Consider the following 576716-nt stretch of genomic DNA (forward strand, 5'->3'; position numbering starts at 1 on the left):
GAGGTCAACAAAAACCAGCAGCGATAGTAGTCTCTCACAAAAAAGCAGGAATGTAATGCAGAGAGTTCTTCTGCAGAATTTTCCAGAAGTAAAACAAATTGGAATATAGCAGAGAATGTAGTTCCCATAGAAAATCAATGATGTAAAACATTTAAATATTCCACCAAAATTTCAGCAGCTTATGAGCTAGCAGAGAAGCTATTTACTATGAAATGTTGACATTATTTGCTCCCTAAAATACTGAGATATTGATTGCAAAATGCACTGCATCAGTTACACACCATGGGTTAAGAAAGTAACTGTTTAGCAGGGAAATATTTGAATATTTTTTAGGGCTTTGCTATTTAGAAACTCTTTGCAACTCATGACAGTCAGTCTTCTTTGTCCTCTGGTTAGCCACAGCAAAAGAGAAAAACCCCCACTGCAAGGCCTTTGTAGAATAAAACACCCTCTGTTTTGTCAGGACTCCCTGACAGCTTCCCTTTGTCAGCTTCCCTTCCACTCCCTTCAGCTCAACCAGTAGTTAAGCTGGTAAAGCATCACGCTACAAAATAGCCTAAAGAAATGTACTCGGTGCTTCAGTTTCAGGTAACATTTCAGTTTCTCCTACCATGTCTCCTGGCTGAGTCAAAACACACTTGGATAATTGTCAGGCCATCAAGGTTTTGCCTAAGTTTTATTTGCACTTTTTTTTTTTTCTTCCCCAACTGTTGACCTTCTTTTACCTTCTTCTAACAGTCTTCCTGGCATGAATTTCAGTCAATTAAAGAGGAGGTATGAACTGTGTCCTTAGCACAAGTTCTAACCTAGGTAAGTTTGCCCAGCTGTGCCTGGAAGGCTGCATCCCCACTGAAGTCTGACAGCCCTCAGCCTGTCAAAATAGACACACCCAAGTTCCTTACCGAGCAATCATTTTTAAAAAAAAAAAATTTAATGTTCTTTCTTCAGCAGCCTTATTTTAACACCCAGGAAGAGTCCCTAGCCTGGTGCATATTGCACAATGAGATATGCAGCTCTAAACCTTTGCTATTCCTGAGATTTGAATAGTTTAGCTGTTTAATTCCCAATGGTTTTTGTTGTTGTTGGTTTTTTTTTGTTAGTGTTATCCAAACGAATCATTCTAGTTTCTTCTATGAAGTATATGTCAAAATCTGAATTAAAATGTTAAAGAGAAGGTAAAGACAAATTAATATGAAAAGGGCTTTCTCCCACATAATCTAGTTCAAGGTCAGAATCTTAAGGGATCCATTGGCAACCATCCTTCCACAATATCCCACCAAATAGGACTTTGCCCTTTGGGCAGCATATGTCAAGGCTCTGCCTGAATCATCTCAAATTCCAGCAACCAGCAGAGTTCTGGAACAAAGATCTGAATCTGTCAGCACCTGGGTTTACTGAGACAATGCTGCTACATACCTCGCTAACCACATTCAAAACAAGATGATTTTCATCATTTATACCTCAGGCACTGACTCCTGCCTATTGGTACGTTTTTGCTCTGTCACTGTTCTTTTTGCAGGTGCTGTTGGACAGTCAGTGAACAGGAAGAATGGTCAGGCAGGTGGGCAAGGTGCCACTTTCATATAGAAGATTTTCACTATACCCTGTTCCATGTGAGCAGGCCCATAACTGTACTGCCCTGAAACCTTTCCTAAGAGGGTTTTATGCTTCTTTCAGGGCACAGAAATTGGCCTGGGACATCATAACTGATACTACAGAGCTATTATGCCATCATGAGAACCAGTCTGAACTGTGTCATTTTGAAGCCAGCCAGCTGAGTTTGAGGTTGTTTCTCTGGCATCCTAGAGACTCCAGCATCTCAAATATGGTATTTGAATACAATATCATTTAACCTATTACAGACACATTGGCTAATGTTCAAGCTATTGAGAAGTAAGAGCAACCTTGTTGCCATTGGTCTTCCTGTATGAGCTTCTGAATTACTCACCATCATCCAGAAAGTGGTAAAATTATACTTATGACTACCACATAAAATTCTAACAAGACCTTTATTTACATTAGGTTTTCAAGCAGTGGGTGTTGCAACATACATAACAAAATTTCATACTACATTTTTTGTAGGTAATCAGGTTGAAAAACTGATCTACAGAATCAATTTGTCAAAACTGGCTAAGCAGAAAATGTGTTAACTCGGCTTAAGAGTACTCTGTCAATTTTACATCATTTTCTATCATTCAGAGTATTTCTGATGTTCTGGTTATAAAAACAGAATGCTCATGCAGGTTGATTTACAGTGAACTCTCTAGTAAATTTTACATTCTTCACTTGTTCAGAAGAGCATATCAATACTCCCCCCACTTTGTCTCACAAAGCAATTACGAGTCCAAATAGGGAGAAAACTCAATCAGGAGATTAAAAAAAAAAAAAAAAAAAAGAAAGAAAAAAAAGAAAAAAAAGAAAAAAAGTATTTAGCAAGACAAGGAGTCTGAACTTTCATTCTGTGGCTAACTGAATTAGAATCTCTCATTCTGTAGAAAACAAGCTGTACTGTAAAGATTAAGCAAGTTCTTTTATTTCATACTAACATTATGCAGCAACCAATATGAGTGTCTAGGTAAACAGAGACTTTGTGAAATGTTTTGCTGCAAAGCTGACCAGTAATGCACACAAATGATAAAGTCATCAACTCTGCTTATTGCCAGAAATAAAAAGGCTTCAGGAGCAAATAACACTGATTCATACTGTATATGGTGCTCAAGCACAACAAAATCTATTAAATTACATGGGTGGAAAAAAAAATCCAGAGCAGCTTTGTTATCTTACTTGTGACACCTTATTTAAATTTCAGGCATTACTTCTTTATATCAGCATAAATATGTAGCCTTCTACAGGTTTTATGATGTGGTTACAGACATAAAAATGTTATAGTAGAAAGCAAGAGCTAGTTCAAGGAATTCCAGACTTTGAAATCAGCAAGATACAAAGCTAAAATTCATATGTTCCTTTTCAAGTTATGAATACTTTCACTAAAACATAAATATTTGAACATATATTATTTTTTTCTGACATTCAAAATTGTAAAGTCAATATGGCAGAATTATTGTTAAAAGCACATATTTACAAATATTCTTTTTTCCATACATAAAGTATTTGGCATAATTATAACAATCTTACTGCATACACAACTGTTTGCTTCTTTTTCACATAATGGTACACTCCTTATTAAAATTTACCAATTATGTACAAAAATACTTGAACATTTATTATAGAAAACTTCTATAACTACTGTCAACAGCTTGTAACTGCTGAAGGTTTAATTGAGAGAATATAAAAAAGTGGTCACTTTCTTCCAGTTAAACTATCAACAAATCAAACACAGCTAAGATCAACATGAGCTTCCCAACAAAAGAGGGAGAATATTTTTAACAATATGATTTAAAATGCAGTTCACACATCTGTTCCCAAGCACATTAAAACAGTCAATAAAAGAAAGAGGATACAAAACATACATACAGAAGGTGCTTTTTTTTAATTTTCCCTCCACATTCCTATGTCTTGGCATTAGCTTTCCAGAGCTCTTCAGATGCCAGTCACTAAAATACAACCTAAGGCCGAACACCATTCTCAACAATAAAGATGATGGTGATGAACTCAAGCTAAAAAGCAAATCAAAACTTGGCTCCAATGGCTCACACACATCCAAGGAACTGTTTTGAATTTTTGATAGATTTTTACAAAATTATTAATTGACCTTTGCAATTAGCTTTTGAAATATATGGATTGTAAACCAGCCATTTGTATTTTTAAAAATTGGCTCATTTAGTGAATTGCCTTGATAATAGTCAGTACTGACTCTTGTACACAAGTTAAAGGAACAATTGAGTTGTACCTATTTCATACACAGATTGTATTTTAGGGTGAACTTTCAAGAACAGCAGAGAGCATTCACTAGAAAACTCCTAGCTTTAAAAAAACCCCCAAAACTAAAACAACAACAAAAAATACATTAACTGGAAGAATAAAAGTAAATTGCACCTCAAAAAGAAAAAGGATGTGTCAGGTACATACACGAATGGCACAAAACCTTTTAGAGATTCACCAGAACGGTGCTGTATGCTGACTGAAAGACAGGTATTTTTCCATCTTAAAAATAATATAAGCCAAATGTGTGTTTCAAAAACTCCAAACCACATTCTTACAACAGTCCTCTGCTGTATAACTTGCATTTTATCTCAGTTTTGCCACATACATTTGAAATGACCAACCTATTCATCAGGTAAGAGAAACAACTTTCAGCCTACTTGCAGAAACATCCTAGTCTACAGACTACTTTGTTAGAAAGCGTGCATTTATCTCTAGTAGTAAAGATCCAGTCAGTATATTCTGCATTTTGTAAGAAGCATTCAGCTAACTCAGATGAGAGTTGTAGGGTTTTAGATTTTTCAAATAAAAATAAAGTACAAATAAAAGCATTTATCAGTATTCATCACCATGAAATTAAAAAAAAAAAATCCTCTCATTCATGCTTCCTGTAATATCTGGCAACCTAAATTAGTAATTTCATTTCAAATGTGCAACATAATATTAATAAGCATTTTGAAATTACTCAAAAGAAAAGGTGGACAAAATATTAAAGTGCCTAACTAAATGACTTTTACCATTTTTAAAAAATATTATTTCTTGAACAGTAAAGAATGTGTTGCAATTAAATATAAAAGTGGCTTCTCATAGCTGAGAGACTTTGCGGGGCAGAGGCCTGGGCCGGGGAACCTGCTCAGTCCTCCTGCTGCTGTTTTCCAGGTTGTTTGGCCGAACCAGCTGTGGCTTGGGTGGCAGTGCCGGGGGGTCTGCGGCGGGTGGGATGGAGAGGCTGTGAGGTAGAGGAACGGGGCGTTTCAAAGTCCGCTCATACACGCTGTAAGGTGGTGGGGTTTTGCTTTCTTTTCTCACAGGTTCCTCAGAAATGCTGTAGCTTGGGACAGTCACTGCTGGTTCGCTGCCTTGGCTTTCAAAGCCTGATGTTTCTGATGTGCTACATCGGCTGAGCGAAGAGATGCCGCTGCTGTAACTCCCTGACAGCGCCGGGGAGTTGGATATGAGCCCCGAGGAATGATACTCCACTGGAGACGGTGTGAATGATTGCACAGACCCCTGCTCGAAAGAAAGGGCAGAAGAAGAATTTACCTGGAACCCAGGAGGGAGAGTGTTTCTGTGCTCAGACTGAAAACATACATAGATACAGTGCATTTAACTGTGAGCTTTGATAAACAGAAATGGTTGTGTCCCTGTTTAATCAAGACCTGGTAGGAAACTGATAAAAAGTTCATTTCGGTAGTGCCTGGGTACAACTTAGATAGTGATCATGCCAGTAATTCATATAAGTGGAAATAAAACTGTTTTTAAATGTTATCTTACTATCATAATACCCTGGAAAAATCTGGAAGTCTTTAGAATGTGCCCTTAGTTTTCCCAGCTGGAGTGGAATGCATCACTGGGTGCAGGGCATACCTGGGGGTATCCTGCCCCCTAACGCCGAAGCCCAGCCACTGCTGCTACTGCAGGCTCTCGTATCCCAAATTCCGTTTCCAAAACTTTTCCTCACAGCTTTTAGTGCATTGCCATGCAGTGGAAAGTGCACTTACATCATGGCATCGTTTCTGAGGGTACCATAAAACCAGCGTCGGGGGAGTAGGACAAAGCAGGGTAAAGAGCCAAGGTAAGAGCCACTGCTGGGTGCCAGCCCCCTTCTCTGCTGTTCCTGTTCCCGTGTGGGGCAGCAACAGAATGGCAGATGACAGCATCACCACCCTTCCTCTCCCCCATCTCCCAGGTGTTCCTTAGACGTACAAACACAACACACCACGTGTGCCTCGGGGACAAGGGCCATACAGAGGGCACAGGTGGCCAGAGGCTGCACCAGCAGCCTCACAGATCAGTGAGGGATGGTGAGGGACCAGGAGCTGAGGGCCCAAGCAGCAACAACAGTGCTGATGACAAATAAAAGGCATGCACAATAAAGACCTACCTAAAACCACTGAGCAGTTCTAGTTCAGTAAGGCAACTTCAATTGATAACTGTGAAAGGTTAGCCCACACTTTCCAAATTAAAATTTTTTTGCAACATATCTAATTATGACTGGAGTCATCTGAAACAATCCCAACTTATTGGCCTCAAGCCTCAGGCTAAAAAAGGGATGGAGAAATCAAAATAAAGACAAATTTCTCACTCCCATTCTTGTTAGACTGGTTGATGCTCAGTTGCTCAGCTTGAGGTGAGAGTGGGAGCCATGCAACAAAGGATGGGAGTGGAGGAGAAGAGGGGCAGGGGTGTACAGAGCTGGCTGCACTGACTTTATGCTGTTGAGATAATTTTAGTTATCCATCTAGGACTGAATCCACAGAGCACTGAAATCAATGGAGAAAAAAGATATCTTAATTTACATCACTGGGTTTTGTACTAAGATGGTTTTCTCTGGTAGCACACTGTAAGAAGAAAGGCTAAAATCTGAGCCCTGTATATGGCTGGGAAAAGCAAAGCAAGTTTTATTTAAGCTCAACACCTGGTGAAGACATTTCAGACTTTCTCAGGAGCCTGCTCCATGTTCCACTCCTATGTATGTGAGGAGGCTCCAACTGCACTCCTACTCCCACAAATACCCACAGTAAAGGTTTTCAAATAAATTATGTATTTGATTCCAGTTCCAAGAACACTGGACACTTGGAGTAAGTGACCATATATAAGATTTCAGACCTTTGCTGTTCTCCTCCTCAGTCAATGTGTATCTCTGCAGTATTAATTAGGCATTGGGTTGCTGAGGGGTTACTTTGGCAGGGCTGCTTCCCTCTCTCCTTGCATCTGAGTGCCTGAAACACCAGTCATGCTCGTTTCCATTTGCTCTCCTTCCATGTTGTTGACTCTTATATTTCTACCTGCAGAATCATCTCTGCTTCAATGGGGTGGCAGAGGCTATCCCCAAGATCAATGACATGCACTCTGCCAGCACCAGGGTTGGCCTGGAATAAGCAGGCTGCATGTTTGTGTGCTCCAATGCTGTGGAAAACACAGATTTCCCAGTCAAGTTTTCCAGAAAAAAAAACAGGTGCCAGTATGTGGGTACCAACACATGCAAACATCTTGAAATAGAAATGAAATCTGCTCAGTTTAGCCTGGATCTTAAATTACTTTGGATGTTTAACTACCAGAGAAGAACCAGTGCTTATTCACAGCCTATGCTTAATGTGTTCTATTGGCAGGTGTCAAACTACTTGCATCTTCTTACAACCGCCCTGGATCATTCTGCAGAGAAAAATGGGTATTAAAATGACTGAAGCAGGAAATACTCTCTAACAAATCCTCAAATCTAACAGCTCTGAATGCTGGAAGAATAAAACAAATGGGTTGCACAACAGGTTTTCCTGGCACCTCCCCTTCTTCCATGCTGGAGACAGAATACTGATTTTTGTACAGGTATATGATAAGAAAAAGAAAACATAATATAATCCCAAATAATGCACATTAAATATGTACCATCTACCCCACAACACATGGGATCTGTCTCACAAAGGCAATTCACTGCAGTAAGACAGTACCTTCATTGGTGATCTTCCAGCAGGAGAAGGAGAAATGGAGGCTATGTGTCTTGCTGGTGATGCTGTAAAGGTAGAAAGATTTCAGTGCACTTGTGGCATTACAATTTTCACTAAGAAATCTTTTAAGTGGATTGGAGATAATTTGATACATACACATTATCTCTAGTTCTCTTTGCTGTAAATAGTTTTAGAGATTTTGTTCATTTTACTTTTTCTGTGGATTATCTTGCAGTGGAACCAAGTACAAAAAATTTCTGCATCTGCCTTTTCTGACAAATTTCATATCACTTTAAATTGATTTATAATCTATCAAATGATAACATGCTAAAAAAAGAGTCAATATAACAACTTTTCCCTTTTTATTCTTAAGAAATATATTATGTATTTGTAAATCGAATAAGGAAAATAGAAAATACATAATATACTTATATCAAACGTTTACCTCCAAATATACTAGAAACAGGACTGAACAAACTCAGAGGCTTAAGTATAATACACGAAATGTTTACTCACTCCTTTGAGAACAATTATATTTATAGTATCACTTGAGCAGCCTTTCCTTTAAAAGGAAATGAAACTTTTGAAATGCAAAATTATTATAGTAACTGAACTGATATACTTTCATGAATGCTGTGCATTTTCTGGCCAGTAAGATTCTTTGTGGTTAATGATCATTTCTGATTGCTAACCTCCAATTATCATAAAATCAAAAGACTAAATTTGATCATCCTTCCTCATACTAACATGAACTGTCTGAAACTGCTCATTCATTAGTGAAGGGGCAGAGTATTGGAAACTGCAGAGAACATTAACAAGATGAAAATACCCACAGAGGCAGTTCTACAGACTTTCATGTAAGAAATCAAATAATAAGTTAACTTACCCAAGAAGTTAAACATCAAACAGAGCGGAAAGAATCTAAGCCCTCAAGTACTGGAGCTTTACCTGAGATGTCCATTAACTCACCAGTCTGTGCAGGTCTTGGTGGTACAGGAGGAGATATAAGCTTTCCACTTTCTGATGTGTTTCTGGCTTCCTTCCCACTGTCCAGGCTCCAGCTGCTGGGGGTGGTGTTTACAGCTGGAAGAGAATGAAAAACCTGTCATAGGCATCAACACTTCCAGTTCTCTGACTTGCTTTTAACCAGGAGTGTAAAAAGCGACAGAATGCAAACGCCTAACAACTCAATAAGCATGTCTGAAAAGTTCTCGTGATTACATCTGCGCTTGTAAAGCTCTGAAACAGCAGCCATCAATGTCATGGATGCCTGATGGATGCACCTGGCCCTCAGGTCAGTTTGTGACCAGCAGTGGCAGCCATCAGCAGCAGCAGCAGCAGCTGAGATTGCACTCTGCTGTGCTGCAAATCCAGCTGCAAAGGGAGATAAGCTTGAAGCCTTTTAACATAATGAGTTTATCTTTGCACCAAACTCCTATTTAGAGGTTTCCAGGCAGAAGGGAATAGACTATTCATAACTTTCCCATTAACTCATTTTATATACAGAAGGGGCTCTATATAGAGAAAGGAACTCTCCGAATTCCTATCGACCTCCTTCAGAAAGCTTTCTGTGCTAACATTCCTGTGTTGCCTGCATAGACTACAAATCCAGAATTGAGACAAGGTGGAAAGAAGGGTGCAAAATGTAGGAAGTAAAATTTGGAAGAAATTAAAAGTGTCTGGCAGCAAAAAATATCAAATTAAGAAATTATTATGGACTAAGAAAATTTATGTACACTTTGTATCTGTGGTCAAGGATCTCTGCTTGATTATGTAAATTGACTACCACCTTGACCTGTATGAAAGTGGCTGTTTTCTTTTTCTGTTACCCTGATCAGATTCTATGATTTTAGTTGAATGATCCCCTAAGGTCTGGGACATCTTCCTTGATAGAACTCAATTATTTCATGTCATCAAGATGTCACCAATATTGGAAAGAAGTCAGACAGACAGAAGGAGAGGGCATTTAACATGGGCAGGATAAAAGCTAATTTGAAAAATACAATTCTCATTACACTTCCTTAAAAACAAAAAAAGGAGTTGAAAATAACCACTTCAAACCTTCCATTCATTTCCCAAATACTCCACCAAAAAAATTCCCCAACTTAAAAGCCTCAAACCTCTTGCTTTGCCATGACAGTTCCTTCTTGTTTATTTGTTTCAATGGTGAGTAGAGAATCACATGCAAGGACCCCGTGTTTATTTACAAAGATGAAATGAAAAAGCAAAGTATTGTTGCTAACTGATGGCATCAATTATCACTATTGCAGTAACTCTGAGAGCTCTCAGGACTCCAACCCCACTACACACCAGGCCTAATACAATAGGTACAGTAAAAATAACACTGTTCTCATGTCTGAAACAATATTGTCACAGTATAATTACACTTTAGTTGACCCTGGGGTCAATTAACAGAATAATCTATTTTCTAGAGTATAATTTTGCTTTGTTATTGCCAAAATATGCAATGCAGTATTTGTTTTTTATTGTAAGCTGTCACCCAACAGCATGACTTTGCCCTCATCCTAAAAGTCACCTGGCACCAGACCTAGGTACTTCAAATGCCTGAATTTCTTGACAAGCCAATTTTTTTTCTTTTAAGTCACCCAAGCAGTCAGTTTTTTGGACTGCTAAAGCCTTCAGGTGAGAATATTTCATTTTAACAATTCTGTGATGTACTTGGCTGCATGGGCCAGTGGAAAAGTTTTGCTATTTCCATGTTAAATTATTTCATATGTTTTTCAGCCCTGTGAAAAAATTCCACCTGTATTTTCATAAAAAATGTAAACACAAAAATACCTAAAAAACCCAGCTTTTATTAAAGAAAATCTGATTCCTTGTCAGTACTAATTACAGTATATTATTAAAATACTTGCTTTTTATAAATTTATTTTACTGCATCCTTTATTCAGCATACCACAAAGGTACCATAATGAAATGATGGAGCATATTATTGATATGAGGTACATAATGAAATCATGGCAAACAATTACTATGCCAACAATATTGGATTTCCTCATGTGCAAAATTATAAGAGGCAATATTTTTTCTATGCAAATACATATATTTCTCATTTACGCTACTTAAAAACAAAATCCCCAAAATACAAGAAACCAGAAATTGTTGTTTTCAATCCAAGGGTAATCAGAAGCACACTGAGTTATATTTGATAAACAGGACTTGCAGGCACCAAACTTCAGGGCTCTGTCCATCTCTTTACCTTCTCTTTGCCCCATTCTCCAGAAGCTGGCTTTTCCCCACATATGTCTCTCTTGAGAAGCAGAAAGGACAGGTCTCACAGGCAGCCTGATGAAACCTGCTGCTCCATCACCCCCTCCTGCAAACTTCTGAGCCTTATTTGAGTGCAAAATTCAGTCCTCCCCTTTTTGGCAAAGTGTTTTGACACTTAGATTTGTTAGCATAACTCATTTAGTTGGTTAGAATGTTTTGACACTTGAAGATGACAGTATGCACTCAAAAGAACTGGCACTCTACAGGAACATGATGTAGTAATTAAGTTTTCATTCTTCCAAGATTGGCATGTTGTAGCATGTCTGCTTACCTTTGTCAGAGCTGGGCAGATTGGAATCATTTCGTGGCAAAGCACCATCTCCAATATGATTAAACAGCATTCTCTGTAAATTGAGAACAGCAGGGTTTACACATAGCTCCTGTTGTATTTCAGTTGCCTTTAAGACAACAATTATATTTTTGTTATTATCCCCCCTCATGCCCAGGTCTGCTTAGGAGGCAGAGTGATAAACATCAAATAAGAACATAAACAGTTTAATTAAAGTATGTGTATACAGATAGGGAGTAGACTAATTTTCTGAAAATTGTATACACAGAAATTGGAAGGAGGATTATTATGTACTGAGTTCTGACAGTTTCCAGCACCTTAAAAAAACATTAAAAAGCTCATTCTTAAAGAGATATCTTAATAGATTACTTAAAACAATTGCAATAATTTCATTACAGAATCAGGATCTGAACAAGATAATATTCAAGTTATGGCTGTTTCCTAAGAAAAGCATTATGTACTGTTTTCCCACTCTGACTTTTTTTGGTAGCAGTCTTCTTACTTCTCTTGTGGGTAAGAGCTGACCCATAAAGCATGTTTGTTTTTCATTTTCTTAAGATACATTTTGTTTACAAATCACAGTAAATGCATGAAAAAAAATTCTACCATTGATTTTGTTTGGCACATTCAAATAATCCATGGGTCACTAGTTTGTCTTGAAAACATATATAAACAGCATATGGTTAATCCTACAAGTAATTCAGACATACTTTCCAGAGGAAATGGGAACAGATAAACATGGAGTTTTTTTCTTACTTTATTTTCTTTAAAAGCAAGATCAGATGATCAGTGAAATCCAAATAAAATCCTATTATTGTATCTCTTTCCAGTGTTCACAGAGCACTGTGCCAAGTTGGTGAGGCACTATGCTGGGATTCCACAAGATGGCAAACCCAGTTGCAAAGCAATCATCATTGATCTAATATGCTGCAGCTTTGTGTCACAAAGTGAGAACAAATACTTAAGCTCAATTCAACTTCACTTTAAACATCTCAGAGACAGAATGCTTTTGGTACACTGTGAGCTACAGTAGGTGAGCTGTATGTCATATGAGAGTTATTCTGGGTCAGGTAATATCTGTTTTCCTGGAGTTACCGTTAAACTGAGGTGTTAAACCTACATATGTACTCTGATGTGACAGGGAGTGTGACCATATGTTCCTGCCTGGTCTGGATTGAGTGTTTACTGCCTTGTGAGTCTGCAGTGCACTAGGATGTGATGGACAAGTGTTGAAGTCCATTTTCTGTTGGTAAAGAGCAACGGCTGAAAAAGCAACTGAAATTGGAGGAGATAAAGAGACGAAAGCTGAATGAAATACAGATAAACAAAGACATACTAAAAAGAATGAGATATAAAACCATGTGGAAGAACAAGAGCAATCACAAGATGTTTAATGACACACAAATAAAAATCCCAAAAATGTGAAATTCAAAAAGCTTCAATAGGAAGAATAATAGCGCAAAAAACGATGGAGGCTTGTTGATCAGTCAATGACAGCAGCTGTTCCTCTTCAGAGTATGGGAAGATCTGGAGAGACACTGTACAACCATTCAGCCAGAGATCACAAAGCAAGCACAAATGGATGTTGACTAAAAACAGCTGTACATAACCTTGAGCATCAATTTCAATGAGGAAGCAGATGAAGTAGTGCTGTGGTCTTGTTCTGTGAAGTCCATCAAACTTCCTTAAATAAGGTAGCTACGGCTTGAAAGACTTGAAGTTCAGGAATTTGCCTGTGAATCTCACCTCTCCGGGCTGAAACACTAATGTGAAAATTGCTTTCATCAAGCTGTATGTAACAAAGTAATTCATAAATGGGTGGTCCTTTCCTCTCAGTGTGAAGCTCCAACTAACGCTGTTTAAGTGGTGTTAGAATGAAAGGAGAAAGGACAAGGAACAGTTTGAGCAGCTAAATTTAAATGAGAGTTGCAGGTATCTCTAAGATATCTCCTTACAATTGTCCTGAGGAATTCTTTTCCCCTTCTTTATCAGAAGGCAGAGAATCAGGATTTTGTTTCTGATCACAGTCCATTTTTACTGCTGAGGGAACAGCAGAGAAAGAAATTTCACCTTTCCCCAGAAAGATATATCTTTATTTACGGTTATAAGGGCAGAAAGAAACCGTCAGACTTCCTCATCTTTGAAATATACTTCACTGTATGAGCAAGGAGATTTTCTACTTACCCTCTCATGGGACACTGAGGGTAGAGACAGATTGGGAGACTTTCCTGCTGGGCGAGTCTCAGAGAGAGCGGAGACTGGGCCTACGAGCTCCTCAGCCTCCCTTATGCAATCTCGGATAGAGTGGGGGATAGAAGTCGCATTCCACTTGGCAAAGCAAGAGTTTGTAGTCTGGGAGCAAAAATGGGATAATTTTTCTTTGCGGCAAACTGTAAAACCGCTTTATTTAAAGAGCATCTCCTGATCTTTCCTGTCTGTTGTTTTGGCTCCACTACCACTGACAAAGTGCCCAGTAGATCTATCTGCTCTAAGCAGCTCCTGAGAACTGTCCTTAAGTCTGGCTAAACCTCAGTATTACTTCTTAAGTCCTCAGGTAATAGCATGAGGACTTAAACAGAAAAGAGATTAAAAAGTAAATCAAGAGTCAATTCAACATCCAAAGAAACAACGGACAAGAAAAAAGATAGTTAGAAAGCAATAAATAATTTCTAAAATAAAGAATCCTGGAACTGGTTTTTATCACTGGTAAAACTTCTGAAAGACATGAGAGTGTTGAACGGACAGCCTTTAACACTGTAGGTATGTTCTCATCTTTCTCAGCTTCAGCAAGACGTGCATTGTGTGATGGCAGGGATTAAAACAGCAGCACTTTGGGAAAATAGGTCCATTAAGAAGAAAAGATGAAATAAGGACTCAGTAATGGCCAGCTTACCAAGCTCATGTTGAATTTCAGAATACTCAAAAAATACACATTTCATACAGACCTGTCTAACAGTATTTCAAGGCAAGAACACAATACATTTTTTTCTCTGGTGTAACAAAATGTCTATAATTTTTTTCTTAAAATACATTGGAAAATAGGAATTGCCACATGGAATGAGTTATTATCTCATAGTGGCTAGGATTAGCTTTCTCAGAAAGAAAGAAAGGGGAGCTCAACAAGGAGAACTCAACTGGCATGATAAGAATTTTTCATTCTTTGTCTTTTTCCCTAGATTGAACAAATGCTTGTTCCACACAAGCAGGCTGTGTCATCTGGTAAGTTTCTGCATCTCTCTCTCACTTTAGTAAGTAAACATAAAGAAACAGACCTACACCTAAAGAAATTAAGCAGAAATGTGACCAACCACTATGTACTCTATTCACATCTCTGACATCTAAAATATTTTAGAGTATTTGCTTATAAAACCATAAAAATCCCTTGAGAAGTTACAACAGTGAACAGGCACCAAATCTGCTCGAAGTTCAACACACGCCTTTATTGTCTTCTTAGCTATTTGTTCTCTGAGGATTCCCAACCAACTTCTTACCTGAGACGTTTCCAAAGGAGTCGGGTAGATGGCACTGCAGGGCCTCTCTCTGGGAGACAGGCAAGAGTTTTCTCGGGAATGCTTATGTTTGTCAGACAACAGAGGAGAAGCTAGAATATGAATGTGTCTAGTGATTAAATTCATGCAGTGAAACTCAAGACATTTCAATTGTATGCTTATGACAAAAAAATCCTCTGTCTCTAATAATTCAGATTCCCCAAGTAATTGGCTAAATATGATGTCTGAGCAGTGACATCATGCAGAAATTCAGCTGTGTAACGTATCAAGAGTAATTTAATATGGTTTACTACAGCAGAGAAGCACTGACCTCTGGCACTGGATGGAGCAGAACTGGTCACGTTAGGTGAAGCAGAATGAGTAGAACTCAGGCTTGAGGTAGATGGACTAGGCTGTGTATAGAAGAGGTGCTGTTGTTACCAGATCACATTTACTGGTTTGGAAAACAAAAATTTAAAGCATACTTTTCACTAGAACAAAGAATTTTAACTTCTTAGAGTAGTTTGTCAGTAATTCAAACTAGCAAATCGGTATAAAAGGCATTAATCTAACTACACAAAGATGTAACCAAATACTAAATAAATAGAAATGTAATTAACACAGTAAAATTATTACATCACAAAAAAAGTCTATGCACTGTCAGATCACTTTGTATCATAGTCCATTGCTACTTATACATTTATAAAAAGATTAATGCTCTAATTTAAACAAGAGAAAAAAGTTACATTAAAAAATTATTTCTGAGTTAATTAGTTTAACACCTCATTTAAAGGTTTGTTTTTTAAAAGAAACATCAGCAATAGTTATGACATTTCTGAATGAAATAATTTAGTAAATAGCCTTGTAAGAATGATTCTGTACAGTCTGAAGAATGACAATAAATTATACCTGCATGTTAAAAACTTCATCTGAGCTTTCTGACTGCCCAGTGATGTTGCTGACTTCAGCAGAAGCTTGGGATGACAGTGATGAGGAAGAATACCGATTGACAGCTGGGTAACTCAAGGGGCTAGTATAAGAATAATGAAATATAAAATGGTTAACTTTAATTGTCAGTCATAATTTCTCATGTGAGAACAGCACATGTTTATCTATCTTTAACTGGGGGAGGGAAAAGAAAGAGAAAGAAGGAGAGAGACTACATACACCAGCTATTCAAGGCTGAACACACTTCAGCCAGACCATACAAGAAGGCATGCACATAATAGAAGTATTTATGGGTCATCTTCCATGGGTAACATAAGTATGTTACTACTAATATTTAACTTGCCTGCGTCGTGGTATTACCCTGGCAGCATCAGGGCTCACAGAAACAGGCATGGAATTCCGGCATACACGAGGACTTCCATTTGGGAAATGAACAGGGCTAGCTTGTACACAGGCAGCAAATTCCTGGTGAGTTATTAAAAGAAGATTAATTAAAATTAACATAATATCTTAAGCATTTCATAAGATACAGATATGTAGAAAACTACATATAAATGTAGTTACATGTCATTTTGGATCAGCTTCATCATCAATAAAAAAAATATTTTACCTTTTCACTAATGATAGTAAAATGTTACTCTTAATAAAACATGACTACTTTTCTTTGCATGGTATGGGAAGTTTATGTTTCTCTTTGCTTTGTGGTACTGCAAAAAGGCTACAGGCTGTAATGGGGACAAACAACCAAAAGATGTCACTGTTTGTTGCTTGGGAAAAATGCACCAACCCTTAATGCAGCTGAACAGTCTTCTGTTCTATCCTTGCACCTGCTCATGTGAGTACCTGTATTCCCAAGCTTGACTTCATCACAAAGAACTGATCCACCAGCTTTTTGTGCAACGGCCTCATGTCCTGTGGCACCACCTTCTCATGCACTGCCAAGCCAAATTCTAGAATCTGGGCCTGCAGAAAGGGAAAAAACATCTTCGATCCATTTTTTTAAGCTCACATCATCAATTAGGATACCAATTTAAAAAAAATCCAACAAAATGCACATTGCCTTAAAAACACCTATCTAATTCTCTGAAAGACCTCTAACCAAAAAAGGGCTAGCACCAAAAGCACTGAAGAGGATTTACTGCCTCTTCCCATTCAACTTTCCTGAAGGTTTCACCTATGCAAATTCACCTGTAGTATTAAAAAACAATATGGATAACATAGTTGAACATCTGACTTAACGGGAACTTTACAAAGAAGCAGTTCTATACCCTAAATAAAAGCCATTTTCTACAAAAAATAAAAGACATTTTCAGCTGTAAAAAGCATGAAAGAACAGCAATGGTCAAATCCACTCTGTAATATATTGGCAATGAAGTCCATGGTCCCCTATCATATTTCAACTCCTCAGAGACCTCCATAAGTGGTGGCCTGATGTATATCCTTGACACAAGGCATGACACAAGTGCTTCAGAATTACAGTGCTAAAACTTTAATCTTGCTCAAATTTGGTCACATGCATTCAAAATATTGAATTGGTTACATGAGGAATCAGATAAACTCAGATTTAAAAACAAAGTAGCTAGGGTGTGCTGTAATATCTCTGGATGAGAGCTCCTGGCTGATGTTTTCAGGCAGCCTGAGATCAGGCACGCAGCTGTACAGCATCCCTGACCTGGGGTCAGGACTGCAGCACATCCATCCACACACAGAGCCATGCCAGCCCTTCCGAATGATCTGCGTTAAATCAGCTGTGGGTGCCAGAGAGGGTTGAGCTGCTATTGCTTGGAACCACATTTTTGTTCCAGGAAGTTATTAACTCCAGTTTTATATTGCAAACATTAGTGAGATTAACCATAGCTTGAAAAAGTTAAATTATAACGTCAATTACTATACATTGTCTGAGTGAAATTAAAGTGAGCTCAGTGAATCTATTCTGATTTATGCTGTCTGAGGACCTGTCACTTGACTGATCTTAAGAAAAGATCTCACAATGCTGATGAAAAGTGGAATTTCCATCTTGCCAAATTCTAAGCTGGCAATAAAATTTGAAACTTCAACATTCTGCATAGAACAAAAATAAATAAATGCCAGTTAAAAAGTCCATATATTAGTAAGATCTTTGATTAAAAATATTTAAAATTTTCAAATGGAAAAACTTCATATTTGAGGCTGGTAGGTCACTGGGTTATAAATGAATGGAGAAACAATGCAAAAAACATAATGTATAGAATATGCATATGCTTAATTTGATCACTTTGTGTTTATTTCACTGCCTACCTACTTTGCCAATTACTACTAGATATCTTTCATTGCAATAAGATTTTGAATGCTTTTTTGCTCTTATGGGAAACTTGTAGTGAAAATATTTTCTGTAATATTGGTAAAATACAAATATATGCCAAAGCCATCAAATGTTTCAATGAGATAATGTTTATTCTATAATAGTGATAATATATTTTGTGCAAATATTTGTATATGAGCATGACAAGACAGGCCTCTCACTCAACTTTTATTTTTCACAAACCAGTTTGAAGTGATTAAGTTGATGATGGAAAGGACTAGGGAAAATTTATAAGCATGGCCCAGAAACCTGCTTGTATAGGAAGTTACTCTCTACTAGGAATCTAACTCAGAAAACACTGAAGACCACAGGGCAATTATTAACCTCTGATATTTTTAATTTTATCTGGGGACATTTTTAGCTAGAACAGCTGAACAGGTCACCTTGTCAGTCTTTTGCCCACTTTACCTGCTCGAGTGTAAGTTCTCTTAAGCGTGTGATCTTCTCTCCGTCTTCTGGATGGTTCAAGATGTATTCTTTGACAAAGAATGCCTAAACACAATAAAATTACAAAGTAAAACTAACTGAGTAAAAACACAACAGTTTTATTTTTTTTAAAACAAAGATAGATATTTTCAAATGTTTTTTAAGTTCCTTTGAACTGCAATAATTGATATTACATGTGAAATAATTAATCACATAGTCATTGGTGGAGACCACAGGCAAAAAAATGTAGCCACTAATGAATGGATAGGTTCAACATTTGCAATTTGAAGGTGCTGAATAATTGGAGATAGCTTCTTCCCCATCAGAAAAGAAAAAAAATACAGGAAATAATTTAAAGAGGAAAAAGAGGGAAGAAGGAAGACAGAATCAAGAAGGCAGCAGATGGTCAAAGGACACTTCTTAAAACTTGGAAGTTGCCTGAAGGGAAGGAAGATAATGGTAAAGACATGGTCACTCTTACCTCAAGATCAAATGCTCCAAGAGTGACTGAGCTTTGAGCTTCGTACAGGGCAGAAGGGAAAAGCAGGTGAAATGGAAAAGCATTTACAGAAAACAGGATAGCAAGAAAGGTAGAAGATAAGAACTGGCAAAACAACAGGTAGACATATATAGACTGAAAAATGGACATGCAAAGAGAAGAATTAGAGAGAAATGGAAGAAAAAAAAAAGCTTCACAATTATTGCTAACAGTTTTGATGTTTACAAAACGAATTGTTGAAAAATCCTATTTTAATACAGTGAGAGACAGAGGGCAGAAGGGAATCGAAACATGAACACTGTCTAAGAGCTCAAGAATTACAGCCAAGGACAATAATGAGGAGCAAGCTAGAACCTTTGATATGCTTGTGAAGAATGGAAGCTGTGCAGAGACACTGAGCTAGCTCTGACCCTGCTAATTCAAACCAGACATTGTTCTGACATGACTGTATTTCTCCAGGGACTCCCTTCATCGTGCTTCACTATGCTAAACAGTTTTGTTGTTGTTTAAAGGCAGTTAGGAAACATAAAAAATGTTACTGCTTTGCTTCGGTCTCACAATTTTCATAACACTGCAGTTTTGATGACAGATCCTAATCCTATACTGGACTCATTTTCTTGTAGTTTAATTAAGATGCAGTTTTTCCATATTTAACACTGTTGACTGAACACCGAATCTCTCAGACTTTGAGACAAGCTGACAGAATGTTATTCAAACTGACATTTTCAAAGGAAAAACCAGCAGACTCATATATCTCATAAGACTATTAGGAGAAAGAGAAAAATCAAGTTGGGCTGCAAAAAACTTCAACTCTTTCTTTTCATTGAAGTTTCATAATTCCACAGAATTTTGTATAAATACAGCATCCCAAACATTTAAGGTTTTCCTAATGTGATTCAGAAATTTTAATAATGAGGAACAACTGTTAGAAACAAATCCAGTGTTAGACATTTCTAATTGTATTTATTTTTTTAAATGCCTTCCCCCCTCCCCCCAAAATAGCTTTTCTTAAAACTTGGAAAAGAGACACAAGAAGGAACCAAAATATTATGATTCTTTAAGATAATGAACTTCTTGTTGAGAATTTGCATGTATATATATATATATATATATAAAATAAAATATATATACATATATATATACATGCATATAAAAACTAGAAGGTCAGCACAAAAAAGTAAATTTGTTAGTTGGCCAGAAATATCTCCTAAACCAGAATAGGCAGTGTACTATAATAATTCACTTATATTAACTGGTTAATTGAAAATTTCCAAAAAAATCACTGAAGAATGCAGGGTAATTGTGAATTGAGTCATCACTGGAGTAAGTTTATGGTACTATCTACAGCAAAATGGTTATTTCAATAAACCACGTCATTAACATTACCTAACCCAAAACTGCAATATAGGTATAATTACAAACATTATTCATAGAGCACTTTCTGTCCTTATTTCATACAGAGGAGCTGCATCTGTACAGGGAAAGAAATCGGATTTTTAATAAACAGAAAGTAATCGCTTACCTCTTGGTATCTAGCAACTCCACCATTAACTGCTGCATCAATGACCCCGTTTAGACACATTGTGAGAGGGTTAATGTTCTGCATCTGTCGAGTTTGACACTGACTAATCAGTGTTCTTAACTGCTGGTTCTTATTTTCTAAAACTTCAATAGCATTCTCAAGGGGACTCATTTCCACCTGAAACATGAGTGAGAAACATTGCAAACAACTTAATCTTCAGTTGAAAGATGAAATATATTGCAGGTAATTTTTGATTTCTTAACATAAAACAATATTATTCTATGTCCTAGAGTAGTTTGAGAGACAAAGTACTTCTCAGCTGGGGGAGAGATTTGATTTTATCATGCAATCAATGATCAAAAGAAACAACTGTCACAATGTAGACTCATTACCTGACCCCGAGATGACCTAACCCTTGTTGCAAAACATTAATATACTTTCACCCCTTGGTGGAACTCTTAGAATTCAGGATTAAACTGTCCTTGGTAATTACCTAAAAGAGGCTTGGGGTCAGGGAACTTAATCAATTTAAGGGTACAGAGCAGAGCTGAAGTATTGGTGAGTTAGTTTCCCCATCCAAAGTGAAGTTACCAATGAGACTTTATGGATTAGGAATTTGAATGCAAGCTTTGGGCTAAAATAATGATCAAGTTATAATCAAAGGCAGCCATGAGCAGGATGTGCCTCTCAACTCTCAAGGGTGGGGAAGTTCTTTCAACAGGTAGTGTGAACTGCCAGAAAAACCAAATGCTCTGTTGGGAAGGCTTGCAGGCTTGCAGCTGCCAATAATTTACCAAAATATACAAGTGCAAATCTGGGTCATGACCTCATACATGCCCAGGAAAAATTATTACAGTTTACTTTTGTAAATGGTGACTGTAATGGTAAAATGCTAGTAAACTGAAGGTCTTCATATCAGTGGTCATACTAACCTAGTAAAGACTCAGCAGGAATCAACTAACAAAATTTCTCATGTCACACACATTTTGATTTTACTAAACTCTGCCTTTGGTTTTCTACAGGAGAATATCAAGATGGTGACATTTTCCTGCTATTATAAAAGAAAAACAGCAGAGTTTTAGAGAAAATCAATTGTACTATGGTATTTTTATATTTAATGGGATTATTCTAACACTAGCTTTGACAAGAAGGAAAATAGTTAAACATGCTATATACATTTCAGGGCTCAGCAATTGACCAATTATTTAGAGATATTTATAGGATGAGTACTCCTCCAAATATATCTGGAATCTATTTAAGGATTTTTTAAGTAATAGAACAAGCAAAGAGAGGAACTTCCAAGGTGTCAATAACAGACTGGTAAATTTGACCCTATTCCTACAGGTTCTGTTCAGTAGCTCGTAGCATTTATTATAGTACAGGAACTTGAAGAATGGTTACTTTTCAAGGACACTGAAGGATACATTAACCTATAGATATTTTAAGTATTAAATGTTAAGTGGTGCTGAGTTTTAAGTAATTTACTGACATTAAATGTTGCCTTTGGGTGCCCATTATTGCTCTCAACTTCTTTTTCTTTTCTCAGCTGTTTAAATGAATCCTAAGGGTAGTTCTTAAAAATACTTTTGAAGACAAGAGAAATCAGACAAATTAATATACTTTGTAAATAATTTTGTTGTAGCCACCTTGAGACCTTGGTCAAAGAAATTAAAATCTTAAAGCAGTTCATAGAATAACATATGATTAAGAAAGTAAACCAAGCCACAATATGTATTGACAGAGTCTTCTACTCACCACTTCACGTTTTTCTACTTCAAACCAACGAGATATTCCAGGTAAACTCTGCACCAAGATCAGTGTGGTTCTCTCTACCCATAGACTCTAAAATACATAAAAGCAATTTGTTTCCTTATTTGACTCTGTATCTTCCTTAATTATTACCAGTTCCCTTTATGAACACCTTCACTAAAGTAAGAGTATAAATTAAAGAAAATACTAACATCCAAATTCCTACTGAAATGTCTATCCCATAAGTCAATGACACTCACTTCTCTCCTTACTTTCTAGGTCCTACTACTAAGCAGTAATTTCTGCTGATTCTTCACTCTTAAACTTTATTATATATTGTCCCCAAATCTCCAAAAGTCCCTCATGACTGCGTTGGTATTTTAATATTTCTTTTCTGATCTAACTTCTGAGAAGAACAAGAGTTCTGAAGCAGAACAAGTTACAGAGCAGAGAGCATGATCAGGTCTCCTTTGAGAAGCCCTAGTCAAGATTCCAGAATGCATAGCTGAACTCAAATATCATACTGGTAAACACTTTGTGCCGGAGGTTTGTAAAACAACAAATCAACACACAGGATAGTGCTTACACAAAAAATATACGTAAGCTGTACAGTTAAAACAAAGCTTAAACATACATCAGAAGACAACAGTGACTCAATTTAGCTAATTTATTATCTTTACAGGTTTTTCTTCTAAATTTATAACAAAATTATTATGGGATAACTCTTTTTGTCTGTCTGAATCAGGATGTGCTTCTAGTGGGTAAGAATTAAAATTACACCAAAAGATGAATTTTCACTGTGACATTTTTAGTAGAAGGAACAGAAGGGATTTACCTATTAGGGAAGGAACTATTGCTTTTCCCTGAGACAATCTCTAAGTTCAGAGGTACTTTTTAGTCTTGATATCACAGGAACAGGTCATTATCCTGCAGTTCAGTCAAAACTGTCTCTCCCTTGCTCTAGAGAGAGAAAGCTTTAGGCAATCCTATCCATAGCCCAGATTACCTCCTTAAAAATGTTTTCCCATCTGCCTGAGAAACTTTTCTGAGACTGCTCTGTCCAGTTCTGCCTTCTATACATCATGATGAAAAAAAAAAAAAAAAAAAACAGTTTTCCATTTTAGTCGCATATACAGCAAGACCTCTGCATCTCCCATATATTTTTGATACTATTTTATTAAAAATAAGAAGTGAAATAGTCAAACCTGAGATACCATCTCCTCTAGAGAATTTGATGTACCACACTCAGCTGAATAATGCAAATGCAGATGATATTTCAAAAAGGCAGCTTTTGTTGTTGATGTTACAAACAAATCCATAGGTTCAGTAGATCAGGGCATGGTACTTTACCTTGAATTCATTTTCCTTGTCCTTGGTCCCTTTGTGAAATGGTCTGTCATATCGGAATCGCCAGATGTGATTTACTTTGTAAAAGCTCTTGATGTTATCAGGAATGCCATCTCTCTGCAAAACTTCCTGGTTTTCTGGAATTGGTGTTACTGCATAAATTTGCAAATCTATATGTAAAGAGTTAAGGCTATCCCACTTTATTTAAATTAGCAAAGCATATTGACTCCTGAAGCATTACAGAAGAAAAGTTCTTTGAAAAGCGTGCCTCATGAAATGCTTTTACACTATTAATGGTTTGGGAAAGGAACCAGAGATTTTTTGATTGTTTGAGATTTCTTTGTACTGCTTTGTTGAAAATTTCATCTTTATTTTTGAAATAGAGCCACTTACACGGAATAGTACATAAAGGGATTTAATGAAATATATTCTTACATAATATGTCATGCCATGCTAACATAATGTTGCATTGTAAGAAGTTAAATTACTGTACCTTGAACTGCTACACCATTATCACAGTGGTGATAGTTCTATAGGTATTTTTAGCTAAAGAAAAAATGTCGATAACATGTCAAGGAATTCTCAAATAGAACTAAAATTACACAAGGAACTTCTAAACATAATAGAGTGAACCGGGACAAAATGCAGGTAAATTCTCACCTACCATTAATTTCAGTGGAGGCACCATGTGATCGAAATTGGCTATAGGTGTACCTACATTTTTTACAAGCATAGGAAATGTAAGTGCAGAGTATGGCTTTGTGATTATGTGGATACACTGTGCTTCTGCCTGAAAGATGGTCTCATCTGGCTGATTAGCATGTTGCATAGCAATGGCATGTGGGAACTCATTCAACATTCGCTGCTGGAAGGCCTCCAGCCTTTCATAGTCATGTCCTCGGCAAACAAATTCCTTATTCTGCGCGGAATAAGAAAACAAAAAGCCAGAGCAAGTTGCATGAAAATAAGTGGGATCCAAACACACGCACTTAAATATAGATTTTTCAGGCAACTTTTACATTGTTTAAAGAAGGGGGGAAAAAAAGAAACAAAAGGCAACAATAAAAATAAGGAACATAGAAAGAACACGTAACTTAGAAGAAGGACATTTTATCATATAAGTTATGCTTTATTCAAAAGTCTGGAAAAATGTAATAATTACACTTCAAAATTTAATAATAATCTGAAGGGAGAAATTTTTCTTAGTGGATTAAACTATGCAATTAACATGATATATCAGGCTGTATAAAATATGTAACAGAAATATAACCCAACAAACAGTTGAGACAATGAAATGGGTTCGAAGTCAATTCCATGAGGGACTAAGAAACTTTGTTCTGATGTTATATAATTCTGAAGAAAAACACTGCATAAGAAAATTATAAAGGCATTCAATTTGCCTTACCCTGTAAATGTTGATCAATTATCAGCCTGGAAAATTACAATGATCCAGTTTTTACAACACAAAGTAAAAGAATGCTCCTGGCATTGAATTCTGAGAATCGAGACTTTCATGGGAATTGCTACAAAAAAAGCCCTGTAACCATATTATTGTTCAACTACAAATTAAAATGCGAAAGCTTTATCATGAAGTTTGGTCTTTATTTCTTCTACAGCAAACACAGCCAGATTTACAAACTTCTTTGCCATAAAAAATTTAAATCAAATGTATTACGTCTGTCCTTGTTGGCGTTGTAAGCATAAATATGTGCTGTGTATGTTTAACTTGAAAAATTCATAGGATGCACAGGCAGTGAAAGACCTAAGGTTTGGAAGTGCTGCACTGTTGTGCAACCCTTTCCATTACTTTGACTCCATCAGTTAAACTCTTTCTGATTAATATTTTCAAATTGGTTTATACAGAAGTTATATTCAGATGAAAATTAGGTAATCTCAAGAAGTATCTTCCCATCAGACTCTTTTTGAACATTACTTTTAAAAGGGAGAGTTTCATGCTATATTTACCAGTTAGAAATAGCCATTTTCATCACCACTAAGGCAAAGACGAATCAGACTTTTTAGGCCTCCGCCACATAGGAGGCTCCTTCATCACTTATTTTAATTACCACAGGAAGAGGAACTTGGACTATGATTTCAGCTGCTCCATGAATAAAATGAATTCTGTCCTCTTCCCAAGGTGACAGTCAGTGCAGCTAAACTACTGCAGACTGTAGAAGAGGGGAACAGTGTAAACATCACTAACATTTTCAAGGGCACTTCGCTAACTTCAGAATTCCAGATTAGTGATCAAGAGAAATAACCTTATTATTTGTCAGTTTTAGTGCATTAATAATCAATGAAATTCAGCATGTGCAATTTCTAAGTCATTAGGAAAAAAAAAAGGAACTTGGGAATGTAATTGCTTAAATGTTAAATTGCTGATTATCCCACCACCAATGGGTACTACTTCTGACAGCCTTTCCCTGAGTACCCACCAGCAGGAATAGAGAAAGGGAACAAACTACCATGAACCATTGGTCTGTGGAACAGTATAGGTGCAGTTTCCAACATAAACATGAATATTGTGTTTCTGTGGGACTCTAGAAACCTAGAATTTGTCTTTTCATTAGTCGGGACCTTTTCTTAACCACAAAACAAGAAGGTAAAGAATTTCTCACAGGATAAGAACTTGCACATGGTATGAACAAATTTTAAGACAGTGAAAGTGATTATGAATGACAGCATTATTCCATTCTGTTTATTTTCATTTCACTTACCCTCAAGAAAAATGGGAACTTTTTCCCATAGAAACCAACTCTGAAAAATTCTGGCTCCAAGCGCTGCTGATCCATAATTTTGTCATACAGAGATGCTTCCATCATCTGTATGAGATTGAGAAGAAATGCAATTAGATTTTTTTGAAAGCCTATTTTTACCATAAGCTATCACAAATGGGAGTGTCTTTCACCTCTGGGGTAATGGAATTGCAATAAATCTCTGAGCAACAACTAGGACATCCAGAAGTTTCTGAATGCATCAGATTTAGTAATTACACCTCTTAGGGATCTGAAAGTTTCCAAGAATTAAGAAATAAATCCTTTAAAATGTGAAGTACCAATATTAAAGGGGTAAAATAGAAAGACAGTTTGAAACATATGACCCAGTAATCTGCTAATCACCCAAACACATGGCAGTAATGTGGTCAGTTAAATCAGCAAGGTCTAATTTCCATATTCAAGGCAGTTGTGTCCAAATCACACCATATTCCAATGACTTAAGCATCAAATATGAGCTCCTTTAAAATGTCCCAATAGCAATTAGCATAATTTTTGATCAATACATCTGGTTTTTATTTCACCTATGACACTGACACAAGGGGATCTTAATACCAAAGTTCCCTTTTTCTGATGATATTTTCACCAAAGTTTTCAATAATGTGGAAAAAGCCAAACACAGTCTTAGCCTTATTTTAGGTAACAGACAGATATTTAGTATGCATATGATATCAATAGCTGCCTAATTATTCTGCTATGAGAATCCCCACACCTCCATTTCTGGATTAACATTGGTGGCACAGATACAGCAAAAGAATATTTCAAACACAAAACACATTCAGTACAATTAATTAAACATGCATAAACTAATCATTTTATTCACATGATAATCAGTTTGCTTTTGCTTATAGGATTCTGCCATTGACATATCAAAATATATATGGAATAAGCAGATAAGAGAGAGTCCTGCCACATTGCATAATTTTGCATAATGTTGTTAAGCAGCTATGAATTAAAGGGACTTCACTCAGTCCTAGCAGCAAGTATCCTACATGTACAGGAAATTTAAAAGGCAAGTTGCAATACAAAATTGAATCCATCAGAAGCAGATAAGAAAAGAAGACTCAGTAATTTTTAAAGTACACTATCTGAATGAATGAGAAACAATGTTTAGAGTTCTAAAATGAAAGAAACAAGAAGAAAATTTTACCAAGAAAGACTCATTCTTACTATGTAATATTAAAGAGATCATATTTTTAAGCAGTAAATTTAAAAAAAAAGTGTCTATTGCCTGTGGCTTTGCTTGCAATTACAACTGCAAAGACATGTTGCTGCTTCTACTGAAGCATATTTACAGGATAAACTGTAGGAAACTAATGAAAGTGAGTTTATATTGTTATTTTTCTGCATAAGCATGCACACAAAAAGGGTATTGTACAGGTACAAATATTGTGAGAACATTGATTTTATAACAAAATAAAGCAACCTGCTCTAGTGGAAGGTGTCTAGCAGGAGGGCTGGAGCTAGATCATCTTTAAGGTTTCCATCCCAAACTGCTCTATAAAAATCCTAAGATAGTATTTTCTCATTTTTCTTCAAAAAGATCACACTCCCTTTTTAATAATCCTTATTGTAGGAAAAAAACCTCAGGGTAAAAAATAAGAGTGCAAACCAAACCTAAGGATCATTCTGTGGTAAATTTAATTTCTTCAGTAATATTTTATAACCTAAATTAAAAAACTTTTGGATTCCTGATTGAAGTATTCAAATACATTACCCTCATCTTGCTGAGGTTTCTGTAGTCATAGTAGCTCTCATATTGTTCTGCAATTTTCCTGCATAAGATAATGCCATTTTCCCAACACTGCAAGCAAATAAAAGGTATTCAGTAATTGAAGCAACTGTTTGACAATTTGTGATCTATTAGTGGTCTGTTCTATCTATACTAAATCTTGTTGTTACTGAAAATATTTGAACACTCTGTCCACTAAACATGCTGATGGCTTCTGAGTAATACCAATGAATTCTTTGAAGAATTAAAAATATATTTAGATACTTTTAATTATTCTTTTTGCACTGTGCACAAAATATAAGTAATTGCAAGAGTGATGGATGACTCTTTTGATGCTACATGAGACGGATTCAACACAGTATGATTTTTACATTTTAAAATCGTACTTTTAATACATCTACCCTAATTTTTTTAGGTTGTACAGTACTTCATTGCACCATGTAAGTTAAACTATATAATATAATTACAGAATTGTTTGAAAAACATGATGATCAGCATCCATTTTTTACATTTATTAGGCTTACATGGATTTTTTACACTAGTTACACTAAACTGTAATGCATTGCATGTTTGTCAGTAAGACAAATCAGAGCACTATGTGTATATAAAATTTTAGACTACAGGATAATTACACTTGCTTAATTCAGAACAGGCATTTGCATTAATGACAATGAACTGCAATCCCCCAACCAAATTAATTTTTAGTTTTTAAGAGATACAACATGGTACTGTAAGGTGTAAACACAGCCTTTACAATCCTCACTTGGTCACTAAGTGAATTTCATCAGCTTTATAAGGCTTGTTTTCACCACCTTTAAAATGGGGAAAAATTATACCTCCTTTTATAAAGGGATTTGACATTTACAAAGCCAACTGCTATGCAAGTGAAAAACTATTCTCATATGTAAGTGGGGGAATTCTAGGATACCACCACAGGATTAGAAGAAACATACTGCATCTCTAAGTAACTGCTTAATCAAGCAAGGACAAACCCTTCGCCTCAATACAAGAAAAGAGTGCAACCCTGGAACTAAGATCCTAAAATGAATAAACTACCCTTCCCATATCCACTCAGTAAAACAGGGCTATATTACCTTTCCCCTATCAAAGTTCTGAATGATGGTCAGATGGAGACACTCCTTACGCTGCCACTCTGTTTGCATGGGGTAGTTGAGAAATTCCCTGAGCGGCCGATCAGACCACTCCAGCAGCTCGTCGTACAGCAGGAGCGTGTAGGCAGCCTCTGCAAGACAAAGTACAGCAATTATCAACACCAAACACATAAAACAGACAAGGTACACAGAGAAGTGAATGCTTTTCTTGAGAGGCACCTTTCTAATGGGTAATTGATTTATTTTGAGTATTAGGCAGATGGTAGTGGTGGTTTTGGACAGAGTTACTACTACAGCTATAACAAAAATAACTTAAAATTTTCACACACTATTTAAAGGGGAGTCACTGGAACACTTCTCCTGGAGTCTCAAAATACAAAGGAACAGAAATTAAGTAACCATTTCCTGCTTAGCCCCAGTCTTCCCTACTGCTAAGGAGAAACCCTCAATGACTCTGCTGTCTGAAAAAAGGAACAAGGACTAGAGGATGAGGAACATCAGCAGTGAAAGAGGAAAGACAACAAGACTGTGGACACATTCCAAAAGAGAGGGCTGGGAGGAAAACAGAGAGGCAGATGTGTGCTTAATAGAATCCACTCCTTCCATAGAGAAATAAATTCCTGATAGCTGAGCCTTACCAGCTGGCCATAATAAGCAATTTACAAGTGCAATATTTTTTCTCTTTTTAATTTTTAAAATTTTATTTAGTTTTTGGTTTGGCATGAACCAAACAGGTTGTTGGTGTCTACTCAGAGAGCTGTGTAGTAATCTTTACATTAATCAGTATAAATTATCTGGGAATATAAAAACTACTATTTTTTAAACTTTGATTTCAGGAATTTATCAGAAACAGTACACTAATATAATATAAAATTAATCTTTTTATTGGAAAGTCAGACTTTGGCAAATTACAAAACACCAGAATTACTACTGGCTACAACGATTCAGTTTGGCTAACTGAGCATATCTATTATTGATTTCCAAGGTAATATTCACAGTTTATGTTGCCACTCACAGGACCAGTTTGCATGAGTGAGCACAAAGATGGGCCATGTTCTGGATATGTACTTCATTAGAGAAAGAAGTTCCCTACTGGACTTATTTTATTGCAGATTTTATAGGTTGTACATTAGGCAAAAAAAAGCCAATAAAGTACTAAAGTACTTTTTGTGCTAAGCTAAGTTTGCCCCAGACAACCATATCCTACTACTTCTTCTGCCATACGAGCTCCCGTAAGACAGGCGACTTAAGGCAAATTTTACAGTATTTTTTTCTACCAGTACTGTTCCTCTACACGTCCAACTGAGAATCTGTGGATGAAAAAACATCACTGCAGCAGATATTTATGTGAGAGAGTGCCTTGAACCCCACTGTTGCAAAATGTTAAGTGTGGTGCAAACTGGTGCTGTGCTGTGATACACCCATGCAAGGAAAAGCAGCTCGAGTTCCAGAGACAACCTTAATTCTGGCATCACACTCAGGCTGCTTGACTAGTAACCACCTTTGTCATAGTTTCAAGCTACATTTTTGTACTCAAGACATGAAGCACATTTATATGACAATTTTAAAAATCCATGAGGCTGATAATAAATTATTCAAAATCATAAGGAAGCAAAAGATAGCAGAACATAAGTAGCTGCTCAGGATGGTTCACTGTGACCTTTCCTTGCTAAACTTGGCATCTAAGTCCTTAAAAAAATTTGTCTGCCATAACAATGTAGTTTTCTTAAATTATAATAAATTTGTATGGAAGACTACAAGCCAGATTACAAGGATTGTATCAATTACAGATTGAAGGATTCCTCCACCCAGCATTGTATGCCTGGCAGTGGCCAACACAACAAATAAAATACTGGTACCTCAGGGAGAGGTCTGTAACTACTGACATGCATCAAAGCACTAAGAAGAGATAAATAGAGTTGACTCATGATGTGGAAAATTCAATTTATACAGGAAATATTCAAAACACTAGATATTTCTAAGGTGGATAGGTAAAAAATCTCATTACAGTTCTCAGGTGACTGAGGGGACACAAGGAATCAGTGCATTCATGTGATTCAGCCTCAAGAGAGGCTGAATATATATAAACCTCAAGAGAGGTATATCTATAGCTGTAACTGAGTGCTGTGCAAAGATTTGAAGAAATGTTTTGAATAAAAATGACTTTTTTTTTTCTTAACAGAGAATTTTTAGAAAAAGTCCAGTAAATCATACTATGGAAATGAGAGAAAAACCATTTCATCCCTAGGATGAAACAATGCCATTAGCAAACTAATGCTGAAACATGTAGGAATGCTGCTGAAGTATCAAACTTATTTTTCTAATCCCAAATTCTCTAGACTAGCTGATTTAAAAAAATCTGTATTTTCTCTCATAAGGCAAGGCAATGGACTACACAAGTCTGTTTTCTAATTATGGGTGTGAGACAAGTCTTATAAAGGCTCTTCCAGCAAAAAATTAAAAATAAAAGGAAGCAGTGAAATCTACCACAGTAAAGAACACAAAAATCACACAGATTGATAACAAACACATAGTAAGTACAACAATGTCCTGGAAATAAATTTTGAGCAAAATACTGTTTAAAATCAGAATGGATGGCAAAACAATTTAAAAAATTAGGTTCATATCACAGTTGAAGATAAGGTGGACACATAATAGTACCCAGTGCATAAAGGGAACTCAACACTGCTCAAAGAGTTACTAAGATCTACTATGCAAAAAAAATAGCTTGACACAAAAGCCAGCTGTGGCAAAGGGACTTCTTGATAATCAAAATTCTCTTGTGACTCACTATTGCCAGATCACATGAGGAAATTAAAATTTCTCCTTAACATATTCTGCTAACTAGTCCACATTTCAATCCAAGAACTCCAAAGGGAGTGTGGAAATTCCAACACTTTCCAAATCTTTCTTATGGATAGCAGAAAACCATAAGGACAGTCGCTGTGACACCAGGTAAGCTGTTTACTAAAGACCCCTAGCCAAATAACCTGCTGCTGAAAAAAAATCAAAATCTAGAAATTTTGAACATAGGCAATTGTAAACACTGGGGAAAAGATGGAGGTATTATAAGGTCAGTATAATATTCTGGCAAAGACAGTGTGATTTAAAAGGAACTGATTTCATCTTCTTCAGCACTTACTGATGGCATGTAGTTCTTCAAATGAAGTGTGTGTTTAGCTGTATAAACAACAGCCATGCACAATATCTTATTTCTTCATGTAAAAGATAACAACCAACCTTGTACAAAATTAGAGAAATCTTGGACAACAGTACTACAAATATGGTGTGTGAAGGTTTAGAAAGACATCATTAAGTTGCAATACTTGTCACAGGTTTTAGGTTCTCTGCCTCATCATGAGTAAGTGATATGGGTCTTCCTTTCTTTTATTCCTTTTTTTAACCCAAAAATGAGATTCTGAAACACAGCTGTGGAAACACTTCACCAAACAGATAGGCAAGAGCATTACAAAAAAATGCATAGGCTCAGATACCACAAAATGAGCTCATAAAAATTTCTTCCAAACTTTTTCACTCCATTTGGGTGAAAAATGATCATATCACACACTTATTGCTAGTGGGTATCAACAGAAGCAATTTACATTCACCATGGCTCAGCAAATAATGGTGCTGAAAAAAGCAGTATTTTGAGGCATCAGTTAGGCAAGGAAATTCAGCTGTTGCTTGGGCTGGTATGTTTTGCACTGAGAATACAGCTTACAGGGTTGCAAAAGACTGCAAACCACAGACCAGTCCTAAATATATTTTTCTAGTTTGTATTCAGTTACCTGTGAAGTTTTGTGCTTTCAGATGTAGGTCATAGAGCTTATGAATATAGCGAATATACATCTCTTCCTTGTTCAGTTCAGTCTTGTAAAAATTCTGAAATAAAATTGAATTTTGTAACAAAATGCAGTAGTTAATAAATTTATGATAATGGTTGCATATAAAAGACTTCAAGCGCAATATTCTAGAAATACATGCGTAGATTACATTTCTGAACAACTGCTATTTTTTGTTACATGGATAAAATATGGACTGCAATATCACAATCCTTAGTTCAAAAAATTCTTTATCTATTTACAAGCCCTAAAGCAAGATATGAAAAAGTTACAGGAAGAGGAGAGCAAGCCTATAGCACTGTTCACAAGTACTGCCACATTCACAATGGACATGCAGCTTCAGTCCTTCTGCTAGACATACTCCATGGTCAGGATAATCTGCTTTGCTTAATAAAAATTTATAGGCTAGAAAAGTCTAAGCACTGATTCTCATTAGCAATTAACAATTTCTCTTTTATTATTTAAATCGCTATTTTAAACTACGTAGTGTTTCTTCTAGTGTACAGTAGTCATATTTTGGGCCACTGTTTCCTAAATTGAGTTATTATCAAGGAAAAAGGTGGGAGGAACACTATAAAAACATAAAAAATAAAAACTTTATAGAGAAAATATTTTTTAAACTGATTTGACAAAATTTAGCATTCGTTCTCTCTCTGTTGTGCAAAAGTATTAAAAATTTCTTTGAAAATTATTAGGATGTGAAGTCCACCTTAGCCCGTATGAGTCATTGAAAATCCTCTTAAAAAGTAATATGGTGTTTTGGGATTTTAAAATATTTTCATTTTCTTTTTATACAATTCTAGGATACTTTGCTAATAATAGATTAAAACCTCCTTAGGGATGAAAATAATCCAGGTGCTTTACAGAATTCAGATTATGCCAGATATTTTGACAGCAAGCCAGCTGCTTTATGACTTCATAGTAAATATCATCCTTATTTAGAGTACTATTTTCCTACTGAAGAAATCCTTTTGTTCTCTTATGTATAACTGCTACTTAGAAGTGATCCCAAATTGTTTCACTGACGTCAAAAGTGCACAATTACAAGTCAGCTTATTTTGTTTTTTTCCCCTCTGGCTAAAAATACAGCTTTTCAAAAGATTCACCATGAAAACGGAAACTTTCCAAGGTTAACAGAATCAACAAACTTGTCAGTGGAAACTGGCCTAGAATCAAAATGCATCTTGTAAACAAAAATGACATCTTTTTCATACTATGGTTTAGCACTGTTGGTTTGTGGTAATAATGATAGCATGACAACAGGAGGTCTTGAGCATCATTTCTGTCTCTCCTGCTGGGGTGAGAATAGTCAGCCTGCAGTATTCACAAGATATCCCATACAATATGCTATAAGAACCAGCTTGCATCAATTTTTGGAAGAAAAGAAACAAGAGAAATCATGTAGGTTTTGTTGGGCTTGGGAGAGGAGGAAAGGCATGTTTGTTTCCACAAGCTCATGGGCTAATTAAACTTGGAAAGTACTTTGGTGAAGTTTATCTGGTAGGAAGAGACTTAAAACTGAATAATGCAGTTTTGGAGACCTTTCAGAACCAAGCTATGAAATGCCAAGGAAGACTATCTCCCTACTGTACCGATCTCAGCCTGGAAAAAATAATCAGTGATCATAAGTGTAGTGTTACTCTGCCAAATTCTACTCAAATGGCAACAAGAAGCAAAGTATGTCCTACTCAAATGTGGATTTGCTCAACTGAAATCAAAAAAGGAAAGAGAAAGTATTATACAAACCAAAAGGCTAACAGTGCAGCCAATCTTTTTGCCATCCACTTCTCCCATTTTCATGCAGTCCCTAAAGCAGAAAGTAATGAAAGTCAAAAGGAATGCTGTTTAGCCTCTTACAGTGAAGCACACCTCCATAAACAGACACATTTCACTTGGCAAGCTGACTGAAAGGATTGCATTTAGCTGAACAGCTGACCCAAGTAGCTAAGAGATTTCATGCCTCCTTTTGTAGTCCATTGAATACCTCAATTGTCAAGAAAGTCAATGTTTTCTTTCTGGCTCTGTCATTACTATGTGACTTTTTTTATCACACAGGGGAAAAAAGTAGCCAGTAGAACCATGCTGAAATAAAAGAATAACAGGCAGATATCACCACATAATCACTAAAAGAAATTTAACATAACTTTAAAACATTCTTGCATACGTGAGCTAAACAACTGCCCCAAATACTCTCATAACTAACAGCACACCACTGTTTTGAAAGACTGGGAGTCCTAGAGGTTGTAATCCAGCTGGTCCCTGAAGAGAAATAGCAGTGCCATGCTTCTAGAAATTAAGAGTTCAGTCTCTTTGTTGATGAAGTAGCTTTCTTTTCAAGCTATCAGTGACGACAGCAAGTGCAGTACTAGGTCTCACCATGTGTCCCTATGGAATGAGGGAGAAAACCTTACAATTAAGCTCTGGACAGTGCTACAGTTGGTGGCAATAAGGAGGACTAAGCAGAAATGGGAAGCCTCTACACAGGCTCACAATTGACTGGGAAAATTGCTTTTAGTCTGGCACTCCTGAAACAGAGAACATGCCTTGCATTTCTCTCTCCTTTGATCACATGGTACAGTCAATGCGAGGTGTTCATCCAGAGATCATGTCTTTGTATACACACTTACTGTGCCAGTTGACACTACAACTAAGCATGATTGACACAGTAATAAGAATTTTACATATTGTGTAAAACAACTGTCAGGTGATTAGTACTGAGCTCTGTGTCTTCAGACAGACTTGAGTCACCAACCTACTGCCAAAAGTTACTACATTCCCTGACAGCAAACTCAAGCCCACCACTGGCTTTTTTACACCATGGGGAGTCTCCTTGGTTGTTTTCATCCTGCCAGTTGCATTTTCCTGTTGACTAAGCAGCTGCTGTCAGAGATCCTGAGCACTTACAGCTGCTGTAGCCATGTATCCACGTGCAGTCAACGCTGAGCAAGATAGCTGCATTTGTCTCCTAATATCTCAAAGATGACAACCCTACCTCTAAATTGTGATACCCACTCACCTGTAGTCCAGGAGCCTCTCCATGAGGCGAGTCACAGTGGCAATTAATGAAACACCACTTTCCCTCCATGTTTCCCGCTCAATTTTCTTCAGCAGACTGGAAAAAAAACAAGCCAGAAAAATGTCACTGTTTATTTTTAACTGTCACTATGACAACCTCTCTGCTCTTACCAGTACCTTAATACCTTAGCAACATCTTTGATACTTAAGATTTTTTTTTTTACAAACACCCTCCCAAGAAGTGCAATTTGCAAACAATGTCTTACCTAGGATAAGGACCAAAAAGTGGAATTCTAGTCCAGGAAGCATTGACAAAACAAACGATTTTTATATTAGCTGCATCAGGTTAAAAATATGTCAAATACCTAATTTTCAGAACATATTAATATCCCAAAGACTTAACACAACTCTTCCATAAATTTTTTATATTCACTTCATGCTGATACATCAGAAAATGAGGAATTTAAATGTGTTCCTAGAAAAGAATATTCATCAACTCAATACACCTTCTTAATTTTTAAAAAAGATTTTTTTTTTCTCCTCTCTTCTCTAGTATTTCAGTAAGCATAATATTTAAGAATAGAGGAGGGGTCTTAACAAGATGATTCCACCTCTTCACTTAATATTTCTTTCTGAGACCATACTATCATGCACATGTACAATTCCATTAGCTTAAAGTGTCATAAGATTATTTTGTTAAAAACTGTTGTGCCAATGTAAATGCATACTAAGCATTGAAGTGGAAAGATTTCAATATGTCAGTAAAAATGTACAATGTAATTGTCTTCATTATTATTATTATTCTTTAGATAATTCTGCTACAGGCCTCTGTTTTTCATTTTATTTTCAAATATTTATCTTAGGCATGAATTTCCACATTTTCTCTATAAGAGTGAGCAAGGAAATATTTATCTACAGAGCTGTTTTATACTTTGGTGCAGGAGCTCAGGTGGATGACATGGCCATGGAGATATATCTGCAGGCTCCCTGAAAATGTACTCAGTTATGGTTTATTTAGAAAGCTCTGAAAATTCCCACATCCATACTCTTAGAGCTTTTAGAGCACCTCTGAACCTTCTGTCTGTCAGCTCCACTGACCTTCATCTGCCCTGAGCATGCTCAGTCCCTAAAACCTCCTACATCCAAATCTCAAACCTGTAACAGCACTCAGGAACTCCTACATGCCAACTGCACTAGCTATGCACTCTAGCTCTGCTCCTTACAGGCTCAGGGATGTCACAGATGCAATTCTCCAAGCAAATTTGACCTAAATGAAGCTGTGCTCTGCTGGAACTGAGAAGCAAATGCTGATATTCATCCTGCACCCTTATATGAATCTTAAACTCACTTCTCTTAAGGAGGCAGTCAGATGGCTTTCCCTCACAATCAGAGGCTGACTCTTTTTCATTGCCAGCAGGCAGATGATAAGGCCATCCTTAACCAGAAAATGCTGAAGCACTAAGCTGGCACATCTGTTTTCCATAAAGAATACCTTAATTAATTTTTGAACCCCTTATGTTCCTTCTAATAGAAGTTTTTGTGTCTAGTAAGAAATAAGAGTAGAGCCTGTCACGTTATTGAATCTTGATTACTGCAGGGATTTTTCATTTCTACTTTGTCTTTACCCTATGTTAAAAAGGAACACTTCAACCCAGATTCAAGAACATAATTACTGATAGCTTCTCTAGAAAAACAGTAGAAGTACGACTTCTCTTTCAAAACAGATTGTTCTTATCTGCATTTGACTTATGCATTTTCTTTACAATTGCATTGGCACGTTCATTATAAACACACAATTTCCAATAATGAGTTGAGCTGGTACATTCAAAGTACTTCTACAAACTGACATCAATGTGGTTGGTTGAAATAATGAAAGACTTGCCTTCTGATGCATGCCTCCCTCTCCCCCCCAGACGTTTCCAGCACAATGCACAGAACAAACACTCAGAATGAAAAAGCTACTCAAGTATATTCTGGCTAAATCTAGGTAGAATTGGATCCCTGTTCTGACAGATCCCAAAGCATAGCCAAGATGCTTGACTATTTGTCCAAAGCACTAAGGGGTTAAACAACAAAGGGAAACTATAAAAATATTTCTGCCTATCCATGCTAATACAGCCTAACACCTGAACTCACCTGAACAATTATGGTTTGCTTTGTTTTGTTTGTTGGGGGGAAAAGGGGGTGTGTTTAATTATATTTAATCTTGGGTGACCCAGGAGTAAAAGAATAGTGATCCAGAGGACCAGAGTTCTCCAGGGACAAACAGCAGGCTTAGAACAATGCTCAGGCTAACTCAATTATGTAGTAAATGGATTTTGTATGTCTAAAGCACAGCATTATTCAGACTTTTAGTTCACAGGCAGCATATCCTAGAGGTGCTTTAAAACATCTAGATGCCTCTTTAGGAGGCACTATAGCCAGAGGTTCCCTGAATGACTCGTAAAGGCTCTCAAAAGTCTCACTCCAGACAGTCTAATGGACTGGGCAGTGATGAATTCAGTCATGCATTTGGAGAAGAAATTAAGATGACTGAAGACAGCAGAGATAAGGTAGCAGCCATCACTTTTTATAATAGATTTGTGGTTGAAGAAATCACCCAGAAACTGGCAGAACTCAGTTATAAATCCCTGCTCAGCTGAATGTCAGCTACAATCTCTTCAAAGAGAAGCCTCATTGCCAGGCCCCCAGCAGAACCCATTAGTCCAGGTTTTGTGCTTCAATGGGGCCACCTAACTTCCTAATCTGAAATGCCTTGTCTTAGACCAAACTGAAATACAGCTACAGAAGTGATAAAGTGCCAGCATCCATCTGATTCAGAAGAAAGACCTACTTGAGTATATACCTTGGCTTCTGAGGATTTTATTTTAACCACCAACTGTTCAATAAAGTAAAACTATTCTTTTTCCTGTGCTAATTAATTCAGGAATCCAATTGCAGTATTACAGTATAAATGTAGATCAGAACAGCTTTCATACCATAATTACAATGGATAGCAATTGCAACATCTAGTTTCTCGTGATAACAAAATGTTCACTACTTCATGCTTTGCATTTCCTTCAAATGACATCAGGAGCTAATCAGTGAATGGTCACATTCAAGTCCCTAGAAAGATATTGATTCAAAACAAACAGCAGTCACCTTCCCCCTACTTTCTCTTTTTATTTGATATAGGTAATTCCATTGTAGGCAACAAATTCTAAGCACATAATATCTCAGCTATCTCCAGAGATGCTTATAATTTATCCTTGAAAATAGATATGCAAAGAAATGATGCAGTGATTGTCTCTGGGATAAAAAAGCAGTTAATGTGGGAGTTAAGAGATTTAAATCCCTTTTCCAATTCAGACAAAATAAACAGCATGACAAAACCTGAAAGTCTCCCACCCGCTGCAGTTCCCAGGCTGTATTCACAGTAGGTGTGTGCATCCCCTTGGCTCCCAGGGACACCTATCAAAAGTAACCACACCTAATCTTCAGAAAGATCAGGTAATATTGTAGCATTTTCTTTCACTAAAGGCTAAGAAACCACCGCTTGCTGCAAAACTCCATGACTATTCCAGCTTTTGGGAACCTGCTACATCTCTGCCACTTCAGCCTAAACAAGTCTGTTTTCCTGCACTGTGTAAAGACACCCTAATATTGCTTAGTTTAAATTACCCATGGAAGAAATAAAGAAACCCCAAAATTTCAGACTAACCAACCCTGTCTCTTGCAGTCAACACCCCAAACTGTCCATCTGCTTTTCACTGTTTTTCTTCACATGCCCTTGAACAATATGCCATCCTCCATTTCAGATTAGTATCTTCTAGAGGCTCTCCTCTTGAGAGGTGGCAATGCATACAGACAATCAAAGTTTAAAAAAACCTAATCATAAATACTACCTTTTTCATTAGCTGGGAGTGAACTTGAGCACTTACTCTGAAATTTCCCAGAGTTTAGTTTTAACTTCTGTTATAACATGACAGAAACCACAAGCATAATGATGCTGTGAGACATTTTGCAATTTAAATTACACAACTATGTTTTTGGCATTTAGATTTATAAAAGGCTCTCAGCATTTTTCACTGTATCATGTTTAACATTCCCCAGTTGAAATCTAACTCAAAACCATAAAAAATTAGGAATTGTGTTTGATACCAGTATATTTTCTTATATAATTTTAAGTTATTTCAGTGATAGACACACTGATGTATTTTACATAGGCTTCTTTTTATAATTAGAGCTTTTCCTTCAATGACTTAATTTTACAGTTGGAATACTGTATTACTAAAATATTGAAAACACCTTACCTTTTATTATCTTTACTCAGATGATGAAAATGTCATGAATAATTACAGGAAAAGTTCTGCTTAAGCATACTGTACTGCTGTTCACTATTATTCATTCAATTCCATACTATTCTGCTTAATTTTCACCCTTGCTTCTATACATGATGTATATGTAAAAACTCTATTTTTTTAACTCAGTACAATTACAGATTAATAAGTGTTTGCTATTTTCAGACACCAGGATCTGACACTTTTTCTTTAACCAAAGACAAGAAAGCTAAAAATAATACTTAAAGAAGAAAGAATGATATTAAGAAACCATATAAACAGGAAAAAAAAATCATGCATTTAGTAGAACTGAAGAAAACACAGCAGTTTGGGATCCTGAAGAGGAAAAATACATCTCCTACTAAAATAAACACATAAGAAATAAGTGAAATCTTTCACTTTGGTGGAATTGAGCTCTGAGGAACAGAGTCAGAGCCCAGTTAGTTATTTTGCACCTGTACTCTGTGGCAATCATTTATTTCAGTCAGTGGAACAATTTATGCAGAACTTTAGGGACTTTACCATTATCATTAGCTTTTCCTATTAGATTTAAGTGACATGTCATTTATTAAAAAGCACTAAAAGCTTAGACAGTAATTTATCAAAAAAAAAATAGAAAGAAATAATCTTATCAGAATAAACACAATTGTTTACATCAAACAAGAAATCAACAAGTGACTTTACTCAGAGAACTACAAGTTTGCAGCAATAGAAAATCACTTATTAAATGCTTTGTTGAACTGTCATGGCTTGTTTTCAAAATGCTCCATCTGAGCTCTACCTGCACCCTATGCAATTATGAAGCATTTCTTGCTTTTCTGATTTTAAAATTAGCAGGTAGAGAAAGAGAATGTTCTGTGACATAACAGATTTAGCCTTCCCCAATTATAGCTGTACGCAAGAAGTACTGCCAGACTTTACAGATGCTACACAACACCATGAAACATTTTATTCTTCATATTTTAAGGAAACAAAAAAAGAAAAAGAAAAAATGAGCATCACAACTGGTTTAAGCATTACTTCTCTACAAGGACAAGCAACTGAACTCAAGGAATTATAAGATAAACATATTACTCACATACTGTTGAAGAGCTCTCGGTATGTTTCATCACCTTTACCTTCTGACATTAGGCTGTCCAGTTTGTCAATCAGCTTTGCTTCCACCTGCAACATATAAGTGTGGTGTAAACAGCTTCTTTTTCCTTTAACGAGAGTAGAGAAAACAGAGGGGAAGGTCTGGTTTTATGTAAGAGACTTTGCTAAATGCATATTTTAGAATTATTGGTCAATCATGTGATAAGTCACTTCAGCTCTTTGAAGCTGTTATAATTCCCGAGGTTTGTAGGGCTTCCTTTTTTTTTTTTTTTTTTTTGGTGGTGGTGGTTTTTTTTTTGGAGGGAGGGAGCTAATTTAAATTGAGCAACGTGACTTTAAAACTACAGGCTGAGTAGCATTTGCTGCTGCTAAGGCAGCTATCTATTTATGGAGTCAGAGAAAAAGCACACAGCCCAAATAAATTGCCTGAATTCTCATTGCAAGGCTGTAAGCACAAGCTATTTTCTTAGACTGAAGTAAAAATAACTCTTCCTACCTGCTCCCCATTCTTTATAATTTAATATACATAAATGTCTGCACTGTTCAGAGTACTTGGGAGCTCAGGTTCTCCCAACACTCTTACCTGCCAGTGTATTTCATTAGAAAGCAAATTTCCTGGACTTACATATTAGCTATCAAAGAAACTTGGTGGTTAAGAAAATCCAGTAGCTAATTATTCCTCCGATGCATGTTTTTAAGTGCATTGATTATAAAAAAATATAGAGCCTATGCTACACTGTGTATTTATATTTCAAACCTCCTTTTTATCCGTAATATAGTAACAATCACAAGTCTAGGGAAGAAACCGAGCTGTTGAAATTATTTTATTACAGAATAAATCTATTAGAATTTACACTTAAAACCAAGCTTAAAAGACAGAGTAGCAGAACAAGTGTATTTTCTTAATTCTCACTCCTTGTTAACATTTCTGTGGTAATTTTTAACAATAAGCTTATATACTGATAGTGAAAAGCTACCTACTTACATCACCTGCACTACTCTTGTTTTTAATAGTTAGGTTTGTGTTCTAAATGCAACTCCCACCCTAAGCATTATGATTGCCTGGGAGTAATTAAAATACTTCTACTTTCCTTCATTTTGAAGCAGCAGGAAGGAGGGCACTGAGAATGGTTTGAGGCAGTCTGAAAGAACTGAGTGGGAGCTGAGGGAGCAGATGGTATTCTTGGTCGTTCCTTCCTAGCCCATTAAGAATGTGTTTGAGCAACAAGAATACTTGGATCTTTACTGAAGAACATCTGGTCTTTTTCCATAGTAACCAAAAGGGAAGCTGGTTGAATCCTATCTAACCAGCAGTCTGTACCACTGCAAAGCAGATGTGAAAATCCACCACAACAACCTTGTTGAAAACAGCTCAAGTTTTGTTCTTCAATTCAGCAGGTCATGGATTTTATTCCTCATCTCACATAACTAACATGATAGTATTAACTGGTGAATCTTACTAGCCCTGCAAAGAGAAAAAAGGGAAAGCCCTTGTAATCCCTCTCCAACAAGCAGAGCTGTGGATACCTTCTCCACCCTGAACCACCAATGGAACTCCAGGTTCAAGTCTGGTAGGACTCTGTGAAGTGCTTTATATTCAGGCCTGTTTTATAAAGAGCTTCACATAAAGTACCTGCTTAAAGTTGCCACTTCGCCTTTGCTCCCAGTCCATCATGTCATGGAAAATAGGAATCATTACATTCCTCAGGTCTGGCTGAGGGATCAAGGTCACTTCCAGGAAAGGGCCAATCAATGCTGGAATAAAGTGAAGCTTGTGTTCCCCTGAAATGAAAATGAACATAAACTTGAATGTGAATTGGGTGTCCAGTGGGTTATCAAGCAATCCAAATGCTGTCTGAAGAATGAAAAAAATAGCATTTTAAATGCCTATAGGGTTTTTTTCTAATCACACATTTATCACAGCATAAGCTCAAAAAGTGAAAGCTATAGACCAATGAAGAATATAAGGCAAACATAATTTACCAGATTTTATTATGCACTACTGAGTTCAGAAGAGACAGTGGGGTAGCTGTATCTGAAGTTAATCCTCCAACAAGATAACAAAGACAGAAAAAACACTCTCTCTGCATTTCATTTATATTTCATGGGAATAATTTGGTTTCTAAGCTCTACAAAATGGTTAACTGTCTGGTATTCTGTGCCCAAAAACAGTTAAGTACTTTGATTTTTACCTATCTTTGGTTTTGCAAGCATAGAAATGGAAATATGTGTTTCAATTGCAGGAAAATGAAAATATGACACAGCTGTTCTCAAAACAACTTGTTTTAAAATCAGTTCTAAAACATCTATTATGTCATCACATTCCACTTAAAAGAAAATTAAGTTCTTGTCAGAAAAGCTAGAAATGGCATACAGTAAACACTGACCATTCAGTTTTAGTTTTCCACAATTAAGAATTCTGATATCCTCAAAATTAAGGGATTATGAATCAGGATGCATTGATTTTTCCAAGCTAGGAATTCATTTACATCCAGCCTACCTCTGGATATTCCAGTGGGCATTCACCCCTGCTTGCTGCTGTGTTCAGTGTCTGAGTTTGTACAAAGGAAAACAAGAACTCCCTTTTCTGGAAACATCCTAGAATGCTGATCCCTATCAAAGCAAGGTGACTGTACAAGGATCAAGGCTTAGGATATGATGACTCTTACAAGCTACAAGAACTGTAAAATGCTGACCAGCATAACACCAATTGAAATAAATATCCTAGCATTTAGTTGGACATGTTACCAGATGAGCTCCTTATTGTGTCCCACAAAACTCACCCCTACAGCAAGGCATGATTTGCCTGCATCCCAGGGTTCCATAGAGCAGAGAACTACATGATTGAGGAGGTGATGCACACTAAGGTCTACGTGCAGGAAGGAGATGGGACCTGGGAGTATATCCTCGACACACCAGTTCTGAAATACCCACAAGGCATCCATGTAATGTAGAGGGATGTCTTAGTGTGTCAGCAATACTAAATTTTGCAAATAAGTTAAATATTCTACTTTTCAGATGTTAACAAGATATTAATAAGAAAATATAATTTATTTTGAGTGTGTCTGTCTAGTACAGGCTGAGCTGAAAGACCATTTTTTTTTGCAACTACTTGTCTTGCTGGGGAAAAGATTGATAGAACTGAAATTACAGTATCTCAAAAATCACTGATGATGGTTGCTGTATTTTTAATAAGCCCTCTGATTAGGTGAATATCAAATAACTGAAATATAAAGATGACAAATGTAGTGTCCAAATCTTCTACTCACTTTTTATTATTTTCCCAAATAATGTTTAACTGCATTTCTCTGACACTCATTTCAAACAGTTTGCACAATTATTGCTTAAAAATATGTGTTCCTAAGTTTTTATTCAAGCATGTATTTTTTCTATGTTGTCCAACGTCTCGTTTATACATTAGTCACTGACTTGTTTATGCCTTTATATTTTAGTGCAACTAAGACTTCAGAGAAGACTTGATGCAAATCCAGGATCTCAGGAGACCTTCAGAATTAAGACACGTCTTTCCTTAAATAATTTGACAACAGGACTAAAAATAAGAACCTAAGTATGTTTCAAGGCATAATAATTCTTCCCAAAAGTAGTTGTACTTGCTTTCTTTATTTTCTCTGATGGTATTTTCTCAGTTCTCAGTGAAGAAAAGAGGATGGGTCAGCTACAGTATCAAGGCACAGAAAGTTGAGTTTAGCTATAAAGTAGGGAATTATAAATGATAAACTTTTTCCTAAACTTGAATCAAGACCTCATGTCTTCAACGTAATTATCAACAACTCATCTATCACTGGGAAGTAAATATAATAGGCAAAGAACTAATAATTTGCTTTCATTTTGAGAGTTACTGATGATGTGTTTAATCACTTACCTAAATTTTGCCACATACTGAAGATTTCACATCCCATTGTTACCCGCATGTCACCATATCTGCAGTGCATTAAAAAATAAAGCAAGAAAGCAAAAGATAATTTAAGAAAATCAAGTTCATATGCCATTCTGAGACATTATTAAATGAAATGTCTCATTTGTAGTCTACAAAAAAAAAAAAAAAACCTTTGAAAGTGCTGGTTTCTCTCAAGTGTTTTGCTCTTTTGCTTGTACCCAGCTAAAACTGGATTCCTAAACCCAGGTTTATTTGAAATATTGTCAAAATGCTACACATTAGTAACACAGCTGTGAAGCAAAACCTATTTTTTGCCATAACATGCTTCAGTTCTCTCTCTGAGAGCAAATAGTTTTGCTCTAGCTTAAAGAAATACAATTAATTCATCCAGACAATAGCATGGCAGAAACACCTGAACAAGTTTGAGCGACTAATGCTTTCACTGGCAATGAATGGCTCTTTTCCTCCCAGGGTCTGAACCAGTTTAGACACTCATGTAGGTTATTGACTCTGAAGACCTGGACAAAGGGCCAGAACCAACTCTTGCTCTAGTCAGTGGACATACCATTATGTTTTTCTTTTGGTGGGTCCTTTTGCAACCTCCAATGCCTTGCATTTTGAGAAATTTTAAACCTATTACAGTTTTCTACAAGCTGATAGCAATACTTACTTTTCTAAAACCTTTTTCTTCTTGGAAGGTGTGAACATCTCCAGTTGCAGACATAACTGGTTTATAAAAATGACAGCAAGAAAAAAGTAGGAATCCCATATCTACAATAAGCATATGGCATGTGGTTATTTCATTTTCTCAGTACGATCTATGATCACCCAAGATGCAAAATTTCCTATCACAGCCCTTGTTTCACTCTCAACTGCTAAATTACTCAACCTGCTTTAGACTAAATTTCTTTGACTCAAAATATACTTTTCACCAAGACCAAGATGTTCAGCAGAAATACATCTATTTACATATCCTACATCTTGAAATGGAAAAGTTTCAAAATTACAGATTGGGTTTTCTCATGCCTCCAAATCAAAAAGACTTACTTTTGGAAAGTTTCTTTTGGGTATATTTAAATAGAAAACTACAAATGTTATGCCCTGAAGTCCAAAACCTAAAGAATTCTGACACCTCAAAAGCTATCACATAAAAGGACTGACATTCTCTGTTGCAAGTCTCACTTGCTGAAAGCTTCACTGGACAAAACTAAAGCCAGGTTTTGTTAAGATGTTGCAAATATACAGATTTCTTTGTGCTCCTGCTTTATGAAATAGATGTTGAATATTCTACTTAGAAGACTTAGAGATAAAATTAAAGATAAAATGAAATAGTAATTACTATAACCCAATTGTAGAAGCTCCATGACTGGAGGTGTAAAGGGACCCCTATTCCAGACCCTGCAGTTCAGCAGGACAGCAATAGCATTGCTAACCAAGTCTAGGGAACATAGAGGCCTTGTCTGCAGGAAATTCTTTTATCAATTTCCACGTCTGAACCTACATCAATTCATAAAGAATAGGCTTCCTCATGTTCAGTTAAGTAGATAAATCTGCATTCCTGCCAATCTATCTAACAAGAGTCTGGATTTTCAGAGAAGCATCCACAACCCTACTGGAAGTCAACAGGAGCTCAGGGTCCTCCCTAGGAAGGACATTGTGCACTTTTCATGATGCAGCAGTTGGACTAAGATCTCTTGGTTGGGCAGAATATTCATTCAGGTTTGTTTCCATGGAAATGTGTCTTTTCAGACAGTTCCTAGATCTTCTCATCTGAATCCTAAAAGCATAATCTGTAATTCACAATTTATTATAAATGCAGTATCTCACTGTATGAGGTATGCACTAACATCTTTAACTACATTCACTGTGAAGTGTCATAATTTTCTAATTTTAATTATGCAGCATGTTAATTGGTCTGAGAGGAATTACAAAAATATCAATCTGCATTTTATATAAATCCGCATTGATTAAAAAGATGAAATACTTTTTCCTTCTGCAATAACTGAAAAACCCAGCTAAATAATTTCATTAGTTTTTGTGATCCAAAAAATTGCGACACAAAAACCCTAAAAGAGTAGTCTAACAAAGAGGGTCAAATAACAAAATAAAAAATTAGATGAAATTAAAAAAACCTCACAGCACTAATTTATAAGATAGTCCTGTATTTAAGAAAAAAACATCTCTGAGCAGTTGAAATTGCTGATTTTCTACATATTCTAGCTATTTAGATGCTGGAGCTGAGTTTAATAACCACCAAGCCACAAGATGATGTAGCAGCTATTGCATTTATCGTTTACTCTACCTTGTAATCAAAGTTTTCATTTAAGAAGTTTTTACGAAGGGCATCCGAAAGGTACAAGACTGTAGTAATGATCACACTGGGAAGAAAAGAACAAAAAAGACAGGAATTTTCATTATGTGCAAATTCATATTTAATACTCAAAGCTGTACAATTTTCCAGTGAAGAAGTAGACATAGCGTGTCTCATGGCATTAAATACTAGATTTTCAACATACCACATAAATACCTAACCACATCTATTGACAGAAAACATGCCCATAAGATAATGGCTGCTGAAAGAAGGTGCACTGAAAACAGACATTCTGTATAGAACATAATTGATCAAGACCAATCATAAACTTTGTTCTGAAAATATTTATGATTTCAGATTTATTATACACCTTATCTTAACAGCATTAATACTCACAGTTGTACAATTTGTTTTCACTTTCTTGGTATTGAAAATATGTGCATATGGATTATAAATATAAAATATCTAGTAAATGCCAATATTCAACATTGACACCCCAATGGACAAAAAGTCTCTTTAATGCCAACAGATAAATGCAAAACTGTGTGAGCTCTCAGAGAAGGATCTAAAGATCTCTATGCTGTATGCTGTAAAAAGTCATACATTACCCTACATTTACACCTGCATGAATTATAATAACCTATCTTCAATAAATATATATGACCAAGATCCTCTCACAGTGGTTGTCACCAGAGGTCAATGATGGCTTTGATTATTGTAGCAACCAACTTTGGTAATCTACAGAAATAGAACATTCTTTGAGATTATTTAAATATACCTAATTTCAGTAAGGTTCAAACCTTAAACTAACTGCAGCACTCTTGTCTTCCAATATATTTAGTCAAACTAGAAATCTAAGTCAAGCAATAAATTATTTTTTAAAATAGTCAGAAGTGAATACTTACAGAGAGAAAAAAAAATAAACACAGAATGATCTTTTTGCTGTTATGTATTTTACAACAATCAACAGTTTCGAGATTTTCTGAGAATAAAGGTTATATCTACACATTTCCTTTAATTACAATCTGTCTAATATTAATACCTTTAGTTCTTTGAATATAGTTCTTGACCAGCATGTTGTTACAATGCTAAAACATGTTTCCCTTACTATATTTTGGACTTTATTTTTTTACTATTTTTTGCAATGCATTCAAGACAAAAAGACTTAAGAATAATAACAGCAATATAGATATTTCAAGGTTACAATATTTTTCATTTTTACAACACTGGAGAATTAAATGTTAGCCAACCCACATAGAATATAAACTATATTTTTCTTCTAGCACTTTGGACAATTTTCACATTTATAAATAAAAACTGGCTATCTGTAATTTAACATATTAGTAGTTCAAATGTTTACTTCCATCCCTCTACTTTTAAAATTACTGTCCCTGCCAAACTTTACCTTCTGTTTGATGTGCCTGAACACCTGCACCAGCCAGTTCTGAGACTGTTTTTACAAGAGGTCTTGAGTCTCAAGTTTCATTTATTCCTATTCCATTGCTCACATGTATTTTCATACGTATTATTTTCTCAAGGATTACACTGTAACTTTTCTATCCAAATAGTGTTCCATGCTTAGCACTCATCAGCAAGTTAAACCCACTTTTCCACCAATGGAGAGTTAGAGCCTGTGCACAGCAGTTGTTATTGCAGCATGGAACACAAAGTGAAATGTTAGTAAAATGCAGTATAAGCAAAGTTAATAATCTAGGCATGGATAAGAACAGAGCCCTGTCATTCTTCTTGTTGTGCATGATTTAATTCAAGGTCCATATGCTTCACAGAATGGAAATAGTTTGTATATTTCAGGAAGACATTCTGGTAGAAAAAGTCAGTTTATCAGAATTTTTGCTATATGAAATTTCCACCCTAAGTCCAAGGTAATAAATCCCTGAAAACAGGACTCAAGGGGAAATTCCACAAGATCCATAACCATATAGGCAAGTTTACATGACATAGTTCTATTTATGTCTCAGACAATTCCTTTCTTGCTATATTCCTTCCATGGCAGATGAAACTAAAGAGAAAGATCTGCTTCAATCCTTATTAAGTGAATAAAGTAGACAAATGCAACATTTAGAATATTTTTTGAAGAATTTTCCTGAGATAACAGAATAACTGCAATGCAAGTATTTTTTCCTGCAGGGAACTTAGCTCAAGTTTCATTTATTTGATAAGCCAAAGATATGATCTGGATTAGTTGATAAAATTTGGGTCTCTAACATGAGAGGATATGTTGTAGATTAAAAAAACCTCAAAACACCAGATGCAACACACAAGGTTGAAGACAATGTTTTTGACCTACCATCTGTTATTCTGAATCTACAAAAGTATAAAATCAGGTAGAACAGAAAACAAGCTAGGGCTAGGGATGCTCATATTAAAAAAAAAGCAAAAATGCACCAAGCAGAGGCAGCAGCCAGAGGACAGCTGCCTGATTCGGTACAGTACCACATTCCAAGTTGATTCCCAGCCAGTGATTGCCAAATAACAACAACAACATTCATTTGAAATCCATCTGAGTATCAAACTATAAACTACTGAGTTTGTGACTAGACTTGCTTTTCTTCCTCTTACCACCTGCCACATATTTGTTCAGAATGCCTGTTTTACAGGAGAAAACCCTCTACTTTTAGCTAGTAAGTTATTCTGGACTCATACACAGGATGCTAACCCAATGTCTGGTAAGGCCATTGTTGAAGGAATGGCTTTTCCATCAAATTTTCAGAGCAAATCTTATTTTCAGAGCAAATCTTTCTGCAATAAGCTGTTTGAAAAATCCAGAAGTTCAGCAACTGTTTCCTGCCTGGGCTGTGCTCTGGCACCTTGGATTTTGCCTGGGCAGCCAGTGGCAGAAAATGAAAGCTTTTCTTTTCCATGTTGATACAGGATAAATGTACAACATTAGCTTCTCATTCCATTCTTTTCTACCAGAGTGAAATAATCCCCAGCACAGAGGTAATCAAATAGAAAAAAAAAATCTTTCATAAAGAAATGAAACAAACCTTGAATCATGTATATGTGTATTTATCTGTTGTTATAGGTTTATGAGCTTATTTATATATGCATGCCTATGTACATATTTTTTTTTGTGAAGGACTGAATGTCAGGTTCAGTTGCTAGCAACATTTTGCATTACATAAAAGCAAAAAATTTGCTAGCAACACTATGTATTACATAAAAGCAAGAATTTTTGTTCATTGTAGGAGTCTCAGACTCCCACACCATGGGAGCTAACAGGATTCTTTAGAGCAGCCATTATGATGACACTAATGCTGATTTGATACCTTCCCTTACTGTGTATTCCACTTGAGTTACAATAATAATAATAATAATAATAATAATAATAATAGTAATGTATTTTAGTCATTACTGAATTTTATAACCAAAAGGATTCTCTGCTCAAAGTACTTATGCCCAACTGTCAGTAGATACGTTTGAAATTTCAGTGTAAGCAAAATGTTATGTAAACCTTACTTTACAGATAAATTCTTTTACTATAAATAATACTATTTTACATCTATTTGTATGCTTCTAACATTCAAATTGAGGACTGGATGACCTAGCATCTCTACCATCAAGCAGAATGCTGAAAGGCATAGCTAATTACATAGAGATCTTGAAAATTAAAACCTCTTGTATACCAAGAAGCAGAAAATTAGTTCTTTGTGCCTTTGCCTATGATACATAGGCATAGTATATTATGAATATCAAGGATTTGCTCAGCCAGTAGTTGAGGCTCCTTTGCTCTCCAAGTCCCTCCTCAACTGTTAATAACATGACATATCTGAAAAGTTCAGCAGTGTCTGTGAACTGCTCTCAAAAATGCCAGGCAAATAAAGTACTAGACAAGTCATTGTTCTCCTAACCTTAAGGTAACTGAAGCCAGTGACCATTACACAGTGATTTCCAGTTGAAACTGTGAAGGTCTTCTCCAGAAGCTTCAATTTTAGTCAGGCATATTTTGCTATATAATTTAGTATTTCTCTCCGGCACTAGGCAACTGGTTCAGACATCTTCCTATATTATGTGGTGCTTCTCTGCAGTTACAAATAGAAGCCAGAACTACCTAGTTGATGTAGAAAGAAAGTCTACTTCAAGAATGAAAGAAATTAAAATAATATTTTCCATAGTAGAAATAAAGCCACATTTGTCACTCAGTAGAAGCATCCATGTTAGAAATATTAAATGACCATAAGCAATTATTTTGCTTTCCTGCATGTGTGCTGATTAGCTCAGATATTACACAGCTATGAAGCTTTAAACAGAGTTATTTTTGTCTCTTTGCTCAACTGTTAGAAGCTAAGGATGCTTTTGCATGTTCTCTTTCCAGTACAAAATACAATTCAAAATAACCTTTTCTCTGCTTTAGTGCTAAGTTTGCCTCTTTAAATGTTACTTTATTTCTCAAATTTTAGAAGTCAATTGGCAGTTTATAATGCTAGCCATTAATACTTTAACACATTGGGCATCAGAACATTCAGAACTATAGATCATATATGTGTCATCTTGAAATATCTTAGTTTCTGAATAGTTACATACTTGACTTCTTGAGCTCATGGTATCTTCTGGTTTTGGTGGGTTTTTTTAAATTTCCCAGACAGCATCCAAGTATCAGATGCTACATAATTACTGAAAATATTGCAACTAGACAGAAGAAAAACCCCTAGGAGACAGGGGGCAGTGAGATTTTAATGTGTAAATATTTTATATTGTAAGAATTACAGCATTTTTAGACTTAGAAATATTTCAGGTAATTCTAGTTCTGCATACATAAGAGAAAAAAAAAATAATTTCTCCCTAAGGAAAAGCTTATTCCTTGATTATATCCTTGCTAAGACTTATTTCTTCCCTAGGCTCAGACAGGCTAAATCTCTCTTCCTGTAAATATCAGACAGTTTGAATTCTTATATCACTCTAGGGACAGGGAGAAAAGCAGTGCAGCTGTTGATGTGATGGCAGTGATGGGTGATGTGATGACACACACACTGCCTTCAGGTGAGCTACAGTGAGAGAAAGGCCAGCCAGATCAGAAGGCAGCCATGGGACACAGGGAACACAGCACCTGGTTTATTCCTGGGAAACAGAAGTTTGAAAAGACCCTGACTGTTATTGGATCACTTAATTCTGCTCTTAAAAAGATAGGCTAGACCTTCCAGCTCTTTCTTTTAGACATGAATGGAGCAAAGAATTCAGGAAGTTTTGCCTTCAGTTCTGAAGACTCCCAGACCCCTGGAAGTGCTCTGGCTGATGAAGTGAAGCTCAGGAAGAACAGCTCACTTCTCTCTGTGGGGCAAGCAGTGGCCTAATTTTGCATCCTGCCTCTAAGCTCTTTCCTTTGCACTTAAAGATTTTGGGCTGGAACAATTCTAGCAAAGCTACTACTCTGTGCTTTTGAACACACCTTGAGGAAGCTGAAGGAAGGCAGTCACTGCCATTGCAGTGAGGGACACAAGGTAAAGGAAGAAGCTCCCACTCAGAAACAGCTCTGGAAAAACTACTCTGCAGCTGACAAGAAAACAGAAGCAGATTTTCCTTTCTGCTGCCTCAAAAAGGAAAAGAATAGGAACACAGGAATAATGAGGCTTCAACGTTCACCACACATTTAAGTACACCTGGTCAACACCTTGATTCACAGCAAACTAGCACTTCCTCCACATAGGAACAGATTCCTAGCCAAGCAGTTATTCAAAGCTGGATCGGTAAAGATGTGCTTATAGCCCACTTGCCATAGTGGGCAGAAGTGCTTATGCAATTGTGTTATCAAGATCAGTCATCAGCTGATCTGATGAGCTCCTCATGGCCAATTCCCACCAGCAGCTACTGTCAGCTTCTGCCTATCTTCTTTGCCTGACAGAACTCTGGGCATAGACTCACCTCCTAGATGGTCAGAAACAACATGACATGCATTAATAAAGGGAGATGTGTTATGGTTACTGAAATACTGGAGAAGAAAAGTGCTCCTTTTGCAGAACTTGGTATCATCTGAGTTTCACCAGCCATGTAACATGTGCCAAGGTCGTTCCTAAACCTTAGTTCTGAACATGTCAGCTGTTGCAAAGCCATCTGCCAAGCCAGCTGTTACTGCAATATATAAAGATTTCTTAGATTATTTATTTTGTCTAAAAGTTCCTATTTTTTTCCTTCTTTCTTGTGTTTCACTGTTTACTTCTTAAACATAATTACCAAATACAGGCTGGTATCAGTCATACCTTAATTAATATCACACACAGAAACAAATGATCATCTCCATTCTTTAATTAGTAACTTTTTTTTCCTGGAATTCAAACTTGAAAAGATTAGCAGCACTGAGGTAATAAAAATTAACAAAAAATTGTTTGAAGTCATGACAAAGTTTGAACAAGTACTATTATGCTTAAATATCCATACATACACATAACAAATACAGATCATAAACCCAAGTGTTGTTAAATTTAATTGTACCAATTATATTGCTACTAGTAGTATGTACAGCACCACAAATTTAAATTGTCCTTGAAGCTAGCAGGCACAATGCAGACTAAAACTGAATTTCAATCAGGCATTGCAATATGTGCCATGAAAGTTTAAGTCAATCCTTCATTCTGGATTCCTAGGTCTGCCCAGCACAACGCCCCTCCTCTGCTGACACTGATGTTTGTGTTACTGCTGACTGCTCAGCTGGGGTATCTGATCTAAAGCTAAGACTGCAAAAAGGATAGGTGGTGACAGAGGTGAAATAAAACTTAATATATTGTTTCAGACCTGTTTTAATTGCTTCTTAGAAATGTTACTTCTAAGGAATCTATTTCTTTAAAGATAAGGCCTGAGCAGAGAAAGAATGGCTGATGGGCAGGTTTCATCTGAAAACCTCACTCAGCAGCGCTTTGTGCCTTATGTGACTGCTGTCTTGTGCTATAACTCATTTCCTGATTTGTGATTTTTGTGATTTTTCTGACAAAGACTAAATGAAAAAACATGCAGAAGCATCTTTAACAATATTACAGTTGATAATTTTTTCTTCAGAGCAAACAGATCTTTATCAACTCAGAATTTCAAGAAACAGATTTGAAAAGAAGCTCCTTAGAGACTTGTCATTTGTTACTTGGAAAACAAAGCTGTTGATGCTTTGCAGCTTTATTCTGTAAAAGTGTTCCAGAGTTTCCAGTTATATATGTGCTTACTAAAATTCGGAACAGAAAGAGGTATAGATTATATCATAAATTTGTGGTATAAAAGAAGTGCAGAGATTTAAAATCTTAAATTAAAAAAAGAAAAACTGCAGCCAGCATTATAAAAAATACATTGAATTTTTATTACATAGATCATATAACTTTATTTTCATCATGATCTGTGAATACTACCCGTACTTTTTAATAACATTAAAAATGCCTTACTTGTTAGCAACCAAACGCATCACTGTCCAGTCTTTTGGAAACATCTCTGGTCGTATTAGTATCCGAAACACTGTGAAAATCTGCAGCAGGAAATCCTTTGGAAGGAAAAGAAGTAGTCATATGTCTTTGCTGCTTTAAAAAGAGCAGTGAGCTTTAAAAATATTTTAATCAGAGAAATACAGAAATAGCAGAATTGCACTTATTTTCACTATAGATAGACCTCTGAATGCTTTTTTCTATTACTTCCCAAGAATTTTCAAAGAGTGATTTAATCCTTTCTTCTTAAAATGATGAAAATAATATAATGTGCCATTTGATTGACAGCAATGCATAAAAGAAATGTCAAAGATGCATTTGGTTTCCACCCATACACTTCCACAAATGCGATGTCGAGAACAATTTGCAAATCAAAGAAGCACTTTACAAACACCAGAGAGTTCAGAATATCTCCTTAATCATGCCAGGTTTTCATCACTTTCAAGATTCATTCTAAAAGCAGCAGAGAGAGTGTAAGGACAATTTTGTCATTGACTTGACAAAGACCAGTGACTCCAGTAGAGATGCCCAGGTCCCACAAGTGGCAGTGCAGCTGGCTGGCTGTGTGCAGGTCACTTAACCTTTCTGCTTCATTTGCTGGTTCTAAAAAAAGTCAACACCTGTGAGCTACTTTGAATGTAGAAAGCACTGCCTGAAAGCTTTTAGCATTATCATCTCCTATGTCATGTAACTCACTAATAAATAACTAAACTATTCCTCTCAGCACATAGTTCTTCTCAGTTCTTCTTTTCACAAATCAAACTAACAACAAGGGACCATCCTGATTATGTATGCTACTGGTAGCATTCTTTTAGTATGAAAATCTAGCTGTTGACAACGTGAGGAGCATGAGGCAAGTGATATAAACACATCTAAGAGAATCAGTGCAGTACCTGACCTTGAAATGTTTGGTATTCATTCTGCCCACATCATCTGTAGAGAGTTACCCCGAAACACAGATGAGATGAAGATACAAATAATTTTGAACACCAAAATATATTCTCAAGTGCATTTATCAAAGTGTAGATGACAGGCATTGCACAACAGATGTCTTTCATTAGAGAATCACTGTAAAGGGGGACGAATACAGGCACTGGGTAAGGCACATGAGATCCCCACACCCACCCACCAAAGAAGATTACATAAAAGAGACAACCTGTTTTCTGAACAAGATGCCAAAAAATTATCTGTATTAAAGAGTATAAATAATACTCACTGCAGATAATGTACTGTTTGAAGGCAGCTTTACAGATAAACAAGTACCTACCTCTACCAACAACACAGCTATGCCAGGCCATTTTTCTATAGGTTTGCACCTTGTACTTAAGTGCCTTTTTATTTTGCAGAGGTTACCTCCCTCCCCTGTGAGTAATCTCACAGCTCTGTGCCATGATCCCAACAATATGGCAATACCTTGAACGTTGCTGCATATCACCTCACAAAAACACCCCAGATTCTTTCATATTCCCTTTTTATCTCCTGTTCAGACACAATACATGTTTCTGCCATTAGGGATCTCACCAGCGGACTGCTGAACTGAAGAGGTCAAATGGCTATTATTGGGAAACCATAAAACCATGGAGTGGTGTGAAGATTTAAAACCCAAGGGCCGTGTGAGGAGGAAACAGAGCACCTTTGAGACAGCTTTTTCAAAAGACATTAAGAATAACAGTCAGAAAGGAAGATCATATGTACTTCATTTCTTTGGGTATCCAGGCTAGAATCAGAATACACCTTTTATTCCAAGAAAACTTTAAAACAAAGCAAATGTAGGCACTGGCATTACATTTTGAATCATTAATACCAGGCTAATTATTTCTAATTTCATTGAAAAAAATAGAAAATTGTGTCATCAATGTAGCAATATTAGCTGCAACACATAGATTTAGTAACAGATTTTAACATTTAAAAAACATTTTTGCCGGCAGTATAAGTGAGCTAACATTTGTTTGGTTGAGTACAGATAGAATTAATGTCTCATATGTCTTCTATCTTAAAAGACAAAAAGGAAGTGATTTTGTCTTTTACATACTCTAAATACCATCTCTTAATATTTCTACTTAGTGTGCATAAGGTCAAGTCCTATTTGTAAGATAATACTAGATATTATCTTATTAGTAGTACTAAATTGGTACGAAACTATAAGGTTTAGTACTAATTCCCACCACTTAAACAACTTCACACCTGAAGGATGGGATGCCATCCAGAGGGATCCGGACAAGCTCAAGAAGTGGGCTGGTGACAATGTCATGAGTTTTAACAGGACCAAGGGCAAGGTGCTGCAGCTGGGTCAGGGCAACCCCTGTATCAGCACAGGCTGGGGAGGAACAGATCCAGAGCAGCCCTGCCAAGGAGGACTTGGGGTGCATGAGAGGCTGCACTGATCAGGCAAAGTGCCCTCCCAGCCCAGAAAACTAATTGTATCCTGGGCTGCATCAAAAAAAGTGTGGCCAGCTGGTCAGGAGAGGGGATTCTGCCCCTTCTCCACTCTGGTGAGATCCCACCTGGAATGCTGCATCCAGCTCTGAGGCTTCATTGAATCTCTTGGGGTACACCTATAAAGCATTTTCATTTGGGTCAACAGTCCACTTTGAAGCTAATTGCATGATGTTCCACTGCTTTGATTCACGCTGTAGGATTATCAGGCGACATGGTGTCAAGATTTTGTAGATGAAACCTAAAACCTGGCATCCAGAGTGCCAAATGCCAATAAGAAAGAGGGTGGTTCCACAGTGAGCTGTTAGTTCCTGGGCTACTCATCCATCCCTTGGCCAGTTCCTTTCCAAGATGTTCTTTGCTTTACTGCTTTCCTAATCTACATCAGAAGCCACCTAAATGAGTGGCTTTAGAACTACCCCTCTGCCCCAAAAGTCATCCCATATGTGTGTGGATGTCCCTGCAGAGCAGGGGAAGGATGGTGACTAGAATTGAGCTTCTCTACCAGAGACACTCCCCATTCCCAGGGACCTCACACAGCCTGTGTCCCAGGGGCCATTAGAGAACATGGAATAAACTGCACTTGGATTTAGGCTAGGGCACCCACCTTACCCTGCTCAGGCCCTAGAGCTGGAAGAGAGGGATGACAGAACTAGTAAGATTTACACCCATCCCTATGAAATATTATCTTTTCCTTCATCAAATCTCTATTCTGTTACATTATGTAGGGTACACTGCCAATGAATAAAAACTAGGCCTTCTGGTAGGTGCTTACTTGCTTTGTCTTCTTTTAATCTATTAATTAAAAACACCAAACATATTGATCAAAGCCATCTTGCTTTGGTCAAAGCTGCATTGTGCTAACATAAGTTTTTACATTCACTTTCCCACTGATCTCTTCCTATTCATAACTTCCACTGCTACCTTTTGTCATAAATTATATTTGATATTTTCTACAGCAGCAAATATCTACCTAAGGTTCCCTCTGTTCTATAAATTACTGTAAAAAATATTTACTAGGAACAGAAAGCATTTTGTGGTAAGAAAAAAGAGCATACCTTTAAAATAATATTGAGAGATAAAGGGAAGCATTTAAAATTATTATCTAGGTAAAGTCAGGGTTTCAAAAAAGAGAGTGAGGCATAGTGTCTGGTTCTACCACTCAGTCATTAAACCCCTGTCAGTTATTTTATACTTTATTTGCATGTTTTCAAATATAAAATGTTTTCCCTATCTTCTGCTTTGAGTGGAAAAAAACCTCTCTTAAGAAACTCAAAAAAACAGTCACCATGTCAATTACTTAAAATAAATATATTTCCAAAAAAAAGGGGAATATTTGCACAAGCAACCACTCATTTAAGGCATCACTCAGATGCATGTCATACAAATAAATATGTGTACATGTCATTCCTTCAAAGTCTCCATTTTGCTTCTCTGTGTTTAACAAGCTGGAAACAGTCTCTAGTAAGTTTGGTATACACTGCTAAACAAAAAAGAGAACTGCAAAACCTTCTTTCCTTCTTTGCAAGTACCTTAATGAGCGAATTTTTGTTTCGAGAGTCATTTGCTGGGGTATTTTTATCAACAGTATTACAAATGCTGTGCAAACATACATTCATGCAAGTACTGACATAGTCACCTTGAGAATTATTCTGGAAGAAAGATGAAATGCCATGTGGCACCAGTGCCTAATCGTTTAGTATAGATGGTTATTATAAACAGAGGTAGCTAAAGCCAAAAAGCAGAGCACAAAGCAATTCAAAAGCCTAGGTTACACTCCCTTGTAAATAAGATAAGGTTTCCCTTGGAAACATCCTATCAGCTCTGTGGCTTCAGGAAGACCCAACTCACTTTGATACTACTGACTAGGGACAAAATGAGTAGTCAGAAATACAGCAAGCTGATGGTAGTTATCACTGAAGTTTAAATCCCAGCTAGCCACTAGATTAACTGAGGCTACCATTTTAGCTTCTAAAGCATCTCAGGGAAAAAAAGTCTTATCACTGAAATTAACAGCTTTTGAATTTTCATTTATCCATACTGATATCTTTTCCTAAGATATCTCACAGCAAAGAAACTTCTGCACTTAGCAATCAAAGCAGAAAAGTAAAAAGGGAAGTAGCAAGATGGTTTCAACAGCCTAGTCATACACAATCACCTCATGATGAACAGCAGTGGCGGTCTCGCACACTAGCTCTCATCTTTCCCTCTTGCTCTCAGTGATATTTGATATTTCCAAGTGAGGGGAATAAACAGTATATTATTTAAGATTCAGAAGAGAAGGAATGCTGCATTGATGATGATCAGACTACTACCACTGAATCACTGGTTGAGCTGATGCTGATTCAATGAGATCTGAATGGAAATAACAAACTCTGGACTTGAGTTGGTAAGACCTCTGTTGTGATAGCTGATGGCACCAGCTACAGCTGCTTTCCATATGTCTCTGTGTAATAGTAGGGTATGTGCGTGGGGGGAATTTCAATGTGTCAAATCAAACACCATTCAGGCATTAATTCCAGAGATTTTTCATATTCTAGAAGGAAGAAAAGTCTGAATAAACTCAACACTGTATTTCACAGGTATATGAAAGAGAAATAAAGCCTGAAACCTCTAGGAAAACCTAGAGGTTCAGAACTCACACAAAAGGTAAAATATTCCCACTAAAAAATGCCTAGGTTCCACCATATTTACTAAAAATTGCCTAAGGATAGCAACTATGCTAGGTGAAAATAGATGCTGTATTGCTTACATCAAAATAATTCACCCTATACACCTCCTAGGTAGTGTTCTTGATTTCTGATAAGTTCTTAGCAGCATTTTCTATCTGTCAAGCTCTATATGACCACCTCAATCAAAGAAAAGGCACTCACAAATTATATGCTCTCTTCAGCTCTAAGCAGCTATCAGGAGTATAAGTAAATCTAAAATTACACTATGATTAGACTTCCCTTTCCAGGGCAGCACTTAAGTATATCAAATGGTAATTAAGGAGTTACACCTAAAATATATTATCACATTCAGACAGGATTACTGGCTGAATAATGTGCATAAAAGATTACTCAAGATTTTTTGTGTGGACCAAATTTGGTACTATATAACTTTCCAGGGTCCAGTACAGTGGAAATCTTAGTGTATATGTTAATGGAGGAAATCTTAACTTCAAGAAATTTTTTTTAATCCCGCCCCCTCCATAAAGGAATTAAAAATGATTTATCTCCACAAACGCAGCAACTCAATTCATGAAACTGGTAGAAGTTGCCTTAAAAGACCTCCACACCTACTCTTTTCTATGATTGAAATGAGCAGACAGACACTGTAAGTCTGACACATCCTCCTGCCAATGGACGTGCTGCACAGCTAAGAAAAATGAAGAGTTAGTTGGTTATGCATTTCTCAAGCTGCATGTTTGCTATTGCCATACATAACTTAATGAATGAAAAAAATAAGCAAGTATAATAAGCCAAACATAAAATTCCCCAATTGCCTGACAGTAAGAATCAAACAAGAGCAACGTAACCTTAGACCGACACCATCTTCAAAAGTGGCTTGGAGGCTAAGTTCATGGCTTTAAAGCAAATTTATAGTTCCCTCCATCCATATTCTATCTACTGTCATTGTAGAAGCAATAACAGCCTTGCCCAACTTTGAGAGTGACCTCAAGTTCCCAAAAAAAGCCGTGCAATAGTTAGCTAATCTGTAAAACACATTGCATTTAAATACTGAAGTGATTCATCAAAGCACAGGGTCATCTTAACGGGAAGATAAATCAAAAAGAGAAATAAAAAGGCCTAAGCAAGTGGAAAGACATTTCTGTTACTCACCCTCAGATCCTCCTTTGTGCTGAAGCTATCAAGAAGCTGCTGATAATGTCTATCAGTCATTTGTCGCAGGAGTGACAACAAACAGGAGACAAATTCCCCCTGTTCAGATAAGCCAAGAGGAGAAATATTGTAATGTTTTCTGCACTTGAGCTTAAACTCTTACATTATAAGCACTTGAAAATAATTAACAAATGCAAGGGAAATTAATCTACAATTAGGCTTCAACTCCACATTTTGTGAAAATGCATTGATTGCACTTCCTTCCCATTTAAGCAAATATTTTTCCCTAAATGGAATTTATTTGCTTAGAAAAAAATCTATTTTTATTAGTTCCAGCAGGGCTAAACCAGTAAAATTTTTATTTGTTATTTGTTTTCCCTGTTTCTGTTTTTAAACAAATTACTTAGATTGCTCAAATTACAACCTCTTTAGTCAACTCAGCTTTGAAACAAATGTAAACAAACATATTTTGCAAGAATTCTGGGAAGAATGCTATTGTTTTCCTTTAGGGAAGAAATGAATGGAATTAGCTGGGAATTATTAAAAACATTCTGTCATCTCAAAACCCTAAGATCTGTCAAAAAGAAAACTCATTTGTAGGACTGAACAAACTTTGAAAATGTTTTGTTCAGCAATTTCTTTGGGCTTACAGAAGAATTTCTCATTGAAAGAGCAGAGAACTGCACTGGGTATCTCCTGTGAGCAATCAAACAACCAAGATGTGATAGGAAGGAACAGGTTCTTCCATTCACCCTTTCCTGTCTGCTTATTCAGTTTTGGACTGGGAAGAAACACTGAATGGCATCAGTCAGGTCTGACTGCAGAATTGATGAGGACAGGGAAGAGTGAAAGGTCTGGTTTGCATCCCAATGCTTGGAAAGAACAATTCTGAAATCTCACAAGCTTGCTAAAAAATGGGAAATATATTTTTGCCTCTACCAGGAATGGAGACTGAGAGAACAGACAGGTGATAACAGTACTTTAAAATTGTGTCTTTCATTAGCTTATCAAGTGAAATTTTGGGAAGATGTCCCTCCATCTTTCATTAAAAACAGAAAATAAGAGTAAAAAGAAGCAGTATGTTTTCACAGGAATGGCTGTTCAAGACTTCACATTGGAAGGCCTAATTAATTTGTGGTTATACCTGATACACTTGATCATGTGTGAGGTGATGGCTTTCACTGGCAACTTCTACACTGAAGTCATGATTGGAAATTTCTTACTTCCCTTTGTTTTACAATAAACAGAGCATTCATAAAAACATAGAATCACATTCTCAAAACAATATCCTAAGGCTACAAAATCTCTTAACATTCATGCTCTGGGCATAAACATAAAGGTTACAGCTGCTGTCTTGTAAAAATCTGTATATCCAATTGCTGGCTTGAGCTACAAAAATTCCTTCCCTGCCTAGGCATTTTAAGCAGTCCTTTTTAGCCACCTTTCTTCTATGTTCCCATATCTGTTTCAACTGATATAGTAGTATATTAAAAATCACAACCTATTATAGAGAGCTGTACTATTATAGTTGATAGACAGATTAGTGTTATAAAAGTATCAACTTAAGCTAATTGTTATCTGACTTCTAAATCTGAGCTTTTAATTTAAATGTAGGTAGCTATACAGGCTGTTTTTTTAAAAGAGCAATACATATTCAGCCTCATTTGTTGAACTCAACAAAAAAATGAAAGTTGTAGGATTTCTGCCAGTGTTGGCCACAGATTAGCTTTCAAATCATGCATAAAAAGCAAATTCCACACACATAACAACCTTTCTAAAAAACATTTAGGGTCCAATTCCAGTGTCAAAAGTCAAGCCAAGCAGTATACTAAAATCACTTAAAAAATTACTTAAGGAATCTACCTATGTTTTATTTCAGGAGCACAATTATTAAAAGCCATGGAGCTTTCAATTAAATTGAAGCTCATTTAGGTTCTGAGGGACTGAACTTTCAAGATCTAAAAACAATTAAAGTTAACTTTAATTGGACTGCTTTCTGCCAATTCTTAACATTGTTTCTGAAGGAAGTCCAAAGGTCTAATGCAGTGACAAACCAAAGCAGAAATTTCACTTTCCCCATTGCATTAAATTCCACGTTTGCCAATGCAACATCCATAACACTGTCACCCTGAAGCAGCATCTATTTCATGTTCAGTTTAAAGCATCACACCCATCTTCCAGGTTACCCTTGAACAAGGCTGCTGACTGATTAAATTAAATTCAATCCAGCTACCATAGCTGCTTGAAAGAAATGGTGGAGTCACGGCAGCACAAATCCCAGTGCTGCCTCATTTGATGCTGTTTCTTGGTGAAGAAAAACAGTGACAAATGGGCCTAGGAGACCACACTGAGATGGGTTTGGGACTACTTCCACAAGGAAGACTATGTCTCATTCAAAACTATGAGAGAATTTTTTTAAGTGTGCTCCTATGGCACATCTCACCAATAACTTTTTATGACACATGCAGTTTGAAATAATGGCAACATACTGGAACAGACTCTACTGCTGTACTCACATTGAGTACTTTATCATACATCCTCTACAAATAGTTCCAAGAATTTGGCTCCATGTGCTGCCAGAAGCCCATACTGCATGATATTTCTACATAAATGTATATAATTGCCTTCTGCTGTGCTGTGAGTCACTTCCACATTAAGTATTCTTTGAGAGCTTGCAGTGACAATAACATGGCTTTTCTGATGCATAAAAGAAAATTTTGCAACCTGAAAGTACTTTCAAAGTCTAATTTTTTGATGGTGTAAAACAAATTTGCTGTCATGGTGTTTAATGAAAACTTAATCTGCAAGGAAGGGGATATCTCATAACAAGGCAATGAAATCAGAGCTTTGCTGCACTAACAGTCTAACACTATCACCCTTTCTTTAGATTAGATTGTCTTGTGGTGGCCTGATATGCCACATGACATACATTTGCAATTTTGTATTTTAAAGAGAAATCTTCCCAAACTCTTAGATACATATTGCTGTTGAACCAGTGATTAAGCATAATGTCATCTTATTACAGAGCTTGGTCAGCTCCATAAAATACTCCATATGCAGTTTGCTCTCTGTGGGTCTAAAGTAAGAGAGAAAACAAGCAAAAAAACCCCAAATCTGGCAACACATTTTTTTTCTGCATTTGTTAAATGCTTTTGAAATGTTTGATCTCAGAGGAAATTATGGTTTGAAAAGCAACCCTCTATTCATTAACAAAAATTATTACAGTGTAAACACTGAGCGACTAATTAATAAATGTATAATGAAATGGTAAATCAATCAGCATAGTACGTTTTCTGCACTAAATGCCAACTCCTCATATCTTCTTGGGGTCACATCCCTGGCTATATTAGAACAAATTTGCCCTTGACAAGCGAAGTGAAAACCTTGCTGCAAACAAAGCAAAACAACACTTCATTTTATTTGATCAATGCTCATCATAGACTTTTCTGTAAATGCCTGTATTTCAACCTTCTAATTTCCATGAGTTGTTACAGCAGGTTCACCAAAAAAATCATTTGCTAATCTTCTAAATCTATCCTGTATGCTCAGCTTCATGTGACAAAAACAAAGCTCAAATTCTTAGGCCAGAGAACAACAAAGTGCCTGTCAAGTAATAAATTTAGATTAGTACAAGTTATCACAGATTCTGCAGGCATCTTTAGAGTTGTTCCATCATGAAAAAATGTTTGCATTTTAGGAACTATTATTGATTGATACTCTTCTATTTTCAGGAATTCAAACTGAAGGAGAGTTTCAGAAAGCTGATATATTGCAAACAAAAGGAACATACTGAAATCATTACTAACCTGAAAGTCTCAAAAGAAATGTTAGCTTTTGGGTTTGAGTTTTTTTGGTCAGAATCCATAAATAAACTTAATGAAAAAAATTACTATTTCACTAAAAATTAGTAGAATGCAAGAAAGGTTTTCACTGTCCTCCTCATTCGCTCTTTTATACACAAAATCTAACACTGAATTACGATACAAAGACAATATATTCACAAGTCTAGTAGTCCAACCAGTGACAATTGTGAGCTCTTTCACTGCAAGAAACTTACAGTCACATCTTGAAACTGGAGGCGCATAGCAGAGCCTGATGGCTGTGGTCGGCTGGTGATCTCCAGTATGGTCCTTAACAGAATATCTAGCAGACTGTTTACAATCACATCAATTTCTTCCAGGACTGATTTCTCCTTCAATAATAAATAAAACATTTAAGATTTCAAAATAGAAATATGACCACAAGTATAATTCCTTTGATGTAGCTTTAGAAACTAATTGCAGTTTCACTGTGAATGCTACATTCAAGAAACAAGGACTAATCTCTAATTCAGATTTTGTTTAATTCTATTCAATTTTTCCTAACAGTTTTTCATTAATTGCATCACAGAGGACAGTTACAGGGATGACTTTGAATATGTAAATGCTCATGAAATTTCCATAGCTCTATTTTCACTTGACATTTAGAAGAAGGCAGTAAATAATAGACAAAAATTTTTCAGGCATTTTTATAGGTAACACTCATATATCTTCTGGAGAAATTGCCAAGAAAGGCTTAAAATCCCAAAAGCAAAATCCTGTTTTACACTTTGGAACTATCACCAGAAGTAAGCAGATGGTGCTCAACCTTCAGGACATGCTTCATCAGTAAGGCCCAGCTACGCTGCCTCCCAGCAGCTGAGTAGCACAAACAAATTAGTCATTTAGGTGAGCCTGCAACTGCTTGTACACAAGATCAAAACAAAGGAATCAAAGTGTTCACTGCCAAACCAGACCGTGAATACCTCAGCTACTGGCTGGAAAACACTGGATAAAGTCAAGCTGTAGTTACTTCTCCTTTTTAATTCAGATGGAAATATGCTTTCCCTGCTTCAATGTTTTAAGTCTCCACTGCAGCAGAAACCACCATCTTAATCTGAGCAATTTTATCCACTGTTTAACACGACTCTTCTTCACAGAAAGAAACTCTTGATAATCAAATGAAAACAATCAAGCTAAAACTCAACTGACAAACAAATAGGTCACCTTTGCTGACATTGAAGTGTAGGAGTGATTTGGGCTTTTTATTTTGTTTAATTTTGCTTCCTAGACACCATAAAGCGAATGATTTATAACAACACTCAAAATTCCTTTTTGGACTTAAGTTGAATCTAGTATCAAGCCATGTTCTCTATCACTTCATCTAGCATCAAAGAACTGTTAAACTGGCTTCTTATGAAAACAGACAGTACATAGTATATTTAGGAACTGCATCCACCATGAGGACCCTTCTCTTTACTACTACAAACTGCTTTTGGAATGAGCAATAGCCTTAATTTTCAAAGCTGCCTTACTGCAAATTCCCTTGTTCCCTCAATCACCAAATCATCTTGATTACAATGGAAGGACTGAAATTCTGTACTGATGTACCAAAAAAACAAGCCCAAGTCACCAAGTTGTTAATAGTCTCAATGATTCAAAGAATACTAAAAATAGTAGCTGCATATCCTGAACATTTGGGAGAGTTTTATGTAGATATCCACTTGTAATTGTGTACATCTCTGGCTTGGTGACTCCAAATGGAAGATCTCCTGAAATTCAGACCAGATATGTAAAGTTTTCTCCGAGGCCAAAATCACAGCTCTGCTTTAGTATCTATCACTTTGTCTTGTGATGAGATTTTATACTTATCCAGGAGCAGCTGGAAGGAATATGTTGTTGCAGCACCCAAGGTGGAAGCCACATCCATATCAAATCACTGACAAAGCAACTTTAATTGCTGAAAGTGGTATGAAAGGAAAAGCACATAAAGGAGCTCTCACTAATGCATTACAAGGTAATGCATGCTGGCCTTGGCATGCATGTATTGCTCTAATTACAGGAAATGCTTGGTTTTAATTGCTTTATATCCTGTTGTCTGTCAGAACATATCACCATCCCATTTGCAATACACCTGTCTGAGCAAGATCTCATATGCAGCTTTCACACATTAATTCAGAAACAATTAATTAATTAATTCACACAAACTTCAGAAACTGGACACAAAGTTTATCAACTAGCAACCAAGTGCAATCTCCTTGCAATACTCATATCAATCTCTTTATCCAGATCAGCCCTGTGTCCCCTAAGAATACGCAGCCCACAATAAAAAAATGTCCCTAAAAGAAAGTGGACATTTCCTTCTTTCCAACACAATGCTCAAGAAGTGCAAAAGCTTGTCAGAACACTATGTGATACAATTAAAATACTCATGCATGGAAAGAAAAGGGTCATGTAAAAATCAGAATGGCATGTTTATGCAAATTCATTACTCAGAGAACTCTTTAAAATGCTCTTGGGCAAGGTCCAGCTTGTGTCATTAAATGTCACTGAGCCATATAAAGAAGTTCAAGTGGATGTGACATGGTGTTTACTCACTGAGCTGTTCTTCTTGATGAGGCAAAATATGTTGCTAAGGATACGGGCACACATTATAAGGTCCTTCTGCTCTTGTAAATGCATGTGGAGATGATGCAAAACTACTGGAAGAAGAATGCATCGAGAATCTGGAAAAAATGAAAAATTTCATTAATAGGAGCTTCTCATAGAGTAATTTAATTTTAATACATCTATAAAATATGTCTCCAGTCCAAAACTATTTCTGATAAGCAGAAGCTTTTGCTAGCTTTAACAAAAATTTTTGATAAGCAGAAGCTTTTACTTCATAATCATGAGCAAATGCCTGAAGAGTCAACAATATGCTGAAAGTCACTATCTTATATCATGGATGAAGAAAAACACCACTGTGCGGAATATACTACATATAAAAGAAATTTTAAGTATTTATTGAACTGTCATCCAAAATTATTAGGGAAAAAAAAGTAGACCAGTAATGGCTGTATTCATAACAATGAGAAATTATGCTCTAGTGTTCCTGCCATGTGACACGATCCATTTATATGCCAATGTTCTGACAGACTTCAGGAGGAACTTATGTTATTCTACAAAAAAGTTCTACTTTACAGACCAGCTGCAGTATTTTCAGATTTCTTTCAGAATTTTTGCTTTTCCAGATTCCTCAGTCTTACTGAGTATGAGCAACTTAGAGTATTGATTTCTACATAAAATAATTGACCTTTCTACTCTTTCATTTTCTAAACACAGGTCTTCGGTGTTATTTGCAGTCTTGATTTTGCTGAAAATTATGCAAGAACATAATTAATATGCTACTTATTTCTGCTTCCTTTTTTTTACAATTAAAGAAAATATTAAATGGGAAGAACCCTCAAACACTTGTGATAACACTTTAAACACCTATTCACAACTTAACAAATGGGAAGGATATTGCCCATTTTCATTTTGTTGTTGTTTTAAAATCTTTTCCATAATTAGGAAATTATCTTCCCATAGAAATGTACTTGAATAATTTCCTCTATTAAAACTTTAATGATTATAAGCTGCATTATAGATATATATTCATCTACTTCCTTTGTTCGTTAATGCAATTATATGCTAAAAATTGATTTCTCTAGCTGGAAAATTACTTTTTTAAAACAATTTTTCCATGCAGTTATTGTTTGTGGATTACACTTTCTATAAACATCCCCCCCCCCATTATTTCCTCTACTTTTTCAATGAGGAAGAACAAGACGATATATTTATTCTGAGATTTTATTTGTTTAGTGTTTCTTTTGCTTACTGAAACACAGCACTAATATTGTTATGCTTTACTACCTTTGTTTTTATTGTCTAGTCATCTGTATAATAAAAGACAAATCATATGGACAAGCCCATTTGCACACACTATTTAAGTATATTCATATTTTTGAAATAAAACCTAGCTTGCTCTTTCTAAATGGGTGTTTCATGTTTATTATTTATTCAGGTGTACCTCTGTATCTTCCTACTAAAGAAAATTATAATCAAAGGCTGCAAGGCAGTAAGCAAATGACCATCAATCAGTTGAAAACCAGTGGTACAGAAACCCAACACTGGGCAATAAATACCCTTTCTCCAGTGACTGCTTATTCTGCAAGTGCCTCAGCAGGTTTTCATCAGGACTGCCCTGAGAGTTCCTACCTGCCTGCAGCACCACAAAAGAGGGGAAGTTTCTCAAAGAAACCAAGGCAGCATATTCTTTTTCTCTACCTCAGAACCTGGCTTAGCCAAGCATTGTCCCCAGTGTTCTGAGAAGTCAAGTGTGCCCAGCTGCCACTGACCCATCCACTGCAAGACTTCTAGAGTCTGGGGCAGGCACTGGGCAGGGAAATTGCCAATGTGCAGACCTGTGGTTAGAAAAGTGCCACCTTCGGATCCCCGCTGCTAAATCTGCTTATTGATTCCTGCTGGATGAAAAAACAGAGCTAATGCCTTCAGCTGAAACAATAAGGCAGGACTTTTCTATTTGTATAAAAAAGACTTAGCCCCTGGATTACAGGGGATGGCTCCTCTTCCCTGCATTCTCTTAGGCCTTAAAGTATTGAATTCTTGGCTATCTGGCAATCCATCCTCAAGAGCCAAGATAAAGGTTCACTGTGTAAACCAGCCTGTGATTCTGTGGCTGGGGTACTGTGCTGGCAAGCAGGTGATAGAAAGCTCAATCCAATCACTACTCAACTCCACAGCTATCACAGAGCAGTAACAGTGGTTCTTTCACACACTTCATGTATGAACATTATTGTTTGGGCCACAGGTCCTCACTTGCAGCTACAACTCAAATCCCTCAGTCCAGAAGGTCAGAAGAAACCAGGAGCAGCCCTGTGCCAAGGTGTTTCTTCTTGGTTAATTCTAGATAGCTTCCTGATGAGCCCACACAGCATTTGGCACCTCACCTGAGGTGCCATCTACCCTGTGCTCTGCTTAAAAATAAGTGCAGCATCATGAACTACATTTTGAACACCAAAAATCTACATGTAGCAACACTTGACTTGTAAATAGCCAACTCTTACACACAACATGTCCTGAGGCATCTTAGGCAAAACTGAGCATCCTCATTCAACTGTTTTAAGTATCCCATTTTTGCAAAAGCTTCATAAAATGATCAGAAACTCATTTAACCATAGCAAATGGAGTAGCAAAAAGCATCTTACAATGACTTGCAACTATGCATGGGAGGCAATAGTGCCAGTTATTGAAACAACCACTGCATGTATCACAGCTTTAGATATATTCCTTACAAGCCCAGAGTCTAAATACCCCTCTGTCTTGATCTGTTTAGGTGGAGAGATGTAGTGGTATTACAGAAAAGGAGAGCTGGTTCATTCACCTCTGGATTCACCAAGGACTAGGTGAGAAAGTTTGGAGAATATCTGTCTGAGGTTACTCTTTTTCCTGCTAATTGTCAGCTGCAGTGTCAGCCACTGGATACAGAAAAATTAATGAGTGCAAGGAATGGTGCAATAATCAGAACTCTGAGCCATCACTCACTGTCCTAATTTTTCTTCTATGCAGGAACTCAAATTAGCTGACTGTTTTAAATGCTAATATTTGCCCTTTACAAACATTATACAGAAAGACAAGAAAAAAATCATGACACAGAGCTTTTCAAGTATGTGCTTGGCATAATTAGAGAGAGGGCAATCTTAGACTCTGGGCAATCCTTGTGACTTTCCTATGCAACATTAACATTTAATACACAGCACATCTTTCCTCCCTAATTTCCATATAGAGGTAATGCCTCTGCAGAGACATACTTTCTTCACTCTAGTATATTTTGAAGATTACTTTCAGAAGGATGATATTAATTTCAATTACTGTATCTAAACAGATGGTCAAAGCTTCAGCCTGCTTGGAAAAATTGAACACAATTTCCTTCAGCACCTGCTGGCCCAGGTACAAAGGACACAGTCTGAGCTCCTCACCTGCAGGCAGCCCAGAGCAGCCTTACCTGGGTTAGTGTACAGGTGACTCTCCACAGTTTTCCCAATGCTCTGCAGTTTAACAGCTTGAAGGGACTCATCCCCATGCATGACTGTTGGCAAACTGCCCAAAGCATCGTGAACCAAATTTGCCACTTCTCTCACATCAAAGAGCTTCAGAAGTTCTGAGTACACTGATGGGAATGAGCTGAGAAACACAGCCTAGGGTAAAAATGGACAGTCAGAACAGTTTTGACATTTATAGAATTTAATAAACTGTAGAAATTTAAGTGACTCTAGAGAAATGCCTGGCTTCCAGGGTAGGTAATAGCTTTAAAAACAGCCTTATTTTTAGAATGAATAGCCTCACATTCATTAACAGCCTTACACTTGTGACAATTTCCTTCAAGTAATATGTAATGATTGTTAATTTCTCCCAGGACAAAGTGAAGGTTCAACTCAGAACAAAAAATATTTATTCTTTAAATACATTTATGCCTCTATGAGAGAAATTTTTTTAAAGTATAGCAGAATCTAGCTGATATGATACAAAAGATATTTGTGTGGTTTGGTTTACTTCGTTTTAAGGTAAGTAGTGTAACAGCCTCTGTATCTTCCATTTTTTAAATACTGAACATTTTTATTTTGGAGTGAGGCAGCACTGGTAGTCCTGGTTCCCTTCAACAACCTTTAAAATGGGTCAGAAAGTCATTGATGAATATGAAAACAAAACACTGGAAAAATAAGGAGAACAACACCAGAGAAAAGAAGCTAAAACTGACATTCCCTTCTTCTTCTCTAAATCCTGCTGGTTGTGAAAAGTTACTTACACACTCACATTGTTTGCAGAACATGAGTTAAAAACACTGAAAAAGAATCCTAAATGTAATTGTTTGCATTCTTTTGTTGTCTTTTGACTCCAGCTGCTTACACGATATGAGATGGAAGAATTACCTTTCTAACTCTGTTCTCTCTGATTTGCCATTTTCTTAGTGGAACAGTTTTCCACAGAGATTTAGAAAACATTAATTCCTAACAGGATCTGAACCATCTCTGTTTACAGAAACGTGGGAAGAGGATGGTATGTTTATAAGCATTTAATGTAGAGTGCTGTCTCCTGTGTTTTGCCTCTACACTGCAGCACTAGCCCATTTTTGTAGTCTCAAATGAAATAAAGATATCATCTGAGTATTAAACCATATGGTTTAATCAAGACTTAAAAATTTTCTATAAAGCATGAAAGCTCTGATAGTCTTTTGTATGACTCAAATTCTTCAGTGTCGGTGTGGTTAAAGTAAGTAGTAAAAACCAAAACAGATAAATTGTTTTATTTTTATCCATCAACACAATTATTATAATTCAAAATAAAATGTCAGCTTTAGGATCACCTATTCCAAGCATTTTTAGAAAGTGCTGGTATGAAAATTTCACACTGTAGGATGGAAAGCTGAAAATGCCACTTTGCTCTAGCAAAACCACATTTTCTTTCTGAACAGGCATACATTTTTTACACTGGATGTGAAAAATGCCATCAAGCCATAAAACTTACTTGTAGCTGGGATAAAGCACAAGTTCCTTTGCTCTCCTGAGAGAGGAAGAAGCGTACTGACATAAGGAGCTCTTGAATACAGCAGCGAAATTCCTCCTCATTTTGCCCTCCAGTAGCAATAGAGAATAATCTTCGAGATTGAACTATGTATTTAAAGATGTATTCCTGTGCCTATAAATGCCAAAACCAGAGATAACTCACAAAAATGAACATGCTTATCTCCAAACAGAGCACATGCAACGATTATATTCAAATAAAGAAAAGAATCAGAAACAGGAGCCCATTAGTTAGTTTTGGTAAATCTCTCTATTGGAAAACCAACAAAATTTTATTTTAAAAAACCAAACCAAAACAAACAAGCAAAAACTCAACACCACTTTCTCCTCCCACCCTCCCTCCCTCCAAAAAAAGCTTAAATTAAGTTGCAAAACTGTTGGAATGCCAATTCAAAACACTGCCCTCTCTTAGTGGCAAGACACCAAAGTTCACAGCAGCACAGAAAAACACAGAAGGGTACCACACTGATATTGTATTTCCAAATTGTAGCACGTGTTCCAAATGGGATTATTGTGTTGTATGACTCAGCCTGATGGCATGCTATGCTTTTCTGATGGTACAAACCAGGGCAACAAGAACAACCACAACCACCACAATCGGTAGAATTCCCTGGTGTCAGGACTGAGCCATTAAGTCAGCATTTAGATTTATGCCATGGATGTTAATACCACCAGTGTAATCTATATTTGATTCCTCTGTCTCATTCAGCAAGGAACATAGAGCACCACAGACTAATGGTAGTAAGCCCCAGTGGTCAACTTACTGGCAAAAGAGAATAATGAATAAACTGACTGCCCTGAAAGTCTGCAGCTCCCTAGAATTGTACTACTGTTCCATCATTTATATATATTCTGCTTCGTTCCCTAAGTTAAACCCATGTGTACTGTATGAATACATCATTCAAATACATAATTCAATAATATTTATTACCTTTAGTACTTCCTGTATGTGATCATGAAGCTCTACCTCAGTGACTCGATCAATATGCCACTTCAGCACTTTTATAAGATCTCTATAAAAGCACATCAGAAAGTATCACAACACAGAAGTGGGAGAAGGGTTAACTTTGGACATAAAATGCAAACCAAGAGCTGTCATATGAGAAACACTGGCAAAATAAAAAATAGATCACTAGATTTCACTGATCACCACAGATTCAATAGTACACTTAGTTTTAAGTCTGCTGAAGAGCACCTAATAGATCTCTGAGGAATGGCCAATAACACCAGCATTAAATATGCAGAAGAATGATTTTAACAGGGATACACCATTTCCTTAACCTAATGATTGATTCTTTTAGTTTGGTAAAACTGTCAGTATTAAGTCAGATAGAAAAAGTACAGACTTCACCTGTATGCAAGTGCTCCTGCAAAATGACTTTCAATGTAAGTGTCCATTACTGGCTTAAAGTGGTGAAACTTGCTGTCCTGCAGCAAATTTATTATGTGAACCTAAACGTGAGAGAAAAAGAAAAAAACCCAAAGCTTTTTTTATAAATTTACTTGGCTTTTAGCTAGCGTTAAGCATGATCACAAAATGAAACTTACCAGGCAATCAAATACTTTTGATCCATATTTTTGAGAGTTTTCATCTAAAATACCAAATAAAGTGTCTAGTGTATCTTGAAGAAACTTTTGGGAGAGAATAAGAGTATTATTAACAAGATACTTCTGTGACATAGAAATAAATTATTTCCTTCATATCATCTCAAAATATGAAAAGGTATATACCTTCACTATTTCTGAACCATCAATTTCTTTTAATTTTGAGAGGCAACCTGCAATTTTGTCTGGGTGGGTTCTCCACTTGAGAAGGTCAAGCATATCTCCTGCAAAAACAAAATGCAAGATTAAAGTTGAAAGCAAAGCAGCATTTCATATTTTAAATTTTACTATTACAGTCCTCTCAGCAAAATTTGGCATCATTAAAACAAAAGAAAACACTTTCAGATTTGCTATAATATGAACTTCCCAAGAACACATTTTCATCCCATTATGCAATTACTCCACCAATACAAACATAAGAACATGGTACTGGGTCACTAAAATCACTCTCCTGTGGCCACTCTATCATGCAATCTCATTCAGATACTATTTTAAATAAAGCAATTGTTTGCCCTCTCTCATCCCATTGAAGGATGCCTTCCAGAGGTACTCTCTGAAAGCTAGAAACAATCTCCTAATTGCTAGCTGAAATGTATTTGAAGCACTCATGTTTCTATGCCTTTTTAGAGATCAAACACGATGCCTCTAAGATCCCACTTGATTAACAAGTAAAAAATCTCTTCTGGAAAGTAAACTATTCTGAGCTAAGAAAAATACCTGAGTATGTCCAAACTTCCACCTGTTTTAATTCCTTTTCCTTCAGCTTTCTTAACCAAAATGATACCTACAAATAAGATTACTTCATTTTCTACATCATTAGCAATCTCATACATCTCTTGTAAACACCTGACATCTCTGTTCTAGAACTTAAGTGTCTTTTAGATAGACATATTTATGTCACCAATATGATGCTTCTGTTTAACACTATTCAATTCCCTGGATAAAGAAGAATCCCCAGGAGTCTCCACAAGGATATCCTGCCTTTTCTCATTAGAGTCAATCTAATTTCTATTTTTTCTTATTAATTATTTAAATCAAAGTTACAATGCTTTGCTGAATCATATTTTGATTTTGTCCCTCTCAACTGATGAGACCTTTCAACAACATATTAGCAGAAAATTGTCTCAGATTTTAGTGAAGTTACTCTCATCTCCACACCCTTCCAGTCCTTTAAAACAGAGATAAATCCCAGAGATTTCTTCATATCTAGTAGTATTTTCCATCTGCTCAGGAAGGAAATTCCTTTCACTATAGTGCAATCTTCCACTTCCATTTTAACTTTCATTTGCCTATTTGAAAATTGTTATTTCTAATCTATATGTTTTCTTATGTGCTGCATTGCTCAAGTGCTGCATTTCCTCTTGACAGTAAATAAAAAAAAATTGAAAAGATTAAGAAGCTTATTCTGGCACGATTTGCTTTTGATAAACTCATCTCACAGCACATCTGAATTAGTTACATGTTGATTTTTTCATCCATGATTTCTTGTAAATATTTCCATAAAATTCATCGTGGATGGATGGCCCAATGAACGTATCTGCCCTTCCACATATCTTAAATGTAAGTTCTACATTTAATAGTCTTTGAACACGTGTTATTGCTCCACAGATGTACTAAAAAGCCCACCTTACTATAAGATTGAGAATTTCTTGTTCCATACCATTTAATATCCTAAAATAGTTTTGCAGACTTGGCTTGGTTTTTCAGCAGTTTTTCCTTGCTGAACTCCGACAGATCTGCAGAGCTCCATTCAAGCTGTATTCAGTCAAAGCTACACATATTTTTGACTGTTAAATTAAATCAATTCCAAATCCCTTTTATATTAAAGTTTACTCCTGCCACGCTTCACTGACCAGCTTTTCAGAAATTCTCAGTGCCTAGCGGTTTGAAGCAGAAAACTTTAATCACCATCCAACCCTTCCCTCAGTTTAAGCTAAACCACAATCCAGCTGATCACTGCCCTGCACTGTGTTAGAAGGAGCCAGGGCTTCTGAAGTGTTCTCAGTAGTTATTAAAGTAAGAGGTTAACAGCAAGTTTTCCTCTTGGTTCAGCATCTTTTTGGCTGCTTTCTACCACAGACTGTTTTCACACTCAAGTAATACTTGAACAACACCCATCTTTGTGTCATCTCTTTCCTGGTTTGCTCCAGGGAAGTTCCTCTATCCCACAAAAAATGAAGTAATAATTTTTACTTTATTAACACTAAATATATCTCTACCTATAGTCAATGTTTGCCACAGATGTTAATGGCAAACAACCAACATAGGATTCCACAAATATTTTGCTGCCTTAATTGCTTTTGATGGACACAGATTGTTTTGATGCATCTGTGTGTTACATTTTTGTTTTGCTTCAAGCTGTGTTGGCATGGAAAAAAGAGGCCCTTGAGTTGCACTGAATGATGAAGAGTCCCACACATGCATCAGAGACACATCCCAAAGATCAAGGACAAATTATAGCTCTTTTTATTCTTTCTGTCAGGAATTTTTAAGAAACAAGATTTATAAATCCAGTGAACAACATTTGTCTTTCAGATAATTAAATGTACTTCCACACTTTAAGCCTCAGCTCAAGATGACAAGTAGCAAGATTAGCTGAAGCTGTGAGTTCAGAACAGGAAAAACACTTCTTTACAGGTTTGCTGGAGGAACTTGGTAGAAAATAGTTAACACTCAATATCAGGGATTTGTTGGGGGATTTAAAAAGAAAAAGAAAGCAAATGTAAAACACTCACTTCAAAGGACTTATTTCAAGGGAAGTGCTAAGGAGGAAAGACATTCTAAGATAACATTAGCAAATAACCCAAGCATACATGACATGAATAGAAAATCTGACGTGTGAATCACAAGGGGAACGGATACCAGTGTGTAATGTAGTAAGAGACATGAGAATATAAAACTGTTCCCAGAAATAGGCCCACTAGGAAATCATAGTTTTGGAAAAGGGAAAAAGTCACTGGTGATGAGTAATTTTGCTGAAGAATAAAAATATTTCCAATGTGTTATCTTCAAAATAATCAAGGCCTGTATATTTCAAACTGACTTCACCTGACCTATTGGCTCTACCAAATAAAACATGTCCCTTCTCAAAGCATGTAATTTAAATCCAAAGAGCTAGGTTTAATAGAAAGTTTAAAATCATGAGTTTAAGGAAGTGGTTTGGGATGATTTTCCATCTCTCTCACTCTCTCATATAAGTCCTGAGACATCAGAAATGGACTTGTTATGACACTACTACACTTCAGGAGGAAAAGACTGAATTTCAGAACTGGCAGTCAGCGTGTCTCTTCCAACAGGCTGCTTCTGTGGTCACCCACACTTCCTCCATAACTGGAGTTATTTGGAAAGCTGCCCAGCGCTTCTTTTGTTTTGATGATTCACTGTTAGTTTTGTTTTTTTTTAAATGCAGATAGAAGGATTACACCTCTGCCATGCTGTATGGTGTGTGCTCTGCTGCTGAACAGCTGCTGACCAGGCATGCCCCAGTCGGTGCTGAGAAACGAGTGGATGCCAACAGCTAAAATATTCAGACTTACTGGAAGGATCCTGGCTATCTTGCAGCCAGCAATTCCTGCTATATGTAAAAAACTAAGACTGTTTTGGTAACTACTCAGTAAAAAAATACTGTGCTCTCACTCACTCTTTTGGGGTTTTATAGAGTAATGGAAAATAACTACCCATCTAAGAATATATAACAGAAAAAAGCTAGTATAGTTTTTGCTGATATCAACTGATTAACTATCCAGGATCAAAAGGAAAAGAGAAGGAAAAACTGAATAGCAGAAAGATTAGATAAGGACGCGTTCTCAGCCATGACGAACGCACAGACTCCCCTGGTTAGAAGGTCTCCAAAAACTGCTTGGAAATAACCCTAAAAACCCCTCCAAAGTACCCAGGGTAAGGAAGTTATGGATCCCAACAACTAGGAGTCAGCCTCCATCCCCCAGTCCCCATAATTTTAATATGCATGAGAGCCGATGGCATGTGGGAACAATCAATGAGAGAATGACAGCTGAGCCAAATTTCCCAGCAAGCGAGTAAAGCTGCAGCCTAATCCAGTCACACCCTTTGCCAGTCTGGTTTGGGGTCGTTCCCCACCCCATAGCCAGACAACAGAATAATTTTTAATTCATTTTCAGACTGGGCATTGTTGTTTGTAAACAATGGGTGAATCTCTGAGGTATTCAGGAAAAAATCTCCAAACTTAAAAACAAATTTAAAAATAACCAGGAATTTTCAAAAAAACCAATACAAATGTTTATTTTAGAAATGAAACACACAGATCTTTTTAATCCTGTATTTTTTAATACATAAGCTACATTCTCTCAGGGATAACTGAAGTAATGCTCACATGACCAAATATCCACATGCTTTGCTCTATGTTCATTTTCTGAGCATGCAATAGATTTTGGCAAATTTTTGTTTAAAAGAATGGGGATTTGGAAACTCACCAAGATGAACTTCCCAAAGAAGATCCTTGGAGAAAATATGAGCCTGTCTATTGAAAATATTTCCACCCTCTGAAGTACTGCTGAAATAATTGTTAACTCTTTCAGAGCTGAAAAGGGGATCAATATTATTCAGATATTCTACACCCTCTTACTCAGAATATGGTTAAAAATAGGAGGAAATTTTATGCCCTATGTCACACATCTATTTACAATAAGTACAAAATAACTCCTGTACTGTAAATAAAAATTAATACTAGAACCCCAGACAGCAGGGCAACTATTTATCAGTGAGACACTTCTAAATTCCAGGCAGCACTTTTATGCATGTGTAAGTATCAGTAGATTAATGTAATTTCCTAAATCAAGGCCTTTAACCGAAGCAAATTTAGTCTCTGATTCCCTATTAGCTACCTTTGGGAAAATCTTTCATTGAGTAACTTTCATTACTAAGGTAATTGCTATGAAAACACAAAATGGGTGTGTGCAAGGAAACAAGACACTTAGTGGTTGCACACAGTTCTATTTTGCACACTTGCTATTAAAGGGTGAAAATTAAGAGCACTATTTCAACTTAAAAAGCTGCTCTAGTTTTTGTTAAACGTCTATAACCAGTTTGCAAGCAGTTAGCGATTTTATCATCATACACAGAAGATGGGTAAAGTCACAGATATTCACACACAAAAGAGATCAAAGTAATAATATAAAACTGTGGCTCTATCAAAGAATGGTCAGAAACACATGACCAAGCAAATACACAATATTTAGAAATTTTTGGAAAACTGTTCCACAGTTTGTTTTAGTTACAGGTAGTTCAGTTATGGCAGGAAAACAAGAACCTCAAGAACTTTATACATAACACTGGTTAAGAACTTTACACAGAGCCCTGGTAGAGAGTGTGAACACATGTATTTAAGTCTGCTGCTCCTTGCAGCTAGTGTATAAACTGTTTTAAGTAGTAATAAATGTTTGTTGGTTTGAAGAGAAACAAAAAAGCAATATATGCCTAATTGGAAACAAACTGCTACAGCCTAAAGGGACAATAAGTATTTCATAATAAATCTACAACAAACAGAATAAGAGGTTTTATAAAGCAGCTGGGTTCTGATAGTTGATTCCAGAAGTGCTGCAATTGATTCCAATGTCACAGTCATCTAAAAAGCATTCTTGAACTACTTAAAAACAGTGGTTTATCATGATCCATTTGTTTCCATCTGGATATAAAAAAATTATGAAGAAAACCAGAACATAAGCTATTTTTGAGTACATCCATGCTTGCTTGGCATGGAAAAGACTAGCTATCACACTCATTTCAGCTCATCGTGTTTTAAATAATCAACATATCCTACCATTTTGTGTGAGTTTGGTGGAGCAGAGAAAGGATGTAATCCAGAAGGACTCTTTAGTGGTTTTTACTGCTTGGCTGTTGTTTCCTAGGGATATTCCCTTTGAAAAGGGGAGTTTGAGGTAGCGACCAGAATCCTGAAGGTTTGCGTTTTCTTCACACTGTGGAAACAAACCAGTTAAAATAACCGCACAAAACAACTGACCAAATCTCTTAATTATATGAGTCATTGTTTCTCTGTCAGAAAATGAAGAATGCCCACTATGCCTGTTGCAACTTTGCTTTTAGAACATAGCATCATATATTGACATTGCAATTTAACAAATTTGCACAGCTTACATTAAATGAATAGCTACAATGTTCACGTTGAAAACAAAACTTTATCTGGCAGCACATAAAATCCTCTAAACAAAGTGACAACTCTTATCCATGGAAAGAGAGTTCCACAAAGTTAAAATAACTTACCTTTGTGAAATTCATTATAACACAATGTGGTATAATAGTAAGACTTAGAAAAACCAATGCACTGAGACACATATCTAGATGCAATTGCAGCTTATAGGTATGTTCAGCTTTTAGGAAGGTGAATATTAAACAATCAGCAACGGATATTTTAATGGTGACAAGATTATCACTCATTTGATAATCAGTACAGACTTTCTCAACTTAATATCTCTGGGCATTTAAAGTAGTTTGTAGTGGAATCATTACTGCTAATGACTGCTAATTCAAATTACCTTGTGTACAATTAGTTCATGGGTGCCATCTGGCAGAGTCCTCCCATTTTCCTGCATCAGGGGCACGAAAGAAAAGCCAAACAACTTCTTCTCACCCTTTTCTTTTGCTGAAATGCATGTATAAATAGCAGCAGTTAAAGATAATAGTATACTTATTAGACAAAATAAATGTATACAATGCAACATAAGAAAGTACACTGGAGCTGCAGCTAGTCAGATGAAGATTATCTTGAATTGCTGTTCCAATTTGCACATTGTCTCCTTTTTTTATCTAACTTTAAATCAGAAGGGAGTATTCTAAAATAATTTTGAATATATTAACAATATGCAATCTTAGCAACATATAGAAGCTTATCCCCCTCTGTGAAACCTGTCTCTCATGCCTTGGAACGCAGAATGTGGAACCAGTCAGCAATTTTCAAAATCATCTCTAAAATGTTTCACAATGTTTTAAAAATTTTAGAATTTTGTTGGTAAAAAAAGCATCACAGAGAAAGTTCATGCAGCTGTCTTTTCCCTGAGGTGTTATGGACACTCGTGTGCTGACTACAGCCGTAAGGGGAGGACTAGCAGAAGTCAGGAGCACCACTCACTGGAACAGTGCCGGAATTCACAGCGGATGTGAGCTCCTCTGAACTTGTCCACAGGAATAGGAAGTTTCAGCAGCTCAGCCCATCTGGGACCATTGTTATGATAAAGCACAAAAGAATGGTACTCGCTGGCTGGTGGCTCTCCAGAGCCAAACGAGATAAAATCCTAATGAAGAAAAATTATGATTAAGGATAGATTAGTTCACTGGTAAAATGTCATCAAAGACTGCTCTTCCAAGGAAAACTATTTAATGTACACATTCATACCATAAATGCCAAATGTGGTACAATGTTCAGTGTCTTATAACCCTCAAAAACAGCAGCACTTTTTTTTATACTTGCAATTAGAAAATTAAAAATATAATTCACCTAATTTAGAACAGAAGTGTTTATCATGGTGTACGGGGTGATCAGGGAGGCTTAAGCAACACATGTGTTGTGGATTCCCATGACACAGCACAGTCCTGCCAATCTTATGCCCCAGCAACTAAAAGCAGAACTGAGACCAGAACAGCCCAGGCTCAAGATCTTCAGTCAACTGAAATAAGCCTGTAACCCTGGCACTATCAGTGGTATGTCCCAGTATTAGAAAATAAATGTGGATTCTGTGATCAGGAAGAAGCAAAATGTTGGCTGCCTTTACCACACCCATGATGGACTCCCCATTGCGAGGCAGACAAATGGATTTGTCAAAATCCTGACTGGGGGATACCTATCAATTCTCTGTGGGAAAGGAAAGGAGTAGCTTTTGCAATTATAATCTCATTTTTTTGTTTTATATATACACACACATTTATGTGTATATATCATTTATGTATATATATATATATATATATATATATATACATCTATATATATAATGTATCTATATTGGATGCCATGGATCAATATGCACAATTTCACTTCAGATACACAAACACACAATTTGAGCCAGGCTTTCTTCATCGTGTTACCCCACAGCCCATGAAATCATGCAGAACATATGAAAACACCACTTTCAATTTAAAACAAAACAAAAACAATATAAAAATATGTGAAGAAAAGTTTGAATGTGAACAGAAATCGTTTTGGTACAAAAAAATTTTGAGAAAGAGTAATCTATTAATAATTTAAATTTAAACCATTGCCTGTTTGTAAGCCATAACCAGCAGCATACAATAAAATTTGAAGATGAGAAGGAATATTAATTTTTTTTTTTTATTGATACATGGTGCTGACTTTTGCAGCAAGAATCTCTAATTTATTAAAATCAGACATGAAATTCACAATTATCAAGAAAAGTTGTTCTTTTAAACAACATAAAAAGTTGCATATTTCTAAGAAGAATTCTTAGGAAATACAAAATCTTCCCAAACTTGATCTTGTTTCAACATTTTCCAACCTCTTAATGGAATCATCAGTTATTTGGTTGGCAATTTTACAGGTTTATCCCAATCATGTAATTCATCACAGAAATAAAACAAACACATATTAAGGTTTTATATAGACACTTTAAAAATCTTTTAAGCGAAGTGGAAACACTTTGAATGCCTAAAGACAGCAAAAGATAAACATATCATTTCCAAAGCATTTTGCATTCTTCAGTCAGTGCCACAAAAGAAGACTTACATATGAAAAAGTTATCAAAATTAACTGCAGCAAGGAAAAACATAAACCAAAGATACCTTTAAAATTTGACCACTGCTGTCCACGACATGCATTGTCACTTCCACATTTCTGGCCACACTTTTCCCTCCTTTCTCAAATTCTCCTCTTTCTACAGTGATATATAAATCATTCCTCATTTCACCTATCAAAAAAAAACAAACAGAATAAAGTGTACAAAAGTCAGTCCAACTTGCTTGTTTTTTCTTTCAGTACTTCAGTAGATTTTCATTTTATCTTACAAAGGATAATGCTACACCCACAACTTATCAGTATTTTTGGATTTTAAACAATAATTTGTTTTAAAACAATAATTTGTTTAAAACAATAAACCAAGAAAAGCAAAAGATATTCATCCCTCTCAAAACCCAAAGATTATTTGCCATCCTAAACCAATTCTAGGGGCTTCTGCTCATCTTTTGGGTCTGTTTGGTCTTTTCATTGGCCCTTCTAGCTATACTGAAGCTAGTGTCTAGTTCCACCTCACTTAAGTCTTCTTCTAATCTAAGGCAATATTAATATATTTCCTTTCATTTGTCATTGTTACAGTTCTCTGTTTAATTGATTACAACTTTTTTCTGCTTAATCTTAACAGGAAATTTATTACTTTGCAAAAGGAAAAACCAAGAAGTTAGTGTTCTTTCCATTAGAAGGGCAGTCTTCCCAGATTGTGAGCATTACAATTTGTAATCTAAAAAATCTCCATATATTTTACAATAGGGTGTTCCAAAGCTTATGAGGAAAAAGTTTGCTTAGTAAGCTTATTTTTTGTTTGTTGGAAAAGCTTCTGAGAAATTAGACTCTTCATCAGGACAGTTAAACTACAAATCCAACACAGACACTACCTAAGTACCATATGGTATGTACAAGGACTGCTAGCACCTCTAAATTGAAATCCTTTGCACGTTCATGCAGTATCACACTAAGCAGTCTGTCAGAACATAAACAGATCATATGGACAAGATCAACAGTAATTTTATTTTAATTTCAGTTGACACAAATTGCAAAGTTTGATGGAAAGGGGAAAGAGTGGTTGCAGTGGGGACAGGACAGGGGGAAAAGCAGTACTGGTGGTGACTGAAGTGCCACAGTAGGGAAGCCCCTGTTCCCTTTAAAGATGCTGAATCCATTTGTGAAGAGTGTAAGAGAATCCAACTCTTGAACAAAATTACCAGAACTACTTTGAAGCAATTGGACATTCCTTGTGAAAGGCAAAACAATGAAGGATGAACTGCATCATAATTAGGAGAATTTTCTAAAATTCTTATTTCTGGACTTTGTTGAAACAGAAATTGAGAATATATGTTTTCATCTAGAGAAATGCAAGTTTAGTGAAATGGGAATATCATCTTTTAATAAGGCAGATTTTCACTCAGCACTGCTGAAAGTGTGATAGTTTAGTATATTTATAGGTGTGCCACTTGGAAGGCAACCATGGGATGTGTACTTGTACTATGGCTAAAATTAATTATAATATATGTAACATAATTTATGCATTTTCAATTTCTAGCTTCATTTTAATTTACAAGTAGAATTTGACTTGCTTGAACTTTCCACAATACTCTCATGTTTCACATTCCTTGTATTTTACTGCATGCAACTCTCCAGTGATTTTTAAGTAACAGAAACAATGATCTTCCTGTAGTAATCTCATATTTCTATATTATTATTACATCACTGGATGCAAAATAATTAAATGATTCCTCAGAAGCACAATCTAAATGATAAAATAATTAAAGAAGAAACTGCCATATCATGAATCTCTCAAGACCCATGCCCACTAACAAGGGGGAAATCTGCTCTTGTATTATCAGCTACCTGCTGAAACAATCATGGGCAGAGGCTAGGATACAGCCAGAGAGAATCAACAGAATAAATACTAGACAGTATTCACTTAAGAGTGTCTGAAGTCAAGGATCAAAGAGCTGAATTACTAATGAGTGAGAGCAACCACCAGATCAGTCTCTGGTTCCTGCTGGGAAACAGGAATAAAATAAGCAAAAGGTGATGGTTATTCGGGGGATGGACTTGTAAGAAAAAAAACAAAAAACAAAACCAAACACAAAAGCAATCCCAAAACACAAACCCAAAGCTTTCCAAAGGATGTTCTGAATGTAAGTAATGTAAAAGGATGAAAGGAAAGGATGGAGAAATTGTGGAAAAAGATCAGCTACAGGATATGAAAACGGCAATCATAAGAACTCAGGATATCCCTTGAGCTGAAAATAGCTGGAGGCTGGGAGAGCATCAGGGGTAATTACCATACTCTTATGTGCATACACAGCTTTTACAAAAATGGCATTTTTCCATCTTCCTTAACAGAAATTCTCATTCCAAAAATTGAGATTGTCTGTTTAAATTAAGTAAGGCCATTCTTTTGTGGTTCCACTTCCCACAAAAAACATTCCAAATCCTCTATAAAACATTCAAACATCAGCACATTGCTGAATACACCTATATTCCTTTATCTGATCTTTCTTATTTATGGTAACTATAATTAAACATTTGATTAGAAGAATATGCATCATTTTCCTGTGGGATCTTTGCCTTCACCAATACACCACACAGATTAAATCAACTCCTTGTCACTAAGGTAATCAATTACAACCATAAGTAGCACTGAAAGGCCAAGCCCTGCTGAATACCAGAGTTCTGAGGCAGACTTTGGTGATTACAAATGGTATCTTCAGCTGAACTATCTGCATGACTGAAATAAATCCTACAGATGTGTGTGCAATGAGACTTTACAGAGTTACACTTCACCAAAGGTGAGGAATCCACACAGAAATTGGAAGGGCACATTTCAAACAGCACAGTACATCAGATTTTAATTACTGGTTGAAAACATACCTACAGAATTAAATGTCTATCAGGCAGAGCCTTTAGATGAGATGAAAAAAGCAACACACTAATTTCAGCCCATTTCTGTGCTGAGAAATACAGCATCTCCTTCTCCAAGGAAGAGAAAACATCCAAGGGCTGTTTTCAGCATGACGTCTGGTACAGGAATAAACAACTGAGAACAATATCAATAAATGTGCTCAGCTTTGAAATGACAAACCTACCCTCTGCCTATAATGATACTGAGTGCTATGAAAGACCTAGACCACTTGAAAGTATTTGTTTCAAAAGAAAGGGCAGCTCATTTCTCCCTGCTCTGATGGAGCATTTCCATTCCCTGGCCCCTGTTATGATAGGTCACTTCCACCTTTCTGAATTTAGGGCATCCAGACTGTGAAATGAACATGCAGAGAGCAACACCCAGCTAGTAACATTCTTAGCCAGAGTCAAATCCCACTGTAAATCAGCTTTGCCTAGGACTTTCAGTTTTCTAGGTAAGAAATGACTATCAAATAGTGAATCACACATATTTAAAATCATTAAACACTTTCTATGAAGCTAAACCACCTAAGTCTCCTTAGAAGTCAAAGATACTTCATGTAGGTTATGAGCTGAGTCAACAGAAGCTGGAGAAAAGCAAATTAAAGCCTTATGTTGCATTTCTGTGTTATTTGAATGATTTCACTGCTTAAAAAGCTGTTTATCTTGGTAAAGCTACTTTCTAGACAGTATTTCAAGAAAAAAATGAGGTTAACATGTGACAACCAGCATAGGTAAGACGGAGGATTGTTGTACATTGGGTGTGAGATGGTAAACAACAAAGAAGAAATAAAAAAGTTGGTAGTGGTCCCTATGAGAGAGGGAAGTAATGAGCTGTTTCTTGGAAAAAAAAAAACTGTGAGGATCAAAGAGTGTATCTAGGGAAGCTGTTCATCTGACAATCATGCAATTGAATGTGTTGAAAAGGGGTATATTCTGTCCTAATTACAGAAGTGACCCAATAAACCCAACACTTTGGGACTTAGTTAGCACCCTATGATTTCACCTTTTCACCAAAAGCAGGCTGACAAATTCCTACAAGAGCTTCTAATATTAAAGTGCAAGGTTAAAGCCACATGGAAACTGAAATTCCACGGCTTTTAACAACAACAGCAAAGTCAAGCTGCAGTGGTGTGACTACAGACATAACACTTTGACGTAGCACAAGCTTTCAGTGCACATTCTGCATGGACAGCCACTCTGGCTCATGAATTTCATTGGAAATGAAAGGTGTTGAATTGAAATGTCTGAGTTGCTAAACAGAAATGTGTACAGCACAGCATTGGCAGTACCTGCCCCATCGTATGGTCCTGCCAACACATTGCAGCCTTGATCTGGCAAAATTATCTTGAAAGCACTCTCCACGGGCTGGGAGAGGAAAAACTCCAAACCCCTCTTGTCCCAGCTGTAGGTGCTTACTAGGCACATTATAGCTCAAGAATTCTGACCTACAAAGAAGCAAAAGCTTCATCACTTCAATCCAACCAGCAATGAATTGTACAAGGGCAGAACGGGGGCGAGGGACAGACACCTGAGCAGCATCAATTACATGCAAAAGTCTAATATTAGGAACAGGAGGAAAGGCCAATTAAAGCCAAAAACAACCACAAGAAGACTGCTGGAGGATGCAGTTAATGGGGGTCAGCCTTCCTCAACCTGTCAGCTATAAACCACAAATATTAAATAAGCAGTGAAGAGAAAAGAGCCAGGAGTAATTTCCAGATTACTCAATGTATGCTCAGGGACCTATTATGCTCACTGCAGAGTTTTATTATGGGATGCCTCTGCAGGCTCCCTTTCCTTCATAGGTTGGAGGCTCCATCATCACTATCAAGGACCTGTGTACAAGCACTGGTCTCCTGCTGCTCCCAAGTTGGACCTGTGTGTAAACTGCCCCCAGCTCAGAGAAGCTTAACTGTACCCAATGAACTTCAGGTGACAGGAACAACACAGGAGAAAGATCAGTACAAGCCTCAGCAGAGCCTTTGTAGGAATGTATCATTTGTACTGTTATTTTTATAGAAACATTTGCACCTAACCTAAGCATCAAAGCAATGATCTTTCATCACTCTTTTTAAACTTACAGTGACACAGCTGTGAGTTGCAACTGCAACAAGTATATTATAACAAGACTTTTCTGGCATTTCAAACATATTTAGAACTGCAGGATCTCTTGTAGCATATTAACATGAAACAAGGTTTTCAAGCAGAAGAGAGCTGTCAAAGATCAAAGGTAGTGTCTTTGTTAGAAACAAGAGTTTAGTTTGCCAGTTATCCTCAAAAAGCTTTCTAGTGAAATAAATTTCAATTTGATTATTTATTAGGGTAACAAAACACAGCATGACTGTATTTGAACAAGCATCTCTGATAGTTACTGCTGTCCTGACAACAGCCACTAATTTAAAAACAAGCATACAGACCTCACTAGGAGCTTTTGTTTGGAACTGCTTTTTTGAAAGCTTTACTCAGAACTGTAGGACCTTTTGAATCATGAATTGCAAAAGAGCAAAAAAACCTAATTTCGTCTAAATGAAGTTCCTGTTCATCTACATCTATGTAAAATACAAGCTAATGAGATGCTTTATACTCTTAACGTATCTTGAACAGCTCTTAAAAAAATTTCAGTTGTAGGGACTGAAAATCTCTGGATGTGGCACAGACAAAATGGTATTAATCCAGAATGTAAATCTTGTGGATGAAAATATTCTAGAGGAAAGATCCTTAGAATACTTTGTAGAATGGGAAAAGAGCTGTGTAGCAACTGCCAGTAGGAGGATATTAAAAAAAAAAAAAAAGGCAAAGGAAAAAAAAGCAGCAGAAGTTGATTTTAACTTTTAACTTGAGGAGAGTAAAAAGGAAGCTTAGTAAATTTTTCTGTCTCACTAATCCCCTTCTGGCAGTTGAACTTTGATGATTTCATAGTCCAACTTCCATGAAATGAGCTGGGACATCTTCAATTAGAGCAGGTTGATCAGAGCCCTCTCCAATTTGTCCTTAAATGTTGCCAGGGATAGGACATTTACCCTTTCTCTGGGCACCCTGTGTTGGCATTTCTACCCTTTTTAAAAAAAATGATGCAATGTTTCCTTTTTTACAGTCACTGGGTACTCCATGTGACTGCCATGACCTTCCAAATATCATGGAGAGTGGCTTGGCAACTACATCAGCCAATTCCCTTGGGACCCTGGGATGCATCTTGCCAGGTCACACAGACTAAAGTATGTTCAGATTCCTCAGGTGGTTACTGTTTTCCTACAGAAGGAGGAACTTTGCTCGCTTCAGTCCCTGCCTTGAGATCCACAAATTTGAGAGGTTGAGAAGAGAGACTTACAGTGAAGAATGAGGCAAAAATATTGTTGAGTACCTCAGCCTTTTCTTTTCATCTGCTGAGACCAGTTTACCAGTCATGCTGGTCACAAAGAGTATGCTTTTCTTTTCTGGCTGAAATTCCTACAGAGTTTCTTAATTTTCTTTGCATTCCCTTGCTGATTTCAGCTCCAACTTTGCCTTTGCCTTCCTGACCCCATCAACACACAACTGGGCAACATCCCAATATTCTTCCCAGCATGCCTGTTCCCACTTTCACTGCTTCTGCATTTCCCTGTTGTCCTTTAGTTTGACCAGCATGTCTTCATTCAACTATTCTTTTCTCTTGCCTTCCCTTCCTGATTTCTTACACATTTAATTTAAAAACAAAAATTAATTTAAAAAATTCAAGTTAAGCAATCTAGGATCATTTGTGAAAATTGTAATACAGAAGAATGTTATCTGAGAGAAGGGCATTCTTAAGGACAGCAGCTCAGGAAGACACACAGGCATGCTGCATTTCACAAAGAATTTCATCACTGTAGGAAATGAAATCCCATTACCGAAACAATTTCCTTTTTGTTTTGCATTTTAGAAGATACTGAAAGACTGACTGGCTGCTTATCAGGGAATATATTCAGCACTTTCAAAAAGGGGGGCAAATCTCATTGACATGCTTGAAGCTGCCAGTGAACATCTTTGAGTTTCAAAGACTGTGACAACCACCAGTCAGCTGTCAGTTCAGTGCTTTTTCCCCACAGAGCATACCTTCACTTCTACATCACTGAGGCAAAGAACAACCAAATAAATTTTGCACACATTCACAATATTTATGAGCAACATACACACATGACTCAAGAATGAGAAAATGTTTTATTTAGTGCTTCAATACATACATACGAAGAAAAATTCACACTAAGACCTCCTGGGTGACACTTAACAAAGAATTATTTGGGGCAGGTTGTGTGTCTGTAAGTATATTTATAGGGAATAGGCAGAAAAAATTAAGGCAATTTCTACTATTTATATACTAGCAGCTAATTTATATATTATTCTTTTTTATATATGGGAAACTTAATTAAAATAACTCTGCATACGTTAGGATTTTGGGAGCATTGGGTCACTTTGTAACACCACTGCCTTTTTATTATTGGATTAAGTAGACTTGGGCATTTAAATCAGAGATGAATAAACTGATTTTTTTGGTACTCTCCTCAGTTACCTTACTTTTGTTTTTTTAATAAAACATTATCTGCATTTTCAGCTTTACTGCAGAAACATTCAACAAGCTTTAAGACACACTCACCAGAAAACATCCGATTAAGAAAATGAAACGCCCTTTACAAGGAATTCTCAAACAAATACTTTCAAATTTGAAATGCATTGTACATTTACCATGTAATACCCAATTGTTCTGTGACTTTTTTCTCTTCCTCCTAACAATGAGATGTTAAACAAGCTGCTTTAAACAAGTGAGGAATAAAAGACTTGCAAACTTTTTTCAACAGAAAACTTTGACCTGTTGACTTTGTCTAACATCAAATAAAGAAAATATTTCCAACAGAATTTTGAAAGACTCTTTACTTTAACAGAATAAAGCATTCTGGCATTCATTTTTTAGTTTGCCAGTGTTCCTTACCCGGTTTATCAAAGAAAAACTTCCAAGCCATAACTATCCTTGCATACACCTCCTATGCATCACTGCTACTTATTCTATACTCAGTAGAAAGCCAGCTTATTCCTCAAATACCATAAACTGCAGAAGACTCTTTTCCCCAGTCTTCATTTCCAGAGATTTTTCAAGGGAAGTACATTTAAATTCTGGCTTGTCTTCCCTTTCCATAGTTTTCTTCTATTTTTTTTCCTCCAGTTTCTAATGAACCAAAAAAAAATAATAATACAGAGGAGATGGAAAGGAGAAGGAAAACAATACACAAGCTCCTTGCACTTGTCTAACCAAATACATCACACCCTTCTTTTCTCCAGTGACTTGTAAAAATGTTAATTCCTTCAACAGATAGGATTAAAGTTTTTAAATAGTATTAAAATAGGATTTGAAAAGCAGAGGATATTCCCCCTGGAATACTTCCGTTTTGTGAAAGGTCAAAATGCAGGGTGTGTCTTTACTCCACCATATGGCTCAAACATATTTTGTGTAACTAATATATCCAGTGACACAAGTTAAATTTAAACTGTTTGTACATCATATACTATAAAGAAAAGTTTGGAAAAATTCACTCCACTGTTCAAGGGAGAAAAATGTTGAAGTGTGTCAGACATAGACTTACTCTCCTAGAATCAACAGCTCTTACTAACTCCAAGATCACTGGTAGATACAGACACTTACTGTAATGAGGACAACATATTCCATAGCTTCCTTTACATTTTTGCAGAATCTTTTTCTATGCTTTGAAAGAATGACTGCCTGTGGTCAAAAATCACACCATTGATAATGAAAGTTATCACAAAGATAGCATTTTGTGAGACTGTTTGTATAAAAAGACAAATATTCTATCTCTAGTTTTATTTTAAAAAATTTCTGACAATAGTAAGAAAAGTTGGTGAGTGTGCACTTGGACATGAAAAGACCTTTTAATAATCCAGATGAAAGCATGATTAGTACATTCAGTAGCTTTGAAGGACAGGATCTGATGAGATTTAACTGGACAGCAAAAGGACATCTAATGAAGTTAAAAGGTGACAAACGTAAACAATGCAGATGCAATGGGAAAAAAATTCAGCTGCTTTTCCTAAATTGAGCATTTGAAAGCTCAGTTTAGAGCTTAGGAAACTTAAAAGCACAGCAATATCCCAAGCACCTCATTTTATCTGATAAATGAGCAGAAATTGCAAAAAAGAAAAACACAACGTTGAACAAAATGCAGCTTTTAATCTTGGACAAATAAGTTTGAAAGAATTAAAGTTCCTCTACAAAAATTGATAGTGCAGCTGCATGTAGACTTTTTAGCAATGCTATTTGTCAAAATTTATCTCAGAAATAGAAAAGGACCAAAGTATTAAGTATTACAGGCCAAGACCATTCCTGTCAGGACTGACTAGCCCAGCTAGATACTAGTACAGATACCACACCAAGCTGGTGTGCAAGGTAAACTCTGGTCAATGTAGAACCACTGTAAGTAGGGATGCACCAATTCTTTACCCTCTTCTAATATCATATGAGTTTAAAAATTTGGATGGATAGGAAGAAATATTAACTCTCATCCTTAAATCAAAGCATGTTGTGATCAGCCAGCAGCACTGGTAATGGCACCAGTTCAGATCACAAGCTGAAGAAAGGATAGCTAACTGATATGCACCTGAGAAAGTCTTTTGAGATGTCAGCCAACAGGCCAATTGTTTACACACCAAAATACGCTTTATTGACAAAGACATTTTGAGCTGCTGTCCTCTATAAGTCACAGAACTTTTCAAAATCAAATCAATAGCTGTTTTAAGTCAGAATTGTCTTGTCATATTACTACAGACAAAGCTGCAGAGAGGAAGTTTGTAGGTAAAATTCCAGGAAGGAAGGCTTGGACCTCACTGAGTTGTTTAGTGAAAAAAAGTATTCTACAGGAAGACGATGAGATTATTTTTAGTGCTTATGTATCACACTGAATGGATTTCATCTTTGAATGCAATAGTTAAGTAGTTAAGACAACAACTACTAGTAAACTACCAGTAATAGACTTAGCACTGTTACGAACAGTGTAGCTTAAATGAAGTAAAGCAGATGGAGTTCGGATCTGGAATGCACAACAAAGGAAGACATGCACCTATATGTATGCTTACCACACAAAAGTTTAGTCTATTTACAACTGGGAGGCAGAGTGGGCATCTAGTGAAGCCAGTTAAGTCCTCATTTAAACAAACAGCAGTCCAATTCTAAAAACTCCAGGCAACACATATCAGTGATCAGGTTTATTTACAGAATTCAATATTTTCCACAATGGTGCCAAGGAACATGTACATGCACATGTACAACACATGAGCATGAACAGCACTGAAGGCATGCACTGGTACAGGTGCTCTAAGTCAAATTTGGAAGGAGATTCCATAATAGTGAACTACATAAAACAGCAAAAAAGCTGGTAAAAGTATGCATAGAAAAAGGGCTTTCACATTTCGTTCCCCATTATGTATGTAAATTTAACTTAGAGTGCTCTTCAAAAGTACACTACATTTGTAAATATCAAATGCTGAATTTTATATACTAAGTAACGATGTAGTTGTCAGGAAATGGTGAACACAGAAACTCAGTGAGCAAGCACAGGTGTCCTTCAACATTGTACAAAGCTTCCTGAGAATATTGGCTGTACATCTGCAGACAACCACACTAGTATGCTGGAACAGAATTTACCAATGCTTGCATGGAGTCTGCCCTGAAATCCTGGCCAAACCTACAAAATGCATATGGATTATCTTCACAAGCTGACTCTTTCACTGCCTGCCCTTCTTTTGTTGGCTAGAATAAAGTCAGTTACCTATTTCACAGCCTCACATCATAGCCATGTATTATATGATGGCTTTTATTCCAGCCATCTACTTCATTTCCTAAAACACTCCTTCATTAAGAAACTAACTCCAAGGGTCCTGGATAGTGTATTTTGTGGCATCAGTCTGTCAAGCTGCAGTGACACAAAAAGCATTACTCCATAAAAACATGCACTATTACTGTCAATTCAGGTTTGGCACGTATGCTGATCCCAGTTACTTTTCACAGCAAAACCTCCACAGAGAAAAGGATTGGTACGACAAAAAAAGAAGGTCAGAGAGAGTTTAAATACACCAGAATAGGAGAGACACTTAAAATATGTCATTTCTAAGAGAGATACTGCAGTTTTGCAGCATGAGGCATTTCTTATAGAATAATTCAAGAGAGTCTTATTCACAACACTAACCTAAGTGCTAATTAGCCACAATAACACCCTTTCAACAAAAATATAAAATCAGATCTATTAATGACCATTTCTAGTGGCAAAAGATGAAGTTCTCTAATTTATCTGTGGAAAAAAAAAATTACTAGAAGATAAATAGAATGAAAGGGGAGCTTTAAATTAAAAAAGCTTTTCAAAGGCTAGGTTGCTGAGGGCATTTCAGGGCCTAGGGCATACTACTCTGGTTAGTCCTTGAAACTTATCATTGCAAGACTGAGATGATTATTTCTTTTTAGGAGAAATCCCTCCTGTGCCAGTAAACAGAAGTTGTACATTATTTAAACTCATGCATGCATACAATTGGACTGAGAAAGCAGTATACCAGAACCCATATATTATTTTTTTAACTAAAACAGTGACAAAGTGAACCGGCATAACTCTTTGAAACTGAGTCAAGAAACTCCTCCAGCAGCTGATTACACTGTACTCTGCTATAACATGTTTCTTGCAGTTTAGTACATTGCATTATTTCTCAAGTGGAAAATGAAGAAATAAGAGATCTATTTATAGATTTAGCAAATTTGATAACACAGAGCAGCAGGTCACTAAATCATGGATAACTGGGGAAGTGATTCCTAATGGGAGTTACAGAGTGCTCAGTAAAACTGCTTCCACTGCTATCTGCCAGACTATCTACAACACCCATTTTATTCAAATTTCAAATCCAACAGTAAGACAACAAATAAAGCCCAGCTAATAAGCCATAAAATGTCAATTGAATTGCTTCCATTAGGCATATCTATATAAAATAACTTCAATTTAAATGGCACCTGACTTATGCCTTTCATTATTCTCAGTACTGCAGTCATACCATTTTCATTGTAGTGCTGAAAGTGTTTTATTAACTTGTGCTATGTGCATGTTTTAAGTGACCAGTAGTGCTGATCACGGATGCAGAAGGACAGATGTTTTATTGGCAGTAAGCACGCAAGAGTGAATTCTCAGTTGTCAAGTTTCAGGCAGAAGTTCAAGAGAAATACATGCCCACAGCTAAAGCTGAGCCTCATTACTGACTTTCAAATGCCTGTTTAAGACCTCCTCGATTAGTGAAGTATGAAAGTTTATTTATTTTTGCCTCAGAACCCTAGTTTAATTCTGATTTAGGTCCACAGGAATGCAAAGACAGATCTTTATATGAAGAAGATAGTCCCTATTAAAAACCTGAAAGTCATAAGGGTGATTTGCATTTGAGAAAGTCAAGACTGTATGCGTGGACTCAGCTGAAATTAAGATGTGAGCTCCTCCCTGCAACATTTCTCAGCAACAACATAACACCATAACCATGCCAAACTGATCTGCTTGAAAGTATGCTTTTCCTTTAAAGAGACATTTGCTTCCAAATTTTCAGCAACCCACTGAACTTTTACAAAATTTTATTTCAGGGTTGCAATTATAAATTGTCCTATGATCTTCTTCCCGTATTTCCTTCTTCACAATCACACTGACACAATCTTTCCACCTTCCTAAGCATTGGTTTAAGTACTTGCCTATTTTGTCATACAATATACACTAAATGTAGTCTCTACATCTATATTATTATTCATTTCCAGTCATTTCCAGTATTGGAGACACAAACCTCATGAAAGCAGAAGCTGTACAGTACCAATGAAATTTTGTGAGTCTTTATTTAAAAAGCAACCAGCTCCTATGAATTGGTTGTGATGGTTCTCTTTTTACCTGCATAGAGCTCAGCAGTCTTGCCCTTAGTCATCTTTACCTCTATAAAGTGGGCTTCCATCTCTCAAAAAAAGGCTCCCATAGCCATAAGCTTTTTGACACTGGCATAGCAGCTACACAATATAATGCAATGGGGCACTGGGACAGAGTGTTCTTCTATCTTTATGAAAAAATGGTAACATAAAAGTCTCGGGAACTGTTTAAGAAGTTTTAGAATACAGTATTCATTTGAAAATCAAGTAATTTCTCCTAAGTTCTTTCTTTTACTGCTTATTAGGATAGTTTTCTCTTTAACTTACCAGGCATTATAATATTGGAAAAACCTAGTTTCCTTGTTATGGATACTCCATGGGTAAATCTGGATGTATACTCCCTCCTAATTTGTTCTATGTCTCCATGAAGCAACTGAAGAGAAACTGCCAGACCTGAAAAAGAAGAGAAAAACAATGAAAAATTAGACATTCAAACAGATTACTACCAGTACTTAAAAATTTTATGTATTTGCCAGTATATATGCATTCTTGAGAACAGGAAATTCAGAGGAAGCCAACCCACTTCAATTCTGAAGTGTATTTGTGAAGGGTATCAACACCAAAAAATCAGTAAAGACTTGAAAACAACTACCTATGAAAACATTAGCAAATTATTACTGAAGTGTAATTGAACCACAATGACATGAATGAAAATTATGTCAGTAGGGACAGACTAATGTTTTAATTAAAAAGAGAACTAGAAAGAGGTCAATTTGGAGAAATTTCAATCAGAGCATTTGCTACCATTTTAATTTTTCACTTCCTCCAACACAACCCTGCCTTTATTGACATGCCAGAAAAAGTGCACATACAATTTTCACCCTGAGCTATGGCTGAAACACAGAAGTCTCATCACAGGGAGACTTTATATCATCACAGACTCATCACAGTCTCATCACTTTATATCACCTCATAAGTTATACAATTTATTCATCCAAAATCTGAAGAAAAAAATTCTAGTAAGCTAATATAACCTAATTGGTATTCTTAGGAACAGTAATTTCATAATGACTGAAATTACAATTTTTGTTCAACATTTATCAGATTTAATCAATCATAATCTCTCTTATGTCTGCTAGAAGACATGCAAAATGCAAGGGTGGCCATATAATAATTTTCCAATTTTCATTCCTCTAGAACCAAGGAAGCATAACTTCTACTACATCTGCAGTATCCAAATAAATTGCAAAGAGCATACTTCATTACAATTGAGATTAACAAAGGCAACAGGCATGCCTTTTGGTTATTTCAAATATAATCACTGAGACAAGTGTCAGAATGATACAGCTTGAGAAGATTAATCTTGCCTGACCTTCAGGGTTACTACAGCATATCCTGTGTCAACATACAGATCAAGGGGAAGATAAAAGCAAATTCTTTGTATACACTCAACAACTGGAGATAAACAGACAACTCAGAAGAAGAGTCATAATGAACTTGAGATTAAGCTGAAGCAAATAGCATGTACAACACAGACTGAACAACAAGGTCATCAGTCCTTTCAGCTTTGAAAGAAATTTTCCCTACAACCATATTACAGTTTAACTGAATAAATTTACTTGAAGTCTGGCAGTTCCTAAAACCAGGGCTCAAAACTCTGTACTATGTACTGCCAGTCCAGGCTCCTGCAGATCAGATATATAATTACCATGACAACTTTTTTATTTTTCCCCTTACCTACACTTACTTGTTCTTATTTTGGCAACTCCAGAGAATGTGATACTCTGACCAAACTTTCCTTCTCATGAAAAACAGCTCGCCTACACATCTCCAGCTGGGTACATAAACAAATCTTACAAAGAAAAGCATTCAGTGAAGCCTTTTCTATTTTAAAGACTGTATTTAATGCTATAGATATTAATTATTCTTGTAGGGGAATTTGTTTTATGGTTATACAGTGAACGACCTTTAGGAAGAAGTGACAATCATTATTGAGGCAGGTGAGAAAACAAACCACACCATGGCTAGCTGACAGTACAGAATCTTGGCACAAAGCAAAATTCAGACTCTGTTAGAGCAGGTGAAAGGTTTTTCATTGCTGTATGGGAAGAGCTAGGCTGGGTATAGCTCCCTGATAAATATGGATACTTAGCCCACCCCCAATCTTGCTCCTTTTATATTTTAAGAAATTGTTATACATACACATGTATAATCATGCCCTCATTTGCCCCCACTGCACTGTTTCCTTGGAAACCTGAAAAACCCATTTGCTATTATTACAGATCACATCAAACACAACAGCAATAATCAGATATTGCATACCACCTGGTGTAAAGTCATTGTGTTTTCTAAACAAAGGCTGAAGACTCCAAATTCAATTTTCTTTCAGTACAGATTTCACAGAGTCCCTTGAAGAATTTTATTTAACTTTAAAATCAGATGTCAAAAAAAACCTCATCAATGGCTAAACAGTGTTAACTCGAGAAAAAGCTATCTGTCAAGGATTTGAAGTACTTGCTCATGCAAGGCAAGAAAGATACAGAGCTCTGTATTTCATGGCATTCATTGTTAGAGAATGCAGAGTCATCTTCATACATCCAAAAGCATCAAGAAATCTTTGTGAACACACCTGAAACACAGGTTAATCATTTGACTTATAGTTTAAATACATCTTTGGAATATCAATGGCATGCATTCCCCAGCTTTTCAGAAAAATGAAGAACACTGGATTACAGATAGCAAAGTTACTTAAAAATGTTAAATGGTGTAAAGAGGCCAGTAAATGGGAAAGAGTGAAAGTCAACCAGAACGGAAACAAAGCAAGGATGTACAGAGAAGGAAATCTGAAGGACCTCCAAAAATCAAGTCTTCAAGTTTACAGTTTTGCCACTGAGGACCCAACTGTCAAACAAAAGGGAACTGACAAGAAGTAGAACTGATAAATTCAGTAAAATGTTAAAGTTGGGAGCACACATACTTTACATAATCATTGAAAAGAACACAATTCCCAGGTAAGCATTCAGATTGCTCTGTCAAAGCTCCACTAATTTTGCAAGATGCCCAGGCTACCCTCCATTAAGGACCTAAAATCATAAGAGGCATACTGTTACTGAGGTGTGGTGCCCACGTTACAGGTTGCCTGAATTCCCCGTGATTTGTTACATTCAGGATGCTGAGATGGGCAAAAGGAACATACTGCATATCAAAGGGCTGCCCCTAGAACTGCTTTTACTCTGCTCTCAAGCTCACACTATTTGATGACCAATAACTGGCCACTGGTGAGCTGTTCTCAGGCCTCTAGTATCATCCTCTGCCAGCACCTTCAAGGTGTGTTATGGTCACATGTCTTTACTCTTCTGTGTTCCATTTTAGTCTAGGGTTATAGCTAGTTACTCTACACTGAGTAACTACATGTCATAGCTATTTGTTAAATACAAAGCATACATACACCACACGACTGCACAAAACTAAGCAAGAGCCATAATAAGGCAGATAAAATTTATTATTTTGTCATTAGATATATGCTTTACAAGTCAGAATAAATCTCTTGTCAGAACAATGCAGAGTAAGACAAGTCCAGCCAGCCAAAGCCAGCCAGGTAAAGAGGACCTTGCTGTAATCCAAACACAAAGCCTGTGGCCAGTTGCAAGGCACAGCAATCCCATAGTCATGGGTTTATAAAAATGCAATACACTTGCAGAAGAAAGTAGACACCCATCATGACTGAGGAGCCATGCAAATGTAATAAAAATCATGGGGAAGAGGTACTTTGAAAAAGATGGAATAATTCACATTTTGCAAGGGCCTAGAGCTTGTGTGCTTATTATAAATTGAGCTACTGGAATATCAATAAGCATTAACTAACAGAATTTAAAATATACTGACACATCACATTCAGATTTTCAGAAGGGTGCAGATTCAGCTTAAGAGGGACTCCCTCAGGCACACTGCAAAACAAAGTAGATTGAAGAGGAGCTCACAAGCTGAAACACATCATCCTTAAACTAAAAGAGAGGAGCTTCAGACCAAATGTTAGGAAGAAATTCCTTATGGTGAGGGGGGTGAGTCACTGAAAAAAGATGCCTAGAGAAATTGTGGATGTCCCATTCCTGGAAGTGTTCTAGGCCAGATTAAATTGGGCTCTGGGCAACCTGATCTAGTGGGTTGCATCCCTGCCAACACCAGAGGGACTGCACACAGCAAAATTATTAGTTTTAGAAAAAAATCAGAGCATTTTGTGATGGGAGAGCTGTTCAGAGACAAAGCTAAATAGAGACCTGCAGCATGTCACCAAACACTCCATCTGACTGTGGTTGATAGGACCACTACACCATTTATTACATCTGGGAGCCATCAAAAACTTCATTACTATACATTTTCCATTTCTAGAACATCAGGAGCTAAAACATAACAACGAAAATGATTATCCAGTCTCCAAAGGATTGACAAATTTTTTTTAATAAGTTATGTAGTCTAGCTTTGTCCCCTCAGAAAAAAAGTTTCAATTACCTCCCCAGTGACAATTAAAACCTCTTGTGTTGGCTATTATTCTTTATTTACCCCAGTTTTGAAACCACTACAACAATACTCTGTAAGGAACTGCAAAAAGATATGCTTTTATTTCTTTTGCAAGCATGTGAAATTTCTTACTATTAACTTGTACTAAATTTCAACACAAGACAGATTATTTTTATTATTCAGATGAAAGACAATACAGAAAACTGTCAATCTGCTGAATAAGCATCCCAGATTTTTGCTAGATTTGTCATTTTACCTTCAAACAGCTTTTGTACTGCATTATTGATTTCTGCACTTAGTTATGACGAAAGGCATCTGTTCATTATGTTTATAGACCAACTTTATTTGCATGTGGGCTTCTGGGGGCAGGGGAAATAATTTACAGCTTCTACCTACTGACAGCAGAGAATCCTAGATCATATTAAGAAGAAAATGCCTAGCAGCTGCTCAGAAAACTGATAGAAGGAAAAGAAAAAACCAAACCTCAGACAGAATGTTATTCAGCACTGTTTGTATTTTAAGAAAAGTAATAAAATAAGGCATCTGTCCAAATAAAGCTGCCTAAAGATATTAAAGCTTTTTGAGAGCTTACAGGTGTTCCCATTTCCAGTAGTGTTTTAAGAGCAAAGGTAAAAAGGTAAAGGTAAAACCAGTAGATTTGCACAAACAAATGGTTTACTGATTTAATGTGATCTGGGACAAACAGTTGTATCAATCTTGGCCACAGAAAACTCTATGTAGAAAATCCCACAAAATGCAGTCTGGGAAGAGAGATAAAAAAGGAGAGGTAGATTCAGTCCTTGATGGCCTTTTTGAAAACTTTATTCTGATTAATTTGAATTACCAAATTAAACTCCAAATTCCTCTTTTCCTCAGCTTTAAACTCTGGGGTTTAGCTCACTAAAAAAAGAATGCATGAATGCCATTGCAACACTTTGACAGCTTTCTTGGAGCTCTTTTGTCAAGACTTTTGTCAGAAATGCCCTCAAGTGTATAAAGTAGGGATGTTTTTCTTCCTCAAATGGAACAGAAACACTTAAATGCAAATGAGATTTAGCTGTCATAGGAAAACTGGCTTGGAATTTCTTTACAGGGTAGATGATAGAACCTCAAGTATTATCACAGGATGAAGGGTAAAGAACCAAAAGGCTAAGATACTGTTATAAGCACCTAGTCTAACTACCATATAAAGACAATAAAAATTTCAGAAATAATGTCTCCAGTTCTTGCCTTAGCAAGGCCACTGCTGCACTTTTCTGTTAACAATCACTGGGCATCTCAGCACCCATTTGCACACTAAAATGCAAACTGCAAAGGTGAATCATCTTGCACAAAACTTTTTTAAATTACATTTTTTCAAGCTAGATGGTTAGCTAGAATATTATGGAGTGTGCAAAATACACAATTCTGCAATTATAAGTGGTTTATATTGCTTTTAGTGCAAATAAAAGCTTCCAAGGCAACACTTGCTATTTTCTCCATCATGAAGTGTAGTTCTTCCTGCAAACAGAATTGTATTAGAAATTTAGCTATTTGCATTCCAATTAAGTGTCTTATTTCAAAGGAAACAGATGTTTAAAGGTACCTGAACAAAATGTTAAAAATCAAATCCCCACCAACATAAGAACCTAGGTAACAATTGTAAAGGACTTATATTCTTTGAAGAAGTTAAAATCATGTGTATGTGTTCTGTATTAATTATTTGAAATAGTGTTAAGACTTTGCATTCTTTTAGTTGATCAAATGAAGGGAGTCAACACTATCCAACAAGTAGAACAAATTTTTGGAAAAGGCTTATAAAAACATAATGCAAGTCCAAGACAGAAATATGAACCAGCTATTGTTACTACGCAGCCTTCGCTAGGATTTTCAGGGTTTAGATTGAGTGCCACTTGAATCACATACAGCAACAGTGTGTCCAGCAGGACCAGGGCAGTGTTTGTTCCCCTGTCCTTGGCAGTGGTGAGGCCACCCTCAAATCCCGCGTTCAGTTTTGAGGTCTTCACCACAGGAAGGAAACTGAGGTGCTGAAGGGTGTCCAGAGAAGGGCAACAGGGTTGGGGAAGGGTCTTGGAGCACAGTGTTTATCAGAAGCAGCTGGGGGAGCTGGGGTTGTTCAATCTGGAGGAAAGGAAGCTGAGGGGAGACCTTATGCCTCTCTACAGCTACCAGAAAGGAGGCTGCAGTGAGGTGGGGATCCAGCTCTACTCTCAGGTTACAATTGCATTGGAAAAGGCTGCCCAGAGAAGTGCTTGGCTCACTATCCCTGGAGATAGTTCAAAGACCCACTTGGCAGCCCTGGGTTAATGGTTGGACTCCATGATCTTAAAGGCCTTTCTCAGCCTAAACAATTCTGTAATTCTATTATTGCAGTGCTGACTTGAACAAAAAAATCACAGTTTCTACTGAAACTACTGATCTATTGATCTCCCTGGCACTATCACAATGGCACTTTTTTCACTCTTCTCTGAAAACAACATGAATTTAACTCTATTACACTCTTATCTCTTCAGGGCCAAATGATCTTGAAACAACACTTTATGTGCAAAATTCTTTTTATGAGTAATCATTTGGCTTTAGCATTTTTTGAGAACAAAAAAGAATGCCTTAATTCATTGTACACTTAGTGAAGCACATAAGAGCAGTATTCTTATTTCAAATGTATTTCAAACAGCAGCCTTCAGTGACAACTAATTCTTAAAGACATCAAACTGGAATACACATAATCTCCTTGTCACAAAACAAAGATTAAAAATGACAGATTTATAAATTGTCCTAGAACTAGAGTATCTAAGCAAATGCACTTGCTGTTTAAATGTTAGTGATGTGAAGATAAAAAATACATTTCAAAGCAATGCTGACACCTGAGAACCTTGTTGACAAAATACAAACATCAGAAATCTTTTCTCTGATTAATTATATGCCCAGGAGTTGCCTAAAAGTTATGCACTTCATTCTGTTTTACCTTCTCAGTGAAGTTCATGTTATCATTCTCCTGCTATCATTCCTCCTCATTGTTCCCCAGTCATTGCTCCAGTCAACTCTCCACTGTAAGCCTATGCTTTCTTTTGGCTAAAACCCATAGCTGTTCCTAGCACATATAGTTTCCCATCTGAGATTTCTTGTGCTAGTTCACGGGAAAAAGCTCTCCTTGCAACAACTCTAGTGTGATAATGTTGTGAGCTGCTGGGGTAGTGTCACATAAACACAGTCACGTTACTTCTGGCATCTAGAAAATACTTCAGGTTACCACAACTTTAAAATTTTAAAATTTATTTATTATATTTAATATGTATTTTATTTTAATTATATATATTTTTTAAACAATATATATTATTTTATATGCATTGTAGTTATTTTTTGTTTATTTATTGCAGACTTATACTGAGCTAGCAATTCCCTGCTGCATTTGATCTCTTGTAGCTCTTTATTTCACAAGTGTGAAAAAATGATGCTCCCTGATTAAGGGGCCTCTGCAGCTTCTCCCCTGCAAGGTAAATAATGACTCTAACAGGCTTCCTGCTCCATACCAAGGTATTTGTAAGCCAAAGCTCACTTTTTGTAAAAGTGGAAATGAAACAGACAAAGTATTTGTTCCCTTAAATTTCTCCGTGCTTGACAGTCACCATGGAGAAATGATACCATCAGAGTGCCAAGGGGCTGCTGACTGCAGGCAAACAGGCATGAGAAAGCCCCAGAGTGCATATCACTGTTCCTAACCAACTGTTTCCATTGCCATACCTGTCCCAGAACCTACATCTTGTCAGATGAGTTCATGCACTGGGCTGCTCTACCTCGTGGCTTTTCTGACCGAGCCTTGCGTGACCACTGAGCCAGACCGAGACTTAGCGGCAACCGACACGTATACTGGGAGAAAAGTCCCACACATGAGGTAAAATAGTTCCCTAAACTGAAGCATGGTCTATGGAACTTACTTTAGGTTGGTTGATTTAAAGTTAAAATTATTTGCCTTTGAATGAGCAACCTCATTGCACTTCAAAAAAGTTCAATCTCACTTTGAGGTGGGCTCCTCTCCACATAATTCCTGAGGACCATTCCAGCCTAGCTTACTGTATGATCTGATGAATAACTTTCCTCCTTAAGATGACAGATTGTCCTTCCTCATGTTGGTACTGATAGCAAACATCTGTCAACACATGGGCTTCAAGTCCTCCATGCTTCAACCAAGGAATTCTAGTTTCAAACACTCACATCAATTAAAGTTAATGTATAATGAACAGTGTTCCCAGTGGAGTTGCAAAGTAAGTTTGGCATTGGTACCACAGAATAAACCACACTGCACTCAGTACAAATGTAATTAGGTTACATCACTCTTGTCTAGCTCATCAGAACACTCCGAGATAATGGCACAGGGAAAGACTTTCCCACTACATTAGTTATTTTCATGGACTCCACACGAGTTCAAAGCTACAGAGCAGCTAGAGGTGTTTATAATTTCTTACATCAGTAATTTAATCTCCATAGGACATGAAAGGATTTCTACCTCCTTTGCTGTCACAGCTGAAAAGCACATGTATCCCTTCCTCAGCTTCCAAGAACTACTGCATGAGGCACATGCAACTTTTCAAGACTTGTTATAAGGAAATCCTAATCAGCATTTACAGAAAAGCTTACACTTGAGACTTATAGGAGCCTAAAGGGAAAAGCAGAGTAAAACAGAATGCCTTGCATCCCCTTAAAAGGAAGTCATTCAGTCTTTCTTTTCATAGGAATGTGAAGAAAAAGAAATTTGAAGTGCATTTCATTGGCATTTAAAGATGATTTTTATCAGGTAACTGACCAGGGAGAACATTCATATATATCATCAGATCCAGCTTAAATCTCTCCTCTGAGAGACTGGTAAGAGGACATGAATATAGATCACACTTAAGAAAATTATGTGCTACTCAGAAGGCTCTAGAGCCACTTCCACTTTCCCCATGGTATCATGAATATTTTCAGATCATATAGAAAGTTGAATTGTTGCTGCAGGGAAGCTGGAGAAGCCAAGCAATTAGCATGCTCATCTGGGACATGCAAGACTGACTGAAAATCCTTTTCCAAATCAGATCTCTGATTCTACAGATAGAAAAATAGAAATGTGCTATTTTCCTCATAAAATTGATGCAGTTAAGTGTGATGTCTCTGCAGGAATATTAGGTTTTCCACTGCTTTTTGCATTTAACATTTAAAACCAAGTAACCAGCTTCTAATTCTAAGAAAAAAATACACAAAAAATAGATTTTACAGCCAACTGCTCCAGATATTACTGAAATCTGGTTCGTGTAATAATGACATTCCACAGGTACCAGAAATGCTATGTAAGAAATAGCATTTCTAGCTACTAAATGCAGCAAAGGATGTACAATTTGGCCTTTGCAATATTCATTTGATCTCTTACACCAGGCAACCAGGTGTTTTCCAGTAATGTGATACCTTACACCAGCTGCAGAGACCAGTGGTGAATGGGAATTGCACCCACTACCTGCTACTCCACTCTGTTAGACTGGAAATTGATACAGAAAACACATTCCAGTCCCTCTTCAGCAAAGGATACTAAATGATCCAGGAGAGTACATCCTTCCTTCCATTCCTGCACCACTGAGAAGAGGAAAGGGGAGGAACATCTGTGCCCTGCTCCTTTTTGGGCTTTATAAACAAATGACAGCCATTTGCCTTGATTTGATCATTTTTAGGCACAAGCTGAGAATAAGATGCAAGAGGATTCTGTACTTAAAAACTGTCATGAGTTGAAGCAGAAAAGGTAAGTTTTGGTGATGGGGGATTGAGTGGCAAATACAAATGCTATAGTATGTCACCATGCATTTAAATGCAAGACACTCAAAGTACATTTTGAGTTCCTTTTAAGATTGCCACAAAAACTGGAAGATTTTTTTTTTCCCCTGAAGAATATTATGAACTATCTGATAAACTATTTTAGCAGGGCCACACAACAATTTGTGGGAAATAAAGCATGTAAAATCTCCTGACTTGAAATAAACTGTACAGGAATGTGAAGAGGAAACAAGCTTAGAGAACAGACAATAGTCTGAAGCATGTTTGCTATTGTTTTTACCATGCTTCCTTTCTAAGTCTTTTCTAAGTATTCAAGGTGATTTGAAAAGGTCAAGTGTAATATAAATCAAAAAATGAAGTTTTCCTACATCTGGCTCACACCTACAACAGTTCCTAAGGGAGAGAAAAGACTTCTCTCTCCTGTAATGCAAGGTGTTATCCCTTTTTGACAACAACAAGGTGGCAGCCAAAGCTAATGAGGCTTCAGAACCAGCCACAGAACACTATCACAGAAAAAGACAGCAAATGAAAAATAAAAAGTAGTGTAACAACAATGTTTTCCATGAGGTGTCAGCAGAAGTATCTGAACATATTGCTAAAACCTTGCAAGTGCTTTTTCAGGCTGCTAGGGAGTCACAGGAGAATGAATTTCATGTGTGTGCTATAAATAACCTTCCATAGTTTATCTTTCACTTGCTCAGTGCTCGAAGTGGCATTACTGCTCACTTTCTCTCTCCAGCCTTCACATCCACTGCTGGAATTCTGTGCTGCTCTTCCCTCTTTGCCTCCCTAATCCTGACAATCCTTTTCAAAATGCAGCTAATATTCCATTTGATACCTTTAGTTTCCAGTCTCCTGCAACATGTAAAAAAATTCATGTGCCACATCTTTCATGTTGAATATTCACATAATTAAGAGTACTCAGATTTATCTCCTAAGAACTGCATATTTAACTGTGAACTTTGTTTCATGAGAGAAGAATAGGATTAGCAATGTAACACAGAGTAAGAACATATTATATGGACAGTCAGAACGACCAAGAATAAGTTTTTCTTGATGAATATGATTAACACATTTAAGAAGCCAAACATTAAACTTACTCAGTAATGTATCCTTTTTTTTCAGTACATGATTTTTATACTTATTGTCCAATAAGATCCATGATATTCTAAACCTTAAATATATGTATATATTTGGCTAGATTCTATATGAGAAAATAATCAAATTAGAAATGGTTAAATACATAACTTCAATCTTGATAAATGAGCTTTTATGTGCTTCTTGGTTATCCTTGAAAGGTAGTTAAACATACATTTTCAAGATAAACATTGTGCTTGTAATCAAGTTAAAGAAGCCTGCAAGGTACAGTATAGTTAAAGAAGCATGAAGTCTGCCACATGAAAGGCATTACAAATACAATATACTGGCACCTTGAAAATGAGATTTTTCTATGGTCATATTTCACAGGGAAAACCAACATTTGAATACAGGGACAATAGACATATAAGCCTCTATTTCAGGTTTCATTTCAAGTTTGACACCCTCTTTGAATGACAGAAATCAGAAAAAGTTAGCAAGTTGATATTAAAAAAAAGAAAACAAAAAATGCAAATTCAACACCTCCTGTGAGTCAAAGCACCATTTGTTGGTGTAATATTGCTGCTGTTTCTGCTTCTTTTTCTTATCTCATCGCTCTTCCCAGTAAATTGTTTTTATGTCACCTCAGGATCTCTGCCTTTTGTATATCCCACCAGAGGGGGCAGGAGAGTGGCTCGTAGTTTTCTTTTTAGTGTGTGTACTAAACCAGGGAATACCATTCCTAAAACATGACAGTAATGTCCATGGCAGATTTTATATTCCTGGTGAAAATGTGACACAGAAATGTCAAACAATATGGATCAATAACTTGATCAGCTCCAGAACTAAACAGAACTCCAGCAAACTGTAGCTCCACAGCACAGAATTAAAGTTTATATTATATAGTTCCTTGAAAAAAATTTAGTGGTTTTTTATTTTTAAATGTGCACATGAATAGCAGTATTGTACATTTTCATCTATTTTCCTCTATGTGCAAAAGTGTTTCTTTCATAGATGTTAATCTTTCTACAATAAAGCTACTTAATTTGCAAACTAAGAAACCCCTAAGAATGCAAAAAGAAAGGCAGCAAATGACTCACCTGCATTGGAGCCTGTCAAGTTGTAACGTGCATTCAGCTTTTTAATGATATTTTCATGAATCTGATACCAGTCACTCTCTGTGTTGCACCTAGAAAAAGGATAACTTTTTCAATTCTGAAATGGGAGCACAAGTTTATCCAACCAACATCACAACACACCCTTGAATAAATCCTCTTTAGCTTATGAAACAAATAACACAATAGGAGCTAACAAAGCCCCATGAAACTGCCTGTCTCAATGGAAACAGTGCCCTTGCATTTTGAGAGAGGCACCACGAAATACCTGCTTCGTGTGGCAAAGGAGTGGAGAAATATAGGAACAACAATGCTGAGGAACTCAGCCATGACCAAGTTTATTTCTGTATAGATCTATCCTTCAGGGCTAACCCACACAGAAATCTATCTTGTGACACTCCAAAGAAGACACAGGACTCAGAGATGGTCTTAGTAAACAGAAAAATCTGTGCTATACACTTCAAAGTTACTTTAGAAGGTTGTTATCTTCAGGAGGTAGTCAATGAAAGAGCAAGTTACATTTCAGTATTCATTAAGAAAATAGCTGGTTTTCCATAAGGAAAACCTGACTGTGATGAAAACCTGACTCTAATGATCTGATTTCTGGTGATAATTCTTCTTCCATTGTTTTTGCTATCTTAAAACAAACAGGCAAATTTTTTGAAAAATCCAAAATATATTAGGTAGACAAAGATGACAATTTGTTAACCAAGAATGAACATTTATCTGCCTTTAATGCTCTGGGAGTCTAAATAAGAGCCAGCCCACCTGCCCACTGTTACACTAAGCTGCTTTTCTGCAGTACTGATTCCAGCAGTTCTAATTCACTACAGATGGAGTCAGAGGAAAGACACCCATGCCTTCAAGATTTGAGTGCTACCCCTGGGAAGGGCAGAACTTTCTCATACACATGACAATACATGTCCCAGACCACTCCACAAAACAGTTCTTACTACAATGCCCAAGATCAGCAGGAAATTGCATGCATTGAGTTGCTACTAGAAAGTTGAACTTTCCGCCAATTGCTATCAGCCAAAATCCACTACCTAATCAAGCACTCAATTTTAAACCTACTTCTGATTTTTCATTCTCCAGCACTAACTGCCTTCTATATTTTTGTTATTCCCATTATATAGTTGCTTTATTTCACAAAAAGATACTCTGCTGCCTTTTTTTTTTTTTTTTTGTAGCTACAAAGTACTTCCACTAGATGCCTTGGCAGCACAAGGCACTTAAATATTTAAGTCCAAAAAGCACTTTATGTTGCCATAATAAGAGAGCTCCAGAATAATGTGAAAAATGCTGATACACACACAAATACCTCAAAGGATGTGGCCTTTACTATTATCTACACCTGTAGAACTACCAAAATTTCCACACTGTGATAAAAAAAAAGCCAAAAAAACCCAGCTACTGTGCATTTTTGGAAAAGAAAGGACAGTTATTTAGTCGCACTGCATTTAACCCCACTGATTCTGATGTAAATGACTCTAAGGTACTTTCAAAAATTAACAAAAAAACATTTCTTACATGTAGACTTTTAAGACAAGGTCATCCTTTGAATCCCCTGCCAGCAAATCTGCAATGCTGAGGACTGCACAGCCAAAGGGCCGTCTGTATTGGACATTGCAGGCGTTTTTCTTTTCTCCAGCTCCCATTCGTCCTGCCAAACAAAGCACATATTTGATGCACCATCCATGGAACTGCATCTCTCCAAACCACAGCAGGGAGGCAGCAAGCAATCCAGCTCAGACAAGGCCAAGGGTACTCCCATTGGGAACCCACCTGGTCCAGCTTTGTGCTACATTCAGAGAGCAAGTGGTACAGCAAGTCCACTAAGTAGGTGGTGATCTTGAAACATCTCAGACCAGAGGTTCTGCTCATCCTCTCATGACCCCCAATCAGCAAACACCACTTTGTAACACCCAGTCATAGAATCCTCATGGCACCATCAAATTAAATTTAATTTAGAGTTCAGACGTGACAGAGCGTTCAACATTCACTGTCCGGTAAGAATTATTTTACTGTGGTTGCTGCTACCTATCATTTATGTGGGAGGTGTGATTGAACCATTACAATTTGGCAATCAAATGCTGTTTCCTTATAGGCAACTGGAAAACATGGGAATAATTGACCAGCTGCAGAAAAATAAAGAGGTGAAACACAGGGAGAAAAGATGAAAAAGGGCAGAAGAATAGTTTGTGGTAAGGAAAGAAAGAAGGCAGTCAAGATAAAGAGATTTGAAGCAAAAAATTTTTTCTAGCCTTTTTTATTTGATTTAAATACAACTTATCAATCTTCCCACTGTGTTCTTGGCATTTGAAACTGCCCTCTTTCTATCAATTTTATTCAATTGTGCACTAGCAGTTATGTATCTTTCCCACCAAGTCTTAATTTCTGTCAAAAAAAACCTATGGCTGCAGTTGCTGCAGGGCAACGTCTCCTCAAAATATCCCTATGCATCACAGCAGCTTGAAGAGTAATTGTTCATTTTCACACCACAAAGCAGATAAATGTTGGTTTAACTTTTTAATATTTCAGTGGTTCACTTATGAACTTGACTGTGAATATATTTGAAACTTACAGAACTGGAAAAATCCTCCTCTTTAATATTTTTAGAACATTTATTCTTCTAACTGTACTTACATCGGAATTTACCATATCTTTTCTAAAATCTTGCCAAAAAACCAAAATGCTGTATTTTGATGAAATATCAAATTAGCATGAAAATGCTGAAAATTATAATTACGGAAAATTATTATTACAGAAAATTATAAATATGGAAAATTATTTCTTGCGGCTGTAAAATAAAGAAATAATTCAGTAATAATTTGTTACTTTGTAACAAATTGTTTCTGCACTCAGCATAAGTTACAGTGACTACACTTCAAACCAAAATGCCCTTCAAAAATAGGAAGAAAAGTTATATTTAGTACTGCACTGATGCAACTAGAGGCAGTTTTCAAAGAAAACAACATATCTAAGAGGTCAGAAGCAGACCCAAAGATTATTGTTTCACATCAGTACAACCCAGAGGGCTTCTTAAAATAAGTACAAGTACACAAACATACACTTTTCTTCTCCTCCACTTTTTTTCTAGAGGACTTGATGTCTGTCTATAGCATCTGGGTTTAAAAATTTTATGAAATATTGTCCATTTTTTTCATTTCTCCTCCTTTTTAAAGGAGTCAGGGAGAAGACAAAATTAATCCGAACAATATCAGATATACATCAGATATTAGATACAAATGAGGCACACTAAATGTCCAGACAAGCTTTTCTATGTTCAAGGGATGCTTGAAATTACACTTCAGAACAAAAATGACAACTCCATCATTTTAACACAGTTCATCTTTGACACTTTCATTTTGTTTTGTGATAGTGACAAAGTATACTGCATCTAAACCCAGTTAGCAGTATACCTGATAAATAACATGAAATAATGCTAAGAAATCCAAGCAATTTTTCCAACAAAAACCAGGCAGTTTCTTTTCCAAAAGTTTATTCAAAAATCTAGCTATTATAGCAAATCCAAAAGCTAGCCCCAAGCAGTTTTCTTTTATCTCCTGCCAAATGTCTAACAAATAAAACTTATACCTACCTATTCGGATAATGTGCACAGTGATATAGATGTCCTTCCTGAGTTCACTGCTACCCAAATCCTGCACAAGATCAGAACCTCATTATTTATGACTCCTGATTAAAATGCAACATTTCGAGAGACCTGTACACACTGCTTTCACTGCCAGTGAGTTCATTTATACAGCATTAACAAATCACTTCAACACCTTAAATTGGCAGCCATGCACTCAAAATGAGTGTCCTAAAATATCCTGGTTAGAATTTGCTGTAGTGGAGCAAAATCAGTGGGAGGGCACACAGACTTGCTGTGTGCCTTGAACAGTAGTGATGCATTTGTGCAATTCCAAATATTCTGGAAGTACAGAGAGTGCTGCACAAACAATTGTTTGGGTGTAAAAAGTACAAGGAGGAAACACAGCTGGTCTTTGTTGCAGAGAGAATGACTGGTACATATGCCTACATGGAAGTTCAATGAGTGTCCACATACTGCCATAAAACATTTAAATTGGGGCTTCACCCATACCCTTCAGCCCCTCAAACCAGCCTTTGGAGTTGATGTTCATAGCAATGCAAAAGCTTCGGGAGCAGCTCTGAGTCAACCACACAATTACAATTTAATCCAATTTCTATTCTCAGCATCCAGCACAAAAAAACATAGAGATTAGGAAGAACTCACCACAAAGAGAGAACAGTGTCTTTCAGGTTTTTCTGGACATTTTGGCAAACCATTTCTATTCAGTCTTAAAAAAAATCTTTCACTGTAAGAAAACAAATATGACAGATATGTTGAACAACACTACAGCAAAAGTAGATCTCATTTTGATCTTATTTCCAGATGCAAACTTTCTCAAGATAAATACAAATGAAATAATTTCTTTCTGAAAGTCTCAAATGTATGAATGAAAAAAAAAAAAGGGAGATGCTCGTGAAGGGTGGTGATTGACTTAATCACTAAGAAAATTACTAAAAACTCAATACAAAATAGAAGACTGGTTGTCATTTGGAAGAATGATATTGTACATCCTAGTACACAGAGAAACACAAGCAATAAAATCCATATATCCTATAACTAAAATTAGATGTGTAGTAAGTTGGTATTGATTCTTGCTAAACAAATGTCAACATCACCATGTTTGTATTCAACCAATATTCTTTTTCATATGTAGGATGACAATTGTAGGAGACATTTTTCTTATTCAACTCCGTTTAAACCTCTTACTACAGTACACTGATTTTAGCAGTTTTGTAAGTCTTCAAAGTTCCAGCAGGGCAAATTTCATTTTTGAAATCCTGTTTTGCAACCTACCATGAGGTGTTAAATGCTACAGCAGATGCAAGTATTAATACTGCTAGTAGGGAGATGAAGAGAATTCTTATTTCCAAATAGAAGAGGGCACAAGAGCACATGGGAGAAGAAATTGGTTTTTTTAAATATTTCCATTAGATAGTAGGATTTATGGATAAACTCTATGTAAACCTGGCAATTCTTGCATGGCAATATTATGATAAAGCCAACCTTCCATGCTTTGGATAATTTTCTCTAAGACACAGCCTCCTAAGAAATGTAACAATCATATTTCTGTAGTGAGAGATGTGGAAGATGGGAAAGGCAAGTAAGTGTTACAGACACTTCCCTTCACCCTCTCACCCCCAGCCCCAGCTGGCCTGACATAGGAGTCTGGATGTCCTGTAATGTTCAATCAGAAATAAAATTTCATAAGTACACCTATTATTTTTTTTTCTCAGCTGTATCCACATCTTCTCCTTATTGCAGAAGCTAAACATGGTTAACCACTGCTCTGTATCAAGCATAGCTTTTCAAAATGCAGCTGAAAAATCGCTAGGAATATGTTGGATGAGATCCATCTCAATAGAGACTAATTAAATCTTTATTGCACCAGCATTTGCCTTGTAGAAATTCTGCACTGATCACTCATGAATCAGTCATTCACATTGAAAGGGACCTCAAAGGGCCTCTATGTCCAAACTCCTGCTCAGCGTGGGGTCAGCTATCAGGTCAGATTAGCTTGCTCAGAGCTTTGGCCAGGTGGGTCATGAAAATCTTCAGCTATGGAAACCACAAAGGCTCTCTGAAAAAGCCATTCCAGTGTGTGACTGTTCTCAACTTTTTCTTTACATCCAGATGCACACCTTGCTTCAGTCTGTATCCCTTGTCCCTCACTGTCCCACCATTGATGCCATTGATCTTCTTGTAGGTAAATGAGGACAAATTTCTTACTGGGGACTGTTGCCATAGGACAAGGGATAATGACTATAAACTAAAAGAGGATTGATTCAGACTAGAAATAAGAAAGAATTTTTTTTTGTAATGGCAGTGGTAAAACACTGGAACAAGTTTTCCAGTGAGGTAATAGATGCCCCACCACGGAAATAGGTTGGACAGGGTTCTGACCAGCAAGACTCCAAGGCTCAATGTTCTTTTGAGGACTTTTCCAACCTCAATGATTCTGTGACGATGTCTCAGCTCGTTGCAGAGGGGCTGAATTAGATGACCTTTAAAGGTCCCTCCTGACCCAAAACATTCTACACATCTGTGATTATTATGTGATTTAGCTCCCCTCAAAACTGCTTCTTCTCCACTCTGAACAAGCTCCACCGCCTCAACCTGACCTCCCAGTGCAGGAGCTCCTGCCCACAAAACAATGTGAGACCTTCTGCTGAACTCACTTCAGCTCATTAATATTGGTCTTGAAGGACCCAGAACTGGCATGGTCTGACCAATGCTGGGCAGAGGATGATCACTTCCCATAAGCAATGGGCTGTGTTCTTGCTGACACAACCCAAGATGCTGTAACACTCTAGAGCACGCTTCTTGAGAGCTATTTCTGGAGAATGCTCTATGCTTTTATGTGCCAGCTATTCAGGCTAAACAACTAAATATTTGAGACTTTCTTCATGAGATTATTTGAAAACTTTTATGCAGTCTTCAGCTGTACAGCTTTTTTATCATACACCATAAAAGGCAGAAGCTAAGAACAGTAGAGTGGAGCTCACATCTCAAAGTACATGAAAATGTTTTTTCTTCAACAAAATGCTATTTTTCTCATTCACTTTTTATGACACAGCAAACTTCTGCAGCTTAGGTCTCCATGAGAACAATTAAAATGAGTTTTAAAGACTGTTTATGTAAGTGTATTTTTACAGAGAAACAAGCTGGTATTTTGCTGTTGATTTACAACTGGTTTCAAAATAATTTAGAATTTTCATTTAGAATTGAGCTAATTTGCAATATTGGAAAATACAGTTTAAAAAAAGTGTAGAGCTTTGTTTATAGGTCTCACACGAAATTACTGTACATTGAACACGAATTATTAATTCTATTGCCAAAGTAGATAAAGTTTTAGGACTGCATTATGTGTGGCACCTCTCCAAACTGGATACAAAATGAAAAAATCAGTTCCAGAAGTAACAGAGCTCCTGTGTACTTGGTATGTGTCAATAAAAATTTGGCCAGTAAAGGTGATTCGGAATTTCACCACTTTATCTTCAGTCTATATAACAATTTGAAAGTATTATATACATGCATACACATCACATCTCACTATGGTTTGTCTTTAAAACAAATGCTAGATTTGTTGGTTCAAAGAAAAATGCCATTCATAAGCTATCTTCAAAGCTTACCTGTTAACTGGAAAATACATTTAATTGGGAGTGTATTCTGTATTTAATTAAATTTATATTCCACACAAACAAAGGCACATCTTTTGAAGGCTTTCTATTCACTATCCACTACAATATGAAATTTTCAAGCTCTGCTTATACTCACAGATCATGAGATTATGATTCACAACACAACTGAAAGCCAAAGACTTCTGTGATGCCACAAAGAAATATACTGATTGCAACAGATATGTAATGGCTATGCAGATCCACTTTCCTCATTTGCATTTGAAATTTTCTTTCACTGAAGCAGAGTGAAGCAATGGAAAAAGCAAACCGAAAACAACAACAACAACAAAAAAATCTTAATCCTTGCTTGGTGCTTTATGATAGCTTTTTTTTTTCACTAGAAACAAATGACAGAACCAGTTACACCTCAGATTAAAATGGTTATCTTTGAACATTTCCAGGGAGCAAATGCAAGCAGTTAGACTTGTGAGATGACAAGACCAAAATAGCAATGTTATATCTACGTACATAGAGCATGGGCATTTATATACCATTTCAAAGGATTTCTGTAGAGACCAGCAGGCTGGAAAAAGTGCTAAGGAAAATAAACAGCCTTGATAAAACAAAACAAAGACAGACTTCGCAAGATCTGAAAGCTTGGCTTCAAACAGCAGTAAAAATCCCAGAGGGTTAAACCTAGAGCTAGCATGTTACTGCACAGCAGTTTTCTCAGCAGTCAGCTACACATACATAGATATAGCAAATATACACAGCAGTACCACAAAACAGAAATACCTCTTCTTTGTGTTAAGACAACTTGATTTTAGTTTAGACTACCATGAACTTTTCATGAGCACCAATCTCGCCACTTAAACACGTCGTGCATATTTAAACTCAGCTGTCTTCCTACTGAAAATAAGGAAATAACTAGTGCTGGAGAGATTAATTTAAGAAGGTCAGCAAGGGATTTTTGTACTGTAACTTCTCATGCATTAGCAGAGTAACAACATGTTCCAAATCTGCAGGCTTAACAGATGCATTTTAAAGGAACATGGCTGAAAACTGTTCTATTTTCATATGTGACCCCTATTTCCTTAGTATTAGTAGGAAAATATTACCAGTCACATGGTACCAGTCTAGACAGATTGCTTGCTCTATGATTTATAAACACACAATAAAAAAAAAAAATATGGCCAGATTTATACCACATGGCATATTCTTGTGGCAAAACTATGACATCAAATACTCCTGATTGTCAGTACAGCTCCACTTTCAGACATCTTTATACATACTCTCTGCTTGAAAATAGGTTACAGTGATTTCCAAAGTAAACAATGAGAAGCAATAAGAGAATTCTGCCACATAATTCACCACCTCAAGTTTATTACATTCCAGACCACTGTCAATGGATGTTCTGTAGGAACTCGAATCTGAATTGACTTCATTTACAGCTAAAGGCTCAGTGGTTTCATAAAACCCAGATCAGACACAAAATGCTACCCTCACACTTAGTGGTGAAATACAGAGGAATGTTGTACAACACATCTTAAGGTACTGAAAGATCATAAAGCCTTCAGGTACATCCTTAACCAGAGAATAACTGAATGATAAATGTGCCAACATGACTTAGCAGTACCAGCTGATTCACAGTAATTACAGGACAGTAAAGGTCCTGTATTGCATCTATTATGTACTTAAAAAAATTCCCAGATTTCTAACTGTAAAATACAAGGCAATAAGCAAAGGGGGACAGAAAAGGAAGAATGAGTACTATAAAAATGTCAGCCAATTGCAGATAAAGATCAAAGCAAAATACTAACAAAAAAACCACAAAACAATCTTATTATGGTACATCAGCTTATCTTTCTGTCCCCTAGCCATGCTGACAACATGAGGGAAGAAGAAGAAAGCATTCAAAGAATGTTCATAGATTTATGCAGTGAAGCCCAATTTCCCTTGGCTAGCTGTTCAGTTAACAAGGGGAAAAAAAAACAGAAAAGGGTATTGGAGGAAAAGCAAAACAGATTTACATAGATAAATCAAACTTCTGCTCTTATTCTCTTTTACCTCTTTATTAACTGAAAATACCCTAGAGAAATTAGTTTTTATTACAGATTTTATGAACATAACCTATATTATTTTAGATATTTGCAACTGTATTTTAAATGAAAGATGGCATCATACATTTCTTAAAGGAGCTAGACAGCAGTACCTTTACATTACTTTTCATGATGTACCAGGAGACAGAAGAAGGTGTCAGTTTAAAAACAGAATACTGTTTTTAGGAATCTATCAGCATGTATTTACAACTAAAGAAAAAACATATACCAGAAGCTGAAGCCTTCAGTGATCTTAGTCTGCCACCAGGGATAAACATTTTGCATCACAGCATTACCAGTGCACAGACCTACAGATCCTTTAAGCTGAATTACAGTCTTGATTTCTTGATTATTATCCTAGTCAATGACTGAGCTAACAGCATGGATACAAGCAGATTTGCAGTATCTTTCCCCAAAGATTAAACCTGAAGGGAGCAGGAGAAGTTGGTAAAGTGAAGGGAAACAACAGCATTTAAGAAAATTCCCCTTCCTCCAACACCTCCAAGCTTCCTGTGTATTCAACACCATTTGGAGGTTTACAAGGAGCATGCCTCTATTTTGTGTCAACCCCAACATGCCTTTTGCTGGTAGCCAGTGTGACTGCAATATGTTCCTCATGAGATGATCTGTAAACCAACTATCTATCTATCTATCTATCTATCTATCTATCTATCTATCTATCTATATACATACACACACATATATATGTATATGTATACACACACACACCACTGGTGCTCAATATAGCTCACAGTTACCTAAATCTGGCACACACATGTCATGGCTGGTTCACATACTCCCACTCCAACACTGCACTTATTTCTGAATGTAGCTAATTGCTTAAGCTTCACTAGGTCGTGTCTTCCAGTGTTTTCATCATTACATTTAAAAACAGTTATTTCTCCTGTCAGTTTTCAACTTTTACAACAGACTCCATAAGAGGGTTATTTGCTAATGCATGTGAGCAGCATAACCTGATACCACAGGTTCCTCTTGGTTTTATTTGCTTTAAAAATGTGTCTATCTGTACAAGCTCAGATCAAAGATCTATATAAGCTAGCATCCTTAGTCCAACTACAGCAAGTAGAAGATATTTGAGAAAGAATCTTTAGACAGTGGAAAAGAGGGTGGATTTGTTTGGCTGAATGTGGTTCTTTGTGAAAGGAACTGAGCTACATCATGAAATACAGCTAATTTCTAACACACCCTCACTCCTGGGAGGGCTTATGGAAGGTATAATTAAATGAGGATCTGTCTACCCGTAAAACAAAAAACCAAACCTTCTCAGAAGCATTCTCTTGCTAGACAACACTTGTCCCTTTTTTTTTTTTTCAGGAGCTTATTCCTACCATATCCACTTCATTTTACTTATTCACAAATGCAATTTGTTGTAAAGTCACATGCAGCAGCTCCCATACACAGGCTGAATAAGACAGTCTAGGCCATCAGGCCAAAGAAACACACTTGCTGAAACATCAATTCCTCAAAAAATACTTGAATTAGCCTGAATAAAAATGTTAATTCTCTTGCAATTCAAGAATGGCCAGTATTTAAAGGGCAATTTATCAAAACTGTCTCATTAATGACAACAAATTATACAGCACTGCAAAAAGTCAGATAAAATGAATGGTTCATAGAAGTGCTGTGGTTTAACCCCAGCCAGCAGCTCAGTCACAAGCTCACTCCCCCACAGTGGGGTGGGGGAGAGAATCAGAAGGGTAAAAGTCATAAAACTTGTGGGTTAATGTAAAGGCAGTCTAAGACAAAGTAGAGGCCACACACACAAGCAAAGCAGGGAATTCATTCACCACTTCCCATGGGCAGGCAGGTGTCCAGCCATTCCCAGAAAAACAGGGCTCCATGACAGGTAACGGTGAGTGAGGAAGACAAATACCATTACTCCACCACCTTTCCTTCTTTTCTTCCCCCAGCTTTCTATGCTGAGCATGATGTCTTATGGTGTGAGATATCCATCCCTGTGTTTGGGTCAGTTGGGATCAGCTGTGCTGGCTGTATCCCTTTCCAACTCCTTGTGCACCCCCAGCCTCCTCACTGGCAGGGTGAGGAGCAGAAAAGGACTTAACCTTGTCTAAGTTCTGCTCAGAATAGCTAAAACATCCCTGTGCTACCGGCACTGTCCTCAGAACCACTCCAAAACACACCCCCACACCAGCTACTGTAAAGAAAATGAACACTACCTCAGCCAAAACCAGCACAAACCAGTATTACTCAAACTATTAGAACCTCTTACAAAGCAGGATGAAGGGGTTTGATCTCCTGGGGCTGTGGGTAACCCAAACTATCACTGCATTCCTCGGAAAGCCTCAGATGCCATTTTCCCTTTGTGTCCCTACTGTCAGCAGTGGGGGCCACCATCTCAGGAGAGGGTGGTACCCTGCCAGTCTGGGTTCATTCCCCCTTCCTGAGATTTAGCAATTTTGTATCTAGTGTTTATTTACTGAGGTTTTTGTTTTGCCTGTTGCTGTTCCACTTGTTAGTAAACTGTTATTTTTTCACTGATACCTACTCACATTTCTTCCTTATTAGTTAATACTCGGGGGAGGTCACTCCTTTTAGAGTGCACACCTCCTTAAATTGTCTTAAATAAAGATACCCAGCAATGAAGGTTAATCTTAACCTGTAGAAAATATCTTCTTACAGACTACCATAAAGCCAAACTTTTGGCAGGAGGATACAGTTGTGTCAAACATTCCTTTCAGACATCTCCTTCCCATTAGATGAATCCTATCTGCTTCTACTATTGTTGTTAATGAATATGTAAAACTGAGCTATGAGTAGAATTAGTCAATTGTGAGGGAGAAATAAAATATATATTTGCTACTGATATTGGTATCCCTGCCCATGGCAGGGAGGATGGAACTAGATGATCTTTTTGATACCCTTCCAATCAAATTGATTCCATGACTGTATGGTATCTGAAAACTAAAAAACTTAAAACATCAGTAAGTACAAAGGAGAAACAGGACAGACCTGTAGAAATACTTGTAACATACCAACCCATTGATTTTGAAATTTCTAATTGGTCCTGGTATGCTCCTGTGAAGAGTTTCTAAATCCAAAACAGATTTCAGGTCAAAACTTGGAATCAGACTTAGGGAAAGAATAGAAAATACAAGCAAGCTTGAATACCCACGGGATACCTAAGAGGCTCAAGTCTCTCAGGCTATGCGTGATTATGGAATGCTGATTACATCACAGGTCAGTATAACAGCTGCAGTGAGTAACTGATTTGCCATGTAAAACAACAAATGACAATGTACTAAACAGGGCACACTGACTGCCTGGGCCAGTGCTTCCGTGCTCTTGCCTCTGGAGGAATTCCACAGCAGGCAGTCCAAGACAGTATTCCCAAGCAAAGAAACAGAACTCAATTGAGAAACATCCTTCACTTTTCTAGTTTTACTGGGACCAAGAAACAGTCTTTTTGCCAGTCTCCACTGATAATTCCCACTCCAAAATATCTCCACATCTAGGATCCAAGCAGAAAGACTTTTACTACTACACTATTCCTCCCAAGGCTAACAGCCTCTATATGACCTGACTATATTCCTGCACATAGGAATTTTGCTGCTCACAATGAGTGACTGGAAAAAATTATGCACATTTTCTGAGGGGAAGCTTTTTAATTTTCTGGAACTTCAGCTTCTTTTTAAAGGTGCTTTTTGTAAGCCAAATTACAGCTGTACTAATATATTCTTGTCCACAAGAATGCAAAAATTACCATGGATCTTAGAGCCAGTAATGAAATAATTAAGCCTGCTTATATGCTGTGTGTATATAAACATATATCAATAATTTAAAAAAATAGCAATCACATTCAGAAATGTATATACCAAGTTAGCCATCTAAAGGGGTATTTTTATTCCAAATGCATAAAAGATTGGTACAAGAGTAGTGGCTGCTCTCTTGTCAAAGTGACCTTTACATTTCCTTTGAGGTGTTTTAACCTTCCTGCTAAAATTAGGACTAACTCTTGAATTCGCAGGATGTAAATAAAGCTAGGCTGGTTTTGTTTTATTTTTGCTTCTAAGGAGTAGAAGGACTTTTGCTTCTAAGGACTCCTTTAAGCATCTTCTAGCCAGAAAAATTAAGATGCTTCATCTCTCCTGCATCTATGAGGCATATATACATATCTATAAATACATATATGCACTGATTTTGTGTAATTCGCTGTAGCACAGTTTTAATACTGTGCAAGATTAGATATTTTTGTGAACATGGCACAGGAAATTGAAAACAACACTGGACTACCCTAAGCTGTGATCCACTATGAGTGCAATCATGCTTTGGTGGAAATACTGTAACAGAAAAGTAGCCCTGAGCTAATTTATGGTTCAGGTTCCCGCGGGTTGTTCCCTTTCTCAGAAATGTTGCTAGTTCCTTTATCTTAAATCCCTGCACTGCTTAGCAGGCACATCTGCATGGAAAAAGTCAGGATCCAAGAGTACCTCAAGACAAAAAGCATCCATGGATAATGTGGGGGTATCTGAGCAATAATTTCCAACGAACAGTATGAACAAAGTGAAGGTTAAACACACTAAAAATAGTATTTTATGGGAAATAGGTGGAGTAGATTATCACCTAATGATAGATTAAAAATTTTAGGGAGCATCTGGATTGTGCTCCTGATATAAATAATTCACGTTGCTGAAAAAGTACAACAAAGTCCAGTCTGAGCTCTGCCTTTAGTCATTGTTCACACCTCCCAGAAATTCTGTGCTATTGGTACCAGGCAATTATGTCTGAAGCACAGTTAAAACACATCCTTTAACAACTCAAAAATACCACATGCACTTTTTTCCCCCCAGAATGATACTAATTCTCACAGATAATGTTAGAAACAAACCCCTGTCTTTATGCAGGGTTATTTATTAATAGAGCCCCTGAATTTCCATGACATTCAGAGACGCAATGTGGTGCTGCATCAACGCAAGACTTAAATATCAAACAATCAAATATAGAAAAAGAAACCATATGCAGAAGCAGAAAATCTTAATACCAACTAATGTGCATGCATGTATGCTCATATAAAATTTTTTCACCATCTCTCTCGAGCTTTTATACTTGAGATACTTTGCACCATTTGAAATTATTACCAAATCTGAATTTAAAGTGTCCTCTCAATTCTTTTCCAAACTTAATTTGTTTTCATCTCTGATGTCAGAATAAATTAAAGAAACAAGAGTAAGAAAAGGAGATGAGAAGCAGTAACAGACTCATACATTGTAGACCTGGGCATCCTGATAGATATGTTTTTCAAAAACTGTTGAAAAAACTGTTGTGTTTTGTTGTTTTAAAAACTAGAACACTAAGTAGTGAATATTTTGACTAATTAACGTGGATTACAGCTTCTGGCAAGTGATTTCACTGAATTAAATGAATAACAAAACTGAAATAAAAAAGGGATAAAAAGATTGATGATGTGGATGTCACTAAAAGGTGACATTGAGAGTACAACAAAGGAAGGGTAATCTTATCCTTTGGTATGGTCTGGAGTTTACACAATCATCAAGGATATAATCAAAAGCTCACAAAAAAAAATGCAATTTGCTTTCATTGGCCTTGGATAAACAGCCTATTCTCTTTGTGCTGTTTAAGAATCTCTTCTCATTTGAGGGCAATATGATAGTTACAAGCAAGGTTGTTCAAGGTGATAGCAAAAGGAGGATTAGCATGCCAACTTATCTCCACTCCCCACACAGATGGGGCCAGAGGCATCAATCATTTCTGATAAGATGGTCATATCATATTGACACAGACACAAAATGTATATCAATGAAAGAAAATCTCAACAAGCTCCATCTTACTGAAGTGCTGCCTTGAAATTTTCCCACTAATAGTACTGCTCTTGGAAAAAAAGCAAATGGTTTGGAAAGCTACATAAGAACTATGGGTCATATTACAGATTTAAGAATTTCTGCAGCAGTATGTTGGCATAAGGCAGAGGCACAAACTCTACAGAAATGTAAAGGTCAGCAAAGCGAGTGGTACTCTGAGCAGGAGATGATGCCACACTTTTATGCATACTCATCAATGCCAAGAACAGGGCCACAGTCTGAACTGAACAAATGTAGGCAGCAGCCTTAACATCTTCCATCCCCTTTTTCATAATACACTACCCAGTTTTGCTAGTGTTTGCAAAGTTCTCCTGAAAAAAACCCAGGCAAAATCTCTAGATGGTCATGTGCTACACATATTAATACATTCTTACAGCATCTACACTGGAAAGGTGGGAATTTCAGAGGACGATGGGATAACATGATTTTTTTGAATACAGTCATCTGGGAAATGTTTTCTTTGGACTTTTTGGCTTTGGTTTTTTTATAGCAGCAGAATATTCTTACAGCAACAAATAAAGTTAACACAGCCTCGGTGAATAATGCACATTGTCTAGAAAACAGTTAAACTCTTATTTTGTCCCTTGCCACTTGTTAAACTGATTCTATTAAAAGCTAATAAGTGAGATCTTTCCAGGATCTGATAAGAAAAAAAATCAATATACTTTTGATGAAATGATTGGTGTTCTTAGAGCTCCAGTGTAAATGGGCCCCCTGGCTATACTAAGGTCATCACTGCTGAAAAAAATGCTGTATTGAGTAGCTGATTTTAGTACATGTGAACAGAAAGCACAGACTGCCATCATCATCTTTTATTTTTCTGAAAAAGAGCCATTGCAAAATTTGTAACTTTGTAACCCCTTAAGTATTTATCACTGGCTTTTTAAGTGTGATCTTACTGCTGAAAGAAAAGTTTGTTTCACTGACTTCTGTTTGGGTAAGAGAAAAAGATATCCCCAAAGCCAAAAATCATCACCACACACTATTCAATACTCTAAATGCTGGGACTCTATATATTCACCTTCATATTCCAAGGAATAGAAAAACTTTTAAAATTTCACAAATGACCACACACTACAACTGATTTATAAAGAAGCTAATAAAGAACATCAGAAGACTGGTTTGTTGCAGTGTGTTGAAATGTTGCAAACAGATTTCCAGGGGTTCCTTTGAGCTGTAAAAATGGCCTATCTCTTACCTAAAGTTATTGTTTCTCATTGTTTGCACTCAGGGTTCTATAATCCCTTTGAACTCTGAAATTGTTTTTGCAATGTGATTGTAGTAGAAACAATTACATCCCAAAGCACAGCTAAGTTACTCTGTTTTACAGAACTTGTCCCCATTCAAACTATGATCCTGTAATATGCATCTTACATACACTATTTTATGATCTACATGATCAAATTGAATTAGGTGCTTTTGAAGACAGCCTTCCAATCATCTCCACATTTTGATTCACAAGCCAGAGCTATGAATCCAAACTAGAACATATGCTGCTGCCACTCAGACCACACAACCACAGATTTAGTCCACAGTAAAATCCTTAAAACATTTACACATTAACATTGGGTCTGCATGAACTGCTGCTCTACAAACCCACTCCTACTGGATCACACCACTTGCATAAGTAAACAGCAGCCTTAGACTTTCAAACTGCTGATTTGCTTACAACAAAGTTAGATTATATAAAAGCAAATCTTCAAGGCTCTATACCAAATTGGTAGGTCCTTCTGATTTTTTCTCAGATTTGTGCAACATGCCTGAAAAATAAAAGTTCTGAATCAGAAAAAATCCAGAAAAAAAATCCAGAACTGATTTTATAAAAGCGTTTCTTTGACAACATGAAGTACCAGTACAGATCCAGGTAGAGGATGTTTGAGCTCATATACTTTAGGAACAACTCCAAGTAGACAGTAAAAGCTCAGCAGTGGCCAGAAAAATAGGATTGAACTAAAAGACAAACAAATCTCATGAGATGTGACCATGGACCTCTTTCCTTTTCCAACTACAGTAACAGCACCTCTCTACAACTGCATATGCTAAAATGCTTCCTTTAGGATTCCATACTAGTGAAATTAGTTCTAAAATTTAAGTGTGATCATTATGGTATTTTACTTTCTTAAAGAACCAAAAATACCCAAGAAACACACAAACTGGGCTTCTGACCTTAACAGAAATAAAAGAGGAACAGAAACATATGGTTAGAAGACAAAACAGCACATAAACCAAAGAATTTTACTGGAACAAGCCTTATGGTTGCATCATGTTAAAGCAGTGCCACACACACCTGCTCTACCCCACTCAGGGGCTATTACTGTTCTAGGAAAGGAAACTGCAAAGCAGCAGGAAGGGGAGACAAATGGAACATGATACAAAAACCCACCAGGGAAATGTCTAGGAACCATCAGGGGTTGACTTCAGCTGTTTATTGTTAATTTAAGCAGTAGCAAAAATTATTCCTAGCAGCTAGTTTAGCCAGAAAATGTAGATATATACATATGCATACGGATCAAGTGAAATTAGCATGCACCAATTAAGTAGAAAATGACTTACAACTGTAGCCTTAATAAGCATAAGCATGTCATGACTCAGATTTAAGTACTTGACTTAAATACTGACAGTTTTTGTGCTTCCATAGAAGTAGAATAGTCACATTCAAAAAAAGCCTTTTAGGGTGGGAAGGCACACATTAGACAATTATTTTAATATAGGAACAGTCTGGAAAGTAATATTTATTATTATTGTTTATTAACAGCAACAATAAAGTCATAGATAAACCTGTTTTTTATTATTACCCCTAACTTAATACAACAGGACTGCCATTATCGTGGATGCCAACATATTTAGAAACAGTTATTTTAAACAGCAGTTTCCAGCAACCAAAGAAAAGTCTGGAGAAAAGTATAATCTCTTCCTGTCCCAAACAAATGAAAAATTATCCCAAAAGAGTATTTACATCTAGATTAGTAAAGTTGATAGAAAACCATTCTTATTGCCATAAATGGGTGCTGATCTCACTAAGTTAGGTGTAAGCAAGGCATAACAGCTCTTACCAACCCAGAGAAATCTTTAGATAGAAAGTCTGAAAATCAAAAACCTTGAAGCATTACTAATTTTTTCTGTCACTTTCTGATACCAGATTTCTGCTCTGGGGAAGTGCTTTTCAAAATCAGTTTTTCACATCTCATGAAAAAACCATTATCTAATTCTCAGTACATGTTGGAAAAACTATGAGCATTTATACATGCTGTTAAAGATGAAAAAAAAAATTTAATTGAGAGTAGTCTAGCTATAAATATACTTAATTTTTCTTTTATTCATAGAATCATAGAATGGTTTGGGTTGCAGCACACCATAAAGATCACCTAACAATGATCTATTCAAAACACTAAAGGAATACTAAGATACAGTATCAAAACCAGAATAACTATTAAATGATTTTATGACTTTAGTTTCCAACCTGTTACTTATTATTTTAAAAGGTGCTACCCTAAAAATGCACTGGTAGGTCCCACAATGAGAGCACCAATGTTTATGTTTAATTAGGAGAATATTCCTTAACCATATACATTGCCTACCACAACATATCTGCTATACTTAACCAAAAAAAAAAAAAAAATTCAACACATAATGAAAGACAGTAAATTTGTACATATATATAAATGTATATTTATCAGTTATTTTTGATCTGACCACCCTAAATCCTTTGCAAATATTTAAGAGCAAATTCAGAGTGCTTTTTCCTATAGATTGCACTCTTAAGGGCTGATGTCAAAAGCTCAGTTAACTAACACTGAGAATTTATATCCTGTATGATTTCAATATCAACTCTTTTTGAACTTGAAGCCTCAAATTTTACTGAGATCTAAAGTAGTGAAACAGAAAACAAAAAAGAAATAAGATAGATTCACATCAAAATGACTTCAGAGTACACTGAGCAGCTCCTTAATCAACACCATCTATGGATCCTAAGGAGCTATCCAAAATCCCTAAAGGAGATGCAGACATTTCCCTAGCTGAATTGCTTTCTAGGTTTTGCTGACTATAACCAGCAACTAATTAATGGAGATGCAATTCACACAAAGATCTTAAGTTTAGATGCCTTTGGGTCTGGATTCCAATCCTAAAGTCCACTGACTCATCATGAAACCTTCTGAAATTAGACAAAAAGGAAAGCATTGGTCTATGTCTTAATCTTGACATTTACTTGTGACTGCAGAAAGATACATCCATCTACACAGATTCCAGAGATGATGCTGGAGGTCTGCTCCTCCCCCTGCATCCACCTGAAGACATGCTTGTACCTCATTTCAGCACTAATTCATGTCTAGTGAGGCACAACTACTCTGAGAAACAAAAGATGATGAAGAGAAGCAAATTCTGAATTTAAATATAAAGCACATTGGACATTTTCCAAAATTTATTTTTAAATAAAGAGGAACAAGAGTGCAGCGTAGGTGAAGAATAGATTTATATCAGTAGGTCTGTTTTTTTCTTTAAGAGAAAAAAGACCCATGTCCAATTTCTCACTCTGCCTTTGAATATTCAAACGATCTGCCAAAGAATCTGAACTTTCTCTTAAGCCACAGCAATCCACATTAATATATTTTATAAGCCATAAAAGGAATTTAAATTACTCTTGTTCTCCTTTTCCTCATCTGCTTGTCTCTACAAAGACAAACAGTACCTACATTGCATCATGTTAGAATCCACTTCTGCCAAGAATAATTACTAAATGTAGTTCCTGTGGCAAAACATATGGGTCACAAGAATTAGAGAGAAGTTTTGTGCTGACATTCAGGCGCACAGCTTTCAATTTGATATCTAGTTTTTTTCCACTTTAGACATCTGTATTCTTTTAATCTGTTCTTAGCAAGTAATGATTCTATATTTTCTTATTAGACACTCAGTTCTGGTCCCACTAAGCCAATGCAACAGACTGTGCTTTCTCCTCATACCTTGGTTTGCCTCAGCTGTAACAGAATGCTTTTTTTCAGAGAATCTATAACAATATCTTGTACAACAAGAAAAAGTTTCACTCTCTTTCATTGCTCAGTAGATATTTTCTAAGTCTGATAATTTCTTAATATTGCACAAGAAAACTATAGTTTAAAATGGGCTAAGGAAAATCCTATTCTTGTGCTATAATACAAAGTTCAGCTATCAAACCATACATACATTTCCTATGTTATGAAGTACCTTTGTTTCACCTTGCTTTCCAAAGCATCGACTTTTCCACAGGGTTTTTTCTTGCACTAGTCTGGACTGGAAACAGTATTCCTTTTTGGAGAGACTTTCCTCACCTCAGTATCTACAACTGCTGTTCTGTTTACTGTGATACTTGAACAAATATTGCTGTTCAAACAGTTGAATGTGTGATACTGATAACATAGAACCAACAAGAGAAAAAAGCTGTGGAAAAATACACCTAATCAGTTAAAGAAGTTAACAGACAATGTTTCTTCTAGTCCTCCAACAATCTTTTAAAGCTGTTATTTTAATTGTATATACCTGAGGTAAGAATAAAATAAAATAGATCTATTGATGTAGAGAGAGCTTACAATTGCAGGTCCACCTGAGAAGAAGCTAAGTAATTTTTAAGAAATTGTATTATTAAATCTGAATTCTTTACTCTCTCCAACTGAACTCTTTAAGAGCCTACAGAGCTGACTTGCTTTATGTCAATTTGTATGAGGTAGACAATGAACACTCTATTATGCATTCAAACAGTCTTAAATTAAACAGGATTACCTACCTGAGGAAAGCTTGGTACACATACAGTGCTTGCAAAATTTAACATATGAAGCAGTGAAGTCCAAAGAAATAAAGTCCAAAAAATTCTAATACCATAAGCAATAGTTTGGAGAAATACATTTGAAGTCCTTTTAGTCATATACTTCTGTCTTTACCTCTGCTAGTAACAAGCTTCATCTGGTTTTTTCATTACATTATTCTACAGGACAAAAACAATGACTTGGGAAGCCGATGGGCAAATGACACAACTAGGTTCTGACAGATCCCAAGATGCAGGATCTGTACTACAGTACACACAGCTCTTGACCAGCACTTTTGCTAGAAATGAGCAGAAGAGTCTGAGTATCCAAGCTCCTCAACTCCACTGCTGCCCGTCGGCTCTGGCATCACTGCAGGACATGAACTGTGGGGGCTGGGGACACTGCCTCCTCTGCCTCCTCTGCCTTCCCTGCCTCCTCTGCCTCCAGCATCATCCTTCTGAGGGAGACTGCTCATGTCAAGCATGCATCAGCAGGGGCCTAAAGATCTCTGAAATATCCCACCCAATTGTATGGAATAAAAAATAGACATTGTACCATCCTGCTGTGCACCACGACCAGCCAGCTTTGGTTTAAGTCTGTAATAAACCAGTTAAGTCACTTCCACATCTAGTCCAGACAGACCATACTAGGATCCATCCTGGACAACTCTGCATTCCAGAGTTCATTCTGTGATACAGATATACCTTGCATTTAATTTGTTCTTGTGAAAGCTCTCTTAGGTTTAGCTTTTCCAGTATGTTGAGAAGTTTCTCTTTGTTTCTTGGGAGGGTTTCTTTGTTGTGTTTGTTGGGGGCTTTTTGTTACAGTATGGTATGTTTGTTTGAATTGCAGATGGTGCAAACTACCTTCACAAAGCCTATCCTGTCACTCCCCCCACACCCTAGAAGGCAGTTTGGATTTGTAACAACACATTTCTTCAAGGTTTGCCAGTAATGGGATGAGGAAGTTCACAGCAGCTGAAAACAGATGCTGGAGTCAGGAATCAATAGCTAAAGGTCAGATCACAGCAAGCACGTGAGAAACAGCTCTAGAATTTGTGCTTTCATGTAACATGAAATCAAATCCATTTGCTTTCACATCACCACCACTGCCTTAACCTTGTTTTCAGCAATCCATATCACCCCAAATTGATTTCTGTCAAAGTCTGCAGCTCTCTCGTAAATCTATCACCTGCTGTGGCATTCACTGGAGTGAACACAAACAATATGTCCTGATGCACATTTAATTCTCAGAAACGACAGGAAATGGAATTTTCGTGATGACTCTCTGAAGTGCAGGCCAGAATGAAATGTCAGTATTTAATAGCTAACACTGTAACACTAGCTGTGTATACATGATCTCACTAATTGTAAAAATTAATGTACTCAATATACTCTTCCTTCAAAGTACTGGTTACTTATTTTGCCTGCACTGCAAAGCACAAACATATTTTTGTCAAATTCAGCCCAACTTCCACATAGCTCCCCAAACTCCTATTGCCATATTTAAGTCAACAGCTGTGGAAAGGATTCAGGCTGGGGAAGCTCACGGAAAACTGCCTCCTGTGGAAGGGTCCCCAAGCTGGAGCAGAGGAAGAGTGTGAGGAGTCCTCCCCTGGAGGAGGAGAGAGTGGCAGAGACAATGTGTGACCAACTGACCACAGCTCCAATTTCCAGTGCCCTGTACTGCCAGGGTGGACAAAGGAGAGAAAATCAGGAATGAACTTGAGCACAAGAAGAAGAGAGAGCTGGGAAGGAAGATGTTTGAAGTTTTGGGTTTATTTCTCATTATCCTACAATGATATGATTTTGTTAATAAATTCATTTTCCCCATGTCAAGTCTGTTTTATCTGTGATGGTAATTGGTGAGTGATATCTCCCTGTCCTTATCTTGACCTGTGAGCCTTTTGCTCTATTTTCTGTCCCCTGTCCAGATGAGGAGAGGGGAGTGCCAGGGTGGCTGCTGCTGGCTGGAGGCCAGGGTCAACCCACCACACCCATCCCCACTGCACAGCCATTTAATGGTTCAGACTTCCTGGCGTATTCCTCAAACGGAACTTACTGAGCTCTTGCACTAACTGTATGCTCCTCCTGTGCTCATATTTATTAAATGCACACTGGCTCCACTACTAATCACTCCCATGTTTTCTCTCTCAGCCAGAATTCTGAAAATAGAAATAGCTATTGAATATTTTAAAAAACAAAGGTTATCAGGTCTCTCACAGAATTTAAACTCTAGGATGGATTGATTTTGACAGTTTCACTGAAGAACCAGCACCTTCTCAATAGAAGTAAAGGCTCCTTTATAAAAAATATGCTTAAGTCACTAACTAAGGGGAGCCCTCCAATCTCATGTAGCAAGGAGAATTTCTCTTATAACTATTACAGAGAAAACAAAATTTCAAAGTTTTGAATGTACACTGATTAGGAGAGATGAAAATAGGGATACTGAAAAGTTACCATTCTGTACACATGCATGTATATATACTTCTCTACAAAAAAAAAAAAACAACTGGAAGTTGAAATAAGGCAGATGTATACATTTTTGTAAACCTTAAATGATACTACAAACCGTTACACATAACAACTCAATTTCAGAAGGAAGCAAGATATTGGCATGAAACAAAAGCACCTTGACCTTGTTTCTAAATGTGGAATTTGTTACCCGGATCAAAATATACAATACTTATTGTAAAACTTATGTGAAATCAGTATTTAAATAGAAATCATATGGTACCTGATGGGTCGATTTTCCTTACTATCAAAGAGTGAAAAGATTACTTCCAGTTCCTCTCCCAGATTGGAGCACATTAAACTCTTCATCTGAACAAAGAGATGGTGGCTGCTAGCTGGTACTGGTGTGTCTTTTTTTCGATGACGATGTTCCATCTAAAAATACCACAAAAACAGTGACCAGTTTGAGTCAATTATAAAATTCTCCAAACAAAAAGAGGCAAAATATGTAATGTAGAACTACTTTCTTATTCCAAATTAGTATTTTTCAAAATTTTATGCTAACTTGTATTTTTTCCTTTCTCTTTTTTTCCTTTTGCATCTGAGAAGGAAAACACAGGGAATTTACTTTCCCTGTGTTACACTTCATCATAGTTATCTCTAGGTGAAAAACAGGAATCTCTAGAAGTTTGGGTTTTTTTAACTCTGAAAGTGTGGAGCCACTTTAAAGCTTTGTGCTATAACAACATGGTATTTCTTAGCTGGTTTAAACAGTTAATGATTTGATATTCCACTATTCAAACACATAAAAAAATGCTTTTGCAGAAGACTGAATACCAGTATTTTAAACTAGGGAAAAGCAATCATACCCTCATTTTATGGTCTCTGGCAAACTGCTTTGTACAAGCTAATAAATTGTCTTGATTTGAAGTCGCATTTTATACCTTCTGCATTTTAGTTACCCATTAAGAGAAGGACAATATTAAGTTGTAATATCCCTCTCTTATATTGTAACAAAAATAATTTTAAACAGCAATCTTTCTAAGCTACACAGTCTTCATACTGAGATTATCTTTTTTCCCCCTTTTTATTTTCCAAAGTTCACTCCATGAGTGCCATTACTAGTTTTCTGGGTTATTTTTCCTCTGTATGCTTATTGTGATTAATGGTTCCTCACAATATTTCACCTAGTGCTTCAACAGGATTCCATAATATTACATATCACTTTGAAATTACTCAAAGGTATACTGAATCTAGCATAAAGATTTTACTATAAGGCTTGACACTACAAGTCAACAATTCAAGTATAATACAATTTTAAAATTATTACAAAAATACATATATATTTCAGATCCACAAAAATTGTGGGAATTATGTTTTTGGGGGATTTGCACTTAAATACAAAAGTTATAATAAATAAAATTCAGCTTAAATACAAGCTTAGTCTTAAGCACATAAGGCTCAGAACTGTGTATCTGTAACAGCTGCAGTACTTAAATATGAGACAAAGCCAACGTAAATGAATTGGCAAGTTTTCTTAGACCTTACTGGAGATTTAATCAGAAAAAGAAATATCAGTGCTGGTTTTAGTAAATCAAGATGGGCATTTACACCCAAAGGAAAGCTTTCTTATGCAATTTAACTGCTATTTACACTAGTATATTAGAAAGTACCAAGAGCCCAGTTTGATTAATTGTGACAATATTATACCATTATTATATTCACAAAGCTTATCTAGACAGGCTCATAAGCCAGGTAAAGCTCTAATGATAAAGAGTCCCATAAGCTTTTATTGATTATTAAATTCATATTAACATAATTTTAAAGGTCTATCAGAAACCAAAACTTTTAACAAATACCACTTAAGATAGGCACATGTGCACAGACAAATTTGATATGATATCTAGGAATTGCATACAGATGTAGAGATGACATAGCTGTTCAAAAAAATTCTTTCCTTATAGTAAAACTCATAACATTATGAAATGCCAATTTATTGGATCAAAAAAGGTCTATTTGGTTAAGTAAAAGAGTGGCCATCAAACTATCAGTATGTAATTTGATAGCAAAAGTACCAAACATTACATTCACCTACCAGCCTATAGAGCTCTGTAATGCTGATCTCTTCAGGATCCACCATAGCATATTCTTTTCTTGGAACTAAGTCAAGTCCCAGTTGTCTGTATGAGAAATGGAATAACAGTAAGTAGCTTCTGCTTTCAAAAGAAACAAATTAGCTCTCCATGTGTTTGCTGTTTATTCCAATAAACAATGCCCATGTTAATTGGTACTCTTGAATTAGTTGACTTTGGTTTTATTTTTATGTATTTTGGCTGTGACCACCATTCACATTTGACTCATTGCCTTTCTCCACCATGCAACATGAATACAATGTTTTCCCACAATTTTTAAACCTGTTTCACAGAGTGGACATTGTGCAATGACATGTCCTTCGTACTACTGTGAGCATTTCAGTGTGAACGCACTAGTACTGTCAATTTGAATAACAAGCACGGAAAGGAAGATAAAAAGAAAATCCATCAAATGCCAAAACATCAGCTCATTTTCAGTTTGGAGTGGATGGTATCAAAGATGCTTGCCTGTATCCCCTGAACAAAATAAGGAAATGAGCTTGAGTCAACAAGAACACAATTTATTTCCAGCACAGCAGCGAGCAATAATGTTTAAGAATGCATAAGGACACGAAAGCAGTCATGCTGAGTTTAGGAAAATTCAAAAGATTATAAAGTTTTTCAAAAATATGTTTTAAAGACCAGGGACTCTCCATGTCAAAAACCTTCACAATTAATTCCTTTCAGTTACTGCAAAATTCTAAGCAGCCAGGTAATCATACACATTTAGTCACAACCCTTTCACTCTGTTAGGTATTTATGTTTTCAGACAGCTGTAGAAACCCTGGAAATTCAGTTAATTCTACTACTGAATGTTGCTTCTTTTAGTTAGCATTTATCTGTACAAATACATGCTAAAGAAAAGACACTGGAAACAGCACCTAAATGCCAGAGGGTGTTTTAACCATTTTCTTGCTTAAAAAAAAGTGAGATAATACAATTTGTATAAGCTCATTTCAGTTATTCAGACTAAAGAAAGATGCAGAGCGCAGTAGCTGGGTGTATGTTAGAGGTGCCCAAGTAGGAACTAAATTGTGTGACCAAGTTAAAAAAGAAGCAATGTCAACCAACATAGTTACAGTTAGCACACAAAGCTCTGCTGAATGCATCATCCAGGCATCATGTGTATTAAAAAGATGTAAAATGCTGCTTCAGATATTCCAATGCAATTGGAATAAATACTATCTTGTAGATAGTACTACTGCTACATAAATTACACCGATATAAAAAAGCAGAATAAAACAATAAGCCACTTTTCACTGTTAAAACATGGTGGACAGAAAAATAATGAAGAAGAAAGTCCTTTGGGAAAAAAAGTATCACTTGTTAGAAATTTGTTCTTTATTTCAACATTCGACAATCAGCCTAAAGAAGTGGCTTGGCAATGCCATTATTTGATTTAGGTGTATTGACTCACTCGTTGCCCCAGTCCAGACGGGCAGTGATGTGCCGCTTGACGTCCTTCATGCGGTCGTGGGTGAGATGGCCAACAAGCACCTGCCTCCGCAGGTCCAGGATTTCATTCATTATGTGCCACAGCCGGTGAAAGAGATCCCCCTCATTCCTCTGTGAGAGAAACATATGATTGCCTCTGCATCACCTGATAGTCAGGATATCAGCTTATAAACTGATAATCCTAATAAATACATACATGATGAGGAAATTAGGAAAACCCCTTTTTCCCCCTTACTTAGTCTTTTATTCCCCATTACACTGCGACCATTTTACCTGCATGTGAGTGTGTGTATATAAAATAATTTCAGAACTGCCACAGACCTTGTCTATGCACCACACCCATTCCAATATTCCAGTCCAACTCCTTGTGTCTCTCTCACATTAACCTAATCTAGTGTACATGACAGATATGACAAAAATTCAACAAAAAACGTTCATGTATTGCACAACACAGCATGGTTTTATTCCAAAAGTATGTTCATTCTGTGCTGCTGTCTCATCCAAACTGAATATATCATCTGCATTTCAAGACTATTTGAACTCATACACATAAGGGATAGAAAAAGCAATAGCTCTGAGCATTCAAACTCTGAACCACAGTGCTAATTTGTTTTAACTTTCCCTTGCATTGATATAACTCTACACACTACCACCTAATCATAAATAAATAGTATCACACAGACAGAATCTTGTGCAGACAGTTGTTCTTTATCTAACTGTGAAGTAGGAGAAATTATGTGAATATGACTGCTTTGAAACCACATCCTCCTACTCTAATTATATACCAGCTATGGGCATAACAATTTCCCATAAATAAACTTCAGTTCTGGAAAAATCTATTAACTCTTCCTTCACTAATTCTTAGTTTTACATAGTTTTTTTTGAGAACCTTTAGCTTGAGAAAATTACTACAACCTTCATCTAAGTGATTCATCACACAAAGTTGAAAAAACACTCCTGTTAAGGTTTGTTCTGTTAATTCTTGCCAAAAACCTTAAGTCCATTTCCCTTTTCCTTCTTCCTATGAGTAAAAGGCATAAAGTTCAGCTACTTCTGCTGTATAAGTTAAACCTAAAATTCATTTAGAAGTACCATTACTCTCCATCAACAACTTTTATATTCCAAGCACTCTGAAAAATCACAATTTGAAAAATCTGCTCTTTTTACTACACATTCATTCACTTCATAAGCTCACTAAAAGGGCATTAATTTATTGTTTGTCTTGCTTTCTGTCTCGAAAGGAAGAAAAGCAGGGTAATTTTGAACATGCAATAACAACAGCAGTGAAGAAAAACATTGCCCAAAAGAGAAGCAACTGCTGTAACAACAAGTGGGAAATATGAATAAGTAAAAGAAAACCAAGGCAAAAAAGGTCATAGAAAGAGCTCTTGAATTAGAAACAAGAGACAAAAAGGACTTTGTAGGAACATTATGGAGAGCTATACTGACAGTATGTTTTCACAATTTTCCATCAGACACCAGGATATAGAGCTTTCATTTCTGCAGTCCAAAAACCAAATTGAATAAAAAGTAAATCAGGTGCATCTTTGGTCCTGGTATCTGATAAGTTCTATTGAAGTATATTATTATTACTTATGTGACTACAAGAGACATGCTAATAACACTAAAATAAGATTTCAATGTATTAGTAAGCCAATTAAAAAACAAACTGAATATTGTGTTTTTTTCTGAAATATATACTTCAACTAAACCAGACCATCTAAACAACAGTGCACCTTTTGAGATGCCATTAAGTCAAAGCAATAGTCTTCAGGGTACTTACCACATAGAGTTGTTTCCACATTGTTCCCCAGTCTCTTAGAGTTGATGTCATTTCTGTAATAACAGAATCTTCTGTTGGAATAACCATTTCAAATTGTCTGTAACATGCAGAAGAACACATGATATTGCACAAGCATTACTAATCCCTTTGCAGTTACTAATATGTAGATTTCCTACTGCCAACAGTGATGTCTGCAACCTACACGTGCGCTCCTTCAGACCATGACACTTTTTATTTGTACATTTATTGAATCCCCATGGAAAAACTTTGGGTGAAAATAGTTAAATCCCCATGCAAAGTCTTGGCACTAGAGAACTCAAGGTGAGGTTTTTTTACTATGAGATAAGCATATAAAAATCAACTTTCACAGCAGAATAAATCCCGTAGTTTCCAAAGGGGTCTTGACACTTCAGCTTTTCATGCCTGGATTACTTTTTTCATGATATCTTGTCTCTCTTACTAAATTAACATAACAATGTGACAGCTCTTGGCCATGATGAGCAGCAGGGAACATGGCCTGAATGGGAAACTAACTAACAAAGGAAATAGATGCAACAAAGATTGAAATCCATGCAAATACTGTCATGGTGTCCACTAACAGAAATTATTCTGCCTTTAAACTTTATTTTATTGTGATGGTTCACAATTTTGTTTCACTGAACCTTCAGTTTAAGCTACAGCTTTAAAAGGAAAAAGATCTTAGGGCATGAGAAACCACATGTGGCTGTAACTTCATAGAGGACAACAGGGAGTTTACAGTAATGTGGGGACATTTTCACCTGTGAGAATGAAACTTGTTATAGCATTATTACAGTCTTCATCATTATTTCTGCCCATCATGAATAGTGGATCTCCAACACACTCATTTATGCTCCCAAAACAAAGGTCACTTCATGTTCAGGCATCCATCCATTATGAGAAATGTCCTTACCTAAACAGTTTTCAAACTGTTTTGTATCAGTTTTCTACTAATAAATCCAAATAAAGGATAAAATATGAACAATTACAAATTAAGTAAAACTGTGAAAAACATTAAGATCACTGATAACTTTTTTAAGTTAAGTTTTAAATTTTTAAAAGTGATACCACCAAGGTCTCAAGTTTTGCACATTAAAAAAAAAATCAGTTTTTTTAAGTCAGACAACTTGAATTCCAAAACAAAATTTAAAACCAAATATTAACCAATGACTCTGGTTTTTATCAACTCTTCTAAATGTGAAAAAACAACAGCTGATGTCAAAAATAAATACTGGCTCTCCATCACCTGAAGAAAAGGAAAACATTTCTCTATTCATTGACAGGTTTAGCAATATTCTTTGCCATTTAACAGATACATTTTTTTTACGCCTTTTTTTGTAAAATGGCAGCTGGTAGAGCTACTGCCCTCAAAGAAAACAGCTTATCTTAAACAGCAGGTTAAAAGGCAGCTTATGTACACAATAATTTCTTCAAATTAGGGCAATGCCATTTTCAAGCCAAACTTTACATAATTGTTTCCCCCTTTCTCTAGACAATACAGAATGATATTCCTAATTGCATTCAGTGTCTTTTTTGGATAGAGCATTCCAATTTTATGACCATGCAGGAGTATCAGATGAGCTAAAGACAACTATTTCAAGTGCTCTGGCAGTAAGCTGAAGATATCATAGCATAACTAAATTATTTACTTTATAAGCAAAAGATTTTTGGTACAAGTAATTAAACATGTTTAAATATTTGAAATCAGAACATTTCACACATACCCTTTGTTCTTAACACATGCATTCTTCAAGTGAATGTAGTTAGATGGAAATATGCCCTGAAAAATAAAAAAAGTTTAAGTAAAAAGTCCCCTTACATGAGTCTGGCATTCCATTTAGTATAAGTCAATATGCAAATTCATGCTGAATTCAAAGTCCTCCAAATAATTAACAAAAAACACAAACAGGGAAAAAAATGCAATAAATACTTAGTATTGTTCTAATAGAAACTAAAATGCCATATTCAATAGAGTTTAAAATCTTCAACACTTCAGAAAATTAGAAGATAACTCATGTAGAACATGCAGAAGATTATTTGAGAGCTCCCTTATGGCAGACTGTTTTATTCATTATTTCCACCTTGATAAGGAACAGACCAGCTGTGGGGGATAATGTCTTATCAACTGCATCTTAAAAATAAAGATTTTCAGACAGGGATTTTTAAAATTAAGCAGAATAAATGAAGTTGACAATATTGAATAAAAAGAAAGTCAAGTAAAGAAAGGAAATCAAACCGGAGTCTAGTTTGGTGGCTGCTCTGCCTGCAGTGCACAGGAAAGTTGTGGTAGATGCCTGCCACAGAGCCTGTGTCTGCCAGGAGCAGCCCTTTCCCAGCTGTTCAAGGCTCCCCAGCATTCTGGTGAGCCCTCAGCATTGCTGCAGCAGTCCCACTGCTCTTACAGCACACTGGTCTGAACAAATCAGAACGAGCAAAACGAAGCAAGTCAGCTCTAAGCCTCTGGCTGGGAAGATAATACACTACAGCTCATGCACTGAGAGAAAATTCATATATGGTCTCTTTATAACAAGCACAGCTGCACAGCTTTCCTTTGTGATGATGGTGTCCCATTTTCTTTCCACACAACCATCAGACCTTGAACAAAACCAAATCTGCTGTGTGGAGACAACTACCCTTTTAAATGCTCCTCCTCCTCTGTAATGCAAAGTGGTTGAGGGGAGCATCTCCCAAGGACAGCAGGACACACAGCCCTGCAGGTACAGCAGGGATGTGTCAGGGATGCAGATGCACCCTTGCTGCACACCAGCTGCCACACATACTTCTTCCAGTGTCAAAGCTGGCAGAATAACAAGGGAAGAATCTTGACAGAGCAATACCAATAACCAGAGGAGGTACAAGGTGCTCTTATAATTTTACTTTTGGAGAGACTCCCTCAAAAATCCAAATTAGAAAGCTGTTTGCATTCTCACTAGGAAAACAGAGAATATATATCTCATCTCTTCACACATCAAGTCATGTTTAGAAAACCTATTCATAACTTCCATCACACATTTGACAGACCACAAGGCAAGACTGACAGCAAGCATGTGGTGAGAATTGCAACAAAAGACACAGAAGAGGCAATACCAAACCACAACTGCTCATGTCTTATAAATCAAACTGTAATATACATCAATGAGGTCAAAGTAGTAAACATCAAATTAGACTCTGTGGCTAAATTTATTGTTTGAATCGACCTTCCACATGAAGAAAGGAAATTTATGTGATTAGAGACCACAGGCCTTGGCACAAAAGGCCAATAATTTGATATAAGCCCCTGGAAACTTTTCAAACTTATTGTGTATGTGCCTTTTTTGCAGCTGAAGAATTCTGAAAAAGAGGACAGAAAAAAGAAGAGCAAAGCTTACAATGCAGGTTAAAGGACGGACAGATAATTTAAGATCTTTCTTTCCCATGAAAAACAAAATCTGTACAATCTCAGAGGCAAGACAACAGGAGAGGTTAAGAAAATAGAAAGACAAAAAACACAAGTAAAGCTTAAACATACAACATGAACAGACACTGAAATATAAATTTCAGTAACTTTTCATGTCTGAATGCAGAAGCAATAAATCAGAGAAGTCTGGTTTAGAATACTATGCTACTATGGAAACCAAAGACTACACATCAAAGAAAACCAAAATGAACCACATATTTTACATGGCAACACATATGTTTTATTCAATTGATACTCTGCATGGGGCTCCTATAAACTAGCTGTTTCCACTGGCTGCTCTAAATTAATTTGTAGCTTCAAGAAAAACAGGCACAGTTTAACCAACTTTTCCGACACTTTTTCGATTTTTATTCTCAGTAGTCTTTTCCCTTCAACTCAGCCTCCTCTGAGTGGAAAATCTAAAATTTGGAAATGAAAGAAAATTCATCACAGCCCTGGATTTGTGAAGTGTATTATCCTAATACATAGAAGCATTTCAAAAGGGTAATCCATGTCCAAATCTAATTAAAGTAGTACCAATAATATACTTAACACTAAGCTATGGTTTTCTTTTAAGAGTAAATATCATACACTTTCAAGCAGACTATTAACTTTTAAAAAGTAAATATGTATTTTTGCCCAAGAATGCAAAACTGCAATTGACCTTTACCTTAAGATTGGGGTTTTTTAAGGCGAATCCTCTGTACCACCCTGTGAAGAAAGCACATTTTGCTTTTTAGAGAGTGCAAATAATTTACATATGTAAAACAGATTTCATCTTTCCCTTTTGGACAGATATGACAATTCCACAGTGCTGTCAGACTATATTAGTTTAAAAGATTTTCCATACAGTGAAAGGTATTTCATTTAAACCAGTGAAAGGTATTTCATTTAAATCAGTTCATATTTGGATGACTTCATTCACACAACTTCACACATTTAACCCCAAATGTTTCTAACAATGTAACCTAGGTAAATTCTGCATTGGACACCACAATGGTCAGACCAGAAATAGTTTCTTACTAACTCAAAAGATTTACAAATAATTTCTGGACTTGAGGTTCTACATCTATCAACCACAATGCTATATAAAACTCATAATATACCTGATTCAACAGAATAGACCCTATGCCTTCTAAAAGAGCATTTCTTACAAGGTCAACCATATATAATCCTGCTACAATATTACAAAAAACCCAAAAAAACAACAACAACCAAAAAAAAAAATCAATGTGTTGATTTTTAGATGTTAGGGAGGCAGATTATGAAAAGAAAATGCAACTTTATTTCTCTGACACTAGCAACAGACATTTGCTTAAATTATATTTTCATTCTCTAATGCAAAGCAGAGGAGAATGTTTACCCTGCTTTAAGATTTTAAGTTGTGACTTTGAATTAACTTGAAAATGTCTTGATGACAGCCAGGTTTCCCTCAGAAATACCAAGAAAGCAAAAGAATCATGAGAGACTTCCTTTCTTTTATAACTCTTTTCCTCTGTAAATTTTTATTAAACAGAAAGATTAAATAAAAATTAACATACTGCAAACTAATTATTATAGAGATTAGAGCTCACCAAAAGTGTGGAAAAAAAATTAAGAGGCCAAAATGTATTATATTATTGACTTCAAAAATGTGTTACTTTAAGAAAATAAATTAATACTAATGGGGTTCAAACCATCAATACACAAAACTTAATTATCACTGGAATCACCTGTGAACTCACCATCGCATTTCTCTAATATTTGAACGGTGTCTCCAATCTCCAGTGATAGGCCATGTGGGACTGTCCCTCGAAAACCAGCAATTACTGAAAAATATAATATGCCTCAATCATTCACAATATTAAAATATAAATTATTCCTATTAACAAAATATTATATTGAGAAGTTACATGTTAGAAGAAACAGGCTTACTCAAACTTAATAAGCTGTGAAAAAAGTCAAAAGAAAGAATAATTAAGCCACTTTTATGAGGAGAAAAATTAAAACACAGGACTCAGAAATATACCTAAACACAGGCTTATGACACATGAATGGAAAGCTTGTACTGGAGAGCACTATTAGCTAGTATAAGTACCCCAAAGAACAGAAGGTGTTTCATTCCAAATGCTTACACTAACACGCATCAGACCTCAGAATTTTGCGAGCTGAAAGTGCCAATATGTGCCAATATTTTTGTTGCCATCCATACCACTCACAGGCCATGAAAAGAAAACCTTATTTCACATTTGCTTAATGGATGCTATAGACCCAGCAGTCCATAAAATCCCAAATGTGAGGAAATGGTTAGGGGGTGGAGACCACTAGAGCATGTTGATCACTCCAATACATCAAGTGCACACTAAGCTTCCCCTGCAGCTTCACCAAAGCCATTGAAGGGAGGTCATGAGCTCAGGCTGGGACAAGAGCTACAGAAATAGAGCTGGAGATAAGACAAAACATCCACCAGAGCAGTGATGTTCCCAAATATTTACAATGGCCAAATATTAAGTCTTATATTGTTAGTTCTAAAACAACAGACAGCTATTTTTTCACTCTGAACAACAATCTCTGAACAACACCAAAACAGAATACCCAAAAGGCACTCAAAGAGCTCACTCCTAAAAATGCTAAAAATCCATTTACTTGCTAGATAGCAATTCAGCTATTCAATCCTGTTCTTTCTGTACTTGAAATGGCGAATTAAAATATCGCATAATTCAGGCCATGAGTCCAAGCAATAGTGCTTTTGATTCTCTGTACCATAATCTTCTTTCAGAGCTGAATTTTCAAGTGGAAGAAGAAAACAACCTATTGACCAGGGCATGATGCACAAAAAGACTTTGCAGCCTAACAGCAATCTTACTGCTGTCAAATATCTACCCATCTAGACAGGAAACCCCAAACCTCATAGCAAAAAAAGAAACCCCACTAACTGAGAGGCATGACAAGAAAACTTCACATATAAAAGCCAAAGGATAGGCACATATGCAAGGACACATAAACGCTCTTGCCGGCTGTTGGAGGTCTACCCTGCCACAAGCAGACACTACACTCAAACCCAACATAACCTGTCAGCCACCTTCTGTGCCTGCCACATTGCTCACCAAAGGCAGCAGGAGAGGTTAGCTGTCAGCAACCAGAGAAACTGAAAATTTATTTGTGAATCTTCAGAAGAAAGTTCGGGATTTTAAGAGTAAGCAATGCACAAAAAGTACTTTTTTGCCAAATCCTTCTTCAGAATTTGAAGACTTAAAAACTCATTGCATTCCCTCTTCATTTCACTCATGAGAAAATCATCACTATTAACCACGATTAACCCACAGTCTTTATCCCTGAAAAAATCCTATGGATTTTTTTTGACTGTCCAAGCCCTGGACAGTCCCTAAAAGTTTGACACAACATGAGACCAGTATTTACAGCATCGATCCTCCTCAAGAATGTGTATTAAATCAATCTCCATTTGTCTTGGTGCTACTCCCACTCTTCAAGTTTTTTACACTGAACTGAATACTGTGAGATATGCAGCATGAAACAAAAAGCTACTTTGGATCCACACCATGAACAAGTGCACAATTTGCAGCAGCTTAGTAGCAAGACAGCATTAGTACAGTCAGAAAACTTAAGAGTTAAAATAAACCAAGATTTTTTCAATTAGTTATTTTACAAAGATCTGAAAATTAAAACAGTTTATTACCTATGTAGAAATAAAAATAAGAAGCAAACTCCTTGAATATCAATGCAATGTACATCCAAATTCTAGTGTGGCCCTGGAATGACAGAAGTCACTCTGGTCACCTTTCTAGTTTGAAAGACTCAAAATTTAAATATGAAGCCTGCCAAAATAGCGTGTATAGCAACCAAAACAAAATTAAGGAATTAACTGAAGAAGTATACAAAACAAACCCAACCCTCATCTGTTATTACAGTTATGAGATGTCTTATTTTTAAACTCCATGAAATAAAAAAAGGACAGTAATTTTCTCCTTATGAGCCAATATATCCTGCCACATTGTTATGATTTGACTTTTCTGTGACATTCAGTTTTTATTACTTAGTTACTAGAGATGTTAAAGATCTTTTTCTCTTTTTAAGTTTAAAAAAAACTTTCAGGATAAAACGAGATTGAAATCTGACACAGTGTAGAAAATAGCTAGAAATCATTTTAGAGCATGTATATTAGAACAAAATTTTACCCTGGAATATCTTCTAGAAAGATGGCCTGCAGAGTACCAGGAAAAAAAAGAAAGAAATGAGGGCACCATCTTTACCTCTAAGCACATTCACCTGATACACTTGAAAAACCCTCCCTGGATTCTTGTGGTGTAAGGTCAGGCTCAAAACAGGCAGCCTGTGGTGTTTAGCAGTGTCAATCAAAGTAAAATAAAGAGCATTGCAGAGCAGCAGAGGATTTAATGAAAAGCACAGGAGCCCACAGATAAATTTACCTCACAAATGTTGACTCAGATAACTTTGTAATAATGGAATCATGCAACTGAACTGGGACCCAGACAGAAGGTGGCATCACAACAACTGTTAGAACAACTGGCAACAACAGATGAGGGCCAAAGTACCCAACAACTTTTTTTTTACCTTGGTCTTAAAGGCCAACTGATGAGATACATGAGATGATTATCTCATGTATGTCTCATGAGATACACGAGCATGTAGCCACAGGACAATGGGGAATGGCTTCAAACTTAAGGAGGGCAAGTTTAGTTACAATAGAAAAAAATTCTTTACTGAGGGTGGTGAGGCACTGGAACGGGTTACCCAGAGAAACTGTGGACATGGATTCCTGTGAACACTTAAGGCAAGTTTTTGGATGGAGCTCTGAGCCACTTGGTCTAGTGAAAGTGTCCCTGCCCACAGCAGGGGAGTTGAAACAAGATGATTTTTAGGGTCCCTTCCATTCCTTCTATGATTTTCTAGATTCTGTAGAACTCTGCAGAATCTATAGATTCATCTGCTCTATGATTCATGTCTTTTTAGTTTATCTTTGGTGTATATACATCAGTAGACTACAGGGAGGATAAAAATTAAGGCAGGGAAGGAGGTAGCTGCTGCTCTACCAGAGAAGATCCCAGCTAGGACATGGAGTTTGTAAGCAAGCCATAATATAAATTTCATGTCCTAAATGTCTCACCCTTTTCTCCAATGACCACATTGTTCTGCAAAAGCAGATGCTCCTTAATTCTTTCTTCTAGTAGCAGTAATTATATAATTAATCACTCTGCAGGGACCACGGCTTAAGGTGTTCTCAATCTAACTTTGGAGCAGTACATATTTATCAGACTTATAGAACCATATTTTTTTTTATATAGAGCATTCACTGTTCCATATGCATCACTTTAATTCCTTTAACAACAATAGCTGTTGTGACTATCACTTTCTCTGTCTTCATTGCAAGTGTACACCAGAGACCAGGAAAAGGGAGATGGACAGGAGAAGAAAAATCTACTCTGAGTACAGATCATTTACCAATATCTGCAGTCTTTGCAGATGGACAGTCACATGCATGTCCCCAGGAAGCTATGTATCACAACCATCTAGATATATTTTTTGTCATTGTAGTAGCTGAAGGTCATATAAGTGTCCTTTTCAAGCACAGGAACAGTGATTGATGTCCTCTTCAATCACCTCTCGGCCACAGGAGAAATTTGGAACTCCACAATAAAAGTTTGCAGCAGGATATGTCCTCAGAAATATTTTAGAAACTGTGTTCAAATACTGCAGGCAGCTGGCATTATTAAATATTTTTTAGCTGCCAAAGAGTGCTCAGAGAATAAGAAAACAAGACAACAACACAGGATACAAAAACCTAATCTATACAGAAGGCAAAATCACCATAGTGAGAACTATAGGGACATGCAATATTAAAGCAACTTCGGTTTTGGTTTGCTCCTAAGTTCAGCTTCTCAAAACAAAATTCATCTTTGTGCTCTCATTCAAACTCTCTGGTTGGATGTGCTCACTGTTGGACAGTTTTACATGAGAAAGTGCCTGGTGAGTGAAAAGCCCAAGGTCCTACCTAAAGCCTAAACTAAGTGGGGGGGTTTGGTGCAGCTTCTGCTCATTTAGAGTGCTGTGATAGCATTGCTGTTCTAAAAACTGATACAAGATAGTTTCCTGCTTGCAACTAGTGTACACAAGCCTCACCTGCAAGTTGGCATTATAAAGAGGATTAGAGACACCCAGAGCAAGCTGGCTTCATGGCTGGCTTGACTTTATGTTTACAAGACGAAAATGTCTCCCCACAAAGGGTGTGGACACGACATGATGCTCAAGATGACCTTGTCAGAAGTTAGAATTAAGATCAACACCACAAAAGGAGAAACACATTACATTCAGTTCTGGGCTGTGTGGCAGGACATACACCCCCATATGTAAAGGGATGAAAAGAAGTCGTATCTACAGCAACTGCTCAATGTTCAAAAATGAGCATTTGTATGACAAAAGCATTTGGGTTTCACAGAATAAAAAACAGTCCTTCAACTGAAGAAAAGTGTGGAGAAAAGATATGAGGTAGAACACCAAAAATTACTTTAATAATGAATTATTGCTTTGCCATATCCACATGCAAAATTACTGTAATAATGAATTATTGCTTAGCCATGTCCACATGCAAAATACTTGAGTAAAAAATAGACTCTAGGTCAATGCCCTAAGTCATGATGGCCCAGTTGAGAGAGGCACACAAAGCACACAGAAATGTGGTACGTACACACCAGACGATCAGATTTGGAGGATGGGAACACTGTGTCGGAGGGACTGGCTTTGACAGGGAACAAGATGCTCTGATAGAAAAGGAATTGATTAGCTGGCAACAGGGGTGGTTGGCCCACTTCAAAGTTTTGCTTGGGGTTATATTCTTAAAATTTTTATGCCTGAAATAACTGGAGATCTGCATATAAGAACTAATGAGGCAGACACTGTTGTTCTTTTCCTCCTAACAGATGGCTAGAAGCTATTATTGATTCCAGATATTATCTGCTATAATTGAAATCTGGTCCTCTTGGTAGCAAAAGCAATTTTTAAAGTTTTTATTCTGGATTTAAAAGTGCCATTCTCTTAAGAGATTGAGACTTTCAGAAACAACTATTTCAAGGGGTTTTGCTTCTGTTCAGCAGTTGAAAAAAAAAAAAGAAAAAATCTGTAACAAATGAAATTGGGATGTTTCTAACATTATGAAGTTATTATATTGGTGAAAAGTCAATATTGTATTTTGACTTGACAGAAAACTGAACTTGCTTTTTATGCAGGTTTTTAGTTTTTTAATGAGTAATGACATGTATCTATTACCTTTGAGGAAGGTTCTAATTCAGTGGTCTTTTTGCAGAAATATAAAAACTGCCATATTTATGCATATGGCCTTATGCATAAATACAACAGACATCTGGCACTGTGAGCAGCTGCAGAAAGTGCAACATCATCTTCACAACAGCCATTATTCAAAAAGAATAAAAATCTGTCAACAACTCTCGTGAGCTTACTGCTTGTAAGTTCATGCCTGAAGCTGCTGGCCACTGGCAAGAAATGCAAGCAACCAGTAGCACAGCTCTCAGCATTTTGTGGCACAGGGGTCTCCTGAGCCAGACATGGTATTTCTGTGTTTAACAACCATGGATGCCTTTTTCTTCTATGAATGTTCCTAACTAGAATTTATATGCATCATAATATCAGTGTATACAATCTCACAGTAAGCTTTCCAGCTTAAGTATGCTCATGCAACAAAAAGCCTTCCTTTCATTTCACAGTGCAATTTATTGTGCCCTTGTTCCTGTGGGTGAGTTTGAACACAAAATCTCTTGTCACCCTCTCTGCTGTAGTTTTTCCAGAATGAAGCCCTTTCCTCCTCAAAAGAAGCTGAAGAACCTTTTCAGGTTTCAAAATAGGTAGGATTACTAGCAGCAGAAACACATGGAGGCATGCAGCTTTCCTAATGCCAAATGGCCAGAGCTGACTGCAAAAGGCCATCACGTGCATTGAACTTTGCCTGCACATGAATTGATCTGGATGGAGCAGAACCACAGCACAGCTCCATGCTCGTGCTGCTAATACACAAGTTAATTTGGGCATCTGCTCATAATGCATTGTGCTGCCTACAGCCACCCCAGGAGGCTTGCTGCAAGCCAGCAACAAGCTAATGAAGACAGAGACAGAAAAGAGAGAGGGAACAGGGTGGGGAATCGATTTAATCTCCTTTCAATAAACACAATATATACAAATGTTAGTTTCAATAACAGAAGTGATCCTTAAATCTCTTGCAGATTCCTGAGGATAAACAATTTCAAATTTGTACTGAGGATAAACACCTTCAAATTTGTACTGAAATAAAAGAATGTGAGCTCTCTTGTCTGTGTACACCACGATTAAAAGGATCAAATGCATAGTTCAGATAATGACAGCTCAGTGTGACTGTTGAATATCTCAAGTACTGCTCACATGCAGCAGTCAGTTTTCTTAAGAGATGAGAGCTTGCATGGAATTTTCCTAACACAGATATTTATTGAACAGCTATCCATGAAAATATGTCAGGGCACATAAAAAATATTCAAAACCTTTGCATCAATGTCCAAGCATTGAAAATACTGTATAAAGCAGAAGAGATATAGAAAACTAGTCTTCAGTTGCCTGTAAAACAAAATCTGGAATTCCTACTGCTAATAGCACTGACTACCTGTACAGAGGAGGCAAATACCAAGTCTGAAATACACAAAGGACATGGAGCTGCAGCAGATTGTATTCCCTCCTGTGCCTGGCTCAACATTTGAATTCAGCAAGGTAATCACTTTCAAATCCCTGATTACAAGGCTGCCAAAAACCATAGGACAATTCTTACACAGATAATCAGTTCAGTGTGAATGTCTGAATGCATGTCAAGCTCTCCTCATCCTGCATCTCAGCTACAGGCAGGCACGTTATAATCTCTTTGATGACAGCTTGATTGGTTCTCCCAATACCTGCAAATGATTTTGCTCACTCTTTGCTTTAGGTATTAGGACTACATATTAAAACAGAGCACTAAAAGTAACCAGGGATGATGATAGCTATGAATAGCTGTCCATCTAGAACACCAAAACTGTAATTATTTAGCATGCATCACCAGTGTCCCTGTCCTTGCAGGCATGAGATTTCAAAAATTGTTTTCTTTCTTCTATCAAACATCTAGTTATGCCCTTTAAATTCCTTAAATCTTGCTTTATATATTTTTATGTCTACATCTTGTCTCTGCTAAGAGCATTTTCTTGATATGCATTTGTTCTGGAACAAGGAATTCAAAAGTAAAAAGAAAATTTAAAAAAAAGTCTTTACAAGTCCAGAAAATCAAGTACAACGTAAGAGTTTATGAATAAATGGCACAACTTTTCCCATGAACTTGGTCAGGAATGTCCTTTACAGAGGAGGAATGCCAAAGTAAAACCCACCAGAGACATCATGGAAGAAGGCAAGGTGGACTCCATACAAGCAGGTGTAGTCTTCATGCATTTAATCAAATTATGATAAAGGAATTAGTCTGCAGCCAGTTCAACCTGTTGGTCTCACTTTAATTCTTTACTGTAAAGCTAGAGATGCATTAAGACTGCCTTGTTAAATAGGAAGGATTAAATGTGAATTTTCCTTTATTACTTGGAAACAGCAACAACTTAAAAATCCAGCTAGTAGAAAGGAGTAGGTGAAAAAAGTAGGTTATGTTCAGATGACATTATCTGTAAGAAAAACCTCATTTAGCTAAAAATAACAATGTCTTTTATTAAGACTAAGTACTTCCAAAGTTCTAATAACTTTCAAACTTTGTTAAGGATTTGCCTTAATTATTAATATCATGATCAAGGACAAGAGTTACAACTATTTACTTGGAAAAGTATTTATGTTTCATTCATAGCCTCTGGGGAAACAGTTTCTGAGCAAAATCAAATACACCAGCAAGGGGTTTTCTAACTTACTGTAAGTGTCAGGTATGATAAAGAAGGGATGATGAGAGAACATAGCCACAAGCTGCATCGGGGGAGATTCAGGCTAGAATCCAAGAGGAATTTCTTCACAGGACGGGTTGTTAACCATTGAAAAAGACTGCCCTGGGAGGTGGTGGAGTCACCATACCTGGAGGTATTCAAGAGACTGGGCATAGCACTTACTGCTCTGATCTAGTTGACAGGAGGGTGATTGATCCAAGGTTGGACTTGATAATCTTAGAGATCTTTTCCAACCAAAAAGATTCTGTAATTCTGTGATGTACCCACAGCACACGTGCATCATCTGCGGATACCAAAGCCAACAAAGCTGTAAATGCCAGCTCTCACAGCAACTCTTCAGTACATTTTGTGCTTCATTAAAGCCCACCAAAACCTCCAAAAACTTGAGACACAGAGTTGTACATTGTTTCAAATACAGATCTATGGTGTAATTTTGTATCTGCCAGAGGGTTTGCTGGCTACATGTCATATCCCTACGAAGCCAGCAGAAACTGAAGCAGAAAATTAAAAGCCTCACATGATGATAAACACAGGAGTTATCTTCCAGAAAACAGTGAAATTTTTCCAGAATAATAGGATGACAACTATTTCAAAGAAGGCCTCGAATACAAGAGTATGTGCTTACAATTGAATGCTGAGTAATAATGTCAGAGCAGTGGGTATGGTCCAAAGCCTAACAACCACACATTTCTCTGTCCTCCTCCTTCCTCCCCAAAAGCATCATATCACAGCATGCTTCTCTGAACTCGGGGGACATAATTTCAGAGCCCTGAACAAACTTTAGGTAGCACCATGCAAAGTCAAGCTCAGAAGAGCTGTAGCCTTATGGACTGCAAAAGAAAAGACAACCACTGTGCAAGCTGCAAGAATTACTCTTCACAACTACGAGAAGCACCCAAGAGGAACACGGGGAGACAAGACTGCAGTAGCTCAAAAATTCCACGTGCTTGCTATCAAAGACTTTGGCAAATGAGACTGGCTTCCCCTTAAAATTGCTCCCATTCAAGTAATAAATAGCATTCCAGGAAGCCAAGAAAAGCAGAGCATAAATCTTCTTCACTAATACAAGAGACAGGACACCCTTCCTCCATAACCAAGTCAGGTCTGTCCATTGACCATAGAGATGAAACAGTTTTCATGTACTGTGTGCTGTCTTGTATTTCCTTTGGAAGAGCAGGGTTTAATTCTGTATTTGACCTGCCATCAATGGAAGACAAATAAAACCAAAACCAAACACACTAGGAAACTCAAATACACCCACAAAACCAAACACAAAATCAACACAGCCTGCAATTTTCAATGGCATTGTTTTTCAGCTTGTCTGGTATTGCATTTCAGATGAGTTTTAGCCTTCTGCTAAGCAGCATTTCTCTGATATTCAACCATATAATTATAAATGTATCTCAAGTACTTTCTTTTTACCAATAAGACTCCTGTTTACTTTGACTTTAGCCTTCATGCAATGTTCTCTATGGCATTTTTAAACTAAATTATTCTGCTTTTCTAAGCTATGAGCCTTAACCATATTGCTACTTACAAAGAACACTTATTAAATATAATTTTTTGCTGCATTTTAAAAATTATTGCCCTATGGTATTTTTCAGCAATGAAACAAAAACTGTAACAACTTATGCAATATGGAAATTGTGCAATTTAGCTAACACAAAAAATAAACTGGAATTGTGAGCTTCTGTAGCCTGCCCCACAGATCAGCCAATTCTCTGTAGATAAAAATATCAGAAAATCTCCTTAAAGAAAGGAAAATTTCACAAGGTGTGGAATTAAGTGCAACTAAGGAAGATTATTACAAATCACTTACAAGTACCCTGGCGTATGCTTTTTTCATCTTAAATGAGGCAGAACTTTCTTGATCCAGTGTAATTGAGAGGCATTTCAAACACACTGGAACACAGCTATCAGGACTAGTAAAGCAAAACTACTTCCTCCTGTGAAAATCCTCAGAGACAGCTGAATGCAAGTTTAAACATCCCACTCTGGCTTTAAGCTGGTTTATTAGGTTTAATGGTTGGAAATAACCACTGCACTTTTTAACCTGATTTCAACAGCTGAGCCAGCAGAATTCAGGGTATTTAGCCCTGCAGGGTTTCATCACTAATCCATAATCTCTGTGAATTCAAAACTTCAGGGATATTTAAAGAAATCCTACAATTATTTTAAAATGGATGACCAAATAGAAATGTAACAAGTGCATTTCTATTTTCCTTACTCAAAGCTCCAAAAATACTACCTTTTAACAGTGTTTTTGTGCCACAGGGCACTTTCAAAAATCCAAGTATAGGTTCTTCTTTGAAAGTCAGAGCCTTCACTTTCTGCTCATTCTTGTTTAAGAATAGCACTTATTGTTCCAAAATTAAGGGCGAAGAGAGTTTAGGTTCAGTTGCCAACTGTTTATAAATGCACAAAAGAACATGAGAAAAATGTATCTGAAAAGTATATGCAACCAATTAAGAAAATGAAGACTGCTGACAAGGGGGAGATTGTTCGATGCTATGGGGGAAGGAAGTGTATGATCCAACAGCCAACAGTCCTCTTTAAAGGTTTATATTATGATTCACTGATTCATCTGAGCTTTTATCCTTTTTTTATTTTTTTTCTGGTAAGGGTATTTCAAGGGGCAAGATAATTCCTTTGGATTTCAACATCTTGGCAGAGTCACTAAAAATCCCTGCCATTGTAACAGCTCTAACCTTCCTCTAGATTTGCCACAGAAGCCTAAGAACACATTCAAATACCACAAGTGCAGGAAAACATGAAAAACAATGATGTTGTTCTAAGAAATTGGTACTGTGAGACACACACTATCATCTGGAACCATAAAAAACTTCCTGAGTGAAACTAATCACGGTTTTGACAAGCAACTGGGCAGTGCCAGGCAAACCAGACACAGAGACTTCTTGTCTTTAAGTATTAAGGCATTTTTCAACCCTTCTCCAGTTGAAAGAACACACAGGACTCTTTCCTGAAACTTAAAAACAAAAAGTCTCTTTTTTACCTAAGAAAAATTGGCAGAGACAGGTAAAAAACCAAAATTTTATGTCAATGCAGTGTCTGCCAGCAGGTTAGGAACAATGCTGAAATAAGCTAACGCAAATTAAGGAGATCTGCAATCTATCCACTTGGCCACTGTCCATGCCATTAAGCCAGATGCCACGTGCTTGTTTTGCACTGAATCAAGCTACAAAACTCACAGAGGTAGAGAAAAAGTCATTGCCAAACTTCACTTGAATGTGGCATGGACAAGGCAGGGAATGAAGGGAAATGAGAAGTCAAGGCAAGACCTTCAGCAAGGAAGTGCAGAGCTCCCTAGGAGGGACCATTCCTAAGAGAGGGACAGAAACAAACAGCAGCTCCAGGGCTACACTTGGCCACAGTGCCACAGAGAGCCATCACACCACACCACACACCTGACAGAATTAATACACTGATTTGAAATCATTAATTTTCATAAACACTGTGGGGTTTTCCCTACAATTAATAGCCTCCAAACAGAATAACATAGACCTCATGGGATTTATCCAGGAGCTAAAGTAAGGAAAAGAGAAAACTGTATTTGTCTCCCATGCTTGAAAAGACCTTCTGAAACAAGAATATGAAACTCATGCAGACATTAGTGTCTTGATTCAGCTTGATAGTTTTTCAGTGTCTGTACTCCACCAAGTAGCTTCTGGTCTCAACTTCAGCTTCAGTAGCAAACCACAGGTGTTAAACATCAGTAAATGAGACAAACAGTTTACTGCAAGGTTGGTTCTGAAAGGGAGTGAAACCAGCCCTTAGGACTGATAAGATGAACATTATGTGGCATGTCTACTACATAGAGAATTCTTCTTTTTAAAGAAAAGACCTTCAAAGGCACTGAAAAAAATCTTTGCTGAGAAGGAAACCAAATGGAGAAACTGAATATGGTTAAGCACAAACATATATAAAAACAATAACTTTCCTTAGTCATAGCTGACTTTAGAGCAACTGTATGATTTGGTATTTCTGCATTATTCTCTTCCCCTCTCACAAAAAATCTTTTGCCCAAGAACTCTGAATTTAAGTCACGAGATAGATAGATAGATAGATAGATAGATAGACAGACAGACAGACAGTCATCTAGGCTGAGCACAAGTTTGTGGGACCCAAGGACATTAATCTGTGAGTCCTGATCTTTAAGGTCCATTCCAATCCTTAACATTCTGTGATTCTATGAAATATTGAATCCCTGGAGCACTATACATGAACAAATACTCTTTGGATTTGATTCAGCAGTTGGATTTGATCCATATCATAATTCCACTCACTAATTAAAACAATTACAGGTGTGTAAATAATCAACAACAGACCTAGCCTGCAATGGGCTTACTTTTCCTAACAGCAAATTGAAAGGACCAAATCAAAGGAAAATGTTATTTTTAAAGTAGGAGCAAAAAGAACAGGAAGGGGTTTGCAGCATGCTACACAGTTAAACTTGAGGAGAAAAAGGAAAGCAAGAGGCTCATCAAGCCTTGCAACTTGCTTTTAACTTCCTTAGACAATTTCAACTCACTTATTAAAAATATGCTATTTATTAACTCTAAAATTACCATCCAAATTAAAAGGAACCCCTTTCCCACTTCAGTGGGATTGCTTGAAAGGTCAGCCAACAATCACTGCTGGGCTTGGACTGAAATTCATTATTTCCAGCCAGCAGTAATGTTAATGGCTGTGATAATTACAGTCATTGGTGATATGGTTACTTGTTGTGTCAGAAAGAGATACCTTTATGTGAGTAACATAATCCCACCTAATCCTTGAAGTATGACATATAAACCACAGAGGTGTCACAGAAAGGAAATTAAATATGAGCAAAATCACTGAAGTGTTATGACTTTTCATACTTGTTTTTTAAAACGCATGGAAATTAGATTATTTAATGTTTTCAGTCTCCAAAAAGGATGGGAGATGTCAAGTGAGCCAAAACAGAATATTCTTACTCAAGTACATCTTGTGGAATTTGCAGCCTTTGCATTTCAGCTGGATTAGAAGTGAGAAGACACACTATGAATTTTAATTGGGAATACCCCAACCAATGTTTCACCTTTTCTGAAAGTTTATTTTCATCTTAACTCTATAATTTCTATTTTACTGTTTCAATTCCTTGCCCTCCCTTTGCCATCAACACTGGCACATAGAGTGATCAAATTGTGATGGACAAATTAGAATTAAATTCAATTGAAGACATCTTTCATTTGTGCCTTTGTAAAAGCAGCACAGTAGTACCTGGGACACAGAAATGATGTGACCTTAAGTGTGAAGACTGGTCACCACTACAAATACTAACTGATCAATGGAATCATTGTAATGTAGGGCAAGTACCTGGCAATGACTAAAATACTTGACCAATTAACCTTCCAACTCTCTTTGCCCAAACTGTTCAGTTTTTGAACGTTCTTCATCAGGACTAGGGATTTACATTAAATATTCAGGATTGACCTGGTTTCATCCAAGTTAGCCCAATTTAAAACTTGTCTGGCTAGGACTAGGAAGTGGAATTGGGTGACAGATCAAGGGTGTTCTGAGTTTTCTGGTTTGGGGTAGGTTTTTCTCCTTCAGTAATTCTTAAAATATACCTAATGTGTTCCAAAATTACTGAAAAAGAAAAGGTCATTGGTTTTAGCAATACAAAAGTTAACCCAAAATATAGCAGAGCAAAAACTGGAACAGTTCAGATAGACATATTTTATCTTATTCCTCATTAATTTTGAGTAGTAGTAAATGAGAAAAAAGCTCTCCAGTTTTGTCTCCTCCCTTATTAAAACCCTGCTTTCCACCTTTGGAAGTGTATCTTTTGCAGTTTAGCACTTCATACTTAATTTTTTTTTTTTAAACTATAGAATTGCTAATGAAAAGGAGGGAATAACTTATGCTTTTCAAAACTATGAACTATTCATAAACTACAAGACATGGGCCATGTAGAATCATGTAATCTGATTCCTGCAGAAGTAGCTTGAAATAGCAGCACCAGTGGCAAAACAGCCACTATTAGAGTCATAGATTCACTTAGCTTGAAAGGGACCCTTAGGATTGAGTCCAAACATGAAATACATGCAATGCATCCATATATACTGTACTGCACCCATTTCTCAGCAGGCTCATTAACTCCTGCCTACTTATCACACAAAGGCATCTAATCTTAAATTTGTTATCAAGAAAGCTCTTTCAGAGCAATTTTGGTGTCTCTGCAAGACTCTACAGTCTGCCATACAGCCACAAATATCCAAATGCCAGAGTGGCTATGGTTCAAGTGTGTGGGTTTTACTCTTCTTGTCGTTCCAGTGTACCTAAGATGACAAAAACAAAAACAACTACCAGACTTGGACAACGCTGTGGTGACAAGAAGAATATTCTGGCAATGACCTACAACAGTTTGGCACAGGACAAATGTTTCCAGTTGAGTTTGCCCAGGAATTCATAAAGCTGACACTGGGAGGACAGTACAAACCCTGTAGCTGCTATATTTTGTCTGATATAAGTTAGAAACTTAAAATTATGAAAACAAGACTGCGTTCTCTTACATAATAAACAATAAAAAGTTATAAAAAACAACCCTCATACAAGAACAAACAAACGAAAAACCAAGAATGAAAAAAATTAAGGAAAATCAGAATAAAATCAAGGGAAAGGTATCAAGGAATTAATCAGTAGCTTGTGATGAGAAACTGTGTATTATTCCCAGTAAAACAAAGTGGCAACGTAAACACAAGCGCTGAAATACTGCATCCTGCAACAGGGAATTCACTGAAATTCCTAATCTCATCATAAGACTCTAAAGTAGGTCATAGCAAGCTTAAAAATTGACAAAAAGCAAAGAATAAGGGGTAATAGCATGCAAATCACCTTCTTTGCAAAGTTGATATTTCTTCCCCCTCCCCCTTTGATTCTGACAAAGCCTTAATACAAAAGAATCCATTGTCTCTGAAAACAGGAAAATATTTATGAACACACCACTAAAAGCATGTACTAATGACAAATCATGTGCTTTTAGACCATGTCTAATTGATCTAGAATTCCTTCAGTAATTATTTTTCCTTAATTACTGATTTACATCTGGTCAGTGTTATCTTAAATGTTGTGATTAAAAGGTATTAAAAAGACCAGCCACATGATACAGAAATCCTAGTTGAAAATACACACATAATTATAAAAACCTTTCCCCTGCCCCCCCCCCCCCAAAATTATACTCTCCCAACTCAGGAGAATTTAATCTTGCTTGTGCACAGAAGTATGTTAGAACAAACTTCAATTAAATTATGTACTTGTGAAAAGTAAAGAGGAAAACAACAGTTATTTATTTTAGAGCAACAATTTTAAGTAAACATTGGGCAACCAAATTTATCTTAACATTCAGCACATCCTGAAAATTATATATTTTAGTAAAACAAAGAAAAAATTAACCAAGAATGAAAAATGTCTGCAAAGTGTCTGGCTTCATTACATTCTGTAATCACGATTTTCAGTACTTAATATGCTTAACACTTAATAACACTTAATAATTAAGTGATATTTGTCCCCTCCCTGTGTCCAGAAAGTTAACTTGGACTAAATGTAGGATATCAGAAGCCCAAAACAGGTTTGTTGGGTCCAAGGAAAGGTCAATGCTTGACGATAAACTCCTCTACTATAAGTAAAACTCCTATAAGCAGCACCAAAATCACTTTCCTAAATCTGAAAGACATATTCTGATAGACAACTGGCAGCTAGAGATTTTGTTTCCAGCTCAAAGTTTCAGATTTCACCCTGGGAATAAAGCATTGATATATGCTCACTCAAGATATATTTAGTTAACAGTGAAATGCTACTGCACCAACTCTGCATTCAATACAGCATATCAATCTAATTCTACATTATTATACCCAAGAAATAATCTACCTCCCGTCAAACAAGGCTTTTGCTTTATTTCTTTACACCTTGTTTTAAAAACAATGCTTTCAGACTTCAATACTTCACACTTACAGGGCTTTGATAGAAAAAGGTCAAAACATAAATGGTTATAGAAGGGAAAATTATTCTGGATACAATACAGTGACCAGGTGAAATCATGCGTGTTAAAACTTGAGTTTTGTTCTCTAGATTTTAAGAGCCCCAGTACAATACTTGCATTTATTGTCAATATACAGTCATGTTTTCAAATGTCTGCTTTGTAACCAAGGTAGTTCTATGTAAGAAAATCTTTCAACCCCAAATTTTACTTAAGGTGCTGGAATAGAACTTCCTAAAATCATTTAAGGAGACTTTAAATATTCAGTAAATCAACTGCCACATTTTAGAGTATGAGTGTATCCCTGCCCAGGTGATATCACAAGTACTTTCCCTATTGCTAAGAGGTTGGTGACATGTGTCTGAAAACTGACCTTTGAGTGGCCAATGGGAAACAAGAATCATTAAACTTCAATGGTTTCTTCTGTGGAAACCAGACTATGTCTGTTGTAAAGGGAAAATACTCCATGACAGTAAATTTTGTAAATTACTAATGCAAGTTCTTCTAAATCTTGGTCTCAGGTGAGCTGAAGTGGAGAGATTTGGAAGAAGCCACAAAAGGAAGTGGAAGAATTGAGGAATCTGAAGAAGTTGCAGGAAAGTTCTGCAGGAGAGGGAATGATGAATGCTTATAGGCATGAGGTTTTCAAACACTCCAAGGTAGGCAAAAGAAAGCCAGCATCAGAGAAGTTAGAAAACTGAGGCAGGGAGAAAATGTTAAAATATTTCACCTGTGAGAAATGGAACAATTATGTGAGAAATCTTTTACACATACATATTCTTAAATATTGTTAGTATCCTTTCAATAGAACATTTGCCTAGAGAGGCAACTGCAAACACTCAGTGCCAATAGAATTACTAGACCAGCATCTCTTCAGGACAGAATTCTTCTGAGAATTCTTCTAAGTGGTCCATCAAATCAGAGACAGCTCCAGGACCTGCTTTCATGAAAAAGTAGAATACAGACAACCCACACTAGGCAAGTGCAGCTGAATGAAACACTGGATGAATCTAGCATAACCTAAGAAACTCTAAGGCTGTCATTCTGAGGTGACACCCAATAATGTCAACACAAGCCTACAGCTCTCACACAGTTGGATTTGGTATTTATTCAGACAGAAGGTTAACTGCTGCCATAAAGGAAACTGCAAAGGGCTTCAAATCTGAAAAGAAAGAAGAGGTGCCAAATTCAGAAATGCTAAAAAAAAAGCATTTTGGTTTTGGCTTCTCAGACTTTTTGCCCCAATGAAAATCAGCAAGTGTTAATGCTGTTTGGGGAGTTTTGGGGGGTCTTGTTTTGGTTTTTTTTTTTTGTAATATTGTCACTTGTTGTCAGAGAATGGGACTAAGACCAGAAGAACCATTCCATGTAAGCCATCAAACAAGGAGCAGATTGTTATGATTTCTGGATTACATTGAAATTTTCAAAGGTGAATGCCCCTTCTGACCAGGCACCAGCATCCCTTCATATTTCAAAACATTATTTATTGTTTCTTATTTAGGCAGAGGCCAAAATAAAATACAGTCACCATTTAATATTTGACAGATTTCAGTATGAAGAGATTAGATACTAATTACTGTGCATGAAAGCCTCAGTGTTGCAATTTATCTCGACAAAAGCACTGCAATAAACAAAAAGTTGATGATGAAAGGGCACTGCAAAAGTCTGCACCTCCTAATAGTCAATGAACTTGTTGGTTTACAGTTGCAAAAAGCTAACATTTACTAGAAAGCAACAAACTAACCTAAAGGATCTGTATTTACACAAATAGATGAATTAAGGAGATTAATTAACATTATGATGTGTCAGAGAAAGTGTCAAGATGCTAAGGGAAGAAAAAATGTTTAAAAGGTAAGAAATCATGTTTCTAGAAGAAAACTAATTAGCAGCTCATTTATCACATTGCAACTACCTCCCATCCTGAGGGGGTTTCTGACAAGCTAGAAGGGGAAAGCTGAAGAAACCCTCTGCAGCAGATCTAGGGCAGTATTCTAGGTCAGTATGCCGAGAAGCAGCACTGCAGAGGGCTGGGCAGAGCGGCACACAGAGCTGCCCCTGAGTGCTGCTGCGGGCACAAACCCCACCCAGGACTCATCTCCAACCCCAGGGACTCATCTCCCCAACAGGGCTGCAGTAAAAGTGCTCTTTTGGAGGAAAACCTCAGTGATACTGGGAGAAATGGGCAGAGAAGTTGTAGCTAAGCTCCTCCTCTCCATGAGCAGGGGAGCACTGGCTACCCCTGTGAATTCCTGCTTTTTGAGCACACGGGGGACAACTGCCTGCAGCTGGGACAAGGCTTCACTCTGATGGCTTGAGCCCATGATGAACCTCCTGCCCTCATTCTCAGCAGCCAGCAGGGCCCTTTGTCCTCCTTGAACACTGGTACTGGGACTTGAGCATCTCCTTTCAAAACAGGCAATTAAAACACAAGGCAAATCAAGTATTTCAGAAAGACAGCCTAGGTAACTGTGATTTAAAAGGCTGTTACAAAGTTTTAGGATACAAGGAAGTAATAACAACAACAACAAAAAAATAAAACAAAACAACACCCCCCCCGAACAACCCAAACCCCCCCACACACACACAAAAAAATCCCCACAAACCCCAGCGACCAACACAACCCTTCCCACAAGATTTGCATTAGTACCTCAGTCCCAAAGGATGATAATTAATTTCTTCAATTACCTCCTCCATACCCTTTTCTAAGCCTGTGTTAAAAAAGTTTGTCACATTACACTATATTTTAAACTCAAGATGACTGAACAAACTATACTGCCATAAATATAACTGTCAAAGTTAGGCAATTCCAAACTGCTTTTTTTCCCAAACTGAAAAAAATTGCAGTTTATCCTAGAGATCAGGATACACATGCCCAAGTAAATTGCAAATATCTACATCCCAGAATAAACATTCCAGCAAAATCTGAAGTAGCAATTACAAAATAATTACCTACTTCATTTTAAAGGACAAGAGGAAATCAACTAGTATCTACAAAGATATTTATTATGCAACAAGCCTTCAGTAAAGACAAGCCCAAAGAAATGGTTCTTACATCTAGAAGGCCCTAGTCAACAGCTCAGTATGCATAGCACAGTAGTCAGAGAGATTTGGTTTTGTTTATAAAAATATATAAAACAGATAAATTAAAATACATTAAGGAGATTAATTATAAGACAGCTTTAAAAGTTCAGGAAGGAAAAGCAGGAATCTGAAGCAAAGTCAGGAGTGGCTGCTCATTAACTTCAATTGAGCTCAAAGGGTTTGCTGATCCTAAAATTCAGTGTTTGAACAGCTAGTCAAAAATGCGAGTCTCCAAAATTAATACTGTTTTGTTCATCTGACAGACCTGCAACAAAGCATCATCCCGAGTTCCTACACCTGGAACAAACAGAAGGCATGGTCACATGTCACAATCAAAGCAGCCTTCGTGAAATCCAACTACCAAGTGCCAAATTGATAAAGCATTCAGTATTCTTGAATTAGTTTACCAGTATTTTTTCCTATAACTATTGCTTAGGCATACACAATGGTTTTGGCTACAGTTTTTCAGCCAGCTGTATTACTTTTGAACAAATTCTGGAACAAATTTGTCAAATAATTTAATGTAAGAGACAGAAACATGAGGATACTATAGGCAAAACAAGTTACTTTGCTTCCTAATTTCCAGCTGTGGCATGCTGTTAGTCACTCAAATTAATAAATATACCATATCCAGGACCAACCTTCCAAGATCCAAGTGAAACCTGATCCAACCTGCACATCCAAGTGAAATATGGTAAGTGAGCCTCCTAATAATAAAGTGAGCCTCCTCCACTAATAAAGAGAAGTTTGCAAGTTATTTACTTATATCTTGTGCTGGTTTTGACCGGGACAAAGTTAATTTTCTTCACAGCAGCTCGTATGGGGCAGTGTCTTGGATTAGTGCTGAAAACTGTGTGGATAACAAAGGGATGTGCTAGCAATTGCTGAGCAGAGCTTACACAGATCAAGGCCTTGAGGCTGGGAATGCACAAGGACTCGGGAGGGGACAGAGCTGGGGCACAGTTGGCATTGCAGCCACAGCTGCTCACATGCTGCAGAAGTAAAGCTCCTGTAAAATGCAACTTTAAATAAGCCTCTTTTTATTCTTCTTTACTTAACTGACCTAACTATTCCTGGCAAGTTCCTACTTAAACATCTTACATCCCCCTTAGTTACTAGTAAATGAGGCTGCAGATATTGAGACAACAATCCATTTAATGCTCTCAGGACCAAACAAAATGGGGAATCCCTCACTTAATAACTACCTTATTCATGAAACACAGAGTTCCCCCACAGCGTAACAAAGTACCGAGAAATCAAACATTGAACTATTTCAATGTATTAAGGATTTGAGGTCTTGAAGTCCTCCAGTTTCTCCAGGAAAATACAGAGATTTGAGATCTGGCAAGGGAACACCATTAACAGTCACTAAGCATCATAACTGTGTGAAATTCAGCAACTATGATGTGTCCTGTAAACCACAGAATCCATTCCACATGCTGATCTTGATTATCACAAGACCTACACAAACACATAGTGCTATCACCCATCAAGCACACCCACTGAACACACCTTCAGGAACAAAGAAATAACACTGAGGTAGAAAGCAAGGCTTCAAAAAGTAGAAGATCAGACTGTACAATTCTTACAAACAACTAACAAAGGAACAAAAGTAGACATTGCCTCTTTAAAATGAAAAAGTACATGGAAGTACAAAGGGACTTTCTTCACTTCTTAAAGTTTATTAAAGGCTTCTGCAAAACAGCAATGAGGATAAGCATATTAGCTCAAACCTCAGAACTCACTGCATACACAGCACAATCTGTTACAAAACTAGAAATACAGATCAGCAAATGTTTATCTGCAGCTTAAACATACAAGTATCAGCTTAGAGCAAAAGATTTCTTTTTTAGACAGCTTGACACCTCCTCTCTGATTTTATTAACTCTGTTTGTGTTGAGAAGCAGGGTTGCATGCATTTTTCCACTCACCTCTAGCTTTCTGATGAAAACTTTTTGCTATTCTAGAGTTCAGTACTTTTTATCTCTTAAAAGTATATGGTTACTCCAGTTTTAATAAACTATATACCCTCAGAAAGATTTTTATCTGAATTAAATACTATTACCCTCAAAACAAAGCCTAGAGCTCTCATCCACCTTCTGTAGGTCACATTTATCAAGAAAAGCACATTTATTCCTAGAAACGGCCTTCGCTCTGGATAAAAAGCTTGAAAGCAGCTTTTTATGTTGACAGATTTGTAGGAAAGAAAAAAATAGAAAAGAAAAAACTTTATTCATGTGGTAGATTTGCTCACAATTTACAACACTATGATAAGACTGCAGGTTACTTACTAAATTTGCCTTTTACAAAACCAGTTACAATGATTTCCACAGTGCATTAAACTGTACGAAATCATCTGAGAGCTTATTTGTTTTGAAGGACTTTTAAAATCTTTTTAATTTAGTCAATCACTTCCCACAAGAAATTCAAATTATTCCTAGAGATGAATGACATTACATGACCTGGTTTCCAATTTATTTTTTTCAATATTTCTGGATAATCTCCAAATTTCATCTTGTCTGAAGCACCATCTACACATCTGGGTAACAAAACTACTTCTCAGTTCCTAATTAGTTCTTGGCTAGTTTATAATTTCATATTGTCCCAATAATAAGACTATAAACAACTATTTTAACCTGATTTCTGACAAGAAACAGATCTGATTCACTGACAAACCCTGCTTCAGTCTGTGTTGTGACATTAGAATCAACACTACTCTGGCTGAAGGCAAATCACCATGTCAATGGATATCTTTTCCACATTTTTGCCTATCTGTTTTCAAAAGAGCTGAAGAAGCCCATTTGCTTCTGGGAGCGTAATCTTTCAAATAGACTTTTAGCTCATGTTATTCTATCCTTAAACAAAAAAGAACTACAAAATAACCATGGTGAATTCCTTTGCTTTCCATTTGTACCAGGCTTTGAGAGTCAAAGCATTATGGTTTTATACATAATGCAACCACTAAAGCATTCTTTGCCTTAGTTTCCTTTTCTGGTTACTTTTGTCATCATCTCTACAAACTTTTAAAGAGTAGTGCTTGTGGGAAATTCAAAGGTTATGGAGACATCACATCAGTGACACCAGGAGAGGTAGGAGAGAGGAGGTTAAAATAGAAGCTAAAGAGGGGAAAGGTCACGAAGGAGAAGAATGGAGATAGGAAACATGAGATAGATTCCTTCTCCTTTTGAAATTCTAGGATCTTTATATCTGGCTTTTGAAAGGATGCAAGGAAAAACTGTCACAATAAGACAGCACAGCACTGCAAGAGGTTGCTCAGGAAGGTTGTGCAGTCTCCCATGCTGTAAGTTTTCAAGGGTACCAACCAGATAGGGAGCTGAGTAACCTGGTCTCATCTCACAACTGATGCTGCTTCAAGCAGAAACATGGACTAGAGACTTTCTGAGGTCCCTTCCACCCTAAATATGCTGTAATTTGTTCTCAGCTCCCAAGCTGAGTCTGTGAATACATTTCCAAATCATGCATGAAAAGGATAAAAGAAACCTGAAACAAACAAGCAAGTAAATTCTGAAGAACCCTTTTACTATGATCACAGCTTTCCTGGCTGTTGTCATGTTCAGAAGCAACATTAAGGTAATCTGCTTGATCTTCAAACAAAGGAAGAAAAAGCTGTTATTCAGTATTCCCACAAAATCCTTTAAAAGCTATATTTCTGGGTACATTTTGTACCCAGTTCAGATGAGACTACAGAGAATACAACTTGTACTTAAATGAAGACAAACTTCTCTAGATAAAGCCTGAAGCTCTTCTGCTGTTCAGAGCAGTGGTTTGCCTGAGCCCTGCTCTCAAAGAGGGAAAAGGGAATTTCTGATGAACCACTAGAATCAACAGCACTCCCAAGTCTTGCTCATGTACATCTATCTGAGTTGTAAACACTGCTGTTAGTGACAGACTTGATATCCAAAATGACAAAGATGTAACAACAGTCTAACTACTGAAAGCCACCTAGGAAATCTTAAAGAAATACACAACACCTTTCCCTCCATGTAAAATCAAAATATAAATGGTTTGTGGAGGAAAAGAGTTAAAGACAAAATACAACCTATTTGGATCTGCACTTTACTGCACATACTGCAACAAAATACAGACATACATTAAACACCAAATTAGGAAGATGTAAATAAAAGTTATAATAATAAAGTGACAACTACATTTTTAGAAAGAATGGTACATCCTGAATTAGCACAAAACAAGAATAAGCACAGTCTTATTGTGGGAAAAAAGTAGTCCCTAAAAACCAGAGAAATTGATAAAATCGCTGCTGTATTAAAAGTAGAACAGTGAATTACAAATTCCAACAAGTAGAGCTAGAACCAGACATCTGGACTTTAGATTTCAGTTTTTCATGACAACCAAACACTTCACCACAGTTAAAAGCGTAATAAAATAAAAGTAGCAAAAGGAGACACTGTATCTATTACCTCAAAGGGGAGGATGGGAGAAAGTGCATTAAAAGAACCTATCCTTCAAAATTCATCAACAGAACAAAGTATCAAATATATGCAATGCCTGAAAAGCAGAAAGTCCTTCACTTCTGCACTTATAAGCTACGTATAAATATATGTACAATTTTGGTAATGGGCTGAGTCTGGGAAACTGAGACAACAAAATTATTCACTAGGAGACTGATGAAAAATATGCCAATTAAGTAACATGTTGCATTCAAGTTTGACTCCCTTTAAAACAAACAAATCCAAACACAAAAAACCACTGCAATTCCCAATAACCCCACCACCACCATCACACAATCATCAAGATGTATCAATGAAAACATATGAACAAAAATCAAAGATGGTAACAAGGTGTTTCCCAAAAAGCTGGATATTGAGGAGGTGAATATCAAACAGGAGGTGAACCTGTTTGTATACAAAGAACTTTACATCTTAAATTCCTACAGATCTATACAGAGTGGGCTGTTACATTGCCCAGAAGTCAAGCTGGAAGGGGAGAAAAAAAGCAAGTCTTACTTTCTCTTCTGCTCAAATTACTCCTCAATAAAAAATTTACATTTTTCATCTCTATTATAAGGGAATGATAGTTAGGAAGAAAAGTTATCTAAGGGGTCACTAGAGAATTCCTCTACCAATGAAAAAATTATATCTTGAAGCACACAACAATGTTTTATTGAATCTAATTTCGACACCAGTCAATAGCACTTTCCAGGGATGATTGATTGCATATACCCCATTGGAAAAAATTGTGCTGTTTAACCCAAATATTGTGTATTAAATTTCTAGTCACCAGTGAAAGGGAAAAATTTCCATCTGTGAGTTTTGTTCTTTGTAGTATCTTCCTGCTTCCTTCCATCAACCTTCACAATCGCTCAGGTGAAATTCCCTCACCCCATTTTTTTTCCTCTCACTGTGTATTTTGAGACAGGGCTGATAAAAGCTGCTCAGCTCATGCACCACTTTCCACTGCAGCAGCTCTGTCCAATACTGATTCAATACTGATAAGGAATGCAGAGGAAGATTTGAGAGGCAGTAATTCCATGGGACTAAGGAGTCTTGGGGAGACTGGTAACACCAGGTACAAGCAATTATGGGAGAAAATAGCATGTAAAGCTGGGATAACAAGTAGCTCAGGAGCCCTCCGCAGAAAGAAAGAAAACCAAACAAAAACTAATGATAAAATAAAAAAGGGTTTACAAACTTCATAATAAATCCTGAAAAGGCTCATGTAAAGAGCTCAGATAAATCCTACCCACAACTTCTCCATACCTTTGACTCACAGACTTTTATTACCTGCATCAATGTTTCTGTGGCTGTGCTGGGTTTTCACCAGACTGCTCTTCCCCATAAATCAAAGGAATCTGCTGAGCCACAGTTTCAGACCTGTAGCAGACTCTGCTTTCATCTCAGTTGACAGGGAAGGTGGATCTCAATTCTTAACTTGCATTTTTATTGCCATAGTGTCACTTCTTTCAACTGAACATTTACTGCAGGCCCACACACGTCAGCGTGTTGTGAGTGGTACTGTTGATGTCATTTGTGTGCTTGGTGGCACCTCCTAAGCAAATGATTGCATCAGAGATGACTGCCACCACATAAACTCCATGCAGCACCTAGTGCTCAGCAGAACTGCAAAAAATAAACCAGATAATGAAAGCCCAAATCATCAGCTTGCTCAAGAAAGAGCCCATGCCCTTGGGATCAAGGTGTGGCATGAGCAGAGTAATAGACTTGTCCAAAACCTATCTCACTTTGAAACAATAAACCTAAATTACTAAGCTCAACTTGCAGAACAAACCCACACGTTTAAATAAGATAGGCAAACTACCTGGGAATATGCAAATTGATCCATTATGGAATTTGCATAAAATCTGAGGGAGAAAAGCTATGAAACATTTGGCACTTATGCTTTAATCCTCATGCTGTCTCCCTTGGCAGGCAGAGAAAAGGCTCTCTTCAAACCATCACAAAACTCAGCATTATTAATGGCCACCCGCCTCAGAGACACTTCTGTGGAGAGGGCTTTCATAGCTAACATTAATATCTGGGCAGCAAATCATTTTTATTTCATTTTTCTAGTGCAGTAAGCCCCAATGTACCAATTACAATTGCTTCACAGAATTGCAAGTCTAACATTCCCAGACATTATCTCATAGAAAAGAAATAAAAAAGTAAAGACAAGAGAGTGTGGAGTGGAAAGAGATTACTTAACTGCAGTTATATATTTCTGTGTACTGTTACAGCATTTAGCTGAATGGAACCTGGATCTTCAGCTGCTAATAGTCCCTAAGTCACTAAGTAATGAAAGCACTTCTCTTCCTCATGGTCCTGTCTGAACAAATGTCACAAGCAAAAGACATTTCTAGTATTTATTTTTGGACCACTTAGTCTACCTGGCTCAAAGTAAAAAAAAAAAAAAAAGCTATTCTTACTTCTAACATCCTCATGTGGACGTACTTGATGGAAAAAGTTCTCCCTAGGAAAAAATATAAAGTCTACTAAAAAAATTTCCTGTCATGGTAAGTCAAAGAAAAATAAATCAGTGCTTCTCTGAACAGAGGGTGCCTTTCTATCCCCACAACATTAAAATCTTAGCAACACAGACTTCTTCAATGTTTAGGGGAGTCTGTGTCACTAAGAAATTCTGTTTTCAGCCATTAAATATATGCAGATCAAGTAAGCTCTCTGTATTCCCAGAGAGCTTCCCCACGTCAGACATGCCTGTATTAGAGAGAGAGCAATTTAACTTGCCCTGTGCACAGTGAAATAAAATCTTCAGTTATTTCAGTCTCCAGAAAACAGAAATGGAATAAACTTCCAAAATACCTAGGAAAACAATAAACAGATAAACTGATAGAGCATTGCAAATAAATGCATTGATTACTAACATTTAAACATACTATTTCTAGCAGATATTAAATTGTTTCCTGCAGTTGAAGAATGGTAACCAAAATTAGTACAGGAAATCTAGTATTGAAATTATTTAGCTACCACTTTATTTCTTAATATGAAAAAAAAAACTTTGACACCTCAGGTACTTTTCAGATTTTATTGGGTTTTGGCCACTGCATATACATTTGATTCTGTTTCATGTGAAACTTCCCAGAGAAGAGGAGATGAATGCAGTCAATAACTCAGCGTGAGAAACGATCTGCACAACTGAACCCTGTCCCACTTTCCAGCTAAAGTAGGTTAGCTCAGCTGTCAGCAAAACCATTGGGCCCTTCTGGGGAGACTGCTTGGCACACAAAAGGGTCCTCACCTGTCTTCAGCGCTTAAAAGACAAGACAGAATTCCATAAGTTATAGAAATTACTTATATCAAAATATATAGTATTTTGATATAAGTAATTTATATATAGTAGCAAAATATATAGCTATCATTTTTTTGAGAATACTTGAAAAGCATTTTGAAGCATCCTGCTGACCAAGTGTACTAATATGCAATGCCAATGCAAAGATCAAGTTGCACAAAATGCATTTCACTTTTTATAATTAATTTCAAAGAATGTATTTCAGACACAAAAAGGAAAATTACTTTAAAACCTGGTTTTTTGGTTTTTTTATTAGCAGAAAGCTTTTGCTAGAGTAGAAAGTTGTCAGCTCCTGGAATGCCACTGAAGTGTTACCCCACACCAGGTACTAGCAACAACAAGCAGGTACAGCATTAATGAACTGCCTTCCCTCAATCTTCAAATCTCACCATGGCTTAAATACAATTTGCAATTCTGTTCACAAAAAAACCAATCTGAAGTAGTACTGATGCTTTTTAAACCCAACAGCCTGCAGTCCTGAGCAGCATGCCACAGCTGAGCCTCCTTTGAGCAGAGCGATTGGACAAGATGATCTGCAGGTGTCTCCCAGCCTTTGCTTTCCGTGATTCTGTGATCTCTGAAGAAAGCACAGCTATGAGTCAGAAAGCTGTACACATCTGTACAGATGGGCTCCTTTCACCATTCAAAACCAAACAAAAGCCAAATCCACGTGAGTGATTTGCTAGGAGAGGAATGAACAATAGACATTGAAAGGAAATGGCAGCCCACAATTTTATTTAATCATGGCTAACAAGAATCCAGGTCAAAGCTACAGCATTCCCAGCATGGTATCTCCTTAGGATACCATTCTTTTGATGCAATCAGAGCCCTAGCTAGGGAAAGATGATCTCTTTCTGTTGACATAAGGTCTATCAACCTGAAGTACTAACCACAGCAGAATGTACAGCTATCCCAAGTTCAAAACTGGAACAAACCCAACTTTCAAGAAAGAATACTTTTTAGACAAACAGAATAGCTGGCCAGTCTCAGTTTCAGTTATTGGGGAAATTTCTTGACCAAGGAAACCTGTGAATAAGTAACTCACAGAATAAGCACCAATTCAGCTGCACTGCCACAAAGAAAGCAAGATAGTCCTGCAAGTTTTCTTCTTCTATCCTGAAGGGGCTCGATATCTGAAACATAAGTTGGAAGGCTGCCACTACCAGCCCCACTAATCAGTGCTCCTGGGCCTAGTGATGATACCAATAAACTTCATTCTCTCTTTTCCCTACACCTTTTGCACAGTTTCACAAGGTCAGCGGTGTTCTGCCTCTGCTAAATGCTTCAAAACCACAGAAAACAAAGTCAGAAACAGCAAGGCAATGTTCCTGTTGGCTGTGGATGAGATATCACGGGGACTTTTCCAAACCTACTACTCTTTAAACATCAACCAACCTATTGTTTTGAGAAGCTTTTCACAGAAAGCTGTTATGTCCTCTCCCTTACCACATGAAGGTAGAAAGGCACAGGAGGACAAAAGCAAGTAGTCTGAATAAGTAACTAGAAGCCAGTGGGAGCTTAATATTTTTTTAATTCAAGTTAAGATCAAAACCATTTTTTAAATGCATCCAATTACTGTAGTGTGATGCACCTGCATTTTCAGTGCCTTACTAGCACCAGCTTCCCCTGCTTAGCAATGAGTGATAGCACTTATTACTACACTTAAGACACTAGATGCTCCTTATACAGCCAATGACAATTAGTTCCACAATTCTTGAAAACCTTCTTAACAGCAAAAAAGGCTGCTTGCCTTACATCAACCTCTTAATGATAAAAGAGCCTAATTTAAAGCAGTAACATTTGACAATCAGTGAATTCTGAGAACAAAGCATGCAGGCTTTCAGACAGCTTTAAAGAATATTACCTGACTGAAATGAGCATACTGTGAGACTTCTGTACTCCTATTACATAATATTTGAAAAATATTTAAAGAGTATCAGGTCTCCTACAAACATTTCTGTAAATTTAGTATAAACATTTATAAAACAAAACTGCAAAATATTTCAGTCATGGCCTATATCCTACATATTCCTTCTGCTTTCTCAAACTGGTACCCATTTGTGTTCCTTCAATGTTTAAGTCACTTGAAAAAATAAAGACAAAATTTAAGAACAACTACTGTAGCAACACTAGTCAAAAGAATGTTGTGTTCTCGTACCTCCCTTTATCAAAATTCCTGCTGACAGCTGAAGAGGGTAAGTTTAGATATGAAGATGCCACAGATGTTTTTCAACCCCTGACCTGTTACACCTTCCTGCTGCTTCATAGCAAAAGGCAGCTGGCAGTCTGCTCTCTGGCCAGCCAGGTACCCTGGAGCTGCTCCCCTCACAGACATTGTCATCATTATCACAGTAACTTTTACAGCAGGGCTTCATGGAAGAGGCTCCCTGCTCCCTCCTAACCATCAACTCCTGCTCATCAGCTCTAGATCAGAGATCTCAGTAAATTTCTCTAACCGCCTCTTTACGATTGCAAAGAAAAGGTAGTATTTTTAGAGAATAAAACAAAAAATTCTTTAGCACAGGATTTGGAAGACATGCTTAGAACTCCATTACATTAAGTACCACATGTAGCCTAGGTGATGATGTGCTATAAAGTAATTTTTAATTTTAAAATGCAAAACAGTAATTATCTTCTGACAAAAGGAGGAAGTGGACACATCAGCTGCAGCTCTTCTTGGTAGCAGTCATTAAATCCCGTGCCTAATCTCAGACTGTTTGTATTTTTAGTGCTAAAGTTCCTTAAAAAAACAAAAAGAAAAGGAATGAGAAATAAAAAAATTCTGAGGGCCCAAAACTAAACCTGTAAACTGGCTGCTCAAATAACTAAGCTTCAGTTCAATTAAATGGATTTTTCAGCTACCTTCATGCTACTTGGCATTTTGAGTCATAGCAAGATAATTACTTTTTTTTTCTCTGTATAGGACAAGGGAGGAGCTGGTCACAAGAGTCGAGCAGAGGAAATGTCACACTTTTAAAAAATAGCAAACAGCACCTATTTTGTATAGATTGACAGGGATGATTTCACAGACCTCTGCATGAGACCTACAGGTACCCATAGCTTTAATGAAAATTTAGAAAATTAAAGAAAGGCCATTAAAAAACCTGCACATGTTCTGTAATGCTACTCTCATTTTTTCCACATCAATCAATTGCTGTCCTTTTCAACAGACCACTAAGCTAGATCAAATACCCCATTCACTTACTATTCAATAGAAATAACATACTCCATAGTTCACTCCCATTGATCTGTTGTAGATTAGGTTAACAGTCATTATGCAATTAATGGAAAAACAGATATATTAACAGTGGGTTACAGAACAATGATGGCTTCTGATTGGAGCTTTGATATAACTCAACAGTTCTATAAATTAGAGTAATTTGTTGTAGAATTAGTGTATCTTCACTGGCCTTCAGAGCCAGCAGTGCAGTTTTATGAGAAATGCTTTACAAGCAGCTGAGGGCTTTGTTTACATTAATAATTTACTTCTGTAGTAGTACAGTATATGATGCTTTCAATTATCAATTAATGTGTAAAAACAAACAAAAAACCACCCAAGCTTGTCATTCCAAGAACTAAGCCAAGAGCAGCAAGTCGCTTCTGCGTAATTCTGTTGAGTTCTCATTTTGATTTACTGCCTGTGCATGGAGATATGTAAGGTGGGGTGTATTTCACATTTTTGATCAGTGGTAATTTCTCCCACGTGCTAGCAGTGAGAGAGGCTGCAGCAATTAAATGATCATGACAGCAGCAGTAGCAGCTGGGGCCATGGCAGCAATCTCTTTGTTTTCCTCCTCTCCCTCCAGAAAGGAAACAGGTAAGAGAAGGGAAAAGCCCTTCATTCCCATCTCAAACAGGAGGCTTATGATCCTGTTCATAATGGTTTTGCCCCCAGGAGTCTGCAGCAAGGATTGCTCCAGATCCTACTCCATAAAATGAAAAGCTCTACTGGGAAGGCAAAGTAAGACACAATCTGCAGAGCCAGGGAGTGAATGAATGAAAATGAGAAAAGGTACTGCAGAGGAAGGGAAGGGAAAATGAGGGCAGTGGAGTGAAAGCTTTTTCAGTGGGTGTGAGGTTTTATTAAAGAAAAAGAAGCCACAAGTGTAACAAAAAGGGACACGGAATACTGCTGACAGCACCCACCAGCTTCTGAAAAACTGCAGGTTTCCAAAGCTCAACGACCAGTCACAGGCCACGTGCTCAGTGCAAGCCTCCTTTTCAAGGTGCCTCTCCATCCATAGACGTCTGGCTCAGCTGGCAAAAAAACCACAGAAATCTGTGGTGTGTTAGGCAAATGCAAAGCTGTTACAAAGTTCTGTGAGAGAGGGTGGGCTCCCTCGAGGAGGAGCCTCTGGTCTTCACAGGACAAGGTGCCCACAGCCCCTGACTGTGTAGCCACAGGCATGAACTGAGGTACCCCAGGGACAACAGAGCATCCTCTCTTTTCCCACTCACTGTGATGGGTGTGGCTGGGGAGCTAAGGCATCCTGATCACCTCCTGCCTTTACCCCACTACTCTGGGAACCTTCCAATCCATAATCCATATTTGATCCATATACAATATTATTAAATATCTCAAACAAGAAATATCAACTTATTAAACATGTACACCTCAGGTGAAGAAAAAATGTAGATAACTTTATGGAAAGTAATCAAAAATAGGAGACAAGAAGGCCATTGGAAAGTATGTTTATTATGCTCAATTACAATCAATAGATGATGTCCAGAAACTAAATTTACTATGTGTATCTAAACATTTCTTGAATGATTCCTAGATTGCAGATGTTGCTTCAGCTTCTTTAAAGCAATAAATTACTTCAGGTCTGTGGGGGTTTGTTGGCTTTTTTTTTTTGAGGGAGGATTTTTTTGTTTGTGGGGGGTGTGATTAAGTTCAGCTATAAAAGTATCCAGTCTTTATGGCTGCTCTAGTGTATTCTAGCATTCAACAAAAGAATGTCTTCTCCTACAGCAGGAAGCATCCAGAAGGAAGAAAGAAGCCTGTCCTCAAATCTGACTAAAAAGCTTCAAAAACTCTAAAAACTCAGCTGATTTCAGGTTAAATAAAGTAAAACACTTGTCAAAATGTTACCCTGGTTGTCTAACACAGCAATATCAGTTCTCTGAAACTAATCTCATGTCTGATCTCTATCTCAATTGCTTAGTGTCCAAAAATTGAAAAATTAATGGAAGTAATTTGTTTTCTTCAAGGATTTATGGGATTTTCAACCTGATGTTAAAGGAACCCCCCATCTACACTCTTATGCAAATCCACTGACTGAAAAGCCTCATAAGGCTCAGGGCTCTTTACCTACAAATACATTGCATTCAGGAATGCTGAGCATTGCTGTAATAATGCAGTAGAAAGGGCAGAAAGCACACCTTCTACATCACTTCCATTTCCTCTAACTGGTTATGTTACAGACACATTTTTAATATCTCACAGAATACAGTAATTAGATTATATTTATGGGTGTTTTCCATGTGGAACTTGCAGGATTATACAGATTTTCTTTTTCCTTTTACAACACTGAGTGAGGACTAAAAACATCAAGAAAGTTTTATTTCCAGATGTTTAATTGCAAAAGGAACAAGTGAAAGCCACACCTAGTATGAAAAAGCATTTATACAATTATACACACCCAGAGCATGGGATCAAAGTAGAAGTAAACACATTAATGCAGAATTCCCACATTGTTACAACATATTGAAATGTGTTTGTACCCAATCTCCAAGTGCTGAACTACCATTATTGGAATATTATTTCAGAAATTATTATTTCCTAAAGAATGTATTTGGAAGGTGAAATATATTTTGAGGGCTTAATTCTGCACCTCTAGGCCTATGACCAATAAAAAGTGGCAAAGCAGTTCATGTTAATGGAGTCTTAATTAGTCTGGGATGCACAGAAGATATTTAACAAAGGGTAACTTCTAATTCTAAGCTTTAAAGCACCTGAGAGCTTCTGAAACACAGCAGCAGCAGTAATGTGCACTCCAGTGCCACAGTAAATATGAAAGCCAGAGATTGAAAATTAAAACTGTAGAATTCTCTTCTGCAGAAAAGGAAAGCTATTTTCAAAAAATGAAACATCAAACATAAAAGCAACAGCAACAACAATGCCCAAACCCCTCTACATTTATTTTGCAATCATTTGCAGCAAATTAAATTATATCAAATCAGATTTATGAACTTCATGATGTTTTTAAAAATACAGGAAGATGAACAAAAAAAAAAAAAAAAACAACCCAAAAAACCAAAACACTTGTTTTCCCAGAAAAAAGATCCACCTCTAGTAAATGGGGAACAGTAAGTCCCACTGTTGCCCCAAAAGCCATCCAAACACAAGCACCAAGTGTCCAAACATGACTGGAGCCACGTGCTGCAGAGCAATGCAGAACTGCCTTGGTCCCATTGCCATGGAGCAGAGGTGTAAGATTGATCTCGGGGACTTTGGGGTGCGGTCCGGCTGGCTCTGGACCCCTGGCTCTGGCTCCTGAGGCAGGAGTACAACTCCGTATCACCTTTCATCCTGGCATAGGTGGAAGCACCATCTCACTCTAGTGATGATCTATTGATTACTTGCAGTCATAGCAGCATGTTCTAACACTATAATTTGAAACAAAATTTAGTTTAGTGTACAACATATCCATGACAAATATTGTTGCACCAAAATACCACACAAAATAGAACCTTCCTCCACAAGCTGTACCACTGCACCACTCCACTTCAAATCTGAACCACAGCACTCTTTAACACTCCTTTGTGCTAGAAGGTCTCCTGCAGTAACAAGCATGATGCTTTATTTACCATGATCCCAGCTTTAACCTCCACCAGTGCTAAAGCAGAGTACCATTATATGTGGCAACACTGTCCTTGAGATCCCTAAGGGAAGTATTGATTGGACACAGGGATCTGAGTTGATCAGTTTTGCTGCACCCAGTCTGGGTCCAAGAGACAGAACCAAGCAACATTTCCTCTCTATGAATATGACAAGAAAGAACACAAGTCAGCAAGATGAAAGAATTTTCTTGATAAGCCTTTCTGAGAGGAACTGGCAAAGACTGGAAAGCATTGTGCTGCTCTAAGAGACAAGAAGACAGCACAGCAGTCATGTTATAGCTAATCTACTGTGCCAGCACAGCTCAGGGTTGCAGCTCCCTCTGCAACAACAGAGTAAGGAAAAACAAAACAGAGTAATGTTGAGTTTTGAATTAGACTGGCAACCTACAGGAGTAAAAAAAAAATTCACATGAAAGCCTTTAAACAAGTCAGAGGGAACTAGTTCAATTAAAAGTGGGGGTGAGTTTAAAGACTAGTTCAAAGAATGCAACAGAATTATTTATACCAGTATATTTTGCTTATTAGGAAATACCCTTTTCCTATTTGTTTCTATTTTTCTTCCTTTCTATCAGCATGCCAAAAATGAAGATCTAGCATGTTGAATCAGTTAGAATGGTCTTCGAAGGTGCAGAAATTAAGTTACAGGCAGATTTAATTAATTCTTAACAATTCTGATGATGTTCCAACATGAATAAATTCGACACTCCCCCAAGAATTGCTTAAATTACACGTGTGCATGTTTGTGTTTATGGCAGCCAGATCAAAGTCATTATATCCATTTTCAAACAAAGGCTTTATCTAGCACTTAAGGATGCTTTGGTAGATCCTTCTTATAATCCCATCTAAGCACAAGTTTACTTATCACGGGCAATCAAGAAAACAAAACTTAAATGAGCAAGTAGTTCAGTTGCTCATTGCATCAAATGGAACCAACTTGAAGTTAGTCAGACACAAGATCTCCAGAAGAGCAATGCAGCCACTAGCCAGTTTAAACCTAAGGTTCCACCTCTCAACTATAATTTTCCCTTTTTTTTTTTTTTTATTAAAACTGGAAACATTTTATTCAGTTTATACATCTGGAAGTGTTACATCAAGCGTTAATGGAGTTCATAAAGGCGGACTGCGCAGGGAGATGGAGAAGAAAAAATAAATTCTCCTTACTTCATCAGAATTGAACTTGAAGGATTTCTGGAGGTTTAACAGAAAGGGACAAGTAGGAAGATGAAAACAGTAAAAGCCGAGGGCAGAGCATAACTAACAGAGATTGGTAGGTGTAAACAACTCAGAAGTTTTTAAATGTGCTTTGAATGAAATGTCATCACAAATGCAGGCTCTGATGTTATTTAAGGAAAACTGATCATTTTTCCTCAGACTGATGTAACCAAAGTTGAAATTATTAGAGGGAAAACAATAGTCTCCATTCTAATTAGCAGGCTTTGAACACCTCAAGAGTTACAGAAAGCAATGTTGGGAACTGCTGACTGCAATTCTAACTACAATTTCAAGCAAAGCTGTGGGCAGCTACTAAAAGCATTCTATGATAATCTTCAAAGTGCTGCAATTATAAATGGATTATAGTTCCTCTGCAATCTCTCTTTTTTATTAACTCAGAAACCTATCTTCTTCTATTAGCTCAACATCTTACAAACAATAATGATTGTTTTAACATCAAAGAAGTTATATCAACCTCTGATATTTATTAAGTACTAGTCCCAGCCATGCCATTTAATCACCACTCACCTGATAATATGTGACATCAAGATGCTTACAGCAGCATTAACCCAATAATTCTGTTTCCTAAGAACTCTTGCACAAGACTTTTAAAAGATGCTTCAAGAGACAGCTAAAAGGAGATTTGTCACATTTCAAACCATCCTGTCCAGATCTCAGAATAAAGAGACTGAGATGGTGGCTCAAAAGTCTTCACATAAAAACCACAAACTTAATAGCAGTAGCTTTTGAAACTGTGTTTACTTGAAATAATTTTGTTAATGTTACTTATGATCCTCCAGACAGAACTTAAGCAGTAAAGCTGTTTAATAAAACACATAGAATTCCAGGAAAGCAAAAGATATCAAGCCAGATGTCTGTATTTCTTAATACTATTTATACAAGTCACCTAGACACGCATGCAAAATAGAACCAAACATTTCTTCCTTTTATAATTAATTTAACCTTGACCCTTTCAGTCCAGTTTATGCTGTCAGCCTTGCTAGAACTTCTCATAGGCTAAAAAACATAACCTGAATGCAATATTAAAGAATTTGGATATTTTAATATCTAGTGGGTTTACTAAAATCTTTTAATCTTCAAACACTTGCAAACTGCATCAAGTACAAATTCAGATATAAAGAAATGTCATAAAGAAATTGAGTCTTAAGTTCCTATTTGCTGAAGAAAACAGCAAAATATTTTAACATGAGTTTTTCTGAACATGAAACACATACTAAGTACATCAGCTAATGCAGATAACACTGTATGTCTTCACAGAAATACAACAAATTGCTACTTCCAGACTCCAAAGAGCTAAATCAGCAGGATTTTTACATCACCCACATGTGAAAGATTGCATGCTTTAACTATTTGTTTTTAGTGCTCCTTCTGGATGACATACAAATTACTGTTTTGTTTTGCTTCTTATCCATCTTCACAGTAGTGAAGTTCACAGTAGGAACCACAGGCTGGAACAGCAATTCAACAAGCAAATGAGATCCAGATGACTTTCTCTAAATGTTTCATAGTGGTTTATAATATGCCACAAGATTTGTTTTTATGTGCATCATCACATGCAGAGATGCAGCTACAGCTGTGATCACAGAAAACAAGACCAATTCTTAAAAGAATGAACATACTTTACATGGTATTTCTTTGTTCCTTTCCTCACAATATAAATAATGGCAGCACAGCCACATATTTTACTATTGAGACAGTAGCTTAAGTGCTGTCACAGAAAAGTTGGAATTATACCCAATATACTACATCAACTGCTTCTTCATTTCTAACAAAGAACTAACGATGGCAGAGGCTAGTCCTACAGCTCTCACTTAACTGAGAAAGGGAAAACATGCAAATACATATTGATGAGACTCCAATTTGTCTTAGAAAAAACTGAAAATCCTGTTGACCTGTAGCTGAAAACTAGATAGCTTTTGAAAAGTTTACTATAATGGAAGAAGTGGCTTTATTGCTTTCAATCCAGGCTGATTGCTTCCATTAGGCTTCTTAGATGTTTTAAAAGAAAAATTTTTAGTGTCAAAAGTGTACCTTCAAAATAAACAGAAGCAGCTGGTAAGTGGAAAAAGAAGACCACATTTAGTACAGCTCTAGCATAAGTACCTAAATCCTTGCAAAGCCATCTATCACCAAAAAAGGCATTTTGCAGGGAACATAAAATAGACCCAGACTAGGGTTTTCCAGGTTATCTACCTACATTTCCAAGGTTAGAATTTCAGCTTTTCTCCCTCATTCACTCATATTTGTGGTTTCTGTTCCATGTCAAAATTCAGCAAAGCCCTTAAGAGTACCAGTACTATTTAAATGTTGTGCCAAATCATGTCTCTAAAAGCTGCAATTAAAGATGAAAGGTCAGGGGTACAATCCACACAACTTGCATAACTAACCATAAAAACCAGAAATTCTTAGATGTTGAGATTTGATGAAATATGATTGAGCCTGTAGGGAAGAAGAATTTGGTCTAAAATATGAGCGCTTCTGATAGTCTACAAAAGTAATACTTTGTGAACAAAACAAGGAGTGGGATAGGAAAGCACAGAGAAAAGAGACAAGAGGAAAAAAAATAAAGAGAGGATAAAAAAAGGCAATGAATAATGAATTGCTGGAGTAAATAGAAAATCCTGAAGAGAATTACCTTACAATGGCAGCAACTGGGAAGCAGTGGGGATGAAAAAAAAGAGGTACAGCCAGTGACTTCTTCTTACAGGTCTTCTCTTTGTTTTGGCTGGATTCTCTCAGTTTTTATTTTAAACACTAAGCATCAAAAGATTGAGGGGAGGCTTAAATACCTGATTTAAATGTATTGCCATAGCTGTTTATTAGGATTGCTTTTTAATCACTGAGGTTTCAATACATGGAGAATGACAGGACACAAGTGTTAGTTTAAAGTTTTAATTTGTATTTTGCTCTCAATTTAGCATAGAAGAAGATTCCTTTTTTAAATTCAAGTTCAAATGCCATGGACATAGTGGGAAGCTCTAACGGGCCCTTGTGGCAGAACAGCCATTTACGGAATTTAGAGAATGCAATTGTAATTCTCACAGATTTTAAGACAACTGTGAGCAATTCTTTTAAAGAAAAAGCATCAGTAAGCAAGCCAGAAAAAATAATGCTGAATTACGTAGGATTCACTATGTACAAATAAATAGCAAGATGAGACATCTATGATTTCAACATTTTCTTCTTAAATTTTAGAAGAAAGCTGACAGAAGACCTAGAGAACATTTTCAAAGACACAGTCAGCTTTCAAGCATCCTAGTTAGATTCCCTGTTAGAAAGTAATAATGGCAAGGGGGGCAGAGAGAAGAATGATCACAGGCCTGGATTAAGAGCTCTATCACTTCTAGTACCAGCATGGATCTGGAAAACTTACTGCCCACTTGGACTATAAAGCTGAGCCAGGTCTATGCAGAACCAGCTCAGGTGTGTTAAGAACATAATCCTTGAATTGCAGCTGCTGTGGACTAGAGGCTGCAGAATGCCTGAGTTCTCAAGGTCTGTCCAAGCATAGCCAAGGCATGTGAACTCCAAGGCACACAAGTTTCAGCAGAGCTTTGCTCGCCAGGGCACCGTGACAGGTCCCTGCTGTCCCTGTACACTTGCTGCACCCATGCAGAACCTGAGCACTGCAACAGCACTTGTTCAATTTGGAAGTCACCTCATGTCCTATGTAGTTAATGGTGGTGAAAAAATCCTGCCAAACATGAGGCAAATATTGCAGAGTCACTTAAGTGTTTCTGTGCTGTGTTCCTAGCACTCCCTAGTATCTTAGCTTCTTTGGGGTGCACCCTTTCTCACAGTCCAGTTAAAATAAACTGTTACAGAAACATGTTCAGACTGGAGACTTCACTCAAGGAGCAACAACAGTATTTCAGTGCAAGGTCCAGGGTTGGTCTCCTGAAGGTGGCATCTTTCAGCTGAAGTCACAGCTGACCAGCCCACGCCATTTCACAGCCTGGCCTCAACACGTAACAATTACTGTTGTTGGTCAGCTTTGTTTCCAGAGTCATGGGCTACAACACACGGCCTGCCTGAAAGATGAAGTGAAGGAAAAAGTTTTAACATACTTTAACATGCTAAAAAATTGTGTTTGAGGGTCTTTAAATTGTTATTTACAATACACTATCAATAACTTCTTCTGACACTGAGAAAAGTCTTCATCACGACATGTCTGAGATTCGTATTAAAAGCTTCAGCTAGAAAGAGAAAATTAATATGATTTGATTTTTTCATATCCAATATATCCAAAGTCTAAGAAAAGCTTTCCTTTTCAAGCCTTTCCTATCAGCTATAGACATGAGCATGTACAAGAATTAGTGTCCAAAGGGCCTAGACAGAATTAGTTTCCATTAGTCTATATCTATATTAGCATACTGCAACATCTGCTCCAGATTTACACATATCAGCAAAGAAGACGATTATGCAAATAATGAGAAATAATACATATGCATTCAGAGAAATATTTCTCCAGGAACTTTTGCTCTTCCATTTAAACAGTCTACTTCAGACACACACTACCAGGTGACAATAAAGCCACAAACTAAAGAATTCATTGTAACACAGTATGTATTTAAGCAGCTCAACAGTTAACCACACAGAATCAACAGTCTGGATTCCAGAAAGCATAGAGAGAAACAGCTTTGAGAAAAAAAAAGGCAGGTTTTCCACAATAAGTTTCTGCTTCTTCCATAGTTCAAAATATTTATATGAGGAACAATAAAAAGCAATAATAATAATTTTTGAGACAGCTCCCAGTGTAGTGTAGACAGGGCACTCTAGAAGATTTGAAGCTAAGGGATCCACCAAGTCTTACATTCATATTTCAAATAAGGGGAAGGGACTTTTTGTACCTACATTGCTGGAAAGCTGATTCAGATTGAAATGCAAACAGTTGCAATTGCATGGTCGTTCTTTTAGAGTCCTGCATTTTAAAGGACCTACCACAAATTATATTTTGCTCTAAAAAGATTTTTTTAAAAATCCTTTTTCTGCATGCTTTGCAAAAGACACTCAGCAGAGTCATTCAAGCCCAAGCACTTGCTCACAATTGTGTTGTGTGTGGACTGCTCACAGGCCTTTTCCTAACAGAAAATCTGCCCCTGAATTAATGTCATTTTTGATCAGCAAGAGCCCAAATTTAATGACTCTTTAGACACACTCCAAAGTCCAAATCCTATTTTGGGTGAAGATAAGAATTTGACATGTTTTTAAGTTGGTGACAGAGAGTGATGAATTCCACTCCTTTTGGTGTTCAAAGACTTCCTTATGTTTCAACAGGAAGAGACACACAACTGCAGTCTGCTTGGGAAAGGCTGGGTTAAAAGCTCAGAGATGTCCATACCCTCATGAAACCAAGTACATGGTCATAAATATTTCATACTTCTTCAAGGCAAGGTCTCTCTAAAATTATTATTTATTAAATCACATTAAGCAAGTTTTTTCATCAAAATTGAAAAAGCTAGATGAAGAACACTAAGCACTCAGAGTTTTAAATCCATGTACACGCACTGACAGGTTCCATACCCAGCTTTCCCTACTCCTTAATCCAGAGCTGCCCCATCTGCCCAGCAAGGTGTCGTCAAAAGCCCCAGCAGGGCATCTGTAGGATTTGCTAAACAGTGGTTTAACATTTCAGAGATAGTTGCTTATTTGGGTTTTCTTTTCCCCAAGTAATTTGACAGTAGTTTTTGAGACACCCAACAGCCCCAAGGGTGCCCGAGGTTCTGGGGGTCGGCTGTCTGTCTCTGCCCCCAGACACGCTTAGGATGGTTCTTGCACGCTGGGCTTCAAAGGATGAGACTGGACGCCAGGTTCTTTCGGTCTTCAGTTTGTTTATTATCTCTTATCTAAAAAGTCCTTTCCCTGCCTGAAGGATCTGACCAACACGGCAGCCAAAGGCACTCTGCCCACCCCTAAGGCGGCCGCATCTTTTATAACAAAAACTACGTATATCATATTTACATTTTGTCCCCAATACCTATCATCTTCGTCACTAAGTACACCCTCATCCCAGACCAATCCACAAGTGCCAACACCACCCCAGAAGATGGAAGACAGGAAGAAGAAGGAAAAGCCTGGTGGCACACCCAGATTCCTCCATCTTGTCTCTACCACCCCCCTGTACCGAAACCCCAAAATTTGTAATTCACCCTATAATAATATCTTCCCTTCACCATTTACACCTGAGTGGTTCTCGCATGTTCCATTTCCTCATACATCGGTGGCACATCTCTAGATGGATCAAAATCAAGCCACCAAGTGCTTTTGGCAACATTCCAGGGCTCCCGAGCCCCCCAAGGGTTCTCTCGGTAGCTCTGGACATCAGGAGTGATGTGCTGAGCTCCCACACGAGGTGAGGGCTGGCTGTCGGGCAGCCTCAGCCAGGAAAGGCCTGGGCTGCACAGACATGGACAGCTCCAACACACCAGGGCAGGGTATGGCCAAGGTGGTGGTGCCTCAGGGAAACCATCTCTGAAAGGGCCAAATGCCTGAGGGACAGAGGAGAGGGCAACTAGAGAGGAGGAAAAAAGCACCCCAGTCAGAGAAGGAATGGGAGGAGGTGCTCCAGACACCAGAGCAGATATTGCCCTGCAGAAGACCATGGTGAGGCAGGCTGTACCTCTGCAGCCCATGGAGAATCCCACACTGGAGCAGGCAGACATGTCCTGAATGAAGCTTCTACCCATGGAGAAACCACACAGGAGCAGGTTTTCTGTAGTCAGGGACAAGGATCCACATGGGAGCAGGTCTTGAAGGACTGCACCCTGCAGGGAACCCGTAATGGAGCAGAGAAAATGTGGAAGGAGCTGTTTTGAACTAACTCAGTTAGCAACTGCCCTGCACTGTTTGGGTAGATACAGGAGCTGGCAATGAAGGAATGCAGCTAAACCTGGGAAGAAAAGAGGGATGACTGCCAAGAGGTGGTACAGCTTTTGCCTCTGTTTCTCACTATCATACTCTACTTCCAATAAGCAATAAAGTAGCTTTCTCCAAGCCAACCCTGTTTTGCCTGTAACAGTAATTCTCAAGTGACCTCTGCCTTCATCCAAAACCTTTTGCATCTTACACTCCTCAGGGCCTGCTTGAGGGAAAAAGAGCAGCTGGGTAGGCATCCAGCACCCATCCATGGTCAATCCACCACACCAACATATCATTAGTACCAGTTTTCTTGAAATACTAATTCCTCTGTATGACCTACCTGAACTATTTTTTAGCTGCTTTCATCTGCTATATACATAGAACAACTAAGATTTTGATAATATTTTCCCACTGCAGAAAATAACAATTCTGAATTGCAATGGACATGTGACTCGATAAGACAGGAAGCATTATTCAGGGTTACAGGCTAAATTTTTACTTCATGTAAATGTCTCAATGCACCCATCATTAAACCTTTTTATACAACATAATGTACACCTAATATACTTGGAGAAGCTATTTACTTCAAAATATCTTTTCTTGAATTATTTCTCCATTATGGAAATTATGTTGAACAGTCAGTTTAGACAAGTTAGCCAAGACTAACCATTCATTTAAATGCTTTTACTCAAACTGGTACAAAACCTTATCGTAATGACCAAATCTTTTCTTATACACACACACAGAGTATAGTTAGAGACTTATTTCTTCTCTGAAATTACCATTTTCAATGTCTCAGTAATCCTTTACACCAAGCAGTTTTTTGGCCTTTACCCTGCTGTAATCTGGCCAGCACCTTCTTCTGAGCATCCCTTGTGCTTGTGGACACACAAGACAACCACACTCTCATACACAGGGAGAAGAGACAGGGAAACAGGGATTTTGGGTACATGTGCATTCACACACACACATCAAGCAACAGAAAATATTTGTGAAGAAGATAAACTGCAGAAGGCAGAAGAACACTATATAAAGTGTAAAATTTGCAGAAGAAAAAGTGTGTGGTTCAGTGTTTCATTTATCAAATTTCTGCTTTGAAGCCAAGCTTCCTTCCAAGGCATTCCTAATACCTTATTCCTCAATCTAGCTGGACAGCAGGAAGGTCTTTTCAAGCTTTAATAAAAGAAATTTGTTTACAATTAACACATTAAGAGGTATTTAGTTCTTTCATAATGTTAATACCGTGACAGAAAATAGAGGAGGTGCTTTGGGATAGTTGTATATCAAGTGGAACAACACTTAGTTCACATTTATAACCAAGGAGACATTTTCTACCACTGGCTTCTTTCATTTCCAAAACAACTATTTTCGGTTTAAAAGAGTTTCTAGTGAGGATCAAAATCACTACTTACTGAAGAAATTGATTCAAAACAATAAAATATTGAGGAAATTCCTTAATAACCTTTTGGAAATAGCTGTGCATTTTATGACTGTTCCTGATGCACACACATACTCTCCCCCAAGCAGGCAAAGAAAGATCTCCATGAGGTCCTACAATCTATTTCTAAAGCAAGATTCTAGAAACATCGGAAACAACTGAAAAACAGTGAAATGCAATAAGTATGGGAAGTAAGTGTAATAGTATATATAAAGTATAATAGGAAGTGTTGTTTCATAGTTGGTCTTTATGTTTGTTCCTCCTTTTCTACCAGAGCAGTTTCTGTTTGGGGTATATTCCACCTGACACTTGATGTCATCAAGCGTGCAGTAGTGTGGAACACATATTCTAATTCTCAAATGAAGCTTTAAGCCAAGGAAAGTTTTTCTGGCATTTTTCAGCCTTATAAAGTAATCTTCTAATTTTTAGAGCATAACTGATAACTTTGACATTTCTTTGTAAAAACAGTAGATGTTTCTCATACATTTCATTCAGTACTTTGATATTTGAAAAAAACTAGTAATTCCAGGAGCTTATGGGGCATTTTCTTTCCAAAATCTTTATTCAATTATCTTCCCACATCAAATGAAGTATCTTTCCTTTGCATTTATATTTAACTCAAGTGTAATAACAAACACTTGACTTCAAGCCAGAGTTCTGTCTATATCTCATCAATTCTTTGAATCAATTTCTTTAATTCTTCTCAAGAGCAATTTTTATTAATATGTTCATCTGCAAGTCTTATCACTCCAGTTAGCCACATCAGAGATTTTAACTCATCTTGCACTTGCCAATAATTAGTTTGGCCTTTCCCCTATTCCTGAATAAGCAGAAACTGGTCAGAAGGAACTAAGTTCTGGAATACTTGAAATGAAATTAGTACTCAAGGAGAAAAAAACCAAAACTCTGAGACTGAAACCAAGTATGTCAGAGAACACTCAACCAGATTTCTCAATTATGTCAATGTTGCCCCTTGCACAATGTTCAGAGCTGCTTTGAACTGCACACATTGTTGACTGCTCACCAACTGGCACATCAACAAGGCCACGGATGCTCAAACACACAGCTCATCACCAACATATCTCAGAAAATACAGAAAAAATTGTTTCATGAATGAGACTGGTAGATTCTAGACAGACTAGAGAGAAAGTGCACATACATTCCGTATTTTAAGCCTCACTAGAATTTGTTTTGTTAGCATTACTGTTACCATAGTGTTAATGCTATTACCACTGTGGTAACAGTAACTCCATATTAAGTGAGAAAATTAACATTAAAGGGGACAGAGAGGAGGTATCAGAGGCATAATGAACTTGACAATCTTGTAATTTCCTGTGCTTCCATGTTGACTGCATGGAAGGAGTAAACAATATCATTTTTCTGAGATTTTCTTTAGACTGTAGCCACGGACTCAGCTGTGGACTGACTTAGTGCTTATCTACACACTCTTTACATCTTGCCTTGTTTCTCCTTCATATGCATATTTATTCTGAATTTGCATATTCATATAAACCTTATTGCAAAAAGCAACCCTGGTAGTGGGAGAATGAGCTCTGTCTCAACAGCTTCAGGTTTTTCAGATTCCAGAGCCTGTCTTCTGCAGGAAACAAAATGAAGACAGTAAAAAAATGTTTGCAAAAATTAAAGCAATCCACTTTTTTTCTTCTTTCCCCCCTTAAAAGTTCATTTTCCACAGCCCTTTAAAAAAAAACAAAAAAAAAAAACCAAAACAAAGGACTCCAGTGCATATGAACATGGTTACATGTTCCAAAAGGGATAGGCTACATTGATGAAGAAAACAAGAGAAAAATGGTTTCTAAAAATACTTTGGTTTCAAAATGTGCCATGATGGGAAAAAAGGAACCAGCACTGTCAGTATCACTCCCTGTGAGGGAGTAGGAAGACAGAAGAAGTATTTCATAATCATTACAGAAGCTCATTACAGCTGGGGGCTGAGCTGCATCCCCAACCTCCCTGCTCTCCCATGGAACTACATTGAAATGACAGCCCTACAGACACATTCTCTACAGCATGAAATTCACATTTCACCTGATTTCAAACTAGATTTCTTCAATATGACATCCCACTTCTGAGCTCCCACCTTGATTATTGGGCAAATAACTTACACTGCCTTGCAATCTCTCATACCATGATAGGGTTCTATTATGTCTCTCTCCTCCTAAGGTGAGATGCTCACCATTACCATCTGGCACAGGCCCAAGACACAAAACTTCTCACAGAACCTAGTAACACACAGATCATGCCTGCTGTCTTCCAAGTAATGCAGCAGCTGCTCTCTGCTTACAGACATGCTGCCATCTCAGAATATCTGTTCCAGGCAGCAATTTTGAATAGCATAATATTCTTCTTGATCCCAGACTTGGATTTTTGAAAATTAAAACTCCCTGATGACTGACAGGAAGCCATTTCTCCATGGGTTTCCAGAAGGAACTCTAGAGAGTTGGTATTTTTGAAGTATTTCTTTGTCTATTTTCTTGAGCATCTCTTTTGATTTTATTTCACACATGCAGCCAGCCCAAAAATAATTAAGGAGTTGAACTAAGATATAGTGGTATCTATCTTCCTCCCTCTGTTCTCTAAATATTTTCTGAATAGGAAGTTAATCCATAACAGGGAAAAAATGGGTTTATCTTTTGAAAAGCAAGTAGCTTGCTTTCATATTTAAATTTCATTCTTGAATTTTTAACCTCATCTAACATCTATAATCTCTTCTATATTGAGATTTTGAGAGATGAGCAGGTCCAATCCATTATCAGGAAAAAATTGCCCACATGATTAGTTTAGTTTCCCAATACACAGAAACACAAAGAGAAGTCCCTTTTCCTAGTTGTGTCCATGCCTATTCCTGTGACCATAAGTAAGTTTTGTCCTGAACAGTGAATTTGCACAAAAGTCAAAAGAAATCCCACACTGCCAGTAAAGCATTATTGCCCACACCAGCCCCCACTATGCCATGTGCAGCAAAGAGTAATGACTGTCCATCACAAAGAAGTGACAGCAGAAAACTATGTGATGTCAGTTTGAGATTCCTACCAAACATCCACTGCACCAGTGCCTTGAGTTAGAGTGCATCAGTGAATGAGTAAGATCCATGTGTTCTAATGCACCAGCAGGGAAGAGAAAGCCATTATCAGAAAAGAGTCTGCCTAGAGGACTGAAGTAGCACCTGAAATAGCATAGTAAACCAGATGAACCCCTAAATTCAGCATCAGCCACTGCTTAGGACCAATCCAAGTGCCAGCTTTCCTAGCTGTGAGCAAACCCTCTGAAGAGGCAGAAAAAAGCTCACACTTCCATAAGTCTTCTACTGAAGTAAACTCGTGAAATAAGGAGAATAGTCATAAAGCCACAGCATGCTGTGGTTTTTAGCTATGACTGATCTTACCTTGAGGGCAGAAGGAAAATTGCACACATGTAATTCAGTATCTAAATACAGGAAAGCTCATTACACTATCCTGGAAAAAAAAATCTTTATCTTGCCAGAGGGTAAGAGAGGTAAAGTATCTAGAAGTAAGAGAATCCACCTACAGCAAGGTATTCCCACTCATAACAGCAGCATGTTTTATCAGTGAAATATGAAAAAAGCAGTAGAGAATATTTCCCTGGAGAAAGCTTTTGAAAGGAGATATTTTCTTACCAGTAGCCAAAAAGGGAAAATAATATTCTCTGAGGACTGACAACATGGAGACCACAGCTTCTTAGTTTAGCCAAAGCAAATTTTAGATTAGAGCAGTAGAAATGTATTCCAATGAAGGGGTAGAGGAGTTGCTCCCATTGAAAAATAAAGTCCCTAAAGAGGAAACATGGTACAGATATACACTATAATGAACAGCACAGAAAAAGTAGGTCAGGACCATCTATTCAACATTTCTCATTAAACTAGAAGTAGACAATGCAAATAAATTAATACCATTACCAGAAAAGAAACTCTTTATATAGAAATTCTTGTTTATATAATAATAATTCTAATTACAAGAAACAGAAGGCAAGCACTTAGTAAAACTGCCCCCAAAAAATTGGATATTTGCAAGGGTCCTCAACAACACAAGATGTAATTTTTAAAATGAGTAGTATTTTGAAAGAACACAAACCCCCAGGCTCTAGGTGATAACCATTATCCTGCAGCAAGCGAGGAGCCTTTCCCCACTGGCAGGTTCTGTGTCTCCTCCCAAGGAGCTCTTTTCACACCTCCCACTGAAACAGACCCTGGCTTATTGGAAATTAATCACTCCTTCAATTAAAAATGAAGTTTCCATATACTTTAAAGAAAGTCTACTTGATCCATCTGTAAGAAATAATTTTCCATGTTAAAATTTTCTTGTGTGCAAAAAAGAAAAGCTCATTTGTTTCTTAGCATGTCAGAAATAGAGGTCATTTTCTTCCAATCAATAGTATTGACCATGATAAAGATTTTTGTCATATACACATTCTACCTCAACTTTTCAATTTCCACTACTTGTCAGCACCTAGGCTGAGAATTTTGTTTTATTTTTGGTGGTGACTTAGAAAAAATTGACTAATTATAGATTATTATTTTGGTGGTGGGGGTCACAATAAAAAGAAAAGCTGCTGGCTATTCTATATACCTTCATTTAATAAAAAGTGCACATTGCCATACTTACATAGTTTATTAATTTAACTTGGAATGTGGTTTCATTAATAGCCTTAGAAACTTTCAGGGAGATTGAGAAACAGAATAAACACAGCTGAACAAGTCAATCCCTCTAAGTTTTCAGCCTTATACTCTTGATGTTTAGGTCACAAATGAAAGTATTTTGAGTTTTGTATATGTTAACATGTAGAAGTGAAGCAGTCTGTCTGTAAAACTCTGATGGATAATTACTTTCCTGAGCTCCTACTACACCCTACTTGAAGATTCCTGATTTCAGTTAATTTAAGGCAATCCATTGCAGTTCCAATAGCCAAATCTCTAGCCCAAGAACAGCACACAAAGTAGGTATGGGGAACAGTTCAAAGTGATCACACACAACACTTTAATAAGCTGCAGGAAAATAAGGGGAAGAGACTGTTGCATATGGTAAGGTTAAGGTCCTTGTATCAAACAGAAAAACTGAACAGTTGAGAGATATTCAATAGAGCAGCAGGAGTGTTAAAAGAAGAAATTACTTTGGGAGGGTTTTGTGCTGGGATTCATTTATTATGCACTACACAAACCTAGCATTTTCACAAAACCAAGAATTACATATCTCAAGTGACACAACTCTAGCTGTTCAGTGGCAAAATTTGAAATAACTCCCCAGAAAACTACCTCCTCAATATGCTTTACCATTTCTTATATTGCAGTCCAGTCTGTACTAGCCACCATTGTCATGGCTATCAGTTTCATCAGAATTCATAACATGAATTTTTCACTTCCTATATCCCAAAAACACCATGAATAATACCAGCTATTGATAATACCAGCTATTCACTCCACAGATTTAATTCCTTACATTTTTATTTCCTGGCTTGGTCTTTGTCATCTTGCAAACTGCTTTTTTAATGTTTGTTTTTACATTAAACACACCCAATTGTCAGGAAAAATTAAAAATACTAGAACAGCTACATATACAAACAAACACTCAAGAAAAACTCTAAAGGAAGTAAAAAGAAAATTCTGCCATTACTCAGAAATTTCATTCTCATGGAACCCAACTCTGTAGTTTCCATGACATAAATAGAAAAAACAGCTCCATAATTCCCAGGTCACCCAATGATTCAGAGAATTTGCCACCTTGAGAAGTGTCATTGAGAATATCTCATTATAGCAAAATTCAGAGTTTCAATTGGACAGTTAGACATGGAGACTCTGCAATTGATAGAGAAGCAGAACAGTAAGGCCTCTAAAACTTCATTTGAGAACCACTCTTCTAGACAGCAACACTTAAGTAATTAATCTCAGCTTTCTGCTACTGTTTATAGTCTTTGATATTTGTTTTCTTTTCCTTGCATGCAGAGTGTGCGAATGCAGAAGCAAAGCTACCTTAAAGAAGTTGTATGCAAAGGGATTGCTTACTCATGGAAACGTAACTACAATGGGAACAAAAGAGTGAAGGGTCACCCAGCAGAGTCATACCAAAAAAAGCAGTGGACAACTTTCCAAAAGGCCTTAGTCTACCAAGTTACTTCTTTTCATCAAGTTTGGCACCTTTTGAAAAAGCACATCCTAGTTCACACACTTTGCATGAAATCACATATTTAAGTCTCCTTTTAGTATTTTTTTCTATTCTGGTATTGTTTTTCTTTGCATTATAACATGTCAAGAGATTGCATGTTTTCTTCTACTCTTACTCAATATCCTAGAAATTGCCCAGTGACAAAACCCAAAAATATCTTCCTTCCAAGAACATCTTCCACAGCAATTCTTAAAAGGAACAACAACAAAAGAAAAACCAAGAAGTAATACTTCCCTCCATATACATTTTCAACTCATTATCACTACCAAACATTTGATGTTACAAAGAAGACAACAGATCTTTAAAACCAGACCATAAAATACACAGACACAATTATTACAATTCAAAAAGAAGTTTTCATGTTCTACATTAGTTCAGTATATGCTATAAACCTAAGTAAATTTATCTAAATCCTAATTTCCACATTTGAAATTAAAGCCTTCTTAGGAAAAAGGCATTTCCCATATTCAAAGGGCGAAATGAAACCTAAATGCCAAGGTAAAGAACTGTTTAGTTGTACCCAAGTAGCACATAAAAACCTTTAAAGTACAAAGCACGGGAAAATAATGCCATGTACTTCTTTCTAAATTAATCAAAAATTTAGGGACAGAAGCTGTATTAGGAACTCACCTGATATCAATCTAGTAACATCCAGACCTACTGAAGCTTACTCAAAAAACTAAAATTCCACTGAATATCATAAATTCGTTACAGAAATAAGGGACTAGCTTCCAACACAGCTAAATATGAGTAAAATTAATTGTGATATTTCCTGTACTATTCTTATCACTTGACAGTTACTGCTGTTCTTTTCAGACAGGACTAGCCCAAGTATTGAAATTTAGTCAAAACCCCTAACTTTTTTTTGGAAGAAAGTATTACAAAAGAATTCAAGAATTGCTTTGTTCAAAGCATAAAACTAGACACAATAAAAATAGAATGGGAAAGTTTGCCAAATGGCTTAAATATTATCACCTGAAGCTATATAGTCTTTTAAAGAATTCATCATTCTGTCCTTCCTCTCGATTTCCTTTGCCAGCAGAAGCAGATATAGGAAGTGGAGATACACCTTTAAACAGTACATTTATAACTTTTACATGCTGACTTATCAGATCTAGTCAAATTTTTAAACATTTAATGGCATACCATTCAATAAAAATGGAAGATTTATTCTCCTCTCCCTCCCTGCTTTATTCTAGTACAAATGTCTGATTTCATCCTCTGCATAAAATGTATTTGCTTTAACATGAATAAACACTCAGTCAGAGTTCAGGACTTCAACACCCAACTGAAATAGCTGTTTTGCCTTTGTGGAGCCAAGAAAGGGTTGCCCAGCTCAGCCCACCCTGTGAGGAGCTACAGATCTGCCACTCAGTCAAGCCACAGGCACTATTAGTTCAAATTCAGAGATGCATGTTCCCCTCAACCCTACTTCTTGTGGAGGACTGAGGAAATACAAAAAAGCTATTGAGCAGTGAGAAAATGGTCTAATTCTTCCTCACATTTAAGGGTACACCACAGAAAAATGGAGGCTGGCAGTGAAGCCTGACTAGGTCAGGCAGAATGTATTCAGCTAATAAATTTAAATGTGTTTTACCTGTGACGTAAGTGACCACATTAAGAATTCTCCCCACCATTCCATTAATCAAGCAACAGCCAAATAGCTCCAAATAAGAAAGCAAATTCCCTGTTCTATGCAAAGAAGCATATGTCAAAGTCCATGCTCAATCCTTTTAAAAAACAAAAAGCCTTAGGGCCATAAATTTTTATCATACAAGGGTAAGCTTACCAGAGGAGAAGTTCAAGTCAATGGAACTGTGCCTGTATAGAGCAGCCAAGCAGTTGACCTCCATTAACTCTGCTACTTCAAAATATGCCTTCAGAAAAACCAATTGCCATGTAAATACAATGGCTCCTTGCTATCCACATACAGCTGGGCTTTGTTCATGGCAATCATTTCAAAATAACAGACTCCCTGGGCAAACATTAATACAGTGTATCTTATGCAGTGATCAAGTACTTTTGACAGAAGGAGCTCATCCCTGTGAGTCAGGTTCCCTGGCATCACAAATCTTCTGTTGTTCTGACCAAAATAATTCACTCTCTTCTGAGCAAAAGGCAAATTAAAGCCTTGCACTGAAAGTGACTAAGTACACTTAAAATAGGACTGAATAACAAAGAAACACTCTTTTTTCTTCCTTCCATTTTGCCCAAGTACCCTATACTCTAAAGTTAAAAAAATAGAGAAAGCCCTAGATTTAGCAGTTTGTCTCAAAATAATTACAACTGATTTTGGGAATACAACACATTTAGTCAAATATATATATTGTTTCATTAATTATGATTTAACAAGCTATCACATTCTTTTTTTTTTTGAAGGCATGTCGTTTCTAGACATTCCAAAAATATGGATGTAAGTGCATGAAGTTACACAAGCTTAATACCAGGATAAAGTTTTTCTACTTATAGATTGGAAAAAGGGAAGAGAAAAACAACTAAAATATACCCAACATCTGTTTTGATTATTTAGCAAGCAGATACTTCTACACACAATTGCATTTCAAAACTCCATACTACATATTATTTATACTTTATCTCAACTATGACATCCAGAAACTCCCTTTCATAGAAAAATATAAAAAATAAGAGTTTAATTTATAACTTTCCTCTGAAACAAAGTTTATTTAATAGAAACAAAGATATTTGGGAGGAGGAAAAAAGTGCATACAGTATATATCAATTAACTGTCTGAACAAACTTTTAATATTTCACAAATGTAAGAGTAGATTTTTTTTCCTAGGCTTACAAACGAGTATACAAAGAGATCTGGTGATTTGCTGTGTGTCATAAAACCAAACTGAAGAACAGAAATAGAACACAGTTTCCTTATTCTCACCCCAGGCCCTGTACATTATGGCATAATTACTGTGGCTAAAACTATACTGCAAGCAATTTGTGGCTGACAGCAGCCAGACAGTAATTAAAGGACATAAATGAACAATACAAATCCCACAGTGGAAGTCCCTAAAATACCTTTTTTAATCCCTAAAGAAATTTATTTGGGTTTTTTCAAAATTGAAAAGGGCAACTAGAGGTTTTGTCTCCATTAAATATTGAAATAAGAAGCCTGTGATAAAGACTTTAAGGTTTAAATATAATCATAAACAATCTGACTCTATACTTGGTCTACAGTTTTCAGGTGTCCCAAAGCAACTCTAAGAATCTCCTCCAAATCAATTCTATACAAACATTTCATTTGTACAGAGGAAATACTTCAATCCCCTGAAAAACCTGCACTTTAAATATTGTGCCAATACTTAGATGCAGACACACCAGCCCTCACCATTCCTGGGCCTTTGTTTCAGCTACAAGAACACCTGACAGGACCCTGCCCAAAGTCTTTTCCTCAGACCTGCTCTTTAGGAGCTCTGGGAACGGGTACCTAAAGAAGTCATGCTCTTAGCCCATCACCCAGCACAGATGTGAGCACTCAGGAAGGGGCAAGTGGCCCAGGGCACTCCTGAAAGCCAGCAAACGTCAGCTAAAGCAGAACTGAAGCAAGCAGCTGGCCCATCACACCTTCTGCACCCTGACTGCTGGGCTGCAGCACCTACTGAAGACATCATGTCAAAGATAAGAAGAGATGCTACCCCCACTTCAACATGAAAGTAATCTTTAAATCACTGTTTAGAAATATGAAAAATTTTTGATCCCTTCTGAATCTGATGCTACAAAGGACAGCTTCTTTACTAAATCTGTATTATTTGCTGAGTGTGCCAACAGATCAAAAGGCATTGAAGTTCATCAGTGACTGAGGTAAAAATCTGGTCTTTATTTCCTTGTGTGCAATCAGGAATATTACTTGTTTAGTGATGCATGCATCACCTTCCACAGACACACTCAAAGCCTGGGGACAAGACAGTGTGGGGAGAGGTATCCCCACCTGATATTCCCATGTGCCTGATGGCCACCTCTAAGGCCCAGGATTAGACCAGCAGGACTTAAGGGAGGTTCTGTATCTCTGCTGTGGAAGACGTAACCCTGTGCCACAGACCACGAGCTACAGTTTGGCAAACTCCCCTACAATTGTGAAAGGCATTAATTTCTACATGGTAAGGCAAATATTCCAATTTCCTTATCTTTCAGTCATGTCTTATGTACTTCAACTTATTTATAAATTCAGTAGCTCACTTCTGTGGCAAAGTGAAGATACCTTACCTAAAATACTTTAAATTAAAAGTTCTTAGTTTATTAAGTTTTCCTCAGTTTCACTCCTACAAATTCAGTGAAGAGACACACAAATGCTCTCAAATAAAGCCCATAACATGAAATTATCCAAGAAAATTTAGTGAAAGCACTACTGAATAAAAAAGCCAAAACTAAGCTAAATGACAGCAAAAGAGGAGATTTCAAGAGACTTAATTTCTTCAAACACTGTCAAGGGCCACAGAAGAAACAGAAGGGCAATCTCACCTACAACAACTTCTTTCTGTCATTCATTTCTAAAATTTTAGAAAAAGCAGGCAGCCATTTACCAGAGCAGAAACCCTCATTCTATATGACAGGTACAACAGAAATGCATTACAATGTACAATATTATTGCACAAGCTCTCTCATTGTAAAGACTTACACAAAAAGTACATAAGCAAGAGGTTTAAGGTTATCTTCACGCAGTATATTCACCATTACTTTTGCTGCAGTTAAATCAGTTCAAGTGTGTACATAAAACACATCCATTTCTGAAACCCTACAGTAAGAAGTTAGTTTCCATGGCAACAGAGCAACAGTGGGATGCTTTGGGGGGAGGTTATTTGTTTTTAACAGATGGGGAAAACTATAATGCTCGTTCTCAAGCTTCAGTTTCATTTCAGATTTGCTAATATTAAGCCTTTAGGCAGAAACCTGCGGTAGGACTTTTTAAAATTTTATATTTTAATTGAACAGTCTAAGGCTTGTTAAAATCAGCTTAATCATGTATGATGAGACTAAACAAGAATAGCTATGGCAGATCACTCCTTAGGTACTTCTCATGATTTTTAAAAAAAATAATTTTAAATAGTTGAAGATGTTCCAAAGCTTGAAATTTATCATTAAGGCACTCCACATTGAATAAAATATATTTATTCCCATTGAGCATAGCATTAGTCATTTATCTTAGCTAGCAGAGTTAATAGCTTCAAGTGCAGAAGCCCAGGAAGTGATTTATGGTCTATACAGTGCAGATTCTGAAACAAACCTAGCAAGAGCAGTGCTTCAGGAGTTACAAGTTAACCATTACAAACACACATGTGTACAGGCACAAACCTACACAGCATCCTGCTACAAGCCATGACTGGCCTGGCAGTCAAGAGGAGAGCAGTGGGAAGTGTCCACCTGGACTTCAGCAAGGCCTTTGATACTATGCCTTGTAAGAGTGTCCCAGAGAAGCTGATGAAGTGCAGGATGAGCCAATGGCAAGGTGGATGAAAGCTGCCTGGATGGCCAGGCCCAGGGCTTGTGGTCAGAGAGATGTGACCAGTGGCACAAAGTCCCATGAGTATCCCATGAGTCAACACTACATAGAACCCTGCTCAACACAGGCCAAGCATGCTCCCAGCAAAAACACAAAACTGGAGGCAGTGCATCTGGGGGGGCCTCAACAGGCTGCAGAAATGGGCTGATGGAAACATCCTGAAACTCAGCCATGGGAATTGCAAAGCCCTGCACCTGGGAGAGAACAAACCCAGGGAAACCGTATATACAGTAAGTGGTGGCAACTATCTGGAAAGCAGCTTGGCAGAGAAGTATCTGGGAGTCTCATTGGACACCAAGTTGAACATGCACCAGCAGTGTGCCCACAATGGTACCCTGATCTGCAAGGTATTGCCAGCAAGAGTGGTGATCCTTCCCCTCTATTCAGCACTGGAGATGGCCACGCATGAAACAGATGGAACTGCACCTACTGCTGAGCTCCACAGGGCAACAGACATGAACACATTGAAAAGCATCCAACAGAAGGTCACAAAGGTGACAAAGAGACTGCAATGGAGAGTTGAAGAAAACTTGCTGCAAAATGCTAGAAAGCAAGGTGTAGCAACTGCATGTTTTAACAGCTTTGCCTAATTACATGCTTGTCAACATTCATTGAGCATAAAACTTTTTATGACATGCAATAAAGGAAAGAAAAGAGAAAGTCTGCAGAATTCCAACCTATGCTGACACTTCTTTGCACAAAGTGGCAGGGGGAAAAAGTAAGATAATAGAAGCAGAATCCAGTGTCCTTGGCTTGGAAGGGACCTCAAAGACCATACAGTTCCAATCCCAAGAGCATAGGCAGACATGCCACCCACTACACCAGGTTGCTCAAAGTCCCCTCCAACCAGGCATTGAACACTTTCAGGGATGGGGAATCCACAACTTCACTGGCCAACCTGTTCCTGTGCCTCACTTCCTTCTGAGTAAAAAAATTATTTTAAACATCTAATCTAAATCTCTTACCACTTTAGGCCATTCCCCCTTTCCCTACAACTATTTGCTGGTGTAAAAAGTCACTCTCCCTCTTTTTTATAAGCCCCCTTTAGGTAGTGGAGGTGACCCCAAAGCCTGAAGTGACCCCAAAGCCTGAAGTGACCCCAAAGCCTCATCTTCTCCAGGCTGAACAGCCCCAGCTCTCCCTGCCTGTCTTTGTAGGAGAGGTGCTCCAGCTCTCTATCCATATTCATGGCCCTCCTCTGGATCCCCTCTAACAGGTCTGTCTGAAGAGCTGGCTGCAGCACTTCAGGTGGGGTCTCAGCAGAGCAAAGAAGACCATCCAAATCCCCTCCCCTGACCCTCTGTCCACAATGCTTTTGATGCAGCCCAGGATGCATTTGGCCTTCTGGGCTCTGGGCACACACTGCTGGCTCATCTCAGATTTTCAGCCATGAGAATCCCAAGTGCTTCTCTTTTGGGTTTCTCTGAATGTATTCTCTCAATCTGTACAGGGTAGTAATTTTTCTTCAATTATATCCAATATATTTGCTGAGGTAAATGGATACTTTAAACATTTAAGTTCTACTATGATTCTGGAAAAAAGGAAAGCGAGCATCACTTCGCTTCTAGAGTAGATAAAAAATTTAAGACTACTTCCACCCTTCATAAGCAGAGTTTTAGATTATTACATTAAGCACTGTCTTCTCTAAAAGAACAATTTTTCCCTGCAATGAATTTGTAGAAAAAGAGACTGGCATTTATTCCTCCGTAAGATAAAGGCGCACTGATATCTCACAGAAATATTGGCACAGATTAATAAATCCAAACAGGATAGATCTTTAACAAGGCTCATCCCTATCACAATTCCTCTTTTTAAAATAAAAAGGCCCCACTTCATTTTGTCAATCATTTGAATCATCACGAGGTCAAACAAGTCCAGTACAAAAAGAAAAATCACTGTACTATATGTACATTGACACAGCAAGAAATGCTAGACACACTGGAAAAAAATTCACAACAATTGGTTTTGAAAACTGGTTTGAAAACAGCTATCACATAACTGTTTATTCTCTGTATGGAGAGAAATGGAGACAGTTTAATGATAAAAAAAAAAGATCTCCAAGCTCTTCTTCCAGGAGTTTTAGAAGCAGTCATTAAAATTAACTGAGAAGCCTGCATCTTTGTAGCTTGTAGTAATTATTTCTTTTCACTAGCTTGCTTTTATGAGTTAAAGGGTTTTTGATTAACATTACATTCATTAATATAAAAAAAATATCTATTTAGGCAGGAATGAAATTGTCTGCTAATTACGAGAAGCTGCCAATTAAATTATAACACTTCATCAAAAGTACTTGTTAAAATAATATATCTACTTGAAGTTACACCAATAATTTTTTTCCAAGGATCCAGTTTTTACTGTACATTTCTCTCTGTGAATTATTAAAAATAATTAATTACTAATGAAAATAAAAGTACTTGAGATTGTGTCTATCGAAAAAACACGAGTTCTTCCCTCTTTTACTCTGGTTTAGGTAAGGTCAGGTATCTTCACTAGTATTACTTCAGGCTGACATTAAAGAAAGATATTCACTCCACCACTTCCACACCCAAATGCACTGAGACTAGCTGAAAACTGTCACAGTCTTTGGCATTATGTGAAACATGGAACGATGACCACTTCTCACAAGAGTGAGACAGCCCCTTGGAAATCATTTTTGTCCTCATGTGCCAGACAGCCTTGAGGCTTGACAAAGGCACTAACCTACTAAACTCCCCACTAGCCCAGGATAGCAGTCGTCCAAAATTTTACCCTGCATGACACACAAAATCCTCAGCCCATATACACGTGTATTGTCTAGTCAAGTATGCAGTGAATGTTAATCTCAAATTAATTATTTGGACTTCATACAAGTGCTTTGATGACATATTCAAAGCCTTGTCAAGTTCAAGTCTAGCGTTCTCACATCAGGACTTGGAGATTTGCATTTCTGAAGTTATTCTCAGCAATTACCTGGTGCAGCCTCAGGTTATCCCCAGCTCAACAGAGCTCAGATAGCTCTTAAAGTACACTTTAAACAAATCCACTAATGTTTTGTGACTGCAGGTAAAAGGAATTCATACTTAAGACAAGTGTGGTAATTTTAAGGCATAAATACTGGATATGAATGGGGTGGAGACCTCAAGACCTCAATAAAGGCCATTACTTCTATCACAGTGGAGCCTGAAGTCCTTGGGACATCAGCATGCTAGGTACTAAATATATTTCATGATAACTTTTAAGCCACTATTATTGATGCCCTTTAGGAACTCTAAACACTTTCACACGAAAATAATATGCTATACTTAATTTGAAGCCTTCTCCATTTTTGCATCAAAGGGTATTACAAACACTTTTCTTAGTACGTGCAGGTATTAGGAAAAACTGTCTTTGCAGCTCCTTTCCACCACCTTCCAAGCTGGTAGTGAGAGGGCCTGAGAGACAAGAGGTACATCTTTGCCTCAGCACTTGCCAGGCAATCAGAAACTTAAGCAACAGGAGAGTCTGTCTCCATCAGACCTGGGCTCCTGTACATGCACCAGAGGGATGAGAGTATGTGGATGAAAAATAACCAAACAGCTTAGAACAACGAGTCCTGGACAGGCATCTGCCCATCGGTCTGGTCTCACTTCCTCCCCTGAAGCTCCAGCCCGAGATGGTTCTGCTTTTGTAATTCCAAGCTTTGACTTCCTCATATCAGTCTCATTGTCTTCTTGTCACCAGCTCTCTCTTCTTGTCCATAGCAACCTGCTGCAAGGCATGCAGGGAGAGCTTGAAGAAGAGGGTTGGAAACAAGGACATTAGTTGGGAATCAAGGCAGGAAGATGTTAAAAAAGAGCTGAGCACACCTGCTTAGCTCAGGCTGCAAAAGGCAGTAGCAATTCAGGACATCAGCAGAACACAACATGCCTGCTCAGAGCACAAACCAGAGCACCCACATTCTCAGCCTGGCAGCGCCAGCTGCACATAATCTCATCCCCACTGTCCCCTACTTTAAAATAGCAAATAATGAGGCTTCTGCTTCAGCAGAGTTAGAAAACAGCCAAAGGCAGAAAGCTCCCCTATAGTCAGGTGTTCCCCACAAATCCTGCTTCTGTTGCCCCCAGGTCTTCTCTCTCAAATACTTTCCCTGACAGTTTCAAGCTTCCATTCTTACATGTCTGTGCTCTGGCTTCATCCTACCAAACTCACATTTTTTCCACCATTTCCCCTCTTCTGTCTGTTGCTGCTTTGTATGCTCAAACTACGTGCAGAGTATAACAAAGTAATGGACATAGCTAATAAAAAAGTCTCAAGGGAGGTGAAACACCTGAACTTCAACAGTGCTGGACTTCCAGGGCTCCTTTTATCTATCACTTTCAGAAATAACTGTTTCATGTTAGAGATAACTGTTGAGTGTTGCTCAAAACCAACAGACTTTTTGTGCTCCTGTAACTACAGCGAGAAGTCTCTAATTTCCAAGTCAAATGGGAGCACTAACAGGTCTTTCATATAAATGCTTAAGGACACAATCTCAATGCTATCTGAAACACAGGATAGTGTTAGCACCTTAAAAAAAAGCCCAAGGAAAATATACAATTTTAAAAAACGTTTAAAGTAAACTATTACTCTTACAAAAGCAGGTGTTTCTGCAGGGGATATATACCTCATTGAACCTATAAAGGATTTCTCAGATTACTGTAACAAATCTAGAAATATATGCAAGTATTGTTGTCAGGAAATAATTCTGGTCTTGCTGAAAATGTTAGTCCCAATCCTGCGTTAGTTATACAATCAAAATCTTCATATCAAGCAGAAATACCATTAGGATATAAACACACTTTAAAAATACCTTAGAATAAATGGACATTTTGGAGAAATTCCAATTTTACCTTGTTGATTTTTCCTTACTGCTTGTTTCCCTCCCAGCAGCTGACAAGCTTCTAGTCTGACTGACAGCAATGGGTAATCAAAGTTTGTCTCCTTTTAGGAACTACAGATTTGTCTGTCATGAAGCCTGCCTTTGTTAACAAAGCCTTTCTAGGGCCACACATTATAGAAGCTTAAATACTGACCCAAAATAAATGGTGCCTGACAGCACCATTTCCTTTTTTTTCCAATAAGTATTTCCAAACACATTAGTCCCTCTTCCCCTCTGAGATGGGTCAACCCTGGCCAAGTGCCCACCTAAGCCACTGGAGGCCAAGTGCCCACCTAAGCCACTCTATCATTCCCCTTCTCAGCTGGACAGTGCAGAGAAAACAGAAGAAAATAGAATAAAAGCTTGTAGGTCAGAGTGAGGACAGGGAGAGATCACTCACCAATTACCATCATGGGCAAAACAGACTTGACTAGGAGAAAAATTCATTTAATTTATTACAAATCAAATCAGAGTAGGATAACAAGAAATGAAACTAAATCTTAAACACCCACTCTTCCCAAGCTCAATTTCACTCTCAGTTTTCTCTATCCATTCCCCCAGCAGCTTTTGAGGACTGGGAAAGGAGGCTGCAGTCAGTTCACCACATGTTGTCTCTGCTGTTCCTTCCTCCTCGGGGAGAAGACCCTTACGCACTTCCCCGGTTCCAGCACGGGGGTCCCTTCCCCAGGAGACAGTCCTTCCCAAACTTCTCCTGCTGCAAGAGGCTGCAACTCTTCACCAGCTGCTCCAGTGTGGGTCCCTTCCACAGGGTGCAGTCCTTCAGGAACACACTGCTTCAGCATGGGGCCCCCACAGGGACTCAAGTCCTGTTGGCAAACCTGCTCCAGCACAGAGCTCCAGCTCCTCTCTCCATGGGGCCACAAGTCCTGCCAGGAGCCTTGTGGAGCCATGCTCCCACATGGGCTTCCCACAGGGTCACAGCCACCTTTGGGCATGCCCCTGCTCTGGCATGGGGTCCCCCACGGGCTGCAGGTGGATCTCTGCTCCACCATGGACCTCCATGGGCTGCAGGAGGACAGCCTGACTCACCAGGTCTGCCTGGGAATGCTGTGGCACCTGCCCTCCTTCACTGCCCCTGGAGTCTGCAGGGCCCTTCCTCTCATGTCATCTCTCTCCTCTCTCTGGCTACACTGCTGTCATATACCAGCTTTTCTGGTGTTAAATACATTATCCCAGCAGCACTACCACCAGCACTGGTGGGCTCAGTCTTGGCCAGCAGTGGGTCTGTCTTGGAGCTGCCTGGGATTGGCTCTGTCAGACAAGGGGAGAGCTTCTGGCAGCACAAAAGATCCACCCCTGTGCCACTAGGAAAACCTGACCACCCAAACCCAACCCACCACACCCTCAACAAAATGTTGGCCACTCCCACTGAGTCATCTGTTGCGGCAAAACTAATTTACTGATGATTTATTTGTGCACTGAAGACTCTTCTGGGTCTTGAGAACAGCTTAGAGTGGTCTTGGTTCTCTTCTCCAGACAGCACAACAATTATCAGTAGCTCATGTATAGCACATTCACATCATAGTTAATGTGGCACAACCAAGTCAGCTGTCAAACCTTTAAGCCAGGACAAGTCTCAGTCTTTTTCTCCAGTGGCACTGTCTGGAGAACACCAAAGAGAATATTGACCCTATTCTTCTTTCTATAACCTAACAAGGTAGGGCATAAAAATGGTCAGATCTCAAACCCAGCTGTTACTACAGCTTATTGCTTTTGACACTGATAACATCTCTTATCCAAAAACCTGACTGAAATGGTTAAAGAAAATAAGAAAACAGGCATTGCATCACAGAATTTCCAGATCTGTGCATTTATTTTGAGAAACAAGGTTTTAAATTAAGCACAAAAACATAACTTGGCTTTACATTCATTGCTTGTAATTACAATTGAAAACGAAATGATTGTTTTTCCTCATTACCTTTTTTAACTCTTCCAAGCAGATATGTATTGAAGTCTATCCAGGCTAAAGCCTGAGCATGGTAAACATACAGCCAGTTAAAGAAGTAAATCTCTGGAGAGCTTGGATGCTCTACCAGCACTCTCCAAGATATACCACAAAAAGCTGTTATTTGTTATCTTAATCCAGATACTACTACCTCAGACTTGCAGTGGCACATTGCTGGCATATAGCAATCCACTACTTTTCTGGACATTATTGTGAACAGAAAAATAATATACATTTGACACAAAAAAAACCCCCAAAAACCAAACAGCTGACAGCATGTGATTTGCACAAAACAATAATAGCAAATGGTTCAAAGAGGTAATGTTTTCCTTAACCCATCTTTATAATACACAGTGTTTTACCACTTAGGAAGCAAAAACTCTATAAACAGGATGCACAGAAATCTTCCCCTGTATCAGATGACACCAAGCTAGACATTTATCACTATACTTCGTTCTGAATGTTCACAAGAAACTAAAGAAAATTGTTCCCATATGTATTGTTTAATTGCACTGTCTTTCTAATATGCTGAAAGCAGAATACTAGATACTAACTGGCAAATGTTGAACTGGTTTGTATTTTGTTGTAGGAATCTTTTGTGGAGTTTTGGTTTGGATTTGCTTTTGGTTTTAGTGAGTTTTTTGTTTGTTTGGGTTTTGTTTGTTTGTTGTTTTTTTACAAAGTTTTATCATGTCGCTTGTTCCATGGTAGATTCTTTTACAAATAAAGGCAGGAAAGCAAAGAAATGAATAAACACTGTCTCTCAAGTTCATCTTTGGTACCCAAGAGATAAAAATCAAAAGAGAATATAAATATTTACTGTAGAAAGCTTAAGAGTGGGAGCTCAATTATTCCACTTTGGTTAAATAAATGATCAAAACCAGTAAGATATGCTCAAAGAACTCTTAATATTTCTGTTGAAGCCTCTGCAGCATGACAGCTCAGAGGAAGTTAAGTTTCTTGACAAGACTGACTCACCTTAACTGGGACCCTCATGACAATCCTCTAGGACGTCAGAGGGACCTGCAGACACAGCAATGGCAATCCAGCAAACATCCCAGCCCCACACCTACACAGAGCTCGTGCAGACCCTCAACGTCTCACGGTACAGTCTGCACAACCACATCCTGATGCCAGATCCCCTGGTCTTAACACACCAGATACCTTCTCAAATGGTAGAACAAGCAGACTTTCCAACCCAGGCTCTGTGCCTCCCAGACCAAAGTTCCCACTTCAGCATTGCCAAGTGACTAATCTGTCTAACAAGAAATACTGCCAGATTACAAAAATCACTCATTCAGACAATGCTGCAAGTATGTGCATAGCTGACTATATTTAGATCAGATTTACAGCCAGTGCCTGCTCAGTTCCCCCTTTTTCTCTGCCTGAACCACCAGCAAAAGACAGTCCAGGTAGACAAGCCACCTTTTGAAAAATGACATCTATTGTAGGTATTACAGAATGCAATGGAAACCAACACCAAAATAAGAGTGAGAGTTCATCAAGCATTTTCACAGCTTCTGCAGTACCTCCCTATTTCACTCTATCCACTCCACTAGACCAAGCCTGAGGGAACACCGAATGCAGCCTTCAGATGCAATAGAAAAAAGAAGGAGACAACTTTTTTCCATGACTGATGCACCTTTAAAATGCAAGATAAAAACAATCCATTGGCATTTATAAGGAAACCAGAAGTAATTTATGATTTTTCTCATTTAAAACTTAGTGCACCCAAATCACAGCATCACAGTTATATGTCTTGACAAAAATGAGACAAAAACTTTAGAAACCACCAGCAGCATTTAACGCATGAGAAGCCACAGAACAGCCCCCCCTTTTTCCTTTAGTTTTCACCAACCAACCACCGACGTAACTCCTGAACTATCTCAGCTATGTCAGATGAAACAAGTACACAAGCTTTCAGTCAGCAGTGCTAGCCTGCTTTTCAGAGTGCTGCTTTACAAACCAGGCACTGAGGTCATGTAATTTGGATGCAGCCAATGAGCAGATCAGTCGATGTGGGAATGTAACTCACTGCTGAAGATTCCCCATTCAGCACTGCAGTTACACTGGGCTATTAAGGGATTCGTACTCAAAAGCATTTACCTTTAGGTCTCAAAGATATATTTATGACCAGTGTTTCCTTTATTCCAGTATTACATATTGAAAAGACATGAACAAAAACAAAGAATTTAAGCTGCCTGTTTGGACAGTTAAAGGAATATCCACACGCTCCAACAGCACATCAGCACTACCTGGATGTTTCCCACTGAGGACAGCCACCAGGCTCATGCAGAGCAGGAAAGCTACAGTGAGACTGTGCACAACTACATGGCTGCCACTGAGTCTTGCAATCCAAAGTGTAGGACCATGGTTGGGGAAAGACAGCATGGAGGGGTAGAAGGCATCATCCTCTCTGCTCTTTTCAAGCCATTCCACGCTTGAATGGCTGATGAAAACTCAAAAGACTACAAGAGTCACAAAGACACCCAAGTGGTCTATAGTACAAACCTTATCCTCACAATTTGATTTCTTTTTATGAAAGGCAATGATGAGATACCAGAAAACGAACAAAACCTACATTTGCAAAGGGAATGGAAAAACAGAAGCAGGTGGTCAAGTAGCTAAGCTGGCAGAGCATTTGGATGGTAGCCGAATGGCCTGGATTCAGTCTTCAGTAAGGTTACCAGTGTCTGCCACTACACACACAGCTACATTACTTGAAAATGTAAATCATATTTGTGATAAGAAAACAAAGCACTTTCAAACATGTATTTAGGATTTCAGAAGTGAACTATGTGAGAACAGACATTTAAAGCATTCGAATACAATTATTAATTTATTATGAAACATGTATTATTTTCAATAAAAAGGCCATCAGACAAACACTATAGGCATTCATCACACTTCTGCTGCACAGCTCATGATGATACAGACTCAACTCCTATCACTCTCTGCCACAGCCCTTTGTGATGATATTTTGAGCAGTACTTGTACCTGTACTCACACATGCTTGCTGTGTTCTCTAAGAGTGCCTGCCAGCAGACTGAAGGCTCACTCTACACAGAAGCCTATTAAAATTAAAAAAAAAAAAGAATTTGAAAGAAAAAAAAAATCCTGAAGTCAACCTTAGTTTAACAAAAAAATAAATCACAGTCACTCATCACTTCCTACACTTCTGAACAAATACATACTCTTCATTAATAAATAGTATTTTTTAGTACAAGAGTTCTACTAGTCTGTATTTTACTGAGGCGAAGTGAGGTGACAATACAGGGAATGCTAGTGCATTGTACAGCAAACAAAGCATTTCTTTTAAAGCCAAGTGAACTTGTCATTTAATCAAGATAACTTCCAAGTGGTGAAACCATACTTACAAATTAATTCAAACTTGATTCCCAGCAGACACAGGACACTGACAGAATCCACTACCTTGGTAAAATGGCATGAACATCTAACAGATAAGATCTGCAGTGTCTAATTCTTTCAACATCTCCCACTGTCTGTCATTTGTAGGTCACACAGTGACTGAATCCTCAAGTTGCAGCTGAATGCTGCCTATTCCTAGCAAATCCACCAGCACCTCAGTGGCTGGAGCACATAATACAGCAAAGAGCATTACCCCATGAGCTCTCAATTCAGTCGCTTCTTTGGTCACAATTAAGTATTGAGCCAAAAGTTTCCAAGCAGCCTTCTGGAAATGAGAAACTCTGTATTTTCAGGAACAGTTTGTTCAGATAGCAGGGAGCCCTGAGCCAGAGGACAAGGACTTTTGATTAGCCCAAAGCTCATTAGCAACATTCAAGAATCTCTCAGAGTCGTTATCTAGCAAACTAAAACCTGCATGACCTACAAACTAAAATAAAGACAACTGATTACAGAAAGCTCAAACCTGAGGTCCCTACCTAAAACCACACAGCTAACACAATTCCATGAAAATTCAAGCTGAATCAAGTACTGCAAAATTTTGACATGGTCTTGTTTCTGAAGTGTATTTTAGTAAGATCCAGTTAGCACCAGAAGTAATGTTATGTATATGGTTTCCAAACCAAAATCCCTGACAAGCACATCATCCAGAAACACTTCCCAGATCTTCTTCCCCCACTGTCTTTATTCTGCAAGTTTTGCAGCAAACCTTAATTATAACTTCCCTACTGGAAAGGCAGGCAGCAGATGCCATGAAACAGGCCATCAGGGGAGCATAAAAAAAGTTTGTAAGAAACTTTCCTACACTTTAATATATTTTTCAGCCTTTCACTATAGTCACAACTCCTCCTTACTCTCTGTGTCTGACTACCAGCTTTTTCCCCTGTAAGTTCATTAGAAAACCCTGATAAAATCACATGGCAGCTCTGACCTCTCCACCCCTGCCTGTCATTTCACTTGCACTCCATAATCCCTCACCCAGTCTCTTCTGAAACCCAGTACCTTCCATTTTCTAGGGTCTGCCAAGCCTAAGTTTGTAGGTACATGTGTTCGAGTCTCCCTTCATTTCCAATTGATACTGCTACAATAACTTCCATCCATATTTACCCAAAAAGGCCCTCCAAAAATACAAATAAAATACATACTTAACCTAAGTGTTTTCAGGTCACATACTTCATGAATTATAGCAGTTCACCATTGCAAGGTTAACATGCAAAAGGTTTCTAGGTAAAAAACAATTTGCAAGTAACCACAAAACAATTAGCATTAGGTATTTGTCTGTATCTCCACACAGTGGTGCAGGTAAATTTATTTTTCGTGTTATGAGAAACAGAAGCTAATTTTGCCTGAAATTGACATTGTACAGAAAGTGCAAAAACCACCATATTTGGGAGAAGCACATGGGTAAATTAAGCAGGGGGAAGGGTAGAAGTTCTGCTTCTAAGTCATTATTGTAGGAGACGTTAGAAGAGCCAAGTGCCAGCAGAGCCTGCCAAGTGCTATTCACCCACTCACACACGAGTGTATAATGCTGCCTTGAAGAGAGCTTGACATGAGATTACAAAGCAAATTCTATGAAATTCTGCTCCATCTCTAAGCTTGGGGAATTCGAGGTATTTAAATCAGGTATGCTGCACTGTTTGTGTGCTGCAGCATTTCACAGCGGCAGTGTCAGCGGTTCAGCGGCGTATCTGCAGCCCCAGCATTCCTCTCTCCTCCCCAGGGCCCCCTGACATACCACAGGCTGCAGGAATGCCTCATCTGTTCATTAAGTCAACAGCCATACAGAACACAAATTTCTTTGTAGCTGGTACAAAATAACTAATTCTAGGAAAAAAAAGTATTTTACGGCTGAACTACGCACTGATGAATTTCTGGAGGTAAAGTTCTCTAGAGAGGAAGAAAAATGACTGCATCGTGGAATTACACAGTATCCAACGTTTGGAACTAAAAAGAAGCCAAACCAGACCTGCCCAAACAGCTTTCCTATTAAATATAGATCTGAGGAGACCAAGCTATTCCCTTCAAAACCACTTTTGTATTTCATCATGAAGTTGTCTTTGTATCTAATCTTCCATAAAGATATCACCCACCAAACACTTCCTTTTGTGAACTGGTAGGGCAGTATTATTTAAAAAAACCAAAAAAGTAACATGCACACAGATAAAAAGGCTAAGGGTTATCCAAACTCTTTGCAAAAAACAAAAGGAACACTGATGCCTGATGATAACTATTTGCTCCTAAAATTTTAAAGGTACTTCAACAAATCAAGACTTCATGAGAAAAGTAAATATTGACATTTTCAGACAAGTTACATATTTTAAGATCACACTATAGAACTCTTTATAAACAGAACCCTGGCTATGAGCCAAACAACAATTATCAGACACACGATAGCTCCTTTTTTCTCCTCCTCACCTCCCATTTCATTGTGGTAGGGCTGAACAGCAGGGACACACAAATTCAAAACCTTGTGTGACAACTGGTCTAAAACACACTTAATAACTGAAGTATTACAAGCAAGGTGACTGACAATTTGAGAAAACTGAGAAAAAAAAATACATCCAGTTTATATATCACATTCCAGTTCCTATCCTCATACATTTCTGTACATTAAACACACCCACACCCAGAGGGTGCTTCAGATTTTAAAAATGTATTGAACACAGTAAAAGTAATTTCATAACTAGACTAACTTAAAAGGGGAGAAGACACTGAAGAACATGCCTCCAGTATGATGTTACATATGTGATGCCCCAGCTTTATAGCTACCATACCAGAAAAGTCATAAGGATGCTGTTTTGTATTTAACAGACACTGAGAAGTCTGGTACCCATAGATCATAGCCAAATCAAACAATTCCTCCTGTGCTGAAGGTTCTTGTTATGTATCCAAAACTTATTTTGGTACAGAACAAACAATGCATAATTAACCAAAGAGTATTTTCTCTAAGCTTGAGTCGAGGTTTTCAGACCTAAAAAACTGACAGCCAGAAGTGAGACAAATGAGCTCTGCGACAGCGGGTGAGAGCCAGAAGGGAACATGACTGTGGCTCAGGCACTTCACTGATGGTTTCCAGGAGAGCTAACACAGAAACAGCCACAGCAAAGAAGAAACAGGACAAAACTAGTAGGGACAGTTGGAAGAAGAAACTGCCAAGGCCCCTTCCTCAAATTTATTCCCCAGTATAATGCTGAATGAAGAGGCAATGGAAATGTATAAGAGCCATCATTCTGGAGAAGCAGCAGTTTTCATTCAAATTTTTATAACAACCATATTATTATATGTCATCATTATAAAATATTTATTATAAAGTATTTGTATAACATCTAAAATTTTATTGTGAAATTGTCAAATATAAAATATTTTTATTATATCAGGCAGAACTCTTCATTTTTTCTTTCACATATTTTGATTTTGAAAGTACCTTATGTTTACGTATTTAAGTTCTGAATGCAGCAGTAGGACAAAGACTTCTCATAACTATGTTATAAGTATGACATCTGGGCTCATTTTATTTTACTGTGTTATTTACATCTCACAGGACTCTTGATGTACATTTACCAGTTCTCAGTTCTGTCATTTTCTACCTTTTTCCATAAGTTCTGCTCCATGGCATAATTTGACAAGTTTTACATCCACAAAACTGAAATTACATCTTTAGAGTCTTTATTTTCTGATCTTGTGACACTCAATCTATTTTAGCAGCCTGCTAAGGGATGACAAAAATCAATCTCAACTTCATGTCCAAAACATGTTTGGACAGTCCTGCTTGTTGCAAGGAAGACCAAATTTGGGATTGTAAAAAGAGGTAATTGCTCACTAAGTAGCCTCTGGAATAAGAAAGCACTTACTGTGCTTGGCAGTAACTTAAAATGTGTAAGAGTTTTATAATGGTGGATTGTGTAAACAAAACACGCATGAATCCAGACCAAGCAGGTGGATGACATACAGTTTGTCATTTGCTCCTGCCCCATGAAAAGTGTGATATATTCTTGATAGGTAAACTAAATTTCTCATTAGGCTGTAGCTTTCTGTTCCACCTCATCTGATGTGCCTGCAGGCACAAGCAGAGCACTGGGGTCCTGCCATCCTCTGCACTCCCAGCTGCACCCTTGCTCACTTCCCCCACTCTGGCACCCTTACTTTGGCAGACAATCCAAACCCAGCTAGAGATGCTGATGCAGTGTAAATACCTCCCTGCCAAAAAAAGGGATTAGTTTCCAGCCAGATCAGCTCTCTCAATTGCTCATCAGAGAAGCTGTTACAAAGGCATAGGGGGAAGCACATGGCCAGAGCTGGGTGAGCCCCAGAGCTTGCCTGGCCATGGTCATGCTGGTCCCCAGACAATTACATTCTGCTCAAAGCCTTACCACACACACACAATCAAGACAATATGCTATTCCGAGTTCCCTGGATTACTTTAACATTTGGTAGGGTAGCTGTGCATATTCATATCCTACACAAAACCTGTTATTTGTAGCCTGCAGAGTGCTTTTTAAGGTTTTGCATAAGGCACGTAAAAACATAAATGGTATTTTACAGAGGTCATTAACAAGCCAAACTTATGATGGCTCAGCAAACAAGAAATCCACTTCATAGACTAACCAAAAGATCCTAACTTGCTAGCTTAAGAGTCCATTCAGTACATATCAGCTAAATAGGTTTATTCTGGACCTTTGCCTCTCTGAAAAGAGGCACCTCCTCATCAGTCCAGTCCCTTTCTACTTGGTCACTGTTTTGCTGGGGAACTCAAAAAGAGGCAAAGCACACTGATAGAGACCACAGATTTCTATCATCTGTACAACCCCATTTGCATGTCAATTATGATGCTATTAACTGGCTGCTCAAAAAGAGCTAGAGGCAATATTTATCAATATAAATCCAAACATATCTTTGTAAGAATCATGATGAAAACCAATGCAATTTTTCTAATGTCGCAGCTGCACTTTTCCTATTAACTAGGTTACATTTTTCAGATTAGATTGGGAAAACAGGGACCAACATATTTTGTTGTCCCTGCTTAGCAGATAAAGTGTATCTCGGCCATTAAAACTGCTGCCATTTAATACACCTATTACATATGCATTTTTAGAGGCACGGCTATTCAAGCCTTGGCCAAGAACCAAGTCTTTGCAGAAGTGAAACAAAGGAATACTTTCCTTTGCATGCAAACACATTAAAGATCAACAATTTTTAGTCTTAAAGGCTTCCCCAGGGATTTTCTGAATGTAAACAAGCAAGAGTACACTTAAGCTTGAAGATACGAAAGCAATAGATTCAGTCCAACACTGAGCCACAGAGAGGTAGGAACAGCTTGACTGACACTACTTATTCTCCATGCCACCAGGAAGCCAAGGCTTTTCATCAAGAGAACAAGTTTTGTGTATTGCTTCTTGAATACCTGGCTTCACATTGTAATTGCTCAGGTTGAGATAAAGCTACTATTCACATTTTTTTAAAAATAAACCAATAAAACAATAGTGTTTTCTAGAAGCAATCACTGACAGCAGCTTAAAAGAAGTAACACTGCAGGCAATTATGGAATAAGTGATTTCCATGTCACATGGCTAAGGCTGGAGAATCCATTACCTCAAATTCCTCAGAATATTGCTTACCATGTTACATTTCCAAACAAGATTAAACTCTAAAACCAGCAGCTGTCTCATATGCAAGAACACCACACATGCCTGGAAAAACTCATATTATTTTGGTATTTTACATATTTTCAGCATCTCTTACAATGCATTTTTAATTAATTGGTGAAAGGAAATTGTCTTTGGCTAATTAAATCATTACAAAAAGCCTAACTTGTCTGTTGTCTTTTTCACATACAAGTCTTTTGTCTTCCAATTCAATCTGAAGAGAAATAATCAAAATGTAAGTGATTGAATTGAGCTTTCCAGTAATGGAAACAAGAGAATCTGTAATTTGACATGCTTACTATTGCCACTGGTATATTTCACCAAGACAAATAAAGTGGCAAAATATGTGCAGGCAGATATGTCTGCCCTTATCTCACCTATTTTACCTGGCAAAAAATAGGAATAAGCCCATTTGTTCAACACAGCTGAGAACTTAGAACTGATGGCCCAATGAGAAAAAACATTCAGGTCCTCTTACTCCAAATGGAAAAAAAGGATATCAATATCATCTTGGCTTGACTTATAATCAGATAGGGGTAGGTGGAAGAATAGAGGTTACAAATCCAATAGAGAACTGACATGTGCCTCTTACACTGAAACAGAAGAACAGGGATCTTCTGTTTTCCACCTTAGGATTTCCTCTTTTTTTGTCCTAAGTTTTACAGACCAAAAAAAGGAAGGAAGCTGGGGGCAGGGGGTGAATGAAGAGGAATAGGGAAGAAACAGATAAGTAAAGAATGTTTAAGAAGTTTCCACTATTAACATGAATAACAGTACAGCTCTGCCAACTGCTGTCCATGAAATTGTTTCAAAAATACAGACTCATATTTCTTTTTTATCAGAGTAAGAGGAAACAATCTTAACGCCAGAAGGAGCACTTCTAAGTCCCATGCAAAGACACAAACTGCATGCCAAGCTCTGTATTCTTTATGTACTGACAGGCCTGGTACAGATGTCAAGAAAGGAACCATGCAGCCTAGGAAAAGAGGCATGTTCCTTGAAGATACAAAATATTATCCAGCTTTATTTCACTACCACTATCACTTGCCAAAAAATAGCATTTACAGCCATCAGTATCCTGCTTAGTTTCAAGGAGCATAACTCAGAGCTGCACCAACAAGTCTGAGAGTGCTCCTCACAGTTGTACCTATGAACTCAGTGGTTCATAGTGTTGACATTTAAGTAACCCCATGCTATATTTTTCTCCAAAAGATAAGATAGTGCACTTAAAACCCAATAGCCATCTTCATGCAGGGCTTTTCTCAGAAAAAAAAGTTAGTAGTCTTTATTTTATAGATAACATCACCTACAGAAGTCTGAATGCTTCCTCATAAAAGTACAACTACTGCACACTTATATAGTCTATAACATAACTCCTGCTTGATCAAGGATCAAGCTGTTACCCATTAGGTTTCTATAATAAAATAATGAAATAGAAATTTGCACTCAGGCCATGGAACAAAACAAAGCATCAGAAATACTGGTGTATCCTGTCCCAACCTGCCCAACATCTTGTACATACTCACCTCACTACAGTGCTCAGGAGAAAAGTTAAAATAAGACTTTATGGAGTAATCATTTAATTTCTGCACCATAACCTGTAATTTAAGAGTTGCAAAAGAATAAAACAATATTCTTTTACATAATACCCTATTATGTGTAAATGATTTATGATAATAAAAGAAAATGCCTTGCTCTATAAACAAAGGAGAATTCCATAATTTCTATTAAGGAAGAGCCCTTATTAGGCAGTTATGATGTCTTATCCACAGTGTATGTAGATTCACACTTACTCTGTGATAAGTACTCATGAAAATGCATCAGTTTGCACCCTTATAGTTAAAGACTCTTTTTGCATTTCTAACTAAAACTCAGAAATCATAATTTCAGTAAAAACAACAACAAAATTCAAATCAACAAATCTCAAGCAACGGATTTCAAAGGGCACCACATTTCTTCTCTGCTGCAGAAAGGACTGAACAAGCACATGATTTAGCTACTGACTGCATTGGACCAGCCACCACCTTCTTCCAGAGCCTTGAAAGCACAAAAACACACACTTCAAATCCAGCAACACAAAAAGCAGAACTGAAATAAATTTATTCCTCAAACACCTTAAGTGAGTCTTGGTAATTAACAACTCCATTTTCAGTTTTATTACCTCATCTACTAGTGTGGTTTTCTACACAAAAACAATCAAGACAACAAAATCCTTTGTACTGAGTAAACACACCTTACTCACTTTCAGTTGAAGAAATATCAGTAGTTACTAACAAAGTAGATACATAATTGCATATGAATCCAAAAAAATAAGTTGACTTGGTTCCTTAACTGGAGAAAGATGAAAGGTGCAATCAGTATCAGCAAGGGTTTTTTCCCTACAGTAAAACTTTTGATTTTTTTTCATACTGCAAAACTAATTTTTATCCTACTTTCTTACTCAAAGCAACAAAAAAAGAGCAAGCACAATGCATGACAGATTGCAAAATCCAAGCTTGTTTCTTTGTCCCTATAGCACAGGTGACTTTCACAGCTACACTGTTTGCAGCTCTCCTATTCACCCATGAGCATCTGGAAGTTAGATCAGCATTATTTTTAAACAAAATATTTCAGGTGCCCAAAAATGCAAAGTTTACAAGTTATCATATCATCTTTATACTATATAACTGGGAACATAAATTCTGAGTAATCAGAAAAATGCAGTATGAAGAGAAACTCCAAGCAGCTGACTTTGGTCTCTTGTCATTGTAAAGATCTGAAAAACACATTCCTTTAAACATACAAATGCAAAGTAATGGCAAATCATTGTGGCATCCAAGCATCTTTGGTTGCTTATCATGACTGCTTCTGCTAGTGACTACAGTTCCCAAATTTCATCTCTCAAACCTGTCAAACAGGGTGCTTCCAACAGGCATATGAGAGAAGGGAAATTTGGGACGCAAAGAGACTGACAAATGGAATAAATAGCATCAAAGAGAAGTGCCATTCAGCAAAGACACAGAAGCAGAAATCATCAGCTGACAAACACAGGATGGAAGAAGGACTGTCTAGACAAGCACACTCCGGAAAAGGATCGGAGGGATTGATTAGCAGTTCCCGACTGAACGTGAGTCAGTCGCTGCTGCCACGGGAACAAATGGCACGCCAGCAATGACAAGCAGACAAGACACATCACCTAAAGCACACACCAAGATGCTCCTGCTTTAGCTGACAAAGTTTCCCTGCCCAGTTTTGAGCATGGATCATAGATAAGAACACATCATTTACAAGGACAGAATGAAATAACTGGAGCTGCTTCATCCGAGGAAAAGTCCTGGCAAGTTTTCATATGTACACAATGATACATTCAAGAGGGAAACTAGTCCAGTGCTAAACACTTACTAGGTACTGAGATTGCTAAGCACTGACTGCAGAAGTTAGAAATGCTCTGCTATCAGCATTTTAAAAAACATATTGGCAAATATGCTCCAGAAGTGACAGCTAGAGTTGACCTGGCCTTGAGAAAGCAGTATAGATTAAATCCCTCAAAACTCTTCCTAAATATTTTTCTATAGTTCTATTTATCACCATCAGGAAAAAAAATTAAAAAGCAATCCTCTCTATTACGTAATGCTAGAGACAGTTAAGGCAAATTAAATGCATGTGACAATTAAATAGAGACATTTCCCACCAGGTTAGTCACCTGGCTTCCAATCACTGGCAAGTGGATGATGGTCACATCAAAGCCATTCTGCCGAGCTCTTCACAATCAGATGGCAAGAAAATGATAAAAGCAAAACAAAAGGTTACTCAATGATGAAAAAAAAATAAAAATCCCACAGTAACAAAAGAAATTCCATGAAATTGAAGCAAAACTTTTGCATTTCAACCCTTCTGTGAAGAACCAGGCTTTGATGGATTATCAAGTTTGTTCTCCTGTACATTCACAGAACCAAGAAATCCAGTAAAAAAAAAAAACAAAACACCACAAAAGAACCCCCACAACACAAAGTCTTTAAAAACCAAAGAAATTAAGTAACACATTTCCCAAGGGTGCAAACTGTCTACTCAAAGTGCCTTGTCTCAGTTGCTGAATATATTCAAGTGTCACAGATGATCCAAGCAGACAAATGCTGTCAGGATTTTCCCCAATCCCAAAACTCAAATTACAAAGAACTTCATAGAACAAAACCTACATAGTGAATTACACTCAGAAATGAGCTGGGAACCATGGAACACCATAGAAAACATTGTACCAGGCTGCAAACATGAAACCAAATTTTATTCTGAAGTTTCCTTTCTGGGGTTAGGGAAGCAGAGAGATGAGTCAATGGCAGACACTCTTGCAGCAGTGCAAAAAGCTGCTGAGATCTGCATGGTAGGAGTCCAGTAACCAATTATAGCTTCCTTGACAGAGAAGTTAGTGACTCTCATGCTGCCTGAGTGTGCAGAAACAATCACAGATTACATTAGCCTATGTTAGATTAAAAAAAAAAAAAAAAAATCTTCTTTTCCACAGGGAAAACACATTCTCACTGTCATTTAATTCACCATTGTTCCATGGCATTTTGGGTAAATCCAGCCCAGCTAGTAGCCTCACAAGTCCAACAGTGAGAATGGTGGTAAAAAACCCTTCCAAAAGAGGAAGAAAGAGTGACATCCGTATACAGCTAACCATGAAATAACCACCAGAAATTTTCCTCAGTAGCTCCAGATATGTAGAAAATAGGAAAAAACTGGGTCTCTGAAGGGCACTATATAACTCGTTAACAAGCCAGCCAGCTCTGAGCTGTCCTTAGGAAATAGTGAAGACATTGAAAACATTGCAAACTCATAAGGAAGTCTACAGATTTTTGGAGACAGCTTTTTAAAATTACTTTTAAAACCTTGATTTAGCCTTATTTCACCACCTAATTTGTTTAGTCTAAGACTATTCTTATGACCAAAAATTACTTCTGAATCTCGGCTTCATGTTCTGTACTCCAACAGAACACAGTCAGTGGGTTTTTTTTTGTCCAAAAGCTGCAAGTTGAGATAATTCCATTTTTCAAAGACATTGAAAGTTACTGCTTATATAAAAGACTAGAAAAAATACCACCTTTATTTGACTGACATACTAAATTGATATAAAAGCCTCCATGACAAATGTGTCATGTATCAGAAATGTTCCTATAGAAAATGTGTGGGTCCTTGTGATCTCAGATAGCTGGGGGAATATTTCATAATGAACTCCCACTGTCCCAGTGAGGCAAAGGGAGCACTGGTATCCTGTCAGCCTCATTCTTGGAGCCCCATGGTACCTCACCTCCACTTGCTTTCAAGTGACCAGCCATACAAACAGTTGCAAGCTGTAACTAGAAAGCAAAAATCACCCTTCTTCCACCACTTAGTTAAATGAACCCACAAATACATTATATTTTGCCCTGCCTCAACTCTCAATAATTATTTAGACAGCTTGATAGAAGTTTTGGATATAGTTCATTTCCAGTGAATATATTAGTCTAAGACAAAAATACAAAGTGAATTCCACATAGAAATGTGAGGCACAATTAATTGAGAGAAATGGAGGAAATAAGGCTTGATTGAAGACTTCATTTGCTTTTCCTGTGTGCCTCTTCAAACAACACAAATAAAGTGTTTATGTTTAACAAAACACATTATACCATGCTATTGACAGAGCTACTGTTAACCTCAACAACCCAAGTCCATTTACAGTAAAGTTAGTTGCAGTCAAAAAGGGGATTGCAGCATGGAGATTAGGATATCTTTGCTATCTTTCAATAGGACTGCTAGCAAGACTAGTTTGGCTGCAGCTGAGAACAGGACACAAGCCAATTGATGTGGCTTTTGTCTATGTACAAGTCAATACTGCTCCTGTGATCAACTAATAGGCCTCTGTCTTTTTCCTCCTTTGAACCTCAGCTTACAACACAAAGCCATTTGAACCTTACACTCCTCTATCTGTAAACTAGGAGATACCCAAACTTCATGGCCCCCTCAGAAAGGCACATTTATGGCTTAACCACGCTAAAAATACCAATCACTATTTCAGATTGGCAGAGTTAAACTGGTATATTTTCCTGTACAGAATGTCTTCAGCATCTGGAATGCCATCCTGCTTATAAATTAGGTGATACATTCAGCAACTGTTTTTAATTATTCTCCTTACTTAATCTTTCCACCCTAATCCAAAAAATGCCTTCCAGAGAAATGCTGAGGAACTTTATGCTCAGTAAAAAGGGCAAATTGCCTACTTTCCAGGAAACATAATTGAACCCTTACAGATTCAGGTAAATCAAAGAAATCAGATGATATGGCAATATGTAGATCTGGTGAGACAAAAAGAAAAACAGATATCCTGAATATAAAGGATGGAGCAGAACTTCTATCTTTACTCCAAACAGAAGCTACTAGGTAATTATTTAGTCCCATGATTTATTTATTACAGCTAAAATTTTCCAGTACACACCAACCCGTAAGAGTCACTTTTGAAAACAACACTTAATGCTTTGCTGCCTGCAGAGCATCCAAAGCTAGGCAGTCTTAAATGATTCATTTTAACAAAGCATTTGATTGCTGTGCTAAACAATATTGGTCATTGGTAGGACTCTATGATATTGGAGGTCTTTTCCAACCTAAATAAATCTGTGATTCTCTTGGGTTCTGAATTCACATAGATCAGCATACAGTATTTATGCAAGTCAACTCCATTTGACATCTACCACATCTAAACATTATTAACAGCAAAAAATAATCTTACCCCTCCTACCCTTTCATCAGCATACTTTGTGCTAAATACTCCACATAACTGACCACAGGATCCTTCACACAATGCCACCACAGCTGAAGGTGTGGTTCAAAACATATGAAATTTCAAAGTGAAATACACAAGCTTAACCTTCTGTTCTGAAAATACAGACATCAAAACCCAGACAAAGCAAGTTCTCAATATTGAAAAAATACTCCTATTTCACTTTTAGCATCCTGAGGGATAATACAACATAACTGACAAAATCTGCAGCCTTGGAAATAAAAACACAACTGTAGTACAAAAGGTGGCACATAAAAGTGCAGTAGGGTTTTCCTCATAGCAGCATGAATGTCTACCACAAAATGAACAAGCAGTGTGTCTGCCTATTAGTAAATAAACTCTGAGTTAAGCAACATGCTCAGCGAAAAAAACCAACCAGATATTATCAATAGCTAGCAGGCAGAAGTTAAAAAATTTATAGAAGAGAAGACTGTGACTTGTATCACCTACCCCTCAAAGTGGGATCAGTCAGGCTGTGCAAGTGAGCAACAGCCACCTGGTCACCAGCAACCCTTCAGTGCAACCAGGCGGCTGTTGTCTGGTTATTCATCCATTTTGGCATCACAGTAGAAATGTGCAGCACACAGCATGTGCTGCAGAATTCAGACTGAAAATGCAGATGAGGTCTGGTGTTGATGCAAGAGCTGAGCTCTTTGCATAAAGGATGCATATGCTTGGTACAACTAATCAGGATTCTCAAAGAGGTTTCCTAAAGCACCCATTTTTCCAGAGCAGATAAACATACAAGTATGAATAGCTGCTTGGCAGTGTGATAATCCTAACAGTAAAAGCAAAAAAGAAAACACATAAGTTAGTCTATCATGCAAAATGCAAGTTTGATTTATGAGGTTCACTTCAGATAAAGTTAAACAATTATACAGCAAGATACAAGCATTTCTCTTGCCTCCCCTCCACGGCTGTGTAGTACAATAGCTTACAGGGTAATTGGGTGTGAAGATTTTGCAGGCAGCACTCATCATGCAGGTGAGTGAGCACATAGCATAAAAAGCAGTCCAAGAGAAAAATTAGATTTCTTTAGGCTAGTGTTTCAACATTTTTCAATAGTCATATTGAACTATATCATTGCCATCCTAGGGGTACAGAGAAACCAATTTGAACAGTGGTTTTTTGTTACTATCTTGAATAGCCTTTGGAAGCCAAATCACAGAAAACCAGGAAATGAATTTAAATAAGAATACACATCGTTTGGGTGACTATATTATATTTGCAGAAATAAAGACAATCTTTGTAGTGGACCACATTTTCTGCTTGATCCAAAGGAAGCTCTCTATTGAGAAATTGCAACTGTATCTCTCTAGCAGGAGTAAGATCTCAGTGACACCTGCTCTGGTAAGCAAGGCAGAGCGGAAGAGCAATTCACCTCTAAGTACCTGAAAAGGGTTACTAAACGTAGAAAAGCTTACTTAAGGGATATCTCCTAATTGTTTAGCAACGATGGCATAGTTAGTCAAATAGGGGGAACAGTTTAATCTGCTTTTTTTCAGAAAATATAGTGGTTTTTAGCTCATATATGGGGGAGGGGGAGAATGCTTTCAGTTGTGAAACAGCACACTAGGATCAAAAATAAAAATAAACAACAAATAGACGGAGAGGAGGGCTGCAGCTTGAAACACTTGACTGCTAATATCCAGCATGCCATTCCAGGGAGTCCCAGAGAGATTTTTAAGCCTCTTGCCCATCCTTGTAGAGAAAGGCGGGTGGCAGGATTAATCAATATCTTGCAACCCAGCTGTGACCTGACAAATAAAGAAGTCAAGAAAAAAAAAATCCCATCGATGATCGGTGTCATTTAGCAATCGGAAGACGGCAACATCTGGGCTCAACTCCAGATGGGACGGAGCGGCCCCGCGCTCTCGGCTCTCCACAGCGCTGCTATACACACACACACACACAAAGGAGGGCTCCGCGCTCCTCCCGCTTTTCTCCGATATGAACAACTCCGCGTTCAAATGCGACGTAAACACACGGAGAGCTGCCTACTACGCCGGCAGGACGGTACAACAGTTCAGCTACACCCGTGTCAGAGGGGGCTATTGTCCGGGACGAGAGGCCGGCGCTCACCGGGTGTTGGCGTAGGCGGTGCCAAGAAAAATAAAATCACCGCGAGTCTCTCCGATCACTCCGCAAGTCAAACCCGCGGGGTTCAGAGCCCTGCACCGGGCAGAGGGGAACAAACAGGAGAGGCAGCGCGGCTCCCACAAGCGACACTTTGTCTGGCTTCCAGCGAAGCGGCGACAAAACCCCCGACGCGCGAACAATGCCCGCGGCCCCGTCGCCGCTCCTTGCCGGGCCGCCGGCGGACACCGTCTCCCACCGGGTCGCCGCTCCCAGCGATGTTTTTAGGATGCTTTGTTCCCCGTGAAACGCCAGCCTTATCACCCAGCGCCGGCGGGGAGAACCGAACGTCCGCCTGGGAGACTGGGGACCGGCCCCTGCCCCATCCCCTGGCAGGAGCGGGAGACGCCGGAGCCGCGGCTTGGGCATCGGCCGCCCTTTGTTGTGCCCCCGGGGAAGGGGCCGCACCCCCGTGCCCTGACGGGACCTCGGCTCCCACGGCAGCGCTCACACGCGCAGGGCGCTGCCTCCGCTCCAGCGGGAAACGGCAGCAGCGTCCCGCGGGGCGAGCCCGCTCTGCCCGGGATGCGCTCCCCGCCGGCAGAGCCGCTCCTCGCCCCCGCGCTGCCCCGCTCGCGTTCTCTTTCACTCACCCACGCCGTACTTCTCATGCTCCGTGGGTATCCACATTCTCGCGGCGTGCGAGCCCCCGTTCCCCCGCCAGCCCCTCCGCCGGGAGCGGCGGTGGCCGGCAAGCGCGTCCGCTACCCGGGGCTCCCGCCGCGCTCAGCCGCGGCTGCCCGGCCCCAGCGGCGAAGGCATTGTTCGGGCGGGCGGACTGACTGAAGCGCGCTCGCCGCCAGCCACTTATATTCCCCGTCCCGCTGCACGCCGGGGAACGTAGTGCCTCGATGCGGCCGCGCCCCTCGTCGCCCGCGGCCGCGGGAGAGACTACGAGCCCCGTCTGGCCCCGCGCTCCCCGCCGGGGCGGAGCGGGGCGGAGCGCGGCTCCCGGGGGCCGCCCAGCGCCGGGCGGGCGGAGCGGCGGCGGCGGCGGCATGGCCGAGCCCCGCGGGGCTGCGGGACCTGCGGCGCGGGGAGGTGAGTGCGCTGCGGGAGGCGTGGGGGTCTCACACTGCGCTTCCCCACTCCTTTCCGTTCCGCCGTCGCGGCTTGGACGGTGGGACGGGGCTGGCGCAGCCATCCCTGGGATGGGGAGCGGTGGACACGTGTGCGGCAGCCGGGAGCGCCAGGGCCCGGCGCGGTGAGGCTCGCTTGTCGCCCGTCGGAGCGGGCTTCCGCGGAGAGCCGCGGACAGCCCCGTACCTTCCTCCCGCTGGTTACAGGGACTTGAGTCGCTCTGCCCCTGCTGATGCCAGTCCTTCCACGTTTAGCACACGGAACTGTGGGGACAGCGAGAGTTTCCAACAGCCAGTCCAGGTGGAGAGGGAGTTGATGCCGGCAGCGCGCCAGAGCGGTGGGGCGTGGGGCTGATGGTCCGGGGAGCATTTTGGCTCCTCACATAAATCTGTTGGTCAACGCACACATACACAGAGATAGTGCAAAGCCGGCAGTGCACAGCGAAGAGCACAAATGGTCCGTGGGGAATTACTGCAGGGATAAGCCAGGTGCCTTAAGCAAGAACAGCAGGGTATCCTTGTCGAGAGGTCTGTATGTCTGCATCCTCGTGGAAGGAGCTTAGCTATAGCTCAGTGTAGATAAACTGCAAGAAATCCTCAGGCTACACTGGTCCTTCTAAGAGAAACCTGAGGGTTTTGAGACAGGAGCAACAGCCTGGGTTATGTCTTCTGGTCCTGTGGAAAGGCAGACAGAAAAAAGGAAGAAAACCAGTGATAATGATGCTGCTTTGCAGGCCTTACCAAGTACAAGCTGTCTCTAAAATGAGTATGTCTGGTTTTAGAAAAGTGTTCTCTAGTGAAATCGATATTCTGAAGTGGTTTCTAGAGATTTTATGGGTTTCTTTGGTTTGATCCAAATGAAAAATATAGTTTAATGTTTTCACATTTAAGAGAAGAGGGTAGCTTTTGGCTCAGGTTGACTTTTAACTTCTACTGTCATGTCGTTAATAATGTGAAGGACACAATGAAAGGAAGTTATGTACAAGCAGGCAGTTTCAAATCTAGAGTTAGAGCACTTTTATTCTGTGTTTGGGCATTTGATAGTGAGTAGTCTTTTAAGTGACATTTCTGTTGTTTGTCTAGTATGTGCCCTTATCCTATTCATAAAAGTAATATCAATTTAAACTAGCAGGTAGAGCAGTACTCTTGTCTTATTTCTGTGTTTCAGTATGTTGGCATAAACCTCATACATGAAAAGCCAGACCCTTTTAGAGCATTTCCACACTGGTGTAATTGTACCCGGTGGCAAAGCTGTGTTGTTCTAGCTACTGGAAAGAACATGTGCCTGTGTATGTGCAACTCTTCTGTGTATACATTGGTCTGTGGATTACTAGTGATGATGAGGTTACCCTGAGGTTTTTTCAGATAACTCCTGTAAAGATATTGGCACCAGTTCAAAGAAAAAAAGGAATTTTTTTGAGGAAAATGGAAATTCAGAGGCCCATGCTGTTTTCCTTTTACTGAGCACAAACACTCATTGAAATGACTAGTGAACATTTTCTGTCTTTGCTCCCAAACTCACTTTGCATCCCCTGGCAGATCATTTGGAGTCTCTAGGTAATGTAATATGTAAAAAATTACTGTTGAAAATCAAAATAATAGATGTCAGGCTAAATTAACTTTTATGTTAGCCTATAGACTTTCATGTACATCCATGTGCTTCATTTCCCCATAAGAGAGGTCTGCCAGCATGCTCGCTGGGAGTCATAAAATTTTGCCCCAGCCTTGTAACTGCTGTCTCTCATGTTAACCATGACTGACTTCAGCATTAACAATCTTCCCTTGGACAAAGGCAAGAGTGTCCAATAGCTCAAGCAGCCTTTTCAAAATTATTTGTTTGCAACACAGTTACTTAGAGTCAAGAGATCTTAAGAGTATACGTCATGTTGTCTATGGGCAAATAAATACCCCACCCTAATATTTATTATTTCTTTGCCTCTGAACAAAATCCTTATTAATTCAGAGGTTTAGCTTGTACAAAACTATTCTCTCTAACTACATCTTGTACTTGCATGTGCACCTGAGGTGTGCCACTTACTTGGAGGCAGCATATAGGAAAATAAAATAATATACTATTTCCTGGTTTGCTGATTCTGTTTACAGGAAAGCCTGTGGTTTTATATTCTAATCCAGGACAGTGTTGCTTTCTAGTCAGCTCCTTCCAGCAGCCTTCACCAAGTGGCTTTTAATAAATATATCACTGTCCACAGTACAGTTTGTTCAGTCTGCATATCAACACTTCTTGCAGCATCCGTCAAAGGATTTTAAAATGAGTATTTTATCTGGAAGTGTGGCTTTCATTGTTACCTCAGTAGTCTGACAGTTTTAGTTTCCTACTCAAAGTCTTCTTGTGCTCAAGTGCTTTTGAACACGTGCTGATGGGGTGCACCATGTCCAAGCACAACATGTTTGATTCCTTCCATGTCTCTCATACCCCATTTTTAAGACTATTCAGTTTACTCTGGAAAACAAAAGTTTGACTGGTCTACCACATGTCTACTTTTTTTTCTACCTAGAGGATACTCCAGTGAAAGCTGGTTTGTTCCTGATAGTACTGCCATTACTTCTTTTGCTCAACTCTTAAGTTGTGTTAGGGTTGCTATTAGAGCTGCCCAACACAGTGGGCTCTGGAATGCTGGGTTTTCTCTTTCCTGGTCACTGAAAGGCAGTCCCATGTACTCTCAGATCCAAAAGATTTCTCCACACAGGTTAATGGATGCATTCCTTGTTAGATTTCCAAACTCTCCCATGTTCACAGGCCACTTCATGTATCAGTGTGGAATCTTAAGTCTCTTTAAGTCCATTTCATAAAGTATACCAAATTCCACTATCACCTTCTGATCCCATCCACAAACACCCTCCAAAATACCATAGTACATATGGTAGTCATACGTTTCCCCTTTCCTGTCAGTGACAAAAGTTCACCTTGACCCTGTTCAAGTATGTGTGGGTAGTTACTTTAGTGCCATTAGTTCCCATATTGGCAGAGACAACTTACTGTCTCTGTTTTCACCTGCTCATTAACATTTGTGTGCAATCTGCCATTTCATTTTCCTTGTTATTTGTTGTTTCTTTTATACTGAATAGTCCTTAACCAAATAACTGGTGGACTAGATGCTTTCCCAGCCCCTGCTTCCTTATACTACCGCTCCTGTTCAGACTGAGTGCTTTACTTCTTTCCTCTCTAAAATATCCACAGCATGCATGGTGGTGAATGGGGAGCTGCTGGCTGCTCGTGTCCATGGGTGAAAACTCCAGCAAAGTGACAGAGCAACCATTGCCCCAAGCACACAGCTGCCTCTGCTCATCTCTTCATTCTCGAGAGATCCTCAGATCTTAGCCTGATGAGCAGCCCACGTGTATCTGCCCATTCCTGTTTCATGGGTTTAGAGGTTGATATCCTCTCAGTACCCTTCCTTAAAAACCCCCACCTGTTCCAGATGATCACACATGGGGTTGCATCCCCAGTTGTTTTCCCACAGGACACTTTCAAGCATCCGGAATACCACTGGTGATCTGTTTCTCAGGTTAAATCTTTGTGTGCACTAGAGGATTTCAAGACCTGAGGCTTCCACCATACTACAAATTTTGGACAGAGAGAGAAGAGAGTCCTTTTACTAGTAGGCATTATAAGCTCTGTAAAGGATGCAGATTAATCACAGTGAACTGAACAATTAGCAATTACACCTGGAGGACAGGTTCACTAATTAATTCTAGAAGTGCAACACAATTTATTTTATATGATTACCAAAATGGATCTCCTAAAGCAGAATTATTTAAAAATGTTTAAAGAGCCTTTTATGTGATTTTTAATTAAAAATCCAGTCTCAAAGTCATTTTAAACACTTACCTGATAAGCAAGTGGATCTTTTGAAGGACTGAAAATTACTAAATTATTGTTGTAAAGTCACCTTTTATGTGCTTTTCTGTTTGAAAATTGAAAAGGCAGAATCCTTTCCTGTAACTGTTGTAGTAATATTTTAGAGGTTTTAGCCTTCACATCACATTTCTTAAATAACTGACGATGGAAGAATATACAGGTGAAACTAAATATTTCATTAAACAGGCCATAAATGGCTTAATAAAATAAGTGATGGATTGTATTGGTTGGTAATAGAGATCTGACGTGCCCATGATTCCTGCCATAATTTTACAAAGAATTGTGTTATAAATGTGCAGCATATTTTACCTGAAGACAAGGGGCATCCCCACAGCTCAGCATGAATGCATAATTTCTGTTAGCACAAGGCATATATTCCCCCAAAATACCCAATAAAGACTTGCTATTTAGTTTGCTCTGAATTCAGAAAACTTCCATAGCTTAAAAGCAAAGATGGATGGCCTTTATCTTTGTTTCATTCCAGTTTACTAAGCCAATTCTTGCCCTCTCTATTGCAAGTAAAGACTTTGATACATGAACAAACCACACAGTATCAGCTCCTCTATACTCTAACCAGTCTCATTTAGAAGTGAGCTGTTTCAGACTGCCTGATGAGGAGGTACAAGGCTCAAACATGGGAACTTGTTAGCATGTTCAAGCCTTCCAGTTCCTTGAAACCTCTGCTCAGTCTTTCTGTTCCCTGCAGTGGAGCAAGAATGAGTGGTGTTTCATCAGTCCTCAGAGTGATGAGGACCTTTAAACTGCTTCTCTATTGGCAAATATCTGATTCTTACCGCAAAAAAAGTGTTTCTCATCACTTGAACAAGTAACAGATGTGGACATGCTTTATTTAGATGTAGAGGTATAGGCTAGAGAGGTACTTCAAGTATTTTGAATGTTCTGAGGGTAACACAGATGCCAGGATAATTTGTTATGCCTCTTGAAACACCTTGTTCGCTGCTTTGTGTTTGCTGAGGAGTACTGGTTTTCTGGAAGAACGCTGAAGTTGTAGGTTCTTGTCAGCAGTGATGACTGCCACAGGGTGTGCCTGTCATGTAAGTGGGTTTCAGAGTTCACCCCTTGAGACTTTAGCCAGCTTTCTTGATGAAGGGATGTAGGGTTTAAACTAGCATATGGTTGTGTGTACAAATAGTAGGAAAGGAAGAAAAACCTTAAATATTATGAAATTACAAGCGTCAAGTATTTTAACTTCAGTATAGGGTAAATTTTTCTATCTAAAACAGCCTTCATAACCTTTCCCAGCCCTGTGTGCTTCCTTCCACCATGTCCTGTCTTGAAACCTCTGCTAGAACTCTGCAACTTGGTGTGACCATTTAAATCCTAAAACTGCAGTTGTTCCCAGTCTCTCTCTGAGGTTTTTGCTTCACATTCTCATCCACAAACTCCCAGCAGGCATAATCTGGGAGAAAAGCCTGAAAGCATTTGAATGTCTTTCTGTGGGCTTTTTAAAGTAGCTTTAAATATTGCATCAATAAAAGCTCACACAATGGAGGAAAGAACATGACATTCAAGAAGTGGGAGAAAAAAAATGTGATGAGTTTTGTACAACTTTAAAGCAGGTCTGTGCCTCTGAAGAGCTGGGCACATCATCCTGACTGGTGCCTCACTGAAATCAGGGAAATGTGTTTGTAAAAGTCTGGGTTCTTTGCAGAGTTGTTGTCTACAGTACTTAATTACAGTCACTTGAATAGGAAAAGACTAGTGTTCAATGACCTGATGATTGTTGTATTAAATGATGCATTAATCAATGCCACTAAAACCACATAACCAGAATGAAGATATACTGTGGCATCTCTGTCTATGGCAGGGGGCAGGTTGGAACTAGGTGCTCTTTTAGGTCTCTTCCAACCCAAACAATAGCAGTACATGTTAATTTTAATGTTTCCATAGGAAATGGTATAGCTGCAGTGGTCCAATCATTGATCCCAAGACCTGATTTTCCAGCATGTGTTTCCATGATCACTGCTTGTTTGCCATTCTGTCCTAATATTCTGCTGTAGTAGACCTTTCAGATAGAAATTATAGTAGGTGTTTTTTTCAGTAGATGCAGTGGTCCACAGGCATGTCTGTTCTTTGTAATACATTTCAACTGTATTTCTTGAAACTTTCCTTTTGATTTTTTTGCCTCTTGTTTTCACTGGACCTTTCACTGGACACTATCTTCCAATTGATCTTTTTTAAATTTTGTGTATTCTTCTCTGATTTTTATGACTGACAGGCAGTGACCAGTGTGAAGTGGCCCAGCTGTTTCCATTTGATTCTTGGTCATTGAGATGTCATCCTCTCATCCTCCCGTTTGTCTTTCTCTGTATCCAAGGAGTGCCACTTGCCCTGTGTAGTTGTAGCAGGTTAAACACCTTCTCTTTGTCCCTCTGGTGTAGGAGTCTGTAACTTGACATGCCATCTGTTTCAACCTCATGATTTTTTGTGGTATGTTGTGGCTCTGTTACCTGAAGAAATAATAAGGCCCAGTAGATAAAGGTGCCGCAGTCCCTGCAACTATACTGCACGGTCTGGCATTTCTGCTCACATGAAGTGAGTGCCCCCACACTGAACAGCCCCAGACATTTCTGTTACTGGTTGGTGTGCATTTTTCATGTACCTGTGCTCCAAACCAATCCTGCTCACTTGCTCCAACACCGATCTCTAGACCTGGGCAATGCACAAAGCAGCTCCAGGGTGATGGGGGCTGCAAGACTCCTGTGTGGGTCAGAGCTGTGCTGAGGTGCAGGAGGAGAGACAGGGCTGGTGGATAGCAGAGGGAAGCCTGGCACAGCACCCTCCCATCCAGGACCTCATGCCAAGTTCGTGGCATGTGCCCCAGGGTAGGCCTGTGAGTGCCGTGGTGGAAGTGCACAAGGCTCACATTATGGAAACAGCCATGGCTGTGAAATAAATGTGTGCAGTTCTAAGTGATACTGCTGCCAGAGGAGCATTTTGCTAGCATTTGTCCTGACCAGAGTGCCAGCACCGAATTTTATTATGACTCCAAAATGCATGAATAAATGAGGTGGAGCTTTTTCTCTAAAGACCAGTATGTAAAAGAAACATCCTGCTGCGGGTTTTAATTTGATTTTGTCTTATATGGAATGAAAACATGCAGTCTGAGCTGTATTTTTACTGTATTATTACTGTACTAGTTTAATGTTCAGGAGCCTGATGTATTTTTAGTTAGCAAAATGTTGCCTGAAAAATATAAACAACTTGTATCACTAATTCAAACATTCTGATTCTGTTTCTTGATGAAGTTAATTTCAATTATTGTATCATCCATGTCCACGAGCTACATTAGTAGTATCAGTAAGCATATATCATACTTAGGAAGTCGAGATCTGTGTTATATGGTTAATGAATGCATGGAGGACAGTATCACAAAAATATTTATTTCAAAGTCTGGTACAAAGTCAGAATACGCTCACAGAAATTTTATATAGCTTGCTGTGAGATCTCTCTGGGATCTATAAGACCTAAAAATACTTTCCTCTCAAAATAATTTTCAAAAATATATGTGTAAAGACTATAAATGGTGGATTATTTGAAGTACAATCAAAGCTTTGTTTTCCCGAATCATGATATCAGGCTGAAGTATGTTGATTCACATCACTGCACACTATAATGAACTTTCCCTTTTAGCCACTGTTTTTCCAGTTTGAATACCAGTTTATGGAGGTTTGATTCTAAAAGTAGAAACAACTTATTTTGCTACTTTCCATCTGGAAAAGCTGCAGTTCACTGAGAAAGCAGCAACAGACCACAGAGGTGCTAACATCACAGGGCCTCTTCTTCGTACGGATTCTTCATTAAGTATAAAATTCACTTAATTCAGCCTTGAAGGCTCTCTGTGTGTCAGGAAGCTCAGTCAGAATATCTGAGAGAGATTTCAGCCTGTTCTGTCAGTATGACACCCACACACACGAGGATGCCAGAAACAAGACCTCTCAGGATGCATTTTGAGGTTAGTTCTCATTTGTATGAGTCTGAAAAAATTTAAGTGCTATTTAAAATAAAAGTTTCACACAATTTGCAGTTGGGTTTTTTTTTTCCACATAGTTGCCTTTTTCAAGGAAAGTCTACCAGTGGAAAAGTTGTAAACCCTGCAATGCAAATGTTTTATTTAGGAGCATGGCAGAAATTCCCATCATAATGACGTGGGGGTGTCAGGCACTGCTAAAGCAGGCTTTATGTTTTTAAGGCAAATCACACAGCCTTTTCTGTAGTTACAGAGTAAAGCAATTGTTAAAAAAGACCACGAGGCAATTCTTTTAGCATCAAAAGAATAAACGTGCTTGGAAATTGAATCCTGTTAGAGGAAAAGAACATGTGACAAGAAAAGGAAAATTCTTGTAATAAAGCATTATTGATCACTACTAAATGATCATGATAGAAAGCAGAGAGTAAAGTAATTAACCTGCTTCATATAGCAATGCTGGCATAGAAGTTACTAGGCTCAAGACAGTATTTTTAATGGCACTGCCAAGACAAATTATGGCAATGAAGTATTGCTATCCATATTAAACACATTGTTAAGACCCCTCCTTTCTAGGAGAGCTAAGGTCACAGACACAGAATATGTAAGTAAGACGTGCCTTTTTCCAGCTTGCTGCTCTTTGCAGAGGGTTAAGCAGAGCAGTGGCAGTAGTAACATACAAAAGTATTACATTTGCATACACATTTTTTTACTTGTGATGCCTTCCAGTATGTATTTTTTAACATTTTTAAATGGTGGTCCAGATCACCTTGACACAAAATTGTACACTTTTTTTTTTCTCTTACTTTTTCCCCCAGGAGTTTTCATATGAAAATAGCAGAAATTCAGTCTTTATACCTTAAATTTAAACAGCATTGTTTATGCTTTATTGTGATGTCTCTGGTATGCCTTTTTACTAAACAGCAAGTTGAAGAGAAAAGAGCTGCTAATTTTTGTTAGATAGATTTGGGTGATAAGTACAAAAGAAGAACATGGATGGTCCATTTTGTCCTTCTATTTCAGATTCTTCTGTTGGATGTTTTCTTCGTCTTCCTTGTAACTCAACATTCTGAGGCTACATAATTACTTTGTTAATCTTTCCAGATAATAGTCTAGGGTTTAATCATTGCTTCTAATCCCTCATTTTAGTAGATAATATGGATCTCAGCTCTCCATGTCTACCAAGTCATGTGATCACACTAAACAAGGAAACGTAAACAGAAATTTTGTTTAACAATAGCCATAAGAAATCACAGAAGCTCTAAAATGTATAAGAAAATTATTCAGTATATAATGCTGAAGTAGATAAATATTTTTTTCATATTTGTGATCAAAACATCAAACCCTGATTTTAGTTACCCTAATGTAAGTCTGTGTCATTTACCCAGGAATGAGGGTAAATGACATTTATACAGCTCTGAGCTTGCAATAGAACCTGCTGTAGTGTGTTAAATATTTATAAATTGCACATTAACATCAGCATTTAAATATTGTTATCAATACTTACTGGGGTCACTTTCATTTGTGTATGTGTGTGTGTGTCCCTCTGTGTGAGAACAGTAGGTTTGCTCTGTTCTTTACAGATGTGGGGGTTTGTCTGGGCTCCAGCAGAAAGACAGCCAGCAGTGGCATGTATCTGCTGCTGAACTGGGCAATAATCTAGTCTATTATTTAAACATGATCTTATTGGCAAGCACATTGGTTTTGTTTTATTAAAATTCCAGCACTTCACATTTTTATTAATCACTTTCCCAGTCCTATTCAGTTGTGTTCTGATGCCTGTGCTGTGGTACCCATAGCAACACTTGTTAATGCTAATGAAACTGCAACATCCTAAGCTCCCCGACAGAGCAGCCCTGTTAAATATGGCTATTAAGCACAGTTGTATTTCTGTTAGTTCCAGCTCCCAGCAGACACCTGCTCTGTAGAAACTCTGTTCTGAGTTATTAGGATTCGGTAACTTACAGCTTTTCTTAAAGCTGTCATTTAACTGGAATCAAATTCTCATATTCCTAGACAGAAAATGCTACAGAATATGTACAGTGTCTGTGAAACTGACAAGCTTTAGCTGTAGGATTAAGTGTTCTTTTGAAGTGCTCATTTGCATTCAATGAAAAAACAGGCAGGGTTGGGACTGATTGATCTTGGGGGAAGCTACAGGGTGTGTTGTCCCCTAGAGCACATGGACAGTTTAACTAAATATCATTCATAGTGTGTTAACAAGCAGAAGTAATAGGTAAATAATTCCTCATGAACTCAGACTTAATTCTACTTAATAGAAGTACTTGAGGGCTTTAATATATCGAGGTAGGAGATGATTATGCACATTGATTCTTCTTTCACTAGGAAGCATATTTGCATGTAGTATTGGTGAGGACCATGACAGGGTGTTTTATTTTCATTATTCTGAGTTTTGGCTTTGAATACTGTTTATTTGGCAAGTCATTAGTCATCCATCTTTTGTGCTGTGGAAAACAAAGGAAAAATCCTGTAATCAGTGTAAAATTGCTTCCAAGAATATGACCACAAATTAGGGAATGCTGCTGTGCCAACAAATAGATGCTGCAGTGCCAAGGCTGCCAAACAGGGAAGCTGTCATGTATGTATTTCGAGCATCAAGCTGATCCTTCTTGAAACTCTTACATCATCTCAAAAACAGATTGACTCCAAGACAAAGCTTTAAAACTGCTCATTTCCTAAAGGGTTTTAAATGCACCACTCTTTTGTGCAGAATTGCCTATAGGAGTACAGGTTGGTTCCACAACGTACTCCGGAGGGGTTTGGTCATTTTGGCAACTAAATGGCTTTGCCATGTGATCAGTGAGAACTTGGGGGAGGATGCTCTCAGCCTTTTTGTTTTCCATTCAGCATCTGTTGGGCTGCTAGTGTGGAGTGCCAGGTTTGCTAGGTGTCTTTTGTTTTCCTGTCATTCTTTCTTCCCTTTGTTCTTTACGTGTCTAAAATCCTGTCTTTTGCTTGTTATTTGAACTCCTGTATTCACCAGTATGTCTTTGTTGTGTTCATTTTTGTTTTAGAATCATTTCAAGTTCTTGTGCTAATCTCCTCATAATATTAACCAGCTGTATTAATGAGATAATAAACCAGATTTGTTGGTAATGAATTGATCCATTCAACTATTGGATTTAATTAGAAAGACACTTAACATTCCAGCAGATGTTCTTATTTTGTTTCATTATCCTTGTGTTACCAACAGTGGGATATTTACATCATAAAGTCCTCAGCCTAAGGCTTTGTTGCTGTGCCACAGACTACAAAATATGACAGGAAACACATAAATATGTCTTAAGCAAATTTGTATTAATTCCTTTTTCATCATTTCAATTCTCAGACTTTGCAATGCCTTGAATTTTCAAAGTATTCTTCATTTAATAATAAATCGATTAATCTGTTTTAAAATAGTTTGATTTCTTCTTCCCTAGTTAAAACCCCTTGTCTTTGGACTTACCTCCTTTTCCTCTAGTCTTGTGACTCTCATTCCTTTTTATCTAGTGGCAAAGCTTCAGAAAGAAGGATGTGAATGCCTCTGTCCTCAGCATTCCCTGCAGACCAGTTTATGGAGCTCCTCCCTCAGCCTGCTGGTTGCCTGCTGGAAGAGCCCTCTGCTCCCTGAGCTCTGGCACTTGAGGCACGGCTGCAGGTCGCACCTCAGGGCCAAGCTGTGTGAGTGAAGAGTTCTAACAGTGAGGTTACTTCATTTCTCTGAGCCCACATACCTCCCTTGCTAGTTAGAGAATGTAATTCATGCAGCAGTGTTCAGTTTGTCAGTGAGAGCAGATAGCTCAGATGTGCAACCAAGTAGAATTGAGCACAAGAGCTTTAGTGTGCATTTAGTGTGTTAGGTGTGCCCATGCTGACAGCAGTGGATTCTGCAAACTGAAGCCAGTGCTGAGTGTCCTTGTTAGGAAGCAGTGATAAAATATTAGTGGCTTTTTTCCCTGTGTGTAATGCCTTTAAAGAAACCTTGCACACTGTGGCAGGCTTATGCTAAAATTGTATGAGACAGCTGAGGCTGTAAAGCTGAGAAGAGAGGAGAAGGCTGAGAGGAAGGCTCTCTTTCACCTTACTGCTTCTCACCATGCACTCCTTAGTTTGCTCTTGCCCTTGGTGGACTCTTGTGGCACCATTTTCAACATTCTTGAGCAAAAAGGAAGGGAGGAATGGTCCTTAATGGTAAAGAGCTGGATTGACTCATCAGAGGGTTTGGCAAGCCTGGGAGCCAGCTCAAGCAGAAGGACAATGGTTGATGGTTGGGAGTGATGGGATAAGGTAAAGTCAGGATAATGAGACATCCCTGTGCTTCTTGGTGGCAGCAAGTGGTTACACTGGGGACCATCTCTGGGGACCTTGCCTTTCAAAACTCCCGTTCAAAAGCCAAATCTTTCCTTCCTTTTCTTTCAGATAATAATATCTGTTGTACTGGCCATAACATTGCCTGGCATATTGCTTTGTGATAATTGCATGTGTGATTGTGCAGGTGGAGTGCATTGCCTGCTCTGCTGTGGGCTGTGTTATAACTGTGTGGGTGGATCGTTTACTTAATTGTGCAAACCAACATTGGTTTGGAGCTTAGAATAATTGTATTCAAAAGTAAAAATGTTCCAGTAAGGAAAATGAATCCATTTTCATCTCGTTGCTTCACTAGCTGTGAAGATTAACTAGTCTATATTACAACAATTCTTAAAATAAAATGAAGCCATATAATTTCTATAACAGGCAGCCTTTTTTAATTTACTTTTTTTTTCCTCACTGTTGTGATGGTGTGTACAGTCCCTGTGCAGGGATCAGAAATCCATTGTACTGGGTATCCTGTGGGTACTTATAAAATAAAATAGTGCTTATTCTGGTTTTGAAGGTAAATTGTTTTCTATACCATCTCATTCTCAAATACCTTCAAAATATGTATTTTATTTTCCCCTGAAGAACTTGGTATACTTCTTAGTTTTAGTTTCCAAAGAACATATTCCTCAGTTCTCTTCATTCTACTAATTTACCTTTTTTAGCTCTGAATTAGCTGTTAAAGACCACAGTTTTATCTGTCCTGTTAAAGGTTGAACAACATGGTGTCAGCTGCCAGTTCTGTGACTGAGAAAGGGATTTTCTTATTTTCTGAGTTCAGAGGGCTTTCTGTGAAGCCTTTGGGATGTCTCTTTGCATAACAGTCATGCTGCTTTTCTTTTAGGCTGAGAAGAAAAACTCAGGGGCAAAACATGATTCATCCAAAATTTAATGGATGGGTTTTATAAGGCTCTCTTCTCATAGGGAGTCTCATGACTGTGCTGTCATGTGCTGTCCGTCACAGACACAATAAGCAAAGGTGATAGATTTTGCTGTTAATACACTTTTATTTTCCTTAGTGGTAAGCAGGAGGGCCAGCTGAAGCATTGCAGGAAATCTCATGTTATTTGAGCGAATTCTACCCAAAAAAGTGCTATTCAATGTTAACAAATGTAGAGTAACAGACAGGAGTGAACACACAAAGAGCATGACCACTGTCTTGTGCATTAACACCTGATTCACAGCTTAGGAGACTTTGAATCATTGAAGAGAACTCAGTGATCCTAAAAGCAAGCAAAATACCAGAAATAAAAAGTAAATAGAAAAGAGATTGAAAAAGAAAAAACATCTGTGCTGATTTTGAGACATCAAAATCTTGATGTCTCAGTTTGATCTTGGACATTTTCAAGCTGCCTCTTACCACATTACATGAAGGGCAGAGTAGAACTAGCCTTGAGTTGAACCAGGACATCAAGGAATAAAGGAAAACTTTCATAAAATCATTACCAAAAAAAAATGAAAAGTTGATGCAAGTTTTTGTAGGTGTTAAAAGACCAAGAATTTCAAATAGTGCAGGAATAAGTCAATGGAGAAAAAAAATAAAAGCTGCTTATCTGAGGGGCTCATATAGCCTTTGACTTAAACTCTCCATAGTCAGACTTCTGGAAGACTATTCTATTTGTGTGGTTACTGTTTGTTTGCCCTATTTTTGTACCATTCCTATGTACTTGCTTCTCACCCTTGTCAGCCAGGGCACGTGCACCAGAGGGGTGTTTAATCAGTCTCTGTGAAGTTATTCTTGTTGCAGTAGATTCTAAGAGAAAAGCTTGCTACTTTTCCCTCATTTTCAAATGTCTCTGCATGTAGGGTCTTGGAGTCTGAGAATACATCTGAGAGTTTTTATTTCCCTGTTAGCCCTAAGCTGTGCTATAGTTAACAGCTTTTATTCAGTACCTGTAGCCACTCTGCTCCAAATACAGAAACAAAATTAGCTGCTTTTGCAGAGATTCCAATATTATGCTTGGTTTTATTTGTATTTTTTGAGGCTTGTGCTACATTAGTCCAGTAAGTGCTGTGCTAAAGGCTGTGCATTTGTTCAGCTCTGTGCATTTATTCTCTTGTTCAGTGTTTTTGTAGCAGAAGAGTAAAAAGATATTTACATGGATTCCTTTTTCCTTTGCCTCTTCTTTTAAGTGCCTTCAAAAGAAATTGCATAAGCTTCTGCATTTGCCAAACTGCTCAGATAGCCTAAAGTTATTCTCTTTTAGCATTAGCTACTCTGGGCACCAAAAAAAACCCTTCACCCCAGTTTATTCCTTTCATCAACTCATGACTACAGTTAAAGACTTAGCAGTTCTGTTTTGCCAGCCCAAGCTGTTGCTATTCTCAAGCACCCTTACCAAACAAGGCTCCTCGTTTCAGTTTTGTACCAGTTCCTGCTGACACACCTGTCTGTTGAAAGTTGATTTCTTGAGGCAGATAGGTGCTTATTTACTTGTGTTTCTAAAGGTTTAGATAGGTGATTGCAAGAGAGCTATACCAAAAATTAACAGAAAGCAGTGTTGCTGTTTACTGGGTTAAGTGGAACTGGCTGACAGAGTATCTTCTTAGTTCACTTGGCATCAGCAAGTGCAAAGGAAATTAAGTTCTACTTTTCTCAGTAAACATGGTGTAATGCCTCTTCAGGCAACAGGACTGACTGTAACAATGGACAAAGCTGGACTCTTGCAGGTACCACCAGTTTTGCTTGGGAGATTTGACCCTTTCATGAGGATTGCTCTAGCACATGGTGTAGCCACTGCTGTTCTTAAAATAGGACAAAATGGAACAATTTCTGCAATGCCAGTTTAATAAAGAAATTTCTAAGGGAAGGGAATGAGCTGAGGTGTAGATAAAATTATGAGAAGAAAAGAGTTAGATTGTGCACAGCAGCTGCACTGCTCCAGGTAATACCATGCTCTGTGTGCTGCCATCTTTCCACAGTGCTTGGTTTTATGTGATGAATTGAATTCAGTGTAACCCAGCCATCAGTCTTCAGTCAAGTCAGTGCCTTTCCAGGAAGTTCTGTTTTTCAGAAGTCCTGAGTAGAAGCCTCAGCAGTTGTGCAGGGCGTATATATATTGTTCCAGGAGCAGTATAGAGCTGATAAAGCTGTGTTTCCTATGTTTTTATCCCCTTCCCCACCTGTGGCTCTCAGCAGCTCCACCTCACCCTCAGTCCCCTGGGGTACCCCCACCATTGGGGCCATTGCCTGTGCTGAGGCTGTTTGGAGCTCTGCTTGCCTGTTCCTCTGCCTGAACACAGATTTGTCACAGAACTTACAGGGGCTTCCCAGGTCTGCCTCTCAGTGGGACTCTCCTGCCCTTCTTTGGTTATTTCAGAGTCTTGGTAGAAGGTGGGGTAGAGCACTGATACATTAACATATTCTCCTAGGAAAAAAGCTAAATTATTGTAATTTTTTAAATTATTTTTCAAATTTTCCATGTGAGCAAGTTACCCGGCTGTCAGATTTAGTATACTTGCATATACTAAATCTTGTGTAACATATATATGTGATTTTTGTAGGGTGAAAGTTTCCTGGTGAATATTCATTAAGGTTCCTTTAACCATGTGTATTTTAAAATTCATGTGTGACAAAATAAGAGACTTGAGAGAATTCTTAATTCTTCAGATACCTTCAGAAACTGACACCCAGAGGTTCCCTCAGAGTGTCAGAGATGGTTTTGCACTGTGAGGGTGTCTGAGCCCTGGCACGGGTTGCCCAGGGAGGTTGTGGAGTCAGAGCCATTTGCATGTGGTCCTGTGTCAGGATCCTCCTTGATCCTCCAGGACCTCCTCCAGAGGTCCCTTCCAATCTCATCCATTCTGTCATTCCGTGAAATTTCATTTTTCTACAGAGGTGTTCATGTCACTGCAGGAATCCAGAGACACTGAGTGTATTCTCCTGCTGCACAAGCTAACTTCATAATACAGGAGTCCAGCACACCCATGTTTTCAATTTTCAGCTTCAAGAGGGCAGGAACATGGGGAGCTTTTTCCTGTTTGATTTTTGTTATCCAAAATTGACGTATCTAAAATTGAAGATACGTGTCGAAATTGGCATTTGCTTCCAAGAAAAACCCTAAAACCCAAGACTGAAGTAGAATTAATTTCGAAAATAAACACCACAGTTTACTTCTGGACAGCTGGAATTTGGTTAGGCTAATGAGGCCAACTGTTTAACTCTCTTGGTCAGTGTGTCTTAATGAATTAAACTAATTTATGCCAATGGAAGAGCTTATGAATTTAGAGCAGTGTTGTTTAAATGGGGAACACACACATGCAACCCCAGGACAACATGTGGCAGTGACTCACCTCTCTGTGGTGTCACTTGGGGAATCTGTGTCTGGCTGGTACGGTGTGGTGCAAACATGGGCCATTCACCTTTCCACGTGGAGCATGGCTGTCCCTTCCTCAGCATCTGTACAGTTCCAAAGTGTTCCAGTGGACATAAGCATCCAGGGGCAGTAATCTTGATCAAGGATAGTCTTTTGTCATAGAACAGTAAATTAGATGTTAATGGGGAAAAAAGGCAAGACAAATGCATATCTTCAAGAGTCACTCAGAAAATTATAGAAGTATTCTACAATAAATAAAAGTATAATTGGGAAAATTAACATGCAAAACAGTTTGTGCTATACAGTCTAAATCCTTCCTGACACTCTGAGCAATGTGGCTCAGGGAGCCACAAGGAATGCCTTCATTCATATCAGCAGGTAGATTAGATAGTGAGAAGAAGAAAAGTAGGTTTCCCATCATAAAATTCCTTTAGTAGTAAGCAGAGCACTTGTGTGTGACTGACTTGGTGTCAGCTGGGAGTTTCATTTGAGAAAGACACTTGGGACTGTCCTGTGCTGACCTCCCACTGTCCTTCTTGGAATCAGTGCAGCCAACCTGCTTACAAGCATCTTGCTCCTCAAATGATCCATGCAACAACACTGAGACTCAAACAGGTTTTACATGTACTACCTAAAAGTATTCCGAGAGATGTACATTTATTTACTTAGTCAAAATTAATTATTATTATTTTTATTCTTATTTTAGATACCGAGTGTATTTTGGAGCCTCTTTCTCTGCCAGAAAGTCCAGGTGGTGTTGATGCAGTAGAAAGTTCTCCCTATGTGCCTTGTATTTTCTGCAAAGAATGCTATGTCTTAGCAGAACAAAACCAGCTCCTGAAGCACATGATTATTGAGCACAAGCTCGTCATAGCAGATGTGAAACTGGTGGCAGATTTTAGAAGGTAAGGGCTATGTCCTTAAAAATGAGTGTGTATGTGTGCAGATGTTGTTGAAAGCTTTGGAAAAGTTGAGATCATCTTTTTAAAAAGATATTGTGGGAGAATTTCTGCTTATGAGCTTTTTGCTGCTGGACTGTAAGGTTGTTTTCCTATTTCCTTCCCTCTCCCTGGTGCCTAGATGTTTTTGGGACTAGGGAGCTCACTTTTAGAATACATGGCAATTCCTGTGTTTGACATTTTTTTATATATCCTGAGGTCTTCTCAGGTCCTGTCACTAATCAACAAGTTGTGTGCAAACTGGAAAGCTGGTTTTTAGCAAAGCCCATTCCAGACAATCAGCTTTCCTAATCTGGGGTTTTATTTGTGTAGGGCAAAGCTATTTCTATCCCTCTACGATGTCCTAAAGCTGTGTATTGTACACAGAGGCTGCTCAGTGCAGGATCTCTCACATTCTGGGATGAGATTTGTTTGTGCTACTTTAAGGACAGTATTCCCCCATCAGAATCACATTTAATCCTTAACTATGCTTTACAGTACTGTGATCTACAAACAACTGTGCCTTCTACAGCTGTGTCATTGATCATCTCACCAGGGTCACATTTGGCTTTCTCCCTCTTAACTTCCTCCAATAGCTGCTATGGCCCCAGCTGCCTTGTATCTTCAGAGACAAGGTACTTGCTTGGCATTTTGCTTTCCACAGTAATGTGTGGGCCAGGAGGAAGGCTAGACAGTACCTGCCAGTCTGTAGACAGTTCTGCTGTAGTGTTTAAGTGTTAGACGGATAAATACTCAACTAAAATGAGTTTTCTAGTAGGTCTTCTGTCACTAGTTACTAAGTCAAAATCAAGACTTTGTCTATCAAGACTCAAAAAAAAAAAAAAAATACAGTATCATTTAGGAAGAGAAATGAAAGCCATATAAATCCTTAATCAAATCTATGAGCTTAATGTTGCTTAAAATTGAAAACTGATGGTAGTTTTTGTTTGCTTTTCTGCTGAAGGCAGGCAGCAGGAGAATGTACTGCTCTTTGGAGATAGTACTAGTATTTTTGGGTAAGTAAAGGAATTAGAGCTGCTCAGTCATGGACCACCAGTCTGAGCGAGCTTGGGGGAATTATTTTGCATTAATAGAAATGTATTTTAAAATCACCCCTTCAAAAAGGGCCCATTTAGATTCTTTTTGCTGCTAATGCAATTGGAAGGTAGCCAAATCTTACAGAAAGTGGCCCCAGGACGTGAAATGATGGAATTGTTGCTCTGAAGTGTGCTTTTTCTGATTTGCTGTATTAGTAAAATAGTCTAATACTATGCACAAAAAAGAGAATATATTCTGAAGTGTTGAACTGAGGTGTGGAAAATACAGGGATCAACTCTGTAAAGCAGTATTATTTTTATATTTGGCAATGAGTTACAGCCAGTCTTAGGAATACATTTCTTGACAGAACTGCAAGAAGTGGATAATCCAGAAAAGACCAATGCTAATGAAAAATTTTTTTCTTTCCTTTTTACTTTGAAGAATAAAGATAAGTTGGCATAAGGGCAGAGGGAAGAGATAAGGGAAAGAAGCTTCTGCTTCATGACTCAACATGATCATCCTTCTGTCTCCCTGGAAGTATCACAAGGCATTGGTTTTATCTGGTCTTTGATTATTTGGGTTAAGTCTTATGATATGAAATCCCTAAACTGTAATTTCTGTGACACAGACAGTTATGGGCAGGTGAGTTTGTACCAGTGTTCATTTCTCTCAGTGCAAGGGAGAGACATTTATTAAATGAGTTCCTGAAATCTCTCCATTTGCACATTTATGTCCTAAAAGCTCAAGGATGACTTAGTCTGGAAGAATTACAGTTCTGTTTAGCAACTCCTTCAATGAGCATTGCAAACAGTGGAGCAGGCAGGGGGAGAACTAAAGACTCATTAATGACATCTGATAATGCTGCTGAGAGAGCCTCAGCCATGTGTGGGCTTCACTGTGCCCAGCTGTCTGCTGCACCACAGGTTGGTCCTTTCCATGTCAGAGTCAGCAGAGAGATGTGCTGATTCCTTGGCTGCTGCACTGGAAGTCCTCAAATCTATTAGGTGAGAATGGTAGAGGCAGTGTGAGCCACTATGGGATGTGATAGCTGTGACAAGTATTAAAAACTGCAGCTATTTAAAAATGTTCTCATGGTAATGACATCTGATTTTTTAATCATCCTTTTCCTAATTTGGTGGCACAAAATAAGAAGAAATCATTGAATAGCCCTTACCTTACCAACTCTCACATGATTTATATCATACGTGAGTATAAATTTAAGCAAGCCCTTAAGCATTTTTAGATTCTTTTTTATAGTAAAATTCTAAATAATTAGCAGAAGAGTTGCTTGGTTCCCTTAATCATATAAATGAAGTGATGATTTCTTCTTGGTTAGACAGTAGTTTCCTAGTTCAGTGGAAATCTAATCTCAGTTGTGTTCTGTTGATGCAGCTGTAATACCAACAAAGATAGTACAGAATGATTTTAAACAACTGTAGTTGATGGGTTAAACTTTCAAGATGTGTTTAGGTCTTTTCTTATTCTGTCTGCTGTCTTACCCCCAGGTGTTCAGGGACTTCATTTTTCTGTCTTTCTAGTTGTCTGCCAAGCTACAGCTTTCACTGTAACTCCACAGGAGACCTGCCAAAACCTGACTTTTGTCAAGTTGGTGTTTTTATGGAGTTTCAGCTTCCTGACTGCATCTTGCAGAACACAGAGCACAATATTTTGGGAATTTGAGAATGCTCTGTAATATATCTTTTCAGTAAAGATGCATCTGAGTGGCACTTCTGTCTGTAGATGTGAATAGGTCACGGTGTTTATGCAAAGCTTGGTGCAAATCTGCTTATTGAGTTCTTCACTTTGACAGCATGGTTAAACCCAGTTTAAGTGAAATTGAATTAATTTCATAAAATTGAAGACTAACATGAAGGAATAAAAAAGAGACACAGGAGTTTAAAAAAAAGAAACAAAAACACATAAGAATTTAGAGTATGAAAAAAAACCAAGAGCTAATCAATTTTTTATTACAAGTTTTTCAGTGTTTCCTTTTTCACTGATCATCTCCCCCTTATTTTTAAAGCTACATTCTGTACTGGAAGAAGAGGTTTGCAGAGCAGCCTGTCACAGACTTTTGTAGTGTGATAAGAACAAATTCAAAAGCTCCATTAGGTAAGTATGCTGCTTGCTCACTCTCTGATAGGCAGATGATGTGATAATTTCTGGCATATACGGCTGCTTTGATCAGCCAAGTGTGTCTGACACTAGGGCAGAAAACCACAGAAGTAATGTTTAACTCTTAAGCACATATCTAACCTTACCTTTTCCAAGGATTGCAGCACATGCTCCAGCACTGTGCTGCGTGAGGATGAGATCAACACAGGCTTAAATGTGCTGTGAGCTGGGGCCTGTTGCAAATCAAGGTCTGGAAGCAGAGCTGCTTACACTGCCTGGGGAGATGTTGGTGCCCACTGCACAGAATATCCAAACGATGGTCCTTCCAAAATGATGAGAAACATTCCCAGTGAGCTGCCTTTTCTGACTTCACCCTGCCCACCACCTGCGCTGATGCTGCTAGTTCTTCTTGGACATCAGGGCCACCCCCCCTTCCTTTCCCCTGCCACAGTGCTCCCTGCCCCAGGAGTGTCAGGAGATGTCATCTTCACAGAAGCCATACAATTGTGCAGTTTTCTGGGCTCCACACAAGTCTGAAACCATAGTTCCCTGTTCTGCTGCGTTGGTGTGGTGGCACATTCCATCACTGGGACAGTGTTGACTGTGTGAAGGAAGAGCTTTTCTCACAAGCAGCTGATGCATTACTTTGGCTTTCCTTTGCTAACAGAAAAACAGTTTACCTAAAATAGATAAGAACTTTAGGGCTTCTCTGCATCTTTAATTCTCAATGGAGACCTTAAAAGGGAGGAAACAATGCATACAGCTGGTGTCAGAGATGGTTAGAAAGTGGAAACTGAGTACAAAATGGATGAAGGTAATTTTTTAAATTATTCAAAGTAATTTTAAGAAAAGTAGCCCTGGAAAACCTGAAAATAATTCCAAAAATCATAATTTTGTTTCTCTTACAAACACTTGCCACTCAGTTTGAAAACTGCAAACCAAGCACCTGAACAGCAGAATGGTGAAATATCAATGAGCCTTCTCCTTCTCCCGCTCTTTCTCTCTCTCTCTCCTCACCCCTCCCTCTCCCTCCAGAAAATTGTTCATATCTTAACCCATTATCTTTTGTATTTTCCTACATGCTGAATAATTGTAATTCCTTTGAATAAAATGTGTTGCCTTCTTCGATGGGATATGACCATAAATAGTAAAAAGGTTGCTAAAGATAAAATATGTGTAAAGCATATAAGTAGAAATGTAAATTAAGCATGTCTCAGTGTATGGTACTGTACAGTTGTGTATATCCTCAGGTGGAAAAATATTTGATGGTAAAAGGTGATCAGAGCAAGGGGAGGATAAACCAAATTATGATAGCTACTGAAAACTAACAGTTACTTAGGGAAATAACTGGTAAGATAAAATTAAAGGTGATTTCATATTTCTTTCATGCTGACTTTAATCTGCAACCAATGTAAATGCTAATTGCTTTATGTGTCCAGGAGAACCATCACAAAAATGAATAAAGCTGGTAGTGGAGAAAAGCTATGCAATACTTTTGCCTTCATGCTCCAATATAAATAAATATGCACAAATATTTAAACATGTTTCATTAAATTATGAAATTAGAGTAACTGACTTTTATAGGTTAATAATCATATTCTTACATTGTTAATATATTCTAAAGTCTTAGCAAATTATCTGCCAGTAATGTTCAAAGCAGCTGCAACTTCCCATTCCTTACTCACACTTTTTAATCTCTTAACAGAGGAACAGGACAATTATTTTCTTTTATGTGATGTTTTACCAGAAGACCGATTACTCCGAGAACAGCTTCAGCAAAAGAGACTGGTAAGAAATTATTTTTTTTAAGGTAAACATTCCAATAGAATAATATATAGTAACTTAGCAGGCATTTTTAAGTGAAAGCATTTTTGCAAGATGGCGAAACTCTGAATTTTTTTTAAGCTCATTTCCCTAGCTTCTGCACAACCATACACAAATCCCCTGTTTATAGATTTTTCCTTGGGATAAATATACAGGTTGTGTGTCAGTGTTCCACACTAGTGGAGAATACACCCAGAACACTGAAAAAGGTTGAGTGTGCTGAACATTTTTCTGCTTGCAAGGATCTGCAGTGCATTGACACACTATCTTTCATGTAATAATACACATCTAGGGAAATTAGCAAACTAGAACTCGGTGTGTGATACTGTGAGCAGAGAAGGTGATACTTACCTACAAAATCTTTGAGCAAGCTGTTTGTGTGCGTTCTCACTCCCTCTCCCATTAATTTAGATCTCATTAATTCAGTCTCGTACTCACAAGCACCATGGTGTGTGAGTGGAGGAAGTCTGGCCAGTATTGTTTCTGTGAGATGCAAAGGACATGAAATGCCAGCTCTTGGGTCCACGTGAACCCTTCTGGTTCTTCTTGCCTGATGGCAACCTGTGGACAGACAGTCCTGTGGACAGACCTTGCTGAACTTTCAGGCATTGTCAGTTCTGAAAGGATGGTCCTTCAAGTTCAACCCACGCTGACCAGCTTCCAGGAGTCTTAGTCAGATTGTTGGCCAGTGGGGTTTTTTCTGGTTTCTTGTTTGAAATGCACATCTGGAGTCTGGTTTTGCTGTTGGGATAATTTAGAAATTAGTGTTACATGGTACATAGCAGCCTTGTTGACAATCTCCTCAGGTTAGGATGCAGGGAATTCCGCTGAGATGCACAATACCCTGTGTCTGTACTGTGAGATGTTAGAGTGCAGGCCTTAGGGTCTTTACATTCCTCAGTTTAGTGCTGGCAGCCATGTCCTGAGAATTGTCAACACAGGCCTTTTAACCCTTTGTTATGCTCTTTCTTCTGGTATGATTATGTTACGAGTTTGTGCATACGCAGCATGCAAACAAAGACACAGTAAGTGGTGTGTGTTCAGAATGAAGGAGAGCCTTACAAAACCCAAAATCTAGTCCTAGGGAAATTGGGATTGGCAGGCAAAATCCAGTTGGTTCACCTATTCTGTGAGTGCTATTTCTGTTTGCTGGCAACAGTAATAGTCTTTAGCTTGAAGTACATGACCAGTGAATACCCGGAATTGGAGGAATATGTACAAGTCTTTAAACAGTTTTCCATAGGATCCCAGCTCCTGCAAAGGAGAAATGTGGTAGTTCTTCCACTGGAGATTTCCCATGGAGTTAGAGTTACCTGAGCTGAAACCTGCCTTCCGATATAGGCCCACTGGATTAGCATGTATTCAAAAAAACAGCTGATGCAGTCATGCCTAGGATGCTTCCCTTCCAAAGCTGTCTGGGATCAGTAAAAAGGGTTTGTCTAGATCAGAATCTTACCCTTGACAGCAGCTAAGTGTCTCTGGTATTTGCTGTCTTCTGATCTAGTGGTGATCCTTTCCCAAAATACTCACTTTGTTTCCTGCAATTGGCAGCTCAAAAATTTCTGAATTCAGCAATATGAGCCTCCAACCCTGAACCCACAACAACTTCCAGGATCCCCACTACCTCAGGAGTAAGTTGTGCAGCTTGACCACACACTGGGAGAGAGCCACCTATTTGGTCCTTTTGAACCTGTCGTGTCACACCTGGCAGGTTTTTTGTATAAGAGATAGTGAAGAATTTGTCCCTTGTATTATCCAAACCACTCATGATTTGTCTGCTGTGTTATCTGCCTTAGATTATGTCTTTCATTAGTCCTGTGCTGGAGTGCACACTCATGGCAAAGAAGGATAACAACATTCTGGGCTGGTTTAGGAGGAGTGTTGCAGGTCAAGGGAGATTGTCCTTCCCCTCTACTCAGCACTGCTGAAACCACTTCTGGAGTGCTGGGTCCAGCTCAGGGCTCCCCAGTACCAGAAGGATATGGACTTCCTTGAGCAACTCTGGTGCAGGGTCACAAAGATGCTTGAGGAACTACAACATCCTACATATGAGGAGAGGCTGAGACAGCTTGGACTGTTAAGTCTGGAAGACAAGGCTCACAGGGGAACTTAGTGATGTATATAAATACTTGATGAATGAAAAAGGAGTCAGATCTTCTCAGCTGAGCCCACCAACAGGATAAGAGGTAATGGCCATTAACTAAAAATCAGGAAATTCCCCCTAAAAACAAAGAAACACATTTTTTTACTGTGAGGGTGGTCAAACACTAGAGCAAGTTACCCAGAGAGGTTGTAAACTCTTCCTCTGTGCAGACAGTCAAAAGAAAACTCAAGACACTCCTGGGTAGCCAGGTAGAGGTGACCTTGCTTGTGCGCAGGGGTTGGACTTGTTGCTCTCAAGAGATCCTTTGCAACCTCAGTGATTAAGTGATTTGAGGTTGAGGAATGCTATTTGGTGGTGGTTCTTCACAGTGCATCATTACTGCACTTCTCTGTGTCTTTTACAGTTTTCTACAATCCTTTTGGGTTTGTGGAAGACACCCTGAATTTAGCATGTGGGAATGCAGTGTCATAATGATGTCTGTTTCCCAAGTGTATATCATGTTTGTGACTTTGAGAGAGGAAAAAGAGTTGTGATGGAGCATGCAGCTGATGTTTTCATAGAACCATCTTATTACAAATAATACCTCCTGGCTGCTATAAATTGGAGTGTACTTTTTTGTTTTTTAAAGGGCATTTGTTTCTGATTTTGTGATGGGTTTTACTATGCAGTTCTGTACCAGCTAAGCCTTCTCTCCACTGCAGTGCCAAGGGCATGAGGAGTCTGTTGGCAGGTGAGCAATCTCATCTGCTCTGCAAGTAGACGTTTCCTCAAACTCTGGAATGAGTGGAGAATTTAACCAAAACAAGTGCTGGTTTTGTTTACAGAGTAATTAAATTAGGGGAGAAAGAAATATGCATTTTTATTATGGTGCAAAATAGTTTGCAGTTACACAGTTTTGAATATCAGAATTGTTTCCTCAGTTTTTAGAGAAGGATTTTGTGAAATCGAGCTGTAGCTGTAGTTGGGGCTAATGGAATCAATGCTTTAGTTACACCAATAAAGTCTGTTTATTTTTTCATTTCCTTTTGCTGCAATCTGAGTGTTGACTTGCAAGTTAAATAGATATTTTGCTTTGTAAAGCCTTTTACCTCCAGACAAGTCCAGCAATTAAGAGTGAGCTGGCAAATGGGCTCATGTGAGTTGCATAGAATAAAGGCCAGAACCATACAACTTCTGGTGATTTTTCTGCATCCTTTGAATCCTAACTGCTGTCTCCAACAGCAAGCCCAAACAAGGACAAATGCTGTCTTTAAAATGTGCTGCCTGAAGCATTTCATTCTGCAGTTTTGAAACTCCAGTTTAGGAATATTTCAGGCTGTATTGCAGCAGGGAGCTAGCCAAGGTGGATGTCATGCAGAGACATAATGGTGATTGTGATGTATTGAGAGAGGCCAAGGAATGAGCCTGAAGTAGGTTAGAGAGCACAGCTTGCTGAAATAGCTGACAAGACTGTGAAATATAAAACAGATACAGTCTTTTGGAAAAACACAGTCTTGACAAAGATTTTGTAGTTGTGAAGCAGTGCCAGGCAAGGAAGTCCTGGCAGCAAACCTGAGGATACATGGAGGGGCAGTGTCAGTATAAGGCACCTGGGTGTTTTCTTGAAATAAAAAATAACATCCCCAGACCTAATTTTTGAAAATACATACTTCCTGCAATAGCACTGACCTTGTCTTGCTGTCATGCTTACAGCCATCCACGCATCATCTGACTGGTAGTTTTAGGTGAAGGAGCTTCCCTTTCTGCCAAGAAGTAACGACCCCAAAGAGGAGTCTTCACCAAGACTGCAAGCTGTACCAGCTTCCCAGGAAGAGCTGCTTGTATGATCCCCAGTTTGTCACAATCTTAAGCTGAGACAAGGTTGAGGAGGTTGAAGATACACACCAGAAGGGATGGAGGTGTTAGTCCAGTTTAGTGTAATGCAGCATCAGGAGTGCTTGTGGTGTGTGCCACAGCTTCTTACAGAAACTGCCAGGGCTGTGCCCACGGTTAGGATAAAGCCCTCTAGGCTGCCTGCAATTAGCTGTGTAGGATTGAGTTTGTCATTCCATGGGGTGTTAGGTGCTTACCCATAAACCTGCTCATTGCTACCAGAGGTAAAGCTGAATCACAGGTAGAAACATTAAACTGATGCATTCTATACAAAATTATTTAAATAGTTGCATAAGATCTCATTGTGGATTGCATTTATTTCCATGCACCATGTATATAAAGTTAAGAGAATTTTACTGGAATTTAACTGGGACACATAGTGCCTTTGGAAAAACTTGGAATTTTTGTGAGACCCCACACTCAAAACATACTAACATCTGGTTTGAGCCAGCAGCACATTTGAATTTTATATGTTCATTGTTACAGGTAAGAATAAATATGTATAACAAACTTATGTGATGGAATGATTTTATGATTATGGTTTTGTCTGAATAACTCTATCTGTTCCTTTTCATAGAGAGAAATTCTAGAACAGCAACAACAAGAGAGATATGACACAAGTTTTCATAGTATGTGTATGTTCTGTGATCAAGAATTCACAGGGAACAGGTTTGTTTATTGCCCTGACTGCTTTTGTTTTATTTTTTGATACCTCCTCAGCATCTTTGTTTATGTTTTCAATGTCATTGAACCAGTTAATGCATAATGGTAGGACTCAGAAGGTAGAATTAGCTTTAAGGTATAGTTTACGTATTTCTTTCAACTGAAGTGGCATTTTAAATAGATCCTGTCCTACTTCTCAAACTTTTTTATTTATTGCAGTGCAACTATTTCTACTACACACTATGCTGGAGTTGGGAGCAAACCATTTGAAAGAGAAACTTTTTTATGGCAGCTGTTTTAGTGACAAGGACAGCTGTGTAAGCCAGTGTGATGGTTAAAAAAATTTTTTATCCAGTTGTATATTTTCTTGTTTAAAGCTCACCTTACTAGTGTGAATTTGAATATCAAATGAAAAAGAGGAGAGGAAAATTAGAGTGAGAACAGAGGGCTTTACAGCATCAGTCAAGTGTGAGCAAGAATTGCCAAGAAGTGCATGCTCCAAAGGAACTTTGTTTATTCAGAGTAAATCAGTTTCAGTTGGAGAGGCTTAATCTGTTTGCATGGGTAGTTCTGGTAGTCTGGAAGGGTGGAAGCACCAGGGGTCATATTCCTGCAGGTCATCCCAATGTTCTGTGAGTGTCCCTCTCTACTGCCTGGTGACAATAGAGGAACTTCATCCTCTGCTTCCTCCTGAGTCTGACAGGCAGAGTGCATGTTTGAAAATCATGCCAGGACAGTGGTAAAAGCAAGTGTCAACATTCTGGTATTTCTTTAGTCCCCAAAAGCAGAGGTGTATAGAGAGATTGGGTACCTAAGGAATTAACCAGTATATCTCTGTCAGAAGAATATCTTATTTAGACATCCATTATGTTTATTTGTGTACACTTTTGAGTGCCATTGATGTTGCTGGTGCTGTGTGAAGCAATGTTGATGTAAAAGCACATTGCATCCAAGAATTTCTGCTCTGCTAACCAACAGAGAGAAGTCTGACAAAGGGCTTTTTAGAATGTTTCTCAAGAGGGTTGTTTGAAATGTGATCTGTTTATACAAGGTAATGAACGAGCTTTGCTAACAGTGAGGGTCAAAATAAACTATACTGTAATTTTCATTTAAAGGATTATATTTCATGCGTGTGGATGGAGCAGTGGAAATGTTACTGAACATTCAGCAGAGCTGAAAATGAAAAACTTCCTCTTTCAATAAAATTGCATTCTTTATTTCCTAGCAGTGGCAGCAAGACTATTACTGTTTATTTAACATTGGCTTTTATGCAGTTTTAGAGCCATTGGTATATTTTAAATCAGTAATTGAATAATTCTTGTAACATTCTATTTGAATGTCTTTTGTAGATCTGTTCTTCTCAATCATATGGCAAGAGAGCATGCCTTTAACATTGGGCTGCCAGATAACATTGTGAACTGCTGTGAGTTTTTGGCTGTATTGCAGGGGAAGCTTGACAAGTAAGTAGAGTTTTCTTTGTTTTCAATAAATTTGGGTTGTATTTCTTTTAACCTGGAAATAGTAGGTAAAAATTAATTCCACATCTGTGGCTAGTTAAGAAGGAGCAAAGAGAGCATGTAAATTTATTGTGAGTCCTCTTAGAAGTCTTTGTTCCCTTGCTGAAAGCTAACTCCTGACAGTTAATAGTATGAACTCGAGTGCCATGTTTCAGTTAGGTGTTGCACAGTTTGACATCAATAATAGCACAAGCCTTTTGCTCATAACTGTTAGCATTAATGTTCTTTCTCATCATGACAAACTTTTAAACATCTCCTTAACTGCTGAATACAGAGTCCTTGTTGCAGTCTCCATTTGCCTCCATGTACCATTGCTGGGGGATGTTTGGTCTCTCCCTTTTGTACTGCTTAGAGAGCAAACCCAGAGCAGAAGGGGATAGATACATGTTAACTTTTCCCAGAATAGAAGACATATAAAGAATGCCTTTTCTTTTACAGTTGGTGTTGCCTAATGCACTGATTTAACATGGTCACTGGTAAATTGCAGCCCTGCTGTTTATCAGTGGGACCTGAGGCTTTCAGTAAGAGAGTTTTCTCAAAGGTGATCCTCTCTGTAATTAATGCACATGCTGAAATTGTGTCCAGAGTAGTGAAAGGCCACTCCCCCTATGGCTAAGGATAGACATATTAGCTATGCTAGTAGAATAGTACCTGAGAATAAATTACTAGAGGAGAAGAATCATGTTTCAGGCAAATAAGACTACATTATGTATTCTGACAGAAAGCCTTCCATACCCTTCATGGGAATGCCTTTCTCAAGGAGAGCAAACCCTTTGCTGTTAGCAGGTGGAGCAAAGCAGATATTAAAATTCATAGATGTATTCTGACCTATGTTTCACCAGCAAGGCAATCTTGATTTGAAGTCTGCAAGCATAGGGAGGAATCAAAATTTCTTAAATGTCTTGAAAGGCAGAATGATACTGAGAATCCTGAATTGCTGCTCCACACAAAACATCTGAGGGGAATCTGGAACCAAAACAGTTCTGTGATGCTGATTTAAGGCAGTGCATATACTTCTGTTTGCTTGAATTGCTCAGGAAGACATACTGTGGTAAAATTCTCATTTGTTAATGAATGTTTTCACCTTCTCAAGTAATGGGTATATACACTTAAATAATACTTTCCTGTCTATGTGCATATATGCATGTACCTATGTGTATGTATGTCTATCTGTGAATTATATATACTTCCCTCTGTGTGTGGATATGAATTTACTTACAGAATTTTACTTCTTAGGATTTCAAAACCCATTGCCCACCCTTGCAACCTTTCATTTACCCTCCCTGTTGAGGTAGAACTATAAAAACTTTCTGTTTAGCTAATTTAAATTGTTTCAAAAGATAAGTAGTACGTTCACAGTTTGTTTTTTTTTTTTTTTCAATCTGAATTACAAAGAAACAATTACAGATGGATTGGATGTCAGTGTAAGTCCATGCTGAGTTACACAGCGCACACAGTGAGCAATCAGCTGCCTTTCTGTGCCTTCTTTGGGTAATCAGACCAAAATCTCACTTTGCATATGGGGCAAACAGTAAAATTTTTTATCTATATTTTTCATTTTTTGTCATTGTTATTTCTGTTTGATTGACTTTACTGTGATCTAAGATTGTCTTGTAATTTTTTTTTTCAAATAAGCTTTCTGTTCCTTTTAGTTTGCTCTGACATGCTTAGGTTAATCTTACTATATGTAACTCCAGCTTATTTAAGCTTATTGTTTTGTACTAATTTCAGTTTAACATGTTGACCTGTTTACCTTTTTATCTTAGCTTGCAGTGTTTATACTGTGAAAAAGTCTTCAGAGACAAAAACACACTTAAAGATCACATGAGAAAGAAGCAGCATCGCAGAATCAATGCCAAAAATAAAGAATATGACAAATTTTATATCATTAATTACTTGGTAAGTAGTTCTGTGAATAATTAGCAAATTGACTAAAGAGCTACAGACATTAGCTAGTTAAAAGTGAATAAATCCAAACTAGCAATTAAGAAAAAGGTCAAAAATCAAGTGAAGGATTCTTAAGAAGTATGCTCATTTATGGCGTGATATTCTGGATAATTGTCAAACTAAGCGCGAGTAAACATTTTTTGTTGAGATTTGATTTTGAGAGATGCAAGAGTGTAGCTTGAAGAGATACTAATCATCATGTCATTAGTGCTCAGTCTCTGCTTTAAAAACAGAAGGGAAGGTGAGATTGAGCAATTAAGTAAATGGAGGTCTAACTTAAAGCAAGTTGGCTTTGAGCTCATTTTCTACAAACCTTAAGCTGGAAGTGCTCTTCAGAGGATAAATTAAATGCAAAGAGGAGGAAAACGAAAGACACAGAGATGAAAGAAAAACAGTTAGTTTTTAGCTTCCAGGTAGGTGTATGTTGCTAAATATTTTTTTATCTCAGACCTCTGAGAGGGTGTGCCTGTGTATGTAACAGATTTTCATTTGCTGCCTTCAATTTATGAATATAGGAGCTGCTTCAAAAGCTGATATGTTCTGTCCCAGAAATAACTATATTTCACCTGAAGTAGTCTTTGTGCCTTCTACATGTGCTAATATGCAGGTTATAAATAGGCATTCTTGACTGTTTTACCTACTCTTTCCTTTTAATTTCTCTCCATGGGCGTTACTTTAATACTGAGAACAAAAATTTGTATGTTTAGTGCTCTGCCAAGTCCCTTCTACCCAAGACAGAATGATTTCTCTTGGTGATATTTTATATTTTTCTTCCAAAGATCAATGATCTCAGACCTGGAGGTTTTTTTCTCAATATTCAAATTTCACAATGTTGAAAACTGACCTGTATTTGCTGCACAGTGAAGAAAAAGTTGTGAAGCTGTCTAGGGTAGATGTTCTTAGATCCTCAACAGAACTGAGCATTTACTTCTCCTTTGGAAGTTAACAGATTTTAATTTCATATAATTGTTTAAGTGATTTTAATAGTTTCTTTCTTCTCTGCTTGTCCTCCATGTAATATTTGTTTTCAGAACTTGGCATCTTTTTAAATTATCTTTTGTCTCTCATTTGCATTCATTGTTCACAATTTAATTCCATCTTAGATCAGGAAATTGAGCTAGATGACTACCCAGAATCTCTGAGAACCATTAAGTACTACTTGAGAAACTTGAGAGACATGCAGGGAGGTCATAACAGGAATACAGACACAATGGCTGTGTCGTGTTAATAAGCAGAATATGCCAAAGTAAATATAACAGCAAGATTATTATTCACATACCTAACCTCTTTTCTCCAGTTGCTCCAAAACTGGTGGCCTGTCACCTGGGAATGGTCTGTGGTCTGTGTGCTTGCTGACCCACATGCAGGCATGGTCTGAGTGGTGCTGCTTGCATGGCCACAGACCATGCAGACTGTTTCACAGTCAGGGCCTTGGTCCCCTTTGCCTGCAGCTGGGATTCTGGCCAGCACTTGGCAGGGTGCCTTCAAGTGCCAGCCTGAACCAGCTCAGGTCACTGAGTAGCATCACTCAGACATGCATTCCTTCAGGTGCTGGGAATTGCAGACAAGAGGAAGTATAACTCAGATAAGCTATGTCAAATGTTTAAATACCAAAATGTTTGAAATTTGACAGAGGATACTGCATATGCAAGATCTGTGCCAGTACATCTTCTGGGACATACTTGAATGATCACAATTGTCTGGCTCTACATGCTCTGCTACAGCCACATTGTCTTTTCACACATTTTCAGTTGTCTGTACTACAGTCTACTCGGGGGACTGTTTCTACTCAGCCTTTCTGATCCTTCAGGCTATACCCACAACAGAATTTCTGACATTTCTTCTTTCAAAGAAAGATTTTTTTCAAAAAAAGATTGAAAACAGACTAAAAACTCTGTCTTAAACACTTGTAACATGGTTCACTATAAAATGTATGTTTGCACACAGGAAATTTTTAGGAACATTTCTACATAATGGAAAGTGTTTGCTTTCCAAACAGCCTTTAACAGCCCCTTCTTTTCTGCACAGAGACAAGAAGACTACAAGGAAGAACCTCAATTTCTTCACTAGCAGTTCTGTAGATTGGCCTTTACATTTTAAGGAGGAAATATTCTGTAGAGCACATACATGCTCTACAGTAGATTATATTAAATAATAGGATGGATTTTTTTCAAGCTGCAGCTATATTCAGTAAATACTAGATGTTATACAAGATCTGCTTTTTGTAATGGCTCAATGTAGTGATTTTGCTTCCTCTCCCCTAACACCTCACAACTAACCAGATTTTTTATTAATGTGTACTATCAAGATTTACTCATTTTGCCCAGTGAGTGTTAGAGGTCTGTGCTTCACATTGCTCTAAATGTCCAGGGGATTTTACAGTTTCAAAGACACAAACATGGTTTACATGTCACATCTGAAATGATTCCCCGGTGGATTTGGAGGCCTTTTGTCTGTATTGTGTAAGTGTGGAAGATTATACCAATCCTACAGAATGGCTTAAAGTGTTAATTCAAAGAGATGAACTGGTACTGGAGTGCAAAGAACTAAGCAACAATGTATCTATGATATATAGATGTAGAATTCCTTATTTTTCGTTTCTTCAAAAAAAAAAAAAAAACTTCCAACCTAATTCCTTGTTTCTCTGTGTGTATTATCCTGTGGCCCCATGGCACACCTTGCACAAAGAGCCAAGTAAAAATGGAGAGAGAAGAACTTTGTAATGTGGTGCCTGCTGGAGGCCATGAAAGAACAGAAAGCAGTATTAAAACTCTCTTATTCCCAGAGGAAGAGAGGCATACCCAGACTGACAAGACCTTCCTTTTTGTATTCACCTGATTGTTACCAGCAGCACTTTTAGGTAAAGAGTATCCTTCGTAGGAAGCCCAGATGTCTATTTTCAAATCAACTAATGGCATGTGTCTACTGTATGTAGCATCAGTGAATTAATACAGTTATAACTAAACTAGGCAGCTGAGAAATGGTACCTGCTACTTACTAGAAAACTTGTTTCATAAAACCTTTCTTTTCCTCAAAAATAAAAAGATGTTTTCTCCTTATTGCCAAGCTCTAGATCATCACTATTATCTGTTGGGGGGCAGGGGAAGAATATTTTATTATGGGAATCACTTCTTATATTTAACCTCCTTTGATTTACACTGTGTATTTTGTAAAATAGTAAAGGGAAACCCTTCATAAATTGGTGATGATTCAAGATTTAATAAAATCCCCCAACTGGGGAATGCTTCATATTGAAATTCATCCAACATCGATTGACTAACGTTGGGGCAAGGCCATCTCTTCTTCCTGATGGACCATCTCAAGTTCTTCAGCAATATAAAACAGATAACATAACTCAGATGATCACAGCAAGGCAGGTGAGAAGAAGGACAAGAGAAAATTTGCAGAGGAAATCAACATCTGTTTGGAGTTTGTGAGCTGCACAGGCCTGGATCTCCATTTGCATGTAGTTTGGGAACTGCTCTTTAGGGAGCACTGCTTGAGATACCAGCTGCTGTTTCTAGTTTCTCCCATCTCTGCACTTTTTCAAGCTGGGGTGTGTTGCCTCAGTGAGGCACACAGACTTTCTTCCTGTAGAACTGCACTCTGGTTGCAAAGGTAAATTGCCAGTGAGGCATTTCATCTCTGTGCATTTAGACTGCATTTTGGAAGAGGAAATAATCAAACCACACACATTTGCATGTTCTCATTTTTCTATAGCATCATCCTCTCTGTGAGGTACACAGAAAGTGTTTAAAAGAAAAAGTTGTTTTCTCTTGAATATATAGCAAGGCCTTCAGGGTTTTTTTTAATTATGCATTTTCTAGTGTTTGAACTATTAAAAATGTCAAGTCTCATTTTTTCTCTGGTTTTGTTAAGAATTTCTTGGGAATCTCTAGAGATCATTCGTGGCAGCTCTTGCATATTGGATGAAAAAGCAAAGAAAATTGAATACTTAACAAAGGCACCCTTGGTCCCAGATGCCCATCAAGCTGGAGAACTGAAAAAGTGTTAAAAAAAAAAAAAGAAAAAAACCTGAAGGATTTTTAGGAATATTTCAAAGAACTCTTTTCCACCCAATTGCTCAGATTCAGTCTCTTGGCACTTTCACCAGTGTTCCTAGTTATCCATTCACCATGCAATTTTCCAGTGATACGAGAACTGGTTAACTTTTAGCTTTTTCCTTTTCTTTTTTTCACCTCTGAATATAAATAGATGAGGGAAACTGAGACATCTTACAAGCTCCCTCTCTGCCTTCTTCACAGAAACACCATGAAAAACAGCAATAAGAAAGCTCAGGCATGTTTTTTCCCTTTCACCTTCAATTAAAAGGTGAAGCTTAAGACTGCTGGTTTGAACACTCTCTTATGCTGGTACACTTTGAGCTGGTAAGGGGAAAAATGGTGAGCATTCCTCTTCACTTTGCAGTGGTTGTGAGCCACTGTCTATCTACTCATTAAGGTGTTAACATTAGCAGACATAGGAAAGGAGTGTGCAGCTGGGAGAACATGTGGTGAGAGGTCTTAATGGCTTCTTGAGATCTCACAGCAATGGTGACAGTAATGAGTCTCTCCTCTCACTCAGAGAGCTTACACACTACCACGCAGTATCTCTGAATTAATGACAGCATTTTCATTCTGTAATATATGATGACATAATGTTTAGAGCTGTCTAGGGACAATTGTTTATCATTTTCCAGATAGACACTAACAACTTTAAAAATTCTCATTAAGTTGTTAAATGATGGGTATCTTTTGCTTCTTTTTCCAAACACCCATAAAGGCAATAATCATACTTGTTACTTAGGATGTTATTAAATATATTTATTAGCAGGACTATTTTTATAAAATCAATTAAAGGATTATCTTTTTATTAGCTGTCTTTTTTTTTTTTTTAATGGGGACAAGATCATCAACTATAATCTTTGTGAATCCTCCACAGCCATCAAAATTATGGGTTCAAAAATACTATTCTGATTACTGGTTAGTTTGCTTGGGTTTATTTTTAAAAACAAGAAGAATCCCAGGAAAGAAAAACACTAGCTAAAGATCACTGCTGGTATTTGAGTAGAGCCCTTCAGCTTTTTATTGCCTGTTATTTATATCTCAGTCATGCTGAGAGTGCTTGCCATTGTGCTGAAGGCTGCACAAATGTATTGTGATCTACTTCGTGCTGAAGGTCTTTAAGGTATAAATAAACAGCACAAAAAGCAAAAGGAGGAGCAGAGCACCATGAATAGATGTGCTTACGTTCGTGTCTGAGGAGAGGAGGGAACACCAAGTGGAGTCTATCCCAGAGGTCTGTGCCCTGGCTCTCACTGCTTTCTGGAGCACCTGTGGCTGAGCTGGCACCGTGTTTGCCCTGGCACAGCCCTGAGCAGGGCGCAGGCACTGAGTGGTGCAGCTGCAGCCTCAGGTGGGACAGCTGCATGGAGCAGCACGTGCTGCTTGGAAGGCAAGGCAGGCAGACTGGATTGAGCAAGTGAGAGGGCAGACTTGGGGTATTGGTAACAGACCTGCCTCAGGAACACTTTGGAAGTGTTGCAACATTGGTTTTCTTGAGAACTCTCTGCCAAATCATCTTCCTCTCAGCTATAGTGTGGGCAGTGCCCTGTTAAAAGATGAAAATAATTCTTACTTTAAAAATTCTTACTAAAGCAGTGTTGTATGACTGCCTTTTACTCACAGCAATACTGAAGTGATCCAAAATAAGATATTGATTGTGACTTCTGAGATATTCATTCAGTTCAGTGACAATGTGTGATGAGAATCAGGAAATGTTTTTTTCTTTTCTTCTCCTTTTCCCCCCAGGAATTTGGAAAGTCCTGGGAGGAAGTGCAGTCAGAAGATGACCGGGAATTACTAGATAACCTGGAAGAGTAAGAGTTACTTATGCACCCATTACACAGACTTGCAGGACCATTATTTTTTGAAGTAGTTGCAGGGAAAATGCTGTGCACAGTTAGCACACAATTTAAATTCATTTAAGCCAATCAAATCAACTCCAAATTGTCCTCATTAAAAATACTTCTCAGCAATGAGAGCTGTAAACTCCATATTTCATCCACAAGCCTGTTCTTTGTTTCCCTAGAACTCAAACAAGAGCCTTCTGAGTTTGTAATGATGTAGACAAAATGCATTATTCTTTAGTTTTGCACCAGAAAACAGTTGAACAGATTCTGCTCAAATTTAAAAATTAAAAGTGAGCATCAAAAGTGTCAGTATACAGAAGAAATTGTATAAAAAAATTGATTAAAAGGTAATAACTAGAGATTAAAGAAGAATTTCAAAGGAAGCTTCTCAGCAGTGCTGATTGAGGGCAACATCCACCTCCTCTGCATTCTTCTGTGGTGCAGGCCCTCAGATCACTGCAGAGGTGATTTCCTTGGCCATAGAAAATTGAATAAGCAGGAAGTAATTTATGGGAATCAAGGTCCCTGATCTTCCTGATTCTCTTTGTGTCTTGAGGTTAATTTTACTTGACTCTACCTGGTGCAGTAATAGTTCTGTCTCTCAGCAGCATTAGGATTTAAATGGATGTTTTGGTAAAGTATTCTCTGTGTACTTGTCTAAATGTAGCATAAGTGAGTAATTAATATTTCATAAGTAAATAACACTTAGAGTTAGCTCTGCCTCATGATTATGACTTTGGCTGGTGTATTGAAAGATTAGAAAGGTATACAAGAATTTTAAAAGACCTTACACAAATAAATACTGAAAGCAATATTTATTGACTTGCCAAACTGGATAGAAATTGAAGTTAGGATTCTGTTTATTAGAGCAGACAGTTTCAAATAGGATTAAATGGCTCTCTGCATAGAAATTACCCAATATTAACTGCTCATTCTTTCTCAAATTTCTAATTTTTTTAGACTCTACACCAGATTGTAATCATGTATCCAGCTATAAATCCACACTGTCTTTTCCACCCTCTAAAATACTCAGTTTCTCTGGATTTATTTCTAGTGTTGTGAAAGCAGAATCTGAATTGCCCTCTTCTCAAAAGAAGAGTCTCTTCTCTTTCCTAAGACTAAATGAATCTTTTTGACTTTTATTTGTAAGAGATTGGTCTGACTGGGAAGAGCATCCTGTATGTGCAGTTTGCCTGTTCTGTGAACAACAAGCTGACACCACAGAAAAACTGTATCTTCACATGCAGGTAAGACTTTTTTAAAATAACAGTTTTTTCATCGCTGTGGAATTAAAAATTGTGTTTGTAATGCCTTTATTAAGGTCAAATCAGCTGCTGCATTAAAGTGCCCTCTTCAGCACAGATCTAAAATATTGCTTGCACCTCCAGCATCTGTTCTTTAAAACATGCAGAGAAGTCAAGCTTTACATGGAGAGTATGACTAGCTATTACTTGTGAGTGTACAGACTGCTACAGGCAGCAAAGAAATAGCATCTTTGATACCATAGTGGTTTCGTGATTTAATATATTTTATTGTTAGCATCTGTGTTTCAGTTTTAATAAACTATTTAACAGTATTAAATATGAATGCAAAAGTTTCTGATGAACCAAAACTTCTGGGGTTTGTTTCATGCATTCATGTTTGTGTGTATGTGTATTCATGTGTATGTCTGTGTCAGCCCATGAAAAGCTGAGCTGTTTTTAACTTGGAATAGTAGAAGTAGTGGAAATAAGTGGATTTTTTTTCCTTCCCTTTTTTTTTTTTTTCTCTCTCCAGAAATCACATGGATTTCACTTTCCTAAAATAAAGTCAGAGAATGGTGAGTAAGAGGGGCTGTAATTGTCAGCATTTGCCACTAGTGTGGAGAAAACCACATCATAAGAATAGTGGAAAACAAGTTTATCAGTTTTATTTTTGTAGAGACATTTAACTTTTCCATAATGGAAACTGTTTCTGCCAGCTTACAAAAGCAAGCCAAGAACACTTTATTTTTATGGAACTGTTGCTACTGCCAAGGATGTGTGCTATTTTCTTTAGACCCATTGGATTCTTTTGCAGAGTAGCTTCTACAAATACCTGCTCTCTGAGTTCCAGGTCTGGCTGCTGGAGACTTGGAAGTATTATTATTTTTATTATTGTTGTTGTTGTTATTATTATGCCTGTTTATGCTTGCAGTCTAGGAGATTTGTTTGGCCAGTGTTTGCTTTCTGCTATAGAATAGAATCATTTAGGTTGTGGAAGACCTTTAAGATCCTTGAGGCCAACTGTTAACCCAAGTCCACCACTAAACCATGTCCCTGAGTGCCACATCAACACGTATTTTAAATTCCTCTAGGCGTGGTGACTCAACTCCTTCTCTGAGCCGCCTGTACCAAGGCTCAACAAGCCTTTTGGTGTAGAAATTTTTCTTAATATCCAACTTAAATCTCCCCCTATCACTTGTTACCTGGAAGAAGAGACTGACCCCTACCTGGCCTCCTTTCAGGTAGCTGTAGAGAGTGATTTAGTCAGTCTGGAGCCTCCTTTTCTCCAGGCTGAACAGGGGGGAATCCTGCTGGCCACACTATTGCTGATACAGGCCGGGTGCCATTGGCCTTGCTGCCCCCCTGGGCACTCATGTTCAGCTGCTGTCACCAGCACCCCAGGTCCTTTTCTGCTGTGCAGCTTCCCCCAGCCTGTAACGCTGCCTGGGTTGTGTGACCAGCTGCAGGAGCCAGCACTTCACTTTGTCAAACACAGTACACTGTCATCCTGACCCAGGCTCATCTCTGACAGGCCTTTAGTGAGGTTTTATCCCTTACCCCCTTCAAATCTAGTTTGAAACTGTCTCAATGAGCCCTGCTAACTCCTGTGCAAGGATCCCTTTCCCCCTCTGGGACAGGTGTACCTCATCTGTCACCAGCAGGCCTGGGCTCGTGACACACCCATGATCCAAATACTCCAAATTCTTCCAGTGACACCAGGCTTGGAACCAGGTGTTGATCTGCTGGCTCTTCCTGTTTCTTCCCTCATTACTCCTTGCAACTGGAACACTGCTTGTGCTCCTGACCCCTTAAGCAGTCTTCCCAAGGCCCTGCAGTCTCTCTTGATTGTCTTGGGACTTCTTGTTGCGACTTCATCGCTGCCCACCTGAGAAATCACTAACAGATAATTACCCATGAGGGCAGGAAGGTTTCTCATCACACATTTAACCTGAGCCCCAAGGAGGCTGCAGACTTCCCCTAAAGGTGAGTCTGGTTGGCATTTTGGCCTTCATTCCCTCCAGCAGGGAACCTTCTGTGACAATGACCTGTATTTCTTTCTTTATGGGAGCAGCTTTTTTGCAGGGCATGGGCTGACTTAACCCTGGTGGCACCTCTGTGCTGGATGAACCATTGTCCTTATCACTGTTGGGTTCCTCTGCAGGGGCTCACCCCTCTTACACCTGGGGAGGTGGGGCAGTCACAGAGGGGACAGGTCTGCTGTCAGGGACTGCCCCTGTCCCTGAAGTCACTGTGCTCAGGCAGGCAGAGGGAGGGCAGGGAATCCTCCAAGCCATGCATCCCGTCTGCCTGCTGGGCCTGCCCCAGGGAAGCCAGGGTACAATGCCAATAGTCAGTCTCTCTCCCATTTCCCAATATTCTTCAACCTACTTGCCTCTTCCTGAAGCTCTCTCACTAAGCCTAAAGACAGACTGAGAGGAAGCAAAAGGTTTGCAGCTTTTGCACTAAAAGAAGGGTTGGTTTCCCAGCAGCTAGGAACAAACACTTATTAATTTGCTAAGATACAGCATGCAGGCAGTGCTGTCTTCAGTAAACTCTTATCAATTCTTATGCTTAATCCAAGAAATCATTTTTAAATTAAGACACCATCTCTCCCAGGTCTGAACTTCTATCAGCAAGTAAAGCTAGTGAATTTCATCAGAAGAGAAATCCATCATTGTCGTTGTTACAACTGCCAGGAGAAATTTGAATCCAAAGGAGGATTGATAAGTCATATGGAAGAGACCAAACACATTGCATTCCTGCCAGCCAGGTCTACATGGGATCAACCACAGTAAGGGCAAATACATTTCTTCCAGCATTTATACTTTTACTTAATAATTTCTGTGAAACGATAAGTTGAAAGTTCTGGGATTTGCAAATGCAACAGTGCCCTGAGCCCCCTAACTCTAGTGGCCCAAATAAAATAATAGTCTCAGATCTACTCAGAATTAGAAATCTCTGTACAGTCTGAAGATAAAATGAACATAGGGTACTTCTCTTCTAGTTGCATCCAGGGTGCAGTGTTCCTATACATGAAATCTGCACTTTCAAGTCACTGTCCTAGAGAAGTTTGTTGTTACAAAATTGTTCTAGAACAAACCCCATCTATTGCATGTCTAATGTAGATATATGCATGATGTCTACCTAACTTTAGGCATCAAAACAAGATGGTTGTTTACCCATAGTTTTTTCCATGGAAGATAGAGAGACAGTGTAACAAAGCACTGGTTCAGAGTCTAAGTAAGCTGTATGGGTCCAGGGGATGATGCTCTCTACCACGTGGGAGAGCACAGGGATGTTCTAACTCAAACACCTCAGTTCAGCCTTTGTTGAGGGACAAATCTGGATCTGTAGTCTCTTTTGTAATATATGTTTGAAGAAATAGGAGGAAGGGCTCTTCTGTTGTCAGCTCTTCTCTATGACTGTTCAGTTCTTCTCTATCAACTGCACTGTGCAGTTGATTTTTTGAGTGTGCTGTTTACTGTCATTCCAAACAACCTGACTTGCTCATGTTTCCTTTTTAAAATTCTTGTCTCAGCCTCTCAAACAAAATGGGTGACTGTCTAGTAATCGTGTTTTGTTGCTTTCAGGTATTATTTTCCTACCTATGAAAATGATACACTCCTGTGTACACTGTCAGACAGTGAAGATGCAAAAGCTGAGGATCCAAGTGAAGAAGTGCCTGTTGTAGGTGAAGATATATCCAGTCTAAAAGCTCTCAAACAGAGCAGTGTTTTAAACCAGCTTCTGTGGAAAGAGAGCAAGAGTCAGGAGAAATTTTGACCTGGAAGTACAGTGGCTGTCCTTTAGTGCTTTTTTTGCAAGACCAAAAAAAAAAAAAAAAAGTTATTTCAATACTATTGGAATACAGTTAAACCCACAAATGATATCATCATGGGACAAATACTAAAAAATGAATGCTAAATAAAAATATAAGTGTTAACTTTGTTGGTGTGTCCTTTAAATTTTAGCTTCATTTTAAAATTGAATGCTTGATTTTCTGCTAGGATCTTCAAATACCTTTAGTGCATTAGAGTTATTTACAATTTTTTCATTCTTTTTCAATTTTTCCTAAATGAATCAGAATATGAGTTCTATTTTAAGGCCACCTTGTGAAAGGTGAGAACAACTGAGACAATGTGTAAAGCCAGTGAGTAAATCTTCTGTGTGCTATTGCTGTTAGAGAGCAGACAGAAAATGTAATTCTTGGTCAGGTGTGTGAAGGAAATCCTGCTCATTTTTACTTTTGGAAAATAAAAATAAACCTGTATATCTCTATTATTAATCATCAGTATTTAAGACATGTGGTGCCTATTCTCAAAATTAGCTCAGAAACATCAGTAAAGCTCTGCCTGCCCCATGAATATCTGACTGCATGAAAAATTGCCTACCTAAAGTCTAATTATTATAGGAATAATTGCAATATTGGTTGCATCAAAAATCCAAATAATTTAAAGTATATTTCTTGTATGGTTATGAACTGAGATTTTAAAGAATGACTTAGGGAATGGCAAACACATAATCCAAATAAAATCCTAAAAATCTCAAGTCCAGAAAAGATGTCATATTTCCTTTTCAAGTTCTCAAAGTGGCAGAAGGTCTTCAGCATGTCCAGAAAGAATCTCAATCTTGGTAGGCTAAAGCTGCTCAGAGCATAGGTCCTGCTAGGATGTTCCAAACTAAGTATTCCTGAAATGTTAAGTAGTTCCAGAATTCAGGTTTAGCTTTCCATAATATGTATAACCTCTTTCAAAAATGTTAGTACATTCTTTTTTCTTCTTCAGGTCAGTGTTAGAGCACTGGCTGAAAGAATTGAAGTCTTGGCTCAGTGCCCTTCCCTGCCTGAGAAGATTCAAAGCTCTGCAGCTTTGCCTTTGCACAGCCCTCATTACCTGAAATTCCTTGCTATCAATACGAGTTGCTGTTGTTTGTCTTTATACAGTGATTGTGAATTATAAAGCAGTCCCTGGGAGCAGGGCTAAAGTGCAAATCTTTAGCCATGTTCTGCTAAGCTTCTGTGTCCCCCCTAATTCACCCTGCAATCTTATTTGCATCAGTTTCTTTTCATTTGCATTGGACTGGTTTTCTCCTGCCATTACACATCACCCTCTAGCACCTCTCTTTGCTTTCTCTTTCATATTTTTTCTTAGGCCTGGGTGCTCTGGAAATAAATTAGACCAATAGGATACTGAAAGTGCACTGAGTAAGACAGATCAGCCACATAACTGCAGAGTGAAACGGAGACAGAAGCAGTGTCTGACTCTGTCAAGAGGAAATGGGATAGAAGAAGTGCAGCAGGTGCTGAGAATACAGACAGAAAAAGGGGACAGTTGTTGTCATAGGTTTGCATTGGTACAAAAATCTAGGAGGAGTAAGCACAAGCCCAATATTTTTTAACTAAAATGTCCTGACCATCTTAAATGAGCTATAATCTGTACTTCTTGCATTCATAAAATTCTTAATTTCATACAGCAATTGCTGCTGTATGGCTGTTGCTGCTTTTTTTTTTTGCCCCCTAATTTTCTCCAAGCAGTTATTTTCTTCCTAACTTAGAAATTGATTTCAGTCTTTGCTTTTTAGTCAGATTCTTAGCAGAGGGAATAAGAGTTAATGGGGCTTACATTAGTGATGTGTGTTGAGCAATGGAAAAAATCAGCAAAAAAACTATGGCAACAGCAGACAAATTAGTTTTATGGCAAGCCCATTCAGGAGGGCACATTAAGGGAAACATAAAATTTTACTGATATATAATAAAATTAAATTGCAAAATGTTTCTTAATCATAAGGAATGTGGTGCTGAGTCATTCAAATCCCTACAAAATGAAAACAATGTCAGCAGTATGAAATGACTGCTGTTCTGGTTCTAGGAGAAATTTGAAAAAGCAATGTTTCAGCGTAGAATTAAGGGACTATCTAAAGAGAAATTGTATAAATAACACAGACTGGTTGTCTGTTTTGAGTAAAGAGAAAAAGGGACTTAGAATTCATAAGCAGTATATAACTGTTCACTTGAAATATCAGGAACATGAGGAATCAGATTAGGGTTGAGCTTGTTACTTCAGTTATGAAATGGCAACAAAGTAGGTTTAAGTCTTTTGTAGGTTCACAGAGAGGGTTGGTTATGGATTCTAGAGTAAAAATCGAGCATTTTCAATTAGCACAGTGATGCTTGTTATTTTGCTGGAGCATACTTATTTGTTCATATAATGCCCACAATTTTCCGTAGGCATTCTTGTCCCCTTATCTGTTTTAAAACTGAAGCTATTTTTTGCCACAAATAGAGGACACAGTAATGACTGCATACAGTTATTAGGGGCAAATATGGTCTTCTAAAAAAAGTATTTTTGGAAGCAGTGCAACAAAACTAATAATGTCTTAATTCTTAGAGTGGACAGAGTTCGGGTTGGCAAATGCTTTTGAGAGAGTCAGATCACGAGAATGAGTACTTCTAATTGGTATGAAAAAATCTATTCTGGTTTAACTCCAATGAATATTTCTTACAATAATTCTTCCTAGCCTAGACCTGGACTCCTAATACACACTCACTTTTCTGTGTATAAAGCCATGTTTAGAAGGACCTGGGTTAAAGGAAGAAAAATGCTTGTGTCCAGGTGGCTGGCAATCCTTCCTGCCCTTTTTACAAATATCTTAATTATGTCTTTGATGCTTCTCCACACTCAGTTTAGTCTGACAAGTCTGTGCAGACTTAATCTGACTTAAGGAGTTAATGGTTGTTGGCTTCCATTTAAGACAGTTTTCTGTTTCTGTCTACATTTGCCTGGCATGCTGTGAGAGCTGTCAGCGTCTTCTCTTAGCTGGCTAAATGGTACCTGATGTGAGAAACACCAGACTAAGTCTCTGAAAAGTCTCTCTGCTGTTGTCTTTTCTCAGTGTCATCACTGCCTCTGAATTCCAGTCAGATCTCTACTAGTGAGTGAGGTGTTTGTTACAGTCTCCCTCTCTCTCCCCGTTCCCCTAACAGAATGTTTGACCTAAATCTGAGGTGGGACACTGAACTTTGAGTGGAAATAAACAAGGTTACCAGTGTCCATTCTCAAATTCAAGTCCAGACCAGACAGTGGACATAGGGCTTGGCATCATCTACTGTCTACTGGCAATGAACAGCAGCAAATTTCCTGACTTTGCTCATGACTTGATGCTGTATTAAATGGTCTTGCATTATTTTCATTTTACTTAGACATATACAGAGAACAAAGAGAATCAAAGATCCCTGGAGAACACTGTATTTCACATTGGCAACATGAGAAATACTTTGTTTCCCCAGGAGGTTTTAAGTCAGGATGCTTTCTGAGGCTTAGTAACAACGCAACAACTGAAGCATCTGTTGGTCAAATTATCAAATTATGCCTTCATCTACTCTGCCAGGTATGTCAAACTTGGTAGGATAACAATTGTCACATGCAAGAGGTAACTTATAGTCCTAGCAGAAATTACTGCTTCCATGCAGTGGTCATTAAAATCAGCTGCTGTAGAAATAGGTGCAGCAGTGGTTGCATGTAAAATTAATCCCTTTTTTGATGAGTATTCAATGTTCTGTTCTTCCGAGTGCAGTTTTTTTCCTTTCTCTAGGAAGTTTTCTCCTACTAAGCTGTGCTCAGTTTGACTTCTTCCACCAGGAAGAAATTTTTAGTTGCTTCTTGAATTGGATTTTACATCTTTTGCCAAACCCTTGCTCATGCAGATGCAAAGTAACTATTTTAGTGATTAACATGTAACCCTTTAGTTGAATTCACTTTTGATGTTTTAAATCCCTAATAAATTCACTCTCTCCATAAGAAGAGCAGGGGAATTAAGGATATTTACAACTAAAAATACATCAGTTTTGTTTGCATAAATTTAGATAAAAATAAAAGTACTTTTCTTCCACAAATGTACCTTTGAACACAATTCTCTCTATCTGGTTTATGATCTTGAGACTGAAAAGCTGGCTTTGTGGCTATGTGTAGGTTACAGACGAGTCAAATGTCTACTCTTGCATTTTCATCATGTATGAAATGTAGTCTGTGGATCCTAGAGTCGTTCAGCTCGCCCTAAAGTGCCAGTGACAGATTTCTAGTGCTACTGCTAGAACACTGATATGCTTCAACTCTAATTCTCAGTATAAACAAATGCTTCAAAATTCACATTTTGAGGGAGCCATACAATGCATTTGTCCGTCACATCACATCTCATGAGTGTGTAGTAAAATCCCTCAGAATAACTAGAGGCAGAATTTTGGTATCACCTCCAGCCACAGCTTCATTGAATGTCAGATTTACTTTTTATTTCTATGCTTTCTGGAAATAGCAGAACAATCTCGGAATAAATAATGCAGGAATTGCTAATTGCTCATTGGGGAGTCTGTCTTTGTAAACTGCCTTCACAGCTTTACAGAGCCAAGCACTGCTTTAACCTTTAGGTGGTTTTAAATTTAGGCTTCCAGTTGTACTGAGGTAATTTTGTTACTTTCTGATGCATATCTTTGTCTTCACACCACTTACGGAAATATTGCTATGGATCTTCACAAGTATTTGACCTGTGGCAATGAAGTGGTTTTTGTTAGCATCTAAGTGAAATGAAGAGCAGATAAGCATGGATGGAGCTTAGCATTTGTGAAGAACGACCGTGAGCATGTGACAATGCTTACCTCCTGTATTTTTACAAACAGTGATTTACCATGCATTCTTTGACAAATATTGTTACTTCCCTCTGCCTCAGTTTCCTAAACAGCAAGATTGTGATTATACAATAACAACTTTTAGGAAGAAAACTACACATAGAAGACAGGATTCCAAAGTATGCATGCAGTTTATCTGCATTAGTTGGGCTTTCAAATTTGAAATATTTAGTTCAGAAGGTGACTAGATCACAGTCAAAAGGTTTACTCATTCAAGAAGAAGAAACCTAATATTGGGATTACATTCCCATAAGGAAACAAATGTTGAACATTTTGAAAATGACATTTTTTTTAAAGAAGGGTTAACTTCCAAATCAGATCTTCAGAATATTTCCGATTTGCCTTCAATTGAGGTTTTCAAGTAGAGAATGTATATTTTGTAGAAGGTCCTCTGCTTTTAGTCATGTTACAGATCTTCCAAGTGTTCAGTTGCACCCTAAGGAAAATTGTTGTCCTGTAAGAAAAACATGACTGCATAACGTAGAGTACTCATGGTTGGCACAGATGAGAGAAGATGTCCATGCTAGTCTGCTCTAGCCTTAAAAGGTATAAACCCATGAGTTTGCTGAGATTAAAGGAAAAAAAATATATTGCTGTAAAAAATATATCAAATGCTGTGCATCCCTAATTCATTTAATTGATCCATTGCTTTATAAGCAGTCTCTATTTTAAATCCTAGCTCTTTAAAAAGGTTTCAGGTGAAGGTTTAGTATTTTTCTCAAAAAAGTATACGTGTGAGGTTGGGAAGACTCCTCAGATTCGCTTAAGCTTGTTATTGCATTTACCTTGCCTTTCCTTCAGTGTAGGAAAGTCTCTGATTAAGACAGGACTTCTTTTTGCTATTAGAGCTGATACTTGGATATTTTCTTCTCAAAAGTTGTTGCAATGGTACTTTTGTTCCTATTGTCATCTTTACCAGAGGCTTGAGTTTTTTAATTTGCCTTGAGCCACTCAGACAAACAGTTACATTTCAAGCTAGCAATCTGTGAAAGAACTCATGCTGGGACCCATGTTTCAATGCAACAGCATGGATCATTTATCCATTGATGCTGGATTGTCCCTAGGGATCTTTAAAGATGAAGGGGATGTTGTTCCTTCTGCCTCCTAGACTTTGGTGACACTGGGATAGTTGTTTAAATGTCCCTAATGACTGATTTGAAACCAGTTAGATAGGATTCCAATCAATACCTAAAATGAATGTTAGCATCCTGTTGAGCAAAGATTTCCTGCTTTTTAGTTTTGTTTCCAGTTGGGAAAAAAAAACCAAAAAACAACATTCTTAAATATATGTGACAGTGTTTATGTACTAAATTTTTGGGGCTTTGTGCTGATTAAAAATAGTACAGTTCTGGAGTCTGCCCTCTCTTGTTTCTACTGTTTTATTCCTCATCTCCTCCTCTGCCACCATCCCTCCCATTACCACTGGCCAACTCCACTCCTCGGTAAGGTTTACCTTGCAGTCTTTCATCTGAAAGCTAGACTAAATCTTATTCCAATATTATTCCAAGCTAAGGATAGATCTTCATACATGTGCAGAATTCCTCCTATGCAAACTAAGGGCTTTCTTTGCAGAGGCAGGAGAAGGCAGATGGGTTAAATGTTTTAGCGTTCTCTAGTCATGAAGTAAAAGGCAAGAACGTGTTTTCTGCATGTTCATGGGATAATCTGTAAAAAGCAGTAGTTAACACTACTTGTCTTGCAAAAGAGCTTTTATTAAATCAATAATGATAAAATATGTACTAATCTATTGGACATAATATTTGAGCATAATATAAACAGATGACTGGTGTCATCTGTTGTGCAGGCTGTAAAATGATGCTCTGGGAAGAGTATATACTACAAGTAGTAAAAGAAATCTGGATTTTAGGGATTTTTTCTAATTTCAAAGAATCAAATAGTATTTTATGTCTTCCTTGGAGAAGGCAATATCCATCCAAGAGATTTGAACTTTTTGTCCAGGTATTTAGGGCAGACACTGCTTGGCCCTCTGAATTTAGATAGCAATTGAAGCGGTCCTTGATGAGACACATGGTGATAAGGCAGCCATCTGTTTAAAAAGGGGTCCAATAAATCTCATTTTCAGTGACTGAATTAAAATACCCTTTATCTTTAGCTCCCTTCATTTTTTTTTTAATTAATTATTTTTCATTTACTTTATTTTTGTATCACATAATGTGGAAGACAGGAGGCTTAGAACCTGGATATAAAAATTAAAGAAAAGGCAGAAGCCATGTAATAGTGGTGCAGATTGAGATGCAGGATTTCCAAAAATGTCAAAGGTGTGCCAATAAATGCAGTTTTTCCAGAATAATAAGAAATCTTGCAAAAATCTGAAATAAAGGTTTTTTTTATCTGAAATCAAACTGTAATTCTCAGGAATGGGAGACATTGAGAATACTTAGCACACAGAAATTATTAGAAGGCCTATTTAGGAAGTAGATGTAGCTTATTTACACTTGAATACCAAGGAATAGACAGACCATCGGAAGTAAAACCTCCCAGATCTCATGAATCCTTCCTAGAAATTTCCCTTCCCTTCCCACCTACCTATTAGTCCTGATGTCTCAAATCCTGGAAGATCTTGAGGGCCCTTGGTTTCCCATGGTTTCAATGGGAGGTGCCAGGAGTAGCTTTCACATTCAGTCACCCAATGTATTCACTCCCTTTGCAGAGTGCTGCAGCCAGGAACTGCAATATGTCACACTACAAGACATTTTTCTAGGGAGCAGTGCCTGTTTTTATGCCAAAGAGCCACACCAGTGCTTGCAAAGACACCAAGGAAGGGAAAAACACCAATTTTCTCCCCTCCCATCTCCAGCAGGTGAGTGACACTACTTCTGTCCTGTTCTGCAGCCAACTGGCAACATGCCTTGCTCAAAATACACCTTTTCCTGTGGTGGTGGAAGGTATTGACCTCCCCATCCTCCAAGGACAGACAGAAGAATGAGAAACCCTCCTGATTTCTTCTTCCAAGAGCACACGGTTTATATTCACCCTTCTCTGTTTTGAGGCAGAACACACATTTTTATCCCTGCCTCATCAGGTGGTGTAGGGGGTTGCAGGCAGATGGTTCGCTGTCAGGCTCCAGATTTCTTTAATCCCTCCTTTCTCTTGAGAGCAATAGCTAATATGCCTGCTAAAAACACAACTAGAGCACTACTTACTGATGGTTTTTTGCCCAATGACTGCTGATATGGAAGCTCATATATATGCACAGATTACTTTTAGTGAAATCTCTGAATTTCATGGTTATATCCAAGTAAGGTTTTGGGTGCTTTAAAACTGAGCTAAGCAAAGTTCAAATTATTGGGTTTTACTCCAGTGACTATTTGTTTGGATTTTATGCTATTCTCTGAAGCAGGAATTGTCCCTCCAGGCTGACTGCCCTCAGCATGGGGGTTTAGACCTGTGCCTGTTTTGGTGCCACTTTCTTCTTGCATCTCTTTTGCGGCAAAACATCCATGAGACTTGAAAATGTTTAAGATGAGGCTGCCCGTGCAAAAAATGCTTTAAACATTTTTAGGCAGAGGAAGGCGCCAGACCAAGTCCCCACTCCCAGTGCATCTGTACTAACTAGGTTCTTACATAGCAATTCCTCCCACAGCATGAAAGCAAGCAATGAACACATTTCAATAATTTAAAACCAGATGAAAACAACCTCCAGGGAAGCCTGTGAGCTTCATATCTCACCTAGATGGAATTTCTGCAGCCCTCATACACGTAACTATATGCTAGAGACTGTGGATGCAAACATCTTTTTGGCTGGCTCCCTTTGCTGATTGGTTTGGGCTTTGTTTTATTGTGCTTGTTGCTATGGACTGGGCATGGAATGCAGGTAGCAGCTGAAGTTCTGTATTTCATGGCAAGGCCAGGTACCTAAGAGTTGCTGCACAGCATCTGAGCTGCTCGTAAGGGCCCCACAGCCCCCTGATGTGAGCAGAGTGGAAGCAGGGTGCGCCAGCGCGGAGATGCTGTGGCACAGCGCAGTGACCAGGGCTCACCTGCTTTGGCTCTCTGGGCTGCTACACGGTGAGTTAATAAACCTCAATCTGGGGCTTAAGGCAGCTTTTTTGTTTCTGTGCTGTTTAACTTCTCCGGGTCCTGCAGGTAGCTGTTGCAAAAGTAAAAAGCACACAACTGCCACAAGTTTGCCATTACTGGATTAACAAGGTGCAGAGGTCCCTCCTGTCCTTTTCTGCATAGCATTGCTGTTCCTACTTGAAATTGGTTTTGTCACCAGTGACAGACTGCAAACTGCCTCACCTTTAAAAAGTTGACCGCTTTAGGCTCTGCATCCATTACTGTCACTTAACACATTGAGAGAAATGTAGAAACATTTGCTTCCATGCAACATGCTACAAACTTCCAATGAAAAAATCAGATGTGATGTTTTGACAGCTAATATTGCTTAGTATGCAAGGCAAGTTCTACCTGATATAGGCAAAGCCACTGTCAATGAAGTAGAAAACTTGAAATGTGCCAGCTTCCTGGGCTGACCGGAATAGTACAGAGCAGGAACAAACCCTGTTTGTTCAGGAGGCACAGACAGCTTAGAAACTTGAGGCACACACAGAGTCACACATGAAGGATACGTATTTGCTTTTCCCAGTCATTTTTGAAGCTGCCACTGGAGCACCTGGTTGGAAACCACAGACAGAACTCTCAGAATAAATGAAAGGATTAAGTGTGTCCCAATTTCTGGTTAATGAGAATTAGTGGGTTTTGTGTGAAAATATGTTCAGTCATATTAAAGTTTTGTGTAGACTACAATAGGTAAATGGCAGAGGTGAAAGGACAGGAAGAGTTGTGGGGCTGAAATGACTGTAGCCAGCTGTTTAGTGCTTCATGTCCCCATTCCTGCTGCATTGCTTGTCTTAATGAAGTAAATGTTCAGAGATACCAATCTGGGTCACTGAACTCAAATCATTCTGCAAGCACTTCAGCCCAGTAATACTAAAGAAGAGCTCAAATTATTTTGAACCACTGATACATCTGATGATCTTTTATTCATTATTTGCTGTGCATTATTGATTGTCTCTCTTGCTTGTTTGCTCAAAGGGAGTTAAATTGCATTCAGGAGCTGAAAGTTTGTAACATCTGACAGTTGGTCTGGAGGCATCTCCTGGCTTTCAGGAGATTATTTTCAGAATGTTAAACATGTGCATATTCACTGCTTTTCAGTGATCTGCTAGCATCCAGGAGGTAAGATGTGGAATCTGAACTACCTCCCAATGGTTTCTGCAGGCAGCACATGCAGAGAGAGTATGTAGGGGTTCATCACAAGTGTAGGCTTACTGGAGGAGGTACTTGGAACTTGTGCCCTCATCCCTGCTCCCCTTAGTGTCCAGCATTTTTATATTTTTAAATTAATTTCCTGGGAATAAATTCTAGTCTCTCTGACTTTCTAGAAGGTTTTCTTACAGAAAATCAGTTTGTGGGTTTGAGAATGCTTTTAGCAAGTATTTGTATTTGTACTCAGAGTAGCAAATCAAGCACATACATTATTATCTGCTGGTAGTTCTTTTTCCTTCAACAGCCTCATGGAACACTCAGCTCCAGCTCATTTTTTGTGAGGACACATGTCAGACAGTCCCTCTCCAACTTGCTTGAGTGCAATGCAATTTAACGCAGGTCAGGCAATCTAAGAAGAGCATACAAGGCCAAGCAGCTGCATTTGCTCTTCTGGGAAATTGAAGGGAATTGAAAATTTCTCATTATATTCGTGCCTTTGTATTAGAAAGGCAGTTTATTCCAGCCTCAGAAGTTTGCTACCCAAAACTTCTGTGTTAGCACTTGGCTTTTCTCAGTGAAAAACTGGGGAGGGGGGGAGAAGGAAGACAGAAATGCAGTTGTATTAGATAAAACTGCAAACAGAAGGGCAAAAGCAGCCTAAGTGACGTTGTGGTATTTTCTGAACTGTTTACAGAAAGATGCTGGACTTCAGTTCCCCGTCCACTGTAGTGGACAGTCATTTATCAGTATGACTGTACTTCCTGCATTGGAACAATTTGCCAAGAATGTTTTCTTGCAGAGCAAATTTTGTAAATGTACCATGATGGTGTAACCCTTAAATGTGGGAGTCAAGTGCAAACCTATGCCCTTGTAGGAAAAGTTGTTCTCCAGAATTACTTGGAAGTCAATAAGGCACTTGTCATTAAGGCTGTTAATTGGAGAGGGAGGCAAGCTCTGTTCCCACAGTTTCCAGCACTGGTCCTTGGGTCCACCTAAGAGCTGAGGCAGCAGTGCTGGTTGTGAGGATGAAAAGCATTTCTAAGCATTACACTGCATTTCTTCAGCTCTTTGAATTAAATATGCTAAAATACTCAAACATAGCGAGAGTAGAGCATTGTACACCATAGGTATATGGCATTAAGCTTTGGGCAAGAGGAAAAGACACTGCACTATCATGTGAGAATCCCAGGAACACCTTCAGGATCAGGTGGAACCTGCTCTCCATCTTTGCTCACCTTGTGTCTGCTTGCAGTGATTATTTTAGGATATTATCCTGAAAACATTTTTCCATTTCCAATACACATTCATTTGCATTCACATGGGATAATACTCTGCAGTTGTTACTAACTAGATGCTGAATAGCCTCTTCCAACTAGAGGTATTGCTCAACAGGAGCAGAGGAATTTGAATGAAAACCCACAGTTACCCAGCAGGAATGAGGAATCACTTCTAATCTTCCCTCTGCAATTTCTATATGTCATTGAAACACATGGGGTCTTATATGAATCTTCCATTATCTGTGGAGGAAAAATCCTTGCTACTTTACAATAATTGTGCTATCCTGCAAGGAGAGCTGTAAAAACATGGCTATATTTTAAGGCTCTTTAGCCAAACATTTCTTTTTTACTTGACCTGGGTCTGCTTTGAGTTTAATTTAGAAACCTTTCCAACTCAAAACACATGGGAGTACATCTCCAGCATGAGGCAATTCAGTAGAGAAACACCACGTCACCTCCACATAAGAGCTTTTGGGTATGCTATTATGCCTTGCAGACAATAGTCAAGCTGTGCCAATTGTTTCACAGTGCCTGCATGTTACAAAAATTGTGCATATTAAAACTGAGACCACCATTAAAAGATGTCTGTGTTAGGGAAAGGCCAAGGTAAGGTCTGCTAGAAGTTTTGCTGACTAAATATCCTTGCTTTAAATCTTCACTCACAGTAAAAGGGTGTGAAAGGGCCATTCCAGAAATACCACCTCTGATCTCTGCCTACAGACAGGGAGGTAGAGGTTAAACCCTAACTTGTCAAGTCCTTTTTAAGAATCATTCATATACTAATCCCATGAGCAGTCTGCTATGGTTGGAGACACAAAATGATCCCCAGACATGAGAAAAAGCCCTGATAACTGCCCAGGGCTGCAATCAAAAGTTCATGTACAACAGCAGGGTTCAGTTAAATCCTCAATTACTGTGAATGCCCTGAAAATCTGGCATTTCCAGCTATCAGACATGCAAGTTAGGGGCTCTGCACAGCCTTTTGCAGACTGCTGTTTTGCAAATCTGGCTAGAAGTAAGTCAGGAAAGCAAGTGAGGCAAGGGGCAGCCTGGCTGACTGCTTGTGAAACCCTTCTGTTGGAAACAGGCTCCATGCCAGCTTCTTCCTTTCTATGATGTTTCCCTTTCAGGTTTGAGTCCACTGTCTACCTCTGCCTCTTTTCAAGATTTTTTTTTCCTTTGAACGTTGCGTTCTTGCTTCATGGGGAAGCAGAGCCATGGGAGCATCAGCCAAAAAAAACCAACCAAACAAACCTCATTTGTATCTCAAGAATCTAGAGCTGAGGCCTCTTACTTCATTTGCTTTTGGATCTTCACACATATTCAAACCCCTTACAACCTCAGTCCCTGCTGGCAGCAGTGGGTTTGCCAGTTCCCAGTTTCTTTGAGTGTTAGAGGTATTTTTAGGGCATCATCTACATCTGGAAGAGAAGGCAATTACTTTGAAACCTGTGTAGCAATTGGGACCTAATTTCATTAAAAAGATGGAAAGACATTTTTCCTTTTTTCCTTAAAAAATAGGATCCCAGCTTGATAATGCCTAAGAAAGCTCTGAAACACTTGCTGAGCTAGTTGAAATAGATAAGCCTAAAATAGATTCTCCACAGGCAGTTACAGAAGCTTGAATCTGAAATATTGATCAGGTAAACTGTTGGAAAAACACAGTGATGTACAGCTGTGTTACACAGCCTAACCTTGCCCATTCATGCTTCAAGTAACAACCCAAAACAGCCAAGTGCCAACATTAGTGTTGGAAGGAGGCACTTTTTTGTTGTTTTTTGTTTAAAGTAACTTTGTCATGTCTCAGGCTGTACATCCACACCAGGAAAAGAAAAGGAAATCAAAATCTTTCTTAAGCTAATTCCCCCTCTGGAGAGCATCACACTGTGCCACTGGCCAGCCCAGACAGACCCACCCGCCACTGCCACCTGTCCCCAGCAGCTCCCTGCATCAGGTCATCCTCCTTGTACCTCCAAAGGTTGGGAACCTTTCCAATCCCAGTCAGGGGCTTTTCCACACAGAGTACAAAAGGCCTTGATCAGGGCTGTACCAAAGCCAAGCCTAGCTTTGAGCTTTCCTTTGTTTTCTCCAGAAGAAGAGTCTGACACTTCCCAGCTAGTGGAAGTGGAAGATGCACTATCTGAATCCGGTTGTCTGCAGCCACGGCTGGGTGCTAAGATGCTTGTGTTTTCAGATATCTAATGTTAAAAAAAGACTATACATCTTTAGTAAACTATACATCAAAAGAAGTGTCTTTCTTTGGAATTAGTATGTATTTTGTAGCACATTTTCAGGAGTTGAAAACTGCATGGAAAGTGGAAGGTACTGCAACTGCCATGAGTGGTAGGTGAAAAACCAAGATTTCCCAACAGAGCAATCACAGGAAGTCATGTCTGGGGACAAGCTTTATGAGGATGAGGAGGAGAACATGGTCCTTCATGGCCAAGCAGAGACCACTGCCCCAGCTGCTTCCTCAGTTCAAAGCTGAATCTCAGGACAAAGGCTGGGCACACAAGACAGTGCATGAGGTAACCTGACCAAAGCACTAGGATTGAGGCTGCTGCAAACTTCTCTGTATCATGGAGATCTCTGGGAATTTGGCAGCAAAAACACATTGACAATCAAATAAAATAAACACATCAGAACTACAGAGACTCAGAGACAGCTCAGATGTAGGCATGTTAAACCAAGTCTTCTCAGGCTGCAACAAGGGAGAAGCTGGTCTCATCTCTGTTCCTTGGTACACGCTTCAGAAGACAGGACAGTGCCATTTCAGGTGGTCCAGTTTTTTTGTAAAATTAGATATTTTAACCCTGATCATGGACAGGGTCATGCAAACAACAGATCATGATTTTCATGTCTGCAGCATTATTTCATTACCACTAAAATTACCATCAGAATAAATCAAAAGACCATAATCTGTCTATTTTTCTGCTGATACAAATACTACCTTAGGCTGGACAGGGCCATTTGAGAAAGCTTAAAATCAAAGAAAAAAGTCTAATCCTCCATGTAAAACACTGCCACTTGAATAACTAAACTGCACAAACGTAATTTTGATGGAAACCCAGAGCAGAATTCAGACCAGCTTTAAATATGTGCAACTCACTCCTTCTGTTCTGCTGCATCATCATCCAAAGAGGAACACACAGACACAAAATGATTCATGCAGGAAATCCAGAATACTGCAAAATTCATTTCTCTGTTGTGACAAGCTCATCCTAGTTTCATGTATTTTATTTCCAATGGAAATATCTTTCAAGACGCTGCTTCCATGTTTTATCCTGGTTACTTGGTATGTAGCATGAGTGACATACCTTGACACAGGCAAGATTTACCATATAGAGCACACTGTTTCATGAATTACGTGTTTCTCCTTGCACAGGAGATGTCAGTGCTGCAGTCCTTCAGGCTGGAGATGGCAGTGTTTCAGACACTGTTTAGACAGGAGCCAAGTTTACATCAAAGAGAAGAGGAAGGAGGAGAAGGAGAAGGAGAAGGAGAAGGAGAAGGAGAAGGAGAAGGAGAAGGAGAAGGAGAAGGAGAAGGAGAAGGAGAAGGAGAAGGAGAAGGAGAAGAAAAGATATAATATTTGAGCTTGGTACTTTTTGGTATTGGCTTTTTGCCACGTTTTTTGCCTACGTTCCCTAATCATTTGTATTGCTACTGCAGTCACTCTCTTCCATTGATGGCCTGAAAGTCCCCCTTACATTTTCACAGGGTTTGAGTAGAATCCTGCAAAAAGAGGAGAAGAGAGTGGTTTGTCATCAGCAGCTAGGATGCTGCAGGGCTTGCTGGGGGTACAGCTAGCCAGGGCTGCCCCCTATTATAAAAGCTGGTGTCTGGTTACAAGGCACAAAAAAACCACAAGTAATGAAGAAAATGTAACTGCACCTTAAAACTGATATTTGCCAGCATCTGTGTCTCATTGTGAAATTCAGTGCACTGTTATGGAGAAATGAGTAAGTTGCAAGGCAGAGTCTTTCTATGAGTACTGTTCTCTGTGCTGGGTTACAAGCCAGGGGATGGGGGAAGCACTCGCTTGCATGGGTACAGCAAAGCATGGTGTGAACTGGGCCCTGCTGCTGGCCTTCCCTCTCACCACTGGCAAAAAGGGAGCTGACACAAGGGTAGGCACAAATGTATTATAAAAGACAAAGCAACAGGAACTTCCATTCCCTTAACAAATTTTGAAAACATTCTGCTCGTGTCTCAATGTGGCATGTTTTTGCAATTAAAATCTCCTTTTTTGTGAGGGTGACTTTACACTCTGTGTTAGGGATCAAGAGCATAAAAACATAACATGGATGCACCTGAGTAAGACATAAATTAAGCAAAAGTTAACAAAAACCAGAATGGATTTTAAGCAGCAGTTTAATCCACTTCTACTCCATGACTATGACTTTTGAAGGATTGGTTTGACAGCACAGAAGGAAAAAAGGCACAATATTTTTTTAAAACAGTACAAAGGCTTTCAAAAAGTTTTCAGAGCCTTTTAATCCTACTTTGGTATTCTGACAATCTTCCTCAATTAAATACTTCCTCAGCATCAACGATGTCACTGGTGCTCTCAAGAGAGTTCTGTGGCACTTCTCTTTCCAACAACCACCATAGTGTTGCCGACATCTTTGGGCAGATTCTCTGCCACATCCTGTAGGTTTGCTCAACAGGGGAGAGAGGTATGAGCAATTGGCTTGGCATTTGTTTGTCTTAGCTTTTTAAATCATCAGAACTCCCCATGAGTAATTTTTCCAGTAGGTTTTGGTCTCCCCACTCCTTTTCCCCTTTGGTATCTGCCTGGACAATGCTCACTGCTACCTGTACCTACACTATAAAATTTTATTTTAAAACTTCCTAATACTGCCAACATGGAAGTGCCTAATAGTTTTGGGGTTTTTTTTCTAAAATTATTTTATTTCCTCTTTTGGTCCCACAGCAAGTTTTGCTGACTGCAGTCTATGTTAACAGTAGGGCAAAAAATGGTGGGAAAGGTCAGGAACTCCAAGAGATGGAAGGACACAGTGACTCTACTAAAAGGCTTCTTTCTGCTTCAGGCAGTGCACTGTGACTAAACAAATGGGAAGCTGAAGATAAGTTGGAGGAGAAAAGGAAGGAGATTACAAAAATAAAGGCTGTTTCTCCTTGGGGATGATCTCATATCTGAACAACTGAACTCTCACTTCCTCATCCTTTGTCTTCTGCTTGTTACCAATGTTGGCACACGGAAGCCAGGAAGGAAACAGAACAAAACAATTTTAGGGTGATAATGTTATTTGCAAATATCTGAGAATGCTAGTAGAAATCACCATTTTCCTTATTCATTAAGAGGTTTTCAAAAATATCTCCTTAGCCCAACCTAAAAATGAAGGAAATATCTGAGGAAGGTTGGTTTCTTTTGGTTGTTTAAAAGTAGCAATAAGTACTCATTGCAGAGCAGTCATTTAACTAGGACTGCCTCCACACAAAGGAGATGCATTTCAGGCTCTGCCAAAAGCAGGCTGGAAGCCACTGACTTAGGACAGTTTGCTCAGGTCTCTGTTCCTGCAGCTTGCTCTGTGCTTTGGCTGTGGTGGTACCTGTGTGGCTGCACCCAAGCTGGTTACCCAAGCCTCTCCACAGGTGTGAACAGAGACAGAAGCTGGCTGTGCAAGGGGAGGGCTGAACTTCAGCAAGTGTGCACAGCCCAAATGCACCAGCTGCTGGTATCTCAGTGGAGGAAGATCTCCTCCATGCAGCTTTGCTCCCAGAGGTAGCAGTCAGTGTGTGCCAGCCTTGCTGCTCCTTCTGCTGGAGGGCTCTCTGCTTGCCCAGAAATAATGAGTGGTCCCCTTGAAAGTGAAACCCCCAAATACATGGTATTTCTGCATATACTTGCAGGGGATTTATAGGTAGCTTTAGCCTTCAGAATTTGGAAGATGGAAAAAAAAAAAATCATGGGAGTTAGTTTCTAGATAGCTCACACACAGGCTCATTGGGCTTTTTGTTCTCATTGTCAAGGGAAACTAAAACACCTCCAGACTGAAAACTAAAGAATCTGGCCACGCCAAGCAGTTTATAGTGTGACCATAAACGGAGAGCAGTGTCTTGCTAGAGAGGTTCTCTCTGCTTTTCTGTGGACCCAAGCCATTCCACAGCAGCCCAAATTCCTGCTCCCCAGAATGTTGTGATGCAAATGGCAAACATGGGCTTGCAGCTCCTCTAATTTTCAGGCAATGGTATTAGCCGAGCTGGAAGATTGAAATGGCAAGCCATGAGTGAAATTAGTATTGTGGTAGAGTAAAAGCATTCAGACTGACTTCAAGTGCCATGCATAAGTAAGACACCATTTTCTTTCTCCTGCTTAGCAATTCTTTTTCTTTATACTCCATTTACCCTGTATTAAGTATTTATAAGAGATCACTTTAAATCCCCTTTGCAGTCAGCACGTGTATGTCAAGACACATGCCTATTTGCTGAGGCTGTATAGCCAGGAAAACACACTGTGGGTAATTGCTGCTGTGAGGGTTTTGACTAAGCAGGTAAAAAGTAGATAAGTGCCTTCACAAAAGAAGCCATTTTTTTCATCTGCCCACTCTTATGTATGCACAATTCAAATTCATTTTGCTAAGAATGCTAGCATGTGCTTGAGAAATAGCTGTTAAGCTGGGGAGAACCAAGTGAATTTCATGTTTTGTAACTGGAAAATTACTTTCTGCCCATATAATAAGCCAATGTATGTGCTGTGTCTGCGAGGCGCAGCGTGCAGTGTGGTACTGCACCCTGTTGGTCTGTGGTGTTATGAAAGCCCAACTGCATTCTCAGTACAATGCGAGGCAATTTCTTTTATATTAAACCTTTATTTCAGGCGAGCTGGTTCCAAATGCAATGTAGGGACAGGTGGGATAAAAAAAGAAACTCATCCTGGCAGAGAGAATGTGACCTACAAAAGTGAGAAGAAATAGTTGTGTTAGAAAAGCAGCTGTGATTGAAGTGTTCTCTCTCACTAGTCAGGGCGTGGAAGCAACAAAAAAATAATCAGAAAGCGAGGAAAAGGAAAGCAGGCGTTCATGTTACTTATAAGGAAGCAAGAAGGATGCTTTAAATCATTAGAAGGGTGACTTAAAAGTGTGGCTCATGTGGTTCACATGTCCACAAAAGAGTCAGTTCAGGAGAACAACATTTTGGGAACTTGGTGCCAAAACTCAAATTCCAGAAAAGGTAATTCCAGGAAGGATGCGCCTGATTCAGCCTTATTTCCTGAGTACATGGCTACTGAACTCATTCTAGCTCAGAAAGATGACATCAAGGTGGCCTCCCAGCAGAGGAGGATGAGCAAGCATCCTGGAAGGGGGACAAGGCAAAGGGCACAAGTGCCGAGGGTCTGGCAGGCTGTAGGAGGCAGGGTGTATATGTATATGCAGTCACAATGCCATCATGAAGTAGACAGCAGGATTAGGGACATCACATCTTATAAATCAAGCCAGGCAGAGAGGTTCAGAGGCAGATCCTTGGTTAGGACACTCCTCTGCAGAGAAGCCTTGCCCGTGCACCCTGCTGATTATTTGGTCATATATTCCCATGCCATGAGCAGTGTTTCATAGCTGAGCCAGGAAACAGTGCACAATCATTGCGTAGCCTTTGCCCAAGCAGCCTGCAAAATTAACTCATCCTGTTGAACTGACTCAGTGTTCACACAAGACTGTAACTTCACATATGTTATTGGTCTCAACAGTTCTTTCTTCATCCATTCCTACAGGTTACCTGTGTTGGGCCACTGTCTTCTTGGAGGGGACTTCCCAGTGAATGCAGAGATCAGCCAGTGGTTGTCATGTCCTTGCTTGCTCCTGTGCTACTGCCCATCCTCCCACGTACAGAGAGCTCCTGGTCCTGACTGGCCTTTTCTTTAATCAATCTTGGCCTGAATGACTTACCCTAAGGCTAAATAGGATAGAAATAAGCACCAAAGACAAGCAGCTGGTTACAGTAGCTTCTGGACTAGCACCTTAAGGGAATAGGTTTTAGGATGTTCAGAGTCTTTTAATAATTGTTGACAGTAGTATTTTATATCCAATGCATTGCAATAATATCAGAAATTATGTGGAGATAGGATTGGGCTTTTTCTCTTTAAGACACAAGTTTCAGTGACTCTTTGTCTCATTCCTTCCTTGGAATTTAAACTAGGGTTCAATACAAGCTGTACATGCCTGAGCATCCAAGTACCTCCTTGTCACTTAAGCACGTGACTTGATATGATCTCCTGTGACTTTCCTTGGGTGCTGTATTTCAGGTAGGGTTCGTACCAGCACAGCTCTTCAATAACAGACCCAGGTGCTCCTCTCCTCACCTTTGAATGCAAAGCAGCCCTTGCACTGGGCAACTTTACGCAGTGTTTAAACCAGCCAGAAAGAGTGTTTGTGTCTGCAACTGTGATCTGCTGTTCTCCAAAGGCTGACAGCTCAACACATGCATATGGGCAGGAGCCATGCCCCAAAGGCTGCATGTTTAATTACTAATTTCTACGAGAAACCTCAGCATTTTCTTGCTCTCATTTTCTCTGTGTTTGTGTGTAGCCCCCAGCAGGTGACAGCTTCATCCCAGCAGCCATTTGTCACACAGTGAAAGAGAGAGCTGCCTCCAAGCCAGGCAAGAGGCAAGGAGGGAGGTGAGAGCCAAACACCCGCTCTGGCTCCATGCACGCACTGAGAGCAGCTCGCTCAGGGGCAGTACACGAAGCAAGGCAGCGCAGCGAGAAGGCCGCAGTGTTAGAGCGGCCAGCAGGGCCTCCCCACCTCACACAGGGCGAAAGCAAACTCAGGGGGAGGTAGAGCAAGCTGTGGTGAGGTTCACACCATGGCCATGCAGGGAAGCCAGCTGGGCTGCAGCCACAGAAGTAAAGCCTGTCAGGAGCCCAGCTGCCCTAACAGCACTGGCTGAAAGCTGCTGGACACTACAGGGCTGGCTGTGTGCTGCCAGTGGAGACTGACAGGCAGACAGAATGGGGACGGCGGGAGAGAAGGCAGCGGGGTGGCCACAGCACACCAGTGTCTCTGGGCAGCCCCGGGGGCTGCTGAGCTCCCACACCAGCCTGATTCAAAGCTATGCCCTTCATCTCTCCAAGGGCAAGGTCCTTGGATCATTAGACTTGCAAAGTGACAAAAACATGGAGTCCTCCTCTCGGGCAATACCCCAGGAGCTACAGCAGGAACCTTCTCCTCCTGCCTGCACCCAGCAGGCCCCAGCTGGCCTTGCAGCTGGAGGCAGAAAGCAAAAGCAGCTGTTGTTGCCAGGCCCAGCCCAGAGCAGCCAGCAGGATTTTCCTGTGCTGTCTCCCATGCTCTTGCAGCCCTGGGCCATGTGTCTCTCTGCCACCAGGCCATGCCCAGCAGGGCACTGCCTGCCGTGGCATCCACCTGCCAGCCAGGGCTGGGAAGGGTCAGCACAGCCAGAAAGTCCCTTGACAAGTCCCCGTTGTCCACACTGAACAAAGAGCACATCAGCTCCTCCCACCCTCTCTAATTAAAAGTCAGACAGGACTTTACATCTTCCCATACTACGAGCTAGCTTGTGGCAGAGCATTGCTGCCATGCTGCTGGGCATGTCACATGCAGCATGGCAACAGCAGGACTGGAGGTGGGACTGGAGATGGGACTTAGCTCGGGGGCTTCCAGCTACCCCCAGGGCAGTTTTGGCATTCAAAGAATCTTGAGGGGTAACTTTACAAGGGCCAGCACCAATAATACTGTGCAGTTAGATGGCTGAGCCCTTGGCCTTTCTTGTGTGATACCTGTATCTGTCCTGTCCCAAACATCACAGTTATTGGGTTCAAACTAAGGGCAACAGCAGCTATCCAAAGTGCATAAAAAACAGAAACAAAGCTTCTGGGAAACTCCCCAGCTCTGGTTCACTTCTGCTTTAGCAGGTGCAAACAGCAATATCCTCTGTTGCCTCGGGGCTGGATTACAGGCAGAACATAATGAGTTCTGTGGATTTGAGGAATGGTTTAACGTGCAAGGAGCAGGCAAGACCTTCAACATGGGAACAGAAGTGTGGAAATGGTGATCCAGCATCATAGCTCTAGCCTGCTACTTTTGAAAAAGAGAAATTCTAATTTTCATTTGACAAGCTACCTGAGACAGGCAAATTTGCTGAAAAACAGTCATAAATATTGCAATATTTAAAACCACAGAGAAGAGGCTTATTCTTATCTGTTTTCAGTGTTCTTTATATATTCATCTTGATGAGATATTTAAGACTGTCTTTTCTTCCTGTGTGAGCTAATGCCTGTCTTTCTGTCCCCCTCGTAACATGTAAGAATATCAACCGCTTATCCTACTGTTCAAACTGAAAAGAAAGAAAATTTAACTCTAAGCTGATTCATTATCTTACAGTGTGACTCATCCCCAGTCCTTTGACAATGAGAATATCAAGGCAAAGTTTCAGCCAGTTCATCTTTTTCAGACCCCCCTAGAGATGTTATTGTTATGAACACAGTCCTTCTTGCTTTATTATTTCAGTATAACAATGCTGCAGCAGTGCAGCCAGCCAGAGGGTGACCTCCTGTGATTAGCTTGCAGATTTGCAGGGAAATCTGGAAAAAACCCTGGGTTTTTAAAAATTCAGGGTTTGTCTCCTTGCATTACACTCACCAGGTACTTCCCTGGTGGTGCCAGCAGGCTTCATGTTGCAGGCAGATATTGCTGGGGACCATGCTCCAGGTTTGCTCAGGACTCATCACTGGCATGGCTGAGAGAGGCACACTGTCCCCCAGGACTGCTGGCCCAAATCACCATGACAACAGATTTGGAATTGAGACCTGGCATGCTGAGTGACAGAAGGTCACTGCAGCAAAAAAACCCCAACCAAAATCAAACCAAACCAAAAAGGTATTGGAGGCGGGGGGGAGGAAAGAGCACAGCTGGGAAGAGATCAAGGGGCATCTTGCAGCATCTTCATCATATTGCAGTTCTCAGTTCATTGGCTCCATGTTCTGGGGCTTTTAAAACAGTGTTGTAAGAAGCAACTGCCATATAGAAAAAAAAAACCAGCCAAGTCCTGTGAATTTCTATCTGCTACTACTTTTATTTTTTACTGTAATCGAGTAAACAGAGACCAAAAATATGTTTCTTGGCTTGTGGATCTTGTGATACAAAGTCAGAATGAGAGACAAGAAGTGTGGTAGGCAGACAAAAGGAGAGGGTACTGAGTCCAGTTCCTTATGATCCATTTTTCAAAGTAATTAATTTTTAGCTCCATTTTTCTAAGGAATTGGAGTAGTATAATTGCAGTGACTGCCTCTCCTCCTATCTGCCTTCCCACTGTGCAGACTACTGAAGCCATCCTGCTATTTTTACCAAATCTGTCAAAGAAGTAGGAGTCTCAAAGATATTTAGTTCCTACAAGGATCAAAAAATGCAGGTGACTGGTAGAGAGGGCTGAGGAAGTGCCCTGGGGGAGGAGAGGAAAGGGTAGCTCAGCCCTCCTCCACTGCAGGAGGCATGGCTCCGCTGCGTGAACAGCATGAGCTTGCTGGCACAAAGGGCAGCACCCGTGGAGCTCTAAACCCCACAGAGCATATGTTGCCTCTTGGGCTGCCAAAAATAGAGAGGCATGACAGGAAGATAAAGCACCACCACCAGCGAGGAATTAGTGAAAACATGAGGTACAGAAATGAGGGAAAGAGTAAGAGATACAGCAGAAATCTGGCCAGTGTTAGATGAGGGCGAGTGCGGAGATGATGAGCAGACAACCAGGATGTGTGGGAGGGAGGATCATTTGAAATGATCTGTAGGAACCCTATGCATAGAACCAATACTTGGAATTGACTCTTGTGTGCTGATGAAACTGCGTGCCTGGGAAAACTGCTGGGTTGGAAAACATGGCAACCCTGGTTCCTTCCTTACATGGGGGAGAGGTATGACAGAGTCAACAGCAAAACACCATTTGCCCATAGTGCAAAATACCTTCAGGGTAGGGTGAGCCTCTTGTTCACTGAGCCTATTTCCCATTTCCATCCTGGGGTCAGCGCTAAAGTTACTGAGCAGTGTAAGTGCAGTGGAAATGTTTTGGAATGTGCTCTGACCCTCACTTGCGGAGCCACTACACTTGAACATGTCTGCTTTCAGCATTCCTCCTGTTCCACATGCACACACAGTTCACTGAAATGCTTTGCTCAGGCTGTGATGCACCTGCAAATGCTCTCAGGCATCTGCCTCTGACAAAGATAGGGGGAGTTTTCCCACAGGTATGTCTGCCATTTATAGTGGTTATGAAAAAACAAATAAACAATAAATATTTTATCATTTCTGTGCACCTTCATTCTCACCTCTTCTTTGAGAAAGCAATAAAACTGATCTTCACTGCTGTAAGCAGCCTTGAATCACACCAGACACCCGCCCACCACCATGGCTGTCACAGTGCACTTCCTGTGCAGTCCCTGCTCATCCTGTGCCTCCCCATGAATTCCTCATTAGGTCACACTTGTCTCTAATGTGTGCTAATTTTTCTTGCCCACACTTTCCTACTGTGACACGTGAACTAGTAAGGCCATAAATAGAGCAAAGAGAAGTGCATCCTTGGTTACCTTATTCTGAACAGCAGTGATATCAAATACAAGGTAAGTCCAAATTGTGATCATGGTTATTTTTGAGCAGTTTCATGAGAGCCAGTTGTATTTCACATGGCAATTGATAGTGGGATTAAAAAAAGGAGATTTACAAGTAAAAACTACTTAGTTCATTGCATGGGGTAGGGGTTCCTACGGAATATTTTATTGAGGAATATTACTTTACTCCAAGAAAATAGCTCAGCGAAAAGGTTAAGTTTTACATTTCTGAGGTTTACATTCATTTATAGATGAAAATATTTGTTAAGCATAAATAACTATGCTCCAGAGAGTGCTGTGCACTGCCAAAACCTTTTTGATCCCAAAATAATTTTGTCTGATCATACGGAAACCATTCTTAACTCCAGGAACCTGGATGCCATTTTGGCAGGCTGCCAGCCAGGGTAAACCAAAGATATTCTGTCTTTGGAATGGGAAAGGTACATGGTTCGCAGAAGCTCTTAGAAAAAAAAAAAAAAAAAATCAGCATCAGGAAGTATCTTGGCCAAGAGGAACTTGGCAGAGCAGCGTTTTAGCTTTGCTGAGGGACTGTGTATGCCCATTGAAACAGTAACATCTGTGGAGGAAGGGCAGAGAACGGGGATACAATGCAGTTTTATGGCAGCACTGCTTAGTCAGGGAAAGGGACTCCAAAGGGAGCTGATGCAGCCAGCTGGCTGGCTGATGAATGGAGTAACGACTGTGGAGGAGATCAAAAAGCTATCAAGTGCTCCATCTCTCCCATAATGAATTTCTGAGGATTGGTGAAGCTTGCAGTTGAAGTGTATAGGTGTGATGTTGGGAAACATTGAGTGGTTTTTTGCATCCTTAAATCCTTAAAAATTTATTTGAACTCACAAGCAAACCAAAGCAATGACAAAACTCTAAAAAATCTGAAATATGACATGAATGAAGGGAATACAGACAGAATACTGTGCTTTTGTTCACAAAAGAAGGGCAGAAATTCAATGTATTTTCTATTGGTATGATGGATTCCTGCTGGATTCAGCTATGCACCTCATGGAGTTGCTCTCTTTGCAAAGCACAGCACAGTCTATTTTTTTTTTTCAGTGAAATGTGTTGAGTATGCAGCAAAAACAGCATCTAAAGATATTTATTTTTGTATTTATTGCTCACTGAATTTCTTATTTTGCCTTTACTGAACTCCAGGGTATTTCTTAATTTTTCTTTCATTTACCACAGTTACCAAACAACACAATTATAGGGACACTGTCAGCTGATCTGTTCCAGAAGCATTAATTAAAGACATTTCTAACCTTGCACCTCTCCTTGAACTTTCATGCGTAATTTCCATTGTTAAAGCATTAAGCATTTACCTGCTTAAACCTCAAAATGTTCTCTTTTTTCCTACTCTGAAAGAGCTCTTCAAACAGCAGAGAAATTACTTCAGCAAAACCATAAAATTGATTGCAGAGTCATTATGTCAAATGCCTACCAAAACACAGAGGAATATAATTTTTTTCCATATGTTTTCTAATATCATCGTGGATGTTACATTGGTACTACAACAACAAGAAAGGCAGTTCCAGGGAGCATTGAAATTTCCATCTGGCAGTGGTCCTTCTGGTGTGTATTATCTTTTAAGATGCTTTCCTAGCATCTACCAGCTGCCTTCAGGAAAATTTATATGCTATTTTAGTTTGTTTAATTTCTCTTCCCTGCTAATGTGCCTTTGTTATTGCTGTGTGGAGTTCATTAACTGTGCCAGGAGATGGCAGCAATGGAAACCACTTAGTACCCTCCATTCAGAAATGATCTCTCGTGCTGAGCAACAACAACAACATGATTATCAACCAATGCTTAAAAATTGTTTTGAAAAACCAAGCAAAGCAGTCTTCACAGTTGTAGACACCAAAAGACATGGAAAAAAAAAAAAAAAGAGCTATGAAACGTGGAAGGAACTATGAGATCCCTTCCCAGGATCTGAGGGTCATTTTTTCACCACGTAAGTTCCAAAGGCCATAGACAGACGTCAATAGATAAAACTGTTGGAAGGCATGACTTTCCCAGGCTACCATGACCAAATAGGTCTGAAGCAGCTTTAATTCATCTGATCTTCATGGCATGGAAGAGAAAGCATTTGAGTCTAGAGCAGAGGAGGGCTGGGGAGAGTCTGCAAAAATATCATAAAGGTCAGAGATGGCGTTTGGAGCTGCTGGACTTTGACCCATGTCTCTGGTTTGGTGAGAAGAGGCACAGGGAGCAAGCTGCTTATTTAACTGTTTTTATAAAACAGGTGAAGGGACGTGCAGAGCCAGACAGAATATCTACTTAGGAGAAATGAGTGTTTACACAGGCAAATTACCATACATATTTCCCACAGGACACAAGCATTATTAGACCTCTTACAAACTTTGTCAGCAATCACTGAGGAAAAAAATAATCTTATTTACCCTTCTAAATACAGACCAGTCTTCAGGGTAATATAGCTGCTAAATTTACTGGCATGGATGCCTGTGTTACAGCCAGGATTTATCATGCATGCTAAATGCAAAACTGTCTCAGCCTCAGCTACAAGCTTTTGTTCCAAGCATATTATTTATTTATTGCCCAAAATTAAGAACATGTGGGGGAAATGAGCTTCCCCACCAGGGGGTATTGTTTGTGTGCCACTGAGCAGAAGGACTAGTGGAGCTGGGGGCTGTGGCAAAGTCCCAGTTCTGCCCTGGCCCATGCCTTTCAGCACAGTTAGGACAACTGTGGGCACACATCCCCACAAAGAGTTAGGAGGCAAAGGTTGCTAGCCATGTGCTCTCCTGAGAAAAAAATTGGAGTGGTGAGAAAACACACAGCTCCTTATCATGCTTCCTTTCAAATTTGGGGCTGTAAGTCGTCTTGCTGCCTCCGTGAATGAACAGGAATTCCCATCCTGAACAAACATGCGTTTTCATCATCAATGTATCCTCACAGAAAAGTCTGTAACATTTCAAGCTAATTGCTTGTTTTAATGAGACAGATAAAACAACAAATCATGTTTATGGAAATCAATCTGTCCTGCATTGCACTCTTTTCCATTAGTGAGAAATTAGTTGTGACTACTGGAAACAAATTATATTCTAAGGTTTTATGGGGCTTGCTTGAGTTAAAAACTGACAATATTGCCAGGAGGAATACATGGTTTTTGAAACTACAAGCCACTTCAATCACGGTAGAGACTTCCAAGCAATTTTGCCTTCTGTAAATTAAAGATCGACAACCCTCAGGGTGAAGGGAGCTTTATTGCAAGAAAATCTCACTTATACTGCTCAGAAATGTCCCCTGTGCAAGCCAGGTCAGTGTTTATTCTGATGTAAAGCAAAACTGTCTAAAAGAAATGCAGGTCAAAAGAAGCCTCCTTTAGTTATATAAAAACCTGTAATTATGAGGTTAGTTGATTTTCAGAACAAAAGATCACAACCTCTGGGTTTTTTCATAGTTGAATATACTTTGTGACTAAGAGCACACAAGGAACGTGGACTTTTGCACGTCTAATTGCTCTTGTGGTTAATTTGTATGAGAAGCACCCTTTCTTAAACACCTCAATTGCAATTATGTCCTATTACTACCTGTGTTAAAAATTTTACTACAAGCTACAGTGAGTATTCATCATACATGGGTCTGTAATACTGTGTTTCTCTTCCTTTTTTCTAGCCCCTCAACTGCACCAAAAGGCAACATGATTTATATTTTCAGCATGTTATCCTGCTGGTCTTAGGTGCTTTTAAATAAAAAATGGAGGGGAAGGTACATGTAGCATTACTGGTATGTTGTTGATCTCTAGAGTATGCCTCATTCCTCTAGCCCTAATTATATTACATATAAATAGACTAGAAAGATTTAAAGATATTTTAATTATTCTAGGTAGAATTAGAGATAGAAAAATTCTGTGATACAGGAAGAGGAAAACAGTGCCTAGCTGCCCTCTGAGCAGTTTTTCTCAATGCTGACCAAAAAGGCCTGGAGAGGTGCGGTGTCACAGAGAAGCATGGAGGTCCTGGACAGCAGCATCCATGAAGGGCCTGCTCTGGCCTTTCTGCTCCATCAGCTTTGTCCTGCAGGAGGAGGAAAGAACCTCGGAGGCTTGTGAGCTCCACCCCTCTCCCTGCTTCAGTGTTGGTGCTGGCTGCCTTTAATAGCAGCAACACAGAGCATTTCTGTGAGCCTCCTTTAAAAATGAGATGCCCTCTGAAACACCTGTATTTAGAAGCAGATTTAATATACAGGCTGGAATAGTGATTGGCTCTCACCACCATCTCACCAGGTAAAAGGGAGCTTCCTCTAAATTCAGTGGTGAAATCTAACAACCACAAAAACAAACAACTACCACCAACCAAAGAAAAAAGAAAAACCACAAGAAAAACCCAACAAAAATGACACAAATAGAAAACAACTTGATAGTATGACCTTGTTCTGCCTTGTCACTTGATCAACTTTCATAACCACAGCAGTAATATCTTACACAAGACAGTACTGCATTGTACTGTATTCTATCTTGCAATATCTTATCCATTACAGCCTTGTTCATACTGTTTTCAGTCCTGACCCCATTGTCTCTGTCCTAGAAATAGCAGGGAGACTAGTGGAGTGGAGCTGCTAGATGTAAGGACACCCCTTACCAAGCCTGATCCTGGCCCCACCACACAGGCAGGCTGCTGTCCCAGCCTGGCCTTAGGCTGTCCCCATCCCCATGGAGGGGCTCGATGGCTGGGAGTAAGGCTGCCAAAAAGACAGTCAAGATCTGAACAGGGCTTTAGTGCTGATCATCTGGAGATGAAGATTTGGGTTTTAATGACATTACTGGCAGGTGTGGTGAGGTGTTGGCATCAGTCTGACTGGTTTAGGGTGCTGACCTCAAGGCAGAGGAATGCTGCTGGCGCTACACACTGTGATTACCACCTCAACCAGGCAGCTCACGAGGCACTCATCTCTGGATATTTCCACTGTGTCTCTGCTACACTATTCATGACACTCTCAGCATGGGGCATTTTGAACCCCCTCAGGGATGGGGGTGCAATCCCTCCATGCTGCTGCCTGCAGGGACAGCCATCAGAGGTGATGGGGTGGAGGCCACAGGGGAATCTCGGAGTCTGCAGGCACATTGTTTGTTTGAGAGATGCTGCATCCATGTTCCTTTGTGCTTGATGAGGGTCCAGCAGGCACTATGTTCAGTGTTTTTCTCTCTTATATGAGGACGCAAGCTGCTGGAGGCAGAAGATCTCACCCATGTGGAGTACACATGTGCAAATACTCAATATGAAACTGATTGAAACTGATGCAGGGACACATTTTTTCTTTTTTCTTTTTTTTAAACAGTTTCCTCTTTCCGTCTTACGATTCTTTTGCTGTGAATAATCAGGAAGACAGCATGTTTTTTACCCACAAACCTCAAATGAAATTTGGTATTTCTGACAGCAAACATGCATGTATTTTCCAAAAGTTTCTCTTGGGGATGGATATTTACACAACACTTCTCATGATATAATTTTGGTTTTCTTAAGCAACCCAAAAAAATGCTCACATGCCATAGAAAAACCTTGAAAGAATGGGGACATCAGGTACCCTAAGAGTTTGTTCTTCTGTGTCCTCAGGTCTGAAACATGCTTCAGAGTAGATGAGATCTGTGTGGCAGCTAGGCACATCAGTGCAGTGGGTGTGCTGAGTACAAACCTAGAGCAAGGTGACAAAGCTGGGACACGTGGCATAGGCAACTGACGTGGCAAAAGCATTGTGGCCTGTCACGTGCCACTGAGCAGCTGGTTGTGAAAGACACTGTTTAAACAAACTGTTGTGTACATTTCCATGTCAGTACCTGTCCATCCAGATTCTTAATTTTCAAATGAAGCTCTGAAGCATATTTGAATGAGTCATTATTTTTGGCCAGCATTGACAGTAACTGGAAAAGTTAAACACTCTTGCACTGTACATCCCCTGCACTCCATAGATTGCACAGTAATTTTTTTATATGGGTTGCATCCTATTTCTGTTCTGCCCACACCTCTTCTCTATTTGCATCTGAGAGCATTACTTTTTTTTGTTGGAAAAAGCTCTCCCAGCTCCTGCTGGATACATACTTTCCTCCCCTCGGTGCAAAAGCTCTTCTGTATAGTTGCTCTTTGAGCAAATGGTGACTACTTAGACTACTTAGCATTGGCAATTTGGCTCTTTTCATTTTACACATCAGTGCTTGAAATGGCAACGCAGCTTTTGAGTCCCCACCTTTGGGAGGTGTATCCAGGGCCCACACAAACCCTTCAGAGCCATGTCTGATTATTTATGTTTGCCTGTAATAGGGTCACTGAACAACTTGGCATTCAATCAATCATTTACAGAGTATTGAAAGAATATTACAGACATCCTTGGGCAGGAATTGCCTGGTTCTGACACCAGTCAACCAGAAAGCAGTAGCTGGAGCCTCTAGTGAGCACGTCCTGAACTTCCAACAGCAGTTGGAATAGCCCACCTCTAAGAAAATAAGTTGATTAAATACTTGAGAATATCACAATCTTCTCAGTCCACGTTCCAAGTGTTCAAATAAGTCTGTGAAAGAGAAGAGGAGCAGCTTGAAAGAGAGGAGACTCGTAGTGGCCATTCTGAAGGAAGAGGATACAAGGGACACTGAATCACCCAAGGAAGGAAAAGTGTACCCAGATTCAGGTGGGATACAAGGCCTGGAGTGAGGGAGAGCTTGAAGACAGTGATTAGAGAGATGAGAAGAGAGTCACACAGTCATCCTGTGGGGAAGAGAAAGGCAGGAATACAGAAGTATCTAGGATGTGCCAGGATTTTGATCTTGAGATAACCATAAGGCACAAAGCCTGGTACTTCCATGCTTTAACTTTGGTAGAACAAAAGCCATGTCGCTACCATCTCTTTTGATACCACAGAAAAAGACCAGCTCCCCCTTCCTTGGAAATGAGCCCTGCCAATTCTTTCCCTGTCTTGCTTAATCAGCTCTCTGTAAGCCAGCAGCTGAAACAATCTTTTCCCTCCAACAAAGAACCACTCTTCATATTTTCAATTTTTAGTGCAAAGAGAGGTATGAAGTCTGCATATCATTCAGAGTGTGGAACATGAGCTTCAGCAGGTCCCTGCAGCTTCAGTGTGACTTGCAGTGAGAAATCATCTTACATATAAGCAGCAATTAAATAATAATCTTTCAAACAAGCAGCAGTTGCCAGTGATTGAATGGAAAAAGAACTGCAATTACACAGTAGATGGTAGCAGCCTTATTGTTATATTTCCCTCCATTTCAAGAACAGAAATATGATTAAGAAACAACACCTTTCAATACTCATTATTATTTGGGCAGCCTGGCAAACGTATAAGCAACAAGTGAGTGACTATGCAACACAAAAATGTGGACTTCTCACAGGAACTTCTTGCTCTTCAGAGGAAGCAGCCTAATGCTGCCACTAATTACCAGGACACCAGAAACAAGGGGTTGCTAATGGAACTTAAAATTGCTATGTAAATTGGAAGGTGGTACCTTTGTAAAGGAGGTTTTAAATACTGCCTAGGAAGAACTGACTATGAAGTCCAGGTTGACAGAAATAAAGAATTAGTAACTCATGGTGAAAGATCAAGGATTTCAGGATTTTAAAGCATTTCAGGTGTCAGCTAGGGTGATAATGAACTCTATATCATGGGGAGGGAGGAAAGAAATAGGAATACAAATTTCAGGCCTGTTTAAAATATACATAATGGCAGACTTTTTCAGACAGGGTACTTCCAATTGATGGAGAGATGGGAAAGCTATTAATGACACTTAGGAGAATTCATTTGGAATACTGGTCATCTTTGTTCAAGAAAGAAGAATTGCCATGGGAACCAGTGCACAGAAAGACTTCAAGTCCAGTCAGGAGACAACAAAAAACAGCACTGAAGCCCAGATTCATGCTGCCCAACTTCAGGCACTTCACAAAAGACACATAAAATACGAGCACAGTCACCAGGGTCTCCTGTAGTCAACAGAAAGAGATGGTCACCTCCGGTCATTCAGCCTACCTAAGTTCTGACTTGGCTTCTAAATGAGATCATTTATTTAAATACTCTAACTACAAAGGGAGCATATTGCTCCAGGGAATGTGCATAGCACCCTGAAAAACAGATGGTCAGAAAGAAACCAGCTGCTCACAGAAGTGTAAAGATCACAGAAGAGGTCAAGGTGAGGTTTAGCAGCAAGACAAACTGATACATGCTATGCACAAATAAATTTTTCTGATAAATAGAAGGCTGATCTTTGGAAACAGCTTTCCATATGTAGAGGGGGGAAAATAAGATACCTGCCTAGAATTAAAATGCAGCTGAATGTGTTAATTTAAGAGGTTTTATGATGGACATACTTGAAAGAGCAAACATTTGGACTGGCTGATACAAAAAGTTCCTGCCTCATCTGTTTTGCTATGCTGTTTTATTTGGATTTTTTTGTTACTGAATACAAATAGAACTAATAATTTACGCTGGCATAAAAGGGACTTCTTATAAAGTTACATGTGTTTTGAAAAGGAATTATTGGAAAGTGTTCCTGCCTTGTCTTTCTCCATCTGCATCAAGGGGAAGGACAGAAAAATCTGTTTCCTGGGACCAGAATTGCTCAAAACCAAAACCAAAAACAACTACAGCTGAGCAACTGATCTACACTCGGCAAACTGAGCAAAACGCTTGCTGCCCAAGGCAAGGGAGGCCAGCTCTCCTAAGTGATGGGCAAATGCATGGCAAGATGCTGTTTGGAAGGTACAGAAATGCTATCAGCATGCTCCCAGTTGTCACTTGCACAGGCAGCATGTGCAGTAGAGTGTACAACTGATGACAAGTTAGGCAAGTTAGTGTCTTTCCAGTTTATGGCTGTTGCAGCAATGGAAACTCACTGTCCATGGACCAGCTCCATGTACAAGCCTGAAGTGCTTGACCCATGCAGTTAGAAGTGCCCCAGCAAGTACAAACACAGAGTATCGATCACAGCTGTGCATTGCCAAAAGGGTGGGAGAGCACAGCCAAGGGCCTGGCAAACAGAGAGAAGAGGACATGGGAATGTAAGCATAGAAGGATTTTGGCAGGAGCATTGGTAGAAATAAGACTAGAGCATTGTCTCCTGTTATTTAATCCTTCCTGATTTTCAATGGAATGACCCTCTCTGCACATTGACAAAAAACAATGCGGCAGAAACAGGGAAATATCAGATTCTCCTACATTGATATTGGCTAACCAGTTGGATCAACAGCATTCTAACGCAATAGCAATGTGTGCTAAAAGAAACAAGATCTGTACTCCTGATTATGCTGTTGCATGCTGCAGAATGGCTGTGTCACAGTCCCTTAATTCTATGCAACCCTAGTATATTAAATAATTTGGAAGGATGAAAGTAACTTTGAAATTTATGTTTAAAACTGAGGCTGTTTCTAAAATTACATACATATTTCATTTCAGAATAGCAGAAGGTAGCTTGTTTTCCTGGGTAATTCTTAGCATAAAGGTAGTGGTTGATATTTGGAAACAAAATTTTGCAAAAGACAGAGAAGCAAGTGAAGCAAGACACAAACTGACAACACACAAAGCCCTAAGACTCATGAAATACATGATCTTACAACAGATTTACAATAGCAATTACATTCATTATTCAAAGTCATTTGTTTGCTACAGCTTGCCCCACAAGAAACAATAAGCTAGAGACAGACAGAGTCATGTACATTTTTTGTTTTAAAAAAATGTAGTAATCCTTATTCCAACAAAATCTTATTAGCTATTGCAAAATGTTTGGGAGGACTTAACGTTTGTCAGAGTCTTATCTTTCTTTTTCCATGGGGTCACAGCTGCTCTGTAATACTGTTACTGTTAAGGATAATGTTTGTGGTCAGTTGCTATTGGCAGTGACAGTCAAAGTTCAGGTAACCAAATTTAGACATGAAATCAATAATGACATATGTACCAGAGAGCGTAAGTATGCATTGTTTCTTTATGATTTACCAGGAAAAATTCTTACTGAGGTCCAAGAAAGCTTGGCATGAATAAATCATATATATAGAGGGAAGAATCTGCCTCAGAAAATGGAGGTAAGCATCAGTATAACCTAGATAAAAAGAGACAAAACATCAGGATTATGAAGGCAGCTGAAACCCCCTGCCAGGAAAGAAAGGGTAGTGTGCCACTAAGGATGTGCTCAGCTGTATAAATACCCAGTGTTTCAGAAAGTTTACACATACTCTATTGCAGAAATTGGTAACTTAAAAAAGATTGTAAAATTGAGTGCAATATATGCCTATAGCACCATTCATATAGTATGAACAGTACCAAGGCTGTAGAGAGGATTTATGTGTGACCACTTAGCACTTAAGTGATTTGCAGAGTCATGCCTCTGTCTCAGCAGGCAGACTCTCTAAATCCATCTGCTCACCATAAATAACTGAACTTCATTCCTGACTGTTTTCTTTTCCCTTCAACATGTCTTCTGTGTGTCCATACACACAGGGCTACTAAAATTAGGGAAAAAAGTAAGAGCTGGTTTTGTGCCACCTTACTATCACAGCATATGTCACAGCTGAGATGGGCACAATACACAGAGTATCACCATACAATTTCAGAAGGCTTTAAGCATCAGCCCATACTAAGTAACACCACATCAGAAGGCTTCAAGTGGATATCCTTCTTGTTCTTTAGCCCAACCTTTCATACCCCTCATGTTGATCATTGCACCTGTGTGCCCTCTGTGCCCTTTGGTGGTCGGTCAGTGCCCCTGGGCACTCCATGGTTCATTGCTGTCAATGCTGCTCACCCGCTTTTCACAGCTGTACCCACTGGGGATGAGGCTGGGCCACAGCCCTACTCCCAATTACAACAAACTGTGTGCCTACACCTTACAGCTTTGGACTTCAGCCACCTATAGATATCATGAGCTTCCCTCAGTGTCTGAAGTTAATCCATCAGCTAAGACCAAAACTCCCTCAGGAACTAATAATAGTAACTCTAGTAGTGAGCTTGACACCACATTTATTTTATTCTGGACTTGGGGTTCTTGGATGTGCTAGGACCACAACTGGTCAGGCTTGCAAAATATAAGCAAGAGGACAAGAGGTAAGTAATGTAAATCTGAAAGGACCTCCAACACAGATGGTATGTATTTTTTGCTACAGTGTAACACTCCTGAAATATTATATCAGGAACTGCTTAGCCCTCCAAAACATGATCCAGCATTCAAAGGGAAAAAAGCTGCACTCTTGGCTACTGCTGCCCACTAAAAATTCTTGTCACTTGCAATCCCTATCTCAGAAATAAGTGGAGTTCTGCAAGAACTGATCAGATACATCTTGCATGTACACCTGGAAGCACAGGCATTCATCTGAGCACCTTCCCAGTGAAGACCTAACATGAGCTTTCCCTTCTAAGTCTTACTTTTCTCCCGAGACACAAGACTGGGTGCCCTACACATGCAGAGGAAGTGAATGAGTTCCTTCTGCCTGCAGAACCAAGTCAACCCCAAGCAAGCATTCCACTGTAGCAACTGTAGCCAGAATTGAGGGGGCTGTGGCTGTAATTTATCATAGGCAATTTATTTTCAGCAGAGTGACTACATGTCAGTGCTGACAGCATTTGTAGCATTAAGTGTTCCAGAGAGAGGAGCATGGCACTGCTTTGAGGCACACATTCTGAAGGCCTGTCAATCCTTGTAGTTCACTAAAAACATAGGCATTTTACAATATTTTTTCAGGGAATGCCTTAGCATGGCTCATTCTCCAGGTTTGGATGAGCTTGGGATCCTCTTCTGAGTTCAAAGACAGTCATGTCTTAAGGCCCAGCAGAAAGGAAAAAGAAAATCCAAAGAATTCTGTATGCCAAGATAACTGGAACATTGTGTCAAAAGAGGAGGAAAACACACCCATATGAATCAAGGATCCATATGAGTCCCTCAATTCTGAATTCTTTACAACATTTAATAGTGCACAGAGAGTATGTCTGGCCATGCCTCCAGCTGGTCATAAATTATGATGGTTTACATGTCTTTAAAGTAAACTCTGGCACATAAATACTAAGCCACATAAACAGAGTCAGTCACATATGTATGTTCCTCAGCTGGGGTGAAGTTCTTAATTAGACCTTTTCTTGGGGGCTTAGTCAGCATTAAGCTGCCTATGCTCAAAGGCAGCTCTGTCGTGGTGCAGCTGAGTGACCTTGGATTACAGTGCTGTGTGAAAAAGAGCTATAAGAATTCAGGGCCATCTACTTTGCTCAAGAGCTGTGCCTACATTGAAGCACTCTCCCTCAGTCCTTGCCTCAGCTATGTTACAGGTATGACTGTGCCTGGCCTCACACACTGATCCAGACTCTGACCCAACTGAGATGATCTTGCATCCCTCCCATCACTGTGGACTTGTGATGGGATGACCAGACTGGTGGCTGGTTGGTCCTGGTTATTGTCATTGAACCTGATTCTGACCCTGACTCACTGGCTTGGCTTTTCTGGCTTGACCTCAGATCTCCTTGTCACTGTGTTCACTGGGATGGTTACTGGTGATCTGTACTCTTGGCTGAACTTCTAGTCACCACCAGAATTGCTTTGCTATTCTTGTTTGGGTGCTATGGACTTGCTAGTAAAGCCACTGTCATGCATGCCTTACTGTCATCTTCCACTCCCAGCTTGCCTTGCTACTCCATAAAACACTTTTCTCCAAAGGATGTCACCTCTCACCTACCACTGGTGTCATTGGTGCCACTGGGACTATGACACTCCTGACACCAGTAGTTCTAGTACAAGCCAGACAATAGGAACATGAATTGCAGACACCATGTGACTCTCCTTTTAGCCAAAGATTTTTGTTAGAAAACTGTCTTGAGCCAGCCTACTGGTGCCATGAATTCCTGCCAATAGGATAAATCAGGAGAGTGGGCAAGAAGGCAGCAATCAAGACAAAGAGTCTGTTCTGTCACAGAGAGACAGCAAAACTAAGCAGTGATACACAACTCCTCTTATGTGACCTCACTTAACTTGGTCAAATAATCAGAGAATCTCAGCAACCTGAAGAAATCATATTTCAAAAGCCCAAGCAAAATGCAAAGTGGTCACAAACCCAAAGTAGTCACAAGTTCTTTGTCATCTTTTGTAATTTATTCTAGTTGTCTAAATCTGGCAACAACATTTAATATGTTAGCTGTTGATTCTCCCACCTCATCTGCAGCATTCTCTCCTCTCTCTCTCTCTCCAAGGCACTAGCTCCACCTCTCCTGGTGGGACCATCTTCAAGTATGCAAGGGCTGCAACACTTAACTCTTCCAACTCCACCGTGAGGTAGCACTGATGTTGCACCTGAGCTGCCACACGGACATGCACAGTTCGGCACATTATCCAGACTGTCACACCTGCAAGGATTTCAGCATTAAACTAAATCCTTGCTGCCAGCCTCAGACAGCAGTTGCAAGACAGTTGCTGGAAGGCAGCAACTTCAATTCTGTGGAGGCCAGTCAGCCTGCACCCCAAAATCAATCTGCATATTACAGGGTGAACATGGAGGAAATTGTCAGGACATGGCTGTTTTCACTTGAGTAGTGTTGGCATCTCACAGCTCTAAGTACTCCCATCATACAAGTTTGCTTGGCTCCTTTTGGGTGTTGTAGTGTGCCCAGTGCTGCTCCCTTGTTCTAATAATGTCTTGTGTACCCAAGAGCAATTTTTGCCTTCTGCATTTAATTGCTACTCCTTTGCCAGCTTACTGGAAGGCTGTCCTTTGCTCTAACATTTCATCCCGAGGGAGAAAAACTGGTGCCCTTGAGACATGAATGTGTTGTCCTGTATCGACGCAGTACATACTGATGTCTGTCTCTTCTCTGCTCTTCTTAAACAGGATGCTAAAAGCATCCTGACTTAAGCCTTTCCAGGGATTTGAACCTCCCATGCCCGTTGCTCACCAGGAGTCTCACACTGACAGCAATGGAAAACACTGAGCTCAGGTACAGCCAGCTACCATTTACTAGAAATAGACACTTCCAGCATTTCCCGACCCAGCGTGCACAAATGGCTCACGAGCTCCTTTCTTTTTCATGTGACATATATAGACAATTGTTATGGAAGTTTGCCTTTCTGGAAGTCAGTGTAAATACATTTTGTACACAACAGAATTCAAACAGTGTAATCACAATTGTGTCTTATGTAACCTTCAGCAAGTTCTGCAAAACTGTCTTCCCTTCCTCAAACACTGCAGTTCTGATACAGCTTATCCGCGAACACTCGCAAACATTCAGAGCTCAGAAACATAAACCAATCTCTGTTTGGGGGACAGGAATGCTATTGTATTTCTATTTATTTATTTATTTATTTATTTGATGTTTAGCAGAGAACATAAAAAATTAATTTTGGATTAAAAAACAGAAAATACAAGTCTCTATATTGGAAGATATAATTGACAAAACTCTTCTGCATTCGAAGAAAATCTGCTATGAAGGAATAAGGCATCTATCCTGCTTATCTGTTTTTAAATGAGAAAGCATACTGCTGTTCTGGGCTCCTCAGTACAAGAAAGACAAGGAACTACTGGAGAGGGTCCAGTGGAGGCCCACAAAGATCATCTGGGATCTGGAGCACCTCTTTTATGAGGAGGGACTGCAGCAGCTGCGCCTGTTTAGTCCAGAGACCACTGCGAGAGGATCACATTAATGCATGCCAGTATCTCAAAGGTGGGTGTCAAGACGATGGTGCCAGACTCTTTCCAGAGGTGCCCAGTGACAGGATGACGAGCAGTGGCCATAAAGCGACACGCAAGAACCTCCCCCTCAGGGCGAGGAAGAGCTTTACGGTGGCAGAGCACTGGCACAGGCTGCCCAGGGAGATGGTGGATTCTCCCTTCTGGGGACATTCAAACCCCACCTAGACACGTTCCTGTGCCACCTGTTCCAGGCGACCCTGCCTTGGCAGGGGGTTGGACTGGAGGATCACCAGAGGTCCCTTCCAAACCAAACCGCTGTTTGATTCTCTGAACCCTTCCGGCATTCCCCGCCTACACGGAGAGCAGTGCCGGCGACGGCCCCGCACACCCACAGAGCTGCACACGGCCCAGCCGAGCTTGCCCTTCCCACAGGCAACCGCGCACATGGCGCGGGCCGGAAGCCGAGCCCAGCCGGCGCGAAGGGAGCACGGAGGGAGCCGCCGGGCACTGCCAGGCATCCTTTGTCCCCCGCCCCGCGCGGCCTCAGACGCCCCCAGCACCGCCCCTGGGCTGGCGCCGGGGCCCGCCGCTCCCGGCGAGCACCGCGGTGCGACGCGCGAGGCGCCGCTGACGTTCCAGCCCCGCCACTGGGCAGCAGCTCTCGCGCGTCACGAGCTCGCGCCGCTGAGTCAGCGGCCCACCGTCGCAACGCCCGGCCATTGGCTGCAGCGGCGCGGGGCCCCGCCCCCGCAGCCCGGTGGGGCTATAAAAGTGGCTCCGGCGCCCCCTCTGCGCCTTTAGCCCCGGGTGTCTGAGAGGAGAAAGATGCATCGACTCCGCTCACGGGCCTCCACGGGGATTTCTGCCTTTGCCGCCGGTTCGCCCTCCGCCTGCTCTCGTCAATCACCCCCGCTGCCCCGGCTCGAGAAGTCAGCCTCGCAGAGGCGTTGGAGTAAAAAGCGCTCCTGCTCTTCTATCGGCTGATTGTCGCTGATTCCCGGGCGGGGGGGAGCAGGGAGACCGAGACCCGGAGAGGGGCCGCGGGAGCCGAGCCGAGCGCCGCTGCGACCATGCCCAAGCCTAAGAAGCGGGGGAGCAACCACCAGCGCGGAGCCGGTGAGTGCGGCCGGGCCGGCGGGTAGGGGCGCAGGGTCTAGACGGCGTTTCCCGTGGCCGCGGGAACAGGCCCGCGCTGTCCGGCGGTGCCCCGCCTCCCCGCGGGCGGTGGGTGAGCGGCAGGACGGGCGGGCGCGGCCGCCGGGCTCTCGCTGGCCGGGCTGGGGCCGGGCGGGTGACAGGAGCCGTCCATGAAACCGCCACCTCACGCCGCTGCGCGCATGCGCCGGGGAGCCGGGGCCGGCGGGCGCGGCCGCGCTGGCGGTGCCGGGAGCGCCCCGGGACAGCGGCGGCTCGGGCGGCACGGCCGCGGGTCCGCCCGCTGCACCACCGACAGCTGCTGCGGCTGTGTGTCACCGTGTCGTGCCCAGGAAGGCTGATGTGTCTTTAAAGAAAAAAAATCCTTTTTCTTATCCTAAAATAGGATGTTATAAAATATACAGATGCAGAATGTGCGTGTCTGAGGTGCTGATGCTTGGGACGGAACGGAGGTTTTGTGGGGTGGTGCGAAATTGCACTTCAAGCTAGCATAGCTGTGTGAAGCATTTGTTTTTAGTACCCAGTTTTCAGGAAGTGAGCAATTTATGGGGTGTATCTGCAACAGCTCTTATTTTAGGTTGTTAAGGGCTTGGTGTCGTTCTTGCCACTTCTGTTAAATCCCTGTTTGTTAGCAGCAAGAAGGTGGCCATGTGAGAGCTGCGAGCCTCCAAGTTAGTTCACTCATGCATTGGCTAGTGGGGTTTTTTTGGGTTATGGTTAATGATACCAGTGGATTTAGCTAAAAGTAGCAAAACTTCCGGAGTGTGACTTACTTAATTGGAAAGCATTTGCATACTGATCCAACTGAAAGCTGATTCTGCCTAGATAAGAATAGTTTTTTGGGGTCTTGATAGTCGGGGAGCCTGCTTGAAGCTGGTAAGCCCTATGTACAGCCTTCTAAATAATTTAGAAAAAAAAAATAGCTGAAAGAGCAGAATTCAAAGTTCTGTAAATGATGTTTTGGGAACTGTTGGAGAAGAAACAGATATGAAAAGGGCGGTGAACATCAGTAAAAATACTACGTTTTGTCAAGAAGTCCAAAAGCTGCTGTACTAAGACCCTCTTTGTCCTGAGAGGGGAAAACTTCTATCCCCTGTTAAAGCATTTGATGTTCTGGCTTGTACTTGTAATTCAGTAGTAAAAGAATTGGACATAGCTGATCCTGCACATACTACACCTAATGCCATATAGCCTGCATTGAACTGGGTAATGTATGTTTGCCCGAAGGTTTGACTTAACACTATCTTGAAGTTCCTCAAAATTAAAAAATAAGGAGTGTATGGCAGTTTTTTAGATAGCTCATGCTAACAGTTAAATTAACACAGACCTATTTTTAAAGCATAGTCACAGAAAACTGCATTAACATGAAGTTGTAGAAGGATCCTAAATTTACAGTAGGAATTGGACCAGTACTAGGTGGGCCTTTCCTCACTGCTCACAAATGATCTTCCAGAACAGAGACAACAAAGTCTTCAGAGTAGGTGGGAATAAAGGAACCAGCAGAGGATGGAAATGTTCTTTCTGTGGCTGGGTTAGGGAAAGGAAATCTGCTCTGGGTGGGTTCAGTTCTACTTTTGGTGCTCAGATCTTCCTTTTCTGTATGAGAAATGACCAAACTATTGTATTCATCTTTGCTTAAGGTGGTCAGCCCAGAAACGTGCAGCCTTTTAGTGATGAAGATGCTTCAATTGAAACCATGAGCCACTGCAGTGGCTTCAGTGATCCTGCTAGCTTCACTGAGGATGGTAAATTCTTGTATTTATATCTATTCATCTTTTAAAAACATAAAACCTGAGCTGATTTACTAGTTTTTAGTAGACTGTAAGTAGCAGTAATGAAATAATGACATTATATTAAGACTGTGATGGCTAATCCAGTGGCTGGTTTTTTTGTTTGGTTGTATAGGTATATAAACATATACTCCAGGTTTTTTGAGCCTTGTGAAACTATCAGGTTCTATTCTACTAGAATAGAATATAGATATAGAGACAATAAGATATCGAGTTCTGCTATAGAGACAATAAGAATTTTAAGGTGAATTGTAAGACATGGATTTACATGACAGGTAGTTGAAGCAGTAAGAACTGCAGTAGAGTTTAAGATGGGAAGATCACATTTGCCTGTTTTGAGCTAGGTTTGTGCTTTGTCCCCTTTACCATCCTTGCAACCTAGACTACTCTAAAGTCATTTTGTTGAGAGGAGGGGACCTGAAGGCCTGAAATGGGGATAAGCAGGGAGCCATCGTTAGATACATGCTGCTCTTAACTGAGCTCCTGTTGCAGAGGTGTCTGAATTGATGCTATGTGGGACAGGCTGCTTTGACTCACTGCATCAGCTGTGAGCACCTTGCAGTACTCCAAGGGTAGATGTAGTGGACTGGATGAAAATGTGTTGACAGGATTGGCTGATGGTCGTCAGATGGGGAAAATTTATGTAAGACCTGATTCGCTCCCACATTCATTCTTGGCATGTGTAAGAAGCAGATCTAGAAACAGCACAAATGTATCAATAGGCCCATTTTTATGAAAGTATTTCGGGGCACAGTCTGATGTAGTAGGTTTAACACCATTGTGCTGCTGTGATACTGAGCAATTCTGTAGCTATTGTCTGTATTAAGCTGCTTCCTTATTAGTGTTAAAACATTGTGTTGGAACTACTGTGTCTGCTAATGAAATGTGTATCAGTAGGACTAAATTATTTCTTCTGGATTAGGGCCTGAAGTTGATGAAGAAGCCACTCAAGAAGACTTAGAATACAAGTTGAAGGGGTTTATTGATCTTACATTGGACAAGAGGTATAGTCTGCTTTGAAGAAACACATTCATACATTGTTTTCTTGCTTGATTTAATAAGGAAAATATCAAATATTTTTCTGTGCTTACTGAGATTTTTACTCTGGGGAGGACTTCTGGATCTAAAAACTATTTCCCTCTACTGATTTTTTAGGATGACTTAGACTTTCTTTTTCTAATATATTGAAGTAGAATCACTTTCTTTCTGGCCAGCAATACTGCTGTGAACTTTATCCCCAAAGAAAATTTTGCTGTCCTTGAGTAAGGAGGCAGTTCAGAGCATTTCATTTCTTCATAGTACTTCTGTGGATTACTCTTTCTACTGGGTGTAGGCAAATATAAATCACCATAAAGCAAGGGCAGAGGTTCAGCTGATAGGTGCTGATTTCAGGAGGTCTTCCTTTTCTCTTCTAACAGTGCAAAGACAAGACAAGCAGCCCTTGAAAGCCTGAAAAGTGCATTTTCTTCTAAAATACTATATGAATTTATCATGGAAAGGAGAATGACCCTAACTGATAGCATTGAGCGCTGCATAAAGAAAGGTAATTAACATCCATGCTATTAGAAAGCAATAATCCCTATGAAGTAGCACATTGTTTAAAAGAAATTAAGATTGTGAATGTTCTCTAGCACTTTACAGAGTGGTTAATAATTTAGGTAACATTACTTTGTAAATGCAGGTGTCACATTTTAACTGTCCTAGAAAATTAACTGAAATTATCTTCTATCTCTTGGTTTCTGAATTTCCACTTATTGAAGGAGGAAAGCAGGGCAGAAGGTGGTTGCTCATCACTGTGTTAATTAATCCCTAGGTAAGAGCGATGAGCAGTGTGCAGCTGCTGGACTGGCTTGTCTTCTGTGTGTGCAGATGGGGTCAGGAATTGAAAGCGAGGAGATTTTTAAGACCCTTGGTCCAGTTCTGAAGAAGATTGTCTGTGATGGAACAGCCAGTATCCAAGCCAGACAGGCTGTAAGTATGAAATGTTTATTTGCCAGGCAGGGACAGAGGGCTGCTTCTGACCAGCTCACTGTTGTGTAATCCAGGACTAAAGGTTACCACACTAGTGTGTACTTATAATGTTGACATATGCCCTCAATGATGCATAGCAGTTTTCACTGGCTTAAAAGTTCCACCTGGAAGTTGAACATGATTCACTTCTTCAGCTGTTACATATACTGCTTTGTCAAGTGTCTGAACTCACTGTATTGCAGCTTCCTTACTTCTGGGGACTGATGTTGGGGTCCTAGAAAATATTTTCCCACTTTCCTACTGAGTGATATGTCCTTCCTGTATTAATTTTATTTTATTCTTAGAATTTAATTTTATTCTTAAACAGCACAGGAATGTTACTTAAGCATTTACATTTATTTATGGTAAAATCACATGTAGCACATCTGGAAACTACATAAACAATACAGCCATTCTACCAAAGGTATTTTTAAGTTACTTTTGCCCAGTCATCTCATCTATACATCGAATGCTTGAAATAGTGAAGGAAGATTGTCCAAAGTGCTTGCCAAAAGTTTTACTTTTGCTTAAACTTCAGAGATTTAGCTAATGTTTTCCAACTTTCCTTTATCAGTATGTGGCTGGCTACTCCTATTTTAGTCAAGCTATGGCACAACAGATACTGTCAGCTGCAAAAAGGAGATAGTATTAGTTAAACAGTAGTAATTTCCACAAACAGACAAACGCTATTAAAGTTTGTCCTGTTCAAATGTAGTTTTGAGTCCTGTGTGGTTGGTGCAAACATCACTTTCAAATCTTTTTTTTCTTTACTCTTCATAAGAGAAATTGGACTAGTATATGGGGCATTGGAAACAGACCCGCAGGAGAAGTTTGAGTGTTCCAGGAAGGGCTTTTTAGGGCAGCATTTTTATGCTATTTAATTGAAATAGTGGTCACCATGAGAAAATATTTCCCACAGCTGTGAATAAATACATGTAATTATCAGCATAATTTCTGCTTGTAAATCCTAGTGAGATTTAAAATCATTGGGTGAAAAGAATGCCGTGCGGAGCTTTTTCAAGGGCTTTGTAAGCTATTTAAAAATAATAATACATGGAAAGGGAAGGCTTGTGATAGCAAATGCTGTAAAATTGTCCTGAGTAGATGGAAATTGGGAGCTAAGTATTACAAAGAAGGTAATCCTTACAATTAAGGACTGGGGACTTCTAGAATCTTTAGGTTTTTATCTCAAGTTTCTGTTCCTCCAGATGTTAAATTTCAAAGGTCCCAAGTTTGAAACTGTAACATTGTCAAATACTGACACTTCTCTTTTTTCTTTTGTATCCAGTGTGCAACCTGCTTAGGGATTTGCTGTTTCATTGTGACCGATGACATTACGGTGAGGATGATTGATACCTTTCAAATGTAATAAACTGGCAAGATGAAAATATGTGACTCCTAAACCACTTCCATGGTATTTTTCCCTGGTACAGGAACTGTACTCTACTATGGAATGCCTGGAAAACATCTTCATGAAGGCCTATCAGCGGGATAGAGACACTAATGGTGTATCGAGTACCCATAATACTGTGCTTCACGTCAGTGCTCTCTTAGCATGGACATTGTTGTTGACCATTTGTCCAATGAATGAAGTGAAGAAGAAAATTGAAATGTGAGTATCTTTCTTGGAAAGCAGAGTTTGTAATGGCTGTTTATATGCAATGAAACAGTGTCAGTAAAATTTAGATCTTAATGGAATATTACTTACTCCTTAGGCACTTGAATAAACTTCCAAGCCTGCTGTCTTGTGATGATCTCAACATGAGAATAGCTGCTGGAGAAACGCTAGCGCTTCTGTTTGAACTGGCACGTGAAACAGATGCTGTAAGTAGATATCAGCAGCTAAGCCTTCTTTCATCAGGACAATGATGAGACAAATTACTTAACCTGTGTTGCACACCACCCTGGATCTCAACAATTTCATGCAAATAATTCCATGGTTTATGTTCCTTCTAGTGAGTCTGCCCCAGTCTAAGTGGATATAGCAATAATTCATGGCTATCATTTTTTACACTTAGTTTCTATATTGCAAAACAGGACCAATATAACAAAATGCATCAAATGCTGCTTAATAGCAACTAGAAATAAGGAATGTACGATTTAAATCTAAATCCACACCTGCTTTTAAAATAGAATAAAAAAAAAGATACCTCTAGATAGATTCCAGAATGAAACAGTATTGTTTACTGTAGTGGGATCACTCATCAGATGCTTATGCAGACAAGTTTGAGTAATTCACAGCCTGCACAATTCTGCTGTCGCAGCCAAAAATCTATCAGGTAGAAAACATGTTGACTTTAAGTATTGTTTTTTCAGTATTTTTGCTTAGGTAACTTGAGAAGAGTAACTTCTATTGCATGACTGTTTCACAGCATTTGACTATTTTAGTCAGTTAAGAACTAGGCAGTCATTTCACACAGATATTGGTAATACTTCATTTGGTGAGATTTCTCGGAGTTTGCTTTGGAATTGGATTAGGTGCAAACTGTTCAGTATTAGCTTGTCCACAGGTAAAGTTGCATTTACATTCTTCAGTATGCCTTATTAATTTTCAGACTTTTTTCTTGACAGCACTGAAGGAAACAGCCTCCCTCTGCTTACTTATGGCACAGTTTGGGAGAGTTGCCTGAAGGGCTCCCAACTCAAGGCTGCTGCGCTTTGCCAGAATGCTGCCTAAAGTGAAAGGATAACTCCATTTAAGTCAGGAATCATGACACACAGCATAATCTGAAATAATGATGAGGCTTCTATATAAGTGCAAGCAGTGTGGATTTCAGTCTCTTGGCTATGAAAGTCAACTTTGAAAGGAAAAAAGTAAATGGAAACCACAACTTGATCCTTTATTTGGTCAAGCTGACTGCAAGTAATGAAAATCTTAAAATATGTTAAGAAATGAGACTATTTACTACAATCTCTGCTGTTGCATTAAGGAAATGCCCCTTGAATCATTACAGATGATTCTCATTGAATCCTTAACAATCAGTGCAGATTAAAAATACTTGATGCATTTGCCTTTGACCAGATCCTTTCAGAAAGCTTGCAGTAAGCTCAGTCTAGTCAGTTGACATGACAAAACATTCAGATTTAAAAAAAAAACCCTCCAAACTACAGAGACTTGTTTTTACGTAAGTTTGCATGCATTCTTACTAGTCCAGGTGAACTAGTGCTGAGTTAAGTGCAGAGGAGAAAATATATAAATATGTGTAAAGCACATATTAATTAATAAAGTGAATAACACGAAGCTGTTTCTATAGTTTACTTAGTGTTTTGTTAAGCATTAAAAAAAAAAGTTTCCTAATTTCCCGTTCCATAAAAGACTTATTTATAGCTAAATATTCCATACTGTCAGTCCAGTGGTGTCTCACAGTTTGACTCCAGCAGCAGGAATTTTGTGATAACATTAAAGTGCCCTCAGCTTGTTGGCCGGAGTAGTTCAGCAGATTTGTTAAGCAGTTTGAGTCCCTTGGAATTACTGAGTGGAGCAGATTGGCAGGTGTATATGCACACTGATGGAGCTGTATGGTTCACATGGCTGACCAAACAGACTTCGTTAGTGCCCTTCCTGTTAAGCTGGGTGCTGTGACTTTGTTCTTGCTGATTTCAGTGCTGCAGATGGAGCTGCAGAAGTGCTCTCTGTCTTTTTAAATAAAGAGGTTGTAGAGATCTAGATGCCCAAAATTTAAAGAGACCCATTTTCTTATTTGCGGGGAAAAAGGTAAGGTCATAAAATAAACCAAAATCTAAAAAACCCTAAAAAAATGGTTTTTTTCTGGTAACCCAGGATTTCTTTTATGAAGATATGGACCTTCTAACAGAGAAACTAAGAGCTCTGGCTACTGATGGAAACAAGCACCGGGCCAAAGTGGATAAAAGAAAGCAGCGATCTGTCTTCAGAGACGTTCTGCGGGCTGTTGAGGTGATTCTTTTGTCTTAGTTACAATCTAGACCTTCAAAACATACAGTGTATGATTCAGAAAACAATTTTATTATTAAACAGAATTACTATTTCATTGAAAGAAACTGGAAAAAGCTAATTTAAGTGAGATTTCATAGTCAGATCACATATGTGGAATAGAATTGCTTTTTTTAGGAATGTTGAAAAAAGACTGGGAACAGTTAAATATTGTGGAAGCTAAGGAGAAGGCTTGGCATAATTTGAAGTCACCTCTGGGATTCTGTCTGTAGAAGGATCTGAGTCACCTATTAGCTACTGCTTGTTACACTCCATTGTCCCAAATACCTCTAAGGTAGAGACTAAATGAGGCTTATAGTCTGACATAAAGGTGGCTTCTGCACTTGAAACTGGTTTTCCTGGAGATAAGTCCACTTCTTAAAGTAATTTTAAAGATGAAAGTTGAGCGTTTGTTTATTAAAAAGCTTTGTAATCATGAAGAATATCAGCTTCAGGTTCTACATGAGATCTGACTGTAGGTGTGCATCTGCATTATGAACAAATACAATCTTTAGCATATGTACACTGTGTTATTTGGAAGGTCTTGATGTGCCAAATTCATCAGTCAAAATTAAGTTCACTGAGATGTGTAAAATTCCTAGTACAAAAGACTGTTTAATTTAAAATTCTAGATGTTGTTTCCTTTGATTTTTGCATAGGAGCGGGACTTCCCTACAGAGATGGTGAAGTTTGGACCTGAGCGGATGTATATTGACTGCTGGGTTAAAAAACAAACCTATGAGACGTTCAAGGAGATTCTGGGCTCAGGGATGCAATACCATTTGCAGGTGAGCCACGCTTTGACACTTGCTCAGAATGTTCCTCTGTGTCTGGCTTCTTTGATGGAATTCAGTCTGGATTACAAAATCCTGAGTAGAACTTGGTGATGTGATGAGCCTTGCATTTGAGGTGTTAAAGACAGCAGTTAAAAAATTAATTACAGTGAGCTATGGCTGTCTGGGTAAGCTGCTGCTGAGTTGTAGCCTGGGTGTGCTAATGTAGTAATTGATTTCTCCAAGAAGTAAGAAATTTAAGCTGAATATATTTTTAGCTTCAGGGTTTTCCCATAATCCTTATGCTCTCTTTCAGCAAATTTGGTGTAGTTGTCTGGCTGCTGTAAAGCTGTATGCCTCCACCCTTCCTGTTCAAGCCTGTAAAACAAAGGGAAAGTTTTAGTCAAAAATAATGAACACAGCTTGTGACCCAATGGTGACAGTGTTCCAGAAGAGATGGCAGAAATCTTTATCTCTGTTCTGGGAACTGCTTGTTTACTAGTCATCTGTGTACATATGTAACAGAAGCAGGAGCTGTAGTTTAGGAATTTATGCTCACAAATTCCTGTGATAACCATGATTTTAAAATCTTCAGTCCTGTGTTAATTGAATTTGTGTGACTGAGGGAGCTCAGGCATGTAGCAGGTTTTTCAGTTTTTTCAAGTACTGCTTTCACAGATACTTTAAAACTGGTGTGTTGTCAAACCATACAGGTCTGTTCAGTTGCCTGATTTTATGTAGAACAGAACAGTGTCTCATTTGCTGGGACAAAAATATCAAAGGAGGCAGGAGGAGCTGTCTGTCTTCTCAAGGTGGCTGTTTCACTTTTAGCCTTATTTTGGTTGAAGGAGGAAGTGTTCTTGACTTAATTGCAAAAGATAGCAGTAACTTGCCACGAATCTTAGTATTTCTTACTGGAACATGTGATATTTTACAGCAGTCAACATTAGAAACTTGATAATTAGAGGGAAAACTAATCATTTTGTGTGTTTCTTGTTTAGTCAAATGACTTTCTTCGGAATGTGTTTGAGCTTGGTCCACCAGTAATGCTGGATGCTGCAACTCTTAAAACAATGAAGATATCCCGTTTTGAAAGGGTAGGTTATTGCACTGTAATGAGTTTTCTTCCTATTCTAATTACTCCTGCACTTCAGAAGCTGTCATTGTTAGACTGTAGTTCTAAGAGTGCCTCATACTGTCCTGAATGAAACCCAGCCTTACTTGTATGCAGCTATGCACTCTTAAATTTTCCACTGGGCATGTGTCTGCTTCTGTGTTATTTCCAAGGGGTCTGAAGGTTGATGTGGTTGCTGATGTGTAGAGCATGAATCTAGTACCCATGTGAAACTTGGTCTCTTCTTAGAGATACATGTTTTTCGGGGAGGGACCTACAGGAAAAATACATCTGTCTCTCTATATATACATATACACATACACACAAAGATTAGCCTTTGGTGCAAAGATAACATACTATAAACTTCACATGGCCTACCAGTTTACTTCAAAGATTACTAAAAGGTTATTTTCATTTGTTTTGTAACATGAAAAATCTCTGAAGGGCCTAAGCCTTATGACAATATGTAATTCTCTTTTCTTTTTTTGTTTTGTAGCACTTATACAACTCTGCAGCGTTCAAGGCTCGGACAAAGGCTAGAAGTAAATGTCGTGATAAAAGAGCAGATGTGGGGGAATTTTTTTAGATTCCCTTTTTAATGGGCTTCAATTTTCATAATTCAAATAAATTTGTAACATTTAAATGCATTTTTTAACTTCTGTAGTCAGTTTGCAGTCGTGCACGGGTTTGTTACATAGTCTGTAAATATAATGCATGCTGTTGCCTAGTTGGGTATACACTGTATATAGATGTAACATTTGGTGCAGGGATATATTATGCTATACATTAGACCCCCACTAGCTCCAAAGGTTGATTATGTTGTAACTGATACCTTACATGGGGTGGATAACTCTAGTCAAATGCTCTGTGTCAGATTGGATTCTTTATATAAAGTCATGACCAAGTGTTCTGATAAGAATATGAGATGACCATGTTTGTGTGAAATTATTTTAGTAACTTTTTAAAACTCTGCAGTGTTTTCTTGTCTGTAGACAGACAAGAAATCCCTATGTAAGTATAACTTTATCCTAACAGGGACTATGAAGTTCAGTAACTTTCACTGACAGTCAAGTAGTGAATGACAAATACTTGCCTCCATGTAAAATAAAAGCAAGGTTCTTGTGTTCTGAAATGGAATATTTAATTTTTGGAATAAAGATGTTTCTCACTGCCTGCTCTCTGTGTAAAAGTAATTACTCCATGAATGGAAAGCTATAACACTGGCAAAACCTAAAGGTTGAAAGGAACGGGTTTGTTTATTGGTTATTGGTTCAAATACGTGCTTGGGGTATTCTCAGTATGGTAGTAGATGCTACATGCAAGTCTACCTTGCAGTGTTTCAAAGGTGTCTTCTGCTTACTTGCATGTGTTCTGCACAACCACCTAATCTTGATTTGTCATTGCTTCTCTAATGGTCAAACATTTTCAAGTCTTGGTGGTGCAAAACATGTTGTCCTTTATCTTAGAGGAACCAGTCTGGCTTCCCTGTGTTCATCATGTTGAAAACTACTCTTCTAACCTCAATTTCTGGTTCTATAGGACTGAAATATGCCAGTAGCTGAGAATTGAGTTAGGAATTTGGGGGGAGTGGGGGGTTTGCTATGTAATAAAGACACTAAAACCTGGCTAGCTGGAGCTTCTGAACCTGAAGATCTGTAAATGTGCTTTATGTCTAAATAAACATTCTTAAGATGTTTTGTCACCAGATGAAGTAAACATTGCATTGAAGACAACACCACCCCCTGAAACTGTGGCCTGCTCTGATAAGGGAAAGTTGGGTTTGGGGTGGAGTGGTTGAGGTTTTTTTTCCCCCTCCTACTTTCTGATTACAGCTGAACCTATTACAGAAAGGCAATGAATACTAATGAGTTGTACTTTCTACTTTAACCTGTTTGTTTTTTTTTTCCCTTAAATCCACTATGTAAGAACTTGTTTGGCTTGCAAAACTGATCGCTTGGACTGCACAAAACCTTGAACTGAAAACTGTGATGATGGAACACACAGGTCAGTGTGATACAAGTGGAGAAAAAACCCAGATCCTTGAATGAGGTGGAGCTCTGTGCCAGTAGTTGCCTGGCCGAAGACATTCCCTTTGAGCAAAGCTGTTCTCTCGAGCCTGTTGCTGTCTCCTGTGGTCACCTTTGGTGTCCTTTGCCAGGCACTTTTGATGGTTCCTGCCCAGGGTTGCTGTAGCACCTCCTGGCAGGGGCCCAAGCAGGTGCTTGTCCTTTTCCCTGTTGCGCTATAGCTGCCCCCCGCAGTGACCCAGGTGGCTTCTGGCACTGTTGCAGAGGTGGCTCTTCTGCAGCTCTGCGACATCCTTTGAGTTTGCCGGCCTTTTCAGCTGGAGAGGCCTAGTTCTTTGTCTTGCAATTATTTTGGTGTCAGGAGTTTTTGGGCATGGAGGCCACACTGGTTTTGGTGGGGTTTTTTTGTTTGTTTTTGTTGTTGTTTTTTTGGTTTGTGTTTTTTTTTTTTTCTTGGCTTGTGCATCCTTATTTGGAGGGAGGACTTCCAGGAAACTCCTGCAGAAAGGGAGCAGTTCTGAGCAGCAGAACATGTCAGCTTAGGGTGGGAAATATGAGTCAGGTGATTTATTCTCTTTTGTTTCCTGAGAGAGAAATATGTTTATGGGCAGTTACAAGGGATTCAGAATTTTTGACATGGGATAGCTTCAGAAAGGATTTGTGGTATTGAGCTGCAGTCCCGCTGCCTGTCAGTACAATGTGCTGTAACACTGCCTTCTGCAATGTCAGCAAGGAAAAAAGTGATCGAAAGAACTGTCTGCAGAGGAGCAATTACACTACTTCCCACCAGTTCATCAGAATTTTATCTTTGAACAGCTAAGGATGCCAGACAAATTAGTCTACTGCATAATACTGTTCCACTTGAATTCATAAAATGCATGGGAGAAGGGGGGAAAGACCCTGATTTTTCTGGTCTATGACTTTAACATACTCATGACTGCGGTACTGTAGATATGACTCTTCTGCATAGCAAACTGGTTACTCACAGCTACAGTGTTGTAGATATGACTCTTCTGCATAGCAAGTGCATTTTAGACAAGCACTAAAGCTAGGAGGTTTGGCACTAACCAAAAGATTAGTGAAATACTGATCATCAGTAACAGCCCTCATTCTCCACGATGGGATATTATCATGGTTCCAATATAATAAAAAAGAGCTGTGTATGTGCTGATTTCTGTTTTAGCAGATCAATATTGCAAAGCGAGTATACTTGGCCAAGCTGAACTCTAAATATAGACTGAGAGGGGCAGTCTCTTTCACAGCTATCTTTATGGGTACTGCAGGACTCGACAGGTTCCTATGGGACTAGAAGTAGAGAGACGAACTGCAGAACAAGTTTTCTTCACATGATTTTCACTGGCTGATTTCTTCCATACTGACACGTTACCTGAATGTAATTATATTGTAAGTAATGTTTCATTCTCATTTTTTTTAACATTTTAGATTCTATTTCCTTTTTTTTCTGTGAAGAATTCTCAGTGTGTCCTCATTTTAAATTTTTTTTTTTTTTTTACCACAATGACTTAGGAATAAATTCAAAAGTTGTAAGGGGAAAAAAGTCTTTAGGCAAGGTTAAAGTTCTTAAGTGAATTCAAAGGTCCCAAAGTTTAGATTGTTTTGTTGGGAAAATAATCAATACTTTTGTCTAGTGACACTAATGTTTGTATCCTTTCTCATTTGGCACGCCAATGGAATCAAACAAATGTAATATAAACTTTTTTGAATTATTATTGGTAATCTCCACTGTGTTTACATGTGCAAATGCTTAAATAATAAGTGCAGAAACATAGAGTTCATAATACTAATGAATCAAAGGTAGTCACATTTATTACTCCTCAAGCTGTTAAGAAGAGTCTTCCCTAAAGCTGCAGGGAGGTATTAATCAAAAGAGAGACGCAACTGCTCTTCAGAATCTAAAAATAACCAACAGCCTTTGTGCATGAAGTGGTAACTTTTGGCACACCGTTCAAACACAGGGCTCCATAAAGATTCTGTTGGCTGAGTCTGTGCGTGTGGGGAGACAGCAGAGCAGAGCCAGCTCTGGTGGGGATGTGGCTCACAGACTGTGCTGCCTGGTGCCATGTCATGCTCTAGAGGAAGGACAGTGTGCACAGCCATCTGTCCTGAAGTTACTGCTGCACGCCTAAAGATCATATACTAGGTAAGGTTAACCCCTATCATGCCAGCTTTTCTACATTTCCTTTGTACTTTGAGGCAACACTCTGAACAGAGAAAAAAGTAAGTTGTAATAAAAATCTTTTATAGGCAGTTAAAAAGAAATATGGAAGTATCCTTATAGTCTTGTCAGTCTCTACTAGCAGGAGAGCAAGCCCTGTTGTCAGGATTGCTTTCAGTGCTTAGTCTTCAGACTTACTGAGGCTCAATGAATGTCTACTTTGCAGTGTGCTCAGATTTGGGGGAATTATAGAGATCTTCTGCATTTGGTTTGATGAGGGAATGAGTGAGGATTTTCTGCAGACAATTAGGGTTCAAATTTTAAGGTTTTAATTTAAGCGTTTTATTAGGAAGCTGGTCACACTGTGTTCTGTATTTCTTGGAGAGGAAGAAAAAGTTCAGAAGCATGTCAAGAGGACAGTTACCTCATCTAGGATTCAGAAATCACCCTTAGGTGCTTAACACATGTCATCAAGGGATGTTTGCATCTCACGAAGTGCTGATTTATGTTGGCAGATAAAATTGAACTTGAGAGCTTTATAAAAAACTAAATGGGTAAGATGCATTCTAATCCAAATTTAAACTCATCTGTGGGGCACCCTCATTACATTCACTAGCAAGAAAAATGGACATTTAGGCTGTGATTCTGAGGTGAGAAAAGAATATCTTAGAATAAGAGGGATACTACCTGGAGGAATATATTTTTCTTCAATAATTACAGAGGGAGTTTTCAGTGACAATTGTAGACAAACGTGCCTACTTACAACGCCTGGATCTCCTTATGGCTAGAAGTGTAGTTTGTTTCTGGAAGACATGTTTGCAATCACAGTAGTGTAAAGAAAAGCAAAAGACTGATAAGGAATAACATGCAATACATAGAAACTGCCTCCCTAGGTATTGCTTATTTTCTATATATAATCTTCTTTCTAAACTGTTTTTTTATGACGAATCATTCACTGAGTTCATGCACCCAGACTCTGCAGAGAAATTGCTTTTACTAATTTAAGTTCATCCAGTGCCTTTTTTAAAGCAAGGGGTACTAGTCTGAAGAAAAAGCTTTTTAAATTTGTCCAAAACTGTGCAAAGTAGACTACATTTTTTGTTCCTTTTTTCACTAATAATAGCTTCACAGTGATATTCTTAGGTGTGTAAACAGACATGTCTCCCATTTATCTCCTACATTCATACCTGCTTTCCCTGTTTTATCTCTCAATTACTTGGTGCTGAAGGAAGAGGACCTGAGTGACATCTTTCCTGGAAGTGTTATAGTGAAGGTTTGGCTTTCACTGTGGTCGCACCTCCTCTTACCAAGTACTCACCAAATCAAAGAATAATACCCTAAATAAGTACCATTCAAAACAATGCTGGAGCCAGTCAAATTGACTTTTCTCTTTCTCTCTTTTCCCATACACACATGTATGTGCACAAACACAATGCAAAAATGAAATGTTTTCATCATCAAAGATTTCCAAGAATAAAAAAGTGCTATGTATTGAGTTGTCCCTGCCTTCAAGATCTAGTAAGTGTGCTGGTCCTTCAAATCTCTGTATTTTAAGGATTGTTTAGGCTGCTCAGTATTTCCTTGGAACAGGATAGCAACTGTTACAAGTTGTTTGCCACAGCCATATGTTAATTTACCTTTTAAATTATTGTTTCTTTTAGAGACAATGGAGAGGCCTTCCTTGGAATTTAAGCTGCCTGATACTCATGAAGAAGGAAAACTTTATGTGGTTGATTCCCTAAACAACCTAAACAAGCTAAATGTTTGTCCAGCTGAATCCCAGCGCTCACTAGGTATGTATGATAGGTATCTGTGGATTTCTGAATATACAATCCATCTTGTGTGTCCCTGATGTCAACAGCCTAATAGGCCAATATGTATGCCAAGCTCTGTACTAAAAAAGGTAAGAAAAAGATTGAAAATGGCATAATTTAGATGGATCAGACAATGATTTAGCTGTCCCTGCTGAGTATTTCTGCTTTAGGTTCCTGAAAATCCTTGCATTTAGTTAGGGATTTATTTTCAAACCTGAACTTATCTTCTATTTCAGCTGGGATTTATGAGGTGGTCTCTCGCAGGATAATGCCTCTAGTAATGCCCAATATACACCTTCTAGATAAATAGCATCATAGCTCTTCCCAAGCACTAAAATTCATATGTGGCAACAGAAGCACCTGAGAATTTCTGCTCTTTCCTTTAAGACACATCTCCTAAGATCTCAATCCAGCTACCTGAAATATCCTGTGAAACTCTTAAGCATTTTTCTTTCTGGAATTTCTTAACTCACAGTTTCAGTTATGACTCCCACATTTCTACTGGTTTGATAAGGCTTTTGCCTTTGATTTCTCACAGCAACAAGAATATTTTCACACAGTGCTAGCTACCATTTGAGTTCTTTGTGACCTGAAAATATCTTAAAACCTGGAGTTCTTCAGCAGCATTCCACATAACAATATTTGAGTCTGCTTTTATTCCCCTTTTTGCAATGGCAAATTGGAGTGAAGAAATTTATAGATCAGTAGCTAAGTTAAAATGTGGCCGTAACTTAATCATGCTTCTAATTTTGGGTCTTAAATATTTTCTCATTACTTCTGTTTCCAAGTCCCCTAACTTTTCCTAATCCAACTAACTAGAGTGGTGCTGGTTTCCACATTTAACGCAAATATTTTAGACATATCTTGATATTGTCACTTTTACACATGGAAAATTAGACATGGCATGTATAAATTTTATTTTTAAGAAACTTCTTTCAGTGTGACTGTTTTGCTTTCTTTTGCAATTTTATTGGACAGTATTATTTACTTTTAGTGTAAATATACAAGGTTCTGTGGAAACATATATGATTCTCTAGAATAATCACATGCATTTCAGCACTAAAAAATGGTAGCTTAATAAGTATTTTGTTAATAAATTTGTAAAATCCTTTGGTTCCTTCTAGGATTATTCTTTTAATGTAGCTTTTAAGCTTGGAGAGTCTGTAGATATCTCATCCTGTCAGCTAATTTACTCAGCAGCATAAAACTGTTTCTCTTCCCAGAAAATCAGAGACATGTCAAAAGCTGTTTAAAATGCATATGCTGTTTAGTTGCTTCAGTAGGAGCTAAGCAGTAATTTCATGTTTTAGATGATAAAATGTTCCCACTGCTTGCAGTTTGACAAGAATGTGTGCTCACCAATTCCTCACAACACTGCAGCCTGGCACGTTCAGCCTGATGAAATAGTAAGAAGTATTCATTAGGCAGAGCTAGCTCAGACCACTTTTGAGACCACTATTGAGAACTTAGGATGCTTGGCAGGCAGCAGAAGCAGGCCCTGCCCATCCCTATTATTCTGCTTAGAAAGCAATATTGGTGCAGACACTTATTATATTGTTCATTTTTTATGAATGCTAAGGGAGTAAGAATAGAACCTCAAAGGAAAAATATGAAAATATTTCAGCTTACTCACAGACAGGAGTGTGTTAAACACAAAATAAAGAAAAACAGAGATATTCTAAGAGATCTACCAGCTCAGTGAATTGCTCAGCCCTAGGTAGGGTCATTATTAAAGTCCTGTAATGGCATATGCAGCCTTTCCTCAGCTTTATCACTACAGGCTCAGTTGCAAAGACCTCAGAGATTTCCTAAAATCTAAAACAAGAACATGACCAAGGATAACAACAGCTAAAACAAGAACATGACCTAGAAATACATTTTTCACAGATGCACACACTACTCTCCATTTCAGAATGGCAAGAGGGCAATTACAGAAGGATAAATTACAGTAATTTGCATGTAATTTTAGTATGTATGAGACTGACACCAAAGTGAAATTACATTAGCTTTCTCCTCCCCTCAAAACAGAAAATAAACCCAAATCTTTATAAGTTATTACAGTAGTGTACAAACTTAAGATTAAACAAATCTGGCTCAAGTGTAAATTTTTTACATTCACATGAATTTCCTCATGGTGTTCACTTGACTTTTTATCTTTGGGGCTTACTGCCACCTCACACTGATTGCAACTGTTTCTATGAGAGAAACTACTGAATTTCCCAATATATGCAACACATTCTTTAAAAAGCAATGAACCGGCTTGTTGAGCTGATTCAAGGTCAGCTCTGAAAGTGCCTTCCTTTTCCCCCTCATTCTTCCTGTGCTTAAAGGACAACATCTGTACTCTATGTGAGAGTTTGTTCCATTCCTGACAACTGGGAGGATAGGTGCCTCATTTTTTACTGGAATGAAACCAACAAATCCTAAAGATGAAGAAGAATATTGGAAACATTTGTTTTAAGATGAAACAGTCAAGACCTAAATTCTTTCTATCCAACATTAGGGGCTTAACTGAGATGTTTGCTTTGGGAGAATAATCATCCCAGGGATACTTCTCATTAAACAGAAGATGCATATCTAGAGGATGAATGTGTATAATGACTCTTAACTTTGGTTTTCAATTTGAATTTAGCTTTCTTCCCTTTTGAAAAGGTTAAATGCAACCAGGCCCTTACAAATCTGCCTGATGAAAACTTCATTGCAACCTTTGTACATGTAAAACAGCTGTAAAACTCTGAACTGTAAAACAGGTGGACTTCGACAAAACACTGTATTTCAACACAGAAACGTGTTCTAACAGCAATAACAGATGTATAATTTTTTATATTTCCAAAAGCTGAGTTCATAGAGTTGATTTCTTCCCCTTTCATTAGATATCACAGGGAATAAAATCTGTTGGCCAACTATATGATGTATTCTGCATCATTTGATGATGCCAGGAGCATTATGCCATGCTTATCCTAACCAGCCTTAAAAAACTGTATTACCAAATGTCATCTCTTAACAGATGAGGAAGACAACACTGGTGGTACTGGAGAAAGTATGGCAGGGAGCCACACAAGCAACCAGCGTTTGTTCCTCGTCACCTTTGTCCTTACTTTGACAGTCAGTTTGGCGCTTGTTTCATTTGTAATATTCTTAATATGTAAGTAAACCAAAGAGTAGTTCTTAAAAATGTAGGGCCAATTGGAAAAAGAACTTTGCTGGAATGTGTCATGCTACCCTGTAACATGCTGCTCCTGTATTTGCATGGTCAAAGGCTTTGGCTGGTTGTGGGCACTGGGTTGTGGTCCTGGGAGCAGAAGCACAGGCAGACAACACTCTCTCAGGGCTAAAAGGCACTGTTTTATCCTTAGTGCTGAGGATTTGTGAGCTTCAACAGCTGTGAAGAATTTATCTCAGCAGCATTATACTGTGTTGCTAAAAATGCTGGCTGGAAATGAAATTAAAATTGAAAGGTAATTGTATGGCAGTGAGATACTTTGGCAATGTGCCTTCCATTGCTTTCCAGATAAAACTCAGTATTGGGGTCATTCCACTGAAACTGGAATTCCACCCAGGCTAACACTTAAATCAGGCTACCTGCAGGAGGACCTGAGCCTTTGTCATCAAAGTACTGACTGGAAATTGATTTGGAACTAAGAAAGTCTTAAGCATAAGAAAAAGAATTAGGCATTTATCAAGATTTGCATGTAGCATTGATCTATAGACATAATCACTGTTCCACTTTTTTAGGACTGATCAGGCAAGTTTAGCTGAAGACATGGCTTGTTAATGGAACCCTTGTCATCTTGGGGTTTTCTGAGCTAATAATATTGAATAGAATCTGAGGTGCATTATTTCAATTTACAAGACTATTTTGAAAGAATTGGAGCCCATATGAAATCAAGATTTCTGATATCCTGTAGTAGGGAATTTGCTGAAACGTAGTGAAAATCCTGATTTTTCTTTTAGTCCAGGAAATCCTAACCCTTTACTAAATTTTCTTACAAGCACTAAAAGAAATATCAGACAAGTAAAAAACATAAAGTAGATTTTAAGTAACATGATTGTAAAATCCTAATTGAAATATCTCATGCTTGAATTTCAGATTTATTTAACATGGAACTGCTAAAAGTACAGCCTTGGTACAGAAAAATTAGTATTGGGTTGCTCTAGTGGAAAAATTATAAACTGAAGTGAAAAAATTTCTTGCAAGAATTAAAGCAGTTTGCTTGCACTCAGGTTGGTGGAGACCTGGGTTTTTGAAACTGATTTCCGGTGGTGTTTCAGTTTATGTTACAATGTTTTATTAGATACATCTAGATATAGTGTGTTCTATGATCTGAGGTGTTTGCAAATCACATGCATGGATTCCTTTAGCATTGCTACTATAGTACTTAAGCTTCAAAACCCATGGGTAAATTTTTTAACTTCAGAAGGCCAAAATAAAAATAGCTCCAGGAGTGCATATTGGCATGCCAGAGGAGGCTGGCCTCGAAATGTCAGCATTTGCAAGAATTTTTCTTTTATTTAAAATAAAATAAATGCACTTACTTGCCACAAATTGGATCTCAAGCCCCAAAATAAGACATTTCCCTGTTGACACTAATGGATATGCTCCTGAAAACTGTAAAAATTATCTGAGCCATAAATGATTTTATTACTCTGCACTAAACTAAAAGAAGAATCCAGCAAATAAGCAAAAAAGAATGCAGTGAGCAGGTAAACCCACCACATGTATAACTTCTTATTGTTAGGTTTTGTAGCTCTTTTTCTGTTTAATATTTTTAGTCATCATAATTCCTTACAAAGTCTCACAGGAATACAAGTGAGGGTGGTGATGCTCTTGACTTAAATGTTGCCAATTTAATGTGGTACATTCTCCTTTTCAAGTTCAAACTAGAAATGAGGTGGACCAAATATCAAGCAGACTACTATCTGAAAAGAAGAACATAGAAGAGCTGAAGAAACTTAACAATATTATATTAAAGCATCTGAATCAATCCAGAATTAAGGAAAAGCCTTCTGATCTTCATGCTTACTTCTTTACCCATGCTGAGCTCAAAGTCCCTGGAGAATAAATCTTCTTTGGGAAGAAATTCAGCATATTCATAACTCAGACATGTTCACATATGGCACACAGGCTGCTGAAACATGGTTCCTGAAACATTGCTGGAAAAGCCAGCTGAATGAAAAATATTAGCAATTAGTACTTTACCCTGTTTTACGTGGGCATAGATTTGTAATACCAAGCCCATAGGATTCACAATAAACAATGGATTGTCAGCTTGGGGCAAAACTACCAGATTCCCTGTGCATTAAGAATCACAGGGGTAAGGGCCTAGTTTTGCTTTAAAAGTAAGTCAATGATCACAGAAAATCACGAGTTCTATTCACATGATTCCAGTATGACCTTGTTCACTTAATCATTCTTCTGTTACCTTTGTACAAGCTTTCTGTTTGTTTCTATTGCTATTTGTATTTAAAGATAACTTCGGATTTCATAACTTATAAATGAATCCATTTCTGGCCTATAATTTTGTGGTTTTCCCTTCTGTGCATCTAAATGTACTGATATACTACTGTTTTTGTGAAACAAACCACCTACACTTGAATAACAACAAAGCCTTTCATAAGATGCCATAATCAGCCCAAATTTGTATTGACAGAGTGAGTGTCCTATTGGCTGACATGAAAAATGTGTTTAGAGGACTCAGTCTGGTAAAGTCACAGCATCATCACAGCCACTCTATCTCATAGCAATGCCAATACACTGTACTCTCAATCTGCAGGTGAAGCCCAAGTGTTTTTATGAAGTGATGTGGGGAAAACACTACTTGTTTTTGTACTCTTCCCTGTAGTTTCTGCTGGTCACCATCAGAGAAGGGCCAGATGAAATATGGTTGGAACCTTCATGGATTTAATGTCGAGAGATTAGGGGATAAAAGGAGCCACCCTCTCTGAATTCACACTGTTGTGGAGACAGACACCTAAAATTGTGATCACATAAGGGACTGCTGGGTACCTTTGTAATTTTTTTAGTATTCAAAGCCTTCTACTGAAATATACATTAACAAGGCACCTCTGTAATCAAGGAATAAATTGGTTACTCTCATCATGACAGTGGAATGGCAGCTGACACTGTGGAATGTGTCTAACATCTTTTGTTTTACCAAAAGTTCTCAACCTCATCCAATTCTTTCTTATTTTTTCTGGACAGTTTTACAAAAAACTCACCAAACTCAATGGCTAGCATTGCAGTCTTCTTTTCCAGAATTCATGATAGTCCTTTCTGGGATGACTACTCCATTGTCTGCAACAAAGGAGAACTAAGTCCAGGAGAATTTCTTGGTGTCACTCTACCTGGATTTGCCCACCAATTCTATTCCTGTTATGAATGCTTTCCTTTACACCTATGTTTTACATCACCTTCTTACTATTTCCTGATTTTTATTTTCCTGATGTATTACTGTCAAGTTATTAACATGAAAATAGTGAAGGTTTTGGTTTCAAGAGTTCATTACTCCTGCTGTTACTTCCCAGCTGCAATTTTAGTTATCTCCTCTGGACATCACAAGTAGTTTTTACAAAGGTGACTCTTAATACAGCTATCAGAGAATGAAAATATAAGTGTAGAAAACTTGTAAGGAAAGGAACCCTGAAAGTCTAACCCAAACATCTTTCTGTAAATGCTATTAAATGATAAAGGAAAGGTATCTTAAGAATAAAATCATGACACTTGCAGTGTTGCTTCTCAGTACTTCTCTGAGCTGTCACCTGCTTTTTAGCGACAGTGTTAATTTCTCATCTCTCCCCATTGTAGCTGCTGTAACTGCTCTCAAGCTCCTGCCTCACATTGACACACATCCATACTTGTAAGTCAGGGAGAAGCACTAGTATTTGGCACTCAGTGTATCTCAAATGTAGATTTGTCACATCCCTCATTACAACAGCAGTTATCAGAGCAGTCTGTGGTCCACTAAAACTGATACCAAGAGCCAAGAGATTTTTTTTTTCCTGGCAGGAAACTGTAAAAAAAAAAAAAAAAAAAGCGTGCTAGAGCAGCAGTCCCCAAAGGTATGAGAGTTTCCTCATCTCTCTGGTGTTGTCCTCAATTATTCTTAATCTGGTTGTTCAATCAGTACTCATAATAAATCCGCTTTTTCTGTCTCTGCTATTCATTAAAAGTGGTGTTGTTTCATTCCATGGCTTCATCCTGCAAGATGGTGAGTGATCTCAACTGCCCCAGACCAGCTGAGTCATAGGAATGTACAGGTGTGCTCAGTATCGTACAGGACTGAGGCCTCAAATCATCCTTTTCATATTTAATTGCTTCTTCACTTGCAGTGGTCAGCAATTAAGATCAGTGACTGAAGAGGTGCAAAGGTCAAATGCTGATCCTGCTAGTGCTGTTAAAACACACCTAATGTTGGGAGAAACTTGCAGACACAGAGGGTGCGGGGTAGCGGTGATTAAGGCTGCCTTTGGCTTCTCAGCTCAAGTTAATAATATTTAACAATATCCATTTACTGTTAGAACTGCTTCTATACGCTGTCAGAGGAAGGGCTGAGAGCAGAGTACCACAATCCCCCCACCAACACTTTCTGGAGGACCCCCTACAATCTCCTTTAGGGGAACTTTTCTGTCTAATCTACTGACAGTTGAGTAGTCCCAAGCAAACCAATACTTGACACAAAACCTCCTATAAATCTGACCCTGAAGTGAATTTCAGCTCAGTTCGTAGGCCCACAATCCTCATCTCAAGTAAACAGCTAAGTAAACTCCAAGCTCCAGCTGCATGTGATGAAACCTCTGTGCTGTACATGGATGTTTTGATATCTCCTGCAGACATGGGTAAGATCTCTGTTCCTGTATCCTGCACATCTCAAGGGTCTTTGCAACGTCTGGTGTTACAACCAGAGGAAGATGATCTGACAGCTTCATCTTACAGTGATCACAGCTGTTCTTGGTAGTACTGCTTCTTCCCTTTTTCTCTTATTTGTAGGCTGTAGAGGTATCTACCCAAAGTAAATCATTCACCTTTCAGCAATTCCACTGTAAATGAAAAGAGTGCACAGAGGGTTCAGATAGATTTCCCAACATGCCACTGACACCTCCTGCAAGTACTATCATTGCTGAAATGACAACATGGTTTCAGGAGATTTTCTGCTGAATAAACCTGGACAATGCTAGAAAAATGCTGGTAAGCGAAGAAGAAAAAATGGAATATTTAAGCAAAATTATACTTCCATCTCCCATCAAAGGCATCATCATGCCAGTCCCTGAAGGGCTGTCTGAATCTTTAGGTTGTTAGGTAATATCAGTAGACAAAATACTTTCTTGCCTTGGTTAGCTTGCTGATAAATTCACTCCCTTTTTCCAGATACCCACATCAGCCCTTGTTCTTGTTAACATCAAACCATCAGATGGTGTCTGACTAGAAAATAGTATCTGACAGTATCTGTGGGGGGAATGTGCATTACTAAATAGTAGAGGGTCAGCTGGGGCAGGCATTTGCTTGCCTTGCTTGGGGTCATGTTACCTTGAGAATATCAGCTTGTACTTGGCTTTGTGCTGCTCTAGAATGAAACAGCTCAAGCTCAACACCTGCAAACAGCATGTAAGGACTGAGGGCAAAATATCCTTTATAGACACCTGTCCATGTCAAGGGTTACATAAATCTGAACAGTGGGCACCTTCAGCTGAAAACAAGGTATGGACAATAAAGAGGGATTCTGAGAGAAAATCAAATCCATCCCTCTGCCTGACAGCAGCATTCAATTTACTCCAACAACTCCTGACAGAGGCTTGTCTATTCACATTGTAAAATACTCAAATATGGATTGTCCACAGGCCTCCCCTTCTAATGTTCAACTAAATGGACATGGTTAAATCTATTTTTCCTGAAGTCTAACTAAAATTTTCCCTGATGAAATTTAAGCCCATTATCAACTGACCAATTCCTTGTGAACATGAAAAACAGTTTGTACCTTCCATTTTTTCACTTATTTGATATTATACTATATAATTTCCTGGAAAAAAAAAAAAAGTAAAACCTTAAGAAAGCCTTTTTGCCCTCTGAGATACCTGGAATTTTAATCTAGCATTTATTCTTAAAGTCTAGTATGAGTTCAGTTCATGTGCTTTGTTCACTGATAACAATACAAAGCTGAACACAGCTTATTAAAAACAATGACAATGATGTGAGAACTCTGAATGTGGAAAAAGAGAAAATACCAGAAGAGGCAAAAGGATTTGCCACAAGTTTGTTAGAATGCACACTCTGGAAGTTGATCTGTTGAGTGTGGCACACAATCCAAACTCTTCAGGAATCCTCAATATGGACAAGGTATTTGAAAATTGAGCAGAGTGGAATAGTGTTGAACGAAGAGAAGAACCATTGTCAGAACATGAAGTGTATGAAGAACAAAATTCCACTTCATTGGGTTTTGAAGTCTTTGAAGATCAAATATTTACTTTTGTTTTATCAAACATAGTCTTGTAAAATTACATAAGACTTCCTACAATATGAATTTTAAGGTTCAAAATTCCAAGTTTTCTTATTAATTTCTCCATGTCTGACTGGAGTTTGTGTTCTTGAGATACAGAACCTACCCCACTGGAAATGGAAGCAATGTGTTCCTTGAAAACTTTACTGTTTTAAAAATATCTATTTTGACAGACAAAACTGCAATTAGTTCTAATTAGAACTCTGGTTAAGAAAAACAAATGATAAAACAAATGCCAAGTAGCAACTGAAAAATAGATTCATGTTTTGACTAGCAACTGAAAATCATTTGTGTGAGAAAATGCTTGTCTTGGTCTTCCTATAGGCTGCTAGTATAATTATCTTGGAGGTGTTGGTGAATAATGAAAGTTGGATCAAAACCTCAGATCTCAGCCCAGTGCTGCTGGGATTTAGGAGATTGTTATTTTCAATTAAGAAAAAAAAAGCACCTTCAGTCCATTACATGTTACTGTTCTTATTTTCCTGACGGATTAACAAGAATACCAAGATTTAAAGAGAGGGATGGAGGGGGTGAGTGTACTGTCACTTCCTCTGGGATACAGAAGAAATAATAACACTGAGGCCAAAGAACTTAGTCCTATTCAAGAGCCTAATGAATCTTAGAATTTAAGAAAAGGCTTTTGTGGGCTCTGTTTCCGATCCTTTCTCTGGTTTCTGGGCCACACTTCAGCAATGGAAATGCTGTCCACGATTCACTGATGAGCCAGCAAAACCCCTGAATGGTAATGAGAACCTTCCAGCAGAAACAGTCACAGCACAGTGCTGCTGCTAATTTGTCACTGTGAGCAAACCGCCTTACACACAAGGGTGAAAAGACAATTTAAAAATTGATTGCCTGCCAATTTAAATATCTATTAATAATTATGGGTTTGCTTTTGAGTTCTGCACTGCTCATTTAATCTTAATATCTTCTTCATCACATTACTGACTTTGGAAAACAGTGTCTGTCTACAAGGTGACACAAAATGCTGAAACTCCCAGACACCCTTTACTCCACAGCAAAAGCTCATGGATAATTCATTAACTTCCCATTTTTACGGTGGATTTTTTTGTTGTTGTTTGTTTTTGTTGGTTTTTTTTGGGTTTTGGGTTTTTTTTGAGTTTGTTTGGTTTTGGGTTGTTTTTTTTTAAGATTTAGTTTTTTCTTAAAGCAACACTGAAGCATTTTCTTCAGAAGAAGTCTCCCTGAGTACTCAAAATTATATGGGTGGATATTCATAATGAATTAAGGTGATAGGACAATAAGTAATGGTTCAAACTGAAGAGAGAGAATTTTGGTTAAATACACAGAAGAAATCCTTTACTGTGAGGGTGTTGAGGCAAAGAAACATGTTGCCCTGGGAAGTTGTGGATGTCTCATTCCTGGCAGAGTTCAAGGCCAGGTTGGATGGAGTATTGAGCAACTTGATCAAGTGGTCTGTGTTCGCGGCAGGGGCTTGGAACTAGATGATCTGTAAAATCCCTTCCAACCCAAACCATGCTATGATTCTGATTCTGTATGTAGGTAACAACAAAAATATTTTCAGTGATTTTTTAACAGAAGGTATGACATGGATTCTATGTCTTTTCATGCATTCAGATTGGTGTGTTTGAGCTGCTATTTTGATTTGAAATAGCTCTTAGGTTGCACTTCTTGCATGGATATGATGAGTCAATGCTCCAACTCCCTGAGTTCCTAGTGTTTAGGAGCTGGTTTGAGACTACATTCAGCTTCATGCAAAAATCTGTAGCAGGAGGATTCCCGGCTATGGGCACGTAGTCAGCTCGCTGAAGTGCACGGGGAGTGAATGAAATCCAGGGAGCTGATTCAGCATCTATAGATAAGTACTGATGGACTCAGAGTCTTCTCCTTGAGGAGGGGTGGTACCGACAGCACATCGAGAAAAACTGATAAAAGAGGAAAACCTCCAGAATTTGAAACCTCTTCCCTAACGCTGTTCACATTTTTTGTGTCTTCCGCAAGAAGCAGCCTGCCAAGATGCTTCGGGGCGTTGCTCAGCGCTGCGGCGGGGGCGGCGGGCGCGGGCACTCCCGGCGGGCGCGCTGCAAGCGGCCGCTCCCCGAGCCCGGCGTAGCGCCCGCGGGCCATCCCCTGCCCGGGGACAGCTGGGCACCACCTGGGCACCACCTGAGCACCACCTGGGCACGGGCGGTGCACTGGGGGGGTCCGGGGGGTCGGCGGGCTGCGGTCGGAGCGGGGCCGAGGGTGAGCGCAGCCCCGCCGAGCTCTGCTCAGGGGGCCAGGGAAGTGTGCGGGCTGAGCAGCCGGGCTTCTTCATGTTATAAATAAGAAGCTTGACTATGCCAATATTCAAGCAGCAATCAATTTATTAATTAATATGGTAGAGTATGAGCAACACAGCGCTTGGTACAGTGGGGACAGTTTCCCTCCAACTGCACGCCGATAGTTGGGGCTTACGGGTATTTATAGGGGTACTCATAAGCTTTCTCAGCAGTTTCTATTCCAATTTTTACTCATCAGCAGTTTCTATTTTCCAATTTTTACATCACAATTCTATATACGATTGTGATTTAGTTTTTCTCAGGATGTGTCACAAAAAGGAGTAACCCCCAGATGGTAGTAGTAGTTTCCAAAATATTAGTCCAGGTTTCCGCAAGAATAAAGACGGATCCCATCTGGTGAAGTCCAGCTCCCCAGATGTGGGTCCACCTTTTAATTACAATGACTATAAATCTCATAACAGTGATATCCAGCTTCCCTTGGTCAAAACCACAAATCCTTGAGATGATGTTCATCTTCCTTTCTCAAGCTGTTTTTCTCTATTTTGTTAAGGCATGAGGTAAGCATATTTCCTTTATATATATTTTTCCAAATCTATAGTTTCAAGGATAAAAGCAATATTCTAAAATTATACTTCAAAAAAAAAAAAAAAAAGGGTTATTATTGCAGCACTCTTTAAGGCCTGACTAAAAACAAAAATCAACATCCTTAACGCTTTAATTCAAATGCTCCTAAAACAGCCAAGGTAAATTGCAAACAAAGGGTAGGTTCAAAGGCCTTCTTCCATGCTTTACTTTCCTCAGTTATTATTAGAATTTGCAACTGCCCCATTGTTGGACTCCACAAATATCGCAATCACAAATACACACATTGCCTGTATGTACCTGACGCAAAACACAGCTTTGTATTTCACATTCAGGGCCCTCAATTTTTTACTCTTCCCTCGCCCCCAACTCCCCGCCACAAGTGCTAATGACTTCTTAATGAATTTTGAGACGTCTGTTGCTATTTGATGGAAGATGTCGAGTCAGGTACTCACCAGGATTGCAGATGAAGAGTAAGAAGACTTGGCGAAAGGGCAGCAGGACAAAAACATTACTTTGAGGAGAGAGAAATATGATCCAGTACACGTGTAATATCTACCATAAACACGCACTAGTGTAGTCATTTCATCCCCCCATTTTCTGGGATTTTGGGGGTTTTTTCAATTGCATTTCTTTTGATCATATCTTCTTTCCAGAGTGTTTGTGAGCCTTTCTTTTCAGGGTCGCAAGATTTCGTTTCCCGTCCCGAAAGGAAATTTCATTTCCTTTCGGGACGGGAAACGAAATCTTGCGATTTCAATGGGAACCAAGGGGACAAGCTTTGGTGCAAGTCCCTGCACTGGATGGCATGCCATGCCTTTTGATGGCTTTGACTGTGGCCCAGATTTTTTTTTTTTTTTAATTATTTTAAGTATCCTCACCACGTCCCTGATATCTTCCCCTGCAAGTTGTGTCTGCCTCCTTGATTTTTCCCCTGCTTTTGCAACAGCTGTGAGGTTAGTTCTGGCCTCTTTTGGTCCTTTGCACTGCACCTCATTTCTGCCCAGACCACTTTCTCGTAGTCTCTAAATTTACCAATTTTTTTTTTTTTTTTCCTTCAATTTCATTTCCATTGATGGCATCTCCATTTCAGAGTGCTCCTTAGCCCTTCTTATTTGTTTTGACTTACCGCAGGGATCAATTCTTGCAAGCCAAGAGGTATGTCATGCATGTCCCTGCACTGGATGGCATGCCATGCCTTTTGATGGCTTTGACTGTGGCCGCGATTTTTTTTTTTTTTTAATTATTTTAAGTATCCTCACCACGTTCCTGATATCTTCCCCTGCAAGTTTTGTCTGCCTCCTTGATTTTTCCCCTGCTTTTGCAACAGCTGTGAGGTTAGTTCTGGCCTCTTTTGGTCCTTTGCACTTGTCATGGTCTGAGCCTGGCGAAATGCCAGTGCTTCCATGAGAAAACCTCTTTTCCTGGTATCTGCTGTGAGATGTGATCAGAGACAGAGAAGAGCAGGCTCTAACTTATGATTGAAAGGAAAAAAACTTTATTAACATAGAACTACAGGAAAAAAAAAACACACAGAACACGGGATGAAAACCTTCCAAATTTCCTCCTCCTCCCCCCACCAAATTTCTTAATTCCGCTGCCACCCTTTGGATAATCAATTCTCAGTTCTTTGAGAAGAGAGGAGTCCCTCTTGCACTACAGACTTCACCCAGGAAACAGTCGAAACTTCTCGTGTCTCTGTGTCACGTGTGGCACCGCCCGGAGAACATTTTGCCATCGTGACCTCTTCCTTCCATGTCCAGTGCTCTCACCACTGCACATGGACCAGAGCTGCTTCTAGGGTTTTTCCCTTTAAGGATGCTTTGTCCAGTTCCAAAAAAGAGCACAGTCCCTCTCCTTTTGGGACACCTGTCCCCCCCATGTTTCACCCCCTGGGGCTGAGGGGTCTCTCGAACAGAGATCATCTTCCTCTTCTTCTTCATCAAAGACGGAGGGCACCACCACAACCCCCCTCCACCCTTCGTCTCTGTTCACATACCTTCACATCACCGCACTCTCCTGGCTCTGAGCCATTGCCTCCCCCTAGGATGCAGTCTCTGTGTCACAGGAACTCAAGGGTTCTGTCCATAGCTATCCAAGAAAAGTCCAGCCAAAAGCCACTCCATCATCTCCTCCCACCTAGAATTCTTCTCAACTTTTTCTCAATCTCACCAACTCCAGGAGGAATCAGCATTTGCAAGGTTTCCATCGTCCCACGAAGGGTTAAAAGTCCCAGGCTCTGCTGGTTTGGTTCATGAACTCCCACGGCTGGCTGCTCTGCTGGGCACCCCCTCCCTTCTTCACTCCAGCCGTGCTATCACAGGCACAGGCTGCTCTCTCTCTCTCCCTCCGGGGGGGAATGGGGGATGGCTGCCCGAAGCCCTCGCAGTGCAATGCTCCTCCACCCTTCGGCCCAGGCCTGGCCAACCTCCCTCCGGCCACATGGCTCCCCTCCCCCCTGCCCAGCTAGGAGCTGGACAGGGGAGAGGTCTCCTTTGGTCCAGGGCCGGAACTCAAAAGGAAGGTCCAGCGGGAGTTCACAGCTTTTAACCCCTGTGTTCTCAGAGGCGTATCCATGCCCTCAGTGGACAAACCAGGTGCCAATATTAATATCTGGACACCGATTGGCGTGACCACACCATCCCAAAAAAACTATTTCCTCTCAAACCACGACAGCACTGCACCTCATTTCGGCCCAGACCGCTTTCTCATTGACTCTAAATTTTCCAAATTTTTTTTTTTTGTCCTTCAATTTCATTTCCTTTGATGGCATCTCCATTTCAGAGTGCTCCTTAGCCCTTCTTATTTGTTTTGACTTACCGCAGGGATCAATTCTTGCAAGCCAAGAGGTATGTCATGCATGTCCCTGCACTGGATGGCATGCCATGCCTTTTGATGGCTTTGACTGTGGCCCAGATTTTTTTTTTTTTTTAATTATTTTAAGTATCCTCACCACGTTCCTGATATCTTCCCCTGCAAGTTTTGTCTGCCTCCTTGATTTTTCCCCTGCTTTTGCAACAGCTGTGAGGTTAGTTCTGGCCTCTTTTGGTCCTTTGCACTGCACCTCATTTCTGCCCAGACCACTTTCTCATAGTCCCTAAATTTCCCAAATTTTTTTTTTTTTTCCCTTAAATTTCATTTCCATTGATGGCATCTCCATTTCAGAGTGCTCCTTAGCCCTTCTTATTTGTTTTGACTTACCGCAGGGATCAATTCTTGCAAGCCAAGAGGTATGTCATGCATGTCCCTGCACTGGATGGCATGCCATGCCTTTTGATGGCTTTGACTATGGCCGAGATTTTTTTTTTTTTTTAAATTATTTTAAGTATCCTCACCACGTCCCTGATATCTTCCCCTGCAAGTTGTGTCTGCCTCCTTGATTTTTCCCCTGCTTTTGCAACAGCTGTGAGGTTAGTTCTGGCCTCTTTTGGTCCTTTGCACTGCACCTCATTTCTGCCCAGACCACTTTCTCGTAGTCTCTAAATTTCCCAAATTTTTTTTTTTTTCCTTAAATTTCATTTCCATTGATGGCATCTCCATTTCAGAGTGCTCCTTAGCCCTTCTTATTTGTTTTGACTTACCGCAGGGATCAATTCTTGCAAGCCAAGAGGTATGTCGTGCATGTCCCTGCACTGGATGGCATGCCATGCCTTTTGATGGCTTTGACTGTGGCCCAGATTTTTTTTTTTTTAAATTATTTTAAGTATCCTCACCACGTTCCTGATATCTTCCCCTGCAAGTTGTGTCTGCCTCCTTGATTTTTCCCCTGCTTTTGCAACAGCTGTGAGGTTAGTTCTGGCCTCTTTTGGTCCTTTGCACTGCACCTCATTTCTGCCCAGACCACTTTCTGGTAGTCATTTCATCTCCCCATTTTCTGGGATTTTGGGGGTTTTTTTCAATTGCATTTCTTTTGATCATATCTTCTTTCCAGAGTGTTTGTGAGCCTTTCTTTTCAGGGTCGCAAGATTTCGTTTCCCGTCCCGAAAGGAAATTTCAATTCCTTTCGGGACGGGAAACGAAATCTTGCAATTTCAATGGGAACCAAGGGGACAAGCTTTGGTGCAAGTCCCTGCACTGGATGGCATGCCATGCCTTTTGATGGCTTTGACTGTGGCCGAAATTTTTTTTTTTTTTTTAAATTATTTTAAGTATCCTCACCACGTCCCTGATATCTTCCCCTGCAAGTTGTGTCTGCCTCCTTGATTTTTCCCCTGCTTTTGCAACAGCTGTGCGGTTAGTTCTGGCCTCTTTTGGTCCTTTGCACTGCACCTCATTTCTGCCCAGACCACTTTCTCATAGTCCCTAAATTTCCCAAATTTTTTTTTTTTTCCTTCAATTTCATTTCCATTGATGGCATCTCCATTTCAGAGTGCTCCTTAGCCCGTCTTATTTGTTTTGACTTACCGCAGGGGTCAATTCTTGCAAGCCAAGAGGTATGTCATGCATGTCCCTGCACTGGATGGCATGCCATGCCTTTTGATGGCTTTGACTGTGGCCGAGTTTTTTTTTTTTTTTAATTATTTTAAGTATCCTCACCACGTTCCTGATATCTTCCCCTGCAAGTTGTGTCTGCCTCCTTGATTTTTCCCCTGCTTTTACAACAGCTGTGAGGTTAGTTCTGGCCTCTTTTGGTCCTTTGCACTGCACCTCATTTTGGCCCAGACCACTTTCTCGTAGTCTCTAAATTTCCCAAATTTTTTTTTTTTTTCCTTCAATTTCATTTCCTTTGATGGCATCTCCATTTCAGAGTGCTCCTTAGCCCTTCTTATTTGTTTTGACTTACCGCAGGGATCAATTCTTGCAAGCCAAGAGGTATGTCATGCATGTCCCTGCACTGGATGGCATGCCATGCCTTTTGATGCCTTAGACTGTGGCCGAGATTTTTTTTTTTTTTTAAATTATTTTAAGTATCCTCACCACGTCCCTGATATCTTCCCCTGCAAGTTGTGTCTGCCTCCTTGATTTTTCCCCTGCTTTTGCAACAGCTGTGAGGTTAGTTCTGGCCTCTTTTGGTCCTTTGCACTGCACCTCATTTCTGCCCAGACCACTTTCTCGTAGTCCCTAAATTTCCCAAATTTTTTTTTTTTTTCCTTAAATTTCATTTCCATTGATGGCATCTCCATTTCAGAGTGCTCCTTAGCCCTTCTTATTTGTTTTGACTTACCGCAGGGATCAATTCTTGCAAGCCAAGAGGTATGTCGTGCATGTCCCTGCACTGGATGGCATGCCATGCCTTTTGATGGCTTTGACTGTGGCCCAGATTTTTTTTTTTTTAAATTATTTTAAGTATCCTCACCACCTCCCTGATATCTTCCCCTGCAAGTTGTGTCTGCCTTCTTGATTTTTCCCCTGCTTTTGCAACAGCTGTGAGGTTAGTTCTGGCCTCTTTTGGTCCTTTGCACTGCACCTCATTTCTGCCCAGACCACTTTCTCATAGTCCCTAAATTTACCAAATTTTTTTTTTTTTTCCCTTAAATTTCATTTCCATTGATGGCATCTCTATTTCAGAGTGCTCCTTAGCCCTTCTTATTTGTTTTGACTTACCGCAGGGATCAATTCTTGCAAGCCAAGAGGTATGTCATGCATGTCCCTGCACTGGATGGCATGCCATGCCTTTTGATGGCTTTGACTATGGCCGAGATTTTTTTTTTTTTTTAAATTATTTTAAGTATCCTCACCACGTCCCTGATATCTTCCCCTGCAAGTTTTGTCTGCCTCCTTGATTTTTCCCCTGCTTTTGCAACAGCTGTGAGGTTAGTTCTGGCCTCTTTTGGTCCTTTGCACTGCACCTCATTTCTGCCCAGACCACTTTCTCATAGTCCCTAAATTTCCCAAATTTTTTTTTTTTTTCCCTTAAATTTCATTTCCATTGATGGCATCTCCATTTCAGAGTGCTCCTTAGCCCTTCTTATTTGTTTTGACTTACCGCAGGGATCAATTCTTGCAAGCCAAGAGGTATGTCATGCATGTCCCTGCACTGGATGGCATGCCATGCCTTTTGATGGCTTTGACTATGGCCGAGATTTTTTTTTTTTTTTAAATTATTTTAAGTATCCTCACCACGTCCCTGATATCTTCCCCTGCAAGTTGTGTCTGCCTCCTTGATTTTTCCCCTGCTTTTGCAACAGCTGTGAGGTTAGTTCTGGCCTCTTTTGGTCCTTTGCACTGCACCTCATTTCTGCCCAGACCACTTTCTCGTAGTCTCTAAATTTCCCAAATTTTTTTTTTTTTTCCTTAAATTTCATTTCCATTGATGGCATCTCCATTTCAGAGTGCTCCTTAGCCCTTCTTATTTGTTTTGACTTACCGCAGGGATCAATTCTTGCAAGCCAAGAGGTATGTCGTGCATGTCCCTGCACTGGATGGCATGCCATGCCTTTTGATGGCTTTGACTGTGGCCCAGATTTTTTTTTTTTTTAATTATTTTAAGTATCCTCACCACGTTCCTGATATCTTCCCCTGCAAGTTGTGTCTGCCTCCTTGATTTTTCCCCTGCTTTTGCAACAGCTGTGAGGTTAGTTCTGGCCTCTTTTGGTCCTTTGCACTGCACCTCATTTCTGCCCAGACCACTTTCTCGTAGTCCCTAAATTTCCCAAATTTTTTTTTTTTTTCCTTAAATTTCATTTCCATTGATGGCATCTCCATTTCAGAGTGCTCCTTAGCCCTTCTTATTTGTTTTGACTTACCGCAGGGATCAATTCTTGCAAGCCAAGAGGTATGTCGTGCATGTCCCTGCACTGGATGGCATGCCATGCCTTTTGATGGCTTTGACTGTGGCCCAGATTTTTTTTTTTTTAAATTATTTTAAGTATCCTCACCACCTCCCTGATATCTTCCCCTGCAAGTTGTGTCTGCCTTCTTGATTTTTCCCCTGCTTTTGCAACAGCTGTGAGGTTAGTTCTGGCCTCTTTTGGTCCTTTGCACTGCACCTCATTTCTGCCCAGACCACTTTCTCATAGTCCCTAAATTTACCAAATTTTTTTTTTTTTTCCCTTAAATTTCATTTCCATTGATGGCATCTCTATTTCAGAGTGCTCCTTAGCCCTTCTTATTTGTTTTGACTTACCGCAGGGATCAATTCTTGCAAGCCAAGAGGTATGTCATGCATGTCCCTGCACTGGATGGCATGCCATGCCTTTTGATGGCTTTGACTGTGGCCCAGATTTTTTTTTTTTTAAATTATTTTAAGTATCCTCACCACGTTCCTGATATCTTCCCCTGCAAGTTTTGTCTGCCTCCTTGATTTTTCCCCTGCTTTTGCAACAGCTGTGAGGTTAGTTCTGGCCTCTTTTGGTCCTTTGCACTGCACCTCATTTCTGCCCAGACCACTTTCTCATAGTCCCTAAATTTCCCAAATTTTTTTTTTTTTTCCCTTAAATTTCATTTCCATTGATGGCATCTCCATTTCAGAGTGCTCCTTAGCCCTTCTTATTTGCTTTGACTTACCGCAGGGATCAATTCTTGCAAGCCAAGAGGTATGTCATGCATGTCCCTGCACTGGATGGCATGCCATGCCTTTTGATGGCTTTGACTATGGCCGAGATTTTTTTTTTTTTTTAAATTATTTTAAGTATCCTCACCACGTCCCTGATATCTTCCCCTGCAAGTTGTGTCTGCCTCCTTGATTTTTCCCCTGCTTTTGCAACAGCTGTGAGGTTAGTTCTGGCCTCTTTTGGTCCTTTGCACTGCACCTCATTTCTGCCCAGACCACTTTCTCGTAGTCTCTAAATTTCCCAAATTTTTTTTTTTTTTCCTTAAATTTCATTTCCATTGATGGCATCTCCATTTCAGAGTGCTCCTTAGCCCTTCTTATTTGTTTTGACTTACCGCAGGGATCAATTCTTGCAAGCCAAGAGGTATGTCGTGCATGTCCCTGCACTGGATGGCATGCCATGCCTTTTGATGGCTTTGACTGTGGCCCAGATTTTTTTTTTTTTAAATTATTTTAAGTATCCTCACCACGTTCCTGATATCTTCCCCTGCAAGTTGTGTCTGCCTCCTTGATTTTTCCCCTGCTTTTGCAACAGCTGTGAGGTTAGTTCTGGCCTCTTTTGGTCCTTTGCACTGCACCTCATTTCTGCCCAGACCACTTTCTGGTAGTCATTTCATCTCCCCATTTTCTGGGATTTTGGGGGTTTTTTTCAATTGCATTTCTTTTGATCATATCTTCTTTCCAGAGTGTTTGTGAGCCTTTCTTTTCAGGGTCGCAAGATTTCGTTTCCCGTCCCGAAAGGAAATTTCAATTCCTTTCGGGACGGGAAACGAAATCTTGCAATTTCAATGGGAACCAAGGGGACAAGCTTTGGTGCAAGTCCCTGCACTGGATGGCATGCCATGCCTTTTGATGGCTTTGACTGTGGCCGAAATTTTTTTTTTTTTTTTAAATTATTTTAAGTATCCTCACCACGTCCCTGATATCTTCCCCTGCAAGTTGTGTCTGCCTCCTTGATTTTTCCCCTGCTTTTGCAACAGCTGTGCGGTTAGTTCTGGCCTCTTTTGGTCCTTTGCACTGCACCTCATTTCTGCCCAGACCACTTTCTCATAGTCCCTAAATTTCCCAAATTTTTTTTTTTTTTCCTTCAATTTCATTTCCATTGATGGCATCTCCATTTCAGAGTGCTCCTTAGCCCGTCTTATTTGTTTTGACTTACCGCAGGGGTCAATTCTTGCAAGCCAAGAGGTATGTCATGCATGTCCCTGCACTGGATGGCATGCCATGCCTTTTGATGGCTTTGACTGTGGCCGAGTTTTTTTTTTTTTTTAATTATTTTAAGTATCCTCACCACGTTCCTGATATCTTCCCCTGCAAGTTGTGTCTGCCTCCTTGATTTTTCCCCTGCTTTTACAACAGCTGTGAGGTTAGTTCTGGCCTCTTTTGGTCCTTTGCACTGCACCTCATTTTGGCCCAGACCACTTTCTCGTAGTCTCTAAATTTCCCAAATTTTTTTTTTTTTTCCTTCAATTTCATTTCCTTTGATGGCATCTCCATTTCAGAGTGCTCCTTAGCCCTTCTTATTTGTTTTGACTTACCGCAGGGATCAATTCTTGCAAGCCAAGAGGTATGTCATGCATGTCCCTGCACTGGATGGCATGCCATGCCTTTTGATGGCTTTGACTATGGCCGAGATTTTTTTTTTTTTTTAAATTATTTTAAGTATCCTCACCACGTCCCTGATATCTTCCCCTGCAAGTTGTGTCTGCCTCCTTGATTTTTCCCCTGCTTTTGCAACAGCTGTGAGGTTAGTTCTGGCCTCTTTTGGTCCTTTGCACTGCACCTCATTTCTGCCCAGACCACTTTCTCGTAGTCTCTAAATTTCCCAAATTTTTTTTTTTTTTCCTTAAATTTCATTTCCATTGATGGCATCTCCATTTCAGAGTGCTCCTTAGCCCTTCTTATTTGTTTTGACTTACCGCAGGGATCAATTCTTGCAAGCCAAGAGGTATGTCGTGCATGTCCCTGCACTGGATGGCATGCCATGCCTTTTGATGGCTTTGACTGTGGCCCAGATTTTTTTTTTTTTAAATTATTTTAAGTATCCTCACCACGTTCCTGATATCTTCCCCTGCAAGTTTTGTCTGCCTCCTTGATTTTTCCCCTGCTTTTGCAACAGCTGTGAGGTTAGTTCTGGCCTCTTTTGGTCCTTTGCACTGCACCTCATTTCTGCCCAGACCACTTTCTCATAGTCCCTAAATTTCCCAAATTTTTTTTTTTTTTCCCTTAAATTTCATTTCCATTGATGGCATCTCCATTTCAGAGTGCTCCTTAGCCCTTCTTATTTGTTTTGACTTACCGCAGGGATCAATTCTTGCAAGCCAAGAGGTATGTCATGCATGTCCCTGCACTGGATGGCATGCCATGCCTTTTGATGGCTTTGACTATGGCCGAGATTTTTTTTTTTTTTTTAATTATTTTAAGTATCCTCACCACGTCCCTGATATCTTCCCCTGCAAGTTGTGTCTGCCTCCTTGATTTTTCCCCTGCTTTTGCAACAGCTGTGAGGTTAGTTCTGGCCTCTTTTGGTCCTTTGCACTGCACCTCATTTCTGCCCAGACCACTTTCTCGTAGTCTCTAAATTTCCCAAATTTTTTTTTTTTTTCCTTAAATTTCATTTCCATTGATGGCATCTCCATTTCAGAGTGCTCCTTAGCCCTTCTTATTTGTTTTGACTTACCGCAGGGATCAATTCTTGCAAGCCAAGAGGTATGTCGTGCATGTCCCTGCACTGGATGGCATGCCATGCCTTTTGATGGCTTTGACTGTGGCCCAGATTTTTTTTTTTTTTAATTATTTTAAGTATCCTCACCACGTTCCTGATATCTTCCCCTGCAAGTTGTGTCTGCCTCCTTGATTTTTCCCCTGCTTTTGCAACAGCTGTGAGGTTAGTTCTGGCCTCTTTTGGTCCTTTGCACTGCACCTCATTTCTGCCCAGACCACTTTCTCGTAGTCCCTAAATTTCCCAAATTTTTTTTTTTTTTCCTTAAATTTCATTTCCATTGATGGCATCTCCATTTCAGAGTGCTCCTTAGCCCTTCTTATTTGTTTTGACTTACCGCAGGGATCAATTCTTGCAAGCCAAGAGGTATGTCGTGCATGTCCCTGCACTGGATGGCATGCCATGCCTTTTGATGGCTTTGACTGTGGCCCAGATTTTTTTTTTTTTAAATTATTTTAAGTATCCTCACCACCTCCCTGATATCTTCCCCTGCAAGTTGTGTCTGCCTTCTTGATTTTTCCCCTGCTTTTGCAACAGCTGTGAGGTTAGTTCTGGCCTCTTTTGGTCCTTTGCACTGCACCTCATTTCTGCCCAGACCACTTTCTCATAGTCCCTAAATTTACCAAATTTTTTTTTTTTTTCCCTTAAATTTCATTTCCATTGATGGCATCTCTATTTCAGAGTGCTCCTTAGCCCTTCTTATTTGTTTTGACTTACCGCAGGGATCAATTCTTGCAAGCCAAGAGGTATGTCATGCATGTCCCTGCACTGGATGGCATGCCATGCCTTTTGATGGCTTTGACTGTGGCCCAGATTTTTTTTTTTTTAAATTATTTTAAGTATCCTCACCACGTTCCTGATATCTTCCCCTGCAAGTTTTGTCTGCCTCCTTGATTTTTCCCCTGCTTTTGCAACAGCTGTGAGGTTAGTTCTGGCCTCTTTTGGTCCTTTGCACTGCACCTCATTTCTGCCCAGACCACTTTCTCATAGTCCCTAAATTTCCCAAATTTTTTTTTTTTTTCCCTTAAATTTCATTTCCATTGATGGCATCTCCATTTCAGAGTGCTCCTTAGCCCTTCTTATTTGCTTTGACTTACCGCAGGGATCAATTCTTGCAAGCCAAGAGGTATGTCATGCATGTCCCTGCACTGGATGGCATGCCATGCCTTTTGATGGCTTTGACTATGGCCGAGATTTTTTTTTTTTTTTAAATTATTTTAAGTATCCTCACCACGTCCCTGATATCTTCCCCTGCAAGTTGTGTCTGCCTCCTTGATTTTTCCCCTGCTTTTGCAACAGCTGTGAGGTTAGTTCTGGCCTCTTTTGGTCCTTTGCACTGCACCTCATTTCTGCCCAGACCACTTTCTCGTAGTCTCTAAATTTCCCAAATTTTTTTTTTTTTTCCTTAAATTTCATTTCCATTGATGGCATCTCCATTTCAGAGTGCTCCTTAGCCCTTCTTATTTGTTTTGACTTACCGCAGGGATCAATTCTTGCAAGCCAAGAGGTATGTCGTGCATGTCCCTGCACTGGATGGCATGCCATGCCTTTTGATGGCTTTGACTGTGGCCCAGATTTTTTTTTTTTTAAATTATTTTAAGTATCCTCACCACGTTCCTGATATCTTCCCCTGCAAGTTGTGTCTGCCTCCTTGATTTTTCCCCTGCTTTTGCAACAGCTGTGAGGTTAGTTCTGGCCTCTTTTGGTCCTTTGCACTGCACCTCATTTCTGCCCAGACCACTTTCTGGTAGTCATTTCATCTCCCCATTTTCTGGGATTTTGGGGGTTTTTTTCAATTGCATTTCTTTTGATCATATCTTCTTTCCAGAGTGTTTGTGAGCCTTTCTTTTCAGGGTCGCAAGATTTCGTTTCCCGTCCCGAAAGGAAATTTCAATTCCTTTCGGGACGGGAAACGAAATCTTGCAATTTCAATGGGAACCAAGGGGACAAGCTTTGGTGCAAGTCCCTGCACTGGATGGCATGCCATGCCTTTTGATGGCTTTGACTGTGGCCGAAATTTTTTTTTTTTTTTTAAATTATTTTAAGTATCCTCACCACGTCCCTGATATCTTCCCCTGCAAGTTGTGTCTGCCTCCTTGATTTTTCCCCTGCTTTTGCAACAGCTGTGCGGTTAGTTCTGGCCTCTTTTGGTCCTTTGCACTGCACCTCATTTCTGCCCAGACCACTTTCTCATAGTCCCTAAATTTCCCAAATTTTTTTTTTTTTTCCTTCAATTTCATTTCCATTGATGGCATCTCCATTTCAGAGTGCTCCTTAGCCCGTCTTATTTGTTTTGACTTACCGCAGGGGTCAATTCTTGCAAGCCAAGAGGTATGTCATGCATGTCCCTGCACTGGATGGCATGCCATGCCTTTTGATGGCTTTGACTGTGGCCGAGTTTTTTTTTTTTTTTAATTATTTTAAGTATCCTCACCACGTTCCTGATATCTTCCCCTGCAAGTTGTGTCTGCCTCCTTGATTTTTCCCCTGCTTTTACAACAGCTGTGAGGTTAGTTCTGGCCTCTTTTGGTCCTTTGCACTGCACCTCATTTTGGCCCAGACCACTTTCTCGTAGTCTCTAAATTTCCCAAATTTTTTTTTTTTTTCCTTCAATTTCATTTCCTTTGATGGCATCTCCATTTCAGAGTGCTCCTTAGCCCTTCTTATTTGTTTTGACTTACCGCAGGGATCAATTCTTGCAAGCCAAGAGGTATGTCATGCATGTCCCTGCACTGGATGGCATGCCATGCCTTTTGATGCCTTAGACTGTGGCCGAGATTTTTTTTTTTTTTTAAATTATTTTAAGTATCCTCACCACGTCCCTGATATCTTCCCCTGCAAGTTGTGTCTGCCTCCTTGATTTTTCCCCTGCTTTTGCAACAGCTGTGAGGTTAGTTCTGGCCTCTTTTGGTCCTTTGCACTGCACCTCATTTCTGCCCAGACCACTTTCTCGTAGTCCCTAAATTTCCCAAATTTTTTTTTTTTTTCCTTAAATTTCATTTCCATTGATGGCATCTCCATTTCAGAGTGCTCCTTAGCCCTTCTTATTTGTTTTGACTTACCGCAGGGATCAATTCTTGCAAGCCAAGAGGTATGTCGTGCATGTCCCTGCACTGGATGGCATGCCATGCCTTTTGATGGCTTTGACTGTGGCCCAGATTTTTTTTTTTTTAAATTATTTTAAGTATCCTCACCACCTCCCTGATATCTTCCCCTGCAAGTTGTGTCTGCCTTCTTGATTTTTCCCCTGCTTTTGCAACAGCTGTGAGGTTAGTTCTGGCCTCTTTTGGTCCTTTGCACTGCACCTCATTTCTGCCCAGACCACTTTCTCATAGTCCCTAAATTTACCAAATTTTTTTTTTTTTTCCCTTAAATTTCATTTCCATTGATGGCATCTCTATTTCAGAGTGCTCCTTAGCCCTTCTTATTTGTTTTGACTTACCGCAGGGATCAATTCTTGCAAGCCAAGAGGTATGTCATGCATGTCCCTGCACTGGATGGCATGCCATGCCTTTTGATGGCTTTGACTGTGGCCGAGATTTTTTTTTTTTTTTAAATTATTTTAAGTATCCTCACCACGTCCCTGATATCTTCCCCTCAAAGTTTTGTCTGCCTCCTTGATTTTTCCCCTGCTTTTGCAACAGCTGTGCGGTTAGTTCTGGCCTCTTTTGGTCCTTTGCACTGCACCTCATTTCTGCCCAGACCACTTTCTCATAGTCCCTAAATTTCCCAAATTTTTTTTTTTTTTTCCTTAAATTTCATTTCCATTGATGGCATCTCCATTTCAGAGTGCTCCTTAGCCCTTCTTATTTATTTTGACTTACCGCAGGGGTCAATTCTTGCAAGCCAAGAGGTATGTCATGCATGTCCCTGCACTGGATGGCATGCCATGCCTTTTGATGGCTTTGACTGTGGCCGAGATTTTTTTTTTTTTTTTAATTATTTTAAGTATCCTCACCACGTCCCTGATATCTTCCCCTGCAAGTTGTGTCTGCCTCCTTGATTTTTCCCCTGCTTTTACAACAGCTGTGAGGTTAGTTCTGGCCTCTTTTGGTCCTTTGCACTGCACCTCATTTCTGCCCAGACCACTTTCTCGTAGTCTCTAAATTTCGCAATTTTTTTTTTTTTTTTCCCTTAAATTTCATTTCCATTGATGGCATCTCCATTTCAGAGTGCTCCTTAGCCCTTCTTATTTGTTTTGACTTACCGCAGGGATCAATTCTTGCAAGCCAAGAGGTATGTCATGCATGTCCCTGCACTGGATGGCATGCCATGCCTTTTGATGGCTTTGACTGTGGCCGAGTTTTTTTTTTTTTTTAATTATTTTAAGTATCCTCACCACGTCCCTGATATCTTCCCCTGCAAGTTGTGTCTGCCTCCTTGATTTTTCCCCTGCTTTTGCAACAGCTGTGAGGTTAGTTCTGGCCTCTTTTGGTCCTTTGCACTGCACCTCATTTTTGCCCAGACCACTTTCTGGTAGTCATTTCATCTCCCCATTTTCTGGGATTTTGGGGGTTTTTTTCAATTGCATTTCTTTTGATCATATCTTCTTTCCAGAGTGTTTGTGAGCCTTTCTTTTCAGGGTCGCAAGATTTCGTTTCCCGTCCCGAAAGGAAATTTCATTTCCTTTCGGGACGGGAAACGAAATCTTGCGATTTCAATGGGAACCAAGGGGACAAGCTTTGGTGCAAGTCCCTGCACTGGATGGCATGCCATGCCTTTTGATGGCTTTGACTGTGGCCGAGATTTTTTTTTTTTTAATTATTTTAAGTATCCTCACCACGTCCCTGATATCTTCCCCTGCAAGTTGTGTCTGCCTCCTTGATTTTTCCCCTGCTTTTGCAACAGCTGTGAGGTTAGTTCTGGCCTCTTTTGGTCCTTTGCACTGCACCTCATTTCTGCCCAGACCACTTTCTCATTGACTCTAAATTTCCCAAATTATTTTTTTTTTTTTTCCTTAAATTTCATTTCCATTGATGGCATCTCCATTTCAGAGTGCTCCTTAGCCCTTCTTATTTGTTTTGACTTACCGCAGGGATCAATTCTTGCAAGCCAAGAGGTATGTCGTGCATGTCCCTGCACTGGATGGCATGCCATGCCTTTTGATGGCTTCGACTGTGGCCCAGATTTTTTTTTTTTTAAATTATTTTAAGTATCCTCACCACGTCCCTGATATCTTCCCCTGCAAGTTGTGTCTGCCTCCTTGATTTTTCCCCTGCTTTTGCAACAGCTGTGAGGTTAGTTCTGGCCTCTTTTGGTCCTTTGCACTGCACCTCATTTCTGCCCAGACCACTTTCTGGTAGTCATTTCATCTCCCCATTTTCTGGGATTTTGGGGGTTTTTTTCAATTGCATTTCTTTTGATCATATCTTCTTTCCAGAGTGTTTGTGAGCCTTTCTTTTCAGGGTCGCAAGATTTCGTTTCCCGTCCCGAAAGGAAATTTCATTTCCTTTCGGGACGGGAAACGAAATCTTGCGATTTCAATGGGAACCAATGGGGACAAGCTTTGGTGCAAGTCCCTGCACTGGATGGCATGCCATGCCTTTTGATGGCTTTGACTGTGGCCGAGATTTTTTTTTTTTTTTAAATTATTTTAAGTATCCTCACCACGTCCCTGATATCTTCCCCTCAAAGTTTTGTCTGCCTCCTTGATTTTTCCCCTGCTTTTGCAACAGCTGTGAGGTTAGTTCTGGCCTCTTTTGGTCCTTTGCACTGCACCTCATTTCTGCCCAGACCACTTTCTCATAGTCCCTAAATTTCCCAAATTTTTTTTTTTTCCCTTAAATTTCATTTCCATTGATGGCATCTCCATTTCAGAGTGCTCCTTAGCCCTTCTTATTTGTTTTGACTTACCGCAGGGATCAATTCTTGCAAGCCAAGAGGTATGTCATGCATGTCCCTGCACTGGATGGCATGCCATGCCTTTTGATGGCTTTGACTGTGGCCGAGTTTTTTTTTTTTTTTAATTATTTTAAGTATCCTCACCACGTCCCTGATATCTTCCCCTGCAAGTTGTGTCTGCCTCCTTGATTTTTCCCCTGCTTTTGCAACAGCTGTGAGGTTAGTTCTGGCCTCTTTTGGTCCTTTGCACTGCACCTCATTTCTGCCCAGACCACTTTCTGGTAGTCATTTCATCTCCCCATTTTCTGGGATTTTGGGGGTTTTTTTCAATTGCATTTCTTTTGATCATATCTTCTTTCCAGAGTGTTTGTGAGCCTTTCTTTTCAGGGTCGCAAGATTTCGTTTCCCGTCCCGAAAGGAAATTTCATTTCCTTTCGGGACGGGAAACGAAATCTTGCGATTTCAATGGGAACCAATGGGGACAAGCTTTGGTGCAAGTCCCTGCACTGGATGGCATGCCATGCCTTTTGATGGCTTTGACTGTGGCCGAGATTTTTTTTTTTTTTTAATTATTTTAAGTATCCTCACCACGTCCCTGATATCTTCCCCTCAAAGTTTTGTCTGCCTCCTTGATTTTTCCCCTGCTTTTGCAACAGCTGTGCGGTTAGTTCTGGCCTCTTTTGGTCCTTTGCACTGCACCTCATTTCTGCCCAGACCACTTTCTCATAGTCCCTAAATTTCCCAAATTTTTTTTTTTTTCCTTCAATTTCATTTCCATTGATGGCATCTCCATTTCAGAGTGCTCCTTAGCCCTTCTTATTTGTTTTGACTTACCGCAGGGGTCAATTCTTGCAAGCCAAGAGGTATGTCATGCATGTCCCTGCACTGGATGGCATGCCATGCCTTTTGTTGGCTTTGACTGTGGCCGAGATTTTTTTTTTTTTTTTTAATTATTTTAAGTATCCTCACCACGTCCTTGATATCTTTCCCTCCAAGTTGTGTCTGCCTCCTTGATTTTTCCCCTGCATTTGCAACAGCTGTGAGGTTAGTTCTGGCCTCTTTTGGTCCTTTGCACTGCACCTCATTTCTGCCCAGACCACTTTCTGGTAGTCATTTCATCTCCCCATTTTCTGGGATTTTGGGGGTTTTTTTCAATTGCATTTCTTTTGATCATATCTTCTTTCCAGAGTGTTTGTGAGCCTTTCTTTTCAGGGTCGCAAGATTTCGTTTCCCGTCCCGAAAGGAAATTTCATTTCCTTTCGGGACGGGAAACGAAATCTTGCGATTTCAATGGGAACCAATGGGACAAGCTTTGGTGCAAGTCCCTGCACTGGATGGCATGCCATGCCTTTTGATGGCTTTGACTGTGGCCGAGATTTTTTTTTTTTTTTTAATTATTTTAAGTATCCTCACCACCTCCCTGATATCTTCCCCTGCAAGTTGTGTCTGCCTCCTTGATTTTTCCCCTGCTTTTGCAACAGCTGTGCGGTTAGTTCTGGCCTCTTTTGGTCCTTTGCACTGCACCTCATTTCTGCCCAGACCACTTTCTCATAGTCCCTAAATTTCCCAAATTTTTTTTTTTTTTCCTTCAATTTCATTTCCATTGATGGCATCTCCATTTCAGAGTGCTCCTTAGCCCTTCTTATTTGTTTTGACTTACCACAGGGGTCAATTCTTGCAAGCCAAGAGGTATGTCATGCATGTCCCTGCACTGGATGGCATGCCATGCCTTTTGATGGCTTTGACTGTGGCCGAGATTTTTTTTTTTTTTTAAATTATTTTAAGTATCCTCACCACGTCCCTGATATCTTCCCCTGCAAGTTGTGTCTGCCTCCTTGATTTTTCCCCTGCTTTTGCAACAGCTGTGAGGTTAGTTCTGGCCTCTTTTGGTCCTTTGCACTGCACCTCATTTTGGCCCAGACCACTTTCTCATAGACTCTAAATTTCCCAAATTTTTTTTTTTTTTTCCTTAAATTTCATTTCCATTGATGGCATCTCCATTTCAGAGTGCTCCTTAGCCCTTCTTATTTGTTTTGACTTATCGCAGGGATCAATTCTTGCAAGCCAAGAGGTATGTCGTGCATGTCCCTGCACTGGATGGCATGCCATGCCTTTTGATGGCTTTGACTGTGGCCGAGATTTTTTTTTTTTTTTAAATTATTTTAAGTATCCTCACCACGTCCCTGATATCTTCCCCTCAAAGTTTTGTCTGCCTCCTTGATTTTTCCCCTGCTTTTGCAACAGCTGTGAGGTTAGTTCTGGCCTCTTTTGGTCCTTTGCACTGCACCTCATTTCTGCCCAGACCACTTTCTGGTAGTCATTTCATCTCCCCATTTTCTGGGATTTTGGGGGTTTTTTTCAATTGCATTTCTTTTGACAATATCTTCTTTCCAGAGTGTTTGTGAGCCTTTCTTTTCAGGGTCGCAAGATTTCGTTTCCCGTCCCGAAAGGAAATTTCATTTCCTTTCGGGACGGGAAACGAAATCTTGCGATTTCAATGGGAACCAAGGGGACAAGCTTTGGTGCAAGTCCCTGCACTGGATGGCATGCCATGCCTTTTGATGGCTTTGACTGTGGCCCAGATTTTTTTTTTTTTTAATTATTTTAAGTATCCTCACCACGTCCCTGATATCTTCCCCTGCAAGTTGTGTCGGCCTCCTTGATTTTTCCCCTGCTTTTGCAACAGCTGTGAGGTTAGTTCTGGCCTCTTTTGGTCCTTTGCACTGCACCTCATTTCTGCCCAGACCACTTTCTCGTAGTCTCTAAATTTACCAAATTTTTTTTTTTTTTTCCTTAAATTTCATTTCCATTGATGGCATCTCCATTTCAGAGTGCTCCTTAGCCCTTCTTATTTGTTTTGACTTACCGCAGGGGTCAATTCTTGCAAGCCAAGAGGTATGTCATGCATGTCCCTGCACTGGATGGCATGCCATGCCTTTTGATGGCTTTGACTGTGGCCGAGTTTTTTTTTTTTTTTAATTATTTTCAGTATCCTCACCACCTCCCTGATATCTTCCCCTGCAAGTTGTGTCTGCCTCCTTGATTTTTCCCCTGCTTTTGCAACAGCTGTGAGGTTAGTTCTGGCCTCTTTTGGTCCTTTGCACTGCACCTCATTTTGGCCCAGACCACTTTCTCATAGACTCTAAATTTCCCAAATTTTTTTTTTTTTTCCTTAAATTTCATTTCCATTGATGGCATCTCCATTTCAGAGTGCTCCTTAGCCCTTCTTATTTGTTTTGACTTACCGCAGGGGTCAATTCTTGCAAGCCAAGAGGTATGTCATGCATGTCCCTGCACTGGATGGCATGCCATGCCTTTTGATGGCTTTGACTGTGGCCGAGATTTTTTTTTTTTTTTAAATTATTTTAGGTATCCTCACCACGTCCCTGATATCTTCCCCTGCAAGTTGTGTCTGCCTCCTTGATTTTTCCCCTGCATTTGCAACAGCTGTGAGGTTAGTTCTGGCCTCTTTTGGTCCTTTGCACTGCACCTCATTTCTGCCCAGACCACTTTCTGGAAGTCATTTCATCTCCCCATTTTCTGGGATTTTGGGGGTTTTTTCAATTGCATTTCTTTTGATCATATCTTCTTTCCAGAGTGTTTGTGAGCCTTTCTTTTCAGGGTCGCAAGATTTCGTTTCCCGTCCCGAAAGGAAATTTCATTTCTTTTCGGGACGGGAAACGAAATCTTGCGATTTCAATGGGAACCAAGGGGACAAGCTTTGGTGCAAGTCCCTGCACTGGATGGCATGCCATGCCTTTTGATGGCTTTGACTGTGGCCGAGATTTTTTTTTTTTTTTAATTATTTTAAGTATCCTCACCACGTCCCTGATATCTTCCCCTGCAAGTTGTGTCTGCCTCCTTGATTTTTCCCCTGCTTTTGCAACAGCTGTGAGGTTAGTTCTGGCCTCTTTTGGTCCTTTGCACTGCACCTCATTTTGGCCCAGAACACTTTCTCATAGACTCTAAATTTACCAAATTTTTTTTTTTTTTTCCTTCAATTTCATTTCCATTGATGGCATCTCCATTTCAGAGTGCTCCTTAGCCCTTCTTATTTGTTTTGACTTACCGCAGGGGTCAATTCTTGCAAGCCAAGAGGTATGTCATGCATGTCCCTGCACTGGATGGCATGCCATGCCTTTTGATGGCTTTGACTGTGGCCAAGATTTTTTTTTTTTTTTAAATTATTTTAGGTATCCTCACCACGTCCCTGATATCTTCCCCTGCAAGTTGTGTCTGCCTCCTTGATTTTTCCCCTGCTTTTGCAACAGCTGTGAGGTTAGTTCTGGCCTCTTTTGGTCCTTTGCACTGCACCTCATTTCTGCCCAGACCACTTTCTGGTAGTCATTTCATCTCCCCATTTTCTGGGATTTTGGGGGTTTTTTTCAATTGCATTTCTTTTGATCATATCTTCTTTCCAGAGTGTTTGTGAGCCTTTCTTTTCAGGGTCGCAAGATTTCGTTTCCCGTCCCGAAAGGAAATTTCATTTCAATGGGAACCAAGGGGACAAGCTTTGGTGCAAGTCCCTGCACTGGATGGCATGCCATGCCTTTTGATGGCTTTGACTGTGGCCCAGATTTTTTTTTTTTTTTAATTATTTTAAGTATCCTCACCACGTCCCTGATATCTTCCCCTGCAAGTTGTGTCTGCCTCCTTGATTTTTCCCCTGCTTTTGCAACAGCTGTGAGGTTAGTTCTGGCCTCTTTTGGTCCTTTGCACTGCACCTCATTTTGGCCCAGACCACTTTCTCGTAGTCTCTAAATTTCCCAAATTTTTTTTTTTTTCCCCTTAAATTTCATTTCCTTTGATGGCATCTCCATTTCAGAGTGCTCCTTAGCCCTTCTTATTTGTTTTGACTTACCGCAGGGATCAATTCTTGCAAGCCAAGAGGTATGTCATGCATGTCCCTGCACTGGATGGCATGCCATGCCTTTTGATGCCTTAGACTGTGGCCGAGATTTTTTTTTTTTTTTAAATTATTTTAAGTATCCTCACCACGTCCCTGATATCTTCCCCTGCAAGTTGTGTCTGCCTCCTTGATTTTTCCCCTGCTTTTGCAACAGCTGTGAGGTTAGTTCTGGCCTCTTTTGGTCCTTTGCACTGCACCTCATTTCTGCCCAGACCACTTTCTCGTAGTCCCTAAATTTCCCAAATTTTTTTTTTTTTTCCTTAAATTTCATTTCCATTGATGGCATCTCCATTTCAGAGTGCTCCTTAGCCCTTCTTATTTGTTTTGACTTACCGCAGGGATCAATTCTTGCAAGCCAAGAGGTATGTCGTGCATGTCCCTGCACTGGATGGCATGCCATGCCTTTTGATGGCTTTGACTGTGGCCCAGATTTTTTTTTTTTTAAATTATTTTAAGTATCCTCACCACCTCCCTGATATCTTCCCCTGCAAGTTGTGTCTGCCTTCTTGATTTTTCCCCTGCTTTTGCAACAGCTGTGAGGTTAGTTCTGGCCTCTTTTGGTCCTTTGCACTGCACCTCATTTCTGCCCAGACCACTTTCTCATAGTCCCTAAATTTACCAAATTTTTTTTTTTTTTCCCTTAAATTTCATTTCCATTGATGGCATCTCTATTTCAGAGTGCTCCTTAGCCCTTCTTATTTGTTTTGACTTACCGCAGGGATCAATTCTTGCAAGCCAAGAGGTATGTCATGCATGTCCCTGCACTGGATGGCATGCCATGCCTTTTGATGGCTTTGACTGTGGCCGAGATTTTTTTTTTTTTTTAAATTATTTTAAGTATCCTCACCACGTCCCTGATATCTTCCCCTCAAAGTTTTGTCTGCCTCCTTGATTTTTCCCCTGCTTTTGCAACAGCTGTGCGGTTAGTTCTGGCCTCTTTTGGTCCTTTGCACTGCACCTCATTTCTGCCCAGACCACTTTCTCATAGTCCCTAAATTTCCCAAATTTTTTTTTTTTTTTCCTTAAATTTCATTTCCATTGATGGCATCTCCATTTCAGAGTGCTCCTTAGCCCTTCTTATTTATTTTGACTTACCGCAGGGGTCAATTCTTGCAAGCCAAGAGGTATGTCATGCATGTCCCTGCACTGGATGGCATGCCATGCCTTTTGATGGCTTTGACTGTGGCCGAGATTTTTTTTTTTTTTTTAATTATTTTAAGTATCCTCACCACGTCCCTGATATCTTCCCCTGCAAGTTGTGTCTGCCTCCTTGATTTTTCCCCTGCTTTTACAACAGCTGTGAGGTTAGTTCTGGCCTCTTTTGGTCCTTTGCACTGCACCTCATTTCTGCCCAGACCACTTTCTCATAGTCCCTAAATTTACCAAATTTTTTTTTTTTTTCCCTTAAATTTCATTTCCATTGATGGCATCTCTATTTCAGAGTGCTCCTTAGCCCTTCTTATTTGTTTTGACTTACCGCAGGGATCAATTCTTGCAAGCCAAGAGGTATGTCATGCATGTCCCTGCACTGGATGGCATGCCATGCCTTTTGATGGCTTTGACTGTGGCCGAGATTTTTTTTTTTTTTTAAATTATTTTAAGTATCCTCACCACGTCCCTGATATCTTCCCCTCAAAGTTTTGTCTGCCTCCTTGATTTTTCCCCTGCTTTTGCAACAGCTGTGCGGTTAGTTCTGGCCTCTTTTGGTCCTTTGCACTGCACCTCATTTCTGCCCAGACCACTTTCTCATAGTCCCTAAATTTCCCAAATTTTTTTTTTTTTTTCCTTAAATTTCATTTCCATTGATGGCATCTCCATTTCAGAGTGCTCCTTAGCCCTTCTTATTTATTTTGACTTACCGCAGGGGTCAATTCTTGCAAGCCAAGAGGTATGTCATGCATGTCCCTGCACTGGATGGCATGCCATGCCTTTTGATGGCTTTGACTGTGGCCGAGATTTTTTTTTTTTTTTTAATTATTTTAAGTATCCTCACCACGTCCCTGATATCTTCCCCTGCAAGTTGTGTCTGCCTCCTTGATTTTTCCCCTGCTTTTACAACAGCTGTGAGGTTAGTTCTGGCCTCTTTTGGTCCTTTGCACTGCACCTCATTTCTGCCCAGACCACTTTCTCGTAGTCTCTAAATTTCGCAATTTTTTTTTTTTTTTTCCCTTAAATTTCATTTCCATTGATGGCATCTCCATTTCAGAGTGCTCCTTAGCCCTTCTTATTTGTTTTGACTTACCGCAGGGATCAATTCTTGCAAGCCAAGAGGTATGTCATGCATGTCCCTGCACTGGATGGCATGCCATGCCTTTTGATGGCTTTGACTGTGGCCGAGTTTTTTTTTTTTTTTAATTATTTTAAGTATCCTCACCACGTCCCTGATATCTTCCCCTGCAAGTTGTGTCTGCCTCCTTGATTTTTCCCCTGCTTTTGCAACAGCTGTGAGGTTAGTTCTGGCCTCTTTTGGTCCTTTGCACTGCACCTCATTTTTGCCCAGACCACTTTCTGGTAGTCATTTCATCTCCCCATTTTCTGGGATTTTGGGGGTTTTTTTCAATTGCATTTCTTTTGATCATATCTTCTTTCCAGAGTGTTTGTGAGCCTTTCTTTTCAGGGTCGCAAGATTTCGTTTCCCGTCCCGAAAGGAAATTTCATTTCCTTTCGGGACGGGAAACGAAATCTTGCGATTTCAATGGGAACCAAGGGGACAAGCTTTGGTGCAAGTCCCTGCACTGGATGGCATGCCATGCCTTTTGATGGCTTTGACTGTGGCCGAGATTTTTTTTTTTTTAATTATTTTAAGTATCCTCACCACGTCCCTGATATCTTCCCCTGCAAGTTGTGTCTGCCTCCTTGATTTTTCCCCTGCTTTTGCAACAGCTGTGAGGTTAGTTCTGGCCTCTTTTGGTCCTTTGCACTGCACCTCATTTCTGCCCAGACCACTTTCTCATTGACTCTAAATTTCCCAAATTTTTTTTTTTTTTTTTCCTTAAATTTCATTTCCATTGATGGCATCTCCATTTCAGAGTGCTCCTTAGCCCTTCTTATTTGTTTTGACTTACCGCAGGGATCAATTCTTGCAAGCCAAGAGGTATGTCGTGCATGTCCCTGCACTGGATGGCATGCCATGCCTTTTGATGGCTTCGACTGTGGCCCAGATTTTTTTTTTTTTAAATTATTTTAAGTATCCTCACCACGTCCCTGATATCTTCCCCTGCAAGTTGTGTCTGCCTCCTTGATTTTTCCCCTGCTTTTGCAACAGCTGTGAGGTTAGTTCTGGCCTCTTTTGGTCCTTTGCACTGCACCTCATTTCTGCCCAGACCACTTTCTGGTAGTCATTTCATCTCCCCATTTTCTGGGATTTTGGGGGTTTTTTTCAATTGCATTTCTTTTGATCATATCTTCTTTCCAGAGTGTTTGTGAGCCTTTCTTTTCAGGGTCGCAAGATTTCGTTTCCCGTCCCGAAAGGAAATTTCATTTCCTTTCGGGACGGGAAACGAAATCTTGCGATTTCAATGGGAACCAATGGGGACAAGCTTTGGTGCAAGTCCCTGCACTGGATGGCATGCCATGCCTTTTGATGGCTTTGACTGTGGCCGAGATTTTTTTTTTTTTTTAAATTATTTTAAGTATCCTCACCACGTCCCTGATATCTTCCCCTCAAAGTTTTGTCTGCCTCCTTGATTTTTCCCCTGCTTTTGCAACAGCTGTGAGGTTAGTTCTGGCCTCTTTTGGTCCTTTGCACTGCACCTCATTTCTGCCCAGACCACTTTCTCATAGTCCCTAAATTTCCCAAATTTTTTTTTTTTTCCTTCAATTTCATTTCCATTGATGGCATCTCCATTTCAGAGTGCTCCTTAGCCCTTCTTATTTGTTTTGACTTACCGCAGGGGTCAATTCTTGCAAGCCAAGAGGTATGTCATGCATGTCCCTGCACTGGATGGCATGCCATGCCTTTTGATGGCTTTGACTGTGGCCGAGTTTTTTTTTTTTTTTAATTATTTTAAGTATCCTCACCACGTCCCTGATATCTTCCCCTGCAAGTTGTGTCTGCCTCCTTGATTTTTCCCCTGCTTTTGCAACAGCTGTGAGGTTAGTTCTGGCCTCTTTTGGTCCTTTGCACTGCACCTCATTTCTGCCCAGACCACTTTCTGGTAGTCATTTCATCTCCCCATTTTCTGGGATTTTGGGGGTTTTTTTCAATTGCATTTCTTTTGATCATATCTTCTTTCCAGAGTGTTTGTGAGCCTTTCTTTTCAGGGTCGCAAGATTTCGTTTCCCGTCCCGAAAGGAAATTTCATTTCCTTTCGGGACGGGAAACGAAATCTTGCGATTTCAATGGGAACCAATGGGGACAAGCTTTGGTGCAAGTCCCTGCACTGGATGGCATGCCATGCCTTTTGATGGCTTTGACTGTGGCCGAGTTTTTTTTTTTTTTTAATTATTTTAAGTATCCTCACCACGTCCCTGATATCTTCCCCTCAAAGTTTTGTCTGCCTCCTTGATTTTTCCCCTGCTTTTGCAACAGCTGTGCGGTTAGTTCTGGCCTCTTTTGGTCCTTTGCACTGCACCTCATTTCTGCCCAGACCACTTTCTCATAGTCCCTAAATTTCCCAAATTTTTTTTTTTTTCCTTCAATTTCATTTCCATTGATGGCATCTCCATTTCAGAGTGCTCCTTAGCCCTTCTTATTTGTTTTGACTTACCGCAGGGGTCAATTCTTGCAAGCCAAGAGGTATGTCATGCATGTCCCTGCACTGGATGGCATGCCATGCCTTTTGTTGGCTTTGACTGTGGCCGAGATTTTTTTTTTTTTTTTAATTATTTTAAGTATCCTCACCACGTCCTTGATATCTTTCCCTCCAAGTTGTGTCTGCCTCCTTGATTTTTCCCCTGCATTTGCAACAGCTGTGAGGTTAGTTCTGGCCTCTTTTGGTCCTTTGCACTGCACCTCATTTCTGCCCAGACCACTTTCTGGTAGTCATTTCATCTCCCCATTTTCTGGGATTTTGGGGGTTTTTTTCAATTGCATTTCTTTTGATCATATCTTCTTTCCAGAGTGTTTGTGAGCCTTTCTTTTCAGGGTCGCAAGATTTCGTTTCCCGTCCCGAAAGGAAATTTCATTTCCTTTCGGGACGGGAAACGAAATCTTGCGATTTCAATGGGAACCAATGGGACAAGCTTTGGTGCAAGTCCCTGCACTGGATGGCATGCCATGCCTTTTGATGGCTTTGACTGTGGCCGAGATTTTTTTTTTTTTTTTAATTATTTTAAGTATCCTCACCACCTCCCTGATATCTTCCCCTGCAAGTTGTGTCTGCCTCCTTGATTTTTCCCCTGCTTTTGCAACAGCTGTGCGGTTAGTTCTGGCCTCTTTTGGTCCTTTGCACTGCACCTCATTTCTGCCCAGACCACTTTCTCATAGTCCCTAAATTTCCCAAATTTTTTTTTTTTTTCCTTCAATTTCATTTCCATTGATGGCATCTCCATTTCAGAGTGCTCCTTAGCCCTTCTTATTTGTTTTGACTTACCACAGGGGTCAATTCTTGCAAGCCAAGAGGTATGTCATGCATGTCCCTGCACTGGATGGCATGCCATGCCTTTTGATGGCTTTGACTGTGGCCGAGATTTTTTTTTTTTTTTAAATTATTTTAAGTATCCTCACCACGTCCCTGATATCTTCCCCTGCAAGTTGTGTCTGCCTCCTTGATTTTTCCCCTGCTTTTGCAACAGCTGTGAGGTTAGTTCTGGCCTCTTTTGGTCCTTTGCACTGCACCTCATTTTGGCCCAGACCACTTTCTCATAGACTCTAAATTTCCCAAATTTTTTTTTTTTTTTCCTTAAATTTCATTTCCATTGATGGCATCTCCATTTCAGAGTGCTCCTTAGCCCTTCTTATTTGTTTTGACTTATCGCAGGGATCAATTCTTGCAAGCCAAGAGGTATGTCGTGCATGTCCCTGCACTGGATGGCATGCCATGCCTTTTGATGGCTTTGACTGTGGCCGAGATTTTTTTTTTTTTTTAAATTATTTTAAGTATCCTCACCACGTCCCTGATATCTTCCCCTCAAAGTTTTGTCTGCCTCCTTGATTTTTCCCCTGCTTTTGCAACAGCTGTGAGGTTAGTTCTGGCCTCTTTTGGTCCTTTGCACTGCACCTCATTTCTGCCCAGACCACTTTCTGGTAGTCATTTCATCTCCCCATTTTCTGGGATTTTGGGGGTTTTTTTCAATTGCATTTCTTTTGACAATATCTTCTTTCCAGAGTGTTTGTGAGCCTTTCTTTTCAGGGTCGCAAGATTTCGTTTCCCGTCCCGAAAGGAAATTTCATTTCCTTTCGGGACGGGAAACGAAATCTTGCGATTTCAATGGGAACCAAGGGGACAAGCTTTGGTGCAAGTCCCTGCACTGGATGGCATGCCATGCCTTTTGATGGCTTTGACTGTGGCCCAGATTTTTTTTTTTTTTAATTATTTTAAGTATCCTCACCACGTCCCTGATATCTTCCCCTGCAAGTTGTGTCGGCCTCCTTGATTTTTCCCCTGCTTTTGCAACAGCTGTGAGGTTAGTTCTGGCCTCTTTTGGTCCTTTGCACTGCACCTCATTTCTGCCCAGACCACTTTCTCGTAGTCTCTAAATTTACCAAATTTTTTTTTTTTTTTCCTTAAATTTCATTTCCATTGATGGCATCTCCATTTCAGAGTGCTCCTTAGCCCTTCTTATTTGTTTTGACTTACCGCAGGGGTCAATTCTTGCAAGCCAAGAGGTATGTCATGCATGTCCCTGCACTGGATGGCATGCCATGCCTTTTGATGGCTTTGACTGTGGCCGAGTTTTTTTTTTTTTTTAATTATTTTCAGTATCCTCACCACGTCCCTGATATCTTCCCCTGCAAGTTGTGTCTGCCTCCTTGATTTTTCCCCTGCTTTTGCAACAGCTGTGAGGTTAGTTCTGGCCTCTTTTGGTCCTTTGCACTGCACCTCATTTTGGCCCAGACCACTTTCTCATAGACTCTAAATTTCCCAAATTTTTTTTTTTTTTCCTTAAATTTCATTTCCATTGATGGCATCTCCATTTCAGAGTGCTCCTTAGCCCTTCTTATTTGTTTTGACTTACCGCAGGGGTCAATTCTTGCAAGCCAAGAGGTATGTCATGCATGTCCCTGCACTGGATGGCATGCCATGCCTTTTGATGGCTTTGACTGTGGCCGAGATTTTTTTTTTTTTTTAAATTATTTTAGGTATCCTCACCACGTCCCTGATATCTTCCCCTGCAAGTTGTGTCTGCCTCCTTGATTTTTCCCCTGCATTTGCAACAGCTGTGAGGTTAGTTCTGGCCTCTTTTGGTCCTTTGCACTGCACCTCATTTCTGCCCAGACCACTTTCTGGTAGTCATTTCATCTCCCCATTTTCTGGGATTTTGGGGTTTTTTTCAATTGCATTTCTTTTGATCATATCTTCTTTCCAGAGTGTTTGTGAGCCTTTCTTTTCAGGGTCGCAAGATTTCGTTTCCCGTCCCGAAAGGAAATTTCATTTCTTTTCGGGACGGGAAACGAAATCTTGCGATTTCAATGGGAACCAAGGGGACAAGCTTTGGTGCAAGTCCCTGCACTGGATGGCATGCCATGCCTTTTGATGGCTTTGACTGTGGCCGAGATTTTTTTTTTTTTTTAATTATTTTAAGTATCCTCACCACGTCCCTGATATCTTCCCCTGCAAGTTGTGTCTGCCTCCTTGATTTTTCCCCTGCTTTTGCAACAGCTGTGAGGTTAGTTCTGGCCTCTTTTGGTCCTTTGCACTGCACCTCATTTTGGCCCAGAACACTTTCTCATAGACTCTAAATTTACCAAATTTTTTTTTTTTTTTCCTTCAATTTCATTTCCATTGATGGCATCTCCATTTCAGAGTGCTCCTTAGCCCTTCTTATTTGTTTTGACTTACCGCAGGGGTCAATTCTTGCAAGCCAAGAGGTATGTCATGCATGTCCCTGCACTGGATGGCATGCCATGCCTTTTGATGGCTTTGACTGTGGCCAAGATTTTTTTTTTTTTTTAAATTATTTTAGGTATCCTCACCACGTCCCTGATATCTTCCCCTGCAAGTTGTGTCTGCCTCCTTGATTTTTCCCCTGCTTTTGCAACAGCTGTGAGGTTAGTTCTGGCCTCTTTTGGTCCTTTGCACTGCACCTCATTTCTGCCCAGACCACTTTCTGGTAGTCATTTCATCTCCCCATTTTCTGGGATTTTGGGGGTTTTTTTCAATTGCATTTCTTTTGATCATATCTTCTTTCCAGAGTGTTTGTGAGCCTTTCTTTTCAGGGTCGCAAGATTTCGTTTCCCGTCCCGAAAGGAAATTTCATTTCAATGGGAACCAAGGGGACAAGCTTTGGTGCAAGTCCCTGCACTGGATGGCATGCCATGCCTTTTGATGGCTTTGACTGTGGCCCAGATTTTTTTTTTTTTTTAATTATTTTAAGTATCCTCACCACGTCCCTGATATCTTCCCCTGCAAGTTGTGTCTGCCTCCTTGATTTTTCCCCTGCTTTTGCAACAGCTGTGAGGTTAGTTCTGGCCTCTTTTGGTCCTTTGCACTGCACCTCATTTTGGCCCAGACCACTTTCTCGTAGTCTCTAAATTTCCCAAATTTTTTTTTTTTTCCCCTTAAATTTCATTTCCTTTGATGGCATCTCCATTTCAGAGTGCTCCTTAGCCCTTCTTATTTGTTTTGACTTACCGCAGGGGTCAATTCTTGCAAGCCAAGAGGTATGTCATGCATGTCCCTGCACTGGATGGCATGCCATGCCTTTTGATGGCTTTGACTGTGGCCGAGATTTTTTTTTTTAAATTATTGTAAGTATCCTCACCACGTCCCTGATATCTTCCCCTGCAAGTTGTGTCTGCCTCCTTGATTTTTCCCCTGCATTTGCAACAGCTGTGAGGTTAGTTCTGGCCTCTTTTGGTCCTTTGCACTGCACCTCATTTCTGCCCAGACCACTTTCTGGTAGTCATTTCATCTCCCCATTTTCTGGGATTTTGGGGGTTTTTTTCAATTGCATTTCTTTTGATCATATCTTCTTTCCAGAGTGTTTGTGAGCCTTTCTTTTCAGGGTCGCAAGATTTCGTTTCCCGTCCCAAAAGGAAATTTCATTTCTTTTCGGGACGGGAAACAAAATCTTGCGATTTCAATGGGAACCAATGGGACAAGCTTTGGTGCAAGTCCCTGCACTGGATGGCATGCCATGCCTTTTGATGGCTTTGACTGTGGCCGAGTTTTTTTTTTTTTTTAATTATTTTAAGTATCCTCACCACGTCCCTGATATCTTCCCCTGCAAGTTGTGTCTGCCTCCTTGATTTTTCCCCTGCTTTTGCAACAGCTGTGAGGTTAGTTCTGGCCTCTTTTGGTCCTTTGCACTGCACCTCATTTCTGCCCAGACCACTTTCTCGTAGTCTCTAAATTTACCAAATTTTTTTTTTTTTTTCCTTAAATTTCATTTCCATTGATGGCATCTCCATTTCAGAGTGCTCCTTAGCCCTTCTTATTTGTTTTGACTTACCGCAGGGGTCAATTCTTGCAAGCCAAGAGGTATGTCATGCATGTCCCTGCACTGGATGGCATGCCATGCCTTTTGATGGCTTTGACTGTGGCCGAGTTTTTTTTTTTTTTTAATTATTTTAAGTATCCTCACCACGTCCCTGATATCTTCCCCTGCAAGTTGTGTCTGCCTCCTTGATTTTTCCCCTGCATTTGCAACAGCTGTGAGGTTAGTTCTGGCCTCTTTTGGTCCTTTGCACTGCACCTCATTTCTGCCCAGACCACTTTCTGGTAGTCATTTCATCTCCCCATTTTCTGGGATTTTGGGGGTTTTTTTCAATTGCATTTCTTTTGATCATATCTTCTTTCCAGAGTGTTTGTGAGCCTTTCTTTTCAGGGTCGCAAGATTTCGTTTCCCGTCCCGAAAGGAAATTTCATTTCCTTTCGGGACGGGAAACGAAATCTTGCGATTTCAAAGGGAACCAAGGGGACAAGCTTTGGTGCAAGTCCCTGCACTGGATGGCATGCCATGCCTTTTGATGGCTTTGACTGTGGCCGAGATTTTTTTTTTTTTTTAAATTATTGTAAGTATCCTCACCACGTCCTTGATATCTTCCCCTGCAAGTTGTGTCTGCCTCCTTGATTTTTCCCCTGCTTTTGCAACAGCTGTGAGGTTAGTTCTGGCCTCTTTTGGTCCTTTGCACTGCACCTCATTTCTGCCCAGACCACTTTCTCGTAGTCTCTAAATTTACCAAATTTTTTTTTTTTTTTCCTTAAATTTCATTTCCATTGATGGCATCTCCATTTCAGAGTGCTCCTTAGTCCTTCTTATTTGTTTTGACTTACCGCAGGGATCAATTCTTGCAAGCCAAGAGGTATGTCATGCATGTCCCTGCACTGGATGGCATGCCACGCCTTTTGATGGCTTTGACTGTGGCCCAGATTTTTTTTTTTTTAAATTATTTTAAGTATCCTCACCACGTTCCTGATATCTTCCCCTGCAAGTTGTGTCTGCCTCCTTGATTTTTCCCCTGCTTTTGCAACAGCTGTGAGGTTAGTTCTGGCCTCTTTTGGTCCTTTGCACTGCACCTCATTTTGGCCCAGACCACTTTCTCATAGACTCTAAATTTCCCAAATTTTTTTTTTTTTCCTTAAATTTCATTTCCTTTGATGGCATCTCCATTTCAGAGTGCTCCTTAGCCCTTCTTATTTGTTTTGACTTACCGCAGGGATCAATTCTTGCAAGCCAAGAGGTATGTCATGCATGTCCCTGCACTGGATGGCATGCCATGCCTTTTGATGGCTTTGACTGTGGCCGAGATTTTTTTTTTTTTTTTAATTATTTTAAGTATCCTCACCACGTCCCTGATATCTTCCCCTGCAAGTTGTGTCTGCCTCCTTGATTTTTCCCCTGCTTTTGCAACAGCTGTGAGGTTAGTTCTGGCCTCTTTTGGTCCTTTGCACTGCACCTCGTTTCTGCCCAGACCACTTTCTCGTAGTCTCTAAATTTCCCAATTTTTTTTTTTTTTTCCTTAAATTTCATTTCCATTGATGGCATCTCCATTTCAGAGTGCTCCTTAGCCCTTCTTATTTGTTTTGACTTACCGCAGGGATCAATTCTTGCAAGCCAAGAGGTATGTCATGCATGTCCCTGCACTGGATGGCATGCCATGCCTTTTGATGGCTTTGACTGTGGCCGAGATTTTTTTTTTTTTTTTAATTATTTTAAGTATCCTCACCACGTTCCTGATATCTTCCCCTGCAAGTTTTGTCTGCCTCCTTGATTTTTCCCCTGCTTTTGCAACAGCTGATAGGTTAGTTCTGGCCTCTTTTGGTCCTTTGCACTGCACCTCATTTTGGCCCAGACCACTTTCTCATAGACTCTAAATTTCCCAAATTTTTTTTTTTTTTTTCCTTCAATTTCATTTCCTTTGATGGCATCTCCATTTCAGAGTGCTCCTTAGCCCTTCTTATTTGTTTTGACTTACCGCAGGGATCAATTCTTGCAAGCCAAGAGGTATGTCATGCATGTCCCTGCACTGGATGGCATGCCATGCCTTTTGATGGCTTTGACTGTGGCCGAGATTTTTTTTTTTTTTTAAATTATTTTAAGTATCCTCACCACGTCCCTGATATCTTCCCCTGCAAGTTTTGTCTGCCTCCTTGATTTTTCCCCTGCTTTTGCAACAGCTGTGAGGTTAGTTCTGGCCTCTTTTGGTCCTTTGCACTGCACCTCATTTCTGCCCAGACCACTTTCTCATTGACTCTAAATTTCCCAAATTTTTTTTTTTTTTCCTTCAATTTCATTTCCTTTGATGGCATCTGCATTTCAGAGTGCTCCTTAGCCCTTCTTATTTGTTTTGACTTACCGCAGGGATCAATTCTTACAAGCCAAGAGGTATGTCATGCATGTCCCTGCACTGGATGGCATGCCATGCCTTTTGATGGCTTTGACTGTGGCCGAGTTTTTTTTTTTTTTTAATTATTTTAAGTATCCTCACCACGTCCCTGATATCTTCCCCTGCAAGTTGTGTCTGCCTTCTTGATTTTTCCCCTGCTTTTGCAACAGCTGTGAGGTTAGTTCTGGCCTCTTTTGGTCCTTTGCACTGCACCTCATTTCTGCCCAGACCACTTTCTGGTAGTCATTTCATCTCCCCATTTTCTGGGATTTTGGGGGTTTTTTTCAATTGCATTTCTTTTGATCATATCTTCTTTCCAGAGTGTTTGTGAGCCTTTCTTTTCAGGGTCGCAAGATTTCGTTTCCCGTCCCGAAAGGAAATTTCATTTCCTTTCGGGACGGGAAACGAAATCTTGCGATTTCAATGGGAACCAAGGGGACAAGCTTTGGTGCAAGTCCCTGCACTGGATGGCATGCCATGCCTTTTGATGGCTTTGACTGTGGCCCAGATTTTTTTTTTTTTTAATTATTTTAAGTATCCTCACCACGTCCCTGATATCTTCCCCTGCAAGTTGTGTCTGCCTCCTTGATTTTTCCCCTGCTTTTGCAACAGCTGTGAGGTTAGTTCTGGCCTCTTTTGGTCCTTTGCACTGCACCTCATTTCTGCCCAGACCACTTTCTGGTAGTCTCTAAATTTACCAAATTTTTTTTTTTTTTTTCCTTAAATTTCATTTCCATTGATGGCATCTCCATTTCAGAGTGCTCCTTAGTCCTTCTTATTTGTTTTGACTTACCGCAGGGATCAATTCTTGCAAGCCAAGAGGTATGTTGTGCATGTCCCTGCACTGGATGGCATGCCATGCCTTTTGATGGCTTTGACTGTGGCCGAGTTTTTTTTTTTTTTTAATTATTTTCAGTATCCTCACCACGTCCCTGATATCTTCCCCTGCAAGTTGTGTCTGCCTCCTTGATTTTTCCCCTGCTTTTGCAACAGCTGTGAGGTTAGTTCTGGCCTCTTTTGGTCCTTTGCACTGCACCTCATTTCTGCCCAGACCACTTTCTCGTAGTCTCTAAATTTACCAAATTTTTTTTTTTTTCCTTCAATTTCATTTCCTTTGATGGCATCTCCATTTCAGAGTGCTCCTTAGCCCTTCTTATTTGTTTTGACTTACCGCAGGGGTCAATTCTTGCAAGCCAAGAGGTATGTCATGCATGTCCCTGCACTGGATGGCATGCCATGCCTTTTGATGGCTTTGACTGTGGCCAAGATTTTTTTTTTTTTTTTAATTATTTTAGGTATCCTCACCACGTCCCTGATATCTTCCCCTGCAAGTTGTGTCTGCCTCCTTGATTTTTCCCCTGCTTTTGCAACAGCTGTGAGGTTAGTTCTGGCCTCTTTTGGTCCTTTGCACTGCACCTCATTTCTGCCCAGACCACTTTCTCATAGACTCTAAATTTCCCAAATTTTTTTTTTTTTCCTTAAATTTCATTTCCTTTGATGGCATCTCCATTTCAGAGTGCTCCTTAGCCCTTCTTATTTGTTTTGACTTACCGCAGGGATCAATTCTTGCAAGCCAAGAGGTATGTCATGCATGTCCCTGCACTGGATGGCATGCCATGCCTTTTGATGGCTTTGACTGTGGCCGAGATTTTTTTTTTTTTTTTAATTATTTTAAGTATCCTCACCACGTCCCTGATATCTTCCCCTGCAAGTTGTGTCTGCCTCCTTGATTTTTCCCCTGCTTTTGCAACAGCTGTGAGGTTAGTTCTGGCCTCTTTTGGTCCTTTGCACTGCACCTCGTTTCTGCCCAGACCACTTTCTCGTAGTCTCTAAATTTCCCAATTTTTTTTTTTTTTTCCTTAAATTTCATTTCCATTGATGGCATCTCCATTTCAGAGTGCTCCTTAGCCCTTCTTATTTGTTTTGACTTACCGCAGGGATCAATTCTTGCAAGCCAAGAGGTATGTCATGCATGTCCCTGCACTGGATGGCATGCCATGCCTTTTGATGGCTTTGACTGTGGCCGAGATTTTTTTTTTTTTTTTAATTATTTTAAGTATCCTCACCACGTTCCTGATATCTTCCCCTGCAAGTTTTGTCTGCCTCCTTGATTTTTCCCCTGCTTTTGCAACAGCTGATAGGTTAGTTCTGGCCTCTTTTGGTCCTTTGCACTGCACCTCATTTTGGCCCAGACCACTTTCTCATAGACTCTAAATTTCCCAAATTTTTTTTTTTTTTTTCCTTAAATTTCATTTCCATTGATGGCATCTCCATTTCAGAGTGCTCCTTAGCCCTTCTTATTTGTTTTGACTTACCGCAGGGATCAATTCTTGCAAGCCAAGAGGTATGTCATGCATGTCCCTGCACTGGATGGCATGCCATGCCTTTTGATGGCTTTGACTGTGGCCGAGATTTTTTTTTTTTTTTTAATTATTTTAAGTATCCTCACCACGTCCCTGATATCTTCCCCTGCAAGTTTTGTCTGCCTCCTTGATTTTTCCCCTGCTTTTGCAACAGCTGTGAGGTTAGTTCTGGCCTCTTTTGGTCCTTTGCACTGCACCTCATTTCTGCCCAGACCACTTTCTCATTGACTCTAAATTTCCCAAATTTTTTTTTTTTTTCCTTCAATTTCATTTCCTTTGATGGCATCTGCATTTCAGAGTGCTCCTTAGCCCTTCTTATTTGTTTTGACTTACCGCAGGGATCAATTCTTACAAGCCAAGAGGTATGTCATGCATGTCCCTGCACTGGATGGCATGCCATGCCTTTTGATGGCTTTGACTGTGGCCGAGTTTTTTTTTTTTTTTAATTATTGTAAGTATCCTCACCACGTCCCTGATATCTTCCCCTGCAAGTTGTGTCTGCCTTCTTGATTTTTCCCCTGCTTTTGCAACAGCTGTGAGGTTAGTTCTGGCCTCTTTTGGTCCTTTGCACTGCACCTCATTTCTGCCCAGACCACTTTCTGGTAGTCATTTCATCTCCCCATTTTCTGGGATTTTGGGGGTTTTTTTCAATTGCATTTCTTTTGATCATATCTTCTTTCCAGAGTGTTTGTGAGCCTTTCTTTTCAGGGTCGCAAGATTTCGTTTCCCGTCCCGAAAGGAAATTTCATTTCCTTTCGGGACGGGAAACGAAATCTTGCGATTTCAATGGGAACCAAGGGGACAAGCTTTGGTGCAAGTCCCTGCACTGGATGGCATGCCATGCCTTTTGATGGCTTTGACTGTGGCCCAGATTTTTTTTTTTTTTAATTATTTTAAGTATCCTCACCACGTCCCTGATATCTTCCCCTGCAAGTTGTGTCTGCCTCCTTGATTTTTCCCCTGCTTTTGCAACAGCTGTGAGGTTAGTTCTGGCCTCTTTTGGTCCTTTGCACTGCACCTCATTTCTGCCCAGACCACTTTCTGGTAGTCTCTAAATTTACCAAATTTTTTTTTTTTTTTTCCTTAAATTTCATTTCCATTGATGGCATCTCCATTTCAGAGTGCTCCTTAGTCCTTCTTATTTGTTTTGACTTACCGCAGGGATCAATTCTTGCAAGCCAAGAGGTATGTTGTGCATGTCCCTGCACTGGATGGCATGCCATGCCTTTTGATGGCTTTGACTGTGGCCGAGTTTTTTTTTTTTTTTAATTATTTTCAGTATCCTCACCACGTCCCTGATATCTTCCCCTGCAAGTTGTGTCTGCCTCCTTGATTTTTCCCCTGCTTTTGCAACAGCTGTGAGGTTAGTTCTGGCCTCTTTTGGTCCTTTGCACTGCACCTCATTTCTGCCCAGACCACTTTCTGGAAGTCATTTCATCTCCCCATTTTCTGGGATTTTGGGGTTTTTTTCAATTGCATTTCTTTTGATCATATCTTCTTTCCAGAGTGTTTGTGAGCCTTTCTTTTCAGGGTCGCAAGATTTCGTTTCCCGTCCCGAAAGGAAATTTCATTTCCTTTCGGGACGGGAAACGAAATCTTGCGATTTCAATGGGAACCAAGGGGACAAGCTTTGGTGCAAGTCCCTGCACTGGATGGCATGCCATGCCTTTTGATGGCTTTGACTGTGGCCGAGATTTTTTTTTTTTTTTAAATTATTGTAAGTATCCTCACCACGTCCCTGATATCTTCCCCTCAAAGTTTTGTCTGCCTCCTTGATTTTTCCCCTGCTTTTGCAACAGCTGTGAGGTTAGTTCTGGCCTCTTTTGGTCCTTTGCACTGCACCTCATTTCTGCCCAGACCACTTTCTCATTGACTCTAAATTTCCCAAATTTTTTTTTTTTTCCTTCAATTTCATTTCCTTTGATGGCATCTCCATTTCAGAGTGCTCCTTAGCCCTTCTTATTTGTTTTGACTTACCGCAGGGGTCAATTCTTGCAAGCCAAGAGGTATGTCATGCATGTCCCTGCTCTGGATGGCATGACATGCCTTTTGAAGCCTTAGACTGTGGCCGAGATTTTTTTTTTTTTTTTAATTATTTTAAGTATCCTCACCACGTCCCTGATATCTTCCCCTGCAAGTTGTGTCTGCCTCCTTGATTTTTCCCCTGCTTTTGCAACAGCTGTGAGGTTAGTTCTGGCCTCTTTTGGTCCTTTGCACTGCACCTCATTTCTGCCCAGACCACTTTCTCATTGACTCTAAATTTCCCAAATTTTTTTTTTTTTTTCCTTCAATTTCATTTCCTTTGATGGCATCTCCATTTCAGAGTGCTCCTTAGCCCTTCTTATTTGTTTTGACTTACCGCAGGGATCAATTCTTGCAAGCCAAGAGGTATGTCATGCATGTCCCTGCACTGGATGGCATGCCATGCCTTTTGATGGCTTTGACTGTGGCCGAGATTTTTTTTTTTTTAAATTATTGTAAGTATCCTAACCACGTCCCTGATATCTTCCCCTGCAAGTTGTGTCTGCCTCCTTGATTTTTCCCCTGCTTTTGCAACAGCTGTGAGGTTAGTTCTGGCCTCTTTTGGTCCTTTGCACTGCACATCATTTCTGCCCAGACCACTTTCTGGTAGTCATTTCATCTCCCCATTTTCTGGGATTTTGGGGGTTTTTTTCAATTGCATTTCTTTTGATCATATCTTCTTTCCAGAGTGTTTGTGAGCCTTTCTTTTCAGGGTCGCAAGATTTCGTTTCCCGTCCCGAAAGGAAATTTCATTTCCTTTCGGGACGGGAAACGAAATCTTGCGATTTCAATGGGAACCAAGGGGACAAGCTTTGGTGCAAGTCCCTGCACTGGATGGCATGCCATGCCTTTTGATGGCTTTGACTGTGGCCGAGATTTTTTTTTTTTTTTAATTATTTTAAGTATCCTCACCACCTCCCTGATATCTTCCCCTGCAAGTTGTGTCTGCCTCCTTGATTTTTCCCCTGCTTTTGCAACAGCTGTGAGGTTAGTTCTGGCCTCTTTTGGTCCTCTGCACTGCACCTCATTTCTGCCCAGACCACTTTCTCATAGACTCTAAATTTCCCAAATTTTTTTTTTTTTTCCTTAAATTTCATTTCCTTTGATGGCATCTCCATTTTAGAGTGCTCCTTAGCCCTTCTTATTTGTTTTGACTTACCGCAGGGATCAATTCTTGCAAGCCAAGAGGTATGTCATGCATGTCCCTGCACTGGATGGCATGCCATGCCTTTTGATGGCTTTGACTGTGGCCGAGATTTTTTTTTTTTAAATTATTGTAAGTATCCTCACCACGTCCCTGATATCTTCCCCTGCAAGTTGTGTCTGCCTCCTTGATTTTTCCCCTGCTTTTGCAACAGCTGTGAGGTTAGTTCTGGCCTCTTTTGGTCCTTTGCACTGCACCTCATTTCTGCCCAGACCACTTTCTGGTAGTCATTTCATCTCCCCATTTTCTGGGATTTTGGGGGTTTTTTTCAATTGCATTTCTTTTGATCATATCTTCTTTCCAGAGTGTTTGTGAGCCTTTCTTTTCAGGGTCGCAAGATTTCGTTTCCCGTCCCGAAAGGAAATTTCATTTCAATGGGAACCAAGGGGACAAGCTTTGGTGCAAGTCCCTGCACTGGATGGCATGCCATGCCTTTTGATGGCTTTGACTGTGGCCGAGATTTTTTTTTTTTTTTAATTATTTTAAGTATCCTCACCACGTCCCTGATATCTTCCCCTCAAAGTTTTGTCTGCCTCCTTGATTTTTCCCCTGCTTTTGCAACAGCTGTGAGGTTAGTTCTGGCCTCTTTTGGTCCTTTGCACTGCACCTCATTTCTGCCCAGACCACTTTCTCATTGACTCTAAATTTCCCAAATTTTTTTTTTTTTCCTTCAATTTCATTTCCTTTGATGGCATCTCCATTTCAGAGTGCTCCTTAGCCCTTCTTATTTGTTTTGACTTACCGCAGGGATCAATTCTTGCAAGCCAAGAGGTATGTCATGCATGTCCCTGCACTGGATGGCATGCCATGCCTTTTGATGGCTTTGACTGTGGCCGAGATTTTTTTTTTTTTTTAATTATTTTAGGTATCCTCACCACGTCCCTGATATCTTCCCCTGCAAGTTGTGTCTGCCTCCTTGATTTTTCCCCTGCTTTTGCAACAACTGTGCGGTTAGTTCTGGCCTCTTTTGGTCCTTTGCACTGCACCTCATTTCTGCCCAGACCACTTTCTGGAAGTCATTTCATCTCCCCATTTTCTGGGATTTTGGGGTTTTTTTCAATTGCATTTCTTTTGATCATATCTTCTTTCCAGAGTGTTTGTGAGCCTTTCTTTTCAGGGTCGCAAGATTTCGTTTCCCGTCCCGAAAGGAAATTTCATTTCCTTTCGGGACGGGAAACGAAATCTTGCGATTTCAATGGGAACCAAGGGGACAAGCTTTGGTGCAAGTCCCTGCACTGGATGGCATGCCATGCCTTTTGATGGCTTTGACTGTGGCCCAGATTTTTTTTTTTTTTTTAATTATTGTAAGTATCCTCACCACGTCCCTGATATCTTCCCCTCAAAGTTTTGTCTGCCTCCTTGATTTTTCCCCTGCTTTTGCAACAGCTGTGAGGTTAGTTCTGGCCTCTTTTGGTCCTTTGCACTGCACCTCATTTCTGCCCAGACCACTTTCTCATTGACTCTAAATTTCCCAAATTTTTTTTTTTTTCCTTCAATTTCATTTCCTTTGATGGCATCTCCATTTCAGAGTGCTCCTTAGCCCTTCTTATTTGTTTTGACTTACCGCAGGGATCAATTCTTGCAAGCCAAGAGGTATGTCATGCATGTCCCTGCACTGGATGGCATGCCATGCCTTTTGATGGCTTTGACTGTGGCCGAGATTTTTTTTTTTTTTTTAATTATTTTAAGTATCCTCACCACGTCCCTGATATCTTCCCCTGCAAGTTGTGTCTGCCTCCTTGATTTTTCCCCTGCTTTTGCAACAGCTGTGAGGTTAGTTCTGGCCTCTTTTGGTCCTTTGCACTGCACCTCATTTTGGCCCAGACCACTTTCTCATTGACTCTAAATTTCCCAAATTTTTTTTTTTTTTCCTTCAATTTCATTTCCTTTGATGGCATCTCCATTTCAGAGTGCTCCTTAGCCCTTCTTATTTGTTTTGACTTACCGCAGGGATCAATTCTTGCAAGCCAAGAGGTATGTCATGCATGTCCCTGCACTGGATGGCATGCCATGCCTTTTGATGGCTTTGACTGTGGCCGAGATTTTTTTTTTTTTAAATTATTGTAAGTATCCTCACCACGTCCCTGATATCTTCCCCTGCAAGTTGTGTCTGCCTCCTTGATTTTTCCCCTGCTTTTGCAACAGCTGTGAGGTTAGTTCTGGCCTCTTTTGGTCCTTTGCACTGCACATCATTTCTGCCCAGACCACTTTCTGGTAGTCATTTCATCTCCCCATTTTCTGGGATTTTGGGGGTTTTTTTCAATTGCATTTCTTTTGATCATATCTTCTTTCCAGAGTGTTTGTGAGCCTTTCTTTTCAGGGTCGCAAGATTTCGTTTCCCGTCCCGAAAGGAAATTTCATTTCCTTTCGGGACGGGAAACGAAATCTTGCGATTTCAATGGGAACCAAGGGGACAAGCTTTGGTGCAAGTCCCTGCACTGGATGGCATGCCATGCCTTTTGATGGCTTTGACTGTGGCCCAGATTTTTTTTTTTTTTAATTATTTTAAGTATCCTCACCACGTCCCTGATATCTTCCCCTGCAAGTTGTGTCTGCCTCCTTGATTTTTCCCCTGCTTTTGCAACAGCTGTGAGGTTAGTTCTGGCCTCTTTTGGTCCTTTGCACTGCACCTCATTTCTGCCCAGACCACTTTCTGGTAGTCTCTAAATTTACCAAATTTTTTTTTTTTTTTTCCTTAAATTTCATTTCCATTGATGGCATCTCCATTTCAGAGTGCTCCTTAGTCCTTCTTATTTGTTTTGACTTACCGCAGGGATCAATTCTTGCAAGCCAAGAGGTATGTCATGCATGTCCCTGCACTGGATGGCATGCCATGCCTTTTGATGGCTTTGACTGTGGCCGAGATTTTTTTTTTTTTAAATTATTGTAAGTATCCTCACCACGTCCCTGATATCTTCCCCTGCAAGTTGTGTCTGCCTCCTTGATTTTTCCCCTGCTTTTGCAACAGCTGTGAGGTTAGTTCTGGCCTCTTTTGGTCCTTTGCACTGCACATCATTTCTGCCCAGACCACTTTCTGGTAGTCATTTCATCTCCCCATTTTCTGGGATTTTGGGGGTTTTTTTCAATTGCATTTCTTTTGATCATATCTTCTTTCCAGAGTGTTTGTGAGCCTTTCTTTTCAGGGTCGCAAGATTTCGTTTCCCGTCCCGAAAGGAAATTTCATTTCCTTTCGGGACGGGAAACGAAATCTTGCGATTTCAATGGGAACCAAGGGGACAAGCTTTGGTGCAAGTCCCTGCACTGGATGGCATGCCATGCCTTTTGATGGCTTTGACTGTGGCCCAGATTTTTTTTTTTTTTAATTATTTTAAGTATCCTCACCACGTCCCTGATATCTTCCCCTGCAAGTTGTGTCTGCCTCCTTGATTTTTCCCCTGCTTTTGCAACAGCTGTGAGGTTAGTTCTGGCCTCTTTTGGTCCTTTGCACTGCACCTCATTTCTGCCCAGACCACTTTCTGGTAGTCTCTAAATTTACCAAATTTTTTTTTTTTTTTTCCTTAAATTTCATTTCCATTGATGGCATCTCCATTTCAGAGTGCTCCTTAGTCCTTCTTATTTGTTTTGACTTACCGCAGGGATCAATTCTTGCAAGCCAAGAGGTATGTTGTGCATGTACCTGCACTGGATGGCATGCCATGCCTTTTGATGGCTTTGACTGTGGCCGAGTTTTTTTTTTTTTTTACTTATTTTCAGTATCCTCACCACGTCCCTGATATCTTCCCCTGCAAGTTGTGTCTGCCTCCTTGATTTTTCCCCTGCTTTTGCAACAGCTGTGAGGTTAGTTCTGGCCTCTTTTGGTCCTTTGCACTGCACCTCATTTCTGCCCAGACCACTTTCTCATAGACTCTAAATTTCCCAAATTTTTTTTTTTTTTCCTTCAATTTCATTTCCTTTGATGGCATCTCCATTTCAGAGTGCTCCTTAGCCCTTCTTATTTGTTTTGACTTACCGCAGGGGTCAATTCTTGCAAGCCAAGAGGTATGTCATGCATGTCCCTGCACTGGATGGCATGCCATGCCTTTTGATGGCTTTGACTGTGGCCGAGATTTTTTTTTTTTTTTAATTATTTTAGGTATCCTCACCACGTCCCTGATATCTTCCCCTGCAAGTTGTGTCTGCCTCCTTGATTTTTCCCCTGCTTTTGCAACAACTGTGCGGTTAGTTCTGGCCTCTTTTGGTCCTTTGCACTGCACCTCATTTCTGCCCAGACCACTTTCTGGAAGTCATTTCATCTCCCCATTTTCTGGGATTTTGGGGTTTTTTTCAATTGCATTTCTTTTGATCATATCTTCTTTCCAGAGTGTTTGTGAGCCTTTCTTTTCAGGGTCGCAAGATTTCGTTTCCCGTCCCGAAAGGAAATGAAATTTCCTTTCGGGACGGGAAACGAAATCTTGCGATTTCAATGGGAACCAAGGGGACAAGCTTTGGTGCAAGTCCCTGCACTGGATGGCATGCCATGCCTTTTGATGGCTTTGACTGTGGCCGAGATTTTTTTTTTTTTTTAAATTATTGTAAGTATCCTCACCACGTCCCTGATATCTTCCCCTCAAAGTTTTGTCTGCCTCCTTGATTTTTCCCCTGCTTTTGCAACAGCTGTGAGGTTAGTTCTGGCCTCTTTTGGTCCTTTGCACTGCACCTCATTTCTGCCCAGACCACTTTCTCATTGACTCTAAATTTCCCAAATTTTTTTTTTTTTCCTTCAATTTCATTTCCTTTGATGGCATCTCCATTTCAGAGTGCTCCTTAGCCCTTCTTATTTGTTTTGACTTACCGCAGGGGTCAATTCTTGCAAGCCAAGAGGTATGTCATGCATGTCCCTGCTCTGGATGGCATGCCATGCCTTTTGATGGCTTTGACTGTGGCCGAGATTTTTTTTTTTTTTTTAATTATTTTAAGTATCCTCACCACGTCCCTGATATCTTCCCCTGCAAGTTGTGTCTGCCTCCTTGATTTTTCCCCTGCTTTTGCAACAGCTGTGAGGTTAGTTCTGGCCTCTTTTGGTCCTTTGCACTGCACCTCATTTCTGCCCAGACCACTTTCTCATTGACTCTAAATTTCCCAAATTTTTTTTTTTTTCCTTAAATTTCATTTCCTTTGATGGCATCTCCATTTCAGAGTGCTCCTTAGCCCTTCTTATTTGTTTTGACTTACCGCAGGGATCAATTCTTGCAAGCCAAGAGGTATGTCATGCATGTCCCTGCACTGGATGGCATGCCATGCCTTTTGATGGCTTTGACTGTGGCCGAGATTTTTTTTTTTTTAAATTATTGTAAGTATCCTCACCACGTCCCTGATATCTTCCCCTGCAAGTTGTGTCTGCCTCCTTGATTTTTCCCCTGCTTTTGCAACAGCTGTGAGGTTAGTTCTGGCCTCTTTTGGTCCTTTGCACTGCACATCATTTCTGCCCAGACCACTTTCTGGTAGTCATTTCATCTCCCCATTTTCTGGGATTTTGGGGGTTTTTTTCAATTGCATTTCTTTTGATCATATCTTCTTTCCAGAGTGTTTGTGAGCCTTTCTTTTCAGGGTCGCAAGATTTCGTTTCCCGTCCCGAAAGGAAATTTCATTTCCTTTCGGGACGGGAAGCGAAATCTTGCGATTTCAATGGGAACCAAGGGGACAAGCTTTGGTGCAAGTCCCTGCACTGGATGGCATGCCATGCCTTTTGATGGCTTTGACTGTGGCCGAGATTTTTTTTTTTTTTTAAATTATTGTAAGTATCCTCACCACGTCCCTGATATCTTCCCCTCAAAGTTTTGTCTGCCTCCTTGATTTTTCCCCTGCTTTTGCAACAGCTGTGAGGTTAGTTCTGGCCTCTTTTGGTCCTTTGCACTGCACCTCATTTCTGCCCAGACCACTTTCTCATTGACTCTAAATTTCCCAAATTTTTTTTTTTTTCCTTCAATTTCATTTCCTTTGATGGCATCTCCATTTCAGAGTGCTCCTTAGCCCTTCTTATTTGTTTTGACTTACCGCAGGGGTCAATTCTTGCAAGCCAAGAGGTATGTCATGCATGTCCCTGCTCTGGATGGCATGACATGCCTTTTGATGCCTTAGACTGTGGCCGAGATTTTTTTTTTTTTTTTAATTATTTTAGGTATCCTCACCACGTCCCTGATATCTTCCCCTGCAAGTTGTGTCTGCCTCCTTGATTTTTCCCCTGCTTTTGCAACAGCTGTGAGGTTAGTTCTGGCCTCTTTTGGTCCTTTGCACTGCACCTCATTTCTGCCCAGACCACTTTCTCATTGACTCTAAATTTCCCAAATTTTTTTTTTTTTCCTTAAATTTCATTTCCTTTGATGGCATCTCCATTTCAGAGTGCTCCTTAGCCCTTCTTATTTGTTTTGACTTACCGCAGGGATCAATTCTTGCAAGCCAAGAGGTATGTCATGCATGTCCCTGCACTGGATGGCATGCCATGCCTTTTGATGGCTTTGACTGTGGCCGAGATTTTTTTTTTTTTAAATTATTGTAAGTATCCTCACCACGTCCCTGATATCTTCCCCTGCAAGTTGTGTCTGCCTCCTTGATTTTTCCCCTGCTTTTGCAACAGCTGTGAGGTTAGTTCTGGCCTCTTTTGGTCCTTTGCACTGCACCTCATTTCTGCCCAGACCACTTTCTCATTGACTCTAAATTTCCCAAATTTTTTTTTTTTTTCCTTCAATTTCATTTCCTTTGATGGCATCTCCATTTCAGAGTGCTCCTTAGCCCTTCTTATTTGTTTTGACTTACCGCAGGGATCAATTCTTGCAAGCCAAGAGGTATGTCATGCATGTCCCTGCACTGGATGGCATGCCATGCCTTTTGATGGCTTTGACTGTGGCCGAGATTTTTTTTTTTTTTTAATTATTTTAAGTATCCTCACCACGTCCCTGATATCTTCCCCTGCAAGTTGTGTCTGCCTCCTTGATTTTTCCCCTGCTTTTGCAACAGCTGTGAGGTTAGTTCTGGCCTCTTTTGGTCCTTTGCACTGCACCTCATTTCTGCCCAGACCACTTTCTGGTAGTCATTTCATCTCCCCATTTTCTGGGATTTTGGGGGTTTTTTTCAATTGCATTTCTTTTGATCATATCTTCTTTCCAGAGTGTTTGTGAGCCTTTCTTTTCAGGGTCGCAAGATTTCGTTTCCCGTCCCGAAAGGAAATTTCATTTCCTTTCGGGACGGGAAACGAAATCTTGCGATTTCAATGGGAACCAAGGGGACAAGCTTTGGTGCAAGTCCCTGCACTGGATGGCATGCCATGCCTTTTGATGGCTTTGACTGTGGCCGAGATTTTTTTTTTTTTTTAAATTATTTTAAGTATCCTCACCACGTCCTTGATATCTTCCCCTGCAAGTTGTGTCTGCCTCCTTGATTTTTCCCCTGCTTTTGCAACAGCTGTGAGGTTAGTTCTGGCCTCTTTTGGTCCTTTGCACTGCACCTCATTTCTGCCCAGACCACTTTCTCATTGACTCTAAATTTACCAAATTTTTTTTTTTTTTTCCCTTAAATTTCATTTCCATTGATGGCATCTCCATTTCAGAGTGCTCCTTAGTCCTTCTTATTTGTTTTGACTTACCGCAGGGATCAATTCTTGCAAGCCAAGAGGTATGTTGTGCATGTACCTGCACTGGATGGCATGCCATGCCTTTTGATGGCTTTGACTGTGGCCGAGTTTTTTTTTTTTTTTAATTATTTTCAGTATCCTCACCACGTCCCTGATATCTTCCCCTGCAAGTTGTGTCTGCCTCCTTGATTTTTCCCCTGCTTTTGCAACAGCTGTGAGGTTAGTTCTGGCCTCTTTTGGTCCTTTGCACTGCACCTCATTTCTGCCCAGACCACTTTCTCATAGACTCTAAATTTCCCAAATATTTTTTTTTTTCCTTCAATTTCATTTCCTTTGATGGCATCTCCATTTCAGAGTGCTCCTTAGCCCTTCTTATTTGTTTTGACTTACCGCAGGGGTCAATTCTTGCAAGCCAAGAGGTATGTCATGCATGTCCCGGCACTGGATGGCATGCCATGCCTTTTGATGGCTTTGACTGTGGCCGAGATTTTTTTTTTTTTTTTAATTATTTTAGGTATCCTCACCACGTCCCTGATATCTTCCCCTGCAAGTTGTGTCTGCCTCCTTGATTTTTCCCCTGCTTTTGCAACAACTGTGCGGTTAGTTCTGGCCTCTTTTGGTCCTTTGCACTGCACCTCATTTCTGCCCAGACCACTTTCTGGAAGTCATTTCATCTCCCCATTTTCTGGGATTTTGGGGTTTTTTTCAATTGCATTTCTTTTGATCATATCTTCTTTCCAGAGTGTTTGTGAGCCTTTCTTTTCAGGGTCGCAAGATTTCGTTTCCCGTCCCGAAAGGAAATTTCATTTCCTTTCGGGACGGGAAACGAAATCTTGCGATTTCAATGGGAACCAAGGGGACAAGCTTTGGTGCAAGTCCCTGCACTGGATGGCATGCCATGCCTTTTGATGGCTTTGACTGTGGCCGAGATTTTTTTTTTTTTTTAAATTATTTTAAGTATCCTCACCACGTCCTTGATATCTTCCCCTGCAAGTTGTGTCTGCCTCCTTGATTTTTCCCCTGCTTTTGCAACAGCTGTGAGGTTAGTTCTGGCCTCTTTTGGTCCTTTGCACTGCACCTCATTTCTGCCCAGACCACTTTCTCGTAGTCTCTAAATTTACCAAATTTTTTTTTTTTTTTCCCTTAAATTTCATTTCCATTGATGGCATCTCCATTTCAGAGTGCTCCTTAGTCCTTCTTATTTGTTTTGACTTACCGCAGGGATCAATTCTTGCAAGCCAAGAGGTATGTTGTGCATGTACCTGCACTGGATGGCATGCCATGCCTTTTGATGGCTTTGACTGTGGCCGAGTTTTTTTTTTTTTTTAATTATTTTCAGTATCCTCACCACGTCCCTGATATCTTCCCCTGCAAGTTGTGTCTGCCTCCTTGATTTTTCCCCTGCTTTTGCAACAGCTGTGAGGTTAGTTCTGGCCTCTTTTGGTCCTTTGCACTGCACCTCATTTCTGCCCAGACCACTTTCTCATAGACTCTAAATTTCCCAAATATTTTTTTTTTTCCTTCAATTTCATTTCCTTTGATGGCATCTCCATTTCAGAGTGCTCCTTAGCCCTTCTTATTTGTTTTGACTTACCGCAGGGGTCAATTCTTGCAAGCCAAGAGGTATGTCATGCATGTCCCGGCACTGGATGGCATGCCATGCCTTTTGATGGCTTTGACTGTGGCCGAGATTTTTTTTTTTTTTTTAATTATTTTAGGTATCCTCACCACGTCCCTGATATCTTCCCCTGCAAGTTGTGTCTGCCTCCTTGATTTTTCCCCTGCTTTTGCAACAACTGTGCGGTTAGTTCTGGCCTCTTTTGGTCCTTTGCACTGCACCTCATTTCTGCCCAGACCACTTTCTGGAAGTCATTTCATCTCCCCATTTTCTGGGATTTTGGGGGTTTTTTCAATTGCATTTCTTTTGATCATATCTTCTTTCCAGAGTGTTTGTGAGCCTTTCTTTTCAGGGTCGCAAGATTTCGTTTCCCGTCCCAAAAGGAAATGAAATTTCCTTTCGGGACGGGAAACAAAATCTTGCGATTTCAATGGGAACCAAGGGGACAAGCTTTGGTGCAAGTCCCTGCACTGGATGGCATGCCATGCCTTTTGATGGCTTTGACTGTGGCCGAGATTTTTTTTTTTTTTTAAATTATTGTAAGTATCCTCACCACGTCCCTGATATCTTCCCCTCAAAGTTTTGTCTGCCTCCTTGATTTTTCCCCTGCTTTTGCAACAGCTGTGAGGTTAGTTCTGGCCTCTTTTGGTCCTTTGCACTGCACCTCATTTCTGCCCAGACCACTTTCTCATTGACTCTAAATTTCCCAAATTTTTTTTTTTTTCCTTCAATTTCATTTCCTTTGATGGCATCTCCATTTCAGAGTGCTCCTTAGCCCTTCTTATTTGTTTTGACTTACCGCAGGGGTCAATTCTTGCAAGCCAAGAGGTATGTCATGCATGTCCCTGCTCTGGATGGCATGACATGCCTTTTGATGCCTTAGACTGTGGCCGAGATTTTTTTTTTTTTTTAATTATTTTAAGTATCCTCACCACGTCCCTGATATCTTCCCCTGCAAGTTGTGTCTGCCTCCTTGATTTTTCCCCTGCTTTTGCAACAGCTGTGAGGTTAGTTCTGGCCTCTTTTGGTCCTTTGCACTGCACCTCATTTCTGCCCAGACCACTTTCTCATTGACTCTAAATTTCCCAAATTTTTTTTTTTTTTCCTTCAATTTCATTTCCTTTGATGGCATCTCCATTTCAGAGTGCTCCTTAGCCCTTCTTATTTGTTTTGACTTACCGCAGGGATCAATTCTTGCAAGCCAAGAGGTATGTCATGCATGTCCCTGCACTGGATGGCATGCCATGCCTTTTGATGGCTTTGACTGTGGCCGAGATTTTTTTTTTTTTAAATTATTGTAAGTATCCTCACCACGTCCCTGATATCTTCCCCTGCAAGTTGTGTCTGCCTCCTTGATTTTTCCCCTGCTTTTGCAACAGCTGTGAGGTTAGTTCTGGCCTCTTTTGGTCCTTTGCACTGCACCTCATTTCTGCCCAGACCACTTTCTGGTAGTCATTTCATCTCCCCATTTTCTGGGATTTTGGGGGTTTTTTTCAATTGCATTTCTTTTGATCATATCTTCTTTCCAGAGTGTTTGTGAGCCTTTCTTTTCAGGGTCGCAAGATTTCGTTTCCCGTCCCGAAAGGAAATTTCATTTCCTTTCGGGACGGGAAACGAAATCTTGCGATTTCAATGGGAACCAAGGGGACAAGCTTTGGTGCAAGTCCCTGCACTGGATGGCATGCCATGCCTTTTGATGGCTTTGACTGTGGCCCAGATTTTTTTTTTTTTTAATTATTTTAAGTATCCTCACCACGTCCCTGATATCTTCCCCTGCAAGTTGTGTCTGCCTCCTTGATTTTTCCCCTGCTTTTGCAACAGCTGTGAGGTTAGTTCTGGCCTCTTTTGGTCCTTTGCACTGCACCTCATTTTGGCCCAGACCACTTTCTCATTGACTCTAAATTTTCCAAATTTTTTTTTTTTTTCCTTAAATTTCATTTCCTTTGATGGCATCTCCATTTCAGAGTGCTCCTTAGCCCTTCTTATTTGTTTTGACTTACCGCAGGGGTCAATTCTTGCAAGCCAAGAGGTATGTCATGCATGTCCCTGCACTGGATGGCATGCCATGCCTTTTGATGGCTTTGACTGTGGCCGAGATTTTTTTTTTTTTTTTAAATTATTTAAGTATCCTCACCACGTCCCTGATATCTTCCCCTGCAAGTTGTGTCTGCCTCCTTGATTTTTCCCCTGCTTTTGCAACAGCTGTGAGGTTAGTTCTGGCCTCTTTTGGTCCTTTGCACTGCACCTCATTTCTGCCCAGACCACTTTCTCGTAGTCTCTAAATTTCCCAAATTTTTTTTTTTTTTTCCTTAAATTTCATTTCCATTGATGGCATCTCCATTTCAGAATGCTCCTTAGCCCTTCTTATTTGTTTTGACTTACCGCAGGGATCAATTCTTGCAAGCCAAGAGGTATGTCATGCATGTCCCTGCACTGGATGGCATGCCATGCCTTTTGATGCCTTAGACTGTGGCCGAGATTTTTTTTTTTTTTAATTATTGTAAGTATCCTCACCACGTCCCTGATATCTTCCCCTGCAAGTTGTGTCTGCCTCCTTGATTTTTCCCCTGCATTTGCAACAGCTGTGAGGTTAGTTCTGGCCTCTTTTGGTCCTTTGCACTGCACCTCATTTCTGCCCAGACCACTTTCTGGTAGTCATTTCATCTCCCCATTTTCTGGGATTTTGGGGGTTTTTTTCAATTGCATTTCTTTTGATCATATCTTCTTTCCAGAGTGTTTGTGAGCCTTTCTTTTCAGGGTTGCAAGATTTCGTTTCCCGTCCCGAAAGGAAATTTCATTTCCTTTCGGGACGGGAAACGAAATCTTGCGATTTCGATGGGAACCAAGGGGACAAGCTTTGGTGCAAGTCCCTGCACTGGATGGCATGCCATGCCTTTTGATGGCTTTGACTGTGGCCGAGATTTTTTTTTTTTTTTTAATTATTTTAAGTATCCTCACCACCTCCCTGATATCTTCCCCTGCAAGTTGTGTCTGCCTCCTTGATTTTTCCCCTGCTTTTGCAACAGCTGTGAGGTTAGTTCTGGCCTCTTTTGGTCCTTTGCACTGCACCTCATTTTGGCCCAGACCACTTTCTCATTGACTCTAAATTTCCCAAATTTTTTTTTTTTTTCCTTAAATTTCATTTCCTTTGATGGCATCTCCATTTCAGAGTGCTCCTTAGCCCTTCTTATTTGTTTTGACTTACCGCAGGGATCAATTCTTGCAAGCCAAGAGGTATGTCATGCATGTCCCTGCACTGGATGGCATGCCGTGCCTTTTGATGGCTTTGACTGTGGCCGAGATTTTTTTTTTTTTTTAAATTATTGTAAGTATCCTCACCACGTCCCTGATATCTTCCCCTGCAAGTTGTGTCTGCCTCCTTGATTTTTCCCCTGCATTTGCAACAGCTGTGAGGTTAGTTCTGGCCTCTTTTGGTCCTTTGCACTGCACCTCATTTTGGCCCAGACCACTTTCTCATTGACTCTAAATTTCCCAAATTTTTTTTTTTTTTCCTTCAATTTCATTTCCTTTGATGGCGTCTCCATTTCAGAGTGCTCCTTAGCCCTTCTTATTTGTTTTGACTTACCGCAGGGGTCAATTCTTGCAAGCCAAGAGGTATGTCGTGCATGTCCCTGCACTGGATGGCATGCCATGCCTTTTGATGGCTTTGACTGTGGCCGAGATTTTTTTTTTTTTAAATTATTTTAAGTATCCTCACCACGTCCCTGATATCTTCCCCTGCAAGTTGTGTCTGCCTCCTTGATTTTTCCCCTGCATTTGAAACAGCTGTGAGGTTAGTTCTGGCCTCTTTTGGTCCTTTGCACTGCACCTCATTTCTGCCCAGACCACTTTCTCATTGACTCTAAATTTCCCAAATTTTTTTTTTTTTTCCCTTAAATTTCATTTCCTTTGATGGCATCTCCATTTCAGAGTGCTCCTTAGCCCTTCTTATTTGTTTTGACTTACTGCAGGGATCAATTCTTGCAAGCCAAGAGGTATGTCATGCATGTCCCTGCACTGGATGGCATGCCATGCCTTTTGATGGCTTTGACTGTGGCCGAGATTTTTTTTTTTTTAAATTATTGTAAGTATCCTCACCACGTCCCTGATATCTTCCCCTGCAAGTTGTGTCTGCCTCCTTGATTTTTCCCCTGCATTTGCAACAGCTGTGAGGTTAGTTCTGGCCTCTTTTGGTCCTTTGCACTGCACCTCATTTCTGCCCAGACCACTTTCTCGTAGTCTCTAAATTTACCAAATTTTTTTTTTTTTCCTTAAATTTCATTTCCATTGATGGCATCTCCATTTCAGAGTGCTCCTTAGCCCTTCTTATTTGTTTTGACTTACCGCAGGGATCAATTCTTGCAAGCCAAGAGGTATGTCATGCATGTCCCTGCACTGGATGGCATGCCATGCCTTTTGATGCCTTAGACTGTGGCCGAGATTTTTTTTTTTTTTTTAATTATTTTAAGTATCCTCACCACGTCCCTGATATCTTCCCCTGCAAGTTGTGTCTGCCTCCTTGATTTTTCCCCTGCATTTGCAACAGCTGTGAGGTTAGTTCTGGCCTCTTTTGGTCCTTTGCACTGCACCTCATTTTGGCCCAGACCACTTTCTCATTGACTCTAAATTTCCCAAATTTTTTTTTTTTTTCCTTAAATTTCATTTCCTTTGATGGCGTCTCCATTTCAGAGTGCTCCTTAGCCCTTCTTATTTGTTTTGACTTACCGCAGGGATCAATTCTTGCAAGCCAAGAGGTATGTCATGCATGTCCCTGCACTGGATGGCATGCCATGCCTTTTGATGGCTTTGACTGTGGCCGAGATTTTTTTTTTTTTTTAAAATTATTTTAAGTATCCTCACCACCTCCCTGATATCTTCCCCTGCAAGTTGTGTCTGCCTCCTTGATTTTTCCCCTGCTTTTGCAACAGCTGTGAGGTTAGTTCTGGCCTCTTTTGGTCCTTTGCACTGCACCTCATTTCTGCCCAGACCACTTTCTCATTGACTCCAAATTTCCCAAATTTTTTTTTTTTTTCCTTCAATTTCATTTCCTTTGATGGCATCTCCATTTCAGAGTGCTCCTTAGCCCTTCTTATTTGTTTTGACTTACCGCAGGGATCAATTCTTGCAAGCCAATAGGTATGTCATGCATGTCCCTGCACTGGATGGCATGCCATGCCTTTTGATGCCTTAGACTGTGGCCGAGATTTTTTTTTTTTTTTAATTATTTTAAGTATCCTCACCACGTCCATGATATCTTCCACTGCAAGTTGTGTCTGCCTCCTTGATTTTTCCCCTGCATTTGCAACAGCTGTGAGGTTAGTTCTGGCCTCTTTTGGTCCTTTGCACTGCACCTCATTTCTGCCCAGACCACTTTCTCGTAGTCCCTAAATTTACCAAATTTTTTTTTTTTTTCCTTAAATTTCATTTCCATTGATGGCATCTCCATTTCAGAGTGCTCCTTAGCCCTTCTTATTTGTTTTGACTTACCGCAGGGATCAATTCTTGCAAGCCAAGAGGTATGTCATGCATGTCCCTGCACTGGATGGCATGCCATGCCTTTTGATGGCTTTGACTGTGGCCGAGATTTTTTTTTTTTTTTTAAATTATTTTAGGTATCCTCACCACGTCCCTGATATCTTCCCCTGCAAGTTGTGTCTGCCTCCTTGATTTTTCCCCTGCATTTGCAACAGCTGTGATGTTAGTTCTGGCCTCTTTTGGTCCTTTGCACTGCACCTCATTTTGGCCCAGACCACTTTCTCGTAGTCTCTAAATTTCCCAAATTTTTTTTTTTTTTCCTTAAATTTCATTTCCATTGATGGCATCTCCATTTCAGAGTGCTCCTTAGCCCTTCTTATTTGTTTTGACTTACCGCAGGGATCAATTCTTGCAAGCCAAGAGGTATGTCATGCATGTCCCTGCACTGGATGGCATGCCATGCCTTTTGATGGCTTTGACTGTGGCCCAGATTTTTTTTTTTTTTAATTATTGTAAGTATCCTAACCACGTCCCTGATATCTTCCCCTGCAAGTTGTGTCTGCCTCCTTGATTTTTCCCCTGCTTTTGCAACAGCTGTGAGGTTAGTTCTGGCCTCTTTTGGTCCTTTGCACTGCACCTCATTTCTGCCCAGACCACTTTCTGGTAGTCTCTAAATTTACCAAATTTTTTTTTTTTTTCCTTAAATTTCATTTCTATTGATGGCATCTCCATTTCAGAGTGCTCCTTAGCCCTTCTTATTTGTTTTGACTTACCGCAGGGATCAATTCTTGCAAGCCAAGAGGTATGTCATGCATGTCCCTGCACTGGATGGCATGCCATGCCTTTTGATGGCTTTGACTGTGGCCGAGATTTTTTTTTTTTTTTTAATTATTTTAAGTATCCTCGCCACGTCCCTGATATCTTCCCCTGCAAGTTGTGTCTGCCTCCTTGATTTTTCCCCTGCTTTTGCAACAGCTGTGAGGTTAGTTCTGGCCTCTTTTGGTCCTTTGCACTGCACCTCATTTTGGCCCAGACCACTTTCTCGTAGTCTCTAAATTTACCAAATTTTTTTTTTTTTTCCTTAAATTTCATTTCCATTGATGGCATCTCCATTTCAGAGTGCTCCTTAGCCCTTCTTATTTGTTTTGACTTACCGCAGGGATCAATTCTTGCAAGCCAAGAGGTATGTCATGCATGTCCCTGCACTGGATGGCATGCCATGCCTTTTGATGCCTTAGACTGTGGCCGAGATTTTTTTTTTTTTTTTAATTATTTTAAGTATCCTCACCACCTCCCTGATATCTTCCCCTGCAAGTTGTGTCTGCCTCCTTGATTTTTCCCCTGCATTTGCAACAGCTGTGAGGTTAGTTCTGGCCTCTTTTGGTCCTTTGCACTGCACCTCATTTTGGCCCAGACCACTTTCTCGTAGTCTCTAAATTTCCCAAATTTTTTTTTTTTTCCCTTAAATTTCATTTCCATTGATGGCATCTCCATTTCAGAGTGCTCCTTAGCCCTTCTTATTTGTTTTGACTTACCGCAGGGATCAATTCTTGCAAGCCAAGAGGTATGTCATGCATGTCCCTGCACTGGATGGCATGCCATGCCTTTTGATGGCTTTGACTGTGGCCGAGATTTTTTTTTTTTTTTTAAATTATTTTAGGTATCCTCACCACGTCCCTGATATCTTCCCCTGCAAGTTGTGTCTGCCTCCTTGATTTTTCCCCTGCATTTGCAACAGCTGTGATGTTAGTTCTGGCCTCTTTTGGTCCTTTGCACTGCACCTCATTTTGGCCCAGACCACTTTCTCGTAGTCTCTAAATTTCCCAAATTTTTTTTTTTTTTCCTTAAATTTCATTTCCATTGATGGCATCTCCATTTCAGAGTGCTCCTTAGCCCTTCTTATTTGTTTTGACTTACTGCAGGGATCAATTCTTGCAAGCCAAGAGGTATGTCATGCATGTCCCTGCACTGGATGGCATGCCATGCCTTTTGATGGCTTTGACTGTGGCCCAGATTTTTTTTTTTTTTAATTATTGTAAGTATCCTAACCACGTCCCTGATATCTTCCCCTGCAAGTTGTGTCTGCCTCCTTGATTTTTCCCCTGCTTTTGCAACAGCTGTGAGGTTAGTTCTGGCCTCTTTTGGTCCTTTGCACTGCACCTCATTTCTGCCCAGACCACCTTCTCGTAGTCATTTCATCTCCCCATTTTCTGGGATTTTGGGGGTTTTTTTCAATTGCGTTTCTTTTGATCATATCTTCTTTCCAGAGTGTTTGTGAGCCTTTCTTTTCAGGGTCGCAAGATTTCGTTTCCCGTCCCGAAAGGAAATGAAATTTCCTTTCGGGACGGGAAACGAAATCTTGCGATTTCAATGGGAACCAAGGGGACAAGCTTTGGTGCAAGTCCCTGCACTGGATGGCATGCCATGCCTTTTGATGGCTTTGACTGTAGCCGAGATTTTTTTTTTTTTTTTAAATTATTTTAGGTACCCTCACCACGTCCCTGATATCTTCCCCTGCAGGTTGTGTCTGCCTCCTTGATTTTTCCCCTGCATTTGCAACAGCTGTGAGGTTAGTTCTGGCCTCTTTTGGTCCTTTGCACTGCACCTCATTTCTGCCCAGACCACTTTCTCGTAGTCTCTAAATTTCCCAATTTTTTTTTTTTTTTTCCTTCAATTTCATTTCCATTGATGGCATCTCCATTTCAGAGTGCTCCTTAGCCCTTCTTATTTGTTTTGACTTACCGCAGGGATCAATTCTTGCAAGCCAAGAGGTATGTCATGCATGTCCCTGCACTAGATGGCATGCCATGCCTTTTGATGCCTTAGACTGTGGCCGAGATTTTTTTTTTTTTTTTAATTATTTTAAGTATCCTCACCACGTCCCTGATATCTTCCCCTGCAAGTTGTGTCTGCCTCCTTGATTTTTCCCCTGCATTTGCAACAGCTGTGAGGTTAGTTCTGGCCTCTTTTGGTCCTTTGCACTGCACCTCATTTTTGCCCAGACCACTTTCTGGTAGTCATTTCATCTCCCCATTTTCTGGGATTTTGGGGGTTTTTTTCAATTGCATTTCTTTTGATCATATCTTCTATCCAGAGTGTTTGTGAGCCTTTCTTTTCAGGGTCGCAAGATTTCGTTTCCCGTCCCGAAAGGAAATTTCATTTCCTTTCGGGACGGGAAACGAAATCTTGCGATTTCAATGGGAACCAAGAGGACAAGCTTTGGGGCAAGTCCCTGCACTGGATGGCATGCCATGCCTTTTGATGGCTTTGACTGTGGCCGAGATTTTTTTTTTTTTTTTTAAATTATTTTAGGTATCCTCACCACGTCCCTGATATCTTCCCCTGCAGGTTGTGTCTGCCTCCTTGATTTTTCCCCTGCATTTGCAACAGCTGTGAGGTTAGTTCTGGCCTCTTTTGGTCCTTTGCACTGCACCTCATTTCTGCCCAGACCACTTTCTCGTAGTCTCTAAATTTACCAATTTTTTTTTTTTTTTTCCTTAAATTTCATTTCCATTGATGGCATCTCCATTTCAGAGTGCTCCTTAGCCCTTCTTTTTTGCTTTGACTGACCGCAGGGGTCAATTCTTGCAAGCCAAGAGGTATGTCATGCATGTCCCTGCACTGGATGGCATGCCATGCCTTTTGATGGCTTTGACTGTGGCCGAGATTTTTTTTTTTTTAAATTATTGTAAGTATCCTCACCACGTCCCTGATATCTTCCCCTCCAAGTTGTGTCTGCCTCCTTGATTTTTCCCCTGTATTTGCAACAGCTGTGAGGTTAGTTCTGGCCTCTTTTGGTCCTTTGCACTGCACCTCATTTCTGCCCAGACCACTTTCTGGTAGTCATTTCATCTCCCCATTTTCTGGGATTTTGGGGGTTTTTTTCATTTGCATTTCTTTTGATCATATCTTCTTTCCAGAGTGTTTGTGAGCCTTTCTTTTCAGGGTCGCAAGATTTCGTTTCCCGTCCCGAAAGGAAATTTCATTTCCTTTCGGGACGGGAAACGAAATCTTGCGATTTCAATGGGAACCAAGAGGACAAGCTTTGGTGCAAGTCCCTGCACTGGATGGCATGCCATGCCTTTTGATGGCTTTGACTGTGGCCGAGATTTTTTTTTTTTTTTTAATTATTTTAAGTATCCTCACCACGTCCCTGATATCTTCCCCTGCAAGTTGTGTCTGCCTCCTTGATTTTTCCCCTGCATTTGCAACAGCTGTGAGGTTAGTTCTGGCCTCTTTTGGTCCTTTGCACTGCACCTCATTTTGGCCCAGACCACTTTCTCGTAGTCTCTAAATTTCCCAAATTTTTTTTTTTTTTTCCTTAAATTTCATTTCCATTGATGGCATCTCCATTTCAGAGTGCTCCTTAGCCCTTCTTATTTGTTTTGACTTACCGCAGGGATCAATTCTTGCAAGCCAAGAGGTATGTCATGCATGTCCCTGCACTGGATGGCATGCCATGATTTTTGATGGCTTTGACTGTGGCCGAGATTTTTTTTTTTTTTAATTATTGTAAGTATCCTCACCACGTCCCTGATATCTTCCCCTGCAAGTTGTGTCTGCCTCCTTGATTTTTCCCCTGCTTTTGCAACAGCTGTGAGGTTAGTTCTGGCCTCTTTTGGTCCTTTGCACTGCACCTCATTTCTGCCCAGACCACTTTCTGGTAGTCATTTCATCTCCCCATTTTCTGGGATTTTGGGGGTTTTTTTCAATTGCATTTCTTTTGATCATATCTTCTTTCCAGAGTGTTTGTGAGCCTTTCTTTTCAGGGTCGCAAGATTTCGTTTCCCGTCCCGAAAGGAAATTTCATTTCCTTTCGGGACGGGAAACGAAATCTTGCGATTTCAATGGGAACCAAGGGGACAAGCTTTGGTGCAAGTCCCTGCACTGGATGGCATGCCATGCCTTTTGATGGCTTTGACTGTGGCCGAGATTTTTTTTTTTTTTAAATTATTTTAAGTATCCTCACCACGTCCTTGATATCTTCCCCTGCAAGTTGTGTCTGCCTCCTTGATTTTTCCCCTGCATTTGCAACAGCTGTGAGGTTAGTTCTGGCCTCTTTTGGTCCTTTGCACTGCACCTGATTTTGGCCCAGACCACTTTCTCATAGTCTCTAAATTTCCCAAATATTTTTTTTTTTCTTAAATTTCATTTCCTTTGATGGCATCTCCATTTCAGAGTGCTCCTTAGCCCTTCTTATTTGTTTTGACTGACCACAGGGGTCAATTCTTGCAAGCCAAGAGGTATGTCATGCATGTCCCTGCTCTGGATGGCATGCCATGCCTTTTGATGGCTTTGACTGTGGCCGAGATTTTTTTTTTTTTAATTATTGTAAGTATCCTCACCACGTCCCTGATATCTTCCCCTGCAAGTTGTGTCTGCCTCCTTGATTTTTCCCCTGCATTTGCAACAGCTGTGAGGTTAGTTCTGGCCTCTTTTGGTCCTTTGCACTGCACCTCATTTTGGCCCAGACCACTTTCTTGTAGTCTCTAAATTTCCCAAAATTTTTTTTTTTTTTCCTTAAATTTCATTTCCATTGATGGCATCTCCATTTCAGAGTGCTCCTTAGCCCTTCTTATTTGTTTTGACTTACCGCAGGGATCAATTCTTGCAAGCCAAGAGGTATGTCATGCATGTCCCTGCACTGGATGGCATGCCATGCCTTTTGATGCCTTAGACTGTGGCCGAGATTTTTTTTTTTTTTTTAATTATTTTAAGTATCCTCACCACGTCCCTGATATCTTCCCCTGCAAGTTGTGTCTGCCTCCTTGATTTTTCCCCTGCATTTGCAACAGCTGTGAGGTTAGTTCTGGCCTCTTTTGGTCCTTTGCACTGCACCTCATTTTGGCCCAGACCACTTTCTTGTAGTCTCTAAATTTCCCAAATTTTTTTTTTTTTTCCTTAAATTTCATTTCCATTGATGGCATCTCCATTTCAGAGTGCTCCTTAGCCCTTCTTATTTGTTTTGACTTACCGCAGGGATCAATTCTTGCAAGCCAAGAGGTATGTCATGCATGTCCCTGCACTGGATGGCATGCCATGCCTTTTGATGCCTTAGACTGTGGCCGAGATTTTTTTTTTTTTTTAATTATTGTAAGTATCCTCACCACGTCCCTGATATCTTCCCCTCCAAGTTGTGTCTGCCTCCTTGATTTTTCCCCTGCTTTTGCAACAGCTGTGAGGTTAGTTCTGGCCTCTTTTGGTCCTTTGCACTGCACCTCATTTCTGCCCAGACCACTTTCTGGTAGTCATTTCATCTCCCCATTTTCTGGGATTTTGGGGGTTTTTTTCAATTGCATTTCTTTTGATCATATCTTCTTTCCAGAGTGTTTGTGAGCCTTTCTTTTCAGGGTCGCAAGATTTCGTTTCCCGTCCCGAAAGGAAATTTCATTTCCTTTCGGGACGGGAAACGAAATCTTGCGATTTCAATGGGAACCAAGGGGACAAGCTTTGGTGCAAGTCCCTGCACTGGATGGCATGCCATGCCTTTTGATGGCTTTGACTGTGGCCGAGATTTTTTTTTTTTTTAAATTATTTTAAGTATCCTCACCACGTCCCTGATATCTTCCCCTGCAAGTTGTGTCTGCCTCCTTGATTTTTCCCCTGCATTTGCAACAGCTGTGAGGTTAGTTCTGGCCTCTTTTGGTCCTTTGCGCTGCACCTGATTTTGGCCCAGACCACTTTCTCATAGTCTCTAAATTTCCCAAATTTTTTTTTTTTCCTTAAATTTCATTTCCTTTGATGGCATCTCCATTTCAGAGTGCTCCTTAGCCCTTCTTATTTGTTTTGACTGACCACAGGGGTCAATTCTTGCAAGCCAAGAGGTATGTCATGCATGTCCCTGCACTGGATGGCATGCCATGCCTTTTGATGGCTTTGACTGTGGCCGAGATTTTTTTTTTTTTAATTATTGTAAGTATCCTCACCACGTCCCTGATATCTTCCCCTGCAAGTTGTGTCTGCCTCCTTGATTTTTCCCCTGCATTTGCAACAGCTGTGAGGTTAGTTCTGGCCTCTTTTGGTCCTTTGCACTGCACCTCATTTTGGCCCAGACCACTTTCTCGTAGTCTCTAAATTTCCCAATTTTTTTTTTTTTTTCCTTTAATTTCATTTCCATTGATGGCGTCTCCATTTCAGAGTGCTCCTTAGCCCTTCTTATTTGTTTTGACTTACCGCAGGGATCAATTCTTGCAAGCCAAGAGGTATGTCATGCATGTCCCTGCACTGGATGGCATGCCATGCCTTTTGATGGCTTTGACTGTGGCCGAGATTTTTTTTTTTTTTAATTATTGTAAGTATCCTCACCACGTCCCTGATATCTTCCCCTCCAAGTTGTGTCTGCCTCCTTGATTTTTCCCCTGTATTTGCAACAGCTGTGAGGTTAGTTCTGGCCTCTTTTGGTCCTTTGCACTGCACCTCATTTCTGCCCAGACCACTTTCTGGTAGTCATTTCATCTCCCCATTTTCTGGGATTTTGGGGGTTTTTTTCAATTGCATTTCTTTTGATCATATCTTCTTTCCAGAGTGTTTGTGAGCCTTTCTTTTCAGGTTCGCAAGATTTCGTTTCCCGTCCCGAAAGGAAATTTCATTTCCTTTCGGGACGGGAAACGAAATCTTGCGATTTCAATGGGAACCAAGGGGACAAGCTTTGGTGCAAGTCCCTGCACTGGATGGCATGCCATGCCTTTTGATGGCTTTGACTGTGGCCGAGATTTTTTTTTTTTTAATTATTGTAAGTATCCTCACCACGTCCCTGATATCTTCCCCTGCAAGTTGTGTCTGCCTCCTTGATTTTTCCCCTGCATTTGCAACAGCTGTGAGGTTAGTTCTGGCCTCTTTTGGTCCTTTGCACTGCACCTCATTTTGGCCCAGACCACTTTCTCGTAGTCTCTAAATTTCCCAATTTTTTTTTTTTTTTCCTTTAATTTCATTTCCATTGATGGCGTCTCCATTTCAGAGTGCTCCTTAGCCCTTCTTATTTGTTTTGACTTACCGCAGGGATCAATTCTTGCAAGCCAAGAGGTATGTCATGCATGTCCCTGCACTGGATGGCATGCCATGCCTTTTGATGGCTTTGACTGTGGCCGAGATTTTTTTTTTTTTTAATTATTGTAAGTATCCTCACCACGTCCCTGATATCTTCCCCTCCAAGTTGTGTCTGCCTCCTTGATTTTTCCCCTGTATTTGCAACAGCTGTGAGGTTAGTTCTGGCCTCTTTTGGTCCTTTGCACTGCACCTCATTTCTGCCCAGACCACTTTCTGGTAGTCATTTCATCTCCCCATTTTCTGGGATTTTGGGGGTTTTTTTCAATTGCATTTCTTTTGATCATATCTTCTTTCCAGAGTGTTTGTGAGCCTTTCTTTTCAGGTTCGCAAGATTTCGTTTCCCGTCCCGAAAGGAAATTTCATTTCCTTTCGGGACGGGAAACGAAATCTTGCGATTTCAATGGGAACCAAGGGGACAAGCTTTGGTGCAAGTCCCTGCACTGGATGGCATGCCATGCCTTTTGATGGCTTTGACTGTGGCCGAGATTTTTTTTTTTTTTAAATTATTTTAAGTATCCTCACCACGTCCCTGATATCTTCCCCTGCAAGTTGTGTCTGCCTCCTTGATTTTTCCCCTGCATTTGCAACAGCTGTGAGGTTAGTTCTGGCCTCTTTTGGTCCTTTGCACTGCACCTCATTTCTGCCCAGACCACTTTCTCGTAGTCCCTAAATTTACCAAATTTTTTTTTTTTTCCTTTAATTTCATTTCCATTGATGTCGTCTCCATTTCAGAGTGCTCCTTAGCCCTTCTTATTTGTTTTGACTTACCGCAGGGATCAATTCTTGCAAGCCAAGAGGTATGTCATGCATGTCCCTGCACTGGATGGCATGCCATGCCTTTTGATGGCTTTGGCTGTTGCCGAGATTTTTTTTTTTTTTTTAATTATTTTAAGTATCCTCACCACGTCCCTGATATCTTCCCCTGCAAGTTGTGTCTGCCTCCTTGATTTTTCCCCTGCATTTGCAACAGCTGTGAGGTTAGTTCTGGCCTCTTTTGGTCCTTTGCACTGCACCTCCTTTTGGCCCAGACCACTTTCTCGTAGTCTCTAAATTTCCCAAATTTTTTTTTTTTTTCCTTAAATTTCATTTCCATTGATGGCATCTCCATTTCAGAGTGCTCCTTAGCCCTTCTTATTTGTTTTGACTTACCGCAGGGATCAATTCTTGCAAGCCAAGAGGTATGTCGTGCATGTCCCTGCACTGGATGGCATGCCATGCCTTTTGATGGCTTTGACTGTGGCCGAGATTTTTTTTTTTTTTTAAATTATTTTAAGTATCCTCACCACGTCCTTGATATCTTCCCCTGCAAGTTGTGTCTGCCTCCTTGATTTTTCCCCTGCATTTGCAACAGCTGTGAGGTTAGTTCTGGCCTCTTTTGGTCCTTTGCACTGCACCTGATTTTGGCCCAGACCACTTTCTCATAGTCTCTAAATTTCCCAAATATTTTTTTTTTTCTTAAATTTCATTTCCTTTGATGGCATCTCCATTTCAGAGTGCTCCTTAGCCCTTCTTATTTGTTTTGACTGACCACAGGGGTCAATTCTTGCAAGCCAAGAGGTATGTCATGCATGTCCCTGCTCTGGATGGCATGCCATGCCTTTTGATGGCTTTGACTGTGGCCGAGATTTTTTTTTTTTTAATTATTGTAAGTATCCTCACCACGTCCCTGATATCTTCCCCTGCAAGTTGTGTCTGCCTCCTTGATTTTTCCCCTGCATTTGCAACAGCTGTGAGGTTAGTTCTGGCCTCTTTTGGTCCTTTGCACTGCACCTCATTTTGGCCCAGACCACTTTCTTGTAGTCTCTAAATTTCCCAAAATTTTTTTTTTTTTTCCTTAAATTTCATTTCCATTGATGGCATCTCCATTTCAGAGTGCTCCTTAGCCCTTCTTATTTGTTTTGACTTACCGCAGGGATCAATTCTTGCAAGCCAAGAGGTATGTCATGCATGTCCCTGCACTGGATGGCATGCCATGCCTTTTGATGCCTTAGACTGTGGCCGAGATTTTTTTTTTTTTTTTAATTATTTTAAGTATCCTCACCACGTCCCTGATATCTTCCCCTGCAAGTTGTGTCTGCCTCCTTGATTTTTCCCCTGCATTTGCAACAGCTGTGAGGTTAGTTCTGGCCTCTTTTGGTCCTTTGCACTGCACCTCATTTTGGCCCAGACCACTTTCTTGTAGTCTCTAAATTTCCCAAATTTTTTTTTTTTTTCCTTAAATTTCATTTCCATTGATGGCATCTCCATTTCAGAGTGCTCCTTAGCCCTTCTTATTTGTTTTGACTTACCGCAGGGATCAATTCTTGCAAGCCAAGAGGTATGTCATGCATGTCCCTGCACTGGATGGCATGCCATGCCTTTTGATGCCTTAGACTGTGGCCGAGATTTTTTTTTTTTTTTAATTATTGTAAGTATCCTCACCACGTCCCTGATATCTTCCCCTCCAAGTTGTGTCTGCCTCCTTGATTTTTCCCCTGCTTTTGCAACAGCTGTGAGGTTAGTTCTGGCCTCTTTTGGTCCTTTGCACTGCACCTCATTTCTGCCCAGACCACTTTCTGGTAGTCATTTCATCTCCCCATTTTCTGGGATTTTGGGGGTTTTTTTCAATTGCATTTCTTTTGATCATATCTTCTTTCCAGAGTGTTTGTGAGCCTTTCTTTTCAGGGTCGCAAGATTTCGTTTCCCGTCCCGAAAGGAAATTTCATTTCCTTTCGGGACGGGAAACGAAATCTTGCGATTTCAATGGGAACCAAGGGGACAAGCTTTGGTGCAAGTCCCTGCACTGGATGGCATGCCATGCCTTTTGATGGCTTTGACTGTGGCCGAGATTTTTTTTTTTTTTAAATTATTTTAAGTATCCTCACCACGTCCCTGATATCTTCCCCTGCAAGTTGTGTCTGCCTCCTTGATTTTTCCCCTGCATTTGCAACAGCTGTGAGGTTAGTTCTGGCCTCTTTTGGTCCTTTGCGCTGCACCTGATTTTGGCCCAGACCACTTTCTCATAGTCTCTAAATTTCCCAAATTTTTTTTTTTTCCTTAAATTTCATTTCCTTTGATGGCATCTCCATTTCAGAGTGCTCCTTAGCCCTTCTTATTTGTTTTGACTGACCACAGGGGTCAATTCTTGCAAGCCAAGAGGTATGTCATGCATGTCCCTGCACTGGATGGCATGCCATGCCTTTTGATGGCTTTGACTGTGGCCGAGATTTTTTTTTTTTTAATTATTGTAAGTATCCTCACCACGTCCCTGATATCTTCCCCTGCAAGTTGTGTCTGCCTCCTTGATTTTTCCCCTGCATTTGCAACAGCTGTGAGGTTAGTTCTGGCCTCTTTTGGTCCTTTGCACTGCACCTCATTTTGGCCCAGACCACTTTCTCGTAGTCTCTAAATTTCCCAATTTTTTTTTTTTTTTCCTTTAATTTCATTTCCATTGATGGCGTCTCCATTTCAGAGTGCTCCTTAGCCCTTCTTATTTGTTTTGACTTACCGCAGGGATCAATTCTTGCAAGCCAAGAGGTATGTCATGCATGTCCCTGCACTGGATGGCATGCCATGCCTTTTGATGGCTTTGACTGTGGCCGAGATTTTTTTTTTTTTTAATTATTGTAAGTATCCTCACCACGTCCCTGATATCTTCCCCTCCAAGTTGTGTCTGCCTCCTTGATTTTTCCCCTGTATTTGCAACAGCTGTGAGGTTAGTTCTGGCCTCTTTTGGTCCTTTGCACTGCACCTCATTTCTGCCCAGACCACTTTCTGGTAGTCATTTCATCTCCCCATTTTCTGGGATTTTGGGGGTTTTTTTCAATTGCATTTCTTTTGATCATATCTTCTTTCCAGAGTGTTTGTGAGCCTTTCTTTTCAGGTTCGCAAGATTTCGTTTCCCGTCCCGAAAGGAAATTTCATTTCCTTTCGGGACGGGAAACGAAATCTTGCGATTTCAATGGGAACCAAGGGGACAAGCTTTGGTGCAAGTCCCTGCACTGGATGGCATGCCATGCCTTTTGATGGCTTTGACTGTGGCCGAGATTTTTTTTTTTTTAATTATTGTAAGTATCCTCACCACGTCCCTGATATCTTCCCCTGCAAGTTGTGTCTGCCTCCTTGATTTTTCCCCTGCATTTGCAACAGCTGTGAGGTTAGTTCTGGCCTCTTTTGGTCCTTTGCACTGCACCTCATTTTGGCCCAGACCACTTTCTCGTAGTCTCTAAATTTCCCAATTTTTTTTTTTTTTTTCCTTTAATTTCATTTCCATTGATGGCGTCTCCATTTCAGAGTGCTCCTTAGCCCTTCTTATTTGTTTTGACTTACCGCAGGGATCAATTCTTGCAAGCCAAGAGGTATGTCATGCATGTCCCTGCACTGGATGGCATGCCATGCCTTTTGATGGCTTTGACTGTGGCCGAGATTTTTTTTTTTTTTAATTATTGTAAGTATCCTCACCACGTCCCTGATATCTTCCCCTCCAAGTTGTGTCTGCCTCCTTGATTTTTCCCCTGTATTTGCAACAGCTGTGAGGTTAGTTCTGGCCTCTTTTGGTCCTTTGCACTGCACCTCATTTCTGCCCAGACCACTTTCTGGTAGTCATTTCATCTCCCCATTTTCTGGGATTTTGGGGGTTTTTTTCAATTGCATTTCTTTTGATCATATCTTCTTTCCAGAGTGTTTGTGAGCCTTTCTTTTCAGGTTCGCAAGATTTCGTTTCCCGTCCCGAAAGGAAATTTCATTTCCTTTCGGGACGGGAAACGAAATCTTGCGATTTCAATGGGAACCAAGGGGACAAGCTTTGGTGCAAGTCCCTGCACTGGATGGCATGCCATGCCTTTTGATGGCTTTGACTGTGGCCGAGATTTTTTTTTTTTTTAAATTATTTTAAGTATCCTCACCACGTCCCTGATATCTTCCCCTGCAAGTTGTGTCTGCCTCCTTGATTTTTCCCCTGCATTTGCAACAGCTGTGAGGTTAGTTCTGGCCTCTTTTGGTCCTTTGCACTGCACCTCATTTCTGCCCAGACCACTTTCTCGTAGTCCCTAAATTTACCAAATTTTTTTTTTTTTCCTTTAATTTCATTTCCATTGATGTCGTCTCCATTTCAGAGTGCTCCTTAGCCCTTCTTATTTGTTTTGACTTACCGCAGGGATCAATTCTTGCAAGCCAAGAGGTATGTCATGCATGTCCCTGCACTGGATGGCATGCCATGCCTTTTGATGGCTTTGGCTGTTGCCGAGATTTTTTTTTTTTTTTTAATTATTTTAAGTATCCTCACCACGTCCCTGATATCTTCCCCTGCAAGTTGTGTCTGCCTCCTTGATTTTTCCCCTGCATTTGCAACAGCTGTGAGGTTAGTTCTGGCCTCTTTTGGTCCTTTGCACTGCACCTCCTTTTGGCCCAGACCACTTTCTCGTAGTCTCTAAATTTCCCAAATTTTTTTTTTTTTTCCTTAAATTTCATTTCCATTGATGGCATCTCCATTTCAGAGTGCTCCTTAGCCCTTCTTATTTGTTTTGACTTACCGCAGGGATCAATTCTTGCAAGCCAAGAGGTATGTCGTGCATGTCCCTGCACTGGATGGCATGCCATGCCTTTTGATGGCTTTGACTGTGGCCGAGATTTTATTTTTTTTTTTTAATTATTTTAGGTATCCTCACCACGTCCCTGATATCTTCCCCTGCAGGTTGTGTCTGCCTCCTTGATTTTTCCCCTGCATTTGCAACAGCTGTGAGGTTAGTTCTGGCCTCTTTTGGTCCTTTGCACTGCACCTCATTTCTGCCCAGACCACTTTCTCGTAGTCTCTAAATTTCCCAAATTTTTTTTTTTTTTCCTTAAATTTCATTTCCATTGATGGCATCTCCATTTCAGAGTGCTCCTTAGCCCTTCTTATTTGTTTTGACTTACCGCAGGGATCAATTCTTGCAAGCCAAGAGGTATGTCATGCATGTCCCTGCACTGGATGGCATGCCATGCCTTTTGATGCCTTAGACTGTGGCCGAGATTTTTTTTTTTTTTTAAATTATTTTAAGTATCCTCACCACGTCCCTGATATCTTCCCCTGCAAGTTGTGTCTGCCTCCTTGATTTTTCCCCTGCATTTGCAACAGCTGTGAGGTTAGTTCTGGCCTCTTTTGGTCCTTTGCACTGCACCTCATTTTGGCCCAGACCACTTTCTCGTAGTCTCTAAATTTCCCAAATTTTTTTTTTTTTTTCCTTAAATTTCATTTCCATTGATGGCATCTCCATTTCAGAGTGGTCCTTAGCCCTTCTTATTTGTTTTGACTTACCGCAGGGATCAATTCTTGCAAGCCAAGAGGTATGTCATGCATGTCCCTGCACTGGATGGCATGCCATGCCTTTTGATGCCTTAGACTGTGGCCGAGATTTTTTTTTTTTTTAAATTATTTTAAGTATCCTCACCACGTCCCTGATATCTTCCCCTGCAAGTTGTGTCTGCCTCCTTGATTTTTCCCCTGCTTTTGCAACAGCTGTGAGGTTAGTTCTGGCCTTTTTTGGTCCTTTGCACTGCACCTCATTTTGGCCCAGACCACTTTCTCGTAGTCTCTAAATTTCCCAAATTTTTTTTTTTTTTCCTTAAATTTCATTTCCTTTGATGGCATCTCCATTTCAGAGTGCTCCTTAGCCCTTCTTATTTGTTTTGACTTACCTCAGGGATCAATTCTTGCAAGCCAAGAGGTATGTCGTGCATGTCCCTGCACTGGATGGCATGCCATGCCTTTTGATGGCTTTGACTGTGGCCGAGATTTTTTTTTTTTTAAATTATTGTAAGTATCCTCACCATGTCCCTGATATCTTCCCCTGCAAGTTGTGTCTGCCTCCTTGATTTTTCCCCTGCATTTGCAACAGCTGTGAGGTTAGTTCTGGCCTCTTTTGGTCCTTTGCACTGCACCTCATTTCTGCCCAGACCACTTTCTGGTAGTCATTTCATCTCCCCATTTTCTGGGATTTTGGGGGTTTTTTTCAATTGCATTTCTTTTGATCATATCTTCTTTCCAGAGTGTTTGTGAGCCTTTCATTTCAGGGTCGCAAGATTTCGTTTCCCGTCCCGAAAGGAAATTTCATTTCCTTTCGGGACGGGAAACGAAATCTTGCGATTTCGATGGGAACCAAGAGGACAAGCTTTGGTGCAAGTCCCTGCACTGGATGGCATGCCATGCCTTTTGATGGCTTTGACTGTGGCCGAGATTTTTTTTTTTTTTTAAATTATTTTAAGTATCCTCACCACGTTCCTGATATCTTCCCCTGCAAGTTGTGTCTGCCTCCTTGATTTTTCCCCTGCTTTTGCAACAGCTGTGAGGTTAGTTCTGGCCTCTTTTGGTCCTTTGCACTGCACCTCATTTTGGCCCAGACCACTTTCTCATAGACTCTAAATTTCCCAAATTTTTTTTTTTTTTCCTTAAATTTCATTTCCTTTGATGGCATCTCAATTTCAGAGTGCTCCTTAGCCCTTCTTATTTGTTTTGACTGACCGCAGGGGTCAATTCTTGCAAGCCAAGAGGTATGTCATGCATGTCCCTGCACTGGATGGCATGCCATGCCTTTTGATGGCTTTGACTGTGGCCGAGATTTTTTTTTTTTTTAAATTATTGTAAGTATCCTCACCACGTCCCTGATATCTTCCCCTGCAAGTTGTGTCTGCCTCCTTGATTTTTCCCCTGTATTTGCAACAGCTGGGAGGTTAGTTCTGGCCTCTTTTTGTCCTTTGCACTGCACCTCATTTCTGCCCAGACCACTTTCTGCTAGTCATTTCATCTCCCCATTTTCTGGGATTTTGGGGGTTTTTTTCAATTGCATTTCTTTTGATCATATCTTCTTTCCAGAGTGTTTGTGAGCCTTTCTTTTCAGGGTCGCAAGATTTCGTTTCCCGTCCCGAAAGGAAATTTCATTTCCTTTCGGGACGGGAAACGAAATCTAGCGATTTCAATGGGAACCAAGGGGACAAGCTTTGGTGCAAGTCCCTGCACTGGATGGCATGCCATGCCTTTTGATGGCTTTGACTGTGGCCGAGATTTTTTTTTTTTTTTAAATTATTGTAAGTATCCTCACCACGTCCCTGATATCTTCCCCTGCAAGTTGTGTCTGCCTCCTTGATTTTTCCCCTGCTTTTGCAACAGCTGTGAGGTTAGTTCTGGCCTCTTTTGGTCCTTTGCACTGCACCTCATTTCTGCCCAGACCACTTTCTCATTGTCTCCAAATTTCCCAAATTTTTTTTTTTTTTCCTTCAATTTCATTTCCTTTGATGGCATCTCCATTTCAGAGTGGTCCTTAGCCGTTCTTATTTGTTTTGACTTACCGCAGGGATCAATTCTTGCAAGCCAAGAGGTATGTCATGCATGTCCCTGCACTGGATGGCATGCCATGCCTTTTGATGCCTTAGACTGTGGCCGAGATTTTTTTTTTTTTTTTAATTATTTTAAGTATCCTCACCACGTCCCTGATATCTTCCCCTGCAAGTTGTGTCTGCCTCCTTGATTTTTCCCCTGCATTTGCAACAGCTGTGAGGTTAGTTCTGGCCTTTTTTGGTCCTTTGCACTGCACCTCATTTCTGCCCAGACCACTTTCTGGTAGTCATTTCATCTCCCCATTTTCTGGGATTTTGGGGGTTTTTTTCAATTGCATTTCTTTTGATCATATCTTCTTTCCAGAGTGTTTGTGAGCCTTTCTTTTCAGGGTCGCAAGATTTCGTTTCCCGTCCCGAAAGGAAATTTCATTTCCTTTCGGGACGGGAAACGAAATCTTGCGATTTCAATGGGAACCAAGGGGACAAGCTTTGGTGCAAGTCCCTGCACTGGATGGCATGCCATGCCTTTTGATGGCTTTGACTGTGGCCGAGATTTTTTTTTTTTTTAAATTATTGTAAGTATCCTCACCACGTCCCTGATATCTTCCCCTGCAAGTTGTGTCTGCCTCCTTGATTTTTCCCCTGCTTTTGCAACAGCTGTGAGGTTAGTTCTGGCCTCTTTTGGTCCTTTGCACTGCACCTCATTTCTGCCCAGACCACTTTCTCATTGTCTCCAAATTTCCCAAATTTTTTTTTTTTTTCCTTCAATTTCATTTCCTTTGATGGCATCTCCATTTCAGAGTGGTCCTTAGCCGTTCTTATTTGTTTTGACTTACCGCAGGGATCAATTCTTGCAAGCCAAGAGGTATGTCGTGCATGTCCCTGCACTGGATGGCATGCCATGCCTTTTGATGGCTTTGACTGTGGCCGAGATTTTTTTTTTTTTTAATTATTGTAAGTATCCTAACCACGTCCCTGATATCTTCCCCTGCAAGTTGTGTCTGCCTCCTTGATTTTTCCCCTGCATTTGCAACAGCTGTGAGGTTAGTTCTGGCCTCTTTTGGTCCTTTGCACTGCACCTCATTTCTGCCAAGACCACTTTCTCGTAGTCCCTAAATTTACCAAATTTTTTTTTTTTTTCCTTTAATTTCATTTCCATTGATGGCATCTCCATTTCAGAGTGCTCCTTAGCCCTTCTTATTTGTTTTGACTTACTGCAGGGATCAATTCTTGCAAGCCAAGAGGTATGTCATGCATGTCCCTGCACTGGATGGCATGCCATGCCTTTTGATGCCTTAGACTGTGGCCGAGATTTTTTTTTTTTTTTAAATTATTTTAAGTATCCTCACCACGTTCCTGATATCTTCCCCTGCAAGTTGTGTCTGCCTCCTTGATTTTTCCCCTGCTTTTGCAACAGCTGTGAGGTTAGTTCTGGCCTCTTTTGGTCCTTTGCACTGCACCTCATTTTGGCCCAGACCACTTTCTCATAGACTCTAAATTTCCCAAATTTTTTTTTTTTTTCCTTAAATTTCATTTCCTTTGATGGCATCTCCATTTCAGAGTGCTCCTTAGCCCTTCTTATTTGTTTTGACTGACCGCAGGGGTCAATTCTTGCAAGCCAAGAGGTATGTCATGCATGTCCCTGCACTGGATGGCATGCCATGCCTTTTGATGGCTTTGACTGTGGCCGAGATTTTTTTTTTTTTTTAATTATTGTAAGTATCCTCACCACGTCTCTGATATCTTCCCCTGCAAGTTGTGTCTGCCTCCTTGATTTTTCCCCTGTATTTGCAACAGCTGGGAGGTTAGTTCTGGCCTCTTTTTGTCCTTTGCACTGCACCTCATTTCTGCCCAGACCACTTTCTGGTAGTCATTTCATCTCCCCATTTTCTGGGATTTTGGGGGTTTTTTTCAATTGCATTTCTTTTGATCATATCTTCTTTCCAGAGTGTTTGTGAGCCTTTCTTTTCAGGGTCGCAAGATTTCGTTTCCCGTCCCGAAAGGAAATTTCATTTCCTTTCGGGACGGGAAACGAAATCTTGCGATTTCAATGGGAACCAAGGGGACAAGCTTTGGTGCAAGTCCCTGCACTGGATGGCATGCCATGCCTTTTGATGGCTTTGACTGTGGCCGAGATTTTTTTTTTTTTTTTAATTATTTTAAGTATCCTCACCACGTTCCTGATATCTTCCCCTGCAAGTTGTGTCTGCCTCCTTGATTTTTCCCCTGCATTTGCAATAGCTGTGAGGTTAGTTCTGGCCTCTTTTGGTCCTTTGCACTGCACCTCATTTTGGCCCAGACCACTTTCTCGTAGTCTCTAAATTTCCCAAATTTTTTTTTTTTTTCCTTAAATTTCATTTCCTTTGATGGCATCTCCATTTCAGAGTGCTCCTTAGCCGTTCTTATTTGTTTTGACTTACCGCAGGGATCAATTCTTGCAAGCCAAGAGGTATGTCATGCATGTCCCTGCACTGGATGGCATGCCATGCCTTTTGATGGCTTTGACTGTGGCCGAGATTTTTTTTTTTTTAATTATTGTAAGTATCCTAACCACGTCCCTGATATCTTCCCCTGCAAGTTGTGTCTGCCTCCTTGATTTTTCCCCTGCATTTGCAACAGCTGTGATGTTAGTTCTGGCCTCTTTTGGTCCTTTGCACTGCACCTCATTTTTGCCCAGACCACTTCCTGGTAGTCATTTCATCTCCCCATTTTCTGGGATTTTGGGGGTTTTTTTCAATTGCATTTCTTTTGATCATATCTTCTTTCCAGAGTGTTTGTGAGCCTTTCATTTCAGGGTCGCAAGATTTCGTTTCCCGTCCCGAAAGGAAATTTCATTTCCTTTCGGGACGGGAAACGAAATCTTGCGATTTCAATGGGAACCAAGGGGACAAGCTTTGGTGCAAGTCCCTGCACTGGATGGCATGCCATGCCTTTTGATGTCTTTGACTGTGGCCGAGATTTTTTTTTTTTTTTTAAATTATTTTAGGTATCCTCACCACGTCCCTGATATCTTCCCCTGCAAGTTGTGTCTGCCTCCTTGATTTTTCCCCTGCTTTTGCAACAGCTGTGAGGTTAGTTCTGGCCTCTTTTGGTCCTTTGCACTGCACCTCATTTTGGCCCAGACCACTTTCTCATAGACTCTAAATTTCCCAAATTTTTTTTTTTTTCCTTAAATTTCATTTCCTTTGATGGCATCTCCATTTCAGAGTGCTCCTTAGCCCTTCTTATTTGTTTTGACTGACCGCAGGGGTCAATTCTTGCAAGCCAAGAGGTATGTCATGCATGTCCCTGCACTGGATGGCATGCCATGCCTTTTGATGGCTTTGACTGTGGCCGAGATTTTTTTTTTTTTAAATTATTGTAAGTATCCTCACCACGTCCCTGATATCTTCCCCTCCAAGTTGTGTCTGCCTCCTTGATTTTTCCCCTGTATTTGCAACAGCTGGGAGGTTAGTTCTGGCCTCTTTTGGTCCTTTGCACTGCACCTCATTTCTGCCCAGACCACTTTCTGGTAGTCATTTCATCTCCCCATTTTCTGGGATTTTGGGGGTTTTTTTCAATTGCATTTCTTTTGATCATATCTTCTATCCAGAGTGTTTGTGAGCCTTTCTTTTCAGGGTCGCAAGATTTCGTTTCCCGTCCCGAAAGGAAATTTCATTTCCTTTCGGGACGGGAAACGAAATCTTGCGATTTCAATGGGAACCAAGGGGACAAGCTTTGGTGCAAGTCCCTGCACTGGATGGCATGCCATGCCTTTTGATGGCTTTGACTGTGGCCGAGATTTTTTTTTTTTTTTAATTATTTTAAGTATCCTCACCACGTCCCTGATATCTTCCCCTGCAAGTTGTGTCTGCCTCCTTGATTTTTCCCCTGCATTTGCAACAGCTGTGAGGTTAGTTCTGGCCTCTTTTGGTCCTTTGCACTGCACCTCATTTCTGCCAAGACCACTTTCTCGTAGTCCCTAAATTTACCAAATTTTTTTTTTTTTTCCTTTAATTTCATTTCCATTGATGGCGTCTCCATTTCAGAGTGCTCCTTAGCCCTTCTTATTTGTTTTGACTTACCGCAGGGATCAATTCTTGCAAGCCAAGAGGTATGTCATGCATGTCCCTGCACTGGATGGCATGCCATGCCTTTTGATGGCTTTGACTGTGGCCGAGATTTTTTTTTTTTTTTTAATTATTTTAAGTATCCTCACCACCTCCCTGATATCTTCCCCTGCAAGTTGTGTCTGCCTCCTTGATTTTTCCCCTGCATTTGCAACAGCTGTGAGGTTAGTTCTGGCCTCTTTTGGTCCTTTGCACTGCACCTCATTTCTGCCCAGACCACTTTCTCGTAGTCCCTAAATTTCCCAATTTTTTTTTTTTTTTCCTTTAATTTCATTTCCATTGATGGCGTCTCCATTTCAGAGTGCTCCTTAGCCCTTCTTATTTGTTTTGACTTACCGCAGGGATCAATTCTTGCAAGCCAAGAGGTATGTCATGCATGTCCCTGCACTGGATGGCATGCCATGCCTTTTGATGGCTTTGACTGTGGCCGAGATTTTTTTTTTTTTTTTTAATTATTTTAAGTATCCTCACCACCTCCCTGATATCTTCCCCTGCAAGTTGTGTCTGCCTCCTTGATTTTTCCCCTGCTTTTGCAACAGCTGTGAGGTTAGTTCTGGCCTCTTTTGGTCCTTTGCACTGCACCTCATTTTGGCCCAGACCACTTTCTCATTGTCTCCAAATTTCCCAAATTTTTTTTTTTTTTCCTTCAATTTCATTTCCTTTGATGGCATCTCCATTTCAGAGTGCTCCTTAGCCCTTCTTATTTGTTTTGACTTACCGCAGGGATCAATTCTTGCAAGCCAAGAGGTATATCATGCATGTCCCTGCACTGGATGGAATGCCATGCCTTTTGATGCCTTAGACTGTGGCCGAGATTTTTTTTTTTTTTAAATTATTTTAAGTATCCTCACCACGTCCCTGATATCTTCCCCTGCAAGTTGTGTCTGCCTCCTTGATTTTTCCCCTGCATTTGCAACAGCTGTGAGGTTAGTTCTGGCCTCTTTTGGTCTTTTGCACTGCACCTCATTTTGGCCCAGACCACTTTCTGGTAGTCATTTCATCTCCCCATTTTCTGGGATTTTGGGGTTTTTTTTCAATTGCATTTCTTTTGATCATATCTTCTTTCCAGAGTGTTTGTGAGCCTTTCTCTTCAGGGTTGCAAGATTTCGTTTCCCGTCCCGAAAGGAAATTTCATTTCCTTTCGGGACGGGAAACGAAATCTTGCGATTTCAATGGGAACCAAGGGGACAAGCTTTGGTGCAAGTCCCTGCACTGGATGGCATGCCATGCCTTTTGATGGCTTTGACTGTGGCCGAGATTTTTTTTTTTTTTTTAATTATTTTAAGTATCCTCACCACGTCCCTGATATCTTCCCCTGCAAGTTGTGTCTGCCTCCTTGATTTTTCCCCTGCATTTGCAACAGCTGTGAGGTTAGTTCTGGCCTCTTTTGGTCCTTTGCACTGCACCTCATTTTGGCCCAGACCACTTTCTCGTAGTCTCTAAATTTCCCAAATTTTTTTTTTTTTTCCTTAAATTTCATTTCCTTTGATGGCATCTCCATTTCAGAGTGCTCCTTAGCCCTTCTTATTTGTTTTGACTGACCGCAGGGGTCAATTCTTGCAAGCCAAGAGGTATGTCATGCATGTCCCTGCACTGGATGGCATGCCATGCCTTTTGATGGCTTTGACTGTGGCCGAGATTTTTTTTTTTTTAAATTATTGTAAGTATCCTCACCACGTCCCTGATATCTTCCCCTCCAAGTTGTGTCTGCCTCCTTGATTTTTCCCCTGTATTTGCAACAGCTGGGAGGTTAGTTCTGGCCTCTTTTGGTCCTTTGCACTGCACCTCATTTCTGCCCAGACCACTTTCTGGTAGTCATTTCATCTCCCCATTTTCTGGGATTTTGGGGGTTTTTTTCAATTGCATTTCTTTTGATCATATCTTCTTTCCAGAGTGTTTGTGAGCCTTTCTTTTCAGGGTCGCAAGATTTCGTTTCCCGTCCCGAAAGGAAATTTCATTTCCTTTCGGGACGGGAAACGAAATCTTGCGATTTCAATGGGAACCAAGGGGACAAGCTTTGGTGCAAGTCCCTGCACTGGATGGCATGCCATGCCTTTTGATGGCTTTGACTGTGGCCGAGATTTTTTTTTTTTTTTAATTATTTTAAGTATCCTCACCACGTCCCTGATATCTTCCCCTGCAAGTTGTGTCTGCCTCCTTGATTTTTCCCCTGCATTTGCAACAGCTGTGAGGTTAGTTCTGGCCTCTTTTGGTCCTTTGCACTGCACCTCATTTCTGCCAAGACCACTTTCTCGTAGTCCCTAAATTTACCAAATTTTTTTTTTTTTTCCTTTAATTTCATTTCCATTGATGGCGTCTCCATTTCAGAGTGCTCCTTAGCCCTTCTTATTTGTTTTGACTTACCGCAGGGATCAATTCTTGCAAGCCAAGAGGTATGTCATGCATGTCCCTGCACTGGATGGCATGCCATGCCTTTTGATGGCTTTGACTGTGGCCGAGATTTTTTTTTTTTTTTTAATTATTTTAAGTATCCTCACCACCTCCCTGATATCTTCCCCTGCAAGTTGTGTCTGCCTCCTTGATTTTTCCCCTGCATTTGCAACAGCTGTGAGGTTAGTTCTGGCCTCTTTTGGTCCTTTGCACTGCACCTCATTTCTGCCCAGACCACTTTCTCGTAGTCCCTAAATTTCCCAATTTTTTTTTTTTTTTCCTTTAATTTCATTTCCATTGATGGCGTCTCCATTTCAGAGTGCTCCTTAGCCCTTCTTATTTGTTTTGACTTACCGCAGGGATCAATTCTTGCAAGCCAAGAGGTATGTCATGCATGTCCCTGCACTGGATGGCATGCCATGCCTTTTGATGCCTTAGACTGTGGCCGAGATTTTTTTTTTTTTTTAATTATTTTAAGTATCCTCACCACGTCCCTGATGTCTTCCCCTGCAAGTTGTGTCTGCCTCCTTGATTTTTCCCCTGCATTTGCAACAGCTGTGAGGTTAGTTCTGGCCTCTTTTGGTCCTTTGCACTGCACCTCATTTTGGCCCAGACCACTTTCTCGTAGTCTCTAAATTTCCCAAATTTTTTTTTTTTTTTCCTTAAATTTCATTTCCATTGATGGCATCTCCATTTCAGAGTGCTCCTTAGCCCTTCTTATTTGTTTTGACTTACCGCAGGGATCAATTCTTGCAAGCCAAGAGGTATGTCATGCATGTCCCTGCACTGGATGGCATGCCATGCCTTTTGATGGCTTTGACTGTGGCCGAGATTTTTTTTTTTTTTTTAATTATTTTAAGTATCCTCACCACGTCCCTGATATCTTACCCTGCTAGTTGTGTCTGCCTCCTTGATTTTTCCCCTGCTTTTGCAATAGCTGTGAGGTTAGTTCTGGCCTCTTTTGGTCCTTTGCACTGCACCTCATTTTTGCCCAGACCACTTTCTGGTAGTCATTTCATCTCCCCATTTTCTGGGATTTTGGGGGTTTTTTTCAATTGCATTTCTTTTGATCATATCTTCTATCCAGAGTGTTTGTGAGCCTTTCTTTTCAGGGTCGCAAGATTTCGTTTCCCGTCCCGAAAGGAAATTTCATTTCCTTTCGGGACGGGAAACGAAATCTTGCGATTTCAATGGGAACCAAGAGGACAAGCTTTGGTGCAAGTCCCTGCACTGGATGGCATGCCATGCCTTTTGATGGCTTTGACTGTGGCCGAGATTTTTTTTTTTTTTTAATTATTTTAAGTATCCTCACCACGTCCCTGATATCTTCCCCTGCAAGTTGTGTCTGCCTCCTTGATTTTTCCCCTGCATTTGCAACAGCTGTGAGGTTAGTTCTGACCTCTTTTGGTCCTTTGCACTGCACCTCATTTCTGCCAAGACCACTTTCTCGTAGTCCCTAAATTTACCAAATTTTTTTTTTTTTTCCTTTAATTTCATTTCCATTGATGGCGTCTCCATTTCAGAGTGCTCCTTAGCCCTTCTTATTTGTTTTGACTTACCGCAGGGATCAATTCTTGCAAGCCAAGAGGTATGTCATGCATGTCCCTGCACTGGATGGCATGCCATGCCTTTTGATGGCTTTGACTGTGGCCGAGATTTTTTTTTTTTTTTAAATTATTTTAAGTATCCTCACCACCTCCCTGATATCTTCCCCTGCAAGTTGTGTCTGCCTCCTTGATTTTTCCCCTGCATTTGCAACAGCTGTGAGGTTAGTTCTGGCCTCTTTTGGTCCTTTGCACTGCACCTCATTTCTGCCCAGACCACTTTCTCGTAGTCCCTAAATTTCCCAATTTTTTTTTTTTTTCCTTTAATTTCATTTCCATTGATGGCGTCTCCATTTCAGAGTGCTCCTTAGCCCTTCTTATTTGTTTTGACTTACCGCAGGGATCAATTCTTGCAAGCCAAGAGGTATGTCATGCATGTCCCTGCACTGGATGGCATGCCATGCCTTTTGATGCCTTAGACTGTGGCCGAGATTTTTTTTTTTTTTAAATTATTTTAAGTATCCTAACCACGTCCCTGATATCTTCCCCTGCAAGTTGTGTCTGCCTCCTTGATTTTTCCCCTGCATTTGCAACAGCTGTGAGGTTAGTTCTGGCCTCTTTTGGTCCTTTGCACTGCACCTCATTTTGGCCCAGACCACTTTCTTGTAGTCTCTAAATTTCCCAAATTTTTTTTTTTTTTCCTTAAATTTCATTTCCATTGATGGCATCTCCATTTCAGAGTGCTCCTTAGCCCTTCTTATTTGTTTTGACTTACCGCAGGGATCAATTCTTGCAAGCCAAGAGGTATGTCATGCATGTCCCTGCACTGGATGGCATGCCATGCCTTTTGATGGCTTTGACTGTGGCCGAGATTTTTTTTTTTTTTTTTAATTATTTTAAGTATCCTCACCACCTCCCTGATATCTTCCCCTGCAAGTTGTGTCTGCCTCCTTGATTTTTCCCCTGCTTTTGCAACAGCTGTGAGGTTAGTTCTGGCCTCTTTTGGTCCTTTGCACTGCACCTCATTTTGGCCCAGACCACTTTCTCATTGTCTCCAAATTTCCCAAATTTTTTTTTTTTTTCCTTCAATTTCATTTCCTTTGATGGCATCTCCATTTCAGAGTGCTCCTTAGCCCTTCTTATTTGTTTTGACTTACCGCAGGGATCAATTCTTGCAAGCCAAGAGGTATATCATGCATGTCCCTGCACTGGATGGAATGCCATGCCTTTTGATGCCTTAGACTGTGGCCGAGATTTTTTTTTTTTTTAAATTATTTTAAGTATCCTCACCACGTCCCTGATATCTTCCCCTGCAAGTTGTGTCTGCCTCCTTGATTTTTCCCCTGCATTTGCAACAGCTGTGAGGTTAGTTCTGGCCTCTTTTGGTCTTTTGCACTGCACCTCATTTTGGCCCAGACCACTTTCTGGTAGTCATTTCATCTCCCCATTTTCTGGGATTTTGGGGTTTTTTTTCAATTGCATTTCTTTTGATCATATCTTCTTTCCAGAGTGTTTGTGAGCCTTTCTCTTCAGGGTTGCAAGATTTCGTTTCCCGTCCCGAAAGGAAATTTCATTTCCTTTCGGGACGGGAAACGAAATCTTGCGATTTCAATGGGAACCAAGGGGACAAGCTTTGGTGCAAGTCCCTGCACTGGATGGCATGCCATGCCTTTTGATGGCTTTGACTGTGGCCGAGATTTTTTTTTTTTTTTTAATTATTTTAAGTATCCTCACCACGTCCCTGATATCTTCCCCTGCAAGTTGTGTCTGCCTCCTTGATTTTTCCCCTGCATTTGCAACAGCTGTGAGGTTAGTTCTGGCCTCTTTTGGTCCTTTGCACTGCACCTCATTTTGGCCCAGACCACTTTCTCGTAGTCTCTAAATTTCCCAAATTTTTTTTTTTTTTCCTTCAATTTCATTTCCTTTGATGGCATCTCCATTTCAGAGTGCTCCTTAGCCCTTCTTATTTGTTTTGACTTACCGCAGGGGTCAATTCTTGCAAGCCAAGAGGTATGTCATGCATGTCCCTGCACTGGATGGCATGCCATGCCTTTTGATGGCTTTGACTGTGGCCGAGATTTTTTTTTTTTTAAATTATTGTAAGTATCCTCACCACGTCCCTGATATCTTCCCCTCCAAGTTGTGTCTGCCTCCTTGATTTTTCCCCTGTATTTGCAACAGCTGGGAGGTTAGTTCTGGCCTCTTTTGGTCCTTTGCACTGCACCTCATTTCTGCCCAGACCACTTTCTGGTAGTCATTTCATCTCCCCATTTTCTGGGATTTTGGGGGTTTTTTTCAATTGCATTTCTTTTGATCATATCTTCTTTCCAGAGTGTTTGTGAGCCTTTCTTTTCAGGGTCGCAAGATTTCGTTTCCCGTCCCGAAAGGAAATTTCATTTCCTTTCGGGACGGGAAACGAAATCTTGCGATTTCAATGGGAACCAAGGGGACAAGCTTTGGTGCAAGTCCCTGCACTGGATGGCATGCCATGCCTTTTGATGGCTTTGACTGTGGCCGAGATTTTTTTTTTTTTTTAATTATTTTAAGTATCCTCACCACGTCCCTGATATCTTCCCCTGCAAGTTGTGTCTGCCTCCTTGATTTTTCCCCTGCATTTGCAACAGCTGTGAGGTTAGTTCTGGCCTCTTTTGGTCCTTTGCACTGCACCTCATTTCTGCCAAGACCACTTTCTCGTAGTCCCTAAATTTACCAAATTTTTTTTTTTTTTCCTTTAATTTCATTTCCATTGATGGCGTCTCCATTTCAGAGTGCTCCTTAGCCCTTCTTATTTGTTTTGACTTACCGCAGGGATCAATTCTTGCAAGCCAAGAGGTATGTCATGCATGTCCCTGCACTGGATGGCATGCCATGCCTTTTGATGGCTTTGACTGTGGCCGAGATTTTTTTTTTTTTTTTAATTATTTTAAGTATCCTCACCACCTCCCTGATATCTTCCCCTGCAAGTTGTGTCTGCCTCCTTGATTTTTCCCCTGCATTTGCAACAGCTGTGAGGTTAGTTCTGGCCTCTTTTGGTCCTTTGCACTGCACCTCATTTCTGCCCAGACCACTTTCTCGTAGTCCCTAAATTTCCCAATTTTTTTTTTTTTTTCCTTTAATTTCATTTCCATTGATGGCGTCTCCATTTCAGAGTGCTCCTTAGCCCTTCTTATTTGTTTTGACTTACCGCAGGGATCAATTCTTGCAAGCCAAGAGGTATGTCATGCATGTCCCTGCACTGGATGGCATGCCATGCCTTTTGATGCCTTAGACTGTGGCCGAGATTTTTTTTTTTTTTTAATTATTTTAAGTATCCTCACCACGTCCCTGATGTCTTCCCCTGCAAGTTGTGTCTGCCTCCTTGATTTTTCCCCTGCATTTGCAACAGCTGTGAGGTTAGTTCTGGCCTCTTTTGGTCCTTTGCACTGCACCTCATTTTGGCCCAGACCACTTTCTCGTAGTCTCTAAATTTCCCAAATTTTTTTTTTTTTTTCCTTAAATTTCATTTCCATTGATGGCATCTCCATTTCAGAGTGCTCCTTAGCCCTTCTTATTTGTTTTGACTTACCGCAGGGATCAATTCTTGCAAGCCAAGAGGTATGTCATGCATGTCCCTGCACTGGATGGCATGCCATGCCTTTTGATGGCTTTGACTGTGGCCGAGATTTTTTTTTTTTTTTTAATTATTTTAAGTATCCTCACCACGTCCCTGATATCTTACCCTGCTAGTTGTGTCTGCCTCCTTGATTTTTCCCCTGCTTTTGCAATAGCTGTGAGGTTAGTTCTGGCCTCTTTTGGTCCTTTGCACTGCACCTCATTTTTGCCCAGACCACTTTCTGGTAGTCATTTCATCTCCCCATTTTCTGGGATTTTGGGGGTTTTTTTCAATTGCATTTCTTTTGATCATATCTTCTATCCAGAGTGTTTGTGAGCCTTTCTTTTCAGGGTCGCAAGATTTCGTTTCCCGTCCCGAAAGGAAATTTCATTTCCTTTCGGGACGGGAAACGAAATCTTGCGATTTCAATGGGAACCAAGAGGACAAGCTTTGGTGCAAGTCCCTGCACTGGATGGCATGCCATGCCTTTTGATGGCTTTGACTGTGGCCGAGATTTTTTTTTTTTTTTAATTATTTTAAGTATCCTCACCACGTCCCTGATATCTTCCCCTGCAAGTTGTGTCTGCCTCCTTGATTTTTCCCCTGCATTTGCAACAGCTGTGAGGTTAGTTCTGACCTCTTTTGGTCCTTTGCACTGCACCTCATTTCTGCCAAGACCACTTTCTCGTAGTCCCTAAATTTACCAAATTTTTTTTTTTTTTCCTTTAATTTCATTTCCATTGATGGCGTCTCCATTTCAGAGTGCTCCTTAGCCCTTCTTATTTGTTTTGACTTACCGCAGGGATCAATTCTTGCAAGCCAAGAGGTATGTCATGCATGTCCCTGCACTGGATGGCATGCCATGCCTTTTGATGGCTTTGACTGTGGCCGAGATTTTTTTTTTTTTTTAAATTATTTTAAGTATCCTCACCACCTCCCTGATATCTTCCCCTGCAAGTTGTGTCTGCCTCCTTGATTTTTCCCCTGCATTTGCAACAGCTGTGAGGTTAGTTCTGGCCTCTTTTGGTCCTTTGCACTGCACCTCATTTCTGCCCAGACCACTTTCTCGTAGTCCCTAAATTTCCCAATTTTTTTTTTTTTTCCTTTAATTTCATTTCCATTGATGGCGTCTCCATTTCAGAGTGCTCCTTAGCCCTTCTTATTTGTTTTGACTTACCGCAGGGATCAATTCTTGCAAGCCAAGAGGTATGTCATGCATGTCCCTGCACTGGATGGCATGCCATGCCTTTTGATGCCTTAGACTGTGGCCGAGATTTTTTTTTTTTTTAAATTATTTTAAGTATCCTAACCACGTCCCTGATATCTTCCCCTGCAAGTTGTGTCTGCCTCCTTGATTTTTCCCCTGCATTTGCAACAGCTGTGAGGTTAGTTCTGGCCTCTTTTGGTCCTTTGCACTGCACCTCATTTTGGCCCAGACCACTTTCTTGTAGTCTCTAAATTTCCCAAATTTTTTTTTTTTTTTCCTTAAATTTCATTTCCATTGATGGCATCTCCATTTCAGAGTGCTCCTTAGCCCTTCTTATTTGTTTTGACTTACCGCAGGGATCAATTCTTGCAAGCCAAGAGGTATGTCATGCATGTCCCTGCACTGGATGGCATGCCATGCCTTTTGATGGCTTTGACTGTGGCCGAGATTTTTTTTTTTTTTTTTAATTATTTTAAGTATCCTCACCACCTCCCTGATATCTTCCCCTGCAAGTTGTGTCTGCCTCCTTGATTTTTCCCCTGCTTTTGCAACAGCTGTGAGGTTAGTTCTGGCCTCTTTTGGTCCTTTGCACTGCACCTCATTTTGGCCCAGACCACTTTCTCATTGTCTCCAAATTTCCCAAATTTTTTTTTTTTTTCCTTCAATTTCATTTCCTTTGATGGCATCTCCATTTCAGAGTGCTCCTTAGCCCTTCTTATTTGTTTTGACTTACCGCAGGGATCAATTCTTGCAAGCCAAGAGGTATATCATGCATGTCCCTGCACTGGATGGAATGCCATGCCTTTTGATGCCTTAGACTGTGGCCGAGATTTTTTTTTTTTTTAAATTATTTTAAGTATCCTCACCACGTCCCTGATATCTTCCCCTGCAAGTTGTGTCTGCCTCCTTGATTTTTCCCCTGCATTTGCAACAGCTGTGAGGTTAGTTCTGGCCTCTTTTGGTCTTTTGCACTGCACCTCATTTTGGCCCAGACCACTTTCTGGTAGTCATTTCATCTCCCCATTTTCTGGGATTTTGGGGTTTTTTTTCAATTGCATTTCTTTTGATCATATCTTCTTTCCAGAGTGTTTGTGAGCCTTTCTCTTCAGGGTTGCAAGATTTCGTTTCCCGTCCCGAAAGGAAATTTCATTTCCTTTCGGGACGGGAAACGAAATCTTGCGATTTCAATGGGAACCAAGGGGACAAGCTTTGGTGCAAGTCCCTGCACTGGATGGCATGCCATGCCTTTTGATGGCTTTGACTGTGGCCGAGATTTTTTTTTTTTTTTTAATTATTTTAAGTATCCTCACCACGTCCCTGATATCTTCCCCTGCAAGTTGTGTCTGCCTCCTTGATTTTTCCCCTGCATTTGCAACAGCTGTGAGGTTAGTTCTGGCCTCTTTTGGTCCTTTGCACTGCACCTCATTTTGGCCCAGACCACTTTCTCGTAGTCTCTAAATTTCCCAAATTTTTTTTTTTTTTCCTTAAATTTCATTTCCTTTGATGGCATCTCCATTTCAGAGTGCTCCTTAGCCCTTCTTATTTGTTTTGACTGACCGCAGGGGTCAATTCTTGCAAGCCAAGAGGTATGTCATGCATGTCCCTGCACTGGATGGCATGCCATGCCTTTTGATGGCTTTGACTGTGGCCGAGATTTTTTTTTTTTTAAATTATTGTAAGTATCCTCACCACGTCCCTGATATCTTCCCCTCCAAGTTGTGTCTGCCTCCTTGATTTTTCCCCTGTATTTGCAACAGCTGGGAGGTTAGTTCTGGCCTCTTTTGGTCCTTTGCACTGCACCTCATTTCTGCCCAGACCACTTTCTGGTAGTCATTTCATCTCCCCATTTTCTGGGATTTTGGGGGTTTTTTTCAATTGCATTTCTTTTGATCATATCTTCTTTCCAGAGTGTTTGTGAGCCTTTCTTTTCAGGGTCGCAAGATTTCGTTTCCCGTCCCGAAAGGAAATTTCATTTCCTTTCGGGACGGGAAACGAAATCTTGCGATTTCAATGGGAACCAAGGGGACAAGCTTTGGTGCAAGTCCCTGCACTGGATGGCATGCCATGCCTTTTGATGGCTTTGACTGTGGCCGAGATTTTTTTTTTTTTTTTAATTATTTTAAGTATCCTCACCACGTCCCTGATATCTTCCCCTGCAGGTTGTGTCTGCCTCCTTGATTTTTCCCCTGCATTTGCAACAGCTGTGAGGTTAGTTCTGGCCTCTTTTGGTCCTTTGCACTGCACCTCATTTTGGCCCAGACCACTTTCTCGTAGTCTCTAAATTTCCCAAATTTTTTTTTTTTTTCCTTAAATTTCATTTCCTTTGATGGCATCTCCATTTCAGAGTGCTCCTTAGCCCTTCTTATTTGTTTTGACTTACCGCAGGGATCAATTCTTGCAAGCCAAGAGGTATGTCGTGCATGTCCCTGCACTGGATGGCATGCCATGCCTTTTGATGGCTTTGACTGTGGCCGAGATTTTTTTTTTTTAAATTATTTTAAGTATCCTCACCGCCTCCCTGATATCTTCCCCTGCAAGTTGTGTCTGCCTCCTTGATTTTTCCCCTGCTTTTGCAACAGCTGTGAGGTTAGTTCTGGCCTCTTTTGGTCCTTTGCACTGCACCTCATTTCTGCCCAGACCACTTTCTGGTAGTCATTTCATCTCCCCATTTTCTGGGATTTTGGGGGTTTTTTTCAATTGCATTTCTTTTGATCATATCTTCTTTCCAGAGTGTTTGTGAGCCTTTCTTTTCAGGGTCGCAAGATTTCGTTTCCCGTCCCGAAAGGAAATTTCATTTCCTTTCGGGACGGGAAACGAAATCTTGCGATTTCAATGGGAACCAAGGGGACAAGCTTTGGTGCAAGTCCCTGCACTGGATGGCATGCCATGCCTTTTGATGGCTTTGACTGTGGCCGAGATTTTTTTTTTTTTTTTTAATTATTTTAGGTATCCTCACCACGTCCCTGATATCTTCCCATGCAGGTTGTGTCTGCCTCCTTGATTTTTCCCCTGCTTTTGCAACGGCTGTGAGGTTAGTTCTGGCCTCTTTTGGTCCTTTGCACTGCACCTCATTTCTGCCCAGACCACTTTCTCGTAGTCTCTAAATTTACCAAATTTTTTTTTTTTTCCCTTCAATTTCATTTCCATTGATGGCATCTCCATTTCAGAGTGCTCCTTAGCCCTTCTTATTTGTTTTGACTTACCGCAGGGATCAATTCTTGCAAGCCAAGAGGTATGTCATGCATGTCCCTGCACTGGATGGCATGCCATGCCTTTTGATGGCTTTGACTGTGGCCGAGATTTTTTTTTTTTTTTTAATTATTTTAAGTATCCTCACCACCTCCCTGATATCTTCCCCTGCTAGTTGTGTCTGCCTCCTTGATTTTTCCCCTGCATTTGCAATAGCTGTGAGGTTAGTTCTGGCCTCTTTTGGTCCTTTGCACTGCACCTCATTTTGGCCCAGACCACTTTCTCGTAGTCTCTAAATTTCCCAAATTTTTTTTTTTTTTTCCTTAAATTTCATTTCCATTGATGGCATCTCCATTTCAGAGTGCTCCTTAGCCCTTCTTATTTGTTTTGACTTACCGCAGGGATCAATTCTTGCAAGCCAAGAGGTATGTCATGCATGTCCCTGCACTGGATGGCATGCCATGCCTTTTGATGCCTTAGACTGTGGCCGAGATTTTTTTTTTTTTTTTAAATTATTTTAGGTATCCTCACCACGTCCCTGATATCTTCCCCTGCAAGTTGTGTCTGCCTCCTTGATTTTTCCCCTGCTTTTGCAACAGCTGTGAGGTTAGTTCTGGCCTCTTTTGGTCCTTTGCACTGCACCTCATTTCTGCCCAGACCACTTTCTCGTAGTCTCTAAATTTACCAAATTTTTTTTTTTTTTCCTTAAATTTCATTTCCATTGATGGCATCTCCATTTCAGAGTGCTCCTTAGCCCTTCTTATTTGTTTTGACTTACCGCAGGGATCAATTCTTGCAAGCCAAGAGGTATGTCATGCATGTCCCTGCACTGGATGGCATGCCATGCCTTTTGATGCCTTAGACTGTGGCCGAGATTTTTTTTTTTTTTAAATTATTTTAAGTATCCTCACCACGTCCCTGATATCTTCCCCTGCAAGTTGTGTCTGCCTCCTTGATTTTTCCCCTGCATTTGCAACAGCTGTGAGGTTAGTTCTGGCCTCTTTTGGTCCTTTGCACTGCACCTCATTTCTGCCCAGACCACTTTCTGGTAGTCATTTCATCTCCCCATTTTCTGGGATTTTGGGGGTTTTTTTCAATTGCATTTCTTTTGATCATATCTTCTTTCCAGAGTGTTTGTGAGCCTTTCTTTTCAGGGTCGCAAGATTTCGTTTCCCGTCCCGAAAGGAAATTTCATTTCCTTTCGGGACGGGAAACGAAATCTTGCGATTTCAATGGGAACCAAGGGGACAAGCTTTGGTGCAAGTCCCTGCACTGGATGGCATGCCATGCCTTTTGATGGCTTTGACTGTGGCCGAGATTTTTTTTTTTTTTTTTTAATTATTTTAAGTATCCTCACCACGTCCCTGATATCTTCCCCTGCAGGTTGTGTCTGCCTCCTTGATTTTTCCCCTGCTTTTGCAACAGCTGTGAGGTTAGTTCTGGCCTCTTTTGGTCCTTTGCACTGCACCTCATTTCTGCCCAGACCACTTTCTCGTAGTCTCTAAATTTACCAAATTTTTTTTTTTTTTCCTTAAATTTCATTTCCATTGATGGCATCTCCATTTCAGAGTGCTCCTTAGCCCTTCTTATTTGTTTTGACTTACCGCAGGGATCAATTCTTGCAAGCCAAGAGGTATGTCATGCATGTCCCTGCACTGGATGGCATGCCATGCCTTTTGATGGCTTTGACTGTGGCCGAGATTTTTTTTTTTTTTTTAATTATTTTAAGTATCCTCACCACGTCCCTGATATCTTCCCCTGCTAGTTGTGTCTGCCTCCTTGATTTTTCCCCTGCTTTTGCAACAGCTGTGAGGTTAGTTCTGGCCTCTTTTGGTCCTTTGCACTGCACCTCATTTTGGCCCAGACCACTTTCTCATAGACTCTAAATTTCCCAAATTTTTTTTTTTTTCCTTAAATTTCATTTCCTTTGATGGCATCTCCATTTCAGAGTGCTCCTTAGCCCTTCTTATTTGTTTTGACTGACCGCAGGGGTCAATTCTTGCAAGCCAAGAGGTATGTCATGCATGTCCCTGCACTGGATGGCATGCCATGCCTTTTGATGGCTTTGACTGTGGCCGAGATTTTTTTTTTTTAAAATTATTGTAAGTATCCTCACCACGTCCCTGATATCTTCCCCTCCAAGTTGTGTCTGCCTCCTTGATTTTTCCCCTGTATTTGCAACAGCTGGGAGGTTAGTTCTGGCCTCTTTTGGTCCTTTGCACTGCACCTCATTTCTGCCCAGACCACTTTCTGGTAGTCATTTCATCTCCCCATTTTCTGGGATTTTGGGGGTTTTTTTCAATTGCATTTCTTTTGATCATATCTTCTTTCCAGAGTGTTTGTGAGCCTTTCTTTTCAGGGTCGCAAGATTTCGTTTCCCGTCCCGAAAGGAAATTTCATTTCCTTTCGGGACGGGAAACGAAATCTTGCGATTTCAATGGGAACCAAGGGGACAAGCTTTGGTGCAAGTCCCTGCACTGGATGGCATGCCATGCCTTTTGATGGCTTTGACTGTGGCCGAGATTTTTTTTTTTTTTTTAAATTATTTTAGGTATCCTCACCACGTCCCTGATATCTTCCCCTGCAGGTTGTGTCTGCCTCCTTGATTTTTCCCCTGCTTTTGCAACAGCTGTGAGGTTAGTTCTGGCCTCTTTTGGTCCTTTGCACTGCACCTCATTTCTGCCCAGACCACTTTCTCGTAGTCTCTAAATTTACCAAATTTTTTTTTTTTTTCCTTAAATTTCATTTCCATTGATGGCATCTCCATTTCAGAGTGCTCCTTAGCCCTTCTTATTTGTTTTGACTTACCGCAGGGATCAATTCTTGCAAGCCAAGAGGTATGTCATGCATGTCCCTGCACTGGATGGCATGCCATGCCTTTTGATGCCTTAGACTGTGGCCGAGATTTTTTTTTTTTTTAAATTATTTTAAGTATCCTCACCACGTCCCTGATATCTTCCCCTGCAAGTTGTGTCTGCCTCCTTGATTTTTCCCCTGCATTTGCAACAGCTGTGAGGTTAGTTCTGGCCTCTTTTGGTCCTTTGCACTGCACCTCATTTCTGCCCAGACCACTTTCTGGTAGTCATTTCATCTCCCCATTTTCTGGGATTTTGGGGGTTTTTTTCAATTGCATTTCTTTTGATCATATCTTCTTTCCAGAGTGTTTGTGAGCCTTTCTTTTCAGGGTCGCAAGATTTCGTTTCCCGTCCCGAAAGGAAATTTCATTTCCTTTCGGGACGGGAAACGAAATCTTGCGATTTCAATGGGAACCAAGGGGACAAGCTTTGGTGCAAGTCCCTGCACTGGATGGCATGCCATGCCTTTTGATGGCTTTGACTGTGGCCGAGATTTTTTTTTTTTTTTTTTAATTATTTTAAGTATCCTCACCACGTCCCTGATATCTTCCCCTGCTAGTTGTGTCTGCCTCCTTGATTTTTCCCCTGCTTTTGCAACAGCTGTGAGGTTAGTTCTGGCCTCTTTTGGTCCTTTGCACTGCACCTCATTTTGGCCCAGACCACTTTCTCATAGACTCTAAATTTCCCAAATTTTTTTTTTTTTCCTTAAATTTCATTTCCATTGATGGCATCTCCATTTCAGAGTGCTCCTTAGCCCTTCTTATTTGTTTTGACTGACCGCAGGGGTCAATTCTTGCAAGCCAAGAGGTATGTCATGCATGTCCCTGCACTGGATGGCATGCCATGCCTTTTGATGGCTTTGACTGTGGCCGAGATTTTTTTTTTTTTAAATTATTGTAAGTATCCTCACCACGTCCCTGATATCTTCCCCTCCAAGTTGTGTCTGCCTCCTTGATTTTTCCCCTGTATTTGCAACAGCTGGGAGGTTAGTTCTGGCCTCTTTTGGTCCTTTGCACTGCACCTCATTTCTGCCCAGACCACTTTCTGGTAGTCATTTCATCTCCCCATTTTCTGGGATTTTGGGGGTTTTTTTCAATTGCATTTCTTTTGATCATATCTTCTTTCCAGAGTGTTTGTGAGCCTTTCTTTTCAGGGTCGCAAGATTTCGTTTCCCGTCCCGAAAGGAAATTTCATTTCCTTTCGGGACGGGAAACGAAATCTTGCGATTTCAATGGGAACCAAGGGGACAAGCTTTGGTGCAAGTCCCTGCACTGGATGGCATGCCATGCCTTTTGATGGCTTTGACTGTGGCCGAGATTTTTTTTTTTTTTTAATTATTTTAAGTATCCTCACCACGTCCCTGATATCTTCCCCTGCAAGTTGTGTCTGCCTCCTTGATTTTTCCCCTGCATTTGCAACAGCTGTGAGGTTAGTTCTGGCCTCTTTTGGTCCTTTGCACTGCACCACATTTTGGCCCAGACCACTTTCTCATAGACTCTAAATTTCCCAAATTTTTTTTTTTTTTCCTTAAATTTCATTTCCTTTGATGGCATCTCCATTTCAGAGTGCTCCTTAGCCCTTCTTATTTGTTTTGACTGACCGCAGGGGTCAATTCTTGCAAGCCAAGAGGTATGTCATGCATGTCCCTGCACTGGATGGCATGCCATGCCTTTTGATGGCTTTGACTGTGGCCGAGATTTTTTTTTTTTAAATTATTTTAAGTATCCTAACCACGTCCCTGATATCTTCCCCTGCAAGTTGTGTCTGCCTCCTTGATTTTTCCCCTGCATTTGCAACAGCTGTGAGGTTAGTTCTGGCCTCTTTTGGTCCTTTGCACTGCACCTCATTTCTGCCCAGACCACTTTCTGGTAGTCATTTCATCTCCCCATTTTCTGGGATTTTGGGGGTTTTTTTCAATTGCATTTCTTTTGATCATATCTTCTTTCCAGAGTGTTTGTGAGCCTTTCTTTTCAGGGTCGCAAGATTTCGTTTCCCGTCCCGAAAGGAAATTTCATTTCCTTTCGGGACGGGAAACGAAATCTTGCGATTTCAATGGGAACCAAGGGGACAAGCTTTGGTGCAAGTCCCTGCACTGGATGGCATGCCATGCCTTTTGATGGCTTTGACTGTGGCCGAGATTTTTTTTTTTTTTTAAAATTATTTTAGGTATCCTCACCACGTCCCTGATATCTTCCCCTGCAAGTTGTGTCTGCCTCCTTGATTTTTCCCCTGCTTTTGCAACAGCTGTGAGGTTAGTTCTGGCCTCTTTTGGTCCTTTGCACTGCACCTCATTTTGGCCCAGACCACTTTCTCGTAGTCTCTAAATTTCCCAAATTTTTTTTTTTTTTCCTTCAATTTCATTTCCTTTGATGGCATCTCCATTTCAGAGTGCTCCTTAGCCCTTCTTATTTGTTTTGACTTACCGCAGGGATCAATTCTTGCAAGCCAAGAGGTATGTCATGCATGTCCCTGCACTGGATGGCATGCCATGCCTTTTGATGCCTTAGACTGTGGCCGAGATTTTTTTTTTTTTTTTAATTATTTTAAGTATCCTCACCACGTCCCTGATATCTTCCCCTGCAAGTTGTGTCTGCCTCCTTGATTTTTCCCCTGCATTTGCAACAGCTGTGAGGTTAGTTCTGGCCTCTTTTGGTCCTTTGCACTGCACCTCATTTTTGCCCAGACCACTTTCTGGTAGTCATTTCATCTCCCCATTTTCTGGGATTTTGGGGGTTTTTTTCAATTGCATTTCTTTTGATCATATTTTCTTTCCAGAGTGTTTGTGAGCCTTTCTTTTCAGGGTCGCAAGATTTCGTTTCCCGTCCCGAAAGGAAATTTCATTTCCTTTCGGGACGGGAAACGAAATCTTGCGATTTCAATGGGAACCAAGGGGACAAGCTTTGTTGCAAGTCCCTGCACTGGATGGCATGCCATGCCTTTTGATGCCTTAGACTGTGGCCGAGATTTTTTTTTTTTTTTTAATTATTTTAAGTATCCTCACCACGTCCCTGATATCTTCCCCTGCAAGTTGTGTCTGCCTCCTTGATTTTTCCCCTGCTTTTGCAACAGCTGTGAGGTTAGTTCTGGCCTCTTTTGGTCCTTTGCACTGCACCTCATTTCTGCCCAGACCACTTTCTGGTAGTCATTTCATCTCCCCATTTTCTGGGATTTTGGGGGTTTTTTTCAATTGCATTTCTTTTGATCATATCTTCTTTCCAGAGTGTTTGTGAGCCTTTCTTTTCAGGGTCGCAAGATTTCGTTTCCCGTCCCGAAAGGAAATGAAATTTCCTTTCGGGACGGGAAACGAAATCTTGCGATTTCAATGGGAACCAAGGGGACAAGCTTTGGTGCAAGTCCCTGCACTGGATGGCATGCCATGCCTTTTGATGGCTTTGACTGTGGCCGAGATTTTATTTTTTTTTTTTAATTATTTTAAGTATCCTCACCACGTTCCTGATATCTTCCCCTGCAAGTTGTGTCTGCCTCCTTGATTTTTCCCCTGCTTTTGCAACAGCTGTGAGGTTAGTTCTGGCCTCTTTTGGTCCTTTGCACTGCACCTCATTTTGGCCCAGACCACTTTCTCATAGACTCTAAATTTCCCAAATTTTTTTTTTTTTTCCTTAAATTTCATTTCCTTTGATGGCATCTCCATTTCAGAGTGCTCCTTAGCCCTTCTTATTTGTTTTGACTGACCGCAGGGGTCAATTCTTGCAAGCCAAGAGGTATGTCATGCATGTCCCTGCACTGGATGGCATGCCATGCCTTTTGATGGCTTTGACTGTGGCCGAGATTTTTTTTTTTTTTTAAATTATTTTAAGTATCCTCACCACGTTCCTGATATCTTCCCCTCCAAGTTGTGTCTGCCTCCTTGATTTTTCCCCTGCTTTTGCAACAGCTGTGAGGTTAGTTCTGGCCTCTTTTGGTCCTTTGCACTGCACCTCATTTTGGCCCAGACCACTTTCTCATAGACTCTAAATTTCCCAAATTTTTTTTTTTTTCCTTAAATTTCATTTCCTTTGATGGCATCTCCATTTCAGAGTGCTCCTTAGCCCTTCTTATTTGTTTTGACTGACCGCAGGGGTCAATTCTTGCAAGCCAAGAGGTATGTCATGCATGTCCCTGCACTGGATGGCATGCCATGCCTTTTGATGGCTTTGACTGTGGCCGAGATTTTTTTTTTTTTAAATTATTGTAAGTATCCTCACCACCTCCCTGATATCTTCCCCTCCAAGTTGTGTCTGCCTCCTTGATTTTTCCCCTGTATTTGCAACAGCTGGGAGGTTAGTTCTGGCCTCTTTTGGTCCTTTGCACTGCACCTCATTTCTGCCCAGACCACTTTCTGGTAGTCATTTCATCTCCCCATTTTCTGGGATTTTGGGGGTTTTTTTCAATTGCATTTCTTTTGATCATATCTTCTTTCCAGAGTGTTTGTGAGCCTTTCTTTTCAGGGTCGCAAGATTTCGTTTCCCGTCCCGAAAGGAAATGAAATTTCCTTTCGGGACGGGAAACGAAATCTTGCGATTTCAATGGGAACCAAGGGGACAAGCTTTGGTGCAAGTCCCTGCACTGGATGGCATGCCATGCCTTTTGATGGCTTTGACTGTGGCCGAGATTTTTTTTTTTTTTTTAAATTATTTTAGGTATCCTCACCACGTCCCTGATATCTTCCCCTGCAGGTTGTGTCTGCCTCCTTGATTTTTCCCCTGCTTTTGCAACAGCTGTGAGGTTAGTTCTGGCCTCTTTTGGTCCTTTGCACTGCACCTCATTTCTGCCCAGACCACTTTCTCGTAGTCTCTATATTTCCCAAATTTTTTTTTTTTTTCCTTAAATTTCATTTCCATTGATGGCATCTCCATTTCAGAGTGCTCCTTAGCCCTTCTTATTTGTTTTGACTTACCGCAGGGATCAATTCTTGCAAGCCAAGAGGTATGTCATGCATGTCCCTGCACTGGATGGCATGCCATGCCTTTTAATGCCTTAGACTGTGGCCGAGATTTTTTTTTTTTTTTTAATTATTTTAAGTATCCTCACCACCTCCCTGATATCTTCCCCTGCTAGTTGTGTCTGCCTCCTTGATTTTTCCCCTGCATTTGCAATAGCTGTGAGGTTAGTTCTGGCCTCTTTTGGTCCTTTGCACTGCACCTCATTTTGGCCCAAACCACTTTCTCGTAGTCTCTTAATTTCCCAAATTTTTTTTTTTTTTTCCTTAAATTTCATTTCCATTGATGGCATCTCCATTTCAGAGTGCTCCTTAGCCCTTCTTATTTGTTTTGACTTACCGCAGGGATCAATTCTTGCAAGCCAAGAGGTATGTCATGCATGTCCCTGCACTGGATGGCATGCCATGCCTTTTGATGGCTTTGACTGTGGCCGAGATTTTTTTTTTTTTTTAAATTATTTTAAGTATCCTCACCACGTCCCTGATATCTTCCCCTCCAAGTTGTGTCTGCCTCCTTGATTTTTCCCCTGCTTTTGCAACAGCTGTGAGGTTAGTTCCGGCCTCTTTTGGTCCTTTGCACTGCACCTCATTTTGGCCCAGACCACTTTCTCGTAGTCTCTAAATTTCCCAAATTTTTTTTTTTTTCCTTAAATTTCATTTCCTTTGATGGCATCTCCATTTCAGAGTGCTCCTTAGCCCTTCTTATTTGTTTTGACTTACCGCAGGGATCAATTCTTGCAAGCCAAGAGGTATGTCGTGCATGTCCCTGCACTGGATGGCATGCCATGCCTTTTGATGGCTTTGACTGTGGCCGAGATTTTTTTTTTTTTAAATTATTGTAAGTATCCTCACCATGTCCCTGATATCTTCCCCTGCAAGTTGTGTCTGCCTCCTTGATTTTTCCCCTGCATTTGCAACAGCTGTGAGGTTAGTTCTGGCCTCTTTTGGTCCTTTGCACTGCACCTCATTTTTGCCCAGACCACTTTCTGGTAGTCATTTCATCTCCCCATTTTCTGGGATTTTGGGGGTTTTTTTCAATTGCATTTCTTTTGATCATATCTTCTTTCCAGAGTGTTTGTGAGCCTTTCTTTTCAGGGTCGCAAGATTTCGTTTCCCGTCCCGAAAGGAAATTTCATTTCCTTTCGGGACGGGAAACGAAATCTTGCGATTTCAATGGGAACCAAGGGGACAAGCTTTGGTGCAAGTCCCTGCACTGGATGGCATGCCATGCCTTTTGATGGCTTTGACTGTGGCCGAGATTTTTTTTTTTTTTTAAATTATTTTAGGTATCCTCACCACGTCCCTGATATCTTCCCCTGCAGGTTGTGTCTGCCTCCTTGATTTTTCCCCTGCTTTTGCAACAGCTGTGAGGTTAGTTCTGGCCTCTTTTGGTCCTTTGCACTGCACCTCATTTCTGCCCAGACCACTTTCTCGTAGTCTCTAAATTTACCAAATTTTTTTTTTTTTTCCTTAAATTTCATTTCCATTGATGGCATCTCCATTTCAGAGTGCTCCTTAGCCCTTCTTATTTGTTTTGACTTACCGCAGGGATCAATTCTTGCAAGCCAAGAGGTATGTCATGCATGTCCCTGCACTGGATGGCATGCCATGCCTTTTGATGCCTTAGACTGTGGCCGAGATTTTTTTTTTTTTTTAAATTATTTTAAGTATCCTCACCACGTCCCTGATATCTTCCCCTGCAAGTTGTGTCTGCCTCCTTGATTTTTCCCCTGCATTTGCAATAGCTGTGAGGTTAGTTCTGGCCTCTTTTGGTCCTTTGCACTGCACCTCATTTTGGCCCAGACCACTTTCTCGTAGTCTCTAAATTTCCCAAATTTTTTTTTTTTTTCCTTAAATTTCATTTCCATTGATGGCATCTCCATTTCAGAGTGCTCCTTAGCCCTTCTTATTTGTTTTGACTTACCGCAGGGATCAATTCTTGCAAGCCAAGAGGTATGTCATGCATGTCCCTGCACTGGATGGCATGCCATGCCTTTTGATGGCTTTGACTGTGGCCGAGATTTTTTTTTTTTTTTTAATTATTTTAAGTATCCTCACCACCTCCCTGATATCTTCCCCTGCAAGTTGTGTCTGCCTCCTTGATTTTTCCCCTGCTTTTGCAACAGCTGTGAGGTTAGTTCTGGCCTCTTTTGGTCCTTTGCACTGCACCTCATTTCTGCCCAGACCACTTTCTCGTAGTCTCTAAATTTACCAAATTTTTTTTTTTTTTCCTTCAATTTCATTTCCTTTGATGGCATCTCCATTTCAGAGTGCTCCTTAGCCCTTCTTATTTGTTTTGACTTACCGCAGGGATCAATTCTTGCAAGCCAAGAGGTATGTCATGCATGTCCCTGCACTGGATGGCATGCCATGCCTTTTGATGCCTTAGACTGTGGCCGAGATTTTTTTTTTTTTTTTAATTATTGTAAGTATCCTCACCAAGTCCCTGATATCTTCCCCTGCAAGTTGTGTCTGCCTCCTTGATTTTTCCCCTGCTTTTGCAACAGCTGTGAGGTTAGTTCTGGCCTCTTTTGGTCCTTTGCACTGCACCTCATTTCTGCCCAGACCACTTTCTGGTAGTCATTTCATCTCCCCATTTTCTGGGATTTTGGGGGTTTTTTTCAATTGCATTTCTTTTGATCATATCTTCTTTCCAGAGTGTTTGTGAGCCTTTCTTTTCAGGGTCGCAAGATTTCGTTTCCCGTCCCGAAAGGAAATTTCATTTCCTTTCGGGACGGGAAACGAAATCTTGCGATTTCAATGGGAACCAAGGGGACAAGCTTTGGTGCAAGTCCCTGCACTGGATGGCATGCCATGCCTTTTGATGGCTTTGACTGTGGCCGAGATTTTTTTTTTTTTTTTAATTATTTTAAGTATCCTCACCACGTCCCTGATATCTTCCCCTGCAAGTTGTGTCTGCCTCCTTGATTTTTCCCCTGCATTTGCAACAGCTGTGAGGTTAGTTCTGGCCTCTTTTGGTCCTTTGCACTGCACCTCATTTCTGCCCAGACCACTTTCTCATTGACTCCAAATTTCCCAAATTTTTTTTTTTTTTCCTTCAATTTCATTTCCTTTGATGGCATCTCCATTTCAGAGTGCTCCTTAGCCCTTCTTATTTGTTTTGACTTACCGCAGGGATCAATTCTTGCAAGCCAAGAGGTATGTCATGCATGTCCCTGCACTGGATGGCATGCCATGCCTTTTGATGGCTTTGACTGTGGCCGAGATTTTTTTTTTTTTAATTATTGTAAGTATCCTCACCACCTCCCTGATATCTTCCCCTGCAAGTTGTGTCTGCCTCCTTGATTTTTCCCCTGCATTTGCAACAGCTGTGAGGTTAGTTCTGGCCTCTTTTGGTCCTTTGCACTGCACCTCATTTCTGCCCAGACCACTTTCTGGTAGTCATTTCATCTCCCCATTTTCTGGGATTTTGGGGGTTTTTTTCAATTGCATTTCTTTTGATCATATCTTCTTTCCAGAGTGTTTGTGAGCCTTTCTTTTCAGGGTCGCAAGATTTCGTTTCCCGTCCCGAAAGGAAATTTCATTTCCTTTCGGGACGGGAAACGAAATCTTGCGATTTCAATGGGAACCAAGGGGACAAGCTTTGGTGCAAGTCCCTGCACTGGATGGCATGCCATGCCTTTTGATGCCTTAGACTGCGGCCGAGATTTTTTTTTTTTTTTTTAATTATTTTAGGTATCCTCACCACGTCCCTGATATCTTCCCATGCAGGTTGTGTCTGCCTCCTTGATTTTTCCCCTGCTTTTGCAACAGCTGTGAGGTTAGTTCTGGCCTCTTTTGGTCCTTTGCACTGCACCTCATTTCTGCCCAGACCACTTTCTCGTAGTCTCTAAATTTACCAAATTTTTTTTTTTTTTTCCTTAAATTTCATTTCCATTGATGGCATCTCCATTTCAGAGTGCTCCTTAGCCCTTCTTATTTGTTTTGACTTACCGCAGGGATCAATTCTTGCAAGCCAAGAGGTATGTCATGCATGTCCCTGCACTGGATGGCATGCCATGCCTTTTGATGCCTTAGACTGTGGCCGAGATTTTTTTTTTTTTTTTAATTATTTTAAGTATCCTCACCACCTCCCTGATATCTTCCCCTGCAAGTTGTGTCTGCCTCCTTGATTTTTCCCCTGCATTTGCAACAGCTGTGAGGTTAGTTCTGGCCTCTTTTGGTCCTTTGCACTGCACCTCATTTTGGCCCAGACCACTTTCTCATTGACTCCAAATTTCCCAAATTTTTTTTTTTTTTCCTTCAATTTCATTTCCTTTGATGGCATCTCCATTTCAGAGTGCTCCTTAGCCCTTCTTATTTGTTTTGACTTACCGCAGGGATCAATTCTTGCAAGCCAAGAGGTATGTCATGCATGTCCCTGCACTGGATGGCATGCCATGCCTTTTGATGGCTTTGACTGTGGCCGAGATTTTTTTTTTTTTTTAATTATTTTAAGTATCCTCACCACGTCCCTGATATCTTCCCCTGCAAGTTGTGTCTGCCTCCTTGATTTTTCCCCTGCATTTGCAACAGCTGTGAGGTTAGTTCTGGCCTCTTTTGGTCCTTTGCACTGCACCTCATTTTGGCCCAGACCACTTTCTGGCAGTCATTTCATCTCCCCATTTTCTGGGATTTTGGGGGTTTTTTTCAATTGCATTTCTTTTGATCATATCTTCTTTCCAGAGTGTTTGTGAGCCTTTCTTTTCAGGGTCGCAAGATTTCGTTTCCCGTCCCGAAAGGAAATTTCATTTCCTTTCGGGACGGGAAACGAAATCTTGCGATTTCAATGGGAACCAAGAGGACAAGCTTTGGTGCAAGTCCCTGCACTGGATGGCATGCCATGCCTTTTGATGGCTTTGACTGTGGCCGAGATTTTTTTTTTTTTTTTTAATTATTTTAGGTATCCTCACCACGTCCCTGATATCTTCCCATGCAGGTTGTGTCTGCCTCCTTGATTTTTCCCCTGCTTTTGCAACAGCTGTGAGGTTAGTTCTGGCCTCTTTTGGTCCTTTGCACTGCACCTCATTTCTGCCCAGACCACTTTCTCATAGACTCTAAATTTCCCAAATTTTTTTTTTTTTTCCTTAAATTTCATTTCCTTTGATGGCATCTCCATTTCAGAGTGCTCCTTAGCCCTTCTTATTTGCTTTGACTGACCGCAGGGGTCAATTCTTGCAAGCCAAGAGGTATGTCATGCATGTCCCTGCACTGGATGGCATGCCATGCCTTTTGATGGCTTTGACTGTGGCCGAGATTTTTTTTTTTTTAAATTATTGTAAGTATCCTCACCACGTCCCTGATATCTTCCCCTCCAAGTTGTGTCTGCCTCCTTGATTTTTCCCCTGTATTTGCAACAGCTGTGCGGTTAGTTCTGGCCTCTTTTGGTCCTTTGCACTGCACCTCATTTCTGCCCAGACCACTTTCTGGTAGTCATTTCATCTCCCCATTTTCTGGGATTTTGGGGGTTTTTTTCAATTGCATTTCTTTTGATCATATCTTCTTTCCAGAGTGTTTGTGAGCCTTTCTTTTCAGGGTCGCAAGATTTCGTTTCCCGTCCCGAAAGGAAATTTCATTTCCTTTCGGGACGGGAAACGAAATCTTGCGATTTCAATGGGAACCAAGGGGACAAGCTTTGGTGCAAGTCCCTGCACTGGATGGCATGCCATGCCTTTTGATGGCTTTGACTGTGGCCGAGATTTTTTTTTTTTTTTTAATTATTTTAAGTATCCTCACCACGTCCCTGATATCTTCCCCTGCAAGTTGTGTCTGCCTCCTTGATTTTTCCCCTGCATTTGCAACAGCTGTGAGGTTAGTTCTGGCCTCTTTTGGTCCTTTGCACTGCACCTCATTTCTGCCCAGACCACTTTCTCGTAGTCTCTAAATTTCCCAAATTTTTTTTTTTTTTCCCTTAAATTTCATTTCCATTGATGGCATCTCCATTTCAGAGTGCTCCTTAGCCCTTCTTATTTGTTTTGACTTACCGCAGGGATCAATTCTTGCAAGCCAAGAGGTATGTCATGCATGTCCCTGCACTGGATGGCATGCCATGCCTTTTGATGGCTTTGACTGTGGCCGAGATTTTTTTTTTTTTTAATTATTGTAAGTATCCTAACCACGTCCCTGATATCTTCCCCTGCAAGTTGTGTCTGCCTCCTTGATTTTTCCCCTGCTTTTGCAACAGCTGTGAGGTTAGTTCTGGCCTCTTTTGGTCCTTTGCACTGCACCTCATTTCTGCCCAGACCACTTTCTGGTAGTCATTTCATCTCCCCATTTTCTGGGATTTTGGGGGTTTTTTTCAATTGCATTTCTTTTGATCATATCTTCTTTCCAGAGTGTTTGTGAGCCTTTCTTTTCAGGGTCGCAAGATTTCGTTTCCCGTCCCGAAAGGAAATGAAATTTCCTTTCGGGACGGGAAACGAAATCTTGCGATTTCAATGGGAACCAAGGGGACAAGCTTTGGTGCAAGTCCCTGCACTGGATGGCATGCCATGCCTTTTGATGGCTTTGACTGTGGCCGAGATTTTTTTTTTTTTTTTAAATTATTTTAGGTATCCTCACCACGTCTCTGATATCTTCCCCTGCAGGTTGTGTCTGCCTCCTTGATTTTTCCCCTGCTTTTGCAACAGCTGTGAGGTTAGTTCTGGCCTCTTTTGGTCCTTTGCACTGCACCTCATTTCTGCCCAGACCACTTTCTCGTAGTCTCTATATTTCCCAAATTTTTTTTTTTTTTTCCTTAAATTTCATTTCCATTGATGGCATCTCCATTTCAGAGTGCTCCTTAGCCCTTCTTATTTGTTTTGACTTACCGCAGGGATCAATTCTTGCAAGCCAAGAGGTATGTCATGCATGTCCCTGCACTGGATGGCATGCCATGCCTTTTGATGGCTTTGACTGTGGCCGAGATTTTTTTTTTTTTAATTATTGTAAGTATCCTAACCACGTCCCTGATATCTTCCCCTGCAAGTTGTGTCTGCCTCCTTGATTTTTCCCCTGCTTTTGCAACAGCTGTGAGGTTAGTTCTGGCCTCTTTTGGTCCTTTGCACTGCACCTCATTTCTGCCCAGACCACTTTCTGGTAGTCATTTCATCTCCCCATTTTCTGGGATTTTGGGGGTTTTTTTCAATTGCATTTCTTTTGATCATATCTTCTTTCCAGAGTGTTTGTGAGCCTTTCTTTTCAGGGTCGCAAGATTTCGTTTCCCGTCCCGAAAGGAAATTTCATTTCCTTTCGGGCCGGGAAACGAAATCTTGCGATTTCAATGGGAACCAAGGGGACAAGCTTTGGTGCAAGTCCCTGCACTGGATGGCATGCCATGCCTTTTGATGGCTTTGACTGTGGCCGAGATTTTTTTTTTTTTTTTAATTATTTTAAGTATCCTCACCACGTCCCTGATATCTTCCCCTGCAAGTTGTGTCTGCCTCCTTGATTTTTCCCCTGCATTTGCAACAGCTGTGAGGTTAGTTCTGGCCTCTTTTGGTCCTTTGCACTGCACCTCATTTCTGCCCAGACCACTTTCTCGTAGTCTCTAAATTTCCCAAATTTTTTTTTTTTTTTCCTTAAATTTCATTTCCATTGATGGCATCTCCATTTCAGAGTGCTCCTTAGCCCTTCTTATTTGTTTTGACTTACCGCAGGGATCAATTCTTGCAAGCCAAGAGGTATGTCATGCATGTCCCTGCACTGGATGGCATGCCATGCCTTTTGATGGCTTTGACTGTGGCCGAGATTTTTTTTTTTTTTAATTATTGTAAGTATCCTAACCACGTCCCTGATATCTTCCCCTGCAAGTTGTGTCTGCCTCCTTGATTTTTCCCCTGCTTTTGCAACAGCTGTGAGGTTAGTTCTGGCCTCTTTTGGTCCTTTGCACTGCACCTCATTTCTGCCCAGACCACTTTCTGGTAGTCATTTCATCTCCCCATTTTCTGGGATTTTGGGGGTTTTTTTCAATTGCATTTCTTTTGATCATATCTTCTTTCCAGAGTGTTTGTGAGCCTTTCTTTTCAGGGTCGCAAGATTTCGTTTCCCGTCCCGAAAGGAAATTTCATTTCCTTTCGGGACGGGAAACGAAATCTTGCGATTTCAATGGGAACCAAGAGGACAAGCTTTGGTGCAAGTCCCTGCACTGGATGGCATGCCATGCCTTTTGATGGCTTTGACTGTGGCCGAGATTTTTTTTTTTTTTTTAAATTATTTTAGGTATCCTCACCACGTCTCTGATATCTTCCCCTGCAGGTTGTGTCTGCCTCCTTGATTTTTCCCCTGCTTTTGCAACAGCTGTGAGGTTAGTTCTGGCCTCTTTTGGTCCTTTGCACTGCACCTCATTTCTGCCCAGACCACTTTCTCGTAGTCTCTAAATTTCCCAAATTTTTTTTTTTTTTTCCTTAAATTTCATTTCCATTGATGGCATCTCCATTTCAGAGTGCTCCTTAGCCCTTCTTATTTGTTTTGACTTACCGCAGGGATCAATTCTTGCAAGCCAAGAGGTATGTCATGCATGTCCCTGCACTGGATGGCATGCCATGCCTTTTGATGGCTTTGACTGTGGCCGAGATTTTTTTTTTTTTTAATTATTGTAAGTATCCTAACCACGTCCCTGATATCTTCCCCTGCAAGTTGTGTCTGCCTCCTTGATTTTTCCCCTGCTTTTGCAACAGCTGTGAGGTTAGTTCTGGCCTCTTTTGGTCCTTTGCACTGCACCTCATTTCTGCCCAGACCACTTTCTGGTAGTCATTTCATCTCCCCATTTTCTGGGATTTTGGGGGTTTTTTTCAATTGCATTTCTTTTGATCATATCTTCTTTCCAGAGTGTTTGTGAGCCTTTCTTTTCAGGGTCGCAAGATTTCGTTTCCCGTCCCGAAAGGAAATTTCATTTCCTTTCGGGACGGGAAACGAAATCTTGCGATTTCAATGGGAACCAAGGGGACAAGCTTTGGTGCAAGTCCCTGCACTGGATGGCATGCCATGCCTTTTGATGGCTTTGACTGTGGCCGAGATTTTTTTTTTTTTTTTAAATTATTTTAGGTATCCTCACCACGTCTCTGATATCTTCCCCTGCAGGTTGTGTCTGCCTCCTTGATTTTTCCCCTGCTTTTGCAACAGCTGTGAGGTTAGTTCTGGCCTCTTTTGGTCCTTTGCACTGCACCTCATTTCTGCCCAGACCACTTTCTCGTAGTCTCTATATTTCCCAAATTTTTTTTTTTTTTTCCTTAAATTTCATTTCCATTGATGGCATCTCCATTTCAGAGTGCTCCTTAGCCCTTCTTATTTGTTTTGACTTACCGCAGGGATCAATTCTTGCAAGCCAAGAGGTATGTCATGCATGTCCCTGCACTGGATGGCATGCCATGCCTTTTGATGGCTTTGACTGTGGCCGAGATTTTTTTTTTTTTAATTATTGTAAGTATCCTAACCACGTCCCTGATATCTTCCCCTGCAAGTTGTGTCTGCCTCCTTGATTTTTCCCCTGCTTTTGCAACAGCTGTGAGGTTAGTTCTGGCCTCTTTTGGTCCTTTGCACTGCACCTCATTTCTGCCCAGACCACTTTCTGGTAGTCATTTCATCTCCCCATTTTCTGGGATTTTGGGGGTTTTTTTCAATTGCATTTCTTTTGATCATATCTTCTTTCCAGAGTGTTTGTGAGCCTTTCTTTTCAGGGTCGCAAGATTTCGTTTCCCGTCCCGAAAGGAAATTTCATTTCCTTTCGGGACGGGAAACGAAATCTTGCGATTTCAATGGGAACCAAGGGGACAAGCTTTGGTGCAAGTCCCTGCACTGGATGGCATGCCATGCCTTTTGATGGCTTTGACTGTGGCCGAGATTTTTTTTTTTTTTTTAAATTATTTTAGGTATCCTCACCACGTCCCTGATATCTTCCCATGCAGGTTGTGTCTGCCTCCTTGATTTTTCCCCTGCTTTTGCAACGGCTGTGAGGTTAGTTCTGGCCTCTTTTGGTCCTTTGCACTGCACCTCATTTCTGCCCAGACCACTTTCTCGTAGTCTCTAAATTTCCCAAATTTTTTTTTTTTTTCCTTTAATTTCATTTCCATTGATGGCGTCTCCATTTCAGAGTGCTCCTTAGCCCTTCTTATTTGTTTTGACTTACCGCAGGGATCAATTCTTGCAAGCCAAGAGGTATGTCATGCATGTCCCTGCACTGGATGGCATGCCATGCCTTTTGATGCCTTAGACTGTGGCCGAGATTTTTTTTTTTTTTTAAATTATTTTAAGTATCCTCACCACGTTCCTGATATCTTCCCCTGCTAGTTGTGTCTGCCTCCTTGATTTTTCCCCTGCATTTGCAATAGCTGTGAGGTTAGTTCTGGCCTCTTTTGGTCCTTTGCACTGCACCTCATTTTGGCCCAGACCACTTTCTCGTAGTCTCTAAATTTCCCAAATTTTTTTTTTTTTTTCCTTAAATTTCATTTCCATTGATGGCATCTCCATTTCAGAGTGCTCTTTAGCCCTTCTTATTTGTTTTGACTTACCGCAGGGATCAATTCTTGCAAGCCAAGAGGTATGTCATGCATGTCCCTGCACTGGATGGCATGCCATGCCTTTTGATGGCTTTGACTGTGGCCGAGATTTTTTTTTTTTTTTAAATTATTTTAAGTATCCTCACCACGTCCCTGATATCTTCCCCTGCAAGTTGTGTCTGCCTCCTTGATTTTTCCCCTGCATTTGCAACAGCTGTGAGGTTAGTTCTGGCCTCTTTTGGTCCTTTGCACTGCACCTCATTTCTGCCCAGACCACTTTCTCATTGACTCCAAATTTCCCAAATTTTTTTTTTTTTTCCTTCAATTTCATTTCCTTTGATGGCATCTCCATTTCAGAGTGCTCCTTAGCCCTTCTTATTTGTTTTGACTTACCGCAGGGATCAATTCTTGCAAGCCAAGAGGTATGTCATGCATGTCCCTGCACTGGATGGCATGCCATGCCTTTTGATGGCTTTGACTGTGGCCGAGAATTTTTTTTTTTTTTTAATTATTTTAAGTATCCTCACCACGTCCCTGATATCTTCCCCTGCAAGTTGTGTCTGCCTCCTTGATTTTTCCCCTGCATTTGCAACAGCTGTGAGGTTAGTTCTGGCCTCTTTTGGTCCTTTGCACTGCACCTCATTTTGGCCCAGACCACTTTCTGGTAGTCATTTCATCTCCCCATTTTCTGGGATTTTGGGGGTTTTTTTCAATTGCATTTCTTTTGATCATATCTTCTTTCCAGAGTGTTTGTGAGCCTTTCTTTTCAGGGTCGCAAGATTTCGTTTCCCGTCCCGAAAGGAAATTTCATTTCCTTTCGGGACGGGAAACGAAATCTTGCGATTTCAATGGGAACCAAGAGGACAAGCTTTGGTGCAAGTCCCTGCACTGGATGGCATGCCATGCCTTTTGATGGCTTTGACTGTGGCCGAGATTTTTTTTTTTTTTTTAATTATTTTAAGTATCCTCACCACGTCCCTGATATCTTCCCCTGCAAGTTGTGTCTGCCTCCTTGATTTTTCCCCTGCATTTGCAACAGCTGTGAGGTTAGTTCTGGCCTCTTTTGGTCCTTTGCACTGCACCTCATTTCTGCCCAGACCACTTTCTCGTAGTCTCTATATTTCCCAAATTTTTTTTTTTTTTTCCTTAAATTTCATTTCCATTGATGGCATCTCCATTTCAGAGTGCTCCTTAGCCCTTCTTATTTGTTTTGACTTACCGCAGGGATCAATTCTTGCAAGCCAAGAGGTATGTCATGCATGTCCCTGCACTGGATGGCATGCCATGCCTTTTGATGGCTTTGACTGTGGCCGAGATTTTTTTTTTTTTAATTATTGTAAGTATCCTAACCACGTCCCTGATATCTTCCCCTGCAAGTTGTGTCTGCCTCCTTGATTTTTCCCCTGCTTTTGCAACAGCTGTGAGGTTAGTTCTGGCCTCTTTTGGTCCTTTGCACTGCACCTCATTTCTGCCCAGACCACTTTCTGGTAGTCATTTCATCTCCCCATTTTCTGGGATTTTGGGGGTTTTTTTCAATTGCATTTCTTTTGATCATATCTTCTTTCCAGAGTGTTTGTGAGCCTTTCTTTTCAGGGTCGCAAGATTTCGTTTCCCGTCCCGAAAGGAAATTTCATTTCCTTTCGGGACGGGAAACGAAATCTTGCGATTTCAATGGGAACCAAGGGGACAAGCTTTGGTGCAAGTCCCTGCACTGGATGGCATGCCATGCCTTTTGATGGCTTTGACTGTGGCCGAGATTTTTTTTTTTTTTTTAAATTATTTTAGGTATCCTCACCACGTCCCTGATATCTTCCCATGCAGGTTGTGTCTGCCTCCTTGATTTTTCCCCTGCTTTTGCAACGGCTGTGAGGTTAGTTCTGGCCTCTTTTGGTCCTTTGCACTGCACCTCATTTCTGCCCAGACCACTTTCTCGTAGTCTCTAAATTTCCCAAATTTTTTTTTTTTTTCCTTTAATTTCATTTCCATTGATGGCGTCTCCATTTCAGAGTGCTCCTTAGCCCTTCTTATTTGTTTTGACTTACCGCAGGGATCAATTCTTGCAAGCCAAGAGGTATGTCATGCATGTCCCTGCACTGGATGGCATGCCATGCCTTTTGATGCCTTAGACTGTGGCCGAGATTTTTTTTTTTTTTTAAATTATTTTAAGTATCCTCACCACGTTCCTGATATCTTCCCCTGCTAGTTGTGTCTGCCTCCTTGATTTTTCCCCTGCATTTGCAATAGCTGTGAGGTTAGTTCTGGCCTCTTTTGGTCCTTTGCACTGCACCTCATTTTGGCCCAGACCACTTTCTCGTAGTCTCTAAATTTCCCAAATTTTTTTTTTTTTTTCCTTAAATTTCATTTCCATTGATGGCATCTCCATTTCAGAGTGCTCTTTAGCCCTTCTTATTTGTTTTGACTTACCGCAGGGATCAATTCTTGCAAGCCAAGAGGTATGTCATGCATGTCCCTGCACTGGATGGCATGCCATGCCTTTTGATGGCTTTGACTGTGGCCGAGATTTTTTTTTTTTTTTTAATTATTTTAAGTATCCTCACCACGTCCCTGATATCTTCCCCTGCAAGTTGTGTCTGCCTCCTTGATTTTTCCCCTGCATTTGCAACAGCTGTGAGGTTAGTTCTGGCCTCTTTTGGTCCTTTGCACTGCACCTCATTTCTGCCCAGACCACTTTCTCATTGACTCCAAATTTCCCAAATTTTTTTTTTTTTTCCTTCAATTTCATTTCCTTTGATGGCATCTCCATTTCAGAGTGCTCCTTAGCCCTTCTTATTTGTTTTGACTTACCGCAGGGATCAATTCTTGCAAGCCAAGAGGTATGTCATGCATGTCCCTGCACTGGATGGCATGCCATGCCTTTTGATGGCTTTGACTGTGGCCGAGAATTTTTTTTTTTTTTTAATTATTTTAAGTATCCTCACCACGTCCCTGATATCTTCCCCTGCAAGTTGTGTCTGCCTCCTTGATTTTTCCCCTGCATTTGCAACAGCTGTGAGGTTAGTTCTGGCCTCTTTTGGTCCTTTGCACTGCACCTCATTTTGGCCCAGACCACTTTCTGGTAGTCATTTCATCTCCCCATTTTCTGGGATTTTGGGGGTTTTTTTCAATTGCATTTCTTTTGATCATATCTTCTTTCCAGAGTGTTTGTGAGCCTTTCTTTTCAGGGTCGCAAGATTTCGTTTCCCGTCCCGAAAGGAAATTTCATTTCCTTTCGGGACGGGAAACGAAATCTTGCGATTTCAATGGGAACCAAGAGGACAAGCTTTGGTGCAAGTCCCTGCACTGGATGGCATGCCATGCCTTTTGATGGCTTTGACTGTGGCCGAGATTTTTTTTTTTTTTTTAATTATTTTAAGTATCCTCACCACGTCCCTGATATCTTCCCCTGCAAGTTGTGTCTGCCTCCTTGATTTTTCCCCTGCATTTGCAACAGCTGTGAGGTTAGTTCTGGCCTCTTTTGGTCCTTTGCACTGCACCTCATTTCTGCCCAGACCACTTTCTCGTAGTCTCTAAATTTTCCAAATTTTTTTTTTTTTTTCCTTAAATTTCATTTCCATTGATGGCATCTCCATTTCAGAGTGCTCCTTAGCCCTTCTTATTTGTTTTGACTTACCGCAGGGATCAATTCTTGCAAGCCAAGAGGTATGTCATGCATGTCCCTGCACTGGATGGCATGCCATGCCTTTTGATGGCTTTGACTGTGGCCGAGATTTTTTTTTTTTTTTAATTATTGTAAGTATCCTAACCACGTCCCTGATATCTTCCCCTGCAAGTTGTGTCTGCCTCCTTGATTTTTCCCCTGCATTTGCAACAGCTGTGAGGTTAGTTCTGGCCTCTTTTGGTCCTTTGCACTGCACCTCATTTCTGCCCAGACCACTTTCTGGTAGTCATTTCATCTCCCCATTTTCTGGGATTTTGGGGGTTTTTTTCAATTGCATTTCTTTTGATCATATCTTCTTTCCAGAGTGTTTGTGAGCCTTTCTTTTCAGGGTCGCAAGATTTCGTTTCCCGTCCCGAAAGGAAATTTCATTTCCTTTCGGGACGGGAAACGAAATCTTGCGATTTCAATGGGAACCAAGGGGACAAGCTTTGGTGCAAGTCCCTGCACTGGATGGCATGCCATGCCTTTTGATGGCTTTGACTGTGGCCGAGATTTTTTTTTTTTTTTTAAATTATTTTAGGTATCCTCACCACGTCTCTGATATCTTCCCCTGCAGGTTGTGTCTGCCTCCTTGATTTTTCCCCTGCTTTTGCAACAGCTGTGAGGTTAGTTCTGGCCTCTTTTGGTCCTTTGCACTGCACCTCATTTCTGCCCAGACCACTTTCTCGTAGTCTCTATATTTCCCAAATTTTTTTTTTTTTTTCCTTAAATTTCATTTCCATTGATGGCATCTCCATTTCAGAGTGCTCCTTAGCCCTTCTTATTTGTTTTGACTTACCGCAGGGATCAATTCTTGCAAGCCAAGAGGTATGTCATGCATGTCCCTGCACTGGATGGCATGCCATGCCTTTTGATGGCTTTGACTGTGGCCGAGATTTTTTTTTTTTTAATTATTGTAAGTATCCTAACCACGTCCCTGATATCTTCCCCTGCAAGTTGTGTCTGCCTCCTTGATTTTTCCCCTGCTTTTGCAACAGCTGTGAGGTTAGTTCTGGCCTCTTTTGGTCCTTTGCACTGCACCTCATTTCTGCCCAGACCACTTTCTGGTAGTCATTTCATCTCCCCATTTTCTGGGATTTTGGGGGTTTTTTTCAATTGCATTTCTTTTGATCATATCTTCTTTCCAGAGTGTTTGTGAGCCTTTCTTTTCAGGGTCGCAAGATTTCGTTTCCCGTCCCGAAAGGAAATTTCATTTCCTTTCGGGACGGGAAACGAAATCTTGCGATTTCAATGGGAACCAAGGGGACAAGCTTTGGTGCAAGTCCCTGCACTGGATGGCATGCCATGCCTTTTGATGGCTTTGACTGTGGCCGAGATTTTTTTTTTTTTTTTAAATTATTTTAGGTATCCTCACCACGTCCCTGATATCTTCCCATGCAGGTTGTGTCTGCCTCCTTGATTTTTCCCCTGCTTTTGCAACGGCTGTGAGGTTAGTTCTGGCCTCTTTTGGTCCTTTGCACTGCACCTCATTTCTGCCCAGACCACTTTCTCGTAGTCTCTAAATTTCCCAAATTTTTTTTTTTTTTCCTTTAATTTCATTTCCATTGATGGCGTCTCCATTTCAGAGTGCTCCTTAGCCCTTCTTATTTGTTTTGACTTACCGCAGGGATCAATTCTTGCAAGCCAAGAGGTATGTCATGCATGTCCCTGCACTGGATGGCATGCCATGCCTTTTGATGCCTTAGACTGTGGCCGAGATTTTTTTTTTTTTTTAAATTATTTTAAGTATCCTCACCACGTTCCTGATATCTTCCCCTGCTAGTTGTGTCTGCCTCCTTGATTTTTCCCCTGCATTTGCAATAGCTGTGAGGTTAGTTCTGGCCTCTTTTGGTCCTTTGCACTGCACCTCATTTTGGCCCAGACCACTTTCTCGTAGTCTCTAAATTTCCCAAATTTTTTTTTTTTTTTCCTTAAATTTCATTTCCATTGATGGCATCTCCATTTCAGAGTGCTCTTTAGCCCTTCTTATTTGTTTTGACTTACCGCAGGGATCAATTCTTGCAAGCCAAGAGGTATGTCATGCATGTCCCTGCACTGGATGGCATGCCATGCCTTTTGATGGCTTTGACTGTGGCCGAGATTTTTTTTTTTTTTTAAATTATTTTAAGTATCCTCACCACGTCCCTGATATCTTCCCCTGCAAGTTGTGTCTGCCTCCTTGATTTTTCCCCTGCATTTGCAACAGCTGTGAGGTTAGTTCTGGCCTCTTTTGGTCCTTTGCACTGCACCTCATTTCTGCCCAGACCACTTTCTCATTGACTCCAAATTTCCCAAATTTTTTTTTTTTTTCCTTCAATTTCATTTCCTTTGATGGCATCTCCATTTCAGAGTGCTCCTTAGCCCTTCTTATTTGTTTTGACTTACCGCAGGGATCAATTCTTGCAAGCCAAGAGGTATGTCATGCATGTCCCTGCACTGGATGGCATGCCATGCCTTTTGATGGCTTTGACTGTGGCCGAGAATTTTTTTTTTTTTTTAATTATTTTAAGTATCCTCACCACGTCCCTGATATCTTCCCCTGCAAGTTGTGTCTGCCTCCTTGATTTTTCCCCTGCATTTGCAACAGCTGTGAGGTTAGTTCTGGCCTCTTTTGGTCCTTTGCACTGCACCTCATTTTGGCCCAGACCACTTTCTGGTAGTCATTTCATCTCCCCATTTTCTGGGATTTTGGGGGTTTTTTTCAATTGCATTTCTTTTGATCATATCTTCTTTCCAGAGTGTTTGTGAGCCTTTCTTTTCAGGGTCGCAAGATTTCGTTTCCCGTCCCGAAAGGAAATTTCATTTCCTTTCGGGACGGGAAACGAAATCTTGCGATTTCAATGGGAACCAAGAGGACAAGCTTTGGTGCAAGTCCCTGCACTGGATGGCATGCCATGCCTTTTGATGGCTTTGACTGTGGCCGAGATTTTTTTTTTTTTTTAAATTATTTTAAGTATCCTCACCACGTCCCTGATATCTTCCCCTGCAAGTTGTGTCTGCCTCCTTGATTTTTCCCCTGCATTTGCAACAGCTGTGAGGTTAGTTCTGGCCTCTTTTGGTCCTTTGCACTGCACCTCATTTCTGCCCAGACCACTTTCTCGTAGTCTCTAAATTTTCCAAATTTTTTTTTTTTTTTCCTTAAATTTCATTTCCATTGATGGCATCTCCATTTCAGAGTGCTCCTTAGCCCTTCTTATTTGTTTTGACTTACCGCAGGGATCAATTCTTGCAAGCCAAGAGGTATGTCATGCATGTCCCTGCACTGGATGGCATGCCATGCCTTTTGATGGCTTTGACTGTGGCCGAGATTTTTTTTTTTTTTTAATTATTGTAAGTATCCTAACCACGTCCCTGATATCTTCCCCTGCAAGTTGTGTCTGCCTCCTTGATTTTTCCCCTGCATTTGCAACAGCTGTGAGGTTAGTTCTGGCCTCTTTTGGTCCTTTGCACTGCACCTCATTTCTGCCCAGACCACTTTCTGGTAGTCATTTCATCTCCCCATTTTCTGGGATTTTGGGGGTTTTTTTCAATTGCATTTCTTTTGATCATATCTTCTTTCCAGAGTGTTTGTGAGCCTTTCTTTTCAGGGTCGCAAGATTTCGTTTCCCGTCCCGAAAGGAAATTTCATTTCCTTTCGGGACGGGAAACGAAATCTTGCGATTTCAATGGGAACCAAGGGGACAAGCTTTGGTGCAAGTCCCTGCACTGGATGGCATGCCATGCCTTTTGATGGCTTTGACTGTGGCCCAGATTTTTTTTTTTTTTTTAAATTATTTTAGGTATCCTCACCACGTCCCTGATATCTTCCCCTGCAGGTTGTGTCTGCCTCCTTGATTTTTCCCCTGCTTTTGCAACAGCTGTGAGGTTAGTTCTGGCCTCTTTTGGTCCTTTGCACTGCACCTCATTTCTGCCCAGACCACTTTCTCGTAGTCTCTAAATTTACCAAATTTTTTTTTTTTTTTCCTTAAATTTCATTTCCATTGATAGCATCTCCATTTCAGAGTGCTCCTTAGCTCTTCTTATTTGTTTTGACTGACCGCAGGGATCAATTCTTGCAAGCCAAGAGGTATGTCATGCATGTCCCTGCACTGGATGGCATGCCATGCCTTTTGATGCCTTAGACTGTGGCCGAGATTTTTTTTTTTTTTTTAATTATTTTAAGTATCCTCACCACGTCCCTGATATCTTCCCCTGCAAGTTGTGTCTGCCTCCTTGATTTTTCCCCTGCATTTGCAATAGCTGTGAGGTTAGTTCTGGCCTCTTTTGGTCCTTTGCACTGCACCTCATTTTGGCCCAGACCACTTTCTCGTAGTCTCTAAATTTCCCAAATTTTTTTTTTTTTTCCTTAAATTTCATTTCCTTTGATGGCATCTCCATTTCAGAGTGCTCTTTAGCCCTTCTTATTTGTTTTGACTTACCGCAGGGATCAATTCTTGCAAGCCAAGAGGTATGTCATGCATGTCCCTGCACTGGATGGCATGCCATGCCTTTTGATGGCTTTGACTGTGGCCGAGATTTTTTTTTTTTTTTAAATTATTTTAAGTATCCTCACCACGTCCCTGATATCTTCCCCTGCAAGTTGTGTCTGCCTCCTTGATTTTTCCCCTGCATTTGCAACAGCTGTGAGGTTAGTTCTGGCCTCTTTTGGTCCTTTGCACTGCACCTCATTTCTGCCCAGACCACTTTCTCATTGACTCCAAATTTCCCAAATTTTTTTTTTTTTTCCTTCAATTTCATTTCCTTTGATGGCATCTCCATTTCAGAGTGCTCCTTAGCCCTTCTTATTTGTTTTGACTTACCGCAGGGATCAATTCTTGCAAGCCAAGAGGTATGTCATGCATGTCCCTGCACTGGATGGCATGCCATGCCTTTTGATGGCTTTGACTGTGGCCGAGAATTTTTTTTTTTTTTTAATTATTTTAAGTATCCTCACCACGTCCCTGATATCTTCCCCTGCAAGTTGTGTCTGCCTCCTTGATTTTTCCCCTGCATTTGCAACAGCTGTGAGGTTAGTTCTGGCCTCTTTTGGTCCTTTGCACTGCACCTCATTTTGGCCCAGACCACTTTCTGGTAGTCATTTCATCTCCCCATTTTCTGGGATTTTGGGGGTTTTTTTCAATTGCATTTCTTTTGATCATATCTTCTTTCCAGAGTGTTTGTGAGCCTTTCTTTTCAGGGTCGCAAGATTTCGTTTCCCGTCCCGAAAGGAAATTTCATTTCCTTTCGGGACGGGAAACGAAATCTTGCGATTTCAATGGGAACCAAGGGGACAAGCTTTGGTGCAAGTCCCTGCACTGGATGGCATGCCATGCCTTTTGATGGCTTTGACTGTGGCCGAGATTTTTTTTTTTTTTTTAATTATTTTAAGTATCCTCACCACGTCCCTGATATCTTCCCCTGCAAGTTGTGTCTGCCTCCTTGATTTTTCCCCTGCATTTGCAACAGCTGTGAGGTTAGTTCTGGCCTCTTTTGGTCCTTTGCACTGCACCTCATTTCTGCCCAGACCACTTTCTCGTAGTCTCTAAATTTTCCAAATTTTTTTTTTTTTTTCCTTAAATTTCATTTCCATTGATGGCATCTCCATTTCAGAGTGCTCCTTAGCCCTTCTTATTTGTTTTGACTTACCGCAGGGATCAATTCTTGCAAGCCAAGAGGTATGTCATGCATGTCCCTGCACTGGATGGCATGCCATGCCTTTTGATGGCTTTGACTGTGGCCGAGATTTTTTTTTTTTTTTAATTATTGTAAGTATCCTAACCACGTCCCTGATATCTTCCCCTGCAAGTTGTGTCTGCCTCCTTGATTTTTCCCCTGCATTTGCAACAGCTGTGAGGTTAGTTCTGGCCTCTTTTGGTCCTTTGCACTGCACCTCATTTCTGCCCAGACCACTTTCTGGTAGTCATTTCATCTCCCCATTTTCTGGGATTTTGGGGGTTTTTTTCAATTGCATTTCTTTTGATCATATCTTCTTTCCAGAGTGTTTGTGAGCCTTTCTTTTCAGGGTCGCAAGATTTCGTTTCCCGTCCCGAAAGGAAATTTCATTTCCTTTCGGGACGGGAAACGAAATCTTGCGATTTCAATGGGAACCAAGGGGACAAGCTTTGGTGCAAGTCCCTGCACTGGATGGCATGCCATGCCTTTTGATGGCTTTGACTGTGGCCCAGATTTTTTTTTTTTTTTTAAATTATTTTAGGTATCCTCACCACGTCCCTGATATCTTCCCCTGCAGGTTGTGTCTGCCTCCTTGATTTTTCCCCTGCTTTTGCAACAGCTGTGAGGTTAGTTCTGGCCTCTTTTGGTCCTTTGCACTGCACCTCATTTCTGCCCAGACCACTTTCTCGTAGTCTCTAAATTTACCAAATTTTTTTTTTTTTTTCCTTAAATTTCATTTCCATTGATAGCATCTCCATTTCAGAGTGCTCCTTAGCTCTTCTTATTTGTTTTGACTGACCGCAGGGATCAATTCTTGCAAGCCAAGAGGTATGTCATGCATGTCCCTGCACTGGATGGCATGCCATGCCTTTTGATGCCTTAGACTGTGGCCGAGATTTTTTTTTTTTTTTTAATTATTTTAAGTATCCTCACCACGTCCCTGATATCTTCCCCTGCAAGTTGTGTCTGCCTCCTTGATTTTTCCCCTGCATTTGCAACAGCTGTGAGGTTAGTTCTGGCCTCTTTTGGTCCTTTGCACTGCACCTCATTTCTGCCCAGACCACTTTCTCGTAGTCTCTATATTTCCCAAATTTTTTTTTTTTTTTCCTTAAATTTCATTTCCATTGATGGCATCTCCATTTCAGAGTGCTCCTTAGCCCTTCTTATTTGTTTTGACTTACCGCAGGGATCAATTCTTGCAAGCCAAGAGGTATGTCATGCATGTCCCTGCACTGGATGGCATGCCATGCCTTTTGATGGCTTTGACTGTGGCCGAGATTTTTTTTTTTTTAATTATTGTAAGTATCCTAACCACGTCCCTGATATCTTCCCCTGCAAGTTGTGTCTGCCTCCTTGATTTTTCCCCTGCTTTTGCAACAGCTGTGAGGTTAGTTCTGGCCTCTTTTGGTCCTTTGCACTGCACCTCATTTCTGCCCAGACCACTTTCTGGTAGTCATTTCATCTCCCCATTTTCTGGGATTTTGGGGGTTTTTTTCAATTGCATTTCTTTTGATCATATCTTCTTTCCAGAGTGTTTGTGAGCCTTTCTTTTCAGGGTCGCAAGATTTCGTTTCCCGTCCCGAAAGGAAATTTCATTTCCTTTCGGGACGGGAAACGAAATCTTGCGATTTCAATGGGAACCAAGGGGACAAGCTTTGGTGCAAGTCCCTGCACTGGATGGCATGCCATGCCTTTTGATGGCTTTGACTGTGGCCGAGATTTTTTTTTTTTTTTTAAATTATTTTAGGTATCCTCACCACGTCCCTGATATCTTCCCATGCAGGTTGTGTCTGCCTCCTTGATTTTTCCCCTGCTTTTGCAATGGCTGTGAGGTTAGTTCTGGCCTCTTTTGGTCCTTTGCACTGCACCTCATTTCTGCCCAGACCACTTTCTCGTAGTCTCTAAATTTCCCAAATTTTTTTTTTTTTTCCTTAAATTTCATTTCCATTGATGGCATCTCCATTTCAGAGTGCTCCTTAGCCCTTCTTATTTGTTTTGACTTACCGCAGGGATCAATTCTTGCAAGCCAAGAGGTATGTCATGCATGTCCCTGCACTGGATGGCATGCCATGCCTTTTGATGCCTTAGACTGTGGCCGAGATTTTTTTTTTTTTTTAAATTATTTTAAGTATCCTCACCACGTTCCTGATATCTTCCCCTGCTAGTTGTGTCTGCCTCCTTGATTTTTCCCCTGCATTTGCAATAGCTGTGAGGTTAGTTCTGGCCTCTTTTGGTCCTTTGCACTGCACCTCATTTTGGCCCAGACCACTTTCTCGTAGTCTCTAAATTTCCCAAATTTTTTTTTTTTTTTCCTTAAATTTCATTTCCATTGATGGCATCTCCATTTCAGAGTGCTCTTTAGCCCTTCTTATTTGTTTTGACTTACCGCAGGGATCAATTCTTGCAAGCCAAGAGGTATGTCATGCATGTCCCTGCACTGGATGGCATGCCATGCCTTTTGATGGCTTTGACTGTGGCCGAGATTTTTTTTTTTTTTTAAATTATTTTAAGTATCCTCACCACGTCCCTGATATCTTCCCCTGCAAGTTGTGTCTGCCTCCTTGATTTTTCCCCTGCATTTGCAACAGCTGTGAGGTTAGTTCTGGCCTCTTTTGGTCCTTTGCACTGCACCTCATTTCTGCCCAGACCACTTTCTCATTGACTCCAAATTTCCCAAATTTTTTTTTTTTTTCCTTCAATTTCATTTCCTTTGATGGCATCTCCATTTCAGAGTGCTCCTTAGCCCTTCTTATTTGTTTTGACTTACCGCAGGGATCAATTCTTGCAAGCCAAGAGGTATGTCATGCATGTCCCTGCACTGGATGGCATGCCATGCCTTTTGATGGCTTTGACTGTGGCCGAGATTTTTTTTTTTTTTTTAATTATTTTAAGTATCCTCACCACGTCCCTGATATCTTCCCCTGCAAGTTGTGTCTGCCTCCTTGATTTTTCCCCTGCATTTGCAACAGCTGTGAGGTTAGTTCTGGCCTCTTTTGGTCCTTTGCACTGCACCTCATTTTGGCCCAGACCACTTTCTGGTAGTCATTTCATCTCCCCATTTTCTGGGATTTTGGGGGTTTTTTTCAATTGCATTTCTTTTGATCATATCTTCTTTCCAGAGTGTTTGTGAGCCTTTCTTTTCAGGGTCGCAAGATTTCGTTTCCCGTCCCGAAAGGAAATTTCATTTCCTTTCGGGACGGGAAACGAAATCTTGCGATTTCAATGGGAACCAAGAGGACAAGCTTTGGTGCAAGTCCCTGCACTGGATGGCATGCCATGCCTTTTGATGGCTTTGACTGTGGCCGAGATTTTTTTTTTTTTTTTAATTATTTTAAGTATCCTCACCACGTCCCTGATATCTTCCCCTGCAAGTTGTGTCTGCCTCCTTGATTTTTCCCCTGCATTTGCAACAGCTGTGAGGTTAGTTCTGGCCTCTTTTGGTCCTTTGCACTGCACCTCATTTCTGCCCAGACCACTTTCTCGTAGTCTCTAAATTTTCCAAATTTTTTTTTTTTTTTCCTTAAATTTCATTTCCATTGATGGCATCTCCATTTCAGAGTGCTCCTTAGCCCTTCTTATTTGTTTTGACTTACCGCAGGGATCAATTCTTGCAAGCCAAGAGGTATGTCATGCATGTCCCTGCACTGGATGGCATGCCATGCCTTTTGATGGCTTTGACTGTGGCCGAGATTTTTTTTTTTTTTTAATTATTGTAAGTATCCTAACCACGTCCCTGATATCTTCCCCTGCAAGTTGTGTCTGCCTCCTTGATTTTTCCCCTGCATTTGCAACAGCTGTGAGGTTAGTTCTGGCCTCTTTTGGTCCTTTGCACTGCACCTCATTTTGGCCCAGACCACTTTCTGGTAGTCATTTCATCTCCCCATTTTCTGGGATTTTGGGGGTTTTTTTCAATTGCATTTCTTTTGATCATATCTTCTTTCCAGAGTGTTTGTGAGCCTTTCTTTTCAGGGTCGCAAGATTTCGTTTCCCGTCCCGAAAGGAAATTTCATTTCCTTTCGGGACGGGAAACGAAATCTTGCGATTTCAATGGGAACCAAGGGGACAAGCTTTGGTGCAAGTCCCTGCACTGGATGGCATGCCATGCCTTTTGATGGCTTTGACTGTGGCCGAGATTTTTTTTTTTTTTTTAATTATTTTAAGTATCCTCACCACGTCCCTGATATCTTCCCCTGCAAGTTGTGTCTGCCTCCTTGATTTTTCCCCTGCATTTGCAACAGCTGTGAGGTTAGTTCTGGCCTCTTTTGGTCCTTTGCACTGCACCTCATTTCTGCCCAGACCACTTTCTCGTAGTCTCTAAATTTTCCAAATTTTTTTTTTTTTTTCCTTAAATTTCATTTCCATTGATGGCATCTCCATTTCAGAGTGCTCCTTAGCCCTTCTTATTTGTTTTGACTTACCGCAGGGATCAATTCTTGCAAGCCAAGAGGTATGTCATGCATGTCCCTGCACTGGATGGCATGCCATGCCTTTTGATGGCTTTGACTGTGGCCGAGATTTTTTTTTTTTTTTAATTATTGTAAGTATCCTAACCACGTCCCTGATATCTTCCCCTGCAAGTTGTGTCTGCCTCCTTGATTTTTCCCCTGCATTTGCAACAGCTGTGAGGTTAGTTCTGGCCTCTTTTGGTCCTTTGCACTGCACCTCATTTCTGCCCAGACCACTTTCTGGTAGTCATTTCATCTCCCCATTTTCTGGGATTTTGGGGGTTTTTTTCAATTGCATTTCTTTTGATCATATCTTCTTTCCAGAGTGTTTGTGAGCCTTTCTTTTCAGGGTCGCAAGATTTCGTTTCCCGTCCCGAAAGGAAATTTCATTTCCTTTCGGGACGGGAAACGAAATCTTGCGATTTCAATGGGAACCAAGGGGACAAGCTTTGGTGCAAGTCCCTGCACTGGATGGCATGCCATGCCTTTTGATGGCTTTGACTGTGGCCCAGATTTTTTTTTTTTTTTTAAATTATTTTAGGTATCCTCACCACGTCCCTGATATCTTCCCCTGCAGGTTGTGTCTGCCTCCTTGATTTTTCCCCTGCTTTTGCAACAGCTGTGAGGTTAGTTCTGGCCTCTTTTGGTCCTTTGCACTGCACCTCATTTCTGCCCAGACCACTTTCTCGTAGTCTCTAAATTTACCAAATTTTTTTTTTTTTTTCCTTAAATTTCATTTCCATTGATAGCATCTCCATTTCAGAGTGCTCCTTAGCTCTTCTTATTTGTTTTGACTGACCGCAGGGATCAATTCTTGCAAGCCAAGAGGTATGTAATGCATGTCCCTGCACTGGATGGCATGCCATGCCTTTTGATGCCTTAGACTGTGGCCGAGATTTTTTTTTTTTTTTTAATTATTTTAAGTATCCTCACCACGTCCCTGATATCTTCCCCTGCAAGTTGTGTCTGCCTCCTTGATTTTTCCCCTGCATTTGCAACAGCTGTGAGGTTAGTTCTGGCCTCTTTTGGTCCTTTGCACTGCACCTCATTTCTGCCCAGACCACTTTCTCGTAGTCTCTATATTTCCCAAATTTTTTTTTTTTTTTCCTTAAATTTCATTTCCATTGATGGCATCTCCATTTCAGAGTGCTCCTTAGCCCTTCTTATTTGTTTTGACTTACCGCAGGGATCAATTCTTGCAAGCCAAGAGGTATGTCATGCATGTCCCTGCACTGGATGGCATGCCATGCCTTTTGATGGCTTTGACTGTGGCCGAGATTTTTTTTTTTTTAATTATTGTAAGTATCCTAACCACGTCCCTGATATCTTCCCCTGCAAGTTGTGTCTGCCTCCTTGATTTTTCCCCTGCTTTTGCAACAGCTGTGAGGTTAGTTCTGGCCTCTTTTGGTCCTTTGCACTGCACCTCATTTCTGCCCAGACCACTTTCTGGTAGTCATTTCATCTCCCCATTTTCTGGGATTTTGGGGGTTTTTTTCAATTGCATTTCTTTTGATCATATCTTCTTTCCAGAGTGTTTGTGAGCCTTTCTTTTCAGGGTCGCAAGATTTCGTTTCCCGTCCCGAAAGGAAATTTCATTTCCTTTCGGGACGGGAAACGAAATCTTGCGATTTCAATGGGAACCAAGGGGACAAGCTTTGGTGCAAGTCCCTGCACTGGATGGCATGCCATGCCTTTTGATGGCTTTGACTGTGGCCGAGATTTTTTTTTTTTTTTTAAATTATTTTAGGTATCCTCACCACGTCCCTGATATCTTCCCATGCAGGTTGTGTCTGCCTCCTTGATTTTTCCCCTGCTTTTGCAATGGCTGTGAGGTTAGTTCTGGCCTCTTTTGGTCCTTTGCACTGCACCTCATTTCTGCCCAGACCACTTTCTCGTAGTCTCTAAATTTCCCAAATTTTTTTTTTTTTTCCTTAAATTTCATTTCCATTGATGGCATCTCCATTTCAGAGTGCTCCTTAGCCCTTCTTATTTGTTTTGACTTACCGCAGGGATCAATTCTTGCAAGCCAAGAGGTATGTCATGCATGTCCCTGCACTGGATGGCATGCCATGCCTTTTGATGCCTTAGACTGTGGCCGAGATTTTTTTTTTTTTTTAAATTATTTTAAGTATCCTCACCACGTTCCTGATATCTTCCCCTGCTAGTTGTGTCTGCCTCCTTGATTTTTCCCCTGCATTTGCAATAGCTGTGAGGTTAGTTCTGGCCTCTTTTGGTCCTTTGCACTGCACCTCATTTTGGCCCAGACCACTTTCTCGTAGTCTCTAAATTTCCCAAATTTTTTTTTTTTTTTCCTTAAATTTCATTTCCATTGATGGCATCTCCATTTCAGAGTGCTCTTTAGCCCTTCTTATTTGTTTTGACTTACCGCAGGGATCAATTCTTGCAAGCCAAGAGGTATGTCATGCATGTCCCTGCACTGGATGGCATGCCATGCCTTTTGATGGCTTTGACTGTGGCCGAGATTTTTTTTTTTTTTTAAATTATTTTAAGTATCCTCACCACGTCCCTGATATCTTCCCCTGCAAGTTGTGTCTGCCTCCTTGATTTTTCCCCTGCATTTGCAACAGCTGTGAGGTTAGTTCTGGCCTCTTTTGGTCCTTTGCACTGCACCTCATTTCTGCCCAGACCACTTTCTCATTGACTCCAAATTTCCCAAATTTTTTTTTTTTTTCCTTCAATTTCATTTCCTTTGATGGCATCTCCATTTCAGAGTGCTCCTTAGCCCTTCTTATTTGTTTTGACTTACCGCAGGGATCAATTCTTGCAAGCCAAGAGGTATGTCATGCATGTCCCTGCACTGGATGGCATGCCATGCCTTTTGATGGCTTTGACTGTGGCCGAGATTTTTTTTTTTTTTTTAATTATTTTAAGTATCCTCACCACGTCCCTGATATCTTCCCCTGCAAGTTGTGTCTGCCTCCTTGATTTTTCCCCTGCATTTGCAACAGCTGTGAGGTTAGTTCTGGCCTCTTTTGGTCCTTTGCACTGCACCTCATTTTGGCCCAGACCACTTTCTGGTAGTCATTTCATCTCCCCATTTTCTGGGATTTTGGGGGTTTTTTTCAATTGCATTTCTTTTGATCATATCTTCTTTCCAGAGTGTTTGTGAGCCTTTCTTTTCAGGGTCGCAAGATTTCGTTTCCCGTCCCGAAAGGAAATTTCATTTCCTTTCGGGACGGGAAACGAAATCTTGCGATTTCAATGGGAACCAAGAGGACAAGCTTTGGTGCAAGTCCCTGCACTGGATGGCATGCCATGCCTTTTGATGGCTTTGACTGTGGCCGAGATTTTTTTTTTTTTTTTAATTATTTTAAGTATCCTCACCACGTCCCTGATATCTTCCCCTGCAAGTTGTGTCTGCCTCCTTGATTTTTCCCCTGCATTTGCAACAGCTGTGAGGTTAGTTCTGGCCTCTTTTGGTCCTTTGCACTGCACCTCATTTCTGCCCAGACCACTTTCTCGTAGTCTCTAAATTTTCCAAATTTTTTTTTTTTTTTCCTTAAATTTCATTTCCATTGATGGCATCTCCATTTCAGAGTGCTCCTTAGCCCTTCTTATTTGTTTTGACTTACCGCAGGGATCAATTCTTGCAAGCCAAGAGGTATGTCATGCATGTCCCTGCACTGGATGGCATGCCATGCCTTTTGATGGCTTTGACTGTGGCCGAGATTTTTTTTTTTTTTTAATTATTGTAAGTATCCTAACCACGTCCCTGATATCTTCCCCTGCAAGTTGTGTCTGCCTCCTTGATTTTTCCCCTGCATTTGCAACAGCTGTGAGGTTAGTTCTGGCCTCTTTTGGTCCTTTGCACTGCACCTCATTTCTGCCCAGACCACTTTCTGGTAGTCATTTCATCTCCCCATTTTCTGGGATTTTGGGGGTTTTTTTCAATTGCATTTCTTTTGATCATATCTTCTTTCCAGAGTGTTTGTGAGCCTTTCTTTTCAGGGTCGCAAGATTTCGTTTCCCGTCCCGAAAGGAAATTTCATTTCCTTTCGGGACGGGAAACGAAATCTTGCGATTTCAATGGGAACCAAGGGGACAAGCTTTGGTGCAAGTCCCTGCACTGGATGGCATGCCATGCCTTTTGATGGCTTTGACTGTGGCCCAGATTTTTTTTTTTTTTTTAAATTATTTTAGGTATCCTCACCACGTCCCTGATATCTTCCCATGCAGGTTGTGTCTGCCTCCTTGATTTTTCCCCTGCTTTTGCAACAGCTGTGAGGTTAGTTCTGGCCTCTTTTGGTCCTTTGCACTGCACCTCATTTCTGCCCAGACCACTTTCTCGTAGTCTCTAAATTTACCAAATTTTTTTTTTTTTTTCCTTAAATTTCATTTCCATTGATGGCATCTCCATTTCAGAGTGCTCCTTAGCTCTTCTTATTTGTTTTGACTGACCGCAGGGATCAATTCTTGCAAGCCAAGAGGTATGTCATGCATGTCCCTGCACTGGATGGCATGCCATGCCTTTTGATGCCTTAGACTGTGGCCGAGATTTTTTTTTTTTTTTTAATTATTTTAAGTATCCTCACCACGTCCCTGATATCTTCCCCTGCAAGTTGTGTCTGCCTCCTTGATTTTTCCCCTGCATTTGCAACAGCTGTGAGGTTAGTTCTGGCCTCTTTTGGTCCTTTGCACTGCACCTCATTTTGGCCCAGACCACTTTCTCGTAGTCTCTATATTTCCCAAATTTTTTTTTTTTTTTCCTTAAATTTCATTTCCATTGATGGCATCTCCATTTCAGAGTGCTCCTTAGCCCTTCTTATTTGTTTTGACTTACCGCAGGGATCAATTCTTGCAAGCCAAGAGGTATGTCATGCATGTCCCTGCACTGGATGGCATGCCATGCCTTTTGATGGCTTTGACTGTGGCCGAGATTTTTTTTTTTTTTAATTATTGTAAGTATCCTCACCACGTCCCTGATATCTTCCCCTGCAAGTTGTGTCTGCCTCCTTGATTTTTCCCCTGCTTTTGCAACAGCTGTGAGGTTAGTTCTGGCCTCTTTTGGTCCTTTGCACTGCACCTCATTTCTGCCCAGACCACTTTCTGGTAGTCATTTCATCTCCCCATTTTCTGGGATTTTGGGGGTTTTTTTCAATTGCATTTCTTTTGATCATATCTTCTTTCCAGAGTGTTTGTGAGCCTTTCTTTTCAGGGTCGCAAGATTTCGTTTCCCGTCCCGAAAGGAAATTTCATTTCCTTTCGGGACGGGAAACGAAATCTTGCGATTTCAATGGGAACCAAGGGGACAAGCTTTGGTGCAAGTCCCTGCACTGGATGGCATGCCATGCCTTTTGATGGCTTTGACTGTGGCCGAGATTTTTTTTTTTTTTTTAAATTATTTTAGGTATCCTCACCACGTCCCTGATATCTTCCCCTGCAGGTTGTGTCTGCCTCCTTGATTTTTCCCCTGCTTTTGCAACAGCTGTGAGGTTAGTTCTGGCCTCTTTTGGTCCTTTGCACTGCACCTCATTTCTGCCCAGACCACTTTCTCGTAGTCTCTAAATTTACCAAATTTTTTTTTTTTTTTCCTTAAATTTCATTTCCATTGATGGCATCTCCATTTCAGAGTGCTCCTTAGCCCTTCTTATTTGTTTTGACTTACCGCAGGGGTCAATTCTTGCAAGCCAAGAGGTATGTCATGCATGTCCCTGCACTGGATGGCATGCCATGCCTTTTGATGGCTTTGACTGTGGCCGAGATTTTTTTTTTTTTTTAAATTATTTTAAGTATCCTCACCACGTCCCTGATATCTTCCCCTGCAAGTTGTGTCTGCCTCCTTGATTTTTCCCCTGCATTTGCAACAGCTGTGAGGTTAGTTCTGGCCTCTTTTGGTCCTTTGCACTGCACCTCATTTCTGCCCAGACCACTTTCTGGTAGTCATTTCATCTCCCCATTTTCTGGGATTTTGGGGGTTTTTTTCAATTGCATTTCTTTTGATCATATCTTCTTTCCAGAGTGTTTGTGAGCCTTTCTTTTCAGGGTCGCAAGATTTCGTTTCCCGTCCCGAAAGGAAATTTCATTTCCTTTCGGGACGGGAAACGAAATCTTGCGATTTCAATGGGAACCAAGGGGACAAGCTTTGGTGCAAGTCCCTGCACTGGATGGCATGCCATGCCTTTTGATGGCTTTGACTGTGGCCGAGATTTTTTTTTTTTTTTTAAATTATTTTAGGTATCCTCACCACGTCCCTGATATCTTCCCCTGCAGGTTGTGTCTGCCTCCTTGATTTTTCCCCTGCTTTTGCAACAGCTGTGAGGTTAGTTCTGGCCTCTTTTGGTCCTTTGCACTGCACCTCATTTCTGCCCAGACCACTTTCTCGTAGTCTCTAAATTTACCAAATTTTTTTTTTTTTTTCCTTAAATTTCATTTCCATTGATGGCATCTCCATTTCAGAGTGCTCCTTAGCCCTTCTTATTTGTTTTGACTTACCGCAGGGGTCAATTCTTGCAAGCCAAGAGGTATGTCATGCATGTCCCTGCACTGGATGGCATGCCATGCCTTTTGATGCCTTAGACTGTGGCCGAGATTTTTTTTTTTTTTTAAATTATTTTAAGTATCCTCACCACGTTCCTGTTATCTTCCCCTGCAAGTTGTGTCTGCCTCCTTGATTTTTCCCCTGCATTTGCAACAGCTGTGAGGTTAGTTCTGGCCTCTTTTGGTCCTTTGCACTGCACCTCATTTCTGCCCAGACCACTTTCTGGTAGTCATTTCATCTCCCCATTTTCTGGGATTTTGGGGGTTTTTTTCAATTGCATTTCTTTTGATCATATCTTCTTTCCAGAGTGTTTGTGAGCCTTTCTTTTCAGGGTCGCAAGATTTCGTTTCCCGTCCCGAAAGGAAATTTCATTTCCTTTCGGGACGGGAAACGAAATCTTGCGATTTCAATGGGAACCAAGAGGACAAGCTTTGGTGCAAGTCCCTGCACTGGATGGCATGCCATGCCTTTTGATGGCTTTGACTGTGGCCGAGATTTTTTTTTTTTTTTTTAATTATTTTAGGTATCCTCACCACGTCCCTGATATCTTCCCCTGCAGGTTGTGTCTGCCTCCTTGATTTTTCCCCTGCTTTTGCAACGGCTGTGAGGTTAGTTCTGGCCTCTTTTGGTCCTTTGCACTGCACCTCATTTCTGCCCAGACCACTTTCTCGTAGTCTCTAAATTTACCAAATTTTTTTTTTTTTTCCTTAAATTTCATTTCCATTGATGGCATCTCCATTTCAGAGTGCTCCTTAGCCCTTCTTATTTGTTTTGACTTACCGCAGGGATCAATTCTTGCAAGCCAAGAGGTATGTCATGCATGTCCCTGCACTGGATGGCATGCCATGCCTTTTGATGGCTTTGACTGTGGCCGAGATTTTTTTTTTTTTAATTATTGTAAGTATCCTAACCACGTCCCTGATATCTTCCCCTGCAAGTTGTGTCTGCCTCCTTGATTTTTCCCCTGCATTTGCAACAGCTGTGAGGTTAGTTCTGGCCTCTTTTGGTCCTTTGCACTGCACCTCATTTTGGCCCAGACCACTTTCTTGTAGTCTCTAAATTTCCCAAATTTTTTTTTTTTTTTCCTTAAATTTCATTTCCATTGATGGCATCTCCATTTCAGAGTGCTCCTTAGCCCTTCTTATTTGTTTTGACTTACCGCAGGGATCAATTCTTGCAAGCCAAGAGGTATGTCATGCATGTCCCTGCACTGGATGGCATGCCATGCCTTTTGATGGCTTTGACTGTGGCCGAGATTTTTTTTTTTTTTTAAATTATTTTAAGTATCCTCACCACGTCCCTGATATCTTCCCCTGCAAGTTGTGTCTGCCTCCTTGATTTTTCCCCTGCTTTTGCAACAGCTGTGAGGTTAGTTCTGGCCTCTTTTGGTCCTTTGCACTGCACCTCATTTCTGCCCAGACCACTTTCTCGTAGTCTCTATATTTCCCAAATTTTTTTTTTTTTTTCCTTAAATTTCATTTCCATTGATGGCATCTCCATTTCAGAGTGCTCCTTAGCCCTTCTTATTTGTTTTGACTTACTGCAGGGATCAATTCTTGCAAGCCAAGAGGTATGTCATGCATGTCCCTGCACTGGATGGCATGCCATGCCTTTTGATGGCTTTGACTGTGGCCGAGATTTTTTTTTTTTTTAATTATTGTAAGTATCCTAACCACGTCCCTGATATCTTCCCCTGCAAGTTGTGTCTGCCTCCTTGATTTTTCCCCTGCTTTTGCAACAGCTGTGAGGTTAGTTCTGGCCTCTTTTGGTCCTTTGCACTGCACCTCATTTCTGCCCAGACCACTTTCTGGTAGTCATTTCATCTCCCCATTTTCTGGGATTTTGGGGGTTTTTTTCAATTGCATTTCTTTTGATCATATCTTCTTTCCAGAGTGTTTGTGAGCCTTTCTTTTCAGGGTCGCAAGATTTCGTTTCCCGTCCCGAAAGGAAATTTCATTTCCTTTCGGGACGGGAAACGAAATCTTGCGATTTCAATGGGAACCAAGGGGACAAGCTTTGGTGCAAGTCCCTGCACTGGATGGCATGCCATGCCTTTTGATGGCTTTGACTGTGGCCGAGATTTTTTTTTTTTTTTTTAATTATTTTAGGTATCCTCACCACGTCCCTGATATCTTCCCCTGCAGGTTGTGTCTGCCTCCTTGATTTTTCCCCTGCTTTTGCAACAGCTGTGAGGTTAGTTCTGGCCTCTTTTGGTCCTTTGCACTGCACCTCATTTCTGCCCAGACCACTTTCTCGTAGTCTCTAAATTTCCCAAATTTTTTTTTTTTTTCCTTTAATTTCATTTCCATTGATGGCGTCTCCATTTCAGAGTGCTCCTTAGCCCTTCTTATTTGTTTTGACTTACCGCAGGGATCAATTCTTGCAAGCCAAGAGGTATGTCATGCATGTCCCTGCACTGGATGGCATGCCATGCCTTTTGATGGCTTTGACTGTGGCCGAGATTTTTTTTTTTTTTAATTATTGTAAGTATCCTAACCACGTCCCTGATATCTTCCCCTGCAAGTTGTGTCTGCCTCCTTGATTTTTCCCCTGCTTTTGCAACAGCTGTGAGGTTAGTTCTGGCCTCTTTTGGTCCTTTGCACTGCACCTCATTTCTGCCCAGACCACTTTCTGGTAGTCATTTCATCTCCCCATTTTCTGGGATTTTGGGGGTTTTTTTCAATTGCATTTCTTTTGATCATATCTTCTTTCCAGAGTGTTTGTGAGCCTTTCTTTTCAGGGTCGCAAGATTTCGTTTCCCGTCCCGAAAGGAAATTTCATTTCCTTTCGGGACGGGAAACGAAATCTTGCGATTTCAATGGGAACCAAGGGGACAAGCTTTGGTGCAAGTCCCTGCACTGGATGGCATGCCATGCCTTTTGATGGCTTAGACTGTGGCCGAGATTTTTTTTTTTTTTTAAATTATTTTAAGTATCCTCACCACGTCCCTGATATCTTCCCCTGCAAGTTGTGTCTGCCTCCTTGATTTTTCCCCTGCTTTTGCAACAGCTGTGAGGTTAGTTCTGGCCTCTTTTGGTCCTTTGCACTGCACCTCATTTTGGCCCAGACCACTTTCTTGTAGTCTCTAAATTTCCCAAATTTTTTTTTTTTTTCCTTAAATTTCATTTCCATTGATGGCATCTCCATTTCAGAGTGCTCCTTAGCCCTTCTTATTTGTTTTGACTTACCGCAGGGATCAATTCTTGCAAGCCAAGAGGTATGTCATGCATGTCCCTGCACTGGATGGCATGCCATGCCTTTTGATGGCTTTGACTGTGGCCGAGATTTTTTTTTTTTTTTTAAATTATTTTAAGTATCCTCACCACCTCCCTGATATCTTCCCCTGCAAGTTGTGTCTGCCTCCTTGATTTTTCCCCTGCATTTGCAACAGCTGTGAGGTTAGTTCTGGCCTCTTTTGGTCCTTTGCACTGCACCTCATTTCTGCCCAGACCACTTTCTCGTAGTCTCTAAATTTACCAATTTTTTTTTTTTTTTCCTTAAATTTCATTTCCATTGATGGCATCTCCATTTCAGAGTGCTCCTTAGCCCTTCTTATTTGTTTTGACTTACCGCAGGGATCAATTCTTGCAAGCCAAGAGGTATGTCGTGCATGTCCCTGCACTGGATGGCATGCCATGCCTTTTGATGGCTTTGACTGTGGCCGAAATTTTTTTTTTTTTTTAATTATTGTAAGTATCCTAACCACGTCCCTGATATCTTCCCCTGCAAGTTGTGTCTGCCTCCTTGATTTTTCCCCTGCTTTTGCAACAGCTGTGAGGTTAGTTCTGGCCTCTTTTGGTCCTTTGCACTGCACCTCATTTCTGCCCAGACCACTTTCTCGTAGTCCCTAAATTTCCCAAATTTTTTTTTTTTTTCCTTAAATTTCATTTCCATTGATGGCGTCTCCATTTCAGATTGCTCCTTAGCTCTTCTTATTTGTTTTGACTTACCGCAGGGATCAATTCTTGCAAGCCAAGAGGTATGTCATGCATGTCCCTGCACTGGATGGCATGCCATGCCTTTTGATGGCTTTGACTGTGGCCGAGATTTTTTTTTTTTTTAAATTATTTTAAGTATCCTCACCACGTCCCTGATATCTTCCCCTGCAAGTTGTGTCTGCCTCCTTGATTTTTCCCCTGCATTTGCAACAGCTGTGAGGTTAGTTCTGGCCTCTTTTGGTCCTTTGCACTGCACATCATTTCTGCCCAGACCACTTTCTGGTAGTCATTTCATCTCCCCATTTTCTGGGATTTTGGGGATTTTTTTCAATTGCATTTCTTTTGATCATATCTTCTTTCCAGAGTGTTTGTGAGCCTTTCTTTTCAGGGTCGCAAGATTTCGTTTCCCGTCCCGAAAGGAAATTTCATTTCCTTTCGGGACGGGAAACGAAATCTTGCGATTTCAATGGGAACCAAGAGGACAAGCTTTGGTGCAAGTCCCTGCACTGGATGGCATGCCATGCCTTTTGATGGCTTTGACTGTGGCCGAGATTTTTTTTTTTTTTTAAATTATTTTAAGTATCCTCACCACGTTCCTGATATCTTCCCCTGCAGGTTGTGTCTGCCTCCTTGATTTTTCCCCTGCTTTTGCAACAGCTGTGAGGTTAGTTCTGGCCTCTTTTGGTCCTTTGCACTGCACCTCATTTTGGCCCAGACCACTTTCTCATAGACTCTAAATTTCCCAAATTTTTTTTTTTTTTCCTTAAATTTCATTTCCTTTGATGGCATCTCCATTTCAGAGTGCTCCTTAGCCCTTCTTATTTGCTTTGACTGACCGCAGGGGTCAATTCTTGCAAGCCAAGAGGTATGTCATGCATGTCCCTGCACTGGATGGCATGCCATGCCTTTTGATGGCTTTGACTGTGGCCGAGATTTTTTTTTTTTTTAATTATTGTAAGTATCCTAACCACGTCCCTGATATCTTCCCCTGCAAGTTGTGTCTGCCTCCTTGATTTTTCCCCTGCTTTTGCAACAGCTGTGAGGTTAGTTCTGGCCTCTTTTGGTCCTTTGCACTGCACCTCATTTCTGCCCAGACCACTTTCTCATTGACTCCAAATTTCCCAAATTTTTTTTTTTTTTCCTTCAATTTCATTTCCTTTGATGGCATCTCCATTTCAGAGTGCTCCTTAGCCCTTCTTATTTGTTTTGACTTACCGCAGGGATCAATTCTTGCAAGCCAAGAGGTATGTCATGCATGTCCCTGCACTGGATGGCATGCCATGCCTTTTGATGGCTTTGACTGTGGCCGAGATTTTTTTTTTTTTTTTAATTATTTTAAGTATCCTCACCACGTCCCTGATATCTTCCCCTGCAAGTTGTGTCTGCCTCCTTGATTTTTCCCCTGCATTTGCAACAGCTGTGAGGTTAGTTCTGGCCTCTTTTGGTCCTTTGCACTGCACCTCATTTTGGCCCAGACCACTTTCTGGTAGTCATTTCATCTCCCCATTTTCTGGGATTTTGGGGGTTTTTTTCAATTGCATTTCTTTTGATCATATCTTCTTTCCAGAGTGTTTGTGAGCCTTTCTTTTCAGGGTCGCAAGATTTCGTTTCCCGTCCCGAAAGGAAATTTCATTTCCTTTCGGGACGGGAAACGAAATCTTGCGATTTCAATGGGAACCAAGAGGACAAGCTTTGGTGCAAGTCCCTGCACTGGATGGCATGCCATGCCTTTTGATGGCTTTGACTGTGGCCGAGATTTTTTTTTTTTTTTTAATTATTTTAAGTATCCTCACCACGTCCCTGATATCTTCCCCTGCAAGTTGTGTCTGCCTCCTTGATTTTTCCCCTGCATTTGCAACAGCTGTGAGGTTAGTTCTGGCCTCTTTTGGTCCTTTGCACTGCACCTCATTTCTGCCCAGACCACTTTCTCGTAGTCTCTAAATTTTCCAAATTTTTTTTTTTTTTTCCTTAAATTTCATTTCCATTGATGGCATCTCCATTTCAGAGTGCTCCTTAGCCCTTCTTATTTGTTTTGACTTACCGCAGGGATCAATTCTTGCAAGCCAAGAGGTATGTCATGCATGTCCCTGCACTGGATGGCATGCCATGCCTTTTGATGGCTTTGACTGTGGCCGAGATTTTTTTTTTTTTTTAATTATTGTAAGTATCCTAACCACGTCCCTGATATCTTCCCCTGCAAGTTGTGTCTGCCTCCTTGATTTTTCCCCTGCATTTGCAACAGCTGTGAGGTTAGTTCTGGCCTCTTTTGGTCCTTTGCACTGCACCTCATTTCTGCCCAGACCACTTTCTGGTAGTCATTTCATCTCCCCATTTTCTGGGATTTTGGGGGTTTTTTTCAATTGCATTTCTTTTGATCATATCTTCTTTCCAGAGTGTTTGTGAGCCTTTCTTTTCAGGGTCGCAAGATTTCGTTTCCCGTCCCGAAAGGAAATTTCATTTCCTTTCGGGACGGGAAACGAAATCTTGCGATTTCAATGGGAACCAAGGGGACAAGCTTTGGTGCAAGTCCCTGCACTGGATGGCATGCCATGCCTTTTGATGGCTTTGACTGTGGCCCAGATTTTTTTTTTTTTTTTAAATTATTTTAGGTATCCTCACCACGTCCCTGATATCTTCCCATGCAGGTTGTGTCTGCCTCCTTGATTTTTCCCCTGCTTTTGCAACAGCTGTGAGGTTAGTTCTGGCCTCTTTTGGTCCTTTGCACTGCACCTCATTTCTGCCCAGACCACTTTCTCGTAGTCTCTAAATTTACCAAATTTTTTTTTTTTTTTCCTTAAATTTCATTTCCATTGATGGCATCTCCATTTCAGAGTGCTCCTTAGCTCTTCTTATTTGTTTTGACTGACCGCAGGGATCAATTCTTGCAAGCCAAGAGGTATGTCATGCATGTCCCTGCACTGGATGGCATGCCATGCCTTTTGATGCCTTAGACTGTGGCCGAGATTTTTTTTTTTTTTTTAATTATTTTAAGTATCCTCACCACGTCCCTGATATCTTCCCCTGCAAGTTGTGTCTGCCTCCTTGATTTTTCCCCTGCATTTGCAACAGCTGTGAGGTTAGTTCTGGCCTCTTTTGGTCCTTTGCACTGCACCTCATTTTGGCCCAGACCACTTTCTCGTAGTCTCTATATTTCCCAAATTTTTTTTTTTTTTTCCTTAAATTTCATTTCCATTGATGGCATCTCCATTTCAGAGTGCTCCTTAGCCCTTCTTATTTGTTTTGACTTACCGCAGGGATCAATTCTTGCAAGCCAAGAGGTATGTCATGCATGTCCCTGCACTGGATGGCATGCCATGCCTTTTGATGGCTTTGACTGTGGCCGAGATTTTTTTTTTTTTTAATTATTGTAAGTATCCTCACCACGTCCCTGATATCTTCCCCTGCAAGTTGTGTCTGCCTCCTTGATTTTTCCCCTGCTTTTGCAACAGCTGTGAGGTTAGTTCTGGCCTCTTTTGGTCCTTTGCACTGCACCTCATTTCTGCCCAGACCACTTTCTGGTAGTCATTTCATCTCCCCATTTTCTGGGATTTTGGGGGTTTTTTTCAATTGCATTTCTTTTGATCATATCTTCTTTCCAGAGTGTTTGTGAGCCTTTCTTTTCAGGGTCGCAAGATTTCGTTTCCCGTCCCGAAAGGAAATTTCATTTCCTTTCGGGACGGGAAACGAAATCTTGCGATTTCAATGGGAACCAAGGGGACAAGCTTTGGTGCAAGTCCCTGCACTGGATGGCATGCCATGCCTTTTGATGGCTTTGACTGTGGCCGAGATTTTTTTTTTTTTTTTAAATTATTTTAGGTATCCTCACCACGTCCCTGATATCTTCCCCTGCAGGTTGTGTCTGCCTCCTTGATTTTTCCCCTGCTTTTGCAACAGCTGTGAGGTTAGTTCTGGCCTCTTTTGGTCCTTTGCACTGCACCTCATTTCTGCCCAGACCACTTTCTCGTAGTCTCTAAATTTACCAAATTTTTTTTTTTTTTTCCTTAAATTTCATTTCCATTGATGGCATCTCCATTTCAGAGTGCTCCTTAGCCCTTCTTATTTGTTTTGACTTACCGCAGGGGTCAATTCTTGCAAGCCAAGAGGTATGTCATGCATGTCCCTGCACTGGATGGCATGCCATGCCTTTTGATGGCTTTGACTGTGGCCGAGATTTTTTTTTTTTTTTAAATTATTTTAAGTATCCTCACCACGTCCCTGATATCTTCCCCTGCAAGTTGTGTCTGCCTCCTTGATTTTTCCCCTGCATTTGCAACAGCTGTGAGGTTAGTTCTGGCCTCTTTTGGTCCTTTGCACTGCACCTCATTTCTGCCCAGACCACTTTCTGGTAGTCATTTCATCTCCCCATTTTCTGGGATTTTGGGGGTTTTTTTCAATTGCATTTCTTTTGATCATATCTTCTTTCCAGAGTGTTTGTGAGCCTTTCTTTTCAGGGTCGCAAGATTTCGTTTCCCGTCCCGAAAGGAAATTTCATTTCCTTTCGGGACGGGAAACGAAATCTTGCGATTTCAATGGGAACCAAGGGGACAAGCTTTGGTGCAAGTCCCTGCACTGGATGGCATGCCATGCCTTTTGATGGCTTTGACTGTGGCCGAGATTTTTTTTTTTTTTTTAAATTATTTTAGGTATCCTCACCACGTCCCTGATATCTTCCCCTGCAGGTTGTGTCTGCCTCCTTGATTTTTCCCCTGCTTTTGCAACAGCTGTGAGGTTAGTTCTGGCCTCTTTTGGTCCTTTGCACTGCACCTCATTTCTGCCCAGACCACTTTCTCGTAGTCTCTAAATTTACCAAATTTTTTTTTTTTTTTCCTTAAATTTCATTTCCATTGATGGCATCTCCATTTCAGAGTGCTCCTTAGCCCTTCTTATTTGTTTTGACTTACCGCAGGGGTCAATTCTTGCAAGCCAAGAGGTATGTCATGCATGTCCCTGCACTGGATGGCATGCCATGCCTTTTGATGCCTTAGACTGTGGCCGAGATTTTTTTTTTTTTTTAAATTATTTTAAGTATCCTCACCACGTTCCTGTTATCTTCCCCTGCAAGTTGTGTCTGCCTCCTTGATTTTTCCCCTGCATTTGCAACAGCTGTGAGGTTAGTTCTGGCCTCTTTTGGTCCTTTGCACTGCACCTCATTTCTGCCCAGACCACTTTCTGGTAGTCATTTCATCTCCCCATTTTCTGGGATTTTGGGGGTTTTTTTCAATTGCATTTCTTTTGATCATATCTTCTTTCCAGAGTGTTTGTGAGCCTTTCTTTTCAGGGTCGCAAGATTTCGTTTCCCGTCCCGAAAGGAAATTTCATTTCCTTTCGGGACGGGAAACGAAATCTTGCGATTTCAATGGGAACCAAGAGGACAAGCTTTGGTGCAAGTCCCTGCACTGGATGGCATGCCATGCCTTTTGATGGCTTTGACTGTGGCCGAGATTTTTTTTTTTTTTTTTAATTATTTTAGGTATCCTCACCACGTCCCTGATATCTTCCCCTGCAGGTTGTGTCTGCCTCCTTGATTTTTCCCCTGCTTTTGCAACGGCTGTGAGGTTAGTTCTGGCCTCTTTTGGTCCTTTGCACTGCACCTCATTTCTGCCCAGACCACTTTCTCGTAGTCTCTAAATTTACCAAATTTTTTTTTTTTTTCCTTAAATTTCATTTCCATTGATGGCATCTCCATTTCAGAGTGCTCCTTAGCCCTTCTTATTTGTTTTGACTTACCGCAGGGATCAATTCTTGCAAGCCAAGAGGTATGTCATGCATGTCCCTGCACTGGATGGCATGCCATGCCTTTTGATGGCTTTGACTGTGGCCGAGATTTTTTTTTTTTTAATTATTGTAAGTATCCTAACCACGTCCCTGATATCTTCCCCTGCAAGTTGTGTCTGCCTCCTTGATTTTTCCCCTGCATTTGCAACAGCTGTGAGGTTAGTTCTGGCCTCTTTTGGTCCTTTGCACTGCACCTCATTTTGGCCCAGACCACTTTCTTGTAGTCTCTAAATTTCCCAAATTTTTTTTTTTTTTTCCTTAAATTTCATTTCCATTGATGGCATCTCCATTTCAGAGTGCTCCTTAGCCCTTCTTATTTGTTTTGACTTACCGCAGGGATCAATTCTTGCAAGCCAAGAGGTATGTCATGCATGTCCCTGCACTGGATGGCATGCCATGCCTTTTGATGGCTTTGACTGTGGCCGAGATTTTTTTTTTTTTTTAAATTATTTTAAGTATCCTCACCACGTCCCTGATATCTTCCCCTGCAAGTTGTGTCTGCCTCCTTGATTTTTCCCCTGCTTTTGCAACAGCTGTGAGGTTAGTTCTGGCCTCTTTTGGTCCTTTGCACTGCACCTCATTTCTGCCCAGACCACTTTCTCGTAGTCTCTATATTTCCCAAATTTTTTTTTTTTTTTCCTTAAATTTCATTTCCATTGATGGCATCTCCATTTCAGAGTGCTCCTTAGCCCTTCTTATTTGTTTTGACTTACTGCAGGGATCAATTCTTGCAAGCCAAGAGGTATGTCATGCATGTCCCTGCACTGGATGGCATGCCATGCCTTTTGATGGCTTTGACTGTGGCCGAGATTTTTTTTTTTTTTAATTATTGTAAGTATCCTAACCACGTCCCTGATATCTTCCCCTGCAAGTTGTGTCTGCCTCCTTGATTTTTCCCCTGCTTTTGCAACAGCTGTGAGGTTAGTTCTGGCCTCTTTTGGTCCTTTGCACTGCACCTCATTTCTGCCCAGACCACTTTCTGGTAGTCATTTCATCTCCCCATTTTCTGGGATTTTGGGGGTTTTTTTCAATTGCATTTCTTTTGATCATATCTTCTTTCCAGAGTGTTTGTGAGCCTTTCTTTTCAGGGTCGCAAGATTTCGTTTCCCGTCCCGAAAGGAAATTTCATTTCCTTTCGGGACGGGAAACGAAATCTTGCGATTTCAATGGGAACCAAGGGGACAAGCTTTGGTGCAAGTCCCTGCACTGGATGGCATGCCATGCCTTTTGATGGCTTTGACTGTGGCCGAGATTTTTTTTTTTTTTTTTAATTATTTTAGGTATCCTCACCACGTCCCTGATATCTTCCCCTGCAGGTTGTGTCTGCCTCCTTGATTTTTCCCCTGCTTTTGCAACAGCTGTGAGGTTAGTTCTGGCCTCTTTTGGTCCTTTGCACTGCACCTCATTTCTGCCCAGACCACTTTCTCGTAGTCTCTAAATTTCCCAAATTTTTTTTTTTTTTCCTTTAATTTCATTTCCATTGATGGCGTCTCCATTTCAGAGTGCTCCTTAGCCCTTCTTATTTGTTTTGACTTACCGCAGGGATCAATTCTTGCAAGCCAAGAGGTATGTCATGCATGTCCCTGCACTGGATGGCATGCCATGCCTTTTGATGGCTTTGACTGTGGCCGAGATTTTTTTTTTTTTTAATTATTGTAAGTATCCTAACCACGTCCCTGATATCTTCCCCTGCAAGTTGTGTCTGCCTCCTTGATTTTTCCCCTGCTTTTGCAACAGCTGTGAGGTTAGTTCTGGCCTCTTTTGGTCCTTTGCACTGCACCTCATTTCTGCCCAGACCACTTTCTGGTAGTCATTTCATCTCCCCATTTTCTGGGATTTTGGGGGTTTTTTTCAATTGCATTTCTTTTGATCATATCTTCTTTCCAGAGTGTTTGTGAGCCTTTCTTTTCAGGGTCGCAAGATTTCGTTTCCCGTCCCGAAAGGAAATTTCATTTCCTTTCGGGACGGGAAACGAAATCTTGCGATTTCAATGGGAACCAAGGGGACAAGCTTTGGTGCAAGTCCCTGCACTGGATGGCATGCCATGCCTTTTGATGGCTTAGACTGTGGCCGAGATTTTTTTTTTTTTTTAAATTATTTTAAGTATCCTCACCACGTCCCTGATATCTTCCCCTGCAAGTTGTGTCTGCCTCCTTGATTTTTCCCCTGCTTTTGCAACAGCTGTGAGGTTAGTTCTGGCCTCTTTTGGTCCTTTGCACTGCACCTCATTTTGGCCCAGACCACTTTCTTGTAGTCTCTAAATTTCCCAAATTTTTTTTTTTTTTCCTTAAATTTCATTTCCATTGATGGCATCTCCATTTCAGAGTGCTCCTTAGCCCTTCTTATTTGTTTTGACTTACCGCAGGGATCAATTCTTGCAAGCCAAGAGGTATGTCATGCATGTCCCTGCACTGGATGGCATGCCATGCCTTTTGATGGCTTTGACTGTGGCCGAGATTTTTTTTTTTTTTTTAAATTATTTTAAGTATCCTCACCACCTCCCTGATATCTTCCCCTGCAAGTTGTGTCTGCCTCCTTGATTTTTCCCCTGCATTTGCAACAGCTGTGAGGTTAGTTCTGGCCTCTTTTGGTCCTTTGCACTGCACCTCATTTCTGCCCAGACCACTTTCTCGTAGTCTCTAAATTTACCAATTTTTTTTTTTTTTTCCTTAAATTTCATTTCCATTGATGGCATCTCCATTTCAGAGTGCTCCTTAGCCCTTCTTATTTGTTTTGACTTACCGCAGGGATCAATTCTTGCAAGCCAAGAGGTATGTCGTGCATGTCCCTGCACTGGATGGCATGCCATGCCTTTTGATGGCTTTGACTGTGGCCGAAATTTTTTTTTTTTTTTAATTATTGTAAGTATCCTAACCACGTCCCTGATATCTTCCCCTGCAAGTTGTGTCTGCCTCCTTGATTTTTCCCCTGCTTTTGCAACAGCTGTGAGGTTAGTTCTGGCCTCTTTTGGTCCTTTGCACTGCACCTCATTTCTGCCCAGACCACTTTCTCGTAGTCCCTAAATTTCCCAAATTTTTTTTTTTTTTCCTTAAATTTCATTTCCATTGATGGCGTCTCCATTTCAGATTGCTCCTTAGCTCTTCTTATTTGTTTTGACTTACCGCAGGGATCAATTCTTGCAAGCCAAGAGGTATGTCATGCATGTCCCTGCACTGGATGGCATGCCATGCCTTTTGATGGCTTTGACTGTGGCCGAGATTTTTTTTTTTTTTAAATTATTTTAAGTATCCTCACCACGTCCCTGATATCTTCCCCTGCAAGTTGTGTCTGCCTCCTTGATTTTTCCCCTGCATTTGCAACAGCTGTGAGGTTAGTTCTGGCCTCTTTTGGTCCTTTGCACTGCACATCATTTCTGCCCAGACCACTTTCTGGTAGTCATTTCATCTCCCCATTTTCTGGGATTTTGGGGATTTTTTTCAATTGCATTTCTTTTGATCATATCTTCTTTCCAGAGTGTTTGTGAGCCTTTCTTTTCAGGGTCGCAAGATTTCGTTTCCCGTCCCGAAAGGAAATTTCATTTCCTTTCGGGACGGGAAACGAAATCTTGCGATTTCAATGGGAACCAAGAGGACAAGCTTTGGTGCAAGTCCCTGCACTGGATGGCATGCCATGCCTTTTGATGGCTTTGACTGTGGCCGAGATTTTTTTTTTTTTTTAAATTATTTTAAGTATCCTCACCACGTTCCTGATATCTTCCCCTGCAGGTTGTGTCTGCCTCCTTGATTTTTCCCCTGCTTTTGCAACAGCTGTGAGGTTAGTTCTGGCCTCTTTTGGTCCTTTGCACTGCACCTCATTTTGGCCCAGACCACTTTCTCATAGACTCTAAATTTCCCAAATTTTTTTTTTTTTTCCTTAAATTTCATTTCCTTTGATGGCATCTCCATTTCAGAGTGCTCCTTAGCCCTTCTTATTTGCTTTGACTGACCGCAGGGGTCAATTCTTGCAAGCCAAGAGGTATGTCATGCATGTCCCTGCACTGGATGGCATGCCATGCCTTTTGATGGCTTTGACTGTGGCCGAGATTTTTTTTTTTTTTAATTATTGTAAGTATCCTAACCACGTCCCTGATATCTTCCCCTGCAAGTTGTGTCTGCCTCCTTGATTTTTCCCCTGCTTTTGCAACAGCTGTGAGGTTAGTTCTGGCCTCTTTTGGTCCTTTGCACTGCACCTCATTTCTGCCCAGACCACTTTCTCGTAGTCTCTAAATTTACCAATATTTTTTTTTTTTTCCTTAAATTTCATTTCCATTGATGGCATCTCCATTTCAGAGTGCTCCTTAGCCCTTCTTATTTGTTTTGACTGACCGCAGGGATCAATTCTTGCAAGCCAAGAGGTATGTCGTGCATGTCCCTGCACTGGATGGCATGCCATGCCTTTTGATGGCTTTGACTGTGGCCGAGATTTTTTTTTTTTTAAATTATTTTAAGTATCCTCACCACGTCCCTGATATCTTCCCCTGCAAGTTGTGTCTGCCTCCTTGATTTTTCCCCTGCATTTGCAACAGCTGTGAGGTTAGTTCTGGCCTCTTTTGGTCCTTTGCACTGCACCTCATTTCTGCCCAGACCACTTTCTGGTAGTCATTTCATCTCCCCATTTTCTGGGATTTTGGGGGTTTTTTTCAATTGCATTTCTTTTGATCATATCTTCTTTCCAGAGTGTTTGTGAGCCTTTCTTTTCAGGGTCGCAAGATTTCGTTTCCCGTCCCGAAAGGAAATTTCATTTCCTTTCGGGACGGGAAACGAAATCTTGCGATTTCAATGGGAACCAAGAGGACAAGCTTTGGTGCAAGTCCCTGCACTGGATGGCATGCCATGCCTTTTGATGGCTTTGACTGTGGCCGAGATTTTTTTTTTTTTTAAAATTATTTTAAGTATCCTCACCACGTTCCTGATATCTTCCCCTGCAGGTTGTGTCTGCCTCCTTGATTTTTCCCCTGCTTTTGCAACAGCTGTGAGGTTAGTTCTGGCCTCTTTTGGTCCTTTGCACTGCACCTCATTTTGGCCCAGACCACTTTCTCATAGACTCTAAATTTCCCAAATTTTTTTTTTTTTTCCTTAAATTTCATTTCCTTTGATGGCATCTCCATTTCAGAGTGCTCCTTAGCCCTTCTTATTTGCTTTGACTGACCGCAGGGGTCAATTCTTGCAAGCCAAGAGGTATGTCATGCATGTCCCTGCACTGGATGGCATGCCATGCCTTTTGATGGCTTTGACTGTGGCCGAGATTTTTTTTTTTTTTAATTATTGTAAGTATCCTAACCACGTCCCTGATATCTTCCCCTGCAAGTTGTGTCTGCCTCCTTGATTTTTCCCCTGCTTTTGCAACAGCTGTGAGGTTAGTTCTGGCCTCTTTTGGTCCTTTGCACTGCACCTCATTTCTGCCCAGACCACTTTCTCGTAGTCTCTAAATTTACCAATATTTTTTTTTTTTTCCTTAAATTTCATTTCCATTGATGGCATCTCCATTTCAGAGTGCTCCTTAGCCCTTCTTATTTGTTTTGACTGACCGCAGGGATCAATTCTTGCAAGCCAAGAGGTATGTCGTGCATGTCCCTGCACTGGATGGCATGCCATGCCTTTTGATGGCTTTGACTGTGGCCGAGATTTTTTTTTTTTTAAATTATTTTAAGTATCCTCACCACGTCCCTGATATCTTCCCCTGCAAGTTGTGTCTGCCTCCTTGATTTTTCCCCTGCATTTGCAACAGCTGTGAGGTTAGTTCTGGCCTCTTTTGGTCCTTTGCACTGCACCTCATTTCTGCCCAGACCACTTTCTGGTAGTCATTTCATCTCCCCATTTTCTGGGATTTTGGGGGTTTTTTTCAATTGCATTTCTTTTGATCATATCTTCTTTCCAGAGTGTTTGTGAGCCTTTCTTTTCAGGGTCGCAAGATTTCGTTTCCCGTCCCGAAAGGAAATTTCATTTCCTTTCGGGACGGGAAACGAAATCTTGCGATTTCAATGGGAACCAAGAGGACAAGCTTTGGTGCAAGTCCCTGCACTGGATGGCATGCCATGCCTTTTGATGGCTTTGACTGTGGCCGAGATTTTTTTTTTTTTTTTAATTATTTTAAGTATCCTCACCACGTCCCTGATATCTTCCCCTGCAAGTTGTGTCTGCCTCCTTGATTTTTCCCCTGCATTTGCAACAGCTGTGAGGTTAGTTCTGGCCTCTTTTGGTCCTTTGCACTGCACCTCATTTTGGCCCAGACCACTTTCTCGTAGTCCCTAAATTTCCCAAATTTTTTTTTTTTTTTCCTTAAATTTCATTTCCTTTGATGGCATCTCCATTTCAGAGTGCTCCTTAGCCCTTCTTATTTGCTTTGACTGACCGCAGGGGTCAATTCTTGCAAGCCAAGAGGTATGTCATGCATGTCCCTGCACTGGATGGCATGCCATGCCTTTTGATGGCTTTGACTGTGGCCGAGATTTTTTTTTTTTTAAATTATTGTAAGTATCCTCACCACGTCCCTGATATCTTCCCCTGCAAGTTGTGTCTGCCTCCTTGATTTTTCCCCTGCATTTGCAACAGCTGTGAGGTTAGTTCTGGCCTCTTTTGGTCCTTTGCACTGCACATCATTTCTGCCCAGACCACTTTCTGGTAGTCATTTCATCTCCCCATTTTCTGGGATTTTGGGGGTTTTTTTCAATTGCATTTCTTTTGATCATATCTTCTTTCCAGAGTGTTTGTGAGCCTTTCTTTTCAGGGTCGCAAGATTTCGTTTCCCGTCCCGAAAGGAAATTTCATTTCCTTTCGGGACGGGAAACGAAATCTTGCGATTTCAATGGGAACCAAGAGGACAAGCTTTGGTGCAAGTCCCTGCACTGGATGGCATGCCATGCCTTTTGATGGCTTTGACTGTGGCCGAGATTTTTTTTTTTTTTTAAATTATTTTAAGTATCCTCACCACGTTCCTGATATCTTCCCCTGCAGGTTGTGTCTGCCTCCTTGATTTTTCCCCTGCTTTTGCAACAGCTGTGAGGTTAGTTCTGGCCTCTTTTGGTCCTTTGCACTGCACCTCATTTTGGCCCAGACCACTTTCTCATAGACTCTAAATTTCCCAAATTTTTTTTTTTTTTCCTTAAATTTCATTTCCTTTGATGGCATCTCCATTTCAGAGTGCTCCTTAGCCCTTCTTATTTGCTTTGACTGACCGCAGGGGTCAATTCTTGCAAGCCAAGAGGTATGTCATGCATGTCCCTGCACTGGATGGCATGCCATGCCTTTTGATGGCTTTGACTGTGGCCCAGATTTTTTTTTTTTTTTTAAATTATTTTAGGTATCCTCACCACGTCCCTGATATCTTCCCCTGCAGGTTGTGTCTGCCTCCTTGATTTTTCCCCTGCTTTTGCAACAGCTGTGAGGTTAGTTCTGGCCTCTTTTGGTCCTTTGCACTGCACCTCATTTCTGCCCAGACCACTTTCTCGTAGTCTCTAAATTTACCAAATTTTTTTTTTTTTTTCCTTAAATTTCATTTCCATTGATGGCATCTCCATTTCAGAGTGCTCCTTAGCTCTTCTTATTTGTTTTGACTGACCGCAGGGATCAATTCTTGCAAGCCAAGAGGTATGTCATGCATGTCCCTGCACTGGATGGCATGCCATGCCTTTTGATGGCTTTGACTGTGGCCGAGATTTTTTTTTTTTTTAATTATTGTAAGTATCCTAACCACGTCCCTGATATCTTCCCCTGCAAGTTGTGTCTGCCTCCTTGATTTTTCCCCTGCTTTTGCAACAGCTGTGAGGTTAGTTCTGGCCTCTTTTGGTCCTTTGCACTGCACCTCATTTCTGCCCAGACCACTTTCTCGTAGTCTCTAAATTTACCAATATTTTTTTTTTTTTCCTTAAATTTCATTTCCATTGATGGCATCTCCATTTCAGAGTGCTCCTTAGCCCTTCTTATTTGTTTTGACTGACCGCAGGGATCAATTCTTGCAAGCCAAGAGGTATGTCGTGCATGTCCCTGCACTGGATGGCATGCCATGCCTTTTGATGGCTTTGACTGTGGCCGAGATTTTTTTTTTTTTAAATTATTTTAAGTATCCTCACCACGTCCCTGATATCTTCCCCTGCAAGTTGTGTCTGCCTCCTTGATTTTTCCCCTGCATTTGCAACAGCTGTGAGGTTAGTTCTGGCCTCTTTTGGTCCTTTGCACTGCACCTCATTTCTGCCCAGACCACTTTCTGGTAGTCATTTCATCTCCCCATTTTCTGGGATTTTGGGGGTTTTTTTCAATTGCATTTCTTTTGATCATATCTTCTTTCCAGAGTGTTTGTGAGCCTTTCTTTTCAGGGTCGCAAGATTTCGTTTCCCGTCCCGAAAGGAAATTTCATTTCCTTTCGGGACGGGAAACGAAATCTTGCGATTTCAATGGGAACCAAGAGGACAAGCTTTGGTGCAAGTCCCTGCACTGGATGGCATGCCATGCCTTTTGATGGCTTTGACTGTGGCCGAGATTTTTTTTTTTTTAAATTATTGTAAGTATCCTAACCACGTCCCTGATATCTTCCCCTCCAAGTTGTGTCTGCCTCTTTGATTTTTCCCCTGTACTTGCCACAGCTGTGAGGTTAGTTCTGGCCTCTTTTGGTCCTTTGCACTGCACCTCATTTCTGCCCAGACCACTTTCTGGTAGTCATTTCATCTCCCCATTTTCTGGGATTTTGGGGGTTTTTTTCAATTGCATTTCTTTTGATCATATCTTCTTTCCAGAGTGTTTGTGAGCCTTTCTTTTCAGGGTCGCAAGATTTCGTTTCCCGTCCCGAAAGGAAATTTCATTTCCTTTCGGGACGGGAAACGAAATCTTGCGATTTCAATGGGAACCAAGAGGACAAGCTTTGGTGCAAGTCCCTGCACTGGATGGCATGCCATGCCTTTTGATGGCTTTGACTGTGGCCGAGATTTTTTTTTTTTTTTTAATTATTTTAAGTATCCTCACCACGTCCCTGATATCTTCCCCTGCAAGTTGTGTCTGCCTCCTTGATTTTTCCCCTGCATTTGCAACAGCTGTGAGGTTAGTTCTGGCCTCTTTTGGTCCTTTGCACTGCACCTCATTTCTGCCCAGACCACTTTCTTGTAGTCTCTAAATTTCCCAAATTTTTTTTTTTTTTTCCTTAAATTTCATTTCCATTGATGGCATCTCCATTTCAGAGTGCTCCTTAGCCCTTCTTATTTGTTTTGACTTACCGCAGGGATCAATTCTTGCAAGCCAAGAGGTATGTCATGCATGTCCCTGCACTGGATGGCATGCCATGCCTTTTGATGGCTTTGACTGTGGCCGAGATTTTTTTTTTTTTTAATTATTGTAAGTATCCTAACCACGTCCCTGATATCTTCCCCTGCAGGTTGTGTCTGCCTCCTTGATTTTTCCCCTGCTTTTGCAACAGCTGTGAGGTTAGTTCTGGCCTCTTTTGGTCCTTTGCACTGCACCTCATTTCTGCCCAGACCACTTTCTGGTAGTCATTTCATCTCCCCATTTTCTGGGATTTTGGGGGTTTTTTTCAATTGCATTTCTTTTGATCATATCTTCTTTCCAGAGTGTTTGTGAGCCTTTCTTTTCAGGGTCGCAAGATTTCGTTTCCCGTCCCGAAAGGAAATTTCATTTCCTTTCGGGACGGGAAACGAAATCTTGCGATTTCAATGGGAACCAAGAGGACAAGCTTTGGTGCAAGTCCCTGCACTGGATGGCATGCCATGCCTTTTGATGGCTTTGACTGTGGCCGAGATTTTTTTTTTTTTTAAAATTATTTTAAGTATCCTCACCACCTCCCTGATATCTTCCCCTGCAAGTTGTGTCTGCCTCCTTGATTTTTCCCCTGCATTTGCAACAGCTGTGAGGTTAGTTCTGGCCTCTTTTGGTCCTTTGCACTGCACCTCATTTCTGCCCAGACCACTTTCTCGTAGTCCCTAAATTTACCAAACTTTTTTTTTTTTTTTTCCTTTAATTTCATTTCCATTGATGGCGTCTCCATTTCAGAGTGCTCCTTAGCCCTTCTTATTTGTTTTGACTTACCGCAGGGATCAATTCTTGCAAGCCAAGAGGTATGTCATGCATGTCCCTGCACTGGATGGCATGCCATGCCTTTTGATGGCTTTGACTGTGGCCGAGATTTTTTTTTTTTTTTAAATTATTTTAAGTATCCTCACCACATCCCTGATATCTTCCCCTCCAAGTTGTGTCTGCCTCCTTGATTTTTCCCCTGCTTTTGCAACAGCTGTGAGGTTAGTTCTGGCCTCTTTTGGTCCTTTGCACTGCACCTCATTTTGGCCCAGACCACTTTCTCATTGACTCTAAATTTCCCAAATTTTTTTTTTTTTCCCTTCAATTTCATTTCCTTTGATGGCATCTCCATTTCAGAGTGCTCCTTAGCCCTTCTTATTTGTTTTGACTTACCGCAGGGATCAATTCTTGCAAGCCAAGAGGTGTGTCATGCATGTCCCTGCACTGGATGGCATGCCATGCCTTTTGATGCCTTAGACTGTGGCCGAGATTTTTTTTTTTTTTTTAATTATTTTAAGTATCCTCACCACGTCCCTGATATCTTCCCCTGCAAGTTGTGTCTGCCTCCTTGATTTTTCCCCTGCATTTGCAACAGCTGTGAGGTTAGTTCTGGCCTCTTTTGGTCCTTTGCACTGCACCTCATTTCTGCCCAGACCACTTTCTCGTAGTCTCTAAATTTCCCAAATTTTTTTTTTTTTTTCCTTAAATTTCATTTCCTTTGATGGCATCTCCATTTCAGAGTGCTCCTTAGCCCTTCTTATTTGTTTTGACTTACCGCAGGGATCAATTCTTGCAAGCCAAGAGGTATGTCATGCATGTCCCTGCACTGGATGGCATGCCATGCCTTTTGATGGCTTTGACTGTGGCCCAGATTTTTTTTTTTTTTTTTAATTATTTTAGGTATCCTCACCACGTCCCTGATATCTTCCCCTGCAGGTTGTGTCTGCCTCCTTGATTTTTCCCCTGCATTTGCAACAGCTGTGAGGTTAGTTCTGGCCTCTTTTGGTCCTTTGCACTGCACCTCATTTCTGCCCAGACCACTTTCTGGTAGTCATTTCATCTCCCCATTTTCTGGGATTTTGGGGGTTTTTTTCAATTGCATTTCTTTTGATCATATCTTCTTTCCAGAGTGTTTGTGAGCCTTTCTTTTCAGGGTCGCAAGATTTCGTTTCCCGTCCCGAAAGGAAATTTCATTTCCTTTCGGGACGGGAAACGAAATCTTGCGATTTCAATGGGAACCAAGGGGACAAGCTTTGGTGCAAGTCCCTGCACTGGATGGCATGCCATGCCTTTTGATGGCTTTGACTGTGGCCGAGATTTTTTTTTTTTTTTTAAATTATTTTAGGTATCCTCACCACGTCCCTGATATCTTCCCCTGCAGGTTGTGTCTGCCTCCTTGATTTTTCCCCTGCTTTTGCAACAGCTGTGAGGTTAGTTCTGGCCTCTTTTGGTCCTTTGCACTGCACCTCATTTTGGCCCAGACCACTTTCTCGTAGTCTCTAAATTTCCCAAATTTTTTTTTTTTTTTCCTTTAATTTCATTTCCATTGATGGCATCTCCATTTCAGAGTGCTCCTTAGCCCTTCTTATTTGTTTTGACTTACCGCAGGGATCAATTCTTGCAAGCCAAGAGGTATGTCGTGCATGTCCCTGCACTGGATGGCATGCCATGCCTTTTGATGGCTTTGACTGTGGCCGAGATTTTTTTTTTTTTTAATTATTGTAAGTATCCTAACCACGTCCCTGATATCTTCCCCTGCAAGTTGTGTCTGCCTCCTTGATTTTTCCCCTGCATTTGCAACAGCTGTGAGGTTAGTTCTGGCCTCTTTTGGTCCTTTGCACTGCACCTCATTTCTGCCCAGACCACTTTCTGGTAGTCATTTCATCTCCCCATTTTCTGGGATTTTGGGGGTTTTTTTCAATTGCATTTCTTTTGATCATATCTTCTTTCCAGAGTGTTTGTGAGCCTTTCTTTTCAGGGTCGCAAGATTTCGTTTCCCGTCCCGAAAGGAAATTTCATTTCCTTTCGGGACGGGAAACGAAATCTTGCGATTTCAATGGGAACCAAGAGGACAAGCTTTGGTGCAAGTCCCTGCACTGGATGGCATGCCATGCCTTTTGATGGCTTTGACTGTGGCCCAGATTTTTTTTTTTTTTTAAATTATTTTAAGTATCCTCACCACGTTCCTGATATCTTCCCCTGCAAGTTGTGTCTGCCTCCTTGATTTTTCCCCTGCTTTTGCAACAGCTGTGAGGTTAGTTCTGGCCTCTTTTGGTCCTTTGCACTGCACCTCATTTTGGCCCAGACCACTTTCTCATAGACTCTAAATTTCCCAAATTTTTTTTTTTTTCCTTAAATTTCATTTCCTTTGATGGCATCTCCATTTCAGAGTGCTCCTTAGCCCTTCTTATTTGTTTTGACTGACCGCAGGGGTCAATTCTTGCAAGCCAAGAGGTATGTCATGCATGTCCCTGCACTGGATGGCATGCCATGCCTTTTGATGGCTTTGACTGTGGCCGAGATTTTTTTTTTTTTAAATTATTGTAAGTATCCTCACCACGTCCCTGATATCTTCCCCTCCAAGTTGTGTCTGCCTCCTTGATTTTTCCCCTGTATTTGCAACAGCTGTGCGGTTAGTTCTGGCCTCTTTTGGTCCTTTGCACTGCACCTCATTTCTGCCCAGACCACTTTCTGGTAGTCATTTCATCTCCCCATTTTCTGGGATTTTGGGGGTTTTTTTCAATTGCATTTCTTTTGATCATATCTTCTTTCCAGAGTGTTTGTGAGCCTTTCTTTTCAGGTTCGCAAGATTTCGTTTCCCGTCCCGAAAGGAAATGAAATTTCCTTTCGGGACGGGAAACGAAATCTTGCGATTTCAATGGGAACCAAGGGGACAAGCTTTGGTGCAAGTCCCTGCACTGGATGGCATGCCATGCCTTTTGATGGCTTTGACTGTGGCCGAGATTTTTTTTTTTTTTTTAATTATTTTAAGTATCCTCACCACGTCCCTGATATCTTCCCCTGCAAGTTGTGTCTGCCTCCTTGATTTTTCCCCTGCATTTGCAACAGCTGTGAGGTTAGTTCTGGCCTCTTTTGGTCCTTTGCACTGCACCTCATTTCTGCCCAGTCCACTTTCTCGTAGTCCCTAAATTTACCAAATTTTTTTTTTTTTTTCCTTTAATTTAATTTCCATTCATGGCGTCTCCATTTCAGAGTGCTCCTTAGCCCTTCTTATTTGTTTTGACTTACCGCAGGGATCAATTCTTGCAAGCCAAGAGGTATGTCATGCATGTCCCTGCACTGGATGGCATGCCATGCCTTTTGATGGCTTTGACTGTGGCCGAGATTTTTTTTTTTTTAAAATTATTTTAAGTATCCTCACCACCTCCCTGATATCTTCCCCTGCAAGTTGTGTCTGCCTCCTTGATTTTTCCCCTGCATTTGCAACAGCTGTGAGGTTAGTTCTGGCCTCTTTTGGTCCTTTGCACTGCACCTCATTTTGGCCCAGACCACTTTCTCTTTGACTCTAAATTTCCCAAATTTTTTTTTTTTCCCTTCAATTTCATTTCCTTTGATGGCATCTCCATTTCAGAGTGCTCCTTAGCCCTTCTTATTTGTTTTGACTTACCGCAGGGATCAATTCTTGCAAGCCAAGAGGTATGTCATGCATGTCCCTGCACTGGATGGCATGCCATGCCTTTTGATGGCTTTGACTGTGGCCGAGATTTTTTTTTTTTTTTTAATTATTTTAGGTATCCTCACCACGTCCCTGATATCTTCCCCTGCAGGTTGTGTCTGCCTCCTTGATTTTTCCCCTGCATTTGCAACAGCTGTGAGGTTAGTTCTGGCCTCTTTTGGTCCTTTGCACTGCACCTCATTTCTGCCCAGACCACTTTCTCGTAGTCTCTAAATTTACCAATATTTTTTTTTTTTTCCTTAAATTTCATTTCCATTGATGGCATCTCCATTTCAGAGTGCTCCTTAGCCCTTCTTATTTGTTTTGACTGACCGCAGGGATCAATTCTTGCAAGCCAAGAGGTATGTCGTGCATGTCCCTGCACTGGATGGCATGCCATGCCTTTTGATGGCTTTGACTGTGGCCGAGATTTTTTTTTTTTTAAATTATTTTAAGTATCCTCACCACGTCCCTGATATCTTCCCCTGCAAGTTGTGTCTGCCTCCTTGATTTTTCCCCTGCTTTTGCAACAGCTGTGAGGTTAGTTCTGGCCTCTTTTGGTCCTTTGCACTGCACCTCATTTCTGCCCAGACCACTTTCTGGTAGTCATTTCATCTCCCCATTTTCTGGGATTTTGGGGGTTTTTTTCAATTGCATTTCTTTTGATCATATCTTCTTTCCAGAGTGTTTGTGAGCCTTTCTTTTCAGGGTCGCAAGATTTCGTTTCCCGTCCCGAAAGGAAATTTCATTTCCTTTCGGGACGGGAAACGAAATCTTGCGATTTCAATGGGAACCAAGAGGACAAGCTTTGGTGCAAGTCCCTGCACTGGATGGCATGCCATGCCTTTTGATGGCTTTGACTGTGGCCGAGATTTTTTTTTTTTTTTAAATTATTTTAAGTATCCTCACCACGTTCCTGATATCTTCCCCTGCAGGTTGTGTCTGCCTCCTTGATTTTTCCCCTGCTTTTGCAACAGCTGTGAGGTTAGTTCTGGCCTCTTTTGGTCCTTTGCACTGCACCTCATTTTGGCCCAGACCACTTTCTCATAGACTCTAAATTTCCCAAATTTTTTTTTTTTTTCCTTAAATTTCATTTCCTTTGATGGCATCTCCATTTCAGAGTGCTCCTTAGCCCTTCTTATTTGCTTTGACTGACCGCAGGGGTCAATTCTTGCAAGCCAAGAGGTATGTCATGCATGTCCCTGCACTGGATGGCATGCCATGCCTTTTGATGGCTTTGACTGTGGCCGAGATTTTTTTTTTTTTTAATTATTGTAAGTATCCTAACCACGTCCCTGATATCTTCCCCTGCAAGTTGTGTCTGCCTCCTTGATTTTTCCCCTGCTTTTGCAACAGCTGTGAGGTTAGTTCTGGCCTCTTTTGGTCCTTTGCACTGCACCTCATTTCTGCCCAGACCACTTTCTCGTAGTCTCTAAATTTACCAATATTTTTTTTTTTTTCCTTAAATTTCATTTCCATTGATGGCATCTCCATTTCAGAGTGCTCCTTAGCCCTTCTTATTTGTTTTGACTGACCGCAGGGATCAATTCTTGCAAGCCAAGAGGTATGTCGTGCATGTCCCTGCACTGGATGGCATGCCATGCCTTTTGATGGCTTTGACTGTGGCCGAGATTTTTTTTTTTTTTAATTATTGTAAGTATCCTAACCACGTCCCTGATATCTTCCCCTGCAAGTTGTGTCTGCCTCCTTGATTTTTCCCCTGCATTTGCAACAGCTGTGAGGTTAGTTCTGGCCTCTTTTGGTCCTTTGCACTGCACCTCATTTCTGCCCAGACCACTTTCTGGTAGTCATTTCATCTCCCCATTTTCTGGGATTTTGGGGGTTTTTTTCAATTGCATTTCTTTTGATCATATCTTCTTTCCAGAGTGTTTGTGAGCCTTTCTTTTCAGGGTCGCAAGATTTCGTTTCCCGTCCCGAAAGGAAATTTCATTTCCTTTCGGGACGGGAAACGAAATCTTGCGATTTCAATGGGAACCAAGAGGACAAGCTTTGGTGCAAGTCCCTGCACTGGATGGCATGCCATGCCTTTTGATGGCTTTGACTGTGGCCGAGATTTTTTTTTTTTTTTAAATTATTTTAAGTATCCTCACCACGTTCCTGATATCTTCCCCTGCAAGTTGTGTCTGCCTCCTTGATTTTTCCCCTGCTTTTGCAACAGCTGTGAGGTTAGTTCTGGCCTCTTTTGGTCCTTTGCACTGCACCTCATTTTGGCCCAGACCACTTTCTCATTGACTCTAAATTTCCCAAATTTTTTTTTTTTTTCCTTAAATTTCATTTCCTTTGATGGCATCTCCATTTCAGAGTGCTCCTTAGCCCTTCTTATTTGTTTTGACTGACCGCAGGGGTCAATTCTTGCAAGCCAAGAGGTATGTCATGCATGTCCCTGCACTGGATGGCATGCCATGCCTTTTGATGGCTTTGACTGTGGCCGAGATTTTTTTTTTTTTAAATTATTGTAAGTATCCTCACCACGTCCCTGATATCTTCCCCTCCAAGTTGTGTCTGCCTCCTTGATTTTTCCCCGGTATTTGCAACAGCTGTGCGGTTAGTTCTGGCCTCTTTTGGTCCTTTGCACTGCACCTCATTTCTGCCCAGACCACTTTCTGGTAGTCATTTCATCTCCCCATTTTCTGGGATTTTGGGGGTTTTTTTCAATTGCATTTCTTTTGATCATATCTTCTTTCCAGAGTGTTTGTGAGCCTTTCTTTTCAGGGTCGCAAGATTTCGTTTCCCGTCCCGAAAGGAAATTTCATTTCCTTTCGGGACGGGAAACGAAATCTTGCGATTTCAATGGGAACCAAGGGGACAAGCTTTGGTGCAAGTCCCTGCACAGGATGGCATGCCATGCCTTTTCATGGCTTTGACTGTGGCCGAGATTTTTTTTTTTTTTTAATTATTTTAAGTATCCTCACCACCTCCCTGATATCTTCCCCTGCAAGTTGTGTCTGCCTCCTTGATTTTTCCCCTGCATTTGCAACAGCTGTGAGGTTAGTTCTGGCCTCTTTTGGTCCTTTGCACTGCACCTCATTTCTGCCTAGACCACTTTCTCGTAGTCCCTAAATTTACCAAATTTTTTTTTTTTTTTCCTTTAATTTCATTTCCATTGATGGCGTCTCCATTTCAGAGTGCTCCTTAGCCCTTCTTATTTGTTTTGACTTACCGCAGGGATCAATTCTTGCAAGCCAAGAGGTATGTCATGCATGTCCCTGCACTGGATGGCATGCCATGCCTTTTGATGGCTTTGACTGTGGCAGAGATTTTTTTTTTTTTTTTAAATTATTTTAAGTATCCTCACCACGTCCCTGATATCTTCCCCTGCAAGTTGTGTCTGCCTCCTTGATTTTTCCCCTGCATTTGCAACAGCTGTGAGGTTAGTTCTGGCCTCTTTTGGTCCTTTGCACTGCACCTCATTTTGGCCCAGACCACTTTCTCGTAGTCTCTAAATTTCCCAAATTTTTTTTTTTTTTTTCCTTAAATTTCATTTCCTTTGATGGCATCTCCATTTCAGAGTGCTCCTTAGCCCTTCTTATTTGTTTTGACTTACCGCAGGGATCAATTCTTGCAAGCCAAGAGGTATGTCGTGCATGTCCCTGCACTGGATGGCATGCCATGCCTTTTGATGGCGTTGACTGTGGCCGAGATTTTTTTTTTTTTTTTTAAATTATTTTAGGTATCCTCACCACGTCCCTGATATCTTCCCCTGCAAGTTGTGTCTGCCTCCTTGATTTTTCCCCTGCATTTGCAACAGCTGTGAGGTTAGTTCTGGCCTCTTTTGGTCCTTTGCACTGCACCTCATTTTTGCCCAGACCACTTTCTGGTAGTCATTTCATCTCCCCATTTTCTGGGATTTTGGGGGTTTTTTTCAATTGCATTTCTTTTGATCATATCTTCTTTCCAGAGTGTTTGTGAGCCTTTCTTTTCAGGGTCGCAAGATTTCGTTTCCCGTCCCGAAAGGAAATTTCATTTCCTTTCGGGACGGGAAACGAAATCTTGCGATTTCAATGGGAACCAAGGGGACAAGCTTTGGTGCAAGTCCCTGCACAGGATGGCATGCCATGCCTTTTGATGGCTTTGACTGTGGCCGAGATTTTTTTTTTTTTTTTAATTATTTTAAGTATCCTCACCACGTCCCTGATATCTTCCCCTGCAGGTTGTGTCTGCCTCCTTGATTTTTCCCCTGCTTTTGCAACAGCTGTGAGGTTAGTTCTGGCCTCTTTTGGTCCTTTGCACTGCACCTCATTTTGGCCCAGACCACTTTCTCATAGACTCTAAATTTCCCAAATTTTTTTTTTTTTTCCTTAAATTTCATTTCCTTTGATGGCATCTCCATTTCAGAGTGCTCCTTAGCCCTTCTTATTTGTTTTGACTGACCGCAGGGGTCAATTCTTGCAAGCCAAGAGGTATGTCATGCATGTCCCTGCACTGGATGGCATGCCATGCCTTTTGATGGCTTTGACTGTGGCCGAGATTTTTTTTTTTTTTAATTATTGTAAGTATCCTCACCACGTCCCTGATATCTTCCCCTGCAAGTTGTGTCTGCCTCCTTGATTTTTCCCCTGTATTTGCAACAGCTGTGAGGTTAGTTCTGGCCTCTTTTGGTCCTTTGCACTGCACCTCATTTCTGCCCAGACCACTTTCTGGTAGTCATTTCATCTCCCCATTTTCTGGGATTTTGGGGGTTTTTTTCAATTGCATTTCTTTTGATCATATCTTCTTTCCAGAGTGTTTGTGAGCCTTTCTTTTCAGGTTCGCAAGATTTCGTTTCCCGTCCCGAAAGGAAATGAAATTTCCTTTCGGGACGGGAAACGAAATCTTGCGATTTCAATGGGAACCAAGGGGACAAGCTTTGGTGCAAGTCCCTGCACTGGATGGCATGCCATGCCTTTTGATGGCTTTGACTGTGGCCGAGATTTTTTTTTTTTTTTTAATTATTTTAAGTATCCTCACCACGTCCCTGATATCTTCCCCTGCAAGTTGTGTCTGCCTCCTTGATTTTTCCCCTGCATTTGCAACAGCTGTGAGGTTAGTTCTGGCCTCTTTTGGTCCTTTGCACTGCACCTCATTTCTGCCCAGTCCACTTTCTCGTAGTCCCTAAATTTACCAAATTTTTTTTTTTTTTTCCTTTAATTTCATTTCCATTGATGGCGTCTCCATTTCAGAGTGCTCCTTAGCCCTTCTTATTTGTTTTGACTTACCGCAGGGATCAATTCTTGCAAGCCAAGAGGTATGTCATGCATGTCCCTGCACTGGATGGCATGCCATGCCTTTTGATGGCTTTGACTGTGGCCGAGATTTTTTTTTTTTTTTAAATTATTTTAAGTATCCTCACCACCTCCCTGATATCTTCCCCTGCAAGTTGTGTCTGCCTCCTTGATTTTTCCCCTGCTTTTGCAACAGCTGTGAGGTTAGTTCTGGCCTCTTTTGGTCCTTTGCACTGCACCTCATTTTGGCCCAGACCACTTTCTCTTTGACTCTAAATTTCCCAAATTTTTTTTTTTTTCCCTTCAATTTCATTTCCTTTGATGGCATCTCCATTTCAGAGTGCTCCTTAGCCCTTCTTATTTGTTTTGACTTACCGCAGGGATCAATTCTTGCAAGCCAAGAGGTATGTCATGCATGTCCCTGCACTGGATGGCATGCCATGCCTTTTGATGGCTTTGACTGTGGCCGAGATTTTTTTTTTTTTTTTAAATTATTTTAGGTATCCTCACCACGTCCCTGATATCTTCCCCTGCAGGTTGTGTCTGCCTCCTTGATTTTTCCCCTGCATTTGCAACAGCTGTGAGGTTAGTTCTGGCCTCTTTTGGTCCTTTGCACTGCACCTCATTTCTGCCCAGACCACTTTCTGGGAGTCATTTCATCTCCCCATTTTCTGGGATTTTGGGGGTTTTTTTCAATTGCATTTCTTTTGATCATATCTTCTTTCCAGAGTGTTTGTGAGCCTTTCTTTTCAGGGTCGCAAGATTTCGTTTCCCGTCCCGAAAGGAAATTTCATTTCCTTTCGGGACGGGAAACGAAATCTTGCGATTTCAATGGGAACCAAGGGGACAAGCTTTGGTGCAAGTCCCTGCACTGGATGGCATGCCATGCCTTTTGATGGCTTTGACTGTGGCCGAGATTTTTTTTTTTTTTTTAAATTATTTTAGGTATCCTCACCACGTCCCTGATATCTTCCCCTGCAGGTTGTGTCTGCCTCCTTGATTTTTCCCCTGGTTTTGCAACAGCTGTGAGGTTAGTTCTGGCCTCTTTTGGTCCTTTGCACTGCACCTCATTTTGGCCCAGACCACTTTCTCGTAGTCTCTAAATTTCCCAAATTTTTTTTTTTTTTTCCTTTAATTTCATTTCCATTGATGGCATCTCCATTTCAGAGTGCTCCTTAGCCCTTCTTATTTGTTTTGACTTACCGCAGGGATCAATTCTTGCAAGCCAAGAGGTATGTCATGCATGTCCCTGCACTGGATGGCATGCCATGCCTTTTGATGCCTTAGACTGTGGCCGAAATTTTTTTTTTTTTTTAATTATTTTAAGTATCCTCACCACCTCCCTGATATCTTCCCCTGCTAGTTGTGTCTGCCTCCTTGATTTTTCCCCTGCATTTGCAACAGCTGTGAGGTTAGTTCTGGCCTCTTTTGGTCCTTTGCACTGCACCTCATTTCTGCCCAGACCACTTTCTGGTAGTCATTTCATCTCCCCATTTTCTGGGATTTTGGGGGTTTTTTTCAATTGCATTTCTTTTGATCATATCTTCTTTCCAGAGTGTTTGTGAGCCTTTCTTTTCAGGGTCGCAAGATTTCGTTTCCCGTCCCGAAAGGAAATTTCATTTCCTTTCGGGACGGGAAACGAAATCTTGCGATTTCAATGGGAACCAAGAGGACAAGCTTTGGTGCAAGTCCCTGCACTGGATGGCATGCCATGCCTTTTGATGGCTTTGACTGTGGCCCAGATTTTTTTTTTTTTTTAAATTATTTTAAGTATCCTCACCACGTTCCTGATATCTTCCCCTGCAAGTTGTGTCTGCCTCCTTGATTTTTCCCCTGCTTTTGCAACAGCTGTGAGGTTAGTTCTGGCCTCTTTTGGTCCTTTGCACTGCACCTCATTTTGGCCCAGACCACTTTCTCATTGACTCTAAATTTCCCAAATTTTTTTTTTTTTTCCTTAAATTTCATTTCCTTTGATGGCATCTCCATTTCAGAGTGCTCCTTAGCCCTTCTTATTTGTTTTGACTGACCGCAGGGGTCAATTCTTGCAAGCCAAGAGGTATGTCATGCATGTCCCTGCACTGGATGGCATGCCATGCCTTTTGATGGCTTTGACTGTGGCCGAGAATTTTTTTTTTTTAAATTATTGTAAGTATCCTCACCACGTCCCTGATATCTTCCCCTCCAAGTTGTGTCTGCCTCCTTGATTTTTCCCCTGTATTTGCAACAGCTGGGAGGTTAGTTCTGGCCTCTTTTGGTCCTTTGCACTGCACCTCATTTCTGCCCAGACCACTTTCTGGTAGTCATTTCATCTCCCCATTTTCTGGGATTTTGGGGGTTTTTTTCAATTGCATTTCTTTTGATCATATCTTCTTTCCAGAGTGTTTGTGAGCCTTTCTTTTCAGGGTCGCAAGATTTCGTTTCCCGTCCCGAAAGGAAATTTCATTTCCTTTCGGGACGGGAAACGAAATCTTGCGATTTCAATGGGAACCAAGGGGACAAGCTTTGGTGCAAGTCCCTGCACAGGATGGCATGCCATGCCTTTTGATGGCTTTGACTGTGGCCGAGATTTTTTTTTTTTTTTAATTATTTTAAGTATCCTCACCACGTCCCTGATATCTTCCCCTGCAAGTTGTGTCTGCCTCCTTGATTTTTCCCCTGCATTTGCAACAGCTGTGAGGTTAGTTCTGGCCTCTTTTGGTCCTTTGCACTGCACCTCATTTCTGCCCAGACCACTTTCTCATAGTCCCTAAATTTACCAAATTTTTTTTTTTTTTTCCTTTAATTTCATTTCCATTGATGGCGTCTCCATTTCAGAGTGCTCCTTAGCCCTTCTTATTTGTTTTGACTTACCGCAGGGATCAATTCTTGCAAGCCAAGAGGTATGTCATGCATGTCCCTGCACTGGATGGCATGCCATGCCTTTTGATGGCTTTGACTGTGGCCGAAATTTTTTTTTTTTTTTAATTATTTTAAGTATCCTCACCACCTCCCTGATATCTTCCCCTGCAAGTTGTGTCTGCCTCCTTGATTTTTCCCCTGCTTTTGCAACAGCTGTGAGGTTAGTTCTGGCCTCTTTTGGTCCTTTGCACTGCACCTCATTTCTGCCCAGACCACTTTCTCATTGTCTCCAAATTTCCCAAATTTTTTTTTTTTTTCCTTCAATTTCATTTCCTTTGATGGCATCTCCATTTCAGAGTGCTCCTTAGCCCTTCTTATTTGTTTTGACTTACCGCAGGGATCAATTCTTGCAAGCCAAGAGGTATGTCATGCATGTCCCTGCACTGGATGGCATGCCATGCCTTTTGATGGCTTTGACTGTGGCCGAGATTTTTTTTTTTTTTTTTAAATTATTTTAAGTATCCTCACCACGTCCCTGATATCTTCCCCTGCAAGTTGTGTCTGCCTCCTTGATTTTTCCCCTGCATTTGCAACAGCTGTGAGGTTAGTTCCGGCCTCTTTTGGTCCTTTGCACTGCACCTCATTTTGGCCCAGACCACTTTCTCGTAGTCTCTAAATTTCCCAAATTTTTTTTTTTTTTTCCTTAAATTTCATTTCCTTTGATGGCATCTCCATTTCAGAGTGCTCCTTAGCCCTTCTTATTTGTTTTGACTTACCGCAGGGATCAATTCTTGCAAGCCAAGAGGTATGTCGTGCATGTCCCTGCACTGGATGGCATGCCATGCCTTTTGATGGCTTTGACTGTGGCCGAGATTTTTTTTTTTTTTTTTTAATTATTTTAGGTATCCTCACCACGTCCCTGATATCTTCCCCTGCAGGTTGTGTCTGCCTCCTTGATTTTTCCCCTGCATTTGCAACAGCTGTGAGGTTAGTTCTGGCCTCTTTTGGTCCTTTGCACTGCACCTCATTTCTGCCCAGACCACTTTCTCGTAGTCTCTAAATTTACCAAATTTTTTTTTTTTTTTCCTTAAATTTCATTTCCTTTGATGGCATCTCCATTTCAGAGTGCTCCTTAGCCCTTCTTATTTGTTTTGACTTACCGCAGGGATCAATTCTTGCAAGCCAAGAGGTATGTTGTGCATGTCCCTGCACTGGATGGCATGCCATGCCTTTTGATGCCTTAGACTGTGGCCGAGATTTTTTTTTTTTTTAATTATTGTAAGTATCCTCACCACGTCCCTGATATCTTCCCCTGCAAGTTGTGTCTGCCTCCTTGATTTTTCCCCTGCATTTGCAACAGCTGTGAGGTTAGTTCTGGCCTCTTTTGGTCCTTTGCACTGCACCTCATTTTTGCCCAGACCACTTTCTGGTAGTCATTTCATCTCCCCAGTTTCTGGGATTTTGGGGGTTTTTTTCAATTGCATTTCTTTTGATCATATCTTCTTTCCAGAGTGTTTGTGAGCCTTTCTTTTCAGGGTCGCAAGATTTCGTTTCCCGTCCCGAAAGGAAATTTCATTTCCTTTCGGGACGGGAAACGAAATCTTGCGATTTCAATGGGAACCAAGGGGACAAGCTTTGGTGCAAGTCCCTGCACTGGATGGCATGCCATGCCTTTTGATGCCTTAGACTGTGGCCGAGATTTTTTTTTTTTTTTAAATTATTTTAAGTATCCTCACCACGTTCCTGATATCTTCCCCTGCAGGTTGTGTCTGCCTCCTTGATTTTTCCCCTGCATTTGCAACAGCTGTGAGGTTAGTTCTGGCCTCTTTTGGTCCTTTGCACTGCACCTCATTTCTGCCCAGACCACTTTCTCGTAGTCTCTAAATTTACCAATTTTTTTTTTTTTTTTTCTTAAATTTCATTTCCATTGATGGCATCTCCATTTCAGAGTGCTCCTTAGCCCTTCTTATTTGTTTTGACTTACCGCAGGGATCAATTCTTGCAAGCCAAGAGGTATGTCATGCATGTCCCTGCACTGGATGGCATGCCATGCCTTTTGATGCCTTAGACTGTGGCCGAGATTTTTTTTTTTTTTTTAATTATTGTAAGTATCCTCACCACCTCCCTGATATCTTCCCCTGCAAGTTGTGTCTGCCTCCTTGATTTTTCCCCTGCATTTGCAACAGCTGTGAGGTTAGTTCTGGCCTCTTTTGGTCCTTTGCACTGCACCTCATTTCTGCCCAGACCACTTTCTGGTAGTCATTTCATCTCCCCATTTTCTGGGATTTTGGGGGTTTTTTTCAATTGCATTTCTTTTGATCATATCTTCTTTCCAGAGTGTTTGTGAGCCTTTCTTTTCAGGGTCGCAAGATTTCGTTTCCCGTCCCGAAAGGAAATTTCATTTCCTTTCGGGACGGGAAACGAAATCTTGCGATTTCAATGGGAACCAAGGGGACAAGCTTTGGTGCAAGTCCCTGCACTGGATGGCATGCCATGCCTTTTGATGGCTTTGACTGTGGCCGAGATTTTTTTTTTTTTTTAAATTATTTTAAAGTATCCTCACCACGTTCCTGATATCTTCCCCTGCAGGTTGTGTCTGCCTCCTTGATTTTTCCCCTGCTTTTGCAACAGCTGTGAGGTTAGTTCTGGCCTCTTTTGGTCCTTTGCACTGCACCTCATTTCTGCCCAGACCACTTTCTCGTAGTCCCTTATATTACCAAATTTTTTTTTTTTTCCTTAAATTTCATTTCCTTTGATGGCATCTCCATTTCAGAGTGCTCCTTAGCCCTTCTTATTTGTTTTGACTTACCGCAGGGGTCAATTCTTGCAAGCCAAGAGGTATGTCATGCATGTCCCTGCACTGGATGGCATGCCATGCCTTTTGATGGCTTTGACTGTGGCCGAGATTTTTTTTTTTTTTTAAATTATTTTAAGTATCCTCACCACGTCCCTGATATCTTCCCCTGCAAGTTGTGTCTGCCTCCTTGATTTTTCCCCTGCATTTGCAATAGCTGTGAGGTTAGTTCTGGCCTCTTTTGGTCCTTTGCACTGCACCTCATTTTGGCCCAGACCACTTTCTCGTAGTCTCTAAATTTCCCAAATTTTTTTTTTTTTTCCTTAAATTTCATTTCCTTTGATGGCATCTCCATTTCAGAGTGCTCCTTAGCCCTTCTTATTTGTTTTGACTTACCGCAGGGATCAATTCTTGCAAGCCAAGAGGTATGTCATGCATGTCCCTGCACTGGATGGCATGCCATGCCTTTTGATGGCTTTGACTGTGGCCGAGATTTTTTTTTTTTTTAAATTATTGTAAGTATCCTCACCATGTCCCTGATATCTTCCCCTGCAAGTTGTGTCTGCCTCCTTGATTTTTCCCCTGCTTTTGCAACAGCTGTGAGGTTAGTTCTGGCCTCTTTTGGTCCTTTGCACTGCACCTCATTTCTGCCCAGACCACTTTCTGGTAGTCATTTCATCTCCCCATTTTCTGGGATTTTGGGGGTTTTTTTCAATTGCATTTCTTTTGATCATATCTTCTTTCCAGAGTGTTTGTGAGCCTTTCTTTTCAGGGTCGCAAGATTTCGTTTCCCGTCCCGAAAGGAAATTTCATTTCCTTTCGGGACGGGAAACGAAATCTTGCGATTTCAATGGGAACCAAGGGGACAAGCTTTGGTGCAAGTCCCTGCACTGGATGGCATGCCATGCCTTTTGATGGCTTTGACTGTGGCCGAGATTTTTTTTTTTTTTTTTAATTATTTTAAGTATCTTCACCACGTCCCTGATATCTTCCCATGCAGGTTGTGTCTGCCTCCTTGATTTTTCCCCTGCTTTTGCAACAGCTGTGAGGTTAGTTCTGGCCTCTTTTGGTCCTTTGCACTGCACCTCATTTCTGCCCAGACCACTTTCTCGTAGTCTCTAAATTTACCAAATTTTTTTTTTTTTTTCCTTAAATTTCATTTCCATTGATGGCATCTCCATTTCAGAGTGCTCCTTAGCCCTTCTTATTTGTTTTGACTTACCGCAGGGATCAATTCTTGCAAGCCAAGAGGTATGTCATGCATGTCCCTGCACTGGATGGCATGCCATGCCTTTTGATGCCTTAGACTGTGGCCGAGATTTTTTTTTTTTTTTTAATTATTTTAAGTATCCTCACCACGTCCCTGATATCTTCCCCTGCAAGTTGTGTCTGCCTCCTTGATTTTTCCCCTGCATTTGCAACAGCTGGGAGGTTAGTTCTGGCCTCTTTTGCTCCTTTGCACTGCACCTCATTTCTGCCCAGACCACTTTCTGGTAGTCATTTCATCTCCCCATTTTCTGGGATTTTGGGGGTTTTTTTCAATTGCATTTCTTTTGATCATATCTTCTTTCCAGAGTGTTTGTGAGCCTTTCTTTTCAGGGTCGCAAGATTTCGTTTCCCGTCCCGAAAGGAAATTTCATTTCCTTTCGGGACGGGAAACGAAATCTTGCGATTTCAATGGGAACCAAGGGGACAAGCTTTGGTGCAAGTCCCTGCACTGGATGGCATGCCATGCCTTTTGATGGCTTTGACTGTGGCCGAGATTTTTTTTTTTTTTTAAATTATTTTAAGTATCCTCACCACATCCCTGATATCTTCCCCTGCAAGTTGTGTCTGCCTCCTTGATTTTTCCCCTGCTTTTGCAACAGCTGTGAGGTTAGTTCTGGCCTCTTTTGGTCCTTTGCACTGCACCTCATTTCTGCCCAGACCACTTTCTCGTAGTCTCTAAATTTCCCAAATTTTTTTTTTTTTCCTTCAATTTCATTTCCTTTGATGGCATCTCCATTTCAGAGTGCTCCTTAGCCCTTCTTATTTGTTTTGACTTACCGCAGGGATCAATTCTTGCAAGCCAAGAGGTATGTCATGCATGTCCCTGCACTGGATGGCATGCCATGCCTTTTGATGGCTTTGACTGTGGCCGAGATTTTTTTTTTTTTTTTTTAATTATTTTAAGTATCCTCACCACATCCCTGATATCTTCCCCTGCCAGTTGTGTCTGCCTCCTTGATTTTTCCCCTGCTTTTGCAACAGCTGTGAGGTTAGTTCTGGCCTCTTTTGGTCCTTTGCACTGCACCTCATTTCTGCCCAGACCACTTTCTGGTAGTCATTTCATCTCCCCATTTTCTGGGATTTTGGGGGTTTTTTTCAATTGCATTTCTTTTGATCATATCTTCTTTCCAGAGTGTTTGTGAGCCTTTCTTTTCAGGGTCGCAAGATTTCGTTTCCCGTCCCGAAAGGAAATTTCATTTCCTTTCGGGACGGGAAACGAAATCTTGCGATTTCAATGGGAACCAAGGGGACAAGCTTTGGTGCAAGTCCCTGCACTGGATGGCATGCCATGCCTTTTGATGGCTTTGACTGTGGCCGAGATTTTTTTTTTTTTTTTTAATTATTTTAAGTATCTTCACCACGTCCCTGATATCTTCCCATGCAGGTTGTGTCTGCCTCCTTGATTTTTCCCCTGCTTTTGCAACAGCTGTGAGGTTAGTTCTGGCCTCTTTTGGTCCTTTGCACTGCACCTCATTTCTGCCCAGACCACTTTCTCGTAGTCTCTAAATTTACCAAATTTTTTTTTTTTTTCCTTAAATTTCATTTCCATTGATGGCATCTCCATTTCAGAGTGCTCCTTAGCCCTTCTTATTTGTTTTGACTTACCGCAGGGATCAATTCTTGCAAGCCAAGAGGTATGTCATGCATGTCCCTGCACTGGATGGCATGCCATGCCTTTTGATGCCTTAGACTGTGGCCGAGATTTTTTTTTTTTTTTTAATTATTTTAAGTATCCTCACCACGTCCCTGATATCTTCCCCTGCAAGTTGTGTCTGCCTCCTTGATTTTTCCCCTGCATTTGCAACAGCTGGGAGGTTAGTTCTGGCCTCTTTTGCTCCTTTGCACTGCACCTCATTTCTGCCCAGACCACTTTCTGGTAGTCATTTCATCTCCCCATTTTCTGGGATTTTGGGGGTTTTTTTCAATTGCATTTCTTTTGATCATATCTTCTTTCCAGAGTGTTTGTGAGCCTTTCTTTTCAGGGTCGCAAGATTTCGTTTCCCGTCCCGAAAGGAAATTTCATTTCCTTTCGGGACGGGAAACGAAATCTTGCGATTTCAATGGGAACCAAGGGGACAAGCTTTGGTGCAAGTCCCTGCACTGGATGGCATGCCATGCCTTTTGATGGCTTTGACTGTGGCCGAGATTTTTTTTTTTTTTTAAATTATTTTAAGTATCCTCACCACATCCCTGATATCTTCCCCTGCAAGTTGTGTCTGCCTCCTTGATTTTTCCCCTGCTTTTGCAACAGCTGTGAGGTTAGTTCTGGCCTCTTTTGGTCCTTTGCACTGCACCTCATTTCTGCCCAGACCACTTTCTCGTAGTCTCTAAATTTCCCAAATTTTTTTTTTTTTCCTTCAATTTCATTTCCTTTGATGGCATCTCCATTTCAGAGTGCTCCTTAGCCCTTCTTATTTGTTTTGACTTACCGCAGGGATCAATTCTTGCAAGCCAAGAGGTATGTCATGCATGTCCCTGCACTGGATGGCATGCCATGCCTTTTGATGGCTTTGACTGTGGCCGAGATTTTTTTTTTTTTTTTTTAATTATTTTAAGTATCCTCACCACATCCCTGATATCTTCCCCTGCCAGTTGTGTCTGCCTCCTTGATTTTTCCCCTGCTTTTGCAACAGCTGTGAGGTTAGTTCTGGCCTCTTTTGGTCCTTTGCACTGCACCTCATTTCTGCCCAGACCACTTTCTGGTAGTCATTTCATCTCCCCATTTTCTGGGATTTTGGGGGTTTTTTTCAATTGCATTTCTTTTGATCATATCTTCTTTCCAGAGTGTTTGTGAGCCTTTCTTTTCAGGGTCGCAAGATTTCGTTTCCCGTCCCGAAAGGAAATTTCATTTCCTTTCGGGACGGGAAACGAAATCTTGCGATTTCAATGGGAACCAAGGGGACAAGCTTTGGTGCAAGTCCCTGCACTGGATGGCATGCCATGCCTTTTGATGGCTTTGACTGTGGCCGAGATTTTTTTTTTTTTTTTTAATTATTTTAAGTATCTTCACCACGTCCCTGATATCTTCCCATGCAGGTTGTGTCTGCCTCCTTGATTTTTCCCCTGCTTTTGCAACAGCTGTGAGGTTAGTTCTGGCCTCTTTTGGTCCTTTGCACTGCACCTCATTTCTGCCCAGACCACTTTCTCGTAGTCTCTAAATTTACCAAATTTTTTTTTTTTTTCCTTAAATTTCATTTCCATTGATGGCATCTCCATTTCAGAGTGCTCCTTAGCCCTTCTTATTTGTTTTGACTTACCGCAGGGATCAATTCTTGCAAGCCAAGAGGTATGTCATGCATGTCCCTGCACTGGATGGCATGCCATGCCTTTTGATGCCTTAGACTGTGGCCGAGATTTTTTTTTTTTTTTTAATTATTTTAAGTATCCTCACCACCTCCCTGATATCTTCCCCTGCAAGTTGTGTCTGCCTCCTTGATTTTTCCCCTGCATTTGCAACAGCTGGGAGGTTAGTTCTGGCCTCTTTTGGTCCTTTGCACTGCACCTCATTTCTGCCCAGACCACTTTCTGGTAGTCATTTCATCTCCCCATTTTCTGGGATTTTGGGGGTTTTTTTCAATTGCATTTCTTTTGATCATATCTTCTTTCCAGAGTGTTTGTGAGCCTTTCTTTTCAGGGTCGCAAGATTTCGTTTCCCGTCCCGAAAGGAAATTTCATTTCCTTTCGGGACGGGAAACGAAATCTTGCGATTTCAATGGGAACCAAGGGGACAAGCTTTGGTGCAAGTCCCTGCACTGGATGGCATGCCATGCCTTTTGATGGCTTTGACTGTGGCCGAGATTTTTTTTTTTTTTTAAATTATTTTAAGTATCCTCACCACATCCCTGATATCTTCCCCTGCAAGTTGTGTCTGCCTCCTTGATTTTTCCCCTGCTTTTGCAACAGCTGTGAGGTTAGTTCTGGCCTCTTTTGGTCCTTTGCACTGCACCTCATTTCTGCCCAGACCACTTTCTCGTAGTCCCTTATATTACCAAATTTTTTTTTTTTTCCTTAAATTTCATTTCCTTTGATGGCATCTCCATTTCAGAGTGCTCCTTAGCCCTTCTTATTTGTTTTGACTTACCGCAGGGGTCAATTCTTGCAAGCCAAGAGGTATGTCATGCATGTCCCTGCACTGGATGGCATGCCATGCCTTTTGATGGCTTTGACTGTGGCCGAGATTTTTTTTTTTTTTTAAATTATTTTAAGTATCCTCACCACGTCCCTGATATCTTCCCCTGCAAGTTGTGTCTGCCTCCTTGATTTTTCCCCTGCATTTGCAATAGCTGTGAGGTTAGTTCTGGCCTCTTTTGGTCCTTTGCACTGCACCTCATTTTGGCCCAGACCACTTTCTCGTAGTCTCTAAATTTCCCAAATTTTTTTTTTTTTTCCTTAAATTTCATTTCCTTTGATGGCATCTCCATTTCAGAGTGCTCCTTAGCCCTTCTTATTTGTTTTGACTTACCGCAGGGATCAATTCTTGCAAGCCAAGAGGTATGTCATGCATGTCCCTGCACTGGATGGCATGCCATGCCTTTTGATGGCTTTGACTGTGGCCGAGATTTTTTTTTTTTTTAAATTATTGTAAGTATCCTCACCATGTCCCTGATATCTTCCCCTGCAAGTTGTGTCTGCCTCCTTGATTTTTCCCCTGCATTTGCAACAGCTGTGAGGTTAGTTCTGGCCTCTTTTGGTCCTTTGCACTGCACCTCATTTCTGCCCAGACCACTTTCTGGTAGTCATTTCATCTCCCCATTTTCTGGGATTTTGGGGGTTTTTTTCAATTGCATTTCTTTTGATCATATCTTCTTTCCAGAGTGTTTGTGAGCCTTTCTTTTCAGGGTCGCAAGATTTCGTTTCCCGTCCCGAAAGGAAATTTCATTTCCTTTCGGGACGGGAAACGAAATCTTGCGATTTCAATGGGAACCAAGGGGACAAGCTTTGGTGCAAGTCCCTGCACTGGATGGCATGCCATGCCTTTTGATGGCTTTGACTGTGGCCGAGATTTTTTTTTTTTTTTTTAATTATTTTAGGTATCTTCACCACGTCCCTGATATCTTCCCATGCAGGTTGTGTCTGCCTCCTTGATTTTTCCCCTGCTTTTGCAACAGCTGTGAGGTTAGTTCTGGCCTCTTTTGGTCCTTTGCACTGCACCTCATTTCTGCCCAGACCACTTTCTCGTAGTCTCTAAATTTACCAAATTTTTTTTTTTTTTTCCTTAAATTTCATTTCCATTGATGGCATCTCCATTTCAGAGTGCTCCTTAGCCCTTCTTATTTGTTTTGACTTACCGCAGGGATCAATTCTTGCAAGCCAAGAGGTATGTCATGCATGTCCCTGCACTGGATGGCATGCCATGCCTTTTGATGCCTTAGACTGTGGCCGAGATTTTTTTTTTTTTTTTAATTATTTTAAGTATCCTCACCACGTCCCTGATATCTTCCCCTGCAAGTTGTGTCTGCCTCCTTGATTTTTCCCCTGCATTTGCAACAGCTGGGAGGTTAGTTCTGGCCTCTTTTGGTCCTTTGCACTGCACCTCATTTCTGCCCAGACCACTTTCTGGTAGTCATTTCATCTCCCCATTTTCTGGGATTTTGGGGGTTTTTTTCAATTGCATTTCTTTTGATCATATCTTCTTTCCAGAGTGTTTGTGAGCCTTTCTTTTCAGGGTCGCAAGATTTCGTTTCCCGTCCCGAAAGGAAATGAAATTTCCTTTCGGGACGGGAAACGTAATCTTGCGATTTCAATGGGAACCAAGGGGACAAGCTTTGGTGCAAGTCCCTGCACTGGATGGCATGCCATGCCTTTTGATGGCTTTGACTGTGGCCGAGATTTTTTTTTTTTTTTTTAATTATTTTAAGTATCTTCACCACGTCCCTGATATCTTCCCATGCAGGTTGTGTCTGCCTCCTTGATTTTTCCCCTGCTTTTGCAACAGCTGTGAGGTTAGTTCTGGCCTCTTTTGGTCCTTTGCACTGCACCTCATTTCTGCCCAGACCACTTTCTCGTAGTCTCTAAATTTACCAAATTTTTTTTTTTTTTCCTTAAATTTCATTTCCATTGATGGCATCTCCATTTCAGAGTGCTCCTTAGCCCTTCTTATTTGTTTTGACTTACCGCAGGGATCAATTCTTGCAAGCCAAGAGGTATGTCATGCATGTCCCTGCACTGGATGGCATGCCATGCCTTTTGATGCCTTAGACTGTGGCCGAGATTTTTTTTTTTTTTTAATTATTTTAAGTATCCTCACCACCTCCCTGATATCTTCCCCTGCAAGTTGTGTCTGCCTCCTTGATTTTTCCCCTGCATTTGCAACAGCTGGGAGGTTAGTTCTGGCCTCTTTTGGTCCTTTGCACTGCACCTCATTTCTGCCCAGACCACTTTCTGGTAGTCATTTCATCTCCCCATTTTCTGGGATTTTGGGGGTTTTTTTCAATTGCATTTCTTTTGATCATATCTTCTTTCCAGAGTGTTTGTGAGCCTTTCTTTTCAGGGTCGCAAGATTTCGTTTCCCGTCCCGAAAGGAAATTTCATTTCCTTTCGGGACGGGAAACGAAATCTTGCGATTTCAATGGGAACCAAGGGGACAAGCTTTGGTGCAAGTCCCTGCACTGGATGGCATGCCATGCCTTTTGATGGCTTTGACTGTGGCCGAGATTTTTTTTTTTTTTTAAATTATTTTAAGTATCCTCACCACATCCCTGATATCTTCCCCTGCAAGTTGTGTCTGCCTCCTTGATTTTTCCCCTGCTTTTGCAACAGCTGTGAGGTTAGTTCTGGCCTCTTTTGGTCCTTTGCACTGCACCTCATTTCTGCCCAGACCACTTTCTCGTAGTCTCTAAATTTCCCAAATTTTTTTTTTTTTCCTTCAATTTCATTTCCTTTGATGGCATCTCCATTTCAGAGTGCTCCTTAGCCCTTCTTATTTGTTTTGACTTACCGCAGGGATCAATTCTTGCAAGCCAAGAGGTATGTCATGCATGTCCCTGCACTGGATGGCATGCCATGCCTTTTGATGGCTTTGACAGTGGCCGAGTTTTTTTTTTTTTTTAATTATTTTAAGTATCCTCACCACATCCCTGATATCTTCCCCTGCAAGTTGTGTCTGCCTCCTTGATTTTTCCCCTGCTTTTGCAACAGCTGTGAGGTTAGTTCTGGCCTCTTTTGGTCCTTTGCACTGCACCTCATTTCTGCCCAGACCACTTTCTCATTGACTCCAAATTTTCTAAATTTTTTTTTTTTTCCTTCAATTTCATTTCCTTTGATGGCATCTCCATTTCAGAGTGCTCCTTAGCCCTTCTTATTTGTTTTGACTTACCGCAGGGATCAATTCTTGCAAGCCAAGAGGTATGTCATGCATGTCCCTGCACTGGATGGCATGCCATGCCTTTTGATGGCTTTGACTGTGGCCGAGATTTTTTTTTTTTTAAATTATTGTAAGTATCCTCACCACGTCCCTGATATCTTCCCCTGCAAGTTGTGTCTGCCTCCTTGATTTTTCCCCTGCTTTTGCAACAGCTGTGAGGTTAGTTCTGGCCTCTTTTGGTCCTTTGCACTGCACCTCATTTCTGCCCAGACCACTTTCTGGTAGTCATTTCATCTCCCCATTTTCTGGGATTTTGGGGGTTTTTTTCAATTGCATTTCTTTTGATCATATCTTCTTTCCAGAGTGTTTGTGAGCCTTTCTTTTCAGGGTCGCAAGATTTCGTTTCCCGTCCCGAAAGGAAATTTCATTTCCTTTCGGGACGGGAAACGAAATCTTGCGATTTCAATGGGAACCAAGGGGACAAGCTTTGGTGCAAGTCCCTGCACTGGATGGCATGCCATGCCTTTTGATGGCTTTGACTGTGGCCGAGATTTTTTTTTTTTTTTTTAATTATTTTAGGTATCTTCACCACGTCCCTGATATCTTCCCATGCAGGTTGTGTCTGCCTCCTTGATTTTTCCCCTGCTTTTGCAACAGCTGTGAGGTTAGTTCTGGCCTCTTTTGGTCCTTTGCACTGCACCTCATTTCTGCCCAGACCACTTTCTCGTAGTCTCTAAATTTACCAAATTTTTTTTTTTTTTCCTTAAATTTCATTTCCATTGATGGCATCTCCATTTCAGAGTGCTCCTTAGCCCTTCTTATTTGTTTTGACTTACCGCAGGGATCAATTCTTGCAAGCCAAGAGGTATGTCATGCATGTCCCTGCACTGGATGGCATGCCATGCCTTTTGATGCCTTAGACTGTGGCCGAGATTTTTTTTTTTTTTTTAATTATTTTAAGTATCCTCACCACGTCCCTGATATCTTCCCCTGCAAGTTGTGTCTGCCTCCTTGATTTTTCCCCTGCATTTGCAACAGCTGTGAGGTTAGTTCTGGCCTCTTTTGGTCCTTTGCACTGCACCTCATTTCTGCCCAGACCACTTTCTGGTAGTCATTTCATCTCCCCATTTTCTGGGATTTTGGGGGTTTTTTTCAATTGCATTTCTTTTGATCATATCTTCTTTCCAGAGTGTTTGTGAGCCTTTCTTTTCAGGGTCGCAAGATTTCGTTTCCCGTCCCGAAAGGAAATTTCATTTCCTTTCGGGACGGGAAACGAAATCTTGCGATTTCAATGGGAACCAAGGGGACAAGCTTTGGTGCAAGTCCCTGCACTGGATGGCATGCCATGCCTTTTGATGGCTTTGACTGTGGCCGAGATTTTTTTTTTTTTTTAAATTATTTTAAGTATCCTCACCACATCCCTGATATCTTCCCCTGCAAGTTGTGTCTGCCTCCTTGATTTTTCCCCTGCTTTTGCAACAGCTGTGAGGTTAGTTCTGGCCTCTTTTGGTCCTTTGCACTGCACCTCATTTTGGCCCAGACCACTTTCTCGTAGTCTCTAAATTTCCCAAATTTTTTTTTTTTTCCTTCAATTTCATTTCCTTTGATGGCATCTCCATTTCAGAGTGCTCCTTAGCCCTTCTTATTTGTTTTGACTTACCGCAGGGATCAATTCTTGCAAGCCAAGAGGTATGTCATGCATGTCCCTGCACTGGATGGCATGCCATGCCTTTTGATGGCTTTGACAGTGGCCGAGTTTTTTTTTTTTTTTAATTATTTTAAGTATCCTCACCACATCCCTGATATCTTCCCCTGCCAGTTGTGTCTGCCTCCTTGATTTTTCCCCTGCTTTTGCAACAGCTGTGAGGTTAGTTCTGGCCTCTTTTGGTCCTTTGCACTGCACCTCATTTCTGCCCAGACCACTTTCTGGTAGTCATTTCATCTCCCCATTTTCTGGGATTTTGGGGGTTTTTTTCAATTGCATTTCTTTTGATCATATCTTCTTTCCAGAGTGTTTGTGAGCCTTTCTTTTCAGGGTCGCAAGATTTCGTTTCCCGTCCCGAAAGGAAATTTCATTTCCTTTCGGGACGGGAAACGAAATCTTGCGATTTCAATGGGAACCAAGGGGACAAGCTTTGGTGCAAGTCCCTGCACTGGATGGCATGCCATGCCTTTTGATGGCTTTGACTGTGGCCCAGATTTTTTTTTTTTTTTTAATTATTTTAGGTATCCTCACCACGTCCCTGATATCTTCCCATGCAGGTTGTGTCTGCCTCCTTGATTTTTCCCCTGCTTTTGCAACAGCTGTGAGGTTAGTTCTGGCCTCTTTTGGTCCTTTGCACTGCACCTCATTTCTGCCCAGACCACTTTCTCGTAGTCTCTAAATTTCCCAAATTTTTTTTTTTTTTTCCTTAAATTTCATTTCCATTGATGGCATCTCCATTTCAGAGTGCTCCTTAGCCCTTCTTATTTGTTTTGACGTACCGCAGGGATCAATTCTTGCAAGCCAAGAGGTATGTCATGCATGTCCCTGCACTGGATGGCATGCCATGCCTTTTGATGGCTTTGACTGTGGCCGAGATTTTTTTTTTTTTTTAAATTATTTTAAGTATCCTCACCACATCCCTGATATCTTCCCCTGCAAGTTGTGTCTGCCTCCTTGATTTTTCCCCTGCTTTTGCAACAGCTGTGAGGTTAGTTCTGGCCTCTTTTGGTCCTTTGCACTGCACCTCATTTCTGCCCAGACCACTTTCTCGTAGTCCCTAAATTTACCAAATTTTTTTTTTTTTTTCCTTTAATTTCATTTCCATTGATGGCATCTCCATTTCAGAGTGCTCCTTAGCCCTTCTTATTTGTTTTGACTTACCGCAGGGATCAATTCTTGCAAGCCAAGAGGTATGTCATGCATGTCCCTGCACTGGATGGCATGCCATGCCTTTTGATGGCTTTGACTGTGGCCGAGAATTTTTTTTTTTTTTTAAATTATTTTAAGTATCCTCACCACGTCCCTGATATCTTCCCCTGCAAGTTGTGTCTGCCTCCTTGATTTTTCCCCTGCAATTGCAACAGCTGTGAGGTTAGTTCTGGCCTCTTTTGGTCCTTTGCACTGCACCTCATTTCTGCCCAGACCACTTTCTGGTAGTCATTTCATCTCCCCATTTTCCGGGATTTTGGGGGTTTTTTTCAATTGCATTTCTTTTGATCATATCTTCTTTCCAGAGTGTTTGTGAGCCTTTCTTTTCAGGGTCGCAAGATTTCGTTTCCCGTCCCGAAAGGAAATTTCATTTCCTTTCGGGACGGGAAACGAAATCTTGCGATTTCAATGGGAACCAAGGGGACAAGCTTTGGTGCAAGTCCCTGCACTGGATGGCATGCCATGCCTTTTGATGGCTTTGACTGTGGCCGAGATTTTTTTTTTTTTTTTAATTATTTTAGGTATCCTCACCACGTCCCTGGTATCTTCCCATGCAGGTTGTGTCTGCCTCCTTGATTTTTCCCCTGCTTTTGCAACAGCTGTGAGGTTAGTTCTGGCCTCTTTTGGTCCTTTGCACTGCACCTCATTTCTGCCCAGACCACTTTCTCGTAGTCTCTAAATTTACCAAATTTTTTTTTTTTTTCCTTAAATTTCATTTCCATTGATGGCATCTCCATTTCAGAGTGCTCCTTAGCCCTTCTTATTTGTTTTGACTTACCGCAGGGATCAATTCTTGCAAGCCAAGAGGTATGTCATGCATGTCCCTGCACTGGATGGCATGCCATGCCTTTTGATGGCTTTGACTGTGGCCGAGATTTTTTTTTTTTTTTAAATTTTTTTAAGTATCCTCACCACGTTCCTGATATCTTCCCCTCCAAGTTTTGTCTGCCTCCTTGATTTTTCCCCTGCATTTGCAACAGCTGTGAGGTTAGTTCTGGCCTCTTTTGGTCCTTTGCACTGCACCTCATTTCTGCCCAGACCACTTTCTCGTAGTTCCTTATATTACCAAATTTTTTTTTTTTTCCTTAAATTTCATTTCCTTTGATGGCATCTCCATTTCAGAGTGCTCCTTAGCCCTTCTTATTTGTTTTGACTGACCGCAGGGGTCAATTCTTGCAAGCCAAGAGGTATGTCATGCATGTCCCTGCACTGGATGGCATGCCATGCCTTTTGATGGCTTTGACTGTGGCCGAGATTTTTTTTTTTTTTTAAATTATTTTAAGTATCCTCACCACGTCCCTGATATCTTCCCCTGCTAGTTGTGTCTGCCTCCTTGATTTTTCCCCTGCATTTGCAATAGCTGTGAGGTTAGTTCTGGCCTCTTTTGGTCCTTTGCACTGCACCTCATTTTGGCCCAGACCACTTTCTCGTAGTCTCTAAATTTCCCAAATTTTTTTTTTTTTTCCTTAAATTTCATTTCCTTTGATGGCATCTCCATTTCAGAGTGCTCCTTAGCCCTTCTTATTTGTTTTGACTTACCGCAGGGATCAATTCTTGCAAGCCAAGAGGTATGTCATGCATGTCCCTGCACTGGATGGCATGCCATGCCTTTTGATGGCTTTGACTGTGGCCGAGATTTTTTTTTTTTTTAAATTATTGTAAGTATCCTCACCATGTCCCTGATATCTTCCCCTGCAAGTTGTGTCTGCCTCCTTGATTTTTCCCCTGCATTTGCAACAGCTGTGAGGTTAGTTCTGGCCTCTTTTGGTCCTTTGCACTGCACCTCATTTCTGCCCAGACCACTTTCTCGTAGTCTCTAAATTTACCAAATTTTTTTTTTTTTTTCCTTAAATTTCATTTCCATTGATGGCATCTCCATTTCAGAGTGCTCCTTAGCCCTTCTTATTTGTTTTGACTTACCGCAGGGATCAATTCTTGCAAGCCAAGAGGTATGTCATGCATGTCCCTGCACTGGATGGCATGCCATGCCTTTTGATGCCTTAGACTGTGGCCGAGATTTTTTTTTTTTTTTTAATTATTTTAAGTATCCTCACCACGTCCCTGATATCTTCCCCTGCAAGTTGTGTCTGCCTCCTTGATTTTTCCCCTGCATTTGCAACAGCTGGGAGGTTAGTTCTGGCCTCTTTTGGTCCTTTGCACTGCACCTCATTTCTGCCCAGACCACTTTCTGGTAGTCATTTCATCTCCCCATTTTCTGGGATTTTGGGGGTTTTTTTCAATTGCATTTCTTTTGATCATATCTTCTTTCCAGAGTGTTTGTGAGCCTTTCTTTTCAGGGTCGCAAGATTTCGTTTCCCGTCCCGAAAGGAAATTTCATTTCCTTTCGGGACGGGAAACGAAATCTTGCGATTTCAATGGGAACCAAGGGGACAAGCTTTGGTGCAAGTCCCTGCACTGGATGGCATGCCATGCCTTTTGATGGCTTTGACTGTGGCCGAGATTTTTTTTTTTTTTTAAATTATTTTAAGTATCCTCACCACCTCCCTGATATCTTCCCCTGCAAGTTGTGTCTGCCTCCTTGATTTTTCCCCTGCTTTTGCAACAGCTGTGAGGTTAGTTCTGGCCTCTTTTGGTCCTTTGCACTGCACCTCATTTCTGCCCAGACCACTTTCTCGTAGTCTCTAAATTTCCCAAATTTTTTTTTTTTTCCTTAAATTTCATTTCCTTTGATGGCATCTCCATTTCAGAGTGCTCCTTAGCCCTTCTTATTTGTTTTGACTTACCGCAGGGATCAATTCTTGCAAGCCAAGAGGTATGTCATGCATGTCCCTGCACTGGATGGCATGCCATGCCTTTTGATGGCTTTGACTGTGGCCGAGATTTTTTTTTTTTTTTTTAATTATTTTAAGTATCCTCACCACATCCCTGATATCTTCCCCTGCCAGTTGTGTCTGCCTCCTTGATTTTTCCCCTGCTTTTGCAACAGCTGTGAGGTTAGTTCTGGCCTCTTTTGGTCCTTTGCACTGCACCTCATTTCTGCCCAGACCACTTTCTGGTAGTCATTTCATCTCCCCATTTTCTGGGATTTTGGGGGTTTTTTTCAATTGCATTTCTTTTGATCATATCTTCTTTCCAGAGTGTTTGTGAGCCTTTCTTTTCAGGGTCGCAAGATTTCGTTTCCCGTCCCGAAAGGAAATTTCATTTCCTTTCGGGACGGGAAACGAAATCTTGCGATTTCAATGGGAACCAAGGGGACAAGCTTTGGTGCAAGTCCCTGCACTGGATGGCATGCCATGCCTTTTGATGGCTTTGACTGTGGCCGAGATTTTTTTTTTTTTTTTTAATTATTTTAAGTATCTTCACCACGTCCCTGATATCTTCCCATGCAGGTTGTGTCTGCCTCCTTGATTTTTCCCCTGCTTTTGCAACAGCTGTGAGGTTAGTTCTGGCCTCTTTTGGTCCTTTGCACTGCACCTCATTTCTGCCCAGACCACTTTCTCGTAGTCTCTAAATTTACCAAATTTTTTTTTTTTTTCCTTAAATTTCATTTCCATTGATGGCATCTCCATTTCAGAGTGCTCCTTAGCCCTTCTTATTTGTTTTGACTTACCGCAGGGATCAATTCTTGCAAGCCAAGAGGTATGTCATGCATGTCCCTGCACTGGATGGCATGCCATGCCTTTTGATGCCTTAGACTGTGGCCGAGATTTTTTTTTTTTTTTTAATTATTTTAAGTATCCTCACCACGTCCCTGATATCTTCCCCTGCAAGTTGTGTCTGCCTCCTTGATTTTTCCCCTGCATTTGCAACAGCTGGGAGGTTAGTTCTGGCCTCTTTTGGTCCTTTGCACTGCACCTCATTTCTGCCCAGACCACTTTCTGGTAGTCATTTCATCTCCCCATTTTCTGGGATTTTGGGGGTTTTTTTCAATTGCATTTCTTTTGATCATATCTTCTTTCCAGAGTGTTTGTGAGCCTTTCTTTTCAGGGTCGCAAGATTTCGTTTCCCGTCCCGAAAGGAAATTTCATTTCCTTTCGGGACGGGAAACGAAATCTTGCGATTTCAATGGGAACCAAGGGGACAAGCTTTGGTGCAAGTCCCTGCACTGGATGGCATGCCATGCCTTTTGATGGCTTTGACTGTGGCCGAGATTTTTTTTTTTTTTTAAATTATTTTAAGTATCCTCACCACATCCCTGATATCTTCCCCTGCAAGTTGTGTCTGCCTCCTTGATTTTTCCCCTGCTTTTGCAACAGCTGTGAGGTTAGTTCTGGCCTCTTTTGGTCCTTTGCACTGCACCTCATTTCTGCCCAGACCACTTTCTCGTAGTCTCTAAATTTCCCAAATTTTTTTTTTTTTCCTTCAATTTCATTTCCTTTGATGGCATCTCCATTTCAGAGTGCTCCTTAGCCCTTCTTATTTGTTTTGACTTACCGCAGGGATCAATTCTTGCAAGCCAAGAGGTATGTCATGCATGTCCCTGCACTGGATGGCATGCCATGCCTTTTGATGGCTTTGACTGTGGCCGAGTTTTTTTTTTTTTTAAATTATTTTAAGTATCCTCACCACATCCCTGATATCTTCCCCTGCAAGTTGTGTCTGCCTCCTTGATTTTTCCCCTGCTTTTGCAACAGCTGTGAGGTTAGTTCTGGCCTCTTTTGGTCCTTTGCACTGCACCTCATTTCTGCCCAGACCACTTTCTCATTGACTCCAAATTTTCTAAATTTTTTTTTTTTCCTTCAATTTCATTTCCTTTGATGGCATCTCCATTTCAGAGTGCTCCTTAGCCCTTCTTATTTGTTTTGACTTACCGCAGGGATCAATTCTTGCAAGCCAAGAGGTATGTCATGCATGTCCCTGCACTGGATGGCATGCCATGCCTTTTGATGGCTTTGACTGTGGCCGAGATTTTTTTTTTTTTAAATTATTGTAAGTATCCTCACCACGTCCCTGATATCTTCCCCTGCAAGTTGTGTCTGCCTCCTTGATTTTTCCCCTGCTTTTGCAACAGCTGTGAGGTTAGTTCTGGCCTCTTTTGGTCCTTTACACTGCACCTCATTTCTGCCCAGACCACTTTCTGGTAGTCATTTCATCTCCCCATTTTCTGGGATTTTGGGGGTTTTTTTCAATTGCATTTCTTTTGATCATATCTTCTTTCCAGAGTGTTTGTGAGCCTTTCTTTTCAGGGTCGCAAGATTTCGTTTCCCGTCCCGAAAGGAAATTTCATTTCCTTTCGGGACGGGAAACGAAATCTTGCGATTTCAATGGGAACCAAGGGGACAAGCTTTGGTGCAAGTCCCTGCACTGGATGGCATGCCATGCCTTTTGATGGCTTTGACTGTGGCCGAGATTTTTTTTTTTTTTTTTAATTATTTTAGGTATCTTCACCACGTCCCTGATATCTTCCCATGAAGGTTGTGTCTGCCTCCTTGATTTTTCCCCTGCTTTTGCAACAGCTGTGAGGTTAGTTCTGGCCTCTTTTGGTCCTTTGCACTGCACCTCATTTCTGCCCAGACCACTTTCTGGTAGTCATTTCATCTCCCCATTTTCTGGGATTTTGGGGGTTTTTTTCAATTGCATTTCTTTTGATCATATCTTCTTTCCAGAGTGTTTGTGAGCCTTTCTTTTCAGGGTCGCAAGATTTCGTTTCCCGTCCCGAAAGGAAATTTCATTTCCTTTCGGGACGGGAAACGAAATCTTGCGATTTCAATGGGAACCAAGAGGACAAGCTTTGGTGCAAGTCCCTGCACTGGATGGCATGCCATGCCTTTTGATGGCTTTGACTGTGGCCGAGTTTTTTTTTTTTTTTAAATTATTTTAAGTATCCTCACCACGTCCCTGATATCTTCCCCTGCAAGTTGTGTCTGCCTCCTTGATTTTTCCCCTGCTTTTGCAACAGCTGTGAGGTTAGTTCTGGCCTCTTTTGGTCCTTTGCACTGCACCTCATTTCTGCCCAGACCACTTTCTCGTAGTCCCTAAATTTACCAAATTTTTTTTTTTTTTTCCTTTAATTTCATTTCCATTGATGGCGTCTCCATTTCAGAGTGCTCCTTAGCCCTTCTTATTTGTTTTGACTTACCGCAGGGATCAATTCTTGCAAGCCAAGAGGTATGTCATGCATGTCCCTGCACTGGATGGCATGCCATGCCTTTTGATGGCTTTGACTGTGGCCAAGAATTTTTTTTTTTTTTTAATTATTTTAAGTATCCTCACCACGTCCCTGATATCTTCCCCTGCAAGTTGTGTCTGCCTCCTTGATTTTTCCCCTGCTTTTGCAACAGCTGTGAGGTTAGTTCTGGCCTCTTTTGGTCCTTTGCACTGCACATCATTTCTGCCCAGACCACTTTCTGGTAGTCATTTCATCTCCCCATTTTCTGGGATTTTGGGGGTTTTTTTCAATTGCATTTCTTTTGATCATATCTTCTTTCCAGAGTGTTTGTGAGCCTTTCTTTTCAGGGTCGCAAGATTTCGTTTCCCGTCCCGAAAGGAAATTTCATTTCCTTTCGGGACGGGAAACGAAATCTTGCGATTTCAATGGGAACCAAGGGGACAAGCTTTGGTGCAAGTCCCTGCACTGGATGGCATGCCATGCCTTTTGATGGCTTTGACTGTGGCCGAGATTTTTTTTTTTTTTTAAATTATTTTAAGTATCCTCACCACCTCCCTGATATCTTCCCCTGCAAGTTGTGTCTGCCTCCTTGATTTTTCCCCTGCTTTTGCAACAGCTGTGAGGTTAGTTCCGGCCTCTTTTGGTCCTTTGCACTGCACCTCATTTCTGCCCAGACCACTTTCTCGTAGTCTCTAAATTTCCCAAATTTTTTTTTTTTTCCTTCAATTTCATTTCCTTTGATGGCATCTCCATTTCAGAGTGCTCCTTAGCCCTTCTTATTTGTTTTGACTTACCGCAGGGATCAATTCTTGCAAGCCAAGAGGTATGTCATGCATGTCCCTGCACTGGATGGCATGCCATGCCTTTTGATGGCTTTGACTGTGGCCGAGATTTTTTTTTTTTTTAATTATTTTAAGTATCCATGACCACCTCCCTGATATCTTCCCCTGCAAGTTGTGTCTGCCTCCTTGATTTTTCCCCTGCTTTTGCAACAGCTGTGAGGTTAGTTCTGGCCTCTTTTGGTCCTTTGCACTGCACCTCATTTCTGCCCAGACCACTTTCTCATTGACTCTAAATTTCCCAAATTTTTTTTTTTTTTCCCCTTAAATTTCATTTCCATTGATGGCATCCCCATTTCAGAGTGCTCCTTAGCCCTTCTTATTTGTTTTGACTGACCGCAGGGATCAATTCTTGCAAGCCAAGAGGTATGTCATGCATGTCCCTGCACTGGATGGCATGCCATGCCTTTTGATGGCTTTGACTGTGGCCGAGATTTTTTTTTTTTTAAATTATTGTAAGTATCCTCACCACTTCCCTGATATCTTCCCCTCCAAGTTGTGTCTGCCTCCTTGATTTTTCCCCTGTATTTGCAACAGCTGGGAGGTTAGTTCTGGCCTCTTTTGGTCCTTTGCACTGCACCTCATTTCTGCCCAGACCACTTTCTGGTAGTCATTTCATCTCCCCATTTTCTGGGATTTTGGGGGTTTTTTTCAATTGCATTTCTTTTGATCATATCTTCTTTCCAGAGTGTTTGTGAGCCTTTCTTTTCAGGGTCGCAAGATTTCGTTTCCCGTCCCGAAAGGAAATTTCATTTCCTTTCGGGACGGGAAACGAAATCTTGCGATTTCAATGGGAACCAAGGGGACAAGCTTTGGTGCAAGTCCCTGCACTGGATGGCATGCCATGCCTTTTGATGGCTTTGACTGTGGCCGAGATTTTTTTTTTTTTTTAATTATTTTAAGTATCCTCACCACGTCCCTGATATCTTCCCCTGCAAGTTGTGTCTGCCTCCTTGATTTATCCCCTGCTTTTGCAACAGCTGTGAGGTTAGTTCCGGCCTCTTTTGGTCCTTTGCACTGCACCTCATTTTGGCCCAGACCACTTTCTCATTGACTCCAAATTTCCCAAACTTTTTTTTTTTTTCCTTAAATTTCATTTCCTTTGATGGCATCTCCATTTCAGAGTGCTCCTTAGCCCTTCTTATTTGTTTTGACTTACCGCAGGGATCAATTCTTGCAAGCCAAGAGGTATGTCATGCATGTCCCTGCACTGGATGGCATGCCATGCCTTTTGATGGCTTTGACTGTGGCCGAGATTTTTTTTTTTTTAATTATTGTAAGTATCCTCACCACCTCCCTGATATCTTCCCCTGCAAGTTGTGTCTGCCTCCTTGATTTTTCCCCTGCATTTGCAACAGCTGTGAGGTTAGTTCTGGCCTCTTTTGGTCCTTTGCACTGCACCTCATTTCTGCCCAGACCACTTTCTGGTAGTCATTTCATCTCCCCATTTTCTGGGATTTTGGGGGTTTTTTTCAATTGCATTTCTTTTGATCATATCTTCTTTCCAGAGTGTTTGTGAGCCTTTCTTTTCAGGGTCGCAAGATTTCGTTTCCCGTCCCGAAAGGAAATTTCATTTCCTTTCGGGACGGGAAACGAAATCTTGCGATTTCAATGGGAACCAAGGGGACAAGCTTTGGTGCAAGTCCCTGCACTGGATGGCATGCCATGCCTTTTGATGGCTTTGACTGTGGCCCAGATTTTATTTTTTTTTAAAATTATTTTAAGTATCCTCACCACCTCCCTGATATCTTCCCCTGCAAGTTGTGTCTGCCTCCTTGATTTTTCCCCTGCTTTTGCAACAGCTGTGAGGTTAGTTCTGGCCTCTTTTGGTCCTTTGCACTGCACCTCATTTCTGCCCAGACCACTTTCTTATTGACTCCAAATTTTCTAAATTTTTTTTTTTTTTTCCTTCAATTTCATTTCCTTTGATGGCATCTCCATTTCAGAGTGCTCCTTAGCCCGTCTTATTTGTTTTGACTTACCGCAGGGATCAATTCTTGCAAGCCAAGAGGTATGTCATGCATGTCCCTGCACTGGATGGCATGCCATGCCTTTTGATGCCTTAGACTGTGGCCGAGATTTTTTTTTTTTTTTTAATTATTGTAAGTATCCTCACCACGTCCCTGATATCTTCCCCTGCAAGTTGTGTCTGCCTCCTTGATTTTTCCCCTGCTTTTGCAACAGCTGTGAGGTTAGTTCTGGCCTCTTTTGGTCCTTTGCACTGCACCTCATTTCTGCCCAGACCACTTTCTCATTGACTCTAAATTTACCAAATTTTTTTTTTTTTGCCCCTTAAATTTCATTTCCATTGATGGCATCTCCATTTCAGAGTGCTCCTTAGCCCTTCTTATTTGTTTTGACTTACCGCAGGGATCAATTCTTGCAAGCCAAGAGGTATGTCGTGCATGTCCCTGCACTGGATGGCATGCCATGCCTTTTGATGCCTTAGACTGTGGCCCTGATTTTTTTTTTTTAAAATTATTTTAAGTGTCCTCACCACGTCCCTGATATCTTCCCCTGCAAGTTGTGTCTGCCTCCTTGATTTTTCCCCTGCTTTTGCAACAGCTGTGAGGTTAGTTCCGGCCTCTTTTGGTCCTTTGCACTGCACCTCATTTTGGCCCAGACCACTTTCTCATAGACTCTAAATTTCCCAAATTTTTTTTTTTTTCCTTAAATTTCATTTCCTTTGATGGCATCTCCATTTCAGAGTGCTCCTTAGCCCTTCTTATTGGTTTTGACTGACCGCAGGGGTCAATTCTTGCAAGCCAAGAGGTATGTCATGCATGTCCCTGCACTGGATGGCATGCCATGCCTTTTGATGGCTTTGACTGTGGCCGAGATTTTTTTTTTTTTTAATTATTGTAAGTATCCTCACCACGTCCCTGATATCTTCCCCTGCAAGTTGTGTCTGCCTCCTTGATTTTTCCCCTGCATTTGCAACAGCTGTGAGGTTAGTTCTGGCCTCTTTTGGTCCTTTGCACTGCACCTCATTTCTGCCCAGACCACTTTCTGGTAGTCATTTCATCTCCCCATTTTCTGGGATTTTGGGGGTTTTTTTCAATTGCATTTCTTTTGATCATATCTTCTTTCCAGAGTGTTTGTGAGCCTTTCTTTTCAGGGTCGCAAGATTTCGTTTCCCGTCCCGAAAGGAAATTTCATTTCCTTTCGGGACGGGAAACGAAATCTTGCGATTTCAATGGGAACCAAGGGGACAAGCTTTGGTGCAAGTCCCTGCACTGGATGGCATGCCATGCCTTTTGATGGCTTTGACTGTGGCCGAGATTTTTTTTTTTTTTTTAATTATTTTAAGTATCCTCACCACCTCCCTGATATCTTCCCCTGCAAGTTGTGTCTGCCTCCTTGATTTTTCCCCTGCTTTTGCAACAGCTGTGAGGTTAGTTCTGGCCTCTTTTGGTCCTTTGCACTGCACCTCATTTCTGCCCAGACCACTTTCTCATTGTCTCCAAATTTCCCAAATTTTTTTTTTTTTTTCCTTCAATTTCATTTCCATTGATGGCATCTCCATTTCAGAGTGCTCCTTAGCCCTTCTTATTTGTTTTGACTTACCGCAGGGATCAATTCTTGCAAGCCAAGAGGTATGTCATGCATGTCCCTGCACTGGATGGCATGCCATGCCTTTTGATGCCTTAGACTGCGGCCGAGATTTTTTTTTTTTTTTAATTATTGTAAGTATCCTCACCACGTCCCTGATATCTTCCCCTGCAAGTTGTGTCTGCCTCCTTGATTTTTCCCCTGCTTTTGCAACAGCTTTGAGGTTAGTTCTGGCCTCTTTTGGTCCTTTGCACTGCACCTCATTTCTGCCCAGACCACTTTCTGGTAGTCATTTCATCTCCCCATTTTCTGGGATTTTGGGGGTTTTTTTCAATTGCATTTCTTTTGATCATATCTTCTTTCCAGAGTGTTTGTGAGCCTTTCTTTTCAGGGTCGCAAGATTTCGTTTCCCGTCCCGAAAGGAAATTTCATTTCCTTTCGGGACGGGAAACGAAATCTTGCGATTTCAATGGGAACCAAGAGGACAAGCTTTGGAGCAAGTCCCTGCACTGGATGGCATGCCATGCCTTTTGATGGCTTTGACTGTGGCCGAGATTTTTTTTTTTTTTTAAATTATTTTAAGTATCCTCACCACGTCCCTGATATCTTCCCCTGCAAGTTGTGTCTGCCTCCCTGATTTTTCCCCTGCATTTTCAACAGCTGTGAGGTTAGTTCTGGCCTCTTTTGGTCCTTTGCACTGCACCTCATTTCTGCCCAGACCACTTTCTCATTGACTCTAAATTTCCCAAATTTTTTTTTTTTTTTTCCTTAAATTTCATTTCCATTGATGGCATCTCCATTTCAGAGTGCTCCTTAGCCCTTCTTATTTGTTTTGACTTACCGCAGGGATCAATTCTTGCAAGCCAAGAGGTATGTCATGCATGTCCCTGCACTGGATGGCATGCCATGCCTTTTGATGGCTTTGACTGTGGCCGAGATTTTTTTTTTTTAATTATTGTAAGTATCCTCACCACGTCCCTGATATCTTCCCCTGCAAGTTGTGTCTGCCTCCTTGATTTTTCCCCTGCATTTGCAACAGCTGTGAGGTTAGTTCTGGCCTCTTTTGGTCCTTTGCACTGCACCTCATTTCTGCCCAGACCACTTTCTGGTAGTCATTTCATCTCCCCATTTTCTGGGATTTTGGGGGTTTTTTTCAATTGCATTTCTTTTGATCATATCTTCTTTCCAGAGTGTTTGTGAGCCTTTCTTTTCAGGGTCGCAAGATTTCGTTTCCCGTCCCGAAAGGAAATTTCATTTCCTTTCGGGACGGGAAACGAAATCTTGCGATTTCAATGGGAACCAAGGGGACAAGCTTTGGTGCAAGTCCCTGCACTGGATGGCATGCCATGCCTTTTGATGGCTTTGACTGTGGCCGAGATTTTTTTTTTTTTTTTAAATTATTTTAGGTATCCTCACCACGTCCCTGATATCTTCCCCTGCAGGTTGTGTCTGCCTCCTTGATTTTTCCCCTGCATTTGCAACAGCTGTGAGGTTAGTTCTGGCCTCTTTTGGTCCTTTGCACTGCACCTCATTTCTGCCCAGACCACTTTCTCGTAGTCTCTAAATTTCCCAAATTTTTTTTTTTTTTCCTTAAATTTCATTTCCATTGATGGCATCTCCATTTCAGAGTGCTCCTTAGCCCTTCTTATTTGTTTTGACTTACCGCAGGGATCAATTCTTGCAAGCCAAGAGGTATGTCATGCATGTCCCTGCACTGGATGGCATGCCATGCCTTTTGATGCCTTAGACTGTGGCCGAGATTTGTTTTTTTTTTTTTTAATTATTTTAAGTATCCTCACCACGTCCCTGATATCTTCCCCTGCAAGTTGTGTCTGCCTCCTTGATTTTTCCCCTGCATTTGCAACAGCTGTGAGGTTAGTTCTGGCCTCTTTTGGTCCTTTGCACTGCACCTCATTTCTGCCCAGACCACTTTCTCGTAGTCCCTAAATTTACCAAATTTTTTTTTTTTTTTTCCTTAAATTTCATTTCCATTGATGGCGTCTCCATTTCAGAGTGCTCCTTAGCCCTTCTTATTTGTTTTGACTTACCGCAGGGATCAATTCTTGCAAGCCAAGAGGTATGTCATGCATGTCCCTGCACTGGATGGCATGCCATGCCTTTTGATGGCTTTGACTGTGGCCGAGATTTTTTTTTTTTTTTTAATTATTTTAAGTATCCTCACCACGTCCCTGATATCTTCCCCTGCAAGTTGTGTCTGCCTCCTTGATTTTTCCCCTGCTTTTGCAACAGCTGTGAGGTTAGTTCTGGCCTCTTTTGGTCCTTTGCACTGCACCTCATTTCTGCCCAGACCACTTTCTTGTAGTCTCTAAATTTCCCAAATTTTTTTTTTTTTTTCCTTAAATTTCATTTCCATTGATGGCATCTCCATTTCAGAGTGCTCCTTAGCCCTTCTTATTTGTTTTGACTTACCGCAGGGATCAATTCTTGCAAGCCAAGAGGTATGTCATGCATGTCCCTGCACTGGATGGCATGCCATGCCTTTTGATGGCTTTGACTGTGGCCGAGATTTTTTTTTTTTTTTAATTATTTTAAGTATCCTCACCACGTCCCTGATATCTTCCCCTGCAAGTTGTGTCTGCCTCCTTGATTTTTCCCCTGCTTTTGCAACAGCTGTGAGGTTAGTTCTGGCCTCTTTTGGTCCTTTGCACTGCACCTCATTTTGGCCCAGACCACTTTCTTGTAGTCTCTAAATTTCCCAAATTTTTTTTTTTTTTCCTTAAATTTCATTTCCATTGATGGCATCTCCATTTCAGAGTGCTCCTTAGCCCTTCTTATTTGTTTTGACTTACCGCAGGGATCAATTCTTGCAAGCCAAGAGGTATGTCATGCATGTCCCTGCACTGGATGGCATGCCATGCCTTTTGATGGCTTTGACTGTGGCCGAGATTTTTTTTTTTTTAAATTATTGTAAGTATCCTCACCACGTCCCTGATATCTTCCCCTGCAAGTTGTGTCTGCCTCCTTGATTTTTCCCCTGCATTTGCAACAGCTGGGAGGTTAGTTCTGGCCTCTTTTGGTCCTTTGCACTGCACCTCATTTCTGCCCAGACCACTTTCTGGTAGTCATTTCATCTCCCCATTTTCTGGGATTTTGGGGGTTTTTTTCAATTGCATTTCTTTTGATCATATCTTCTTTCCAGAGTGTTTGTGAGCCTTTCTTTTCAGGGTCGCAAGATTTCGTTTCCCGTCCCGAAAGGAAATTTCATTTCCTTTCGGGACGGGAAACGAAATCTTGCGATTTCAATGGGAACCAAGGGGACAAGCTTTGGTGCAAGTCCCTGCACTGGATGGCATGCCATGCCTTTTGATGGCTTTGACTGTGGCCGAGATATTTTTTTTTTTTTAAATTATTTTAAGTATCCTCACCACATCCCTGATATCTTCCCCTGCAAGTTGTGTCTGCCTCCTTGATTTTTCCCCTGCTTTTGCAACAGCTGTGAGGTTAGTTCTGGCCTCTTTTGGTCCTTTGCACTGCACCTCATTTCTGCCCAGACCACTTTCTCGTAGTCTCTAAATTTCCCAAATTTTTTTTTTTTTCCTTCAATTTCATTTCCTTTGATGGCATCTCCATTTCAGAGTGCTCCTTAGCCCTTCTTATTTGTTTTGACTTACCGCAGGGATCAATTCTTGCAAGCCAAGAGGTATGTCATGCATGTCCCTGCACTGGATGGCATGCCATGCCTTTTGATGGCTTTGACAGTGGCCGAGTTTTTTTTTTTTTTAAATTATTTTAAGTATCCTCACCACATCCCTGATATCTTCCCCTACAAGTTGTGTCTGCCTCCTTGATTTTTCCCCTGCTTTTGCAACAGCTGTGAGGTTAGTTCTGGCCTCTTTTGGTCCTTTGCACTGCACCTCATTTCTGCCCAGACCACTTTCTCATTGACTCCAAATTTTCTAAATTTTTTTTTTTTTCCTTCAATTTCATTTCCTTTGATGGCATCTCCATTTCAGAGTGCTCCTTAGCCCTTCTTATTTGTTTTGACTTACCGCAGGGATCAATTCTTGCAAGCCAAGAGGTATGTCATGCATGTCCCTGCACTGGATGGCATGCCATGCCTTTTGATGGCTTTGACTGTGGCCGAGATTTTTTTTTTTTTAAATTATTGTAAGTATCCTCACCACGTCCCTGATATCTTCCCCTGCAAGTTGTGTCTGCCTCCTTGATTTTTCCCCTGCTTTTGCAACAGCTGTGAGGTTAGTTCTGGCCTCTTTTGGTCCTTTGCACTGCACCTCATTTCTGCCCAGACCACTTTCTGGTAGTCATTTCATCTCCCCATTTTCTGGGATTTTGGGGGTTTTTTTCAATTGCATTTCTTTTGATCATATCTTCTTTCCAGAGTGTTTGTGAGCCTTTCTTTTCAGGGTCGCAAGATTTCGTTTCCCGTCCCGAAAAGAAATTTCATTTCCTTTCGGGACGGGAAACGAAATCTTGCGATTTCAATGGGAACCAAGGGGACAAGCTTTGGTGCAAGTCCCTGCACTGGATGGCATGCCATGCCTTTTGATGGCTTTGACTGTGGCCGAGATTTTTTTTTTTTTTTTTAATTATTTTAGGTATCTTCACCACGTCCCTGATATCTTCCCATGCAGGTTGTGTCTGCCTCCTTGATTTTTCCCCTGCTTTTGCAACAGCTGTGAGGTTAGTTCTGGCCTCTTTTGGTCCTTTGCACTGCACCTCATTTCTGCCCAGACCACTTTCTCGTAGTCTCTAAATTTCCCAAATTTTTTTTTTTTTTTCCTTAAATTTCATTTCCATTGATGGCATCTCCATTTCAGAGTGCTCCTTAGCCCTTCTTATTTGTTTTGACTTACCGCAGGGATCAATTCTTGCAAGCCAAGAGGTATGTCATGCATGTCCCTGCACTGGATGGCATGCCATGCCTTTTGATGGCTTTGACTGTGGCCGAGATTTTTTTTTTTTTTTTAATTATTGTAAGTATCCTCACCACGTCCCTGATATCTTCCCCTGCAAGTTGTGTCTGCCTCCTTGATTTTTCCCCTGCTTTTGCAACAGCTGTGAGGTTAGTTCTGGCCTCTTTTGGTCCTTTGCACTGCACCTCATTTCTGCCAAGACCACTTTCTCATAGACTCCAAATTTCCCAAATTTTTTTTTTTTTTCCTTCAATTTCATTTCCTTTGATGGCATCTCCATTTCAGAGTGCTCCTTAGCCCTTCTTATTTGTTTTGACTTACCGCAGGGATCAATTCTTGCAAGCCAAGAGGTATGTCGTGCATGTCCCTGCACTGGATGGCATGCCATGCCTTTTGATGGCTTTGACTGTGGCCGAGATTTTTTTTTTTTTTAATTATTGTAAGTATCCTAACCACGTCCCTGATATCTTCCCCTGCAAGTTGTGTCTGCCTCCTTGATTTTTCCCCTGCATTTGCAACAGCTGTGAGGTTAGTTCTGGCCTCTTTTGGTCCTTTGCACTGCACCTCATTTCTGCCCAGACCACTTTCTCGTAGTCCCTAAATTTACCAAATTTTTTTTTTTTTTCCTTTAATTTCATTTCCATTGATGGCATCTCCTTTTCAGAGTGCTCCTTAGCCCTTCTTATTTGTTTTGACTTACCGCAGGGATCAATTCTTGCAAGCCAAGAGGTATGTCATGCATGTCCCTGCACTGGATGGCATGCCATGCCTTTTGATGGCTCTGACTGTGGCCGAGAATTTTTTTTTTTTTTTAATTATTTTAAGTATCCTCACCACGTCCCTGATATCTTCCCCTGCAAGTTGTGTCTGCCTCCTTGATTTTTCCCCTGCAATTGCAACAGCTGTGAGGTTAGTTCTGGCCTCTTTTGGTCCTTTGCACTGCACCTCATTTCTGCCCAGACCACTTTCTGGTAGTCATTTCATCTCCCCATTTTCTGGGATTTTGGGGGTTTTTTTTCAATTGCATTTCTTTTGATCATATCTTCTTTCCAGAGTGTTTGTGAGCCTTTCTTTTCAGGGTCGCAAGATTTCGTTTCCCGTCCCGAAAGGAAATTTCATTTCCTTTCGGGACGGGAAACGAAATCTTGCGATTTCAATGGGAACCAAGGGGACAAGCTTTGGTGCAAGTCCCTGCACTGGATGGCATGCCATGCCTTTTGATGGCTTTGACTGTGGCCGAGATTTTTTTTTTTTTTTTAATTATTTTAGGTATCCTCACCACGTCCCTGGTATCTTCCCATGCAGGTTGTGTCTGCCTCCTTGATTTTTCCCCTGCTTTTGCAACAGCTGTGAGGTTAGTTCTGGCCTCTTTTGGTCCTTTGCACTGCACCTCATTTCTGCCCAGACCACTTTCTCGTAGTCTCTAAATTTACCAAATTTTTTTTTTTTTTCCTTAAATTTCATTTCCATTGATGGCATCTCCATTTCAGAGTGCTCCTTAGCCCTTCTTATTTGTTTTGACTTACCGCAGGGATCAATTCTTGCAAGCCAAGAGGTATGTCATGCATGTCCCTGCACTGGATGGCATGCCATGCCTTTTGATGGCTTTGACTGTGGCCGAGATTTTTTTTTTTTTTAAATTATTTTAAGTATCCTCACCACGTCCCTGATATCTTCCCCTGCAAGTTGTGTCTGCCTCCTTGATTTTTCCCCTGCTTTTGCAACAGCTGTGAGGTTAGTTCCGGCCTCTTTTGGTCCTTTGCACTGCACCTCATTTTGGCCCAGACCACTTTCTCATAGACTCTAAATTTCCCAAATTTTTTTTTTTTCCTTAAATTTCATTTCCTTTGATGGCATCTCCATTTCAGAGTGCTCCTTAGCCCTTCTTATTTGTTTTGACTTACCGCAGGGATCAATTCTTGCAAGCCAAGAGGTATGTCATGCATGTCCCTGCACTGGATGGCATGCCATGCCTTTTGATGGCTTTGACTGTGGCCGAGATTTTTTTTTTTTTTTAAATTATTGTAAGTATCCTCACCACGTCCCTGATATCTTCCCCTGCAAGTTGTGTCTGCCTCCTTGATTTTTCCCCTGCTTTTGCAACAGCTGTGAGGTTAGTTCTGGCCTCTTTTGGTCCTTTGCACTGCACCTCATTTCTGCCAAGACCACTTTCTCATAGACTCCAAATTTCCCAAATTTTTTTTTTTTTTCCTTCAATTTCATTTCCTTTGATGGCATCTCCATTTCAGAGTGCTCCTTAGCCCTTCTTATTTGTTTTGACTTACCGCAGGGATCAATTCTTGCAAGCCAAGAGGTATGTCGTGCATGTCCCTGCACTGGATGGCATGCCATGCCTTTTGATGGCTTTGACTGTGGCCGAGATTTTTTTTTTTTTTAATTATTGTAAGTATCCTAACCACGTCCCTGATATCTTCCCCTGCAAGTTGTGTCTGCCTCCTTGATTTTTCCCCTGCATTTGCAACAGCTGTGAGGTTAGTTCTGGCCTCTTTTGGTCCTTTGCACTGCACCTCATTTCTGCCCAGACCACTTTCTCGTAGTCCCTAAATTTACCAAATTTTTTTTTTTTTTCCTTTAATTTCATTTCCATTGATGGCATCTCCTTTTCAGAGTGCTCCTTAGCCCTTCTTATTTGTTTTGACTTACCGCAGGGATCAATTCTTGCAAGCCAAGAGGTATGTCATGCATGTCCCTGCACTGGATGGCATGCCATGCCTTTTGATGGCTCTGACTGTGGCCGAGAATTTTTTTTTTTTTTTAATTATTGTAAGTATCCTCACCACGTCCCTGATATCTTCCCCTGCAAGTTGTGTCTGCCTCCTTGATTTTTCCCCTGCAATTGCAACAGCTGTGAGGTTAGTTCTGGCCTCTTTTGGTCCTTTGCACTGCACCTCATTTCTGCCCAGACCACTTTCTGGTAGTCATTTCATCTCCCCATTTTCTGGGATTTTGGGGGTTTTTTTCAATTGCATTTCTTTTGATCATATCTTCTTTCCAGAGTGTTTGTGAGCCTTTCTTTTCAGGGTCGCAAGATTTCGTTTCCCGTCCCGAAAGGAAATTTCATTTCCTTTCGGGACGGGAAACGAAATCTTGCGATTTCAATGGGAACCAAGGGGACAAGCTTTGGTGCAAGTCCCTGCACTGGATGGCATGCCATGCCTTTTGATGGCTTTGACTGTGGCCGAGATTTTTTTTTTTTTTTTAATTATTTTAGGTATCCTCACCACGTCCCTGGTATCTTCCCATGCAGGTTGTGTCTGCCTCCTTGATTTTTCCCCTGCTTTTGCAACAGCTGTGAGGTTAGTTCTGGCCTCTTTTGGTCCTTTGCACTGCACCTCATTTCTGCCCAGACCACTTTCTCGTAGTCTCTAAATTTACCAAATTTTTTTTTTTTTTCCTTAAATTTCATTTCCATTGATGGCATCTCCATTTCAGAGTGCTCCTTAGCCCTTCTTATTTGTTTTGACTTACCGCAGGGATCAATTCTTGCAAGCCAAGAGGTATGTCATGCATGTCCCTGCACTGGATGGCATGCCATGCCTTTTGATGGCTTTGACTGTGGCCGAGATTTTTTTTTTTTTTAAATTATTTTAAGTATCCTCACCACGTCCCTGATATCTTCCCCTGCAAGTTGTGTCTGCCTCCTTGATTTTTCCCCTGCTTTTGCAACAGCTGTGAGGTTAGTTCCGGCCTCTTTTGGTCCTTTGCACTGCACCTCATTTTGGCCCAGACCACTTTCTCATAGACTCTAAATTTCCCAAATTTTTTTTTTTTCCTTAAATTTCATTTCCTTTGATGGCATCTCCATTTCAGAGTGCTCCTTAGCCCTTCTTATTTGTTTTGACTTACCGCAGGGATCAATTCTTGCAAGCCAAGAGGTATGTCATGCATGTCCCTGCACTGGATGGCATGCCATGCCTTTTGATGGCTTTGACTGTGGCCCAGATTTTATTTTTTTTTTAAATTATTTTAAGTATCCTCACCACCTCCCTGATATCTTCCCCTGCAAGTTGTGTCTGCCTCCTTGATTTTTCCCCTGCTTTTGCAACAGCTGTGAGGTTAGTTCTGGCCTCTTTTGGTCCTTTGCACTGCACCTCATTTCTGCCCAGACCACTTTCTTATTGACTCCAAATTTTCTAAATTTTTTTTTTTTTTCCTTCAATTTCATTTCCTTTGATGGCATCTCCATTTCAGAGTGCTCCTTAGCCCTTCTTATTTGTTTTGACTGACCGCAGGGATCAATTCTTGCAAGCCAAGAGGTATGTCATGCATGTCCCTGCACTGGATGGCATGCCATGCCTTTTGATGGCTTTGACTGTGGCCGAGTTTTTTTTTTTTTTTAAATTATTTTAAGTATCCTCACCACGTCCCTGATATCTTCCCCTGCAAGTTGTGTCTGCCTCCTTGATTTTTCCCCTGCTTTTGCAACAGCTGTGAGGTTAGTTCTGGCCTCTTTTGGTCCTTTGCACTGCACCTCATTTCTGCCCAGACCACTTTCTCGTAGTCCCTAAATTTACCAAATTTTTTTTTTTTTTTCCTTTAATTTCATTTCCATTGATGGCGTCTCCATTTCAGAGTGCTCCTTAGCCCTTCTTATTTGTTTTGACTTACCGCAGGGATCAATTCTTGCAAGCCAAGAGGTATGTCATGCATGTCCCTGCACTGGATGGCATGCCATGCCTTTTGATGGCTTTGACTGTGGCCGAGAATTTTTTTTTTTTTTTAATTATTTTAAGTATCCTCACCACGTCCCTGATATCTTCCCCTGCAAGTTGTGTCTGCCTCCTTGATTTTTCCCCTGCTTTTGCAACAGCTGTGAGGTTAGTTCTGGCCTCTTTTGGTCCTTTGCACTGCACCTCATTTCTGCCCAGACCACTTTCTGGTAGTCATTTCATCTCCCCATTTTCTGGGATTTTGGGGGTTTTTTTCAATTGCATTTCTTTTGATCATATCTTCTTTCCAGAGTGTTTGTGAGCCTTTCTTTTCAGGGTCGCAAGATTTCGTTTCCCGTCCCGAAAGGAATTCATTTCCTTTCGGGACGGGAAACGAAATCTTGCGATTTCAATGGGAACCAAGGGGACAAGCTTTGGTGCAAGTCCCTGCACTGGATGGCATGCCATGCCTTTTGATGGCTTTGACTGTGGCCGAGATTTTTTTTTTTTTTTAAATTATTTTAAGTATCCTCACCACGTCCCTGATATCTTCCCCTGCAAGTTGTGTCTGCCTCCTTGATTTATCCCCTGCTTTTGCAACAGCTGTGAGGTTAGTTCTGGCCTCTTTTGGTCCTTTGCACTGCACCTCATTTCTGCCCAGACCACTTTCTCATTGACTCTAAATTTCCCAAATTTTTTTTTTTTTTCCCCTTAAATTTCATTTCCATTGATGGCATCCCCATTTCAGAGTGCTCCTTAGCCCTTCTTATTTGTTGTGACTTACCGCAGGGATCAATTCTTGCAAGCCAAGAGGTATGTCATGCATGTCCCTGCACTGGATGGCATGCCATGCCTTTTGATGGCTTTGACTGTGGCCGAGATTTTTTTTTTTTAAATTATTGTAAGTATCCTCACCACGTCCCTGATATCTTCCCCTGCAAGTTGTGTCTGCCTCCTTGATTTTTCCCCTGTATTTGCAACAGCTGTGAGGTTAGTTCTGGCCTCTTTTGGTCCTTTGCACTGCACCTCATTTCTGCCCAGACCACTTTCTGGTAGTCATTTCATCTCCCCATTTTCTGGGATTTTGGGGGTTTTTTTCAATTGCATTTCTTTTGATCATATCTTCTTTCCAGAGTGTTTGTGAGCCTTTCTTTTCAGGGTCGCAAGATTTCGTTTCCCGTCCCGAAAGGAAATTTCATTTCCTTTCGGGACGGGAAACGAAATCTTGCGATTTCAATGGGAACCAAGGGGACAAGCTTTGGTGCAAGTCGCTGCACTGGATGGCATGCCATGCCTTTTGATGGCTTTGACTGTGGCCGAGATTTTTTTTTTTTTTTAAATTATTTTAAGTATCCTCACCACGTCCCTGATATCTTCCCCTGCAAGTTGTGTCTGCCTCCTTGATTTTTCCCCTGCTTTTGCAACAGCTTTGAGGTTAGTTCTGGCCTCTTTTGGTCCTTTGCACTGCACCTCATTTCTGCCCAGACCACTTTCTGGTAGTCATTTCATCTCCCCATTTTCTGGGATTTTGGGGTTTTTTTTCAATTGCATTTCTTTTGATCATATCTTCTTTCCAGAGTGTTTGTGAGCCTTTCTTTTCAGGGTCGCAAGATTTCGTTTCCCGTCCCGAAAGGAAATTTCATTTCCTTTCGGGACGGGAAACGAAATCTTGCGATTTCAATGGGAACCAAGAGGACAAGCTTTGGAGCAAGTCCCTGCACTGGATGGCATGCCATGCCTTTTGATGGCTTTGACTGTGGCCGAGATTTTTTTTTTTTTTTAAATTATTTTAAGTATCCTCACCACGTCCCTGATATCTTCCCCTGCAAGTTGTGTCTGCCTCCCTGATTTTTCCCCTGCATTTTCAACAGCTGTGAGGTTAGTTCTGGCCTCTTTTGGTCCTTTGCACTGCACCTCATTTCTGCCCAGACCACTTTCTCATTGACTCTAAATTTCCCAAATTTTTTTTTTTTTTTCCTTAAATTTCATTTCCATTGATGGCATCTCCATTTCAGAGTGCTCCTTAGCCCTTCTTATTTGTTTTGACTTACCGCAGGGATCAATTCTTGCAAGCCAAGAGGTATGTCATGCATGTCCCTGCACTGGATGGCATGCCATGCCTTTTGATGCCTTAGACTGTGGCCGAGATTTGTTTTTTTTTTTTTTAATTATTTTAAGTATCCTCACCACGTCCCTGATATCTTCCCCTGCAAGTTGTGTCTGCCTCCTTGATTTTTCCCCTGCATTTGCAACAGCTGTGAGGTTAGTTCTGGCCTCTTTTGGTCCTTTGCACTGCACCTCATTTCTGCCCAGACCACTTTCTTGTAGTCTCTAAATTTCCCAAATTTTTTTTTTTTTTTCCTTAAATTTCATTTCCATTGATGGCATCTCCATTTCAGAGTGCTCCTTAGCCCTTCTTATTTGTTTTGACTTACCGCAGGGATCAATTCTTGCAAGCCAAGAGGTATGTCATGCATGTCCCTGCACTGGATGGCATGCCATGCCTTTTGATGGCTTTGACTGTGGCCGAGATTTTTTTTTTTTTTTTAATTATTTTAAGTATCCTCAGAGCGTCCCTGATATCTTCCCCTGCAAGTTGTGTCTGCCTCCTTGATTTTTCCCCTGCTTTTGCAACAGCTGTGAGGTTAGTTCTGGCCTCTTTTGGTCCTTTGCACTGCACCTCATTTCTGCCCAGACCACTTTCTTGTAGTCTCTAAATTTCCCAAATTTTTTTTTTTTTTTTCCTTAAATTTCATTTCCATTGATGGCATCTCCATTTCAGAGTGCTCCTTAGCCCTTCTTATTTGTTTTGACTTACCGCAGGGATCAATTCTTGCAAGCCAAGAGGTATGTCATGCATGTCCCTGCACTGGATGGCATGCCATGCCTTTTGATGGCTTTGACTGTGGCCGAGATTTTTTTTTTTTTTTTAATTATTTTAAGTATCCTCACCACCTCCCTGATATCTTCCCCTGCAAGTTGTGTCTGCCTCCTTGATTTTTCCCCTGCTTTTGCAACAGCTGTGAGGTTAGTTCTGGCCTCTTTTGGTCCTTTGCACTGCACCTCATTTTGGCCCAGACCACTTTCTTGTAGTCTCTAAATTTCCCAAATTTTTTTTTTTTTTTCCTTAAATTTCATTTCCATTGATGGCATCTCCATTTCAGAGTGCTCCTTAGCCCTTCTTATTTGTTTTGACTTACCGCAGGGATCAATTCTTGCAAGCCAAGAGGTATGTCATGCATGTCCCTGCACTGGATGGCATGCCATGCCTTTTGATGGCTTTGACTGTGGCTGAGATTTTTTTTTTTTTAAATTATTGTAAGTATCCTCACCACGTCCCTGATATCTTCCCCTGCAAGTTGTGTCTGCCTCCTTGATTTTTCCCCTGTATTTGCCACAGCTGTGAGGTTAGTTCTGGCCTCTTTTGGTCCTTTGCACTGCACCTCATTTCTGCCCAGACCACTTTCTGGTAGTCATTTCATCTCCCCATTTTCTGGGATTTTGGGGGTTTTTTTCAATTGCATTTCTTTTGATCATATCTTCTTTCCAGAGTGTTTGTGAGCCTTTCTTTTCAGGGTCGCAAGATTTCGTTTCCCGTCCCGAAAGGAAATTTCATTTCCTTTCGGGACGGGAAACGAAATCTTGCGATTTCAATGGGAACCAAGGGGACAAGCTTTGGTGCAAGTCCCTGCACTGGATGGCATGCCATGCCTTTTGATGGCTTTGACTGTGGCCGAGATTTTTTTTTTTTTTTTAAATTATTTTAAGTATCCTCACCACGTCCCTGATATCTTCCCCTGCAAGTTGTGTCTGCCTCCTTGATTTTTCCCCTGCATTTGCAACAGCTGTGAGGTTAGTTCTGGCCTCTTTTGGTCCTTTGCACTGCACCTCATTTCTGCCCAGACCACTTTCTCGTAGTCTCTAAATTTCCCAAATTTTTTTTTTTTTTTTCCTTAAATTTCATTTCCATTGATGGCATCTCCATTTCAGAGTGCTCCTTAGCCCTTCTTATTTGTTTTGACTTACCGCAGGGATCAATTCTTGCAAGCCAAGAGGTATGTCATGCATGTCCCTGCACTGGATGGCATGCCATGCCTTTTGATGGCTTTGACTGTGGCCGAGATTTTTTTTTTTTTAATTATTGTAAGTATCCTCACCACGTCCCTGATATCTTCCCCTGCAAGTTGTGTCTGCCTCCTTGATTTTTCCCCTGCATTTGCAACAGCTGTGAGGTTAGTTCTGGCCTCTTTTGGTCCTTTGCACTGCACCTCATTTCTGCCCAGACCACTTTCTCGTAGTCCCTAAATTTACCAAATTTTTTTTTTTTTTTTCCTTTAATTTCATTTCCATTGATGGCGTCTCCATTTCAGAGTGCTCCTTAGCCCTTCTTATTTGTTTTGACTTACCGCAGGGATCAATTCTTGCAAGCCAAGAGGTATGTCATGCATGTCCCTGCACTGGATGGCATGCCATGCCTTTTGATGCCTTAGACTGTGGCCGAGATTTTTTTTTTTTTTTAATTATTTTAAGTATCCTCACCACATCCCTGATATCTTCCCCTGCTAGTTGTGTCTGCCTCCTTGATTTTTCCCCTGCATTTGCAATAGCTGTGAGGTTAGTTCTGGCCTCTTTTGGTCCTTTGCACTGCACCTCATTTTGGCCCAGACCACTTTCTCGTAGTCTCTAAATTTCCCAAATTTTTTTTTTTTTTCCTTAAATTTCATTTCCTTTGATGGCATCTCCATTTCAGAGTGCTCCTTAGCCCTTCTTATTTGTTTTGACTTACCGCAGGGATCAATTCTTGCAAGCCAAGAGGTATGTCATGCATGTCCCTGCACTGGATGGCATGCCATGCCTTTTGATGGCTTTGACTGTGGCCGAGATTTTTTTTTTTTTTTAATTATTTTAAGTATCCTCACCACCTCCCTGATATCTTCCCCTGCAAGTTGTGTCTGCCTCCTTGATTTTTCCCCTGCAATTGCAACAGCTGTGAGGTTAGTTCTGGCCTCTTTTGGTCCTTTGCACTGCACCTCATTTCTGCCCAGACCACTTTCTCATTGACTCCAAATTTCCCAAATTTTTTTTTTTTTTCCTTCAATTTCATTTCCTTTGATGGCATCTCCATTTCAGAGTGCTCCTTAGCCCTTCTTTTTTGTTTTGACTTACCGCAGGGATCAATTCTTGCAAGCCAAGAGGTATGTCATGCATGTCCCTGCACTGGATGGCATGCCATGCCTTTTGATGCCTTAGACTGTGGCCGAGATTTTTTTTCTTTTTTTAATTTTTTTAAGTATCCTCACCACGTCCCTGATATCTTCCCCTGCTAGTTGTGTCTGCCTCCTTGATTTTTCCCCTGCTTTTGCAACAGCTGTGAGGTTAGTTCTGGCCTCTTTTGGTCCTTTGCACTGCACCTCATTTCTGCCCAGACCACTTTCTGGTAGTCATTTCATCTCCCCATTTTCTGGGATTTTGGGGGTTTTTTTCAATTGCATTTCTTTTGATCATATCTTCTTTCCAGAGTGTTTGTGAGCCTTTCTTTTCAGGGTCGCAAGATTTCGTTTCCCGTCCCGAAAGGAAATTTCATTTCCTTTCGGGACGGGAAACGAAATCTTGCGATTTCAATGGGAACCAAGAGGACAAGCTTTGGTGCAAGTCCCTGCACTGGATGGCATGCCATGCCTTTTGATGGCTTTGACTGTGGCCGAGATTTTTTTTTTTTTTTTAATTATTTTAAGTATCCTCACCACGTCCCTGATATCTTCCCCTGCAAGTTGTGTCTGCCTCCTTGATTTTTCCCCTGCATTTGCAACAGCTGTGAGGTTAGTTCTGGCCTCTTTTGGTCCTTTGCACTGCACCTCATTTCTGCCCAGACCACTTTCTTGTAGTCTCTAAATTTCCCAAATTTTTTTTTTTTTTTTCCTTAAATTTCATTTCCATTGATGGCATCTCCATTTCAGAGTGCTCCTTAGCCCTTCTTATTTGTTTTGACTTACCGCAGGGATCAATTCTTGCAAGCCAAGAGGTATGTCATGCATGTCCCTGCACTGGATGGCATGCCATGCCTTTTGATGGCTTTGACTGTGGCCGAGATTTTTTTTTTTTTTTTAATTATTTTAAGTATCCTCACCACCTCCCTGATATCTTCCCCTGCAAGTTGTGTCTGCCTCCTTGATTTTTCCCCTGCAATTGCAACAGCTGTGAGGTTAGTTCTGGCCTCTTTTGGTCCTTTGCACTGCACCTCATTTCTGCCCAGACCACTTTCTCATTGTCTCCAAATTTCCCAAATTTTTTTTTTTTTTTCCTTCAATTTCATTTCCATTGATGGCATCTCCATTTCAGAGTGCTCCTTAGCCCTTCTTATTTGTTTTGACTTACCGCAGGGATCAATTCTTGCAAGCCAAGAGGTATGTCATGCATGTCCCTGCACTGGATGGCATGCCATGCCTTTTGATGCCTTAGACTGTGGCCGAGATTTTTTTTTTTTTTTAATTATTGTAAGTATCCTAACCACGTCCCTGATATCTTCCCCTGCAAGTTGTGTCTGCCTCCTTGATTTTTCCCCTGCTTTTGCAACAGCTTTGAGGTTAGTTCTGGCCTCTTTTGGTCCTTTGCACTGCACCTCATTTCTGCCCAGACCACTTTCTGGTAGTCATTTCATCTCCCCATTTTCTGGGATTTTGGGGGTTTTTTTCAATTGCATTTCTTTTGATCATATCTTCTTTCCAGAGTGTTTGTGAGCCTTTCTTTTCAGGGTCGCAAGATTTCGTTTCCCGTCCCGAAAGGAAATTTCATTTCCTTTCGGGACGGGAAACGAAATCTTGCGATTTCAATGGGAACCAAGGGGACAAGCTTTGGTGCAAGTCCCTGCACTGGATGGCATGCCATGCCTTTTGATGGCTTTGACTGTGGCCGAGATTTTTTTTTTTTTTTAAATTATTTTAGGTATCCTCACCACGTCCCTGATATCTTCCCCTGCAGGTTGTGTCTGCCTCCTTGATTTTTCCCCTGCATTTGCAACAGCTGTGAGGTTAGTTCTGGCCTCTTTTGGTCCTTTGCACTGCACCTCATTTCTGCCCAGACCACTTTCTTGTAGTCTCTAAATTTCCCAAATTTTTTTTTTTTTTTTCCTTCAATTTCATTTCCATTGATGGCATCTCCATTTCAGAGTGCTCCTTAGCCCTTCTTATTTGTTTTGACTTACCGCAGGGATCAATTCTTGCAAGCCAAGAGGTATGTCATGCATGTCCCTGCACTGGATGGCATGCCATGCCTTTTGATGGCTTTGACTGTGGCCGAGATTTTTTTTTTTTTTTTAATTATTTTAAGTATCCTCACCACCTCCCTGATATCTTCCCCTGCAAGTTGTGTCTGCCTCCTTGATTTTTCCCCTGCAATTGCAACAGCTGTGAGGTTAGTTCTGGCCTCTTTTGGTCCTTTGCACTGCACCTCATTTCTGCCCAGACCACTTTCTCATTGTCTCCAAATTTCCCAAATTTTTTTTTTTTTTTCCTTCAATTTCATTTCCATTGATGGCATCTCCATTTCAGAGTGCTCCTTAGCCCTTCTTATTTGTTTTGACTTACCGCAGGGATCAATTCTTGCAAGCCAAGAGGTATGTCATGCATGTCCCTGCACTGGATGGCATGCCATGCCTTTTGATGCCTTAGACTGTGGCCGAGATTTTTTTTTTTTTTTAATTATTGTAAGTATCCTAACCACGTCCCTGATATCTTCCCCTGCAAGTTGTGTCTGCCTCCTTGATTTTTCCCCTGCTTTTGCAACAGCTTTGAGGTTAGTTCTGGCCTCTTTTGGTCCTTTGCACTGCACCTCATTTCTGCCCAGACCACTTTCTGGTAGTCATTTCATCTCCCCATTTTCTGGGATTTTGGGGGTTTTTTTCAATTGCATTTCTTTTGATCATATCTTCTTTCCAGAGTGTTTGTGAGCCTTTCTTTTCAGGGTCGCAAGATTTCGTTTCCCGTCCCGAAAGGAAATTTCATTTCCTTTCGGGACGGGAAACGAAATCTTGCGATTTCAATGGGAACCAAGGGGACAAGCTTTGGTGCAAGTCCCTGCACTGGATGGCATGCCATGCCTTTTGATGGCTTTGACTGTGGCCGAGATTTTTTTTTTTTTTTTAAATTATTTTAGGTATCCTCACCACGTCCCTGATATCTTCCCCTGCAGGTTGTGTCTGCCTCCTTGATTTTTCCCCTGCATTTGCAACAGCTGTGAGGTTAGTTCTGGCCTCTTTTGGTCCTTTGCACTGCACCTCATTTCTGCCCAGACCACTTTCTCGTAGTCTCTAAATTTACCAAATTTTTTTTTTTTTTTCCTTAAATTTCATTTCCATTGATGGCATCTCCATTTCAGAGTGCTCCTTAGCCCTTCTTATTTGTTTTGACTTACCGCAGGGATCAATTCTTGCAAGCCAAGAGGTATGTCATGCATGTCCCTGCACTGGATGGCATGCCATGCCTTTTGATGCCTTAGACTGTGGCCGAGACTTTTTTTTTTTAAAATTATTTTAAGTATCCTCACCACGTCCCTGATATCTTCCCCTGCAAGTTGTGTCTGCCTCCTTGATTTTTCCCCTGCTTTTGCAACAGCTGTGAGGTTAGTTCTGGCCTCTTTTGGTCCTTTGCACTGCACCTCATTTCTGCCCAGACCACTTTCTGGTAGTCATTTCATCTCCCCATTTTCTGGGATTTTGGGGGTTTTTTTCAATTGCATTTCTTTTGATCATATCTTCTTTCCAGAGTGTTTGTGAGCCTTTCTTTTCAGGGTCGCAAGATTTCGTTTCCCGTCCCGAAAGGAAATTTCATTTCCTTTCGGGACGGGAAACGAAATCTTGCGATTTCAATGGGAACCAAGGGGACAAGCTTTGGTGCAAGTCCCTGCACTGGATGGCATGCCATGCCTTTTGATGGCTTTGACTGTGGCCGAGATTTTTTTTTTTTTTTAATTATTTTAAGTATCCTCAGAGCGTCCCTGATATCTTCCCCTGCAAGTTGTGTCTGCCTCCTTGATTTTTCCCCTGCTTTTGCAACAGCTGTGAGGTTAGTTCTGGCCTCTTTTGGTCCTTTGCACTGCACCTCATTTCTGCCCAGACCACTTTCTCATTGACCCCAAATTTCCCAAATTTTTTTTTTTTTTCCTTCAATTTCATTTCCTTTGATGGCATCTCCATTTCAGAGTGCTCCTTAGCCCTTCTTATTTGTTTTGACTTACCGCAGGGATCAATTCTTGCAAGCCAAGAGGTATGTCATGCATGTCCCTGCACTGGATGGCATGCCATGCCTTTTGATGGCTTTGACTGTGGCCGAGATTTTTTTTTTTTTTTTAATTATTTTAAGTATCCTCACCACGTCCCTGATATCTTCCCCTGCAAGTTGTGTCTGCCTCCTTGATTTTTCCCCTGCTTTTGCAACAGCTGTGAGGTTAGTTCTGGCCTCTTTTGGTCCTTTGCACTGCACCTCATTTCTGCCCAGACCACTTTCTCATTGACCCCAAATTTCCCAAATTTTTTTTTTTTTTCCTTCAATTTCATTTCCTTTGATGGCATCTCCATTTCAGAGTGCTCCTTAGCCCTTCTTATTTGTTTTGACTTACCGCAGGGATCAATTCTTGCAAGCCAAGAGGTATGTCATGCATGTCCCTGCACTGGATGGCATGCCATGCCTTTTGATGGCTTTGACTGTGGCCGAGATTTTTTTTTTTTTTAATTATTGTAAGTATCCTAACCACGTCCCTGATATCTTCCCCTGCAAGTTGTGTCTGCCTCCTTGATTTTTCCCCTGCATTTGCAACAGCTGTGAGGTTAGTTCTGGCCTCTTTTGGTCCTTTGCACTGCACCTCATTTCTGCCCAGACCACTTTCTCGTAGTCCCTAAATTTACCAAATTTTTTTTTTTTTTCCTTTAATTTCATTTCCATTGATGGCATCTCCTTTTCAGAGTGCTCCTTAGCCCTTCTTATTTGTTTTGACTTACCGCAGGGATCAATTCTTGCAAGCCAAGAGGTATGTCATGCATGTCCCTGCACTGGATGGCATGCCATGCCTTTTGATGGCTCTGACTGTGGCCGAGAATTTTTTTTTTTTTTTAATTATTTTAAGTATCCTCACCACGTCCCTGATATCTTCCCCTGCAAGTTGTGTCTGCCTCCTTGATTTTTCCCCTGCAATTGCAACAGCTGTGAGGTTAGTTCTGGCCTCTTTTGGTCCTTTGCACTGCACCTCATTTCTGCCCAGACCACTTTCTGGTAGTCATTTCATCTCCCCATTTTCTGGGATTTTGGGGGTTTTTTTCAATTGCATTTCTTTTGATCATATCTTCTTTCCAGAGTGTTTGTGAGCCTTTCTTTTCAGGGTCGCAAGATTTCGTTTCCCGTCCCGAAAGGAAATTTCATTTCCTTTCGGGACGGGAAACGAAATCTTGCGATTTCAATGGGAACCAAGGGGACAAGCTTTGGTGCAAGTCCCTGCACTGGATGGCATGCCATGCCTTTTGATGGCTTTGACTGTGGCCGAGATTTTTTTTTTTTTTTTAATTATTTTAGGTATCCTCACCACGTCCCTGGTATCTTCCCATGCAGGTTGTGTCTGCCTCCTTGATTTTTCCCCTGCTTTTGCAACAGCTGTGAGGTTAGTTCTGGCCTCTTTTGGTCCTTTGCACTGCACCTCATTTCTGCCCAGACCACTTTCTCGTAGTCTCTAAATTTACCAAATTTTTTTTTTTTTTCCTTAAATTTCATTTCCATTGATGGCATCTCCATTTCAGAGTGCTCCTTAGCCCTTCTTATTTGTTTTGACTTACCGCAGGGATCAATTCTTGCAAGCCAAGAGGTATGTCATGCATGTCCCTGCACTGGATGGCATGCCATGCCTTTTGATGGCTTTGACTGTGGCCGAGATTTTTTTTTTTTTTAAATTATTTTAAGTATCCTCACCACGTCCCTGATATCTTCCCCTGCAAGTTGTGTCTGCCTCCTTGATTTTTCCCCTGCTTTTGCAACAGCTGTGAGGTTAGTTCCGGCCTCTTTTGGTCCTTTGCACTGCACCTCATTTTGGCCCAGACCACTTTCTCATAGACTCTAAATTTCCCAAATTTTTTTTTTTTCCTTAAATTTCATTTCCTTTGATGGCATCTCCATTTCAGAGTGCTCCTTAGCCCTTCTTATTTGTTTTGACTTACCGCAGGGATCAATTCTTGCAAGCCAAGAGGTATGTCATGCATGTCCCTGCACTGGATGGCATGCCATGCCTTTTGATGGCTTTGACTGTGGCCGAGATTTTTTTTTTTTTAAATTATTGTAAGTATCCTCACCACGTCCCTGATATCTTCCCCTGCAAGTTGTGTCTGCCTCCTTGATTTTTCCCCTGCTTTTGCAACAGCTGTGAGGTTAGTTCTGGCCTCTTTTGGTCCTTTGCACTGCACCTCATTTCTGCCCAGACCACTTTCTGGTAGTCATTTCATCTCCCCATTTTCTGGGATTTTGGGGGTTTTTTTCAATTGCATTTCTTTTGATCATATCTTCTTTCCAGAGTGTTTGTGAGCCTTTCTTTTCAGGGTCGCAAGATTTCGTTTCCCGTCCCGAAAAGAAATTTCATTTCCTTTCGGGACGGGAAACGAAATCTTGCGATTTCAATGGGAACCAAGGGGACAAGCTTTGGTGCAAGTCCCTGCACTGGATGGCATGCCATGCCTTTTGATGGCTTTGACTGTGGCCGAGATTTTTTTTTTTTTTTTTAATTATTTTAGGTATCTTCACCACGTCCCTGATATCTTCCCATGCAGGTTGTGTCTGCCTCCTTGATTTTTCCCCTGCTTTTGCAACAGCTGTGAGGTTAGTTCTGGCCTCTTTTGGTCCTTTGCACTGCACCTCATTTCTGCCCAGACCACTTTCTCGTAGTCTCTAAATTTCCCAAATTTTTTTTTTTTTTTCCTTAAATTTCATTTCCATTGATGGCATCTCCATTTCAGAGTGCTCCTTAGCCCTTCTTATTTGTTTTGACTTACCGCAGGGATCAATTCTTGCAAGCCAAGAGGTATGTCATGCATGTCCCTGCACTGGATGGCATGCCATGCCTTTTGATGGCTTTGACTGTGGCCGAGATTTTTTTTTTTTTTTAAATTATTGTAAGTATCCTCACCACGTCCCTGATATCTTCCCCTGCAAGTTGTGTCTGCCTCCTTGATTTTTCCCCTGCTTTTGCAACAGCTGTGAGGTTAGTTCTGGCCTCTTTTGGTCCTTTGCACTGCACCTCATTTCTGCCAAGACCACTTTCTCATAGACTCCAAATTTCCCAAATTTTTTTTTTTTTTCCTTCAATTTCATTTCCTTTGATGGCATCTCCATTTCAGAGTGCTCCTTAGCCCTTCTTATTTGTTTTGACTTACCGCAGGGATCAATTCTTGCAAGCCAAGAGGTATGTCGTGCATGTCCCTGCACTGGATGGCATGCCATGCCTTTTGATGGCTTTGACTGTGGCCGAGATTTTTTTTTTTTTTAATTATTGTAAGTATCCTAACCACGTCCCTGATATCTTCCCCTGCAAGTTGTGTCTGCCTCCTTGATTTTTCCCCTGCATTTGCAACAGCTGTGAGGTTAGTTCTGGCCTCTTTTGGTCCTTTGCACTGCACCTCATTTCTGCCCAGACCACTTTCTCGTAGTCCCTAAATTTACCAAATTTTTTTTTTTTTTTCCTTTAATTTCATTTCCATTGATGGCATCTCCTTTTCAGAGTGCTCCTTAGCCCTTCTTATTTGTTTTGACTTACCGCAGGGATCAATTCTTGCAAGCCAAGAGGTATGTCATGCATGTCCCTGCACTGGATGGCATGCCATGCCTTTTGATGCCTTAGACTGTGGCCGAGAATTTTTTTTTTTTTTTAATTATTTTAAGTATCCTCACCACGTCCCTGATATCTTCCCCTGCAAGTTGTGTCTGCCTCCTTGATTTTTCCCCTGCAATTGCAACAGCTGTGAGGTTAGTTCTGGCCTCTTTTGGTCCTTTGCACTGCACCTCATTTCTGCCCAGACCACTTTCTGGTAGTCATTTCATCTCCCCATTTTCTGGGATTTTGGGGGTTTTTTTCAATTGCATTTCTTTTGATCATATCTTCTTTCCAGAGTGTTTGTGAGCCTTTCTTTTCAGGGTCGCAAGATTTCGTTTCCCGTCCCGAAAGGAAATTTCATTTCCTTTCGGGACGGGAAACGAAATCTTGCGATTTCAATGGGAACCAAGGGGACAAGCTTTGGTGCAAGTCCCTGCACTGGATGGCATGCCATGCCTTTTGATGGCTTTGACTGTGGCCGAGATTTTTTTTTTTTTTTTAATTATTTTAGGTATCCTCACCACGTCCCTGGTATCTTCCCATGCAGGTTGTGTCTGCCTCCTTGATTTTTCCCCTGCTTTTGCAACAGCTGTGAGGTTAGTTCTGGCCTCTTTTGGTCCTTTGCACTGCACCTCATTTCTGCCCAGACCACTTTCTCGTAGTCTCTAAATTTACCAAATTTTTTTTTTTTTTCCTTAAATTTCATTTCCATTGATGGCATCTCCATTTCAGAGTGCTCCTTAGCCCTTCTTATTTGTTTTGACTTACCGCAGGGATCAATTCTTGCAAGCCAAGAGGTATGTCATGCATGTCCCTGCACTGGATGGCATGCCATGCCTTTTGATGGCTTTGACTGTGGCCGAGATTTTTTTTTTTTTTAAATTATTTTAAGTATCCTCACCACGTCCCTGATATCTTCCCCTGCAAGTTGTGTCTGCCTCCTTGATTTTTCCCCTGCATTTGCAACAGCTGTGAGGTTAGTTCCGGCCTCTTTTGGTCCTTTGCACTGCACCTCATTTTGGCCCAGACCACTTTCTCATAGACTCTAAATTTCCCAAATTTTTTTTTTTTCCTTAAATTTCATTTCCTTTGATGGCATCTCCATTTCAGAGTGCTCCTTAGCCCTTCTTATTTGTTTTGACTTACCGCAGGGATCAATTCTTGCAAGCCAAGAGGTATGTCATGCATGTCCCTGCACTGGATGGCATGCCATGCCTTTTGATGGCTTTGACTGTGGCCCAGATTTTATTTTTTTTTTAAATTATTTTAAGTATCCTCACCACCTCCCTGATATCTTCCCCTGCAAGTTGTGTCTGCCTCCTTGATTTTTCCCCTGCTTTTGCAACAGCTGTGAGGTTAGTTCTGGCCTCTTTTGGTCCTTTGCACTGCACCTCATTTCTGCCCAGACCACTTTCTTATTGACTCCAAATTTTCTAAATTTTTTTTTTTTTTCCTTCAATTTCATTTCCTTTGATGGCATCTCCATTTCAGAGTGCTCCTTAGCCCTTCTTATTTGTTTTGACTGACCGCAGGGATCAATTCTTGCAAGCCAAGAGGTATGTCATGCATGTCCCTGCACTGGATGGCATGCCATGCCTTTTGATGGCTTTGACTGTGGCCGAGTTTTTTTTTTTTTTTAAATTATTTTAAGTATCCTCACCACGTCCCTGATATCTTCCCCTGCAAGTTGTGTCTGCCTCCTTGATTTTTCCCCTGCTTTTGCAACAGCTGTGAGGTTAGTTCTGGCCTCTTTTGGTCCTTTGCACTGCACCTCATTTCTGCCCAGACCACTTTCTCGTAGTCCCTAAATTTACCAAATTTTTTTTTTTTTTTCCTTTAATTTCATTTCCATTGATGGCGTCTCCATTTCAGAGTGCTCCTTAGCCCTTCTTATTTGTTTTGACTTACCGCAGGGATCAATTCTTGCAAGCCAAGAGGTATGTCATGCATGTCCCTGCACTGGATGGCATGCCATGCCTTTTGATGGCTTTGACTGTGGCCGAGAATTTTTTTTTTTTTTTAATTATTTTAAGTATCCTCACCACGTCCCTGATATCTTCCCCTGCAAGTTGTGTCTGCCTCCTTGATTTTTCCCCTGCTTTTGCAACAGCTGTGAGGTTAGTTCTGGCCTCTTTTGGTCCTTTGCACTGCACCTCATTTCTGCCCAGACCACTTTCTGGTAGTCATTTCATCTCCCCATTTTCTGGGATTTTGGGGGTTTTTTTCAATTGCATTTCTTTTGATCATATCTTCTTTCCAGAGTGTTTGTGAGCCTTTCTTTTCAGGGTCGCAAGATTTCGTTTCCCGTCCCGAAAGGAATTCATTTCCTTTCGGGACGGGAAACGAAATCTTGCGATTTCAATGGGAACCAAGGGGACAAGCTTTGGTGCAAGTCCCTGCACTGGATGGCATGCCATGCCTTTTGATGGCTTTGACTGTGGCCGAGATTTTTTTTTTTTTTTTAATTATTTTAAGTATCCTCACCACGTCCCTGATATCTTCCCCTGCAAGTTGTGTCTGCCTCCTTGATTTATCCCCTGCTTTTGCAACAGCTGTGAGGTTAGTTCTGGCCTCTTTTGGTCCTTTGCACTGCACCTCATTTCTGCCCAGACCACTTTCTCATTGACTCTAAATTTCCCAAATTTTTTTTTTTTTTCCCCTTAAATTTCATTTCCATTGATGGCATCCCCATTTCAGAGTGCTCCTTAGCCCTTCTTATTTGTTGTGACTTACCGCAGGGATCAATTCTTGCAAGCCAAGAGGTATGTCATGCATGTCCCTGCACTGGATGGCATGCCATGCCTTTTGATGGCTTTGACTGTGGCCGAGATTTTTTTTTTTTAAATTATTGTAAGTATCCTCACCACGTCCCTGATATCTTCCCCTGCAAGTTGTGTCTGCCTCCTTGATTTTTCCCCTGTATTTGCAACAGCTGTGAGGTTAGTTCTGGCCTCTTTTGGTCCTTTGCACTGCACCTCATTTCTGCCCAGACCACTTTCTGGTAGTCATTTCATCTCCCCATTTTCTGGGATTTTGGGGGTTTTTTTCAATTGCATTTCTTTTGATCATATCTTCTTTCCAGAGTGTTTGTGAGCCTTTCTTTTCAGGGTCGCAAGATTTCGTTTCCCGTCCCGAAAGGAAATTTCATTTCCTTTCGGGACGGGAAACGAAATCTTGCGATTTCAATGGGAACCAAGGGGACAAGCTTTGGTGCAAGTCGCTGCACTGGATGGCATGCCATGCCTTTTGATGGCTTTGACTGTGGCCGAGATTTTTTTTTTTTTTTAAATTATTTTAAGTATCCTCACCACGTCCCTGATATCTTCCCCTGCAAGTTGTGTCTGCCTCCTTGATTTTTCCCCTGCTTTTGCAACAGCTTTGAGGTTAGTTCTGGCCTCTTTTGGTCCTTTGCACTGCACCTCATTTCTGCCCAGACCACTTTCTGGTAGTCATTTCATCTCCCCATTTTCTGGGATTTTGGGGTTTTTTTTCAATTGCATTTCTTTTGATCATATCTTCTTTCCAGAGTGTTTGTGAGCCTTTCTTTTCAGGGTCGCAAGATTTCGTTTCCCGTCCCGAAAGGAAATTTCATTTCCTTTCGGGACGGGAAACGAAATCTTGCGATTTCAATGGGAACCAAGAGGACAAGCTTTGGAGCAAGTCCCTGCACTGGATGGCATGCCATGCCTTTTGATGGCTTTGACTGTGGCCGAGATTTTTTTTTTTTTTTAAATTATTTTAAGTATCCTCACCACGTCCCTGATATCTTCCCCTGCAAGTTGTGTCTGCCTCCCTGATTTTTCCCCTGCATTTTCAACAGCTGTGAGGTTAGTTCTGGCCTCTTTTGGTCCTTTGCACTGCACCTCATTTCTGCCCAGACCACTTTCTCATTGACTCTAAATTTCCCAAATTTTTTTTTTTTTTTCCTTAAATTTCATTTCCATTGATGGCATCTCCATTTCAGAGTGCTCCTTAGCCCTTCTTATTTGTTTTGACTTACCGCAGGGATCAATTCTTGCAAGCCAAGAGGTATGTCATGCATGTCCCTGCACTGGATGGCATGCCATGCCTTTTGATGGCTTTGACTGTGGCCGAGATTTTTTTTTTTTAATTATTGTAAGTATCCTCACCACGTCCCTGATATCTTCCCCTGCAAGTTGTGTCTGCCTCCTTGATTTTTCCCCTGCATTTGCAACAGCTGTGAGGTTAGTTCTGGCCTCTTTTGGTCCTTTGCACTGCACCTCATTTCTGCCCAGACCACTTTCTGGTAGTCATTTCATCTCCCCATTTTCTGGGATTTTGGGGGTTTTTTTCAATTGCATTTCTTTTGATCATATCTTCTTTCCAGAGTGTTTGTGAGCCTTTCTTTTCCGGGTCGCAAGATTTCGTTTCCCGTCCCGAAAGGAAATTTCATTTCCTTTCGGGACGGGAAACGAAATCTTGCGATTTCAATGGGAACCAAGGGGACAAGCTTTGGTGCAAGTCCCTGCACTGGATGGCATGCCATGCCTTTTGATGGCTTTGACTGTGGCCGAGTTTTTTTTTTTTTTTTTAAATTATTTTAGGTATCCTCACCACGTCCCTGATATCTTCCCCTGCAGGTTGTGTCTGCCTCCTTGATTTTTCCCCTGCATTTGCAACAGCTGTGAGGTTAGTTCTGGCCTCTTTTGGTCCTTTGCACTGCACCTCATTTCTGCCCAGACCACTTTCTCGTAGTCTCTAAATTTACCAAATTTTTTTTTTTTTTTCCTTAAATTTCATTTCCATTGATGGCATCTCCATTTCAGAGTGCTCCTTAGCCCTTCTTATTTGTTTTGACTTACCGCAGGGATCAATTCTTGCAAGCCAAGAGGTATGTCATGCATGTCCCTGCACTGGATGGCATGCCATGCCTTTTGATGCCTTAGACTGTGGCCGAGATTTGTTTTTTTTTTTTTTAATTATTTTAAGTATCCTCACCACGTCCCTGATATCTTCCCCTCCAAGTTGTGTCTGCCTCCTTGATTTTTCCCCTGCATTTGCAACAGCTGTGAGGTTAGTTCTGGCCTCTTTTGGTCCTTTGCACTGCACCTCATTTCTGCCCAGACCACTTTCTTGTAGTCTCTAAATTTCCCAAATTTTTTTTTTTTTTTCCTTAAATTTCATTTCCATTGATGGCATCTCCATTTCAGAGTGCTCCTTAGCCCTTCTTATTTGTTTTGACTTACCGCAGGGATCAATTCTTGCAAGCCAAGAGGTATGTCATGCATGTCCCTGCACTGGATGGCATGCCATGCCTTTTGATGGCTTTGACTGTGGCCGAGATTTTTTTTTTTTTTTTAATTATTTTAAGTATCCTCAGAGCGTCCCTGATATCTTCCCCTGCAAGTTGTGTCTGCCTCCTTGATTTTTCCCCTGCTTTTGCAACAGCTGTGAGGTTAGTTCTGGCCTCTTTTGGTCCTTTGCACTGCACCTCATTTCTGCCCAGACCACTTTCTTGTAGTCTCTAAATTTCCCAAATTTTTTTTTTTTTTTTCCTTAAATTTCATTTCCATTGATGGCATCTCCATTTCAGAGTGCTCCTTAGCCCTTCTTATTTGTTTTGACTTACCGCAGGGATCAATTCTTGCAAGCCAAGAGGTATGTCATGCATGTCCCTGCACTGGATGGCATGCCATGCCTTTTGATGGCTTTGACTGTGGCCGAGATTTTTTTTTTTTTTTTAATTATTTTAAGTATCCTCACCACCTCCCTGATATCTTCCCCTGCAAGTTGTGTCTGCCTCCTTGATTTTTCCCCTGCTTTTGCAACAGCTGTGAGGTTAGTTCTGGCCTCTTTTGGTCCTTTGCACTGCACCTCATTTTGGCCCAGACCACTTTCTTGTAGTCTCTAAATTTCCCAAATTTTTTTTTTTTTTTCCTTAAATTTCATTTCCATTGATGGCATCTCCATTTCAGAGTGCTCCTTAGCCCTTCTTATTTGTTTTGACTTACCGCAGGGATCAATTCTTGCAAGCCAAGAGGTATGTCATGCATGTCCCTGCACTGGATGGCATGCCATGCCTTTTGATGGCTTTGACTGTGGCTGAGATTTTTTTTTTTTTAAATTATTGTAAGTATCCTCACCACGTCCCTGATATCTTCCCCTGCAAGTTGTGTCTGCCTCCTTGATTTTTCCCCTGTATTTGCCACAGCTGTGAGGTTAGTTCTGGCCTCTTTTGGTCCTTTGCACTGCACCTCATTTCTGCCCAGACCACTTTCTGGTAGTCATTTCATCTCCCCATTTTCTGGGATTTTGGGGGTTTTTTTCAATTGCATTTCTTTTGATCATATCTTCTTTCCAGAGTGTTTGTGAGCCTTTCTTTTCAGGGTCGCAAGATTTCGTTTCCCGTCCCGAAAGGAAATTTCATTTCCTTTCGGGACGGGAAACGAAATCTTGCGATTTCAATGGGAACCAAGGGGACAAGCTTTGGTGCAAGTCCCTGCACTGGATGGCATGCCATGCCTTTTGATGGCTTTGACTGTGGCCGAGATTTTTTTTTTTTTTTTAAATTATTTTAAGTATCCTCACCACGTCCCTGATATCTTCCCCTGCAAGTTGTGTCTGCCTCCTTGATTTTTCCCCTGCATTTGCAACAGCTGTGAGGTTAGTTCTGGCCTCTTTTGGTCCTTTGCACTGCACCTCATTTCTGCCCAGACCACTTTCTCGTAGTCTCTAAATTTCCCAAATTTTTTTTTTTTTTTTCCTTAAATTTCATTTCCATTGATGGCATCTCCATTTCAGAGTGCTCCTTAGCCCTTCTTATTTGTTTTGACTTACCGCAGGGATCAATTCTTGCAAGCCAAGAGGTATGTCATGCATGTCCCTGCACTGGATGGCATGCCATGCCTTTTGATGGCTTTGACTGTGGCCGAGATTTTTTTTTTTTTAATTATTGTAAGTATCCTCACCACGTCCCTGATATCTTCCCCTGCAAGTTGTGTCTGCCTCCTTGATTTTTCCCCTGCATTTGCAACAGCTGTGAGGTTAGTTCTGGCCTCTTTTGGTCCTTTGCACTGCACCTCATTTCTGCCCAGACCACTTTCTCGTAGTCCCTAAATTTACCAAATTTTTTTTTTTTTTTTCCTTTAATTTCATTTCCATTGATGGCGTCTCCATTTCAGAGTGCTCCTTAGCCCTTCTTATTTGTTTTGACTTACCGCAGGGATCAATTCTTGCAAGCCAAGAGGTATGTCATGCATGTCCCTGCACTGGATGGCATGCCATGCCTTTTGATGCCTTAGACTGTGGCCGAGATTTTTTTTTTTTTTTAATTATTTTAAGTATCCTCACCACATCCCTGATATCTTCCCCTGCTAGTTGTGTCTGCCTCCTTGATTTTTCCCCTGCATTTGCAATAGCTGTGAGGTTAGTTCTGGCCTCTTTTGGTCCTTTGCACTGCACCTCATTTTGGCCCAGACCACTTTCTCGTAGTCTCTAAATTTCCCCAATTTTTTTTTTTTTTCCTTAAATTTCATTTCCTTTGATGGCATCTCCATTTCAGAGTGCTCCTTAGCCCTTCTTATTTGTTTTGACTTACCGCAGGGATCAATTCTTGCAAGCCAAGAGGTATGTCATGCATGTCCCTGCACTGGATGGCATGCCATGCCTTTTGATGGCTTTGACTGTGGCCCAGATTTTTTTTTTTTTTTAATTATTTTAAGTATCCTCACCACCTCCCTGATATCTTCCCCTGCAAGTTGTGTCTGCCTCCTTGATTTTTCCCCTGCAATTGCAACAGCTGTGAGGTTAGTTCTGGCCTCTTTTGGTCCTTTGCACTGCACCTCATTTCTGCCCAGACCACTTTCTCATTGACTCCAAATTTCCCAAATTTTTTTTTTTTTTCCTTCAATTTCATTTCCTTTGATGGCATCTCCATTTCAGAGTGCTCCTTAGCCCTTCTTATTTGTTTTGACTTACCGCAGGGATCAATTCTTGCAAGCCAAGAGGTATGTCATGCATGTCCCTGCACTGGATGGCATGCCATGCCTTTTGATGCCTTAGACTGTGGCCGAGATTTTTTTTCTTTTTTTAATTTTTTTAAGTATCCTCACCACGTCCCTGATATCTTCCCCTGCTAGTTGTGTCTGCCTCCTTGATTTTTCCCCTGCTTTTGCAACAGCTGTGAGGTTAGTTCTGGCCTCTTTTGGTCCTTTGCACTGCACCTCATTTCTGCCCAGACCACTTTCTGGTAGTCATTTCATCTCCCCATTTTCTGGGATTTTGGGGGTTTTTTTCAATTGCATTTCTTTTGATCATATCTTCTTTCCAGAGTGTTTGTGAGCCTTTCTTTTCAGGGTCGCAAGATTTCGTTTCCCGTCCCGAAAGGAAATTTCATTTCCTTTCGGGACGGGAAACGAAATCTTGCGATTTCAATGGGAACCAAGAGGACAAGCTTTGGTGCAAGTCCCTGCACTGGATGGCATGCCATGCCTTTTGATGGCTTTGACTGTGGCCGAGATTTTTTTTTTTTTTTTAATTATTTTAAGTATCCTCACCACGTCCCTGATATCTTCCCCTGCAAGTTGTGTCTGCCTCCTTGATTTTTCCCCTGCATTTGCAACAGCTGTGAGGTTAGTTCTGGCCTCTTTTGGTCCTTTGCACTGCACCTCATTTCTGCCCAGACCACTTTCTTGTAGTCTCTAAATTTCCCAAATTTTTTTTTTTTTTTTCCTTAAATTTCATTTCCATTGATGGCATCTCCATTTCAGAGTGCTCCTTAGCCCTTCTTATTTGTTTTGACTTACCGCAGGGATCAATTCTTGCAAGCCAAGAGGTATGTCATGCATGTCCCTGCACTGGATGGCATGCCATGCCTTTTGATGGCTTTGACTGTGGCCGAGATTTTTTTTTTTTTTTTAATTATTTTAAGTATCCTCACCACCTCCCTGATATCTTCCCCTGCAAGTTGTGTCTGCCTCCTTGATTTTTCCCCTGCAATTGCAACAGCTGTGAGGTTAGTTCTGGCCTCTTTTGGTCCTTTGCACTGCACCTCATTTCTGCCCAGACCACTTTCTCATTGTCTCCAAATTTCCCAAATTTTTTTTTTTTTTTCCTTCAATTTCATTTCCATTGATGGCATCTCCATTTCAGAGTGCTCCTTAGCCCTTCTTATTTGTTTTGACTTACCGCAGGGATCAATTCTTGCAAGCCAAGAGGTATGTCATGCATGTCCCTGCACTGGATGGCATGCCATGCCTTTTGATGCCTTAGACTGTGGCCGAGATTTTTTTTTTTTTTTAATTATTGTAAGTATCCTAACCACGTCCCTGATATCTTCCCCTGCAAGTTGTGTCTGCCTCCTTGATTTTTCCCCTGCTTTTGCAACAGCTTTGAGGTTAGTTCTGGCCTCTTTTGGTCCTTTGCACTGCACCTCATTTCTGCCCAGACCACTTTCTGGTAGTCATTTCATCTCCCCATTTTCTGGGATTTTGGGGGTTTTTTTCAATTGCATTTCTTTTGATCATATCTTCTTTCCAGAGTGTTTGTGAGCCATTCTTTTCAGGGTCGCAAGATTTCGTTTCCCGTCCCGAAAGGAAATTTCATTTCCTTTCGGGACGGGAAACGAAATCTTGCGATTTCAATGGGAACCAAGGGGACAAGCTTTGGTGCAAGTCCCTGCACTGGATGGCATGCCATGCCTTTTGATGGCTTTGACTGTGGCCGAGATTTTTTTTTTTTTTTTAAATTATTTTAGGTATCCTCACCACGTCCCTGATATCTTCCCCTGCAGGTTGTGTCTGCCTCCTTGATTTTTCCCCTGCATTTGCAACAGCTGTGAGGTTAGTTCTGGCCTCTTTTGGTCCTTTGCACTGCACCTCATTTCTGCCCAGACCACTTTCTCGTAGTCTCTAAATTTACCAAATTTTTTTTTTTTTTTCCTTAAATTTCATTTCCATTGATGGCATCTCCATTTCAGAGTGCTCCTTAGCCCTTCTTATTTGTTTTGACTTACCGCAGGGATCAATTCTTGCAAGCCAAGAGGTATGTCATGCATGTCCCTGCACTGGATGGCATGCCATGCCTTTTGATGCCTTAGACTGTGGCCGAGACTTTTTTTTTTTAAAATTATTTTAAGTATCCTCACCACGTCCCTGATATCTTCCCCTGCAAGTTGTGTCTGCCTCCTTGATTTTTCCCCTGCTTTTGCAACAGCTGTGAGGTTAGTTCTGGCCTCTTTTGGTCCTTTGCACTGCACCTCATTTCTGCCCAGACCACTTTCTGGTAGTCATTTCATCTCCCCATTTTCTGGGATTTTGGGGGTTTTTTTCAATTGCATTTCTTTTGATCATATCTTCTTTCCAGAGTGTTTGTGAGCCTTTCTTTTCAGGGTCGCAAGATTTCGTTTCCCGTCCCGAAAGGAAATTTCATTTCCTTTCGGGACGGGAAACGAAATCTTGCGATTTCAATGGGAACCAAGGGGACAAGCTTTGGTGCAAGTCCCTGCACTGGATGGCATGCCATGCCTTTTGATGGCTTTGACTGTGGCCGAGATTTTTTTTTTTTTTAATTATTTTAAGTATCCTCAGAGCGTCCCTGATATCTTCCCCTGCAAGTTGTGTCTGCCTCCTTGATTTTTCCCCTGCTTTTGCAACAGCTGTGAGGTTAGTTCTGGCCTCTTTTGGTCCTTTGCACTGCACCTCATTTCTGCCCAGACCACTTTCTCATTGACCCCAAATTTCCCAAATTTTTTTTTTTTTTCCTTCAATTTCATTTCCTTTGATGGCATCTCCATTTCAGAGTGCTCCTTAGCCCTTCTTATTTGTTTTGACTTACCGCAGGGATCAATTCTTGCAAGCCAAGAGGTATGTCATGCATGTCCCTGCACTGGATGGCATGCCATGCCTTTTGATGGCTTTGACTGTGGCCGAGATTTTTTTTTTTTTTTTAATTATTTTAAGTATCCTCACCACGTCCCTGATATCTTCCCCTGCAAGTTGTGTCTGCCTCCTTGATTTTTCCCCTGCTTTTGCAACAGCTGTGAGGTTAGTTCTGGCCTCTTTTGGTCCTTTGCACTGCACCTCATTTCTGCCCAGACCACTTTCTCATTGACCCCAAATTTCCCAAATTTTTTTTTTTTTTCCTTCAATTTCATTTCCTTTGATGGCATCTCCATTTCAGAGTGCTCCTTAGCCCTTCTTATTTGTTTTGACTTACCGCAGGGATCAATTCTTGCAAGCCAAGAGGTATGTCATGCATGTCCCTGCACTGGATGGCATGCCATGCCTTTTGATGGCTTTGACTGTGGCCGAGATTTTTTTTTTTTTTTAAATTATTTTAAGTATCCTCACCACGTCCCTGATATCTTCCCCTGCAAGTTGTGTCTGCCTCCTTGATTTTTCCCCTGCTTTTGCAACAGCTGTGAGGTTAGTTCCGGCCTATTTTGGTCCTTTGCGCTGCACCTGATTTTGGCCCAGACCACTTTCTCATAGTCTCTAAATTTCCCAAATTTTTTTTTTTTTCCTTAAATTTCATTTCCTTTGATGGCATCTCCATTTCAGAGTGCTCCTTAGCCCTTCTTATTTGTTTTGACTGACCACAGGGGTCAATTCTTGCAAGCCAAGAGGTATGTCATGCATGTCCCTGCACTGGATGGCATGCCATGCCTTTTGATGGCTTTGACTGTGGCCGAGATTTTTTTTTTTTTAATTATTGTAAGTATCCTCACCACGTCCCTGATATCTTCCCCTCCAAGTTGTGTCTGCCTCCTTGATTTTTCCCCTGCATTTGCAACAGCTGTGAGGTTAGTTCTGGCCTCTTTTGGTCCTTTGCACTGCACATCATTTCTGCCCAGACCACTTTCTGGTAGTCATTTCATCTCCCCATTTTCTGGGATTTTGGGGGTTTTTTTCAATTGCATTTCTTTTGATCATATCTTCTTTCCAGAGTGTTTGTGAGCCTTTCTTTTCAGGGTCGCAAGATTTCGTTTCCCGTCCCGAAAGGAAATTTCATTTCCTTTCGGGACGGGAAACGAAATCTTGCGATTTCAATGGGAACCAAGGGGACAAGCTTTGGTGCAAGTCCCTGCACTGGATGGCATGCCATGCCTTTTGATGGCTTTGACTGTGGCCGAGATTTTTTTTTTTTTTTTAATTATTTTAAGTATCCTCACCACGTCCCTGATATCTTCCCCTGCAAGTTGTGTCTGCCTCCTTGATTTCTCCCCTGCATTTGCAACAGCTGTGAGGTTAGTTCTGGCCTCTTTTGGTCCTTTGCACTGCACCTCATTTCTGCCCAGACCACTTTCTCGTAGTCTCTAAATTTTCCAAATTTTTTTTTTTTTTCCTTAAATTTCATTTCCTTTGATGGCATCTCCATTTCAGAGTGCTCCTTAGCCCTTCTTATTTGTTTTGACTTACCGCAGGGATCAATTCTTGCAAGCCAAGAGGTATGTCGTGCATGTCCCTGCACTGGATGGCATGCCATGCCTTTTGATGGCTTTGACTGTGGCCGAGATTTTTTTTTTTTTTAATTATTTTAAGTATCCTAACCACGTCCCTGATATCTTCCCCTGCAAGTTGTGTCTGCCTCCTTGATTTTTCCCCTGCATTTGCAACAGCTGTGAGGTTAGTTCTGGCCTCTTTTGGTCCTTTGCACTGCACCTCATTTTGGCCCAGACCACTTTCTTGTAGTCTCTAAATTTCCCAAATTTTTTTTTTTTTTTTCCTTAAATTTCATTTCCATTGATGGCATCTCCATTTCAGAGTGCTCCTTAGCCCTTCTTATTTGTTTTGACTTACCGCAGGGATCAATTCTTGCAAGCCAAGAGGTATGTCATGCATGTCCCTGCACTGGATGGCATGCCATGCCTTTTGATGGCTTTGACTGTGGCCGAGATTTTTTTTTTTTTTAATTATTGTAAGTATCCTCACCACGTCCCTGATATCTTCCCCTCCAAGTTGTGTCTGCCTCCTTGATTTTTCCCCTGTATTTGCAACAGCTGTGAGGTTAGTTCTGGCCTCTTTTGGTCCTTTGCACTGCACATCATTTCTGCCCAGACCACTTTCTGGTAGTCATTTCATCTCCCCATTTTCTGGGATTTTGGGGGTTTTTTTCAATTGCATTTCTTTTGATCATATCTTCTTTCCAGAGTGTTTGTGAGCCTTTCTTTTCAGGGTCGCAAGATTTCGTTTCCCGTCCCGAAAGGAAATTTCATTTCCTTTCGGGACGGGAAACGAAATCTTGCGATTTCAATGGGAACCAAGGGGACAAGCTTTGGTGCAAGTCCCTGCACTGGATGGCATGCCATGCCTTTTGATGGCTTTGATTGTGGCCGAGATTTTTTTTTTTTTTTTAATTATTTTAAGTATCCTCACCACGTCCCTGATATCTTCCCCTGCAAGTTGTGTCTGCCTCCTTGATTTCTCCCCTGCATTTGCAACAGCTGTGAGGTTAGTTCTGGCCTCTTTTGGTCCTTTGCACTGCACCTCATTTCTGCCCAGACCACTTTCTCATAGTCTCTAAATTTTCCAAATTTTTTTTTTTTTTCCTTAAATTTCATTTCCTTTGATGGCATCTCCATTTCAGAGTGCTCCTTAGCCCTTCTTATTTGTTTTGACTTACCGCAGGGATCAATTCTTGCAAGCCAAGAGGTATGTCGTGCATGTCCCTGCACTGGATGGCATGCCATGCCTTTTGATGGCTTTGACTGTGGCCGAGATTTTTTTTTTTTTTAATTATTGTAAGTATCCTAACCACGTCCCTGATATCTTCCCCTGCAAGTTGTGTCTGCCTCCTTGATTTTTCCCCTGCATTTGCAACAGCTGTGAGGTTAGTTCTGGCCTCTTTTGGTCCTTTGCACTGCACCTCATTTTGGCCCAGACCACTTTCTTGTAGTCTCTAAATTTCCCAAATTTTTTTTTTTTTTTTCCTTAAATTTCATTTCCATTGATGGCATCTCCATTTCAGAGTGCTCCTTAGCCCTTCTTATTTGTTTTGACTTACCGCAGGGATCAATTCTTGCAAGCCAAGAGGTATGTCATGCATGTCCCTGCACTGGATGGCATGCCATGCCTTTTGATGGCTTTGACTGTGGCCGAGATTTTTTTTTTTTTTTTAATTATTTTAAGTATCCTCACCACCTCCCTGATATCTTCCCCTGCAAGTTGTGTCTGCCTCCTTGATTTTTCCCCTGCATTTGCAACAGCTGTGAGGTTAGTTCTGGCCTCTTTTGGTCCTTTGCACTGCCCCTCATTTCTGCCCAGACCACTTTCTCGTAGTCCCTAAATTTCCCAAATTTTTTTTTTTTTTTCCTTAAATTTCATTTCCATTGATGGCATCTCCATTTCAGAGTGCTCCTTAGCCCTTCTTATTTGTTTTGACTTACCGCAGGGATCAATTCTTGCAAGCCAAGAGGTATGTCATGCATGTCCCTGCACTGGATGGCATGCCATGCCTTTTGATGGCTTTGACTGTGGCCGAGATTTTTTTTTTTTTTAATTATTGTAAGTATCCTAACCACGTCCCTGATATCTTCCCCTGCAAGTTGTGTCTGCCTCCTTGATTTTTCCCCTGCATTTGCAACAGCTGTGAGGTTAGTTCTGGCCTCTTTTGGTCCTTTGCACTGCACCTCATTTCTGCCCAGACCACTTTCTGGTAGTCATTTCATCTCCCCATTTTCTGGGATTTTGGGGGTTTTTTTCAATTGCATTTCTTTTGATCATATCTTCTTTCCAGAGTGTTTGTGAGCCTTTCTTTTCAGGGTCGCAAGATTTCGTTTCCCGTCCCGAAAGGAAATTTCATTTCCTTTCGGGACGGGAAACGAAATCTTGCGATTTCAATGGGAACCAAGGGGACAAGCTTTGGTGCAAGTCCCTGCACTGGATGGCATGCCATGCCTTTTGATGGCTTTGACTGTGGCCGAGATTTTTTTTTTTTTTTTAATTATTTTAAGTATCCTCACCACGTCCCTGATATCTTCCCCTGCAAGTTGTGTCTGCCTCCTTGATTTCTCCCCTGCATTTGCAACAGCTGTGAGGTTAGTTCTGGCCTCTTTTGGTCCTTTGCACTGCACCTCATTTCTGCCCAGACCACTTTCTCATAGTCTCTAAATTTTCCAAATTTTTTTTTTTTTTCCTTAAATTTCATTTCCTTTGATGGCATCTCCATTTCAGAGTGCTCCTTAGCCCTTCTTATTTGTTTTGACTTACCGCAGGGATCAATTCTTGCAAGCCAAGAGGTATGTCGTGCATGTCCCTGCACTGGATGGCATGCCATGCCTTTTGATGGCTTTGACTGTGGCCGAGATTTTTTTTTTTTTTAATTATTGTAAGTATCCTAACCACGTCCCTGATATCTTCCCCTGCAAGTTGTGTCTGCCTCCTTGATTTTTCCCCTGCATTTGCAACAGCTGTGAGGTTAGTTCTGGCCTCTTTTGGTCCTTTGCACTGCACCTCATTTTGGCCCAGACCACTTTCTTGTAGTCTCTAAATTTCCCAAATTTTTTTTTTTTTTTTCCTTAAATTTCATTTCCATTGATGGCATCTCCATTTCAGAGTGCTCCTTAGCCCTTCTTATTTGTTTTGACTTACCGCAGGGATCAATTCTTGCAAGCCAAGAGGTATGTCATGCATGTCCCTGCACTGGATGGCATGCCATGCCTTTTGATGGCTTTGACTGTGGCCGAGATTTTTTTTTTTTTTTTAATTATTTTAAGTATCCTCACCACCTCCCTGATATCTTCCCCTGCAAGTTGTGTCTGCCTCCTTGATTTTTCCCCTGCTTTTGCAACAGCTGTGAGGTTAGTTCTGGCCTCTTTTGGTCCTTTGCACTGCCCCTCATTTCTGCCCAGACCACTTTCTCGTAGTCCCTAAATTTCCCAAATTTTTTTTTTTTTTTCCTTAAATTTCATTTCCATTGATGGCATCTCCATTTCAGAGTGCTCCTTAGCCCTTCTTATTTGTTTTGACTTACCGCAGGGATCAATTCTTGCAAGCCAAGAGGTATGTCATGCATGTCCCTGCACTGGATGGCATGCCATGCCTTTTGATGGCTTTGACTGTGGCCGAGATTTTTTTTTTTTTTAATTATTGTAAGTATCCTCACCACGTCCCTGATATCTTCCCCTGCAAGTTGTGTCTGCCTCCTTGATTTTTCCCCTGCATTTGCAACAGCTGTGAGGTTAGTTCTGGCCTCTTTTGGTCCTTTGCACTGCACCTCATTTCTGCCCAGACCACTTTCTGGTAGTCATTTCATCTCCCCATTTTCTGGGATTTTGGGGGTTTTTTTCAATTGCATTTCTTTTGATCATATCTTCTTTCCAGAGTGTTTGTGAGCCTTTCTTTTCAGGGTCGCAAGATTTCGTTTCCCGTCCCGAAAGGAAATTTCATTTCCTTTCGGGACGGGAAACGAAATCTTGCGATTTCAATGGGAACCAAGGGGACAAGCTTTGGTGCAAGTCCCTGCACTGGATGGCATGCCATGCCTTTTGATGGCTTTGACTGTGGCCGAGATTTTTTTTTTTTTTTTAATTATTTTAGGTATCCTCACCACGTCCCTGATATCTTCCCCTGCAGGTTGTGTCTGCCTCCTTGATTTTTCCCCTGCTTTTGCAACAGCTGTGAGGTTAGTTCTGGCCTCTTTTGGTCCTTTGCACTGCACCTCATTTCTGCCCAGACCACTTTCTCGTAGTCTCTAAATTTCCCAAATTTTTTTTTTTTCCTTAAATTTCATTTCCATTGATGGCATCTCCATTTCAGAGTGCTCCTTAGCCCTTCTTATTTGTTTTGACTTACCGCAGGGATCAATTCCTGCAAGCCAAGAGGTATGTCATGCATGTCCCTGCACTGGATGGCATGCCATGCCTTTTGATGGCTTTGACTGTGGCCGAGATTTTTTTTTTTTTTTTAATTATTGTAAGTATCCTCACCACCTCCCTGATATCTTCCCCTGCTAGTTGTGTCTGCCTCCTTGATTTTTCCCCTGCATTTGCAATAGCTGTGAGGTTAGTTCTGGCCTCTTTTGGTCCTTTGCACTGCACCTCATTTTGGCCCAGACCACTTTCTCGTAGTCTCTAAATTTCCCAAATTTTTTTTTTTTTTTTCCTTAAATTTCATTTCCATTGATGGCATCTCCATTTCAGAGTGCTCCTTAGCCCTTCTTATTTGTTTTGACTTACCGCAGGGATCAATTCTTGCAAGCCAAGAGGTATGTCATGCATGTCCCTGCACTGGATGGCATGCCATGCCTTTTGATGGCTTTGACTGTGGCCGAGATTTTTTTTTTTTTTTTTAATTATTTTAAGTATCCTCACCACCTCCCTGATATCTTCCCCTGCAAGTTGTGTCTGCCTCCTTGATTTTTCCCCTGCATTTGCAACAGCTGTGAGGTTAGTTCTGGCCTCTTTTGGTCCTTTGCACTGCACCTCATTTTGGCCCAGACCACTTTCTCGTAGTCTCTAAATTTACCAAATTTTTTTTTTTTTTCCTTGAATTTCATTTCCATTGATGGCATCTCCATTTCAGAGTGCTCCTTAGCCCTTCTTATTTGTTTTGACTTACCGCAGGGATCAATTTTTGCAAGCCAAGAGGTATGTCATGCATGTCCCTGCACTGGATGGCATGCCATGCCTTTTGATGGCTTTGACTGTGGCCGAGATTTTTTTTTTTTTTTAAATTATTTTAAGTATCCTCACCACGTCCCTGATATCTTCCCCTGCAAGTTGTGTCTGCCTCCTTGATTTTTCCCCTGCTTTTGCAACAGCTGTGTGGTTAGTTCTGGCCTCTTTTGGTCCTTTGCACTGCACCTCATTTTTGCCCAGACCACTTTCTGGTAGTCATTTCATCTCCCCATTTTCTGGGATTTTGGGGGTTTTTTTCAATTGCATTTCTTTTGATCATATCTTCTTTCCAGAGTGTTTGTGAGCCTTTCTTTTCAGGGTCGCAAGATTTCGTTTCCCGTCCCGAAAGGAAATTTCATTTCCTTTCGGGACGGGAAATGAAATCTTGCAATTTCAATGGGAACCAAGGGGACAAGCTTTGGTGCAAGTCCCTGCACTGGATGGCATGCCATGCCTTTTGATGGCTTTGACTGTGGCCGAGATTTTTTTTTTTTTTTTTAATTATTTTAGGTATCCTCACCACGTCCCTGATATCTTCCCCTGCAGGTTGTGTCTGCCTCCTTGATTTTTCCCCTGCATTTGCAACAGCTGTGAGGTTAGTTCTGGCCTCTTTTGGTCCTTTGCACTGCACCTCATTTCTGCCCAGACCACTTTCTCGTAGTCTCTAAATTTACGAAATTTTTTTTTTTTTCCTTAAATTTCATTTCCATTGATGGCGTCTCCATTTCAGAGTGCTCCTTAGCCCTTCTTATTTGTTTTGACTTACCGCAGGGATCAATTCTTGCAAGCCAAGAGGTATGTCATGCATGTCCCTGCACTGGATGGCATGCCATGCCTTTTGATGCCTTAGAGTGTGGCCGAGATTTTTTTTTTTTTTTTTAATTATTTTAAGTATCCTCACCACGTCCCTGATATCTTCGCCTGCAAGTTGTGTCTGCCTCCTTGATTTTTCCCCTGCTTTTGCAACAGCTGTGAGGTTAGTTCTGGCCTCTTTTGGTCCTTTGCACTGCACCTCATTTCTGCCCAGACCACTTTCTCATTGTCTCCAAATTTCCCAAATTTTTTTTTTTTTTCCTTCAATTTCATTTCCTTTGATGGCATCTCCATTTCAGAGTGCTCCTTAGCCCTTCTTATTTGTTTTGACTTACCGCAGGGATCAATTCTTGCAAGCCAAGAGGTATGTCATGCATGTCCCTGCACTGGATGGCATGCCATGCCTTTTGATGCCTTAGACTGTGGCCGAGATTTTTTTTTTTTTTTAATTATTTTAAGTATCCTCACCACGTCCCTGATATCTTCCCCTGCAAGTTGTGTCTGCCTCCTTGATTTTTCCCCTGCATTTGCAACAGCTGTGAGGTTAGTTCTGGCCTCTTTTGGTCCTTTGCACTGCACATCATTTCTGCCCAGACCACTTTCTGGTAGTCATTTCATCTCCCCATTTTCTGGGATTTTGGGGTTTTTTTTCAATTGCATTTCTTTTGATCATATCTTCTTTCCAGAGTGTTTGTGAGCCTTTCTTTTCAGGGTCGCAAGATTTCGTTTCCCGTCCCGAAAGGAAATTTCATTTCCTTTCGGGACGGGAAACGAAATCTTGCGATTTCAATGGGAACCAAGGGGACAAGCTTTGGTGCAAGTCCCTGCACTGGATGGCATGCCATGCCTTTTGATGGCTTTGACTGTGGCCGAGATTTTTTTTTTTTTTTTAAATTATTTTAAGTATCCTCACCACGTCCCTGATATCTTCCCCTGCAGGTTGTGTCTGCCTCCTTGATTTTTCCCCTGCTTTTGCAACAGCTGTGAGGTTAGTTCTGGCCTCTTTTGGTCCTTTGCACTGCACCTCATTTCTGCCCAGACCACTTTCTCGTAGTCCCTAAATTTCCCAAATTTTTTTTTTTTTTTCCTTAAATTTCATTTCCATTGATGGCATCTCCATTTCAGAGTGCTCCTTAGCCCTTCTTATTTGTTTTGACTTACCACAGGGATCAATTCTTGCAAGCCAAGAGGTATGTCATGCATGTCCCTGCACTGGATGGCATGCCATGCCTTTTGATGGCTTTGACTGTGGCCGAGATTTTTTTTTTTTTTTTAATTATTTTAAGTATCCTCACCACCTCCCTGATATCTTCCCCTGCTAGTTGTGTCTGCCTCCTTGATTTTTCCCCTGCATTTGCAACAGCTGTGAGGTTAGTTCTGGCCTCTTTTGGTCCTTTGCACTGCACCTCATTTCTGCCCAGACCACTTTCTCGTAGTCTCTAAATATCCCAAATTTTTTTTTTTTTTTCCTTAAATTTCATTTCCATTGATGGCATCTCCATTTCAGTGTGCTCCTTAGCCCTTCTTATTTGTTTTGACTTACCGCAGGGATCAATTCTTGCAAGCCAAGAGGTATGTCATGCATGTCCCTGCACTGGATGGCATGCCATGCCTTTTGATGGCTTTGACTGTGGCCGAGATTTTTTTTTTTTTTAATTATTGTAAGTATCCTAACCACGTCCCTGATATCTTCCCCTGCAAGTTGTGTCTGCCTCCTTGATTTTTCCCCTGCATTTGCAACAGCTGTGAGGTTAGTTCTGGCCTCTTTTGGTCCTTTGCACTGCACCTCATTTCTGCCCAGACCACTTTCTGGTAGTCATTTCATCTCCCCATTTTCTGGGATTTTGGGGGTTTTTTTCAATTGCATTTCTTTTGATCATATCTTCTTTCCAGAGTGTTTGTGAGCCTTTCTTTTCAGGGTCGCAAGATTTCGTTTCCCGTCCCGAAAGGAAATTTCATTTCCTTTCGGGACGGGAAACGAAATCTTGCGATTTCAATGGGAACCAAGGGGACAAGCTTTGGTGCAAGTCCCTGCACTGGATGGCATGCCATGCCTTTTGATGGCTTTGACTGTGGCCGAGATTTTTTTTTTTTTTTTAATTATTTTAGGTATCCTCACCACGTCCCTGATATCTTCCCCTGCAGGTTGTGTCTGCCTCCTTGATTTTTCCCCTGCTTTTGCAACAGCTGTGAGGTTAGTTCTGGCCTCTTTTGGTCCTTTGCACTGCACCTCATTTCTGCCCAGACCACTTTCTCGTAGTCTCTAAATTTACCAAATTTTTTTTTTTTTCCTTAAATTTCATTTCCATTGATGGCATCTCCATTTCAGAGTGCTCCTTAGCCCTTCTTATTTGTTTTGACTTACCGCAGGGATCAATTCCTGCAAGCCAAGAGGTATGTCATGCATGTCCCTGCACTGGATGGCATGCCATGCCTTTTGATGGCTTTGACTGTGGCCGAGATTTTTTTTTTTTTTTTAATTATTGTAAGTATCCTCACCACCTCCCTGATATCTTCCCCTGCTAGTTGTGTCTGCCTCCTTGATTTTTCCCCTGCATTTGCAATAGCTGTGAGGTTAGTTCTGGCCTCTTTTGGTCCTTTGCACTGCACCTCATTTTGGCCCAGACCACTTTCTCGTAGTCTCTAAATTTCCCAAATTTTTTTTTTTTTTCCTTAAATTTCATTTCCTTTGATGGCATCTCCATTTCAGAGTGCTCCTTAGCCCTTCTTATTTGTTTTGACTTACCGCAGGGATCAAGTCTTGCAAGCCAAGAGGTATGTCATGCATGTCCCTGCACTGGATGGCATGCCATGCCTTTTGATGGCTTTGACTGTGGCCGAGATTTTTTTTTTTTTTTTAATTATCGTAAGTATCCTCACCACCTCCCTGATATCTTCCCCTGCTAGTTGTGTCTGCCTCCTTGATTTTTCCCCTGCATTTGCAATAGCTGTGAGGTTAGTTCTGGCCTCTTTTGGTCCTTTGCACTGCACCTCATTTTGGCCCAGACCACTTTCTCGTAGTCTCTAAATTTCCCAAATTTTTTTTTTTTTTCCTTAAATTTCATTTCCTTTGATGGCATCTCCATTTCAGAGTGCTCCTTAGCCCTTCTTATTTGTTTTGACTTACCGCAGGGATCAAGTCTTGCATGCCAAGAGGTATGTCATGCACTGGATGGCATGCCATGCCTTTTGATGCCTTAGACTGTGGCCGAGATTTTTTTTTTTTTTAAATTATTTTAAGTATCCTCACCACGTCCCTGATATCTTCCCCTGCAAGTTGTGTCTGCCTCCTTGATTTTTCCCCTGCTTTTGCAACAGCTGTGAGGTTAGTTCCGGCCACTTTTGGTCCTTTGCACTGCACCTCATTTTGGCCCAGACCACTTTCTCGTAGTCTCTAAATTTCCCAAATTTTTTTTTTTTTTCCTTCAATTTCTTTTCCTTTGATGGCATCTCCATTTCAGAGTGCTCCTTAGCCCTTCTTATTTGTTTTGACTTACCGCAGGGATCAATTCTTGCAAGCCAAGAGGTATGTCATGCATGTCCCTGCACTGGATGGCATGCCATGCCTTTTGATGGCTTTGACTGTGGCCGAGATTTTTTTTTTTTTTTAAATTATTTTAAGTATCCTCACCACGTCCCTGATATCTTCCCCTGCAAGTTGTGTCTGCCTCCTTGATTTTTCCCCTGCTTTTGCAACAGCTGTGAGGTTAGTTCTGGCCTCTTTTGGTCCTTTGCACTGCACCTCATTTCTGCCCAGACCACTTTCTGGTAGTCATTTCATCTCCCCATTTTCTGGGATTTTGGGGGTTTTTTTCAATTGCATTTCTTTTGATCATATCTTCTTTCCAGAGTGTTTGTGAGCCTTTCTTTTCAGGGTCGCAAGATTTCGTTTCCCGTCCCGAAAGGAAATTTCATTTCCTTTCGGGACGGGAAACGAAATCTTGCGATTTCAATGGGAACCAAGGGGACAAGCTTTGGTGCAAGTCCCTGCACTGGATGGCATGCCATGCCTTTTGATGGCTTTGACTGTGGCCGAGATTTTTTTTTTTTTTTAAATTATTTTAGGTATCCTCACCACGTCCCTGATATCTTCCCCTGCAAGTTGTGTCTGCCTCCTTGATTTTTCCCCTGCTTTTGCAACAGCTGTGAGGTTAGTTCTGGCCTCTTTTGGTCCTTTGCACTGCACCTCATTTCTGCCCAGACCACTTTCTCGTAGTCCCTAAATTTCCCAAATTTTTTTTTTTTTTTCCTTAAATTTCATTTCCATTGATGGCATCTCCATTTCAGAGTGCTCCTTAGCCCTTCTTATTTGTTTTGACTTACCACAGGGATCAATTCTTGCAAGCCAAGAGGTATGTCATGCATGTCCCTGCACTGGATGGCATGCCATGCCTTTTGATGGCTTTGACTGTGGCCGAGATTTTTTTTTTTTTTTTAATTATTTTAAGTATCCTCACCACCTCCCTGATATCTTCCCCTGCTAGTTGTGTCTGCCTCCTTGATTTTTCCCCTGCATTTGCAACAGCTGTGAGGTTAGTTCTGGCCTCTTTTGGTCCTTTGCACTGCACCTCATTTCTGCCCAGACCACTTTCTCGTAGTCTCTAAATATCCCAAATTTTTTTTTTTTTTTCCTTAAATTTCATTTCCATTGATGGCATCTCCATTTCAGAGTGCTCCTTAGCCCTTCTTATTTGTTTTGACTTACCGCAGGGATCAATTCTTGCAAGCCAAGAGGTATGTCATGCATGTCCCTGCACTGGATGGCATGCCATGCCTTTTGATGGCTTTGACTGTGGCCGAGATTTTTTTTTTTTTAAATTATTGTAAGTATCCTCACCACGTCCCTGATATCTTCCCCTGCAAGTTGTGTCTGCCTCCTTGATTTTTCCCCTGCTTTTGCAACAGCTGTGAGGTTAGTTCTGGCCTCTTTTGGTCCTTTGCACTGCACCTCATTTCTGCCCAGACCACTTTCTCGTAGTCTCTAAATTTACCAAATTTTTTTTTTTTTCCTTAAATTTCATTTCCATTGATGGCATCTACATTTCAGAGTGCTCCTTAGCCCTTCTTATTTGTTTTGACTTACCGCAGGGATCAATTCTTGCAAGCCAAGAGGTATGTCTTGCATGTCCCTGCACTGGATGGCATGCCATGCCTTTTGATGGCTTTGACTGTGGCCGAGATTTTTTTTTTTTTTTAATTATTTTAAGTATCCTCACCACGTCCCTGATATCTTCCCCTGCAAGTTGTGTCTGCCTCCTTGATTTTTCCCCTGCATTTGCAACAGCTGTGAGGTTAGTTCTGGCCTCTTTTGGTCCTTTGCACTGCACATCATTTCTGCCCAGACCACTTTCTGGTAGTCATTTCATCTCCCCATTTTCTGGGATTTTGGGGTTTTTTTTCAATTGCATTTCTTTTGATCATATCTTCTTTCCAGAGTGTTTGTGAGCCTTTCTTTTCAGGGTCGCAAGATTTCGTTTCCCGTCCCGAAAGGAAATTTCATTTCCTTTCGGGACGGGAAACGAAATCTTGCGATTTCAATGGGAACCAAGGGGACAAGCTTTGGTGCAAGTCCCTGCACTGGATGGCATGCCATGCCTTTTGATGGCTTTGACTGTGGCCGAGATTTTTTTTTTTTTTTTAAATTATTTTAAGTATCCTCACCACGTCCCTGATATCTTCCCCTGCAGGTTGTGTCTGCCTCCTTGATTTTTCCCCTGCTTTTGCAACAGCTGTGAGGTTAGTTCTGGCCTCTTTTGGTCCTTTGCACTGCACCTCATTTCTGCCCAGACCACTTTCTCGTAGTCTCTAAATTTACCAAATTTTTTTTTTTTTCCTTAAATTTCATTTCCATTGATGGCATCTCCATTTCAGAGTGCTCCTTAGCCCTTCTTATTTGTTTTGACTTACCGCAGGGATCAATTCCTGCAAGCCAAGAGGTATGTCATGCATGTCCCTGCACTGGATGGCATGCCATGCCTTTTGATGGCTTTGACTGTGGCCGAGATTTTTTTTTTTTTTTTAATTATTGTAAGTATCCTCACCACCTCCCTGATATCTTCCCCTGCTAGTTGTGTCTGCCTCCTTGATTTTTCCCCTGCATTTGCAATAGCTGTGAGGTTAGTTCTGGCCTCTTTTGGTCCTTTGCACTGCACCTCATTTTGGCCCAGACCACTTTCTCGTAGTCTCTAAATTTCCCAAATTTTTTTTTTTTTTCCTTAAATTTCATTTCCTTTGATGGCATCTCCATTTCAGAGTGCTCCTTAGCCCTTCTTATTTGTTTTGACTTACCGCAGGGATCAAGTCTTGCAAGCCAAGAGGTATGTCATGCATGTCCCTGCACTGGATGGCATGCCATGCCTTTTGATGGCTTTGACTGTGGCCGAGATTTTTTTTTTTTTTTTAATTATCGTAAGTATCCTCACCACCTCCCTGATATCTTCCCCTGCAAGTTGTGTCTGCCTCCTTGATTTTTCCCCTGCATTTGCAATAGCTGTGAGGTTAGTTCTGGCCTCTTTTGGTCCTTTGCACTGCACCTCATTTTGGCCCAGACCACTTTCTCGTAGTCTCTAAATTTCCCAAATTTTTTTTTTTTTTCCTTAAATTTCATTTCCTTTGATGGCATCTCCATTTCAGAGTGCTCCTTAGCCCTTCTTATTTGTTTTGACTTACCGCAGGGATCAAGTCTTGCATGCCAAGAGGTATGTCATGCACTGGATGGCATGCCATGCCTTTTGATGCCTTAGACTGTGGCCGAGATTTTTTTTTTTTTTAAATTATTTTAAGTATCCTCACCACGTCCCTGATATCTTCCCCTGCAAGTTGTGTCTGCCTCCTTGATTTTTCCCCTGCTTTTGCAACAGCTGTGTGGTTAGTTCCGGCCACTTTTGGTCCTTTGCACTGCACCTCATTTTGGCCCAGACCACTTTCTCGTAGTCTCTAAATTTCCCAAATTTTTTTTTTTTTTCCTTCAATTTCATTTCCTTTGATGGCATCTCCATTTCAGAGTGCTCCTTAGCCCTTCTTATTTGTTTTGACTTACCGCAGGGATCAATTCTTGCAAGCCAAGAGGTATGTCATGCATGTCCCTGCACTGGATGGCATGCCATGCCTTTTGATGGCTTTGACTGTGGCCGAGATTTTTTTTTTTTTTTAAATTATTTTAAGTATCCTCACCACCTCCCTGATATCTTCCCCTGCAAGTTGTGTCTGCCTCCTTGATTTTTCCCCTGCTTTTGCAACAGCTGTGAGGTTAGTTCTGGCCTCTTTTGGTCCTTTGCACTGCACCTCATTTCTGCCCAGACCACTTTCTGGTAGTCATTTCATCTCCCCATTTTCTGGGATTTTGGGGGTTTTTTTCAATTGCATTTCTTTTGATCATATCTTCTTTCCAGAGTGTTTGTGAGCCTTCCTTTTCAGGGTCGCAAGATTTCGTTTCCCGTCCCGAAAGGAAATTTCATTTCCTTTCGGGACGGGAAACGAAATCTTGCGATTTCAATGGGAACCAAGAGGACAAGCTTTGGTGCAAGTCCCTGCACTGGATGGCATGCCATGCCTTTTGATGGCTTTGACTGTGGCCGAGATTTTTTTTTTTTTTTTAATTATTTTAAGTATCCTCACCACGTCCCTGATATCTTCCCCTGCAAGTTGTGTCTGCCTCCTTGATTTTTCCCCTGCATTTGCAACAGCTGTGAGGTTAGTTCTGGCCTCTTTTGGTCCTTTGCACTGCACCTCATTTCTGCCCAGACCACTTTCTCGTAGTCCCTAAATTTCCCAAATTTTTTTTTTTTTTCCTTAAATTTCATTTCCATTGATGGCATCTCCATTTCAGAGTGCTCCTTAGCCCTTCTTATTTGTTTTGACTTACCACAGGGATCAATTCTTGCAAGCCAAGAGGTATGTCATGCATGTCCCTGCACTGGATGGCATGCCATGCCTTTTGATGGCTTTGACTGTGGCCGAGATTTTTTTTTTTTTTTTTAATTATTTTAAGTATCCTCACCACCTCCCTGATATCTTCCCCTGCTAGTTGTGTCTGCCTCCTTGATTTTTCCCCTGCATTTGCAACAGCTGTGAGGTTAGTTCTGGCCTCTTTTGGTCCTTTGCACTGCACCTCATTTCTGCCCAGACCACTTTCTCGTAGTCTCTAAATATCCCAAATTTTTTTTTTTTTTTCCTTAAATTTCATTTCCATTGATGGCATCTCCATTTCAGAGTGCTCCTTAGCCCTTCTTATTTGTTTTGACTTACCGCAGGGATCAATTCTTGCAAGCCAAGAGGTATGTCATGCATGTCCCTGCACTGGATGGCATGCCATGCCTTTTGATGGCTTTGACTGTGGCCGAGATTTTTTTTTTTTTAAATTATTGTAAGTATCCTCACCACGTCCCTGATATCTTCCCCTGCAAGTTGTGTCTGCCTCCTTGATTTTTCCCCTGCTTTTGCAACAGCTGTGAGGTTAGTTCTGGCCTCTTTTGGTCCTTTGCACTGCACCTCATTTCTGCCCAGACCACTTTCTGGTAGTCATTTCATCTCCCCATTTTCTGGGATTTTGGGGGTTTTTTTCAATTGCATTTCTTTTGATCATATCTTCTTTCCAGAGTGTTTGTGAGCCTTTCTTTTCAGGGTCGCAAGATTTCGTTTCCCGTCCCGAAAGGAAATTTCATTTCCTTTCGGGACGGGAAACGAAATCTTGCGATTTCAATGGGAACCAAGGGGACAAGCTTTGGTGCAAGTCCGTGCACTGGATGGCATGCCATGCCTTTTGATGGCTTTGACTGTGGCCGAGATTTTTTTTTTTTTTTTTAAATTATTTTAGGTATCCTCACCACGTCCCTGATATCTTCCCCTGCAGGTTGTGTCTGCCTCCTTGATTTTTCCCCTGCTTTTGCAACAGCTGTGAGGTTAGTTCTGGCCTCTTTTGGTCCTTTGCACTGCACCTCATTTCTGCCCAGACCACTTTCTCGTAGTCTCTAAATTTACCAAATTTTTTTTTTTTTCCTTAAATTTCATTTCCATTGATGGCATCTCCATTTCAGAGTGCTCCTTAGACCTTCTTATTTGTTTTGACTTACCGCAGGGATCAATTCTTGCAAGCCAAGAGGTATGTCATGCATGTCCCTGCACCGGATGGCATGCCATGCCTTTTGATGCCTTAGACTGTGGCCGAGATTTTTTTTTTTTTTTAATTATTTTAAGTATCCTCACCACCTCCCTGATATATTGCCCTGCAAGTTGTGTCTGCCTCCTTGATTTTTCCCCTGCATTTGCAACAGCTGTGAGGTTAGTTCTGGCCTCTTTTGGTCCTTTGCACTGCACCTCATTTTGGCCCAGACCACTTTCTTGTAGTCTCTAAATTTCCCAAATTTTTTTTTTTTTTTTCCATAAATTTCATTTCCATTGATGGCATCTCCATTTCAGAGTGCTCCTTAGACCTTCTTATTTGTTTTGACTTACCGCAGGGATCAATTCTTGCAAGCCAAGAGGTATGTCATGCAAGTCCCTGCACTGGATGGCATGCCATGCCTTTTGATGGCTTTGACTGTGGCCGAGATTTTTTTTTTTTTTTTAATTATTTTAAGTATCCTCACCACCTCCCTGATATCTTCCCCTGCAAGTTGTGTCTGCCTCCTTGATTTTTCCCCTGCTTTTGCAACAGCTGTGAGGTTAGTTCTGGCCTCTTTTGGTCCTTTGCACTGCACCTCATTTCTGCCCAGACCACTTTCTGGTAGTCATTTCATCTCCCCATTTTCTGGGATTTTGGGGGTTTTTTTCAATTGCATTTCTTTTGATCATATCTTCTTTCCAGAGTGTTTGTGAGCCTTTCTTTTCAGGGTCGCAAGATTTCGTTTCCCGTCCCGAAAGGAAATTTCATTTCCTTTCGGGACGGGAAACGAAATCTTGCGATTTCAATGGGAACCAAGGGGACAAGCTTTGGTGCAAGTCCCTGCACTGGATGGCATGCCATGCCTTTTGATGGCTTTGACTGTGGCCGAGATTTTTTTTTTTTTTTAAATTATTTTAGGTATCCTCACCACGTCCCTGATATCTTCCCCTGCAGGTTGTGTCTGCCTCCTTGATTTTTCCCCTGCTTTTGCAACAGCTGTGAGGTTAGTTCTGGCCTCTTTTGGTCCTTTGCACTGCACCTCATTTCTGCCCAGACCACTTTCTCGTAGTCCCTAAATTTCCCAAATTTTTTTTTTTTTTTCCTTAAATTTCATTTCCATTGATGGCATCTCCATTTCAGAGTGCTCCTTAGCCCTTCTTATTTGTTTTGACTTACCACAGGGATCAATTCTTGCAAGCCAAGAGGTATGTCATGCATGTCCCTGCACTGGATGGCATGCCATGCCTTTTGATGGCTTTGACTGTGGCCGAGATTTTTTTTTTTTTTTTAATTATTTTAAGTATCCTCACCACCTCCCTGATATCTTCCCCTGCTAGTTGTGTCTGCCTCCTTGATTTTTCCCCTGCATTTGCAACAGCTGTGAGGTTAGTTCTGGCCTCTTTTGGTCCTTTGCACTGCACCTCATTTCTGCCCAGACCACTTTCTCGTAGTCTCTAAATATCCCAAATTTTTTTTTTTTTTTCCTTAAATTTCATTTCCATTGATGGCATCTCCATTTCAGAGTGCTCCTTAGCCCTTCTTATTTGTTTTGACTTACCGCAGGGATCAATTCTTGCAAGCCAAGAGGTATGTCATGCATGTCCCTGCACTGGATGGCATGCCATGCCTTTTGATGGCTTTGACTGTGGCCGAGATTTTTTTTTTTTTAAATTATTGTAAGTATCCTCACCACGTCCCTGATATCTTCCCCTGCAAGTTGTGTCTGCCTCCTTGATTTTTCCCCTGCTTTTGCAACAGCTGTGAGGTTAGTTCTGGCCTCTTTTGGTCCTTTGCACTGCACCTCATTTCTGCCCAGACCACTTTCTGGTAGTCATTTCATCTCCCCATTTTCTGGGATTTTGGGGGTTTTTTTCAATTGCATTTCTTTTGATCATATCTTCTTTCCAGAGTGTTTGTGAGCCTTTCTTTTCAGGGTCGCAAGATTTCGTTTCCCGTCCCGAAAGGAAATTTCATTTGCTTTCGGGACGGGAAACGAAATCTTGCGATTTCAATGGGAACCAAGGGGACAAGCTTTGGTGCAAGTCCGTGCACTGGATGGCATGCCATGCCTTTTGATGGCTTTGACTGTGGCCGAGATTTTTTTTTTTTTTTTAAATTATTTTAGGTATCCTCACCACGTCCCTGATATCTTCCCCTGCAGGTTGTGTCTGCCTCCTTGATTTTTCCCCTGCTTTTGCAACAGCTGTGAGGTTAGTTCTGGCCTCTTTTGGTCCTTTGCACTGCACCTCATTTCTGCCCAGACCACTTTCTCGTAGTCTCTAAATTTACCAAATTTTTTTTTTTTTCCTTAAATTTCATTTCCATTGATGGCATCTCCATTTCAGAGTGCTCCTTAGCCCTTCTTATTTGTTTTGACTTACCGCAGGGATCAATTCTTGCAAGCCAAGAGGTATGTCTTGCATGTCCCTGCACTGGATGGCATGCCATGCCTTTTGATGCCTTAGACTGTGGCCGAGATTTTTTTTTTTTTTTAATTATTTTAAGTATCCTCACCACGTCCCTGATATCTTCCCCTGCAAGTTGTGTCTGCCTCCTTGATTTTTCCCCTGCATTTGCAACAGCTGTGAGGTTAGTTCTGGCCTCTTTTGGTCCTTTGCACTGCACCTCATTTTGGCCCAGACCACTTTCTTGTAGTCTCTAAATTTCCCAAATTTTTTTTCTTTTTTTCCATAAATTTCATTTCCATTGATGGCATCTCCATTTCAGAGTGCTCCTTAGCCCTTCTTATTTGTTTTGACTTACCGCAGGGATCAATTCTTGCAAGCCAAGAGGTATGTCATGCAAGTCCCTGCACTGGATGGCATGCCATGCCTTTTGATGGCTTTGACTGTGGCCGAGATTTTTTTTTTTTTTTTAATTATTTTAAGTATCCTCACCACCTCCCTGATATCTTCCCCTGCTAGTTGTGTCTGCCTCCTTGATTTTTCCTCTGCATTTGCAACAGCTGTGAGGTTAGTTCTGGCCTCTTTTGGTCCTTTGCACTGCACCTCATTTCTGCCCAGACCACTTTCTCGTAGTCTCTAAATATCCCAAATTTTTTTTTTTTCCTTAAATTTCATTTCCATTGATGGCATCTCCATTTCAGAGTGCTCCTTAGCCCTTCTTATTTGTTTTGACTTACCGCAGGGATCAATTCTTGCAAGCCAAGAGGTATGTCATGCATGTCCCTGCACTGGATGGCATGCCATGCCTTTTGATGGCTTTGACTGTGGCCGAGATTTTTTTTTTTTTAAATTATTGTAAGTATCCTCACCACGTCCCTGATATCTTCCCCTGCAAGTTGTGTCTGCCTCCTTGATTTTTCCCCTGCATTTGCAATAGCTGTGAGGTTAGTTCTGGCCTCTTTTGGTCCTTTGCACTGCACCTCATTTCTGCCCAGACCACTTTCTGGTAGTCATTTCATCTCCCCATTTTCTGGGATTTTGGGGGTTTTTTTCAATTGCATTTCTTTTGATCATATCTTCTTTCCAGAGTGTTTGTGAGCCTTTCTTTTCAGGGTCGCAAGATTTCGTTTCCCGTCCCGAAAGGAAATTTCATTTCCTTTCGGGACGGGAAACGAAATCTTGCGATTTCAATGGGAACCAAGGGGACAAGCTTTGGTGCAAGTCCGTGCACTGGATGGCATGCCATGCCTTTTGATGGCTTTGACTGTGGCCGAGATTTTTTTTTTTTTTTTTAAATTATTTTAGGTATCCTCACCACGTCCCTGATATCTTCCCCTGCAGGTTGTGTCTGCCTCCTTGATTTTTCCCCTGCTTTTGCAACAGCTGTGAGGTTAGTTCTGGCCTCTTTTGGTCCTTTGCACTGCACCTCATTTCTGCCCAGACCACTTTCTCGTAGTCTCTAAATTTACCAAATTTTTTTTTTTTTCCTTAAATTTCATTTCCATTGATGGCATCTCCATTTCAGAGTGCTCCTTAGACCTTCTTATTTGTTTTGACTTACCGCAGGGATCAATTCTTGCAAGCCAAGAGGTATGTCATGCATGTCCCTGCACTGGATGGCATGCCATGCCTTTTGATGCCTTAGACTGTGGCCGAGATTTTTTTTTTTTTTTAATTATTTTAAGTATCCTCACCACCTCCCTGATATATTGCCCTGCAAGTTGTGTCTGCCTCCTTGATTTTTCCCCTGCTTTTGCAACAGCTGTGAGGTTAGTTCTGGCCTCTTTTGGTCCTTTGCACTGCACCTCATTTTGGCCCAGACCACTTTCTTGTAGTCTCTAAATTTCCCAAATTTTTTTTTTTTTTTTCCATAAATTTCATTTCCATTGATGGCATCTCCATTTCAGAGTGCTCCTTAGACCTTCTTATTTGTTTTGACTTACCGCAGGGATCAATTCTTGCAAGCCAAGAGGTATGTGATGCAAGTCCCTGCACTGGATGGCATGCCATGCCTTTTGATGGCTTTGACTGTGGCCGAGATTTTTTTTTTTTTTTTAATTATTTTAAGTATCCTCACCACGTCCCTGATATCTTCCCCTGCAAGTTTTGTCTGCCTCCTTGATTTTTCCCCTGCATTTGCAACAGCTGTGAGGTTAGTTCTGGCCTCTTTTGGTCCTTTGCACTGCACCTCATTTCTGCCCAGACCACTTTCTCGTAGTCTCTAAATTTCCCAAATTTTTTTTTTTTTTCCTTAAATTTCATTTCCATTGATGGCATCTCCATTTCAGAGTGCTCCTTAGCCCTTCTTATTTGTTTTGACTTACCGCAGGGATCAATTCTTGCAAGCCAAGAGGTATGTCATGCATGTCCCTGCACTGGATGGCATGCCATGCCTTTTGATGGCTTTGACTGTGGCCGAGATTTTTTTTTTTTTTAATTATTGTAAGTATCCTAACCACGTCCCTGATATCTTCCCCTGCAAGTTGTGTCTGCCTCCTTGATTTTTCCCCTGCTTTTGCAACAGCTGTGAGGTTAGTTCTGGCCTCTTTTGGTCCTTTGCACTGCACCTCATTTCTGCCCAGACCACTTTCTGGTAGTCATTTCATCTCCCCATTTTCTGGGATTTTGGGGGTTTTTTTCAATTGCATTTCTTTTGATCATATCTTCTTTCCAGAGTGTTTGTGAGCCTTTCTTTTCAGGGTCGCAAGATTTCGTTTCCCGTCCCGAAAGGAAATTTCATTTCCTTTCGGGACGGGAAACGAAATCTTGCGATTTTAATGGGAACCAAGGGGACAAGCTTTGGTGCAAGTCCCTGCACTGGATGGCATGCCATGCCTTTTGATGGCTTTGACTGTGGCCGAGATTTTTTTTTTTTTTTTAAATTATTTTAGGTATCCTCACCACGTCCCTGATATCTTCCCCTGCAGGTTGTGTCTGCCTCCTTGATTTTTCCCCTGCTTTTGCAACAGCTGTGAGGTTAGTTCTGGCCTCTTTTGGTCCTTTGCACTGCACCTCATTTTTGCCCAGACCACTTTCTTGTAGTCTCTAAATTTCCCAAATTTTTTTTTTTTTTTTCCATAAATTTCATTTCCATTGATGGCATCTCCATTTCAGAGTGCTCCTTAGCCCTTCTTATTTGTTTTGACTTACCGCAGGGATCAATTCTTGCAAGCCAAGAGGTATGTCATGCATGTCCCTGCACTGGATGGCATGCCATGCCTTTTGATGGCTTTGACTGTGGCCGAGATTTTTTTTTTTTTAAATTATTGTAAGTATCCTCACCACGTCCCTGATATCTTCCCCTGCAAGTTGTGTCTGCCTCCTTGATTTTTCCCCTGCTTTTGCAACAGCTGTGAGGTTAGTTCTGGCCTCTTTTGGTCCTTTGCACTGCACCTCATTTCTGCCCAGACCACTTTCTGGTAGTCATTTCATCTCCCCATTTTCTGGGATTTTGGGGGTTTTTTTCAATTGCATTTCTTTTGATCATATCTTCTTTCCAGAGTGTTTGTGAGCCTTTCTTTTCAGGGTCGCAAGATTTCGTTTCCCGTCCCGAAAGGAAATTTCATTTCCTTTCGGGACGGGAAACGAAATCTTGCGATTTCAATAGGAACCAAGGGGACAAGCTTTGGTGCAAGTCCCTGCACTGGATGGCATGCCATGCCTTTTGATGGCTTTGACTGTGGCCGAGATTTTTTTTTTTTTTTTAATTATTTTAGGTATCCTCACCACGTCCCTGATATCTTCCCCTGCAGGTTGTGTCTGCCTCCTTGATTTTTCCCCTGCTTTTGCAACAGCTGTGAGGTTAGTTCTGGCCTCTTTTGGTCCTTTGCACTGCACCTCATTTCTGCCCAGACCACTTTCTCATTGTCTCCAAATTTCCCAAATTTTTTTTTTTTTTCCCTTCAATTTCATTTCCTTTGATGGCATCTCCATTTCAGAGTGCTCCTTAGCCCTTCTTATTTGTTTTGACTTACCGCAGGGATCAATTCTTGCAAGCCAAGAGGTATGTCATGCATGTCCCTGCACTGGATGGCATGCCATGCCTTCTGATGCCTTAGACTGTGGCCGAGATTTTTTTTTTTTTTTAAATTATTTTAAGTATCCTCACCACGAAAAATTTCATTTCCTTTCGGGACGGGAAACGAAATCTTGCGATTTCAATGGGAACCAAGGGGACAAGCTTTGGTGCAAGTCCCTGCACTGGATGGCATGCCATGCCTTTTGATGGCTTTGACTGTGGCCGAGATTTTTTTTTTTTTTAATTATTGTAAGTATCCTAACCACGTCCCTGATATCTTCCCCTGCAAGTTGTGTCTGCCTCCTTGATTTTTCCCCTGCTTTTGCAACAGCTGTGAGGTTAGTTCTGGCCTCTTTTGGTCCTTTGCACTGCACCTCATTTCTGCCCAGACCACTTTCTGGTAGTCATTTCATCTCCCCATTTTCTGGGATTTTGGGGGTTTTTTTCAATTGCATTTCTTTTGATCATATCTTCTTTCCAGAGTGTTTGTGAGCCTTTCTTTTCAGGGTCGCAAGATTTCGTTTCCCGTCCCGAAAGGAAATTTCATTTCCTTTCGGGACGGGAAACGAAATCTTGCGATTTCAATGGGAACCAAGGGGACAAGCTTTGGTGCAAGTCCCTGCACTGGATGGCATGCCATGCCTTTTGATGGCTTTGACTGTGGCCGAGATTTTTTTTTTTTTTTTTAATTATTTTAGGTATCCTCACCACGTCCCTGATATCTTCCCCTGCAGGTTGTGTCTGCCTCCTTGATTTTTCCCCTGCTTTTGCAACAGCTGTGAGGTTAGTTCTGGCCTCTTTTGGTCCTTTGCACTGCACCTCATTTCTGCCCAGACCACTTTCTCGTAGTCCCTAAATTTCCCAAATTTTTTTTTTTTTTTCCTTAAATTTCATTTCCATTGATGGCATCTCCATTTCAGAGTGCTCCTTAGCCCTTCTTATTTGTTTTGACTTACCACAGGGATCAATTCTTGCAAGCCAAGAGGTATGTCATGCATGTCCCTGCACTGGATGGCATGCCATGCCTTTTGATGGCTTTGACTGTGGCCGAGATTTTTTTTTTTTTTTTAATTATTTTAAGTATCCTCACCACCTCCCTGATATCTTCCCCTGCTAGTTGTGTCTGCCTCCTTGATTTTTCCCCTGCTTTTGCAACAGCTGTGAGGTTAGTTCTGGCCTCTTTTGGTCCTTTGCACTGCACCTCATTTCTGCCCAGACCACTTTCTCGTAGTCTCTAAATATCCCAAATTTTTTTTTTTTTTTCCTTAAATTTCATTTCCATTGATGGCATCTCCATTTCAGAGTGCTCCTTAGCCCTTCTTATTTGTTTTGACTTACCGCAGGGATCAATTCTTGCAAGCCAAGAGGTATGTCATGCATGTCCCTGCACTGGATGGCATGCCATGCCTTTTGATGGCTTTGACTGTGGCCGAGATTTTTTTTTTTTTAAATTATTGTAAGTATCCTCACCACGTCCCTGATATCTTCCCCTGCAGGTTGTGTCTGCCTCCTTGATTTTTCCCCTGCTTTTGCAACAGCTGTGAGGTTAGTTCTGGCCTCTTTTGGTCCTTTGCACTGCACCTCATTTCTGCCCAGACCACTTTCTGGTAGTCATTTCATCTCCCCATTTTCTGGGATTTTGGGGGTTTTTTTCAATTGCATTTCTTTTGATCATATCTTCTTTCCAGAGTGTTTGTGAGCCTTTCTTTTCAGGGTCGCAAGATTTCGTTTCCCGTCCCGAAAGGAAATTTCATTTCCTTTCGGGACGGGAAACGAAATCTTGCGATTTCAATGGGAACCAAGGGGACAAGCTTTGGTGCAAGTCCGTGCACTGGATGGCATGCCATGCCTTTTGATGGCTTTGACTGTGGCCGAGATTTTTTTTTTTTTTTTAAATTATTTTAGGTATCCTCACCACGTCCCTGATATCTTCCCCTGCAGGTTGTGTCTGCCTCCTTGATTTTTCCCCTGCTTTTGCAACAGCTGTGAGGTTAGTTCTGGCCTCTTTTGGTCCTTTGCACTGCACCTCATTTCTGCCCAGACCACTTTCTCGTAGTCTCTAAATTTACCAAATTTTTTTTTTTTTCCTTAAATTTAATTTCCATTGATGGCATCTCCATTTCAGAGTGCTCCTTAGCCCTTCTTATTTGTTTTGACTTACCGCAGGGATCAATTCTTGCAAGCCAAGAGGTATGTCTTGCATGTCCCTGCACTGGATGGCATGCCATGCCTTTTGATGGCTTTGACTGTGGCCGAGATTTTTTTTTTTTTTTTAATTATTTTAGGTATCCTCACCACGTCCCTGATATCTTCCCCTGCAGGTTGTGTCTGCCTCCTTGATTTTTCCCCTGCTTTTGCAACAGCTGTGAGGTTAGTTCTGGCCTCTTTTGGTCCTTTGCACTGCACCTCATTTTGGCCCAGACCACTTTCTTGTAGTCTCTAAATTTCCCAAATTTTTTTTTTTTTTTTCCATAAATTTCATTTCCATTGATGGCATCTCCATTTCAGAGTGCTCCTTAGCCCTTCTTATTTGTTTTGACTTACCGCAGGGATCAATTCTTGCAAGCCAAGAGGTATGTCATGCATGTCCCTGCACTGGATGGCATGCCATGCCTTTTGATGGCTTTGACTGTGGCCGAGATTTTTTTTTTTTTAAATTATTGTAAGTATCCTCACCACGTCCCTGATATCTTCCCCTGCAAGTTGTGTCTGCCTCCTTGATTTTTCCCCTACTTTTGCAACAGCTGTGAGGTTAGTTCTGGCCTCTTTTGGTCCTTTGCACTGCACCTCATTTCTGCCCAGGCCACTTTCTGGTAGTCATTTCATCTCCCCATTTTCTGGGATTTTGGGGGTTTTTTTCAATTGCATTTCTTTTGATCATATCTTCTTTCCAGAGTGTTTGTGAGCCTTTCTTTTCAGGGTCGCAAGATTTCGTTTCCCGTCCCGAAAGGAAATTTCATTTCCTTTCGGGACGGGAAACGAAATCTTGCGATTTCAATGGGAACCAAGGGGACAAGCTTTGGTGCAAGTCCCTGCACTGGATGGCATGCCATGCCTTTTGATGGCTTTGACTGTGGCCGAGATTTTTTTTTTTTTTTTAAATTATTTTAGGTATCCTCACCACGTCCCTGATATCTTCCCCTGCAGGTTGTGTCTGCCTCCTTGATTTTTCCCCTGCTTTTGCAACAGCTGTGAGGTTAGTTCTGGCCTCTTTTGGTCCTTTGCACTGCACCTCATTTCTGCCCAGACCACTTTCTCGTAGTCTCTAAATTTACCAAATTTTTTTTTTTTTCCTTAAATTTCATTTCCATTGATGGCATCTCCATTTCAGAGTGCTCCTTAGACCTTCTTATTTGTTTTGACTTACCGCAGGGATCAATTCTTGCAAGCCAAGAGGTATGTCATGCATGTCCCTGCACTGGATGGCATGCCATGCCTTTTGATGCCTTAGACTGTGGCCGAGATTTTTTTTTTTTTTTAATTATTTTAAGTATCCTCACCACGTCCCTGATATATTCCCCTGCAAGTTGTGTCTGCCTCCTTGATTTTTCCCCTGCATTTGCAACAGCTGTGAGGTTAGTTCTGGCCTCTTTTGGTCCTTTGCACTGCACCTCATTTTGGCCCAGACCACTTTCTTGTAATCTCTAAATTTCCCAAATTTTTTTTTTTTTTTCCATAAATTTCATTTCCATTGATGGCATCTCCATTTCAGAGTGCTCCTTAGACCTTCTTATTTGTTTTGACTTACCGCAGGGATCAATTCTTGCAAGCCAAGAGGTATGTGATGCAAGTCCCTGCACTGGATGGCATGCCATGCCTTTTGATGGCTTTGACTGTGGCCGAGATTTTTTTTTTTTTTTTAATTATTTTAAGTATCCTCACCACGTCCCTGATATCTTCCCCTGCAAGTTGTGTCTGCCTCCTTGATTTTTCCCCTGCATTTGCAACAGCTGTGAGGTTAGTTCTGGCCTCTTTTGGTCCTTTGCACTGCACCTCATTTCTGCCCAGACCACTTTCTCGTAGTCTCTAAATTTCCCAAATTTTTTTTTTTTTTCCTTAAATTTCATTTCCATTGATGGCATCTCCATTTCAGAGTGCTCCTTAGCCCTTCTTATTTGTTTTGACTTACCGCAGGGATCAATTCTTGCAAGCCAAGAGGTATGTCGTGCATGTCCCTGCACTGGATGGCATGCCATGCCTTTTGATGGCTTTGACTGTGGCCGAGATTTTTTTTTTTTTAATTATTTTAAGTATCCTAACCACGTCCCTGATATCTTCCCCTGCAAGTTGTGTCTGCCTCCTTGATTTTTCCCCTGCTTTTGCAACAGCTGTGAGGTTAGTTCTGGCCTCTTTTGGTCCTTTGCACTGCACATCATTTCTGCCCAGACCACTTTCTGGTAGTCATTTCATCTCCCCATTTTCTGGGATTTTGGGGGTTTTTTTCAATTGCATTTCTTTTGATCATATCTTCTTTCCAGAGTGTTTGTGAGCCTTTCTTTTCAGGGTCGCAAGATTTCGTTTCCCGTCCCGAAAGGAAATTTCATTTCCTTTCGGGACGGGAAACGAAATCTTGCGATTTTAATGGGAACCAAGGGGACAAGCTTTGGTGCAAGTCCCTGCACTGGCTGGCATGCCATGCCTTTTGATGGCTTTGACTGTGGCCGAGATTTTTTTTTTTTTTTTAAATTATTTTAGGTATCCTCACCACGTCCCTGATATCTTCCCCTGCAGGTTGTGTCTGCCTCCTTGATTTTTCCCCTGCTTTTGCAACAGCTGTGAGGTTAGTTCTGGCCTCTTTTGGTCCTTTGCACTGCACCTCATTTTGGCCCAGACCACTTTCTTGTAGTCTCTAAATTTCCCAAATTTTTTTTTTTTTTTCCATAAATTTCATTTCCATTGATGGCATCTCCATTTCAGAGTGCTCCTTAGCCCTTCTTATTTGTTTTGACTTACCGCAGGGATCAATTCTTGCAAGCCAAGAGGTATGTCATGCATGTCCCTGCACTGGATGGCATGCCATGCCTTTTGATGGCTTTGACTGTGGCCGAGATTTTTTTTTTTTTAAATTATTGTAAGTATCCTCACCACGTCCCTGATATCTTCCCCTGCAAGTTGTGTCTGCCTCCTTGATTTTTCCCCTGTATTTGCCACAGCTGTGAGGTTAGTTCTGGCCTCTTTTGGTCCTTTGCACTGCACCTCATTTCTGCCCAGACCACTTTCTCGTAGTCATTTCATCTCCCCATTTTCTGGGATTTTGGGGGTTTTTTTCAATTGCATTTCTTTTGATCATATCTTCTTTCCAGAGTGTTTGTGAGCCTTTCTTTTCAGGGTCGCAAGATTTCGTTTCCCGTCCCGAAAGGAAATTTCATTTCCTTTCGGGACGGGAAACGAAATCTTGCGATTTCAATGGGAACCAAGGGGACAAGCTTTGGTGCAAGTCCGTGCACTGGATGGCATGCCATGCCTTTTGATGGCTTTGACTGTGGCCGAGATTTTTTTTTTTTTTTAAAATTATTTTAGGTATCCTCACCACGTCCCTGATATCTTCCCCTGCAGGTTGTGTCTGCCTCCTTGATTTTTCCCCTGCTTTTGCAACAGCTGTGAGGTTAGTTCTGGCCTCTTTTGGTCCTTTGCACTGCACCTCATTTCTGCCCAGACCACTTTCTCGTAGTCTCTAAATTTACCAAATTTTTTTTTTTTTCCTTAAATTTCATTTCCATTGATGGCATCTCCATTTCAGAGTGCTCCTTAGACCTTCTTATTTGTTTTGACTTACCGCAGGGATCAATTCTTGCAAGCCAAGAGGTATGTCATGCATGTCCCTGCACTGGATGGCATGCCATGCCTTTTGATGGCTTTGACTGTGGCCGAGATTTTTTTTTTTTTTTAATTATTTTAAGTATCCTCACCACCTCCCTGATATATTCCCCTGCAAGTTGTGTCTGCCTCCTTGATTTTTCCCCTGCTTTTGCAACAGCTGTGAGGTTAGTTCTGGCCTCTTTTGGTCCTTTGCACTGCACCTCATTTTGGCCCAGACCACTTTCTTGTAGTCTCTAAATTTCCCAAATTTTTTTTTTTTTTTTCCATAAATTTCATTTCCATTGATGGCATCTCCATTTCAGAGTGCTCCTTAGCCCTTCTTATTTGTTTTGACTTACCGCAGGGATCAATTCTTGCAAGCCAAGAGGTATGTGATGCAAGTCCCTGCACTGGATGGCATGCCATGCCTTTTGATGGCTTTGACTGTGGCCGAGATTTTTTTTTTTTTTTTAATTATTTTAAGTATCCTCACCACGTCCCTGATATATTCCCCTGCAAGTTGTGTCTGCCTCCTTGATTTTTCCCCTGCATTTGCAACAGCTGTGAGGTTAGTTCTGGCCTCTTTTGGTCCTTTGCACTGCACCTCATTTTGGCCCAGACCACTTTCTTGTAGTCTCTAAATTTCCCAAATTTTTTTTTTTTTTTCCATAAATTTCATTTCCATTGATGGCATCTCCATTTCAGAGTGCTCCTTAGACCTTCTTATTTGTTTTGACTTACCGCAGGGATCAATTCTTGCAAGCCAAGAGGTATGTGATGCAAGTCCCTGCACTGGATGGCATGCCATGCCTTTTGATGGCTTTGACTGTGGCCGAGATTTTTTTTTTTTTTTTAATTATTTTAAGTATCCTCACCACGTCCCTGATATCTTCCCCTGCAAGTTGTGTCTGCCTCCTTGATTTTTCCCCTGCATTTGCAACAGCTGTGAGGTTAGTTCTGGCCTCTTTTGGTCCTTTGCACTGCACCTCATTTCTGCCCAGACCACTTTCTCGTAGTCTCTAAATTTCCCAAATTTTTTTTTTTTTTCCTTAAATTTCATTTCCATTGATGGCATCTCCATTTCAGAGTGCTCCTTAGCCCTTCTTATTTGTTTTGACTTACCGCAGGGATCAATTCTTGCAAGCCAAGAGGTATGTCATGCATGTCCCTGCACTGGATGGCATGCCATGCCTTTTGATGGCTTTGACTGTGGCCGAGATTTTTTTTTTTTTTAATTATTTTAAGTATCCTAACCACGTCCCTGATATCTTCCCCTGCAAGTTGTGTCTGCCTCCTTGATTTTTCCCCTGCTTTTGCAACAGCTGTGAGGTTAGTTCTGGCCTCTTTTGGTCCTTTGCACTGCACATCATTTCTGCCCAGACCACTTTCTGGTAGTCATTTCATCTCCCCATTTTCTGGGATTTTGGGGGTTTTTTTCAATTGCATTTCTTTTGATCATATCTTCTTTCCAGAGTGTTTGTGAGCCTTTCTTTTCAGGGTCGCAAGATTTCGTTTCCCGTCCCGAAAGGAAATTTCATTTCCTTTCGGGACGGGAAACGAAATCTTGCGATTTTAATGGGAACCAAGGGGACAAGCTTTGGTGCAAGTCCCTGCACTGGCTGGCATGCCATGCCTTTTGATGGCTTTGACTGTGGCCGAGATTTTTTTTTTTTTTTTAAATTATTTTAGGTATCCTCACCACGTCCCTGATATCTTCCCCTGCAGGTTGTGTCTGCCTCCTTGATTTTTCCCCTGCTTTTGC

General features: G+C 40.3%; 4 protein-coding genes across 7 annotated transcripts; 3 read left to right on the plus strand and 1 right to left on the minus strand.

The window, feature by feature from the left end:
- Nucleotides 1-1990: 1990 nt before the first annotated feature.
- DOCK4 (dedicator of cytokinesis 4) lies at nt 1991-223098 on the minus strand. Of its 3 annotated transcripts, XM_059847108.1 has the most exons (53): nt 222859-223098; nt 142231-142314; nt 141177-141217; nt 138795-138850; nt 137053-137149; nt 135232-135380; nt 133778-133862; nt 131966-132117; nt 112545-112626; nt 111888-111948; nt 109817-109949; nt 108272-108360; nt 96108-96233; nt 83029-83153; nt 81368-81530; nt 80775-80881; nt 80042-80198; nt 74371-74468; nt 74188-74271; nt 73991-74091; nt 73571-73652; nt 72584-72754; nt 71064-71256; nt 67616-67743; nt 65278-65412; nt 61221-61319; nt 54925-55019; nt 47537-47612; nt 45905-46005; nt 45220-45278; nt 42970-43118; nt 41320-41405; nt 35924-36019; nt 34654-34714; nt 32854-32947; nt 29048-29196; nt 27939-28025; nt 26165-26269; nt 24225-24366; nt 23451-23617; nt 22107-22193; nt 20352-20528; nt 18313-18396; nt 16407-16526; nt 15907-16028; nt 15525-15645; nt 14947-15028; nt 14619-14728; nt 13312-13479; nt 11110-11182; nt 8517-8630; nt 7551-7612; nt 1991-5112 (listed from the first exon to the last, which is right to left on the minus strand). In XM_059847108.1, the coding sequence occupies exons 1-53, from the start codon at nt 222893-222895 to the stop codon at nt 4687-4689; spliced, it is 6048 nt and encodes a 2015-aa protein (XP_059703091.1). In that variant the 5' UTR covers nt 222896-223098; the 3' UTR covers nt 1991-4686. The 3 variants fall into 3 exon arrangements, with proteins under 3 accessions (XP_059703091.1, XP_059703093.1, XP_059703094.1); XM_059847110.1 differs by lacking the exon at nt 13312-13479 and having other exon boundaries at nt 222859-223097; XM_059847111.1 differs by lacking the exon at nt 222859-223098 and having other exon boundaries at nt 137053-137105.
- Nucleotides 223099-223231: 133 nt separating this feature from the next.
- Nucleotides 223232-265000, plus strand: ZNF277 (zinc finger protein 277). Its single transcript, XM_059847112.1, has 12 exons — nt 223232-223306; nt 240591-240789; nt 243884-243972; nt 245681-245763; nt 250353-250444; nt 251788-251898; nt 253722-253854; nt 259713-259780; nt 260964-261060; nt 261590-261632; nt 263674-263848; nt 264648-265000. Exons 1-12 carry the CDS (start codon nt 223264-223266, stop codon nt 264838-264840), a joined length of 1326 nt encoding a protein of 441 aa, XP_059703095.1. The 5' UTR covers nt 223232-223263; the 3' UTR covers nt 264841-265000.
- Nucleotides 265001-304253: 39253 nt separating this feature from the next.
- Nucleotides 304254-315417, plus strand: IFRD1 (interferon related developmental regulator 1). Its single transcript, XM_059847113.1, has 12 exons — nt 304254-304566; nt 306246-306350; nt 307318-307399; nt 307814-307938; nt 308209-308366; nt 309694-309744; nt 309839-310017; nt 310121-310229; nt 312187-312321; nt 313017-313145; nt 314132-314227; nt 314741-315417. Exons 1-12 carry the CDS (start codon nt 304521-304523, stop codon nt 314828-314830), a joined length of 1305 nt encoding a protein of 434 aa, XP_059703096.1. The 5' UTR covers nt 304254-304520; the 3' UTR covers nt 314831-315417.
- A 2264-nt stretch (nt 315418-317681) lies between these two features.
- LSMEM1 (leucine rich single-pass membrane protein 1) lies at nt 317682-327418 on the plus strand. Of its 2 annotated transcripts, XM_059847114.1 has the most exons (4): nt 317682-318432; nt 320109-320240; nt 323269-323406; nt 325137-327418. In XM_059847114.1, exons 2-4 carry the CDS (start codon nt 320114-320116, stop codon nt 325322-325324), a joined length of 453 nt encoding a protein of 150 aa, XP_059703097.1. In that variant the 5' UTR covers nt 317682-318432; nt 320109-320113; the 3' UTR covers nt 325325-327418. The 2 variants fall into 2 exon arrangements, with proteins under 2 accessions (XP_059703097.1, XP_059703098.1); XM_059847115.1 differs by lacking the exon at nt 317682-318432 and having other exon boundaries at nt 319971-320240.
- Nucleotides 327419-576716: the final 249298 nt, after the last annotated feature.

The sequence above is a fragment of the Haemorhous mexicanus genome, chromosome 5 (assembly GCF_027477595.1).
Source record: "Haemorhous mexicanus isolate bHaeMex1 chromosome 5, bHaeMex1.pri, whole genome shotgun sequence".
In the NCBI taxonomy this organism is placed as follows: Eukaryota; Metazoa; Chordata; class Aves; order Passeriformes; family Fringillidae; genus Haemorhous; species Haemorhous mexicanus.

Excerpts from the sequence above, each read along its gene's own strand:
- DOCK4 (XM_059847108.1), bottom strand. The coding sequence starts at position 222,895 with ATGTGGATACCCACGGAGCATGAGAAGTACGGCGTGG. Across the intron at positions 41,406-42,969 it reads GAAGTGGCAACTTTAAGCAG|GTGGAAGCAAAGCTGATTGA; the intron begins GTACTTTATGTG and ends TATATGTTGCAG. Across the intron at positions 23,618-24,224 it reads CTTTCAGGCAGAAGCACAGT|ATTTGCAAATTTATGCAGTA; the intron begins GTATCCACATAA and ends CTTTACATATAG.
- ZNF277 (XM_059847112.1), top strand. The coding sequence starts at position 223,264 with ATGGCCGAGCCCCGCGGGGCTGCGGGACCTGCGGCGCGGGGAG. Across the intron at positions 250,445-251,787 it reads CAAGAATTCACAGGGAACAG|ATCTGTTCTTCTCAATCATA; the intron begins GTTTGTTTATTG and ends TGTCTTTTGTAG. Across the intron at positions 251,899-253,721 it reads TTGCAGGGGAAGCTTGACAA|CTTGCAGTGTTTATACTGTG; the intron begins GTAAGTAGAGTT and ends TTTTTATCTTAG.
- IFRD1 (XM_059847113.1), top strand. The coding sequence starts at position 304,521 with ATGCCCAAGCCTAAGAAGCGGGGGAGCAACCACCAGCGCGGAGCCG. Across the intron at positions 309,745-309,838 it reads TTGTGACCGATGACATTACG|GAACTGTACTCTACTATGGA; the intron begins GTGAGGATGATT and ends TCCCTGGTACAG. Across the intron at positions 312,322-313,016 it reads ACGTTCTGCGGGCTGTTGAG|GAGCGGGACTTCCCTACAGA; the intron begins GTGATTCTTTTG and ends ATTTTTGCATAG.
- LSMEM1 (XM_059847114.1), top strand. The coding sequence starts at position 320,114 with ATGGAGAGGCCTTCCTTGGAATTTAAGCTGCCTGATACTCATGAAGAA. Across the intron at positions 320,241-323,268 it reads TGAATCCCAGCGCTCACTAG|ATGAGGAAGACAACACTGGT; the intron begins GTATGTATGATA and ends ATCTCTTAACAG. Across the intron at positions 323,407-325,136 it reads ATTTGTAATATTCTTAATAT|TTCAAACTAGAAATGAGGTG; the intron begins GTAAGTAAACCA and ends CTCCTTTTCAAG.